The 560896-nt window shown below is 37.1% G+C and overlaps 1 long non-coding RNA gene, 1 other non-coding gene and 1 pseudogene across 15 annotated transcripts; 1 reads left to right on the forward strand and 2 right to left on the reverse strand.

The window, feature by feature from the left end:
* Positions 1 to 61598: 61598 nt before the first annotated feature.
* Positions 61599 to 476888, reverse strand: LOC147349339 (uncharacterized). Of its 14 annotated transcripts, none has more exons than XR_015150372.1 (5): positions 476607 to 476888; positions 387581 to 387745; positions 190710 to 190919; positions 189801 to 189875; positions 188113 to 188412 (listed from the first exon to the last, which is right to left on the reverse strand). It is a non-coding gene; the product is annotated as an uncharacterized LOC147349339 (long non-coding RNA). The 14 variants fall into 14 exon arrangements; XR_015150371.1 differs by lacking the exon at positions 190710 to 190919 and adding an exon at positions 200223 to 200304 and having other exon boundaries at positions 476607 to 476881; XR_015150380.1 differs by lacking the exons at positions 188113 to 188412; positions 189801 to 189875; positions 190710 to 190919 and adding exons at positions 61599 to 61897; positions 62739 to 62907 and having other exon boundaries at positions 476607 to 476882.
* LOC147349340 (peptidyl-prolyl cis-trans isomerase A pseudogene) lies at positions 340766 to 342012 on the reverse strand (annotated as a pseudogene).
* Positions 475138 to 475239, forward strand: LOC147349341 (U6 spliceosomal RNA). The gene has a single exon (XR_015150802.1). It is a non-coding gene; the product is annotated as a U6 spliceosomal RNA (small nuclear RNA).
* Positions 476889 to 560896: the final 84008 nt, after the last annotated feature.

The raw sequence follows: 560896 nt of genomic DNA on the forward strand, positions 1-560896 counted from the left end.
ATTATTAAAGCAGTAGTTATATGCATTCAGTGGATGTGACTCTCTCCTTTTAGGAGAAGTATATAATTTAATACACTTTCAAAATATATTTATATTGTTAATTACATTACCCTCATTAAGGAGAGTCACTGAAGTACAAAAAAATTGGAATTAACTTTTAACATATGTTTACAAATGAATTCCTCATATGGATCACAAATGTTATATAGACTCATATTTACCCTAAATTTATCAAGTATTTGCATTTTCTGATTATAGCTATATAGGATAGTTATAGATTTGCATTCTCAAGGATATTTTATTATAAATCATAATCATCCATTCTACCAAAAATAAATGAGAAATAGCAAATAACTACAAAGATAAAAGACTAGAGAGATATTAAAGGAAAAATAATAAAAATGTTCCTAGATTTGTATTAAAATTTTAATTCTGCTCTTACTGCTGATTTAAAACAATGGGAGTCAGTACACCTGCAGTGTGAGTTCAGGGTTACTATGTGTTAACTTGGATTATAAAAGAGGCCAGGATAGGAAAATCATAAACTGGCAACACAATGCTTCTGATTGGGTCATAGTTTTACCACACTGTTTACAAAATACAATTTTCATGGTTCATTGCAACACAATGCTAATTGAGCTCAGTCCTGATGGGTGGTTCAGAGACTAGACTAGTATAGTTCCGAGAATATTAGGACCAGTCGCTCCTCTTCTTCCACCAGCAGGCATAGCAAAGCCTAGCAGAAGGCAATTACTACATTCCTCCATCAGATTTCTCTTGGTGCATACATTACCTGGTGCAAAGACTAGTGGCTCCTACTGACTCACTTTGATAGTCTGTCTAAAAGTGGTTTATATTAAAGTGTTAGAAATGACTTCCATGTTGATCTGGTTTAAATATGCTCTTACATTTCAAGAGTTTATAATATAAAGAATTCTTCACAAATTGACAACCTTGTACCAAGTACATTCTTTAGGGTGGTACTAAAGAATGGGTAGAACTAAAGAATGTGCTAACCATCGGACAATTGCACTGATCTCCCATGTTAGTAAGGTAAAGCTTAAAATCTTGCATGCTAGGCTTTGGAATTATGCAAGCCAAGAACTTTCAGATGTCCAAGCTGGGTTTAGAAAAGGAAGAGGACCCAGAGATCAAATTGCCAACATTTGCAGGATTATTGAGAAAGCTAGGGAATTTCAGAAATATATGTACCTCTGTTTCATTGACTACACCAAAGCCTTTGACTGTGTGGATCATAACAAACTGTGGAAAGCTCTTAAAGAAACAGAAGTATCAGACCATCTTACCTGTCTCCTGAAAAACTTGTATGTGGGTCAAGAAGCAACAGAATCCTGTATGGAATGACTGATTGGTTCAAGATGGAGAAAGGAGTACGACACGGCTATCTGCTGTCACCCTGTTTTTTTAACCTATAAGCTGAGCACATCATGAGAATGCCGGGCTGGATGAGTTACAAGCTGGTATCAAGATAGGCGGGAGAAGCACCAACAATCTCAGATATGCAGATGATACCACTCTAATGGCAGAAAGCGAAGAGGAACTAAGGAGCCTCTTGATGAGGGTGAAGGAGGAGAGTGAAAGAACTAGCTTAAAACTAAATGTTTAGAAAAACTAAGATCATGGCATCCAGCCCCATTGCTTTATGGCAAATAGAAGGGGGAAAGGTAGAAATAGTGACAGATTTCCTCTTCCTGGGCTCTAAAACCATTGCAGATGGTGACTGAAGCCATGAAATCAAAAGAAAATTGCTTCTTGACAGGAAAGCTGTGACAAATCCACATAGTGTGTTGAAAAGCAGAGACATTACTCTGCCAACAAAGGTCCATATAGTCAAGGCTATGGGCTTCCCAATGTTCACATATGGTTGTAAGAGCTGGACTGTAAAGAAGGCAGAGCACCGAAGAATTGATGCCTTAGAACTATGGTGCTGGAGAAGATTCCTGAGAGTCTCCTGGACAAACTAGTCAATCTCAAAGGAAATCAATCCTGAATACTTGGAAGGACTGATGCTGAATCTGAAACTCCAGTATTTTGGTTATCTGATGCAAACAGCTGACTCATTGGAAAGTTCCTGATGCTGGGAATGATTGAGGGCAGAAGGAGAAGAGGGTATCAGAGGATAAAATGACTGGATGGCATCACTGATACAATGAACATGAACTTGCGAAAATTCTGGGAGATGATGAGGGACATGAAGCCTGGAAAGCTGCAATCCGTGGGGTTGCAAGAGTTGGACACAACTGGATGACTGAACAACAAAAACAGAGCACATTCAGTTCTGTAAAGATGCCTAATTTTTTGCTGTTGGAAAGCTCAAATGATTATAAAATCTTAATATATTCATCATTACAAAATTAAACATTGTTTCATGTTTGCCTTCTGAAGAAATACTGAGAATTTGCTTCTGTATTTGACAAGTCACACAATATTTCAGATTCTGTGAATGGGCTTCCCTTGTGGCTCAGCTGGTAAAGAATCCATCTGCAATGTGGGAGACTTGGGTTTGATCCCTGGGTTGGGAAGATCCCCTGACGAAGGGAACATCTACCTACTCCAATATTGTGACCTGGAGAATTTCATGGACTGTGTAGTCCATGGGGTCAGAAAGAGTAGGACACAAGTGAGCAACTTTCACACATGGTAGCTATAGTTTTGCTCCTCCACCTACTTCTTCATCTTGCATTTCTTTTAACATTTTCCTTGGAGATCATATCTTGATGCTAGGTAGTATAGACCAGGCTTTTTCAAGCTCAGCACTATTGACATTTCAGGCCAGAAATTACACATTGTTGGACAGTGTTCTGTGTATTATATAAAGTTTGGCAGCATCCATGGCCTCTAACCACTAGATTCCAGTACCCACCTCTCCCCTTTGATGACAACCAAACACTTCTCCAGATACTGCCAAATGTCCCTTGACAAGGTAATCACAGAGCATGCTTCCCCAAACCACACAAAAAGAATTCCTTGTCATCAGGAGAATTCATGGCAAACTCCATTTGGGTTGATAATGTCTGTGACTGACATCATCAGCTTTGTCCCCCAAATTATTGTTTTATATTTATTAAGAGAAGTATGATTGGTAGGAATATGTTGGAAAAAATTCCCAATTTCCTAAGCAGATAGGAGAAGAAGTTGTGGCAAATGAAAAGCAAATAGGAAGTACTAGGTGATGCTTCTAGGAAAGCCTTTTGAAAGGAAATTGTCCAGCATCATTTGTCCTGTTCCTGGTGTACTTCCTACCTAGGCTATAAGTACAGTGTTAAGTTTTAGAAGCCATGAAGACTAAGAAAGACTCTAAAATATTGGAGAAAGAAGATTTAGAAAATCTAGGCCCTTGATCATGTCCTTGGCTTACTCTTGCATCAGCCCAGAACTAGCTATACCAGATATCTTGTTGGCAGGATGAATAGTGGAAGGGAGTGTTTTTTTTTTTTTTTTTAATCCAGTACTTGGCTTAAGGAAAAAGTAAAACAGATGTCCATATTACAACTATCCCAAGCCTCTTCTCATGTTTAAGATGTTTTTATATATACTTATTTACAGTCAACTGGAGAAGGGAATGGCAAACCACTTCAGTATTCTTGCCTTAAGAACCCCATGAACAGTATGAAAAGGCAAAAAATAGGACACTGAAAGATGAACTCCCCGGGTCAGTAGGTGCCCAATATGCTACTGGAGATCAGTGGAGAAATAACTCCAGAAAGAATGAAAGGATGGAGCCAAAGCAAAAACAATACCCAGCTGTGCATGTGACTGGTGATAGGAACAAGGTCTGATGCTGTAAAGAGCAATATTGCATCGGAACCTGGAATGTTAGGTCCATGAATCAAGGCAAATTGGAAGTGGTCAAACAGGAGATGGCAAGAGTGAACATTGACATTCTAGGAATCAGTTAACTAAGATGGACTGGAATGGGTGAATTTAACTCAGATAACCATTATATCTACTACTCTGGGCAGGAATTCCTTAGAAGAAATGGAGTAGCCATCATAGTCAACAAGAGTCTGAAATGCAGTACTTGGATGCAATCTTAAAAACAACAGAATAATCTCTGTTCATTTCCAAGGCAAACCATTCTATATCACAGTAATCCAAGTCTATGCCCCAACCAGTAATGCTGAAGAAGCTGAAATTGAATGGTTCTATGAAGACCTACAAGACCCTCTAGAATTAACACCCCCAAAAGATGTCCTTTTCATTAAGGGGACTGGAATACAAAAGTAGGAAGTCAAGAAACACCTGAAGTAACAGGCAAATTTGGCCATGGAGTACAGAATGAAGAAGGGCAAAGGCTAATAGAGTTTTGCCAAGAGAACGCACTGGTCATAGCAAACACCCTCTTCCAAAAATACAAGAGAAGACTTTACACATGGACATCACCAGATGGTCAACAATGAAATCAGATTGATTTTATCCTTTGTAGCCAGAGATGGAGAAGCTCTATACAATCAGCAAAAACAAGACCTGGAGCCGACTGTGGCTCAGATCATGAACTCCTTATTGCCAAATTCAGACATAAGTTGAAGAAAGTGGGGAAAACCACTAGACCATTCAGGTATGACCTAAATCAAATCTCTTATGACTATACAGTGGGAGTGAGAAAAACATTTGAGGGACTAGATCTGATAGACATAGTGCCTGATGAACTATGGATGGAGGTTCATGACATTGTACAGGAGACAGGGAGCAAGACCATACCCAAGAAAAAGAAGTGCAAAAAAGCAAAATGGCTGTCTGAAGAGACCTTACAAATAGCTGTGCAAAGAAGAGAGGTGAAAGGCAAAGGAGAAAAGGAAAGATATACCCATTTGAAGGCAGAGTTCCAAAGAACAGCAAGGAGAGATAAGAAAGCCTTTCTCAGTGGCCAGTGGAAAGAAACAGAGAAAAACAATAGAATGGGAAAGACTGGAGATCTCTTCAAAAAAATTAGAGATACCAAGGGAACAATTCATGAAAAGATGGGATCAATACAGGATAGAAATGGTATGATTTAACAGAAGCAGAAGATATTAAGAAGAGGTGGCAAGAATACACAAAAGAACTGTACAAAAAAGATCTTCACAACCCAGATAATCATGAAGGTATGATCACTCACACTTACCTAGAGCCGGACATCCTGAAATGTGAAGTCAAGTGGGCCTTAGGAAGCATCACTACAAACAAAGCTAGTAGAGATGATGGAATTCCAGTTGCTGCTGCTACTGCTGCTGCTAAGTTGCTTCAGTGGTGTCGGACTCTGTGTGACCCCATAGACAGCAGCCCACCAGGCTTCCCGTCCCTGGGATTCTCCAGGCAAGAACACTGGAGTGGGTTGCCATTTCCTTCTCCAATGCATGAAAGTGAAAAGTCAAAGTGAAGTGGCTCAGTCGTGTCCGACTCTAGCAACCCCATGGACTGCAGCCTACCAGGCTCCTCTATCCATGGGATTTTCTAGGCAAAAGTACTGGAGTGGGGTGCCATTGCCTTCTCCAGAATTCCAGTTAGGCTATTTCAAATCCTAACAGATAATGCTGTGAAAGTGCTGCACTCGATATGTCAGCACATATGGAAAAGTCAGCAGTGGCCACAGGGCTGGAAAAGGTCAGTTTTCATTCCAATCCCAAAGAAAGGCAATGCTAAAGAATGCTCATACTACCGCACAATTGCACTCATCTCACACGCTAGTAAAGTAATGCTCAAAATTCTCCAAGCCAGGCTTCAGCAATACGTGAACCATGAACTTCCAGATGTTCAAGCTGGTTTCAAGAAAAGGCAGAGAAACCAGAGATTAAATTGTGAACATCTGCTGGATCAGTGAAAAAGCAAGAGAGTTCCAAAAAAACATCTATTTCTGCTTTATTGACTATGCCAAAGCCTTTGACTGTGTGGATCATAATAAACTGTGTAAAATTCTTCAAGAGATGGGAATACCAGACCACCTGACCTGCCTCTTGAGAAACATATATGCAGGTCAGGAAGCAACAGTTAGAACTGGACATGGAACAACAGACTGGTTCCAAATAGGAAAAGGAGTATGTCAAAGCCATATGTTGTCACACTGCTTATTTAACTTAAATGCAGAGTACATCATGAGAAATGCTGGGCTGGATAAAGCACAAGCTGGAATCAAGATTGCTGGAAGAAATATCAATTACCTTAAATATGCAGATGACACCACCCTTATGGCAGAGAGTGAAGAAGAACTAAGGAGCCTCATGATGAAAGTGAAAGTGGAGAGTGAAAAAGTTGGCTTAAAGCTCAACATTCAGAAAACTAAGATCATGGCATCTGGTCCCATCACTTCATGGGAAATAGATGGGGAAACAGTGGAAACAGTGGCTGACTTTATTTTGGGGGGCTCCAAAATCACTGTAGATGGTGATTGCAGTCATGAAATTAAAAGATCCTTACTCCTTGGAGGGAAAGTTATGACCAACCTAGATAGCATATTAAAAAGTAGAGATATTACTTTGCCAACAAAGGTCCATCTAGTCAAGGCTATGGTTTTTCCAGTAGTCATGTATGGATGTGAAATTTGGACTATAAAGAAAGCTGAGCACAGAAGAATTGATGCTTTTGAACTGTGGTGTTGGAGAAGACTCTTGAGAGTCCCTTGGACTGCAAGGAGATCCAACCAGTCCATCCTGAAGGAGATCAGTCCCTGGTGTTCATTGGAAGGACTGATGTTGAAGCTGAAACTCCAATAGTTTGTCCACCTGATGTGAACAGCTGGCTCATTGAAAAGACCCTGATGCTGGGAAAGATTGAGGGTAGGAGAAGAAGGGGATGACAGAGGATGAGATGGTTGAATGGCATCACCGTCCCAATGGACATGAGTTTGAGTGAACTCTAGAAGTTGGTAATGAACAGGGAGGCCTGGCGTGCTGCAGTTCATGGGGTTGCAAAGAGTCAGACACAACTGAGCTACTGAACTGAACTGAATTGTTTTTCAGTCATTCCACATTTATCCTGTGTCACTTATAAGGAAGGTATTCTACTCAGTCCAAAATAGAAGGATATAAACAAACAATATACTCCTTCAGGGAATTTCTTAGGATAAGGAAAACAGTTTTATGGGACTGCTTATTGTTATTGTTCAGTTGCTAAGTCATGTCCAACTCTTTTGCTACCCCATGGACAGCAGCCCTCCAGGCTCCTGTGTCCATGGGATTTCCCAGACAAGAATACTGGAGTGGGTTTCCATTTGCTTCTCCAGGGGATCTTCTCAACCCAGGAGTCAAACCCACGTCTCCTGCATTGGCAGAAGTATTCTTTACCATTAAGCCATGAGGAATTGCTACCATCTGCACCGAAGAATTGATGCTTTTGAACTTCAGTGTTGAAGAAGACTCTTGAGAGTCCCTTGGACTGCAAGGAGATCCAACCAGTCCATTCTAAAGATCAGCCCTGCGTGTTCTTTGGAAGGAATGATGCTGAGGCTGAAAATCCAATACTTTGACCACTTCATGCGAAAAGTTGACTCATTGGAAAAGACTCTGATGCTGGGAGGGATTGTGGGCAGGAGGAGAAGGGGACGACAGAGGATGAGATGGCTGGATGGCATCACCAACTCGATGGACATGAGTTTGAGTGAACTCCGGGAGTTGGTGATGGACAGGGAGGCCTGGCGTGCTGCGATTCATGGGATCGCAAAGAGTCGGACACGACTGAGCAACTGAACTGAACTGAACTGTTATAATCATGTGCAAATTACCAGGAGAAGAAAAGTATTAGACAGGATAGATGATGAACTTCAATAAGAAAGATGAAAAACAGTAATAATAAAACAATAATAAAATGTCAACTTTGAATCATTCAAAGTGTATGATAAAAACAGGAGTGGCTGTTACCGGAAAATTCATAATTTTAAATCTGTGACCTCACCATCATATATAAAAGGAAATAAAACAAAACCTAAGTTTAAATGTTCCCGTATTGACTGTTGGCTATACGTTTGATTGGTCTTTAACTGTACAGGCATATATGTCAAAGACTAGAGTATTTTTAAGTGCCATTAGGTTCAATTTGTTATTGTTGTTTCATGAGAATTTATATCTTCACCTCCAAAAAACTTTGCTAAAAAACCAACAAATGTTGAGAAACCAACAGATATGCTGTTTGGATAAAGCTTTCTACTAAAGAATCCCTGACACATGTGTGGGTGCTCTCCTGACTTCCCTGTGCATATCTTACTGATTGCATTCCACTCACTCCCATCAGCAGATTTGCTTCACGAACCCTAGACTGTGTCATTAGTTATGACTCATCAGTTGTGGCATAATCATATCAATTCGTGCCCAGTGTCTTCTGTCCTCATTTAAATACAAATTTTTCTTCTATTGCCAAGCTATCAAATATGTTTTATTCACTGAGTCTTGTAATAAAATGTGAAACAGCACAGTCTGCACTCAGCAGCAAGATAAAAAGAAAAAAAAGCAACATCCAAATTACTGAATGCAGTTTTCTGACATATTTCTTGTTTGAAAACCTAACAACTATGCCATCATATATGTATATATATGTATATGCACATATATACATATGTATCTAATTACAGTTAGTAACATGAGTAAAAATTTATGAAAAAAATCAGGAAATTGTCAATCATATGATTGTCAATCATATCATTTTTTCCCCCCCCAGATACTCTGGAATTGACACAGAATGTAATAGGTCCTGATGATTCTCTCGATTAGTAATGCTTGAATTTCCACCTATTAAAGGAAAAGAAACTCCACCCTTTTTAATCTGAAAGTCCAACATACTCTAGTAAGTGGAATTTCTTTATTTGTAATGCTGACAAAGGTCCATCTAGTCAAAGCTATGGTTTTTCCAGTAGTCATGTAAGGATGTGAGAGTTGAACTATAAAGAAAGCTAAACGCTGAAGAATTGATGCTTTTAGTCTTCTGTGGAAATTAATCTTCTATGGAAAAAGGTAATGCAAACCAGATTTTTTTACCTTCTTATAAGAATCTTCAGCAGCAATGAGCATCATTTAAATGTGCATATGTGTATGTATATATGTCTATACAATAAAATACTACAACCTAAAAAAAAAATTACTGATGATAGGAACAAGCCCAGATCCAAATATTAGGGTTGTCACACTTTAAATGCTTGTGATTCAATAAAGAAACTTAAGGAAACTCTAAGCATAAAATTTTAATCAAAACTAGGGAATAAATAGGCCAAACAGCACTTATATGCAGTAACATACGTTTAGAGTTAACTAGAATTAACTAGTAAATAGAATTCCAGAAGGAAACAAGAGATATAATGGGTAATAGTCACTTTTAAACAGATAAAGGCTTAGAAACTTTCTTAAGTGATGAAAAATTTTAAGTCACACATTCAGGAAATAATGCAATGAATCAAGACAAACACAGAGATACCAATATAGCTCCTAATTTAAAACTAAATAAAACTAATGAGAAAGATTCTATAATAAAAGTTTAAAAAAAAGATTCTATAATAAAAGTAGTTCTAGAAAAAGACACATTACTTACAAAGGAGTGACAATATGATAGAGATGATTTTTCAAAACTTTGTCACACACATGCAAAACTGTAGGTCCCATTTCAATAGAGAATTCTTCAAAATTTTAAGAAAGAAATAAAACCAAGCTTACATGTATTTCCAGAGATAAAAAGGAAATACTTCTTAGTGTGTTTTATGAATCCTGCATAACATTAATTTAGAAACTTGAGAAAGATGTTACAAGAAAAGGCAATTAAAGACCAATCCTTGTTATGAACATAGATGCCAAAATTCTAAATTCTAAATCCAGCAATATATGAACTATCAGAATTGTTGAATTTGCTAAAGAAATGAATATATTTCCATATCCAAAATTTGACATAATTTATCACCTTAGTTGGAGAAGGCAATGGCAACCCACTCCAGTACTCTTGCCTGGAAAATCCCATGGATGGAGGGGCCTGGTGGGCTGCAGTCCATGGGGTCGCTAGGAGTTGGACATGACTGAAGCAGGAAAATTATATGTAATTCTCCATAATTAAAAAACAACAAATTCTAAATGTTACTCATGGTAAAAACTATTAACAAAACTATGAATGAGAAAACAATCCCTAATTTATTGAAGAAATCCCCAATTTATTATTTAGGGAAAGAATTCCTAATTTATTAAATGCTATTATTGCAAATGGCCATAACAATCATCTTCTGTAAAATGACATATTGGTCATTTCCCTCTTAAAACTGGGGACAAGAAAATTATAGCCTCTATTATCAATTTTGTTCAACATTTTACCTGATTATATGGACAGCAAAAAGGCAAGGAGGAAAAAAATGTAAGAACTTTAAAAGAAGAAATGAAACTATATTTGAATAGAAGATCTTAAATAATCACAAATAAACGATATTAATATATATATATATACACATACAAAGTAGTTAGCTATAAAATAGAACCATCAATTGTATTTCCATTAACCAAAAAATAAAATTTGAAAAAATTACTGTACTAATATTAGTATAAGAATCAATTATCTAGAAACTAAAGGCAATGGCACCCCACTCCAGTACCCTTGCCTGGAAAATCCCATGGACGGAGGAGCCTGGTGGGTTGCAGTCCATGGGGTCACTAAGAGTTGGACACAACTGAGCAACTTCACTTTCACTTTTCACTTTTATGCATTGGAGAAGGAAATGGCAACCCACTCCAGTGTTCTTGCCTGGAGAATCCCAGGGACAGGGGAGCCTAGTGGGCTGCTGTCTATGGGGTTGCACAGAGTTGGACATGACTAAAGCGACTTAGCAGCAGCAATCTATTAGATAGAGTATAACACCTTAAAACAGAAACCTAGAAAGCATTATACAGAAATTTTTGTAAAGCAAGATATCAGTTACCTAGAACAGGATAGGTAGAAATTATCCTAGGAAGAAGTTGAGAGGGATTCTGGATTGTAGTAGCATTTAATTTCCTAATATATGTGATTATTATGTTTACTGTAAAATTCTAGTCTATTTTTCTTTTTATTTTGTGATACCTATTGAAATGCTTATTATGTTCTATTCACCAAGATATATAGTTATTATTTGTGAATATTTTTATATTCATGTGAAATATCAATAGAACATTTATTTTAAAAATAAAATAACAATAAATTTTATTAAACATTCTAGGATTTGTACATTCTATATCTTTTGACATGCCATCTATATTGATTTTCTTATTTGAATGCTTTCTTCAAAAATATTTTCCATATTTTTATGTATCAAGCCAGTTCAGGCTGAATGTGCCTGGGAATATTTTTTTAATATTCTCAGTGTTCTATAGCATTTTACTTGTATATAAACTTCTTCACCAGAGTTGTTTTCCCTCAATACTTGAATAATATCCCATTATCTTCTTGCAACCAGGTTGCAGGTATCAAAACTTGATAGAAAGCTACTTTTCAGTCCATTGTAGGTGATCGACTCTTGTTCTTTTGTTGTTAGAATTTTGTTTTGATTTAACTTAATTGAAATAACTATAGAAGTCACATCCTTTTAAGAACACACAGGATGCTTTACAAAATAAAATAACCATATGCTGGCTGTAAAGCAAGTCTAAATAGATTTCAAGGTATTTAAATCACTCAGATATGTCCACTGGCCAAAACACCTGGAAACAACCATCATATTTTATTTCTTTGTTTCAAATTCTACAGAGTATAGATGTCTAATTTCTGACAAACGTCATGTAGTGTTAAATCGGTTTAACTCCTTCTGGTCTCTTTGGTCATAGCCTTACAGTTTTTGGTTTTGTTTGCTTTTATTGCTCTTGTTTATTCTTTTGGTGAAAGCCCATTTGTTCCCCCGTCAGATTTTAAGGTTTACTTGTTTCTATTTCTAAAGTACTATTGACATTGATCACGCTAACATATTTAATGATTATATCCATCTCTCATCATTCCCTCAACCTTATGTTAATTTTTTTTCACAGTTGACACTGATGGTTAATTTCTTCCAATGCTTACATTTACTTACTATGCTTTAGAGAATAGTGAGGGGAAAAAAAAAAAAAACACACCAAAAGTAGACTAGAAGTTTGCAATTCAGAAATCAAATAATGAGGTCTTTGGAAAAGACAGTAGCTATAAACGTGGGCTTCCCTGGGGTTGCTAGTGGTAAAGAACACACCTGCCAATGCAGGAGACATAAGAGACATGGGTTCGATCCCTGGGTCTGAAAGATCCCCTGGAGGAGGGCACAGCACTCCAGTATTCTTGCCTGGAGAATCCCCAAAGACAGAGAAGCCTGGTGGGCTACAATCCATGGGGTCACACAAGTTGGACATGAGCAACTCTTGTGACTAAACAACACACTTTTCATTGACTTCTACCAATATCATCTAATTATTACTGGGAGGTATTCATATACTTTGACATAATCGTTCTCCAGTTTGTCGGTCATCTGCTTTGTGGCTCTAAGTTGGGGCTAATGGAGACCTCTTCCAAGAGGATTTATGCCACATGCAGTGCCTCCCAGGTTTGTCACAGCCAGAGCCTCTGTCCCTGCAGTGGCCACTGCTGATCCGTGCCTCCTCAGGAGACACTCAAACACTCAAAGGCAGGTCTGGCTCAGTCTGTGGGGTCTGGGGCACACAGGGTTTTGTTTGAGCCCTCTGAGAGTCTTTGGAGGATATGGGGTTTGATTCTAAAAGTGATTTTGCCACTCCTACTAATTTTGTTGGGGCTTCTCCTTTGCCCTTGGATGTGGGATATCTTCTTTGGTGGGATCCAACATTCTCCTGTCAATGGTCATTCAGCAGAGAGTTGCAATTTTGGAGTTCTCATAAGAGAAGATGAGTGCACTTTGACTCTGCCATCTTGACAATCCACTTATGCAGAACAATTATATCAAAGAAGTTATCCCACTGTTGCAAACATTCTAGGGCCCACAACAGATCCCCCAACCTAAGGATCTAGCAAAGGGACTGAGAACCCCAAAGGAATTTGACTTTGAAGTGAAGTGAAGTTGCTCAGTCATGTCTGACTATTTGCAACCCCATGGACTGTAGCCTACCAAGTTCCTCCGTCCATGAGATTCTCAGGCAAGAATACTGACTTTGAAGGCCACTGGAATTTGATTACAGAACTTACACAGGATTGGGGAAAGAGACTCTTGCAGGACATGAACAAAACTATATGTGCACCAGGACCCAGGAGAAAGAAGCAGTGACCCCACAAGAGAATGAGCCAGACTTGCCTGTGAATGTACAGGAGTCTCTGGTGGAGGCATGGGTCTACATGGCCTGCCGTGGGGTCAGGGGCACTGAATATAGCAGTCCTAGGAGGCATGAGGTGTGCTGGAAAAAGTCCTTTTGAAGGAGGTCACCATTACTGCCATTACCGCACTCCTCACCAGAGGATCTTCCCTGGTGGCTCAGATAATGAAGCGTCTGCCTACAGTGTGGGAGACCTGGGTTCAATCCCTGGGTCGGGAATATCTCCTGGAGAAGGAAACGGCAACCCACTCCAGTATTCTTGCCTGGAAAATCCCAAAGACGGAGGAACCTGGTTAGGCTACAGTCCATCAGATCAGATCAGATCAGTAGCTCAGTCGTGTCTGACTCTTTGCGACCCCATGAATCGCAGCACACCAGGCCTCCCTGTCCATCACCAACTCCTGGAGTTCACTCAGACTCATGTCTATCGAGTCAGTGATGCCATCCAGCCATCTTATCCTCTGTCGTCCCCTTCTCCTCTTGCCCCCAATCCCTCCCAGCATCAGAATCTTTTCCAATGAGTCAACTCTTTGCATGAGGTGGCCACAGTACTGGGGTTTCAGCTTTAGCATGATTCCTTCCAAAGAAATCCCAGGGCTGATCTCCTTTAGAATGAACTGGTTGGATCTCCTTGCAGTCCAAGGGACTCTCAAGAGTCTTATCCAACACCACAGTTCAAAAGCATCAATTCTTCGGTGCTCAGCCTTCTTCACAGTCCAGCTCTCACATCCATACATGACCACAGGAAAAACCATAGCCTTGACTAGATGAACCTTTGTTGGCAAAGTAATGTCTCTGCTTTTGAATATGTTATCTAGGTTGGTCATAACTTTCCTTCCAAGGAGTAAGCATCTTTTAATTTCATGGCTGCAGTCACCATCTGCAGTCATTTTGGAGCCCAGAAAAATAAAGTCTGACACTGTTTCCACTGTTTCCCCATCTATTTCCATGAAGTGGTCGGACTGGATGCCATGATCTTCGTTTTCTGAATGTTGAGCTTTAAGCCAACCTTTTCACTCTCCACTTTCACTTTCATCAAGAGGCTTTTTAGTTCCTCTTCACTTTCTGCCATCAGGGTGGTGTCATCTGCATATCTGAGGTTATTGATATTTCTCCCGGCAATCTTGATTCCAGCTTGTGTTTCTTCCAGTCCAGCGTTTCTCATGATGTACTCTGCATATAAGTTAAATAAACAGGGTGACAATATACAGCCTTGATGTACTCCTTTTCCTATTTGGAACCAGTCTGTTGTTCCATGTCCAGTTCTAACTGTTGCTTCCTGACCTGCATACAGATTTCTCAAGAGGCAGATCAGGTGGTCTGGTATTCCCATCTCTTTCAGAATTTTCCACAGTTTATTGTGATCCATGCAGTCAAAGGCTTTGGCATAGTCAATAAAGCAGAAATAGATGTTTTTCTGGAACTCTCTTGCTTTTTCCATGATCCAGCGGATGTTGGCAATTTGATCTCTGTTTCCTCTGCCTTTTCTAAAACCAGCTTGAACATCAGGAAGTTCACGGTTCACATATTGCAGAACCCTGGCTTGAAGAATTTTAAGCATTATTTTACTTGCATGTGAGATGATTGCAATTGTGCGGTAGTTGGAGCATTCTTTGTCATTGCCTTCTTTTGGGATTGGAATGAAAACCGACTTTTTCCAGTCCTGTGGCCAATGCTGCCTTTTCCAAATTTGCTGGCATATTGAGTGCAGCACTTTCGCAGCAGCATCTTTCAGGATTTGGAATAGTTCAACTGGAATTCTATCACCTCCACTAGCTTTGTTCGTAGTGATGCTTTCTAAGGCCCATTTGACTTCACATTCCAGGATGTCTGGCTCTAGGTGAGTGATCACACCATTGTGATTATCTGGGTCATGAAGATTTTTTTTTGTACAGTTCTTCTGTGTATTCTTGCCATCTCTTCTTAATATCTTCTGCCTCTGTTAGGTCCATACCATTTCTGTCCTTCATCGCGCCCATCTTTGCATGAAATGTTCCTTTCAAAATATGTATCTCTGATTTTCTTGAAGAGATCTCTAGTCTTTCCCATTGTGTTGTTTTCCTCTATTTCTTTGCATTGATCACTGAAGAAGGCTTTCTTATCTCTTCTTGCTATTCTTTGGAACTCAGCATTCAGATGTTTAAGGGCAGTGGTGAGGAGATACCCCTCGCCTAAGGTAAGGAGCATTGGCTGTGCTTTGTTGGAGCAGCCCTGAAGAGATATCCCATGCCCAAGGTAAGAGAAACCCAAGTAAGATGGTAGGTGTTGCAAGAGGGCATCAGAGGGCAGACACACTGAAACCATACTCACAGAAAACTAGTCAATCTAATCACACTAGGACCACAGCCTTGTCTAACTCAATGAAACTAAGCCATGCCCATGGGGCAACCCAAGATCGGTGGGTCATGGTGGAGAGATTTGACAGAATGTGGTCCACTGGAGAGGGAATGGCAAACCACTTCAGTATTCTTGCCTTGAGAACCCCATGAACAGTATGAAAAGGCAAAATGATAAGATACTGAAAGAGAAACTCTGCAGGTCAGTAGGTGCCCAATATGCTACTGGAGATCAGTGGAGATATAAATCCAGAAAGAATGAAGGGATGGAGCCAAAGCAAAAAGAATACCCAGCTGTGGATGTGACTGGTGATAGAAGCAAGGTCTGATGCTGTAAAGAGCAATATTGCATAGGAACCTGGAATGTCAGGTCCATGAATCAAGGCAAATTGGAAGTGCTCAAACAAGAGATGGCAAGAGTGAATGTTGACATTCTAGGAATCAGCGAACTGAAATGGACTGGCATGGGTGAATTTAACTCAGATGACCATTATATCTACTACTGCAGGCAGGAATTTCTCAGAAGAAATGGAGTGGCCATCATGGTCAACAAGAGTCAGAAATGCAGTACTTGGATGCAATCTCAAAAATGACAGAATGATCTCTGTTCGTTTCCAAGGCAAACCATTCAATACCAGAGTAATCCAAGTCTATGCCCCAACCAGTAACGCTGAAGAAGCTGAAGTTGAACAGGTCTGTGAAGACCTACAAGACCTTTTAGAACTAACACCCAAAAAAGATGTCCTTTTCATTATAGGGGACTGGAATGCAAAAGTAGGAAGTCAAGAAACACCTGGAGTAACAGGCAAATTTGGCCTTGGAATATGGAATGAAGAAGGGCAAAGACAGAGTTTTGCCAAGAAAATGCACTGGTCGTAAAAAACACCCTCTTCCAACAACACAAGAGAAGACTCTATACATGGACATCACCACATGGTCAACACCAAAATCAGATTGATTATATTCTTTATAGCCAAAGATGGAGAAGTTCTATATAGTCAGCAAAAACAAGACCAGGAACTGACTGTGGCTCAGACCATGAACTCCTTATTGCCAAATTCAGACTTAAATTGAAGAAAGTAGGGAAAACCACTAGACCATTCAGGTATGACCTAAATCAAATCCCTCATGATTATACAGTGGAAGTGAGAAATAGATTTAAGGGCCTAGATCTGATAGATAGAGTGCCTGATGAGCTATGGAATGAGGTTTGTGACATTGTACAGGAGACAGGGATCAAGACCATCCCCATGGAAAAGAAATGCAAAAAAGCAAAATGGCTGTCTGGGGAGGCTACAGTCCATGGGGTTGCAAAGAGTCGGACAGAACTGAGCAACTTCACTCACTCACTCACTCATTCACTGGCCATAGCATGGTCTCAGGCCAAACTACAGGAAGGGAACACAACCCCACCCATCAACAGAACATTGGATTAAAGATTTACTGAGCATGGCCCCACCTATTAGAGAAAGACCTAGATTCCCACACAGGCAGTCCCTCCCATCAGGAAGCTTCATAAGCCTCTTATCATTATCCATCAGGAGGCATGGATCCAGCCTTGTCTAACTCAATGAAACTATGAGCTATACCCTGTAGGGCCACCCAAGATGGGTGGGTCATGGTGGAGAGTTCTGACAAAACATGGTCCACTGGAAAAAGGAATGGCAAACCACTTCAGTATTCTTGCCTTGAGAATCCTGTGAACAGTATGAAAAGGCAAAAAAGATGGGACACTGAAAGATGAATTCCCCAGGTCCATAGGTGCCCAATATACTACTGGAGAAGAGTGAAGAAATAGCTCAGGAAAGAATGAAAAGGCTGAGCCAAAGCAAAAGCAACACTCAGTTGTGGATGTGACTGGTGATGGAAGTAAAGTCCGATGCTGTAAAGAGCAATATTGCATAGGAAGCTGGAATGGTATATCCACTAATCAAAGTAAACTGCAAGTGTCAAAAAGGAGATGGCAAGAATGAACATTGACATTTTAGGAATCAGTTCAGTCCAGTTCAAATCAGTAGCTCAGTCATATCCAACTCTTTGGGACCCCATGAATTGTAGCATGCCAGGCCTCCCTGTCCATCACCAACTCCCAGAGTTCACTCAAACTCACGTCCATCGAGTCAGTGATGCCATCCAGCCATCTCATCCTCTGTCATCCCCTTCTCCTCCTGCCCCCAATCCCTCCTAGCATCAGAGTCTTTTCCAATGAGTCAACTTTTCACATGAGGTGGCCAAAGTATTGGAGTTTCAGCTTTAGAATCAGTCCTTCCAATGAACACCCAGGACTGGTCTTCTTTAGGATGGACTGGTTGGACCTCCTTGCAGTCCAAGGGACTCTCAAGAGTCTTCTCTAACACCACAGTTCAAAAGCATCAGTTCTTCCATGCCCAGCTTTCTTCACAGTCCAACTTTCACATCCATACATGACCACTGGAAAAACCATAGCCTTGACTAGATGGACCTTTTTTGGCAAGGTAATATCTCTGCTTTTTAATATGCTATCTAGATTGGTCATAACTTTCCTTCCAAGGAGTAAGCGTCTTTTAATTTCATGGCTGCAATCACCATCTGCAGTGATTTTGGAGCCCATCAGTGAAGAACTAACATGGACTGGAATGGGTGAATTTAATTCAGATGACCTTACATTTACTAATGCGGGCAAGAATCCCTTCCCTTAGAGTAAACTGAGTAGCCCTCAGAGTCAACAAGAGAGTCCTAAATGCAGTACTGGGTACAATCTCAAAAGTGACAGAATGATCTCTGTTCATTTACAAGGCAAACCATTCAATATCACTGTAATCCAACTCTATGCCACAACCACTAATGCCGAAGAAGCTGAAGTTGAATGACTCTATGAATTCCAACAAGACTTTCTAGAGTTAACACCAAAAAAGATGTCCTTTTCATCATAGGGAACTTGAATGCAAAAGGAGGAAGTCAAGAGACACCTGGAGTAACAGAAAAGGTTGGCCTTGGATTACAAAATGAAGCAGGGCAAAAGCTAACAGAGTTTTGCCAAGAGAACGCACTGGTCATAGCAAACACCCTCTTCAAACAACACAAGAGAAGACTCTACACATGGATATCACCAGATGGTCAATACCGAAATCAGACTGATTATATTCTTTGCAGCTGAAGATGGAGAAGCTCTATACAGTCAGCAAAAACAAGACCGGGAGCTGAGTGTGGCTCAGATCATGAGCTCCTTATTGCCAAATTCAGACTTAAACTGAAGAAAGTAAGGAAAAACACTAGACCATTCAGGTATGACCTAAATCAAATCCCTCACAATTATACAGTGGAAGTGAGAAATAGATTTAAGCGATTAGATCTGATAGAGTGCCTGAAAAACTATGGACAGAGGTTCATAACATTGTATAGGAGGCTGTGATCAAAACAATCCCCAAGAAAAAGAAATGGAAAAGGGCAAAATTGTTGTCTGAGGAGACCTTACAAATAGCTGAGAAAAGAAAAGAAGCTAAAGGCAAAGGAGAAAAGGAAAGATATACCCATCTGAATGCAGAGTTCCAAAGAACAGCAAGGAGAGATAACAAAGGCTTCTTCAGTGATCAATGCAAATAAATGGAGGAAAAACAATAGAATGGGAAAGGCTAGAGAAAATGAGAGCTACCAAGGGGACATTTATGCAAAAATGGACACAATAAAACACAGAAAAGGCATGGGCTTAACAGAAGCAGAAGATATTAAGAAGAGGTGGCAACAATATATTGAAGAATATACAGAAAAGATCTTCATGACCCAGATAACCATGATGATGTGATCACTCACCTAGAGCCAGACATCTTGGAATGCAAAGTCATGTGGGCCTTAGGAAAAACCACTATGAACAAAGCTAGTGGAGGTGATGGAATTTCAGCTGATCTATTTCAAATCCTAAAAGATGATGCTGTGAAAGTGCTGCACTCAATATGCCAGCAAATTTGGAAAACTCAGCAGTGGCCACAGGACTGGAAAAAGTCAGTTTTTATTCTAATCCCAAAGAAAGGCAATGGCAAAGAACGTTGAAACTACCACACATTTGCACTCATTTCACATGCTAGAAAAGTAATGCTGAAAATTCTCCAAGCTAGGCTTCAAGAGTATGTGAACTGAGAACTTCCAGATGTTCATGTTGGATACAGAAAAGGCAAAGGAACCAGAGATCAAATTGCCAACATGTGCTGGATATTTGAAAAAGCAAGGGAATTCCAGAAAAACAACTACTTCTACTTCACAGACTATGCTAAAGCCTGTGACTCTGTGTGTCACAACAAACTGTGAAAAATTCTTAAAGAGATGGGACTACCAGACCACCTCACCTGCCTCCTGAAAATTCTGTATCCAGGTCAAGAAGCAACAATTAGAACTGGACATGAGACAATGCACTGGTTCCTAATTGGGAAAGGAGTTCATCAAAGCTGAATATTGTTACCCTGCTTATTTAACTTATGTGAGAAATGCCAGGCTGACTTATCATGAGAAATGCCAGGCTGGATGAAGTATAAGCTGGAATCAAGATAGCCTGAAGAAATATCAATAACTTCAGATATGCAGATGACACCACCCTAATGGCATAAACTGAAGAGAAATTAAGAGCCTCTTGATGAATGTGAAAGAGGAGAGTGAAAAACGTTGGCTTAAAACTCAACATTCCAAAAACAAAGATAAAGACATCTGGTCCCAGCACTTCATGGCAAATAGATGGGGAAACAATGGAAACAGTGACAAACTTTATTTTCTTAGGCTCTAAAATCACTGCAGATGGTGACTGCAGCCATGAAATTAAAAGATGCTTGCTCCTTGGAATAAAAGCTATTACCAACTGAGACAGCATATTAAAAAGCAGAGACATTACTTTGCCAACAAAGGTCTGTCTAGTCAAAGTTATGGTTTTCCCAGTAGTCATGTATGGATGTGAGAGTTGGACCATAAAGAAAGCTGAGTGCCAAAGAGTTGACACTTTTGAGCTGTGGTGTTAGAGAAGACTCTTGAGAGTCCCTTGGACTGCAAGGAGATCCTACCAGTCAAATCTAAAGGAAATCAGTCCTGAACATTTATAGGAAGGACTGATGTTGAAGCTGAAGCTCCAATACTTTGGCCATCTGACTTGAACTGACTCATTGAAAAGATCCTGATGTTAGGAAAGATTGAAGGTGGGAGGAGAAGGTGATGACAGAGGACATGATGGTTAGATGGCAACACTGATTTGATAGACATGAGTGAGCAAGTTCCAGGAGTTGGTGATTGACAGGAAGCCTGGCATGCTGCAGTCCATGAGGTGGCAAAGAGTTGGACATGACTGAGCAGGTGAACTGAACTGATTCTTATACTATTGACAACCTTATTATAGATTACCTCTATTGAAAGTTTATAAGAATATACTGAAGGATGTTTTTTCTTTTTATTACTGATTCACATTGCTGAAATTATATACTAAGGGGTTGATTTGTGTAGTTGTAAATAACAAATAAATAGATTAGTAATATCATTGGAAAGAAATTTAAGAGGAAATATGTGTATCTTAATCTTTACTGAAAGATTATACATGAAATTGATACATGAGTATCAACATATAAAAGATCTGATTAGGAGAAGATTGGAACAAAAATATATTTGAAAATAAAACATAAATTTGACCTATTTTATATCACTTTTGAGCTTATATCATTAAAATACAAATTTGAGCTAGTTTATATCACTTTGGCCACCAGATGCGAACAACTGATTCATTGGAAAAGACTCTGATACTGGGAATGATTGAAGGCAGGAGGAGAAGGGGATGACAGAATATGAGATGGTTGGATGGTATCACCGTCCCGATGGAGATGAGTTTGAGCAAGCTCTGGGAATTGGTGATGGACAGGGAGGCCTGGCATGCTGCAGTCCATGGGGTCACAAAGAGTCAGACATGACTGAACTGATATCATTTTTGGGGGAAGAAGGTTTATTTCCAATATTAAACTAAGTGAATTTTATTAATTGAATGAAGTATCACAATAAAAATGTCAAGAAAGAAATCAGTGGAAATATAGGTGATGAAAAAATTATATGATTTAAAGTTAAATAAAACTTGTATATTTATTCAATGTAAGTAGGACAGAATTATATGATTTCTAGAATAGTATACAGAAAGAGGGGCTTCCCAGGTGGTGCCAGTGATAAAGAACCCGCCTGCCAATGCAGGAGACATAAGAGATGTGGGTTCAATTCCTGGGTTGGGAAGCTCTCCTGGAGGAGGCCACTGCAACCCACTCCAGTACTGTTGCCTGGAAAATCCCAAGGACAGAGGAGACTGATGGGCTATAGTCCATTGGGTTGCAAAAAGTCAGACATGACTAAAGTGTCTTAGCACAGCCCAGCACAGCATACAAGAAAGAACAGATAAAATAGGCACAAATGACTAACTGTTACACTATAATGTCAAATAGAATGGATAGTGAAATGAAAGTCGCTCAGTTGTATCTGACTTTTTATGATCCCATGTACTATACAGTCCATGGAATTCTCCAGGCCAGAATACTGGAGTGGGTAGCCTTTCCCTTCTCCAGGGGATCTTCCCAACCCAGGGATTGAATCCAGGTCTCCTGCATTGTGGGATTCTTTACTACCCACAGTGGTAAAGAGCCACCAGGGAAGCCTAAGAATACTGGAGTGGATAGCCTATCCCTTCTTAAATGGATCTTCCCAACCCAGAAATCCAACCATGGTCTCCTGCAGTGCAGGCAGATATTACCAACTGAGCTATGACGGAAGCCCAGAATGGATAGAGTAGAAGTTCAAAGACAGGAAGAAATATTCTCATGAGACCTCTTTTCAGGTCATATATGGACTAAATATGTCAGAGAAACACTTGTCATATGGTTGCTTTAATATCCCAATCTCAATAAGAACAGTAAAAGAATATTTGCAGCAGTAATTATAATAAATCACTTAACATAAAAATTCAATTTATAGCTAATGATAGGTTTGAGTCCAAGGTGCTCACCAGGCTTAGCCAACTTGCACTTGGCAGGGGCTGACTCCAGGTTCCTATAAAATGACTGGACCATGTGAAGCTGGAAAGATATGCAACTAAAAAGAAAGGAAAAAAGGCAAAGCAAAGCACAATAACTAAAGTGATTTTAATCATTAAAGACAGGTTACAAAAGCAGAAGGGTTTCAACCAGCTGTTGTCCTATCTGTTGAGCTTCAAGACAAGCTCAAGAATTTCTGTTAACCATCAGCTTCTCTTAAGTCTGGGAGGTGGGGGTCATGGTTTCAATAGTTATACATGGTATGTAAGTTCTAGAGATCTGCTGTACATGATGTTGCCTATAATTTCAATACTGTACTGTGAACTCAAAATCATGTTAAAATACACATAAAATCAAACAAAATGATATAAAGGAAACTATTGAAGGTGATGGCTATGCTCATTACATTGATTGTGATGGTGCTATCTTGGGTACATGCATGCATCCAAAATTCATTAAATTGTATTCAATAAATATGTGCTTTTTATACCAATGATAACTCAAAACTGTTTTGTTAAAAGTGAAGGTAAAATAAAGACATTTTCAGACCACACACATACACACACACATAAAGACATTTGGGGGTGACTGACATGTATGAAAAAGACAAAAAGAAGTTGACTAATATAACTAAGCTCAGGAGTAATCTGACTTTAAGTAAAGGTGATTTCAGGGTCCAAATGAAAAAGATTAGAATTCAACTTATTTCCATTTGTTGTCTCTCTTTTCACTGGGTTGGACCTATTTTCACAGAAACCCTCCTCTCACGTACAAGACCATACAGTATCTCACTTTGAAATTTGTGCTGAGAAAAAGCTTTCCACCTATTACAATCAAAATAAAAATTCTGCAACAGGTTCTCTTTATCCCAAAGAGGGTTCTGACACTGGATTCTCCAACTCAGTGAGCACAGGCAAATGAGATAAACAGTAATTTGTGGCCCACTTATCAGTGATCTAGAATGCCTCGCTTTGGGGGAAGCCTGGCGTGCACATTTGAAGGATTCTGATTGTGAAGTGGAAGAATTTGAGTTATATAAATAAGTATTTCTTTGAGATCACGTGCTCTAGAAACTCCCTGAGCAATAACAGCTCATTACTTCTTGGATTAACTCTGACTGAATCAAGATAATTAATAAAACATACTACTGTCTATATTATTTTAAATGCTCTACTTCTGTACATTGTTGTCTGCAAGTACCATAATCTAACCTGGAGTAGGAAATAGCAACCCACTCCAGTATTCTTGCCTGGAGAATTCCATGGACAGAGGAGCCTGGCAGGCTGTCCTATATTTATTGTATAGGTTAAAGAATGCAATGGACAAAAATAAATAATTTTTCACTTCCCACTTATGAGAAACCTGACTCATCAGTTAGCCAATGTTTTATCATCCATAATGATACTGGAAATACCCCTTCTCTGTAACTCAGAATATGAGATTATATACCCAAAGTATCTTAAGCCCATCTGAACAAAGACACGGTATATATTCAAGTATTATTTTATTCCAGATAGCACTTAGAAATAAGTGTTTGTATTTTTGCATAAAATAAACCAATTTCTATTTACATGGATGGAAGGAATATATACTCTAGAAGAAAGGAAATAAACAGACATTCAAAAATTCCTTCTAGCAAATTTAATTCATCTTTTGCACAGGAGATTACAGTATTTTATTATATAGAGAGATGAAGATGCAATTTAAGTCAGATTGCTAATATTTGGGTAGTGTGCTTACAGCAGAAGTGCAGCTTAGAATTCTTTGTTTATTTTTGTTTTTTAAGTCAAAATACTGATTGAATTGTGTTTAATTATTTTTTTCCCAAAATACACAAAACTCAAGACAGATAATGTTTTCAAATGTGAGAAATAATCTGTTTCTCTTGTACTGATAATTAAAGGTTGTTGCAATCATTGAGAAAAATGACAGATAAAAAAAATAATTAGCTATCCTTTATAGCAATGAAAACTTTAATCTGCAACTCGAAAGCAACAGAATAGCAAAGGTCAAGATCGTACCAATGAGGTCTTATTTAGAATACAACATTCAAAGTCACTATATGCTTTGTTTTTGTATGAATTCTAACTCAGTCTTTAGAAACTATAAAGATGGTAAACACATCAAATAAGGCTTTTATTCTATCTTTGTCAAGTGATTTTAAGTATATTTAGCAAAATGTAAGATAGCACAGACTTCATAAGCAAAAATCATTTTCATATGTAAAAAATACCATGAAAATTATTCTTCTTTTGTATAAAATCACTACAAAAATGAGAAAGCTCATTTTAATATTCCCCACTGAATGATACCCCAGTCTCTGATTCCAATTACAAGTTGAATGAAATTCCGAGAATTATATGACTAAGATTCAACAGAAGGAATGGACTTTCTTTTTCCGACACGATCGACACTTAACTCTCAGTCAGTTATGTGGGTCAATCTAAGATTTTAACCTGATTATAATTTTATATGTGATTTCTTTGGTGATATATTTGGCTTTTTATCTCTGAACAGGTTAGCTAAATGAAAAGTTTTTAAAAACATACTGACAAATAATTTTAGTTTCTCAAATTTTCTTTTCAATTATCTATTTTCCTAGATGTCATAGATAATGTAACAACTTTTACAAAACTTTCCCCAAAGAGAGGATAAAATAATTTTTTTGCCACTTTATCTCCTTTTTATTTTGGGTTAATTATCTACCTAGGTACTGTATTGATATGAATACTATGAAAGAACAATAACTTCTATAAACCATAGATTGCTCCATGTATCTGCAATGAAACCATATTTCTTTTCCAGAAAAAACCTCACTGCTTAAAAGATCAGTAAAGAAACTTACATGGATTTGGCATGCAATAAAGCATGCTTTTCCTAAACAAGCGGTTGCCTAAACTCACTAACGTTCTTCATAGGAACATCAGCAAAAGTAAATCACAAACTGGGAGCTTTGAGCATAACAGAGCTTAGGGCCACGTTCTACTTAATCACTTATGAGTTTCGACGTCTTGTTAATGACACTGAGAAGTGCATTGGAGAAAGAAATGGCAACCCACTCCAGTGTTCTTGCCTGGAAAAACCCAGGGACAGGGGAGCCTGGTGGGCTGCCGTCTATGGGGTCACACAGAGCTGGACACAACTGAAGCGACAGTAGCAGCAGCAGCAGTGCATATTCAATTTCTAGCCATTTCATCAATAGATTTGACTCGTGGTTTTGACTTGTGATTTAAGGTTCCATTTCCTATACTTACCCCATGATATTCCATTGGCTCAATAGTAATCATTTCTAGGAGACAATGTAAATACCTTATAAAAGTGAATTAGACACATTCAAGTGCCTGCAGATTTAGGGTGTCACTTTTTTTTAACCCATAAAGAAGAGATCCATCAGTTTATTACTTAGAAATACAAAGCAATTCTGTTATTTCTATAATATTAATTATGTTACAAAAGAAGATATCATCCTGATGAAATGCACATAATGATTTAGGACAGGATAGCAAGTAGGTTTCAAAACTGCTGTATTTGCATTAACTTCTTCCATATTTTAAAACATCTCTCTCTTATTTCAACTATCCCTCATCTTATCTCACATTAATGTCTCATTCCTCATTTAAGCATTTACTTAATAATAAAAAAAAAGAGCAGAAAGGAATCAATTGACCAATTTTATTAGCATTATGGTCTCTAAAACCTTGTTCAATAAGTAAATCTCTTGTTAAATAAATAAAGTAGGTCTCACTTGATCCAGAAACCATGGATTGATACAGAACTTTGGGAAAATTTAAAAAGAATATTCAGTTCTTATAAAAGAAAGTACAAGCACACATTATAGAATCTCATATTTTAAACAAAGTTCCTTAAAATTCATGCTATTTACTAATTTTCTCTAGAACTTCATATAAAATAGCAGACAAAAATTGGCTATGTAGTAACTTGGGGGATAAACTTTATTTTTACCTTAATATTTTTACATTTTCTTCAATTCCATGTATGTCGTGGAATCTCAGTAGGGAAGTGACTTTTCAAAGTAAGCTCTGGGTTGGTAGCAACAAGGGAGACTACAGTAGCACCGATAATGAAAGTAAAAGTGTTACTCAGTCATACCCGACTCTTTGTGACCCATGGACAGTAGCCTACCAGGCTCCTCTGTCCATGGAATTCTCCAGGCAAGATACTGGAGTGGGTTGCCATTCTCTTCTCTAGGGGATCATCCTGTCCCAAGGATCAAACCCAGGTCTCCCACATTGCAGGCAGATTCTTCGTTGCTTGAGCCACCAGGGAAGCATAATGCTGTGCTCCTAAATGTGGAAGGTCAGTTGTATGGTACTGTGGGATGTTTGATTTACACATCAATGGACTATGTAAGAAAACACATGGTCATCAATATGAGTTTTTATTCTAACTTTGGGAATTAGATGTGAAATGATGTTCAGGTTTATTAAATAAACAAAAGGAAAGCTATCAACTAGACATTGGGCTTCTTTCATTTTTACTCATTCTGATAATATCTATCTTTTAGTTGGTGTATTAAGACTCAGTTCAGTTCAGTTTAGTTCAGTTGCTCAGTCGTGTCTGACTCTTTGCAATCTCATGGACTGCAGCACGCGAGGCCTCTCTGTCCATCACCAACTCCTGTAGTTTATTCAAACTCATGTCCATTGATCAGTGTGCCATTCAACCATCTCATCCTCTGTCGTCCTCTTCTCCTTCTGCCTTCATCTTTCCCAGCACCAGGGTATTTCCAATGAGTCAGTTCTTCACATCAGGTGGCCAAAATATTGGAGTTTCAGCTTCAGCACCAGTCCTTTCAATGAATGTTCAGGACTGATTTCCTTTAGGATGGACTTTAAAATGGACTGGAATGGGTTAATTTAACTTAGATGACCATTATATCTATTACTGTCTGCAAGAATCCCTTAGAAGAAATGGAATAGCCCTCAAATTCAACAAAAGGGTCCAAAATGCAGTACTTGGATGCAGTCTCAAAAATGACAGAATGATCTCTGTTTGTTTCCAAGGCAAGCCATTCAATATCACAGTAATCCAAGTCTATGCCCCAACCAGTAATGTTGGAGAAGCTGAAGTTGAACAGTTCTATGAAGACCTACAAGACCTTCTAGAATTAATACCCAACAAAGATGTCCTTTATGTTATAGGGGATTGGAATGCAAAAGTAGGAAGACAAGAAATACCTGCAGCAACAGGTAAATTTGGCCTTGGAGTACAGAATGAAGCAGGGCAAAGGCTAATAGAGTTTTGCCAAGAGAATGCACTGGTCATAGCAAACACCCTCTTCCAACAACACAAGAGAAGACTCTACACATGGACATCACCAGATGGTCAATACTGAAATCAGAGATTGATTATATTCTTTGTAGCCAAATGAAAGGTTGTTGCTGAACCAGGAAAGACGCCAGGATACTTGGCCTCCTGAGGAGAAGAATTCAATCTGGGGCCAGAGACAAGGCTTGATCACTCAGAGCTTTAGTGCTATAGAGTTTTATTAAAGTATAAAAGGGATAGAGAAAGCTTCTGATATAGACATCAGAAGGCAGCAGAAAGATAACTCCCTTGCTAGTGTTAACAAAGGAGTTATATATTTTTAAATTACTTATTACAGTGAATCAAAAGAATGTCTGGAGGTTGTAAAGACCTTACTAGACCTACTACAATAATTTACATTTTAAGATTACAAGATTAGCCAAAAGGTCTTCAGGAAGGAGAAACTGTCCTCAAGCAGGATACATTGTTGTTATATAATCCTAAAGAATATAGAGGGGGAAAAAAGTTTGTCCTTTCCCCCTCCTTGAGAATTCCAGACCCCTATCTCCACTTCTAGAGCCCCAGATCCCTTTCTCCTCCTTCGGGACCCTGGACTTCTTGTCAGTCTGCCTAGGAATTGACTCTCTCACAAAGATGGAGAAGTTCTATACAGTCAGCAAAACAAGACCAGGAGCTGACTGTGGCATAAGCAATGAAATCCTTATTGCCAAATTCATACTTAAATTGAAGAAAGTAGGGAAAATCACTAGACCATTAAGGTATGACCTAAATCAAATCCCCTATGATTATACAGTGGAAGTGAAAAATAGATTCAAGGGATTAGATCTGATAGACAGAGTGCCTGGAGAACTATGGATGGAGCTTCGTGACATTGTACAGGTGGCAGGAATCAAGACCATCCCCAAGAAAAAGAAATGCAAAAAGGCAAAATGGTTGTCTGAGGAGGCCTTACAAATAGCTGTGAAAAGAAGAGAAGCAAAAAGCAAAGGAGAAAAGGAAAGATATATCCATTTGAATGCAGAGTTCCAAAGATTAGCAAGGAGAGATAAGAAAGCCTTCCTTAGTGATCAATGCAAAGATAGAGGAAAACAACAGAATGGGAAACAGGAGAGATCTCTTCAAGAAAATTAGAGATACCAAGGGAACATTTCATGTAAAGATGGGCACAATCAAGGACAGAAATGGTATGGACCTAACAGAAGCTGAAGATGTTAAGAAGAGGTGGCAAGAATACACAGAAGAACTGTACAAAAATGATCTTCACGACCCAGATAATCATGATGGTGTGATCACTCACCTAGAGCCAGACATCCTGGAATGTGAAGTCAAGTGGACTTTAGGAAGCATCACTACGAACCAAGCTAGTGGAGGTGATGGAATTCCAGCTGAGCTATTTCAAATCCTAAAAGGTGATACTGTGAAAGTGCTGCACTCAATATGCCAGCAAATTTGGAAAACTCAGCAGTGGTCACAGGACTGGAAAAGGTCAGTTTTCATTCCAATCCCACAGAAAGGCAATGCCAAAGAATGTTCAATTATCACACAATTGCACTCATGCAATTCATGCTAGCAATGCACTCACATGGTAAGTAAAGTAATGCTCAAAGTTCTCCAAGCCAGGCTTGAATAGTACTTGGACCGTGAATTTCCACATGTTCAAGCTTGTTTTAGAAAAGGCAGAGGAAACAGAGATCAAATTGCCAACATCCATTGGATCATCAAAAAAACAAGAGAGTTCCAGAAAAACATCTATTTCTGCTTTATTGACTATGCCAAAGCCTTTGACTGTGTGGACCACAACAAACTCTGGAAGATTCTTAAAGAGATGGGAATACCAGACCACCTGACCTGAGAAATCTGAATTCAGGTCAGGAAGCAACAGTTAGAACTGGACATGGAACAACAGACTGGTTCCAAATAGGGAAAGGATCATGTCAAGGCTGTATATTGTCACCTTGCTTATTTAACTTATATGCAGAGTACATCATGAGGAATGCTGGACTGGATGAAGCACAAGCTGGAATCAAGATTACTGGGAGAAATATCAATAACCTCAGATATGCAGATGACCCCGCCCTTATGGCAGAAAGCAAAGAAGAACTGAAGAGCCTCTTGATGAAAGTGAAAGAGGAGAGTGAAAAAGTTGGTTTAAAACTCAACATTCAGAAAACTAAGATCATGGCATCTGGTCCCATCACTTCATGGCACTGGTGGGGAAACAGTGGAAACTGGCAGACTTCATTTCTGAGGGCTCCAAAATCAATGCAGATGATGACCACAGCCATGAAATTAAGAGACACTTGCTCCTTGGAAGAAAAGTTATGACCAACCTAGACAGCATATTAAAAAGCAGAGATATTACTTTTCCAACAAAGGTCCATCTAGTCAAATCTATGGTTTTTCCAGTAGTTATGTATGGATGTGAGAGTTGGAGTATAAAGAAAGCTGAGTGCCGAAGAACTGATGCTTTTGAACTGTGGTATAAGACTATGTACATTTAAAGTGATTATTGAGATAGCTGGAGTAATATATATCATTTGTAACTGATTTCCATGCATGTTATTTGTTCTTTGCCCCTACCTTCTTTTTCTGCCTTCTTGGTTTTGACATTTTATAAGGTTCCTAAGTATCTCCTCTCTTAGAATGATAATTACACTTAAAAAATGTTAAGTTGTGCCCTGGGGTTTGTAATGTACATTTTAAACTAATCTCAATCTACAGTTGAATAACACTTAAAAAAATCAAATAACACAAATATTACTTCATGTTTGGTATGAGTACCTTGTAACAGATATTTTTAATTCATCCCTCCCTTCCATTCATGGACATGGTTGCCATTCGTGCCACTTATTTACATGCTATAATCACCCAAAGCATTATTATTATTTTAAACAAAGTGTTATTTCTTAGATCAATTCAAAATAACAAAATAAAATATTTTACCTTTTTTTTTATTCCTTCTATGATAGTCTTCCTTTGTTTTATGCAGATCCAGTTTTTGAACCATATAATTTTCCTTCTCCATGAAGAACTTCTTCTAACACTTCTTGCAAGGCAGGTTTACTGGCCACAGAGGCTCAGTTTGTGTTTGTTTTAGAAGGTCTTTTTTCCTCCCTCACTATTGAAGGATAATTTCACTGAGTATAGAAATCTAGATTATGATTTTTGTATTATAAAAACTTTAAAAAATTTTCACCCCATTGTCTTCTTGCTTGTATGGCATCTGATGAGGAGGCCATTGGAATTTTTATCCTATTGATCTATAGGTAAGGGGTCTAGTTTAACTTTGGCTCCTTTCAAGATATCTCTTCATCTTTGCTTTTTTGTTGTTTGAGTATGATATGCCTAAGTGCAGAATTTTATATTTATCCTACTTGCTATTCTCTTAACTTCTTGGGTGGTATGTGTTGTCTGGTGTTTGGTATGTGTTGTTAATGCTGAAAATTTCTCAACCAGTATTATTTCAAATATTTCTTTTGCTCTGTCTTCTCTTTTTTCACCTTCTGATATTCCACTTGGCCAACTACTATTCTATGAAAAAATAAAATAGAATATGAAATTAAGTAAAATAAAAAGCATCCTTGAAATGGTTTGAATATGATTTAATCTGTTAAAGAAAATAATCAATCTGCAAAAACATTTACATGGCTTAAGGTTAGTGTGTAATTTAGAATATTTTCAATTAACTAAAGGGTTTTTTTTTTTTGGTTTGTTTATTGTTTATCAGTAAAAGTAAATCAAGTTTGAATATAGAGTGTTCCCTAAATATTTTTACAAATTAGCACTGCTTCACTACATTCCTTCCCTTAATTTTATTACCATATCTATGTGTATGAAAATTTTTAGGTCTATAATACTTAATCTAATTCCTGATATGATATATGTATTCAGTGAACATTTGTTCTCCCTTTGCATTTTGTAATCTGGATGCTGGTCTAAGGATACAGTTGCTGACTAGTTTCTCAGTCATATCAAGGAATGGAGAGTAAACTGTAGTACATTAGTATATCAAGACCAGCAAAGTGTATCACTTTACAAAACTGAGAGTAAAAGTCTTCTATTTAAAAATTACAAGGTTTTTTTAAGATTTGAAACCAACATCAGCAATGCAATGTCAGCTTCTGATTGGTTTATATAGTAGAATTTAAGAACAAAGAAAAGGCATACTGTACCAAAAAAAAAACTTGCACATGAAAGGTTACTGCAGCTTGATTCATAACTGAAGCAACTGAGATGTCCTTCAAAAGGCAAATGGAATACAAAGAACAAACTCTGGAATATCCATACAATGGAATAATATTCAGGTATTAAAAAGAAATAAAATACCCAGCCATGATAAGACATGAAGGATCCCTGAAAAAATATTGCTGAGTGAAAGAAGCCAGTCTGAAAACTCTGCATGTTTTCTGATTCCTACTATTAACATATGAGCTCCTGGAAAGAGAAAACTTACAGGTACATTAAAAAAAAATCAGTTTCTGGGGATTGGTGTGCAGGAGATTTTCAGGGCAATAAAACTATTGTGTATAATACTCTTATGGTGAATACGTGACATTATATTAATACATTTGGAAAAACCTATAGAGCTGTATAATACAAAGAGTGAATTCTAAACTATGGGCTTCAGTTAACAATAATGTATCAATATTGGTTCATCAATTGTAATAAAAGATCCAGATCAATGCAAAATGTTAATTATAGGGAAACTAGCTAGGGGGAAATGATAAGGGAGAAAGTGTATGGGAGCTCTGCACTTTCTGTTCAGTTTTTCTGTAAGATACAGCTGCTCTAATAAATTGTCTAGTAATTAATTTAAAAAAGCAAAAATACTGTAAGCCAAGCATATTGTCATGGTAACATGTAATTTAGTTTTTAAAGAAAATATATAAATTTCCTAAATTTTTTCATGCACGTTAATTCTTTTTCAGGATGTATTTTTAATAACCTCTAATTTAGCTTGGCTCTTTTCTACTGGGTAAAGCTGGCAATTAAATATGCTTTTATTATTCAGAAGATATAGTAACAAAGAATATAAATCTTTAAGACTATATTATCATATTTATATATTGTAATATTAAATGAACTTTTGTTTCCAAATGAAACATAACTGACAAGATAAAAGCAAAATTACCCAATGACGAGCATCAAAATGAGCAAAATGGATCAATTACAAACATTTTATCCTCTCAACAATAGACATACTTAGTCTAAAGAAATAAAAACAAAACTTTCTCAAGGCAACTTGAATTACTATGGTTTCAATTTGTGTAAAATATTAAATGTTAATAAATGATCTCAGCACATTTCTCTATATTAATTTTTTGGTGGGACACTGTAACAAAAGAATATAGAATTGTAGAGAACAGAAAAATAGTTTCTTGTGATTTATGATAACAGTGAGTTCTTTAGAAGTTACAAATTATTTTATTATTATATTTCAAACATAGAATATACTTTATTTGAATAGCAAGGGTTACTATCATATCATTTCACTTACAGATACTGACTCTAATAGTGTTATGGGTTGAACTGTATCCTTCATAAAGATACGTTAAAGTGTTAACACTCAGGACTACAGAATGTGACCTTATTTGGGATTATGATCATTACAGATATAATAAGGATGGGTTCATACAGGAATAGAGTCCTCTCTTAGTCGAGTATGACTGATTCATATATAAGAAGATGCAACTACAATGCCAGAGTTGATTGTTGCCAATAGAATCTGGGAAGAAGTGAGAAAGAATTCTCCCCGGTAAGTTTCAGGGGCAGCATGATGCTGTAAACAACTTGACCAACAGCCTCCATAACTGTGATTGTATACATTTCTGTTCTTTAAGAAAGTAAGTCTGTGGTACTTTGCATGACAGGCCTAGGAAACTAATACAAATAATTACCTACACAAAATACCACTGTACTCTTTTATTTTTTACATAATATTCCTCATCAATCAAAACCTGAGGTTATATTCTCTATTTCTAAATTATCTTTCTTATCTACTAGATTGTAAACTTCTTGATGGTAGGAACTTTGTTCTTTATTTTATTTACAAAACTTATAACACTGCCTGACACTTCAACATGTATTAGTAATGATAGGTTTGGTTATTATACAATAATAAGAAATGGCTACCCAAATATCAGTAATTTATGCAGGTTTATTTTAGTGTGTGCTTCCTACTCTATATAGGGGCTCTTCCCCCTCAATGTAGTTAGTCAGGGATACAGGCATCTGGAGAATCCATTTGACACCTGTCTCCATGGTCACAGAAACAGAAGAAAGGGAATATGGCAAAGTGTGACCTGATTTAAAGTTTTTATATTTTGTCTTAGTTGGGGTCTTTTCCAAAGTATTGGAGTTTCAGCTTCAGCATCAGTCCTTCCAGTGAATATCCAGGACTGATTTCCTTTAGGATGGACTGGTTGGATCTCTGCAGTCCAAGGGACTCTCAAGAGTCTTCTCCAACACCACAGTTCAAAACCATCAATTCTTCAGTGCTCAGCTTTCTTTATAGTCCAACTCTCACATCCATACATGATTACTGGAAAAACCATAGCCTTGACTAGACAGACCTCTGTTGGCAAAGTAATGTGTCCTCTTTTGAATATGCCGTCTAGGTTGGGTATAACTTTTCTCCCAAAGAGTAAGCGTCTTTTAATTTCATGGCTGCAGTCACCATCTGCAGTGATTTTGGAGCCCCCCAAAATAAAGTCTGCCACTGTTTTCACTGTTTCCCCATCTATTTGCCATGAAGTGATGGGACCAGATGCCATGATCTTAGTTTTCTGAATGTTGAGTTTTAAGCCAACTTTTTCACTCTCCTCTTTCATTTTCATCAAGAGGCTCTTTAGTTCTTCTTTGCTTTCTGCCATAAGGGTGGTGTCATCTGCATATCTGAGGTTATTGATATTTCTCCCGGAAATCTTGATTCCAGCTTGTGCTTCATCTAGCCCAGCATTCCTCATGATATACTCTGCATATAAGTTAAATAAGCAGTGTGACAATATACAGCTTAATGTACTCCTTTCCCTATTTGGAACCAGTCTGTTGTTCCATGTCCAGTTGTAACTGTTGCTTCCTGACCTGCATACAGATTTCTCAAGAAAAAACTTGCATACAGATTTTTCAATTAAAACTTAAGGTTTTAATGTGCAAATGTTCTTGCTTCTAACTTCACTGTGTGATTCATGCCATGTCTCATTTAGTTTTTGAGAAAAATCACAGAAAATCATACTAAACCCCAAATCTTCTGATGGAGATATTGTGAGAAGGGATCACTATGGAGAAAAGAGAACTAAGAGTCTGTGTAAAGATAATTAGTATTACTGAAGGAAAAAGGAAAGAATTAGTAAAGGAAAAAAAAACTTTCAAAAATTTAATAAAATATTCTTGAAACATTAGAACACCTGAACATTCAGATATCAGTTACTCAATATATAAGAAAAATGACAGGGTATAATGATTAAGAAGTATCCTGATGAAAGTACTATCCTACATTAATTAGCAAAAGAATTATATAGGGAGTTACTGTGTCCATGGAATTAAAGAAGGAAAATAAACAAAAAATAGATTACCTATCTAGTTTTGATAGAAAACAATATTTCTCATATTATATGACTAAAACATAAGAAATATATTCTCTAATACTCAGGAATTATGAAAAGATAGCAAGCATATATTTTACATATAATATGTATATGTATTATACATATAATTATACATATAATTTTACATATAATCCAGCCAATGACCTGTTGAATCAAAATTAAGAAATTACAATAAGGTAGTTGCATCATAAAAAAAACCTGATGGCACTTATTAAATTTTTTTTAACTTCTTATAATTGTGTATGAAGTAAAGTGAAGTGAAATGGTAGTTGCATAGTCGTGTCCAACGCTTTGTGACTCCATGGACCGTAGCCTGCCAGGGTCCTCTGTCCATGGGATTTTCCAGGTAAGAATACTGGAGTGGGCTGCCATTTCCTTCTCCAGTGTCCTCCCAGCCCAGGGATTGAATCTGGGTTTCCTGCATTGCAGGCAGATTCTTTACTATTTGAGCCACCAGGGAAGTCAATCATGTATCAGTCTCTTTATAATATGACCTTTGTGTTTTTTCCATTATATGTGATGAAGCTACAGTAGTCTGCAGAATTTTTCATAAGGATATGTTTTTGTTAAGTTGAACCATATGAAGCTGTCATTTTTGTAGGTCAAAAATGGTTGACATAAGCAATTTCATAAGATTCAATTTCACAGAAAGAATTTTTAGTTACAATGATGGTAAAATAATTCTAAGCATCGTTTTCTTTGATGATTTAGGTCAAAAGTTTTTAAAGTTTATGTTTGTAAGTCTATTCATATGCTATCATATTTCTCTTAAATCCATGAATTTTTATTAGATTTCCTAGTAAGCTCCTTTTTTCAGATTAAAAAATAAATCTTGTCAGAACAGACTAATTAGTTTAATCTTTATTTGATCAAAAGTTCACTTGTAAAAGTCCTTGTGATAATGACATCAGTGTACCTTCTCAATGTTTAACAATAAATTTATTTTTCCTTATATTATTACTTTAAAATTGAATCATTTTCATTATTCCAAGAAAAGACTTACTGTATGAAATAAATTATCTCCATAGCTAATAATTCAGTCACTTGAAAGTAAACATTTTCAATGTAAATGCTTTAAAATTTTGTTTTATTTACAAATCTTTATGAAGAGATAAAAGCCACAGCTCATTTAATCTCAACCTCCTGCTATAACAAGAGATCTTTTCTTAATAAGGCATCTGGGAATATGACAACCTGAGTATACCATCCTTACTCTCCAATCCCAACTACAATTTACTTGGATATAGTTAACCACAATCCTGCTAAAACTGGAAAATACTTGGAGTGACAATATCTCTGTTTAATTTTTAAAGGGCTCCCTCAGCAGTCTTGGTGGGGGGTGAGGGAAATCGGTAAAAAGCAGGGGCAGAGCCCAGGCAATAGACCTTAGCTAAGGAAGAGCTAAGCTGTCCAAGGTCTCAAAACTAAACTCTAAAGAGAACTTCAATAAGAATGAGTATGTTGATGCCCTTGACATTGAAAAAAACACCAGGAGAAAGTCACTTGTTTTTGTTTCACCAAATGTGAGATTCCACCCTTACTGATATTCAAAACACAGGCCTCAAATTCAAGGAGCCATAAAAAACCAAAAAGCTACCATTGAACTTATTTGCAAAGACAGAAGGTAGAAAACAATTAAGAAATGAAATAATGAGAGAGAAAAGGACTTCAACAATATCATACCTGTCACGGGAGAAAGAAAAAAGAGATTTAAGCTATTTAAAGGTGAGAAAACTTCTTACTGAAGTATTAATATTTAAAGAAAGCTTTACCCCAAATAATAAACTGATACAGAGAACTTAACGTGGGAAAAAATAAACAGCAAAGGAAAGAGTAGTAAGTGATCCTTGATATTTAGGTATTTAATGGCTAAAGATAGCCTCTTTAGGATCATGTAATACCAATACTAGAAAAAGTTTCCCAAATCAGAAGAGTCACAGAGAATTTATATTAGAAACTAATGATCTGAAAAGAAAAGAAAAAAAAAAAAGCTAGGAAATGAAGGTTGAGAGAGAGGAAGTTATGTACATGTATTCTGAAAGTATAATGGAAAAATGAGCGGAAAACTCATTGGGAGTTTTCCCATAGTCATTCTCATAGTCAATGGGAGGAGAGGAAGTAAAATTATTATAAAGATCATATCCTTCTCTTTAGAGGGAAGTAAAATGCCATGGTATAGGAAAATACACCTCAGTTATGAAAAACAGCTATATTTTTTAAAAACAAATATTGGCCATTCATATCTAATTAGGAGAATAGGTACAAAAAAGTAATTATTTAAAGATACAGGAAATTGGAGTAGACAGAATCTGTTAGGTAGTTAGAATAGAAAAAGGAGTCCAAAATGGCAGTGATTAAAAGACAAAGAAAGGGAAAAGCCTGGGAAAATGCAGCAAAAGAAAATCTGAAGACCAGAGTGAGAACCTCAGGTGAAACAGCCTTCCTGGGTAGCCCAATTTACATAGGGCAGGCTCAGGAGGAGGAGACAAAAACGTATAAAAAGAGGAGCCAAGATTGAGCCTCTCATTTGGGGTTGGCCTGCCCTCACACCTCAAGGGTATACTATCCTTTGCTTGCCAAATAAAATTGAGCTGTAACAGAGATGTAACACTGTTCCACCTTTCAAATCTTTGCTGTGGTGAGACAGAACAGAGGAAATTACACACTCCCCCAACACACCGATAAACCAAACAAAGTCCCTGCTCTCATGGAGTTTACATTCAGCAGGAGGAGAGAAAATGAATTTAGTTTTGGGAGGTGATATTTCTATATAGAAAAATGAAACAGCATGAATGATAGACAATGATGGATGATCAAGCAAAGTGTTTCTCATGGAAAAGATCAAATCTGGAAGCATATTTTGCTGATTTGGAAAATAGACTGTCCTGATATTAAAATAATAATAATAATGAGCAGGGGGTTCAGAAATAAGAGGTCAGAGAAATATTAAGGGCCAACACCTTATCCATAGTGAAGAATGAATTTAAGTGACATGGGAGCCACTGGAAGTTTATGCACAGAGAAATGAGATGCTTTATGAATGCTTTTAATGACTCACCTTTGTTGAAAATAAGAGTAGAAGAAAAGGGTAAAGACAGGGTGAATATCCCTATAGATTTTTTTTCTTAATTTGGTAAGTTTCCCATGTATAGAAAAAAAGGTGATGACAAACTCTATGCCTAACAATGACCTCTGCAAGAGAATATTTGCTCTCCAATATCAGCTGATCAAATTCTTTAGAAATACAGCCCCAGGCTTTTTGGTAGGATACATTCCATTTAGCGTAAAAATCGCATTTCCTCCTATACTTAGCAGCCATACATGGAAAGGTGACTATGCTCACAGCAGTAGGAAGGAAACATAAATTTTATACCTCTTCATGAAATTCATGTGTTGCCAGTGCTGGAACTCCTACTGTGGACCATGAAATGACCCTGGAAATTAAATACATGCACAGCAAAGCACAGATAAAAGTACCTTAAATAACTACAACAGGAAACTACACCAGCCCTGGACCACTTACAGCTGGCCTTTTATTTGAGAAAGAAATACACTTCACTATCTTCTTTTAATCATAGCTATTTGGGGTTTCTCTCTGAATATAACCATAAATGATACAATTTAGCAAACAAATTAAAGCATCTGCCTGAAATCTTAGCCAGTGAAAATTTCTCCCAGTACACATGAGCTAAGTACATGGAGCTACTATTACAAATATTTTGGTCAAACATATTGTGAACAATTGTAGCAGCAAAACTGCATTAATAACTACAAGTGCACATTTTGAAAAGGAGAATTTGCATTTGTTAATAATTTTTGAGTAAGTGAGATTTACTACCAAGGTTCCAATTAGGACCTCAGGAAAGGATTTATAGTCTCCCACCTACCAATCAATTTTGGCCACTAGCTAAATAGATTTTCTTCTCAGGGACACTAAAATAAAGGGAAATGAACTTTTTTTTTTTTTAATAATTACCATATAATTGATATCCAGTAATGTTTTAAGCATCAGGTTATTGATTCCAGTTTATTTTTAAGCATTCAGATAGTGTGAAACTTTGATTTCCATGGAAATATAAGAAAAAAGGAATTAGCACTAACTTATTTCATTTTGACTAACTGTCTAATTTTTATGACTTAGGTATAGGGTTTGTGAGTCAGTGCTTAATTTCATGCCTGTCACAAAACTTACTTATAGTTTTCAAAAAAAAAAGTGTTGTGAAAAATTACAAATAACAAAGTTTTCTCAGTGACAGTCAGTCTTGTGATATTCTTGAACAGGAATTTCATATTTTCTAATTATAAATAAAATGCATACTTATTAACATATATTTGGAAAACACAAGATATTATAAAATCTCTCCTCAAAAAAAAAAACCTTTGGACATATATACAAAATAGTTGTATCTTCTCAGATAAACAGTAATTTTTCATTTTGTCATTTTATGAATTTCCTTTACCCATTTGAAATAATTTACTACTAGAATAATTAGAAGATTGCTATTATTTATTTTTGAAACATTGTAAGAGATTTAGTTTTATACTTATTTATAAATGTACATTTTGAAATTAGAAAAATGTGTAATTGAAAGTGTTACTTGATCCTAGTAAAAATGTCCAGGATGCCTACAAAACACTGGAAAATTTGTTTATATAGCTACCATTCCTTAGGAGAGTCAAATTTGAACTAGAGCACAGCTCTTCTTTTGCTTAAAAAAATGTTAGAAAAGCCCATTGTTCCTACCCTGCCAAAAGAACAGCTCATTGACCTGTGAAACTTTAAAATATAAGACCATAGTAAGACTTTTCCTCATAAAGTTACTAACTTCAAGGAAAAAGAAAAAGAAAACCTACAAAGGTCTAGGAACAAAAAAAAAAAGGTTGCCCACAAAAAACAAACCAACAAATAACTGGAATTATTTTATAGTTTTCAATATACACTCAACAACACCAGAAGCCAATAGGTCAACTTTGACAAGTAAGTGTGTGGAAAAAGACACATGCAGATGATCCTTTACCCAATTAAGTTTATTTTTATATGCAAAAGAAATAGAAGATATGTTTAAATGATTTAATGATTCAACATTGTAATCATATACACCTACAGAAAAACTGATTTGAAGATACAATTTTTCCAAATGAAAGAAAAATTAACTTACAAAGAAGGAAGCCATTTCAAGAAAAGTATGATATTATCTGCAAAATATAGAATTTATCTAAAAGTATTTTAAAAAGATAGGTATTTGCCGGGGTCCAGCCCCGGCTGATCCAGGGTATTGGAAGGAGAGACAGCGTAGGCGAAGATCAGGAAACAATTGCTTAATTAAATGTTAATTAAGGATATAAAGAGTGATAGAATAAGGATAGCTCAGTGAGGAAATTCAGTGGAGAAAAGAGGCTGAAATAAGGATAGCTCAGTGAGGAAATTCAGTGGAGGAAAGAGGCTGAATAATTCAGCCAGAAGGTGAGAGAAAGAACGACATGGTGAGACCAAGTTTCGGTGAACAAGGCCCGCACTTTATTTTCCAAAGTAGTTTTTATACCTTAAGTTATGCATAGAGGATAATGGGGGAAGGGGTAGAGTCAAGCAGCAAGCCAGGCTTTCTTCCTGCAAACTTATCATATGCAAAAGCTTAGGTGATTTGCATCATCTTCTGGCCCGGAGGCCTGTTAACATTTTAAGACCCTTTCTTCAGAAAACTTATTTTTCTCTAAAGGTGATTGGTCAGGAGCCACCCTCCAAAAGCATTAGATAAAGTTGCATTCCTACAAAGCAAAGGTGTGGTGGGCTATAACAAGAAAAAGAATTAACTCAAGGGTCCCAGGTTACAAATATTAAAGCTACTACTTACACCAATTATATTAATCAATACACTGCCAGGGACACAGAAGGTAAGGGATATGGAAACTTAGCAGCAAACATTGGCCCAACAAGTGAAAATCCCTTCACCAATACAATTTCTAATCAATCTTTTAACTGCTCAAAGGAATCTGTATTTAGACAGTTTAGAACATCTCATGCCTCTCACAGTTGGGAGGCTCTGAGCAATCACATGTGGCCGGAAAAACCTATTCAGGCAGGCTAGAGGATTTCCAAAGGAGTTTGTAGGTTGAAACACTGTCACACCCAGGAATTATTAACTGGAGCTGTAAGCTAACTCTTTTTTCAGAGAGAGGTAGTGGGGGACAGCGCCCCGTAAAGTCAGAGGTGTAGGTGAAAGCACAAAGCAGAAAGTAGGCAGACTCTGGTTTTGGGGGTAGATTGCTCGAGAATTTCCAGGGAGACTCCTGAGGCTTGATCCCCAGCCTTTGCATATGCCAAGCCTCCTTCCTCATGACCTTTGCCAAGGGCGGAGCTCGCTCCCCGCAGGTATTCATTGATATATGCGATTGCCAATATTATGTTTTCCCATAATGTTAAATTCAGTTCAGTTCAATCACTCAGTCATGTCTGACTCTCTGCAATCCCACAGACTGCAGCATGCCAGGCCTCCCAGTTCATCACCAACTCCCAGAACCTATTCAAACTCATGTCCATGGCATCAGTGATGTGATCTAACCATCTCAGCCTCTGTCATCCCCTTCTCCACCTGCCTTCAATCTTTCCCAGGATCAGGGCCTTTTCCAATGAGTCAGTTCTTTGCATCAGGTGGCCAAAGTATTGGAGTTTCAGCTTCAACATCAGTCCTTCCAAAGAATATTCAGGACTGATTTCCTTTAGGATGGACTGGTTGAATCTTCTTGCAGTCCAAAGGACTCTTAAGAGTCTTCTCCAACACCATAGTTTAAGAGCATCAAGTCTTTGGCATTCAGATTTCTTTATAGTCCAACTCTCATATTCATACTTGACTACTGGAAAAACCATAGCTTTGACTAGACAGACTTTTATTGGTAAAGTAATGTCTCTGCTTTTTAATATGCTGTCTAGGTTGGTCATAACTTTTCTTCCAAGGAGCAAGCATCTTTTAATTTCATGGCTGCAGTCACCATCTGCAGTGATTTTGGAGCCCCCCAAAATAAAGTCACTGTTTCCATTGTTTCCCCATCTATTTGCCATGAAGTGATGGGACCAGATGCCATGATCTTAGTTTTTTGAATGTTGAGTTTTAAATCAACTTTTTCACTCTCCTCTTTCACTTTCATCAAGAGGTTCTTTACTTCTTCTTCGCTTTCTGCCATAAGGGTGGTGTCATCTGTGTATCTGAGGTTATTGATATTTCTCCCAGCAATCTTGGTTCCAGCTTGTGCTTCATCCAGCCTGGCATTTCATATGATGTACTCTGCATATAAATTAAATAAGCAGTGTGACAATATACAGCCTTGACATACTCCTTTCCCAATTTGAAGTCAGTCTGTTGTTCCATGTCCAGTTCTAACTGTTGCTTCCTGACCTGCATACAGATTTCTCAAGAGGCAGGTCAGGTGGCCTGGTATTCCCATTTCTTTAAGAACTTTCCACAGTTTGTTGTGATCCACACATCAAAGGCTTTGGAGTGGTAAATAAAGCAAAAGTAGATGTTTTTCTGGAACTCTCTTGTTTTTTTGATGATTCAGTGGATGTTGGCAATTTGATCTCTGGTTCCTCTGCCTTTTCTAAAACCAGCTTGAACATCTGGAAGTTCATGGTTCACATACTATTGAAGCCTGGCTTGGACAATTTTGAGCATTACTTTACTAGTGTGTGAGATGAGTGCAATTGTGCGGTAGTTTGAACATCCTTTGGCATTGCTTTTCTGTGGGATTAGACTGAAAACTCACCTTTTCCAGTCCTGTGTCCACTGCTGAGTTTTCCAAATTTGCTGGCATATGAGTGTAGCACTTTCATAGCATCATATTTAGGATTTGAAATAGCTCAACTGGAATTCCATCACCTCCACTAGCTTTGTTTGTAGTGATATTTCCTAAGGCCCACTTGTCTTGGGATTCCAGGATGTTTGGCTCTAGGTGAGTGATCACACCATCGTGGTTAACTGGGTCATGAAGATCTTTTTTGTATAGTTCTTCTGTGTATTGTTTCCACCTTTTCTTCATATCTTCTGCTTCTGTTAGGTCCATATCATTTTTGTCCTTTATTGAGCCCAGCTTTGCATGAAAATTTCCTTTGGTATCTCTAATTTTCTTGGAAAGATCTCTGGTCTTTCCCACTCTATTGTTTTCCTCTATTTCTTTGCACTGATCACTGAGGAAGGCTTTCTTATCTCTCTGGCTATTCTTTGGAACTCTGCATTCAAATGGGTATATCATTCCTTTTCTCCTTTGCCTTTAGCTTCTCTTCTATTCATAGCTATTTGTAAGGCCTCCTCAGACAACCATTTTGCCTTTTTGCAGTTCTTTTCTTGGGGATGATCTTGATCTCTGCCTCCTGTACAATGTCACAAACCTCCCTACATAGTTCTTCAGGCACTCTGACTATCAGATCTAATCCCCTGAATCTATTTGTCACTTTCACTGTATAATTGTAAGGGATTTGATTTAGGTCATACCTGAATGGTCTAGTGATTTTCCTAAAATGTTATATTAATAAACATAAAAATATACTGATTGATTCCCAAATAATTTAAATATATGGTAAAGTTAAAAACTCTTGCTTGGAATGTCTTATTGACTCATTCAAGTCCCACAGTCTCTGTGCTTCCAATTTTTTTGCTCCAGTTTAATGGATACATCCTCTGTGTAAATTTCAGGTATCCAAGAGAGAATGCTTTGATACATGTTGATATTGTATAACTATCATTAAAATAAGTTTTATTAACATGTCCATCACCTCACACAATCACCATACTTTTTCCTGTGGTGCTACCATTTAAGATCTCTCTTAGTAACTTTTGAGCATATAATACAGTATTGTTAACTATAATGTTCAGTGTCTAATCTTGTATATCCAACCCCAGCTGCTCCTCTCCCTAGTCTGGTAACAGGCAGCAGTTGGATTAAGATTTTGAAAATCTAGATTAGATAATGGAAGCCCTTAGACTAAAATCATCCAAGCAGTTCTAATTTCACAGAGAATAAAATTCAATTTTGTAACCAGAGATTATGAATCTCTGTGATCATGCATCCATTCATCTCACCAGCCTCAATTCTCTTTTGTTCAGTGAGCTCTAGTCACGTTTTGCGGACTGCATTTCCCCCCTCAAGGCTCTTAACTTAAACATCCGTTGGTTTAGTAGTATCTTCCCATAGACTGATTGTTTGACTGATTTCTTCTTATCCTTTAACTCAGCTAGTGTTTCACCTGCTCAGAAAGGCTTTACCTCATCACAAAATGTTAAATATGTTCTCAGCATTTAATTCTGTGGAAGTACCCTGCACACTTTAATCACAGCAGTGATGTTTGTAGTCTTTTAGTTTTTTTCCATAAAATTAAATTTAATGTTTTATTACTATTTAGGCTTTTAGATTAAATTGTAAACACACACATATATATATATGTCAGTCACATATATAGTTTTAGATATATCACTCCCTTCAATATAGAAAGTGATTTAGGTAGAAATAATATAAAAGATTTGTATGACAAATGCTGCTCAAGATGATGAATGCTATATTAAAAGTAAATTAATATTGCTATGGAAGCACTGAAGACTTTCATTTGAATAGTTTACTAATCTGGACATTTAGAGATTTTTGCAACAGTATCATTTCTACATTTATCTTCCCTGCCTCATCTCACTGAAAGCTTTTACTTTGAAATAACATTTGGGATTATAAACCTTTGAATAATATTATTAAACATTGCTTTCATCTTAAATGCAAGAATCTTACTGATCATCATACCTCTAATTGTATTTTGCATTCAAAAATCAAAGACATAAAATTGTAAGATACATTGAAGTTATGAAAAACAAAAGTCGTGTTGACTTTTGAATAACTAAAATGCACATTAATAAACATTTCTTTCAAGTGAAAAATCCTCAAAAATAATTTTGATAACAGCAAGCTATTTTTAGTGTCTAATAGTTTTGAAAAGGCAGAGGATTAGAACTGATTTTTAGTAATAAAAATATATTAGTGCATAAAGGTATAATAATAATGTTAATATTTATCATTGGTGAGATTATGATTATTTTTAATGTTTTTATTATGCTTTGTATGTTTTTCTTTTTTTTTAGAATTAGTATTAGTTATTTGCATAATAAAGTGTTAGTAATATAGTCATTCACTCAAAAATATTTATGAGCAACTATATGTTTTTTAACTTCTAGGTTCTTAGGTACATGATTGAATAATACAGAAAATATCTGTTGCCCTTGTGAGTTTATATTTTATAAAGAGGTGAGGGAGAATGAGGAATAAACACAGTAACTAAAGTATAGAACATATTAAAAAGTTAAAAGGGCTGTGGAAAAACAGGAAGAATCAAGAGAGACTGTGATGCAAAGTGACATTTGAGGAAAGTATGCTAAGAGATGGAGAGAAAACCACATGTACAACCAGGAAGAGATTGAGCGCATCTCAGGCAGAGTGAATAACCACTAGAGTGACCCTAATTGCCTGCCATGTTTGCGGAGGAACGGGAGGTCTCAGGGGAGAGTGGGATAAGAGGAGATAAGAGTTAGAGCTACTACAAATGAAATGATTGAATGACATTTTGTCTCTTCCCACTCTAATATATATCTAAGCTATAACTATCTATGTGATAGCTATAACAAACTAACAAACTAACCCTCTTAAAGAATATTCTTTGTCCTAGGTATTTCCTCAAGCCCTGTGCCTTAAGCTGGGGCTCTGATGGTGCAGGGAACCCCTATTGAATGAAAAGGCTTTACCATCAAAGAGATCTGCATTTAAGCCCTGGCTTCACCACTAAGGAAATAATGTTCTTACACAAGTATTTACTTTTTCTAAGCCTCCATCTCCTTATATGTAAGACCTAGAAAATCATACTACCTGCTTTATAGTTTTGTCCTAAGAATTAACGTAGATGGTATTTAGCACAAAGACATCATATAGTACTTATTTCATGGTGTGTACACATGTGTTCAGTCACTTTCAACTCTTTGCAACCCTATGAACTGTAGCCTGCCAGGCTCCTCTCTCCATGGGGTTTTCCAGGCAGAAATACTGGAGTGGAGTTACCATTTCCTCCTCCCATCGTTATTATTGCTATTATAATTTTTGCTACCCTGTCATCACAACTACTTTATTATTTTCTCCATATTAGCTCCCACTGTCCTCAGGCCATTTGCTAGAGATAAGCTGAAATAAATGCCAATTCTTCACTATGTTTATATCTCTTTTATTTTATCTAAATTCTAACTATCTTTGTGCTTTACAAAGTCCATGGTGTTCATTTATGTGAATTTTCTATATATTTTCCCTCACCTTGAAAATCTTCCAGCCCTTGATCTCTATACCATTAATTTGGCACTAGTCAATTGCTAGACTCTATTGTTGGTTTTATTTTATAGTTTATAGCCTGCTTCCCCAAATGTCTTTAAGCTCCTTAAAGACAGGAAAACTACTTCTAAATAGTTATTATAAAAATGTCTTATATATGGTAGGCACTCCATCAATTTTGTTGATTTAGTGTTTGAGGAAAAGATAATGCATCCCTTTTATTACAAAATGGAGTAGAGTTTGCAGTTATGGCTGGGGTCACTTTGTTAATAAAAGAACTACTGGCAGGATGTTTAAATTATAGTTATGCTTCTAATGTATACTGCAAAATGAAGTACTACAGTTGTGTGCCTTACTTCTTCATCTGGTCTAGAGAGAGAGGTGGTAGGTAGTAAAGCTGTTGGGGGTGATATAAAACTTTTAAAAACCTGCTGGAAAACCACAGAAAACAAAGTGGGAACCGGGACTAGAATGGCAGGAACATAGGTCTAGTTGCCAGAACTATTGTAAAGTAATAAAAGTCTTTCCACCAACCTCATTTAGATCACTATCATCTGCCCCAGCTGCCTAGGATGGTATAAGTTAACTATTGGCACACCACAAACCTAGCTGCTGCTGTGATTACACCATTTACCTCTGTTTGCTTCCCAATAGGTTTGCCAATGCATGTCAATCCATACGCTAAGTCTCAATTGAAATACTGATGGAAAGGTCATGCTTTCCCCATATACATTATCTGGACGTGAAGAGTGAAAACATAAATTCCAGTGCCAAGACTGCTTTAGTCTGGTCTTAGATCTGGAATGGAAAGTGGAGGAATACAAACTTTAAACAAATAAAGGTTGAAAGTTTGGTGACTCTAATATAGTATTAGAATATTCTCAGGAGTAATACTCCATTGTGTATATGTACCACAGCTTTCTTATCCATTCATCTGCTGATGGGCATCTAGGTTGCTTCCATGTCCTGGCTATTATAAACAGTGCTGCGATGAACATTGGGGTACATGTGTCTCTTTCCCTTCTGGTTTCCTCAGTGTGTATGCCCAGCAGTGGGATTGCTGGATCATAAGGCAGTTCTATTTCCAGTTTTTTAAGGAATCTCCACACTGTTCTCCATAGTGGCTGTACTAGTTTGCATTCCCACCAACAGTATAAGAGAGTTCCCTTTTCTCCACACCCTCTCCAGCATTTATTGCTTCTAGGCTTTTGGATCGCAGCCATTCTGACTGGCGTGAAATGGTACCTCATAGTGGTTTTGATTTGCATTTCTCTGATAATGAGTGATGTTGAGCATCTTTTCATGTGTTTGTTAGCCATCTATATGTCTTCTTTGGAGAAATGTCTGTTTAGTTCTTTGGCCCATTTTTTGATTGGGTCATTTATTTTTCTGGAGTTGAGCTGTAGGAGTTGCTTCTATATTTTTGAGATTAGTTGTTTGTCAGTTGCTTCATTTGCTATTATTTTCTCCCATTCTGAAGGCTGTCTTTTCACCTTGCTAATAGTTTCCTTTGTTGTGCAGAAGCTTTTAAGTTTAATTAGGTCCCATTTGTTTATTTTTGCTTTTATTTCCAATATTCTGGGAGGTGGGTCATAGAGGATCCTGCTGTGATGTATGTCGGAGAGTGTTTTGCCTATGTGCCATTAAAAAGAATACATTTGAATCAGTTCTAATGAGATGGATGAAACTGGAACTTATTATACAGACTGAAGTAAGCCAGAAAGAAAAACACCAATACAGTATACTAATGCATATATGTGGAATTTAGAAAGATGGTAACAATAATCCTGTGTACGAGACAGCAAAAGAGACACTGATGTATAGATCAGTCTTATGGACTCTGTGGGAGAGGGAGAGGGTGGGGAGATTTGGGAGAATGGCATTGAAACATGTATAATATCATGTATGAAACGAGTCGCCAGTCCAGGTTCGATGCACGATACTGGATGCTTGGGGCTGGTGTACTGGGATGACCCAGAAGGAGGGTATGGGGAGGAAGGAGGGAGGAGGGTTCAGGATGGGGAACACAGGTATACCTGTGGCGGATTCATTTCGATATTTGGCAAATCTAATACAATATTGTAAAGTTTAAAAATAAAATAAAATTAAAAAAAATAAATAAAAGAAGCAGTCCTGGGATCTCAAAAAAAAAAAAAAAACCTGTGGAAAGGATCACTCAACTTTAAAAAAAAAAAAGAATATTCTCAGGAGTTCTTAATTATAAAATGGTTTATTAAGAATATTCAGCATAAGAGATTTCATTTTAAAGTTTCTGATAAATATCTAAAATCATAACATATGGTCATTTATTTTAAAAACTGCACATTTTACAATATTATTTTGCAAAAGGATACTAGTTTAGAAACACAATGTGTCAATTAGTCTTACTTTTAAATCAAGGTCAAACCTTTCTAATGCATCATTATTATGGGACTGATTAAACATAAATGTAAACCCTAAATGTGGCCATATTTTGTAAACTAATGATACAATAAATTGTTTCAACAACTGACAAATAACTGTAGCAGAAAAACAGTGATGAAGACTTTGATTTATTTTCTCCCCAAAGAGAATTAGCAAGCAATGTACTGAATGGCTGATTGTGGATCAGTTAGGCAGGCCTCCTGAGAGCAAATGACATCTTAAACATCGACTGTGCCCTTCTGGGTGATTTAGTTATAAGCACATGGGCTCTGGTGTTTTCAGAACCTGAGATGAAATTCCTGCTTTACCACTTGTCACCTTTATAAACAATCAAGAAATGGGACCACTTCATGTCTCATTAAAAGAGATAATGAGAGCAGTAACTAATTGTGACTTTTGTGAGTGCACACGAGGTAATCTATTTAAACATAATACTTAAGGGTTTGATATCAACAATTATTGTGATGAATAAACATGTGAATCATGGCACCTAGAATTCAGTTTCATCCATTAATATTGATGTTTAGGTCTTAAGGATTCAAAACCTTTTGGAGTCTTGGAAATGAAGTTAAGATGAGACACCATAAACAACATGCACTTAAGATGGGGTCAATTATCTAAGCACAAAGCGAGAATTGTAAGATTCAGCAAAATTGGAAAGAGATTCACAGAAGTCTTAACTTTACATAAATTCCAAAATGTTTTTACTGTTCTTTATAAGTAGAAATGTAATAATAATAATAACAATAAACAATAAAGCCTTTAATTAATCTCTTTTTCTTCAGGAAAACAGGAACTTAGCTTAAGGAAACAGAATCTCAAATAGATTTTTGTTCATGACAAGAAAGAAATCATACTTCATCATTTTAATACCGCTGTTTTTACAAAGTGATAAATTTTCTTTCCTCCAAGCAAATGGGTTTTAAACCTGTACCAGAATTAGGTAGTTTTAGGTAGAAAATTAGGTAGAAAAATTTAACAACATACAAATCACTTTTAAATGATACATTTAATTATGGAGATGTGCTTGTAAAAATGCAAGGATGGTCTATTTAACTTTTAAAATAATTATTGGTTCAATGCATGTACATTTTATTACAGCATATGAAATTAACTGAAAAGTGGAAAGTCAGGCATGGTAAAAAAAAAAAAATACCCACAGAATCCATAAAAGAAATCATATGAGATGGAAATGAAAAAAAAATATGTCTCCTATTACTCTTGTGTAGAAAAATTAAAAAGAAGAAATAAAGAAAGACTGGAATCAGTGTGCTAAGTACTCTAAGTATGAATGGGAGTTAAATATGCTCCAGTGCAGGAATGGAGAAAAGTCTGAAATACAACTAAGACATTTGTAAAAAATAATTTTGTAGAAAGTGACAATGATGAAATTTGAAGTAAATAATGTTTGGGCTTCCCTGATAGCTCAGTTGGTAAAGAATCTGCCTACAATGTGGGAGACCTAGGTTTGATCTCTGGGTTGGGAAGATCCCCTGGAGAAGGGAAAGAGTACCCACTCCAGTATTCTGGCCTGGAGAATTCCATGGACTGTATAGTCCATGGGGTTGCAAAGAGTCGGACACAATTGAGTGACTTTCACCACCAATGTTTGGGCGAGTACAGCTATGTAAGAAATAACATGCCAGTGTTTTAACTTTTATTTGATTTCAGAATGAGTCACACATAAAATCTGAATGACACATGAAACAGAAAGTTTCCAAATTAAGAAATATTTTTAATGTGACACATGCCTTTTTTGATATAAAATTACATGTGTAGTTTTAACTCTCAAATACATGTTATAATTTGAATAAAATACAGATACTAAGTTAGCTGAGGTGGTCAGGGTGACCCTATGTGAACAAAAAACATAAAATAAAAATATTTTTGCCACTAGGAAGATTCAAGATTAAACAAACACAGAGGCGGTAGTGTACTTAGAATCAAACTCTTGGATCATTACATGTGAGAGGCTGGATTTGGTGGGAGTAAGGCAACAATAACTACAACAGTCTAAGAGTCACATTTCAAAGGTGAATTAGCAATTCGAACTCCCAGGACACAGAAGCAGAAGAACAATGCGTACAACAGTGAAAAGTAATTCTCCTAGCATAATCACAGGGCTCCGTACAGGCCTGCACTCACTAAGTTAAAAAGACCTTGGAAAACTTGAAGAAGGTTTAAGGACAAGCAATAAACATGATTAATAGCTTGGAAAATAGAATCTCAGAGGAAAGGTTAAGGGAACTAATATTATTTAAGTTGGAAAATAGGCTGGGGAAACAAGTTGGTTTTCAATTACATGAAGGATTATTACATAGAAGGTGCTGATCGTACTCTGATGCCACAGAGGGCAGAACAAGAATAAGTGAGCTTGAAATGTTGTATAAAGTGATTTAGGTTGGCTAAAAGAAAGAACTTCCATCAGGACTGCAAGCCATTAAAATGGAAAGTACTAAATTTCTTTCTGTATAGACCTTTCAAAATGCACTTGAAACTTATTTGTCTCGGAAAGTTTACATGAGGCCCAGCCCAGTGGGTGAGGAGTAAAAAGAAACACAGGAAGTCTTCACAAGGACTGTTTTTTCCAAGCTTCCTGCCACTCTAAATGGTGAATATTTGCATTATGGATTCATTATGGTACATATAGCTTAAGTGTGCACACACCCTTGTTTAATATAGCAAACTTAAGAACTGCAACTCTAAAACTTCTTGGTGTAGCTATTCAAGTAATTTTATCTTGCTTACGAATTTAAGTTCTCGAGATTACTGGCAACTAATTGCATTTTTGTTTCTGGGTTTCTCAGTCCCTTCCTTGCAATACATTTTTTGCTTGTTCTTTTAGAAATGAATCAAACCAATTAAATATTCTTTCATAAGGTAATACAAATAATGTATTTTCTTCCAAAAGATTTTATTTACTTAGAAAAATAGGCTATTCTCTGAACACCTGCACACTTAATTCTCTTAGAGTTAAATTATACAAGAATTCCATACCACTGATTTCTGAAGCTTGTGCTAACAAAGATAAATGAAAGCAGGAATTGCAATAAAATTTTGCAAACAATTCTGTTAGAGCTTGTCAAATACACACAAGATATGGGTTCTAACTCCTTTCATTTATGTGTCAACGTTATGAACATCACTAAATGAAAATATGGACTACTTACTGCATACAGTCTGTACTGTACAACAGGAAAAAAATGAAAACTCAAGCAGGAAGCTTTTAACTATTTCATTGGTGATGATGTTTATTTTTCTGCTTGTAAAATATTTCATTTTCTTTAAAATACATCATAACTAAATGAACATTTCTACCAAATACAAATAGGCAGTATAAACTTTATTTTCAAAAGACTTTTTTACTTTAAAGAACATCTGTTAACTTTAAGTTTGGGAAGTGCTTTGTGGTCACTAAATTTAATTCTTTACAATGTCAATAGGAATGAAGGCGAGTGATAGGTATCACTTTTTCTAAAATGAGAAATGGAGCCATAAAAAAGTGAATTACCATATTTATATAATAAGTTGTTGAAAAGATGGAATTGTAACTCTAAGTTCTTGACTCAAAGTTTTTGTGCTGTGATTCTACAAAGAGACTCAGAAAAGCTGTTGCTGTTCAGTCTTTTGAACAACAAAACAACTCTTGTTGTTGTTGTTCATCGTTAACTTGTGTCCAACTTATTGAGACCACATGGACGATAGCACGCAGGGTTCCCTGTCCTTCACTGTTTGCCGGAGTTTGTTCAAATTCATGCCCTTTGAGTTGGTGATGCTATCCAACCATCTCATCCTCTGCAGCACTCTTCTCCTTTTGCTTTTAATCTTTCCCAGCATCAGGATCTTTTCCAAAGAATTGGCTCTTTGCATCTGGTGGCCACAGTGTTGGAGCCTCAGCATTAGTCCCTCCAATGAATATTCAGGGATGACTTTCTTTAGGGTTGACTGGTTTGATCTCTGCTGTCAAAGGGACTTTAAAGAGTCTTCTCCACACCACAATTCAAAATCATCAATTTATGAATTCAAAAACTATGTGTGGCATATTACCATCATGAGATCATTACTTAAAAAGTATCAGACTTGGTTTTTATTTCAAAGTATCATATGATGTCTTCAAACTGTGGTGCTGGAGAAGACTTGGTTTTTATTCAAAGTATCATGATGCCTTTCGAAGTATCAGTTTGATGCCTTTGAACTGTGGTGCTGGAGAAGACTCTTGAGATTCCTTTGGACAGCAAGGAGATGGAATCAGTCAATCCTATAGGAAATAAACTCTGAACATTCACCAGAAGGACTGATACTGAACCTGAAGCTCCAATACTTTGGCCACCTGATGTGAAGAACTGACTCATTGGAAAAGACTTTGATGCTGGGAAAGATTGAAGGCAGGAGGAGAAGAGGATGAGAGAGGATGAGACGGTTGGATGGCATCACCGACTTATTGGGCATGAGTTTGAGCAAGCTCCGGGAGATGGTGAAGGACAGGGAAGGCTGGCATGCTAAAGTCCATGGGGTCGCAAAGAGTCAGACACAAGTGACCAAGTGAACAACAACATCATATGAGAAGATGCTCAAATTCCTTACTCAAAGGAACTTACTTTCATCACCAAGGGATAGGACTGAAATGAATCATCCTTCTTAATGTTCTGATTCTAGGTTCCTAAGAGTTCTTTGCCATTTGGACATAATATAAAAGACAGTCAATTGGACTTATTCAATTCAAATTTGTCAGCAACAAAATTATTTTAGCTATTTCTGAACAAAATCATTACAAGCACATACCCAAATCTTTTCAGAATTATAGGTAAAAAGCCAGCAAGTAAAGTACTTCCTGCTGCTGCTGCTGCTGCTAAGTCGCTTCAGTCGTGTCCGACTCTGTGCGACCCATAGATGGCAGCCCACCAGGCTTCCCCATCCCTGGGATTCTCCAGGCAAGAACACTGGAGTGGGTTGCCATTTCCTTCTCCAGTGCATTAAAGTGAAAAGTGAAAGTGAACTCGCTGAGTCGTGTCCGACTCTTCACGACCCCAGGGACTGCAGCCTACCAGGCTCCTCCGTCCATGGGATTTTCCAGGCAAGAGTACTGGAGTGGGGTGCCATCTCCTTCTCCACAGTACTTCCTACCATTAACCAAAATTCCCATTGTATGATAACAATCCTTACACAGGGCCTTAGAGTTCCAGATAAGAAACAAGTGGAAAAGACCAGAGGCCAACGAGAAATACTGTGGAATGTCCTATGTCATACTCTTCTGAGGAGAGGAAGTCCACACTTAAATGCATGAAATTTGAGGTTGTTGCTGTTTCTCAGTCACTCAGTCATGTTCGACTGTTTATGACCCTATGGGCTGCAGCACTCCAGGCTTCCCTGTCCTTCACCACTTCCCGGAGCTTGCTCAAACTCATGTCCGTTGAGTCAGTGATGCCATCTGACCATCTCATCCTCCATCATCCCCCTCTCCTCCTGCCTTCAATTTTTCCCAGCATCAGGGTCTTATCTAATGGGTCGGCTCTTCACATCAAATGGTCAAAGTATTGGAACTTCAGCTTCAGCATCAGTCCTTCTAGTTAATATTCAGGACTGATTTTTGTAGGAATTTGAAAATGCCAAAAAGCTGCCATGCTTTCTTTTTGTGTTTCTTTAGCTATAAAATGGTGGCATCTGCATACAGATTTCTAACCCTATTAGAAAAGAAGCTCATTCAATACTGATCAGGGAAGGCTTTGATTTTTATAAGAAGACATGCCAAACTTGTAGCAAATTGTTAGAAAAATAATCTAGGAAATGCCAATCCTCTCCTTTCAGAGCTACTCTAATTTCATTCTTTTTGATTTTAGTTTTTGACATTGAAGCTTTTCTTCTTTGTTACTTCACCAAACTTGGACATAATGTCATATTCTTGTTTTTTTCCCCCATTTCTCCTCACGTGGCTTAGGGAGCCAGTCCACATAGCAAAATGCATATTCTTACAGCACTCTCATCCTTTATCAAGTTCTGCTTTTGAAGAGTTTGCCAAGAACATGATCCTTTATACACTGATATTAACTCATTTCTATATTTTTTTCTTTATTTATTTTTTAATTATCATTATTATTATTTTTTATTTTACAATAAAGTGCCACATTTTACAGAACATGTTAAAATATATTAAAAGCCAAAATAGCTAGCATGCAAATAATACCAACATTTTCACATGAATATTTTACATTCCAGCAAGTGATGCTGATAGCCTTCAAACTTCTGTATTTGAATTTTTTATGAGTTCCCATTGCTTTGCTAAAATGCTTGTTTTAAGGCAAAAGTATTTGGGAGGAAGACCTTTAGCAGCTAGCATATAAAAAAAAGTTTAAATATTATCATTTTCTATCAGTGACATAATTTTCCCTAAGATATGCCTCTAATTTCTTTGTTTTCAGTTTATATGAGCAGAATTAGATTTAAGTCACAAAAGACAGAAATCATATGCTTTAATCTTTATGTCCCCTCTGCCTATAGTATCATCTAACAGTGTTTGAAGCCTTCCTTTACATATTATTTCATGCTGCTGCTGCTAAGTCGCTTCAGTCGTGTCTGACTCTGTGCGACCCCATAGATGGCAGCCCACCAGGCTGTCCCGTCCCCGGGACTCTCCAGGCAAGAACACTGGAGTGGGTTGCCATTTCCTTCTCCTATGCATGAAAGTGAAAAGTGAAAGTTAACTCACTCAGTCATGTCCGACTCTGTGCGACCCCATGGACTGCAGCCCACCAGGCTCCTCTGCCCATGGGATTTTCCAGGCAAGAGTACTGGAGTGGGTCGCCATTGCTTTCTTATTTCATGAAATGTTTATAAAAACACTATTATTTTCTTCATTATCAATATGAAGAAAATGCAATAGAGAAATACAAAATAATTTCATCACATTATAAATTTTATAAGCAGTGGAACAAAGAAGAAATACAGGGAGTCTGATATGAGAGAGCAGAATTACTTTATATGAACTACTATGCAATACTGAAGTAGTTCTATCCACATGTACCTTCCATAGAGTAAAAGTATATATATATATAAATGGGCTTCCCTGGTGGCTCAGATGGTGAAGAATCTGCCTACAATGCAGGAAACCTGGCTTTGGTCCCTGGATCAGGGAGATCCCCTGGAGAAGGGAATGTTTACTCATTCTTGCCTGGAGAATGCCAAGGACAGAGGAGCCTAGGGGGGCTACAGTCTATGGGATCGCAAAGAGCTGGACATGACTGAGTGACTAACATTATCACATACACATATATACACACAAAGGCACACATTCATGCAGATAGATTTGAATCTGGCAAATACATAGGTCAACTTGCTACCTAGTGAAAGATATGTTTACTTTTTGGAGAGTCCTAAAAACACAGTCCCACCTCAATAACCCACTGAGGGCTAAAACAAATATTTTAGCCCTCTTGAGATTGTGATTATACAGAACTACCTGTGGTTATATATGCAAAATAGAGTGAAATTCGTTTCACAATAATTTTTAAACAAGGAAAGACCTCTGGTTAGAACTGCCGCCATGTTCTGGGGAATAAGAAAAAATGTATAACATCTTGTTTTGGGGTAAAATTAATTAACAATGAGCAGCAAGAATTTTCCTAAGTTATGAACTATAATCCATAATTTTCTCTTAAGCTTCACTTTTCAAATGTTGGTCAGTGTTTTTATAAGAACAGTATCACCAGAGATGAAAAAATATATATACTGGTGGGACTCATTCCAGCCTTCTTCAAGGAGAGTCTCTCAGGCTGCAATCATGCAGCATGAAAAACTGTCAAGTATCTAGACTGACCTGGATTCATATCAAATCTGAAAATCATCTCCCTAAGATACAAATGAAGAGGGTTGACAAACAAGGGAGATAAAGCAAAGGAATCATTTTGTTAAGTTCTCCTACAAGTCAATAACAATTTTTAAGCTTGTCCTGTCTATGTTCTACTACATTTTTCCTCATCAGATTATTATATTACATCACCACAGAATTACAGTGAGGAAGATTAATAAGATGCATTTGAATATAGCATAATAAAATGGATTGAAATATTATTTATAGGGATAAAGAGTTAAGAAGAAAAAAATTATGATATTTAGGCAATGACAAATTTAGAAATGAGTAGGCTGTAAGAGGATTAAAATCCAAAGAGAAACATAATGAATGGCAATAAAGTTACAAAAATAAGGCACTGAGGAAAAAGTAAAAGCTGAGGTAGGCTGTTGAATGTTAATTCAAACTTTGAGATGTAAAGACATATATATGACTTAATGGTTCATTTTTCATAAGTTAGAAATTCAGTATATACTTTCTAAAGTAGAAGGAGCTTGATCAAATATTATTTAGTTGATGATGAAACAGAGACCAGTATCCTCAATTATTAAAAAATCAGAATTTTCTCAACAACACATATATTGTGACTGTGACAGAGGAAAAAAGAGAAAGCAACTATAAATTAACAAATAAATAATTTTTTTTAAGTTTGGTCAAAATTATGATACCAAAATTAGATAACTTGTGTGCATGGTATTTTTATTTGTAAATATTACACTTGCTAAAATAGTACAATCATGTTTAAGTGAATGATGGTTTTGAATAATTTGTGATAGTATTCATTTTATAAATATGTTTTATATCTACTTTATGTCAAGAAATATACTAGGACAAATATACAGGGTATAGAGAAATACCCATTCATGGATCACAGCCTTGTCATGGCGAAGAGGCTTGTATAACTCAATGAAGTTATGGAGCCATGTCATGCAGGGCAACTCTAGGCACACATGTCATAGGAAAGAGTTCTGACAAAATGTGGTCCACTGGAGAAGGAAGTGGGAACTGACTTCAGCATTCTTTCTTGGAGAAACCCAAGCACAGTATGAAAAGGAAAAAAAGATATGACACTGGAATATGAGCTCCCAAAGTCAGAAGGTGTCCAGTATGCTCCTGGGGAAGAGTAGAAGGCAACTACTAATAGCTCCAAAAAGAATTAAGTGACTGGGCCAAAGCAAAAATGAAGCTCAGTTGTGGATGTGTCTGATGGTAAAAATAAAGTCTGATGCTATAAAGAAAAATATTGCATATGAACTGGGAATGTTAGGTCCACGAATCAGGGTAAACTGGATGTGGTCAAACAGGAACTGGTAAGAGTGAACATCAACATCTCCGGAATCAGTGAACTAAAATGGATGAGAATAGGCAAATTTAATCCAAATGACCATTATATCTACTACTGTGGGCAAGAATCCCTTAGAAGAAATGAAGTAGACACCATAGTCAATGAATGAGTCTGAAATTCAGTGCTTGGGTATAATCTCAAAAATGACAGAATGATCTCAGTTTGTTTCTAAGGCAAACCATTTAACAACAAAATAATCCAAGTCTATGCCCCAACAACTGATGTCAAAGAAGCTGAAGTTCACTGGTTCTATGAAGACCTACAAGACCTTCTAGAACTAACACCAAAAAAGATGTTCTTTTCATCATCAGTTCAGTTCAGTTCATTTCAGTCACTCAGTCGTGTCCAGCTCTTTGCGACTCTGCAACCCCATGAATTGCAGCACGCCAGGCCTCCCTGTCTATCACCAACTCCTGGAGTTCACTCAAACTCATGTCCATCAAGTCAGTGATGCCATCCAGCCATCTCATCCTCTGTTGTCCCCTTCTCCTCCTGCCCCCAATCCCTCCCAGCCTCAGAGTCTTTTCCAATGAGTCAACTCTTCGCATGAGGTGGCCAAAGTACTGGAGTTTCAGCTTCAGCATCAGTCCTTCCAAAGAACACCCAGGGCTGATCTCCTTCAGAATGGACTGGTTGGATCTCCTCGCAGTCCAAGGGACTCTCAAGAGTCTTCTCCAACACCACAGTTCAAAAGCATCAATTCTTCAGCGCTCAGCCTTCTTCACAGTCCAACTCTCACATCCATACATGATCACAGGAAAAACCATAGCCTGGACTAGATGAATCTTTGTTGGTAAAGTAATGTCCCTGCTTTTCAATATGCTATCTAGGTTGGTCATAACTTTCCTTCCAAGGAGTAAGCGTTTTTTAATTTCATGGCTGCAATCACCATCTGCAGTGATTTTGGAGCCCCCAAAAATAAAGTCTGACACTGTTTCCACTGTTTCCCCATCTATTTCCCAGGAAGTGATGGGACCAGATGCCATGATCTTCGTTTTCTGAATGTTGAGCCTTAAGCCAATCTTTTCATTCTCCTCTTTCACTTTCATCAAGAGGCTTTTTAGTTCCTCTTTACTTTCTGCCATAAGGGTGGTGTCATCTGCATATCTGAGGTTATTGATATCATAGGGGACTGAAATGCCGATGTAGGAAGAACAAAGATACTTGGAATAACAGGCAAGTTTGGCCTTGGAGTGCAAAATGAAGCAGAGCAAAGGTGAGAATTTTTTCAAGAGAACATGTTGGTCATAACAAGTTCCCTTTTCCAACAATCCAAGAGATGACTCTACACATGTACATCACCAGATGGTAAATACTGAAATCAGATTGATTATGTTCTTTGCAGCCAGAGATCGAGAAGCTCTTCAGAGTCAGCAAAAACAAGACCAGGAGCTGACTGTGGCTCAGATTATCAGCTCCTTATTGCACAACTCAGGCTTAATTTGAAGAACACAGGGAAAACCACTAGGCCATTCAGGTATGACCTAAATCACATCCTTTATCATTACACAGTAGAGATGACAGACGGACTCTAGGGATGGGATCTTGTGGACACAGTGCCTGAAGAACTATGGATGGAGGTTTGCAACATTGTACAGGATGCGGTGATCAAAACTATCCCAAGGAAAAAGAAATGCAAGAAGGCAAAGTGGTTGCCTGAGTAGGCTTTACAAATAGTTGAGGGGAAAAGAGAAGCAAAAGGCAAGGGAGAAAGGAGAAGATACACCCAACTGAATGCAGAGTTCCAGAGAACAGCAAGTAGAGATAAGAAATCTTTCTTAAATGAACAATACAAAAAAAAAAAAAAAAAAAAACAGAGGAAAACAACAAAAGGAGAAGGACTAGAGATCTCTTCAAGACAATTAGAGATTGCAAGGGAACATTTCATGCAAGGATGAGCAAAATAAAGGACAGAAATTGTAAGGATCTAACAGAAGCAGAAGAGATTTGAAGAGGCAACAAGAATACACAGAAGAACTATAAAAAAAAGATCTTAATGACCTTGACAATGGTGTGGTCACTTACTTAGACCCATACATTCTGGAGTTTGAAGTCAAGTGCTTCTTAAGAAGCATTAACTACAAACAAAGCTAGTGGCTGCGATGGAATTCCAACTTGAGCTATTGCATATCCTAAAAGTGATGCTGTTAAAGTGTTGCATTCAATATGCCAGCAAATTTGGAAAATGGAGCAGTGGCCACAGGACTGGAAATGGTCAGTTTTCATTCCAGTTCCAAAGAATGCAATGCCAAAGAATGTTTCAACTACCATACAACTGCACTCATTTTACATGCTAGAAAATAGTCAAAATCTTTCAAGCTAGGTTTCAGCAGTATATGAACTAAGAACTCCCAGATTTATAACCTGGGTTTTGAAGAGTCAGAGGAAAGTGAAAGTGAAAGTGAAGTCCCTCAGTCGTGTCCGAGTCTTTGCAACCCCATGGACTGTAGCCTATCAGCCTCCTCCATCCATGGGATTTTCCAGGCAAGAGTGCTGGAGTGGATTTCCATTTCCTTCTCCAGAGGATCTTCCCGACCAGGAATCGAACCCATGTCTCCTGCATTGCAGGCAGATGCTTTACCGTCTGAGCCACCAGGGAAGTCAGAGTCAGAGGAAGCAGAGATCAAATTGCTAACATCTGTTGGATCACAGAGAAAGCAAGGGAATTCAGAAAAACACCTACTTCTGCCTCATTGACTAGGCTAAAATCTTTGACTGTGTGGATCACAAGTTGTGGAAACTTCTTAAGGTGATGGGAATACCAGACCACCTTACCTGCCTCCTGAGAAATCTACAGATGAGTCAAGAAGCAACAGTTAGAACAGTCTGACTGTTCTAACAACTGTGGAACAACTGATTGGTTCAAAATTTGGAAAGGAGTATGAGAAGGCTAATTACTGTCACCCTGGTTATTTAACTTCTATGCAGAATACATGGGCAAAATCCTGGGCTGGATGAATGTGAAGCTGGAATTAAGATTGCTGGGAGAAATATCAACAACCTCAACTATGCAGATGATACCACTCTAAAGGCACAAAGAGAAGAGGAACAAAAGAGACTCTTTGATGAATGTGAAAGAGGAGAGTGAAAAGCTGTAATTCAACATTCAAAAAACTAAGATCATGGTATCTGGCCCCATCACTTCATGGCAAATAGAAGGCGAAAATGTGGAAGTAATAACAGATTTTATTTTCTTGGGCTCCAAAATCACTACAGATGCTGACTGCAGCTATGAAATTAAAAGACACTTGCTTCTTGAGAGCTATGACAAACCTAGACAGCATATTAAAAAGCAGAGACATTACTTTACTGACAAAAGTGTGTATAGTCAATGCTGTTTTTTCCAGTAGTCACCTGTGAATGCGAGGTTTGCACCATAAAGAAGGCTGAGTGCTGAAGAACTGATGCTTCTGAATTGTGGTTCTGGAGAGGACTCTTGAGATTCGCTTGGACAGCAAGGAGATACTAAAGGAAATAAATGCAAAATATTCATTGGAAGGACTGTTGCTGAAGCTAACATTCCAATACTTTGGTTACCTGATGGGAAGAGCAGACCTATTAAAGACTCTAATGCTGGGAAAGACTGAAAGCAAAAGGAGAAGGGAACAGCAAAGGATGGGATGGTTTGACAGCATCACCAACTCAATGGACATGGATATGAGTAAACTCCAAGAGACAGTAAATGACAGAGGAGTCTGGCATGGGGTTGAAAGAGTCAGATATGACTTAGTCAGTAAACAACAACAATAGAGAAACAATTGGGATGTAATAATCTCTTCTCCTTACTATACAGTTAAAAAATAGAAGGCAAGTGAAAAGATAAATTATTAAACAGAAGTGTAGAAGAAATTAAAAATATTTGCTAAGTAGCTTAGTATTTGAAACTTTAACAAAAGAGCAAGAGTTTCATCAACCCACAAATGAGGAAAGCTACTAATATTAAGGAAATAACTGGGAGACTTCAGGGAGATGTGAAATACACTTCATTTTCAGAAAGAAAAGATTAAGTTGCATGTTTTGTTCAATTTCATGTTTATCATGAGAAAACTTAAGATCAGTGACCACATGAGACTTGTACACAACTTTAGTTGAAAAACCAGTGCAGAATTACTTAAAGACAGATTTTTTTTTTCATGTTAACTTCTCAAGTGCCTAAGAAACTCTAGATTGCCCAAATTACTAGTCAACGGATACCAATATCACAAGTATTGAGCATAGTTAATTGACTGAAAAAGCTAAGCTGATGCCAGTATTGTATTTAAGCGCAATAGACATAGAGACACATATATACATCTGTATACAATACCTTAATATTTGTAGAACAAATGTTTAGAGCAGTAAACATGTTGGTCTTCTTTTCTCGAACATGCTCCCACACTGTATTTGAGCTGAATGTGCGAGGATTACCTAACTTCTTTCGGACCTCCAATCCCTCTTCCACTCTTGGAGATAGTAACACCTGACTCATTAGATGCCTAGAAGATGAAATGAGGCCACCTATGTAAACTTCTCACATATTATCAAACACGCTGCATGTCTGATATGTGAAGGTAAGTACAATGTTTAAAGGGATACCCTCTAGTCTCTAGGTTTCCTTGTGAAAGGAATTCAGTCAGAAAATCTGAATTTTCTTCTTATCCCTCACCCTACTTGGTAAGAGTGAGTTAAGAAACTCAACTTTGACTCTGCATTTTCTAGGCTTTCTTTCTTTTGAATCGATCTGCTTATACTCCCCTGCAACCCCCAAAACATTCTGTCCTACATTCCTATGTGGGAAGAGTAATGGTGACCCCTATGTCTCATTTCTGAGCTGATTCTTCATCTTCAATGAAGAAAACAGGGGCATTATGTCTCCCTAAATCTAACATGTGATTGCTATTATTTTATTAAAATAAGCGACCGTTATGAATTACCTCTTACAAGTTAAAATTCAGAAATACTCTCTATAACACGTTTTAAGCAGCCTTTTTATACATTTTCATTTATAATTATACTTAATAATGATATCTTTAAAAAGTTTAACATGATTTCAGGACAATACAAAGTACACTGTAATACATGAGAAGAAAAAGGTAACATCAGAAATGTCATCCTAGAAACAGTATTATTTGAATAGTAAAACTTAGAGATTTATAACATTAGCAGCTATCACGGGGTGATAATGACAAGAGTATTGCTTATTTATATGACATTGTGTGACAGAGATGGTTAACTCAATTAGATCCTGGTGGTATTAAAGTCAAGGTCACATATTTAATTTCCATATGGGCCAGTATACTTCTAATTGGGAAAACTCTGTTCTCTACTCACAGACTGCACCCCTAACCCCAATCTGTTATTTCTCAATTATGTGCCATTAATTGATGCAATATCCTACTGATTGTGGGTCATCTGTGCCGTCTGCTTAAATGAAGGACAGCATGTCTATGAAGCAGCCGACAGAGAACAACTTGAGGCCAATAGTACCAGAAAATTCACTAATACCCTGTAGTTTTTCTTCAGGGGAAAAAATAGCTCCAAATATTCCAAGGGAGAATTAACTGCAAACATTATTCAAAAGAGGGTTGGAACCAACTCACAGTCAATTTTTGTAAAAATGAGTCAAATAGCAGCTCAATAACCCTAGTATGATTTTTAAAAATTTTCTGTACTTATATCCAGCACATATTTATCTGAAAGGAGATGTTGTCTCATGTAGCACATTTCCTAACAAAGGAGACTTTCTTTTTAGTTTGCTATGACTGTTTATTTACTAACTCTGTGCTCCCTTCTATTATTCTAAATCCTAATGGGAAATGTTAATATTTTCCAGTGCCAGCCATTAATAAGTGTAATGTAGCACCACGTATGTGATTAACAGGCACACTGTACATACACAGGGAACAGTTAGATATTTCTTCTTCCTTACTCACTAATGAGAGATCTAAGTTCTATACTCTGGCAGAGAACTGAGTCAACGTAATATCATAACACAAAGTCTATAAATCAAGACTTATAGTTTGAATAGATGTATGGAGACTAGATCTAAGCTCTAATTTCCATGTTTTCCTCCTCATTCAATAATTCTCCAAATAAGCTTCTTATCAAAACTTTCTTTAAGGAAGAGACTGATTTAAACTATTCTTAATTTATGCTAGAAATGTTTTATCTATGAGAATAGGATTTGAGGTACCATCTAAGAGATAAAAACATCTGTCTTCTATTAATAATTTCAAGTAGCAGTCACCAGATGGAACATAATTTTCTGTGTATGTGTTGGGAGACATCAGAACACTGTAGACAAGTATTTCTTGAAAACATCTATGCTAGCAGTAGATTTAACAGAATATAAAAACATGAAAGTCCCTATGCTCAAGGATTTGACTTTCTAATGGAAAAGAAAAGTACTAGTAACAATTAAAAAAAAAAAAAAAACTAACAGAGAGGCTATTACTGAGATGAGAATCAGTATCTGTAAGAATCACATTTTTAATTTTCAAATTTAATTTTAAACATTATGAAATTGCCCTGAGCAAGTCTCATATGGGAAAACAATATGATTTTGATTCCACCATAACTAACACATTTCAAAATTTTTAAGTTCAGATTCCCTACCTTATATCTTTCTTTCTGTGAGTACTTTTCCCCTTCTGTTTTCTTTCCCCACCCCCCCCCCTTCTGTTTTCAATCAAACAAAATTCTGCCTCAGTATCAGGTTTGGTTTCTACATCATCTACAGACCATTTTCCAACTACAAAATGGAGAAATCTCTCACTGTTTTGGTTTTCTCAAGACATCCAGACTCTATCTCTATTACTGGATTCATGAGAATCTATGCTTGCACTTTTTTGCTTTATTTCTCTGGCTGCCTAAGATAGCAATGCCCGAATTGCCTGTGAACCCCACACGTACTGCAACATTGCAGCCTCTGTCAACCGAGCTATTAAATGAATGTGTGGAACTGAACCCAATCCCCATCTTGTAATCAACTTGAACTCTTAGAAGAGTTATGGATAAACTGTTATGTTGAAAGAGTTACGTAGTTTTGGATATATCAATATTATAAGGAATTGGTTCATGTTGTTCTGAAAAGTCCCAAAACTTAAGAGTCAGCAAGCTGACTAGAAACCCAGGAGAGCTGACGATATAGTTTCAGTTCAAGTCTGAGGGCAGAAGACCAATTTTTCAGTTCAACCTCAGCCAGGCAGAGAGGGTAAATTCTCCCTTACTCTGCCTTTTTATTCTATTGAGGCCTTCAATGGTTTAGATGAAAACCACCCACATTGGGAAGGGCAATCTTCTTTGCTCAATCTACAGGCTCAAATACTAATCTCATTCAGAAACACTCAAAGACACTCCCAAAATACTACCTTATCAAATATCTGGGCATTCCATGGCCCAGTCAAGGTGACATAAAATTAAACATCACGGAATGTATTCTCTGAAACAGAGCACATTACTATGATGGCAACCTGACCAGTGAACAGTACGGCAGACTTATTATCTCCTTTATTTTAAAGATTATATTTCTACTAATACAACCTAAATCCAAATTATACTTTTTGGAAGCTGCAGTACAACTACATTATGCTTTCTCAGAGCCACACATTTCAGATAGTTGATCAGCAAATCACTTTACTCACAATCTTATTCTCATAGCTTTGAAAGTGAAAGTGAAGTTGCTCAGTCGTGTCCAACTCTTTGTGACCCCATGGACTGTAGCCTATCAGGCTCCTCAGTTCATGGAATTTTCCAGGCAAGAGTACTGGAGTGGGTTGCCATTTCCTTCTCCACAGGATCTTCCCGACCCAGGGATCGAACCCAGGTCTCCTGCATTGTGGGCAGACACTTAACCATCTGAGCCATCAGAGTTAAATCAGACCATTATTATAAGGTAAGAAGATAGTTTACGTTAAGTTTAATCAAGATAAAACTGTAATCAAAAATTGATTTTAGATATCATTCCATACAAGAATATAGGAAAACATGGCTTTTTTCTGCTGTAAAATAATCATTAATTTTTAGCTCAAATAGAACATATAGGAGGCTACAAGAAAGAAATAACATGAAAACCAAACACTGCCTATGTTTACATTGTGCAGGCTAAAAAAAAAATTCGGTGCCCATCAGGCCATAACCTCTGCTATAAAGTGTTTCAGTCCTTGCAGCTGAGTTTCCACCCCTCCAACAAACAGATAAACAAAACAGGTCTTATTTGTCTCATAGAACAAGTGGGCTATTTAACTATACAAGTGTCTTTGGGTAAAGCAACAAGGCATGAGGGAGAGGATTAACAGTATCATAAATAGAACAGAGCTAAGGTAAGTTCTCTTAACTGCTCTCTGCATATTTCTTCTGCAGGCCTCTTCACTATGATATCTGATCTTTGGATAACACCACTGTTTTTCCACTCCTGTGCCAAAGAATTAACTTAGAACTGTCTCTGGTTTCTCAGCCCTTAGAAAATCAAAGAGAAATCAGCATGGTAGATTATGTTCAAGTTCCTTTAATGACAAGAAGGCTAGACTGGTGAAAAGAAGCTACTTCAGCATACCAGTGAACATAAAATCAGATTTGACAATTCAGGAAATATTTATAACACTACAGTAAGAAATTGCTCATTCCTTTAGAATGAGGTAGTAATCTAATGAACCATGTCAATCCATGTTCTAGGCCTATACTCTACCATTCATCAGGTGACATGTGAACACTGTTTAGTGTCTTTATAATTAAAAACTTAAGCCACTTTGGAGTATCAGGCTGGAAATTATTTATTCTTAAGTATCTTATTCTTAAGTATCTGGTTATTTTTTATTATATGTCATAATTTACTCTTCCTTCTTTAAAACTGTAAAACTTCATGGGGTGACACATTTTCTCTGATTGTATTCACAGCTGCTGCTGCTGCTGCTAAGTTGCTTCAGTCATGTCCGACTCTGTGCGACCCCAGAGATGGCAGCCTACTAGGCTCTTCTGTCCCTGGGATTTTCCAGGCAAGAACACTGGAGTGGGTTGCCATTTCCTTCTCTGATGCATGACAGTGAAAAGTGAAAGTGAAGTCGCTCAGTCGTGTCCGACTCTTCGCGATCCCATGGACTGCAGCCCACCAGGCTCCTCCGTCCATGGGATTTTCCAGTCAAGAGTATTGGAGTGGGGTGCCATTGCCTTCTCCGGATTGTATTCACTAATGTAGTCCAAATGCTTAGAGCAATCAGTGGCATACAAGAGATGTTTTATAAACAGCTAGTGAATTATATGAAAGATTGAATGAATTATTTGCTGGTCATCATACTACAGTCATACTCACCTTCTTTCTGTTATTAATATGCCAGTTACTTCTGGTTTTAGGGACTTTGCACAAGTTCATCCTTTTCCTTGGAGTTCTTTGCATCCAGCTATCCCTTACTCATAGGTAGGTCTGTCTTGCATCTAATAGCACTTTCTCCATGGAGGCCTTACCTGAGCAGAGCCATCTGTTTCCGGACTACCTCTAAGACCATTCTCTACTTTATGCTCCTCATAGCATGTCAGTTTTAGTACAATGGAAAATATGTATTTAAAGACTGCTACTATATTTCTCACCATACTCCACCGCTCACAAGAGTGTTTAAGGAAGATTAGGTGTTTGAAATATACTTGCTGGTGGATTTAAAGACCTCTCTGGGCTTGACCCTACGCTCATACTGAATGTACACTAGTGAACAAATTACTTTCATGGAACTAATAGGAAGAAAATGAGCAAAAAGCCATTTTACCCCAGAATTACTATAAGAATTATGAAAGAAAAGAATATTATAATAAGACAGATGATAAAAAAGGAATCTATTTAGATTTTTTGATCAGCAAAGACCTCTCAGGTGGTGACACAAACAAAAACCTTGAGGATGAAGCAGCAGCCATATGGAAACCTGGGGAAAGATCTCTATAGGAGGAGCAAACCATATGTCTCAAGGCCCAACACAGAAAGAGCAAGGTGTGTTTGAGAAACAGTAAAAAGACAGGTGCCTAGGGTGAGGCCAGAGATGTATGCAAAGGCCAGGTCAGATAAAGAACTACAGCAAGGAGTTTAGATTTTACTGTAAGAGCAAAGGCCAGGTCAGATACAGAACTAAAGAGTTCAGGTTTGATTGTAAGACAGTGAAAACAACAAAAGATAGGCATCTGCTTTGCTTTAAGAACACTGCTGCGTCCACTGTGTAGACAAAAGATTTGAAGAGGAAAAGGGTAATAGTGAAGACAGAAACTGTTCCAGAGGTCTGTTAGCTGATCCAGAATGATGGAGTGGAGATGGTGAGGCTGGATTCCACAGATGTTTTAGAGGGAAAATTAACAAGACATAATAATTAGCTCTAGGAAATCATAGGTGATTATGGTGCCATATAATTGTCATCTGTATGGGACAATTTTGACAGGAAGATGAAAAAGTAATAATATTTATGCCTGGACAATAGAAGGTATGGTCACCCTCATATTTTTCAAGTTATTTGATAATATTATTTTTCATTAAAATGGCAACATTTGAGGAAGGAGAAAGTTTATGAGGACTTCAGCTAAAAATTATTGTCTGGGTAAACAAAATAGAAAGATCTAAAGTGCAAAAACACCAAGATGGGGACATGACAGGCTTTGGACTTCTCAAATACTTTGGATAAAACCAAAATTTGACCAGGGGTTGAAACAGAGGGGCTAATATTCATCATCTGCTATCATTAATTACTAATTTTGGGGGATATGGGTTTATTATATTTGCCTTACATATTTTATATCTGAAAATAACACATTAAAAAGCTAGTATAGTTTTCTAATTGCTGAAATTAACATTTTAAGTTCCAGTAGCTTAATCTCCCAATAGTTTTAAAATGAATCATGATTCGTTAATTATAAATACTTAGAGATACTTAAAAGAAAATTGGAGATGCAAAGAATTTATTTTGCTGAATTTCTCTTGGAAAAAAAAACAAAGGGACTAATGGTAAACCTTATTCATACACTAAAAACTTTTAGAATAGAAAATATTGATGAGTTTTTGATGTAACTCGAATTTAAATGCCCACAGAGACTCAGAAAATCCCTACATCTATTTACTCAGATTGGACCTGAGTCTATTTTCATTCAATTTCTTAGCATTATTAATAGTGAAATATAAAGCCATGATGACTGACCTAAGTGAGCCAACAGACTTAGAGGAACTCATACATCACATAACTTTGAATACAGATTACCAGGCAAGTGACTGTTATTTTGAGTTGTCAAGTTTGGTAGGGTTTTTATGAGTGGCTCAAGAAATGAATTACTGAGGTTCATCTTTACAGAGAATTTGTTCACTGCAGCCTTAATATGAAAGTCAGATTGAAAATTCACATCCATAGCAGGTATAGTAAACGGAGTTTTTTCCATAGATTAGAAAATGGAATTATTATTACAAACTGTTTCCATTAAAAAATTGCTTTGATGTTAGAGCCCTGATAAGACCAGACTTATTTATTTACTTAAGTTTTACCTTCCTAATTCTGGATCATTGTTTAAGTGCTTAACAGTGTGCACATGTGCTGTTCTGATGGATTAGCGTGGGGAAGATACGGTATAGCTAATGAAAAGATGGTACAAACACTTAAAAGATACATAAAGATTTATGAACTGATAAGAAAACCTGTACCTCAAAAAAGTTGTATTATGCTGATTATGCTTAAAGGATTATGGTTCCAAATGTTTCCTTTTTTCCTTTTCTGTTTGGAATCTTCTAGTATCTCTACACAACTAAAGAGATAACTGCATAAAATAATTTTCAGAATTACTTTGGTGCAGACTTCTTAATAATTTTTGCACTCTTCATCCATGAATAAAGTCTACAAAGGAGAGTGCATGAATCATTACTGTAGAGTCTGGAAATTTTGTGAACTCAATGCACCCACGTGAATGGTACCAAGATTAAGAAGCAACATTATCAGGAACCCCTTGCAGGCAGTCACATAACAAAGATTAACTGCTCTTTGACTTTTAATGTACTGAAGCCACATCTTCTATTTTCGAATTATATCAGTTCAGTTCAGTCGCTCAGTCGTATCCGACTCTTTGCGACCCCGTGAATCACAGCACGCCAGGCCTCCCTGTCCATCACCGACACCCGGAGTTCACTCAGACTCACGTCCATCGAGTCGGTGATGCCATCCAGCCATCTCATCCTCTGTCGTCCCCTTCTCCTCCTGCCCCCAGTCCCTCCCAGCATCAGAGTCTTTTCCAATGAGTCAACTCTTCGCATGAGGTGGCCAAAGTACTGCTGGGAATATAGGTAGTTTTAGTTTTTAGTTGTCATATGCAATGCTGCTGTAAACATTCTAATAAATTCATTTAGTGAACATATGTACACACTGTTGTTGTATATGTACTTAGATATGGAATTACTAGTGTATGCAAATAACTAAATAGTGCCAAGTCAGGTTTCAAAGTGATTTTATCAATTTATGTTCCAACAACCTCACCAACATTTGTCATTGGCTTCTGTTTCATTTTAGTGTAGTGGGAACATGCTACATTTACATTTTGAAATTTCTTGAAGATAAATGAATTTAAAAACCTTTACATATGCTTATTTGTCCTCTGAATATCTTTTTAAAAAGTCTTGTCCAAATTTTTTAAAAATTTTCTATTGGATTTCTGTATTTTTGTTATTGATTTTAGGGGTTATTTAGGGGTTATATATATATAGTAACAAATCATTTACAAATAAATATATTGCAAATACCTTATCTGACTCTGTGGGGCTGCCTATTCACTCTCTTACTAGAGGAATTTTATGTTAATGTAGTCTAATAAACTATTTTTATTTTGGTCATAATTGAAGCATTGTTCATATCATTTAAGAACATTTTGCATACTTCACGGGTTATAAAGATATTCTCTCAGGTTTTCTTCTAAGATATTTATTGCTTTACTTTTCACATTTAACTGTGCAATTCCTTTGGGACTGATTTTTATGTACAATGTAAGACAAGAATTCATTTTTTAAATATGGAAAATCAATTGACCTAGCACTTTTTATTGAACCATCATTATTTCCTCACTACCCTGAAGTGTCATCTTTGTCTAAAAGTGAGTGCATATATATAGTGATCTGATCCTGCACTTTCTATCCTTTATCATTGACATTTACTCTATTATGCATGAGAAGAGAAGTAGGAGTTATAGAATTTTTAATAGCCTTTATGTTACTTGCTGTAATAAAATGCACAAAGTTTGAAAAGTAAAATGCAGTATAAAGCTAGAAGTAAATTTTATTTCCAGGCCTGTTTTTATTTCCTAAGTTTACTTTTCTGGAGGTAAATGTAGATACCGGCTTTGTGTATTTCATAGCATTTATTTTCCACACAAATTCAAATATGTAAGTGCACACACCTCTATTTTTACACAACTAGCATAATAAACACATGGTTTCTCATCTCTGCTTTCCCCCACAGAGCAATAGAGCCTGATACTTCTTTCTTTCCCACGTCAGATGTGTGTCAGAGACAGAGGTCACCAAGTACTTCATCTACTCTCTCCCATTCTCCAGTCTGTTGCTATTATGCAGTTATCAAACTAGCTATGTCCATTAGGCATAGAATGGACAGAGTAGTATATTTTACTTCCTTGCCAAAGCTTAAAGAAGCTGGATAAAGATTCCATATAACCACCCGTTTGTTAAGTCAGTGACTAGGAAAGATATTTTTTCTAGATGGTACAATTCAGAGATGTTAAATACTGCAAATTTAAGGCATTGTTTAAAAAAATTAAAAAGGACCTAAATAAATGACAAGAGAGCCTTTGTTCTTGTATCTGAAGATATAATATCATTAAGATGTACCAGCAATAAGCTCCAAATCGATCTACAGAATCAACACAATTCCTTTCAAAATCTCAGCTGCCTTTTTGTATGAATGGACAAGTTCATCCTAAAATTCATATGAAATTGCAAGGAACACAGATTTTTCAATAAAGAAGAAGAAAGTTATAACATTAATACTCCATGATTCAAAACTTACCACAAGGCTATAGTTATCAAAGCAGTGTGGTGCTGGCATAAACAGATCTATAGATCAATGGAACAGAAACTAGAGCCCACAAATAAATACTTGCATTTATGGCCAAATGATTTTTGACAAGTATGTCAAATTTTGAGAAGTGTGGTCATCCAATGGAGAGTGAAAATCTCTTCAATGAATGGTGTGGGGACAACTGAATATCCACATGCAAATAAATAAAGTCGGATCCCTATTTCACTTAATCAAATTTGATCACAGACCTAAATGTAAGAGCTAAAAGTATAAAACTTTGGAAAAAAAATAGAAGTAAATTTTTCTGACCTGGTTAGGAAATGGTGCATTAGATATGAAACCATAAGCACAAGCCAAAAAAAATAAATAAATAAAGATAAATAAGACTCATCACAACTAAGTTTTGTGTTTCAAAGGATATCATTTTTTTTTTTTTAAGTGAAAAGACAATCTGACAATCCACTGAATGGGATAAAATAGTCCAAGTTACATAACTGATAAGACATTTGTATCCAGATTATAGTAACAATAATCACAACTCAATATAAACAGCAACCCAATTTAAAAATGAGAAGAGGATTTAAATAGACATTATTCCAAAGAAGATATATGACTATCCTCTAATCACTGTATATGTATATATGTGTGTGCTTAGTCACTCAGTCTTGTTCGACTCTTTGCAACCCCATGGATTTTAGCCTGCCAGGCTCTTCTGTCCATAGGATTTCCTAGGCAAGAATATAGTAGTGACTTGCCATTTCCTTGTTCAGGGGATCTTCCAGACCCAAGGATCAAAGCTTCGTCCCCTGGATCTCCTGTATTGTAGGCAGATTCTTTACTTGCTGAGCTATCAGGAAGACCCTCTTAAGCACATGAGATAATGCTTTACACCATTACTTAGTTGGGAAATGTATAATCAAAATTGCACTCAGATACCACTTTACATGTAGTAGGGTGGTTTAAACAAAAGACTATGTAGACTCAAGGAATGTAGGCGGTAGATGCCATATTGGTTATCCCTCTGCCTTATTCTAGCTCACTGGTATCTCCAGAAAAAAGTAAGGACTTTTAATAGGCCACTTATATCAATGGATGGATCAGCTAAACAGAAAAGTAATAAGGAAACATCAGCCTTAAATAACACATTAGGCCTGACACACTATATGTATATATGCAGAATATTCTATCTAATTGCAACATAATACATACTCTTCTCAGGTGCACATGGAACATTTTCTAGAATTCATCATATGTTAGACCACAGAAGAAGTCTTAATATAATGAAAATCATTATGAAATTATAAAAATCATATTAAGCTTTTTTTTCTGACCACTGTAGCATAAAACTACAATTACACAAAATAACTAGAAAATTCACAAACATGTGGAAATTAAACAACATGCTACTATACAAATAACAGGTTAAAGAAAAAAAATTTTTAAGTAACTGAAACAAATTATAATGAAAATACAACATACCAAAACTTGTGAAATGCAGAAGAAACAGTTTGAAGATGGATGTTCATAATGATAAATGCCAATCACTAGAAATAAGAGAAGTTTCAAACTACCTAGCTTTACACCTCAACAAATTAGAAAAATAAGAACAAATGAAGCCCAACACCAGGAGAAGGAAAAAAAAAATAGCAAAGATTAGAGCATAAATTTAAAATAGATACTAAAAAGACAATAGAGAAGATCAGCAAAACTAAGAATGCGTTCCTTGAAAAAATAAAGCGACAAGCATGTAAAGTCAACAAGGCAAAAAGAGAGCATTCACATAAAATCAGAAATGAAAGAGGAGATGGTACAAATGATACCACAGAAATATGAAAGATCATAAGAACTATTCTGTACAATTTTATGCCCATTAATGGAATAAAGTAGAAAAAAATGAATAAATTCCTAAAGAAGTACAAAGTAAGACTAAATCATGATGAAACAGAAAGTCTGATTAGACTGATTATTAGTAATGATATTGCATCAGTAATTTAAAAAAAAAGAAAACCCAGCAAACAAAAGTCTAGAACAAGACTGCTGCTTCACTGCTGAATTCTACCAAACATTTGAAAAAAGAGTATCAGTTCTTCTCAAATTTCCAAAAAATATTAGAGGGAATTCTTTCAAATTCAATTTTATAAGGCCTGTACTACCTTGATACCAAAAATGAATGTCGCAAGAAAAGAAAATTATAGGCCAATATTCCTGAGGAACACAGATGTAAAAATTCTCAATAAAATATTAGCAAACCAAATTCAAACACATTAAAAGGATCATATACAACAATCAAGTGGGATTTATGCCATGAATGCAAGGACAGCTCAAATCAGTCAATGTGATAATAAATAAAATAATAAAATAAAGGATATAAATCACATGATCATCTCAATAGATGCAGGACAGCATCTGGAGTACATGCATTTAAAATAATTCTCAGCAAAGTGGGTACAGAGGGAATGTACCTCAACATCATAAAGGGCATTTCTTTCAAGACCACAGCTAACATTACACTCAATGGTGGAAAGCTGAAAGTTTTTCCTCTAAAATCAGGAATAAAACAAAAGTGCCTACACTAATTACTTTTATTCATTATATACTTGAACTCCTGGCCACAGTAATCACACAAGGAAAAGAAATAAAAGTATCCGAGTTGAAAAGGAAAGAGAAGAACTGTGACTACCTGCAGCTGACAAGGTAACACAAGAGTACCCATGTAGTTGGCGCCTGGTGTGAAAAATGAGTGAAGTGGTCAATAGGTAAAAAACAAAACGCTGCCAGAAAGCAAACGGCAATTACCCATTTTCATAAGAATGTGGACAAATTAAACAGGCACACTTTGGAAAACAGTTTGGCAGTTTTGCAAAAAGTGAAACACAGCAATTCCACTCCTAGGTAGAGTCTCAAGAAAAATGAAACCTTATTTCCACATAAATACTTGTACATGAATGTTCACAGCTGCTTTACTCATGCCTAAAAATTGAGGACAGAAACACAAAATGTGGCATATCTATATAATGGAATATTATATTTTTTTATAAAATAAGAAGGTCTCATATCTTAATATTAAATACTATAAATGACCTCAAACTTTGTCCACTTGTAACTTCTGCCCTTTGGTATAGGAAAAGAGTGGTTATGGAAGTGACATATATTTAAGCAAGCACTTTGATGTATGGAGGAGTAAAATATTTTCTGAGGTTGTGCCATAACTCTGCAAAACAGTGGTCTTAACAATCGTTTATGAAATCAAATAAAAAGTAGCATTTTAAAATTTTATAAAATCATGCTCATAGGCACATAAGACATATACCAGATGTAAAGTAGTGCTATATTTCGAAGACTAGATTATGAGAAGCAACGAATATAGAAGTTTTGCAAGTCGTTTGAGTTGTATTAATGATGAGTTTTAAAGTGCCCTCTTTACAGTGCTTTTTCAATATAACATACAATATATTATAATGTCTGAAAATTAAGCAGAATGTTTATACGTGGTGCAAGACTCTTCCCTTTTCACAATACCATATATTGTCTATCATCATTTTATTTCAAGAGTTTTATAAATTAAATCAATAAATAAAAGCATTTTCAGCAGAAAAAAAAATTGATTTCTTTTGGGTAAATAGCAGCCTCTTTGGAAATAGCTAAGAATGAACCTAAAGAGACATAAAAATTATAACAGTATGCTAGTGTCTATGGTATATGAAAATATAGTTATCAACTGCATAAAATGTAGATCCAGATAAGTGGAAAATTTTTAATGATTACCACTTTTCCCCCTACACTTCTGTTTGTTCAAATAATGGAGACATGGTGCAAAATCAGACAAATGAACGTGGGCTTCTCAATCTAACAGATTTAAATAATTTCTTACCCCACCACTTACAGATTGTAATACCTTCAGAAATTTCCTCTCTCAGTTTATTATTAATATTAATAAAAGTGAAGACAATAACATATATGTCTCAAGGCTTCCCAGAAAGCTGAATAAGATTAAATGTGAAAGTGAAAACATCTAGGACATTATTAGCTATGTTTTCCCATTAAAGCACACAGAGGAAACAACATGTCTTAAAAGCAGTCTGTCCATTCTGCTATAAAGCTTGTTTTGGAAATGCAAATTTATTTCAACACCTGGGAACAATTTGAGCATAAAATACATTTTGAACTTACTTATACACAGTTCCTGGAGAAGGAAATGACAACCCACTCCATCCAGTATTCTGCCTGGAAAATTCTATGGACAAAGGAGCCTAGCAGGCTACACAGGGTTGCAAAGAATCAGACACAACTGAGCACACACACACCCATACATAATTCCATCTATGATGAATAGCAGATGAATGTTTAAAAGTGCACCCAGCTGAAACCAGTAACACAGGAATAATATCTCCCATCCCAAACACACCTTGTGTGTGAGAGTGTGTGTGTGTGTGTGTGTGTGTGTGTGTGTGTGTGTATGTGTGTGTGATGAGGAATACGCATCTACATTTTGCATTATGACTTCTTGTCTGATCTCAGAAAGTCTCCTTCTATCACTTATTGATGTCTATAACTCAAATGCTGCAACCCTTCCTGTGACCACTTTCAGAAGAAAACTTCATGTCTTTTTCAAGGCAAAGTGACATAGTCATTGTAGTATTGTGCATTTTCTTAGCAGTTTGACATGTGTAAAACTGTTCATGTTTTTATCATGGCCCATCTTCATGTGTATATGTGTGTCTGTGAGTCCATATGTGTCTTAGTCTATTCAGACTACTATAACAAAATACCACATATTGAGTAACTTACAGAAAACAGAAATTTGTCACAGTTCTGGAGGCTGGAATTCTAAAATCAGGGTGCCAGTGTGGTTGGCTTCTGGGAAGGCCCTCTTCCTGGTTTTAGACGGTTACTTCTCACTATGTCTTACGTGGTGGAAGGGAAGAGGGGTGATTTCAGGCCTCTTTTATAAGGGCACTATTCCCATACTTGAGGGATTTGCCTTCATAGTCTAATCACCTTCCAAATGCCCTACCTTCTAATTCCATCACTTTGTGGGTTAGGATTTCAACATGTATAAATTTTAGGGAGACACAAACATTAGTAATGTGTCACTAAAGAAGTTTTTGAATGTTGTGTCCTTAACTCTATTTTTTCCGTATGGTATATAGTCTTCATTGTACTATTTTGTATAGCACAGTAATTTTTAGAATGCATATGTCATACTGTAAGATAGCAATGGCCCATAGCTATTATATATACTATCAATATTCAATGCTTTTCCAATTTTTCCTATCTCTACAATGAATTTTTTTTTCACTTAGCAAATATATCATGGAGACATGAATACCTTAAGTTTAGAGTTAAAAAGATTGATTTATCTATGCATTTCTTGAATAATCTCCAATAGACACTTCTTAATTCTCATGGAATATGATACTCCATTATTTTAAATGTTGAACACAAATAAACAGCTTTAATAGACACATGTCCATGCTAGTTAAGCTTTCTGATTCTAAAACTTGTAGCAGATAACTCTTCATTTGAGATCATTTTCTTTAGTAGAACTTGATCATAAGTATCTCAGTAAATAAATGCATGTTGTAGTCATCTCAAAATAAGGTAGATTAATAACACTAAGGAGGACTTTTTGTTTGTTTCTAACGGAGTTCACTTTCCAAGTATTCAGTATGATTTATAATAACTTGCTTATAATGTTGAAGACGTTTCATCATTGATTTTTCCATTTTCTTATTTGTTGTTGTCAGTAGTATTAAAACTCAAAGTTGGATATGGATCATAAAACTTTCCAAGAAAAACCAGGCTGGTATATCTATCCCTACAACATAAATACAAGATCAAATGATGAATGCTTGTTGATTTGAACATCTTGAACAGGGAGTAGAACAATTGCTAGAGGAATGCTTGAGGCTAAGTCTGTGTATTAGGAAATGTTTACACCACAAAGATTTTTGCAGTAGTTTCAAAATTCCTTTTTTGTTGCACTCTGACAAGTACTAGAAATGTTTTCTCTTTTCAGCTGAAAATGTCTGCAGATCAGAGTTTTCTTCCTGTTTTCAAGCAAGTCTGATTCCTGATAGAAAACTTTCTATGAAGCGTGACTATTTTCCTATTACTGGCTTTTCTTCACAATGAGTTTTTATCTTATCATTCATCTTCTAAGTGAGGCAGACAAGTAAATCAGTAATAAGTATTATGATAAATTTTTCTATTGGGTAATACAGAAAAACATTGGAGAAGCATGTGGCACTGGTATGTGGAATAACATGAAACATTGATTGTCATCAAATGCAATTTGATTTTCTTTTGCCATCTCATTAAATTTTATTCAGTGGAGGTAATCGTACTCTGCCATTAGATCTCAACTCTGGCAAGCTCATAACTTTTCTGTCCACTGTTAAATAACATACAGTCCTATCATCCCATTAAGTAAGAAACAGTCTCAATTTTAAATTAAAAAAAAATTAGAATGCCAAGCCCTGTGTAATAATTAAAGCTTAAAACTTGACAAAACATTATATATTTTACTTTCTTTGCTTGGGCCTGCTTCAGACTGGAAGCCTGATGTAAGAAAGATGAATATAAGGGTTATATATTATATGTTGATATGTTCAGTCTCTAAGTCATGCCTGACTCTTTGCAACCTAATGGACTGTAGATCTCCAGGCTCCTCTGTCCATGGGATTTTCCCAAGGGGATCTTTCGAACCCAGGCTTTGAAACTGGGTCTCTTGCATTGCAGGTGGATTCTTTACCACTGAACCAGAAGTGAAGCCCAGTTCTTTATTTTTGTGGGAAATTTTTATACACCTTGTATAGGTCCCTTCTAGACTTGTCTTTTTCCAAATTTCCTTAGTCCAGGCATCTAAAACCCAAGTACTTTATCCTGAGGTCTTTTTAGCCATCAAGTAGCTCTACTAAAGGACTTCCCAAGTGGTAAAGAATCTGCCAGCCAAGCAGGAGACGTGGGTTGGGTCCCTGGGTTGAGAAAATCCCCTGGAGAGGAAACGGCAACCCACTCCTGTATTCTTGCCTGGAGAATTTCATGGATAGAGGAAACTGGTGGGCTGTACTCCATGGAGTCACAAAGATTTGGACACAACTGAGCAACTTAGTACAAGTAATATGTAGCTCCACTAAAAAAAGAATCGAGATAATTTCACATGGTTCTCTCTCCCACAGGGCACACATCTACTCCGTAGTTAATCATCACATACTCCTTGCCTTCCTCAACTCGACACCACAGAGCAGCAATCTGTTGGCTCCCTTATCAAAGCAGCTGGTCAGCCTTTCTCTGCCTTCTTGATTTTCTTGGGCAGCAGGCAGTATTCAGTCCAATATTCACCTTCAGTTTCAGTTCAGTTGCTCAGTCCTGTCCAACTATTTGTTATCCCATGGACTGCAACATTCCAGGCCTCCCTGTCCATCATCAACTCCTGGAGCTTACTTTAAATCCTGTCCATTGAGTCAGTGATGCCATCCAACCATTCATCCTCTGTCATCCCCTTCTCCTCCCACCTTCAATCTTTCCCAGCATCAGGGTCTTTTCTAGTGAGTCAGTTCTTCGCATCCGGTGGCCAAAGTATTGGAGTTTCAGCTTCAACATCAGTCCTTCCAATTAATATTCAGGACTGACATCCTTTAGGATAGACTGGTTGATTTCCTTGCTGTCCAAGGGACTCTCAAGAGTCTTCTCCAACACCACAGGTCAAAAGCATCAATTCTTTAGTGATCAGCTTTCTTTATAGTCCAACTCTCACATCCATACATGACTACTGGAAAAACCATAGCTTTGACTAGATGGACCTTGGTTGGCAAAGTAATGTCTGCTTTTTAATATGCTGTCTAGGTTGATCATAACTTTCCTTCCAAGGAGCAAGCATCTTTTGCCAAATTGCCAATATCCACCTAGGAATCTCAAATATTAGTTTGTTACCATCTTATGCTCTGTATACTACTTCTACAAGAAACACATTTCAAAGCTTCACAAGGCTGTTAAAGGCACAGAGATTTTTTTTAAAAAGTCTTATTTTGACCTATATAATATTAGCTTTTGAGCAGCTTTTCCTTGAATTAATATGCTTTCCTGCAATTCACTACCCCTTTTTCATATTCTTTAAAATCTAGCTCTAGATTTAAGATCCCCAGCAGGTTCTTGTCTTAAGTCAGTTAGCATTCCCCAGTGTCTGAACAAGGAATTCTATGTGATGAATACTGTGGAATACAAAGAAAGAGAAAGAGTCTATGCAATGAAACTTATAGATTAAAAAACTCAAAATGGTTTTGAAGCCATTTTGTTATTATTGTTGTTGTTTAATAGTCTAAAAGAAGAGACTGGAAAGATGCCTGTGCTGTGCTCAGTCGCTAAATCATGTCTAACCCTTTGTGATTCCTTGGACTGCAGCCCACCAGGCTCCTCTGTTTGTCAGGTTTTCCAGGCAAGAATACTGGAGTGAGTTGCCATTTCCTTCTCCAGAGGATCTTTCTGACCCAGGGACAGTACCCACATCTCTTGCATAGTAGGTGTTTTTTTTTTTTTTAATTTTATTTATTAATTGAAAGAAAATTGCTTTATAGAATTTTGTTTTTTTCTGTCAGACATCAACAAGAATCAGACATAGGTACACATATGTCCGCTCCCTTTGAACCTCTCTCCCATATCCCTCCCCATCCCACCACTCTAAATTGTTACAGAGCCCATGTTTGAGTTCCCTGAGTCATATAGCGAATATCAGCTATCTTTTTTACATATAGTATTGTAAGTTTCCATGTTACTCTCTCCATACATCTCATCCTCTCTCTCCTCCCCACCACCGTGTCCATAAGTCTGTTATCTATGTCTGTTTCTTCATTGCTGCCCTGGAAAAAAATTCATCAGTGCTATCTCTCTAGATTCCATATATATGTGTTGAAAGTGAAAGTGAAGTCACTCAGTCGTGTCTGACTCTTTGCGACCCCATGGACTGTAGCCCACCAGGCTCCTCCGTCCATGGGATTCTCCAGGCAAGAATACTGGAGTGGGTTGCCATTTCCTTCTTCAGGGGATCTTTCCAACCCAGGGATCAAACCCAGGTCTCCTGCATTGCAGGCAGGTGCTTTAACCTCTGAGCCACCAGGGTTAGTACACCATATTTATCTTTCTCTTTCTGACTTACTTCACTCTGTACAATAAAACTCAATACCAGAAAAACAAACAACCCCATCAAAAAGTGGGAAGAAGACCTAAATAGTAGGTGAACTTTTTACCACTTAGCCACCAGGAAAGCCCCAGAAAGATGTCTAAATACCTATTAAAATATTCTAATACACCCGAACATTGACAATAGACTTGAAACTCACATTACTACAATTTAACTGCATGCCTTGGTTAAGAAAATTAAGCAAAAGAAGTGGAAAAAACAATTGATATCCTCATTTATAAACAATAAAATGGACTTTTATCCCTGCATGAATTATCTGTTGTTAAGGGGTTTAGTTACTCTCTGTCACTGGTTGTAGGGCCACCTCAGTTCTTTCCACTCCACCTTTTTGTAGGACCACACATGAAAACTCCCTTTCATCAGAGTGAACAAACAAGAAAGCAAGATACGGGGAGATAGGGGAATAAGAGAGAAGTCAGTCTTTGTAACCTACTCTTGAAAGTGACATCCCATAATTTTTATCATATTCTATTAATTATAAGCAAATCATTAGGTCCAGTAAACACTCAATAGGAGATGACACAGAGCATGAAAAATGGGAAATGAGGTTATTTGAAGTCATTTTGGAAGCTGAAATCACAATTCTCTCCCTGTTTTAATATTCTTTGATCCAAAGACTGCTTGCTTTCTTAATAATGATACAGTATCTACTGAAAATTAACAATACCATAAATTCCAATTTATAGTCATGATAAAACTCCTACTGGCCAGCTGCTGCTCTATAATAAATGTTTAGCTAGGAAGAGTTGCAAATTTTCTAATTTTGTTGACCAGTCAGAACAAGCCAATGAGAAAAACTCACATTTTCCACATACTCTAATAATTAAACTCTTTTACCCAGGGTCACAGGCATGAGATATAAACATGAGGAAAAAAGAAAGGTAAAAGTAAAGCAAAAGTAAATGGGGGAAAGCAAAATAATGATAGTGATTTTTCTCCTTTACAACGATTCTGGGCTTCAGAAAAGACAAAAAATTGCAAGAGAAAAAGGAGACATGCTAGAATGATAGGGAGACAAGAACTCCAGAACATTTTAAAGCTGATTATAAATGGGAGACGAGACAAGCTGCATAGGAAGAACTATTAAGGCCAAGACTAAGCCATAGCTAGCCTTGAATATGTGTCTTAGTTTTATTGTTGAAATTTTAAGTCGCTCAACAAAATAATACATTTATTTACCATTCTGGAAACACAAGTATTTTGATGATTACACACACAAAAAAAAATCCACACTGTGTAAGAGTGAGAATTTTGCTGTTTTAAAATTAATCTTTAAAAGTCAGATGCTAAGCTTTGACTTGCATAAACTTTATGAAAAACAGCTGTCTATGAGAACATTCTTAATCTAGAAGATACATACTTTTTATATATTGATTAAATAAGTTATGATTATCTCAGTGAGTTAATTATCACAAGATAAATGAGCAAATTCAACTTCTCACCACAACTGTTATACAAGTTTAAGTAAATAAATATAATTCTCAAAATCAAACACCCTAACAAATGCTGCTTTTTACAAATATATGAATAGTTTCAAATATACCAGTTATTAATTTTTGAAAGTTAACTATATGACATCTATTCAAAGTCCCAGGAAAACATATCCTATTTTTAGTAAACAAATAGAAACCTATCTACATGATGAAGAGCCACAAAAAGTATACATTATTGTCCTTTTTTTGAATGTAGGCAAATATTTGCTGACCTTTAAGGCTTTTCTGTGCAAATCACAAGGACAAAGCTAGTGCTCTGCATTCTAACTAGGACTTTTGTCAACAACCTCTTTGTTCCCAATGATTTAACTAATTGTAAGGAACATGTAGCTAGTAATTTGATGTTTATTATGATTATTTTTGCAAACATAAGTGAAAACATATGTGAAAATTGAAGATGAGGTGGCAGCTCAAGATGGCCAAGCAGGAAGATCCTGAGCTCATCTCTTCCCATAGACACACGAAAACTATAACTACATGTAGAACAACTATTTATGAAAATGACCTGGAGACTATCAGAACAGATTTTCCATAACTAAGGAAAAATAAAAGGGCATATTCATTTGGGTAAGAGGAGCAGAGAGGGGGTCTAGTCAGAACCCACACTGAACTGCAGTGACAAATGAACAGGAGAGATATTACAGAGTATCCATGAACAGCTAAGGAGCCCCACATCAAGTCCCCCTGCACTGGACATAGAAGCCCCCAGAAAAATCTGAATTTGGCTTTGAAAACCACTGGGGCTAGGGAGGCCCGAAGTTCTGCGATTCATGGAGTTGCAAAGAGTCAGACATGACTGAGAAACTGAACTGAACTGAACTGGGGCTTACATCCAGAAGAACCAGAAGGCTTGGGAAACTGGGACTCCACTCTTGAAGGGTTCAAGCATAAAGTCCCTCCCTCACAGTCCCAGTGTACAGGCAGCAGCTTGAAAACTATGTGGGTCATACAAAAGGCAGAATCATTACTAAATTCAGGTTGTGTGCTAGAGGGCCAGGATCTGGTGGAACATTCTCTGGGAATAAAAGCATTAGCAGGCACTTTTTTTTTTTTTTTCCCCCTAATATAAGACTTCTTCCACCTAGGTGTCCTGGTATTGGCCAGTGCCTTTTTGGCCATTCCCTGTCAACCTTGCTAACATCTGGTGTTCCTCTGAGAAACACACCCACCCAATTTGCTCACCCCAGCTAGCTCCTCCAAAGAGGCTCCCACCTGACACCACCAGTGGGGTCTGTGCCAGGCACTAGCACACCTCCAAAGCAGCCACAGTTCCACAGAGAGAGCCCCCACCCCACCTGGAGATGGCACTGGATGGCACCAGTGACCCTCCAAATCAGCTCCCACTCGATAGGGCCAGTCCTGCACACCATGACACGTGCACCATCTGTGGCCAGATCTGTCAGCCAGTCAGTCTGGGGTCACACCCACAGCAATCATGGCCCAACCAAAACAGGAGAGTCAGATCAGATCAGATCAGTCGCTTAGTCGTGTCCAACTCTTTGCGACCCCATGAATCACATCACGCCAGGCCTCCCGGTCCCTCACCAACTCCCGGAGTTCACTGAGACTCACGTCCATCGAGTCAGTAATGCCATCCAGCCATCTCATCCTCTGTCATCCTCTTCTCCTCCTGCCCCCAATCCCTCCCAGCATCAGAGTCTTTTCCAATGAGTCAACTCTTTGCATCAGGTGGCCAAAGTACTGGAGTTTCAGCTTTAGCATCATTCCTTCCAAAGAAATCCCAGGGCGGATCTCCTTCAGAATGGACTGGTTGGATCTCCTTGCAGTCCAAGGGACTCTCAAGAGTCTTCTCCAACACCACAGTTCAAAAGCATCAATTCTTCGGTGCTCAGCCTTCTTCACAGTCCAACTCTCACATCCATACATGACCACAGGAAAAACCATAGCCTTGACTAGATGAACCTTTGTTGGCAAAGTAGTGTCTCTGCTTTTGAATATGCTATCTAGGTTGGTCATAACTTTCCTTCCAAGGAGTAAGCATCTTTTAATTTCATGGCTGCAGTCACCATCTGTAGTGATTTTGGAGCCCAGAAAAATAAAGTCTGACACTGTTCCCCTATCTATTTCCCATGAAGTGATGGGACCAGATGCCATGATCTTCATTTTCTTAATGTTGAGCTTTAAGCCAACTTTTTCAGTCTCCACTTTCACCTTCATCAAGAGGCTTTTGAGTTCCTCTTCACTTTCTGCCACAAGGGTGGTGTCATCTGCATATCTCAGGTTATTGATATTTCTCCCAGCAATCTTGATTCCAGCTTGTGTTTCTTCCAGTCCAGCGTTTCTCATGATGTACTCTGCATATAAGTTAAATAAACAGGGTGACAATATACAGCCTTGACGTTCTCCTTTTCCTATTTGGAACCAGTCTGTTGTTCCATGTCCAGTTCTAACTGTTGCTTCCTGACCTGCATACAAGTTTCTCAAGAGGCAGATCAAGTGGTCTGGTATTCCCATCTCTTGAAGAATTTTCCACAGTTGATTGTGATCCACACAGTCAAAGGCTTTGGCATAGTCAATAAAGCAGAAATAGATGTTTTTCTGGAACTCTCTTGCTTTTTTGATGATCCAGCGGATGTTGGCAATTTGATCTGTGGTTCCTCTGCCTTTTCTAAAACCAGCTTGAACATCAGGAAGTTCACAGTTCACATATTGCTGAAGCCTGGCTTGGAGAATTTTGAGCATTACTTTTTTCAAGGGATATCTGTGGAGCATCTGGCTATAGTGCCCAAAGTGGGATCGTGCCCATGGGCCCTACAAGATACATTCAACATAAGGTCCGTCTTTTAAGACCTGCAGATACAGATGATATACCTGAAACACAGAAACAAGTATAAGAAGATAGAAAAAAATGAGATAAACAGAAACATTCTAAATGAAAGAACAAAACAAAGCCTCATAAACAGAACTAAATGAAACCTTGCCAGATAAAGAGTTCAAGGAAATGGTCATAAAAATGTTAACTGAACTCAAGAGAAGAATGAATGAACTCACTGAGAACTTCAACAAAGTGATAGAAAACATAAAAATGAACCAAATAATACAGTAACTAAAGTGAAAAAATATACTATAGGGAATCAACAGCAGATTAGAGGATGGAGAAGCATGAATCAGAGATCTGGAAGATAGGGTAGTGGAAATCACTCAACTGGCACAGAAAAAGAAAAAAAAAATTAAAATGAGGATAGTTTAAAGGACCTCTGTAATAAGAGCAAGCATACTAACATTCACATTATAGGGGTCCCAGAAGAAGAAGAGAAAGAGAGAGAGAAAGGAACAGAAAACCTACTTGAAGAAATAATGGCCGAAATCTTCCCTAATCTGGTGAAGGAAGCAGATATCTAAGTCCATGAGACACAGAGAGGTCCAAACAAGATGAATCCAAAGATATCCACACTGCTGTTGTTTTTGTTCAGTTGCTAAGTTGTGTCTGACTCTGTGACCCCATGAACTGCAGCACTTCAGGCTTCCCTGTTCTTCACTGTCTCTTGGAGGTTGCTCAGACTCATGTCCATTGAGTCGGTGATGCAATCTAAACATCATCCACTACTGCCCACTTCTCCTTTTGCTCCAATCTTTCCTAGCATCAAGAGCTTTTCCAGTGAGTTTGTTCTTCGCATCAGGAGGCCAAAGCTTCAGCATTAGTCCTTCCAATGAATATTTTGGGTTGATTTCCTTTAATATTGACTGATTTGATCTCCTTGCTGTCCAAAAGATTCGCAAGAGTCTTCTCCAACACCACAATTCAAAAGCATCAATTATTCAGTGCTCAGCCTTACATGGTCCAACTCTCACATCCGTACATGATTTGACTGTACATAGCTTTGACTTTACGAACCTATGTCTCTGCTTTTTAATATGTTGTCTGGGTTTATCATAGCTTTCGTTTCAAGGAGCAAGTGACTTCTAATTCTATGGCTGCAGTCACCATCCACATTGATATTGGAGCCCAAGAAAATAAAGTCTGTCACTGTTTTACTTTTTCTCCTATTTGCCATACAGTGATGGGATTGTATTCCATGATCTTAGTTTTTTGAATATTGAGCTTTAAGCCAGCTGTTTCACACTCTTTGTTCACCCTCATCAAGAGATTCTTTCATTCTTCTTCCCTTTCTGCCATTAAGGTGGCGTTATCTGCATATCTGAGGTTGTTGATATTTCTCTTGGAAATCTTGATTTCAGCTTGTAATTGACCCAGCCTGGCATTTTGCATAATGAACTCTGCATAGAAGTTAAATAAGAAGGGTGACCATATATAACCTTGCCATACTCTTTCCCCACTTTTGAACCAGTCCATTGTCCCATGTCTGGTTCTACTGTTGCTTCTTGACCTGCATACAGGTTTCTAAAGAAATAGGTAAGGTGGTCTGGTATTCCCACCTCTTGAAGAATTTTCCACAGTTTGTTGTGATCAAAATAATCAAAGGCTTTCACATAGTCAATGAAGCAGTAGATGTTTTTCTAGAATCCCCTTGCCTTTTCTGAGATCAAACAAATGTTGGAAATTTGATCCCCAGTTACTTTGCCCTTTCTAAACCCAGATTGTACATCTGAAAGTTCTTGGTTCACATACTGCTGAAGCCTAGCTTGAAGGATTTTGAGCATAACTTTTCTATCATATGAAATTAGCACAATTGTATGGTAGTTTGAACATTCATTGGCATTGGCCTTCTTTAGGATTGGAATGAAAACTGACCTTTTCCAGTCCTGTGGCTACTGTTGAGTTTTCCAAATTTGCTCATATGATGAGTGCATGCTAAGACACATTATAAGTAAAATGTCAAAAGTTAAAAATAGAGACTCTTAAAAGTAGTAAAAGAAAAACAACTATTTACATACAAGGGAACCCTCAATACTATCAGCTGATTATTGAGCAGAAATGTTATAGGCCAGAAGATACTGGTATTATATATGTGTGTATATACATATACACATATATTTATATACAGATATGTTCAAAATACTGAAAAGAAAAGAAAATGATAACCAAGAATATTCTACTTAGGAAGGTTATGATTCATTATTGAGGGGAGAGAAAGAAGTTCCCAGCAGATAAGCTGAAAGAAAGGAATTACATAATGATAAAGGCATCAATCCAATAAGAGGACACACACTTCTAAATATCTATTCACCTAATATAGAAATACTTATATATATAAAGTATATATTAACAGATATCAAGGGAAATACTGACAGTAATACAAATATAGTAAGAAACTTTTACACCCCACTTAAATCAATGGACAGAATACCCAGACAGAAAATCAGGGAAAACTGGCCTTAAATTACATATTAGACAAGATTCTACTCCAAAACAGTAGAATACACATACTTTTCAAATACAAGTGGAACATTCTCCAGCACAGATCATATGATAGACACAAAACAAGTCTCAATAAATACAAGACTGAAATTATATCAAGCATCTTTCCTAACCACAATGGTGTAATACTAAAAGTCAACTATGAGAAGAACGGAAATATGCAGATGCTAAACAACATACTACTAAACAAACAATGGGTCAACAAAGAAATCAAAGAGGGAATCCAAAAATTGCAAGAAACAAATCAAAATGGAAACACAGCTATGCCAAACCTATGGGACAGAGTAAATACAGTTCTAAAGAGGATAGTTTTTGATGATATAAGCCTGCCTCAGAAAACAGTAAAGAACAAAAACCCCAACAAACCTAACCTTAAACTTAAAGGAACCAGAAAAAGAACATACAAACCCCAAACTTAGAAGAAGAAAAGAAGTAATAAAGATTAAAGCAGAAATAAAACAGACTTTAAAAAGCTATAGAAGAGATCATTGAAACTAAGAGCTGGTTCTTTGAAAAGATAAAACAAAATGGGTAAAACTTTAGTGAAACTCATCAAGAAAAAAAATAAGTAATGGGGCTCAAATAAATAAAATCAGAAAGGAAACAAGAGAAATTACAATCAATAGCACACAAAGGAACATAGAAGATTCCGACAATGGCATGTCACTAAACTGGAGAACCTGGAAGAAATGAAATAATAAACCTCCAAGATTGAATCAAGAAGAATCAGAAAATCTGAACAGACCAATCTTAGTTATGAAGTTGAATCAATAATCAAAAACCTCCCAACAAATAAAAGTCCATGACCATATGACCTCATAGGTAAATTCTACCATATGTTTAAAGAAGAGTAAGTATATAACCTCAAACTGCTCTAAAATACTGAAGAAGATGGACTTTCAAAATCATTCTATGAGGCCACCATCACCCTAATACCAATACCAGAAAAAGAGAATATAAAAAAATTACAAATCAATTACCCTAATAAACATAGATGCAAAAGTATTCAACAAATATTAGCAAACCAAATTCAACAATACTTTAAAAACATCATACAACATGATCAAGTGATATTTATTCCAGTGATGCGTTGGTTGAATATTCACAATCAATCAATGTGATATACCACATTAACAAAATAAAACATAAAAATCATATGATCATCACAATAGATGCAGCTTCTGACAAAATTCAACATTCACTTATGATAAAAACTCTCCTCAAACTAAGTATAGAGGGATGTACATCAACATAATAAAAATCATATATAACAAACCCACAGTGAACATATACTCAACAATGGAAAGCTGAAAAATTTTCACCTAGGATCAGGAATAAGATGAAGATGCCCAGTCTTGTTATTTTTATTTGATATAGTATTGGAAGTCCTAGATACAGCAATCAGACCAAAGAGTGAGAGAGAGAAACATAGAAATGCATCCAAATTGGGAATGAAGAAGTAAGACCCACAGTGGTAGATGACATGATGTCATATAAGGAATACCCTAAAGACTCCAAAAAAAAAAAAAAAAAACCTGTTAAAACTAATAAGCTAATACAGAATACTTTTTGCAGGATAAAAAAAAATCAATGTGTAAAAGCTTATAGTGCTCCAAAAATGAAAAACAAACTATCAGAAAGAGAAATAAAATAATTCCATTTACAAGTACTGAGGAATAAATTTAACCACGGAGATGAAAGATATGTACAATGAAATACATTAATTTTAAAAGCACCAATACAGTATACTAACGCATATATATGGAATTTAGAAAGATGGTGACAATAACCCTGTGTACGAGACAGCAAAAGAGACACTGATGTATAGATCAGTCTTATGGACTCTGTGGGAGAGGGAGAGGGTGGGGAGATTTGGGAGAATGGCATTGAAACATGTGTAATATCATGTATGAAACGAGTCGCCAGTCCAGGTTTGATGCACGATACTGGAGGCTTGGGGCTAGAGCACTGGGACGACCCAGAGGGAGGGTATGGGGAGGGAGGAGGGAGGAGGGTTCAGGATGGGGAACACAGGTATACCTGTGGCAGATTCATTTTGATATTTGGCAAAACTAATACAATAATGTAAAGTTAAAAAAAAAAAAAGTTGGAGAAAGCACAGATAAATGGAAATAAGTAGCAAGCTTGTGGATTGGAAGAATTCATATTGTTAAAATACTAGAACTACTTAAAGCAATCTATAGATTCAATGTGATCCCTCTCAAAATTCCAGTGGCATTTTTCACAGAACTATAACAAATAATCCTAAAATTTGTATGGAACCGCAAAAGATAAAATATAGTGAAAACGATGTTAAGTAAGTAGGACATGCAGGCATCATGCTTCTTGATATCAAAATATGCTTCCAAGATATAGTATGGTATTGGCATAAAGAGAGAGCTTAGACATAAACCCACATTTATATGGCCTATTAAATTACCACAAAGGAGGCGAGAATATACAGTGGGGAAAAATAGTCTGTTCAATAAATGGTGTTTAGAAAACTGATCAGGCTTCACAGCTATATGCAAAAAAATTAAAACTGAAACACTTTCTTACACCATATTCAAAAATAAATTCAAAGTGAATTAAAGACTGAAATCTAAGGCTTGATCCATAAAACCCCTACAATAAAACACAGGAAGTTCATTCTTTGACATCAGTGTTAGTAAAATTTTTGGATCTCTGACTTCAGGCAAGGGAAACAAAAGCAAAATTAAACAAATAGAAACATCAAACTAAAAATCTTTTTCACAGAGAAGGAAACTACCAACAAACTGAAAACTTACTAAATGGGAAGAGAGATTTGAAAATGATGTATCTGATAAGGCATTAATATCCAAAATAATAAAGACCTGACATAACTCAATATCAAAAAAGCAAACAAACTTGGACTAGTAATCTATTTCACATATGGTAATATACATGTTTTAGTGCTATTGTCTCAAATCATCCCACCCTTGCCTTCTCCCACAGAGTCCAAAATTCTGTTCTTTATATCTGTGTCTCTTAAGAATTCCATTACAGAGGAGCCTGGTGGTCTACAGTCCGTGGGGTCACAAAGAGTCAGACACAACTGAGCACATACACAGTGCTCAATGTTCTTTTTCAAATTGAGTTGTTTTTTCTGTTGTTGCCAAGTTTGATGCGTGAAACAGAGCACTCAAAGCCAGCGCACTGGAACAACCTAGAAGGATGGGTTGGGGTGTGAGGTGGGAGGGGGGTTAGGGATGGGGGACACATGTACACCCGTGGATGATTCATGTCAATGTATGGCAAAACCCACCAAAATATTGTAAAGTAATTATCCTCAAATTAAAATGAATAAATTAATTTAAAAGAAAAAAAGGGGAAAAAACCCCACAACAATCCAAATAAAAGGTGGGGACCTGAATAGACATTTTACCAAGGAAAATGTGAGATGGCCAACAGGCACGTGAAAGGATGTTCAACATCACTATTCACCAGGGAAATACAAATCAAAATTACAGTAAGATACCACTTCGTTCATACCTGTCAGAATGGCTATTATCAAAATGAGAAAATCAACAAGAAAAAAAGACAAGTGTTCTAAAGAATGTGGATAAAAATCAACTTTTGTGCACTATGTATGGGAATGTAATCAGTACAGTCACTATGAAAAACAACATGAAGTTTCCTGAAACATTTAAAAACAGAACTAACAATATGGTATATCAATCCCACTTCTGAGTATTTCTCTAAAACAAGAAAAACACTAATGTAAAACAATATATGCCTTTCATGTTCAAAGCAGCCTTATTTATAGTAGCCAAGATATGGAAGAAACTTAAGTGCCTGTTAAATGAATGGATAAATAAACTGATCAAAGGAATATTGGATATAATAGAATATTATTCAGCCATAAAAAGAATGAAATACCCCCATTTGTTACAAGATAGACTAGATGGTTTTATGCTAATGAAATTATTCAAAGAGAAAAAAAATACCTTATGATTGACCTTGTAAATGAAATTTAAATAGCAAAACAAAACAGAAAGAGACTCATAGATAAAGAGAACTGGTAGTCACCAGAGGAAAGGGTGATATGGAGTTGGGCAAAATAGGTGAAGCAGCTTTTGTTCAGTTGCCTAGTCATGTCTGACTCTTTGTGACCCTATGGACTGCAGAACACTAGGGTTCCCTGTCCTTCACCAACTCCTGGAGCTTGATCAAACTCATGTCCATTGGGTCAATTATGCCATCCAAACGTCTCATTCTCTGTCATCCCCTTCTCCTACTGCCTTCAATCTTGCCCAGCATAAGGGTCTTTTCCAAAGAGTTGGCTCTTCATCAGGTAGCCAAAGTACTGGAACCTCTGCTTCAGCATCAGTACTTCCAATGAATACCCAGGATTGATTTCCTTTAGGATTGACTGGTTTGATCTCCTTGTAGTCCAAGGGATTCTCAAGAGTCTTCTACAACACCATAGCTTGAAGGCATCAATTTTTCAGGGCTCAGGCTTCTTTGTGATCCAGCTCTCACAGTTCAGTTCAGTTCATTTCAGTGGCTCAGTTGTGTCTGATACTTTGTGACCCCATGGACTGCAGCATGCCAGGCCACCCTGTCCAAAACCAACTCCCAGAGTTTATTCAAACTCATGTCCACTGAGTCAGAGATGCCAAGCAACTATCTCATCTTCTGTCATCCCCTTCTCCTGCCGTCAATCTCTTCCAGCATCAGGGTCTTTTCAAATGAGTCACTTCTTTGCATCAGGTGGCCAAACTATTGGAGTTTCTTCAGCTTCAGCATCAGTCTTTCCAATGAATATCTGGGACTGATTTCCTCTAGGATGGACTGGTTGATCTACTTGCAGTCCAAGGGAGTCTCAAGAGTCTTCTTCAACACCACAGTTCAAAAGCATCAATTCTTAAGTGCTGAGCTTTCTTTATAGTCCAGCTCTCGCATCCATACATGACTACTGGAAAAACCATAGCTTTGACTAGATGGACCTTTGTTGGCAAAGTGATGTCTCTGATTTTTAATAAGCTGTCTAGTTTGGTCGTAATTTTTCTTTCAAGGAGCAAGCGTCTTTTAATTTCATGGCTTCAGTTACCATCTGCAGTGATTTTGGAGCCCCCCAAAATAAAGTCTCTCACTGTTTCCCTATTTGCCAAGAAGTGATTGGACCAGATACCATGATCTTAGTTTTCTGAATGTTCTGTTTTAAGCCAAATTTTTCACTTTCCTCCTTCACTTTCATCTTCATCAAGAGGCTCTTTAGTTCTTCTTCACTTTCTGCCATAAGGGTGGTGTCATCTGCATTTCTGAGGTTACTGATATTTCTCCGGGCAATCTTAATTCCAGCTTGTGCTTCATCCAGTCCAGCATTTCCCATGATGTATTCTGCATTTAGTTAAATAAACAGGGGGACAATATACAGCTTTGACATACTCCTTTCTTGATTTGGAACTGGTCTGTTATTCCATGTCCAGTTCTAACTGTTGCTACTTAACCTGCATATGGATTTCTCAGGAGGCAGGTCAGGTGGTCTGATATTCCCATCTCATTAGGAATTTTCCACAGTTTGTTTTGATCCACACAGTCAAAAGCTTTGTCATAGTTAATAAAGCAGAAGTAGATATTTTTCTGGAACTCTCTTGATTTTTCAGTGATCCAGCGGATGTTGGTAATTTGATCCCTGGTTCCTCTGCCTTTTCTAAATATATCTGGAACATCTGGAAATTCATGGTTCAGGTACTATTGAAGCCTGGAGTGCAGAATTTTGAGAATTACTTTGCTAGCATGTGAAATGAGTGCAATTGTGCAGTAGTTTGAGCATTCTTTGGCATTACCTTTCTTTGGGATTGGAATGAAAACTGACCTTTTCCAGTCCTGTGGCCACTGCTGAGTTTTCCAACTTTGCTGGCATATGGTGTGCAGCACTTTCACAGCATCATCTTTTAGGATTTGAAATAGCTCAACTGGAATTCCATCACCTCCACTAGCTTTGTTCATAGTGATGCTTCCTTAGGCCCACTTGACTTCGCATTCTAGAATTCCTGGCTCTAGGTGAGTGATCACACCATCATGATTATCTGGGTCATGAAGATCTTTTTTGTACAGTTCTTCAGTATATTCTTTTTTTTTTTTTAAACTTTATATAATTGTATTAGTTTTGCCAAATATCAAAATGAATCCACCACAGGTATACATGTGTTCCACATCCTGAACCCTCCTCTCTCCTCCCTCCCCATACCATCCCTCTGGGTCGTCCCAGTGCACTAGCCCCAAGCATCCCGTATCATGCATCGAACCTGGACTGGTCTTGCCACCTCTTCTTAATAGCTTTTGCTTCTGTTAGGTCCATACCATTTCTGTCCTTTATTTGCCCATCTTTGCATGAAAAGTTCCCTTGGTATCTCTAATTTTCTTGAAGAGATCTCTAGTCTTTCCCATTCTGTTGTTTTCCTCTATTTCTTTGCATTGATTACTAAGGAAGGCTTTCTTATCTCTTCTTGCTATTATTTGGAACTCTGCATTCAAATGGATACATATTTCCTTTTCTCCTTTGTCTTTCACTTCTTTTCTTTTCAAAGCTGTTTATAAGGCCTCCTCAGACAACTTTGCCTTTTTGTATTTCTTTTTCTTGAGGATGGTCTTGATCCCTGCCTCCTGTACAAATGTCACAAACCTCTGTCCCTAGTTCTTCAGGCAGTCTGTCTATCAGACCTTATCCCTTGAATCTGTTTCTCACTTCCACTGTATAGTCATAAGGGATTTGATTTAGGTCATATCTGAATGGTCTAGTGGTTTTCTCTACTTTCTTCTATTTAAGTCTGAATTTGACAAGAAGGAGTTCATGATCTGAGCCACAGTCAGCTCCCAGTCTTGGTTTTGCTGACTGTACAGAGCTTCTCCATCTCTGGCTACAAAGAATATAACCAATCTGATTTCGTATGGACCATCTGGTGATGTCCATGTGTATGTACACAAAGCCAAATTTGCCCATTACTCCAGGTGCTTCTTGACTTCCTACTTTTGCATTCCAGTCCCCTATAATGAAAAAGGACATCTTTTGGGGGTGTCAGTTCTAGAAGGTCTTGTAGGTCTTCATAGAACTGTTCGACTTCAGATTCTTAGGCATTAGTGGTTGGGGCATAGACTTGGATTACCTTGATACTGAATGGTTAGACTTGGAAACAAACTGAGATCATTCTGTCTTTTTTGAGATTGTATCCATGTACTGCATTTTGGACTCTTTTGTTGCCTCTGATGGCTACTCCATTTCTTCTAAGGAATTCTTGCCCACAGTAGTAGATATCATGGTCATCTGAGTTAAATTCACCCATTGCAGCTCATTTTAGTTTGCTGATTCCTAAAATGTGGATGTTCACTCTTGCCATCTCCTGTTTGACCACTTCCAATTTTCCTTGATTCATGGACCTACCATTCCAGGTTCCTATGCAATATTGCTCTACAGCATCAGACTTTACTTCCATCATCAGTCTTATCCACAACTGGGTGTTGTTTTTGCTTTGGTTCTGTCTCTTCATTCTTTCTGAAGTTACTTCTCCACTGATCTCTAGTAGCATATTGGGTACCTATCAACCTGGGGAGGTCATCCTTCACCGTCCTAATTTTTTGCCTTTTAATACTGTTCATGGGGTTCTCAAGGCAAGAATGCTGAATTGGTTTGCCGTTCCCTTCTCCAGTGGACCACGTTTTTTCAGTCATCAGAGGAAAGGGTGATAGGGAGTTGGGCAAAACAGGTGAAGGGCCTTTTGTTCATTCGCTTAGTTGTGTCTGACTCTCTGTGACCCCATGGACTGCATCATTCCAGGTTTCCCTGTCTTTCACCATCTCCCGGAGCTTTATCAAATTCATGTCCATTGAGTTGATGATGCCGTCCAACCATCTCATTCTCTGTCATCCCCTTCTCCTCCTGCCTTCAATTTTGCCCAACATCAGGGTCTTTTCCATTGAGTTGGCTCTTGACATCAGGAAGCCAAAGTACTGGAACGTCTGTTTCAGCATCAGTCCTTCCAATGAATCCTCAGGGTTGATTTCCTTTAGGATTGACTGGTTTGATCTCCTTCCAGTCCAAGGGACTCTCAAGAGTCTTTACCAGCACCATAGTTTGAAAGCATCAGTTCTTCAGGGCTCAGCCTTCTTTATGGTCCAACTCTCACATGACTACTGGAAAAACTACTGGGAAGAACCACAGCTTTGACCATATGTCTCAGGGGTTTAACATACAGCATAATGAATATAGTCAGTAATATTTCTTTATATGGTGATGGATTGTTAGTAAGTTATCATGGTGATCAATTCACAATGTGTATAAAAGCCAAATCCCAATGTTGCACAACTGAAATTAATACAATATTGTATGTCAACTATAGTTTTTAAAAGTTGAGAACATATGTAACATCATAATAATTTTTGCTACTAGGGTTTTATAACTAGTTTGAATACTAAACAAAGCCTGATACATTCCTGAGAATGTAAAAAAGGAAAACAAATAGACATGCCAGATTTACCTTGCAGTATGATATCTTTCTTTATTTAAATATTCCTTTATTAATTTTAAAATGTGTTCTGAATACCCTTCATGTGACATGCTAGCAACACACATGGTAGCAGTTCAGTTAAATCCCAAAAGTTGAAAAATTTTTGTCACCTGAAGAAAGATGGACTATGAAATTAGAGGAAAGCTTAGTCTGAGGTCCAAAGAATTTCTACACAGAGACCATGTGTTTGTTAAAGGGAAATTGTACTGTCTGTGAAGAAGAGGGAAGGGAGATTTGAAACCATGCCACAAGATGCCTAGATGGTGGCATTATATCCAGCAGAAAACTACAAGTAACTATAGTTATCATTTCCCATTTAATTGAGGCACCTCATTTACCCTGTCACTAATTGCATAAGTACAGCAAAAGATTAGAAATGCATTTTCATGTTTTTCCAGATCCAGAAACATCATAGTTCAGATGTTGTTAACATGGCTTAAATGTATTTGCTCATGTGCAAATTATAGCAAGGTCAGAATACCGCGTTAAGAAATAATTATATGCATGTTAGAATAATTTGAGCATTGTCTTTCTGATGAACATCTGATCTCAACAGGTCCCTCTGAGGAGAATATATTCCATTCTAGGTCACACCTGCCAAGGCTTCCACATCAAAACCAGTGCACCTGCCTCCGGTCCATCTCCCAGATACATTTTTAACACATCATCTGCCAGGGGGAAAAAGATCACATAACAGAAGCTCACTTCAAATGAAAGATTTTCTGCAGAGAGGATTGGGAATTATGCTGCCAGGCTGGCACACAATATGGAAGCATAAATCTGAAACCTATTCTCTTATGTCATCTTGTTTGAGACACTTCTATTACCATTTCAACCCTGAATTCTATTCCTAAATCTGTGCATTAAGTTAATATAAATAAATAAAATCCAAGTATTTTTTAAATTAAAACATTTTATCAACCAGATTTAAAATAGAATCTCAACCATATGGATCTATAGAATCACTGTGCAAAATTTTTCTTTTCACACAAAATATGGTTTTGGCTTCAGATGCACATATCTGTCATTAGCTTTGGCATTGTGTATTACTAGGCTGTTTCTCAACATTCTATAAAACAAATAAACAGGTGCTGCTAACACAGTGTCACTTGTTCAAACTAGCAAAAGGCCAACAAATTGAAAGGATAAAAGATTGAATCATAATATATTTTGAGGAAATAATAATTTAATATATTCAAATACATAATTAATCTAAACCCATTAAGATATGACAACCATTCACTTTCATATTTCATGCATTCAATCCATAATTGGCTCAGAGAATATATTTTACAACAGTTTTAATAAAGTCATACATATATGGCACTGATAACTGCACTGTATGCATTCTGCCCTTTCTTATTAACAGAGACCATTTCCCTCCTAGGAAGAAATGGAATGAAAAATATAGCTCCCATCTTCCCTTGCAGGTAGATTTGACTGCATAACTAGACTAGCTAATGAACCTCAACAGATGTTTGCTAAAGGATTCTGGACATGTTTTCTTTCCTAAGATCCTCCTCAACCCCTTCTCATGGATGCCCATATTGCTCCTTTTCCCTTATTTCTGCCTGGAACACAGACATGCTGGCTGAAGTAGAGGCAACTATAAAACAATGAAAAAGAAATTCAAGAGAGTCCCAGAGACTGTGATGTCCCCTGATAGCATAGAGAGTATTGCCTAGGAAAAGACTTCTTGCTGCATGAGAATAAGCCTACTGTTCCTTTTTATTCTTTTATTTTTTTCCCTTTAGTTCCTGAGGCACAAATACTAAGTGTGCAGTTTGATGGCTTTGTAGCATATGTATAAACTCATGTAACCACCATCCACATCAAGATATGTGCGACTCTTCAGAAGCCTCCATCCCTTCTCCAAAGGCAACTTCTAGTCTAATCTCTAAACCCAAATTTCTTTAAATCACTATTTAGTCAATTTACTGTTCAGTTCAGTTCAGTTGCTCAGTTGTGTCTGACTCTTTATGACCCCATGGACTGCAGCACGCCAGGCTCGCCTGTCCATCACCAACCCTGGAGGTTGCTCAAACTCAGGTCTACTGAGTCCATGATACCATCCAACCATCTCATCCTCTGTCACCCTTCTTCTGCTGCCCTTAATCTTTCCCAGCATCAGGGTCTTTTCCAATGGATCAGCTCTGATGAGAACATCAGGTGGCCAAAGTATTGGAGCTTCAACTCAGCATCAGTCCTTCCAATGAATATTCAGGGTTGATTTCCTTTAGGATTGACTGGTTTGATCTCCTTGTAGTCCAAGGGACTCTCAAGAGTCTTCTCTAGCACCACAGTTCAAAGGCATCAGTTCTTTGGTGCTCAGCCTTCTTTACTGTCCAACTCTCACATTTGTACATGACTACTGGAAAGACCACGGCTTTGACTATACAGACCTTTGTTGGCAAAGTGATGTGTCTGCTTTTTAATAAGCTGTTTAGTTTTGTCATAGTCAAACATAATTATATTTAATTTTTTTAATAAGTAAATTATCTGTTGATATAGCTTAGGATTGTATTTGGTCCCCCTCATAATATGTTTAAAAGTTGACCTCTGATAAAAACTTTTTAATCCTACATAAAGTTTCCACATTTTGGGATCATATATTTTATAATTTTCTTTACCCCTCAATCTCATTTCTAATAATTTCTGTGAATATGAGCAAATATTATTTTCCTATTAGATATGGACAGCATATTAAAAAGCAGAGACATTACTTTGCCAATAAAGCCTGGCTTGTCAAAGCCATGGTTTTTCCAGTAGTCATGTATGGATGTGAGAGTTGGACTTTAATGAAAGCTGAACACCAAAGAATTGATGCTTTTGAGCTGTAGTGTTGGAGAAACTCTTGAGAGTCCCTTTGATTGGAAGAAGTTCTTACCAGTCCATCCTAAAGGAAATCAGTCCTGAATATTCATTGGAAGGACCAGTGCTGAAGCTGAAACTCCAATACGTTGGTCACCTGATGCAAAGAACTGACTCACTGTAAAAGATCTGGATGCTTGGAAAGATTAAAGACAGTAGGAGAAGGGGACAACAGAGGATGAGATGGTTGGATGTCATCACCGACTTGATGGACATGAGTTTGAGTGAGTTCTGGGAGTTGGTGATGGACAGGAAAGCCTGGTGTGCTGCAGTCCATGGGGTCACAAAGAATAGGACAAGACTGAGCAACTGAACTGAATAGGTAAGAAGTTTTCTAAGCATGCTAATTTCACAGGACATAGTCAAGCACTGGCATTGTTAAATAAAATGGATATGTACAAATTAGGGATTTTGCTCTCCTCTTCTTGCCTTATTAACCCTTTTCCATCTAAAACAATGCCACAGTACTGCTCATCTCATCAGTTTGGGCAAGACAAACGACCCAGAAAAAAGTCGGACCAATGAAACTCAATCAATTTCCCAGATTCTATAGGTGTGAATTTGAAGTAGATAAAAAGTAAGAGCTTGCTGTGTCAATTTTTTCAAATCAGAGAGCAAAAAGAAGCTTTCAGGTGGACCTGGGTCAGATATTGAACCCTGCAGAGCCTTGATAGGTTACAGAGCAATAACCTACAAAAGCCATGAATACCAAACAAGTCAGGCCGACCAAACCGTGATGCCTGCGGCTCCCCCAGCTGATCTCTTCTAGCAGGTCCCTCTCTGGAGACAACAAAGGAAATGAGGAAAATGTAGAAGAGACGCACTGCTTAGAAACTGACGAACATTTCAGATTAGACTTACTCTAACCCCCTAAACTTTTTAAAGATCTTTTTATATGCTTCATTCTGTATCATAATGATATAATGAATTTGTTACAAACTTCATGATTGTGAAAACCAAGGACTGTCTGATGTCTTAAATTAAGGTCCTGAAAGGAAAATATTGTCAACCCTTTTCTTTTCTCTTTTAATAAATTATTTTGTGCTCTCTGCTTTACTTTCAACATTTGTCCACATAAGGTCTGCGTCAATGATTTGAACATTTTTGAGTTGACAGAGGTGACAACAAACACAAAAATAGATTCAAGTTACTGAAACTAGAGAGATGATTAATTAATACTACTTTCCACTTTACATGGGCTCTAACACAAATTTTAACACAAAAATAGCAAAAATATTCTTTTGATAAAGATTAAGTCATAAAATTAAAGCAGGAAAAATACTCTTGAGCCTGACATCTATAGAGGTATGCAATTTTGGTTGTTTTTTTCCTGAATATTACTGCAATAAGTATAAAGATATCTAAACAGATTGTTCTATAAAAACTCAATATATCTTATCTCAGACATATAGATATTTGTCCATGGATATAAGAAGCCAGAGGATAAATGTGTACCGTTTTATCCAAAAGTGTCAATTTTAATCCATGGAATATCTTTAAAATATCAGTATGCACTATGGAATGTAATAAAGTGTTAGTCTCTCAGTGGTATCTGATTCTTTGCAACCCCATGGAGTGTAGCCCACTAAGCTCTTCTGTCCATGGAATTCTCCAGGCAAGATTACTGGAGTGGGTTGTCATTTCCTTCACCAAGATTGTAACAAAAGAAATGCTATTATATTATGGATGAGAAAATACAAATTTATTTAAATGCTTCAAGATAAAATAGTTTCTCAAGTAAACTCAACTATGAAACAAGTTTCAGTGGTTCTTTGATAGAAAAATTTAGGACCCATAGAAGGAAATACATAATTTATTTTTTAACAAAAAATAGGTCAATATTAAAAAAAAATTAGAGTAAAATCAGCAATTATAGTGAAGATGAAATAAATTCCTTGTAAGTCATTCAAAAAATAAAGTAATTTTCTATCTTCATGTTTTGCCAAATTTGAAAGTTTCTTTAATGTCTTATGTTATCTCAATCAAAGAACATAAAATATTTTTGTCATTAGCTTCTTGTCAAACCTATATTTGCTTCCTTAGGTTATACTTACTAACTTATACACATACTCAGATTTTGTTATTTAAAATATAGTTAGCAATCCCAAGGATGGCTGAGCCTGACGGGCTGCCGTCTATGCGGTCACACAGAGTCGGACACGACTGAAGAGACTTAGCAGCAGCAGCAGCAGCAGCATGCCTCAAAATAACCACTAATATTTCATTTTTATCATCGAGAAAACATTTCAATAAAATCATATAGATGCACATCAGCTTATACTGAGTTATGTTCACATCTAAGTTAGTTAATTAGTTCAGTCACTCAGTCATGTCCCACTCTTTGCAACCCCATGAATTGCAGCACCCCAGGCCTCCCTGTACATCACCAACTCCCAGAGTTTACTCAAACTCATGTCCATCAAGATGGCGATGCCATCCAACCATCTCATCCTCTGTTGTCCCCTTCTCCTCCTGCCCTCAATCTTTCACAGCATCAGGGTCTTTTCAAATGAGTCAGTTATTTGCATCAGGTGGCCAAAGTATTGGAGTCTCAGCTTCAACACCAGTCCTTCGAATAAATATTCAGGACCCATTTTCTTAAGGATGCACTGGTTGAATCTCCTTGCAGTCCAAGGGACTCTCAAGAGTCTTCTCCAACACCACAGGTCAAAGGCATCAATTCTTCAGCACTCAGCTTTCTTTATAGTCCAACTCTCACATCCATACATGACCACTGGAAAAACCATAGCCTTGACTAGATGGACATTTGTTGGCAAAGTAATGTCTCTGCTTTTTAATATGCTGTCTAGGTTGGTCATAACTTTTCTTCCAAGGAGCAAGCGTCTTTTAATTTCATGGCTGCAGTCACCATCTGCAGTGATTTTGGAGCCCCAAAATATAAAGTCTGCCACTGTTTACAGTGTTTCCCATGTTTCCCTATTTGCCATGAAGTGATGGCACCGGATGCCATGATCTTAGTTTTTTTAATGCTGAGCTTTAAGCCAGATTTTTCACTCTCCTGTTTCACTTTCATCAAGAGGCCCTTTAGTTCTTCTTTTCTTTCTGCTTTAAGGGTGTGTCATCTGCATATCTGAAGTTATTGATATTTCTCCTGGCAATTTTGATTCCAGGTTGTGCTTCATCCAGCCCAGTTTCTCTTGATGTACTCTGCATATAAATTAAATAAGCAGGGTGACAATATACAGCTTTGATGTACTCGTTTTCCTATTTGAACCGTCTGTTGTTTCATGTTCAGTTCTCACTGTTACTTCCTGACCTGCATACAGGTTTCTCAAGAGGCAGGTCAGGTGGTCTGGTATTCCCACAATTTTGCACAGTTTGTGGTGATCCACACAAAGGCTTTGGCATAGTCAATAAAGCAGACATAGATGCTTTTTGGAACTCTCTTGCTTTTTTGATGATCCAAAAGATGTTGGCAATTTGATCTCTGGTTCTTCTGCCTTTTATAAATCCAGCTTGAACATCTGAAAGTTCACAGTTCACGTATTGTTGAAGCCTGTCTTGGAGAACTTTGAACATTAATTTACTAGTGTATGAGATGAGTGCAATTGTCCAGTAATTTGAGCATTCTTTGGCATTGCCTTACTTTGGGATTGGAATGAAAACTGACCTTTTCCAGTCCTGTGACTACTGCTGCCTTTTCTAAATTGCTGGCATATTGAGTGCAGCACTTTCACAGCATCACCTTTTAGGATTTGAAATAGCTCAACGGGAATTTCATCACCTCCACTAGTTTTGTTCATAGTGATGCTTCCTTAGGCCCACTTGACTTCACATTCCAGGAATCCTGGCTCTAGGTGAGTGGTCACACCATCGTGATTATCTGGGTCATGAAACTCTTTTTTGTACAATTTCTTTGTGTATTCTTGCCACCTCACTTAATATCTTCTGTTTCTGTTAGGTCCATACCATTTCTGTACTTATTGAGTCCATATTTGCATGAAATGTTCCCTTGGTATCTCTAATTTTCTTGAAGAGATCTCTAGTCCTTCCCATTCTATTGATTTTCTCTGTTTCTTTACACTGATCACTGAGGAAGGCTTTCTTATCTCTCATTGCTATTCTCTGGAACTCTGCATTCAAATGAGTATATCTTTCCTTTTCTCCTTTGCTTTTCACTTCTATTCTTTTCAGAGCTATTTGTAAGGCCTCTTCATACAACCATTTTGCTTTTTCATATTTCTTTTTCTTGGGGATGGTCTTGATTCCTGGCTCTTTTACAATGTCACAAACTCAATCCATAGTTCATTAGGCACTCTGTCTATCAGTTCTAGTCCCTTAAATCTATTTCTCACATCTACTGTATAATTGTAAGGTATTTGATTTAGGTCATACCTGTATGGTCTAGCGGTTTCCCCTACTTTCTTCAATTTAACTCTGAATTTGGCAATAAGGAGTTCACGATCTGAGCCACAGTCAGCTCACAGTTTTGTTTTTGCTCTCTGTATAGACCTTCTCCACCTTTGGCTGCAATGAATATCATCTGGTGATGTCCATGTATAGAGTCTTCTCTTGTGTTGTTGGAAGAGGGTGTTTGCTATGACCAGTGCATTCTCTTGTTAAAACTCTATTAGCCTTTGCCCTGCTTCATTCTCTACTCCAAGGCCAAATTTGCCTGTTACTCCAGGTGTTTCTTAACTTTCCACTTTTGCATTCCAGTCCCCTATAATGAAAAGGACATCTTTTGGGGGTGTTAGTTCTAGAAGGTCTTGTAGGTCTTCATAGAACCATTCAGCTTCAGATTCTTCGGCATTAGTGGTTGGGGCATAGACTTGAATTACCTTGATACTGAATGGTTAGACTTGGAAATGAACTGAGATCATTCTGTCATTTTTGAGATTGCATCCAAGTACTTCCTTTTGGACTCTTTGTTGACTCTGTTGGCTACTTCATTTCTTCTAAGGGATTCTTGCACACAGTAGTAGATATCATGGTCATCTGAGATAAATTCACCCATTCCAGCTCATTTTAGTTTGCTGATTCCTAAAATGTGGATGTTCACTCTTGCCATCTCCTGTTTGACCACTTCCAATTTTCTTGATTCATGGACCTAACATTCCAGGTTCCTATACAATATTGCTCTTTACAGCATTGGACCTTGCTTTCATCACCAGTAACATCCAGAACTGGGTGTTGTTTTTGCTTTGGCTCTGTCTCTGTATTCTTTCTGGAGTTTTTTCTCCACTGATCTCCAGTAGCATATTGGGCATCTACCGACCTGGGGAGTTCATCTTTCAGTGTCCTATCTTTTTGACTTTTCATATTGTTCATGGGTTTCTCAAGGCAAGAATGCTGAAGTGGTTTGCCATTCCCTTCTCCAGTGGACCATGTTTTTTCAGAACTCTCTACCATGACCCATCCGTCTTGGGTGGCCCTACAAAGTATGGCTCATAGTTTCATTGAGTTAGACAAGGCTGTGGTCCATGTGATTAGATTGGGTAGTTTTCTGTGACTATGGTTTTCAGACTGTCTGCCCTCTAATGGAGAAAGATAAGAGGCTTATGGAAGTTTCCTGATGGGAGACTAACTCAGGGGGAAACTGGGTCTTGTTCTGATGCAAGGGGCCATGCTCAGTAAATCTTTAATCTAATTTTCTGTTGATGGGTGGAGCTGTTTCTCCTTCCTGCTATTTACCTGGGGCCAAACTATGGTGGAGGTAATGAAGATAATGGTGACCTCTTTCAAAAGATCCCGTGCATGTACTGCTACACTCAGTGCCCTCAACCCTGCAGCAGGCCACCGCCAACCCACGCCTCCACTGGAGACTCCTGGACTCTCACAGGCAAGTCTGGGTCAGTCTCTTTTGGGGTCACTGCAAAGACTGAGACAGAACTGTGTTTGAGCATCTCCTGTGGAGGTATGGGTCAGCAGTGCGGTGCCACAGGCACAGGGGCTCTGGGTGCAGCAGACCTGGGTATGGCATAAGTCCTCTTGGAGGGGGTTGCCATTAACCCCACCATAGACCTGCCAGAACTTACACAGGGCTGGGAAATAGATTCTTGGAAGGCACAAACAGAACCTTGTGTATACTAGGACCCAGGAGAAAGGAGCAGTGACCCCACACCTAAGTTAACATATCATTTCTGAAATAAATTCAATACAACAGTATTGATGATAAAGTAAGATTCTATGTGAGAACATAGTTTTAAGTGATATATTCATTTACTCAACACATCAACTTGTAAATGCGTACTATTTCTTTTTTAACTTCTATAAAATTAAAATGCTTCTATGATAAGATATAAGAGAATGCTTCATTGAGGAAATGACAATAGATCTGAGAGGATGACTAGTATTGACTATCAAGCTTTAGGCCCTTGCATAAGAAAGTGGCAGAGCTCACCAAATATAAAGTGATTAGTAAAAACAAACAAAATATATTTTATCACCAACAATGCTAAAACAGAAGCATTTGTAAAACCCATACCCATTCCTGAATATGCTGTCACTTCAGTTGTGTCCGACTCTGTGCGACCCCATAGACGGCAGCCCATCAGGCTCCACCATCCCTGGGATTCTCCAGGCAAGAACACTGGAGTGGGTTGCCATTTCCTTCTCCAACCTGAACATATATATATATATATATATATATATATATAAATAAAAAATAACAACAAGAAGAAAAACAATAAATTACTTCCTAGTGAGCATGAACAAGAAGTAAAATATCTTGGCTAGATTCATTCATGCTATAGTTTGGATGTTCAAAGGCAATTTTAAATCTTTTTTTTTTTTAAATCTTTTTAAAAGCATTAATTTTTTAATTGAATGATAATTGCTTTACAGAAGTTTGTTGGTTTCTGCCAAACATCAACAAGAATGAACCATAAATATACACATGTCGCCTCCCTCTTGGACATCCCTTCGCATATCCCTCCCCATCTCACCCCTCTAGGTTGTTATAGAGTCCCTAATTTGAGTTCCCTGAGTCATACAGCAAATTTCCATTGGCTGTCTATTTTACATATGGTAATTAAGGACAGAGTGAGATGTGTGGAGAGAGTAACATGGAATACTACAATTTTAAATATTATTAGTTTTTTCCCAATAATTTGATCTTTCTCTTAAGCCTTCACCTTGTTGAGTTGCAGGAATGCTTAATTGAATAACCATTTAGCAAAAACTGTCTTCAAATCTTATTAAAATGTTGTTATAATCATTATACTATTTTATAATTATAATAAATTAATAATATCATAATTAATGATTACTTTATGATATTTTAAATAATTAAAGGAAACTTTTTTATCCTGTAAACCATTTTCAGATTAAAAATCAGTCTATTTCTTATGTTTCTATTTTTGAGAAAAGAAATCTTAAAATTAAAAGAATGGATAAATATACAGTCATATGTAGAAGTAAAAGTACCAAAACTAAGCAAGGCTTTCATTGTCTATTCTTCCTGTATTCTATGGGGCAGTATCTCTTGTATGCCCTCTGCTGGCACTCTTGCATTGAGGATGTAACTTGTGATCTCTTGGTCAGAGCCTGGGTAAGGGTACCTGGCTGACTCAGTGGTATCCTAACTCCTTGCAGTCATCTGAAATATCTGGCTCTGACTTATTAAGTCTCAGACTTATTAAGTGTCCCAGACAGGGTAATCTATGATATAGCCCTCAGGGCAAGGCAACTAAAACCCTGTCCTCAGGCCCTCCTTCAGCAAGCTCCCAGATGTGCTTTCTGTTTCTGATTCCATTCCATTCCTCAAGGAAACAAAGAGCGGCTGAGAAACATCCTGAAAGATGCAAACTTTTAGGAACTCCTTCTACCTGAACATTTGCTGTTAAATTTTCCAGGGTACCAATCTCTGCAACTCTACATTCAATCTTATTCTCAGTGATCTGATCAGTTTCAGTGGTCCTGCACCTTCTACAACCGGAGTTTTTGGTTTTCTATTTCCTGTATTGCATTGTTTTACTGTACACCACGCTTCAAGGCACTGTTGCCAAAGATAAAAAGATCTTGTCTACTTTTCAAGTATGGTCCTGCTCGCCTGACCACGGGAAAGATAGTGAAGTGAAGTCGCTCAGTCATGTCCGACTCTTTGCGACCCCATGGACGGTAGCCTACCAGGCTCCTCTGTCCATGGGATTTTCCAGGCAATAGTACTGGAGTGGATTGCCATTTACTTCTCCAGCAGATCTTCCCAACCCAGGGATCGAACCCGGGTCTCCCGCATTGTAGACAGATGCTTTACTGTCTGAGCCACCAGGGAAGTCCATGGGAATGATAAGTGAGCATTAAAAGAATTAGGAAAATCTTCTCTTAAGAAAATACCTAGGCTTTCGATGTTGTTATATTACTACCTAATCCTACTTTTGGAGAAGGCAATGGCAACCCACTCCAGTACTCTTGCCTGGAGAATCCCATAGACAGAGGAGCCTGGTAGGCTGCAGTCCATGGGGTCACTAAGAGTCAGCCACGACTGAGCGACTTCACTTTCACTTTTCACTTTCATGCATTGGAGAAGGAAATGGCAACCCACTCCAGTGTTCTTGCCTGGAGAATCCCAGGGACGGGGGAGCCTGGTGGGCTGCCATCTCTGGGGTTGCACGGAATCAGACATGACTGAAGCAACTTGGCAGCGGCAGCAGCAGCAATCTTACTTTTAAAGGTGAGGTTTTTTCCTCCTAAATTTCTAGGACAATTCCTAATTTTCCACTCACAAAACATATCCTCAACCCCAAGAAAGAAGTACTTAGACTAACTGAGGTAAATATTCTGTAGTCAGAAATGCCAATGGGAAAAACAAATTAATGATTATTTCAAAAGTCTTATCACTATTTCATATGCAGTTTTTTTAAATTAATTCTTATTGGAGTATAGTTGCTTTACAATGTGCTAGTTTCTGCTGTTCAGAGAAGTGAATTAGATATACGCATATATGCAATTTTTATCCACACAATTATACTCTGAAAAGTCTATCCAAGAGAAACCCATGCTAAAATGACAGGACAAGTGTGTGCCATTCTTAAAACTTCATGGCAACAATATTAAAGTTCTAGATAATTATTGATTGCACACCTTGTGTCAACATAAGACAATATCTCTCAAAGGGATATTGTTAAGTGAAAAAACTACAAGTCATATTAGAATAATTATAGAATGATGAAATCTTTTTAAAATAAAAATGTTTATTTGAAGAGACACATACGCATAATTATGTTTATTAAATGTGCAGACAAAATACCAAGTTAACACAAACCAAATTGTTAACCATAGTCTGTGGTTGTGTCTGCAAACTACCAGTTAGGAGACTGACATTAGATAATCACTTAGTTTTCCTCCGTATAGCTTGATTCTTTTCAGAATATATTCACATATCAGCTGTACAGGGTTTTCATAAATGAAAAAAAGAGTAAACTGAATTATTCAAATATACATTTAAATGATTAATAAGAAGGTTTTTGTGAAGATTCTGGAGGGAAAATTCCAGTCACTAAATGTGCTGGCATCAAACCTTTAGTAACATTTATATTTGAATCTCTGCTATCTGACAATTAAAACCTATTTGCTCAAAAAGAGAAATAGCACATAGCAAAGTGGTCTGTTGCTAGGATTCCAGATTGGATTAATGTTGAAAATGTTAAGGAAAATTGTACAAAAGCAGTTCTATTTACACAGCATGAAATACAGATTTTTCAAGCAGGGTCGGCTGACATAAAATGGAAGCTTCAAAAAAAAAAGAAAACATTTTTCACTTAAATGTAGTTGACAAGCAATTTGAGGGATTTTTTTTTTTTTTTTTTTTGGTTTTAAAGAAAATGTCTTTGAAAATTTAACCTTGATTTTAAGAAGCTCAAATGTCTGCATGTTGTGAATCATGAAACAAGTCCCCTAAAAAAGATATCTAAATCTATTTCAGGTGCTTTTTAATTTCTAAATTTTTTACCTTATATGTTAGAGGGGAAAATAACATTTTTAAAAAAAAATTTCCAAGACAATAATTTCAATGTTACTTTTAATATTTCCTTTATAGAGATTTTATCATTTATTGGTGAGTATGATTTTACTCAAAGTAGATAAACTGCTTTTAAAATGTGATGCTGAACAACTGTAAGACAGACTACAACTGGCATGCTGCTTTCTGCTCCTTTTTGGATTCATGAAATTATTTTAAATGTCTAGCAGGCACTTACTGATTTAGAAAATACCTTTTGATATTCATTTTGTGCATGCTATTTTATGTATCCTGATTGAGTTCTACTCTAATTAGTCAAGTGTAAATAATTTTAAAAATGATATTTGATTACATCTTTAGCTTTCTTCTTTTTGTATACTTTGTAGCTCTTCTTTGATACACATATGTACAAATGCATGTATCACATTTCTTTTAATTAACATCTATTGAAAGATGCCATGAAAAATACATAAAGGTAAATGTTCAAAGAGGAACTTGTTCATAAATTGAAGTTTATTGCAATTTCAGTGAAATGTAGCCTATATAAAATTCTTAAAAAATAGTCTTGTTTATTTAATACAGATTATCATTTGGTTTAGAATTCTCATCGCTTTCTTTCCCTGGTAATTATTATTAATACAATTATTGCAATTTGATTTTTAACAAGTACATTTTAAGTAGTATATTAGATTTAAAATTAGTATTATTTAAAATCCAAAATCACTACAGATGGTGATTGCAGCCATGAAATTAAAAGGTGCTTACTCCTTGGAAGGAAAGTTATGACCAATCTAGACAGCATATTAAAAAGCAGAGACATTACTTTGTCAACAAATGTCCGTCTACTTAAGGCTATGGTTTTTCCAGTAGTCATGTATGGATGTGAAAGTTGGACTATAAGGAAAACTGAGCACTGAAGAAATGATGCTTTTGAACTGTGGTGTTGGAGAAGACTCTTGAGAGTCCCTTGAACTGCAAGGAGATCCAACCAGTCCATCCTAAAGGAGATCAGTCCTGGGTGTTCACTGGAGGGACTGATGTTGAAGCCGAAACTCCAATACTTTGGCCACCTGTGCAAAGACCCTGATGCTGGGAAAGATTGAGGGCAGGAGGAGAAGGGGATGACAGAGCATGAGATGGTTGGATGGCATCACCGACTCAATGGACATAAGTTTGGGTAAACTCTGGGAGTTGTGATGGACAGGGAGGCCTGGCGTGCTGAGGTTCATGGGGTCGCAGAGTCAGACACGACTGAGCGACTGAACTGAACTGAAAATTATTAACATTCACTGTATATTCTTACTATATTATTCTTTTAAACCCGATTTTTTTTCTTTTTTATGTTAAAAATAACCTTCACAGAATAACTGAAGGTACCTCTTTATTGATACTTTCTATTTTCATCTTGGTTCTTTGCCTAAAATTTTCTCCTTTAGATCATTTAAATTCAGGTTACTCTCAAATACTCTGTTTACACAATAGTTTCCTGGACAAGTATCATAAAAAAATAAATATATAAATAAAAACAAAATAAAGAAATCTATAGGCAACATACTTAGTTATTATTATTATTATATTAGAATTGGTATAGATAGAAAAATATATTTTTGCATAAGAAGAACTATCAATGGATCAATGTAATTTGCATCTAGATTGGAAGTTTGAGATTGACATGTACCCATACTGTATTTAAAATAGATAACCAATAAGGACCTACTGTTAAAAAAATAAATATTATGTATGTATCAAATAGAAGAGACAAAAACAGTAATTTTGCTTAATTTATGAAGGAATAATGAGTGACTATAATGATTTAAATGTCTGTTACTTAAAAATATTATGCAACAAGTGAAAATATAGCATGTTCAATTTCACTAAATAGGTTTTTAGCCAGATTTCTAACTTTGCATTTCATGAAAGCTTTTCATCATTTCCCCAAATCTTATGCTTTCCTTCCATTATCAAGCAATACAATCAACCAGTCTTACTGAAGAAATTTTTTTAGTTCACTTGGTCACACAAAAAGCATTTGCTAATCTCTTTATAACTAGAAGTTATAAGGTGTAGTCACCCATAAACCTCTGTAAGTATTTACTGTTTAAAAGCTATGATCACAGTTCTGTGTCCAAATAAACAGTTGAAGGATACAGGAGGCACTTAATTTTTGTACCTTAGACAATGAAATTCATTAAACTAAAAGCAGCCATCTCTGAACATCCTTCACCTCAACATTCAAATTATGTCAATTACAAATCAAATTGAATAAACAAGACTCCACATTAAAAAGTGTAATTTGAATTGCTTAATATATAAGGCAATTCTTATGAGCATTACTGGACTTCAAAATATGAAAGCTATTAAAAAGACATGATAAAAAATTTTTGGAATGGGTCAAAATAAAATAGAAACAAAACAATCCATATTATATCAGGAAATTTAATGCTATTCTTACTCCTCATGATCTTAGAGAAGAGACCAGGGTTTATCTCAAATAAATCAACAAAAATGAATTCTAGGTATCAAATGAGCTAATTTTGTCTATTAAATTAAAATGCTTCAAATACTCTATAGTATTTTTATATTTTAGTTTCAGTTAGAAAATAAAGTTACATCAAATGGCAAAATAGCAAAGAAAACAGAAATGATAACTTTCTGCCAGTCCTGTGAACTGCTTTGTCAGATACCATTTTTCTTCACAATACCTACCAATTATCATTTTGAAAGTCTCTGCTCCCTTTTGAGTGAATAATTTCCCCTTCTCTAAGTAGCCCCCAAATTCCTAACAGCTTGTTGTGAAGAGTAGTGTATCACATCTTTGTTGGGATTCAGACAAAACAGACAAGGCCCTGAGTATCTTATTAAGAGACACAAATGAAACTCTTTAAATAACATTTTTATTACCTTCCCTACAGTTTCTATGAAAAAGTGAAGTATTATATTAAAATATGTTATTAAAAATATTTACATTCTCTATTTTATTGCTTTACAGATTTTGAAGTTTAAAAGTCAAATGACATCCACAGTTACCATTCTTGTTGCATTATAGCCAACCCATAACGCACTTTTACTGTTTAGGTTTAAATTGAAATGCCAGCACATTCACAAAAATTACAAACACGTAATTAAGCTGGTTCTATATTAATGAATTACATTCCTTGAGGCATGCAGGTTTATGCTTATCAAAGGTGATATTTATCACTGTTTACCTGACCACTGAAGATTATTAGACTCTTCTGAACTCAAAAGACCCCAAACAGTATATCAGTATATGTCCATTTATTTACTGTAAAACATATCACTAGATGATTTACAATTTCAGTATATGTATATGTGTGTATATACACACACACACACACACACACAGTTTGAATCATATATGACTGTTTAGCAAACCACTTTAAATCTTCATATGGCTAAAAACATCAAGAGGGATACCTGGACTTCCTTATATTTCCTTCCCTTCAGATATTTTTGCTCTCGTTTCTCTCTCTAATCCCCATCTACTGCCTCCATTATACATATACAGCTTCGTGCCATTTCAGAGGTCTTAGAGACTTTATTTTCTTTGATGATTTTTCTTTCTGTTCTTTGGATTGGATTATTTCCACTGATCTACATTACATTCACTGGTTTTTACTTTTGCCATCACAAAATTGCTGTTACACATATATAGTGAATCTTTCATTTCAACTGTTGTTCAAGTTAGAACTTTTCATTTGGCTCTATTTATTAATTTCCATTTCTCTGATATTTATTTGTTGAATCATTGTTTCCATAATATCTTTAAATTTTCTAAACACAACTTACTTATTTTCTTTGAATATATGTACAAGAGCTGCTTTAAAGTCTTTTTTTTTTTTTTTTCCTACTAAATCTAACATCTAGGTGTCCTAAAAGTCAGCTTTTATTGAGTGTTTTATCATCTATAGTGTGGGTAAAAATCTCCTTTGTCTTTCTTGCGTGTCTATTAGTTTTGGTTGAATATCAAATATTTTAGAAAGTAGTTTCTAGCAGCTTTGGAATGTGATTTTTGTTATCACTGAGGTTTCTGTTTGTTTATATGTTCTGCTAGTTTGGTTAGACTTATATTGTGGTATTTGTTTCCCCTACATTGTTTCCTCCAAGCTGATGTCTCTCATCAGATTTTATAATTTTAATTTATATTTTTTAGCCTGGTTCATGAAGGATCAGACCTTTGTTTGCATAGTTTAATGGTCAGCAAATATTTCAGCAGACCTGTGATCAGATACTTCAAACTCTGCTGACGAAGCCATACATTGATTGAAGAAAGCATTCAAACTTGCAGCCATTTCTCAAGTATTACTTGAGTTTCATATTTTGTTGTGCCCTCTTGGATCTCTGCAACATACAAACAGTTAATCAGTTAGCCAGGGATCTGTGATGACATTATCATCATCCTATGGATTTCTTACTTCCAGATTCTTCCTATTAAATTTCTGGATAATCTAACAAATATCCCAAAATGCACTGGAAAACTTCAGGTTTTCCCTGTTTTGACTAGTGACACTGGTTTCTGTCCTTCATTCTAAATTGAATCCTCCACCTCTGGCAACTACAGATGTTTGCCATTCAGCCAAGAATCTAATGAGCTAATGGGAGAAGGATGGGGAAGGTTGACAAAGACTGAACACGTTTTTTAGACAAAGCTGCAAGAATTTTTAAGAAGAAGAATTATTTCATATTTTTATATTCCATTTATCATACATTTCAAGTGCCCTTAAATTATTGTTTTAAAAAGCTGCATCCCAGAGTTACTAGTTTTCTGCAGAAACTGTGACTTCTTCATATAGCCTTTAGCAGAAGTTGAAGACCTCTAAACTACTCACCTTAGATTCTTCTTTCCTTCCTTCTAAGACTTGTCTTGTGGCCTAACATACTGTTTGTTATGAAGAATATTCCATGTGCACCTGAGAAGAATGTGTACTCTGCTATTTTATACTGTTACATAAAATTGGTCTACCAGTCAGTTCAGTTCAGTACAGTCACTCAGTTGTGTCTGACTCTTTGTGACCCCATGAATTATAGCACGCCAGGCCTCCCTGTCCATCACCAACTCCCGAAGTTTACCCAAACTTACATCCATCAAGTCGGTGATGCCATCCAGCCATCTCATCCTCTGTCGTCCCCTTCTCCTCCTGCCCGCAATCCCTCCCAGCATCAGAGTCTTTTCCAATGAGTCAACTCTTCGCATGAGGTGGCCAAAGTATTGGAGTTTCAGCCTTAGAATTAGTCCTTCCAATGAACACCTAGGACTGATCTCTTTTAGGATGGACTGCTTGGATCTCCTTGTGTCCAAGGGACTCCCAAGAGTCTTCTCCAACACACAGTTCAAAAGCATCAATGCTTCAGTGCTCAACTTTCTTCACAGTCCAACTCTCACATCCATACATGACCACAGGAAAAACCATAGCCTTGACTAGATGGACCTTTGTTGGCAAAGTAATGTCTCTGCTTTTGAATACGCCATCTAGGTTGGTCATAACTTTCCTTTCAAGGAGTAAGCGTCTTTTAATTTCATGGCTGCAATCACCATCTGCAATGATTTTGGAGCCCCCCAAAATAAACTATGACACTGTTTCCCCATCTATTTCCCATGAAGTATGGGACAAGATGCCATGATCTTAGTTTTCTGAATGTTGAGCTTTAAGCCATTTTTTCACTCTCCACTTTCACTTTCATCAAGAGGCTTTTTAGTTCCTCTTCACTTTCTGCCATAAGGGTGGTGTCATCTGCATCTCTGAGGTTATTGATATTTCTCCCAGCAATCTTGATTCCAGCTTGTGCTTCTTCCAGCCCAGAGTTTCTCATGATGCACTCTGCATATAAGTTAAATAAGAAGGGTGACAATATACAGCTTTGACATACTCCTTTCCCTATTTGGAACCAGTCTGTTGTTCCATGTCCAGTTCTAACTGTTGTTTCCTTACCTGCATATAGGTTTCTCAAGAGGCAGGTCAGGTGGTCTGGTATTCCCATCTCTTTCAGAATTTTCCAGTTTATTGTGATCCAGTCAAAGGCTTTGGCATAGTCAATAAAGCAGAAATAGATATTTTTCTGGAACTCTTTTGCTTTTTTGATGATCCAGAGGATGTTGGCAATTTGATCTCTGGTTCCTCGGCCTTTTCTAAAACCAGCTTGAACATCTGGAAGTTCATGGTTCAAGTAATCCTGAAGCCTGGCTTGGAGAATTTTGAGCATTGCTTTACTAATGTGTTAGATGAGTGCAATTGTGCAGTAGTTTGAGCATTCTTTTACATTGCCTTTCTTTGGGATTGGAATGAAAACTGACCTTTTCCAGTCCTGTGGCCACTGCTGAGTTTTCCAAATTTGCTGGCATATTGAGTGCAGCACTTTCGCAGCATCATCTTTCAGGATTTGAAATAGCTCAACTGGAATTCCATCACCTCCACTAGCTTTGTTCGTAGTGATGCTTTCTAAGGCCCACTTGACTTCACATTCCAGGTGAGTGATCACACCATTGTGATTATCTGGGTCGTGAAGATTTTATTTTGTAAAGTTCTTCTGTGTATTCTTGCCACCTCTTAATATCTTTTGCTCCTGTTAGCATAAGGAGGTTTGTGACACTGTACAGGAGACAGGGATCAGGACCATCCCCATGGAAAAAAAAATGAATAAAAGCAAAATGGCTGGCTCGCGAGGCCTTCCAAATAGCTGTAAAAAGAAGAGAAGTGAAAAGCAAAGGAGAAAAGGAAAGATGTAAGCATCTGAATGCAGAGTTCCAAAGAATAGTAGGAGAGATAAGAAAGCCTTCCTCAGCAATCAAAGCAAAGAAATAGAAGGAAACAACAGAATGGGAAGGACTAGCGATCTCTTCAAGAAAATTAGAGATACCAAGGGAACATTTCATGCAAAGATGGGCTTGATAAAGGACAATTGGTCTATAGTGTTTTTCAAATGCTCTATTTCCACTTTGATATTCTCTCTGGTTGTGCTATCCACTATGGAGAGTAGGACATTAGTTTCATACTATTATTGTAGAGCTTTTTTTCTTTTCCCTCCCTTCAATTATGTTAATGTTTAATTCACATTTTTGGAGTCCTGATGTTTCATGCATATATTATTATAGCCTTCCTGGTGAATTGACACTCATCATTATACAATGTTCATCTTTACTTTTTGTAAAAATCTTTTTTTATCTAAAATTTATTTTGTCTGATATTAAAATGACCATCCCTGTTCTCATTCTCTTTTTTTTAACTACTTACAGGGAATATATTTTCCATATTTTCACTTTCAATCTATGGTTTTCTTAGATCTAAAGTGTGCTTTGTGTGATAACTCTGGATCCTGAATCTTTATACATTTTTGCCAAACTATAGTTTTGATGGCAGGGTTAATACATTTAATTACTGATGAAGAAGCACTTACTTTTATCATTTTCTTTGTTTCCTGTATTATTTATAGCCTCTTGGTCTCTTTCCCCTCATTACTGCTGTCTTGTGTATTTAGTTGACTTTTTGTAGTGACATGTTTAGATTTCTTTCTTATTTCTTTGTGTTTCTGTGTGTGTACGCATATACATAAGTTTGTGGTTTCCACAGGGTTTAGATGACATCCTAAAGTTATAAAAATCTATCTTAAATTGATACCAACATAGCTTTTATTTCAGTTCAATCACTCAGTCATGTCCGACTTTTTGCCACCCCATGGACTGCAGCATGTCAGGCTTCCCTGTCCATCACCAACTCCTGGAGCTTGCTCAAACTCATGTCCATCCAGTCAGTGATGCCATCCAACCATCTAATCCTCTGTCATCCCCTTCTACTCCCACCCTCAATCTTTCCCAGCACCAGGGTCTTTTCCAATGAGTCAGTTCTTCGCATCAGGTGGCTAAAGTATTGGGATTTCAGGTTCAGCATCAATCCTTCCAATGAATATTCAGGACTGATTTCCTTTAGGATTGACTGGTTTGATCTCCTTGCAGTCCAAGGGACTCTTAAGAGTCATCTCCAAAACCACAGTTCACAAGCATCAATTATTCGGCACTCAGCTTTCTTTATAGTCCAACTCACACATCTGTACATGACTACTGGAAAAAAAACATAGCTTTGACTAGATGGACCTGTGTTGGTATAATAATGTCTCTGCTTCTTAAAATACTGTCTAGGTTGGTCATAACTTTTCTTCAAAGGAGCAAGGGTCTTTTAATTTCATGTCTGCAGTCACCATCGGCAGTGATTTTGGAGCCCCCCAAATTAAAGTCTCTCACTGTTTCCAAAGTTTCCTCACCTATTTGCCATGAAGTGATGGAACCAGATTCCATGATCTTAGTTTTATTTATTTATTTTAAAACATAGCTTTAATGGTATACAAACATCCACTTCTTTTTAGCTTCACTCCTTCACTTTCTGTTATTGATGTCACAAAACACTTATTTATATGTTATGCAATTATAATGTAGATTTTAAAAATATATACTTGACTTTCACATGCTGTAAAAAATAAAAAGTATAGTTTAAAGCCAAAATTATAATAACACTGATTTTGCATACATCAATGTACTTAATTTGCTTCAAATTTCTGCCTAGTGTCCTTTTATTTTGATTTAGATTCATATTAACATTTCTTGTATGGACGATCTAATGGTAATGGACTTCCTCAGCTTTTGTTTATCTAGGAATGTCAAATACCTCTCATTTTTGAAGGAGAATTTGCCAGAGATATAGTTCCTGACTGCCAGTATTTTTCTTCCAGCATTGAAAAAATGTCATCCCCCTAAATTTTGGACTGCAAGATTTCAGATGAGAATCCATTAATAATATCATTGGGAATCGGTTATATGTGATTAGTCACTTTTTCCCCCTGCTTTCAATATTCTTTTTGTTGTTGGCTTTTGGCAGTTTGATTACAATATTTATTGGTATGGGTTTTCAGATTTATTTTACTTGGGATTTGTTATGTTTCTTGGAAACTTATGTTCACAAATTTCATTAAATTTGGGAAGTTTCCAGTCATTATTTCTTCACATAATTTTTCTGTTTCTTTCTGTATCATTTTTCCTTCTGGTACTCCTATAATGTGTGTAGTAGTCTGATTGATAGTGTTGTTGTTGTTGTAAGATCCCTTAAACTCTATTAACTTTTTTCTTTTTTTTTGCTTTTTGAACTCAAAAATTTTAACTAATATGTTTTCAAGGTTTCTGACTTTTTCTTTTGCATGTGCAAGTCTGATGATGGACACCACCACTACGTTTTTCAATTATTATATTTTTCATCTCCAAATTTGTGTTTATTTTTATTATTTATCTTTGTTGATATTCTCATTTTGTTCACAATTTTTAAAAAAATTTCCTTTAATCCTTATGCATGTTTCCTGTTAGCTCTTTAAGTGTTTTAAGGGAGTTGTTCTTAAGTCATTGTCTAGTATGTCTAGTGTCTGTTTCCTCACTGACTATTTCTAAAGATTCATTTTGTTCAATTGAATGGGCCATGTTTCCTTGTTCCTTTCTTTGCCTTATAATCTTTTGTTGAAAATTAGACATTTAAGAAGTAACAAACTCTCCCAGCCTTTGCAGTCTGGTGTGAAGAACTTTATTAATTAATTGAATCTTAAGTTTCAAGATTAGCCTGATATAAAGGTGCAATTTCTTCTCAGGTGTAATATACATATCCATATATTCTATCTGGATATGTATGTGTGTGTGTGCGCACACAGTTTTTTCCAATTTCCCTCCGCTGATTTAAAAAGACAGAATTTCCCAAAGAGTTTCACCCAGCATTTTTTCAGGGTCCTAAATGATCTATTGTATTCCTCTGCTCATTATCTCTTGTCCCTAAGGAGCTGTTGAGTCTTCAGTCCTTCAACTTTTATGTTCTGTACTATCCACCATCCCTGTATTACTTCTAGTCTGAGATTTTAACAATGCCATTCCTACCTGACCTCCACATAAGGAAGGATACATACCAGTCCCTTAGAAAGCCCACAGACAGGTCAGAATATTACAAACCCTGCAAACATTTTCTGGTCTGAGGGAAAGAATTTCGATTCGAGCCACTTCTTCACACTTATGTAGCACCGAGGAAGCAACGAAGCAAGGCAAATAAAAATGCTCTGATATTTCCTACCATTTTTAATATTACTTTGTCTTCTTTGGGCATTTGCTTAGTTGCTGTAGACTTCTGACTGGTTTCCAGAGCTCCTATAAAGTTATTTTAGTCAGCCTGTGGTTTTCTATTTGACGTTACTGTTTGGAAATGATCCTGGAGCTTCCTATCAACTTAGTATCTCAAAGATAATCTAAGACACTGGAAAAAGATATAGTATCTTCTCATCTTCACTGGTTACTATAGGTCTGATTCTCTAGGCATTTAGTGTGTATTCTCCTCAGCCCTGCAAAAAAGCACTTTAGTAAAGCAAAACAATCTCTCAAGTATTACTTTGCATGGGGGAATTCAAACTGCCAGCATCTTTACTCTTTCCACTGAAACTTACTCAACAGGAGTGCTAGTGTAGTGTGATCTCTACATAAATATGACTGCAGTCTCTCTAGTTACTTGAAAATAAGTGCTCTTACACAAGCAGAGTGCTCACTGCTGTATGCTTAGGACTGAAATAGCATTTGCCTTCACTCCTGTGGAGATATTTGATAACTCACTTATATCTATCACATTCTCCACAGTCATGAAGATTTAACGCCAAAGATCACTCCACCTTAGGTTTCTTTTGTTCTTCGTCTTTGATTGCTTCTGGTTATAGATTAGGGAGATACAGATAGCAGCACTGGCTCACAACATAAAATGTCATATTTAGGTAATTATTCTGTTAGTATATTTTAAAATATCTCCTATTTTTAAAGATAAATTAAGCAGCACAATATTATGACCTTGTGGCAATCACTTATCTTTGTTACCATAACTAAAGTTTTTATTAGTATATAGTAGGTATTTTTTAGTTAGCAGGAAGTATACATAAAACTGCAACTCATATATCTCATACACATACATACACATACATATACAGACATGAATGTATTGCAAGGCTGTATAGTATAGTGGTTAAGAGAATGTATCCTGGCACTAGTCTTCCTAAGTTTCAACCTCAGTTCTATTATTTACTTCTTTGCAACCTGGGGCATATTTCTTAACCTGTCTGTAAATCATTTCTCTCAGGTGAAAAATGTGGGTAAAAGAAAAATAAAGCAAAATTTTTGTTATCTGAATTAAATTATTTGGCATCTACAAAATGCCAGACTACTTCCTATGTAACATAGCCTCATGTGTGTGCTCTATTGCTCAATCAGTCTGATTCCCTGCAAGCCCACGGACTGCAGCCTGCCAGATTACTCTGTCCATGGTATTTTCCAGGCAAGAATACTGGAGTGGGTTGCCAATTCCTACTCCAGGGAATCTTCCTGATCCAGGGATCCAACCTGCATTTCTTGCATCTCCTGCACTAGCAAGCAGATTCTTTACTACTGAACCACTGCACCACCTGGGAAGCCTATATAACCTTGGCAAATGTTATATAATATAATATGTAGATATAACACATCATTTAGCTTTGACAAATGTAAGTTGCATGAGCTAAATGACTAAGTTGAATTTATTTATGTACCAGGTATACCAGTTTTCTTTCGGTTCAGTTCAGTTCAGTCACTCAGTCATGTCCGACTCTTTGTGACCCCATGGACTGCAGCACGCCAGGCTTTCCTATCCATCACCAACTCCCAGAGTGTACTTAAACTCAATCCACTGAGTTGGTGATGCCATCCAACCATCTCATACTCTGTCATCCCCTTCTCCTCCCACCTTCAATCTTTCCCAGCATCAGGGTCTTTTCAGATGAGTCACTTCTTCACATCAGGTGGCCAATGTATTGGAGTTTCAACATCAGCATTAGTCCTTCCAATGAATATTCAGGAGTGATTTCCTTAGGATGGACTGGTTGGATCTCCTTGCAGTCCAAGGGACTCTCAAGAGTCTTCTCCAACACCACAGTTCAAAAGCACCAATTCTTCAGCACTACAAATTCCAGTTTTTCTGTATGAATTTTATTTTCTTTATATATAAATACTTGTATATTTTTATTAAATACAGGGCTCATTGAAATTCTGGCTTTAGCTACTATGAGAAACCATTTTAGGTTTTATATGCTATATAAATTTGATAACAAAAATAAGGGTGGTTATAATACTAACACATTTAAGAGTGAAACTGACAATATTACTAATGATGACATGATAACAAGCATATTCTAGAACTTTTTCAAGAAATCTAAGAGATAAATATTAGATTTAAGGACTTAGTAGCTCTAGAAATCACAGCGAAGTCACAGGATGTAATTTAAATTATCAGAAAGAACATAGTTAAACAGAGGTAAAAAGAATATTGTCAAAACAGAAACCATGTCACAATTAAACTCCAATCTAATTTGATTAAATCGGTCAGTTCTATTCCATTGTACAGAAAAGAATGAATAAACTCTCTTACAGAAGGTAAAATTAGCTGATTCTATACTTAAAAAAAGTTAATAGAGAAAAATATGAAAAGTGACAGTATTTGATTAATTTAAAAAAGAGAGATAAGGAAAAATTGATATAAATAGAATGATTTTGAAAAATTAGAAATTAAAATTAAATAATTCAGCAATAATATTAAATATGTAAAAACAAAAGATATAATCACAAAAATAATGTCAGTTATTAATATTTTTAAAGATATCCTATTTATAAGATGTATATCTTACAATAAGACATTGTAATTATAAATGACAGGAAAACATACCATACAAACTACCAAAAGAAAATGGAAAAAATCAGGTGAACTCATATTCAATGATGAATGACTGCAACAAGGTACAGATGCCCACTCTTGCCACTTCTAGCCTACCCAGTCCTGGAGATCCTAAGACAGAGTAATTAGACAAGGAAAAGAAATGAAAGCCATCTGGATGCAAAGGAAGTAGTAAAATTATCTCTGTTCATAGATGTCATGCTCTTTTATGTATACAAACCTAAATATTCTACAAGAAAAGCTGTTAGAACAAATAAACACATTCAGCACAGTTGCAGGATACAAAATCAACATATGAAAATCACTTATATTTTTTATTTACTAACAATGAATACTCAAAAGAGAAAATTAAGAAAATAATTCCATTTTAGATAGCATCACAAAGAACAAAATACTTAGAAATTAATCACAGAGACAAAAAAGACTGAAAACTACAGAACATTTCTGAAAGAAAAGAGATACAAAGTAGTGGAATGATAGTCCATATTCATGAATTGGAAAACTTAATATTGTTAAGATGTCAATACCACCCAAAATGATCTACAGATTTAATGTAATCGCTATAAAGATCGCAGTGATAACTCTTTTAGAAGTAAAATACAGGGTCCTAAAGTTCATATGAAAGCACAATCGCCTAAATAGCCAAAATAGTCTTGAAAAAGAAAATCAAAGTTTGAGGTCTCATATGTCCTGATTCCAAAACTTACTATAAAGTTGCGATAATTAGGGATGGTGACTGTAATTCAGTGTATCTTTAATCTCAGAAAAAGAATATTTATAGAAGCTTACCTGTTTTACATCTACAGTTGCCAAATACCTATTGAGATATTAAAGGATGTTTGCCCTGTACAAAATGATGATAATTTCAGTGTTCTTTTTATTTCTTTTGACTTATATTTGAATCTTTTCCCCTTATTTCCATTCCAGCAACTGTCAGTATGATGAATCCTAATTTCTGGTTTGCAATATTCTATTCTTGAAAACATTAGAAATAAGACAGCATAGATTGTTAGAAGCTTCAGTAAGAAGTATTCAGAGTCTGAGTCTTAACTTTCTCATAATTCAGAGCTCTAAATACACGAGTTGTAATTTATATGCTTCTAGAAATGTGTTAAATCTTTTACTTTACATTAAATATCAATGGTATATTTTACATTGAACCTTATTATTACTTAATATTACCTTATTCTTTTTTAAAATTTAAAACCCTCATAGCTACCAAGGAGAAAAACAAGCATTGTTTAGAAATATATAGGGATTTGCCTGGTGATCCAGTGGCTAGAACTCTATGCTCCCAATGCAGGGGGCTTAGGTTCAGTCCCTGGTCAGGGAACTGAATTCCACATGCCACAGCTAGGAGCTAGCATGCCACAACTAAAACATCCTGCATGTCACAGCTGAGGATCCCACATGCTAAAACTAAGACCTGGCACAGACAAGTAAATAAATAAAAGTATTTTTAAAAAGAAATACACAGTTTTCTTATCATTATATTTTCACTGTGAAGGATATGAAAGCACACAGTATGAGTGAAGATAGCCCAAACATTAGTGCATAAGGACCCTCTTCCCTCCAAAAAAATGCTCAGAGACTTAAAATAGTAAATATTTCTGGTTCATGCTACACAAGCAATGCAGAGAGTTCTGCTTTAATATGTTATCAACTCAAAAAGCTAAGCGAGTAAAGGCTTCATTTTAACATGTACTTCTGTACTTGACAAATGAAATAAGAAAAGTGGATAGACGGTATGGAATCTGGCTCTCAAGTATTTCACATGCCATTTTCCAGAGCAAGTCAAGCTTAAGTCCAAAGTGAGCAAGCTTAATTGCAAAGGAGTTGAGGAAATATGATCAGTCCTTTATAAAATATGAACAAGGAGAAAACTTGAAAAATACCCTAATGATCACTACACACAGTTGTAATAAATTTCTAGAAAATAATTTAACAGAGTCCATAAAACCTGGGAAGCCTAATAAACTTAAGGTGTATGGATTTTGTGAAAAACAAGATGTAAAGGGCTAAATCCAGTGCCTTTGTTCAGATGATCAAGGATTTGTGGAATTCTTTCATTAGGAAAGCATGAAGAAATTACATTATGTATCAGGAAAATAAAGAAATATTTCCAAGTAGGCAAAGGGCTAAAAGCACTATGTAACACATTACTCATATAATGTGACTATATTAGAAATATACTGGAAGATTTTAGTCAGGACTATAGTTCTTGTCCTGAAATCTCTGTGTCATATGATAAATAGTTATTATTTCTACGGATCTTAGTTGTTCCATTCCATCTTTGCAGCAGCAAGATCAGGACATATGCTGATTAAGGGAATTGCTGGAAATTCACTGGAACAAAGACCACCTTGTGACATTAATTTTAGAATGCTTTCCTTTTCACATTTGGAACATCGTGTTCTAGGTTAAATGATGAATCTGTGATCTTTGAAGAAACCAAGGTAGATAAAAAGTTATATTCTGTACTAAATTGAAAAGTTTTATTTCCTATTTTCAGACCTTTAAAGTACAGGGACAATTCATACTGCTCTTTATGCTGACAAATCTCTTCAAGAAATGATCCACTTTCTGCCATCAAAGTGGAATAGATGAATCTGACTCATTAAAAAAGGTTGTTATGAAAGAGGCTGTGATGATGCAGATTAATTTCCTACCATTCACTGCTTTAGAAACTTTAAAACATTTATTATTGCCACGTTTATGTGCTTGCGCAGTTCAGTAAAATGACAGCAACATTTTATCTCAAGCAGTTAGAGCAGAATGCATTTTTAAAATACATTTATTGGGCATTTTACTGAAATACAGGGCTGTAATAATGCATACAACATCATTATCATAAATAGTAGCTATAATAAACAATATTTAAAAGATTTTATGGGAAATAATAGCCAAAAAACAGCTTTCTCTCACTGTCTAGGATATATACTTTAAAACTATTAGAGAGTTCTCCTCCTATAGTTAATAGAATGTTTATATTTAGCTAACAAAAATGTTGATAAAGAACGGTCAGGATGATTTTTGTATGTCAGATGTTCATATATCTTTCGCTAGCTTAATTTCAGAAGCAGTCTGAAACATGCAGAATGAAATAAATTACTGAAGACATTATCTGAGTAAAATAAATCCTTTTTTTCCACACAAATTACCTAGATTTTTAAACTATAGATATATTCAGATTTAAAAAAAAATTTTCCAGAAATTCATGTTAAATTATCTTTCCTCATGTTGCTAGTGAGAAGAGCAATATTTGATTACATTAATTGATATTAAACTTGAAATATTTACTTCAAATGTACTATGAAACAATTTTTTTTTTTTTTTTTTTAAGAATACAAAGAATTTGGTTCTTTGGGGATAAGACTTTTTTAATTGAAAGGAATTGAATAAACAGCTGTATGTTAGCAAATATATTTAGTTCAAATTCTTCCTTTATAAGTATTTCTTATAAAATAGGTAAGACATTTTATAGGCAAGAGATATTAACCTCACTCATCGTAAAGGGCAATCAGACAAGCCACAAGGTTTTAGACCGGGAGAGGGGACACATACTTCACAGCTCCTGTGAGATTTACAGCACATAAAATAGACTTTTATGACCCTGGATGAAATTGTGCTCCAGTCTTGGACATATCCGTTTTTTATGGTCATTAAAAGTTATTGAGTTAACTGCTCATTATACAGTTCAATCTTCATTCTTCCTTTTGATCTACTTTTAGGAAAGCTAAAGTAGTAAAGTTAAAATAAGAGTTCTTTAAAAACTTTGAAAATGTGTAAAATTTGACCTCAACTATAAATGTTTGAGATTCAGAAAGGTTTTGTTCATTGAATTATTTTTCATCTACACACATTGCTCATTGCAAATACCTTTCTCAGTCCATAGCTTTCATGTTTACTCTTTTTAATGCTGTCTTTGGAGAAGTTTTTAATTTAAATGGAATCTAATATATTAATTCCTTTTTTTTTTTTTTTTTTGCTACTCAAGTGGAAATGTGGATTCTTAACCACTGGACCTCCAGGGAAGTCCCTAATTCCTTTTCTGTATGGCTAGTGATTTATGCATTCTTTAAAATAAAACTTTCTATACCATAATTCAGGAATGTATTCTTAGCACTTTTTAGAAGCACTAATGATATATTTTCTTTTATATTTATATAAATAATCTGTTTGGAGTGGATTTTCTATATAGGGTTATACTGGGGTATGGGCACTAGCTACATTAGGCTGTGAAAGTAACTAAAGGAAGAAATTAATACACTGGGGTGACTCTAATACCTGGGCAGCTTCAAAATCAAATCTAAACCTAAGCCGAAGTCAATGCACTCAAAACTGAGAAAAATGAAAGCTAAAAATCAATCAATCAATCACAGACCACCAACTAAGCTTTCCCAAATAAGGCAACTGCTTAAGCTGTAGCCAATCAAATAATATCCTTTCCTTGCTTCAAGTCTTTTCTATAAAAACCTCTCCCTTAGATCCTGTCAGGAAGTGCTCCTAACCACTGGATTTGAATCAATGTTTGCACAAATAAAATCCTGAAAATGTTAATATGTCTCAGTTTACCCCTTAACAAGGTAAGTTCAACATAGGATTCTACTGGTGAATAAACAAAAACAACTGAACACATTCACATTAAATTAGAACATATCTTGATAAAAACAGCCAAATATTGAGGCTATCTCTGTACTCAGATGTAGACGATCATATGTATATATAAAGAATTATGAAATAAGAACTGTAATATGTACTACGTACTTTCAAAAAGGCTCAAAAATATAGAGCCTAACCCAGCTTTGCACTTTGAGGAATTAGAAAAAGAAAAACATATTAAACCCCAAATTAGCAGAAGGAAAAAAATAGAATGTAGAAATATAGAAAAGATAAATGAAACTAAAAGTTTTTTTTTGAAATGGAAAACAATAGAGAAAAACCATTAGCTAGACTTATTAAAAAAAAATAGAGAATACTCAAATAGATACATTTACTTATATTATTAAATGGAAGAGGAGGTGTTCTAAATGATACTACAGAAATAAAACAGATTATACAATTATATGCCAGCAAATTGGACAATCTAGAAGAAATGGATAAATTCCTAGAAATATACAACCTACCAAGACAAAATTATGATGAGAGAGAGTCTAAATAGACTGATTCCTAGTAAGGAGATTAAAATGGTTATCAAAAACTTTCCAACACAGAGAAGTCCACAACCAGTTTCACTGGTGAATTCTACCAAACATTTAAAGAGGTAAGACCAATTCTTCTAAAATTCTATTTTTAAAAAAGGGAAGAGAATATTTCCAAACTTTTTTACAAGGCTAGCATTATCCTGATACCAAAGCTTGTCAAGAACATCACAAGAAAATTATGGATCAATTTTCCCTGGTAAAGATAGGTAAAACATCTTCAACAAAATATTAGTAAATTAAATTTAAAAATATATTAAGAGATCTATGATCAAGTGGGGTTTATTCTAGGTTCTGTTAGGTCCATACCGTTTCTGCCCTTTATTGTGCTTATCTTTGCATGAAATGTTTTCTTGGTATCTCTAATTTTCTTGAAGAGATCTCTATTCTTTCCCATTCTGTTGTTTTACTCTGTCTCTTTGCACTGATCACTGAGGAAGGCTTTCTTATCTCTCCTTGCTATTCTCTGGAACTCTTCATTCAAATGGGTATATCTTTCCTTTTCTCTTTGCCTTTAGCTTCTCTTCTTTTCTCAGCTATTTTTAAGTTCTCCTCAGACAACCATGTTGTTTTTTTGCATTTCTTTTTCTTGGGGATGGTCTTGATCACTGCCTCCTGTTGTACAACGTCACGAACCCTCATCCATAGTTCTTCAGTTACTCTGTCTATCAGGAGACCCAGCACACAAAGATTCAGTCCCTGGGTCCTGAAGATCCCCTGAAGGAAGAAATGGCAACTCACTCCTATGTTCTTGTCTGGGAAATTCCATGGACAGAGGAGCCTTGCCCACAATTGGCCCACAATACCCACAGGTTCCACAGCTGCAATTTCAACTGATCATGGATCAAAAATTTCATATTTTAAGTGTCCTGAAACATCCAGAAAGTAAAACATGAATTTTCTGCATGCCCAGCAACTATTCCCATAGCACTGACTTTGTGTTTACATAGTATTACATTGTAATAGGTGTTATACATAACCTAGAGATGATTTAAAGTATCCTGGAGGATGTTCATAAGTTACATGCAATTATTGTTCCATTTTATACAATCGAAACTTAAACTCAATATACTTTGGTATCCAAATGCAGTCCCAGAACCAATCCCCTAGGGATACTGATGGACAACTGTATATCCTACTAAAAGGAGGAAAACCAAAACTAAAACCATAAAATATAAGATGCTTTAATATTATCTGTAACCAGATTTTCCATCCAGATTCCCTGGACTTTAGTAAAGCTTGGTTTCACTTTTCCTTGGTAAAAGTGAATCTACTGGCAGACTAAGTACTACATTGTTTTCTTGGGAAAAGAACCAACCAAAAAAAACCAAAGATGCAGAAACTCACATAACTCAGCATTGAAAAATATTTTTTTTAAGATTATCAGATCAGATCAGATCAGTCGCTCAGTCATGTCCGACTCTTTGCGACCCCATGAATCGCAGCACGCCAGGCCTCCCTGTCCATCACCACCTCCCGGAGTTCACTCAGACTCACGTCCATCGAGTCAGTGATGCCATCTAGCCATCTCATCCTCTGTCGTCCCCTTCTCCTCCTGACCCCAATCCCTCCCAGCATCAGAGTCTTTTCCAATGAGTCAACTCTTCGCATGAGGTGGCCAAAGTACTGGAGTTTCAGCTTTAGCATCATTCCTTCCAAAGAAATCCCAGGGCTGATCTCCTTCAGAATGGACTGGTTGGATCTCCCTGCAGTCCAAGGGACTCTCAAGAGTCTTCTCCAACACCACAGTTCAAAAGCATCAATTCTTCGGCATTCAGCTTTCTTCACAGTCCAAATCTCACATCCATACATGACCACAGGAAAAACCATAGCCTTGACTAGACGAACTTTTGTTGGCAAAGTAATGTCTCTGCTTTTGAATATGCTATCTAGGTTGGTCATAACTTTCCTTCCAAGGAGTAAACGTCTTTTAATTTCATGGCTGCAGTCACCATCTATAGTGATTTTTGAGCCCAGAAAAATAAAGTCTGACACTCTTTCCACTGTTTCCCCATCTATTTCCATGAAGTGGTGGGACTGGATGCCATAATCTTCGTTCTCTGAATGTTGAGCTTTAAGCCAACTTTTTTACTCTCCACTTTCACTTTAATCAAGAGGCTTTTGGGTTCCTCTTTACTTTCTGCCATAAGGGTGGTGTCATCTGCATATCTGAGGTTATTGATATTTCTCCTGGCAATCTTGATTCCAGTTTGTGTTTCTTCCAGTCCAGCGTTTCTCATGATGTACTCTGCATATAAGTTAAATAAACAGAGTGACAATATACAGCCTTGATGAACTCCTTTTCCTACTTGGAACCAGTCTGTTGTTCCATGTCTAGTTCTAACTGTTGCTTCCTGACCTGCATACAAATTTCTCAAGAGGCAGATCAGGTGGTCTGGTATTCCCATCTCTTTCAGAATTTTCCACAGTTTATTGTGATCCACACAATCAAAGGCTTTGGCATAGTCAATAAAGCAGAAATAGATGTTTTTCTGGAACTCTCTTGCTTTTTCTATGATCCAGCAGATGTTGGCAATTTGAGATTATAGAAACTCATTATTATTTTTCAAACTAAATCTTTATGGCGCTGATCAAACTATCTTGAAAAACTTTGGAAGGTAGAAGAAGCATAGCTGACAAAAATTATAGAAAAAAGTGTAAAAAAAATTAAGTTTGTTTTCTAAAGCAATTTCAGATCAATGAAATAAAATTGAAATATTAAAGAGAAAAATCATAATGAAAACTCTAATTTCCAATGTGCTTTCGTTGATGGAAGCAAACACAACATATAACTGTGTGTGAGTGCATGCTTGCCTGCTCAGTCCTGTCTAACTCTTTGTGACACCATAGACTGTAGCCTGCAAGGCTTCTCTGTCCATAGCATTTCCGAGATAAAAATATATGAGTGAGAAAAAAAAAATATATGAGTGAGTTGCCATTTCTTCCTCCAGGGGATCTTCAGGACCCAGGGACTTCATCTTTGTGTGCTGAGTCTCCTGCATTGCATGTAGGTGGATTCTTTACCACTGAGCCCCCTGGAAAGCCATCATATATATATTTTAATTTATTCCATACCCAAATCATATAACTGTAGTATGTGTTAAAATATACAGCATACAAATCAGCTTGGTGTAGTAAAATAGAAATTTTAACAGCTGCTATCAAAAGTTAGTCTCTTCTGGCAATATTCTCAGGTAGTAGGAAATATAATTTAAAGTGACACTTGTTTATATATTAAATGCTTAAGATCTCAGCAACGTCAGTGTTCTGTTAATGTTTGCAACCCAAATACCTTTTTTTTAAAAGTATTTTGCAGAGCAGTTCACCCTTCTACAAAGATTGCTTTGTACTAAAATGTAGATGTTTTTTCACAGGTGGATTAGAGCAAAAATTCATTCCCAGCTATCCAAAAGTTTCACTCATATCAACCAGATTTTAAGAATATAAGCAAATGATATATTTCTAACTTTTTAAAGATGAAACTGTGAACATCACAGTCCATTGCACATTTCAGATTGCATAGTGTATATAAAAACATTTGTATAAAAGGAAAGCAGCATTTACATAAAATGAAATACAGGACAAAAAATTAATTGACATAGAGAAATGGAGAGTAGAGGAAAGCATATTTTTGTTCAAGTGTTTATCACTACTTTGATTAAATATTTCACCTACTCATCACAAAATTTCTATTAATATCATTATGGTTATTTGACTTTTATGGAATTATTTCTCAGAGCTGTTAAGTAATCTGATGCATTTCAAATAATAAGTAGATGACAAACCAGGATTCAAAAGCAGTTCTCATTGACTCTGATAGTGTCTGTTGTGGGTTCTATTTTTTGTTTTCAATGTACTGAGAAGAGGGTATGTGCAGATCTATTGGAGGATGAACCTCAGTGGGAAGCAAAGACAGAAGGAAATGACAGTATGGGGTTCACCTGCATGACTACAGAGGATGCATAACAAAAGATCATAAAGGGAATATAAAGAAAACTGCCTCTTATCAAACCAGCATCTGAGTAGAGTTTTAATTCTCAAATTCAGGCTATATTAGAAATAGTGATGGAGAATGTGGTTTTAAGAAAACATATGGTATTTATCTTTGTTTTGTAAAAAAAAAATGCAGAAAACATCTTATGAATGATGCTTTAAAGACAGGTAAAGTGAGGGTTTGTGTAGGCAGCCTGAGAGATACCTGATAACTTCCATGAAACATTAACTTCCATTTCCTATCACAAGCAGGAAAGTAGTTATAGATTATCATTCTGATGCCTCTAAGTTGTAAAGAAAGAAAGATTCGGAAATGAGGTACCACGATAAATATCCCCAGAATCTATGTCTCCAGCATAATGAAGAGAAAAAGCAGATACAAGATTTGAATAAACAGGTTGTCCTTGCTGCAGGATAAGACATCAAACTCCTTTTCAACCAAATATTTGTTTTCCACTAAGGTCTGGACTAGGCAACAGAGAGAGAAATGCCAGGAAGGGACTGGTGAAGTGGGGCAATGGAGACACCTGAGATGACTTGGGGATACAAGCCAGGCCTTGAATGGCTCCATGTTCAATTAGGGAAGTGATTCAAAAGCAATCCTATATCTTCAAGGAAACAAAACTTCCTCCCAGAAAGATGGAACATGCCCTTACATTGGGGTTTTAATGACATTTCAGAGGTAGGCACAAGAGTCCAGGCCCTTTAACCACAATCGAAGTGACTTAGCAGCAGCAGCACACCCATTGAGTTTATGCATCTATTCTGTATACAATCAGGCTAGAGAAAACATAGACACATTCCAAAAATCCTATCCTTAAACTGTAGCTCAATGTGAAAAAGTGGAGACAAATTCATCCACAATAGGTCAGAGTGAAAGAGCTGCCCATCTTAAGTATAGGAAGCTGAAAATCATGGCAAGTATGAAATTATTTTACAGTAAGAAGACAAGGCAATAAAAGAACATAAAACAGCATGCAAGCACCAGATTTGGGATTCATTCTATAAAACATAATCAAACAAAATGACTAACTGCCCTAAGAATAATTCTATAGCAAAATGCAATGGGAATATTAATACAATAAAATAAGAGTCCATCAAGGAGACAGAAAAGGAAAAAAAAAAAAAAAAACTAGATTAAAATGAAATGAAAAAGTCCAAAGCCAAAAATACACATGTGGCCAAAATAAACCATTAAAAATAATAAGAAAATTAAAAACAAGAAAGGATAAAAGAGATAAGGGTCCATCACACTGTCAAACAACTTTAAAGCAGTTTATAAAATCAAGCTTTGGTGAGGATGTGACAAAGAAACACTCTTGCTTGTGGCTTTATAAATTGGTGTGATTTTGCACAGAAATATGGTACTATGGAGCAAAAGTGAAACTGCATGTATGATTTAACTCAACCATTAATCCCAAAATTTAATTTAAAACATATTTGCAAAAGCATGCCAAATTATAAACAAGAAGGTTTTTGCATCATTACTTGTTTTGAATCAAATGTCCAATTTATAGGGCTTTCCAGGTGGCGCTGGTGGCAAAAAACGTGCCTGCCAATACAGAAGACCTAAGAGATGTGGGTTCCATCCCTGGGTCGGGAAGATCCCCTAGGGGAGGGCATGGCAACTGACTCCAGTGTTCTTGCCTGGAGAATCCCACAGTGGGCTACAGTCCCTAGGGTCACAAAGAGTCAGACACAACTGAAGCGACTTAGCAGAGTACACAGAACATGTTGGAAACAACTCAGATGAATATAATTGGTAGACTGGAAAATATTATGCAGCACCTTAAAAACTGAGATATATCACTATATCTTTTTAGGTTTGGGGTAATACCCAAATACCCAGTTAAGAGTCATCCTTCTGAAGAAATGCATGAATATGTCATAAACATGAACAGCTATATTACCTACAAAAGTGAATCAAACTATGCAGGATGGACAGATTAACCATTTTGTTCGCAGAAATAAACATCCACACCCAGATGAGAGAATCTACATGGCAGGGGAAAGAGTTGTCCTGATAAACTCACTAAATTAAGGAACATAATTAAAATGAACTGGGAACAGACTTCCCAAAAGAGACAGTGGCTGAGAAACACATTGGACTTTTTTCCTCAGCCTCACCAATCTGACAGTTCACTGCTTGAGAAAGAGAAGTGAGGGAGCAAAACTGAGAAAGTTATCTTCCTAACTGTGTTCTCTTGGGGGAGTGAGTGGAAGTCTCTTAGCTTGTCAGCCACAGTTAAAAGCATCGAGAGAGAAAATATTTCCTCAAATGGTGTGAATAAAGCCAGGTGTGTTAACTTATGAACCTCTTTATGCAAATTAAACACTTATTTCTCCTAAGAGTTGATATCACACCTCATAAGTGAAATCCAACTTGTAGGAAATGAAAAAGATGAGCATGGCTCCAAAAAATTAATTCTTTATGCATTAGGATCATTTTTATTCACTTATGGGTTGAATTTTCCTGTAAAAGCATTGTGAATGAGGTAGTTTATCTTGAGCCTTCTTCACCTTCAGTCTCCTCTTCTAATTTTTCCTTTTTGTTTCCAGATCTCATTTTTTTTTTCTCCTACCCACCATTCCACGTATATTCAGGCTATCAGTGTCCTTAAATTTCCTGGACCCTCATCCCATAATATAAAGCCAGGAGTTAATTGAAATAACTACATATCCTAGGAAAATGGTCTGGTCAGATTAAACACAAAGTTTATAGAAAGATTTGAATTTGAATTCTGTTTATTTTCCTTAGTTTTCTACATGTTCCTGAGCATGTCGCCTAAGGACTATTAGTCTCATTTTTTCAAGTGTAAAATGCAAGTATCTAAAATCACCCAAGTTAAATAAATTCCTGAAAGAGTGGAAATATAATTAAATTGTAACCATTAAGAGCAAGAGAACTTCCCCAAATTTTTCTAATGGCAGATGCCAGGACCTTGTAATAGTGTATTAAATGGCTTATTTTTAGGAGTTTTTTTTTTTTTTTTTTTAACTAGAATCCAGCTATCATCCTGGAATATAAGGAATTAATCTAAATATCCTCTGAACTCAAAATAAGTAGCTCATACAAATATAGCTTACATAGTGTATTTTACAATTGCATGAATTTAGACCTCGCCATCTAATAATCAGGAGACCACATAGTGACCTGGAGACATAGTTTACAATCTGAAGTTCTAAAGTATTTTAAATTATCCATACAAAAATCATTTTGTTCCCCACATCAGCCCCCCACCCCCGCTAAAAAAAAACAAGCATGGAGGATTGTGTCAAGCATCCCTTGTTTTATAAAGTTAAATGAGTTAATCATTTATGATCATTTTCAGAAAAATTCCCAAATAATATCAAAATTGTTAAACCAGTTCAGTTAGTTGGGGTGAAATGAGGGTGCTGTGCAGGAAGTTTAATTCAGTTATTAATACAAGCTAATTGGCCTAATACCAGTTAATATAGGATTTCCTTTATATAAGAGACACAGCCCAGAACTCCAAACTAAAGTTCATTGTACTGTGACAGAAAAAAAAAAAAAAGAACCTCAAAAAACACTAGCTAACATAGTTATTAAAAAATACATAGTTACAATTTATGACAGATTATGAGTGGAAGAATGTAAACAACAATAAAAGTCTCATTATTCTCTCTTTGATCTTTTCTTTCTTCTATTTTAATCAGCAACAATTCCAAAACTCTGGAGAGTTACCATTTAGAAAAACCGTGGCTCATTAACCTGGTAGAACATATTGTCATGTATGAAACTGTTTGTTGTGAAACCATCGCAGACATCAAGCAATCCTGTTTCTTATATCTGTTTACTTAACAGTTCTTTCATTCTCTTCCCCTATAATGTTCTGAAAAACCTGAATTTATGTAGATGATACCAGTTACTATAATCAAAGAAGCTCCTATGTCAGTAGGCCACCCTTCCATTCTAAACACACACACACCATTTGCATTTTTAGAAAGTAAATAATCATATATATAATCTGGTGTATATATATACATACACAACACACACACACACACACATATATCAGAGGCATAGCTGGAAATGCTACAGAATGACAGTTTATTCAGTTGTCACACAGCCTGTTTTCTGAGGGGAGGAATATCTATTGGTTTATTTCCACAGCCAAAAAAAGACAACGAAAGCCCCTCCTTCCAATGTTTGTCATTTCAGTCCCAACTGTGCTGTAGCCTTTAACTGTGTAAGACAGCAAGACAGCACATTTTGCAGATTAAACCAATAAACTCGCACACATAAAAGAAACAAATCTCATAATTGTGGATTTCAATTAAAGGAAAGGGGATCAAAGCAAACATTCTGCTTGAAATTACACAGCTGCTATCTATACAAAATGAGAGAAACGTCTAGAGCCTGCCATAATTTTGCAGAGGGAAAAAGCCACGCAGCAAAGCCTGCAGTAGAACAGATTGTCTATGCTCCTCACGTCCCAATCAGTAATACAGAAATATTGAGTAATAAATTCCCTGCCTCTCTCGATCTGAAAAGCTCCCACCATCTGTGAAAGACAATTTGTAACAGCCTCCATATTAAGATTCAGTAAACAGACAATCACTCCCATTGTGCCAAGCAGTGGCTACATTTGGAGAAAAGCATAAAGCAAAACAATTAGTAACACCCAAACCCCTCCATTACAAATTATTGAGCCACTACAACAACTAGTTTCAATTGCAGAGCCTCCCGGTTAACTGGAGAGGAATGCAAGAGATTGTGCAGATCTGGCTACCTCGGTGGCCCCGTACGTAGGCCTCATCCTAATGCAGTGAATTATTATTGATGGCTGAGGCAGTTCTGCTCTGTTGGTGAACCAATAATGTCAAGGCAGTACCTGCAAGATTAATTATAGGAGAGAACAGGCTGAGGTTTCCTGGGACTGAGACATTAATATAGACTGAGCATTAGTTTCAGGGGACTCAACAGACAGCTGAACAAACGCCTCAAACAATGTGATCCACACTAAATCCTGGCAGCTGTACCTTAGACCACTTGGAAGTTAACAACAATTGTTTTTAACTGTGAGACACAAAGCATTATATATAATTAAAAAAAAAAAAAAACCTGAAAGTAAAAAAGTGACACTCTGACCAGAGTTACAAATTCAACCTGAGCTATATCCATCGTGTAAATAGATGACATCATTTCACAAGAAAAGTTGGTACCAGTTTTTTTTGTTTTTTTTTTTTAAACCTTTGTCCTTGGAGTGCATCGGATGTATGCTTCTCATTCACTGTATTTTCCAGGGTTTGAAGTATAGTGACTCAACTTCTTTCTGGTTTGAAAGTGAAAGTCACTCAGTTGTGTCCGGCTCTTTGCAACCCCGTGGACTATAGAGTCAATGGAATTCTCCAGGCAGAATACTGGAGTGGGTTGCCTTTCATTTCTCCAGGTGATCTTCCCCAGGGACAGAACCAAGGTCTCCCACACTGAAGGCTGATTTTTTACCAGCTGAGCCACAGAGAAGCCCCCTCTTGGTTTGCCTCAGTGATTAATAAAATCACATGCAGTTTACTCTTAAACTGCCCAGTTGGGATGATATGGCCACTCTAGTTATAAAGCATATGGAGCCTGAAGTAGTTCCTCTTGGTTGCTAAAGCAATCTTTTATCTCAGTATTTTATTTGCTTATGATATATGGGTATTTGTGCACTTTCAGATATTGACAGTAAAATTCATAAAGAGAAGCTGAAGTGTGTCATTAAAGAGAATGAAGGAATGGTAAAATTTTTAACCTCAGTGAAATTCAACCCATGGCTTCCACTTAATTTTGTCAAATTAAAGTTATATAATATGTAATTATATCACATATATGTAGGCAAACACACAAAATACAAGCTCACATGATATTAGCAAACATTTATTTAGTCCTTACTCTATGCCAGAAAGTTGTCTAGATTTTGTATATATATATATTACTTTAATCTCTATTTAAAAACATTTTTATTGGAGCATAGCTGCTTTATAATATTGTGTTAGTTTCTGCTGTACAGCAACGTGAACCAGTTATAGGTCTGTGTGTGTGTGTGTGTATATATATATATATCCCCGTTTTTAGGATTCCCTTCCCATTTAACACACTACAGATCATTGAGTACACTTCCCTGTGCTATCCAATAGGTTCTCATTAGTTACCAATTTTATACATAGCAGTGTATATATGTCAATCCCAATCTCCCAATTCATCTCATCTCTCCTCCCCCCACCCTTGCTGTTTTCTACATCTATGTTTTAATCTCTTTAAAACATTTTAGTTCTATACATATTTTATTAAAAGTTACAGCTGAGACAACTTGCATAGACAAGCTGTTTCATAAAAAATGTTCAGTCAGTTCAGTTTAGTCGCTCAGTCACGTCTGACTCTTTGTGACTGCATGAATTGCAGCACACCAGGCCTCCCTGTCCATCACCATCTCCCAGAGTTCACTCAAACTCATGTCCATTCAGTCAGTGATGCCATCCAGCCATCTCATCCTCTGTCGTCCCCTTCTCCTCCTGCCCCCAATCCCTCCCAGCATCAGAGTCTTTTCCAATGAGTCAACTCTTCCCATGAGGTGGCCAAAGTACTGGAGTTTCACCTTCAGCATCATTCCTTCCAATGAACACCCAGGACTGATCTCCTTCAGAATGGACTGGTTGGATCTCCTTGCAGTCCAAGGGACTCTCAAGAGTCTTCTTCAACACCACAGTTCAAAAGCATCAATTCTTCGGCGCTCAGTTTTCTTCACAGTCCAACTCTCACATCCATATATGACCACTGGAAAAACCATAGCCTTGACTAGACGGAACTCTGTTGGCAAAGTAATGTCTCTGCTTTTGAATATGCTATCCAGGTTGGTCATAAATTTCCTTCCAAGGAGTAAGCATCTTTTAATTTCATGGCTGCAGTCACCATCTGTAGTGATTTTGGAGTCCAAAAAAATAAAGTCTGACACTCTTTCCACTGTTTTCCCATCTATTTCCCATGACGTGATATGACCAGATGCCATGATCTTCGTTTTCTGAATGTTGAGCTTTAAGCCAACTTTTTCACTCTCCACTTTCACTTTCATCAAGAGGCTTTTGAGTTCCTCTTTACTTTCTGCCATAAGGGTGGTGCTATCTGCATATCTGAGGCTATTGATATTTCTCCCGGCAATCTTGATTCCAGTTTGTGTTTCTTCCAGCCCAGCGTTTCTCATGATGTACTCTGCATAGAAACTAAACAAGCACGGTGACAGTATACAGCCTTGATGTACTCCTTTTCCTATTTGGAACCAGTCTGTTGTTCCATGTCCAGTTCTAACTGTTGCTTCCTGACCTGCATATAGGTTTCTCAAGAGGCAGGTCAGGTGGTCTGGTGTTCCCATCTCTTTCAGAATTTTCCACAGTAAAAAAGGTTAGATGGTGAATAAACAATAGTGCTCAGATTCAAATACAAAGCACCTCTGGCCTCAGTAACCAGTCTCTAACCAGAAGACATGTTGTCTTGTAATGCATGCATGTATGTGTGTGTGTGTGTGTGTGCTCACGCACATCTGGCATACACTAGAAAAAAACCATAGGCTTATAACCATATATTGCTGATTTTCTCATTGTAACTGGAAGGCTTTTTAAAATATTTTAACACAGAAAAATTATCCAAAACTAATTTATGTTGAGAATTAATACTACTCTCCACTTTTTCCTATTCTCTTCAAGCAGCATTTCTCCCTATTCTCTCTTCAGCAGGAAGTGATAAAGAATTTAAGATGGATTTCAGCTATTGTGTTAAAACTTCATGACTGTAGAGTGTGTGACAGAAGTGAGTTATCAGGCATCTTCACATGAGGAAAGACAAATGTCATTGTCAACCCTAAATAGACAGGGAGGAACACTGTGCTTGTGAAAGAACTTTAATTCCAAGTAACTGGAAGGATTGCATTCATATATATGTATAGATCACCTATCACTGGCACTCCTGTTGGGAGTGTTTCAGTATAAAATTTAGAATTTAAAAGTGCTTGCAATCTGAATGTACTATGTAAGGTTATAGAGTTTAAGATGATTTTAAATTATAAAAGAATACAATTTTAAATCATTAAATAAAATTTTATCCATTGGTATTCTTTGGCATAAGTAAAACACAAGAACAAAGACCATGCCCTCTGCTAACAAGAGGAAATAAGAAACAACCATTATTTTCCCTGGTGCCTTCAGTTCAGCTCAGTCATGTCTGACTATTTGCGACCCCTTGGACTGCAGCATGCCAGGCCTCCCTGTCCATCACCAACTGCCAGAGCCTACTCAAACTCATGTCTATCGCATCTGTGATGCCATCCAACCATCTCATCACCTGATGTCTCCTTCTCCTCCTGCCTTCAATCTTTCCCAGCATCAGGGTCTTTTCCAATGAGTCGGTTCTCCATATCAGGTGTATTACTCAGCCATTAAAAAGAATACATTTGAATCAGTTCTAATGAGGTGGATGAAACTGGAGCCTATTATACAGAGTGAAGTAAGCCAGAAGGAAAAACACCAATACAGTATACTAACGCATATATATGGAATTTAGAAAGATGGTAACGATAACCCTGTATACGAGACAGCAAAAGAGACACTGATGTATAGAACAGTCTTATGGACTCTGTGGGAGAGGGAGAGGGTGGGAAGATTTGGGAGAATGGCATTGAAACATGTAAAATATCATGTATGAAACGAGATGCCAGTCCAGGTTCAATGCACGATACTGGATGCTTGGGGCTGGTGCACTGGGACGACCCAGAGGGATGGTATGGGGAGGGAGGAGGGAGGAGGGTTCAGGATGGGGAACACATGTATACCTGTGGTGGATTCATTTTGATATTTGGCAAAACTAATACAATTATGTAAAGTTTAAAAATAAAATAAAATTAATTAATAAAAAAAAAAAACTATTGGAGTTTCAGCTTCAGCATCAGTCTTTCCAATGAATATTCAGGACTGATTTCCTTTAGGATGGACTGGTTGGATCTCCTTGCAGTCCAAGGGACTCTCAAAGTCTTCTCCAACACCACAGTTCAAAAGCATCAATTCTTCGGTGCTCAGCTTTCTTTATAGTTCAACTCTCACATCGATACATGACTACTGGTGCCTAAGTCAATTAAAAAGGCTAAGTTAAACTGACAGTTTAGGAAGAAGCTTTAGCTCTTCTATGACTGCCTACAGGGAATTCCTATGTCAGTAGACAAATTATCCTGTTTCCATTTGCTCTTCATCCCCAGTACACTCCTCAGTTATTGAGCACATATTGTTTCAGACACAGATCAACACTGGGTTTGATGCTTGGATACTGTGATGAGTGAGACAGACTAGATCCCCGCCCGTGTAATGTATATAGTCTTGTGAACAAGAGACACAATAATTATCTAAATAAATTGATAATTGAGAGAGTTGCTGATTCCTTTTCATTAGTTCATACCTTAATGCCTTTTTTCTTTTTACCTCAGTGTCATCTCTAGTTTCTCTTATATGCTTTTGAAATCAGTAAGGAGGTCACTGAAATTTTCAGATTTGATATCTAAAACCTGAGGCAATTTCCTCATTGTTGGTTCTCTTCCTTTTTTTCCCTGACATTCTCAAAGATGAAAAACATGTTTAATGCATATTTTTTAATAAATAGTAGCTATGAAGTCTTTAATACTGTTTCTCAGATTTCTTTATTTTATATAGTTAGCTTTCTGAAATGAACTACATCTTCTGCTATGTTTTTTAGGGTGTTTTTAGCATTGAATCTATGTCTTTATCTTTCTACCTAAAATTTATATAAAGTTTTTACATCAAGATTTTCTCTGCTTGAATCATATTATTATCATTAAAAAGTGAAAGTGAAAGTTAAGTCGCTCAGTCATGTCCGACTTTTTGCGACCCCGTGCCCACCAGGCTCCTCTGTCCACGGTATTCTCCAGGCAAGAATACTGGAGTGAGTGGCCATTTCCTTCTCCAGGGGATCTTTCCAACCCAAGAATCAAACCCAGGTCTCCCACATTGCATGCAGACACTTTAAACTCTGAGCCACGAAGGAAGCCCATATTAATGAATTATCATTAACTTATGCTTTTAAAGTTGGGATTCAGATACAATCTGTTGAACCAAGTTCACAACACACCATCATCATGGGACTATGCCACAAAACTCTCAATTTCTTTTGTTTGTTGGTTGGTTTTATTCACTTCATTTTGTTTTTCATCCCTTACATTTCCCTCCTCCACCTACTCCATAGAAAACTATTCTATAATATTGAATATGGGAACAAATTTTCAGTATATGTTATTTTAAAGCAGACATTTATATTCAGTGCTTATATTTTAAAAAATATAATGGAAATGTGTAATCAATTGCAAAATAATTATCTTTTTCTTCCACCCCACTTTACATTAAGTTTTAAAGATTCATGTATATCACCTTATCCATATATAATCTTTTACTTTAACTGCTGCCTACTGATCCATGGAGTGTAGTCAGCAGAGCTAACTATTAACACTTGCCTAATGATCTACAGATTGATTATATTCTTTGCAGCCAAAGATGGAGAAGCTCTATGCGGTCAGCAAAAACAAGGCAGGGAGATGACTGTGGCTCAGATCACGAACTCCTTACTGCCAAACTCGGACTTAAATTGAAGAAAGTAGGGAAAACCTCTAGACCAATCAGGTATGACCTAAATCAAATTGCTTGTGATTATACAGTGGAAGTGAGAAATAGATTTAAGGGACTAGATCTGAGAGATAAGTGCTTGATGAACTACGGACGGAGGTTTGTGACATTGTACAGGAGACAAGGATCAAGACCATCCCCATGGAAAAGAAATGCAAAAAGGCAAAATGGCTGCCTGGGGAGGCCTTACAATTAACTATGAAAAGAAGAGAAGTAAAAAGCAAAGGAGAAAAGGAAAGATAGAAACACCTGAATGCAGAGTTCCAAAGAATAGCAAGGAGAGATTAGAAAGCCTTCCTCAGCAATCAATGCAAAGAAATAGAGGAAACAACAGAATGGGAAAGACTTGAAGAGATTTCTTCAAGAAAATTAGAGATACCAAGGGAACATTTCAAGCAAAGATGGGCTCGACAAAGGACAGAAATGGTATGGAACTAACAGAAGCAGAAGATATTAAGAAGAGGTGGCAAGAATACACAGAAGAACTGCACAAAAAAGATCTTCATGACCCAGATAATCACGATGGTGTGATCACTCACCTAGAACCAGACATCCTGGAATGTGAAGTCAAGTGGGCCTTAGAAAGCATCACTACGAACAAAGCTCATGGAGGTGATGGAATTCCAGTTGAGCTATTTCAAATCCTGGAAGATGATGCTGTGAAAGTGCTGCACTCAATATGCCAACAAATTTGGAAAACTCAGAAGTGGCCACAGGACTGGAAAAGGTCAGTTTTCATTCCAATTCCAAAGAAAGGCAATGCCAAAGAATGATCAAACTACTGCACAATTGTACTCATCTCACACGCTAGTAAAGTAATGCTCAAAATTCCCCAAGCCAGGCTTCAGCACTACGTGAACGGTGAACTTAAAAAAGTTCAAGCTGGTTTTAGAAAAGGCAGAGGAACCAGAGATAAAATTGCCAACATCTGCTGGATCATCAAAAAAGGAGGAGAGTTCCAGAAAAACATCTATTTTTACTTCATTGACCATGCCAAAGCCTTTGACTGTGTGGATCACAATAAACTGTGGAAAATTCTGGAAGAGATGGGAATACCAGACCACCTGACCTGCCTCTTGAGAAACCTATATGCACATCGGGAAGCAACAGTTAGAACTGGACATGGAACAACAGACTGCTTCCAAATACAAAAAGGAGTACGTCAAGGCTGTATATTGTCACTCTGCTTATTTAATTTATATGCAGAGCACATGATGAGAAATGCTGGGCTGAATGAAGCACAAGCTGGAATCAAGATTGCTGGGAAAATATCAATAACCTCAGATATGCAGATAACACCACCTTTATGGCAGAAAGTGAAGAGGAACTAAAAAGCCTCTTGATGAAAGTGAAAGAGGACAGTGAAAATGTTGGCTTAAAACTCAACATTCAGAAAACTAAGAACATGACATCTGGTCCCATCACTTCATGGCAAATAGATGGGGAAAGAGTGTCAGACTTTATTTTTCTGGGCTCCAAAATCACTGCAGATGGTGTTGCAGCCATGAAATTAAAAGACACTTGCTCCTTGGAAGGTAAGTTATGACCAACCTAGATAGCATATTGAAAAGCAGAGACATTACTTTGCTAACAAAGGTCCATCTAGTCAAGGCTATGGTTTTTCCAGTAATCACGTATGGATGTGAGAGTTGGATTGTGAAGAAAGCTGAGTGCCTAAGAATTGATGCTTTTGAACTGTGGTGTTGGAGAAGACTCTTGAGAGTCCCTTGGACTGCAAGGATATCCAACCAGTCCATCCTAAAGGAGATCAGTCCTGGGTGTTCATTGGAAGGACTGATGCTAAAGCTGAAACTCCAGTACTTTGGCCAACTAATGAGAAGAGTTGACTCATTGGAAAAGACTCTGATGCTGGGAGGGATTGGGGGTAGGAGGAGAAGGGGATGACAGAGGATGAGATGGCTGGATGGCATTACTGACTTGATGGATGTGAGTTTGGGTGAACTCCAGGAGCTGGTGATGGACAGGGAGGCCTGGTGTGCTGCAATTCATGGGGTCACAAAGAGTTGGACACGACTGAGCGACTGAACTGAACTGAACTGAACTGAATGATCTACCACCTGCTACAACAAATCTCATGGTGAGAAACTAACATATTTACTCATACATACCTGTGTGATATTGTCTCTGTGTTGTTGTTGTTGTTCAGTGGCTAAGTTGTATTCAGCTCATTGAGACCCCCCTGACTGCAGCATGCCAGGCTCCCCTGTCCCTCATTACTTCCTGGAGTTTGCTCAAACTCATTGGAATCATACCAAGTGGAATTTCAGTGTCATGGTTTATGGAAGGAAAGAGTAAACAGGAGGCTGTGATATACTATTTCCATCTATCTGGTTGTGTAAGACAGAAAGATGTCCTACTCAAATCATCTTGTAAACATATTATCATCTGGTCTTTCACAAAACACACAGTGACATTTTCTGCCAGGCAAGCCCTTAAGTTAGGAATATTTAACAAGGCCCTATCAGTTATGTGTGTTTGTGTGTGTGTGTGTGTGTGTATTGTTGTTCTCTCACGAAGTTGTGTCCGGATCTTGGTGACCCCATGAACTGCAGCACACCAGACTTCCCTGTTCCTTCAGCATCTCCCCGAATCTGCTCAAATTCGTGTCTATTGAGTCAGTCATGACATCCAGCCATTTCATTCTCTGTGGCCCCCTTCTCTTGCCCTCAGTCTTCCCCAGCATCAGGGTCTTTCCAAAGAGTTTGCTCTTCACATCAGGTGGCCAAGGTACTGGAGCTTCAGGTTCAGCATCAGTCCTTCTGGTGAATATTCAGTGTTGATTCCTTTACAATTGACTGGTCTGATCTTGCTGTGTGTGTGTGTGTGTGTGTGTGTGTGTGTGTGTGTGTATGTGTGTTTATGTGTGTGTGTGTGTGTGTTGTTGTTCTGTCACTAAGTTGTGTCCGGATCTTGGTGATCCCATGAATTGCAGCACACCAGACTTCCCTGTTCCTCAGCATCTCCCCGAATCTGCTCAAATTCGTGTCCATTGAGTCAGTCATGACATCCAGCCATTTCATTCTCTGTGGCCCCCTTCTCTTGCCCTCAGTCTTCCCCAGCATCAGGGTCTTTCCAAAGAGTTTGCTCTTCACATCAGGTGGCCAAGGTATTGGAGCTTCAGGTTCAGCATCAGTCCTTCTGGTGAATATTCAGTGTTGATTCCTTTACAATTGACTGGTCTGATCTTGCTGTGTGTGTGTGTGTATGTGTGTGTATGTGTATGTATGTGTGTTTATGTGTGTGTGTGTGTGTGTGTGTTGTTGTTCTGTCACTAAGTTGTGTCCGGATCTTGGTGATCCCATGAATTGCAGCACACCAGACTTCCCTGTTCCTCAGCATCTCCCCGAATCTGCTCAAATTCGTGTCCATTGAGTCAGTCATGACATCCAGCCATTTCATTCTCTGTGGCCCCCTTCTCTTGCCTTCAGTCTTCCCCAGCATCTGGGTCTTTCCAAAGAGTTTGCTCTTCACATCAGGTGGCCAAGGTATTGGAGCTTCAGGTTCAGCATCAGTCCTTCCAATGAATATTCAGGGTTGATTCCTTTACAATTGACTGGTCTGATCTTGCTGTGTGTGTGTGTGTGTGTGTGTGTGTGTGTGTGTGTGTGTGTATACGTGTGTGTGTCTGTGTGTGTATAACACGCAGTTCTGGAGACAGGAAGTCCAGCATCAAGGCTCCGCAGGTCTGGTTTTCCTGAGACTCTGCTCGGCTTACAGAGCTCTGCCTTCTTGCAGCGTCCTCACATGGTCTTCTTTCTGCTGTCCACATTCCTGGTATCTCTTTATATGTCCAAATTTTGTCCTCTTATGAGAACACAAATAAGATTAGATTAAAATATATCCTCATGGTCCTAAATTTAACATAATTGGTTTAATTTAATTTGAACTTAGAGGTTTAAAGGCATTATCTATAAATACAGACACATTCTAAGACACTGAAGGTAAGAATTTCAATATATAAATTTGGGAGGAACACATGTGAGCCCATATACAAACCCTGTATGGCTCATCTCCATTGCTTACTTAAACCTGCCATAGCTCTTTAGAAAATGTCATGTAGGCTAGATACTTTGCAGGGTATAAAATGGAAATATTTCTTCACTTGTGGAGCGTTTTTCTGTGTAAGTGATGCCCACCTGCCCAGGAATAGCTGAGAATGTATATGTTAAAACTCTGTTAGACACACTGTAAAACAAAGAGGAAAGACATGAGAAGTGTTGTTGACAGTCTTGGATTTCTTCATCTCTCTTGGTTCACGATTATTCACGTCCCTGAAATTACTGGTAAAATTGACGCTGAAGGAGAACTCAGCCTCATGTGTGTCTTATTTATAAACTTTTTATATTATCTAACACATGCAACTATTAAAACTAATGTATTACTCTGTTTTGGTTATTACATCTGTATACTATCAATCAATGCTATCCCTGTTTTCATAAAGATTTTAGAATCAAAAGATGTTTTTAAATTTAAAACACTGGGAACTTCATAATCATATCCTTGTGGCAACTTTTAAAAATACCTCATTGATAGGTATTATTGTTTCTTTGAATTAAAAAAAAAAGATGTTGGGAGGAATTTCAGGAAGCAGAAATAACTTGTGGAGGAAACAGTAATGAGTAAAATGTTAGAAAATGTGGAAGAAGGCAAAATGGCATCCCTGAGAAAGAGAGGACCACAAGACTGGGATTAAGACTGGGTAGCAAACAATTAATCATCTAGATAACTATTTTCCTTGATTGAGAAACAAACCAAGACTTAAACATACCATAGGGAAATTCCTCCCTTATTTTTCTCCACTTCATTAGCACTAAATAGTTAAAAGGAAAAATCAAGAAATCATGCCTGGTTTATTACACCAAAAGTAAGGACATCCTTCTCAAATATTCCTGCACTATCAGAAGATTATCTAGACATACTGTTCAGTTCAGTTCAGTTGCTCAGTCGTGTCTGACTCTTTGCGACCCCATGAATCGCAGCACGCCAGGCCTCCCTGTCCATTACCAACTCCCGGAGTTCACTCAAACTCATGTCCATCGAGTCAGTGATGCCATCCAGCCATCTTATCCTCTGTCATCCCCTTCTCCTCCTGATCCCAATCCCTCCCAGCATCAGAGTCTTTTCCAATGAGTCAACTCTTCGCATGAGGTGGCCAAAGTACTGGAGTTTCAGCTTTAGCATCATTCCTTCCAAAGAAATCCCAGGGCTGATCTCCTTCAGAATGGACTGGTTGGATCTCCTTGCAGTCCAAGGGACTGGCAAGAATCTTCCCCAACACCACAATTCAAATGCATCAATTCTTTGGCACTTAGCTTTCTTCACAGTCCAACACTCACATGCATACATGACCACTGGTAAAACCACAGTCTTGACTAGACGGACCTTGGTTGGCAAAGTAATGTCTCTGCTTTTGAATATGCTATCTAGATTGGTCATAAATTTCCTTCCAAGGAGTAAGCATCTTTTAATTTCATGGCTGCAATCACCATCTGCAGTGATTTTGGAGCCCCAAAAAATAAAGTCTGACACTATTTCCACTGTTTCCCCATCTATTTGCCATGAAGTGATAGGACCAGATGCCATGATCTTTGTTTTCTGAATGTTGAGCTTTAAGCCAACTTTTTCACTCACATCTTTCACTTTCATCAAGAGGCTTTTGAGTTCCTCTTCACTTTCTGCCATAAGGGTGGTGCCATCTGCATATCTGAGGTTATTGATATTTCTCCCGGCAATCTTTATTCCAGCTTGTGCTTCTTCCAGCCCAGCATTTCTCATGATGTACTCTGCATATAAGTTAAATAAGCAGGGTGACAATATACAGCCTTGACGTACTCCTTTTCCTATTTGGAACCAGTCTGTTGTTCCATGTCCAGTTCTAACTGTTGCTTCCTGACCTGCATATAGGTTTCTCAAGAGATAGACTGTTAGCTCCAATTAAAAACAAGATGCTTAAATGACACCAGAGCAGCAGTTCAAAAGATTCAATAAACAAATAGATTTAATAGAAAAAAAACAGCCTGAGGTTATATACTCCAATTAACAGGACTACTGAACTACTAGTTCAAAAATTCAGTACACCGGCACTAGATTTTATTTTTAATCTGGAAAGAAGTTAACAACTTAAAATATAAGAATACATTATTACATTAAGAATACATTTGCTGCAAAAAAACTTGAATATCAGTAGCTTAAACCTAACAAAGGCTTACTTTATTGTCATAATCAAAAGATGTTTCTTTAGGTAGCAACCTGTATCCGAAGTAGGCAGAAGAAGGAAAACAGAAGAAATTTGTGAAACTCTTTTTTCTTTTAATTTAAATTTATTTATTTTAATTGGACGTTAATTACTTTGTAGTATTGTATTGGTTTTGCCATACATCAACGTGAATCTGCCACAGGTGTACATGTGTTCCCCATCCTGAACCCCCTTCCCAACTCCCTCCCTGTATCATCCCTCTGGGTCATCCCAGTGTACCAGCCCCAAGGATCCTGTATCATGCACTGAACCTGGACTGGCGATTCATTTTTTATGTGATGTTATACATGTTTCAATGCCATTCTCCCAAATCATCCCACCCTCTCCCTCTCCCACAGAGTCCAAAAAACTGTTCTATACATCTGTGTCTCTTTTGCTCTCTTGCATACAGGGTTATCATTACCATCTTTCTAAATTCCATATATATGCATTAGTATACTATATTGGTATTTTTCTTTCTGGCTTACTTCACTCTGTATAATAGGCTCCAGTTTAATCTACCTCATTAGAACTGATTCAAATTTATTCTTTTTGATGGCTGAGTAATACTCCATTGTGTATATGTACCACAGCTTTCTTATCCATTCATCTGCTGATGGACATCTAGGGTGCTTCCATGTCCTGGCTATTATAAACAGTGCTGCGATGAACACTGGGGTACACGTGTCTCTTTCAATTTTGGTTTTCTTGGTGTGTATGCCCAGCAGTGGGATTGCTGGATCATAAGGCAGTTCTATTTCCAGTTTTTTAAGGAATCTCCACACTGTTCTCCATAGTGGCTGTACTAGTTTGCATTCCCACCAACAGTGTAAGAGGGTTCCCTTTTCTCCACACCCTCTCCAGCAGTTATTGCTTGTAGACTTTTGGATCGCAGCTATTCTGACTGGCCTGAAATGGTACCTCATTGTGGTTTTGATTTGCATTTCTCTGATAATGGAGAAGGAAATTGCAACCCACTCCAGTGTTCTTGCCTGGAGAATCCCAGGGATGGCAGAGCTTGTTGGGCTGCTGTCTATGGGGTCGCGCAGAGTCAGATACGACTGAAGTGACTTAGCAGAGATAATGAGTGATGTTGAGCATCTTTTCATGTGTGTGTTAGCCATCCCTATGTCTTCTTTAGAGAAATATCTGTTTAGTTCTTTGGCCCATTTTTTGATTGGGTCATTTATTTTTCTGGAATTGAGCTGTAGGAGTTGCTTGTATATTTTGAGATTAGTTATTTGTCAGTTGCTTCATTTGCTATTATTTTCTCCCATTCTGAAGGCTGTCTTTTCACCTTGCTTATAGTTTCCTTTGTTGTGCAGAAGATTTTAAGTTTAATTAAGTCCCATTTGTTTATTTTTGCTTTTATTTCCAATATTCTGGGAGGTGGGTCATAGAGGATCCTGCTGTGATGTATGTCGGAGAGTGTGTTGCCTATGTTCTCCTCTAGCAGTTTTATACTTTCTGGTCTTAGGTTTAGATCTTTAATCCATTTTGAGTTTATTTTTGTGTATGGTGTTAGAAAGTGTTCTAGTTTCATTCTTTTACAAGTGGTTGACCAGTTTTCCCAGCACCACTTGTTAAAGAGATTGTCTTTAATCTATTGTATATCCTTGCCTCCTTTGTCAAAGATAAGGTGTCCATAGGTGCATGGATTTATCTCTGGGCTTTCTATTTTGTTCCATTGATCTATATTTCTGTCTTTGTGCCAGTACCATACTGTCTTGATGACTGTGGCTTTGTAGTAGAGCCTGAAGTCAGGCAGGTCGATTCCTCCAGTTCCATTCTTCTTTCTCAAGATTGCTTTGGCTATTTGAGGTTTTTTGTATTTCCATACAAATTGTGAAATTATTTGTTCTTGCTCTGTGAAAAATACCGTTGGTAGCTTGATAGGGATTGCATTGAATCCATAGATTGCTTTGGATAGTATACTCATTTTCACTATATTGATTCTTCCGATCCATGAACATGGTATATTTCTCCATCTATTTTTGTCCTCTTTGATTTTTTTCACCAATGTTTTACAGTTTTCTATATATAGGTCTTTAGTTTCTTTAGGTAGATATATTCCTAAGTATTTTATTCTTTTCGTTGCCTAAGTATTTTATTCTTTTCGTTGCAATGGTGAATGGAATTGTGTCCTTAATGTCTCTTTCTATTTTCTCATTATTATTGTATAGGAATGCAAGGGATTTCTATGTGTTGATTTTATATCATGCAACTTTACTATATTCATTGATATTAAGGAGGCACTAAAACTCTGAAGCTTCTTACAGAATTCCATTTACATATTTTTGGCTACAACACTATCACATGAGCAAACTTTGCTGCTGGAGAAAGTTAAAAAATATTTATTTTGATCTGTACATCTCGCTACTTCAACTGGAATCTTTTCAGTGAGAAAAAAAAGATAACAATAGATATTGAGTAGACAATTAAGAGTAATTGCTGAAGTAATGACTCCTAAGCTTATCTAGAGAGAAACTATTTGAAACAGCAGACCAAAGAACTGATATTACCCTTGAGTTCTCTATTTTAAATCAACATAACAATAACTGTTGTTTCTACAAAGTATCTGGCTGTTAAATTGCTACACGTAAATAAGAAGCTTGTTTTATTCAAAACAGAAAAAAGTAATTGCACAGTATTTTTTTTTTTTTCAAGAAACTTTAGCAAACAATGCTAGGAGAAAACTTTATCCATGATGTCTATTTTACAACACTGTGCACATATAACTATCAGAAAATGTGAAGGGAGTCTGAGATTTAAGCAAATCTCTGACTCATCCCTTGTAGTGATCACAGAATCATTATATATGTCAACTTCTTAAATAATTTTGACAATTATTGCTCCCACAAAGTAATTTCTCCTTTGATTGAAATTTTAACTTCCCTTGTTGCACTGATCTATTGTTCCTGGTGATATATTATCAAGGATTCTTATTGATTTAACTACACTGTAATATCAGGTATGTTTTATTCATTATGTACCCCTTTATTACTTATTCAATTTTCAGCAAAGTAGGTTCCTAACATATACCATATATATTTATAGAATGAATGAATCTGATGAATACTGTTGACCTCATTATTACTGTCAACCTCATTATTCCATAAACTTGTAATGTTTAGTGAATTTGTCTGAAACATAATTTCAACCCTAAACTCCATCTAGACCAACCTTTGTTCCCATGGTGTGTGTGTGTGTGTGTTATAGTGACATTGTATAAGCCAGGGATATTGTGCAAATGTAAAGGATATTATGAGATTTTGTTATTGCTTGTTTGGGTTTAAATATACTTACAATGGAATGAGTAAATATGCATTTTAGTATTTGCTAAGAAATAACACAGTTTCTCTATTCTAAAAGATATGTCTCCTTTTTGATTAGAGGGAAAATAAGCAAGCAATAATGCTAAAGTTTGGTACATGTGATAAATTTTATTTTCTGTATATATTTGATTTACTCCAACTTCAACTTTTGGGGTAGGCATTATAATTATAAGGTCCTTCTCTCAAAGATGTCTCAATTCCCATAACCTGTGACTATGTTACTTTACATAGTAAAGGGGACATTCCACATGATTAAATTAAACATCATGCCACTGAAAGAACAGCCTGAATTATCCAGTGGGCCCAGTGTAATCACAAGGGTCCTGATAAGAGAAGGCCAGAAGGCTGAGTCAGACAGAGAGATTTGAAAATGTTACACTGTTGGCTTTGAAAATGGGAAAGGGGCCATGAGCCAGGAATGGAAGGTGACTTCTAGAGGTTGGAAAAGGTAAAGACAAATTCTCCCCTGAAGTCTAGGAATAATACAGCTCCACCAACACCTGGATTTTAGCCTAGTAAGACTCTTGGATTTCTGACCTCCAGAAATGTAGGGTAATGAATCATGTTGTTTTCAACCACTAAGTTTTTGGTAAATTGTTACAGCAGAAATAGGACATGAACACAACTCACCACCACAACTAATCCAAATGATTGATCTCTTTTGGATGTCACTACAGAGGCTTTACAGGTGAAGTGTTTAGTGTCTCAAAATCCTGCCTCAGCCCACTTAGTATTAAAATACATAGGGTGACTTACAGTGTTTTTATAACCTAGAGTTAAAAGGGAACTCAAAACTGTGAGGTCCTCAAAACTGCAGCTTCAGTGGCTCCTATATCTATGGTAAACTTTTTTTTTTTTCCTGGTTTTGTGGCAATTATTGGACTATTATTCTTTCACCATATAATACAATGTTAACTGCAGAATGTTTTAGTAGAAACTCTTTATCAAATTGAGGGAATATCCTTCTATTCCTGTTTGTCCTGAGAATGTTTGATTAGATGGGTGTTGAAATTTTTCACGATTTTTCTGCATAGATTGGTATATCTCCAAGGGATATTTTTAGCCTATTAATAAGGTAGATGATATGAGATAATTTTTGAATGTTGAAACAGCCATGCCTCCCTAGAATAAACCCTGTGAGTCATGGTGTAAAATTGCCACCTGTTGCTGAATTTTATTTGTTAATATTTTGTTAAACATTTCTGTGTCTATATTCACAAGTGATATTACTATAGGGATTGAGTGGAACTTTCTTTGTGTGATATCAGGTATTAGGATAACAATCTTCCAAAAATAGCTTCAAAAAATCAGTTAAGAGGCGTTTCCTCATCATGAAAAGTCTGAAAGTATCTCTAGAACTTGTATTAGGTTTTTAAAAGTTAGGCAAAATTCTTTACAGAAACCATCTTGACATGCAGATTTATTTTTCAGGAAGTTTTAAATTTAAAATCTATTGCCTTTATAGTTATATGGCTATCAAATTATCTATTTTATTTTAGATGATTTGTAGTAGTTTCTTTTTCCAAATAACAAGTCCATTTATCTAAGTTGTCAAATGTATGTGTGAAGAAACCTTAGCGCCGAAGAATTGATGCTTTTGAACTGTACTGTTGGAGAAGACTCTTGCGAGTCCCTTAGACTGCAAGGAGATCCAACCAGTCCATTCTGAAGGAGATCAGCCCTGGGTGTTCTTTGGAAGGAATGATGCTAAAGCTGAAACTCCAGTACTTTGGCCACCTTATGCAAAGTGTTGACTCATTGGAAAAGACTCTGATGCTGGGAGGGATTGGGGTCAGGAGGAGAAGGGGACGACAGAGGATGAGATGGCTGGATGGCATCACTGACTCGGTGTTTGTGAGTTTGAGTGAACTCTGGGAGATGGTGATGGACAAGGAGGCCTGGCGTGCTGCGATTCATGGGGTCGCAGTGACACAAGAGTCGGACATGACTGAGCGACTGAACTGAACTGAACTGAAGCATTCATAGCACTTATTTTTTCAGCCTATTGCAGCATCTGTACTGATATTCTGTTTTTGATATTGACGATTTTTCTTTCTTTCAAGACTTGCAAAATATTCAGTTCAGTTCAGTTGCTCAATCATGTCCGACTCTTTGCGATCTCATGGACTGCAGAACCCAGGCCTCCCTGTCCATCATCAACTCCCAGAGTTTACTCAAACTCATTTCCATTGAGTCGGTGATGCCACCCAAGTCAACTCCTTCTCCCACCTTCAATCTTTCCCGGCATCAGGGTCTTTTCAAATGAGTCAGTTCTTCACATTAGGTAGCCAAAGTATTCGAGATTCAGCTTTAGCATCAGTCCTTCCAGTGAATATTCAGGACTGAATTCCTTTAGGATGGACTGGTTGGATCTCCTTGCAGTCCAAGGGACTCTCAAGAGTCTTCTCCAACACCACAATTCAAAAACATCAATTCTTCGGCACTCAGCTTTCTTCAGAGTCCAACTCTCACATCCATACATGACTACTGCAAAAACCATAGCTTTGACTAGACCGACCTTTGTTGGCAAAGTGATTTCTTTCCTTCTTATTATGCTGTCTAGGTTGGTCATAGATTTTCTTCCAAGGAGAAAGCATCTTTTAATTTCATGGCTGCAATTACTGTCTGCAGTGATTTTGGAGCTCCCCAAAATAAAGTCAGCCACTGTTTACACTGTTTCCCCATCTATTTACCATGAAGTGATGAGACCAGATGCCATGATCTTAGTTTTCTGAATGTTAAGTTTTAAGCCAACTTTTTCACTCTCTTCTTTCACTTTTATCAAGAGGCTCTTTGGTTCTTCTTCACTTTCTGCCCTAAGTGTGGTGTCATTTACCTATCTGAGGTTATTTATACTTCTCCCAGCAATCTTGATTCCAGTTTGTGCTTCATCCAGCCCAGAGTTCCTCATGACGTACTGCTTCACTGAACAAATTCTGATTAATATTTTGTCAGAAGCCAAGTTGCTCCTGCTCTGGTTGGATTTTGCTACTCTCTAGACCTGTTACCCTGGAGAAGGCAATGACACCCCACTCTGGTACTCTTGCCTGGAAAATCCCATGGACAGAGGAGCCTGGTAGGCTGCAGTCCATGGGATTGCAAAGAGTCGGTCACAACTGAGCGACTTCCCTTTCTCTTTTCAATTTCATGCACTGGAGAAGTAAATGGCAACCCACTCCAGTGTTCTTGCCTGGAGAATCCCAGTGACGGGGGAGCCTGGTGGGCTGCCATCTATGGGGTCGCACAGAGTCAGACACGACTGAAGCGACTTAGCAGCAGCAGCAGCACCAGACCTGTTATGCAACACTAAAGACTGGAATTTCTTAGCCATAATCTTGGGAAATCCATCTTCTATCTCCAAATATTTGATCCTTTCTTTCCTCAGTTGCCTATTTGAGTACTTTCTTGATATAATCATTTTATTGCAGCACATCAGTCAGAATCTTTTTGAAAAAGTTTCATAGGAGACTGGTTTGTTGTTGTTTGGTTTTGTCCTTTGCAAGTAGGAAACAATTTTACTCTTTTATGGTTAAATTATATAGTTACAAAATTTGATGTAGGAATCCTATCACTACATTTAATTCTAAATTTCAGTTTAAGCAATTCTTTGTATGTTTCTTATTTATTTTTATTTTTTTCCCAGAATCTCTTTAGTGTTTTCTCTTTGTCCCAAGAGTTTCAAAAGTGCACATTAATATGCTTTGGGACATAGTCACTTCTTTGAGGTAAAATTCTCAATTTAGAGTTAGATATTCAATAAAATTCTCCAATTTTAAGAGTATAATTATAAGATTTTGGAATTATATAAAATCATTTAACTACTCACAATAATCAGGACATTTTGATCACTCCATTGTTACCAATGTCTTGACTTTACTAGAATTTCATGTGAGTACACAGTCTTTTGTGTCTGGCTTATTTAACTTAGCATCATGCTTTTGAGATTTGTTCAAGTTGGTGTTATCAGTTGTTTTTTTTTTTTTTCCTTGCTCATACTGCACAGTATTTTATTATATTCATATATCAAGTTTCCTTATACATTCATAAGTTGATGTGCATTTGGATAGTTTTCTACATTTTGAATTTATATTCAATTTGAAAAGAGTTGCCACAATGGGCTTCCCAGGTGGCTCAGTGGTAAAGAATCCACATGCCAATGGAAGAGACGCAGGAGATGTGGATTCTAACCCTAGGTCAGGAAGATCCCCTGAAAGAGAAAATGGCAACCCACTCCAGTATTCTTGCCTGAAAAATTTCATGGACAGAATAGCTTGGTGGGCTACAATCTATAGCGTCACAAACAGTCAGACATGACTGAGTGATAGAGCATGCACAAACATTATATACACATCTTTGCATAGAGATGTATTTCCCATTCTTTTAAATACTTAGGAGAGGAAGACTGTTTAACTTTAGAAGAAGCTATCATTCTGCTTTCCAGTGTGTTAGTGTTGGTTATTTTTTTTTTCTTTTTTATTCCTACTATTGAACTGGAAATCAATGGCCTTTATATCAGAAAATTCATGCCTTTGTGGTTTTGGGGAAATTTGTTAAAGCCTATATTGGATAATTTCCTTTTTTAAATCTATTTTCTAAGGATTTTTGCATCTATATTCATCAGTAATATTGGCCTGTAGTTTTCTTTTTTTGTGGCATCTTTGTCAGGTTTTGGTATTAGGGTGATGGTGGCCTCATAGAATGAGTTTGGAAGTTTACTTTCCTCTGCAATTTTCTGGAAGAGTTTGAGTAGGGCAGATGTTAGCTCTTCTCTAAATTTTTGGTAGAATTCAGCTGTGAAGCCGTCTGGACCTGGGCTTTTGTGTGCTGCAAGATTTTTGATTACAGTTTCAATTTCCGTGCTTGTGATGGGTCTGTTAAGATTTTCTACTTCTTCTGGGTCCAGTTTTGGGAATCCAACAACACATTAAAAAGATCATACACCATGACCAAGTGGGCTTTATCCCAGGGATGCAAGGATTCTTCAATATCCAATAATCAATCAATGTAATACACCACATTAACAAATTGAAAAATAAAAACCATATTATTATCTCAATAGATGCAGAGAAAGCCTTTGACAAAATTCAACACTCATTTATGATAAAAACTATCCAGAAAGCATGAATAGAAGGAACATACCTCAACATAATAAAAGCTATATATGACAAACCCATAGCAAACTTTATCCTCAATGGTGAAAAATTGAAAGCATTTCCTCTAAAGTCAGGAACAAGACAAGGGTGCCCACTTTCACCATTACTATTCAACATAGTTTTTGAAGTATTGGCCACAGCAATCAGAGAGAAAAAGAAATAAAAGGAATCCAAATCAGAAAAGAAGAAGTAAAACTCTCACTGTTTGCAGATGACATGATCCTCTACATAGAAAACCCTAAAGACTCCACCAGAAAATTACTAGAACTAATCAATGATTATAGTAAAGTTGCAGGATATAAAGTCAACACACAGAAATCCCTTGCATTCCTATACACTAATAATGAGAAAATAGAAAGAGAAATTAAGGAAACAATTCCATTCGCCATTGCAATGGAAAGAATAAAATACTTAGGAATATATCTACCTAAAGAAACTAAAGACCTATACATAGAAAACTATAAAACATTGGTGAAAGAAATCAAAGAGGACACTAATAGATGGAGAAATATACCATGTTCATGGATTGGAAGAATCAATATAGTGAAAATGAGTATACTAACCAAAGCAATCTATGGATTCAATGTAATCCCTATCAAGCTACCAATGATATTCTTCACAGAGCTAGAACAAATAATTTCACAATTTGTATGGAAATAGAAAAAAACCTCGAATGGCCAAAGCAATCTTGAGAAAGAAGAATGGACCTGGAGGAATCAACCTGCCTGACTTCAGGCTCTACTACAAAGCCACAGTCATCAAGACAGTATGGTACTGGCACAAAGACAGAAATATAGATCAATGGAACAAAATAGAAAGCCCAGAGATAAATCCATGCACCTATGGACACCTTATCTTTGACAAAGGAGGCAAGGATATACAATAGATTAAAGACAATCTCTTTAACAAGTGGTGCTGGGAAAACTGGTCAACCACTTGTAAAAGAATGAAACTAGAACACTTTCTAACACCATACACAAAAATAAACTCAAAATGGATTAAAGATCTAAACCTAAGACCAGAAAGTATAAAACTGCTAGAGGAGAACATAGGCAACACACTCTCCGACATACATCACAGCAGGATCCTCTATGACCCACCTCCCAGAATATTGGAAATAAAAGCAAAAATAAACAAATGGGACCTAATTAAACTTAAAAGCTTCTGCACAACAAAGGAAACTATAAGCAAGGTGAAAAGACAGCCTTCATAATGGGAGAAAATAATAGCAAATGAAGCAACTGACAAACAACTAATCTCAAAATATACAAGCAACTCCTACAGCTCAACTCCAGAAAAATAAATGACCCAATCAAAAAATGGGCCAAAGAACTAAATAGACATTTCTCCAAAGAAGACATACAGATGGCTAACAAACACATGAAAAGATGCTCAACATCACTCATTATCAGAGAAATGCAAATCAAAACCACTATGAGGTACCATTTCACACCAGTCAGAATGGCTGTGATCCAAAAGTCTACAAGCAATAACTGCTGGAGAGGGTGTGGAGAAAAGGGAACCCTCTTACACTGTTGGTGGGAATGCAAATTAGTACAGCCACTATGGAGAACAGTGTGAAGATTCCTTAAAAAACTGGAAATAGAACTGCCTTATGATCCAGCAATCCCACTGCTGGGCATACACACAGAGGAAACCAGAATTGAAAGAGACACGTGTACCCCAATGTTCATTGCAGCACTGTTTATAATAGCCAGGACATGGAAGCACCCTAGATGTCCATCAGCAGATGAATGGATAAGAAAGCTGTGGTACATATACACAATAGAGTATTACTCAGCCATCAAAAAGAAAACATTTGAATCAGTTATAATGAGGTGGATTAAACTGGAGCCTATTATACAGATTGAAGTAAGCCAGAAAGAAAAAGAGCAATACAGTATACCAACACATATATATGGAATTTAGAAAGATGGTAACGATAACCCTGTATACGAGACAGCAAAAGAGACACTGATGTATAGAACAGTCTTTTGGACTCTGTGGGAGAGGGAGAAGGTGGGATGATTTGGGAGAATGGCATTGAAACATGTATAATATCATATATGAAACGAGTCATCAGTCCAGGTTCGATGCATGATACTGGATGCTTGGGGCTGGTGCACTGGGACGACCCACAGGGATGGTATGGGGAGGGAGGAGGGTTCAGGATGCGGAACACATGTATACCTGTGGCGGATTCATTTTGATAAATTGCAAAACCAATATAATATTGTAAAGTTAAAAAATAAAATGAAATAATAATAAAAATAAAAAGAGAAAAAAAAATCTATTTTCTACAAAGGTGCTTCCCTGATAGCTCAGTTGTTAAAGAATCTGCCTGCAATACAAGAGACCCCAGTTCGAGTCCTGGTTCAGGAAGATCCATTGGAGAAGGAATAGACTACCCATTCCAGTATTATTGGGCTTCTTTTGTAGCTCAGCTGGTAAAGAATCTGCCCACAATATGGAAGATCTGAGTTCGATCCCTGGGTTCGGAAGAGTCCCTGGAAAGGGAAAGCCTACCCACTCCAGTATTCTGGCCTGGAGAATTCCATGGACTGTATAGTTCATGGGGTAGCAAAGAGTCAGACACACTGAGTGACTTTCACTTCACTTTTGCTGAACTCCCATTAGTTATTTTGTATTTGCAATAAGATGAATATGTTAATACTGAGGTGTAGAGATTAAATTTGGATATAAAGCCATATATATATATATATATTCACATTTGTACTTGATAATCACATGCTTATTACATTTTATTGCATTTTCAAAATTCTAATGTTATTTTATAATGGTATTTTCTTTTCGATATATTTTAAAGGCATTTTCTTAAAGTAAAAATAAAATGACTATATTCCATGTCTTCAGAATGAATAAAATCAACTCAGTAGAAAAGTCATTTTCATAGAAAAAATATAAAACTTCATAAACAATTAAACAGATTAAAGCATCTTCTTTTACGTTGTGCTTAATGAGAGCGTGGGGAGTTAAATACAGAATTTCCATTAAAATGACTGAGAAATTGTGCATGTAGTTTCATACCTGCCTTGATGAACATTCTTCTCTTCCTACTGAATGTTTAAAAAGGGAGTAATTCCAAAGTTTAAAGAGTACCAGGCAATCTTGTCAACACAGACATTCATATTAAGTACAAAATTTTTATGAGTATTTTTGAATTTGAAGTTGACAATAGGTATACCTGTTTTACATTTCATTCCTGTAAATCTTCTAGCAATAGTGTAAAAATATTACAATGATTTTGTCCATTAAATTCAATAAAATTTAGTACACTGAACTTGTTTCACTTTCTTGGTGAAAGCAGTCATATTTTTCTAGCACAAAGTTGATTCCTGGCAAACAATATGTTAGATATTCATGACACAAAAAGTACTAAGAAAGAAAAATTGTATTTATTTTATTTCTTCTTTACTTTTCTAGGGGGAATGTAAAATTCCTGGCCCACCAGACTCACATACTAGCATTTAATGTGTGGCTAGATGATTTTCAACTTTTGTCCATACAAGGATTTTTTTTTTAAAATCTATTCATTTATTCAATTTATTGCAGGTTTTATAGATGATAAAACTGAGAAGTTTAATCAAAGGTAATGCAAACAAGGAAATAAATATTAGAGCAGAAATAAGAGAAATAAAGACAATAGAGATTACTAAGAGCTGTTTCTTTGAAAAGATCTTTAAAAATGACAAGCCTTTGGCTAGACTCACCAAGAAAAAAGAAAAATAACTCAAATAAATAAAATCAGAAATTAGAAAGAATATGTGAATACTGATACCACAGAAACACAAAGGATCATAAGAGACTGCTATTAATCATTATATGCCAACAAACAGGATACCATAGACAAAATAACCTCCTAGAAATATACAAGTCACCAAGACTGAACCATAATGAAGCAGAAAATATTAGCAGATTGATTATTGGTAAGGAGATTAAACCAGTAATCACAAACCTCCAAACAAACAAAAGTCCAGGAAAAGACAGCTTCACTGGTGAATTCTACCAAACATTTAAAGAAGAATCAAGAAAAAATCCTTCTCAAATTCTTCAAAAATAAAAGAGAGAACTCTTATAAAGTCATTTTATGAGACTAGTGTAACTTCATACCTAAACCAGACAAGGATACCATAAGAAAGAAAATGTATAGGCCAGTATCCCTTGTGAACATATATGTGAAAATCCTCAACAAAATATCACAAACCAAATTCAACAATAAAGTCAAAAGATCACATGCTATGATCAAATGAGGTTTATACCAAGGATTAAAGGATGGTTTAACATCTTCAAATCACTCAGCATGATACATTACCAAAATAAAGTATAACAATCATATGATCATCTCAATAGATGCAAAAAAGGCATTTGACAAAATTCAACATTCGTTTACAAAAAAAAACTCTCAACAAGGTGGGTATAGAGGGAATGTGTATGCATGTGTGCTCAGTCGTGTTCTACTTTTTTGCAACCTCGTGGGCTGTAGCCTACCAGCCTCCTCTGCCCATAGGATTTTCTAGGCAAGAATACTGGAATGGGTTGCCATCTCTTCCTCCAGGAGATCTTCCCAACTCACAGATGAACCAGAACTGCATATCCTGCATCTCTTGTTTTGGCAGGTGGGTTCTTACCACTGAGTCACCTCAACATAATGAAGGCCACATACAACAAGCCCTCAGCTAAGATCATGCTCAAAATGTGAACAGTGAAAACCCTTTCCTCTAGTTCAAGAACAAGATTGCCCCCCTTCACTACTTTTGTTCAACATAGTACTGGAAGTCTTAATCAGAGCAATTAGGCAAAAAAGATAATTAAAAGGCATCCAGTCGGAAAGGAAAAAGTAAAACTGTTACTATTTGCAGATGATATGATATTACTTACAGAGTACCCTAACTGCCACTGCTAAGTCACTCAGTCGTGTCCGACTCTGTGTGACCCCATAGACGGTAGCCCACCAGGCTCCCCCGTCCCTGGGATTCTCCAGGCAAGAACACTGGAGTGGGTTGCCGTTTCCTTCTCCAATGCATGAAAGTAAAAAGTGAAAGTGAAGTTGCTCAGTCGTGTAAGACCCTCAGTGACCCCATGGACTGAAGCCTACCAGGCTCCTCCATCCATAGGATTTCCCAGGCAAGAGTACTGCAGTGGGGTGCCATTGCCTTCTCCAGAGTACCCTAAAGAATCCATCAAAAAAAAAAAACTTTTTTAGAATTAACAAAAGAATTCAGTATGGTTGTAAGACACAAAATCAATACAAAAAAACTCTTTTGTCTTTGCATACTAATAATGATACAGCAGAAGAATAAAGACACTAATTCCACTCAAAATTGTATTAAAAGAATACAATACCTAGGAATAAATTTAATCAAGGAGGTGAAATATGTTCATACTTAAAACTGCAAGATATTAATGAAAGAATTTAAAGATGATACAAGTGAAAAGATATCCCATGTTCATGGATTAGAACAATTAATATTATTACAATCTCTTACTATCCAAAGCAATCTACAAGTTCAGTACAATCTCTATCAAAATTCCAATGGTACATTTCAAAGAAGTAGAATTAATAATATGCAAAATTTGTATAGAATCATAACAAAAAGCCCCAATGCTAAAGCAGTGTTGAATAAGAAGTACAAAGCTGGAGGCAATATGTTTCATTATGAATAGGTGATTTACAGAGAGAAAATCTAAAAGTAGAACAAAATATAAAGAGATTCTCAAATAAAGTGTGAGTTGGAGACATAATTTAAAAAAGCAACAATTAAATGTCACTGTATACCAGAGAGATTAAGAACTAAATGCCGACTCCAGCACTGTTTACAAGAGTGAAGATATGGAAACAACCTAAATGTCCATCGACACAGGGATAGAAGTAAGATGTGGTACATATATACAATGGAACACTACTCAGACATTAAAAAGAATGAACACTGCCATTTACAGCAATATGGATGGACTTACTGTTCTTAGTGAAGCATGTCAGACAGAGAAGCAGAAGTATATGACATCCCTTACATGTGGAATCTAAAAAGAAATGATACAAATGAACTTACTTACAAAACAGACGGACTCACAGACTTAGAGAACTAGCTTATGGTTGCTAGGGGAGAAGGGTAGCAGGAAGGGATAGTTCTGCTATTTGGGACAGGTATGTATACACTGCTGTATTGAAAATGGATTACAGGCAGGGACCTACTGTATAGCACATGGAACTCTATTCAATGTTATGTGGCAGCCTGGATGGAAGAGGAGTTTGGGGGAGAATGGATACATGTATATGTATGGTTGAATCCTTTTGCTGTTCACCTGAAACTGTCACAAAACTATTTGTTAATCAGCTATACCTCAAAAGAAAATAAAAAGTTTACAATAAAAAAAAAAGAATTAAATGCTGAATAATGTCAATATTCAAGGGGCTACGTGGGTATGGAACCCAGAGTCCTGCTGGTTTGATGGAAGACTGGTACACTTCCTTGAGAGAGGAAACTGACAGTTCTTAGTTAAATTAAATGTACATATGGCATGACCTAGCAGTTCTCCTGGACAGACACAGTCCATAAGGAAAGGATGCTCACTCACCTATCAGTGGAAAGGGAAGAAGTATTATCCTCATCCCTTTTTTGGTGAATTGGACATACAAGATATGGTAGATGTACACTGTTGTACAGTGTATAGATGCAACAGACTAGATATTCATAGTAAATAAGACAGCACTAAGAAAATAAAGCAAAACATAGAACAAAACTTATAATGTTATTAAACTAAAATACATCAAAAACAACATACACATTTTATAAGAACATAAACAGACCAAAGGATGAACTCTAGCTGTATCAGAATGGTTGTCCACAAAGGGAGAGAAATGGAGAGAGAGAGGTTCATTCATTCATTTAAATGAATAAATCATGTATAAAGGAAGAGAAGGAACTTAAGCAGATTATGATGACGTGTCATGAACTAGGGAGTAGAATTTACTCAACATTCTAGACAACTATATATGTGATATTCCTGACCCACAGTTGTTTACCTGTAGCTTGAATGCTGAGAACTGGCAGCCAACTTCTATCTAAATACTTAATAGACAGCATTGATTCCATGAAAGGCTTTCATTTATTTCAACCTGGGCTTTCAATTTTGAAAAAGGATTACATTTTGCTCTGATGTTTACAATTTCTCCTCAAGTAGCTGTTTTGGGCAGTAACATATAGATTATATTCAGTGATCTGCACAGGCTGGCAAGTAGACCTTAATATTTGGGGAAAGGAAATGAATTATTATAAATAAAGGTAAAAGGTATGTAAAAAGTTGCAGTTATATCCAATATTGATTTGCAATAAAGAGAAACTCTGTTTAAGAGCTATGGAGTTAGGTGTAACATTCTTCAAAGTGGTTTACTAGCATTTTATTTTATATAATAAAAAGAAGAGTGTGTTATCTAAAAAACCTAAAGATGAATAGGATATTAATCTTTATTTCTCAGAAACTGCACCAATCCTCTCCTACCTCCAACAAAGGTACATAAATGGCATTTAGAATGTGCATTTTGATGGCTTTTCAGACTGATTTAAAAGATAATGAAATTAATATGCAAATACAAGAAATATTAAAATATAAACATTTTAATTTTAAAATTTAATAATATTAACAAAGACATTCCAATACATTTTCTAGTACAATACAGCCCAATATAAAGTGAAATAAATATTTACTGCTCCGTGATACATTTATAGAGCATTTATGGTTTAAAGAAATGCAATTCTGTATTTCACTTTCAATTTTTCTCTTAGGAAATAATACTTTTTTCAAGAAGATCATACTAATACATATATTTGTACATGCTGAAAAGGACAAATAGTATGAACTCGATAAACTATTTCTGGAAGACCAAATGCAAACTGTACTTCCAGTGCAAAGTAGCCTTTATGCCCCTGAACACTCTCATCTGTTTACAGTATTCTAGAATCCCAAGCTAACTCCCTTTTTTAACTCACCCTACAGACAATCAGCTATGGTTTTTTCAGTAGTCATGTATGGACGTGAGAGCTGGACTATAAAGAAAGCTCAGCACTTAAGAATTGATGCTTTTGAACTGTGGTGTTGAAGAAGACTCTTGAGATTCCCTTGGACTGCAAGTAGATCAACCAGTCCATCCTAGAGGAAATCAGTCCCAGATATTCATTGGAAGGACTGATGCTAAAGCTGAAACTCCAATACTTTGGCCACCTGATGCGAAGAACTGACTCATTAGAAAAGACCCTGATGCTGGGAAAGATTGAAGGTGGGAGAAGAAGGGGATGACAGAGGATGAAAAGTTGGATGGCATCACTGACTCAACGGACATGAATTTGAGTAAACTCCGGGAGTTGGTGATGGACAGGGAGGCCTGGCGTGCTGCAGTCCATGGGGTTGCAATGAGTCGGACATGACTGAGCAACTGAACTGACAGACAATCAGAAAAAGAGAAAGATATAGAGAACAAACATACAACTCTCTGGGCTTTGAACACATGCATCTAAATATACTCTTTAATAAGGTCCTTCTGTCTTAAACATGGAGCCCTCTAAATGTTAAGCAAGCCAGGCTCCTCTGTCCATGGAATTCTCCAGTCGAGAATACTGGAGTGGGTTCGCCATTCCCTTCTTAGAGAATCTTCCCAATCCAGGGGTCAAACCCCTGGTCTCCTGCATTGTAGGCAGATTCTTTACCATCTGAGCTACCAGGGAAGTCCATTAAGCAAGCCAAATCCTTATCATTATTTAGGTTCCTTTCCATTTTTTTTTCATGAAATTACATCTTGTTTCTTCACTGTAAATATCTGTATCATTTATTATCTTTTTATTTTGAAATAGATATTCATTAGAATATCTAATGAATTAGAAAAACCAAAATCTATAGAGGGAAGTCCCATGTTCCTTTAAACCAGTTTTACCCCCAATCCTGCAAAACTATATTACAATATAAAACAGAAGTTTAGTATAATCTACAGAGCTTATTCAGGTTTCACCAGTCCTATGCTCACTCATCTGTTCATTTTACAGATTAGTATAAATTCTACAAACTTCATCACATGTGCAGATTTATGTAACAATCGCCACAATCAAAATACAGCACTGTTCCATCACCAAACATAAGGTTTCCTTATATCCTTACACCATTTCCCCACTACCCATTGCTGCTGCTGCTGCTAAGTCGCTTCAGTCGTGTCCGACTCTGTGCGACCCCATAGACGGCAGCCACCAGGCTCCCCCATCCCTGGGATTCTCCAGGCAAGAACACTGGAATGGGTTGCCATTTCCTCCTCCAATGCATGAAAGTGAAAAGTGAAAGTGAAGTCGCTCAGTCTTGTCCAACTCTTAGCGACCCCATGGACTGCAGCCTACCAGGCCCCTCCAACCATGGGATTTTCCAGGCAAGAGTACTGGAGTGGGGTGCCATCGACTACCCATTGCTAATACCTGGCAAACACTAATCTAATCATCATCTTCATAATTTTGTTATTTAATGAATATTTTATAGATAGAAACATACTGTTTGTAACCTTTTAATGGTGGCTTTTCCCACTTGGCTTAATTTCTCTGAGATCACTCCCAGTTTTTGTACATATCAGTACATCACTCCTTTTTATAACACTCTATGATATGGATTTATTATCATTTGTTTAACCATTCATGGATTGAGGAATAATTGTTTCCAGTTTGGAACTATTATAATAAAGTTGGTATGAATATTTATGTCTTAGCTTTTGTGTGAACATATATTTTTCTTTCTCTGGGGTAAATCTGCAAGAGTTTGATTGCTAGACCTTGTGATAAGTACATGTTTAGTGTTGTATATGAAAATTAGAGATACCAAAGGAACATTTCATGCAAAGATGGGCTCGATAAAGGACAGAAATGATATGCACCTAACAGAAGCAGAAGATATTAAGAAGAGGAGACAAGAACACACAGAAGTGTACAAAAAAGATCTTCATGACCCAGATAATCACGATGGTGTGATCACTGACCTAGAGCCAGACATCCTGGAATGTGAAGTCAAGTGGGCCTTAGAAAGCACCACTACAAACACAGCTAGTGGAGGTGATGGAATTCCAGTTGAGCTATTTCAAATCCTGAAAGATGATGCTGTGAAAGTGCTACACTCAATATGCCAGCAAATTTGGAAAACTCAGCAGTGGCCACAGGACAGGAAAAGGTCAGTTTTCATTCCAATCCCAAAGAAAGGCAATGCCAAAGAATGTTCAAACTACCACACAATTGCACTCATCTCACATGCTAGTAAAGTAATGCTCAAAATTCTCCAAGCCAGGCTTCAGCAATACATGAACCATGAATTTCCAGATGTTCAAGCTGGTTTTAGAAAAGGCAGAGGAACCAGAGGTCAAATTGTTAACATCTGTTGGATCATGGAAAAAGCAAGAGAGTTCCAGAAAAACATCTATTTCTGCTTTATTGACTATGCCAAAGCCTTTGACTCTGGATCACAATGAACTGTGGAAAATTCTGAAAGAGATGGGAATGCCAGACCACCTGACCTGCCTCTTGAGAAACATATGCAGGTCAGGAAGCAACAGTTAGAACTGGACATGGAACAACAGACTGGTTCCAAATAGGAAAAGGAGTACGTCAAGGCTGCATATTGTCATCCTGCTTATTTAACTTACATGCAGAGTACATCATGAGAAACGCTGTGTTGGAGGAAACACAAGCTGGAATCAAGATTGCCGGGAGAAATGTCAATAACCTCAGATATGCAGATGACACCACCCTTATGGCAGAAAGTGAAGAGGAACTAAAAAGCCTCTTGATGAAAGTGAAAGTGGAGAGTGAAAAAGTGGGCTTAAAGCTCAACATTCAGAAACTAAGATCATGGCATCTTGTCCCATCACTTTATGGCAAATGGCAGATGGGGAAACAGTGTCAGGCTTTCTTTTTTGGGGCTCCAAAATTACTGCAGATGGTGACTGCAGCCATGAAATTAAAAGACGCTTACTCCTTGGAAGGAAAGTTATAACCAGCCTAGATAGCATATTCAAAAGCAGAGACATTACTTTGCCAACAAAGGTCCATCTAGTCAAGGCTGTGGTTTTTCCAGTGGTCATGTATGGATGTGAGAGTTGGACTGTGAAGAAAGCTGAGTGCCGAAGAATTGATACTTTTGAACTTCGGTTTGGAGAAGACTCTTGAGAGTCCCTTGGACACAAGGAGATCCAACCAGTCCATCCTAAAGGAGATCAGTCCTGGGTGTTCACTGGAAGGACTGATGCTGAGGCTGAAACTCCAGTACTTTGGCCACCTCATGCAAAGAGTTGACTCACTGGAAAAGATCCTGATGCTGGGAGGGATTAGGGGCAGCAGGAGAAGGGGATGAAGAGGATGAGATGTCTGCATGGCATCACTGACTCAATGCGCATGAATTTGGGTGAACTCCGGGAGTTGGTGATGGACAGGGAGGCCTGGCCTGCTGCAGTTCATGGAGTCGCAAAGAGTCAGACATGACTGAGTGACTGTACTGAACTGAACTGAACTGAATAACTGACAAGCTGCTTCCTAGGAGTCTGTCCTGTTTTACAGTCTAACCAATCATGTATGAATCATCTAGTTTTTCAGTATCTTCACTAGCATTTGTGTTATTATTGCTTTATTTTAGCCATTCTCATATGTATGCAGTAATATCATTATTGGTTTAATTTGTGTTTCCCTAGTAGCTAATGAGGGAGAAGGCAATGGCACCCCACTGCAGTACTCTTGCCTGGAAAATCCCATGGACGGAGGAGCCTGGTAGGCTGCAGTTCATGGGGTTGCTAAGAGTTGGACATGACTGAACGACTTCACTTTCACTTTTCACTTTCATGCATTGGAGGAGGAAATGGCAACCCACTCCAGTGTTCTTGCCTGGAGAATCCCAGGGACGGCGGGGCCTGGTGGGCTGCCGTCTATGGGGTCACACCGAGTCGGACAGGACTGAAGTGACTTAGCATAGCATAGCATAGCATAGCATATATGCATTCTTGATATGAATGGATTCTTTGTTAGATATATGGTTTGTAAATATTACCTCCCACATATAATTATACTCATATATTATGTGATATACATAATCTTCTATCTTGAATTTTAATATTAAATATGCATTTTTGCTTCTATCTTGTAGGAATGCAAATTCTTAAAAGTAGAACCAAAGGTATTTAACCTTCACCTATCCCCCAACAAGCGTTTATTACACAAAGACATCTAATAACACATTACTGATACTGATAAAGTAGTGAACACAGAAATAAAAAATAAAATAGACATTCCCAAAACAAACTACCTCATGAGACTATTATAGTAAATTGATATAAAGTAAAATCATAATTTCCAGGTGACTAAATATTTTAATATCCAAGTTTTAGGTCTCCTATCTTCTATACAACCACACTTTCTTCAAGTTGAAGCTTTTTTCTCAACATATAGAAATGTGGTCTCTTTTACCATATAAACCTTTAGGATGATGCAATTCTTTAGTTTATCCTGGTGTGAATTTTCCTAACTTCTGTTCAGGACTTTTTTTTAAGCATAATTTGACAGATTAAGGTATGGCATCTCCATATGTCTATATAGCTACATTACAGTTTCTTCTTTGGTATCTAATATTTAGATGGTGATGTAAGTCTCTGTTTTACTGCCTTTATACTGTTAGCCTTTTATTGATTCACTTAGGGTGTAATTGCTTGCTCTCTGTAAGCATTCTAATCAGAACAGCAAGATCACTTCAGTATTCCCAATTCGAGTGAGGTCACAGAAATTAGAGATGCAAATAACTTGCTAAGTCACCCTTTTAATTTTTCCTCTGGGTAAGGTTATTCCCTATGGTATATTTTTTTCTTGTTTCTCCTTTTTTTTTTTTGTCAATCTGAGCATTAAAGAGATTCAATAAGTATGTTTTTTCCTAGTGCTTCCATTCCAAGACTAAGCTTGAAATCTCTCTGGAAGGAATGAAAATCATATATTCTTTGATAGCAGTATCAGTATCCAGTATCTGGATATCCAGATACTGGATATCAGTATACAGTATCTTCCATGCATGAACCGTGATGGTTCCTCTTGCCATTATTCAATAAGACTTTTCTCAGTTCTTGGTTGCAAGTTCAATGATGAGAGAACCTACTGCTTCTGTGAAGTCTGCCTTTCCTTGCTACTAACTGGTAATTTCATCAGAAACATGATTAACAGAACTGTTATAGCAGTTATAATGGTGATGAAGTCATGCCACTATGAAGAAAAGGAAAATGAAATAATTATGTCAATTATATTCATCATGAATTCCCCATCATGAGTCACTTTTCTTAAAACATACGCCTAATTTTCCTATGAAAGTAGAAATGTAGCAAGTCAAGATTGAAGTAATTTGACTTGAAATACCTCACTTGGGAATGGTATAACATTATTGTTTGCAAGATTCTGTCAAATATCTTATTATACTTAGAGTGATGAGGTGAAATGGAATGGGTTATTACCCACATTTTATACCTCATTATATTGAGGTTCTGATCTAGTTGATTTAGGTTACACAATTCAACATGTTCTCAAACTCAGTACTTTTTACAATACATGAAACTCACAATCACATACAGGCATTTACTGACTCGATAGACGTGAGTCTCAGTGAACTCCGGGAGTTGGTGATGGACAGGGACGCCTGGCGTGCTGCGATTCATGGGGTTGCAAAGAGTCGGACACGACTGAGCGACTGATCTGATTTTATGCAAAACTGGATTAAAATCCTATAGCACCTAGATTTCCTCCATCATATGTCCTATTGCTTCTATGTCTTCTTTGTGAGCACACTTCAATTTTCTCTTGTTTTATTATATTTTAAAACATCAATTATCTTTTTTGCTGCATATCTGAATCACCCATGCAGTTTTTATATATAATGATGCCCAGGTTATACCCTATAGTGATTGATTAATAAGAAATATCTGGAGGAGAGACTCAGGATTCAATATATTTTCCTTAAACTCTCCAGTTGATTCCAAAGTGCAGCCAAGTTTGAGAAATACTATCTTATATTTCTATCCCAGGCTTTCTTCTCTTACAACTGTGCACTGAACCAAGCATTTGATTGTACAACCACACACAGTAATTTTATTTTCCAGGTACATGGTGGTTCTTCATAAGTCCACATCTCCACCTAGAACTCTGTCTCGGGCTTCAGAAGCATTCACACTTGTATATCCATCTCCACAGAGGCTTTAACAGTCTCATGCTCTTATGACTGAGCTAGCCAGGCAGAGGCTTAAAACTCAAAAATCCCCAGGGTGAATTTATAGCTTTCCCTCAAAACATCCTTCTTTTTCTTATTTAGTACAGACTATTCTGTTGCAAAAGTAAGACTCAAGAATTCAGTGGCTGTGTCAAAACATGATATTGTCTCTCACTCTCAGTTCTGAGACTGAGAAGCTCTACTCTTCTCAAGCTCAGGCATCTTTCCTTGTTCTTGTCACTACAATCAGTCAACTGGAAGAAAGAATCAGGGGTCCAGGTGCATCTCTTTAAAGGGCAGGGCTCAGAATGTGACTTACTACTTCTACCTTTATTCCATCAGTCAGACATTATTCATATGGTCACACAAGTCTATAAGGGTAGATAGATTTGTGGTCTTTAGCTAGATAGCCATGTACCTGGCTAAAACCAAGAGGAAGGAACTTCTAACTCTGAAGAAGGTGAAGTAACAAATTACCCTCCTTCCTGAAACAATAACTGCATTTCATATATTCAAAAGTTAAGTAGAAATATGAAATATAAATATTTTCAAAAGGAATCACACTGAACTGCTAAAGATGAAAACTGCAATTTGTGAGATGAAAAATACATGGAATGGAATTAACAGCAGATCAGACATTGCAGAAAATAAAGGGTTAGTGCACTCTGAGACACAACAGGAAGAACTATACAAAATAAGACACAGAGAGCAAAAGGAATAAATAGTGAAGGGTTCAAGTGAGCCGTGGAACAATTTCAAGTGGTCTCATATACACACAGTTGGAATCTCCACAGGTTAGGAAATATCAGAGAAGAAAGAAGGACCAAAATTTTTTGAAGAAATAATGGTTACAATGTTTGCAAAACTTGAAAAATAGAAACCCATAATTTAAGAATCTCAATAAATCTCAAGTACAAGAGACATTAAAAATAAATACTCCAAGGCACAACATAATCAAATTTCTCAAACTTAGTGATAGAAAATCTTTAAAGCAGCCAGAGGAAAAGACATCTTTAAACTAATTACGTATTTAACATAATACATTTTATGTACAAAATCAAAGATAAGGATGATTTATTTCTCATAGAAAATATGTAAGTGAGATGACAATGGAGGAGGATCTTTAAAGTGCTGAAAGAAAATGCTTTCTCATCTACTAAGTAAATATATCTTTCCCAAAAATGTGAAGTCAAACTTTTCAGACATCACCAGCAGACCAGCATAACATAAAAGACATTTTCTTCAGATGGGAGGGAAAAAAGACAACCGGATAAAAACAAGGAATGAAGAGGGCCTAGAAATGAAAATTACACAGATGGACATATTTCATTTTTTCTTGTGATCTAAAACCTTATTTCAAAGATAAATGACTGTTTAATAATAATTTTCTGTGAATTTAACAGATATGTACAAGAGACGTGACAACAATAGCACAAATCCAGGAGGGGAAGATGGAAAAGTGCTGTAATACTTGAAGGCAGACTGTGATATGATGATGTACACTATAAGGCAACCGTAAAATGACCGAACAATGAGTTGCAGCTCACCAGTCAGCAAAGGAGGTAAAATGATTCGTGAAATGATTAAAGTAATCCACAAATCCATAAAAAGACAGAAAAAAATAACATAATAATGACTTTAAAAAAAGAATGTAACAATGACAGAAAACAATGACTTGGTTGTGTTAGGTAGAGTCCAGGATAATGGGCCTCTGTTCAACCAAAGGCCATAGGAAAACTAAAATGCAGAAGTTTATTATTCAAAGATCCCGTAGAAAACATGCAGCATGCCTCGAAGGGCCACACATGAGGTAAAGGCAGGATGCAGGCAGTCTGCAGCAGGACCTGGGGGGCATGACTTTATTAAGGTCCATGTGTAGAATGCTTTGGGGTTCCCAAGTTAAAGCCAGATTGGTCAATTCAAGCCAAAAAGCAGAGTTTTGCTCAGCTCATTATCTAAGGGACTCACAAGGGGAAGGCCCTGGGAAGCAGAAAAGACTGTTGAACACAAGGGCCATTGGAGTAGGCAGGTCAGGAACTTATATTTACTTGTGACTCAGTGGCATGAAGGGTTAATGTCAATCTAAGGTACCCATAGGCAGCTTGGGCAGATAAAATGGATGTGGAAGCAGCAATATTGAGAGTAGCAGAGCTAAATTCTTGGTAAGAATAAAGGAAATAAAAATAAGATTAGAATAGAAAACAGTACAAGACAGATGAGAATCTAACAATATCAGTGACCACGTAAAATACAGATAATCCAAGTACCACATATATTATGAACATTCTTATTAATAAAATATAATATCTTACAAATTTACCATAATTCTTCTTGCTTAAAACGTCTAAGAAATTTATAACTTTAAAGGTAATTTATAATATCCTCAGTATTTCCTAGGGAGATGGTGGCTCAAAGGTAAAGAATCTGCCTGCCAATGCAGAGACAGGAGACTTGGGTTCAATCTCTGGGCCTGGAAGAACCCTTGAAGGAGGAAATTGCAACCCACTCCAGTATTCTTGCCATGAAAATCCCATGGACAAAGGAACCTGGCAGGTTCACAAAGAGACAAAATGGAGCAACTGAGCATGCAATATACCCTGTAAGACTCTGTATGATCTGACAGTCTCATTTCAGGGGTACCTCATATGATAATCTTTTCTTCCAACAAACTGAAATCCTTTAGTTTTACTAAGATGCCATATTTTCCTTCTCCTTAGTTTAAGGTTCACCTTTCTTGAAAGAGTCTCCATTCTGAACTCTGCCATAGTTAAATCTTATAACTATGCAGGCAGCAGATAGCACTGGAGATTGTAGACTCTTCTTCAGGACCTTACCCACCAACCCTGGGCCATCTGCCCCTTCCACTCATTCCTCTATCAGTGTATCCTGTTCCTAAGAGCCTGGTAAGCAAGTGAGCTGGTTAAAAGTCTTTTTATTAATATTCACCAAGAAGGATACATTGATTCTGCCTTGACCTAGGATTTTAGCAATAGAAATGGTTAGGTGATTAGATTTGATATGCGGGTTGTTGTTCAGTCACTAAGCCCTGTCTGACTCTTTGCAACCCCATGGACTGAACCATACCAGGCTTTTCTGTCCTTCACTTTCTCCCAGAGTTCGCTCAAATTCATGTCCCTTGAATCAGTGATACCATCCAACCAGTTCATCCTCTGTCGCCCCCTTCTCCTCCTGCCCTCAATCTTTCCCAGCATCAGGATCATTTCCAATGAGTCAGCTCTTCACAACATGTGGCCAAAGTATTGGAGCTCCAGCTTCGGCATCAGTCCTTCCAATGACTATTCAGGGTTGATTTCCTTTAGGACTGACTGGTTTGATCCCCTTGCTGTCCAAGACTCTCAAGAGTCCTCTTCAGCATCACAATTTGAAAGCATCAGTTCTTTGGCATTCAACCTTCTTAATGGTCCAACTGTCATATCCATGCATGACTACTAGAATATGTGGGTAAGTAGACCCAAATAAAGTTGTTGATAGTTGGATATGGGGGCGAAGAAAGGAGCACAATTAAGGGTGACTTACCACATTTTATTTTAATTACCTGTTCACTTATCCTTACCGCACAGTATACCACAAATGCCACAAGAGTAAGAAGTATTGGTTTCCCCAGACATAGTATATATGTCTGTAAATTATAGTATATATCATAGTACTGTTATCTCCAGTGCAGAACAGGTATTCTTTAAACATTTTTTTTCAACTGAAAACTGAACCTCAGAGCAGTTCTACACATTTTAATTTACAATTTCTACTTATAGGTAAAGAAATTGATATTCAGATAAATTATGTAACTGTAACTAGAAGTTAGGGATATAGTTCCTAGAGTCATACAATCTGAATTTAAATTCTTAATTCTAACTTTATCAAGCTGTATGAACTTCGGCAAGAAAGTTCCAGAAAAACATCTAGTTCTGCTTTATTGACTATGCCAAAGCCTTTGACTGTGTGGGTCACAATAAACTGTGGAAAATTCTGAAAGAGATGGGAATGCCAGACCACCTGACCTGCCTCTTGAGAAACCTATATGCAGGTCAGGAAGCAACAGTTAGAACTGGACATAGAACAACAGACTGGTTCCAAATAGGAAAAGGAGTGAGTCAAGGCTATATATTGTCACCCTGCTTATTTAACTTATATGCAGAGTACATCATGAGAAACGCTGGGCTGGAAGAAGCACAAGCTGGAATCAAGATTGCCGGGAGAAATATCAATAACCTCAGAGATGCAGATGACACCACCCTTATGGCAGAAAGTGAAGAGGAACTCAAAAGCCTCTTGATGAAAGTGAAAGAGGAGAGTGAAAAGGTTGGCTTAAAGCTCAACATTCAGAAAACAAAGATCATGGCATCCGGTCCCACCACTTCATGGGAAATAGATGGGGAAACAGTGGAAACAGTGTCAGACTTCACTTTTTGGGGCTCCAAAATCACTGCAGATGGTGACTGCAGCCATGAAATTAAAAGACGCTTACTCCTTGGAAGGAAAGTTATGACCAACCTAGATGGCATATTCAAAAGCAGAGACATAACTTTGCCAACAAAGGTCCGTCTAGTCAAGGCTATGGTTTTTCCAGTGGTCATATATGGATGTGAGAGTTGGACTGTGAAGAAAGCTGAGCGCCGAAGAATTGGTGCTTTTGAACTGTGTGTGTTGGAGAAGACTCTTGAGAGTCCTTTGGACTGCAAGGAGATCCAACCAGTCCATCCTAAAGGAGATCAGTCCTGGGTGTTCTTTGGAAGGAATGATCCTGAAGCTGAAACTCCAGTACTTTGGCCACCTCATGCAAAGAGTTGACTCATTGGAAAAGTCTCTGATGCTGGGAGGGATTGGGGGCAGGGGGAGAAGGGGATGACACAGGATGAGATGGCTGGATGGCATCACCGACTCGATGGACGTGAGTTTGAATGAACTCCGCGAGTTGGTGACGGACAGGGAGGCCTGGTGTACTGTGATTCATGGGGTCTCAAAGAGTCAGACACGACTGAGCGACTGAACTGAACTGAACTGATGAACTTAGGCAAGTTACTTTAATTTTCTAAACTTGATTTCCTTTTATATAACATGATAATAATAAGTAGGTTGTTAAAAAATATTATGGGATTATGTGCAGACACCATCTATACAATGTCTCACCACCAAACCACTCAGTTACTATTAACTATTGTTTTTATTATCATTATCACTATGATTATTATTATCTAAGGCAATCTAATGAATTAGAAGCAGATCTCCCAGCTGAACCAGGCCTTTATGCTCTTTCGCTACAAATTAATATATTAGAAGATGATGCACACTCAAATGAGATTTCAAATTTCATCATTTTTTTCCGATGTTCTTTGGATTCTTCAGGTGCTTTAATTTGAACCTCACTGATGAGCTCAACAACTTAGAGTTTAATCACTTCTTTATGACATATGGCTTTTCACTCTCTAGATTTATAATGTAGATACTGAACCAAGTATGGGCCTATGGTTATTAGTTTGGGGAATGTTTCATTAATATTAATAAATGACAGTTGCATTCTCTTTTCTATGACCTTCAACTTGTTTTTAATCTATGTACTCTTAGCTCACTTTAAAATTAACTTGAATTAACATGTTAGAAACTTAACATACATTTTGAAAGATTGTAAGTACTATTTCATAATGTACATACTAAACTCTGAATTGCTCTTAAAAAGCGTTAGCCTGAGGACAGGATTTTAGGGAGAAAAAATCAGGAATATTAGTAAATATATATTATTTCACTTAGGTTTATTATCTTTTGGATAGCTACTGAAATTTGTTCAAACCAGTACAAATATTATTCAATGGAACTTTTGGAATCTACAGTATCATTTCTAGGACAAATGACTACTTCAGCACATTAAACAATATTCACCTGGCCTGAAAAGATCATACATGAAAAGGGGAATCCTTTAGCCCCTGCCTTGAAAAGAGGATTACATCTATGAAAAAATTGTGTCTTATCTAAATCAATAGCAGTAAAGGTGGTGCTTTACATACTTTACTGTAGGGAATATTTTATTTAAATGGCAAAACTAAACACTGTCAGCAAATATTCTAAATTTTGCTTTAAAGATATGTCAAAATTACACCTAACATGTTCCCTCAAATAAAGTTAATTTGACAAGACAAATAAACAATAGGTCCTAATTATAAATCTCAAATCAAGAAAAGAAAAACATTGTTTTCTGCAAAAGGCTGATCAGAGATGCCAGAGAGAATTCAGAAGTGACTAACTACTTGAAGAATCATGGAAAAATCAACGCAGTAAGTCATACACTGTCAAAGCAATTCATACAGAGTACTGCTAACATGTCTTGTTATTTTAACTGAAAGGGAAAACAATTTAGGGAGGAATTAATTAATTTCTTCAAGGCTAACAAAATCATAAATAGAATCTAACATCATCAGGAAAGGAGGAAAGAATGCTGGCAACAAAAACTGGAAATGTGTATTTCTCTTATACAGAGAATTCTCTGGAGCCTCTTAAAAAGGCTAAGGAAACACAATTGTTCTGGAAAGGTGAGCATTTGTTAAACAAATGATTATAAAGACATGTATACCTGTGGCGGATTCATTTTGATATTTGGCAAAACTAATACAATTATGTAAAGTTTAAAAAGAAAAGAAAAGAAAAAAAAAAAAAAAGACATAGTTTCAGATGCCAAGGAGAAGTAGAAGGAACACTGCTCAAAAATAACAGACCAGGTCATCAGGGGAAGGAATGAAGTTTCAGCAAGTTATATTTAATTCAGACCATATTAATTATCAGCACTGTATCAGCTTGACAACTTTGTTAGTTAAGGGTTGAGATATATTATGGGACATATAGACAGTTAATACTTGATATTATAAAATTATTATAAAATGAATGTTTAACCTCTCTGAAAATTAATGAATTAACTTTAGTAAAACTATTTGTGTATTAAAGGCAATGTACAAACCACAATGCTAGAATATCTCACAAATCTAGAATTAGAGGAAAGGACAACATAAACTTTCAGAGTTTGCAGCATTTCAAATAAGGAATAAACTAGCACCTAATGGAAGGCTTAAGTGTCTGCAATTACAAGAATTCTGCTGATAAGTTTTTTTCCAGAAAAATCTTTTATTTGCTTGTAAAAGATTCTTCTAAAATCTTATTTGCATAAATATATTATTTAGCAACATATAGAGTACCTTGGGGGCTTCCAAGGTGGCTGCTAGCGGTAAAGAACCCACCTGCCAATGCAGGAGATATAAGAGACTAGGGTTTGATCCTTGGGTTGGAAAGATCCCCTGGAGAGGGAAATGGCATCCCATTCCAGTATTCTTGCCTGGAGAAGCCCAGGGACAGAGGAACCTGGTGGGCTACAATCCATGAGGTTACAAACTGTCCAACATGACTGAAGAGACTTAGCACACATATACACACGCAAGCACATACCACAGAGCATAACAAATATCAGCCCATCATAGTCCAAGATATAGCAATGAAAAACAAAAGAATCAAAAACTTTTGTTCTATGCCAGGTATTGAGCTAAGTGCTTCACTTCACATGTATTATCTCTACTAAGTATCATTGCAAAAATATATGGTAAACTGTGTAAATTAAAAAAAAAAAATTGCTGCCTGCCATTGCAGTTCTACAAGGATCAAGCCATTAACTACTACAGTGTACCCGAGGGGAATTCAGGCTTGAGAAAGACAGAAAGCATGCTGGGCTTTGTACATTGGCCCCAGATAACTAAGATATATTTGTTGTTTCGTTGCTGCAGCTGTGTCTGACTCTTTCTGACCCTATGGATTGTAGCCCCCAGGCTCCTCTGTCCATGGGATTCTCCAGGCAAGAATATTGGAGTGGGTTGCCATTTCCTCCTCCAGGCAATCTTTCTGGAGTTGACCCAAACCTCGAATCTGAGTCTCCTGCTTGGTAGGTGGATTCTTTACCACTAAGTTACCAGGGAAGCCCAGTTAAGATACATGTGTGCACGTGTGCTAAGTTGCTTCAATCATGTCTGACTCCTTGCAACCCTACGGACTGCAGTATGCCAGGCTCTTCTGTCCATGCAATTCTCCAAGCAAGAATACTGGAGTGGGTTGCCAAGCCCTCCTCCAGGGCATGGAGGATACATGCCTAAGGACAAATAAGATAAATATCTAAGGACAAATTTCAGTGATCCCAGATTCTTGCATCTTCCCACACATAGAACAGCACTTAAAATTGTTAGACTGAGATGTCTGTTCATTATGATTAGCAGTAATATTTTACGCTTAACTATATTACCTAGCCAGAAAATAAAAAGCTTCATATGTATATAGACATCCTGGCTCCTCCCTTACCTCCTTGGAGCAGTTCCTAAGAGCAGTCTGAAAGGCTATCTACCTCCTGAGCTATAGTCCTCAGTAGGGTCCCCAAATAAAACAACTTTTATGTTGAGAGTTTTTCTTTTAATCAACACTTTACACTTGTATTTTGAAATATGCATACTATCTACAATATGTACCTATATATATTTCTTTTTAAATTAGAAATATTTGGTTAAAAGGATTTTCCCATTACATATTTGATCAAGTTATTATAGTTGTGTTTCCTTTAATATTAATTATAATAGGTAAGTCACAACATTAAACATTTTATTTTATAAGCCTGAAGCATTCCATTTGGAATATTACCTACACTGTCTCTTTGTAAGTAGCTAGAAAAGATGTATATATAGCAAAGTAGTTTTATAGTAATTGAAAATCCATTTTGTATGGTTTTTGGTATTCTCTACATATTACAGAGTAGGTGGTATTTACTTTTTATGACACTGTGATTTATAATGTTAGGGAAGAAGAAATTTTCTTCCACCCATCTAGGTTCTTTTGGCTGGTCTAAGAATTAAATTGACTTAAGATAGATAATAGGAGAAAATCAAACAAAAGTTTAATAGCATGTATATGGGGGAGAAATTCAAGAGAATTAACTTGCCAAAAGGGCTGAATCCCTCACCTTAAAGACTATCTACAGCTAAAGACACAATAGGATGCTGAGAGTAGTGGTTTGGAACTTTCAAAAAGAAGGAAGGGAATTCACATGGACATGGAAAAGCAAATGTTTTATAGAGAAACATTTGCTGGGCAATGCAGAGACAGTGGGACACAGAGAGGAATTTTAACAGACTTTGCTAGATTCCTTCTGGATCTAAACATCTAGTTCAAACTGTAGTTATATATGTTAATACTGTAGCTGTCTTCCTGCAAGAGTGAAAATGAAAATGTTAGTCGTTCAGTCATGTCTGGCTCTTTGCAACCCCGTGGACTGTAGCCTGCCAGGATTCTCTGTCCATGGAATTTTCCAGGCAAGAATGCTGGAGTGGGCATCTGTTCCCTTCTCCAGGGGATCTTCCCAACCCAGGGATCAAACCAGGTCTCCCACATTGCAGGCAGATTCTTGTGAGCCACAAGGGAAACACTGGTAGATGACCATGTTTGAATTGAGTTGAATTATAGGACACCCGGCTGGTGGCTATGGAGCACTGGTGGTATGGGGAAAATCACCCTCCCACACATTAGAAGTGGGTCCAGGTACCCAAAAGGCTTTTATAATCAGATATAAAAATTAATGAATATTAAAAATTAATCAACAATGTTGGATAATTATGCCCTAACATCAAACACACTAGTCTCAAAATATGTAAACTTGAATAAAATGGATCATTTTGAGGAAAGAAATCCTGGCAATACATTTAAATGACGGTCTTTTCCTAGTGCCATTAGCAGTGATAGTCACAAATATATGTTTGTGAAACTATTGGACACCTAGATTTTCATAGTTAACCTAATTTTTTCATGCACTCTTTTCCAGTAAATATTAAAAATAACATTTTTTTGTGACAAAACACTGGAAACTTCAAAGTTCACTTCTACCATAGGCAAGCTTTATTCACAGAGGTTATTCTTAGAATTAGGTCTTGAGATAAAATTAAGCTCTGCACCCTTATGGATTACTCTTCCTCCCTGGTTATTTGTTCAAGTTTAAGCAAAACAATTAGTTACATATTAATAAGTTCAAATGATTTACTACTCTAAGGAATTTTCAGCATCTGATACAGAAGAACTGGGTTTCCTGAATGGACTGACATAGCTTACCTCTTAAACCTCATGATTTTCAGTTTTCAAAACTTGTGCCTCCAAGTTGAATATCTGATTTGAGACAACCTCTTTTGTTACTGGGCTTCCCTGGTGGCTCAGATGTTAAAACGTCTGCCTGGAATGCGGGAGACCTGGGTTTGATCCCTGGGTCGGGAAGATCCCCTGGAGAAGGAAATGGCAACCCACTCCAGTACTCTTGCCTGGAGAATCCCATGGAGGGAAGAGCCTGGTAGGCTACAGTCCATGGGGTCGCAAGAGTCAGACACGACTGAGCGACTTTCCTTCCTTCTTCCTTTTGTTATTGCTGAAAGGAAAGTGATAGGCTTCTGAACAAACTTCAGAAGCATTATTAAATTCTCAATTACAACTGTCCCTCTATGTTCATACATCTGACTAATTAAATTACATCCTGTAGTCCCCTCTCATATCCTCTAACCCTTTCCATTTAAATCAATTTCTGTTATTCTCTTTACTCCAAGGATCCATTCTTGGTCCACTGTTCTCACCAGCTATCCTTAGACATATTCATCCTTGCAGTATTGGCTCTGGGTTCCCTATGTTTCTTGTACCTTCCACAGACTACTTTCATTATTTTTAAATGAATAATGTATTTATAAAAAGTGAAGTCGCTCAGTCATGTCCGATTCTTTGTGACCCCGTGGACTGTAGCCCACCAGGCTCCTCCGTCCATGGGATTCTCCAGGCAAGAGTACTGGAGTGGGTTGCCATTTTCTTCTCCAGGGGGTCTTCCTGACCCAGGGATTGAACCCAGGTCTCCAGCATTGCAGGCGGAGGCTTTAACCTCTGAGCCACCAGGGAAGCCCCAATGTATTTATAAAATACTAGCAAATAGCTTATGTACTAATGAAAAATTTAGTTTTCAAATAGCTTATACACTAATGAAAACTTTCTAAAAACTAAAAAAATTCATTGTGATAGTTTTTCTTATATATAGATATAGAGATATTGAGGAAGACAGACAGATGGATACTCTCATTAGAGATATGGATTGGGGAATACAATGCATAATTACTGATTTATTTGGGTGTTTAAAATGTGAAAATGTCTTTGATATGACTATAAGCAAGTAAATATCAGAAGACATTTATAGAGGTGATAAAGTGATTCCAGATTTAGATTTGAAGTGAGAACATTATATAATGATCAAAATAATAATAAATAATGAGAAAAGAAACACCAACATCTGCCAAAGTTTACAATATTTTCTAAAGAAATGATGATTAAAATGCTATATGTAGGCCACATCTAGATGGAATACTGGAAAGATATCTGTGTGCTAGAAACAAAAGTTTTACACTTAATAATTTAATATGTAACAAATAAAATGCAGACCTATAATCCACACATTAGAGGAAAATGAATCCCTATTAAATTAGTTAAAATGAAAAGAATGCATTTGTAGCTTAATAAACATTTTCAAATCAATGCAGATATGCCTTCTTATTTGAATTCTATTTTAATAGTCCCTCAGATGAATCCCAAATATTTTGTTGAAAGCACATTTCCTGAATATAAAACTGGCTACAATGAATCAGCTTCTGTATGCCCGTAAAGAGTGCTTAAGCGGTATGCTTTTGCTAAGAAGATGTATAGTCAAGGCAGTTGGATTTAGCTGTTTGTCCAAAAGGACCATGTTTCCCCAGAGCAGATCTTGGACCTTTATGCTTTCACTTGCCCTTCTCACTGTCATATAGCACCAAACAGCACCAGGAACTGCAGACTCCATTTTCTTTCCTTTGTCATCAAATCTCACGTAAGACTCTCTTCATCTAGCCAGTAATAAGTTTAAAAAAAAAATTTGATACTTACTTTATTTTGCTAAGTGCTCTTGCATTCACCATTATTTTTAATATTTTTTTCATCTGTATTATATTCATTTAAAAACCTAATATATGCATACATGTATCTTTACAAATCTGTTTCAATAAAAGGATAATTAATGTTTTAAACATCTTAAATGACACTCAATTTTCTAAAATAAATGAAAAAATTTAGCTCACTGATATTATTCATTCCTATCTCTCTGACAGATGCCTCAAAATTATATTCATATTGGTGTTACCCTTAGTTCTCTTACTTCCTTTGTGTGACTTTAAATAATATGCTTAAGCAGAGAATAATTTATACATCAACTTTTCAATAATAAATCCCTAATTTTAGAATGGGGTTTCCCAGGTGGCTCAGTGGTAAAGAATCCACCTGCCAATGCAGGAGATAACAGGTTGTATCCCTGGGTCAGGAGGATCTCCTGGAGAAGGAAATGACAACCCATTCCATTATTCTTGTCTGGGAAATCCCATGGACAGAGAAGCCCGACTGGCTATAGTCCATGGGGGTCGCAAAGAGCTGGATGTGAGTTAGTAACTACACAACAACAACAATCTTAGAACAGTCTTTTAGTATTCCAAACTTTTCCTACATGTTTTCCAATTCTCAGTCACACTCTTAAATTTTCCAGTATAGTCTCTATGCTTTTAAAGATTTCTCTTCCACAAATTAGATTTCTCTGGCTCCATATGAATTATTATTTTCCCTACTCTAGATTGTATCAGTCATAGTGAAACTTTTTTTCATTGTTTGTCAGAACTGGAAACACTGCCTCCTGAAAGTTATGACTTGCTTTTTCCTGGTATGTGTCTCATTTTGTTGGAGTAATTCTTTACATAATTTAGTAAAACTGTGTTAGAAGACAAATGTACCAAATCCTTGTATAGTAAATCTTTCTATATATTATAACAAATTAATAATGAAACTCTAGACAAACAATTTTTTTTATGATTTTGATGGAATGACTTTACTGTTGTCAGTCCACTATACAGTTGCTAAAATCAAAGGGATATGAACCTCTTTTATTGGTTTTTGTTTCCCAGTTTGAACTTTTAGATCCTCCTTATATTTTTGATACTCTGAAGTTTCATAATAAGGATTATAAGTGTGAAAGTATTTTTACTCATTTTTCTGGGCCCTTGGTGGAATCTTTATCTGAAGATTTATGTTTTCAGTTTTGGAAAAATCATTTTTAAGCTTTCTTTGATTTATTGTGGTCAAATTTTATCTTTTTTTTTTAGTAATTTTTATTCATCAGCTATTGAACCTGTCAGATTAGTCATATATCCTTGTTTTGTGTGTATGTGTGCACGTGCACATCTGTGTATTTTATCTTTGTATTTCTGAAATTATTTCCAGGGGATTCCTTTCATTTTCAGACCTCGTATTTAAAAATATTTTAATGATTATATTCATAACACCTAAGATTTTTAAAGTTACTTTTATCATTTTTGTATTCTGGATGTGATATCTTCATGAATTTATTTGTGTATATATTAGAGTATTTATAGATACAATATTTAAATTAACTTTATCACTGAAGATGATAGATGTCAGTAAGTCAGTCAAGATATTTTAAAATTAAAGTCAATCAAAAATTGCTAATGAAAATCACCATTTGATAGAATGTACTGGATTGACCTAACCCATCTCTACATCAGTTCAGTTCAGTCGCTCAGTTGTGTCTGACTCTTTGCGACCCTATGAATTGCAGCACGCCAGGCCTCCCTGACCATCACTAACTCCTGGAGTTCACTCAAACTTATGTCCATCAAGTCGGTGATACCATCCAGCCGTCCCATCCTCTGTCACCCCCTTCTCCTCCTGCCCCCAATCCCTCCCAGCATCAGAGTCTTTTCCAATGAGTCAACTCTTCGCATGAGGTGGCCAAAGTACTGGAGTTTCAGCTTTAGCATCAGTCCTTCCAATGAACACCCAGGACTGATCTCCTTTAGGATGGAATGGTTGGATCTCCTTGTAGTCCAAGGGACTCTCAAGAGTCTTCTTCAACACACACAGGTCAAAAGCATCAATTCTTCAGCACTCAGCTTTCTTCACAGTCCAACTCTCACACACATACATGATTACTGGAAAAACCATAGCCTTGACTAGATGGGCCATTGTTGGCAAAGTAATGTCTCTGCTTTTTAATATGCTTTCTAGGTTCTTCATAACTTTCCTTCCAAGGAGTAAGCGTCTTTTAATTTCATGGCTATAGTCACCATCTGCAGTGATTTTGGAGCCCCAAAAAATAAAGTCTGACACTGTTTCCACTGTTTCCCCATTTCCCATGAAGTGATGGGACCGGATGCCATGATCTTAGTTTTCTGAATGTTGAGCTTTAAGCCAACTTTTCCACCCTCTTCTTTCACTTTCATCTCTAGATATTACCTCTTTAATATTAATGCCTTTCAATAAAATTCTTCCTAATGATACCAGTGATGATAATGTAATGGAGAGTGGTAACAATCAGATAAACCCACTAGTCTTGGAGTCAGAAGTTTGGAGGAAGGAATGTGAAAAAAATCTGCTTTGATAGTTATAAAAAGTTGACAAAGTTCTTCTTAAAGGAAAACAAAAATTAGATAAATTAGCTAAAAAGTTCTTTTTTTTGAGTAAATTAGCATATGTTATATTATCACTGGGGATATATGTTGTGTACCTCTCTTTTTTCCAAATAGACTCTCCATTATCCTCAATTTCAGATGGTTATGAGCACCAAAGGTGTGTGTGTCAATTTCTCACTGATTATTCATAACTTGGAATTCTATTACATCCATGAATATGGGTGTCAAGACCACTAATTTCAAAGAAAGGCAAAAGGTATAAACACTATCACTATTTCAACATCTGTTGGTTCATGTCAAGTGGTGTATTCTTTTTTTATTCTAAAAACAAGCAAATTATCTGATAAATCTGCTCACAGAAATATGAGGAAATCCTTCCCAGAGTATTTTTTTTGGTTAAGTGTGGACAGTAATGATCACCACAAAAGTCTGAACTACACTGTTCAGGAATTTAAATTATATGTTACTTAATATGTTCATTAAGAAGCTAATGTGGAACATTTAGATTCAAAAGTAAAGATACTGAAATTTCAGAAATAAGTATGCAATGGGAAAAAGTTAGTATTGCCTTAGTGGGATTATTTGAATTTGTAAGCAGGCAACTTCATTGTTAAAAATAACTATCTTATAGGTCTAAAATCAGTGAAATTCTAAACTAGTAAGTAGAATTCTACCATTACTGCAGATTTTTCTATAGTTAAAAGTACAGTTTTTAAAAGGAATTTTGAAAACTGCTATGGTTGTTTGTATTCCCTGGGCATACTCTGAAGGGAGGGATAGAGACACTCGTAGTTAATGGGTGTGTAAAACTTGATTTCCTGCCCTCATCTGTGTTTTAAACTTTCTGGCTTTGTTTGTGTTTTTCTTGCTTAAATAGTAAAGTTTAATGTAAGAGTCCATTTAACCACTGACTAAAGAAAAAGGAAAAAGTATATGAGGAGGAGGAAAAGAAACAAAGACAGAGAGGGAGAAGCAGAAGACAACATAAGAGAGTAAGAGAAGAACTCTACTGTAACAATAGTGCGTGAAAACCATTGGGTAGGACTTTGAACAATTCTTTAAAAGGATCAATGTTTTTCCTGCAAATGTGTTATTTATCATTATATGTAGTCAAATCATGCACATTTGTATAGAAAGTCAAAGTCCTACCCTCTTTTAATATTGGGGTAGGTCCTAAAACCAAAGGATGACTGTATTTATAAACAGTTCAATTTTCTTCTTCTTGGGATACTGTAAGATATTCTAGAAAACACATCATTTTCTAGAAAACACGACACATCGTATTCTAATCTATGCTGTCGAAAGTTGTCATTACAGATACTGCTGGTAGTTAGGTATTTAGAACATGATATATCAATGTTTGGCCTTCCCTGGTGGCTGAGACAGTAAAGAATCTGCTTGCAGTGTGGGAGACTTGGATTCAGTCTCTGGTCAGGAAGATTCCTTGGAGAAGGGAAAGGCTATCCACTCTAGCATTCTTGCCTGGAGAATTCCATGGGCAGGGGAGCCTAGTCGGTCCAGAGGGTGGCAAAGAATCAAACATGATGGAAACAATTTAGAATGTATGCACATATTGATGTTCCCATATGCTGTCTTTTTTGAAAGTCCCATATTCTCTTGACTAATATTCTGTTGTCGTATCTATAGCAGAGAGAAAACAATTCAAGCACATTTTTAAGCCAATTATCTTACATATTGCTTTTGATGGCATTAATGAATAAAGAGACAAAAGAAAGAGGAGCGCTAACTTAGCATATGAAGAAGGCTTAGCCTCTGATCATGATGGTCTTTAAGCTGGAGAGCCTGGATCACCATTGGTTATTCTCAGTCTCTCTCTCCCCCCCCACCCCTCCCCCATCTCTCTCACACACATCCAGAAACACTTGCAATGCAACCTATCCTACCTCACAGGTTTTCCTATTTCTTAGTAATCAACAGGTACATTCTAAAACTTACTCTCCTTCATTTTCTTTTGTTCTGTATACAAGGTACACTGAGCTTGAATCTCACTTGATTGTTGTGCACTATCAGTTAGGATTGATTCCAGGGAAAACTGCTTAACTTCAAGGATGTATGCTCTTAAGAGAAGATATAACTCTCCTTTAGACATTCTTCAAGAGATTTCATAAAATGATTTTATTGAATCAAATGATAATGTATGTCAAAAGGATACATAATGGTTTTAATTATGTGTATCTCGGCAAAGATTTCTGGGCTTCCCAGGTGGCACAGTGGTAAAGAATCTGAGACGGCAGGAGACAGTTTCGATCCCTCAGTCAGGAAGATCCCCTGAGAAGGAAATGGCAATCCATTCCATTATTGTTGCCTGGAAAAGTCCAAGGACAGAGGAGCCTGGCAGGCTACAGTCCATGGGGTCACAAAGAGTCAGATAAAACTGAGCACGCTGCACCACTGCAACAGACAGATTTAGACAGATAAACACTCTGATAATTACTGGAAAAATCTTAGAGAAACATTTTCTTAAAAAACTTCTGTTTCAATCAAATGCAACTTTTAACTTTAAGGCTAAATAGTTACTTTTCTTTTCCATTTTCAATTTCTTGCCTTGACAATATATACTAATAATGTTTTTCTGTCTCACTAGGCCTCAGAGGAAATATTGATAATGATTCGCAGCCTTTACTGTTGATTCATGATAGGAGCATATATTGAGTAAGATCTTTTCCCCCAGCTCCTCTTTGCTCTAAACTTTAATATTGTAATTTAATAAAAATGGCTTTGCAGCTGGGAAAGCTATCCTGGTAAAGAGATATATGTATTTCAAAGCTGGTTCAGGTTCAAAGTTAAAACAAAATTTTTTTTTTCTTTTTCTTTTGCCTATTGCCATGTCCGTCTTTCCCTACCAAGGGAAATCACCTCTTCAAAGGAAAAAGACAGTAAATCTCTAAATCTCCATATTTACTCAAGTCCCGAGACTCTGCAGGGCAAAAGCTGCCAAGTCTATAGATTTACAATGTTTTATGATAATGATTTCCTCCAAGGGCTCACCCGAGATGAAAAGATAAATTAATTTATCCACTTCCAACCACTAGTGAAAGTTTAGTCTCCATTCCAAAAGCTGCCTTCAGAGCAGCTCCTGCACTATATAATTCATCACCCGTGATTAAAATTTAAGAGCCTCTGGATATGACCATCTTGCACTGGGCCTATCAAGTGGAAAGAATCGTTAAAAAAATGCATTTAGAGCTGAAGAGGGCATTATGACTTTTTTTCTGACCTTGTGATATTGCTTCTGCTATTAATGATAATAACCAGCTACTTGCCACCCACTCTGTGTTAGGCACTTTTTATATGTAGTTCTCATTGCATTCCTCCCTGCATCACTATGAAGGAGATTCTAAGAACCATGAGGATTAGACAGGTTAGAGAAATTTATAGAAATTACATTTTGTAACCAACAGAGCCAGATATGAGCCAAGATTAGTCTGATCCCATGCTCTTAAGCAATTTGACCTCCAATCTGCACTATTATAGCTGCTGAGTTTGGCTGGGTTTAGTTTTTCCATGTAAAAATATTCCTTGAAAACTTTAATGTATTCAAATTTTCAATTTCCTCTTTTTCTTAGAATAAACTGGTGACTTCTCTTCATGGAGTATGTAACACACCCTATCTTTATTCTTACCTTATTTTCTATTTATACCTTGCTTGTTTTTAATATCATAAGAAAATAATATGATTACCTGTCTTGGGACAGGTAGGGATGAACAGACCAATAAGTTTTGAATGACACATCACAATACATCCCCATCCCCCACTTTATCATATTAACCACACAGACCTGCCTTCTCCTGTGACACGTAGCTTACAGTCCCACTAAGTGCTGTCTTCTGTTGCCTTGATCATCACTGGAAAACTGCACCATAAGTGACAGAAATCATAAACTCTTTAAAATTTGGGACTTCAAGCTTTGAGTCAAATGCCCAGAAAACCATGTCATTTGCATATCTACACAATGCCTTAAGAGACACTTCAAATCAAAGAACAGTTGCAGAAACAGTGGTTATAAATAATTGTTATTACTGTAAGTCAAATAGACCTCAGAGGGTTTATGGAAAGCCATAACAAGATTCATACACATCTGTTCTAGTGGAAGAACCATTAAATAGTTATGGGGAAGTAAGGGAAGAGATAATATCTTGGGGCACTGGGTGTCATATTAGAAACCTAGATAATGTATAAATTCAAAGTCAGGATTAAATCATCTACTATTTGGTGATCTAGGAGAATCATCATGACTAGAACAATATGGGTCAACCGCCCAAATCTGTGTCCTGCTTGAGCTGGAATCTTGCCATTTGTAAGGTTATTAAAAATAAAATAGGATGAAAACATAATTATAAGCCATTTCATGTTTCCAGAAGTGATGACTAAACTTTACATTTGGGACAGAGCTTTTTGTTTAAAAAATTTACTAGTGGAATATTTACACAACCTGAAAGCTATAAAATCAAATTTAATGCTGATGTTAGATATTATATGAAAATTGCCAACTGTACAAGAGATTAAATTTTGTCTTAAATCTAACTACTCTTTTTAGTCAAGAGGTTTTTTTTTTTTTTTTTGGTTATTATTTAGTTTTAGAGTGGGAGTACTGAGGAGAAGGATGAGATGCAGCTAAACTATTTTACCATTACAATGGAACAAATATTAATACATTTGTTTGATTTTTTAGTATTGTTGCAAATACCTAAAATTTCCCCTGCAATGTTTCAGGAAGAAAGCAACACTTCTTTAGGGTTCAGCTAATCATCAGCAGCTTGCAGTGTGGAATGAGCATTTTCCAAACTTAGTTAACAAATCCAAGACCATTTTGTCTGAAGCTCTATGCACTGGGAATTTCACAAAGAAAATACTTATGGGCAATGGAGATCGATCACTATCTTCAAGACAGCAAGAACTGCAAGAAAACAGAGGAAGAGGCAGAGACTATAGTCATGAGAACACAGAGGAAACACATGGAAAATACCAAGATATGACTGTTGCTCATATCTGTCAATTACACAGCAGGTGGATTAGAGTTCTTATATAGGAAGACAAAAATTATATATGAACCCAACAAATTTAAAAATGAAAGACAAAATTTACCCTCTAGACGCAAAAGACAAGCATCTAAATGAGAAAATATAAGGGGCCTGACATCTTTGCATTTTCCATTCTGGTAAAAGAGAACTAGAGAAGTTTCTAGAGAAATCATTTTTTATTGTTACTGCTATTATGGGTTTTACTTGCTCCTAAGGGTAAATTATTTGTCTGAAAACTATTTCTGGGATTTCTAGATAAATTTAAACATATACACAAACACACATATATATACATACACATATGGAAACCCAGAGCCTTGGGGAAAAATTAAAAAAGAAATGATGACTCTATAGACTATGGTATCAATATCAGCATAGATAATAAATATTACAGTGAAAAAGTGTTAAACCTTGTTCCAGCAATGAAACTTAGAGAAGTTTTTAAAAACTGAGGGAACAGTGACAGACAATGGAGACCAGAGAGTGGGTATCTCTACAAACAGCCCAGGCTTATTTTTTTAGAGCTCTTGCATGCTGTGACTCTCATGACTGATCTTATTTCCAGTGTACCACTAGAGAGATACTCATACAGTCAGCCTTCACCATATGATTTCCTGGGTCTGTCTTTTATGTATGTTTTCTGAGAAACAGATAAGGCTGAGAAACTAATAAAAATTTCAATCAAATTTTGCTAATCAATTTAATTACTTAAGATGCTAGCCATTTTTTGGAGATGTTTGGGTTTTTGTTTTACTCTTATATTTCATAATTTATTACAATCTGCTATGCTTTTGATGAGCTTCCCACTGTAAAGAATCACTTGCAGTGCAGGAGATGTGGAATCATTTCCTGGGTCAGGAAGATTCCCTGTAGAAGGAAATGGTAACCCACTCCAGTATGCTTGCCTGGGAATTCCAGGGACAGGGGAGCCTGGTGGGGTACAAGTCCATTGGGTCACAAAAGTCAGACATGACTTAGTGACTATACAACAGTGATACGCTTTTGATGTGACAGTATTCAAGTTATGGTAATCAAGACAGTATGATACTGGCACAAAAACAGAAATTTAGATCAATCGAACAGGACAGAAAGCCCAGAAATAAACCCACACATATACGTCCAATATATACAGTCAATGAACCTGCAACAAAGGAGGCGAGCATATACAATGGAGAAAAGAGGTTCTTCAATAAGCGGTGCTGGGAAAACCAGACATCTATACCTAAAAGAATAAAATTAGGATATTCTCTAACACCACACACAAAAATAAACTCAAAATGTATTTAAGACCTAAGTGTAACACTGGAAACTATAAACCTCCTAGAGGAAAAATACACAGAACAATTTTTAACATAAATCACCCAATGTTTTTGGATCCACTACCTAGAGTAATAAAAATAAACAAATCAGACCTAATTAAACTTAAAAGCTTTTGCACAACAAAGAAAACCAAAAGCAAAACAAAAAGACTACCTATGGAATGGGAGAAAATATTTGCCAATGTTGTAACTGACAAGGGATTATATTCCGAAATATACAAACAGCTCATGCAGCTCAATATCAAAACAACAAAACAATAAAAACTAGGCAGAAGATCTAGAAGGCATTTATCCAAAGAAGACATACAGATGTCGAAAAGGAACAAGAGGAAAGAAAAGATGCTCAGCATGGCTAATTATGAGAGAAAGGTAAATCGAAACTGTGATGAAGTATCAACTCATATAGTCAAAATGGACAGTATCAAAATGTCTACAAATAACATATGCTAGAGAGGCTGGATAAAAAGGAATCCTCCTACACTGTTGGTGGGAATGTAAATGGGTATAGCTACTATGAAGAATTACTAGTAAAGTAATGCTCAAAATTCTCCAAGCCAGGCTTCAGTAATATGTGAACCGTGAACTTCCAGATGTTCAAGCTAGTTTTAGAAAAGGCAGAAGAACCAGAGATCAAAATGTCAACATCCACTGGATCATTGAAAAAGCAAGAGAGTTCCAGAAAAATATCTATTTCTGCTTTATTGACCACGCCAAAGCCTTTAACTGTGTGGATCACAATAAACTGTAGAAAATTCTAAGAGAGATGGGAATACCAGACCACTGAACCTGCCTCTTGAGAAACATATATGCAGGTCAGGAAGCAACAGTTAGAACTGGACATGGAACAACAGACTGGTTCCAAATAGGGAAAGGAGTATGTCAAGGCCGTATATTGTCACCCTGCTTATTTAACTTATATGCAGAGTACATCATGAGAAACACTGGACTGGAGGAAGCACAAGCTAGAATCAAGATTGCCAGGAGAAATATCAATGACCTCAGATATGCAGATGACATATGACCACCATATGACCACCATATGACATATGCAGATGACCACCCTTATGGCAGAAAGTGAAGAAGAACTAAAGAGCCTCTTGAAGAAAGTGAAAGAGGAGAGTGAAAAAGTTGGCTTAAAGCTCAACATTCAGAAAACTAAGATTATGGCATCTGGTCCCACCACTTCATGGGAAATAGATGGGGAAACAGTGGAAACAGTGGCTGACTATATTTTTCTGGGCTCCATAATCACTGCAGATGGTGACTGCAGACATGAAGTTAAAAGATGCTTACTCCTTGGAAAGAAAGTTATGACCAACCTAGACAACATATTAAAAAACAGGGACATTACTTTGCTAACAAAGGTCCATCTAGTCAAGGCTATGGTTTTTCCTGTGGTCATGTATGGATGTGAGAGTTGAACTATAAAGAAAGCTGAGTGCTGAAGAAGACTCTTGAGAGTCCCTTGGACTGCAAGGAGATCCAACTAGTCCACCCTAAAGGAGATCAGTCCTGGGTGTTCATTGGAAGGACTGATGTGGAAGCTGAAACTCCAATACTTTGGCCACCTGATGTGAAGAGCTGACTCATTTGAAAAGACCCTGATGCTGGGAAAGGTTAAGGGCAGGAGGAGTAGGGGACGACAGAGGATGAGATGGTTGGATGGTATTACTGACTCAACAGACATGAGTTTGGGTAGGCTCCGGGAGCTGGTGATGAACAGAGAGGCCTGGCGTGCTGCAGTTCATGGGGTTGCAGAGACTCAAACACAACTGAGCTACTGAACTTAACTGAACTGAACTATGAAGAATACTATGGAGTATGGAATTACTTACAAAACTACAAATAGAACTATCATATGATCCTACTATCATATCAATAACTATCAAAAACTATCATATCAATCCTACTCCTAGGCATATAGCCAAGGAGAAGCATAATTAAAAAAGATACATGTACCCCAGTGTTCATAGGAGCACTATTAACAATAGTGAAGACATGGAAGCAGCCTAAGTGTCCATTGACAGATGAATGGATAATAAAAATGTGATATACATAGGGAAATATTACTCAGTCTTAATAAACAATAATATAATGACATTTGCAGCAACATAGAGGTACCTAGAAATTATCATACTAAAGTGAAGTAAGCCAGACAGAGAAAGACAAATATCATATGATATTGCCTATATGCTGCTGCTGCTGCTAAGTTGCTTCAGTCCTGTCCGACTCTGTGCGACCCCATAGACAGCAGCCCACCAGGCTCCACCGTCCCTGGGATTCTCCAGGCAAGAATTGGAGTGAGTTGCCATTTCTTTCTCCAATGCATGAAAGTGAAAAGTGAAAGCTCAGTGTGTGGAATCTTAAAAAAATGAAACAAATGAACTTATTTACAACAGACTCAGAAACAGAGAAAACAAACTTATAGTTACCAAAGAGAAGGGGGGTTTAATTAGGAGTTTGAGATTAAAATATACATAAAATATACTATATATTATATATATAGTATGATATATAGTATTATATATATAATATATACTATATAGTATACACGCTTTAACCTCTGAGCCACCAGGGAAGCCTTAGAGTATAGATAAAATATACTATATTTATAAAATAGATAACCAACAAGGACTTACTGTATAGCACAGGGAACTATACCCAATATCTTGTAATAAGTTCTAATGGAAGAGAAGATAAACAAGAATACATATAAATACACACACATATATGTATATATGTATTATTGAATCACTTTAGGGTAAACCTGAAAACTAACACAACATTGTAAATTAATTATATTTTAATAGAAAACTTTAAAAAATAAAGGAAAGGAAGAAGAAAAAGGAGAAAGAGAGGAAACTAAATCAAGAAAAATTAAAATAAATTACAAAAATATTTGGTTAAAGGATATAGAGATATCACATAGTCAGAACAGAATTCTCATTTTTGTATTTTTGCTTTTGTAACCTACTATAAATGATAAGAAAAATTTTCCTGGTCCAGTTTTCAATCCAGAATAACACTTGCATTTAGCTACCATTTGCTCAATCTCTCTTTTTTTCTTGAATCTGATCCTCACTCTCTTCTGTGTTTTTTACTTTGACTCAAAGAAAACAGGCCAGCTCTTTTGCAGAATAATCTTTAATTTGGGTTTGCCCTAAGCATACAAGTGATTCAATTTAGGTTGTGAATTTTTGATGAGAACGTCGAAAAAGTGCTAGTGTCTATCTCAATGCATCACATTATGAAGCTAATATGATGTAAATTTTACCTGTTATCAGAGAAGTTAACTTTGATCATTTTGATTCTACACTGGCACATATTTGTAGGAAGAAAAAATACAAAAAAGCTGTTTCACTTAAGAAAATCCTTCATGAGGCTTTCCTGGTGGTCCAGTGGTTAAGAATCTGCTTGCAATGCAGGGGACACCTGCCTTTGAGCCCTGGTCCTAGAAGATCCCATGTGCTGTGTGGAGACTAAGCCCATGTACCACAACTACTGAACCTATGCTCTGGAGTCCGCAAGCTGGAACGATGGAGCCACCGGCTGCTGCTACTAAAGCCTGTGCACCCTAGAGCCCATGCTTCACAACACTCAGAAGCCCACATACCACAACTGGAGAGAAGCCCTCACTCTCTGCAACTAGAGAAAGCCCATACTCAGAAATGAAGACCCAGTCCAGCCAAAAATAAAAATAAATATTTTTTAAAAGAATGTCCTTGATGAAGCAGTAAAAATTAATTTTATTATATCTTGATCATATAAGTACATGTCTTTTTAACAATCTTTTTTTTTAATGGGAAGTATATATAAAGCCTATCAGCTACCTGCTGAAATATGAGAGTGGCTGTGAAGAAAAGTGCTTGTGTGCTTTTTTTTTTTTTCATACAAAAACATTTTCATCTGAAATGCCAACTGACAGATAAATGAGAGTTATTCATACATGGTTACCTATAAGATATTTTCTAACAAGTAAACAAAGTAGCAAAGTAAAGCCATCACTTCAAGAAAAACAATTGATAAGATTTACTACAAAAATAATATCCAACCTTTCAAATGAAAATTGGAATTTTGGAAAACTTGTATTTGAGGTTCAGATATTCCCAATACTTAAAAGCTTTTTGATTAAACTTTTAGTGATATTAACAAATACAAATTTCTGATATTTTATAATGAAATGAGCCACAATTTTGAACATCTTTGTAATTCAGAAAACCTACATAGTTGACCCTTGAACAAAGTGTAGGTCAGGGGCACTGGCCCTTCATCCAGTCAAAAATCTGCTTATAACTTATAACTGGCCCTCTGAATCCACGGTTCCTCTTTATAATTCTACATACAAAAGTTCAACCAACCACTGACTATATGGTACTGCAGTTATTTACTATTGAAAAAAAGCCCCATATAAGTTGAATTCTGCAACTCAAACCTGTGCTGTTCAAAAAGATTAACTTTATTTTCCAAATGACCAAAGCACAGAATGGCAAAAGCATACAGAAATAAAAGATTCAATTAAATATGCAAGATAAGCTAATGGAGTTTCACAGAGCAGCTATGAGAACTTCGCTGAGTTTTTAAAATCCTAAGTATTTTAGGAATATTAAGTAATGTTGGAATTAGTATTGTTCTGTACAAGCAGAGGAAACTTGGATTACACTTCATCTTTCATGGCCTATTACAGAGAATTCCAAGACAGTCTTATTTAAATTATGGAGGGGTGATATGGAGTGGAAATAGGAGGTTTAGATTCCACATTGCAATGTGGATTTACAGTTTACATTGCAGATGATTTTTAATAAATTACCCTTGTTAAAACTTGCTACAATACCAAAGAATATCCACCATTATTTGAAACAGCTATTAAAAAACCCTTCCTTTTCCAAACATATGTACATAGATTTATTTGTACATCTAAAACAAAACAAGATAGCATATTAAGCAATATGCAGAAACAGAATAGAGAATTTGGCTGAGGAGCACCTCACACAGGAAGGGCCAAGAGGCGCTACCTCCTTATATCTGAATACTAAAGAAAGAATAGGTTTATAGTCAATGATTTTGGAAGACAGAGTAGAGTGATAGATACAGGAAGACTTAAACATCAGTCTTTTTTTTTTTTTCCCCTATCAAACTCTTTTCTTCTTTAATTCTTACCAACTTTAAAGGCTGTTTCATACTTGCAGTTTTCTCATTATACAGAGAAAGCATTTTCAAAACAAAGTTCAATCTAAACTTCCTATCCTCTCCATAATTTAACTAAGACTGATATTGGAATTCTCTGTAACAGGCCATGAAAAATGAAGAGCAATCCAAGTTTTCTGTGCTTATACAGAATACTAATTCCAACATTACAATTACTTAGTATGTTGTTATAATTATCTATATACTCTTTTTTTTATATACTCTCTTTTTAACTCTGTTATATAAGTACATGACAATGAAAATTTACCAAAAAATCTTGAACATATACAAAATACATAAGAAAATTTTAATGTGGTTGGTGTACCCATTTGTGTGGTTTTTTTTTTTTTTTTTGAAACTAGAAAATCAACATCTATTTACCGTTTCTAAACTCTGAAATGGACAATTTATTAGAAACACAAATATGGGGAAGAATAATAAGCATAAACCTTCTCTTTCAAAAAAAAAGTTCATACAACCTCATAGAGCTAAAAGTGTCATTTTTTAAACCATTATCCTACAATTGTAACAGCCTCTGGAAGGGAAAATCTTATTATAATTTAAAAACACAATGTTTAGTTTATTTCTGTATTATGGTAAATGAATAAATATGGTAAGGACAAAAGAAACAAACATCCAAGAAATTAAAAAAAATAAAATATGTCAGAGATACTGTATAATGGGGCATTTTTTTCAAGATGTTATTGTACACACTTGTTCCTTTAAAGAGAGCAATACAAAGATAGGAGGGAGAAAATGAGATTAGACAACTGGTTAATAATCATAAGAACACCCTTTTTAACAATCCAACTGCTGTCTATCTTGGAATCCAAAGCAATATAATGGAATGTTTTGGTCCATAAAAGTCACTCAACATCCAGAGTTATAAATGTCAACAATTTGCATAAAAGCTCAACTTCAAAGATTTAGTACTATGTACAAATGAAGATAAAAATAAGCACAAACAGAAGCGTTGCATTTTAATATAGGTATCCATTATCTAATGTTTATATAATGGAAGCCAAATGACTTCATTATTATCTGTGCTATTACACTGAATACTAAATGAACTCATCATACAGGCATACTTGCTTTAAAAACTATTACAGGCCCATCAATGACAAGGGAAACATATATATGCAAACTTCTTTACATGACTAATTTGATTTTTGTGTTAACTGCTAATGTATTATTAATCAACAGTTCATTATACTTTTAGATAACCTTAGTTTATTTGTGCTTTTATTTGTACACAACTCATTTCTGTAATATCTTGCTCTATAAAATTTTATTCCTATTTAAACAATATTATCCTTAGGTAATGAGTATGTATATGCAAAAATCAGATGGAAGAATATGGGAATAGCTAAATTACTTTTATATCTAAATCTCAACAAATGCAATCATTTTGGCACAAAGATTTTTTTCCATTAACTCACTATTTTCAAAATAAAATGATTGTGCTCTAGTTTAGACTATATATTTATATCAAAACAGTTCCTTGAATATATTCAGCTTATCCTTTCAATTTTTATTGTTCTGAATTGCTTTCATGGATGGGAATTTAATTTGCTTGTTTTCATTTGTTAGGCCATACCCCAAATGAAATACTTAAAGTGGATTTAGGTGAGATATCTGAAAAATAATCAATAGTGAGTCAAACACTGTAAAGTTGCTTTAAAAATTCATAGAATGAAAACAGACATTTTTATAAGCCAGTGAATGAAAGATGTTGATGCTTATGAGAAACAGCATATTTGTTATGAGAAAATCTAGAATTCAAAACAAGCTGGTGGTAGTATGGAAAGACCAATGATTAGTAAAGAAAACCAAAAATGTTTTTTGATCCTTCAGTGAGGCAGAGATATTCACTAGAATTCCATACCATTTGTGTATAAGAACTGTTCGTTTAAAATCTCCGACTAATTTAGAATTGGGTATTGTTTTGATGTATTATAAGCCCTTAAGTCTCTAAATTATGACCAAGCTAGATAGCATATTGAAAAGCAGAAACATTACTTTGCCAACAAAGGTCCGTGTAGTCAAGGCTATGGTTTTTCCAGTGGTCATGTATGGATGTGAGAGTTGGACTGTGAAGAAAGCTGAGCACCGAAGAATTGATGCTTTTGAACTGTGGTGTTTGGAGAAGACTCTTGAGAGTCCCTTGGACTGCAAGGAGATCCAACCAGTCCATTCTAAAGGAGATCAGCCCTGAGTGTTCATTGGAAGGAATGATGTTAAAGCTGAAACTCCAGTACTTTGCCACCTCATGTGAAGAGTTGACTCATTGGAAAAGACTCTGATGCTGGGAGGGATTGTGGGCAGGAGGAGAACGGGACGACAGAGGATGAGATGGCTGGATGGGATCACTGACTTGATGGACATGAGTCTGAGTGAACTCTGGGAGATGGTGATGGACAGGAAGGTCTGGCGTGCTGTGATTCATGGGGTCGCAAAGAGTCGGACACGACTGAGCAACTGAACTGAACTGAAGTCTCTAAAAACATGATAGATTACTGGAACACATATGATTGGTCTTAAATATGGTAAACTTAGCAATGTAAATTCCTTCATAGCATCATCTCAGATCACTGTTTCCCAAATCTTACATGTCAATACACCACTGAGACATGAAACACTTATCAGCATACTACAGTGACAGAAGGTGGCACTCACAGACATTAGAAGCAAGCTTCGGAACTCTGGTCACCAATGGCAATGGCACATGGAACTCATTCTCAGCACTGGCTAGGAAATTCTGCATTAGAAATATATTTTATATTACATACAGTGATTCTTATTTTGCATTGAGACAAATGGAATATTAGTTAAGCATACTTCCATACGAAATTATAGGTAGAGTCCAATGAATACTTCTTATGAAAACATTTCAATAGATGCTGCTGCTGCTGCTGCTAAGTCGCTTTAGTCGTGTCCGACTCTGTATGACTCCATAGACGGCAGCCCACCAGGCTTCTCCGTCCATGGGATTCTCCAGGCAAAAACACTGGAGTGGGTTGCCATTTCCTTCTCCAATGCATGAAAGTGGAAAGTGAAAGTGAAGTCGCTCAGTTGTGTCTGACTCTTAGCGACCCCATGGACTGCAGCCTACCAGGCTCCTTCGTCCATGGGATTTTCCGGGCAACAGTACTGGAGTGGGGTGCCATTGCCTTCTCCCTCAATAGATACTAGCTATTATTTATTTAATGCTTGATAAAAGTAGGCACTACTCCAAGTTTTTTGTTTCTGTTAAATAATATAATGCTTATTGCAACCCTATGAGGCTGGAACTCTGATCTCCATTTGAGACATAAGGAAGCTATGGCTTAGAGCCATAGCTCTAGCATGGATATAGCAAGATTTCATGTATTTGTCCAAAAGGACATGCTAGAAAGGAACAAGAGGTTTAAACCCTGACAGCCTGATTCTAGAACTTCTATTCTTTACCACTGTCATTTTAAAAATTATCTTTCAATTCACTAATAAAAGTCAAAATTAATATCGAGTAATTTATAACCTTTTGAATTCTAAAGGAAATCTTGGGAAGAGATTTGCAGATCTGAAAATTTACAAAATGTATTTAAATACATGGATTTTAATTTTCCACTTGATTCAGGAGAATAAGACCATACTTAATTAACCAAAAGAGAAGAAATATTGATTCTTATTTTATTTTCATATAGCAAAATGGTTAATACTTAAATAAAATTAGTTTCTATGTTCCTAATTTATAGATAATAATTTTCCACTTATATGATGTTTATATTACTATCTTTCTACAGGTATTATAAACTATATTTGTTTCCCTAGAAAATATTACTTTTATAAGAAACATAGTAAGTACAATATTGGATAGTATTCTTTGTTGAATTTAATATTATATTCTATTGGAACCATATCTTATTACAAGCTCATCAGTCATTCATCAGCCTAAACATTTTCTTGCATAAAATATACTTTTATGTGAATGGTCCTGGCAAAACTGTGAATGTAACAGATGTTTCAAAAGTTCAGTTAAAATAATCCCAACATTTAAGCAGTATTTTCAGTAAAAAGTTATTGCAATTTTTACATATTTTGCAACTACAAAGAATTAGAATAAATAGAATGTTTGGCAGTGAATCTTGATCAATTTTTAGCAGCTTCTCTGCTCCCAAATATAACCAAAACAGGGCTATAGATATTTCAATTTGAACCAAGTTGATTTCCCTGTGGTTAAGCCCCAGTCACTGAAAACTTCTGCCTAACATTCAGCAATCAAGAAAAGGTGTTTTTTTCTTTCTTTTATGGGAAGATAGACTTTTATCTACTTCATTCATGGAATTCGATTTCATGTATGGATTATTCACTCAAAATAATAAATAACTGCCTTGTTGAGCTTAGAACAAACAAAACAAATCTAAAAGGTATAAACTTTTTATTCAAACACATTTACAGCTATACCCCACCAACTCACTGGCAACAGTGATGTCTACAGATTGTTTTGGAAGTCTTGGATGCCACCAGATGGTGCTCTTACAGAGCCAAATAGAGAAGTATTCACTACAAAATTAAAAATAAATAAACAAACAGTGACTCTTTGGACTAGAGAAGCCATTATCTTTCTCTCACATATTCAGAGAATTTCAAGATGTCCAATAATCTATGACTGAAATCACACTTCATGATCTGAAAACTTTGGTCTCATAAAAAATCAAAATAGCAATAACTGAACATCAAGTGTTTGTAAATTAGCAGGACTCTTGATATATATATATATGTCTCTAGAAAGCCTGTTCCATAATAAGAACTCAAATGTTAAATACTATCATTAAATATTATTTTTAAATATATTAATATGTCTATAGAAATTTATCATAATGTTAAATTTATCAGATGCTCATTAGAAACTATGGCACATATGAATATATATGCATATATCTAAATGCATATTATTATAAATGAAAATGTATAATACATAGACTTGAAGTGCACTTATAGCAAATTAGTTCAATTCAGTCACTCAGTCATGTCCGACCCTTTGTGACCCCATGAACCACAGCACATCAGGCCTCCCTGTCCATCACCAACTGCCTGAGTTTACCCAAACGCATGTCCATTGAGTCGGTGATGCCATCCAACCACCTCATCCTGTATCGTCCCTTTCTCCTCCTGCCTTCAATCTTTCCCAACACCATGGTATTTTCAAATGAGTCAGCTCTTCACATAAGGTAGCCAAAATACTGGACTTTGAGCTTTAACATCAGTCCTTCCAATGAACACCCAGGACCAATTTCCGTTAGGATAGACTGGTTGGATCTCCTTGCAAGTCCAAGGGACTCTCAAGAGTTTTTTCCAACACCACAGTTCAAAAGCAACAATTCTTCAGCGCTCATCCCTCTTTATAGTCCAACTCTCACATCCATATATGACTACTGGGAAAACCATAGCCTTGACTAGACGGACCTTTGTTGACAAAGTAATGTCTCTGCTTTTGAATATGCTGTCTAGGTTGGTCATAACTTTCTTTCCAAGGAGTAAGCATCTTTTAATTTCATGGCTGCAATCACCATATGCAGTGATTCTGGAGCCCAGAAAAATTAAGTCTGACACTGTTTCCACTGTTTCCCCATCTATTTCCCATGAAGTGATGGGACCAGATGCCACGATCTTCTTTTTCTGAATGTTGAGCTTTAAGCCAACTTTTTCACTCTCCTCTTTCACTCTCATCAAGAGGCTCTTTAGTTCCTCTTCACTTTCTGCCATAAGGGTGGTGTCATCTGCATATCTGAGGTTATTGATATTTCTCCCAGCAATCTTGATTCCAGCTGGTGCTTCTTCCAGCCCAGCATTTCTCATGATGTACTCTGCTTATAAGTTAAATAAGCAGAGTGACAATATACAGCCTTGACATACTACTTTTCCTATTTGAAACCAGTCTGTTGTTCCATGTCCAGTTCTAACTGTTGTTTCCTGACCTGCATACAGGTTTCTCAAGAGGCAGGTCAAGTGGTAGCTGTGTTCACCCAAAGCACTGATTGATAACAATAGGGATACTCAAAGTTTGTCCATTTGAAACAGCAGTACAAATTTGACGAAAACAGATTACCGAGGGAAAAAACTGAAATAATTATTTACTAATCTGAATCACAGAGAAACAGGACATGCCTAACATTTGTTAGGTATTCCTCTTTAGAGATTCAGGATGAGAGTGTCATCGTATTTTTCCTTCAAAACCAACCTGACCATTGGCACTTTTCACCAGGAAATCATTAAAATTTAGTTCATGCATTCTTTGCCTTCCTTAGTTTCGATGATTCCAATCTCTGGTAATTTAGAGTTTTGTACAATATCTCAGAACCATAAAACAGTAAAAATGGAGGCAAGCACTTATCATCTGCTGTGTTTAAATCCACATATCTGTTGATATGGGGCAAGTTATTATATGTCTTTAAGCCTTACATTTATCCTCTATAAGATATGATAACTAAATAGTACCTGTGTTATAGTGGTTTTTTTTTTGTTTTGGCTTGAGGATAAAATAAATGGGTATACACAGGTGTGTACACGTATGTTCCTTGAATAATGTGTTTAGCATATAATGTGCTTTTAAATGCTAGCTATTATCATCATCATTATGGTTGCTGTTGTGAATGGGCACATGACAAAATAATAAAAGACAGACAATTCAAGGAGTTCTTGTTTACAAATTATGTTACTTTAAAGATTTCTGCTATTAAGTGATTATGACATTATCATTTAAACAACAAAGATATAAATATCCCATCAATATAAGTAAATATCATTATAATGCTGAATAGTAGTTTTGTTTCAGTTTTTAATATTTTATGCATAGGGGTTGTAAGCTCTAGTAAAACAAGTAATATCTAAAAACACAGTATCATAGTTACTGTTTTTAGTGTCATTTTTAATGATCTTGGAAAAAAGCACAAAAATTTCAGTCTTTATGATTCAAGAAAACCAAAAGTCTGACGATCTATAATAGATTCTGCCTTTAAATGTAGGCAGAATGCCTATATTAGTTCATATTCTCCTTCAACACCTTTCACCATCTACCCTTTATTTTCATAGATAATTTGTTATTTTCAATTCAAAATATGTACTGAGTTAACCGTATCTCTTTTTATTCTTGATTTTAGGTAGATAACAGATATCAAAATGTTGTGCTTGAAATTCGCAGTCCACGGGTTTGCAGAGAGTCAGACATGACTTAGTGACCGAACAACAATGTGTGTGTGTGTGTGTGTGTGTGTATGCGTGTGTGCACGCTCATGTGCCTGTGCTTAGCTGCTCAGTTGTGTCCAATTCTTTGCAACCACATGGACTCCAGCCTGCAAGGGTCCTCTGTCCATGAAATTTTCCAGGCAAGAATACCGGAGTGAATTGCCATTTTCTACTCCAGGGAATCTTCCCCACCCAGGGATCAGAATGGAATCTCCTGCATTGGCAGGTGGATTCTTTACCACTAGCAATACCTGGGAAGCCTATCTATCTATCTATCTATCTATCTATCTATCTATATATACACACAGCTGTGTCCAGCTTTTTGCAACCCTACAGACTCCTAGCCTGCCCAGCTCCTCTGTACATGGGATTCTTCAGGCAAGAATACAGGAGTGGGTTGCCATGCCCTTCTCCATATATATGTGTTATACATATATATTTTTTTTAATTTCAATAATTTAACAAAATTTAAATTACTGAAATAAATTATTATGCATACTTTTTCACAGAATATTTTTTTTAAATATCCTGGATGTAAATATGACATCTCCTCAAGATCTTCATTTGTGTTTTTTAATAGCATCAGTATGAAAAAATTATGATTAGCAAATATTCCTTCATTTGCTGAAAGTAAAAACTCAAAGACAGCCTCCCTTTAAATTTCAGCCTCCATTTTAAAAGATACTTGCTGTCTGGGTCATAAAACTTGAGAAAAAACTCTGAAGATTTATCAGAGCCTATATTTTAAAAACTTCATCTCTTATCCAAAGTATTAGCAAAACGGTTAAGAGTTTGAATAAGTGACTAGAGTGTCTTTTTCCTCTGAATTATTCATTTATTCTTCGGTTTTTCCCCAGTGGAGGTGATAATAAGCAAATGGCAGGAAGCCAGGGATGTGTTAATGTGAAGGAAATGGGAGATGCTAATGCTCAAAAGGTAAAGAAGAGAGATAAATAAAAAGACAGTGAATTAAGTTTCTAAAAATTGGAATATTGGCAAATACAGGATGAAATACTATTTTATTATATTAGAATTAGGACATTATGGAAATTTAACTATTAAAAACAATTTAGCTATGAATTACATTATGTACTTGGCTAAATTACAAGCCTTTTAAAAACATTTCCTCCCTTATGCTTATATTGTTGTCCTTTATCTTCTGAAAAGACTGTCCCTGATTTCTGGCTTCATCCAGTTGTTCTCTTCCCCTATATTGCTCTCCTGTATTTCTCTTTCCCACCAACACATTCAGTGTGTAAACCACACTCCATTTTTTTTTCTCAAAAACTACTCAACAGTACCAACTATTCATCTTCCTTTCTTTTGAATAATTATGGCATAGTAAATAATACGGCATATTAACTATGCCATATGGATACCATGGATACAATTTTGGCATATGGATACTATACAATTAATTTCCTTTGCTATTACTTCAGGTCTATCAGTGTTTGCTTCCCAAACATTCACCACTTAAGACCAAAGACATGACTATATTGCTTCTATATGCAGGCCTCTCTGTCCTCCCCTGATCTGATTCAGTGAAGATTGTACAGTAGATATGTTCAAATGCATAACATAATGGATCTGAGTACCATACACAGGAATTTAAATTCCTCTCAATATGTCCAAAATATTTTTTTCCATTCAAGCTTTAAGAAATGCATGGATAGAGGGGAAACATGATATGAGATGTCTCCAAATAACCGGCAAAGAAGATAACTTGCTCATGTTATTTCACAGTTGGTTTTGACAACTGTTAAACGAGATACATCCTTAAAAATGTTCTAACAAGTAAACAAAATTTGAGTTTCACTCTTGAAATTTTGTGATGGATACTCAGAAAATTAGGGTGAAGACAGAGAACTAGAGTTGAACGTTTTATTATAAACAAACAAGATTTATTTACAGGAGTGAAAAACTACGGAGGTGAAATGAATGAGAAAAAGGGAAAAAATGGATCTTATAATCTTATCATTTGGAAAGAGATTTTGATAATGAGAGTAGTAGGTGAAGAAGAAAGGAAGGCTGGAAAAATTCACATTATGATTTACATATTCTTTAATGCTCTTTGGGAAAGATAAGTAAACAGAAAATTGAGAATTATTTCCATGATCATGGATGCCAACACTGTATTTCTTTTACTATTCTTTTGTATATTATAAAGTTTATCATAGACACTAGCCCCATAGGATCCTGGATATTACTTGAATTACATATAAAAATTAGTGTAATTTATAATGCAATTTATACATTTCAAGCTAACTGATAATTACATTACCTAACAAGCTCTTTCCTGGATAAATTGCACTACACTGTTAGGCAAATTACCTAGAAGCATGAGTATGGAATTTCAAAAAATGATAGTTGATATTAAAGGCTATATTAGGATTCAACTTCATTTCCTCTTTATATTAAGCAGAGAAATACAGTGAACTTCAGAATTCAATAGTTTTACTATAAACTATACTATAGCAACCCATTATTCTTGGATTGCCAAATATTTCCTATGCATATTTATTAGATAGCCTTACTGAAGAGAGAAAGTAGTAAAAATTCACTTTAATACTAAAAGAAATTGACACAATAGAGGTAAAATTAATAGTATTGTTTTTCCTAAGAAGGTGTGATACATTTAGATGACAGGACGTAGCCATCTATTTTAAAAATTATTTTCCTGTTCAGTTAAAAATATAAATAAAGGGCATCACAACCTCCACATTTCTGGTATGATCAGATATTAAACAATGTAATAACCAGCTTCTTTGGTAATGGTTCAGTTGCTAAGTCATGTCTGACTCTCTGTGACACCATGGACTATAGTTTATCAGGCTCACCTGACCTCTACTATTTTCCAGAGACAGCTCAAATTCATGTCCATTGAATTGGTGATGCTAGCTAACCATTTCATCCTCTGCTGCCTCCTTCTCCTTCTGGCTTCAGTCTTTCTGAGCAACAGGGTCTTTTCTATTGAACTGACTCTTCACATCAAGTGGCCAAATTATTAGAGTTTCAGCTTCAGCATCAGCCTTTCCAATGAATCTTCAGTGTTGATTTCCTTTAGGATTGACTGGGTTCATCTCCTTGCAGTTCAAGGGACTCTCAAGAAGCTTCTCCAACACCACATTTCAAAGGCATCAATTCTTTGGTGCTCAGCCTTCTTTTTGGTTCAACTCTCCAATTCACACAAAACTAATGGAAAAACCATAGCTTTGGCTATATGGACTGTCGGCAAGGTGATGTCTCTGCTTTTTAATGCTGTCAAGGTTTGTCATAGTTTTCCTTCTAAGGAGCAAGCATCTTTTAATTTCATGGCTGCAGTCACTATCAGCAGTGATTTTGGAGCCCAAGAAAATAAAGTCTGTGATTGCTTCCATGCTTCCCCTTCTATTTGCCATGAAGTGGTTGGTCTGGATGCCATGATTTTACTTTTTTGAATGATGAGTTTCCTGCCAGGTTTTTTATTCTCCTGTTTCACCCTCATCAAGAAACTTTAGTTCCTCTTCACTTTCTGCCATTCGACTGCTACCATCTGCATATCTGAGGTTGTTGAGATTTCTCCCAGCAATCTTGATTCCAGCTAGTGATTCATTCAGTTCATCAATTCACATAATGTACTCTGCATAGAAGTTAAATAAGCAGGGTGACAACATATAGCATTGTCATTTTCCTTTCCAAATTTAGAACCAGTCCATTGTTCCATGCCCAGTTCTAACTGTTGCTTCTTCACCTTCATACAGGTTTCCTTAGGAGACAGGTAAGGTTGTCTGGTATTTCCATCTCTTTAAGAATTTTCCAGTTTGTTTTGATCCACACAGTCAAAGGCTCTAGCATAGTCAATGAAGCAGAAATAGATGTTTTTCTAGAACTCCCTTGCTTTCTCCATCATTCAACAAATGATCCCTGCCTCCTCTGCCTCTTCGAAATCCAGCTTGTACATCTAGAAGTTCTCAGTTCACTTACTGCTGAAACCTAACTTGATGGTTTTTTAGTATAATCTTACTAGCACATGAAATAAGCACACTTATATGGTAGTTTGAATATTTTTAGGCATTGCCTTCTTGGGATTGGAATGGAAACTTTTCCAATCCTATGGCCACTGCTGAGTTTTCCAAATTTGCTGGCATATTAAGTGTAGCACTTTAACAAGATCATCTTTTAGGATTTGAAATAGCTCAGCTAGAATTCCATCACCTCTACTAGCTTTGTTCTCAGTATGCTTCCTAAGGCCCTCTTGACTTCACAGTCCAGGATGTCTGGCTCTAGTTGAGTAACCACATCATCATGATTATCTGGATCATTAAGACTTTTTTCATATAGTTCTTCTATGTATCTTGCTACCTCTTCTTAATCTTCTCTGCTTCTGTTAGGTCCTAGCCATTTCTGTCCTTTATGGTGCCCATCCTTGCATGAAATGTTACCTTGGATCTCCAATTTTCTTCAAGACACCTTTCCCAGTCTAATATTTCCCCCTACTTCTTTGCATTGTTCATTTAAGAAGGCTTTCTTATATCTCCTTGCTATTTTCTGGAACTCTGCATTCAGTTGGTTATATTTTTCCCTTTCTCCTTGTCTTTTGCTTCTCTGCTTTTCTCAGCTATTTGTAAAGCCTCCTCAGACACCCACTTTGTCTTCATGCATTTCTTTTTCTTTGGGATGTTTTTGGTCACTGCCTCCTGCATAGTGTTGTGAATCTCCATCCATAACTCTTCAAGCACTCTATCTGCCAGATCTAATCTCTTGAATCTATTTGTCACCTCCACTGTATAACCATAAGGGATTTGATTTAGGTCATACCTGAATGACCTAGTGGTTTTCTCTACTTTCTTCAATTTAAGCCTGAATTTTGCAACAAGGAGCTCATGATCTGAGCCATAGTCAGCTTTAGGTCTTGTTTGTGCTGACTTTATAGAGCTTCTCCATCTTTGGTTGCAAAGACTATAACCAATCTGATTTCAGTACCAGCCATCTGCTGATGTCCATGTGTAGTCATCTCTTAGACTGCTGGAAAAGGGTGTTTGCTATGACCAGCATGTTCTCCTGGACAAAACTATTTGCCTTTGCTCTACTTCATTTTATACTCCAAAGTCAAACCTGTCTGTTATTCTGGGTATCTCTTGAATTCCTACTTTTGCATTTCAATCCCCTATGATGAAAAGGACATCTATTTTTGGTGTTAGTTTTAGAAGGTCCAGTAGATCTTCAGAGAATCAGTAAAATTCAGCTTCTTTAGCAGCAGTGGTTGGGGCTTAGACTTGGATTTACTGTGATGTTGAATGGTTTGCCTTGGAAATGAACTGAGATCTTTCTGTTGTTTTTGAGACTGCACCAAATACTGCATTTCAGACTCTTTTGTTGACTATGAGGGCTACTCCATTTATTCTAAGGGATTCTTGCCCACAGTGGTAGATATAATGGTCATCTGAATTAAATTTGCTCTATTCCATCCGTTTCAGTTCACTGTTTCCTAAGATGTTGATGTTTAATCTTGTCAACTCCTGCTTGTTTACATCCAATTTACCTTGATTCATGCACCTAACTTTCAAGGTTCCTGTGTGATATTATTCTTCTTTATAGCATCAGACTTTACTTTCACCATTGTACACATCCACAACTCAGCGTCCTTTCTGCTTTGTCCCAGCCACTTCATTCTTTCTGGAGCTATTAGTAATTGCCCTCCACTCTTTCCTAGTAGGGTTTCCCTAGTGGCTCAGACAGTGAAGAATCTGCCTGCAATGCAGGAGATCCAGGTTTGATTCCTGGGTTGGGAAGATCCCTTGGAGAAGGGAATAGATACCCACTCTTGCCTGGAGAATTCCATGGACAGAGGAGCCTGGTGGTCCTGCTACAGTCCATGTGGTCACAAGGAGTCGACATGACTGAGTGACAAACACTTTCATTCACTTCCTTAGGAGCATATTGGTCACCTTCCAACCTGGGGGCTTCGTCTTGCAGTGTCATATTTTTTTTGCCTTTTCATAGCGTCTGTAGATTCTCTAGGCAAGAATACTGGACTGGGTTGCCATGATATCCTCCAGTGGATATTTTGTCAGCACTGTTTGCTACAGCCCATCTGTCTTGGGTAGCCTCACACAGCACAGTTCATAGCTTCATTGCATTACACAAGCCCCTTTGCACAACAAGACTCTGTTTCATGAAGGGGTCTTTGGGGATAAGTCAGTCTATTTATTAATATACTTAAAGACTCTAAATAAATAGATAAACACTTAGGTCTATTCAATCTCAAGCAAAGACTGACTCACTATCATATTAATTTTTAGCTATTTTCAAGGGAAAAAATGGTCAATTGCATTATTACCAGCAACCTTGTAAGTGGATCCGGATTAGAATTTGGCTTGTGAGTTATAATCTGTGTGTTCTGTCTATCTATCTATCTATCCATCCAAATTCACAGCAATGACTAAATGAAGTTTATCTGACTCTAACCATAAATTCTGGGAGGGCAATGGCACCTCACTCCAGTACTCTTGCCTGGAAAATCCCATGGACAGAGGGGCCTGGTGGACTGCAGTCCATGGGGTCCCTAGGAGTTGGGCACGACTGAGAGACTTCACTTTCACTTTTCACTTTCATGCATTGGAGAAGGAAATGGCAACCCACACCAGTGTTCTCGCCTGGAGAATCCCAGGGACAGGGGAGCCTGGTGGGCTGCCGTCTATGGGGTCGCACAGAGTTGGACACGACTGAAGCGATTTAGCAGCAACCATAAATTAAGCTTTCCCCTGATTTAGTCAAGCAAAAAATTATGTACAGGTTAATATAGTGATATTTTCATACTAACATAAATTACAAATAAACTGGTCAAGATAGGGACGCCTAAAGAAACTATTTCTAATTTTGATTTTTCATTTCATTAAAATAAGCATTTTAAAAATAATATTGATCAGGAACAACATTAATAAAGCTTCAAATTACTTATGAAAAGTAATATTTTGATCATCTTACTCAAAACATGTGTAGAACAATCAATGAGAAATATGAAAAAGAAGGAAATTAAATGCAAGTCTTTCATTCAGTGCAATCAATCTGAAGACAATCAAATCAACCCTTCAGAAGTTTGCTCTTGATGACTTTCTGTATTATTTTACAGTGACTTTACCTCCTCCTTCACATATAAGCAATTCAACTTTACAGAAAGGTGGGCACAGCCAGCCATCAGCTCAGAAATGGAAAATTGTAATAACTATATTTTCAGACGTAATTCACAGGTTAAACCTGGTGGGAATTGCTTTCCCCTGTGTGGACTTTTAAGGAAGATGCATTCCACAAAATATTTGTGCATTCATTTTTTTTTTCTGAAGATTATTGGATTTTCTGAGATGCAGATGATGATACAGGCAATGCTATAGCTCACTATCAAATTAACAGCTTTGGATTTCAACAGCAATCTGTTGACACAGATTGACTCCCATGTCATTTTTTTTTTTTTCTCTTTTGGTTGGGAAATACAATCTTTAATGGCTGAATGAATTTCTCTCCACACATTGACTAATAGTAAATCTTTTTAGATCTCATTCAGCTTTATCGTTCCCTCTGGCAGGTTAGTAGTTGGTCTAAATTTATTGAGGTCCAACAGAATGCAATTGAAACCTCGCTTTGAAATAAAGTTCCTGGCATGAAGAAAAAAAAAAAATCCATAAAAAGCCTCATCCTTGGGATAGCAACTTTTATAACACAGAATTGATCTCAATAGTTCTTAGATGTTGGCCTCAGATAATAGTTTACATTGCATTATTGGATATGAACTTTGAACTCTGAGTCTCTTCTCTGCCTTTTTATTTCTCTTTTACTAGGACATGCACACAAATTCTTGCTTACCACACAAAAGTGAATTCAATCTTAAGTTAAATATAAAAAACCTCTCTAGCATTTTTCTCTTCCCTATAAAACTCAGCAAAGCAATAATAGGAAACCAGTAATATCAGTAATCTGCTTTTAAGCAGACTGTTCATGTTCCATTTATTCTCACGTATATATTGGAATGTTTCTTTAAGATTAAGTATAAACGGAGGAGACCAAAATTAAGTAATAACTTTATAAAAACTCTCACTAGTCTCTTGAAATAATTATGCTCATTTTATGAGTTTTGTACAATAAGAACTTCTTAAAGGTGTAGGACTTCACTGTGGCCTAGCCCTTCTCTTGAATGAAATTAAAATCCAAACCATGAGCAATATGTAAACAACATAATTCTAAAATAACACCTGGATATAAGTCACAGCTCTGACTGTGTCAATTTCCTTTGCTAATGAAGTTTTCTAGTTTTACTTTGTTTATATTTTTTAATTTCCCAAAGGAAATCTCATCTATGACTTTGATATGTACTGCTCTATGTAAACTACTCTTGTGTTTGGAGCTGAACTGGTGGAGAAAGGATACAGAGTGTCTGCATTTCTGATTTCTTGACACATTCTTTATTCTTATTACCATATGTAACAAATTTCTTATTACAATAAGAGAATTTACTCTTCTTAGCATAAGGAGAAAAGATTTCTAAGGGAGGCAGACAGACTGTAACTGCGGGGAAAAAAAAAGACTCTGAGATTTCAGAATCAACTCTCATCATTATACCTCAGAGCTCTAACACAAAGAGAACTTGCCTCTGTCTTACAGACATTCTGAATCATGGTTCTTGACTTCTGTTTCATGAAATTCCAAAAGACTTTCAATTACAATTCAGAATACCTGAGCAGTTTGTTGGGAAAAACAATTACATATACCATATTTATTTTTGTTAACTTCTGCAATCATAAAAATAGGCAATTATTAGCATTAAGTAATGATTATAATTAGTGAACTTATTAAATTAAATATAGTTAATAAATAATTAGTATTAATAGCACCAGTGACTTAGACAACAAGTAAAATGTAGAGATATTTCATATCACTGTGATAGTTGTAAATTCATGAATACTATTAATATTTACCTTTATTATTAGTTCAAACTTTTGGTAAGTGAACTATTGTTTGATCATGTCATTTATTTCTTTATAAATTACAAATATATTACCATATTGCAAACTTTTAAAAATATTTTGATGATGTATTTCTGAGCTTTCTTTGCAATCATTTGCTTTCCTTTATACATGCATTTTGTATAGGTTTTTAGAGCAGCTTTAGGTTCAAAGCAAAATTCAACAGAAAGTATACAGAATGCCCATATACTCCTTGCTGTGATACACACACACAGTGTGATACACACACCTCTCCCACTTACCAACATTCTGCATTAGAGTGGTACTTTTGTTATCTATATTAAAAATCATTATTAATCAAAGACTATAGTTCATATTATGGATGTGAGAGTTGGACTGTGAAGAAGGCTGAGCACCAAAGAATTGATGCTTTTGAACTGTGGTGTTGGAGAAGACTCTTGAGAGTCCCTTGGACTGCAAGGAGATCCAACCAGTCCGTTCTGAAGGAGATCAGTCCTGGGATTTCTTTGGAAGGAATGATGCTAAAGCTGAAACTCCAGTACTTTGGCCACCTCATGCGAAGAGTTGACTCATTGGAAAAGACTCTGATGTTGGGAGGGATTGGGGGCAAGAGGAGAAGGGGACAACAGAGGATGAGATGGCTGGATGGCATCACTGACTCGATGGACATGAATCTGAGTGAACTCCGGATGTTGGTAATGGACAGGGAGGCCTGGCGTGCTGCGATTCATGGGGTCGAAAAGAGTCGGACACGACTGAGCAACTGATCTGACCTGATCTGATAGTTCATATTAGGGCTCACTTCTGGTATTGCATGTTCTATGGGTTTTGACAAATATAATGAAATGCATTCATAGTTGCAGTATCATACAGCATAGTTTCACTGCTCTAAAAAATCCTGTGTTCTACCAATTTGTTCCTCCCTTCCTTCCTAACCTCTGGCAGCCACTGATCTCTATAGTTTTGCCTTTTCCAGAATGTCATATAGTTGGAATCATACAGTATGTAATCTTTCTATATTAGCTTCTTTCACTTAGTAATAAGCATTTCACTTTTCTCCATGTCTTTTCATGCCTGAATAGCTCATTTCTTTTTAGCACTAAATAATGTTCCATCATCTGGATGTACCAAGTTTATTTGTAAACTCACTTATTGAAAGACTCTGGTCACTTCCAAGTTTTGATAATTATGATTAAGATGTTATAAACATGTATGTGTAGGATTTTGTTTGGACATAAGTTTTAAACTTTGAATAAGTATCATGCAGTGTGATCGTATGAAAAGAGTATGTTTAGCTCTAAGAAACTGCCACATTGTCTTCCAATGTGGCTGCTTCACTTTATAGTTCCATTAAGAGTAAGTAAAAGTTCTTATTGCTTCACATGCTTGTCAGATCTTAAGTGTATTCAATATTTTTGGCTCTTTGTCATTCTAAAGTTGCAAAATACTATATTATTGATGTTTTAATTTGTAGTTCCCTAATGACATGTGGGCTTCCCATGTGGTACTAGTGGTAAAGAACCTGCCTGCCAATAAGGAGGTGCTGGAGATGTGGGTTCGATCCCTGGGTCAGGAAGATCCCTTGGGGGAAGGCATGGCAACAGACTCCAGTATTCTATCCTGGAGAATCCCATGGACAGAGGAGCCTGGCACACTATGGCCCATAGGGTCCAAAGAAGTCACACACGACTGAGCAACTCAGCATAGCACATCATAATGACATTTGATGTTGAGTCTCTTCTCATATGCTTATTGATTATCTTTGTATCTTCTTTGCTGAGGTGTCTGTTCATGTATTTTGTCCACTTTTTAATCAAGTTGTTCATTTTATTGTTGAGGTATACATGTTCTTTATATAACATTCCTTAATCAGATATGTCTTTTGCAGATTTTTCTCCCAAATTTTTGCATGTCTTCTTATTCTTTTCACAGTGACTTTGTTACATAGCAGTTTTTAAACCTAATTGAGTTTAGCAATTATTTCTTTCATAGAACATGCCTCTGGGATTGATCGCTAGATGGTAATAAAATGTCACTGTCATATTCAAGATTTTCTAACTTTTGTCCTGTGTTATCTTTTAGGATTTTTACAGTTTTCTGCTTTGCATTTAGGCATATGATCATTTTAACTTAACATTTTTGTGTGTAAGATCTGTGTCTGCATTCACTTTTTTTTTTTTTTTTTGCATGGATGTTAGTCGTTCTAGCTTCATTTGTTGAAGATTATTCTCTGTTATATTTTGTTCTAGTGCCAAGGTCAGTTGACTGTATTTCTTGGGGTCTATTTCTTGGTTCTCTATTTTGTCCCATTCATTTGTCTGTTCTTTCCAATAGACAAGTAAAAAATGATACCACACTGTCCTGATTACTCTAATTTTACACTAAGTCTTTAAGTTGGGTAATTAGCATAAGTCACCTGACTTTGTTCTCCTTCAACTATGTTGGTTAATCTGGGTCTGTTACTGTTCCATATAAATTTTTAATCATGTTTCTGATATTCATAAAGTAATTTACAGGGATTTTTATTGGGATACAATGGAATTAAGAGATCAATTTGGGAAGGACTAAAATATTATGATATTGAGCTTTCCTGAAAATGAACACAGAATATCTTTCTATTTATTCTTGTTTGAATTATTTAATTACAGTTATCAGTTCAGTTCAGTAGCTCAGTAATGTCTGACGCTTTGGGACCCCATGAATTGCAGCATGCCAGGCCACCCTGTCCATCACAAACTCCCAGAGTCCACTCAAACCCATGTCCATAGAGTCGGTGAGGCCATCCAGCCATCTCATCCTCTGTCGTCCCCTTCTCCTCCTGCCCCCAATCCCTCCCAGCATCAGAGTCATTTCCAGTGAGTCAACTCTTCGCATGAAGTGGCCAAAGTATTGGAGTTTCAGCCTCAGCATCAGCCCTTCCAATGAACACCCAGGACTGATCTCCTTTAGGATGGACTAGTTGGATCTCCTTGCAGTCCAAGGGACGCCCAAGAGTCTTCTCCAACACCAGAGTTCAAAAGCATCAATTCTTCAGCACTAAGCTTTCTTTATAGTCCAACTCTCACATCCATACACGACCACTGGAAAAACCATAGCTTTGACTAGACGGACCTCTGTTGGCAAAGTAATGTCTCTGCTTTTGAATATGCTATCTAGGTTGGTCATAACTTTCCTTCCAAGGAGTAAGCATCTTTTAATTTCATGGCTGCAATCACCATCTGCAGTGATATTGGAGCCCCAAAAAATAAAGTCTGACACTGTTTCCACTGTTTCCCCATCTATTTCCCATGAACTGATGGGACCAGATGCCACGATCTTAGTTTTCTGAATGTTGAGCTTTAAGCCAACCTTTTCACTCTACTCTTTGACTTTCATCAAGAGGCTCTTTAGTTCCTCTTCACTTTCTGCCATAAGGGTGGTGTCATCTGCATATCTGAGGTTATTGATATTTCTCCCGGCAATCTTGATTCTAGCTTGTGCTTCTTCCAGCCCAGCATTTCTCATGATGTATTCTGCACATAAATTAAGTAAGCAGGGTGACAATATGCAGCCTTGATGTGCTCCTTTTCCTATTTGGAACCAGTCTGTTGTTCCATGTCCAGTTCTAACTGTTGCTTCCTGACCTGCATACAGGTTTCTCAAGAGGGAAGTCAGGTGGTCTGGTATTCCCATCTCTTTCAGAATTTTCCACAGTTTATTGTGATCCACACACTCAGAGGCTTTGGCTTAGTCAATAAAGCAGAAACTCTCCTGCTTTTTCCATGATCCAGAGGATGTTGGCAATTTGATCTCTGGTTCCTCTGCCTTTTCTAAAACCAGCTTGAACATCTGGAAGTTCATGGTTCATGTACTGCTGAAGCCTGGCTTGGAGAATTTTGAGCATTACTTTACTAGCATGTGAGATGAGTGCAATTGTGCGGTAGTTTGAGCATTCTTTGGCATTGCCTTTCTTTGGGACTGGAATGAAAACTGACCTTTGCCAGTCCTGTGGCCACTGCTGAGTTTTCCAAATTTGCTGGCATATTGAGTGCAACACTTTCACAGCATCATCTTTCAGGATTTGAAAGAGCTCAACTGGAATTCCATCAGCTCCATAGCTTTGTTCATAGTGATGCTTTCTAAGGCCCACTTGACTTCACATTCTAGGATGTCTGGCTTAGGGGAGTGATTATGATTATCTGGGTCATGAGATCTTTCTTGTACAGTTCTTCTGTACAAAATAAATAAAGCTTCTTTTAGATTATCTGTATAAAATCAGGAATCAGCAACAAAACTATCAGAACTAATAAGTGATAATAACAAGGTTTTATTACTAATAAGTGATAATAACAAGAAAATAAAATAAGTTTTCTTTTCTTTTCTTTATTCTTGCCACCTCTTCTTAATATCTTCTGCTTCTGTTAGGTCCATACCATAGTTTTCCTCATATAGATCTTTTACATATTTTGTTAGATTTATACCTTTTTGTTTCACTTGCTTCAATGTTTTCACCTGTTTCACGTTTTTCGATGCTACATAAATTGTAATGTGTTTTTAATTTTAAATTCTATTGTTTGTTACTGGTATACAGGAAAACAATTGACTTTGGTAAATTAACCTTATATCCTAAAACCTTGCTATTATCACTCATTAGTTCTGATAGTTTTGTTTTGTTGCTGATTCCTGATTTTATACAGATAATCTACAAGAAGTTTTATTTTTTCCTTTCCTCATATATGTACACATTGTTTTCTTATCTTATTGCATTATCTAGATCCTTCACTATGCCTATACATTTTGCATTTGAAAAACATTCTGAGAAGACATCTCTAGGCTTTATCAGATTCTCAGTGGTCCTCAGCAAACACAAAGACAGACACATTGTTAAGAAGTACCATTCTAAAGCAAATCCTGCTAGAGACTGAATCACTTGCCTTTGCCATGACCCCAGGCAGCAAGACGGAATATGCAACTTCTGTTTAAAATTAGGTGTTTTGGTTAGGGCAAGTGACTAAATCTATATCATGTAAGCACTACATTGTAAAGAAGAAAAAATGAGACTTGGAGGGCTCTTCTGTTTGTTTGTTTTCATTTTGTTTGAGGTGTGTGATTCGTAAACTGTGTTAAAGATACTATACTTCTGTGTCTCTTTTGCTGTCTCACATACAGGGTTGTCATTACCATCTTTCTAAATTCCATATATATGCATTAGTATACTGTATGGTGTTTTTCTTTCTGGCTTATTTCACTCTGTACAATAGGCTCCAGTTTCATCCACCTCATTAGAACTGATTCAAATGTATTCTTTTTAATGGCTGAGTAATACTCCATTGTGTATATGTACCACAGCTTTCTTATCTATTCATCTGCTGATGGACATCTAGGTTGCTTGGGGGGGGGATGATTTGGGAGAATGGCATTAAAACATGTATAATATCATATAAGAAATGAATTGCCAGTCCAGGTTCCATGCAGGATACAGGAAGCTTGGGGCTGGTGCACTGGGATGACCCAGAGGGATGATATGGGGAGGGAGGTGGGAGGGGAGTTCATGATGGGGAACATGTGTACACCCGAGGCGGATGCATGTTGATGTATGGCAAAACCAATGCAATATTGTAAAGCAAATAAAATAAAATAATAAAATAAAATAAATATAAAATTTAAAAAAGATACTATAGTAAAGTTAGAAAGCTATCTCTTAATATTTCATAGATTCTAGGGGGTCGCTAAGAGTCAGACACGACTGAGCGACTTTCCTTTCACTTTCCACTTTCATGCATTGGAGAAGGAAATGGCAACCCACTCCAGTGTTCTTGCCTGGAGAATCCCATGGACGGAGAAGCCTGGTAGGCTGCAGTCCACGGGGTCACAAAGAGTTGGACACAACTGAAGCGACTTAGCAGCAGCAGCAGCAGGGAAACTCAGTGATGCTAGAGATCTATCTGTCATTGTATGGACACTAACTTCAGATAGTTCACATTTTGAACATTAGATCACATTGCTTCCTTTTCAAGACATCATATGTTTAAAAAATTGGATCTCTGGAGTTAGTTGTAAGAAAAAGCAAGTACTAAGCACAAGATAACCCTAAACAGAAAACAAGAGTGGTATTAAGTAATCTAAGTCTAAGCTTTAAGAAGGGCTTCCCAGGTGGCTCAGTGGTAAAGACTCTGCCTGCCAATGCAGGATATGGAGGAGATGCAGGTTGGATCCTTGGATTGAAAAGATTACCTGGAGAAGGAAATAGTAACTCCCTTCAGTATCCTTGCCTGAAATATCCTATGGACAGAAGACTCTGGCAGGCTACAGTCCATGGGGTCACAAAGAGTCAGACACGACTGAGCAAGAGTAAGCTTTAAAAACCACGTAATACCAACAGATACACACACATCATCTTAGTAACTGTGGTCATTTAAATTAAAATTTTTTATTAAAATTTTAATTTTAAAATAAATTTTTCAATTTAAATTAAAAGATTAAAATATTATTAATCTTTAAATTTTATATGTATTATCTATCAAGCAGCACTAATTATTAGGATAAAAAATACTTAATATGTTGTCTATACCTGTTTTCCTTAATAAATAAAAATTTAAATATCATGATTATCTATATATTTATCTATCTTTCTATTATCTTTTTACCTATTTATTGTATATGAGCACTGTGAAAAAATTCTAAGACTCTAATGTTACTGCAAACTGAGAAATTTCATGTATCTCCACATTAGGTTTTATACTAGAAAAGCATAATTGGCACTATAGAAAAAATTACAAATTAGAAAAGTAATGTAACAATTTCATGCATATTTTCTTAAATGACATAACTTTTCTTAAGTGATTTCCATAGAATACTGGGGTACGCACAATGTAATTTTAAAACTGTGGGTTTTCTAATTACATGAAAAACCAAATTTTGCTAAGGCATTATATTGTAGAGAAAATATTTTGGAGACAGCAAGGACTGAAGAGTGCAAATTTAAGAAAAATAGCTAGTTGCCTATTGACATTATTGGTTTTAAAAATTAATAGAAGATAAACTAAGGAATTTTGGTAGGTGCATAAAGGAAGGACAGATGAGATATTTTAAATTAAGTGACAAAGACTAACTTGATGTAGGGAATGAAGGAAGAATGAATGGCCCAAAAGCATTAATAACTGGTCACTAATGATACTATAAGCTAGCTGTCAATACAACTGGGTATGGGAGAATTTCTGACTTGAAACTTTAAAATTATAAATTTAAAATTCCTGAGGACACACATATCTGCAGATGTCCCGTTGGGAGTTACTGGAAGTTAATAGTTGGTAAAATCCTGAATGTAAACAAGTAAGTAGAAGCAGATACTGGAAAAAAGGTGGTATTCCAACACTAAAGGATAAAAAAGTAGCAAAGACTTGAAATATATAGAGAAGGATGTGGAATAATTGTAAATAACATCACAAAAACCAAGAGGGAAGAAATTTAGAGATGGAATATGTCTTCCTTATTAATCTATTATATAGGTTTTTATTTTATTCCAGAAAATGGCCATATTATTCATTGGATCTCTTTATTTCTAACTTAATCTAATATAGTAGAAGGTCATATAAGTAGAATTGAACAAGCTTTTAAAAGAGTTTGAGTTCTAGCTCCACAATTCATCAGGTATGAGACATGGGCAAGGAACTTACATTTCTGAAGAAAGGTAAAATTAAAATAATAGCGTTTGCTTACTAAGGTTGTATTAGAAATGCTATATACAAGAAGTTATAAAAATGCTTGGTACATACCATTGTAAAGATTTGCCAGTATGTAAATTATTCTATTTTGCATTCAGTATGCAAGGAAATTCCAGTTAATACGTAATTTTATTCATGTAATTTTTAAAAATTAATATTACTTTTTTTTTAATTTTATTTTTAAACTTTACATAATTGTATTAGTTTTGCCAAATATCAGAATGAATCTGCCACAGGTATACACGTGTTCCCCATCCTCTTTTTGCTAAGATTTTGTTTTCTTTGAGTTCTTCATCCAGTGGTTCCAGTTAACACCTATAATCACCCAGCATCAGCTATTGTTTTCTTACTGTTGTAAACACTAAATCTCTGTAATTTACCTCCTAAGAATAATCTCTATAATTATGTGTTTAAATAATTTTATGAGTTTCTTTCAGTTTCTTAGAGATTTTCTTTTACTTGCTAACTTTTTCCCTCTTCCAAGCTCTTTCTTTTAAATTTTCTTCACTTTGAATTCAAATTACCAACAATGCACTGTATGCAGAATTATTATGCTAAGCACTCATTTTCTTAATATTGCATTTAATAGCCATTCCACATATTAAACCTCATATGTTAAAATTTAAAATGTCACTTCTTTCTGTAAGCTTGCTGGTTCTCCCAGTGGCAGATCTCCATTTCGCCAGGCACCTGAATTTCCAGTCTCAGTGACGCACGTACTTTTGCTCTTTGTTCCCTTGTACCTAATTTATCACCATGTCTTACTGTTTTCTCTGCCACATCTCTCAGTTCAGTTCAGTTGAGTTCAGTCGCTCAGTCGAGTCCAACTCTTTGCGAAGCCATTAATCGCAGCACGCCAGGCCACCCTGTCCATCACCAACTCCTGGAGTTCACTCAGACTCATGTTCATCGAGTCGGTGATGCCATCCAGCCATCTCATCCTCTGTCGTCCCCTTCTCCTCTTGCCCACAATCCCTCCCAGCATCAGAGTCTTTTCAAATGAGTCAACTCTTCACATGAGGTGGCCAAACTATTGGAGTTTCAGCTTTGGCATCAGTCCTTCCAAAGAACACCCAGGACTGATCTGCTTTAGAATGCACTGGTTGGATCTCCTTGCAGTCCAAGGGACTCTCAAGAGTCTTCTCCAACACCACAGTTCAAAAGCATCAATTCTTCGGTGCTCAGCCTTCTTCACAGTCCAAATCTCACATCCATACATGACCACAGGAAAAACCATAGCCTTGACTAGACGGACCTTTGTTGACAAAGTAATGTCTCTGCTTTTCAATATGTTATCTAGGTTGGTCATAACTTTTCTTTCAAGGAGTAAGCATCATTTAATTTCATGGCTGCAGTAACCATCTACAGTGATTTTGGAGGCCCCCAAAATAAAGTCTGACACTGCTTCCACTGTTTCCCCATCTATTTCCCATGAAGTGATGGGACCAGATGCCATGATCTTAGTTTTCTGAATGTTGAGCTTTAAGCCAACTTTTTCACTCTCCTCTTTTACTTTCATCAAGAGGCTTTTTAGTTCCTCTTCACTTTCTGCCATAAAAAAGGGTGGTGTCGCCTGCATATCTGAGGTTATTGATATTTCTCCCGGCAATCTTGATTCCAGCTTCTGCTTCTTCCAGCCCAGCATTTCTCATAATGTTCTCTGCATAGAAGTTAAATAAGCAGGGTGACAATATGCAGCCTTGACGTACTCCTTTTCCTATTTGGAACCAGTCTGTTGTTCCATGTCCAGTTCTAACTGTTGCTTCATGAGCTGCATATAGATTTCTCAAGAGGCAGGTCAGGTGGTCTGGTATTCCCATCTCTTTCAGAATTTTCCACAGTTCATTGTGATCCACAGTCAAAGGCTTTGGCATAGTCCATAAAGCAGAAATAGATGTTTTTCTGGAACTCTCTTGCTTTTTTCCATGATCCAGCGGATGTTGGCAATTTGATCTCTGGTTCCTCTGCCTTTTCTAAAACCAGCTTGAACACCTGGTAGTTCACATTTCACGTATTGCTGAAGCCTGGCTTGAAGAATTTTGAGCATGACCTTACTAGTGTGTGAGATGAGTACAATTATGTGGTAGTTTCAGCACTGTCTGGTACTGCCTTTCTTTGGGATTGGAATGAAAACTGACCTTTTCCAGTCCTGTGGCCACTGCTGAGTTTTCCAAATTTGCTGGCATATTGAGTGTAGCACTTTCACAGCATCATCTTCCAGAATTTGAAATAGCTCAGCTGGTATTTCATCACCTCCACTAGCCACATCTCTAAGTCAAGCCAATTAGCATGAAAAACCACCACCAGAAAGGAAGGTGCTAAATTATCTCAAATAGTACTATAAATTTAACTATACACTCTACTTATTTTATAAAGACAAAAAAGGCACCTTTTATAGAGTAATTGGACTTCCCTGGTGGCTCAGACGGTAAAGCATCTGTCTACAATGTGGGAGACCCGGGTTTGATCCCTGGGTTGGGAAGATCTGCTGGAGAAGGAAATGGCAATCCACTCCAGTACTATTGCCTGGAAAATCCCATGGACAGTGGAGCCTGGTAGGCTACAGTCCATGGGGTCGCAAAGAGTCGGACACGACTGAGCAACTTCACGTTCACGTTCATTACAGAGTAATAGAATGGTGCAACATTGTGCACCATTGAAGTAAAAAAGTGACAGTCTTGTGTGTGTGTGTTTATTAACAAATGTTTATTTGGTTTTTATTTTTGGCAAATATTTATTAACAGGATCATTTTCCTCAAACATAAAAGTGAAGATAAGAATACTCACATGAAGTAAAGATCTCACTGTTTGCAGATGACATGATACTGTACATAGAAACCCTGAAGATAGTATCAGAAACTTCCTAGGGCTAATCAGTGAATTTAGCAAAGTTGCAGGATACAAAAGCAATACACAGCAAACACTCGTATTTCTATATACTAACAATGAAAAATCAGAAAGGGCAATTAAGAAATCAGTCCCATTCACCATTGCAACAAAAAGAATTAAATATTTAGGAATAAACTTACCTAAGGGGACAAAAGAACTGCACACAGAAAATTATAAGACACTAATAAAATAAATCAAAGATGACATAAACAGATAGAGAGATATTCCATGTTCCTGGGTAGGAAGAATCAATATTGTGAAAATGACTATACTACCAAATGTAATCTACAGATTCAATGCAATCCATATCAAATTACCAATGGCATTTTTCACAGAACTAGAACAAAAAATTTCATAATTTATATGGAAACACAAAAGACCCCGAATAGCTACAGCACTCTTGAGAAAGGAGAATGGAGCTAGAGGAATCAACGTTCTTGACTTCAGATTATACTACAAAGCTACCTACAGTCATCAAGACAGTATGGTACTGGCACAAAACCAGAAATATAGACTGATGTAACAAGATAGAAAGCCGAGAAATAAACCCATGCACCAATGGGTACCTTATTTTTAACAGAGGAGGCAAGAATATACAATGGGGCAAAGACAGCCTCCTCACTAAATGGTGCCGGGAAAACTGGATGGCTACATGCAAAAGAATGAAATATAAGAACCCTTCCTAACACCATTCACAAAGATAAACGCAAAATGTATTAAAAAACCAAATGTAAGACGAGGAACTGTAAAACTCTTAGAGGAAAACATAGGCAGGACACTCGATGACATAAATCAAAGCAAGATCCTCTATGACACACCTCCTAGAGTAATAGAAATAAAAACAAAAGTAAACAAGTGGGACCTGATTAAACTTAAAAGCTTTTGCACAGCAAAGGAAACTATAAGCAAGGTGAAAAGACAGCCCTCAGAATGGGAGAGTTGTAAATGTAAATGAAACAACTGACAAAGGATTAATTTCCAAAATATACAAGTAGCTCATACAACTTAGTACCAGAAACACAAACAACCCAATCAAAAAGTGAGAAAAAAAATCTAAACAGGCATTTCTCCAAAGAAGACATACAGATGGCTAACAAACACATGAAAAGATGTTCAACATTGCTTCTTATTAGAGAAATGCAAATCAAAACTACAATTAGATATCACTTCACACTGGAGATCAGTGGAGAAATAACTCCAGAAAGAAGGAAGGGATGGGGCCAAAGCAAAAAGAATACCCAGCTGTGGATGTGACTGGTGATAGAAGCAAGGTCCGATGCTGTAAAGAGCAATATTGCATAGGAACCTGGAATGTCAGGTCCATGAATCAAGGCAAATTGGAAGTGGTCAAACAAGAGATGGCAAGAGTGAATGTCGACATTCTAGGAATCAGCGAACTGAAATGAGCTGGAATGGGTGAATTTAACTCAGATGAGCATTATATCTACTACTGCGGGCAGGAATCCCTCAGAAGAAATGAAGTGGCCATCATGGTCAACAAAAGAGTCCGAAATGCAGTACTTGGATTCAATCTCAAAAACTACAGAATGATCTCTGTTCATTTCCAAGGCAAACCATTCAATATCACAGTAATCCAAGTCTATGCCCCAACCAGTAATGCTGAAAAAGCTGGAGTTGAATGGTTCTATGAAGACCTACAAGACCTTTTAGAACTAACACCCAAAAAAGATGTCCTTTTCATTATAGGAGACCGGAATGTAAAAGTAGGAAGTCAAGAAACACCTGGAGTAACAGGCAAATTTGGCCTTGGAATACAGAATGAAGTAGGGCAAGGACTAATAGAGTTTTGCCAAGAAAATGCACTGGTCATAACAAACACCCTCTTCCAACAATATAAGAGAAGACTCTACACATGGACATCACCAGATGGTCAACACTGAAATCAGATTGATTATATTCTTTGAACCAAAGATGGAGAAGCTCTCTACAATCAGCAAAAACAAGAATAGGAGCTGATGTGGCTCAGATCATGAACTCCTTACTGCCAAATTCAGACTTAAATTGAAGAAAGTAGGGAAAACCACTAGACCATTCAGTTATGACCTAAATCAAATCCCTTATGATTATACAGTGGAAGTGAGAAATAGATTTTAGGGCCTATATCTGATAGATAGAGTGCCTGATGAACTATGGAATGAGGCTCGTGACACTGTATAGGAGACAGGGATCAAGAACATTCCCATAGAAAAGAAATGCAAAAAAGAAAAATGGCTGTCTGGGGAGGCCTTACAAATAGCTGTGAAAAGAAGAGAAGTGAAAAGCAAAAGAGAAAAGGAAAGATATAAACATCTGAATGCAGAGTTCCAAAGAATAGCAAGAAGAGATAAGAAAGCCTTCTTCAGAGATTAATGCAAAGAAATAGAGGAAAACAATAGAATGGGAAAAACTAGGGATCTCTTCAAGAAAATCAGAGATACCAAAGGAATATTTCATGCAAAGATGAGCTCGATAAAGGACAGAAATGGTATGGACCTAACAGAAGCAGAAGATATTAAGAAGAGATGGCAAGAATACACAGAAGAACTGTACAAAAAGATCTTTACGACCCAGATAATCACGATGGTGTGATCACTCACCTAGAGCAAGACCTCCTGGAATGTGAAGTCAAGTGGGCCTTAGAAAGCATCACTATGAACAAAGCTAGTGGAGGTGATGGAATTCCAGTTGAGCTATTCCAAGTCCTGAAAGATGATGCTGTGAAGGTGCTACACTCAATATGCCAGCAAATTTGGAAAACTCAGCAGTGGCTACAAGACTGGAAAAGGTCAGTTTTCATTCCAATCCCAAAGAAAGGCAATGCCAAAGAATGCTCAAACTACCGCACAATTGCACTCATCTCACACGCTAGTAAAGTAATGCTCAAAATTCTTCAAGCCAGGCTTCAGCAATATGTGAACCGTGAATTTCCTGCTGTTCAAGCTGGTTTTAGAAAAGGCAGAGGAACCAGAGATCAAATTGCCAACATCCACTGGATCATGGAAAAAGCAAGAGAATTCCAGAAAAACATCTATTTCTGCTTTATTGACTATGCCAAAGCCTTTGACTCTGTGGATCACAATCAACTGGAAAATTCTTCAAGAGATGGGAATACCAGACCACCTGACCTGCCTCTTGAGAAATTTGTATGCAGGTCAGGAAGCAACAGTTAGAACTGGACATGGAACAACAGACTGGTTCCAAATAGGAAAAGGAGTACGTCAAGGCTGTATATTGTCACCCTGTTTATTTAACTTATATGCAGAGTACATCATGAGAAACGCTGGACTGGAAGAAACACAAGCTGGAATCAAGATTGCCAGGAGAAATATCAATAACCTCAGATATGCAGATGACACCACCCTTATGGCAGAAAGTGAAGAGGAACTCAAAAGCCTCTTGATGAAAGTGAAAGAGGAGAGTGAAAAGGTTGGCTTAAAGCTCAACATTCAGAAAATGAAGATCATGGCATCCGGTCCCACCACTTCATGGGAAATAGATGGGGAAACAGTGGAAACGGTGTCAGACTTTATTTTTCTGGGCTCCAAAATCACTACAGATGGTGACTGCCACCATGAAATTAAAAGATGCTTACTCCTTAGAAGGAAAGTTATGACCAATCTAGATAGCATATTGAAAAGCAGAGACATTACTTTGCCAACAAAGGTCTGTTTAGTCAAGGCTATGGTTTTTCCTGTGATCATGTATGGATGTGAGAGTTGGACTGTGAAGAAGGCTGAGCGCTGAAGAATTGATGCTTTTGAACTGTGGTGTTTGGAGAAGACTCTTGAGAGTCCCTTGGACTGCAAGGAGATCCAACCAGTCCATTCTGAAGGAGATCAGCCTTGGGATTTCTTTGGAAGGAATGATGCTGAAGCTGAAACTCCAGTACTTTGGCCACCTCATGTGAAGAGTTGACTCATTGGAAAAGACTCTGATGCTGGGAGGGATTGGGGGCAGGAAGAGAAGTGGACGACAGAGGATGAGATGGCTGGATGGCATCACTGATTCAATGGACGTGAGTCTGAGTGAACACTGGGAGTTGGTGATGGACAGGGAGGCCTGGCGTGCTGCGATTCATGGGGTCACAGAGTTGGACACGACTGAGCAACTGATCTGATCTGATCTGATCTGATCATGTTGGTCAGAATCGCCATCATCAAAATGTCTACAAACAATGAATGCTGGAGAGGGCATGGAGAAAAGGGAATGCTCTTGCACTGTTGGTGGGAATGTAAATTGATACCGCCACTATGGAAGATGGTATGGAGATTCCTTTAAAAACTAGGAATAAAACCACCATCAGTTCAATTCAGTTCAGTTCAGTCGCTCACTCATGTCTGACTCTTTGCGACCCCACGAATCGCAGCAGCCCAGGCCTCCCTGTCCATCACCATCTCCTGGAGTTCACTCAAACTCACTTCCATTGAGTCGGTGATGCCATCCTGCCATCTCATCCTCTGTTGTCCCCTATCCTTCTGCCCCCAATCCCTCCCAGCATCAGAGTCTTTTCCAATGAGTCAACACTTCGCGTGAGTTGGCCAAAGTACTGAAGTTTCAGCTTTAGCATCATTCCTTCCAAAGAACACCCATGGCTGATCTCCTTTAGAATGGACTGGTCGGATCTCCTTGCAGTCCAAGGGACTCTCAAGAGTCTTCTCCAACACCACAGTTCAAAAGCATCAATTCTTCAGCACTCAGCTTTCTTCACAGTCCAACTCTCACATGCATACATGACCAGTGGAAAAACCATAGCCTTGACTAGATGGACCTTTGTTGGCAAAGTAATGTCTCTGCTTTTGAATATGCCGTCTAGGTTGGTCATAACTTTTCTTCCAAGGAGTAAGCATCATTTAATTTCATGGCTGCAGTCACCATCTGTAGTGATTCTGGAGGCCCAAAAAATAAAGTCTGACACTGTTTCTGCATCTATTTTCCATGAAGTGATGGGACCAGATGCCATGATCTTAGTTTCTGAATGTTGAGCTTTAAGCCAACCTTTTCACTCTCCACTTTTACTTTCATTAAGAGGCTTTTTAGTTCCTCTTTACTTTCTGCCATAAGGATGGTGTCATCTGCATCTGTGAGGTTATTGATATTTCTCTTGGCAATCTTGAATCCAGCTTGTGCTTCTTCCAGCCCAGCATTTCTCATGATGTACTCTGCACATAAGTTAAATAAGCAGAGTGACAATATACAGCCTTGAGGTACTCCTTTTCCTATTGCTGCTGCTGCAGCTAAGTCACTTCAGTCGTGTCTGACTCTGTTCGATCCGATAGACAGCAGCCCACCAGGCTCCCGTCCCTGGGATTCTCCAGGCAAGAACACTGGAGCAGGTTGCCATTTCCTTCTCCAATGCAGGAAAGTGAAAAGTGAAAGTGAAGTCATGCAGTCATGTCCAACTTTTAGCAACCCCATGGACTGCAGTTGACCAGGCTCCTCCATCCATGGGATTTTCCAGGCAAGAGTACTGAAGTGGGGTGCCATTGCCTTCTCCGCCTTTTCCTATTATAACCCAGCAATTCCACTCCTAGGCATATACCCTGAGGAAACCAAAACTGAAAGAGGCACATGTATCCCAATGTTCACTGCAGCACTATTTACAATAGCTAGAACATGGAAGCAACCTAGATGTCCATCAACAAATGACTGGATAAAGAAGTTGTGGTACATATTCAGAATGGAATATTACTCACCCATAAAAAGGAACTCATTTGAATCAGTTCTAATAAGGTGGATGAACATAGAACCTATTATACAGACTGACGTAAGTCAGAAAGAGAAAGATAAATATCGTATTCTAATGCATATATACAGAATCTAGAAAAATGGTACTGAAGAATGTATTTACAGGGCAAGAATGGAGAAACAGACAGAGAACAGACTTATGGACATAGGGAGAGGGGAGGAGAAGGTGAGATGTATGGAAAGAGTAACATGGAAACTTACATTACCATATGTAAAATAGATAGCCAATGGGAATTTGCTGTATGGCTTAGGAAACTCAAACAGGTGCTCTGTAACCACCTAGAGGGGTGGGATGGGGAGGGAGTTGGGAGGGAGGTTCAGGAGGAAGGGGATATATGTATACCTATTGCTGATTCATGTTGAGGTTTGACAGTAAACAACAAAATTTTGTAAAGCAATTATTCTTCAATAAAAATAAATAAATTTTAAAAAAGAATACACACATGGTTATTGTGAAAATGAAATATAAACAGGGGAAAAATAAAGAATGAATCATTCACAACAGACCTCATTTGTTTCCGAAGGAAAGGTACAATCTATTTTGAAGTTAAAATCCTAAAATCTTCTGCAGGCTTTTGTTGTTGTTGTTGTTGTTGCTAAACTCTATCTCAACCAAGCTGAGTGTATTCCAAATTTGGATTCCAGAGATATGGGACTGAGGTGAGAAACGACAGTGGGAAGCCTCCAAATCAGCCCTATGTACAGATCATCAAACTACCACTTCCGAGAGCTTGTGATTCCTTTCAGTAAATGTTGTGTGGCACGGGAATCACATGGCATATGGACGACTGAGACAGTGTCCAACACAGCAGCCATCTATATTATTTCAAACTATTTATGCAAGACATGTCTCCTTGATAATGGACCAGACTTATGCTTCTCCCTTTTCCCTGGAATGTCAAAATGGATAAGCCAATATTCTCTGAAATTATGAAACATTTTTTCTAGTCATATCCTTCACTTTAAAGAGAACACATGTATTTGAAAACAGTATTAATATTTTAGTTATTTAAAACTTTTCTCCCAATCCAAATTGATTATGGAAATTTACAATTAACAGACAAGAAATGGAAAAGATTTAGGCAATTTCCGACTTTCTGACAGCTCATTCTAAATTGACCCCAAATTGTTGTTTTTTTAACATATATTTATCACTTTTAAATGTGTTAATTGTGTTGCAAGCACTGCAGCTGGGATTAATTTAAGGCGTTTGAATTGCCTTCTCTGCAGCTGGTGAACACTGAAGCAAAACTGTGAAATAAGCTTTGCTAAAGAATTAGATAGTTTTCAGTGTTAATTATTCAATCCTTTCTTTCAGAATTCTTTCTAAGAAGTCTAATTCTAAATTATAAAATGAATTGTACTTTTCTCATACTATGATCAGGAATATGACATTTGGTTGCTGATGATGCTAATGTGTATCCTTCTCCTAGTTTAATGTCTAAAACTTGCAAGTATTTTGAAACAGTGCACTCCAGTAACAAAGTGACACAATAGAAAATCATCTATTATTTAAACATGACCCAAAAAAGAGGGATTAGAACATTTTCAATATTTATTTACTTGTTTATTTATTAAAGACTCTTTTTTATGTTCATCTCTTTCCATAAGAGACACTATTCTGGAAATAATTATTTTAAAGCCTCGATCTTCTTCCTTTTACTCTGTTCCTATATATGTCTATGGATATATAAAGAGCATCACATTCTTGCTCCCTGAGCATAGATAAATGTGATGAACTAGGTCAATTAATATTTCCTCTCTGTTTATATATATACATATACACAAATGAATATGTACATACATATATATATATATATAAGACACATATTTGTGTATACACTTTGAGTATAAATATAAATAAAGGAAAAATAGAAGGTAATTCTTACCTTAAAGGGCTCTTAAAGGATGGTCTTCTTTAAGTTAGAAATTGACCTCACAAGTAGTCTCTTCTGAAATTAAGTATTAATGACCCAGAGGAAAAATAGTCTATAAATACATCATTAGGTCTGGTCTAATCTCTTATTATCTCTTTTAGTGGTTAGCAGTCCCAAAGAAATGCAATGCCAAAGAATGCTCAAACTACCGCACAATTGCACTCATCTCGCACGCTAGTAAAGTAATGCTCAAAATTCTCCAAGCCAGGCTTCAGAAATACATGGACTGTGAACTTCCAGATGTTCAGTCTGGTTTTAGAAAAGTCAGGGGAACCAGAGATCGAATTGCCAACATCCACTGGATCATGGAAAAAGCAAGAGAGTTCCAGAAAAACATCTATTTCTGCTTTATTGACTATGCCAAAGCATTTGACTGTGTGGATCATAATAAACCGTGGAAAATTCTGAAAGAGATGGGAATACCAGACCACCTGACCTGCCTCTTGAGAAACCTACATGCAGGTCAGGAAGCAACAGTTAGAACTGGACATGGAACAACAGACTGGTTCCAAATAGGAATAGGAGTACGTCACTGCATATTGTCACTGTGCTTATTTAACTTCTATGCAGAGTACATCATGAGAAATGCTGGGCTGGAAGAACCACAAGCTGGAATCAAGATTGCTGGGAGAAATATCAATAACCTCAAATATGCATATAACACCACCCCTATGGCAGAAAGTGAAGAGGAATTGAAAGCCTCTTGATAAAAGTGAAAGAGGAGAGTGAAAAAGTTGGCTTAAAGCTCAACATTCAGAAAACTAAGATCATGGCATCTGGTCCCATCACTTCATGGGAAATAGATGGGGAAACAGTGGAAACAGTGTCAGACTTTATTTTGGGGGGCTCCAAAATCACTGCAGATGGTGATTGCAGCTATGAAATTAAAAGATGCTTAGTCCTTGGATGGAAAGTTATGACTAACCTAGATAGCATATTGAAAAGCAGAGACATTACTTTGCCAACAAAGGTCTGTCTACTCAAGGCTATGGTTTTTCCACTGGTCATGTATGGATGTGAGAGTTGGACTGTGAAGAAAGCTGAGCGCCGAAGAATTGATGCTTTTAAACTGTAGTGTTGGAGAAGACTCTTGAGAGTCCCTTGGACTGCAAAGAGATTCAACCAGTCCGTTCTAATGGAGATCAGCCCTGGGTGTTCATTGAAAGAACTGATGCTAAAGCTGAAACTCCAATTCTTTGGCCACCTCAGGCAAAGAGTTGACTCATTGGAAAAGACTGATACTGGGGGGGATTGGGGACAGGAGGAGAAGGGGACAAGAGAGGATGAGATGGCTGGATGGCATGACTGACTGTTGGTGATGGACAGGGAGGCCTCATATTCTGCGATTCATGGGGTTGCAAAGAGTCAGACACGACTGAGCGACTGAACTGAACTGAACTGAACTGAGTGTAGTTGCTCAGTTGTGTCCAACTCTTCACAACTCCATGTACTGTAGCCCTCCAAGCTCCTCTGTCCATGGGATTCTCCAGACAAGAATACTGGAGTGTATTGCCATTCCCTTCTCCAGAGGATCTTCCCAACCTAGGGATCGAAATTGGGTCTCCTGCATTACGCTGTATTAGCTGTGACCACAGGCAATAACTTAATTATTTGAAATTGAAGAAAAAATACCTAAATTACAAGATAGTTTAATGATACAGTATACAAAGCCTGCTTTGCCAATAGCTTTGCCACAGACTCTTAATACATGCCTACTATTTTATATGTATATTTTTAAAATTTTTGCTGAGAAAAATTTCAAACAACCAAGAAGAGACATTAGCATAATTAACCATTATCCATCTTCAAAATCTACCAACTACTTTATTGGTAGATATAAAAGTAAGCCAATTACTTTTAAACTATATAAATTCTTTCCATCTCTTATTTTTCGTTACAAATTTTTTGTTGAAGATAATAAGTCCTTCAGCAAGTGGTTCTCTATAATCTGTATTTTGCTGGTGGCATAAATAAGATGATATTTAATATGTTTCTCTGTCCCACAGATTTTCTATAAATTGAAAGCTATAAATGGAGATGTGATACAAATACATATTTTAAAATATCTGACTCCCTACAGCTATGTGGTTTATGTGTTCTTATTCTACCAATCCTGTTTCTCCCTTTGCTTCAGTGACTTATTTCTGAAGTCTTCTCAAAATTACAGATTCTAATGATACATAAATCAAGGGGAGATGTACAGTTTTCATCAGAAATATTTGAACATTTTTTCAATTTAAAGTTCAATTTAGGATTCATTATTTGGCTGGATTAGAATCTCAAAGGCTAGCTGATTAATTAGTGGTTTTTTTATGACCATTTGTAATAACTCAGCGATTCCACAAATAAGTATTAAGATTTTGTATATGGTGGCCATTGTTTAAATTGTTGGAGTTTTTAAAATGATGTATAATGAAAGTTCAAGGAGCTTACATTCTAGTGATACTCATGAGCTATCTTTAATTATCTGTCACTACTCACCAGGAGAAATATGTGGAATATAGACTAGCCTAAGTTAGAAGTGAAAACCAGGACTTCCCTGGTTGCTCAGTGGTAATTCAATGTAGGTTCAATCCCTGGGTTAGGAACAGCCCCTGGAGTAGGAAATGGCACCCACTCTAGTATTCTCACCTGGAAAATCCCATGGACAGAGAAGTTTGGCAGGCTACATGGGGTTGCAAAAAATAATTGGATACAACTTAGTCACTGAACAACAACTCACCAGGAAGAAAATTTGCTATATGGGCCTGCCTAAGTGAGAAGCAGTTAATAGGAAACCACACATGCAAATTCTAGATTCTAGCCTTAGGAATATTCAATTTGGAGTTTGTACGTAAATGTCTGACCTAGATATATTTGTTTCTTCTGATTAGTCAATTTGTCTATATTTAGGCAAGGGCTTCCCCTCATAGCTCAGTTGGTAAAGAATTTGCCTTCAGTGCAGGATACTTGGTTTGATTCCTGGGTCACGAAGATGCCCTGGAGAAGGGATAGGCTACCTACGCCAGTATTCTGGCCTGGATAATTCCATGGACTGTATAGTTCATGGGGTCCCAAAGAGTCGGACGCAACTGAGTCACTTTCATTTTCACTTCACAGGCAAGAAATAACTTCTAAGAACCAGCTCTTGGCTTTTTTGATAAACTCAATTGAATCTCTATGCTCAGTATTTTGGGGCTTTCCTGGTAGCTCAGAGGGCAAAGAATCTGCCTGCAGTGCAGAAGACACAGGTTTGATCCCTAAGTTGGAAAGATCCCCTGGAGAAGGGGATGGCTGCCCACTCCAGTATTCTTAGCTAGAGAATCCCATGGACAGAGAAGCCTGGTGGGCTACACAGTCCACGGTGTTGCAAAGAGTCAAATACAACTGAGTGACTAACATTTTCATTTTCACTCATTATTTTTCTGCTTTATCAGTCTGACTTTTTCCCATTTCTATTATAATAAAATCACATAACATAAAATTACAAATGTAAAGTTTTACTTATTTCATTTAAATTTTTCTAGCCTATTGAGGTATAATTGACAAATAACATTGTAGTATCCTTAAAGTGTATGATGTGAATGTTTGATGTATGTATACATTGTGAAAGGAGATCTGCCATCAAGTTAATACATTAGTTGGTAAAGAATCTACCTGCAAAATTGCAGGTGACCTGGCTTTGATCCTTGGGTGAGGAAGATCTCTTGAAGAAGGAAGTGGCAATCCACTTAGCAATCTTGCTTGGGAAATTCCATAGTCAAAGGAGCTTGGCAGGCTAAGTCCATGGGGTCACAAGAGTCAGACATGACTTAGTGACTAAACCACCACCATCTTATACAGTTTTCATTTATCTATGTTGAGAATGCTTTAAATCTATTCTCTTAGCAAATTTCTGCTATATAATACAGTATGATAAAAGAAATGTTCACATGTTGACTAAGGGGAACTCATTCTGTCTTAAATATTTTTTAATCTAAACTTTATGCTAGCTAGAGCCACAAGTCAGTTTTGTGGCCTATTAAATTTACACTGTACTTCTACTTTAACCACTAAAGAAGAGAATACATTTAAAAACAGGGTGGAGTACCTGGGATTCAGGCATCCGCTATGGAGCCAGGCGGCCACTGTGAAGGTGTTCTCAGACACATTCCTGCATCACTGAGAACTTAAATCTTCTGGACTGTATCACACTCAAGGATAGCACTAGCAGTTCTCAAACAGTATCTACTAGCTGATTTGCTGCAACCTTATGGCCTCAAAGTTTATTGTAACTGTATAACCATTTTGGACCTCACTCAATCCTTGCTGAACAATCACCCTTACTTCTAGCCAGCCCCAATCCTAATTCTTAACAATTAATATAATTATGTGGATATATATATATATATATATATATATATATACACACACACACACACATATATGCTGCTAAGTCACATCAGTCGTGTCTGACTCTGTGCAACCCCATAGAGAGGAGCCCACCAGGCTCCCATCCCTGGGATTCTCCAGGCAACAATACTGGTGTGGGTTGCCATTTTCTTCTCCAGTGCATGAAAGTGAAAAGTGAAAGTGAAGTCGCTCAGTCAAGTCTGACACTTCGTGACCCCATGGACTGTAGCCTACCAGGCTCCTCCATCCATGGGATTTCCCATATGCACACAATTTCTTTATCAATTCAGATACACACACACACACACACACACACACACACACACACACACACGTACACCAGTATTCTTACCTGGAGAATTCCATGGACAGAGGAAGCTGGTGGGCTATAGTCCATATGGTCGCAAATAGTTGGACATGACTGAACAACTAAACAGCAGCAGCTTTTTAATACTCTATCTAGATTTGTCATAGCTTTTCTTCCAATGAGAAAGTGTCTTTTAATTTCAGGCCTGCATCACCATCTGCAGTGATTTTGGAACCCAAGAAAATAAAATCTGTCACTTTTCCATTTTGTCCCTATCTATTTGCCATGAAATAGATGGGGAAACAGTGGAAACTGTGTCAGACTTTATTTTTCTGGGCTCCAAAATCACTACAGATGGTGACTGCAGCCATGAAATTAAAAGACGCTTACTCCTTGGAAGGAAAGTTATGACCAACCTAGACAGCATATTCAAAAGCAGAGACATTACTTTGCCAACAAAGGTTCGTCTAGTCAAGGCTATGGTTTTTCCTGTGGTCATGTATGGATGTGAGAGTTGGACTTCGAAGAAGGCTGAGTGCCGAAGAATTGATGCTTTTGAACTGTGGTGTTGGAGAAGACTCTTGAGAGTCCCTTGGACTGCAAGGAGATCCAACCAGTCCATTCTGAAGAAGATCAGCCCTGGGATTTCTTTGGAAGGAATGATGCTAAAGCTGAAACTCCAGTACTTTGGCCACCTCATGCGAAGAGTTGACTCATTGGAAAAGACTCTGATGCTGGGAGAGATTGGGGGCAGGAGGAGAAGGGGACGACAGAGGATGAGATGGCTGGATGGCATCACTGACTCGATGGACGTGAGTCTGAGTGAACTCCAGGAGTTGGTGATGGACAGGGAGGCCTGGCATGCTGTGATTCATGGGGTCACAAAGAATCGGACACGACTGAGTGACTGATCTGATCTGATCTGATTTGCCATGAAGTGATGGGGCCAGATGCCATGAATTTAGTTTTCTCAAAACTTGAGTTTCAAGTCAGTTTTTCACTCTTTTCTGTCACCTTCATCAAGAGGTTCTTTAGTTCTTCTATGCTTTCTGCCATTAGGCTAGTATCATCTGCATATCTGAGGTTTTTTATATTTCTCCCAGCAATCTTGATTCTGGTTTCTGATTCACCCGGTCCAGCATTTTGCATGATGTACTCTGTATATAAGTTAAATAATCAAGGTGACAATAAACAGCCTTGATGTACTCCTTTCCCAATTTGAAACCAGTCCCTTATTCTATGTCCAATTCTAACTGTTGCTTCTTGACCTGTGTACAGGTTTCTCAGGAGGCAGAAAGGATGGTCTGGTATTCCTATCTCTTCAAGAATTTTCTACAGTTTGCTGTGATCTACCCTGACAAACACAGATAAAGGAAGCACAGTTCAGACTCCTAGAGTACTATAGCTAAGATGATCATGCATTATTTGACAGAGAACAACCCTTGTACAAAGGGGAGCTCCTATGTTACTGTGCCCCAATAGAAACTACATGCATGGTCATAGGACATCAAGTAGATATATTAGTGGACCATCCTAGCATATATAACTTATTATCTGATGTGCCAAGTCATAAGGTCCAATATGCATAATGGCAATTTAGCACATGATTGAAGTGGTGCAGTCAGAAGAGAGCTCAAACAGATTTAGAGGATATGAATGAGTTACAAGAACAGATTGTCTTGATTTCTCTGCTACCTATGCCTATTATACCAAATTACTTCCCTCAGTCCATAACAATGGCCTTGAATAGGGAGGGGTGTTTCTACTTAACCAAATGAAATATAAGGAAAAATTCTAGGCCTGGTTCAACTAAGGTACTAAACTAGGATGTTCAACTACAATATAAATAAGAAAAAAATGAATAACGGTATTATGCATTCTAAGTCACTTCAGCCATGTCTGACTCTTTGCAACCCCGGGGACTGTAGCCCACCAGGCTCCTCTGCCCCATGGGATTCTCAGCCAAAAATACTGGAAGGGGTTGCCATTATAAATAACAATAAAAACACGAACTGAGGTGGAAATGAAAATAATTCACCTCAGTAAAGTTGAAAATGTGATTTGGCCACTTTATCTAAGATGAAAGCCAAAACAAAAGACTATACACAAATACTGTGCCCTAGTTAGCAAATTTGTTTTTCATTAAGGTATAGGCTAGCAATTCTGAAATTAATTTATGTGTATTCTAGGACAGATTTTTGCAATAAGGAGTTCATGATCTGAGCCATAGTAAGCTCCTTGTCTGGTTTTTGTTGACCATATAGGGCTTCTCCATCTTCGGCTGCAAAGAATATAATCAATTTGATTTCGGTACGGATCATCTGGTGATGTTCATGTGTAGAGTCATCTCTTGTGTTGCTGGAAGAGTGTGTTTGCTATGATCCATGTGTTCTCTTGGCAAAACTCTGTTAGCCTTTGCCCTGCTTCATTTTGTACTCCAAGGCCAAATTTGCTTGTTACTTCAGGTATCTCTTGACTTCCTACTTTGGCATTCCGGTCCCCTGTAATGAAAAGCACATCTTTTTTGGGATGTTAGTTCTAGCAGGTCTTGTATGTCTTTATACAACCATTCAACTTCAGCTTCTTCGGCATTAGCAACTGGGGCATAGACTTGGATTACTGTGGTATTGAATGCTTTGCCTTAGAAACAGAGATCATTCTCATTTTTTAGATTGCACCCAAGTACTGCATTTAGGACTCTTTTATGACTATAAGGGCTACTCCATTTCTTCTAAGGGATTCTTGCCCACAGTAATAGATATAATAGTCTTCTGTTTCCAATCCATTTTAGATCACTGTTTTCTATAATATCAATGTTCACTCTTGTCATCTCCTATTTGACCACTTCCAAATTACCTTAATTTATGGACCTAACATTCCAGGTTCCTATACAATACTGTTCTCTACAGCATCAGACTTTATTTCCATCATTAGTCACATCCACAACTGGGCACTGTTTTCGCTTTGGCTTTGGCTCCATCTCTTTATTCTTTCTGGAGTTATTTCTCTATTCTTCTCCAGTAGCACTGTGGGCACCTATCCATCATGGGAGTTCATCTTTCAGTGGCATACCTTTTTGCCTTTTCATACTGTTCATGGTTCTCAAGGCAAGAATACAAAGTGGTTTGCCATTCCCTTCTCTGGTGGACCGTGTTTTGTCAGATCTCTCCAATATGACCCATCCCTCTTGGGTGGCACCCATCATATGGCATGGCTCATAGTTCCATTGAGTTAGGCTGTGGTCCATGTGATCAGTTGGGTTAGTTTTCTGTGATTGTGATTTTAAAAAGCTAACTTATCCACCATACATTTACCATATCAGCGATTTGGCCTAATATAAACTTATTAACAGGTATACTGTTAACCAGGTATAAGATAAACTTATTATAAATAAATAACATATAAATATGAATATATATTTATATGTAAATATAATATACACAAAATATAATATTAACTGATTAACAGGTATACTTTCTGAAATTGAAAAAAGTAGGGAAAAATAATAGATGATTCAGGTATGACCTAAATCAAATCCTTTACAATTATATAGTGGAAATGGCAAATGGAAATGACAAATAGATTTGAGGGATTAGATTTGATAGAGTACCTGAAGAACTATGGACAGAGGTTCCTGACTTTGTACAGCAGGCAGGGATCAAGACTATCCCCAAACAAAAGGAAATGAAAAATGGCAAAATGCTTGTCTGAGGAGGCCTTACAAATAGCTGAGAAAAGAGAGAAGCCAAAGGCAAAGGAGGAAAGGAAATACATACCCATTTGAATGCAGAGTTCCAAAGAATAACAAGGAGAGATAAGAAAGCTTTCCTCAGTGATCAATGCAGATAGAGGGAAACAATAGAATGGGAAAGACTAGAGATCTCTTCAAGAAAATTAGAGATATCAAGGGAACATATAATGAAAAGATGGCCACAATAAAGGACAGAAACAGTATGAACCAAAGAGAAGCAGAATATCTTAAGAAGAGGTGGCAAGAATATACAGAAAAACCATACAAAAAAAGATCTTAATAACCCACATACTTATGATGGTGCAATCACTCACTTAGAGCCAGACATTCTGGAATGTGAAGCCAAGTGGACCTTAGGAAGCATCACTACAGAACAAAGCTATTGGAGTTGATGGAATTCCAGTTGAGCTATTTCAAATCCTAAAAGATAATGCTGTGAAAGTGCCGCACTCAATATGCCAGCAAGTTTTGAAAACGCAACAGTGGCCACAGGACTGGAAAAGGTCAGTTTTCATCCTAATCCCAAAGAAAGGCAACACCAAAGAATGTTCAAATTACTGCACAACTACACTCATCTCACACGCTAGCAAGTGAAAGTTGCTCAGTCATGCCTAACTCTTCCATGGAATTCTCCAGGCCAGAATACTAGAGTGGGTAGCCTTTCCCTTCTCCAGAGGATCTTCCCAACCTAAAGATTGAACCCAGGTCTCCTACACTGTGGGTAGATTCTTTACCAGGTGAGACAGCAAAGTAATGCTCAAATGTCTCTAAGCAAGGCTTCATGAGTACGTGACCCAAGAACATCCAGATGTTCAAGCTAGAGTTAGAAAAGTCAAAGGAACCAGAGATCAAATTGTCAACATCTGTTGGATCACTGAAAAAGCAAGAGAATTCCAGAAAAACATCTACCTCTTTTTATTAACTATGTCAAAGCCTTTGACTGTGTGGATCACAACAAACTGGAAAATTCTTCAAGAGATGGGAATACCAGAACACCTTACCTGCCTCCTGAGAAACCTGCACGCAGGTCAAGAAGCAACAGTTAGAACCAGACATGGAACAAGAGACTAGTTCCAAATTGGTAAAGGAGGACATCAAAGCTGTATATTTTCACCCTGTTTATTTAATCTGTATGCAGAGTACATCATGTGAAATGCCTGGCTGCATGAAGCACAAGCTGGAGTCAAGATTTCTGGGAGAAATATCAATAACCTCAGATATGCAGATGACACCACCTTTATGGTAGAAAGAGAAGAAGAACTAAAGAGCCTCTTGATGAAAGTGAAAGAGGAGAGTGAAAAAGCTGGTTTAAAACTCAACATTCAAAAAACAAAGACCATGGTAGCTGGTCCCATCACTTCATGGCAAGTAGATGGGGAAACATTGGAAACAGTGACAGACTTTATTTTCTTGAGCTCCAAAATCACTGTAGATGGTGACTGCAGCCATGAAATTAAAAGACACTTGCTCCTTTCAAGAAAAGCTATGACTAACCTAGACAGCATATTAAAAAGCAGAGACATTACTTTGCCGACAAAGGTCAGTCTAGTCAAAGCTATGGTTTTTCCATTATGTGAAAGTTGCACTACAAAGAAGGCTGAGCACTGAAGAATTCATGCTTTTGAACTGTGGTGGTAGGGAAGACTCTTGAGAGTCCCTTGGACTGCAAGGAGATCCAACCAGTCCATCCTAAAGGAAATCAGTCCTGAATATTTATTGAAAGGACTGATGCTGAAGCTGAAGCTCCAATACTTTGGCTACCTGATGAGAAGAATTGACTCATTGGAAAAGACCCTGATGCTGGTAAAGATTGAATACAAGAGGATAAGTGCGTGACCAATGATGAGATGGTTGGATGGCATCATCAACTCAATGGACATGAATCTGAGCAAGCTCTGGGAGTTGATGATTTCAGGGAGGCCTGGCATGCTGCAGTCCATGAGGCTGCAAAGAATCAGACACAACTGAGTGACTGATCTGAACTGATTCCAGGACTGAGCATGTAAGTAAATAAAATAAGCAAAAGGAGATGTGATTTTTTTTTTCACTGTCAAAGAAAAGCTACAAATAGAAAAATAAGACAATCTAGAATGAACCTTATAGTGTTGGTTTAGAATTGGAGATCAGTACGATTTAATGGTTTTATGCATAAATACACACAAGCATACAAACTTAAAAGTAGGTGCAGAAACCTCCTTCTCTCCATATGTATGTTGTGTTCGTATGTGTATGTGTGTGACAATAAATACATTAATTTTTGGAAGCTTTCAAACAGAATTTCAATTACTAGATACAGAAAACTTATGGAAATAGAAAACTGAAGCAAATCCTAGAGCCAATGTGCTAATGGAAGAAGGGGTTGGGTCCCAGGTCAAATGGGTTAAAAGCTTGCATAAGATGAACCCACTTTCCACTGTTTCTATTCTCTCAGCATAAGATAGTTCTTTTAAGTCTCAGACAACTTTGTAACAAAAGAGGGGGAAAGATTAAATGACACAGAGGATACAAATAATCTACTTGCTCTGAAGCTATTTAAATCGATAAATTTAGGAAAAGTAGGTTCATCCAGTACAGTTAAGTGTCCCAAAGGTCACTAGAGTAGGACTTCATGACAAAGAATAAGTGTTTCCCCTTTGCATCAATGTTTGTAACCTTACTGTCTCTGAATAGTTCATGAGGAGAAGCGATTGCTTTGTGGGCAGACTGTATCCCAATATATGCTAACTGAAAATATCTGGTATTCTTAGATGGTTGTTTTCAAGCTACCTAGGGTACATCAACAAATGAGTATATTTTTCCAGGCTGCATTGTTAGCACTAACATTGTTGACCCATGATTAGAAATAGGATTAAAAAAAAGCCACAGAATTACATAGCTAATTTTCAAATTTTTATTTTTCTATTTGTTTTCCATAGTCTACTCATTACATTTTATTCTGATATATTTTTTATGGTTGTTAAAGATGACTAGTTCTGGGGTCAAGTAGATGTGGGCTTGAATCTAAGATGTTCCACTTATTTTTGATGTCCTATTTCTGCTTTATTGACTATGCCAAAGCCTTTGACTGTGTTCAGTTCAGTTCAGTTCAGTCACTCAGTTGTGTTCGACTCTTTACGACCCCATGAACTGCAGCACGCCAGGCCTCCCTGTCCATCACCAACTACCGGAGTTCACTCAGACTCATGTCCATCGAGTCAGTGATGCCATCCAGCCATCTCATCCTCTGTCATCCCCTTCTCCTCCTGCCCCCAATCCTTCCCAGCATCAGAGTCTTTTCCAATGAGTCAACTCTCCGCATGAGGTGGCCAAAGTACTGGAGTTTCAGCTTTAGCAGCATTCCTTCCAAAGAAATCCCAGGGTTGATCTCCTTCAGAACGGACTGGTTGGATCTCCTTGCAGTCCAAGGGTCTCTCAAGAGTCTTATTCAACACCACAGTTCAAAAGCATCAGTTCTTCGGTGCTCAGCCTTCTTCACAGTCCAACTCTCACATCCATATGTGACAACTGGAAAAACCATAGCCTTGACTAGACGGACCTTTGTTGGCAAAGTAATGTCTCTGCTTTTGAATATGCTATCTAGGTTGGACATAACTTTCCTTGTGGATCACAATAAACTGTGGAAAATTCTGAAAGAGACAGGAATACCAGACCACCTGACCTGCCTCTGGAGAAACCTATATGCAGGTCAGGAAGCAACAGTTCGAACTGGACATGGAACAACAGACTGGTTCCAAAAGGAAAAGGAGTATGTCAAGGCTGTGTATTGTCACCCTGCTTATTTAGCTTCTATGCAGAGTACATCATGAGAAATGCTGGGCTGGAAGAAACACAAGCTGGAATCAAGATTGCCAGGAGAAATATCAATAACCTCAGATATGCAGAAGACACCACCCTTATGTCAGAAAGTGAAGAGGAACTAAAAAGCCTCTTGATGAAAGTGAATGAGGAGAGTGAAAAAGTTGGCTTAAAACTCAAGATTCAGAAAACTAAGAACATGGCATCTGGTCCCATGGGGAACAGTGGAAACAGTGTCAGACTTTATTTTTCTGGGCTCCAAAATCACTGCAGATGGTGATTGCAGCTGTGAAATTAAAAGACGCTTACTCCTTGGAAGAAAAGTTATGACCAACCTAGATAGCATATTAAAAAGCAGAGACATTACTTTGCCAACAAAGGTCCATCTAGTCAAGGCTATGGTTTTTCCACTGGTCATGTATGCATGTGAGAGTTGGACTGTGAAGAAAGCTGAGCCCCGAAGAATTGATGCTTTTGAACTGTGGTGTTGGAGAAGACTCTTGAGAGTCCCTTGGACTGCAAGGAGATCCAACCAGTCCATTCTGAAGGAGAACAGTCCTGAGTGTTCATTGGAAGGACTGATGCTAAAGCTGAAACTCCAATACTTTGGCCACCTCATGCGAAGAGTTGACTCATTGGAAAAGACTCTGGTGCTGGGAGGGATTGGGAGCAGGAGGAGAAGAGGACAACAGAGGATGAGATGGCTGGATGGCATCACCGACTTGATGGACTTGAGTTTGAGTGAACTCTGGAAGTTAGTGATGGACAGGGAGGCCTGGCGTGCTGCGATTCATGAGGTCGCAAAGAGTCGGACACAACTGAGCGACTGAACTGAACTGAACTGAAAGTTATTTGGAAAGAATTATTTCTCCTATTGTAATGATCAATGTGAAAAAGGGAGACCAATTTAGATTACTTCTATAATTGCTTTCAAATAAGAGCTAATATTTATTGAAATATATTGTATGAAAGATATTTTGCTAATAATTTTAAGAGAAAAATTGCCCATAAATCCTAAAAGTACTCTAAACTAAATACTACTTTTAACCCCATTTAGCATAAAATGCTGATTATTAGAAACTGATGTAACTTACACAATGCCACATGCCTTGAAATTATAATGGAGTGTAGTTATGATTTTTTATCTAGGCCAGCGATGTATGTCCATACTTATTAATTTATTCATGCATTTGTTTACACTTGGAAAGAATATTATGTGTTAGAGCTGCAATGGATACCTTCCACAGACACATAGGACTTAGATTTGTGAGAGTATTCACCCTAGTAATAAACAAGAAAAGTTGTAACAATGTAAACTTAACATTACTAATTTGTATAAAGGTGAACTTACAAAGAAAAAACTAAGTGAATACCTTCTTCCTCATTCTTCAAATTTCAAATGACCCAGTGGTTAAAGTCAAAGACTTTTTTGCTTTTCAGCTTTGATGAAAGCATTACATGATTCCTTAAAAAATCGAATCAAAGAGTAATTTGAGGAAATGACAAAATACACACACACACACGTATATTATAATATTTCTTTAATGCTTCAAGCTTTGCAAATTCAATTTTAGATATTAGGTGATTAAAAAGAAAGCTAACTGCTGTTAGTGTCACAAATGCAGAGAGGTCAAGATGACATTCTTTATAATTTTTGAAACAAATTTGAACACTGTGTATTCCCATGATCACCAAAAAGTTATTTCACTCATGCTTGTATATCTGAGATAATATATTCCTGTAATATGTCTTCTGTAATTCTGCTATTGACAAAATCATGGATTTTATGATATAGTAAAATGTGGATATTACTTGCTCAATAACTAAGTCAGCACATTGTTCTATTGAGGGATAATGAACCACAATGAAAATAAGAACACCCACAAAGAACACATAAAAAGAAACTTTTAAACACTTTACAGCAAGCTCAACAAACAAATGAGGGCAATACTAAAGAGAGAAAGTTACTGCTTGTCCGAATAAAGAATATTTTAAAGTAGATTTCTAACATTTATTTATGAGAAAGGATGAACGAATTTTTTTAAATATCTAGATGTGAGGTATGAAAATAAAAGGTAAATATATAACATATATAATATGTATTAAATGATAATATATATGATCAGCTACCCAGGCTGATGTCCACCTGTGCCACGTCACTTCAGTTGCTCAGTCGTGTCTGACTCTGCGATCCCATGGACTGCAGTATGGCAGACTTCCCAATCCATCACCAGCTCCCAAAGCTTACCCAAACTCATGTGCATTGAATCAGTGATGCCATCCAACCATCTCATCCTCTATCGTTCCCTTCTCCTCCTTCATTCAATCTTTCCCAGCATCAGGGTCTTTTCCAATGAGTCACTTCTTCGCATCAGGTGGTCAGGATATTGGAGTTTCAGCTTCAGCATCAGTACTTCCAATGAATATTCAGGACTGATTTCCTTTAGGATGGACTGGTTGGATCTCCTTGCAGTCCAAGGGACTCTCAGGAGTCTTCTCCAACACCACAGTTCAAAAGCATCAATTCTTTGGTGCTCAGCTTTCTTAATGGTCCAACACTCACATTCATACATAAATACTGGAAAAACCACATCTTTGACTAGACAGACCTTTGTTGGCAAAGTCATGTCTCTGCTTTTTAATATGCTGTATAGGTTGGTCATAGCTTTTCTTCCAAGGAGCAAGTCTTTTAATTTCATGGCTGCAGTCATCATTTGCAGTAATTTTGGAGCCCCCCAAAATAAAGTCAGCCACTGTTTCCACCTTTTCCCCATCTATTTGCCATGAAGTGATGGGAATGGATACCATGATCCTAGTTTTCTGAATCTTGAGCTTTAAGTCAACTTTTTCACTCTCCTCTTTCATTTTCATTAAGAGGCTCTTTAGTTCGTCTGCACATTCTGCCATAAGAGGTGGTGTCAACTGCGTATCTGAGGTTATTGATATTTCTCCCAGAAATCTTGATTCCAGCTTGTGCCTCATCTAGCCTGGCATTTTGCATGATGTACTCTGCATACAGATTAAATAAGAAGGGTGAGGATATACATCCTTGATGTATTTCGTTCCCAATTTGGAACTAGTCTGTTGTTCCATGTCCAGTTCTAACTGTTGCTTCTTGACTTGCATACAGGTTTCTCAGGAGGCAGGTAAGGTGTTCTGGTATTCCCATCTCTTGAAGAATTTTCCACAGTTTGTTGTGATCCACACAGTCAAAGGCTTTGATATAGTCAATAAAGCAGAAGTAGATACTTTTCTGGAACTCTCTTGATTTTTTGATGATTGAATGGATTTTGGCAATTTGATCTCTGGTTCCTTTGCCTTTTCAAAATCCAGCTCGAACACCTGGAAGTTCACGGTTCATTTACTGTCGAAGCCTGGTTTGGAGAATTTTAAGTATTAACTTTCCTAGCGTGTGAGATGAGTGCAACTGTGCAGTAGTTTGAACATTCTTTAGCATTGCTTTTCTTTGGGGACTGGAATGAAAACTGACTTTTTCCAGTCCTGTGGCCACTGCTGAGATTTTCAAATTTCCTGGCATACTGAACACAGCACTTTCACAGCATTACCTTTTAGCATTTGAAATAGCTCAACTGGAATGTCATCACCTCCACTAGCTTTGTTCAATAGTGATGCTTCCTAAGGCCCACTTGATGTCACACTCCAGGATTTCTCACTCCAGGTGGGTGATCACACCATCGTGGTTATCTGGGTCATAAAGATCTTTTTTGCATAGTTCTTCTGTGTATTCTTGCCACCTCTTCTTAATATCTCTGCTTTTGTTAGGTCCATACCATTTCTGTTTTTTATTATGCCAATCTTTGCATGAAATGTTCCCTTGGTATCTCTAATTTTCTTGAAGACATCTCTAGTCTTTCCCATTCTATTATTTTCCTCTATTTCTTTGCATTGATCACTGAGGAAGACTTTCTTATCTGTCCTTGCTATTCTTTGGAACTCTGCATTCAGATGCTTATATCTTTCCTTTTCGCCTTTGCCTTTAGCTTCTCTTCTTTTTTCAGCTATTTATATTAATATGATTATATATATTTTCAGCTATCATATATGATACATAATCATACATAATATGATGTATAATCATATATATTACTCTGTGTGTGTATATATATATACGAGTAAATGAAAATGAAACGTTTATAATTTTCCCCAATGAAAATTCAAAATTTCCTGAAATAATTTATATAAGCAAAAATAAAGGGGTGCTAATGCTGATTGACGTTTGTCCCTGCAACACAGGTTCTAAATGAACTTTGACCTCTTCTAAAATTCACCAACTGATGAAGCTTCATGGACTTTTAATAAATACCAAGGCTCAAGTGGCAGTATATCTGTGTATCCATCAAGTTTAAACATAGTATTCCTTATTATCTTAGCAAAGAAGCTCAATATACAATAGAGAAGAAATAGGGATGATCACTTCTACTATAGCTTTGCCTAAATTGCCATAGTCATACTACACATTGCCCTAAAATATCCTATGGTGGGCATAAACACTTGAGCACAGTGAGTAGTAAAACCAAAGTAATTTAAGTCTTCAAAGACTTCATAAATTGGCTTGATAAAATAGAACCCCATAAAAATCCAGTTAAGAAACTTAACACCTCCCAATTTAAGTTCAGTTCAGTTCAGTTCAGTTGTTCAGTCATGTTCGACTCTTTGCAATCCTATGAATTGCAGCACGCCAGGCCTCCCTGTCCATCACCAACTCCCGGACTCATGTCCATCAAGTCGGTGATGCCATCCAGCCATCTCATCCTCTGTCGTTCCCATCTCCTCCTGCCGCCAACCCCTCCCAGCATCAGAGTCTTTTCCAAAGAGTCACTCTTTGCATGAGGTGGCCAAAGTACTGGAGTTTCAGCTTTAGCATCAGTCCTTCCAATGAATACCCAGGACTGATCTCCTTTGGACTGGTTGGATCTCCTTGCAGTCCAAGGGACTCTCAAGAGTCTTCTCCAACACCACAGTTCAAAAGCATCAATTCTTCAGTGCTCAGCTTTCTTCACAGTCCAACTCTCACATGCATACATGACCACAGGAAAAACCATAGCCTTGACTAGACGGACCTTTGTTGGCAAAGTAATGTCTCTGCTTTTGAATATGCTATCTAGGTTGGTCAAAACTTTCTTTCCGAAGAGTAAGCGTCTTTTAATTTCATGGCTGCAGTCACCATCTACAGTGATTTTGAAGCCCCAACAAATAAAGTCTGACACTGTTTCCACTGTTTCCCCATCTACTTCCCATGAAGTGATGGGACCAGATGCCATGTTCTTAGTTTTCTGAATGTTGAGCTTTAAGCCAACTTTTTCACTCTCCTCTTTCATTTTTATCAAGAGGTTTTTTAGTTCCTCTTCACTTTCTGACATAAGGGTGGTATCATCTACATATCTGAGGTTATTGATATTTCTCCCAGAAATCTTGATTCCAGCTTGTGCTTCTTCCAGCCCAGGGTTTCTCATGATGTCCTCTGCATAGAACTTAAATAAGCAGGGTGATAATATACAGCCTTGACGTACTCCTTTTCCTATTTGGATCCAGCCTGTTGCTCCATGTCCAGTTCTAACTGTTGCTTCCTGATCTGCATATAGGTTTCTTAAGAGGCAGATCAGGTGGTCTGGTATTCCCATCTCTTTCAGAATTTTCCACAGTTTTATTGTGATCCACACAGTCAAAGGCTTTGGCATAGTCAATAAAGCAGAAATAGATGTTTTTCTGGAACTCTCTTGCTTTTTCCATGATCCAGCAGATGTTGGCAATTCGATCTCTGGTTCCTCTGCCTTTTCTAAAACCAGCTTGAACATCTGGAAGTTCACGGTTCACATATTGCTGAAGCCTAGCTCGGAGAATTTTGAGCATTACTTTAGTAGCGTGTGAGATGAGTGCAATTGTGAGGTAGTTTGAGCATTCTTTGTCATTGCCTTTCTTTGGGATTGGAATGAAAACTGACCTTTTCCAGTCCTGTGGTCACTGCTGAGTTTTCCAAATTTGCTGGCATATTGAGTGCAGCACTTTCACAGCATCATCTTTCAGGATTTGAAATAACTCAACTGGAATTCCATCACCTCCACTAGTTTTGTTCGTAGTGATGCTTTCTAAGGCCCACTTGACTTCACATTCCAGGATGTCTGGCTCTAGGTGAGTGATCACACCATCGTTATTATCTGGGTCATGAAGATCTTTTTGTACAGTTCTTCTGTGTAATTTAAGTTAAATAAGCTAAAATATGGCTGCAAGTACTGGAATCTATTATGTGAGATCTAACTAGTAAGTAGGTGATTATCCCCACTGCTTCTCCACTTGATACTCCATTTTTTTCTGTTCTTACACATGGGAAGAATACATGGCACCTGATGGTGAGTTACTAAATGATATGGTCTTATGCACTGAATCCATTCCCTTCTCCAGGGGTCTTCCTGAACCAGAGATTGAACACAGTTCTCCTGCATTGCAGGTAGATTTTTTACCATCTGTGCTACCAGAAAAGCCCCAAATCCTCTACATCTAATATCATATATTATTAAAAGTATCTACTCTATCCAAATGATCACTGCCAAATGTTTCGCTGTTACAGATTTGGCTAATATGTTCTTTCCAGTGCCTATTTCAAAAGCTTCCCAGTTGCAGGTTTATCTTCACCCCCAAAGGACAGCGTACATTTTTCCAGGCTACCTATAGGAAACTTCAACAGTTTTGTCATTACAACTGATCTGAAGACAAGAAATTATTTGTATCCACCTTTCTCTGAAAGTACAGGTTTTGCATTAAAATGATGACCTCTCCCTTCTCCAAGGAGACTTGCTTGACACACTCAATAAAGATATAAAAATCCAATATAGTGTTGTCCTTTTTGAGTTCTGGTGGCAACGTATTCCTCATTTATAAATTTTATTTAATTTCACAGATGCTGTGACTTTCAAATCAGTGTATCTTAAATGAGGGCCCCTCCAACCAAAGGCTGTTCAATGTGTAAAACTTAAAATCAAGAGACACTCCTATTACTGTCCTCAGAGACTTCACTCTAGAGATTTTGACAACCTCCTCTCAGGCATCCTGGAGACATTGGACACATCTATGTGGCTGTAAATCATCCAAGGGCTTCATATGCAAGATTTTTGCCTCTCTTATCCTATGCACCATTAAAAACAACAAAAAATCTGGCTGACTGCATCCTAGGCTTTCTTGGAAACAGGCTCTCATAGACCTTGAACCTGTGACTCTTTATAACCAGCTGTTCATGCCTTCGATCATGGAAACAAGCTCAGCATGGTTAATAAAGCCTCCTCAATATAGAATGGAGATAAAACCTAGGCCCTCTGGCATAGTCTACCTACAGGAGATGGCCTCCCTTTCCTCAGTCTTTTGACAGATACCATAGTGCTAGAGGAGACTACCTGCTCCAGAGCCTTTGTCCACCTAAGGGCCCCTTTGTGATAAGATGAGTAAACAAAGGGAATTTCACAGTTTGTACTGATGGCATCAGCACCATTATTTACGCTGGAGCTCAGTGGAATGGTGATGCTTTCTACCACTCAGCCAGGATGTCCCTAGTAAAGGATGAGACACAAAGCTCAACACAATTGCCCAAACTTCAGGCTGTCACCTTAGCTCTCGATGCTCTGATTAACAGATAGATGATCTTCACATTATTCTAAACGGTTGCTCCATTATCTAAGAGTATATTTTGCTTTAGGATAAAGAACTCACCAATCTCATGGGTCAGAGACAATTGTGAACTTAAATGTCTTCTTTTATTTTCTAAATTTATTTATTTTTAATTGGAGGATAACTCCAACTTACTGTAAATTGATTCATTTATCAACATGAATCAGCATAGGTATATATATTTCCCCTCCCTCCCACTTCCCACTCCATCCCACCCCTCTAGATTGTCACAGAGCACTGAGTTTGAGTTCCCTGCATCATACATATACAGCAAATTTCCACTGGCTATCTATTTTACATATGGTAATGTATATGTTTCAATGCTACTCTCTCGATTTGTCTTAACTTCTCTTTCCCCTATCATGTCCATAAGTCTGTTCTCTATGTCTGCGGCTCCACTGCTGCCCTGCAAACAGGTTCATCAGTACCATTTTCTAGATTCCATATATATGCATTAATATATGATATTTGTTTTTTATTTCTGACTTAATCCTGTATAATAGGCTCTAGGCTCAACCACATTAGAACTGACTCAAATGTGTTCCTTTTTATGGCCAAGTAATATTCCATTGTATATATGTAACCCTTCTTTATCCATTCATATGTCAGTGGAATTTAGGTTGCTTCCATGCTCTAGCTATTATAAAATATCTCCTTTTTAAACTGTCAAATGAACCCCTTAATGGATCTCTACCTTGCTCCAGGCTTTAATCTCTTTTAATTTAAGGCCCTTTGCGGACTCACACCTCATACCAACTTTAAAAATCTTTTCCACAGCCCTTTCCTACCTGTATTTAAAAGGAACATGCCTCCCCTACGTGCATGTGAAGGCTAATTATATATGAGATCCTTTAAAAATGTTTCCCCCAAAATTTCCCTCTTGCCCTTAACCTATAAGGGTTAGAGGCCACATCAAGTGCAAAAACTCCTGGGACTCTTAACCATAGCCTGTCACACAGCCTTGCAGCTGCCTATCTGATGTGGGGTCCTAAAGTTTCACTGTCCAAAAAACCTTCCTAATATTTTCATTATGAGAGGTGAATAATTAATATAGGTTCTCCCTCTAATTCCTTCCAGAAAATTAAAATGGTACTATACAGCCATTCCCATAGACTGGGTGGGCTAACAAAAAGAGAGACAGAACTCTACTCAGTAAATAAAAATCATATTCAAAGATAATAAAAATCAATACTGTATCCCGTAATGATGAAAACAGACAATGTCTCCTTGGTAATAATAGATGCAGAAGGAAAATCAAAAGTAAACAGCAAAAGCCTACCAAGTACAGCTGCACACCATTCTACTGTGGGCTTCCCTTATCACTCAGTTGGTACAGAAACTGCCTGCAATGCAGGAGACCAGGCTTTGATCCCTGGGTCAGGCAGATCCCCTGGAGAAGGAAAGGGCAACCCACTCTGGTATTCTTGCCTGAAGAATCCCATGGACAGAGGAGCCTAGCAGGCTACAGTCCATGGGGTTTCAAGAGTAGGACACGACTTAGTGGCTAAACCACCATTCTACTGTCTCTCTTCTTGTTACTATGAGTGTGAGAGGCTTTACTGGCTTCCAATCAAGAGGTCCTAACCCTTTGAGTAAGCTACTGTTTCAACCAAAAATGGCAACTGTTGAGACCCTTGTGCCACCAAGTTTGGCTAATATAAGCCCTATAATCCAAAGAACTCTCTGGCTTGCCATCACCAAATCAACCAACAAATGAGGCAAAAGGGCCCTTCAGTTCAGTTCAGTTGCTCAGTCATGTCCAACTCTTTGTGACCCCATGAATCACAGCACTCTAGGCCTCCCTCTCCATCACCAACTACCGGAGTTCACTCAGACTCACATCCATCGAGTCAGTGATGCCATCCAACCATCTCATCCTCTGTTGTCCCCTTCTCCTCCTGCCCCCAATCCCTCCCAGATTCAGAGTCTTTTCCAATGAGTCAACTCTTCGCATGAGGTGGCCAAAGTACTGGAGTTTCAGCTTTAGCAGCATTCCTTCCAAAGAAATCCCAGGGCTGATCTTCTTCAGAATGAACTGGTTGGATCTCCTTGAAGTCCAAGGGACTCTCAAGAGTCTTCTCCAACGCCACAGTTCAAAAGCATCAATTCTTCGGTGCTCAGCTTTCTTCATAGTCCAACTCTCACATCCATACATGACCACTGGAAAAACCATAGCCTTGACTAGATGGACCTTTGTTGGCAAAGTAATGTCTCTGCTTTTGAATATGCTATCTAGGTTGGTCATAGCTTTCCTCCCAAGGAGTAAGCGTCTTTTAATTTCATGGCTGCACTCACCATCTGCAATGATTTTGGAGCCCCAAAAAATAAAGTCTGACACTGTTTCCACTGTTTCCCCATCTATTTGCTGTGAAGTGATGGGACCAGATGCCATGATCTTCGTTTTCTGAATGTTGAAAAGGGCCCTTAGTATTTGGCTAAATTAGTGGGCCTGCCAACAACCTAATACAGGAGTTCTGACCTCAGCCTCATGGTACCAGAGCCATAAAAAAAAGACCCACCTCAATTTGAGTGGGTACTCACTTATAAAGGATTCCTCAGTCCCATATGCTAGAAGACACTGCTCAGCCCGTGACTTTGAGATCTGCCATTGGAAATGACTACCTTCTGTGTCAAAGACAACTTCACCCCAGACACTAAACCTTTCTCCCCAGTCACAGCCATAGGCTGACTCCCCAGAGATGGGGACAAATTGGACATGAGACAGTTACTGCTACTCTTCCTTTGATGTTAGGAAGACTTTTCTTGAGGTTGAGGTCTGCTTATCTAGTTGACCATGTTATACTTCTTGTTCTCACCAAAATTAACAACCCTATTCCTCTATGTTTTGTTGCGGTTCAGTCGCTCAGTCGTGTCCAACTCTCTGCAGCATGCCAGGCTTTCCTGTCCTTCACCATCTCCCAAAAGCTTGATCAAATTCATATCCATTGAATCAGTGATGCCATCCAACCACCTCATCCTGTCATCCCCTTCTCCTCCTGTCCTCAATCTTTCCCAACAATAGGGTCTTTTCTAATGAGTCAGTTCTTCACATCAGGTGGCCAAAGTATTAGTTTCAGCTTCAACATCAGTCCTTCCAGTGAACACCCAGGACTGATCTCCTTTAGGATTGACTGGTTGGATCTCCTTGCAGTCCAAGAGACTCTCAAGAGTCTTCTCCAACAGCACAATTCAAAAACATCAATTCTTCTGGAATCAGCTTTCTTCAGTGTCCAACTCTCACATCCACACATGACTTCAGGAAAAATCATAGCCCCTACCTACAGAGAAATCTTGTAGAGGTTACTACTATCAGTCGCATTCTATAAAACAATGGAGATATACTGCTTTCCCCAGGAGGCACCCACCCCCATAGTCACCCTAGGAAGAGAATCATTCCCCAGGGCTTCCTCCTACTCACCCCACCTTCAGCTTTTCACCCCAGTCTCCTGTCTGGGTCTCATCCACGGACATAATAATGAACCCCCCTTCAATTCTACACAAATACCACTAAGCTTTACATATACCTTACTAAACCATTAGTTTATCTCTTCCAACAACATGACTACAGGACCTACCAACTTGACTCAAGAAATATATCAAGATTTTGCTGTTAGCAAGGTGGACAGGAAGATAGGTAGGTAGGTGAATAGATAGACAGACAGATATAGGTATTATACTCTTAACACATTTTCCAACTCTGTATTATTAAAGATCCTGGAAATTTCAGATCTGTTTTCATGGCTAACATTATATAAATGAGAAATCACTTATGGGCCAGCCTATAACGATTCCTTAAAATTCTACCCATGTTTCTCTTTATTACTCTCATAATGAAATGTTTATTCTGTTTAGGCAACTAATGGCCTACTAAATAAAACTCTTTTACTATTCAGGCCACTCAACTATTCCAAATAATCAAGCCTAAAAGTGATGTAAATGCATCAAGGGGTCAACTATAATATAATTTTTTAAAACATGCTATTTTTCATCCTTGGATAAAGTTATTTGCCTTTCTTGAAAAGCTTATTAAGTCCATAGGCTCAGTCATCTCCCTCCCGGGGCTTTCATGCTCTGGGTCTCTATATACCTATCCTAACTGTCCCAGAGTCAGTTACAGACAACCAGGAATAGTCCTTAAGCCCCAGAGTACACTGAAATGATTCAAATTAGCCAATCTTAATTCTACTTACCCTGCCTTGTCCTTTTTCCCTGCAGAAACCACAATAAAGGTGCTTGCCCACATTTCTCCCTTCTCTCTCTGGCTCATCATGGCCTAGATGCTCTCCTTGACTGGTCCTGCACAGCTCCAGAAATTCCTGAGCCCAGCAGCCAGAAAACCTGAGACCCACCTCAACCCACCAGTGTGCCAGCACTAGCCCCAGGGTTCTGAAGCTAGCTGCCTCATGATACAGCCTACCAACCAGCAACTGGAAGCCTCTACTCAAGGTAGAACCTGACAACCTATTGGACTAAGAGTCAGTCACACCTACCAGACCACCCACATTAGCCAGCCAGCCACAACAGAAGGAGCCACACAGCTCACAGAAGGGGCACCCATAAAGTATACAGCTCTGTTAACCAAGGAGGGGTGTGGTGCTAAAAGATATAGGACATCTATATAAAGGCCATCGATACACAGAACATCTATATACAGGACATCTCCTACAAAGGCCATTACTCCCAGACCAGAAAACACAGAAAGATAGATAGAAATTTCAGATAGACAGAAATAAAAGCAGAAAATTAAGCAAAATGAGGCAACAGAGAAATATGTTTCGAACATGGATACATAAAACCCCAGGAGAAGAACTATGAACTGGAAATAGGCAATCTTCCCAATAAAGAGTTCAAAGTGATGATCTTAAAGATGATCAAAGAACTCAGGACAAGAATGGATGAACACAGTGGGAAGTTTAACAATCTTCTGGAATACTACTCAGTCATGAAAAATCATCAAAATTTGCCATTGTCAACAACATAAATGAACTTAGAAAGTATTACGCCAGGTGAAATAAGTCAGAAAGAGAAAGGAGAATACTGTATATTATCACTTATATGTGGATGCTAAAAAACAAAATAAACTAGTAAATATAACAAAAAAGAAATAGGCTCATGACTATGGAGAACAAACTAGTGGTTACTAGTGGGAAAGAAAAGAGGAAGAATGGCAAAATAGGGGCTGGAGATTAAGAGGTACAAACTACTATGCATAAAATAAATAAGCTACAAAAATATATTTTACAACACAGGGACCGTAGCCATTATTTCATAACTTTAAATGGAGAATAATCTGTCAAAATTTTGAATCACTATGTTGTACACCTATAATGAGTATAACACTGTAAATCAACTAGATTTCAATTAAAAATTAAAAAGAAAATGTGGCAGTGGGGATGATATTGCTTATAAAACAAAACACACTGTAAATCTAATTAAAATTATATATTGGTATAAAAACTGGGAAATCAATCACTGAAGAAATAGGCAATAATAAAGACCCACAAAAGTTCTGAAATGTAGCCTGCAATAAAATTGAAGATTTAAAGTAATTCAGAAAAGGAAACATTTTAAATAAATGGCATTGTGGCATCTGAACAGACATAATGAACAAAGTTTTAAATGGATATGTTCCCTCACCATCACACTGCAGGATTAATCCAGTTAGAACAGAATTCTAAAATTTAAATAGTGACATCTTTCAGGGTCTTAAATAAAGTATGAATAAATCCCTAGATTTCTTTAACAACTTCAGAATAGGTAAAACTTTCCTAATTATGACCTAGAATTTATAACCAGTAAAAGAAATAATCGATCAATTTGATTATATAATCTTAAGAGAAAGAAGAAAATACCTCTGTATATGGTAAATACATGAATGTACAACAATACATTCAGTATATAAATTCAAAACAAAAAGGCCCACCTGGGGAAAATAGGCATCATATTTTAGACAATGTCTACCATTCTTATTCTATGAAGATATTACAAAAAAAAAAAGTTAAAAAAAAAGAACAAAAACCATATGAAAAATAGCACAAACTATATAAACATATCACTGAGAAAATGCTAATATACTTTATGGGCATTTTCTAGTTCATTAATAATAAGAAAAACACAAATTTAAATATCACAATATCATTTTTTACCTATCCAAATGGCAAAGAATTCAGAAGCTTAATACCAAATTCTGTGGTTAAAACTGTAGTGAAATAGACACTTGTACACTACTGGTAAGAATAAAAAATGGTGAAATCCTTGTCAATAAGACTATGGGATTTTCTTGGAAACCTGCATATAGGTTTATCTTCTCACCACAACAATCTCACTAAGATTATTCCAAACATAACCTGTATAAAATTCAAAATGACATATGATAAACACTATTCACTGTAGTATCACTTGTAAACATGATTTCAGAAACAACCCAAAGGTCCATCATCAATGAATTGGTTAAACATAATCTCGTGAGCATCTCCTTTGCCCATTTTCTGTTTGTTCATCCCTGTTTTCCTTAGACTTTAATCATAAAGATGACTTCATTAGGCAAGATTTAACTTGACTCCTGATTTCTGCTTTTCTAAATAAATACAACACTTTACCTAACCTTTTGATTTCTTTCCTGAGTTAAAAGGAATAAGAATGAATTAAGTAGTTAAAGAATGACTCTACTCCTAGCTTTCCCTTAGTAAATCTGCAGGTAGACCCCACAGACCTAGGCAAACTATGTGAGCAAGAGAATTTCCAATTATAGGTGGATCAGAGCAGCAAGACAGCATCCAAAGAAGATCGAGAGAAGTCAGCAGGCCTGTACACAAAGGAAAAATGACAAAGAATTTGACCTCCTGCCTTAATGATTAACTGAAATTATTTCCTCTTTTTCCATTTAAAAATTAATGGCTTGAGCAGAATATTTGGATATGGTCTCTGGATATAAATCCACCTTGTCACTAGATCGCCGGCTTTTCTGAATAAATTACCTTTCTTCTCGACTGAAGCTTGCCCCTCTATTTATTGACTTTTGGGGGCAAAGCTGTGAAACCTACATTCACTTACAATCCAGAATATATGCAGTATAAAACTGAATGAGACAGGATTGCTAGATACAACTATGCAGTGATCTCCAGCATATATATTTTAGATAGGAAGAATAAGGGTGAAAAAACTGTTTATGAGATCTCAATAATCTGAGAGGCGAATTTGTGGATCTTTGAGCAATCTGACACCATATCTTTTAAGTAGCTACTTTTCAAATAGGTATCTTCTCTGTTTCTCAGGTGCTTCCAGCAGAATTGAGCTCCTATATCCTATAGCTATGATCATAATAATACACCATCATATTGGCTTTCTTCTTTCCTTGTCACAGTCTTTCTACTTCCTCTTTCCAACTTCCTCGGTTCATCTCATAAATAATCAGTCCAAACCCAAGTCTTTGCCTCTGGCTCTGCTGTTGAGAATACTCAAATAAACTGCAACACTAAGCAACTGCAAAATCTCAGAAGTCTTTGGACATTTCTCCATAGTGGCTAATTCATATTAGTTCTCCATAAACAGTCTGTCGGTGAGGAATGTTTCTAAATCATGTCATCCATGGTGGTCCTCCGTAGGACACATGGCCTTCCTAAGGTATAAAATGTTCATACTCATAGACCTGATTTTTGTGGCAAATCAAATCTTAATATTCTTACTTTACATTCATGTTGTATTACACCTGAAAGAGGATTATTATATGTTTTATAATTATAAAATCTCCAAACTACTAGCAGATATTATTTGCATTTTTAAAATATAAATAATCTTTAGCTGAAAATTTTAAATGACAGATGAAGAGATATATTTGGATGAAATTTAAACCAGTTATTTTCTAGAGTACTATTTGATTTTATTGTATTTTGTTTTCAAAGCAGTTTTAGGACTTCTTTTTTACACTCTATGATTTTACAGCAAACTTGAGACATCAGAAACAAGACAGTGTATACAAAATGTATATAATATGCAACTATGGACTGGGACATAATTTTTTTTTTAAATTAGCTACCCCAATTTATAGATGAAAAACCATGACTAGGATCTATGTCATGACCACTACCATGTACATAATTGATAGCTGAATGAATACTTGAATTATATTTCACAAATTGAAGTCCAAATCTCTGTCCATTACACAGGCCAGAGATAACTATGTAAGAATTTGTGTATTTCTTGTTTAATGCAAAAATGTTAGCAGAGTTACATAAGTACAGTCTTAATCTACTTTAGCATAAGATGACTGCATACGAAGAGCTGTTTTTCTAACAATTATTCTTCTCTTGAGTCATACATTTAGCTCTCATTTACTTCATTTCTTATTAATCAACTTATTTGCAGAAATACTTCTTTTATTAGAAAAGATCTTTGAAAATATTTATTCATATTTTCTGTGCCAGCAGGAATTAATTCTCTATTCCTTATTTTGAAAAATTATCCAATTTTTAGGCTGGACTATTGATAAATTTTGTTTCCCATAATGAGAAACACACAGAGTTCCAATATTTTGTACCATCAAATAGGGTTTTTATTTATTTATCATTTTCCTTATGTGTAATCTTCATGCTCAATATTTTAGTCATTAAATAAACAGCAAAATTATACTGTACAATGTCATGAAAATGAGGTTAGTCTATGTACAAGTCAAGTAAAAAGACCATCTCTCATCTCAAATGAATTTGTGAACTAATAAATAATGTAAGAGGGAAAAGACTGGCTGATGAAAATCAATTTCACTATCTAAAGTATATCAATAAGTTGAGAATACATAGAAACTGTAATAACGCAAGTCACTGCAGAAGTGGGAGGAAAAAGACTGTAGCAAGTTGCAAAGTAGAATTTTATTATATAAAATATTACCTACATCAAATTTGGTCAAAACATCAAGATCCAAGTAAAACTTCCTAAAACAAGACATGAATCTCTAGGAAGCATTGTTATAAATAAACCTATCAAGTAAGATTTGCTGCTGCTGCTGCTGCTAAGTTGCTTCAGTGGTGTCCGACTCTGTGTGACCCCATGGACTGCAGCCCACCAGGCTCCTCCGTCCATGGGATTTTCCAGGCAAGAACACTGGAGTGGGTTGCCATTTCCTTCTCCAAAGTAAGATTTGAGGAGTCTTTAAAGATTGAATACAAACCCTCTTTAATTTTGTGTTTGAGTAGTCTATCTAACTGTAATTTTATGACATATTCTTATTAGAGTGACTCTCAAATGAAAAAAAATTATGTTGTAATATTCTCAATGAAAAATGGATTCCATTATCTAATATTACCAAAATTGCTTAAGAGGAACAAAAGTATCCGTATTTTGTCACAAAGCAAAATTGAAGTTTTTAAACATCTAATTGGTATCTGTGACAACAACCTGCCTCAGAATTAAAAGTAATGCCTCCTTCTTTGCTTTTTTCTCTCCTCTTAGGTTATGTTTGGCTATTCAGGGTCTTTTGTGGTTCCATATAAATTTTAGGTTTGTTTTATCTATTTCTTAAAAAAATGCCTTTGAAAACAGAGTCTTTTCAATAAATGGTGCTGGAATAATTGGATATTGACAAGTAGAAGAATAAAACTGAACCTATATCTTATGCCACCTACAAAATTTAACCCAAATGGATTAAAGATTTAAATTTAAGACTTAAAACTACGAAACTCCTAGAGAAAACACAGGAACAGAGTTCCTTGATGTGGGTCTTGGTAATGAATTTTTAGATATGACACTTAAGAGTATAAACAACAAAATAAAAAATAAACAAGGAGTACATCAAACTTAAAAGCACTTACACAGCAAAAGAAACCATCAACAAAGTGAAAAGACAACCTAAAGACTGGAATATACTTGAAAATCACATTTCTGAGAAGGGGTTAATTTCAAAATATAAAAAGAAGTCATACAACTCAATAGCTATAAACCAAATAATTCAATTTAAAAATGGGCAAAGGGCCTGGATAGCCATTTCTCCAAAGAATGTACATGAAAGGTGAAAAGTTATCTAAAAAGATGCTCAACATCACTAGTCTTTAGGAAAATGCAATTTAGAATGACAATGAGCTGTCACCACACTCCTGTTAGACTGGCCATTATCAAAATGATAAGAGATAACAAATACTGGAGTAGATGCAGAGAAAAGGGAACCCTTGTGTCTTGTTGGAAGGACTGTAAATTGGTACAACCACTATGGAAAAGAATATGGAGGATTTTCAAAAAATTAAAAGTGAAACTCTTCTATTATTCAGCAATTCCACTTCTGGAAATAAACACAAATGAAATGAAAACACTAACGGGGAAAAATATCTTTACGCCACTGTTCATAACAACTTATTTATAGTAGTCAAGACATGAAAACAATCTAAGCGTCCATTGATGGATGAATGGATAAAAAAAGGTGTGAGATAATAAATATTCTACACACTGAGGTATTATTCAGCCATATAAAGATGATGCTACCATTTGCAATAACATGAATGAACCCTGAAGGTATCAAATGAAATAAATCAGACAGAGAAAGGTAAATACGTATGAGCTCACTTATATGTGGGGGAAAAAGAACACCCAAATTCATAGAAAAAGAAATCAGATTTTCAGTTACCAGAGATGGAGGATCAGTTCAGTTCAGTTCAATCCCTCAGTTGAGTCCGACTCTTTGCAACCCCATGGACTGCAGCACACCAGGCCTCCCTGTCCATCACCAACTCCTGGAGTTTGCTTAAACTCATGTCCATCGAGTTGGTGATGCCATCCAACCATCTCATCCTCTGTCAACCCCTTCTCCTGCTGCCTTTAATCTTTCCCAGTATCAGTGTTTTTTCCAATGAGTCAGTTCTTCACATCAGGTGGCCAAAGTATTGGAGCTTCAGCTTCAGTATCAGTCCTTTCAATGAGTATTCAGAGTTGAGTTCCTTTAGGATTGACTGGTTTGATCTCTTACTGTTCAAGGGACTCTCGAGTCTTCTCCAGCACCACCATTCAAAAGCATCAATTCTTCAGCACTTAGGCTTCTTAATGGTTCAACTCTCACATCTGTACACAACTACTAGAAAAACCATAGCTTTGACTAGACAGACCTTTGTTGGCAAAGTGATGTCTAATTAAGTAGTTTGTATATATTCTGCATTTGAATTATTTCTTAGGATGAGGCTTACCTTCTCATACTATTGATGGTATCCTTTTATAAACAAAACTTCTTAATTATAATGTTACCCAATTTATCGATTTTTCCTTTGTAGTTAAATATTTTGTCTTTTTTTGTTGACTTCCAGAGCTGTAAAGATATTATCTTCCTTTATTTTTTATATTAGGTCTACAATATATATTGAAATTGATTTCTGTTCATGGCATGAGGCAGAAGTAAAGATATATTTTTTCAAATAAATATCCAAATAATCCAGCTTTTTTCATTTATGAAAAAATATTTTATCACTATACTGCAGTGTCATATTTATAATTCTAATTATACATATGTGTGGACTCTATACACTTCCATTGGTGAATTTATGTATCCTTACACAAATATAATCATTGGACTTGTGTGATGGGTATTTGGAGGTAGGGCCTTTTAGAGTTAATTAGCTTTAGATGACATCATCTGGGTGGAGCCCCAGTGATGTGATATCCTTATGCTGAATTTCCTTGAGCACTGAGCAAAAATCTGCTTATGCCTTATCCTGTGGGAGAGGGGAATGAGGGAGAGTAGCAAGAAATGAAAATCTCAATGAGTCCTTTTGTTTGTCTGATATAATGTAAATCCTTAGGATGCTATTCACATTAATTTCTAATATGGTACCATGCTACTTTTTCATTAATATTTCTCACTCTATACCACTCAAGACTTAAAATTTTTGAGCAGCAGTATGCTATTTATTTTCCTACATTATGCACAAATTTTCATACGTCTATGCTTCTGCTGACACTATTACTATTGTCTCACATATTCTTTTAAAAACTTCTGAATCTAAAAAATTGTTTCCTTGCAACATCAAAGATATGATTCATGAAAAGAAACTGACAAGCTGGACTTCACTAAAATTAAAAATTTCTGCTCTGAAAGAGACACTGTCAAGAAGATGAAAATATAAGCCACAGACTGGAAGAAAATATTTTCAAAGGACATATCTGATAAAGGGCTGTCATCCAAAATATATAAAAACACTTTAAGTTTTCAATAAGAAAAAACAACCTGATTAAAAAATAGTCATATTATCTGAATAGTCTCTTCATCCAAGAAGATATATAAACAAAATAGATGTGTAAAAATATGCTATACATCATGTCATCAGGGAAACTGCCAAAACTTGGAAGCAACCAAGATGTCATTCAGAAGATGAATGGATAAATAAACTGTGGTACTCCCAGACAACGGAATATTATTCAGTGCTTAAAAAAAGAGAGCTATAAAACCATGAAAAAACATAGAGGAGACTTAAATGCATATTTAAACTGAAATAAGCCAATCTGAAAAGGTTACATTCTGTATTATTCCAATTATATGACATTCTGGTAAAGGCAAAGATATGGGGACAGTTAAAAAGATCAGGGGTTAGAATGAAGGTGGGCTTCCCTGGTGGCTCAGATGATAAAAAATCTCCTGGAACACAGGACACCCAGGTTCGATACCTGCGTTGGGAAGATCTTCTGGAAAAGGGAATGGCAACCCACTCCAGTATTCTTGCATGGAGAATCCCATGGACAGATGAGCAGGGTGGGTTACAGTCCATGGCATCACAAAGAGCTGGACACAACTGAGCAACTAACATGCACCCATATAGATGGAAGGCAGAGATGAATTGATAGAGCACATATTTTTAGAACAGTGAAAATATTATTTATGATAATATAATTTTGGATACTTATCACTGTACATTTATCAAAACCCAGAGAATGCATAATACTAAGAGTGGACCCTAATACAAACTATGATCTTTGGGTAATACTGATTTTTCAATGTAGTTTCATCACTTGTAACAAGTGCACCTACTCTGGTGGGAGATGTTGATTCTTGCATATGTGAAGACATGCAATAATTTTCTGGACATTCTTTTGTATTACTTCAAGTAATTACAAAGTCCAGTTTCAGAAAAAAGTAGAAATCGCTTTCTCAGAGGAACTATGGTTTTATTGTTGTGTAACTAATTTCCTTTAAAATTTAATAATTATGTATGAAAGTAATTTTATATTCAGTAGAATGTGAAGAAAGTTGAGGTTTGGATCCTTTTTTCTACATCCAGCTGTGAAGTTTTTTTTACCTATTATGCCTTCCTGTATGATTTTTTAAAATTGTGGCTGTGGTTTTGCTTTGGGAAATTAAACAAGTGCTTGAACTGTGAGCAGTGGTTTTATCACAGAATTTTTAGAAGTGCGCAGCATAACACAGGAGCAGAGAGAATGCTGAATCTTGCTCTCTCCAAAAAACACTTTCTAAGAAATTAATATAAGAGACAAAAATTTAAAACATGTAAATTCTACTGTAATGCCTTGGCCTATGGGTGACCAGGATAATTCAAATGGCTAGAGCAGAAATAATATCTGATTGAATATCAGTGGCATGTAACTATAATAGCTGTGACCTTATAGACACCTCAATTGTTTTAAACATAAACAGTGATACTAATTTTGCTGAAGTTTATGATCCATTCATATGACTTTGCTTAAGAACAAAAAGCCAATAAAAAGGTCTCCAAGGGACATCGCAGAATCCAATCTATGAAAGAAAAAATAAATAGCATCTTGGGCCATGTATGAAATTTCTATCCAGGTAGTGTATACTGCCAGTGACAACTATAGGTCATAAGAAATGTTAAGTTAAAAATTCAAACATATTACCTAAACCAAAAACAACATTATACTCTTATATTTCAACATAGATTTATATGCTGAATATGTAAGCTTGAATGGAGAGGTACTGTCTTAATATGTCTGTAGTCACTGATCATATTGGATTAAATATTATTGTGAGGTTAAAAAATCTGCAATAATTTTCTCAAGTACTAAACTGTCAATTGTATACATATATGAAAATTCTGAAAGAGATGGGAATACCAGACCACCTGATCTGCCTCTTGAGAAATTTGTATGCAGGTCAGGAAGCAACAGTTAGAACTGGACATGGAACAACAGACTGGTTCCAAATAGGAAAAGGAGTTCATCAAGGCTGTATACTGTCACCCTGTTTATTTAACTTATATGCAGAATACATCATGAGAAACGCTGGACTGGAAGAAACACAAGCTGGAATCAAGATTGCTGGGAGAAATATCAATAATCTCAGATATGCAGATGACACCACCCTTATGGCAGAAAGTGAAGAGAAACTCAAAAGCCTCTTGATGAAAGTGAAAGTGGAGAGTGAAAAAGTTGGCTTAAAGCTCAACATTCAGAATATGAAGATCATGGCATCCAGTCCCATCACTTCATGACAAATAGATGGGGAAACAGTGGAAACAGTGTCAGACTTTATTTTTCTGGGCTCCAAAATCACTACAGATGGTGACTGCAGCCATGAAATTAAAAGACACTTACTCCTTGGAAGGAAAGTTATGACCAACCTAGATAGCATATTCAAAAGCAGAGACATTACTTTGCCAACAAAGGTCCGTCTAGTCAAGGCTATGGTTTTTCCTGTGGTCATGTATGGATGTGAGAGTTGGACTGTGAAGAAGGCTGAGTGCTGAAGAATTGATGCTTTTGAACTGTGGTGTTGGAAAAGACTCTTGAGAGTCCCTTGGACTGCAAGGAGATCCAACCAGTCCATTCTGAAGGAGATCAGCCCTGGGATTTCTTTGGAAGGAATGATGCTAAAGCTGAAACTCCAATACTTTGGCCACGTCATGCGAAGAGTTGACTCATTGGAAAAGACTCTGATGCTGCGAGGGATTGAGGGCAGGAGGAGAAGGGGACGACAGAGGATGAGATGGCTGGATGGCATCACTGACTCGATGGACGTGAGTCTGGGTGAACTCCGGGAGTTGGTGATGGACAGGGAGGCCTGGCGTCCTGTGATTCATGGGGTCACAAAGAGTCAGACACGACTGAGTGACTGATCTGATCTGATCTGATGATATTATTCTTATCAAAACACTGAATTTCAGAGTTACTAGCTAAAAGCACTTTCATCCTTGATTGATTATGGCTTATATTTAGTGCTGATAAATTTAACAAAAATATTTACAATACAGAAAAAAGAAAATATATTTGTAACACAACCAAAACTAGGTAGATCTTTTTAATAACTATTTCATGATCTAAATTTTGCCAGACATTTAATAAATGTTCTGGGTAATTATAGTTAACTAATCATTTTGATGCTATTAAATTATTTGATTATAGAAAGCATCCCAGTTGTAAGAAAACTATATTTATATTATTAACAATATCAATAGACCATACAAGATTTAACAGACAAATTTTTAAAAATTCAAACACATCTCTTGTATAAACAGCTGAAAAAATTTGGAAACATATTCAAAGGAGACTCAGTTTGGTTCAACAATTTAAAGTATGCTTTACTGGAAATACTGTGGAGAAGTATTTACTATTTTATGACAAAAATTTTTTTACTTTATAAGTCAAACTTGCTCTAGAGTCTAGAACTTATGTATACTTTGAGTCAAAACTTGAATATACCTGTTTATGTGTATGTGTGTATGTGTATATATATATAATATATATATATATTATATATACAATATATATATATATACACCTTAGCATTGATATATATCTATATACCTTTATAACTCTATCTGCATCAGTATTTATATACAGAGCTCTCAAAACTCAATAGTTAAAAAAAATTAAAAATGAGCAAATAATTTGAAGAGACATTTCTCCAAATAAGACAAACAACTAAAAAAAAAAAAAAGACAAACAACTGCCAATAGGTGTATGAAAAAGTACTTAAAATCACTAATCATTGAAATGTAAGTCAAAACAAAAAATGGTTTTGCTAGGATGGTTATTATGAAAAAGACACAAGATAACAAGAGTATGTGGATAAATAAAAGCCCTTGTACGATGTTGGTAGAAATGAAAAATTGTATAGCCACTATAGAAATCTGTATGGACTTTACTCAAAAAATTCAAAATAGAATAATCACATGATCAATCGATTCTGTTTCTGGGTATGCATCTAAGAGAACTGGTATCTGGATCCTGAAGAGATATATGCATTCTCATGCCCACTGCAGTATTATTCAAAATAGCCAAGACACAGAAATAACCTAAATATCCACTGAGAAATGAATGGATAAAGACATACATACACACAGAGGATGATTTTTTAACCTTAAAAAAAGGAGTTATTTCCATATGCAACAGCGTTAATGAACTTGGAGTACATTATCCTAAGTGAAATAAGCCAGTCTTAAAGGAACAAATGGTACATGATCCCACTACATGAGGTATATTAAACAGTCAAACTCACAGACACATGGTGTGGAATGATGGTCGCTAAAGAGTGAAGAGAGGTGATTGCTTTTGAAAAGGTATAAAATTTCAGTTACACAAGATGAATATAGAGATCTGCTATACAACATCAGGCCTAAAGTTAACGACTTTGTGTTGAGGACTTAGGTAGAGCTCAAGTTCAATGGTCTTATCACAGTAATTTTAAAATACTCAAGTTATGGTTAAGTATTATTCTATTACTGTCAAACAAAATAGTATTATGTGGGAAAATAAGAAAAAAATGTTACTGAAGATAAAAACACATGGGTGATATACCTGTGACTTTTAATGTGTATAATCATCACTTTGAAGTACATAAGCAAAGTTGAAATAATCAAACACATAAATCATATTTGAAAAATTTAACACACTCCTCTCAGAAATCAGTAAAACAAATAAGAAAAAATTAAGTATATAGAGAAACTGAATAAATCACATATAAATAGGCTTAATCTAATAGACAAATAATGAATACTGTACTCCACTTACATGGGTTACTCATTTTTAAGTAAAAACCTGTGCAGTATTAGTAACAGTGATCACATATAAATTCATAAAGATATTAACAAATTTCAAAGAGCAGCTTGTGTAACATTATATTCTCTAAATGCAATAAAACCAATTAGAAAATACTGAAGTAGTAATCAAAACATAAGCCTTTCAGTTAAATTTGAAGACAGACTCTACTAAATAACTTATTTGCAAATGAGACAATCTTCTACTGTTTGTAAATAAGATTTACAAAAATTACGGATCTAAATATGTATAATAGTGATATATGGAACTGAAGTTTTTCAGGTAACAGTACTGAGTAGTATAAACAAAAGAAGGCAACTTTCAAATAATCATTCAAGACTCATGGGGGCTATGCTATTTTTTGCATGTGCTGAAGGTTTTTACTGATCAGCCCTGGATGTGGCACAAAAGCCTCTGCTCACACAGGGCCACCCTTGGAAGAAAAAAGACTATGAAAGCAGTTCCTGGCTGGCTGCCCACTCCAGTGTGAATTCTTTACCAATGGAAAAAATGGGGCCTGTTTTTCACTTGGTAAACTAGCCATCTCTTTTCAGAATACACTGGAAAACCCAGAACATAAACATTCCTGAGAGGCAACGCTATTTGTTTTCTGTGAAAAATAAGATCTTGCACTGACAACTCCATTAGAAAACAAAGATTTAACTGAATATATGAAACATTAAACTCAGTAATCTAAAAGAAGAGCAATGAGATAAACCTAAAGAATGTGGAGGAGAGGACTTAATATAACTAAAAGCAAAATTAATGACAGAAAACAAACAGTTAAAAATAGATGCTTGAGTTTCCAGTTCTAGGATAAAAAATATATCATTAATTTCCTCTGTTCCATGTTTCTAAATTCAACAAAATACCCTAGAAAAAATTCAGAAGGCAATCATAAAAAAGATTCTGCAAAGCAGACAGAAAGAAAGTAGACTGACTAGAGTCTACAAGACTAAAGGGACACCTGTGAGTTTCCTGGGCTTTACTTTTATATTCCATACTTGCTAAATAGGGTGTCAGGGAGCCCTCCAACCTTGAACAGAAAGACTGATCAAAAATAAATAAATAAATAAATAACAATGAACACAATGATGTTAATAACAACAAAAACAAAATATAAAATTTAAGAAAAGCCTGATCTCTCTGACCAAGGTTACCTGGAAAGAGGATGAATAGCACAAACCTGGCATTCAAACCCATATGTTATGATATTCTAGGCCAGCTTTTCTGTGGCATTATCACCAGTGAGGCCTTGACAGGCCAAACCAGCTCCTCCTGCACCTCCCCACAGCCGCACCTTGTCTACTCACTGACAGAACTCAGTGCATCTTGTGACGGCCACCAGAGCCTGCAGACTAGACCTAAACAGGGCACTTGCTTGCTTGATACTTAAGGAGTATCAAGCACCTCCTAATATAACATCCAACATGTCCACGATACAGTTGAAAATTGCTCATCAAACCAAGAATCAGGAAAAACAACTTGAATAAGAAGTGAAAATTGACACATCATCACTGAGATAAATCAGATTTGGGAATTCTCTATCAAATATTTTAGAGCAGTCATCAGAAACTTACTTCAAAATAGGTACTTTGACCTTTGTAAGACCAATAAATCTATAAAAGAGTATATTTTATTTATAGACACAAATATCCTTCACAAACACATTATGCTAAGTGAAATTAATCAGGCAGAGAAAGACAAATGCTATATAATCTCTGATATATATATATATATGTATATATATTATATATATATGGAATGTTTTACAAAATGGAGATAGAACAGACTGGTGGCTGCAAGAGGTGAGCGTGGATACAGAGAAATATTTGAAGTTCTTCTTTATTTTAAATAAATAAAAATTTTAAATGAGTATACAGCATCATCCAATATTTGTGTAATGATCAAATTATTTAATGAAAATAAGGTATTTATACATAACCTTCTATGTGTGTAAAGTCAAGAGTATGTAAAGAAAAACAACTGTACAGAAATATACCAAATCATGACCACACTGGATTGTAACTGAGAGGAACGGATAATGGATTTTATTTTACTCTTTATTAATTCTGCATTTTGAAATTTCAACTATATATATAAAGCTTGAGGAGGTTACTTAACAAAAGCAAGGTAAAAAGAGACAACCTACCTAGCTACCACAACCTACCTAGCTAACTGAGTTGAGCCAACAGCTCATGAAAAATAGGAAGATAGATATTTCTGGAACTCATTTCATGTAATAAGCTCTCTACTAAGTGGTAGATCTCATGGTGGGACTGTGGGATCAGTACTGTTCAATGATTAAGATCATATAAACTCAGCATTACTTGATTCAAAGTGCGATATGTTATTCATTCCCTTAGTTTTCAAATGTCTCATTTTAAATTGAATACTGATGATAATAAACTCATAGGGCTATGAAGGGGATTTATAAGTTAATACATCAAAAAATTTCAGACATTTGCCTGCCATGTTTTACATGCTCAGTAATACTATTAGCCTCTCCATTTTATAGATAAGGAAATTGAGGTTAGAGAAGTTATCTTTTGCCAAAATAATTTGCAAATAATGATCTTTAAAAATGAAAGACAGGTTATAAACTCAGAGAGGAGATGATTGGTAATATTCTATTACACAAATAACAGTGTATCAACACAGTCATTTGTAAAAAGGAAAAATTATATAAAATTGTATGTGTTTGAATGAGGATCTGTGTCTTAATTGGCATTTGATGCAAATTATGCAAGTAGGGTAATCATGATGAGATATATTTTAACTAAAGAACAAATATAAACTAAGGGAGCTTTATATATCAGAAATTATTTTACAGTAAGAATACTAAATACTGTAACTACTTAATAATTAAAAGCAGTATTGACTCCTTATAACAGTTGTGGAAGTATTTATAATAAACTTAGAATTATAAATATATCAAGAAATTGACAAGAGACATTTGTCAAATGGAGCAAAGGTTTCTGATACAAGAAGACAGCCCACATGGTTGCCCTTTTCCATTAGCCATTGCTCTAGCTCTAGGATTAATAAATACTTCCTACTATTTTATTTATGGATAATATCTGCCACTTCAATAGGCTTGATTTTAATATAATACTATAATAAACATTTAATTTATTAAATATAACTGCACCTTTTAAAATAACTTTTTAAAATTTCCTGTGTTAATCATCCATTGTCATAAAACATAATAAATATATGTTTTACAAATAAATGATGTAATTAAATATTTTGGTGTTCATACTAGGTTTTCTGGTTGATTTTAAAGTATTCTTACCCTGAGAGAGATGTTATATTTCTCTAGGAGAATGTGCTTGTCTCAATCTTGATTTCAATTTCAACTTTCTACAAAATATTTTTTCTTGGCATAAAAAATAGTTTATTTTGGTAATTCTCCTGTAAATTAACTTAAACAATGCAGAAAAAGAACAGGAGAGTGTATTAAGAAAAGTTCTGGCATGACATGTATATGTATGTGTGTGTGTTTAGCCAGCTTTTGTATGAAATGGTAACTACAAAGAGAGCCTTTATATATAGATGGAAAAAAAGTTGAGTGCATTGTATTGTGTAAGGAGCAACCATGTTGTGCCTATCAGAAGGCATCTTAATAAACCTTAACTGTTTTTGCTTTCTTAAATAATAATCTTATTTATCATAACATAGACTTTCCTTTTAGAAGGAAATGGCAACCCACTCCAGTATTCTGGCCTGGAAAATTCCATGGACAGAGGAACCTGGCAGGCTACAGTCCATGGGGTCGCAAAGAGTCGGACACGACTGAGCGACTTCACTTTCACTTTTCACTTTCATGCATTGGAGAAGGAAATGGCAACCCATTCCAGTGTTCTTGCCTGGAGAATCCCAGGGACAGGGGAGCCTGGTGGGCTGCCATCCATGGGGCCACATAAAGTCGGACACGACTGAAGCAATTTAGTAGCACCAGCAGCAGCAGCAGACGTTCCTTATTTTCATATCCCTTCTTATCCATCTCAGATTCCTTTGACCATTAATACCATGCTTCCAATCTGTTACCTTTTGTTATCATATAGCATATACCTGATAAAAACCCAATAGTATAGCAACATAAGTATATTAATCTATTGATTATATACCAATATGAATGAACTATTGGAAAAGCTATACAATTACAATCAAACTGGTGCCATTCTAAATCTGTGATAATAAATGTAGGACTCTCTTTTCATTTTATGGATTGTTTACCCATAGTGCTTACAATGACAATATCTGGTAAATAAAAGGTATATGAAATTATTTGCCAAATCAATGATGAAACTGACACATGAACAAATCCATCCCTTATCTACATCCTCTTAACAAAATCAATAAAAGGAGAAAAATTTCAAAGTCCATTCTCTTACTCTTTCAAGCAGCTTGGTCTATATTCAATTTAATTAATCCCACATGCCAATGACAGACAGATCTCTCCAGCACATACCTCTGAGTTGCAATCCTATAAATCTAATACATTATATTTTCACTTGCTTATATCAAAAATACTGCTACTATTTTAAAGTTCGAACTATAGTCCTCTCCTTACAACCTCTCAGTTTTTTCCAGTCTAGTTCCTTTCTAGAATTTCTTAATTCAGTGAATGTAGGAAAAGGAGTACTTCAAGGCTGTATATTGTCACCCTGCTTATTTAACTTATATGTAGAGTACATCATGAGAAACACTGGACTGGAAGAAGCACAAGCTGGAATTAAGACTGCCAGGAGAAATATCAATAACCTCAGATATGCAGATGACACCACCTTTATGGCAGAAAGTAAAGAGGAACTCAAAAGCCTCTTGATGAAAGTGAAAGAGGAGACTGAAAATATTGGCTTAAAGCTCAACATTCAGAAAATGAAGATCATGGCATCTGGTCCCACCACTTCATGGGAAATAGATGGGGAAACAGTGGAAACAGTGTCAGACTTTATTTTTGGGGGCTCCAAAATCACTGCAGATGGTGACTGCAGCCATGAAATTAAAAGACGCATACTCCTTGGAAGGAAAGTTATGACCAACCTAGATAGCATATTCAAAAGCAGAGACATTACTTTGCCAACAAAGGTCCGTCTAGTCAAGGCTGTGGTTTTTCCAGTGGTCATGTATGGATGTGGGAGTTGGACTGTGAAGAAAGCTGAGCACCGAAGAATTGATGCTTTTGAACTGTGGTGTTGGAGAGAAGACTCTTGAGAGCCCCTTGGAAAAGGAGATCCAACCAGTCCATTCTGAAGATCAGGCTTGGGATTTCTTTGGAAGGAATGATGCTAAAGCTGAACCTCCAGTACTTTGGCAACCTCATGTGAAGATTTGACTCATTGGAAAAGACTCTGAAGCTGGGAGGGATTGGGGGAAGGAAGAGAAGGGAATGACAGAGGATGAGATGGCTGGATGGCATCACTGACTCGATGGATGTGAGTCTGAGTGAACTCTGGGAGTTGGTGATGGACAGGGAGGCCTGGCGTGCAGCAATTCATGGGGTTGCAAAGAGTCGGACACCATTGAGCAACTGAACTGATGCTTATTCAACCCAAGAAACAGAGTCACTCTTGAAATCTTCCTATCTCTCCTCTTTCACTTTTATTTCTATCACTAATTCCTGCCTGTTTTAACCACCTAAAGTTTCCTAAATTCAAATTCTTCATTCCATCTCTATAAGCCTTCACACTGGTCTAAGCTACCTTTTATTAAAAAAATGTATTTAAGGTTAATTTACAGGCTGTGGGGTCACCAATTCAACAAGATAAAATTCTCCATCATTCTAAAAAGATCTTTCATGGACCTTAGTGTTCAATTTCCCCACCCCACCCCCTAGGCAACAACCAATCTAATTTCTATCACTACGGGGTTTCTCTTTGTTTATTCGTTTTTTGTTTGTTTTTAGAATTTCACATGACTGGAATGATAGAGCTTCTACTTTTTTGTTTGAAAAAAAAATTTTTTTTTTTTTACAGCAGAATGTTTTTGAAATTCTTCCATGTAACATGTATCAGTGGTATGTCCTTATATTGACAGTTATCATCCTTTATGGGCTTCCCTGGTGGCTCAGACGGTAAAGCATCTGCCTGCAATGCGGGAGACCCGGGTTCGATCCCTGGGTGGGGAAGATCCCCTGGAAAAGGAAATGGCAACCCACTCCAGTACTATTGCCTGGAAAATTCCAGGGACAGAGGAGCCTTGTAGGCTACAGTCCATGGGGTTGGAAAGAGTCGGACACGGCTGAGTGACTTCACTTCTTCTTCATCATCCTTTATATAAATATATGAAAGTTTCTTAATCCAATCAAGATTTTAAATAATCCAAAAGCCTAACAAACTTATCTGTTATAAATAAAGATGCTATGACTATTTGTGTATAGATTGCTTTATAGACATGATTTAATTTCTTTTTGGTAAATGTCCAGGTGTAGAATTGCTATTTTATATGTTAAGTGTGAAAGTGTTAGTTGCTCAGTCATGTCTGATTCTGTGACCTCAATGACCTGTAGCCGGCCAGGATCCTCCATCCAAGGGATTCTCCAGGCAGGAAAACTGGAGAGGGTGGCCATTACTTTCTCTAGGGGATCTTCTCAACTCAGGGATCAAACCCAGGTCTCCTGCATTGTAGGCAGACTCTTTACCATTTGAACCACCAGGGAGGCCATTTTATATGTTAAGCTTATGTTTAATTTCATAAGAAACTAGCAACCTGATTTCAGTTTTGGCTCATGAAGAAATGCCTACCAAGAGAGTGATTGTCCTGCTCTAAACAACTAAAAAACAAGAGGAGAAGAAAAAATGAAACAACGGTTACAGACACCGGACAATAGGCAGTGCAGGACTGTGATTCCTGAGAGAAAAGAATACAAATGAGATGAGCCCAAAAGTTATGCCATTTCCTGCTACTGGAATGGTCTCCAGGTCTCAGCATTGGAAATGAACTCCAATCCTCTGACTTTTACTGAGTTCAGGAGGCAAAGTTCAGAATTTAGGGAAACTGAGGTGACCAAAATTTGTAGCATAGAGCAGCACTTGGGTGGGCAGGGGTTACTAAGAGATGAAGAAGAGTCTCTTCGAGACTTTAGTTGTATTCAATTTGTACATAGGTGGATTAAAACTCCACAAGGCTAATATTAGAACTAAAGAAAAATGTCAAACAATTCCCAGAGCCTATAGCAACCACCTTGGAAAGACCTTTTATTTAGGATAATGAGTAGTGCCCTCAAAGAGTCTTGACTAAGACTGAAGCCTTCTCTGTAACAACTCTAGAAATGCTAGAAAACAAACTCTACATGGACCAATCTATTTGGTGAAAATTTAACTGAGTGCCAGGACAAAAATCTTTTGCTTTTCAAAATAGTACAGTTGATTAATAATGAATGAAGGAAGAATACTGAAACAATTCTGTATTTTTCTCTTCCATTAGAAATAAGATACAATACATAAATTAAGCCAATGAGGAATTATACAAATCAAAGGGAATCCCTAGAAGTCAGAATGAGTACTACCCTTGTGATATCACAGGACATTAAAAACACACACACATACATGTGAGATTATAATTATTTAGCAAAGAAGACATTAAGAACCTCAAATGGAGGAGTTATACACCACTCTCCTACATCAAATGATCTCGTGTGTGTGTGTGTGCATGCACATGGGCGTGTGCTCAATTGCATCCGACTCTTTGGGACCCATGGGCAGTAGCCTGCCAGATTCCTCTGTGCATGGAATTTTCAAGGCAAGAATACTGGAGTGGGTTGCATTTCCTACTCCAGACAATCTTCCTAACTCAGAAATCAAACCCTTGTCTCTTATGTCTCTTGAATTGGCAGGCAGATTCTTTACCACTGAGCCACCTGGAAAGCTCCAAAGAAGCTCTTACTTCCTGCCCAATTAACTGACATTGAGGAAAATGAGTTATTTGAAGAATTTCAGCAGCTCTGATCATAAATTGTTATACTGACTGAAATCTATCAGTGCTAATCATATTTTCAAGGATAATTTATCCACAATGCATAGCTTGTAAAAATTCTACTGATGGACTTATTGTGACTTGACAAGATGGGTCAAGCACTTCCCAAATATGTGTAACAAAGGAAGTATAAAGTCAAACCAACTCAAGAATCTTAAATATAAATTATAAAAAGATACAGTAATTGATAGCATAACAGTAAGAAAATTTTGTGAAATTTAGATTTTTTTCCCTTAAAGTTTGCCTCTTGATTTATTTTTATGAAGATAATGTACTAAAATTCACATTAGAAATGTGGAGAACTTGAATTTGCAAAGAGAATTAAAAGAAAAAGTTTTGAAGATGGATGAATTCAAAGACTTACAACTTTTTTCTCCACAGGCATTAAAATTATTCTATTTCTAATTAAATATTTCACTTATGCAACAAAGTATATAATATGAAAATGACAATGTATATATTGTGTTCACATTTAATTTAAATCAAAATTTAATTTGATTTGAAAATTACATTTCCTCCAGTTCAGATTATAGACTTCTTATTTTCTAAACTTAATACGCCAGTCAGATAACTTGTTCTAAAGGACAAGTACTTGTTTTCTTCTACTTTTTTAGTTTAAAACTTTTAATTCACTTTCTGTATAGTACTCAACAACTCTGAAGTAGCAGAAAATTTAAAGTTAGTTCTCCTTAGAGAGAACATTAAGCACAGCTTTCTGACTTCACAGATAGCAAGTTCCTAACTAAACCAATATTTTAATTCACCATTAAGAGAGTGCACTGCTCTACAGGAAGGTATGCTGAATCAGTTCTCTAGACTATAATATTTATCTGTTTCTGCTGTGCATTTGTAACCCATTCTTGGCAGCAATTCCAAGATAAAAGTTCTAAATAAGTCCTTGAACAAGTCATTTGATGAAGTTTATGGAAAAATCTTCCCCAACTACCAAATTAGAACCAGGTTACACAGGTAGAGCTCCACTGGTCAAAAGCTAAATGTGGATGATAAATGTATGCATGTGTCCCTGTGCAAATGTGTTTCTCTGGGTGTACATAGCTCGATGGAAAAGACAAGGAAAGAGGATCTCCAGGAAACATAAGATTCAGTATTATTCAGTGTCTATTGTATGTTAGGCACTGTGAAATGCTCCATATTTATTATATAATTTGATTTTTCTACAACACTTAGGAATTATTATTATTATTAATTTACAGATAAGAGAACTGAGTTGAAGTTAATTAAACAATGCCTAATCTCAGCAACACAATGGAGTAAGAGAATTGAATGCCGGTAACCTAACTGTGGAGTCCATTTCCTTAGCTCTTTTTTTTACTGCATTTCAAAACTAAAGATGAACATTTTTAATTAATAGTATCTCAACACTATTTTCTCTCACTTCTCCTACTTAGTGGAAAGAAAAATAAAAACACCTCTGTACACAATTTTGAATAATACTGAAACTTAAAAATACTACTATTTATGAGACTAACTAATATTTTATTATTCAGTTCAGTTCAGTCACTCAGTCATGTCTGACTCTATGCGACCCCATGAATTGCAGCACGCCAGGCCTCCCTGTCCATCACCAACTCCCGGAGTTCACCCAAACTCATGTCCATTGAGTCGGTGATGCCATCCAGCCATCTCATCCTCTGTCATCCCCTTCTCCTGCCCTAAATCCATCCCAGCATCAGAGTCTTTTCCAATGAGTCAACTCTTCGCATGACATGGCCAAAGTATTAGAGTTTCAGCTTTAGCCATCAGTCCTTCCAATGAACACCCAGAACTGATCTCCATTAGGACTGGTTGGATCTCCTTGCAGTCCAAGGGATTCTCAAGAGTCTTCTCCAACACCACAGTTCAAAAGCATCAATTCTTTGGCCCTCAGCTTTGTTCAGTCCAACTCTCACATCTATACATGATCACTGGAAAAACCATAGCCTTGACTAGACAGACCTTTGTTGGCAAAGTAATGTCTCTGCTTTTGAATATGCTATCTAGGTTGGTCATAACTTTCCTTCCAAGGAGTAAGCGTCTTTTAATTTTATTATTAATATTATGGAAATAATAAATATTCATATAACAAATGTAGAGGCAGAAAAGTTCTAAATCTGTGTCTTTATTTATATCATCAATACCTATATCTGTATCATGTCAAGGGATATGTGGCTAGAATACAACTCAAGACTATGTAATAGCTCATTTTAATAAAATAACAAGAATGATATTTACAACACTAAAAGTACATCTGCACTAAGCCCAGAGAAGTTCTGTATCCAAATTAGTAGCTTTACTCCAAAGAAAACATTCCTCATTTGTGCAAATTGAAACAACTTGGGGAGTCAGGAAAGTCAATAGATATTTAACTCAGGGTTTTACATTTGTTGGGGAAACGAAAGAACAGAAACACAAAGACTTTTGAGACATGTTTCCTTGTATACCAATTTCTACAAGATTTTGGATTTTAAATACACAGCTTCATTTATTAAGAAAAGGAAGCCAAAATATCAGCTATACCCCCAAACAATGGAATGCAGAAGTCTAAGCAATGCTTCATAATGAAATCACAAAAATCCTGTCATCTGCAATTGTTTTTCAGTCGCTGAGTCATGTCCAACTCTTTGCAGTCCCATGGACTGCAGCACACCAGCCCTCCCTGTTCTTCACCATCTCCCGGAGCTTGTTCAAATTCATGTTCATTGAGTCAGTGATGCCATCCAACCATCTCATCCTCTGTTGTCCCTTTCTCCTCCTGCCTTCAATCTTTCCCAGCATCACAGTCTTTACTAATGAGTCAGCTCTTCGCATCAGGTGACCAAAGTATTGGAGCTTCAGTTTCAGCATCACTTGTTCCAATAAATATTCAGGATTTATTTCCTTTAGGATTGACTGGTTTGATGCCCCTGCTGTCCAAGGGACTCGCAAAAGTCTTGTCCAACACCACAGTTCAAAAGCATCAATGCTTCGATGCTCAGCCTTCTTTATGTTCCAACTCTCACATCCATACATGACTACTGAAAAACCGTAGCTTGCTATACAGACCTATTTCTGCAAAGTGATGTCTCTGCTTTTTAATATGCTGTCTAGGTTAGTTACAGCTTTTCTTCCAGGAACAAGTGTCTTTTAATTTCATGGCGGCAGTTACCATCTGCAGTGATTTGGGAGCCCAAGAAAATAAAGTCTGTCACTGTTTCCATTGTTTCCCCATCTATTTGCCATGAAGAGATGGGATTCAATGCCATGATCTTAGTTTCTTGATTGTTGGGTTTTAAGCCAGCTTTTTCACTCTCCTCTTTCACTTTAATCAAGAGGCTCTTTAGTTCCTCTTTGCTTTCTGCCATAAAGGTGGTGTCATCTGCATAACTGAGGTTATTCATATTTCTCCCTGCAATCTTAATTCCAGTTTATGCTTCATCCAGCCTGACATTTCACATGAAGGATTCTGCATATAAATTAAAAGAGCAAGATTACAATATATATCCTTGATGTACTCCTTTCCCAATCTGCAACCAGTCCATTGTTCCATGTCCAGTTCTAACTATTGCTTCTTGACCTGTATATAGAGTTCTCAGGAGACATGTCAGGTGGTCTGATATTCCATCTCTTTAAGAATTTTTCACGTTTTGTTGTGATCCACACAGTCAAAGGCTTTAGCATACTCAATGAGGAAGAAGTAGATATTCTTCTGGAATTCTCTTACTTTTTCTATGATCCAGTGGATGTGGGCAACTTATCTCTGGTTCCTCTGCCTTTTCTAAATCCAGCTTGAACATCTAGAAGTCTTGGTTCACATACTGTTGAAGCCTGGCTTAGAGAATTTTGAGCATTACTTTACTAGTGTGAGAGATGAATGCAATTGTGCGGTAGTTTGAACATTCTTTGGCATTGCCTTTCTTTGGGATTGGAACAAAAACTGACCTCCAGTCCTGTGGCCCCTGCTGAGTTTTCCAAATTTGCTGGCATATTGAGTGCAGCACTTTCACAGCATCATATTTTAGGATTTGAAATAGTTCAACTGGAATTCCATCACCTCCTCTAGCTTTGTTCGTAGTGATGCTTCCTAAGGTCCACTTGACTTCACATTCCAGGATGTCTGGCTCTAGGAGAGTGATCACACCATTGTGATAATCTGAGTCATGAAGACCTTTTTTTGTACAATTCTTCTGTGTATTCTTGCCACCTCTTCTTAATATCTTCTGCTTCTGTTAGGTCCATATCATTTCTGTCCTTTAATGAACCCATCTTTGCATGAAATGTTCCCTTGGTATATAATCATGATGGTGTGATCACTCACCTAGAGCCAGACACCCTGGAATGTGAAGTCAAATGGGCCTGAGGAAGCATCACTACAAACAAAGCTAGTGGAGGTGATGGAATTTCAGTTGAGCTATTTCAAATCCTAAAAGATGATGCTGTGAAAGTGTTGCACTCAATATGCCAGCAAATTTGGAAAACTCAGCAGTGGCCACAGGACTGGAAAAAATCAGTTTTCATTCCAATCCCAAAGATAGGCAATGCCAAAGAATGCTCAAACTACTGCACGATTGCACCTATGATGAAAAGGATATCTTTTTCGGATGTTAGTTCTTGAAGGTCTTATAGGTCACAACAGAACCATTCAACTTCAGCTTCTTCAGCATTAGTGGTTGGGGCATCGACTTGGATACTGTGATATTGAATTGTCTGACTTGGAAACGAACAGTGATCATTCTGTCATTTTTGAGATTGCATCCAAGTACTGCATAGCTAATTTCATGGATGTTTTACATTTATTACACTTCCTCAGTGTTTGAATTTTTCTTTAGGACACCAAGAAATAGAATTGGGACCATGACCTTAGGGTCACTATTACAAAACCAATACACTTTCCGTCCTTTTGCTGAACAATTCTGAGATAAAACAGATTTACTCTTCCCTAGGCTAAGCAAGGCTGGTAAAGATTCCACCTACAATGCAGGAGACCCCAGTTTGATTCCTGCATCTAGAAGATCCCCTGGAGAAGGGATAGGCTACCCACTCCAGTATTCATGGGCTTCCCTGGTGGCTCAGATGTTGAAGAATCTGCCTGAAATGCAGGAGACCTGGGTTCAATCCCTGGGTTGGGAAGATCCTCTGAAGGAGGTATGGTAACCCAATCCAGTATTCATGCCTGGAGAATTCCCATGGACAGACAAGCCTGGTGGGCTACAGTCCATGGTGTTGCAAAAAGTTGGACATGACCGTCCGACTAAGCACCCACTCACGTGCTAAGCAAGGCTGTGAACCAAAGTAAATATCTTGCTTATTAGGACAATACTTTGCTGATTAAGGGTCTCTTCAAGACCATCACTATATCTGGCCTACCAAGACAAAGAAAACTTGTAATAAACCCTGTCCATTCTACCTGTTCACCATCCTAAAATCACTGAATCCATGTCCTAAAACACTATAGACATCCCCTCACTACTCTTCCTATTTTGAGACAATGTTAAAATGTTCTCAAGGTTGGTTCTCCCTTCCTGGAGTTAGTCTAATAAATTCAGCTTTGCCACATCCACAAGTTTTTTTTCCTGGTGATCTTTAAGAGAACTGACTATCAGCAATAAAGCTTTCTATCTACTAATTACACAGGTTGCTCTCTTTTCTACACATTTCAATTTGTTAGTGTCCCTGGTAAAGAACACAGTGAGGAAAAAATACACACAATATTGCAGGTACAGCACAAATTCAAAAGAATCAAATGAATCACAGAACAGAACCAACAACCTTCCTAGTCTCAAATTATGTTTTCAAAGTAAATTTTCTAATACTGAAATATATTCTCTAAATTTATAATTTTGAAATAGAAGTAAAAATTGACTACTAAATTTATTTCTAGTATAATTTTATTTATTAACACCTATAATCATAGGAATAAGGTAATTTTCTATTGATATAAAAGTTCCTTTACACATAGTAGATAGCTAATAAATGTCTCTATAATCAAACAACAAAATGAAAATACAATAGTAGCAAGTAAAATACAAAGATGTATTTTATAAGAAGAACTGAATTCACTAGCCCTAAGGAATGCTGTCAATAAATTACATGTTGGTCTTTCATTTTATTCCATTTTCTATGAAAAGAAACTATCTTAACCATTATATGTTGTTCATATGCTTTGACTTAAGTGAATATTCTGTCTTATGGATTCTAAGAGCTTCTGCTCATCTAGAAGATATGCCCATGTTTTAAACATTTTTATTGTATTAAGATTCATCACTGCTGACCCCTGTGCATCAGTTTGTAGCATACTGAAAGAACAAATGATACTTGGTAATATTTTCTTCCATTATTATACTAAAGAATTATATGCTTGAAATACTATCCAGTAAATCATTTTTACTGTGATGTTTTGAAGATTATCTCTATATGTTCAATATGCAGTAAACTATGAGTCATGATTCAATTCCTAGGCTTAATTTTAAAAATGTGTACATTTACTGGGTGTCTCCTTTGTTCCAGGAATGGTACTAGATTCTAGGATATAAAGAAAACATATAATAAAAAAAAATAGGTTAATTCACTTGATTCAAAAAAATAGGTTCATTCACTTAATTCAAAATTCAAAAGGAGAGGACTTCCCTGGTAATCCAGTGGATAAGACTCCCCTTTTCCACTGCAGTGGGTATTGGTTAGATCCTTGGTTAGGGAACTAAGATCCCACATGCCACATCACGCTACCAAAAAAAAAAAAAAAAATCAAAATGCATACTATATAAAATGACCCTCTTAAAACATTGCCCTCTACAGGAAGAGACAGTGTTTGCAATTTCTCGGTATAAACAGAAACAATAGTTGCATATGCAAATAAAATACACATTACACAGCCTCTTTTTAAAGTTAAATGTACTGAGGTATAACTTACAAATAATATACTCATCTAGTTAAGTATAAACTTCAAATGAACATGACAAATGTACACAGTATGGCCATACTACCAAAAATCAAGATATAGAATACTTCCATCATCACCAAAAGTTCATTTTGTACCACTTTACAATCAGCACCTGTACCCTCTTGTCAAAGCAAGAAATCACTGATTTTTTTCTGCCATATAAACTTTTCCATTTCTAGAATTTGATGTGTAAGGAATCATACAGTTCATATACTGTTTATGCCTGATTATTTTCTCCTTTCATAATATTTCTGACTTTTATCCATATAGTTTTTATGCATTGGTATTAATAGTTTATTGCTTTTTACTGCTAACTATATCATATTGATATAGTACATTTTATTTATCTGTTCACCTATTGATACAAATTAACATTCTTTCTAGTTTTTGGTTCATATGAGTAAAGCTGCTATGAGCATTTATATATAAGTTTTACCTGTCCACATGCTTTTATTTTCCTTGAATACATTTTAAGTAATAGAATTTCTAAATCACAGAATAAGTATATAATATTTTCTATAAGAAACTACCAAGCATTTTCCAAAGTAGCCATATTATTTAAGTTCACAAAGGCAATAAATGAAGCTAAAAGTTATATATTTTCTTCATCACTTGATATTGTTAATATTTGTAAAGCTGTTTTAGTGGTTATTTATCAGTATCTCATTGTAGTATGAATTTATATTTCCTTAACTAACAATTGTTCACAATCTTTTCAAATTCTAGCTGGCCATTTGTTTGTTTTGTTTCATCTTTGAAACAGAAGTGCCTGTGTCCAAATTTTTTTCCCCTTTTCAGGGTTTCTTATTGAGTCATTGGGGTTCTTTGAAAGTGAAAGAGAAAGTCGCTCAGTTGTGTCCAATTCTTTGCTACCCTGCGGACTGTAGTTTACGGAATTCTCCAGGCCAGAATAGTGCAGTGGGTAGCCTTTCCCTTCTCCAGGGGATCTTTCCAAACCAGGGACTGAATCCAGGTCTCCCGCATTACAGGCAGATTCTTTACCAGCTGAGCCACAAGGGAAGCCCAAGAATACTAGAGTGGCCTATCCCTTCTCCAGGGGATCCTCCCAAACCAGGAATCAAATGGGTTCGAGGAATAGAACCAGGGTCTCTTGCATTGTAGGCAAATTTTTTACCAACTGAGCTATCAGGGAAACCCTTTATTCTGGATATAATTCCTGTGTCATCTGATTAGTCACCTCAGCTGTTACAACAAAACACTACAGACCGCATGGTTTAAACTACAGGATTTTATTTTCTCACAGTTAGAGAGGCTGGGAAGTCCAAGATCAAGTTGTTGGCTGACTGGATTCCTAGTGACTTCTTGGCTTGCAGATGACTGCCTTCTTGTTTTGTCTTCATATAGCAGAGAGAGAAAGAGTGAATTCCTGGTATCTCTTCTTGTAAAATACTAATCCTATACTGGATCAAGGCCTAAACTCTATGATCTCATTTAACTATAACTACTTCCTTATTGCTCAGTTGGTAAAGAATCCGTCTGCAATGCAAGAGACCCCTGTTTGATTCCTGGGTCAGGAAGATCCCCTGGAGGAGGGATAGGCTACCCACTCCAGTGTTCTTGAGCTTCCCTTGTGGCTCAGCTGGTAAAGAATCCAGCTGCAGTGCAGAAGACCTGGATTTGATCCCTGGGTTGGGAAGATCCCCTGGAGAAGGGACAGGCTACCCACTGCATGCCACAAGACCCAGGACAGCAAAATAAATAAAAATATTAAACAATAAAAATACCTTTTAGTTGAACTTTGTATTATATTAGCTATTATGCTTTTTTCTAGAGGATGCAAAAATAATATATTCTTGTTCTTATAAAACAGAAGCTATGTATTAAGTAAACTATTCAATTAGGGAGACATTCATTTATATTTTTAAAACCTGTACCCACTGATTAAGTGGTTCTTTGAATTTTCTGGAACTAGATATTTTCCCATAAAGGAATAGGTTCAAACTCTCTATTACTTCAAACTAATTAGAAATAAATTGGTAAACTTAGTAAAATGTTCTTGGAATTATCAGAATAGAAATGTTGAAAACACTCAAGAAAATATAGTTTGGAAACACCAACTGCTAACCAATAATATGCCCAATTCTAAGCTATATTTGTTTATTTATGTTATCATTAATCATAGATCCAAACACTATACCTCAAAAAGTGAATCTTTGTTGGTATTTTGTGTGTGTATCTGAGAAGATACCGTAATGATTGATTTCATTTCTACTGTGAACATGCTTTATTTTACTCCATGTCTGGCATTAAGTTAGTTTTTCTCAGATTCTTCAAAAATAAGTTGGAGGTGGGGTCAATAATACTTTCTCATTCCCACTTTATAGTAGATTGCAAATACAAAAAAATAGTTGCTTTTTTTATTCAGTCGCTAAGTCATGTCCAATTCTTTGAGACCCTATGGACTTCAGTGCATCAGATTTCCTTGTCCTTCACTATCTCCCAGAGTTTGTTCACACTCATGTACATTGCATTGCCGATGCTATCCAACCATCTTATCTTCTGTCTCACCCTTCTCCTCCTGTTCTCAATCTTTCCCAGCATCAGGGTCTTTTCCAATGAGTCAGCTCTTTGCATCAGGTGGCCAAAACATTGGAGCTTCAGTCTAAGCATTAGTCCCTCCAATAAATATTCAGGGTTGATTTCCTTTAGAATTGACTGGTTTGATCTCCTTGTAGTCCAGGGGATTCTCAAGAGCCTTTGGGGATAAATATCCAAGGAAAGTCTAAAAGAATAACTCTCAAGCTCTTTTCATATATAATTAAAATGTATATGCAGGTGTACTTAAATATAAGCTATGTGAAGAAGAGGAAGAGTAATGAAGCCTCTCTCATTTACGTACTCTACTTAGACAAGTAAGGGATCATATAGTTTATATATATAAACATCCTAGTTATAAAGAGAGGCTAAATTACAAGCCTTATGAAGGGTCTATCATCGTGAGAACACACTTCTTTTGATTCACTTAGTTATGGAGAGGAGATGATCAAAGTTAGAAGGAAGAAGTTGTAAAAATTGTCTTTTCTTCCTGATTCATTCAAAAGTTTAAGAATTTGCTATAGATTACACATGTGTTTGTGGAGAAGGCAATGGCACCCCACTCCGGTACTCCTGCCTGGAAAATCCCACGGATGGAGGAGCCTGGTAGGCTTCAGTCCCTGGGGTCGCGAAGAGTCGGACATGACTGAGCGACTTCTCTTTCACTTTTCACTTTCATGCATTGGAGAAGGAAATGGCAACCCGCTCCAGTGTTCTTGCCTGGAGAATCCCAGGGACGGGGGAGCCTGGCGGGCTGCCGTCTATGGGGTCACATAGAGTTGGACACAACTGAAGTGATGCAGCAACGGCAGCAACACATGTGTTTGAAGGCTGACTCTAGCATTGTTCAACAGTATGATCTTACTACACATCTGTCCTTAAAAGTTATGAAACTCATTACATAATGAGCAACAAAGTAACCATCTGGAAGTTTGAGACAAATGCACATGATAATGATTTTTACTTTAACTTCTACACTTTACTTTTTTCCTAATTTACTTTTCATGTAATTTCTATTTCACTTTAACATTATAAGACCACGGTGAGCAGATAGTAGTTGTAATTGTTTTATTATTGAAAAAATCACTAGGATTTAGTGATCATCAGAAAATATATATTTTTTAAATTAATTTATTTATTTTAATTCAAGGCTAATTACTTTACAATACATGTATCAGCCATGGGTATACCTGTGCTCCCCATTCTGAACCCCTCTCCCACCTCCCTCCCCATCCCATCCCTCAGGGTCATCCCAGTGCACCAGCCCTGAGCACCCTGTCTCATGCATCAAACCTGGACTGGCAATTCATTTCACATATGATATTTTACATGTTTCAATGCCATTCTCCCATATCATCCCACCCTCATCGAGCCTGGACTGGCGATCTATTTCACATATGGTAATATACATGTTTCAATGCTATTCTCTCAAATCAATATATTTTGAACATCTGATATATGTAAGATACTGTAAGGATGGGATAGAGGATAATATATATTCAAAACAGAATGCTTGTTCCAAAGGTGCATATGATATTCTAAGATACAAGATATTCTATGAATATCAAAATATAATAAATAAGTATACGAGTGACATGAGCAAGGTATAGAAAAATCTCTCTAGAGTTCAGCAAATTAAAATCATTTTAGCTATAATTATATGTGAATATTTTATAGACAATCTAGAATTTGAGCTAAGATTTGATGATAAAATTTGTGCTGGAATAGGAATAACTAAGAAAAGATATGACATCTCATTATAATCCTGCAGTAGTTACTATTTGTTTAGCACTTACTCTATGCCAAGTCTTGCGCTAAGTATTTTTACTGTACTAATTAGTATATTAATAATCACATCAGCTCTATGAGATGGACAGTATATTCCCTTTATTTAGATGTGGGAACTATGTTAGGTCTTTTATAATATACCTAAGCCACAGAGCTGATAAGCCACAAATTCAGGATTTAAGTTCACCTTGACTACAGAGCCTCCAGACTATAGTCAACAGAATCAGGCTCCCTCTTAGTGAATCAAGTTTGAACAATTAGGAAAGCATATGATACATCATCACTTAAAAGATATTAAAGTTTTTAAAACATTTAGATTGGTGTTTCTTGAGTAACCCAAAACAGAATTTACTTTCATACCATGATAGTTTATAGCAAACATTACCAAACAAGTGAATTCCATCTTCAGAAAGGTAGAAAAAACAATTGCTATATAGAAAGGAAATCAATTAAAAAGAACAATGAATAAGTTTTTCAGTATCATATATATAAAAGGAAAGCAGAAAATAATGAATAAGAGGCATTAATTTGTTCCTAGAGATTGATATCTATCAATTATCCGATCTTAATTCCAGCTCAATATTTCTCAGTTAGCATATGGTGGGTCCAACAGGAAGGAAAGAGATTATATTCTGAAGATGATGCAAGTATTGGCTAGCAAGCACAGGTAAGAGCCTGGGGAGTATCTATGTGTAAGACAGAATTCTGTTTCATCAAAGAGGGCAGAGAGTAAGACTGAATATTTATAATGTTATTAATGTGGAGGTACCTTCTAAAGATATGGGGCTTCACTGAGGTGACTCAGTGGTAAAGAATCCCCCTACCAATGCAGGAGACACAGGAGATGCAGGTTCAATCTCTGGGTTGGAAAGATACACTGGAGGAGGATATAGCAACGCACTCCAGTATCCTTGCCTGAAAAATCCCATGGACAGAATAGCCTGGCAGGCTACAGTCCATGGGGTTACTAAAATCAGAAATGACTGAGCACAGACTAATAATTCTAAAGATATGAGATGTAATACCTAACAAGGACCCCAACCGATAGGGCAAGCTTGCTGCTAGGATGAATCTAGAAGCTGAAGTAAGAATTGCCTATACGAAGTAAAACTGAAATACTTAATTTTTCCTCTAAGAAGATAGAAAAAAAAACATAGGGTTCAGGCAGGTGGGCATATGGAAAGGACATAGATGGTAAGGCCAGAAGACCCAGGGTTATGTTCCACAGGAGAGTCCAGGGGACACATCATCCACCTGAAGCAGTCAGTACTGTGCTGCCGAGAGGGACACTTGCATCAGTAAGAAATTCAGAGGTCACTCTCCTCTGCGGTCCAGCAGTAACTCAGCCACAAAAGAGCTGGTCTCAATGGGGGAATGGGGACCATGGGACACAGAAATGATAAAGACTAAGTGGTGGTGCTTCAACCTAAGACTCCAGGAGACTGCAATTAGTATAAGGACAGGAGGGCACAGATGGAAGGGTGGGCAATAGGAGTGAACCCTGAGGGAGATACAAGCATGGTAATACTGGGGGAAAATAGATAGCCAATGAGGGTGCTCCCTAATCTCCACAATAAAAAGGCACAAATGGAATTACAGGAAGCTGAGTTTGACTGCATGGATAAAATACAATGACACATTGCTCAGCTCTAGGATCTGAGTCGATATGAAATCTGGAACAAACTGAAAAAAGAAGTGGACCCTGCAATACCATGGAAAGTGTATGCTTCGACAATTCCCCTGTCCATTCCCAGGGTTACTCAGTAACTGTGTAGTGGGTATATGTGTGCTAAGTCGCTTCAGTTATGTTTGACTCTTTGTGACCCTATGGACTGTAGCCTGCCAGGGTCCTCTCTCCATGGGATTCTCCAGGCAATTTAATCCAGGGATTAAACCTGTATCTCTTATGTCTCTTTAGACTTCCCTGGTGGCTCAGATGGTAAAGCGTCTGCCTACAGTGCGGGAGACTGGGGTTCAATCCCTGGGTCAGGAAGATCCCCTGGAGAAGGAAATGGCAACCCACCCCAGTATTCTTGCCTGGAAAATCCCATGGACGGAAGAGCCTGGTAGGCTACAGTCCATGGGGTCGCAAAGAGTCAGACACGACTGAGTGACTTTGTTCTTCTTTTCTTTCTTATGTCTCTTGCATTGGTAGGCGGGTTCTTTACTACTAGCGCCACCTGTGAGGACTACTGGGCACAGCAACTGAGTTGATACTGACACCTAGACACCTGAGTATCATTATGGCTCCCAGTGGGAATGAAGCACATGTGGGGGCATAAAGATCTAGTGGTAATACAAGGAACAGGTCCTAAGCACCACTTGGCTAAGGTCTGGTTTAAAATGCATCCATGGGGTCAACAAGCTTTCCCAGTGGACATTTTTCCAGTCTGTGAGGGAAATTCTGAAGGACATACATAGTTGTTGGAGTAACCCCCAAACTGAGTAAAGGCCTGGGACGTCAGAGTTAGTATAGTAAGGGAAAGCCAGTAGAGTTCTCTGAAACAGCCCTATTTTCCTACCAATAATACAATAAATTGGCTCTACAACTCCATTTATTTAGGTGAGAAAAATAGCATGTTCTGCACTGAATGCTAGACAAATAACTGGAATCCCACAACTCAAATGGCATTCTCTATCAAGCTACAGATTCAGGGAATTTCTCACTGGTAGCACTTGTATAATTTAAAAAAAAAAAAGCAACTTGTGAACTTGGTTCTTTGTTCCTATTCTGCCATTGGTCCAATAAAACTCAGATTTATAATACACTACATGAGCAAATTAATCATCAAATATGGCAACAGTAATTTATTGCTCCCCTCAGGGTCAGAGACAACACAGATAAATGAAATATATAATAATGTTTAAATATCACTTTAATAATTCCATTAACATTGCTGGTAGTACTAATAATACTATCACTGTGAATGTCATCATTGATATGATGACACACACATATATATATGAACACACTCAGTGTGTTCTAGGTAGTCAATAAATGTCAACATGTGAATTCTCCCAGCAGTACTCATACACAGGTACTATTATTTGTCCCCAGTTTAAAGAAACAGCCTCAGAGAAATCAAGATTCCTGTCTAAAGATACACAACTATCAATGGAAGACCAATTTTAAACTCATGCCAAGATTTTTAGATGTTTTTTTTTTTTCCTCTTCTATTTCAGGGCTAAGACATTGGTTCTGTCAATGCTTGATCCATTTAATATGTGTTTTAGGTACTGTCTGTGGGAAGAAGAGCTTCTAAGGTAACAACTTCCATGACCAAATAAATATGCAAAACACTGTGTACTATTACTCTTTGCTTAGGGAATTCAAAATGTATCTTACCAGAGTAAAGGCTTAGTAAAGTTTTGCAGTAAACAAACGAAAAAATTAAAACTAACTCTCTAAACAAGCAGGATTATTTAATATTGTTAAATATAGTGTTTTCTAGAGTTAGTAGAATATTCTATCAGTTAGGACACTTTGGCTTAAAAGTAACAGCAATTTCAAGTCAAAGTCATTTAACCAATATGGCCACTTATCATCTTGCATAATAAGAAATCATAAGTAAATTAGCTTCTGAATTGGGTAATTCAATGGATTGACTCAATTAGGAAACATTCAGAATCTTTCTTCTTTTCACTTTGCCAGCAGCAACTTTTAAATTATTTTTCAATTTTATACCATAAAATCTTGTATTGAAATATGCTTGGAAATACTTTCTCCTGACATGCGAATTGACCTATGCAATTTTGTAAAGTGGTATTAAGGGGAATTTCCCATTTTAAAAAAAAATAGATTTCACTTAGATGCATCTTAATTTTCAAACTTTTAATTTGATGTCTAATCTCTCCTAATTCAAGTAAATATAAAGTTAATTTTCTTTAAGAATTTTAAAATACACTGTGTCAGCTGTACATGAAATGAATAAGGTTTCTAAATGACCAGGGGCAAGCATTACTTAATCATTTAGTAATAGGATTTATCTCCTATCCTGATTAAAAATTTACAACTACTTTTGCATTTCTTAGAAAACAGCAGAATCATGAGATTAGAATTTCATAATTAATATCTATATTTTGAGGATTTTATCATAACTGACAGTTTTTAGTTCTCTTTATTTTCTCCCAGAAGTTGAAGAATGATGGAATTCTGGCCATATCATTTACAATTACATTAATGGTTCCCAATAACACTAACTTAAATTGCCATTTATTTTTCTACAAGTAGTTCAGTTGTTCTATGATGCCATAGGAATCTAGGCTTTTTTCTTTCTAAGTCACCAACTTCGAATATAGGGCATTCTAAAATCGTCTTTTCTTTCATAATAATGGCAAGATGGCCACTGTAGCTCCAGCCATCATGAAGGCTCAATGTGGACATAAGGGGAAGACATGAGACAGAGATAGTGCAAATCACATTGGTCTCTTAATTGGGAAGGAAACATTTTCCAGAGAGATTCATAGCAAACCTGTACCTCATTCATTGTCCAGAGTCAGACCACGCATATCTGCAAGTGATGCTGGAGGAGTGAGGAATCGAATTGTGATATTTGTATTAGATCAATTACAATTGAATGCCTAGATGTGTGCACATCTGTACCACAAAAATAACCGAGGTTCTATTAATAAAGGAGTTTGTTGGTTTTTTTTAATCTTTTCTTGGCAATATTGTCTTTAATACCTGCCTACACTTGGGTGCTACAATGTTCACAGGAAAAACATACCAATGCTGCTGCTGCTGCTGCATCGCTTCAGTCATGTCCGACTCTGCACGACCCCATAGACGGCAGCCCACCAGGCTTCCCGTCCCTGGGATTCTCCAGGCAAGAACACTGGAGTGGGTTGCCATTTCCTTCTCCAATGCATGAAAGTGAAAAGTGAAAGGGAAGTCGCTCAGTCGTGTCCAACTCTAGCGACCCCATGGACTACAGCCTACCAGGCTCCTCCATCCATGGGATTTTCTAGGCAAAAGTACTAGAGTAGGGTGCCATTGCCTTCTCCTAAAACATACAATAGATTCCTGCAATTTAATCTGTTTCTTCCCTTTACGAGTGATGTGACCTTGAACAAATTATTAAAAATACAGTACTCCAGAAACTGAAAAAATTAAAAGAAAGCTTTCAAGATTCCCACCACTAAATACTCTCACCTATTCTCATTCAAAATGTGGTCCACTGGAGAAGGGAATGGCAAACCATTTCAGTATTCTTGCCTTGAGAACCCCATGAACAGTATGAAAAGGCAAAATGACAGGATACTGAAAGAGGAATTCCCCAGGTCGGTAGGAACCCAATATGCTACTGGAGTTCAGTGGAGAAATAACTCCAGAAAGAATGAAGGGATGGAACCAAAGCAAAAACAATACCCGGTTGTGGATGTGACCAGTGACAGAAGTCCAATGCTGTGAAGAGCAATATTGCATAGGAACCTGGAATGTCAGGTCCATGAATCAAGGCAAATTGGAAGTGGTCAAACAGAAGAGGGCAAGAGTGAATGTCGACATTCTAGGAATCAGCGAACTGAAATGGACTGGAATGGGTGAATTTAACTCAGATGACCATTATATCTACTACTGTGGGCAGGAATCCCTTAGAAGAAATGGAGGAGCCATCATGGACAACAAAAGAGTCTTAAATGCAGTACTTGGATGCAATCTCAAAAACGACAGAATGATTTCTGTTCATTTCCAAGGCAAACCATTCAATATCACAGTAATCCAAGCCTATGCCCCAACCAGTAAAACTGAAGAAGCTGAAGTTGAACAGTTCTATGAAGACCTACAAGACCTTTTAGAACTAACACCCCAAAAAGATGTCCTTTTCATTATAGGGGACTGGAATGCAAAAGTAGGAAGTCAAGAAACACCTGGAGTAACAGGCAAATTTGGCCTTGGAATATGGAATGAAGCAGGGCAAACACTAATAGAGTTTTGCCAAGAAAACGCACTGGTCATAGCAAAGACCCTCTTCCAACAACACAAGAGAAGACTCTACACATGGACATCACCAGATGGTCAACACCGAAATCAGATTGATTATATTCTTTGCAGCCAAAGATGGAGAAGCTCTGTAAAGTCAGCAAAAACAAGACTGGGATCTGACTGTGGCTCAGATCATGAGCTCCTTATTGCCAAATTCCAACTTAAATTGAAGAAAGTAGGGAAAACCACTAGCCCATTCAAGTATGACCTAAATCAAATCCTTTAGGATTATACAGTAGAAGTGTGAAATAGATATAAGGAACTAGATCTGATAGATAGAATGCCTGATGAACAGGAGACAGGGATCAAGACCATCCCCATGGAAAAGAAATGCAAAAAAGCAAAATGGCTGTCTGAGGAGGCCTTACAAATAGCTGTGAAAAGGAGAGAAGTGAAAAGCAAAGGAGAAAAGGAAAGATATAAGCATCTGAATGCAGAGTTTCAAAGAATAGCAAGGAGAGAGAAGAAAGCCTTCCTCAGCTATCAGTGTAAAGAAATAGAGAAAAACAATAGAATGGGAAAGACTAGAGATCTCTTCAAGAAAATGAGAGATACCAAGGGAACATTTCATGCAAAGATGGGCTTGATAAAGGAAAGAAACGGTATGGACCTAACAGAAGCAGAAGGTATTAAGAAGAGGTGGCAGGAATACAAGAAAAACTGTACAAAAAAGATCTTCACGACCCAGATAATCACGATGGTGTGATCACTCACCCAGAGCCAGACATCCTGGAATGTGAAGTCAAGTGAGCCTTAGAAAGTATCACTACGAACAAAGCTAGTGGAGGTGATGGAATTCCAGTTGAGTTATTTCAAATCCTGAAAGATGGTGCTGTGAAAGTGCTGCGCTCAATATGCCAGCAAAGTTGGAAAACTCAGCAGTGGCCACAGGACTGGAAAAGGTCAGTTTTCATTCCAATCCCAAAAATAGGCAATGCCAAAGAATGCTCAACTACCACACAATTGCACTCATCTCACACACTAGTAAAGTAATGCTCAAAATTCTCCAAGCCAGGCTTTCGCAATACGTGAACCATGAACTCCCAGCTGTTCAAGCTGGTTTTAGAAAAAGCAGAGGAACCAGAGATCAAATCATCAACAACCGCTGCATCATCGAAAAAGCAAGAGAGTTCCAGAAAAACATTTATTTCTGCTTTATTGACTATGCCAAAGCCTTTGACTGTGTGGATCACAATAAACTGTGGAAAATTCTGAAAGAGATGGGAATACCAGACCACCTGACTTGCCTCTGGAGAAGCCTGTATGCAGGTCAGGAAGCACCAGTTAGAATTTGACATGAAACAACAGACTGGTTCCAAATAGGAAAAGGAGTATGTCAAGGCTGTATACTGTTACCCTGCTTATTCAGCTTCTATGCAGAGTACATCATGAGAAACGCTGGACTGGAAGAAGCACAAACTGGAATCAAGATTGCTGGGAGAAATATCAATAATCTCAGAGATGCAGATGACACCACCCTTATGGCAGAAAGTGAAGAGGAAATAAGAGCCTCTTGATGAAAGTGAAAGAGGAGAGTGAAAAGTTGGTTTAAAGCTCAACATTCAGAAAACGAAGATCATGGCATCTGGTCCCATTACTTCATGGGAAATAGATGGGGAAACAGTGGAAACAGTGTCAGACTTTATTTTGGGGGGCTCCAAAATGACTGCAGATGGTGACTGCAGCCATGAAATTAAGACACTTACTCCTTGGAAGGAAAGTTATGACCAACCTAGATAGCATATTCAAAAGCAGAGATATTTTCTTTGCCAACAAAGGTCCGTCTAGGCAAGGCTATGGTTTTTCCAGTGCTCATGTATGGATTTGAGAGTTGGACTGTGAAGAAAGCTGAGCACTGAAGAATTGATGCTTTTGAACTGTGGTGTTGGAAAAGACTGTTGAGAGTCCCTTGGACTGCAAGGAGATCCAACCAGTCCATCCTAAAGGAGTCCAGTCCTGGGTGTTCATTGGAAAGACTGATGCTGAGGCTGAAATTCCAATTCTTTGGCCACCTCATGTGAAGAGTTGACTCATTGAAAAGACTCTGATGCTGGGAGGGTTTGGGGGCAGGAGGAGAAGGGGACGACAGAGGATGAGATGGCTGGATGGCATCACTGACTCGATGCACATGAGTTTGGGTGAACTCCGGGAGTTGGTGATGGACAGGGAGGCCTGGTGTGCTGCAATTCATGGGGTCGCAAACAGTCGGACACAACTGAGTGACTGAAGTGAACTGAACTGAACTGGAAGAGAAACTATGACAAACCTAAACAGTGTACTAAAATGCAGAGATATCACTTGGCCAACAATGGTCTGAATAGTCAAAGTGACTATAGGTTTTCCAGTAGTCATGTACAGATGTGAGAGCTGGACCATAAAGAAGGTTGAGCACTGAAGATCTTATGCTTTCCAACTGTGATGCTGGAGAAGACTCTTGAGAGTCCCTTGGACTGCAAGAAGATCAAATCAGTCAATCCTAAAGAAAACAAACCTTGAGTATTCATTGGAAGGACTGATGCTAAAGCTGAAACTCCAATGTTTTGACACCTGATGAGAAGAGCTAACACACTGGAAAAGACTCTGATGTTGAGAAAGACTGAAGACAGGAGAAGGGGATGACAGAGGTGGAGATCGTTGGATGGCATCACTGAATCTCTGGACCTGACTTCAAGCATGCTCTGTGAGATGGTGAAGAACAGGCAAGTCTGGTGTGCTCCTGTTCATGGGATTGCAAAGAGCTGAACATGACTTAGCGATTGAACAACAACAACAACAAAAAGAGGCAGAGGTATATATGACTTGAGTAAACCTCTAAGGAATAATCAGTTTAAGTTAAACATTAATATATTTCAGAATTGAAAATGCAGTGAACACTTAAATAAGAATTAAATATACTAGGAAGAAAATACATTTTAAAAAGTAACAGAAACTTCTCTACCTGAGAAGCAAACAGTTTCACGGCCTTTTAAAAGCAACTCATACCAGTAAGCATTGGATGTCACTTTTAATAACAATAATTTAAAAAAAACTATTTCTTTTTGCAGTATTTAAAAGAGTTGTTGAGATAATCACGGATTCACATCAGTGTAGTTAGAGACTAATTCATTTCTAACCTTACAATGAGATGTAATTTGCCATCACAGCCATCCTTTCTCATATGCTAATTCACACAGAATTTGCTAGAAGGGAAGAACTGTTATAGCATAAATGAAGATCTTTAAAAAAGAGATGTGATCCTATGATGTTTCTGCTTCTGGCTTAATCAGAGATAAGATTTACTTCCAGTTTTCTGATCTCTTGTTAGCTATGAACAAGCTACGAGGTACATACTCACCTAGCAAAAAATAAGAAAAGAAAAATAGATGAGCAGAGAACCAGAATCTTTAATCAGCAATCCTCCTCATGAATATTGATCACATGGACTTCTTGACTGTCTAGATACATACTTCCTTTTCCTTGTTTTACCACCCTCAGAGTATATATCCTAGCAATACCAACTGGCAGGGGGGGAAATGAAATAAAGGAGTCTGAACTCAAACATTCTTCTCCAAAGCTTCTGCTGGTAAACGTACTGCTTCAAGGAAAAAAATCTTCTTGATAATGCAGGAGACACAAGTCCAATCCTTGGGTTGGGAAGATCCCCTGGAGGAGCAAATGGCTACCTACTTCAGTATTCTTGCCTGGGAAATCCCATGGACAGAGAAGCCTGGTGGGCTACAGTTCATGGGTCACAAAGAGTCAGTCACAACTGAGTACACACACGCATGCAAGGAACCACACATTCTTCACTGGAGAAGGTATAAATAGTATCCCTCTAAAATGTAAACATATTTTGGCTATTATTTTCAGAAATAAAGTGGAGTGCAACCAGAGAGAACTAGAGTAGTTAAAATGATACATTTTCTTTCCCAAATCAATTGGGAAATAAATATATGGTGGCTAGTAAAACAGAATTCGAGCATTATTTCTAGAGAATCAGATAAGAAAATATGAGAGAAACCAGGTTCCAAAGTTGTTGCTGTTGTTGTTGTCATTTTTGACTCTGTGTGACCCCATGGCCCCCCTGTCCCTCACCATCTCCCAAAGCTCACCCAAATTCATGTCAATTGCATCAGTGATGCCATCCATCCATCTCATCCTCTGGTGCCCTCTTCTCCTCCTGCCCTCAATCTTTCCTAATATAAGGGATTTTTCCAATGTGTCAGCTGTTTGCATAAGATGACCAAAATACTGGAGCTTCAGCTTCAGCATCAGTCTTTCCAAGGAGTATTCAGAGTTTGTTTCCCTTAAGATTGACTGGTTTGATCTCCTTGCTGTCCAACGGACTCCCAGAAGTCTTCTCCAGCACCACAGTTCGAAGCCATCAAGTCTTGGTTCCAAAGTAGGGTTTCTTATTCTCTGATACCCTGAACAGAAAATAAGTTAAAGTGCAGAGCAAGACCAAACTGATTATCCATTCATTTCCAAGTTTCAAAGCTAGCATAAAAATAGTGTGACTATTTCATAAGACTAGACTGTGAATGAGATGTCCACCTAATTTAAGGATGTTCCTAACTATGGTGAAAGGGAGAGAGAGAGAGAGAAAGAAAATAAATGTCTTCCAGTAGAGTATAACCTCCACAGAGGATCTCTGTTTTGCCCACTGCTGTATTTCAAGTTCCTTAAACACAGAGGATGCTTGGTGAATAGTTACAGAGTGAACTTCATAAAATTATCACCGCCATATGTAAATACACCTCAAGTTTGTAAGGACAGGGTCTGTTAAGATTTGTTAGTTAAATAAGAAAAGACTGTTCCTCAACTGAACATCAAAGAACATTCTGCAAGTTTCCATTTTAATAATGAGCAGCAACCCTCTGCTGCTGCTGCTGCTAAGTTGCTTCAGTCATGTCCAACTCTGTGCAACCCCATAGACGGCAGCCCACCAGGCTCCCCCATCCCTGGGATTCTCCAGGCAAGAACACTGGAGTGGGTTGCCATTTCCTTCTCCGATGCATGAAAGTGAAGTCGCTCAGTCGTGTCCGACTCCCAGTGACCCCGTGGACTGCAGCCTACTAGGCCCCTCCATCCATGAGATTTTCCAGGCAAGAGTACTGGCGTGGGTTGCCATTGCCTTCTCCAGCAGCAACCCTCACTGAGGGTTAATTCTCTTTCTAGTTAACTCCAACTTACAGAGTGTGTCCTCTGGCAGCAGAAATCCACAATTCTGAGCTAGCCCAGAATAAGGATTGCTACACCTGGAAACAATTAAGCTCCAAGGCCATTTGACAAGCACAGGTGTTCTGGCAAGCAGAATACTCCCATTCTCTGTAACCAGCTGAAGCTCCTGATTAATTGACTTGATTTTAACCTCAAGTAATGTCCACTGAGTTGCTGAAGAGAAATGAGATGACAATGAACCTTAGTCACAGGGGAGAAGTAAGAGCTTTTACATGTTTGTGTGAAAAATAAACCTAATTCATCTCAACAGGACAGGTAAAAAGACATTAGTATTAATAATTATTTAGATTTTATGGATATGCTTCTCTCCAATTCTCAGTATATGTAAATGAAAATAATGGCTCTTATAGTGGAGTGGTGAAAATTTCATTTATTGGAGGGAAATATAATAATTTCAAAAATCTCCTCTTGAGGAAACTATATTTCACTATACCCTGGATTCAAGTTTCTGCTTTTCTCTTGTAAACTATGGAAAGGAATTGAGGATAATATTTCTAGATACAGGAGATTAATGCAAATCTGTGATATTAGTTCATCATTATTTCCCTTTCTAGACAACATTATGTTTAGATTACATATGCACATGCTAAAAAGAGTGACATTCCAAAATTGTGGCTGCTGGTAGATGCAAAGTCTACTAACGTAACCCATGATGGCTGACTATTTGAATGATACAACATTTGAATTTTTCATTTGTGTTTAATTTTTTTTTTCTTGTAACAGGTCTGGATATGATAGCTTTCCAGAGCTATTGAAACTACTAAGAACCAGTTCCTGCAAATTAATTGGCAAGCTTTTGTTCACATGCAACATACTTCTAAAATGTATCTATGGACCACTTGCTATTTTTCTCCTTTTCTTTTTCCTCCAATGGTCAACTACTTTTGTAACATTATAATAATATTCAAGTCTTATTTTTGAATAATCTAGATGCTACCAACTAACAAGGAGACAAGGTTATGCCATAAAAATGTTTCAGAGCACAAAAACAAAATTATTCAAAGGTTGTCTGTTACTTGAAATAAAAAATGTAATTTCTATGGAAAAAAAAAAAAAACAACTCTGTCTCTATCAGCGCAGAGATGTATTCTAATGACCAATATATTTCCTGTGACTTCATCTCTGAAATCATAAAGTATATACACGTTGCTTTCTGTCTATATCATGTAAGTAGGGTAGTGACAGTAAGGAAATGTTCTAAATATAAATAAATCAATATGAAAGATACAAGGTATTAATTTTAAAAGTTCCCTATTCTTTATAGTGGCTCTGTGTGTCTTTGGTTGAGCTGCCTTGGTTTATTCATAACTCTGATGCCAAAATATTTCTTTCTCTACTTCCCATCATCCTTGTCACTTGACTTTCTAAACTACTATCTATTTTCCAGAGAATTCCAGAAAAACATCTACTTTTGCTTCATTGACTCCACTAAAGCCTTTGACTGTGTGGATCACAACAAACTGGAAAATTCTGAAAGATACAGGAATATCAGACCACCTTACCTGCCTCCTGAGAAACCTTTTCACAGGTCAAGAAGCAACAGTTAGAACCAGACATGGAACAATGTACTGGTTCCTAACTTGGAAAGGAGTATGTCAAGGCTGTATATTGTCACCCTGCTTATTTAACTTACATGGAGAGTACATCATGAGAAATGATGGACTGGATGAAGCACAAGCTGGAATCAAGATTGTCAGGAGAAATATCAATAACTTCAGATATGCTGATGACACCATCATTATGGCAGGAAACAAAGAACTAAAGAGCATCTTGAAAGTGAAAGAGGAGAGTGAAAAAGTTGGCTTAAAACTCAACATTCAAAAAACTATGATTATAGCATCAGATCCCATCACTTCATGGCAAATAGATGGGGAAACAATGGAAACAGTGACAGACTTAATTTTCGGGGGCTCCAAAATCACTGCAGATGGTGACTGTAGCCATGAAATTAAAAGGCACTTGCTCTTTGAAAGACAAGCTATGGCAAATCTAGACAACCTATTAAAAAGCAGAGACATTCTTTTGCCAACAAAGGTCCACCTAGTCAAAGCTATGGTTTCTCCAGTAGTCATGTATGTATGTGAGAACTGGGTCATAAAAAAGGCTGAGTGCTAAAGAACTGATGCTTTTGAACTGTGGTGTTGGATAAGACTCTTGAGAGTCCCTTGGACTGCAAGGGAGATCAAGCCAATCAATCCTAAAAGAAATCAATCCTGAATATTCATTGGAAGGACTGATGCTGAAGCTGAAGCTCCAATACTTTGGTCACCTGATGCATAGAGCCAATTCATTGGAAAAGACCCTGATGCTGGAGGAGATTGAAGGCGGAAGAAGAGGGTAATAGAGGACGAGATGGTGAATGGCACCACCAACTCAATGGACATGACTTTGAGCATGCTCCAGGAGATGCTTAAGCACAGGGAAGCCTGGTGTGTTGCAGTCCATGGGGTTGCAAAGAGTCAGACACAACTGAGCAACTGAACAACAAATCTATTTTCTACATTTTTTACCATTCCTTTTATTTTTTCCCTCTCTTTTTTCTTGAATCTAAGCTTATTTCTTGTATAAGTAACTGCATGAATTATATGCCAAAGCATATGAATTATATGCTCATCCTCATAGTGCCATTTACTAGTTATAAGACAATCAACAAGCAATTTAATATTTTTGAGTTACAACCGCTATCCAAGGAATGAAAATAGCAGCTATATTATTTTTATTATTAATTACAGCTGTCATCTAGTAATAGGAATCAGAAAACATACATTTTTATATAATGATGGCTTAATACTGTTAGGGATATCATTAAGGTCTTCAGACTTATTTTGAAGGTATGAAAACAGAAAGATATTATTTAAGTAACTTTGAATAAATCACATAATTTAAAAAAAAAATGGTAGATGTGCAATTTGAAGCCTGATCTACATTGGCTGTGCACTTCTAATGCAACTTCTAAGTTGCCAGAAATATAAACACGAATACATTTTGCAAACTAAAAGCAACATGCAAGTGTAAGAGAACAAATCAACTTCTTCCCATATTCTTTTTGGTGACTCAGAATGAAAACAACAGACAATGTACTTTAATAAATAAATGTAATATAAGCATATCTATTTCCAATGCTTCCAATGTTCTACTGACTTCCTAAGGAGGAAAACTATACCATGAAATACAAGTATAACTTTATTCCTTCCCCACCTAGAGCTAGGGATCAACTAGGGGTCATAACTCTCTAGTGCTGATAAGAGAAGGGGTTGATGATAAACAGAAGTGCAGTGAAGAGAGGGTAAGGAAAACAAAGTGAATGAAGAGACTCAGTCACTTTCCTTTCTATCCTTTGGTGAGATATGGTTCCTCAAGTGTGATTGTTGCTTAGAAAATAATTATGAGGAGTTGGTCAAGTCACTGAAACCTGCTAGCATCTTCTTAGTATAGTGAACATATCAAAAAATAGTACTACAAAAACTAAAATTTATTTGGGGTTCCAGGTGTATAGTTCCCCACATAAAATTAATTTTTGTTTGTAGTATTTACAATAGTTAAGCATTTTATGAAGGAGTTTCATATTATACATTGAGATTTCTTGTTTGGTGCTTTCTTTGTGTGTGTATGTGTTAGTCGCTCAGTCGTGTCCAACTCTTTGTGAATCCATGGACTGTAGCCCGTCTGGCTCCTCTGACATTGGAATTCTCCAGGCAAGAAACACTGGAGTGGGTTGCCATTTCCCTCTCCAGGAGATCTTCCTGACCCAGGGATCAAATTCGGTCTCTTACAGTAAGGGCAGATTCTTTACCAGCTGAGCCAACCAGGGAAGCCTGCTTTCTTCATAATCTTCCTTATATATTTACTGAGTTTAAAGCCACAGAAAAGATCTGGAGATGGAAAATGATCAAATACTATCCTAGTTCCCAGACATTTAAAATATAGACTTTAAAAATTTTTAGCAACATTTACAGAAAAATTATAGACAGTAAATGGAGCTCCCATACATGCCACACTGAATTTCCTCTCTTAATAGCATCTTACATTGAGTATGAACTATGTGTTACAATTAATGAACCAATATTGATACATTTAATAAAGTCCATAGTTTATTCAGATTTTCTAATGTATATGCTCATCTTTTGTCTGGTCCAGGATCCCATCCAGGATATGACATTACATTTAGTTGTCATGTCTACTTAAATTCTTCATGACTCTCAGTGTTTCACAGACTTTCCTTGCTTCTAATAACCTTGACAGTTCTGAGGGGTACTGATCAGGTATTTTGTAGAATATCCCACAGTTGGGATTTATCTGGTGCTTTCCTCATGATTATCCTGAGGTTATGTGTTTTCGAGAGGAAAATCATAGATATAAAATGTCACTTTCATCACATCATACCAAGGATACATACCATCAGGATGACTGTGCACCATTGTTACTGACTTTTATCACATGGATGAAGTAGCATTGTCAGATTTCTGACTATAAGGTTACTCTTTTATCCCCCTTCTTTCTATACTATATTCTTTGAGAGGAAGTCTCTATATGCAGCTTACATCAAAGGACTGAAAAATAAATATCTTGCCTCAATGGCAGAGGATCTACATAAACGATTTGGAATTCTTCTGCCACAAGTTTTGTCTATTCTCCCCACTCATTTATCAAATTATTTATTATATCAGTATGGACTCATTGGTTCCTGGACGTTTTGTGACAAAGATTTTATTTGATTTCACTTAAAAATATAGGCTTATTACCACTAGGGAAATTATTCTTAATTATTCTTAATTTTCTTTCATCCTTTTTTCTTTAACAAAATTGAGGTCACCAATTTTTTTTTTTCTCCAAGAGGTCAATAATAAATAGTTTTGGCTTTGCAGGCCACACGGTCTTGATTACAACTATGTGAGAGCAGCCAGAGGCAAAGTGTTAAAGAACAAATTAATTGTGGCTGTGTCCAATAAAACTTTATTTATAATAACAGGTAGGACAGAACTGGTTCAGAAGCCATAGACTACTGACACACACCTTAGGATAATGACTTATTGTCTGTAAGAACTTTACTCCCAGATACTTTTCCTAAGTTCTAAAGACCTCTTTCCAAAAAGTAACTTCTAGTCTTGTGAGACTTAACTGTCTTCCTGGTAAACAGGCATTTTTTAAAATATGTAATTTATAGCTTTAATGGAATAGAAATGGCATACAATTAAAAGAATATTCATTTTGAATTCAGGCATTTTGAGAATAAAGAATATAGACTTTTTGCCTTCACAGACTTTGATTTAAAGACAGAGGTAAACACTCTGAATGAGTGTTCAGAGGATGGGATGGTTGGATGGCATCACCAACTCTATGGACTTACGGAGTTGGAGTAAAGCTCCAGGATTTGGTGATGGACAGGGAAGCCTGGGGTGCTGCAGTCCATGGGGTTGTAAGGAGTTGGGCATGACTGAGCAACTGAACTGACTGAACTGAAATATTCTGGGGATGGGAAGAGGGGTAAATGGAAAACACCATGTCTCTGGAAACTGAGTAAATTGGTCAGTACTCAATGGACTAAGTGATACTTGAACATTAGCTGCAGGGTGCCTACCACATTGTGACACTCACATTTATTCAAAATAAAATCAAAACAAAAATGAAAAAGATTTAGAATGCAAACAATTTAAGGAAAACTTTTCCTCTTTTTCATACAAAAACTGCATAATGCTCCACTTAACATAAACATTATATTAATGATAAAGCGCCTACAATACAAGTTGATTAGCTACAATAGCTCCTGTCTATTCAAATGCATTAGTTCTGAAGGGACATTGCTGCACCTAATTTGATTTCCCCCTGAGCAGTACATGATGTGTTATTTGATGCCCTTCAAAGGACACGATTAGCCGAGCTATAAAGTGTCTGATTTTATTAGCTTTGCTGGGTTTTATCAGTTTGTAAATGTGTTATTTTCTCCATTTATTGTGCCTATGGGATCCAGAGATAGAGTAAGCATCAAGTTAATATGTTTTGGGGAGGCAGCAATGGCCATACTTTAACACTTACGCTGTGTTGTGATGACATTGAAGGTGGAGTCGTGGAAACTGTAATGTCAGGGCCATTTATCAAGGCAATTCTTCAATGCTATAAACCTCAGCTCTGACATTGAATTCAACAGTAGGCTTTTGTTTTAAATAGAACTGAGTGTTCCTGGGCTGCTGGGCTGCACAGCTAACAATCCTCCTTAACTGAATAAGAAATAGTCAATAATAAGAAAATAGGTCGGGCAGGTGGTCAGAGGAGAAAAGGAAGCAAAGGTGTTGGCCTAAGATACTGCGATTAAGATTTTTTTGATGAGAGAAAAACTAAATTCACTTTTAGGTATTTAAATAAAAAAGGAAGTGCTCCATAAGGATATAAAAACACCACCAACCCTTCGCTTTTAATTGGGATAGAAAACACAGTACACTCATTTAACTAGATTGCTTGGCAGGAAACCATTTCGATGCCATGTATTCAAAGGGTGCCAAACCAAAGGACATAATCAGCATTGAAGTTGCTCAGAGTAGTTAACAGGTGTTTGTGCCTTCCAGTTCCTGTATTCTTTTCAGGTTGCCTCCCATTTACTTTTCTCAGTGCTTATTCAAACCATTTGCCAGTGCATCAAAGCTGGTTACTGTCCTCGCTGTTCAAGCAATTAATTCATTAAGATAATGCCTATTCACACAATGTTTTTATTTTTTGCAATCCTATAATCAGTGTTTTCTTTTAGTCTGAAATCTAAAAGAAAATCAAAGGTTTCCCTCCTCCCCTTTCCCTATCAGGGAAAATGGTTCCCTTCAATTGATTATTTCTACCCATTTACTTACAGAGATATGAATACGGCTGGTAAGTGATGTGTTTTAAGTGATATGGACTAACAGATGTCAACTTAAAAAAATAGTCAAAACCTAAAAGTTGAATTATGTTTTATTCAGTAGGAATTTTGAGGACTTCAAGCCCAAGAGACAGCATCTCAAGTAACTCTGAGAAAATTGCTCCAGGAGATGAGGGGAGGAGCCAAGTTACCCAGAAGTTATTTTACAACAAAGGGCAGGTAGCTTGAACATCAAAGGATTATTATTAAAGAAAACCAGGTACCCCAAGTTAAGGAATTTAGTGCTTTTATAATCTGGGCTCACTGGAATCATTCCTTTAATATGCATCTCAGCTATCCTGGGCCAGTATTCTGTGTTTGTTGGTTTGTTTGTTTTTCACATCCTGAGCTCCCTTGGGGCTCAGGAGGAAGTGGAATGCAGCCTGATGGCTGTTCAGTTCAGTTCAGTCACTCAGTCACATCTGACTCTTTGTGACCCCATGGACCAGCACACCAGGCCTCCCTGTCCATCACCGACTCCCAGAGTTTACTCAAACTCATGTCCATTGAGTCGGTGATGCCATCCAACCATTTCATTCTCTGTTGTCCCCTTCTCCACCCACCTTCAATCTTTCCCAGCATCAGGGTCTTTTCAAATGAGTCGGCTCTTCACATCAGGTGGCCAAAGTATTGGAGTTTCAGCTTCAACATCAGTCCTTCCAATGAACACCCAGGACTGATCTCTTTTAGGATGGACTGGTTGGATCTCCTTGCCAGCTTACACTGGAGGGCTGCAGTCACTGAGTCACTAATGATCCTGACATCCTTGTTTATCAATATGACAGGAAATACTTCATTTTTCACAGAGATAAAAATTGTTATTAAGCATTATTTTATAAAATTTAGGAACTTGAAAGCAACCTGGGCTGTACGCTATATGTGTTAGAAGAGAAAAGATATAAAATGTATTATATGCTAGTGTCCTCGTAAGTACATTTTCTGTATTGTGTGTAATACAGATTATTGTGTAATATTATTGTGTAATATTATCTCCTTAACTCCATACTACAACTTTATGAAACTGAAACCATTCTTATCCCAAATTCACTGATTCATGAAAACTAAGATTGAGAGGTTAAGTGATTTGCCCCCAAAATCCCATTAGTAAATAGTGGAATAGGAATAAGGCCACTGTGAGATAAGGTCTAAGACAAAGCAAATGAACTTTTTGAATGTTGTATCCAAGATACTCTGTGAATTTTTCAGTTGAAATTTCTAAATCAGAAATTATACATTCCTCATAGGTTTTCTTCCCCTGTACACACATCTCACCTTCAATTCAGTTCAGTCACTCTGTCGTGTCCGACTACTCTTTGAGACCCCATGAATTGCAGCACACCAGGCCTCCCTGTCCATCACCAACTCCCAGAGTTCACTCAGACTCACGTCCATCGAGTCAGTGATGCCATCCAGCCATCTCATCCTCTGTCGTCCCCTTGTCCTCCTGCCCCCAATCCCTCCCAGCATCAGAGTCTTTTCCAATGAGTCAACTCTTCACATGAGGTTGCCAAAGTACTGGAGTTTCAGCTTTAGCATCAGTCCTTCCAATGAACACCCAGGACTGATCTCCTTTAGAATGGACTGGTTGGATCTGCTTGCAGTCCAAGGAACTCTCAAGAGTCTTCTCCAACACCACAGTTCAAAAGCATCAATTCTTCGGCGCTCAGCTTTCTTCACAGTCCAACTCTCACATCCATACACGATCACTGGAAAAACCATAGCCTTGACTAGACGGACCTTTGTTGGCAAAGTAATGTCCCTGCTTTTGAATATGCTATCTTATATATAATCTCTACCTTGTGGTGTCCCAAGGACTAAACAACAGGGGAAAAAAAAAACAAAAAACAAAGAGGGCCTTGGAATCCAGGAACGGAAAAAAAAAACGGAACCTTATCGTCCTTCCCTCCCCGCATGTTGTAACTATTAATGAATTTCAGGTCCTCCTGAGCCATATAATCTGTCTCCCCTCCTACCCCATAGGGAGAAGATATTTGCCTTACGCTTTTTCCACCCAGTATAAGTGCCCCATCAAATCAGCAAATGACCTACAAGACCCCTATCTCATTCCTTGAACCCTGGGTATAAAAATGGACTAAGGACCCTGGTTCAACGTTGGCTCTCCCTTGGACTGGCCCAGTATTTTCACAGTGTCTCCCACTCTAATAAACTTTATTTCCCTCTCATTCTGTCTCATGTCTGGAAATTCTTTTCCAACCCTCACACCAGCAAGATGCAAATTTTGACTTCTACTAGACAATAGGTGAAGAAGGCTGAGCGCCGAAGAATTGATGCTTTTGAACTGTGGTGTTGGAGAAGACTCTTGAGAGTCCCTTGGACTGCAAGGAGATCCAACCAGTCCATTCTAAAGGAGATCAGTCTTGGGATTTCTTTGGAAGGAATGATGCTGAAGCTGAAACTCCAGTACTTTGGCCACCTCATGCGAAGAGCTGACTCATTGGAAAAGACTCTGATGCTGGAGGGATTGGGGGCAGGAGCAAAAGGGGACGACAGAGGATGAGGTGGCTAGATGGCATCACTGAATCGATGGACGTGAGTTTGGGTGAACTCCGGGAGTTGGTGATAGACAGGAAGGCCTGGCGTGCTGCGATTCATGGGGTCGCAAAGAGTCAGACACGACTGAGCGACTGAACTGAACTGAACTGAGACGATAGGTAGGTAAATCAGTACTCAATGTGTGTGTGTGTGTGTGTGTGCACGTGCACATGCTCAGTCATGTCCAACTCTTTGCAACTCTATGGACTTTAGCCCACCAGGCTACTCTGCCAATAGAATCTTTCAGGCATGAATACTGGAGTGAGTTGCCATTTCCCACTCCAAGGCATCTTCCCGACCCAGGGATCAAACCTGCATTTCTTGACTCTTGCAGCACCTGGGAAGCCACAGTACCCAGTATCACACATAGTTCAATTGAAGGAGAGGGCTGTGTGCTTATGCTAGTCCAGTATATCTTCATTCCACTAAAATGAAAGCAATTAAGCTAGAGATAATTGTTTTTCTGTTCCCTGAAGCCAGGATATAATGTCTTCCTCAGTAGATTTTCATAAACATTAATCATTATATGACTTATTATTTTTAATTTTATATAACATTTGGCTATGCAATAAAGTATATATATTTGAAATTTTCAAAACCGCATGAAGTTTGGATAAATTATTTGAATGTGAAAGAATACATCATTATCCACTCTTTATCCACCTTTGTCTTGGGCATGGCCTGATTTATTGTATCTTTCAAGCTCATATCCAAATATGAGCAGATTGACATTAAGTTGCAAAAAATTATTCTCTGCTATAAAATATTTTATTGTATTCTGAAGCAAAGTTATTCAGCACACATGCATGATGTATGCATGAGCACACATACATACAGACTCAATTATAATGGTTCAGTTCACTTCTTTAAAATGTTGCTTTTCATATATAACCAAAGGTAAGATGAAAATAGGAGTTACCAAGTTACATGTGGTACCACAGAGAAATGTGGGCATTTAAAACAATGCATGTGTTTTAGAAAAAAATCTACATCTCTTCCTTTTTTTCTAACTGATGCTATATTCTTAAATCCTCAAAACATTCAAATGGTCTGGGAAAGTAGCACCCAAGGCATATACAAGATGAAATATTTTTTGGTAGACTCTTCTGTTTCTACAGACAGGTTAGCCATCTATAAGACTCTAATTCTTATTTTCCTGGACTTGCATTTAATATATATTACTGAAGTCTAATAATAGTATAAATCCTAGCATTCCTATTCTAATGTGCTGTTCTATTAAAAGGGAAGAGTAACGTATGAGTACTGACTTTTCAAAGGAGGTTACTTCACTGCTGACATAATCACAGAAAACCAAACTGTGGGTCTCTAAGATATTTTGCTTTAACAATGGAACTCGGTTCACTAATCACGAAAGTCTGGAGAAGGCAATGGCACTCCACTCCAGTACTCTTGCCTGGAAAATCCCATGGACAGAGGAGCCTGGTAGGCTGCAGTCCATGGGGTCGCTAAGAGTCGGACACGACTGAGCAACTTCACTTTCACTTTTCACTTTCATGCATTGGAGAAGGAAATGGCAACCCACTCCAGTATTCTTGCCTGGAGAATCTCAGGGACGGGGGAGCCTGGTGGGCTGTCGTCTATGGGGTTGCATAGAGTCGGATACAACTGAAGTGACTTAGCATAGCATAGCATAGCAATGACGAAAGTCACAAAACTCTCTCATTATTTACTTTTCTTTCTTTTTTTTCTTTTTTACTATTTTCTCTTTTAAAAATCAATCAACTACAATTGTATGTTCATTGTTTTCCTGTAATCATTAAGTATATATTCCCTATATTAGGGATCCTTTTAGATGTCTCACTTCTCTATTGGCTAACAAATGTGTATTTATATGTACATGATAATTTTGGACACATGTATATATAATACATATGCATGCAGTTATGCATGCAGTATATGTGTGAAATATGTAGACTGTATATATGTAAAATATGAAATTTATTATATTCTTTTATTATAAACACCATTATATATTTTATAGTTTTTATTCATAAAGCAATGATAGGGGAAAATATGCAGTGAAATAAGAAATTACAAGTGAAATAAGAAACTTCAAAGTTTTAACATATAAAAATAGTTCAAATTCCTTTAACAGGAAATAACATAAAACTTTGACTTTGCAAATAATCTTAAAGGAATTAAGTTTAAGCAGTGAGCTGATTCTCATTGCAAACAATAACTACTATTATTTTGAAATAATTTTAGACTTACAAAAAATAAAAACAAAATTAACCCTAGATTTTCTGTTACACTTAACTTTCAGGTTTGCCAAATTTTAACCTTTCCCCCATTTGTTATGATTCTATTTTCTTCCTGAAATGCTTTAAAATAGGTTTTCAGCAAACCCCATTTTATTTGCAAATACTTCAAAATGTGTCTCCTAAGATTAGTGGCATTCACTTACAGAATGATGATGTGTTACATAATGGTATTATGTAACTCAATAATATCATTACAAAAACAAGAAAATTAACATTACAGCAATACAAAGCATTTAAATATTAACAATTATTAACTAATATCCTATAGGGCAAAAGAAAAAAGAAACAATGACCTGGCCTGAATTCAATTAAGCTTGCTACCAAGTCCAAGGTTGCTCTTCTTGCCACACGATAAGCCAATGAATTCAAAAGACAAGGTATTGAGGCAAGGAACAGAATTTAATTGAGGAGCCAGAAGACTGAGAAAATGGCAGGCTAGTGCCTCAAAATAACCACCTGATCAGTGTCTGGTGCCAGGTTCCTTTATAGACCAGAAAGAAACAATGAGGAAGAAGCAGTCAAAAGCCTGACTAGAGAGGGAGAAGCAGTGGGGAAGTAAAGTGAAAGGGTCTTCAGTCTTGCAAAACATCTCCAAGGGAATGGCCAGCCTTTGAAAGGAGCATGTGAAACTCTTCTATTCATAGGTGGGTTGGAACAAATTATCTCTGTATGAACTGGTCAACCTGGAGTAACAGGCAAATTTGACCTTGGAGTACAGAATGAAACAGGGCAAAGGCTAATAGAGTTTTGTCAAGAGAATGCACTGGTCATAGCAAACACTCTGTTCCAACAACACAAAAGAAGACTCTACACATGGACAAAATCAGATGATCAATACCAAAATCAGATTGATTATATTCTTTGCAGCCAAAGATGGAGATGCTTTATATAGTCAGCAAAAACAAGACCGGGAGCTGACTGTGGCTCAGATCATGGACTCCTTACTGCCAAATTCAGACTTAAATTGAAGAAAGTAAGGAAAACCACTAGATCATTCAGGTTTGACCTAAATCAAATCCCTTACAATTATACAGTGGAAGTCACAAATATATTCAAGGGATCTGATAGACAGAGTCCTGAAGAACTATGGACAGAAGTTTGTGACATTGTTCAGGAGGCAAGGATCATGACCATCTTCAAAAACAAAAAAAAAAAAGGCAAAATGGTTGTCTGAAGAGGCCTTACAAATAGCTGTGAAAAAAGTGAAAGGCAAAGGAGAAAAGGAAAGATATACCCATTTGAATGCAGAGTTCCAAAGAATAGCAAGGAGAGATAAGAAAGGCTTCCTCGGTGACCAATGCAAAGAAATGGAGGAAAAAGGGAATACTTCATGCAAAGATGGTCACAAAAAAGGGCAGAAATGGTATGGACCAAACGGAAGCAGAAGATACTAGGAAGAGTTGGCAAGAATACACTTAAATATACAAAAGAGATCTTCATGACCAAATAACCACGATGGTGTGATCACTCACCTAGAGCCAGACATCCTGGAATGCGAAGTCAAGTGGTCCTTAGAAAGCATCACTACAAACAAAGCTAGTGGAGGTGATGGAATTCCAGTTGAGCTATTTCAAATCCTAAATGATGATGCTGTGAAAGTGCTACACTTATTATCCCAGCAAATTTGGAAAACTCAGCAGTGGCCACAGGACTGGAAAAGGTCAGTTTTCATTGAATCCCAAAGAGAGGCACTGCCAAAGAATGTTCAAACTACTGCACAATTGAACTCATCTTACATGTTAGCAAAGTAATGCTCAAAATTCTCCAAGCCAGGCTTCAATAGTACATGAACTGTGAACTTCCAGACGTGCAAGCTGGACTTAGAAAAGGCAGAGGAACCAGAGATGAAATTGCCAACATCCACTGGATCATCCAAAAAGCGAGAGAGTTCCAGAAAAACATCTACTCCTTCTTTATTGACTATGCCAAAGCCTTTGATCTTGTGGATTACAACAAACTGTGGAAAGTTCTTGAAGAGATGGGAATACCAGATCATGTGACCTACCTCTTAAGAAAGCTGTATGCAGGTCAGGAAGCAACAGTTAGAACTGGACATGGAACAACAGACTGGTTCCAAAGGAAAAGGAGTCTGTCAAATCTGTATATTGTCACCCTGCTTATTTAACTTATATGCAGAGTACATCATATGAAATGATGGACTGCATGAAACACAAGCTGGAATGAACATTGCCAGGATAAATAGTAATAACCTCAGTAATGCAGATGACACCACTCTTATGGCAGACAGGTAAGAACTAAAGAGCCTCTTGATGAAAGTGAAAGAGGAGAGTGAAAAAGTTGGCTTAAAACTCAACATTCAGAAAACTAATATCATGACATCTGGTCCCATCACTTCATGGCAAATAGATGGGAAAACAATGGAAACAATGACAGACTTTATTTTTTGGGGGGAGATTTCCAAAATCACTGCAGATGGTGACTGCAGCCATGAAATTAAAAGATGCTTGCTCCTTGGAAGAAAAGTTATGACCAATCTAGACAGCGTATTAAAAAGCAGAGACATTACTTTGCCAACAAAGGTCAGTCTAGTCAAAACTTTTGTTTTTCCAGTAGTCATGCATGGATGTGAAAGTTGGCCTATAAAGAAAGCTGAGCACTGAAGAATTGATGCTTTTGAACTGTGGTGTTGAAGAAGACTGTCGAGAGTCCTTTGGACAGCAGGGAGATCCAACCAGTCCACCCTAAAGGAAATAAGTCCTGAGCATTCATTGGAAGGGCTGATGCTGAAGCTGAGATTCCAATACTTTGGCCACCTGATGGGAAGAACTGACTCATTAGAAAAGACCCTGATGCTGGGAATGATTGAAGGCGGGAGGATAAGTGGATGACAGAAGATGAGATGGTTGGATCGCATCACTGACTCAGTGGACATGAGACTGAGTAAGCTCCAGGAGTTGGTGATGGGCAGGGAAGCCTGGGGTCGCAAAGAGTTGGACATGACTGAGGGACTAAACTGAACTGATCTAAGCTGAACAATGGCACTTTAGTTTACAGTCAAGCAGAGGGGCAGGGTCCTCCAGGCAAGCCATTGAGTTTGATTTTAATAATAAAGCAACAAAAAGCAAACCAAAGAAACAGTTTCCAACACAGAGTCAGAATTGGCTTTCTCCTTGCAACATAATCACATTTGATACATAGTTTTCAGATCTCTTTATTCTTCTTTAAGATGGAACAGTCCTCAAGTATCCTCCATGACCTAGACATTTTAAAGAATATAGGGCCACTTTGTACAATGTCCCTCATTTTAGCTTTCTCTGATGGTTCACCTTGATTTGATACAGGTTATGGATTTCTGGCAGATAGAGGACAGAAGTGATGCTGTAGCCCCCGAGGTGCACCATATGAAGAGGCATATGACCTTGATTTGTCCCATTGCAGGTGATGTACACACTGCTCGCTTCATTGAGGTGCTGTCAGCTTCTCTATTTTCTCTTTGAATTAACAAATACCTTATGGGGATATATGTTGAAAATAAGTAAATATCTTGTTTAGGATATTTTTGCTCCTTAAATGTAACATCCATTGATGAATCTTGCCTGAAGCACTGAAGCAAGTACTGTTATGGCAATTTCTGAAGAGTGATTTTTCTGATTCCATCATGCTTTCTACATTTATTATCTGAAAGTATACTTTAAGGAAGAGTTTTCCATTTATACTTATTTACTCATTAATGTATATTAAGACTAGTCATGGAACCTTATTTTATTCTATAATTTCAATTCTTTAATAACATGTATTCTCTTGTCAAAATTGTCTCCGATTTGGCCAGTGGGATTCCTTTCAAGTTGATCCTTGTGTCCTCTGTGTTAGGCCTCCATCATTTTTCAAGGACTTCCTTACTTTATACCACAAGAATATCTTTGAGGCATAGTGTGTACTCTTTCAGTTTCAGAATTTCCTGTATACATCATGCCCTCTCTTATTTCTAAGATTTTAAAGTCTCATGGATCTCTTCCTGCTTGCCTCTCTTACTCCCTATTTTTCCTTACAACACCTACTCCACACCCACTTGAATTCCACATGCATACAAGTCTTAGCTCAAAACTGCCTTTTTTGGAAACACTCAAGCACTAACATTCCTTTATACTACGCCAAGCACTAAATAAATCATGCTGGCTGGGATAACCTCTATCTATACTCTGTCACTGCATTTGACAAATTGGCTTTTTAAAATTAAATTAGTTTTTTCCCTATTACTTTGTACTGAACTGTTAACTCATTGAGGACAAGGACTGTCTGCCTTGCTCACCAGTATAATACCGTCAAAAAAGAAAACCAACCCCATCAAAATATGGGTAAAAGACCTAAAGAGACACTTCTTCAAAAAAGACATACAGATGGCCAAGAGGCACATGAAAAGATGTTCAACATCACTAATTATTAGAGAACTGCAAATGAAAACTATGATGAAGTATCCTCACACCAGTCAGAGGGCTATCATCAAAAAAATCCACAAATAGTAAATACTGGAAAGAGTGTGGAGAGAAGGGAACCCTCCTACACTGTGGGAATGTAAATTGGTACAGCTATTATAGAGAATAATATGGAGGTTCCTTAAGAAACTAAAAATATAACTACCATGTGATCTTGCAGTCCCACTCTCCTGAACATACACCTGGAGAAACAGACGGTCAGAAAGGATATATGCATCCCAGTGTCCATTGCAGTGCAGTTTATAATAGCCAAGACATGGAAGCAACCTAAACGTCCATCAACAGAAGAATAGATAATGAAGATGTGACACATATATACAATGGAATATTATATAGCCATAAAAATAATGACATAATGTCATTTGCATCATCATGGACAGACTTAGAGACTGTCATACTGAGTTAATACATCAAAAGAAATATTATATGATAAAACTCATATGTGGCATATTAAAAAATGATACATATGAACTTATTTACAAACCAGAAACAGACTCACAGACAGAGGATGAACTTACAGTTATGGGGTGGGGGAGGGGTATTTAGGGAATTTGGGATTGACATTTACACACTGCTACATTTAAAACGGTTAACCAAAAAGGACCTACTGCATAGTACAGAGAACTCTGCTTGATATTCTGTAGCAGTCTAATTGGGAAAAGAATCTGAAAAAGAATAGATACATATACCTGTACAACTGAATCACTTAGTTGTACACCTGAAACTAACACAACATTGTTAATTAACCATCCTCCAATATAAAATGAAAACTTAAAAAACAACAAAGTTCATGTCTAGGAGTTATAGACATAAAATGGATGGGCTGTGAAACTTGATTTAGGAGAATCCCAGGGACAGAGGAGCCTGGTGGGCTGCCGTCTATGGGGTCGCATAGAGTCGGACACAACTGAAGCGACGCAGCAGCAGCAGCTAGTAAACCAGTTACTTGATCTATTAGTAACTTGTCAGTGTAAACCATAATTATAAAATAATGTATTTAAGTGTATTTAGATGTGCTTACTCAAGGTGTTTGAATATTAAGTGTAGCTTCTCCAATCATCTTACTAAGCAGAGGTCTAGAATGGTGGCTAATGTATAATTGCCTGTGCTCAAATCTCAGGATTATAATCCCACACAAGGATTTTTTGTTGTTTTTGCTCCTTAGTCCTTTCGACTGCAGGAAGGGTATATAATAGTGATCATCCCATAGGGTGGGACTAAATGAGTTAATGTATAACAACTACCTAGAACAAAGTCTATCTCAGTGCAAGCTTCACATAGAATTGTTTTTATTATTATGACTACTGCTACTACTGACTATTTATTACCTTCAATATTTGTATAGCCCTATAGGTCAGTTCGGAAAAGGAAGTGGCAACCCACTCCAGCATTCTTGCTTGGAAAATCCCATGGATGGAGAAGCCTGGAGAGCTTCTGCAGAGAGTTGGACACGACTGAAGTGACTGAGCACACACACATGCACAGCTCAGTTGGTAAAGAATCCGCCTGCAATGCAGAAGACCCTGGTTCAATTCCTTGGTCAGGAACATCCTCTGGAAAAGGATCTTCTCCAGATACTTCAGTGATACTTCTCCAGAGGATCTCCAGGAAGATCTCTGGAGAAGGATCTTCTCCAGATACTTCAATGATACTGAAGTATCACTCCAGTATTCCTGGGCTTCCTTTGTGGCTCAGCTGGTAAAAAATCCACCTACAATGAGGGAAACCTGGGTTTGATCCCTAGGTTGGGAAGATCCCCTGGAGAAGGGAAAAGCTACCCACTCCAGTATTCTGGCCTGGAGAACTCCAAGGACTATACAGTCCAAAGAATCCAAAGGGTCACAAAGAGTTGGACAGGACAGAGCAACTTCCACTTTCCTTTCAAGCCTATGTAAAACTTATTAACACAAACTACATTTTAGGAAGTTAACATAAAGTGGTACATTCTATAAAGCTACTGTCCAACTCTGAACCCTGTGGCTGTTCAGCTCTGTTAGACTGGCATTATACTATGTTGTCTCTGCCTCCTCTGTACTTCAACTGCTTCCATATTTGTAGGCATCTACTGCTGGAACTAAACCCAAAGTTCTCCAATAGCAGGAATCTCATTTTAATCAGTTTTGGGTCCTGACTACATGCCACACACCTTGTGAAGTGCCTGCCACCAGGCTAGCATGTGTTGAAACCTCAGCGAACAACAGAATCACTCTCAGTTCACTTCAGTTCAGTCGCTCAGTCGTGTCCGACTCTTTGCGACCCCATGAATTGCAGCACACCCGCCTCTCTGTCCTTCACCAACTCCCGGAGTTCACCCAGACTCACATCCATCGAGTCAGTGATACCATCCAGCCATCTCATCCTCTGGTGTCCCCTTCTCCTCCTGCCCCCAATCCCTCCCAGCATCAGAGTCTTTTCCAATGAGTCAACTCTTTGCATCAGGTGGCCAAAGTACTGGAGTTTCAGCTTTAGCATCATTCCTTCCAAAGAAATCCCAGGGCTGATCTCCTTCAGAATGGACTGGTTGGATCTCCTTGCAGTCCAAGGGACTCTCAAGAGTCTTCTCCAACACCACAGTTCAAAAGCATCAATTCTTAAGCACTCAGCTTTCTTCATAGTCCAACTCTCACATCCATACATGACCACTGGAAAAACCATAGCCTCAACTAGACAGACCTTTTTTGGCAAAGTAATGTCTCTGCTTTTCAACGCAGCCGAGAGGAGCTAATCCAGGTCCGAGGCCAGGGGCGGTGGCCGGGAGGAGCAATCCCATGACCAAGAAGAGGTGGCTACACAGGCGCAGGAGGGCCTAGAGGAGCTATTCCATGTTCAAGGTCAGGAGGGGCAGCGGTGAGGAGATATCCCTCGTCCAAGGTAAGGAGCAGTGGCTGCACTTTGCTGGAGCAGCCGTGAAGAGATACCCTACGTCCAAGGTAAGAGAAACCCAAGTAAGATGGTAGGTGTTGCAAGAGGGCATCAGAGGGCAGACACACTGAAACCATAATCACAGAAAACTAGTCAATCTAATCACACTAGGACCACAGCCTTGTCTTACTCAATGAAACTAAGCCATGCCCGTGGGGCCACCCAAGACAGGCGGGCATGGTGGAGAGGGCTGACAGAATGCAGTCCCCTGGAGAAGGAAATGGCAAACCATTTCAGTATTCTTGCCTTGAGAACCCCATGAACAGAATCACTCTATGTACATTACATATTAATCAATTTTTTCTTTTTACACATCTACCCTAGTGAACTACATAACAATATGGCTGATATAAAGTGTTAATTATATGCCTAACTTAAAAATTTCAGAAAACTGGAGCTAATTTAAAAATGAAATCAGTCATAACTACAACATATCTTTTTCTATTTATTAACTAGAAGGTAGAATTGCAAATATTTGATTATTTTTTCTTGCAAAGACACAAGCTCTTTGTTGCTCCAATATAACATTCTTTTTTTTCCTCGCAATGTGTTGTGTAATGAAGGAAAGTGATTTATATTTTCTTTTCCTTAATCAAACCACACAGAGTTAATGAGAGATCTTAATACCATTCCTCTCTGTTTACCTACACCTGTCCCAGTGTAACCATAATATTATAGAAATAAGGAAAAGAATGTGAACCACTTAATTCCATGAAAAATTCAGTAATGAAGACCTGTTATTATTTTTTTCCCATTCTGCTTCAACTACTTTTTGATCAGTTTGAACTCTGGTTAGGCTCTATCAACCAGTTTGACTAGTGAGGTAAGAATGCCCACCTCTGAAAAGAAAACAAGATGGACTGACTTTATCAGTTTGTAGGGTGGCCAGTCTCTCATAGACACTGAAGGATTCTATAAAGAGCTCTTTGTCAATTTTTTTTTTTTTTTAACGCACAAAAGCTTGAAATGTGCCTGTAGTGATTTATTTATGTATTAGTTAAGCCTGTTTGGTAGTAATGACTCAGTTTACTTCAAAATTTGGATGAGAAAGTTTATATAATAAAGAAACTTGGAGAAATTTGGACAACGGAAAATAGAAGAACTACTTCTGCTCAGAAATATTCCTTGTTTGGTACAATCCTTTTCTCTTAAGTTTTCCTGATTTTTAAAATAAAATGTTCCTGGAGCTTATATCTTCTCATATCTTATCAAAAGTGAGTTTATTAGAAAGAGAAAGCACCAACTGATTGAGTAGGAAAGATGCTGAATATGGTAATTGGAAAATGAAGGTAAATCCATGTCAAACATGTTTTTTAGATTTAATATACTGTACAATATTTCTGTAGCAGTGAGAGACCATTTTATGATGTTCTTGAAACATGACCTCTTCCTTAAAATGACTGCCAAAAAAAGAGTTCAGAAAGGTCTACAAAGAAATATGTACATAACATCCCCCAGTGGTATGTGATACTTTTAACAACACTGCATTATATTGAGGACTGTATCAAAATTAGGCCTTCAAAGCCTTGAATTACTTGGTTCATTTCCATCCATATCTCCAAACACTGACTGTTTAAACTCCCAGAGATCAGACTCCTTTCCCTGTTCCCCATATCCCTCTTTATATTCCTCAATATTTGGCAGACAGTACTTCTTAAATGAATACTTAAGTTGATTAGCTATTTATGTAAGCAAGTTTGTTTTGCTTTATAATTTCCATGCATACTTACTTTCTAAAAGGAAGCTTCCTAAAGATTTATGAAAACATAAAATCTATTTTGGGGCTTCCCAAGTGGGGTTAGTGGTAAAGAATCTGCCTGCCAACACAGGAGACACAAAAGATGCGAGTTTGACCCCTGGGACAGGGGAAGATTCCCCAGAGTAGGAAATGGAAACCCACTCCAGTATTCTTGCCTGAAAAGTTGCACGGACAAAGGAAGGTGGCAGGCTACAGTCCATGGGGCTACGGAGAGTCAGATACCACTGAGTGACGGAGCATGCACAAAGTCTACTTCGGGTAAGAATTCTCAAAGTTATTTCTTCAGTCAATTTAGGGTTATAGAGTCAGGAAAACATATGTCTTCTTCTTTTTTTTATCACTAGCCATTTTTATTATCCTAAAGAAGGTATTCACTTAGTGGCGGCGGTGGTGGTGTAGTTGCTAAGTGTGTCCAATTCTTGAGACCCCATGGACTGTAGCTTGCCAGGTTCCTCTGTCCATGGGATTCTCCAAGCAAGAATACTGGAGCAGGTTGCCGTTTCCTTCTCCAAGGGAGAGGGTGATTTTTTTTTTTAATTAATTTGGTTTCAATACAATTATTTTAAAAATCTATACGCATATACATATCCAGAATAATTTTTAAATGTTCATCTATTTCCAAACATTTAAATGTTAACCAGATACCCCTATTCTGCATGGTTGCTTTTTGAAATCTTAAAAAATTAAATGAAATAATAGGAAATACTGAAAATATAATTATTTTCCCATGCACTTTCCATATTAAAATGTATATTAAAATAGTTACAAAGTTTATAAGGATTTCATTGTTTAAAATCTAAAGCATAAATCACGTTCTTTTTTTAAAGAAATGCTTATTCTTGTGTACATTATTTTTTACATAGTTACTTTGAATTTGGAAGAACTGCCTATGCAATTGCTCAGAAATTCAACGTCTTAAAGTAAAAACATGTAATGTTGCAACCATGGTGGCTAGCCTTTAATTTTTCTATTTTCTGCCTCTGTGGGTTTTAAGTTTTGGCCTAAAAGTTTCTTCAATGCATCAGCATACCTATTATTTCAATATATTTTTTTTTTATGTTCTCTAACAGAAGCAGTCACTTATGCAGAAGTAATAAATTATAAGTATTCTTCCTGGCTGTTTACAAGGAATTATTGGGAACGCACCTGGGAAAATGTGTTCTTTGAGTTAAAAATAGAGACTTTCACTATAACTACTGCTATGGAAATAGGTGTTTATTTCTAATTGAGTATAACATATTATTGCTTGAAAATAAGTATATGATATCAGCTAAACATTGTGTGCCTGAATGTTTACAGATGTCTGTATGCTAAACACGATGCATAGTATTATATAAGCCAGAATAACAGTGACTGCGTAAGAAGGCAGATTTGGAGATGGAGGCTGCGTAAGTTGGAAGAAAGATGAAGAAAGCAATATAAGGAAAAAGATTATTTAAAAAAACACAAAACTCATACAAATGCATGTTTATGACATTTAAAAATAAAAAAAGAGAAATGGGTAAAAAAGTAATACATAAAATAAAGCTTAAAATTAATTAAGAAACATTAAGTGCTCACAAAGAATTTTAACATTATATTGCATAAAGAACACCATATGTGGGAAATAATAACATAAGACGTGATGTTTTACATGTACTCAAACACATGAAGAAAATGGTGAGAGTTAAGACTATAAAAAATTATTACATCTATGCATTATATTTTAAATTAACAGAAAATAATCATTATGCCAAATGTGTATATTAGGAAAACTGAACGTGCAACTGGCAAAGTCAAAATTCTCAAAGAAGTAAATTATGAATTCAGATGAAAAATTATGGTAAACAAATAGAACTTAGTGATATTTATCAGAAAATCCTAAGATAATTAAAATGTTAATTGTAATAAATAGTTGAAAATATCAGTATTATGAAAGAAAGTAATGCATTGCTAGTCTTTACAAAGTTATTATCCTTGAAGCTCTGAAAAAAAAAACTGCTAAATTTTAAAATCTATTTATTTATTTATTGGCTGCACCATGAGGCATGAAGAATCATATTTCCTTGACCAGGGACTGAACCCATGCCCCCTGCAGGAAGCAGAGTCTTAACCACTGGACAGCCAGGGAAGTCCCTATAATTTGCTGCTTTTAAACACAATGCCACGATACTTTGCTACTGAGGTTGACAGAAGTTTTAATATATTTTTCATTTATCCATAACTTTAACCAATGTTTACCAACCACATTTTATGTTCCAGAAAAATAAAACACTCTGTATCAGTACAACTAGAATGGATGAATGATGCCCATTAAGATCTTTATAATCTGAGTATTGGCATATTACAGATTATTTATAATATTTTAAGTGCTATTATATGGATTGCCATAGATATGAATGCCAAAGTAAAATGATTATTTTTAAATGGCAGAGAAAACAAAAATTACAGAATTCTTTCCACTACAATTATATACATTATGTAAGTGCAATGAAATTTCTAGTAGAAAAAAACAAAATCTTAAACAAGGAGTGTAGAAATACTGTAATTTTGATGTAATAATGCATCAAAATCATGTTTTCAAGTGTTTATTTTGAGTAAAATTTCATTTTCAGGTACACATGTCAGGTACACATTTCATTTCAAGGTATCTGCCTAGACTCTTAATTAATACTAGCATAAAAAGAAGTTGGGGGCGGGGGGGACACAAACAGAATCTCTAAGCCAAAAACCCTCTAGTATCTAAACAGGAAACACATCACAAAATCTATTCACTAGACCTTGCTATATATATTGGCCATAGAAAAATCAAGAGTGTGAAATACTAGCATGTCTCAAGAGATTTGCATGTCAGTTAGACCACCACATTAACAGTGAATATGAACGATTCTAAATAGAAGGCAACATTGAGCAGACAGCCAAAAAATTGTAGATAAAACCCTACCATTTGAACAAGAGATCAAACAAACAAAGTCTTGATTAATACCAGCAAAAGCATAATTGGGAATTACAGAAGGCAGGCAAACCAGGGGAGGCCTCAGCACAACATCAAAAATATATTTACATACATATTCAAATATTTACTGAGCAAGTTCTCTATGAACAATACTTTGTGTGTTTCTTAAAGGAATCTAACATCTTCAGTGGAACTGGGGACAGAGATACAAATTAATCTAACTTTTCTGAAAGAGATGGGAATACCAGACCACCTGATCTGCCTCTTGAGAAATTTGTATGCAGGTCAGGAAGCAACAGTTAGAATTGGACATGGAACAACAGACTGGTTCCAAATGGGAAAAGGAGTACGTCAAGGCTGTATATTGTCACCCTGTTTATTTAACTTATATGCAGAGTACATCATGAAAAACGCTGGATTGGAAGAAACACAAGCTGGAATCAAGATTGCCGGGAGAAATATCAATAACCTCAGATATGCAGATGACACCACCCTTATGGCAGAAAGTGAAGAGGAACTCAAAAGCCTCTTGATGAAAGTGAAAGAGGAGAGTGAAAAAGTTGGCTTAAAGCTCAACATTCAGAAAACGAAGATTATGGCATCCGGTCCCACCACTTCATGGGAAATAGATGGGGAAACAGTGGAAACAGTGTCAGACTTTATTTTTGGGGGCTCCAAAATCACTGCAGATGGGGACTGCAGCCATGAAATTAAAAGACGCTTACTCCTTGGAAGGAAAGTTATGACCAACCTGATAGCATATTCAAAAGCAGAGACATAACTTTGCCAACAAAGGTCCGTCTAGTCAAGGCTATGGTTTTTCCTGTGGTCATGCATGGATGTGAGAGTTGGACTGTGAAGAAGGCTGAGTGCCAAAGAATTGATGCTTTTGAACTGTGGTGTTGGAGAAGACTCTTGAGAGTCCCTTGGACTGCAAGGAGATCCAACCAGTCCATTCTGAAGGAGATCAGCCCTGGGATTTCTTTGGAAGGAATGATGCTGAAGCTGAAACTCCAGTACTTTGGCCGCCTCATGCGAAGAGTTGACTCATTGGAAAAGACTCTGATGCTGGGAGGGATTGGGGGCAGGAGGAGAAGGGGACGACAGAGGATGAGACGGCTGGGTGGCATCACTGACTTGATGGACATGAGTCTGAATGAACTCCGGGAGCTGGTGATGGACAGCGAGGCCTGGCGTGCTGCGGTTCATGGGGTCGCAAAGAGTCGGACACGACTGAGCGACTGATCTGATCTGATCTGAAGGTTGATTTTCTATTCTTCTTTCAGTAGTGGAGTTACTTATACTATGCACTCAAAGAATTTGTAGATATTTTTACTATGTAATTCGCCCATACTTTTCTCTGCACCTAAATTTGTAATACCTTTACTATGCAATTTACCATGTGACTTTTTCTTCTACATTGTAATATTCTAAAGGGTATATTGTATCACATATGTTTAGCTATAATAAACTGTTATGGAATGCATAAAACAATGACCTAGTAGTTCAGTATCTAATAATAGTAAATTTTACGAAAACCATATGCCCTTATTTGGGCAGGGAGGGAGCCAGCATTTTTGGATAAGCACTAGAATACACCAACAAGCTTATTGGCATGATGCATGGATATTGTTCATGACAAACAGATGGGTAAATAGTGAAAGATTTTACTTTTGAGGGCTCCAAAATCACTGCAGACAGTGACATCAGCCATGAAATGAAAAGACACTTGCTCCTTGGAAGAAAAGCTATAGCAAACCTAGGCAGTGCATTAAAAAGCAGAGACATCACTTTGCTGACAAAGGTTTGTAAAGTCAAAGCTATGGTTTTTCCAGTAGTCATGTATGGATGTATGGATGTGAGAGTTGGACCATAAAGAAGGCTGAGAGCTGAAGAATTGATGCTTTTGAACTGTGGCACTGGAGAAGACTCCTCAGAGTCCCTTGGACAGAAAGAAGATTAAACCAGTCAATCCTAAAAGAAATCTACCCTGAATATTTATTGGAAGGACTGATGCTGAAGTTTCAATATTTTGACCACCTGAAGCGAAAAGCTACTCACTGGAAAAGATCCTGATGCTGGGAAAGACTGAGGGCAGGAGGAGAAGAGGGCAACAGAGGATAAGATAGTTGAATGGCATCACTGACTCAATGGACCTGAGTTTGAGCAAACTCTAGGAGATAATGAAGTATAGGGAAGCTGGCATGATGCAGTCTATGGGGTTGCAAAGAGTTAAAAAAGACTTAGTAACCTAACAACAACTGAACAACCAATTAGAAAGAAACCCAAACACCTTATAACCACTAAGAAGACTTCTCAAAATATGTCTCTGATCCCTTTAATTTCATCTCCTGCTAAGATTTCTTCCCTCATTTTGTTCTGAACAAAGAGGTTCTTCTGGACAGAGAGGTTTTTCCTACTCCTTATCGAGATAGTGAAAGTGAAGTCGCTAAGTCGTGTCCGACTCTTTGCAACCCCATGGACTGTAGCCTACCAGGCTCCTCCCTTCATGGGATTCTCCAGGCAACAGTACTGGAGTGGGTTGCCATTTCCTTCTCCAGGGGATCTTCCTGACCCAGGGATCTAACCCAGGTCTCCCACATTGCAGGCAGACGCTTTAATCTCTGAGCCACCAGGTCATCTTTATTTCACCCGCATCACTAAGTGTTCCATTTGCCTGGAAGGCTCAGCCCAGATACTCAGATGACCAGACCTATCTCATTAATCAGTTCTCAGTTCAAATTTTCCCACTCCAGTGTTCTTGCCTGGAGAATCCCACAGACTGGGGAGCCTGGTGGGCTGCCATCTATGGAGTCACACAGAGTCAGAAACAACTGAAGCGACTTAGCAGCAGCAGCAGCAGCAGTTCAAATGTCATCTCCTCAAAGAAACCTGACCTAAACTCTATTAAAGCAAACTCTCCTTTCTCCCTCTTTCTATCCAGTCACCCTCTCTGACATCTTTCATGTACTCATCACCCTCTAAAACACTCTTATTTATGATCTGCCTATATACTTATTAACTCTGTCTTCTGAGAAGACAGGGAGCTTGTTTTGGTTGGTGTTGTTTCCAGATGTATCTGCAATATGCTTAACAGTACCTAGCATATAACAGATGGCAAAAAACAAATTGCTGAATAAGTGAATAACATAGTGAATAGTCATATCTGCTTCTTTATATCCATGTATCCTCACAAGGTACACTATTCATTTGAACTTTGTAAATTAGTATTCATTCCATTTGCAAGCTTCTAATTGCAATGCATACCCAGGAAATCAATGAGCTGATAGCTTGGACATAAAAATTAATGCCTTACCACAACCAAACTATAGATCCTAAGGTCCCAGAGTAATATAAATTAAAACAGACTGTTTTTACCTGACGGAGTGTTAAAAAAGTTGAATGACCAATGATTTAAAAAATATGATGGGAATGAGAATATATCCAGATGTAATACTCACTCGGATAAGTTTTTTAAAGACTCCCATGATACCTGCCAGTTTCAAAAATAGGAAACAGGAGGAAAAATTGCAGGATAAACAAGGTATATTACTAATACTTCATCCTTTGTGAGATACCTTACCATCATCTCTTTGTGGATTTTATGACTTTAAATTTCCAACAATATTATGGAAGAATATGGGGTTTCAGTTGACACTTGTGGTCTCGCCCTATGTCCAGTGGTATATATGTATATACTTGAATATATACGATATATATCCTATCCTCACCCTCTGTTGCATATATGTGTGCCTTCACACACAGGAAAAGGGAAATATAAGGATATAAGCACCACACGGCTCTTTTTTACAGATCAGGGACTGTTGCCTGAAGAGCTTGATGCAAAGCAGATCCTAACCCTGGTGCAACTGTGTATTGACTCATTGTACTTCCTCAATTTACTGAAGATATTTTTTACCAAGTATATGAGAAACTGTACCGGAATATTTGTATGCACTGATTCAACTAATGTCTGTAAAAGCACTGTAAAAGAAAGAGTACAATCACTATTCAACAAAGGAGTAAACAGTGCTGGGAAAGATTACATATCTTGCTCACTGTCATAGCTATTATGTGGAGGAGCTAGGATCTCTCTATTTCCAAGATGATGCTCTATCCAGAGTAGGAGGTGTTTATGTGAATAATGTTCAGTACTAAATCACGAGTAATTTGCACCTAAAACAAAAGTTTACTAGTTTATTATTTCTCTTACTTTCTTATCATGGGACAAACATCTTTTTTTTTTTTTTTTTTGCTGTTAGATATTTCTATATGACCAATTTGCTGTTGTTCAGTTGGTCAATTGTGTCTTTGACCATCTCCCAGAGTTTGCTCAAACACATTCCCATGGAGTTAGTGATGCTATTCCAACCAGCTTATCCTGTGTTGCCCCCTTCTCCTCCTGCCTTCAGTCTTTCCCAGTGTCAGGGTGTTTTCCAATGAAATGTTGCAAATATCATTTTAGAAGTAAACAATTTAGTTTCCAATTCTTAGCAATCATGTTCCCATATTGCATGCCATTCTGACAAAAGATGTCACATATTCTCAATAGTGCACCCACAGAATAGCAAAGCCTCCACCAAAGTAGGTATAAAATAGCATATACTAGTTTATATTCAACAATATCACTATACAGTTTGAGTAACATTTTTTTCTAGCTGATCTTTTTTTTTTTTTTTTTTAATATGTCCTTACTTTTTGACCCTACAAGAAATTCCAGGCTTGCCTAGAATTTTCTCTGCTCTAGATATCAATCACTAGAATCAACCATTTTTCCAAAGGAACTTGTTCCTTTCATTTAAGAATGGTGTTTAGAAATTAAGATGTAGGGAATAAGTGTGCCTTTATTACTATGGTGTCATTGTTTCAAGTCTCTCCTAATGAACAGAGCTATTAAACATGTGAATGTTTAATAACTAGTGCTATATTTTGTATATCTCCATTTTTCTATACTTTTCATAGTATGTAATTAAAAATTATTGTTTCTTACAGATGGTGGCTCAGACAGCAAAGAATCTGCTTGCAGTGCAGGAGACCTGGGTTTGATCCCTGGTTCAGGAAGCTCCCTGGGGAGGGTAATGGCTACCCATTCCAGTATACTTGCCTGGAGAATTCCATAGACGGAGAAGCCTGTTGGGCTACAGTCCATGACATCACAAATAGTTGGACATGATTGAGTGACTAAATCACGTATTTCTTACAGGTAGCTCAAATTCAGAAAACTTTGACTGAGATATGTAAATCCACTCCATTGTCAATCTGATCATTAAAAATCATGTCCATAATTATTATCTATTCATTTATATTTATTTTTGCAAAAATACAAAAAAAAAAACATGTTTTCCAACAGAGAGGATAAAAATAAGTAAGGTATGAGTTCTGCCCTCGAAGTTTATACAATTTAATGAGAGATAAGCAGATTTTGATAGAGCCATCAAAGCCAAATCTTTTGGAGTAAAGAATTATATAGGTGAGTAAATAATACTTGACCATGTATCATTACATGATAGCAATTATACAGACCAAGAATATTACTTAACAAACAGCTGGAAATGGAGTCTAGAATAATACCATTCAATGGCACCCCACTCCAGTACTCTTGCCTGGAAAATCCCATGGATGGAGGAGCCTGGTAGGCTGCAGTCCATGGGGTCGCTAAGAGTCGGACAGGACTGAGCGACTTCACTTTCACTTTTCACTTTCACGCACTGGAAAAGGAAATGGCAACCCACTCCAGTGTTCTTGCCTGGAGAATGCCAAGGATGGGGGAGCCTGGTGGGCTGCCGTCCATGGGGTCGCACAGAGTCAGACATGGCTGAAGCGACTTAGCAGCAGCAGCAGCATTGAGTACCTAGTATATGCTGTGCACTTTGCTAAGTTCTTTATGCATATTATTTCGTTTAATGTTCATAACCAACTTATTAGTTAGTGTCTGAGCCCATTAGAACTGCCAGAACTAAATATCACTGACTGTGCATTTTATAAACAACAGAAATTTATTGCTCACAGTTCTGGAGTCTTAAAAGTCCCAGGATCAAGTCAGCAGCATGTCTGCCTCTAGTGAGAGTCCCCTTCCTGGCTTCCTGCCTTCTCACTGTGCCCTCACATGGTAGAAGCAACAAGAGATCCCACTGGAGCCTGTTTTTAAGGCACAGAATCCACCCATGAAGGTTCTACCATCATGACTTACGCACTTCTCACCTAAAGGCCCCACCTCCTAATACCATCATCTTTGGGAATTGTGATTTCAACACATGAATTTTGAGGAAGACACAAAAATTCAAATATAGCAGCTAGACACCACTGTCATCTCCTTCTTATAAATAGGAAAGCTAAGATGCAGAGAAATTAAGTAAAACACCAAAAGTCAAACAGCTATTAAGAGGCAGATAAGAGATTTGAACAAGGGAAGTCTAACAGGGTTTCAGCTCAACAATGGTAGTTCAGGGAATAGACTGGGCACTGACTGAGACATAGTTAAAAAACATAGCACAGATGAGATAATTGGTGATTGGGATATATCCATGGTAATTCCATAACAAATAGACTTCAGATACTGACAATTCAGTATCAACTTTTAAAGCTCATTCTACAAGGAACTGATGCCTCTCTTGGGAAAGAAGGAAGAAAACCATAAAAGCTTATTTTTCTTTTCTTTGGTTATTGTATAAGTTTATCAGGAAATGACAAGGACCTTTTAAGTCTGGGCCAATCATAAGGTAAGTGGATTCCTCTAATTCTCTATAGTTGTCATTTTATATGCTATTAATTGAGATCTAGGTTGAGATCCTTATTAAATATGTCAGGAATTGTTAACAATACATGGCAGTCACAAACAAGTATCACACACTGAAGTGCTGCATATAATCTGAAACACTTTTGCCACGGCTGCTACTTTGATTTTAAGGAAGAAGAGTATTTGGATGATATTACACATAATGGTTCTTAAGTGATTAATTCATCCCACAGAGTAGTTAGACTTAACTTTAATGCTTTGTAAAATGTGAGCTATACCATGAAGCAGTTGCACCTTAAAATATGAGGTTTAGTGGATTTACTGAAACTATGGTATATTACAATTTTAACAGTATTAAATACAAAATCCTTATTAAATATCATTTGTTTTGCTCAGTTAATTACAAAGTGAATTTTTGTATCAGCGTATATTTGAAAATAATGTTATTCTAAGTGTTCTTAGTTTAAAGAGGAAATAATTATAAAATCATATTGCTATTTTTTAAATGCACATGAAACCCTGTTTAAAGGTACATGTAAACATGGGCATATTTATGGTGATTAAATAAATCCCTGTCCATATACTTACATATTATATAAGAGCTCACTCATTATTTCTTAGCAAATATTTGTATCTTTCATATGAGAAGGGAAATTCATATGGGTTATCTCCATATGGAAAATAAAACAGGATGAGAATACGAAAACAACGGCTAGGCAAAAAGTAAACAAGAAAAATAAAAAAAATCAAAAGATAGTAATTCACAACTCATTATGATTAATAGTACTACCATATCCTCAACTGTAGTCTTTCGTAAAATATCAAATGGATTTAGATGTACTTGATAATTATTTATCTTTCCTATACTTTTATAACTGAAACTAAAAATTTTCTTGAACTAATTGTCTCCTATTATAAGTTAGTCTTTAGATTGTAAATCTAAAGCATATATTTAATGTCATTTACTTTGCATTGTCATAACGCAATACAACCCCTTTTTTTCTTAAATGAAAAAGTTTAATTTATGAACACTGAATCATAATTTTGAATCTAGTTAAAATGCTGCTTATCCTAAAATTTATTCTTCTATTGCTTTAATATTTATATTTAATGGTTTATCAGCAATTCTTAAATTAGACAGTGGCAATACAAACAGTAGATAAAATACAGTTTGAATAGGTTATGGTTTTTATAATGAAAAGAAAATAAGTAATGTTTACTATATACTATTTTTCATTATTGGGATTGCAAAGGAGATTCAAAGAAAGCAGGGCATCCTATTTAAATCCCAGTTAGAATAAGCAGCAGGTACTTAAGTTTAAACAGAAAGCAAATCAGAAACCTAATACAAGTGAACTGGGTTAGTAAAATGGTAAAAACTACAAGTATCAAGATCCTATACCAATGCAGCTGCTCAAAATATGTAAAACAATTTGTAATTATTTTGTTCCAATCTGAGACAAATTTATAAAAGAGGAAGAACACTATAAGTTTCTCTTTGGCATCTGCCTTTGCAGAGAAAACATCAATGAGCAAAAAAAAAAAAAAAAAAGTCAGTGTATATAATTTCATCAATTACATATATATACACATATATATATATATGTGTATATATATGTAATTGATGTGTATATATATCAGAATTTCATGCTAAGATGTTAAAACTGACTTGAGCAAAGTATCAAAACATAGCTCCATACATGATTTTGTGAAATACTGATAATCAATCCGATTTCCCAGCAGGCATTCCTTAATTTGGCAGTCCTCTACCTACACTGTAAAAACATACAGTCTTTTACAGGATCTAGGCCTTTTAAAGCATCTTGTGTTTTCCACTGGCATCCATTAAATACTAACAGGTCCCAGACTCTTCACAGATCCTGAAACCTCTCATCCATCTAAGAGAATCTTGACATTATTGGCATAATTGCCACTCTCCCCATGCCTTCCCTCCCATGGAAAGAAGCTGAAAGAGGACATGATTCAAGTAGCGTGATAAACATCTGAGAAGTTTGTCCATTATCAAACATAATTTTGCAGTTTTACTTATAGCAGTTTGGATCCATTCAAAAAGCAAATAAACCCCTGCTGAGCAATTACCGACGGCCTACAAGAGTACCAGGCACTGTTTTATGGTGCTGGGAGCACACAGAATAAAATTCCTTGAAAATTTACAGTCAATATAAATATTGGTTTTGTTAAAAAAAAAAAATGCAACTCAACTGATTCAATTTTCACCAAGCTGAAACTTGAAAAATAAAGCAGTTTGGTACCTTGAATCTACAAAGCAGAATATTCTTTGATGTTAAGGCAGCTCAGCACTGTGTATTGAAAGCAGTGTATTGTATGAAACTACAGTTCATTCTTCATGTTTGGTATTCTTTAGTTTCCTGCCTAATATATGGAACCATGAAGGCCTCATTAATACTGGATTCTTCAATTTAAATGTTTAAAAATGAAATAGACTTTGGCCTTGTATAACTTCCCTTAGAGATAACATATTTAAGTTACAGACCTCACTCATGATATCATCCAAAGCTGCCAAAGAGACCTAGATTATTAATGTTCTAGCAAATGTAGAGGTTTAGAAGATAGAAATATAGCCACCAACATTAGGTCGGCAATGTGCAAATAAATATTGGGGAAACAATGTCTACCCTCTAACTCTTGTTTATTAGTAAAAGGAAAAGCAATCTTCCTTTTACAGAAGCAGGGAGAATATTGTTTTTGTATATTCTTATTACACATCTCTTCCACCTGTTATATTTCACTAGCTCTTCTCAGTGTGGCTATTCTAATGTTTTACCTGGCGTGACTTTTTCCTATTTACCCCAGGACCAAAATTCCAGCCCTAATCCAATCATTGGTCTTGTCAAAGTATGCCTTTTCATTGCAACCAATCACTCATTCAAATTTAACAATAAATATTAAAAAACAACACATGGTGGGCACTATCTTAGGTGCCAGGGACACAGCTAAGAACAAGGGTCCTGTTTATGAGGAGTTTACATTCTACTGGGTGCTGTGGGTGTTTAAAGCTGAAACTCCAGTACTTTGGCCACCCACACAGCATGGCTTAGTTTCATTGAGTTAGACAAGGCTGTGGTCCATGTGATTCTCTTTGGAACATGCTAAATTTGAGATAAGTAACATACACGACCTACTATATAGCTGGATATATGCATCTGTAATTCCAGAAAGAAATTAGAGCCAAAGACATAGATTTGTGAAGCTCTCTGTTACTTTTGCTCTCTCTTTACTCTTTCTTAGTCCCCACCCCACCCCAATCTGGAGATGCATCACTATGCCAATTTCTACTTTTAGCTTTGAAGCAGATCAATCTTTTCAACAATCATATTCTCTTCTTCGCCAATACTGTCTTAATCACAATAGTTTTGTAATTAGTTTTGGTATGTGACAGTGTAGGTCCTCCAGTTTTTGCCCTTTTCAAATCCACCTTTGCTGTTTTGCTCCTTTGGAATTCCATACCAATATTATAATTAGCTTGTCAGTCTCTACAAATTCACTGTACAGGTTTTGCACAGGGTTTGTTATTAATTCCTAGATACTGATATATTTTATATCATCTTAAATGATACAGTTTATCAATGAATACATTAAAAGAAATTATTTTTTTTTAAACTAAAACTTTAGCTGGTAAATACATTACTAGAAAATGTTTAAATAAAGCTTATTAAAAATAAGCAAAAAAAAAAAACCAACAACAACAACAAAGACCCTAAAGCATGTAGCAAAGGTACTCAGTGACATTATTTTAACACGTTTTCCCTCTTCTTTCATTGAGCAGAACACACTTTGGGCTTAATTTGTGTGGTGTCAGGAGCTGCATATTCTTTTACTTCAACTGAGAACTTGTAAAAATGCAGCCTCATTACAGATAATTTGCAAAAGCCAAGAAAGTTGATAACAATTCTTATAATATCATCAATCATAGACAGTAACATTTAACTGTATTTCTAAGGTTTTTTTTTTTTTTTTCTACTTATCTCTTATTTTCCTTCTGATGAATTCTTATGTATTTCTATCATTACTAAAGTAAAATATTTTCAAATTAATGTGTGAACATTCTAATTTTCCTATTATACTTGGGAATAAATACTTGAAAAAAATCAGTCTAGGAACTATACAACTGGCTTACTAGGAAATGAAATAAAAATACAAATGCCTCTCAACTTTATAGACTTCCTTGCATTATCTGATTTCAACTCACAGTTGCAATGTGTATGTATGACTCTATCCAAAACATCCTAAAACCCTCTTATTTCTCAATATCCTTTTCATTATCCATGACTATGTGAAGGTATCCATTTTCATGAGAAGTAGGTATAGCATATTACCTAGAGAATAGACAAAATAAACATTAAACTTTTTGAAAGTCAGCAAGCATTAAATCAGAAACCAATCAAAACTCAGAACCTAGAAGTATGTAAAATTAGTTGGTTAATTGGAAAGACTGTTCTGCAGGGAAAAGAGAAGTTTGGCAGTGCCATTTCAAACTTTTACCTTCATCCAACCACCATGCCGCTAGCTGGTTGCCTTGATGCCTGTCATTTGGTTTTGATCTTGACCCAGTTAGTGTACAGAGTAGATCAAATTCAGGCCACATTCCATTTGGAATTTGTTGGATCAGTTTATTCAATGTGGAGATTCAATGGTAAAGACTTGGCAATAACATTGACATAATATGAGAAGCTTTACATCTTTGACTGGATTTCAGCCATCCCAGCAACACCCTCCACCACTGTTCTGTAAATTTTGGATGCAGCTATCTCATAGAAGGCTATCTGAGATTATGAAGAGACAACTGTTTGGCTCATTATAAAGTCAGATGTGTTCTTTGGCATTTGAGTGGACAGCAGAGACTTTGACATTAACACATGGCTCATTAGGAATGAATTTGAGCTTGGCCTTTTGCTGCACTTAAAACGAAATACCTAATATAGAGAAGCAACTCCTTGAAAACGCCGATACAATCTCTTAAACATACATAGCTGTAATTTAAAACAAAGGCACCATTCCTCTAGGCATTTGCCATTAAGAGCACAGTGCGTGTCTTAAAACTGTGAGGCAAACAACGAACAGACGGGATCATGTTCCTTTTATCTTTCTTGTTCCTAGTGACAAATACACAGACTTTTCCTGTTCTTCCTAACTGTTTGTCATGTTCTAGAACAGGCTGTCTTGTAGTTTCATGACAGGGTCATGTTTACAGCATTACATAGTAGTTAGTGGTCAGTTACCACTTTTATGATAAATTTGATTTTGCAACTCAGCTGATTCAATTTGCACCCAGCTGAAACTTGAAACATAAAGCAGTTTACTACCTTGAATCTACAAAGCAGAATACTCTTTGATGTTAAGGCAGCTTAGCACCATGCATTGAAACCAGTATGTACACTATTAGCTCAAAGTGTTGTTTTTAACTTACAGTGTTTATCAGCTTTGCATTTCGACTAACCTTCATCATTCTCCTTGCTTCAAGTACTTTCAACAATAAAGTGCAAAGTGTTTCATTCTAAAATAATTTAAATATTATTTTCATTTAATTTTCAAAAAGTCTATATTAGAATCTGTTTTGCTTCTCTGAGCATGTAAAATTGTAAAGAAATAAATGCTACTTTCATAATTTATGTATAACAAAATATACACCCAGTCAATTGAGAGAAGTGTGTCTGCCAGTCCTGTCAGTTATGATGAAAATTACAAATCCCTTATACTTTGAGATATGTTTGCAGAAGCAAATACAACGCTCAGGAAAAGAGCACATCTATCAAACATCTCATGGACAACATGACATGACTAAAAGCTTCAGAACTTGAGTAATGCTGAAAAGCACAAAATGGGTTCACATATTTTTAAACCTTCAAGATTTTAAATGATAAAAAGCCAGTACAAAGAGTCCATAAAAAAAAACAAACAAAAGAACTGATCAAGCAAACTTCTCTAAGCAAACAAGTTTAGTTTGAGACTGAACCAGCATCCACAACATGCTCTTCTGCTACCTACTTATGGTAGTTCCTGAACTAAGGCATATTTCATGCTGCCAATGGTGGAATATCCTGCTAGATAACAATATGGCAAAATTTCCTAAAGGGTCTCTGTCTTGTGTTTAACTGAAATATATCCTAACCAGAATGAATCTATATTCTGTTCTGTTTACTTATGTCTTCATGGTTCTCATAAGAAGCACTTAAACAGATGTTTTTAATTGATTTTAAATCATTTTATCTTTGTGTAAGCTATCTAAAAGAAAAACATGCATGGGTGAACCCAAATAAATAAGATCTGAGAAAAGACAATAACTACATAATTAATAGCATTGACTAGGAATCAGAATAAGTAATTCCTAGCTATAACCAACAATAAACTATTTAAGTTATGCCTCATTTTTTAAATCTGTAAAATAGAAAGAATGACACTTGCCTTTACAAATTCCAAACCTGTGAAGAACAGAATAGAAAACCTATAACACTTTACAAAAATAACAGACCTATAGGACTTGGGGAAATGACATGCAATAAGAAGCCTCAACTTTGAAAATAAAATCTTGAGAGGTTTTATGTTGTTGCTATTTAGCCACTCAATTGTGTGTGACTCGTTGAGACTCCAAAGCCAGGCTCCCCTGTCCTTCACTATCTCCTGGAGTTTAGTCAGATTCATGTCCGTTAAGTCAGTGACGCGATCTAACCATCTCATCCTCTGCTGCCCTCTTCTCCTTTTGTCCTCAATCTTTCCCAGCATCAGGGTCTTTTCTAATGAGCTGGCTCTTTGTATCAGGTGGCTAAAGTACTGGAGCTTCAGCTTCAGCATCAGTCCTACAATGAATATCCAAGGCTGATTTCCTTTAGGATTGACTGGTTTGATCTCCTTCCCATCCAAAGGACTCTCAAGAGACTTCGCCAGCACCACAATTCATAAGTATCGATTCTTCAGCACTTACTCTCACTCCCAACACTCACGTCCTTACATGACTACAGGAAAAACCATAGCTTTGACTATAGTAACTTTGTCAGCAGTGATATCTATGCTTCTTAATATGTGGTCTAGATTTGTCATAATTTTCCTTCCAAGGAGCAAGCATCTTCTAATTTCATGGCTGCAATCACTATCAGCAGTGATTTTGGAGCCCAAGAAAAGAAAATCTGTCACTACTCCCAATGTTTCCCCTTCTATTTGCATGAAATGATGGGACCAAATGCCATGATCTTAGTTTTTTGAATGCTATTTTTTTTTTAATTTTTAAACTTTACATAATTGTATTTAAGCCTGCTTTTTCACTCTCCTCTTTCACTCTCATCAAGAGGCTCCGTAGTTCCTCTTTACTTTCTGCCATTAGAGTGGTATCATCTGCATATCTGATGTTGTTGATATTTTTCTTGATTCCAGCTTGTGAGTCATCCAGCCCAGCATTTTTCATATTATTCTGAATATAAGTTAAATAAGCAGTGTGACATTATTTCCAAACTGTCTAAATTTCCAATAAAAAGTGCACCTTTTACAAATATGAATTTAGATTTCAGGAGTAAGGAATGATATGTTGATTAAGTCAGTAAAATTTCTCCATGTTTATTAAAGGATCATCATCACTCAGTAACTCCGTGAAGTCTATGCCATATTTCTTTTCTGAGCTGAAGATCAAAGTGCTCCTGACCACAGATAAGTGCTCGGGTACAAAAGAATTTGGAATTACCTGAAGAACTATTCATTCTGTGTGATTTCTGGGTCCTTCTGACCAACTTAAATCACATTTTATTGAATGAATAAATCTTTTTACAAAGGAAGCATTCTTATTTAAGCCTGTTTTGTATAGACAATGTGTCTAAGTTGCTTGTTCTGCATAAAGTGTACAGAGAGAATCAACAGTTTGGAAATGTGCCTGGCCCAGGTATTTTAAATCACTTCACTTGGGTTTGGAGAACATAGCATAATGCAGTCAACAGCAAATATGAGAATGGGAGAGAAAGAGAAAGTAGAATTGAAGATGGGTCTTATAACTGTGACCAGTAAACCAAGTAAAAGATTATGTACTATCATAGATAAATTTAAGGATATTTGTACTAAAAATATAATATTCTGCTGTGTACTTAGTCGCTTAGTCGTGTCTTGACTCTTTGTAATTCCATGACTATAGCCCATCAGGCTCTTCTTCCACATGGATTCTCCAGGCCAGAGCATTGCAGTGTGTTGCCATGCCCTTCTCCAGGGGATCTTCCCAACCCAGGGATCAAACCCAGGTCTCCTGAAATGCAGGCAGCTTCTTTACAGTGTGACCCACCAGGGAAGCCCAATAATACTGGAGTAGGTAGCCTATCCCTTCTCCAGGGGATCTTCCTGACCCAGGAATGGAACCAAGTCTCCTGCACTGCAGGTGGATTCTTTACCAGCTGAACTACCAGAGAAGCCCAATATGCTGCTGCTACCTGGCAAATACTCATTCAGTCCTCAGCATGTAAGTGGAAGGAACACAAAGTAAAATGTCTTATTTGTAATAATTCCAGAGTTAAAGGAAATATGAATTTGAGGAATGATGCTTAGAAACTGCTATTCTGAACCTTCCCTCGAGGTCTAGTAGCTAAGACTCCATGCTTCCAATGTAAAAGGAACCAGGGTTCAGTCCCTAGTCGGGGAACTAAGATTCTGCATGCTGGATGGTGTGTCCAAAAACATAAAGAAAATAAAGTAAAATTAGGAACACCTAAAAATATTTTAAAAACTGCTATTCTGTCAAGTACAGCAGATAATAGCATTCAATTCAAAATGTCTTTTGTTAATGATTTTAGAGACCCTGCCACACACATGCACACATACTTTTGTCCATCAAAAATTTTCCAATTAACATCCACTTAAAAATTAAACTGTATTTTAATTTTTATGTGAATGTTATTTTATACTCTGTATTTTATGTATAAACAAGGCAAATGTTACCTGTACAGCAGTAAGAAAAATGAGGTCCTCAACTAAAACACTTCCTGAAAAAGACTGTTCAAATTTTGTATAATATTACTGGTGAACTCACTACTGTATCTACCTACTTTAAAACAGCTCCACATTCACCTCACTCCTTACTGAGCCCTCTTCCTGATCTTCAGCTCCAAAAATGCACATAATCATCTTCTAATAAGCTTTAGAAAAAAGAATCTTGTTTATCCCAGAGTTCCCCAAGGTATGCATGTAAGGTAAGCAACTCCACAAATGATCTGGGATTATGTGTACATGTGAATCTTGGGAACAGTAAGGTTTTTCAACATCATTATTACTAGTGTTTATTGTCCCAAAATTTACACTATACACATCCTCTTACTTATCACCAGTTCCATACATCAATAATCCAAAGTCTGAATTACGAGAACAAGGAAGGAGAATTGAAAAATAATACTTCAGAATTATGCCACATGAATGACCACTTTTAGAAGTGAAAGGGTGGAGACGATTCTCAGCACACAGGACATTTTTGGTTTTAAGCTCTATGGCCTGATTTCTACTTGATTACCATAATTTCCATTTGTGAAGATGTTAGAGGTATACAGCAGAAGAACTTGTGCTCAGTTTTATACTTTCACATACATTTACCACATTATTTTTTTTTACTTGTTTTTGACAGTACTTCCTATATTTTGGAATTAATTTTGAGGAGAATCTATATCACTATCATTTCTCTAATAAGGGACACTTTAAATAGACATTGGTTACTGGTAAAACTGTAAGCACTGACCTCTGCACATTCTGAAGGAAAAGGCTTTCATCCATTGCCAGAAAAGGCCTCTCAGGGATATTCCTACTTGTATTTGGCTGGATTTCTGAGCCTGAGAATCTTCATGTACCACAGAGAAGGTTACTCCTTCTGGTATAATCAACCTATCAAACAGTCATTTATCCTGAACAATACTGTGCTGCTGCCTACATTTAGTCTCATAGTGAGAATAAAGTCATTTCTCATGAAATCTCTTAATAGATACCTCTACAACTCATTATTCTTTATTGTAAATAAGGTGCTAGGCAGTAATAAAACATGATAAAATGGAAAATGCAGTAACGTTTTTGTTAAATCTCAAGTTGGTGGTTTACCTTAAAGCATATTTTTCAGAAAATATTTCTTACATTTAAACAGATAGGACTCAAAACCATCTTATTCAATAATGCTAGTTTCATGGGTATGTGAAATAACTGACAAAGAAAGGAGTAAGACAGGAAACGGGGCATTTAAGCATCAAGTATGCTGACTGCAATGACAATACACTACCATAAGAGAGCTGAAGAGAAAGAATCATGTCCTGACAAAATAAGTTCCATTTAGTTAGGGATCAAACCTGATATCTGGAGCTCCCAGGTGTCTCAGTGGTAAAAGAATTCGCCCACCAATGCAGGAAACACGGGAAACATGGGTTCGATCCCTGGGTTGGGAAAAGACCCTGGAGAAGGAAACTGCAGCCCACTCCAGTATTCTCACCCAGGAAATCCCATGGACAGAGGAACCTGGTGGCCTACAGTCCATGGGGTCACAAGGAGTTAGACACGACTGAGCACGCACACAGCTAAATCTGATATTTGAACACAGCACTTGAAAAACCTATCCACAAGAGGAAAATCAAGTGTAAATAAAGACTGCTTTATCATTTGAATATGGAGAAGGTGATGGCACCCAACTCCAGTACTCTTGCCTGGAGAATCCCATGGATGGAGGAGCCTGGTGGGCTGCAGTCCATGGGGTCACTAAGAGTCAGACACGACTGAGCGACTTCACTTTCACTTTTCACTTTCCTGCATTGGAGAAGGAAATGGCAACCCACTCCAGTGTTCTTGCCTGGAGAATCCCAGGGACAGGGGAGCCTGGTGGACTGCCATCTATGGGGTCTCACAGAGTTGGACACGACTGAAGCGACTCAGCAGCAGCAGCAGCAGCATTTGAATATAAATACAGATTTGGATCAATTTCAATGTCTTTATTTCAGAATTTTGTTTGTGCTATGCAAAGGGTCAAGCATCTCCTTCCTCGTATAGCCAAATGATGGAGCTCATTCACAAAGTTATGTATATTTAATAGTCTAAGGTATTTGAAAGATACTTTTATTCTTTGATCAGATTTGGATAAAACTGACGAATGGGTGAGATTATTTCAATTGTTTAGACTTTATTTTATAATCATAAACTCTTCCATCTAGCTAGACTTGGAGGGGGATAAAGAAAATATAGAACCAGGAAAGTCATTGAGAGCACAAAATTTATAGGATAATGAGAGTAGACAGATGGGTGCTCTTCTGAGCTACGAAAGAAATGGTCTGGTGATTGAGATTAAAACCTAAGTCAAATTTATTAGAGTTGTTCACAGTGGGACATAGTCATTCTGCTGGTTTTGCCATTCCAGGACCCAAAGTGCCCATGGCTTCTAAATCATTTATACATTCTTTTACCTTCTCAAAGATCACATCTGCTATACAATCGATTAAGTCTTGACAATGTCAATAAAAAAGTAGGAACTGTTTGTGTTGGGCTTAGAATTTGGCATGGACAAGATACCAGGAGTGTGCTTCAAGATGAATCTGTGATCATCAAACGTTTCCCCTATATGGACTTGCAGCCAGTGTCATTATGGAATAGGAAGTACTCAGCCTAGCATATAAAGCCCAGAATACTTCTGTGAAAGCAGGAATCTTTATAACCTTCACTCCCAGTGCTAAAAGCACAAAAAATTTCTCCTGTCTTTGGAACTCTGTATTCAAAAAGCTCAAAGGAGACACTGTCCAGGGGCTCAATGTTGATGACGAGTGGAAAAAATACGGTGAAGCTGACTAAGGCTACTGGTAAAAAAATTCCCTGCCAATGCAAGAGATAAAAGAGATGCTGAGTTTGATCCTTGAGCAGATCCCCTAGAGTAGGAAATGGTAAATTGTTCCAGTATTGTTGTCTGGAAAATTCCATGGACAAAGAAGCCTGTCAGGCCACAGACCACTGGGTCACAAAGAGTCGGACACGACTGAGCACACACGCAAAATGACTAAGGCTAGTAGGTCTCCCAGTGGCAGCAAGAGCATCAACAAAACCCAGAACAGGTAAATTTTAATTGAACTCTCTGTTCATTTTTTTCCTTTTCATGTGTTCTATCACATCTCCCAGAACAGGACCCTTCATGTATCCTTGGGCCTTAATATTCTCTTCTCCTCGAACCATTTATTAAAAGAAGAGTTTATAAACATTTTGATCAGATTTCAATATTTCAATATTTTTATCATCAAGGTATTTCCTCATTTATTTATACTGAACACTTTGGAAGAAACTGACATGCTCTGCTGCGTTCTCTCTACTTCTAAGGTGCACATCCTAGTTTCCACTGAAGGTATGTGCAGCTACATGACTTATTACTATTGAGAAATGGTGATGGAAGTGTGGTGTGTCACCTTCAGGCCATAGACCATAAAGCCACTTGGTATACTCTGTGCTACTTTTTCTCTGCCAGGTTAGGGTAGAAAGGTTTATGTTGACCATGGAGAACATACACTGAGAAAGGTAAAGACTCTATTAGTCTGCTTCCTTTAATGACCATGTAGAAAAGAACCCTTTCTGTTGAACAGTTCTACAGAAAACCGTAAAGTTATGTACTGTTTGGTTCATGAGCTGCATTCTGCACTAATATGTTGCAGTAAGTGGATTATGTCACTTTGGGTGCGTGTGTGCTATTGCTTCCGTCGTGGCCAACTCATTGCGACTCCATGGACTGTAGCCCACCAGGCTCCTCTGTCCATGGGATTTCCCAGGCAAGAATACTGAAGTGGGTTTTCATGCCCTCCTCCAGGAGATCTTCCCCACCCAGGGATTGAACCTGCGCCTCTCATGTCTCCAGCATTGGCAGGTGGGTTCTTTACCACTGAGCCACCTGGGAAGCCCTACATCACTTTACATATGTTTATAAAGATGACTTACATATGGTGGAGTATCACACATGTATCCTCACAGGTAACAGATAGAGGAAATTTTGCTTAGCTATTCATCCTAAATATCTTCCAATACTTGTGTGAAAAAAGTAATTTCATTGTTGTAAAGGTTGTATGATATTTCATTTTGCCATATTTTATTTAACTAGTTTCCCATTGACAGGATGTATCATATTTCATTCTGCTATACATTTAAATGTAGTCAGTGCTTACTGAAGGTTCTTTCATAAAATAGTTTTATCATCCCTGATTTATTTTCATATATATTACATCAGTTAGCTGAATATCAGCAATTTCATTTTTTTCAGGAATGCTTGGATGTTATCATCTCCAAGCACTGTATGTGTTTGAGATTCTTCTATCTTCTTTACATTTGAATGAGAACTTGGTGAGGACAAAACAAAAATAATTATTGGTTTATGGGATTATGATTATTTTCTCAAGATTTGTAAGACATTGCTACTGCATCATCTTATGCTGAATATTTTGTGCAGAGTACTTAGACAAATTATACAATGTTTTCCTATATTTTTTGTAATGTGTCTTCATCTGAATACCCAAAGAACTTTATCTTGGTGATAACTGAAACCAGAGACCCCTCCACCAAAATGTCCATACATTATTTTATTCTATTACTTCAATACTAAGTACAGATATAGTAAATATTTACAGCACTCTATTAGTTCCTCTTGCATTCATGTGCCATTTGACCTGGAGGTTCAAATTTTTATCTAATATCTCCATTCTGAAGGAGATCAGCCCTGGGATTTCTTTGGAGGGAATGATGCAGAAGCCGAAACTCCAGTACGTTGGCCAACTCATGCGAAGAGTTGATTCATTGGAAAAGACTCTGATGCTGGGAGGGATTGGGGGCAGGAGGAGAAGGGGACGACAGAGGATAAGATGGCTGGATGGCATCACTGACTCGATGGACGTGAGTCTGAGTGAACTCCGGGAGTTGGTGATGGACAGGGAGGCCTGGCGTGCTGTGATTCATGGGGTCGCAAAGAGTCGGACACAACTGAGTGACTGAACTGAACTGAACTGATACTTTTCTTTCATAGTGTCAATAATTTTAAGAAGCATCAATTGGGTCTAAATTGTATCAGAAGCTGTATCATCTTTGCCTAACTTTATACCTCATCATTTCTTGGGTTTCATTCATTCATTATCTACTGCAAATTACACAATTTTTCAAACTTGACTTTCCTTTCCCTAACTCAGTTTTAAGATGTATCCTTTATAATCCTTACTGCTTTTAATTTGTTTCACTTATTTTATGTCTTTATTTAAACTTTAGGAATCTTTCATAAAAGTGAAAATATTTATTATTTCCTAATATATTCTTTGCCAACAAAGGTCCGTCTAGTCAAGGCTATGGTTTTTCCAGTGGTCATGTAGGGATGTGAGAGTTGGACTGTGAAGAAAGCTGAGTGCCAAAGAATTGATGCTTTTCAAATGTGGTGTTGGAGAAGACTCTTGAGAGTCCCTTGGAGTGCAAGGAGATCCAACCAGTCCTTTAGATCAGGGCTGATCTAAAGGAGATCTGCTGCGATTCATGGAGTCGCAAAGAGTCGGACATGACTGAGCGACTGAACTGAACTGAATATATTCTTTCTTCTTGGTTATCAAATATTTTTCATTGCCTTTATTTTCTTAGGAGTCATATTCTCTATTTTATAATAGGGAGTAATATTTACCTATTATATAAAAATTCCATGAATCTTACTTTTACCATTTTGCTACCTTTTATTCATTATATTTATCTTATCTATTAACCCCTCCATGGATACATTTCATGCTTTGCTATCTTAATTTTCTTTATTTTCAATAATATTTAGATAGCAAGGTTTACCAAGAGCAACAATTTGTCTAAGGATAATGTGATAAAGGAAACTGGAAAATAAACTGGAGGCAATAAAAAGTAAGGAACATACTTCCAAAATATGGAACTGGAGGACAGATGTAACTAAAGAATGTTCGAAACAGACAAATCATCTTTGTTTTCTGCAGCATGGATCCCTAACTCATAGTAATGGTCTGAAGTTAATGTGGGATTAGAAAAATATATGGTGTAGTACTCTATTTCACAAGATCCAAGGCCCACATACCATTCTTCATGTAAGATTCCTGCAATATTTATTCCATTAATTCTGCTGATATGACTCATTCAGGAAGAATATCTTTATTTTTCAATTAGGTATCTTAGAAGACAAGAAGAGTAAAATGCAATTGTTGTAAAGAACATAGATAAACAATATGTTTTATGAAATAACAGAGGGAAAAACATTTCAAGAATTTAGGACATGCAAAATTTTTCCAAGTTGAAAGTGAAATCATGAAGAGCATTGAATAAGAGAGACCATAAATGCTGAATCATTAAAGAGCTTTTAATAGCTCAGAAACATTTTTGAACATCACAAGACATAAAAGTGGGCAGGGTATGTGATGCATGGGAATAAATTAGGAGAACAATTATGTAGGGCCTCTTGACTAAGCTAAAAGAACTTAAATGTTATCTTTTATGGCATGGATAATTGTATAAGTTAAACCTGGTTGGTATACACACCTCTAAGTTTTTGTTGTTGTTGTTTGTTTGTTTTTAAGGAGAAATCTTGCAATACAGTACATGGTAAGCCAGTTTGAATAGACATTATTGGTAGAGAGACCTGATAATTCTCTTGGAATAGTCCAAGTTAATTCTAATTAGTGATCATTTAAATAATGGCAGTTATAGTACACAGGACTCTATATTCAAGAGCAAGTTCATAAAATAGATTTGATGAAATGACTATAAAAATATCAGTAAAGTTGTACTATGATAAGGAAAAAGAAGACAAAAAGTGATAATGGAACTTGTTGACAAGAGAAATCACTTTTATAGTATCTCGGGAGGATAAGTCATAAATTCAATAAAATAGTTTGAGTTAAAACAATTCTAAATAGGAATTCTATATGGAAATACTTGTGTGAACTTTCATTATTAATCATTCTGAAATTCAGTATACTTTAGCAAAAGAGATATTAATTTGAGAGTGCCCAACTTTGAAATGATAAATAAAATTTATTAGAGTTAATGATGTCATCAATCATTTTTCAAGTAAGAGTTTACATAAAATAAAAAAGTAATCAAATTGAAAATGACTAGGAAGCCTGTCATTTAATGTGCAGGTAGAGAAGGATGACAAGCAAAGGCAAGGACTATGAGAAATGTAGTAGGAGAATTAGCTACTACGAGAATAAATAAATTGTAGAAGCCAAGGGAGAACATATTATAAAATTCAGAGTATAGATAACACTATCAAAAACTGTAGAGATAAAATATGGTGAACATTTTCTATAAACAAGTGTAAATTTATGAAAGCCAACACTCAGAAGTTGATACGGAATATAATTTAAAAGATACTGAGTAAAACAGTTTGTGCAATGGCCAGACACTAATGTCTTAAGAAGTGTATATCACTGAGTAGTTTGAGAAAGCTGAGAAAATAAGCACAAAAATTACTTCAAGATAATGCTGTGGTACAGGAAAGATGCATTTTGTTAGGAAATGGATTTCTATAGGCTTTTTCTTGTTTGGTTATTTTCCTTATGAAGAATGCTTATACCAAAGCACTGGAACAAAGAGAAAACAGAGAACAAGGGTGAAAGGGACAAAGAAAGGAGAGCAACAACGGGAAAGGAGGGAATGGAAAGAGAGAGGGAGGGAGTATCAGAATGGGAATGAGAATGAATGAATAAGAATGAATGAATAATGGAATATTGGACACAAATTAGGGGCATAAGTTTCCTGACAAACATTTGTAGGAGACAGAAATTAAGGAAATGTGAGTTTTGGAAAATGAGAAATAGTACAGTCTATGACAATGAAAAGTAGAATAGGTATGATTAGGAACTAAAGGAGATAGAAGTTGTTTTTTCTTTTCCTGACATTATTTTTTAATCTCTAAAATAATCAGCTCAACTCCAGAAAAATAAATGACCCAATCAAAAAATGGACCAAAGAACTAAATAGACATTTCTCCAAAGAAGACATACAGATGGCTAACAAACACATGAAAAGATGCTCATCACTCATTATCAGAGAAATGCAAATCAAAACCACTATGAGGTACCATTTCACACCAGTCAGAATGGCTGGGATCCAAAAGTCTACAAATAATAAATGCTGGAGAGGGTGTGGAGAAAAGGGAACCCTCTTACACTGTTGGTGGGAATGCAAACTAGTACAGCCACTATGGAGAACAGTGTGGAGATTCCTGAAAAAACTGGAAATAGAACTGCCTTATGATCCAGCAATCCCACTGCTGGGCATACACACTGAGGAAACCAGAATTGAAAGAGACACGTGTACCCCAATGTTCATCGCAGCACTGTTTATAATAGCCAGGACATGGAAGCAACCTAGATGCCCATCAGCAGATGAATGGATAAGAAAGCTGTGGTACATATACACAACGGAGTATTACTCAGCAATTAAAAAGAATACATTTGAATCAGTTCTAATGAGGTGGATGAAACTGGAGCCTATTATACAGAGTGAAGTAAGCCAGAAGGAAAAACACCAATACAGTATACTAACGCATATATATGGAATTTAGAAAGATGGTAACAATAACCCTGTGAACGAGACAGCAAAAGAGACAGTGATGTATAGAACAGTCTTATGGACTCTGTGGGAGAGGGAGAGGGTGGGAAGATGTGGGAGAATGGCATTGAAACATGTAAAATATCATGTATGAAACGAGATGCCAGTCCAGGTTCGATGCACGATACTGGACGCTTGGGGCTAGTGCACTGGGACGACCCAGAGGGATGGTATGGGGAGGGAGGAGGGAGGAGGGTTCAGGATGGGGAACACATGTATACCTGTGGTGGATTATTTTATTTCTTTTAAATAAATTAAAAAAAAAATACTAAAGGTGAAAACAGATGACTTGTTTTAGTCCATGCTTGGATTGTCAGAGTTTTAGGATAAACGTGAAGTTGAGACTGCTGGTAGTCCTGGGGGAGAAGTGGTATTGTTGCTATTAAGTCTGGAACCCAGGTTTAGAAGGCTTTGACTTGGAGAGTTCTTACTTCACTTGAAAATCATTTTATATAAATTCTTGCATAAATCTCTTTTTCAATACTGAAACATCTTAGTCTGTGTCTGTCCTCCCTGCATTCACACAGGCAGTCGTACCCATCTTTCCATACATACCTAAATGTTTTATCTCTGTCTTCTCTTGAATTGTCTCCCTTCTCCACACCTAGCTCCCAAATAACCACCTCCATTTTGCTCTAATACATGTGCTGGCAGGTAACTGCACAGTATTCACTTTCTAGATCTCACAAGCTGAAAGAAGAGGAAACTGCTTTCCATGCCTCCACCTCAATATCTCCCCCAAATCAGTTTTAATGCTTGATGTCTAGATATGGCTTGATTCTATGAGTCTTCCAGTAGATTCAATCCATAAAGTGTTCCACAAGTGAAAACTTCTGATCTATTGAAGCTTTTAGCAGTCAACAAAATTTGAAACTACTAATACACATTATAATTTGTTGAACCGTTTAAATTATTGTTAAATTATGTTCATTATTATTATGCTTGAGTATTTTTCAAAATATTAATTGCATACTTACACTTTTAAATAAAATTTTTACCATTATTGCTTTGGGGCTCTTAGAATTTCAGAAGAAACTTTTACATATGCATTCAAATATATTTACTAAGTAAAAGCAAGTCTTAAACATCTGCTTCTACAAAATTTGCTGAGGTCCAGCTATATAACAAAAATGCTGCCACTGAACCACAAGGTAAAAACCATTCCAGAAGAGACAAGCTCAAGTAGTCTATGAAATGTGTGGAATATTTCTAAGATAAATAATTAATAGATAAATAAGAATTAAGATAAATTAAATAAATAAGAAATAAATATTTCTAAGATAAATAATTAATATTTCTAAGATAAGTAATAAATATGAAGTATAATCATTTATAATCTCTTCATCAGATTGAAGTCCAGGAATCAGAAACTAACTATATAAATAATTTTTATAGTTGTATAAATTAAATTAACAACAGAAAGCATAATTTACAAATACTCATTAAGATTTTTGAAAATATAGAATGAAAGGGTCTGTTTAAAGCTTCTAAATGCACAGTACCACACTGTCTCCAAATTTTTTTTAAGTGCCTTCTCCTTTTGTTCTATATCATTCACTCTTTAATCGGTGTTTAGGTTTCAATTACTCTGCTTTCTTCATAGAGTTACTGGCACCCTTTATAATAACTACATTATTGCATTCATATTATTTAAGCCCACTCACAATGCCAGAACTAGTAATTCGGTAGCACTTATACTTGTATTGCAACATGAATTCCATTTGGATGTGTATGTTCCAAAGTCATTTTTTAGGGCTTAATCAATTGAATCATATACCTTTCAGAAATGAATCTGGATACTACAGCCAAATTTCTACCAAAATATTAAGATGTGCCTTATCTGTTTTATTAATGTATTATAAGAATTAATTAGTAATAAGTTTTCGATTCCCTTGTCTTGGCTTTATATAATTTAGAAGTGATTTCACAGCTTCCACATAATTAATTCTGCTACTATTCTTTGATCTTTAATCAACATTTCACATTCGTCTGTTTATTTCTAATGGTACCCTGCAGCTTTTAAATTTACTTTGTTCCCACTTTATTTTCAAGGCCTAAAAGCAAAGCTTAATTTTCTAGATGTAACAACAGGAACAAAACACCTGTGCCTCATTTTCAATAGTGAAAATAAAATGAGAATTAAATAAATAAAAATAATTGAAACAAAAATAAAAAACAAAAAAAAATACTTTCTGTCAAATCCTTAGAATCTCATGTGCTGTTCTTACAGTTTTTCTAATCTTTAACATATATTTGCTATAAATTTGTCAATTTAAAAATCATATATATTTAAGACCTTAACATAATAAATATATTGATATATCTTGAGAAAAAAAGTTGTGACGTCTAAAACATATATGATGGTTTCAGGCATGTTTTATCTCAGAAGACCCATAAAGCTCACAAAACGTACCTATATCCCAAGCACTGGTGCTATTTTATGAGGTGCTGTGTATTGAGTATATACAATATATACTGATTGTCAGAATAAAAAATATCACAATAAACATTTGATTTTCTGCTGTAAGTTATAATTGATTCTATTTAACACAATCAAACATTCTCTAAAGGAGCACACAAAAAAGTTATACATGAATTAAATTAAAAAAAAGAGGTGATATGATTCTATATGTAGAAAATGGCATCTGTTAAGAGTTATAAATATGAGATATATTTCAATTTTAGATATGAGAAGATTCTACTTGCAAAATATTTTACTAAATGGTAATAAAAATAAGCTATTTTTCATAAACAACTCAATTTTAACATAAGGTGATTTATTCACTAACCTTCAAGATAATAAAATACAGTGTAAAAATACTCTAAATATATTGGTAACATCTGACTGGAGATAATGCTCTTTGCAACCCCAGGGAGTGTAGCCCGCCAGGCTCCTCTGTCCATGGAATTTTCCAGGCAAGAGTCCTAGTCGGTTGCCATTTTCCTACTCCAAGGGATCTTCCCAATCCAAGGATGGAATTTGTGTCCCTTGCATTTCCTGCATTGGCAGGTAGATTCTTTACCATTAAGCCTACTGGGAAACCCAATTTAATATTTACTTTTATACAAGTTTGTATTTTGGAATTTTCTCTTACACTTTTTAAATGTATTTAATATTTACTTTTTCATAGTAAATGTGAATGCTTACTATGATCAATGTTTTTTAAATTAATCAGTTTGATAGATTTGCATAAATGTTTAGTGGATGTCTAAAATGTTCTTTTCCCAAATTATTAAAATAAGAGAAACAAATATCAGAATAACTACAAAAATGTCAATGACAATTGCTTTAGGAAATATACACATTGGTAGTTAAAAGTTATTTGCCTGAACAAGATTTAGGAGATGGAATTGAGTAAATTAAAGAAAGGACGATATAATGGCTTGGTAATTGCCATGTAAATACCCCATCATTACACTGTGAATATGTGATTGCTTCTCTTCTTTAAAGAAGACTCCAGTTTACATGGTATTTACTTAGGAACTATTAAATGTAATTACAGGGTGCATGTCAGGAGAATGGAAACAAAGTGGAATTTGGCTTTGCATATCTATATCCTCTAAAAATTAATAGCTATTCTGCAAAAGTCACTCTGTTTGGATATGAGTACATTGCTTGTCCCTGTCATTGTCTGAGAGTGTAATTGCTCAGTTGTGTCTGACTCTTTGTGACATTTTGGACTGTAGCCCACCAGGCTCCTCAGTCCATGGGACAAAAATACTGGAGTGGGTTGCCATGCCCTCCTCCAGGGGATCTTCCCAACTCAGGGATGGAACTTGCGTTTCCTTTGTCTCCTGCATTGCAGGTGGATTATTTACCAGCTGAGTCATCAGGGAAGCACGTCCCTGCCCTTAACCAATTGATAAAGTTACACAGTGATGCCAGAAGAAGTTTTTAACATGATATAACTTTCTCAATATGTTGCACATCTTATTTTAAAGGTATAAAAATATTGCAGCTGAGGAACAAAATGGGTGCTCAAGAAATTTGTCAATGATGCCACATGATGATCTTTGTTCCACAGTTTTCATTACAATGCTCTTTAGAACACAGGTGATAATATATAGACAAGTAAGACTCTGTAGCAGACATTCTGTTTATGAAACATGTTTCCACTGCCTTTTGGGGAAACCAAAATATATTTCCTAGTCTTCCTTACACTTAGATGTGGCTATATGACCTAGGTGTGGCCAAAGGTCACACAGCTCTGGCCTGTCTGACCAAGTCCAACACTGTGTAAATACTGAAAATATCCACATTGTACTTTGTGTGAGTAAGAAATAAACATTTGTGTTAAACCACTGAAATTCAGAGGTATTTGTTATTTATGCATTCACCATAAACAATTATTTACCCTAAATTACACCCCCCAAAAAATTTGACTGTAATTGATGTGCTGCCACTTAAAAACTGAACTGTGTGGCATTTGTTTAGTTACCAAGGAATGGGCAATCAGAAAATAGAAACCTAGAGATTTATGTTGAGTTGTACCAAAATTTGCATCTGCCATAACTTGGAAGACAAGTCTTATACATAATGAGACAACTGTTCTAGAGAAAGTGATTGGGAAGATGAAGAATAAAAAGGTGCGTTGACTTTAAGCTGCCTTTACCAAAATGTTTTTAGAAAGATATAGTACAAAGTTTAAAAAGAATTGGAGGATGTCCAGAAATCAAAAGTCATTAAGGATTGGCAAGTCAACTATTTTAGACTCTCCTTTCAGTTCAGTCGCTCATTTGTGTCCGACTCTTTGTGACCCCATGAATTGCAGCATGCCAGGCCTCCCTGTCCATCGCCATCTCCCGGAGTTCACTCAAACTCATATCCATCGAGTCGGTGATGCCATCCAGCCATCTCATCCTCTGTCCTCCCCTTTTCCTCCTGCCCCCAATCCCTCCCAACATCAGAGTCTTTTACAATGAGTCAACTCTTCGCATGAGGTGGCCAAAATATTGGAGTTTCAGCTTTAGCATCATTCTTTCCAAAGAACACCCAGGGCTGATCTCCTTTAGAATGGACTGGTTGGATCTCCTTGCAGTCCAAGGGACTTTCAAGAGTCTTCTCCAACACCACAGTTCAAAAGCATCAATTCTTCGGCACTCAGCTTTCTTCACAGTCCAATTCTCTCAAACATACATGACTACTGGAAAAACCATAGCCTTGACTAAACGGACCTTTGTTGGCAAAGTAATGTCTCTGCTTTTGAACATGCTATCTAGGTTGGTCATAACTTTTCTTCCAAGGAGTAAGCGTCTTTTAATTTCATGGCTGCAGTCACCATCTGCAGTGATTTTGGAGCCCAAAAATTTAAAGTCTGACACTGTTTCCACTGTTTCCCCATGAAGTGATGGGACCAGATGCCATGGTCTTCGTTTCTGAATGTTTTCACTCTCCTCTTTCACTTTCATCAAGAAGCTTTTTAGTTCCTCTTCACTTTCTGCCATAAGGGTGGTGTCATCTGTGAAGCGTGAACTTCCAGATGTTCTAGCTGGTTTTAAAAAAGGCAGAGGAACCAGAGATCAAATGGCCAACATCCACTGGATCATCAAAAAAGCAAGAGAGTTCCAGAAAATCATCTGCTTTATTGACTGTGCCAAAGCCTTTGACTTTATGGATCACAATAAACTGGAAAATTCTGAGAGAGATGGGAATACCAGACCACCTGACCTGCCTCTTGAGAAACCTGTATGCAGGTCAGGAAGCAAGAGTTAGAACTGGACATGGAACAACAGACTGGTTCCAAATAGGAAAAGGAGTATGTCAAGGCTGTATATTATCATCCTGCTTATTTAACTTCTCTGCAGAGTACATCATGAGAAATGCTGGGCTGGAAGAAGCACAATCTGGAATCAAGATTGCTGGAAGAAATATCAATAACCTCAGATTTGCAGACTCTCCTTTAGAAAGTGCCAAGTATGGGGAGAAAAAACCACCAACAGTTCAGTGAAAATGAAATAGGTAAAAGAACTAAACAGCTGACAGAGAGAGAAAAATAGAGAGTAAGATAACTCAAAACTAAGTGCAGTTTGGAGGTTCCTTAAAAAATTAAAAACAGAATTGCCTTATGACCCAGCAACCCCATGGTTGAGAATATATCTGGAGAAAACTCTAATTTGAAAAGATACATGCATCCCAATGTTCATGGCAGCACTACTTACAACAGCCAAGACATACTAACAACCTAAATGTCCACTGATGAATGAATGGATAAAGACGCGGTATATATACCTACACATACACAGACAATGGAATATTACTCAGCCATGAGAAGGCACAAAATAATGTCATTTGTGGCAACATGGATGACATAGAGATCATCATATTAATAAGTGAAGTAAGTCAGACAGATAAAAACCAAATATCATACATCACTTATATGTGGAATTTAAAACAATGGTACAAATTAACTTATTTACAAAACAGAAGCAGAACCACAGACATAGAAAACAAACTTATGGTTATTATCAAAGGGGATAACCAGAGCCCAGGGGAGAAATAAATTAGGAGTTTGGGATTAATAAATACATACTACTATATTATAAAAAAGGGTAAATAACAAGGGCCTACTGTATAGCACAGGGAACTATACTCAATATCTTGTCACAACTTATAATGTTGAAGAATCTGAACAAGACTATAAAACTAAAGTGTATTTAAAACCTTTGGGAAAGAACTGGGTGATCTTATTGACCCATGGAACTGATTGGATTCATATAGATCAGAAGGTTAGCAAGTTTTTTTCACGAATTATATAACCCAAAGAAACTAAAAGTAAAATCTAAAAATACTAGTGGCTTTTCAAGCCTTAAAAAAAAAAAAAAAAACTTCACCAGTAAGCACACTGCAAGCACATGTAGACCCCAATCAGGACATACTTTATTCACATAAGATATGATCACAGAGAATAACAAGAAAGGCTCTACATGCATGGTGAAGCCAAGGCCCTAGGAGAACTATGGATAGAAAGAATAAGGATGTTTGTCCCCAAAATCAAAATCAGCCTAATGAAGGAATCTTCCTAATCAACTCCCACCATGCAAGAGTCTTCATAAAACATGCCTAGCAGGATATCAAACACTGAAAGGTATCTGCAATCCTGTGTCCTCCAGTTTCCATATTTTCTTTTGTCATTCTGGACCTTCTACCTCACTGTGTATTTGATGTATTAGGGACAGATAACTTGTCTTTTCCAGTTCATTGATGTCTGGACCAGAAAAATATAGCTGGACTTGATGGAAAGGATAGAGTATCATCAGAAAAGCTTTAAGATGGATGGAACAGAAAGAAAAAATGTTGGCTTTTCTCCAAGGGTTAGTGCATCCAATATGTGGGAGACAAGTACACATGTTTGTTGATGAAAAAGTCAGACAAGCTATGCAGAGATTGCTTTCCCTGCTACCTTTGTCTGAGACTTAGTTCCTCCAAACCCGACTTGGGGATGCAGATTTACAAATGAGTTTGTATACCTGTGCACAGGAATGGAGGAGGTAGGATTCTGTAAAAGAAGTCGTCAAACTGTTATGAATTCACTACAAAAGTCCCAGTCATCCCACGGGGAACGCTGAACTGAGAGGGCCCTTAACAGTTGCCCTGCCTGTGGCAAGTTGGCCAGGTCTTTATAGACCACACTGACCACTCATAGAAGGGGTAGCCTCTGAGGATCAGACAAGAACTACTGTGTCGGATCTCTTCACTTGAGGGCAACTTCTAAAGAAAGAATTAGTTGAAAGCTATCCCCTACCAGCAATTCAAGCAACTGGAGAAATAAGCACCTCAGTCCTGATGGGGGATCTGAAGGACAACGACTATTCTCCAAGGCACCGAAAGCAAAAATATATTTGCTGCTCTGACACACTTGCAGTCAGGTATGGTGACACAATGAATGGATACATCCAATTCCCAAGCCTGGTTAATAAAATTCCCCTGCATGATCCTCAACATTCTAACCACCCCACATTCCCTGCCCCCCGCCACAAACACACACATCCTGCATGTTACAGATGATACAGCAAAGGACAAGGCTCCATAGTGAATCTAGAAGGTCAAACAAACTTTGGATCCTAAATGACTGGGATGAATATTGTCACTTGACAAGAAATATCTAAGTCTGAATTTTTCTATAAGGAAAAAAAAAAATGAACCTGTTTTGTGTTAAGGAACAGAGATTTAGGAGTTACTCCTTTTTTATTTTATTTTTTAACTTTACAGTATTGTATTGGTTCCTCCTTATAGACAGACATATTATTTATGATGGGCTTCCCTGGCAGCACAGGCAGTAAAGAATCCACCCACAGTGCAGGAGACCCAGGTTCAATTCCTGGGTCAGAAAAGATCCCCTGGAGAAGGGAATGGCAACCCACTCCAGTATTCTTGCCTGGAGAATCCCATGTCAGAGGAGCCTGGCAGGCTATAGTCCATGAAAGAAAGTGAAAAATGAAAGTGAAGTTGCTCAGTCGTGTACAACTCTTTGTGACCCCATAGACTGTAGCCTACCAGGCCTCTCCGTCCATGGGATTTTCCAGGCAAGAGCACTGGAATGGGTTGCCATTTCCTTCTCCAGGGGATCTCCCGACCCAGGGATCGAACCTGGGTCTCCTGCGTTGTGGGCAGACACTTTACCCTCTGAACCACCAGAGATAGCCCATGAGATTGCAAAAAAGTTGGACGTCATCTTTGGAATAAAGATCCATATTATGACAATAAATCATATATATGTGACAATATATAATTTTATCCAAAGTTCAAAATAACAGTAGTGGTGATATAATAACAAGAAAAAAATTACAAAAAGAAAGAGACTCTGCATATTAGTAATTCAAATTGAGCTCCCACAGTTTGTTTGTTTGTTCATTGGTTAATTAAAGAATTGGATGGGATCATCCAGGTTCTTTCCAGCATTAAAATCAGTGATTTTATGACATTCTCTCTAGGATAGAATGGTGGCAAACAATCATTTTTTTTTAAACTTCATAATTCTATAAAGCTGCGTGGGTCACCCAGTGTGAAATCTGATATTTAGAATTCACGCCAAAACCCATGTAATTCATTTACCGTAAGCCCTATGCTTTATCACTGGCCAAGATTCTGACTTAGATGCTACATGTTCATGATTAATGTGCTTCTTTGGGGATGTTCAATGCCTTTTATGCCAGAAACTAACTTTGCTATTGACTGAATGAATTATCACACTTTTCTCTTAGGACTGGGTGCTTCACACTCAGGTTATCCTAATATGTAGACGATTTATACCCTAGTAGAAGGAATCTGCTCTTGCCTGGAGAATCCCAGGGACGGGGAAGCCTGGTGGGCTTCCGTCTATGGGGTCACAGAGAGTCGGACACGACTGAAGTGACTTAGCAGCAGCAGCAGCAGCAGCAGAAGGAATCTGCAGAAAAAAATGTTCCCTCTTTCCTTCTAGAAACTGGTGTTTCTTGTGCTACTAGAAAATATTTCTATGATTAAGTTCATCATAATAATAAAGGTGCTTTCTCCTCAAAAGGTGTCTTTCCTGGCTATTCATAGTTGTTTGGCCAGTCACAGTGTCAGATTATGAGAGAATCCACTGGTATAATGTGTATTCTAGGTGTAAGTACTGCTTAACAGCAAATGCACAAGGCTTCCAAAACTGTGTGCAGACAATAGTCAGGAGGGAGAGCTTCACGTAAAATTAATAGCCACCTTGTGCTTTAAAAAAAAAAAAAAAAAATCAATGTATTATTGAAACGGTACTCCTTCAAGGTTGCACACAGCTGGTTTAATGCTGATTATGCTTTAAGACAGAGAGAATAATTAAATAGGATAGAAAATGGTATAAGGTTATTCATGACAGAAAAGATGCCAAGAACACTACAACAAAGGCCAGTGCCTGATAAAAGAAACTAAGATAAATTTAATGAAAAACTACTAGTTTACAAGTTTTTTTCCCCCTCATCTAGAGTTAGCTTGGTAAAAATACTGTACACACTTGAAGAGTTCTACACTTTAAAAACCACTCTAATACACATTCTTGTTCTCATTTCTAGGTTTATATGCAGTGAATAGGGCACATAAAACCCAATCAAGCTTTTTCATATATATGTTAATCAAAATAAAACAATGTTTTTAAAGCAAAGGACTCTTAGGGGCTAAATTAAAACATAAATGAAATAAAAATTTAAGAAATACAATCCTATCACAATTATTTTAATGAGTATTCATGAAATAAACCTATATCATTAGGTAATTTTAGGGAACTTCGGTTTCATTGCTAATGTTTTTAAAAAATTTATCAGCACTTGATTTTTTCTGTCATGCCCTTTTGTTAATGATGCATTGATACTAATCTTTTAAATATTGATGCTTCTTTAAGCATAATAATTAAAATTACTCAAATATTCCAATATCATTTTAAAAAAGCAATATTAAACCCATTCATGTTGTAATTCTTGTTCTCATATTGTAGAGAGTTAACATTATGATATTTTTCACTTGAAATGACTTGTCTCATTTAAATTAGGTTATTTTAAATGTTATTCCCTTGCTGAATCCATTTCAAAAATGTACTAGCTTTGTTATTATTGGTTAATATCCGAGATCTTTAAACTATTTAGTACACAGATGCATATGACTTAAAGGATTTCAGAATCTTTTAAGAAACAATTTAAATGTATCCATTACACATATACACACACACATTCACAGAGGCTGAGGTTTGGGGTAATTCTACTCGTCTCTGATGAAATCACTACAATTTACAAATTAAAGCCCTAACTATAATGGCTCTGATAAGTATATAGAAAACATCTAGTTCTTTAGTCGGATGGTTGCACAAAAACATTTCATAGAGGAATCACAACTATTTGCTACATTCTCTTCTATGAATTTTAAACTCTCTAAGCAATGATGTATCTCCCTGAGCATCTTCATTCTCATTACATCAGATAAGGCAAGAGCAGGATTAAAATGTCTCTTTAAAGAGGAAACAAAAGTTTGGGCTGGGAATTACTATTTTAAAGAAAGAATTATTTCTGCAGATTTTGCATTGGTTCAGTGGCAAAATTGCTTCTACACTGTTTAGCTCAGCATCCCGCTGGTTGTTCAGTCTGTCACAATATATAAAATATCATTGCTCTGATACCACTGCAAGCTTTCCAAGTGATTGCATTCCAGACATAATTAAGAATAAACTAATGCCTTCAGACATGCTACTTTCTCCATTTCAAATGATCATTTTACAGAAGAATGCATTATATTTTTCCATCAGAGTTTGATTTACTACTCATAGCTGAAGGATAAATTTGATCTCTTTTATCTATTGGATATTTTAGAATAAATGCCTCCTTTCATTTAAAAATTTAGTAATTTAAAGTTATATTACCTCTTCTTATCAATTCATGTTCTCCCATAATTTTCAACTCTTTTTGAAAAAAGCATCTTACAACTTTTTCATATTACTTAAACTGATTTCCAAAGATAAGGTAATAAGAACTCAAAAGGAAAACCTCATTTTAGTTGCCCTTTAATAATGTGCTTCTAAGAGATATACTGGAGTTATATAATTCTTAGCTGACTTAACAAAATGGAAAATTTCCCAGATATTATCTTGGTATTTCAGGCATCAGTGAAACAGGGATATGAATGTTTTGATTTTTAAGTCAAACAAAAAGGTGCTTTTTGAAAAGTACTCAGATGTGACCTCAGAAAAGCCTAGTTTAGAGATTTTGGGACTTCATTCTGATAGCCAAGAGCACAGATATCATATTTCATCCTTCTCACCAATTCTTGAGATACCACATTTCATAGTAAATACTTCGCAGAAATTGTCAGTCACTCTTCCCATTGGGCTCCTTACTGTAAAAAACACTTCATTCTCAAATTAACAATTTTGAATAGATAACTTCTAATGGTGTTAAATGCAGAGACATTACTTTGTCAACAAAGGTCCGTCTAGTCAAGGCTATGGTTTTTCCTGTGGTCATGCATGGATGTGAGAGTTGGACTGTGAAGAAGGCTGAGCGCCGAAGAATTGATGCTTTTGAACTGTGGTGTTGGAGAAGACTCTTGAGAGTCCCTTGGACTGCAAGGAGATCCAACCAGTCCATTCTGAAGGAGATCAGCCCTGGGATTTCTTTGGAAGGAATGATGCTAAAGCTGAAACTCCAGTACTTTGGCCACCTCATGTGAAGAGTTGACTCATTGGAAAAGACTCTGATGCTGGGAGGGATTGGGGGCAGGAGGAAAAGGGGATGACAGAGGATGAGATGGCTGGATGGCATCACTGACTCGATGGACGTGAGTCTGAGTGAACTCCGGGAGTTGGTGATGGACAGGGAGGCCTGGCGTGCTGCGATTCATGGGGTCGCAAAGAGTCGGACACGACTGAGCGACTGAACTGAACTGAACTGAATGGTGTTAAAAATGCCTCTAATTCAATTCAACCAGAATATTCATTACCACCACATTTCTATTCTCAAACTTGATTATTTTGGTTAATAGGACTTTTACAAGATCCCACTCAACTATTTGCCTTGTTTGAACCCCCTCTGTACATCTGATAAATGATTCCCCTGACTATGCTGTATAAGAGGCTATATGTAAATGTCTTTTCCCAGCTTCACAATGTGAGATCTAAGGAATTCCTTTTGCAATACTCCAGTCAATGGACCTCACACATTCTATTGCTTTATCTTGATCATGGGTAGGTTTCTTGAAAAATCAAGCAGAAACAAGTTACCTCTGAAGCATTAAACTATCTACTGTAGCAAGTACAACTGAAATTATTTTCTTTTAAACCAGTTGATTTCACATGTTTTGCCTTCTAAATACATCAGATCAGATCAGATCAGTCGCTCAGTCGTGTCCGACTCTTTGTGACCCCATGAATCGCAGCACGCCAGGCCTCCCTGTCCATCACCAACTCCCAGAGTTCACTCAGACTCACGTCCATCGAGTCAGTGATGCCATCCAGCCATCTCATCCTCTGTCGCCCCCTTCTCCTCTTGCCCCCAATCCCTCCCAGCATCAGAGTCTTTTCCAATGAGTCAACTCTTCACATGAGGTGGCCAAAGTACTGGAGTTTCAGCTTTAGCATTATTCCTTCCAAAGAAATCCCAGGGCTGATCTCCTTCAGAATGGACTGGTTGGATCTCCTTGCAGTCCAAGGGACTCTCAAGAGTCTTCTCCAACTGCTGCTGCTGCTGCTAAGTCGCTTCAGTCGTGTCCGACTCTGTGCGACCCCATAGACAGCAGCCCACCAGGCTTCCCTGTCCCTGGGATTCTCCAGGCAAGAACACCACCACAGTTCAAAAGCATCAATTCTTCAGTGCTCAGGCTTCTTCACAGTCCAACTTTCACATCCATACATGACCACAGGAAAAACCATAGCCTTGACTAGACGGATCTTTGTTGGCAAAGTAATGTCTCTGCTTTTGAATATGCTATCTAGGTTGGTCATAACTTTCCTTCCACAAGCATTTAAAAATATTTTTGTATGTGTTTAAGACAAATTTATAGCTACCCTCATATAGAATACCTGTATCTATCACATTTTAGCTGAAATGAACAGCCCAGTCAAAAGACAGTACTTCAATGGAATGACTTTTTAAACTAATTTTCATTAAGGCATCAAATATTTTATTCAAAGTTCACTTCTAATAAATAAAATTGTTCTAGCAATACAAAGATAAATTTGGTATGTCTAATACTGAATATATAAAGAAATTATTTAATTTTGAAAATTATGTAATTGAAGTACTTGGCTTACTCACATGTTATATCCAATCCCTAAGAAATCAATATTCCATCAACAGAAAAAAAAAGTGCATTTATTTGAGCAGCTGTTGCATCAATTGCCAGATTCACCCTGATTCATCTTTGTTTCAGTTTCTCTCCCCCTCAGCAGCAGTTCCACAGATAAACATACACTGACCTTTGGTAAGTTATAATCAAACCACTTCTGCTTTATATTCGTTAGAACCTATAGGCTTTTATAGGATAGCTTTGAGTAAAAAAAAAAAAAAAAAAAACATTAAATTGTTTCATTTCTCAGAGTGAGGTATGACTGGAACCACTTGGGTTCATGAAAAATCATGCTGAATCCAGTGAGAGATGGCTGCTTTTAAAGGCACAGGATATGATTCCCCTGTCACTTCATGCAGCTAGATTGCCTCCAGACTACCCGATATGAAGAGCTGACTCATTGGAAAAGACCCTGATGCTGGGAAAGACTGAAGGCAGGAGGAGAAGGGGAGACAGAGGATGAGATGGCTGGATGGCATCACTGACCTGAGTGTGAGCAAGCTCCAGGAGAGAGCGAAGGACAGGGAAACCTGGCATGCAGCAGTCCACTGGGTGGCAAACAGCTGGACATGACTGAGTGACTGAGCAACAACAAAACCTGGCCAACTTGTTTTTAAATTCCTGATTATGCCATGTTTGTTCTGATCTGAAGGCCTTCATGAATCCTATTCCCTCCATCTGAAATTATCCAATCCCACCTCTCCAACTCCACTCCCTAGAGGACATGTACTCAATGTAGCATGTCTAGCTGACCTCATTCTCCTTTTCACCCCACCTATTCTTGGTCACATGCTTTCCCAAACACATGAAACTGCTCCTTCACTCCACTTTCACAACTATGATAAACTTACTTTTACTGTTTTCTTTTTCACTCTGTCAGCCTTACCATATGTTTTAATTGCCAATAACACTGCACCCGTGTCTATTTTATAATCACTTCATTACCAATAAATGGATGTTTGATAAATGTTTAGCAAAAATCTATTCAAATAATACAGATACATTTACAGAAGTATTTGGAATATAGACTTTTTTTTTCCAACAAGAATAATTCTAAGTAAGTATTAGTGGAGTAAGTATTACTATTGTAATTAACAAAATACTTAGTAGGTGCCTTACTAGTTAGGATACATTCTGCTGCAAGAAAAAAAATGATTAAGAATTCAAATTTTTAACAGTAAGGAAACTTATGACGATCAGGCATAGGAAGAACCTAGACTTCTTTTACTCAGTGCTCAAACATACGCTGAGGGCTCCGGGTTGTATTCATTTTAGAATCATAGGTGTTTTCTCACACTAGACCACTCTGACAAATCTATATGCCACTTCCAGAAATAAAAAAGAAAAATCAGAGAAACAAGTTTAATTTGTCTATTTCTCTTTGAAGCAGAATCTTTTTTTTGTCAGCTGGAGTGATATTATACACCTTCAGTTTAACCATTCACTAACAAGAAGAAAGGGATCACCACGATTAGCTTAGAGAAGCCAGGACCTACTCGGACAGCAAAAAACTGTGCCAATCACCCCTGAGGCACAAACTATCAGGAAAGAGATAAAACAAATTCGTTTTCTCTTAGGAATGAGGAAATCATTTGGGGGGATTAAAATTAGGTAGGTAGCAAACAGTGTCAGAATTAGTGACTAAAACTGTAAGGTACTGAGGAAAATAAGAATTTTTTTTTTAAGTGATACAATTTCTTCTGGCATTTTATATTTTTGCTAAAGAAAACATTAAAAAGCACATTGTGGTGTGTCTTTTTTTTTAATTTCCCCAGAACATTACACAATTTTCACCTCATAATTTGTGTAAGCTCTTTTCTTCCCTTTTAAAATATAAGATATTATAGGCTTGAGGTTTGGATAGGGTTGTGCAAGAAGCAGGGGGAGGAACAACAGCAAATATGAACAAAAGTGATTGTCCTACTGTAAAATTACAAAAGTGAAAAGAGGCAATGTGTTCCATCTATCTTATAGGACAAAGTTAGGGCAATGAAGTATCTTTTATCTTGGGAAAAATATAGATAGACAGAGATAATGTCTGTATTATCTGCATTTTCTTCTAATATCAAATAAAAGCATTAAAAAGTGACATGGAATGAGGAAATATTTCTTGAGGTGACTTTAATTATAAATTTTTTATGATTCCATAAAAAGGGTTCTAATTTTTTCTTTATTTTCCTTTGTCTTTAAATGAGCTAATATCCTACTAATGAATTCAGTTGAAATTGGATATAAGGTCAATTAACATGTGTTCCTTGCAGTCAAGAATATCGTGAAAAGTATCCTACTGCTGCTGCTGCTAAGTCTCTTCAGTCATGTCCAATTCTGTGCGACCCCATAGACGGCAGCCCACCACACTACCCTGTCCCTGGGATTCTCCAGGCAAGAACACTGGAGTGGGTTGCCATTTCCTTCTCCAGTGCATGAAAGTGAAAAGTGAAAATGAAGTAGCTCAGTCATGTCCAACCCTTAGCGACCCCATGGACTGAAGCCTACCAGGTTCCTCCACCCATGGGATCTTCCAGGCAAGAGTACTGGAGTGGGGTGCCATTGCCTTCTCTGAAAAATATCCTAGCATGATACTAAAACCTCAATATATATAAGCAGGAAAGTTAATCACCATCATTACCACTTATACCTCATTCTGATAACTGCTGAGTCTTATAGCAGTAAATTACATAGACACTATAAAACAGCAAAACATAATTATATTCAGCAGAGAACTCAAAATACCATATACAGTAACAGCCTTAGATTTAGTGATTATTTATAAAAAAATAAAGAAAAAAAAACACTAAGTAACACTGGTTTTATCATAGCAAAAGAGATTTCAAAAAGCTCTCTAGTTTCAAACTGGATATAAGCAGCCTCTTCTATCCTAGTATCACAATGTTTTACAATTGCTCTGACCAAAGTTAATCATTGATTATTCAAGGAAAACATACCACTATGGGCACTTTTCAGGCCCCTTTGCTTCAACTTTATTGCTCTCTTCCTAATTTTGATTATTTCATCCCTCATTAACATAACCCCTAAAGGATAACAGAAGGAATGAAGCTGAACACAGTACAAATAAATCGGTCAAAGCGACGCTGGTAGAGGAAAGGACTGAAGACTTTAGTTGAATATCAACTACTGATTATAGTGCAGTATTCAGAATACATTACTGAAAGAGTTAAAATGTCAAAAATATTACTTAAGTCAAGCACAAAGTATTTGAGTCGTATATTCCCTTGAAAATTTCAGAGCACTTAACAGCATGATAAAGTAACACTGCATTAAAAGAAATCAGGAGTTTGATTATAGGAGTATCCTATAAAAAAATGATGTTTTGATACTCAAGTAAACTCCCTATCTGGTCATTCCTACATTTTGGGACACAAAGAAAAAAATATGTTCACTTTTAGCATCTTTATTGAGATACAATTGAGGTAAAATGCGTTATATCTGTTTACGTTTTCACACGTGTATTATCACCACCAACATGGTAGTGAAGACATCTATCACCCTAAGTTTCCAATGAATTTTAGAGTCAGATTTTTGTTTTTAATTGCTCAACAAACTGCATTAGAATTTTGATAGGGGTTGAATCGAATCTGTAGATCACTTTGGGAGAGTATGCCACCTTAACAATATTTAAGTCTTCTGATCCATGAATACAAGATCTTTCTGTTTATTTAGATCTTTAATTTCTTTTAGAAATTACAGTCTCAGTGTATAAGTTTTATACCTCCTAGGTTAAATTTATTCTTAAGGGTTTAATTCTTTGTGATGCTATTGTGAAAGGAAATGATTTTAAAATTTATTTTCAGAAATTTATTGTTCATCGCTAATCCACATAAATACAACTGATTTATGTATGTCGACCTTGTACCCGGTAACCTTGTTGGATTTACTTAATAATTCTAGTAGTTTTTCATGGATTTCTTAGTATTTTTTTATATATAAGATCATGTTATCTGAAAATAAAGGTAGTTTTACATCTTTCTTTCTAATTGGAATGCCTTTCTTTCTTTTTCTAACCTGACTGGTTGGTTTAGATGGAAACTCCAGTGCAATGCTGTATATCAGAGGTAAAAATATTCATCCTTGTCTTCCTCTTAATCTTATGAGGAAAGCCTTCAGGTTTTCACCATTGAGTAACAGTGGATTTTTCATAAACATTCAGTCATGTTGAGAAATCCTCTTTATTCCTAGTTTTTTGTTTTTCTACTTGAAAATATATATATATATATATATATATATATCATGAAATTGTTAGGTTGAAATGACTTTTCTGCATCAGTGGACATGGCCATGCCTGTTTTTCATTCCTTCATTCTACATTGATTATTTTTCATACTATGAACTACCCGTTCATTCATATATAAGTTCTACTCGGTCATAGTATATATAGTCCTTTTAATATGTTGCTGAATTTCATTTGCTAGGCAATGGCACCCCACTCCAGTACTTTTGCCTAGAAAATCCCATGGACGGAGGAGCCTGGTAGGCTGCAGTCCATGGGGTCCCTAGAGTCAGACACGACTGAGTGACTTCACTTTCACTTTTCACTTTCATGCATTGGAGAAGGAAATGGCAACCCACTCCAGTGTTCTTGCCTAGAGAATCCCAGGGACCGGAAGGAAGCCTGGTTGGCTGCCGCCTATGGGGTCGCACAGAGTCGGACACAACTGAAGTGACGCAGCAGCAGCAGCAGCAGCAGCAGCAGCAGCAGTGTTTAATTGAGGACTTTTACATTTATATTCATAAAGATACTGAAAAGATAAAGAGATCTGCTTTCTTGTAATGCCTTCAATAATGCTTCTTGTAATCGCTTCATTATCACGTTAATGAGTTAGGAAGTGTTCTCTCATATTTTTTTGTTAGATTTTGAGCAGAATTGGTAATTCTTCTTTAAATGTTTGGTGGAATTAACCAGTGAGGCCATCTCACTCTGGACTTTTCTTGGTTGGGAGGTTTTTTATTTATTCAGACTCTTCTGTTATATCTATTCAGTTTCTAATTTTTGAGTCAGTTTCAATATTTGTTTTGGTTCAGGAACAAGCCTGTCTCATGTTGGCTAATTTATTGGTATATAGCTTTTCACAGTACTATCTAAAAATCCTTTTCTTTAAGTAAGGTGATTAGTAATGTCCCCAATTTTACTTCTGACTTTAGTATTTTGAGTTATATCTCTTTAATTCTTGGTCAGTCTAGGTAAGAACAATCAATATTTTGATCTTTTTAAAGAACTAATTTGGTTGTACTGATATTTCTGTAGTTTTTATATACTCTTGTTTCATTGATCTCCATCTTTTATTCTGCTTGCTAGTTCCTTTGGTTGCAAAATTTAGGCCACAGATTTGGTACCTTCCTTTATTAATATAGACATTTATACCTATAAATTTTTCTCTAAGCAATGCTTTCACTGCATCCCATAAATTTTGGTATGTTTGTTTTCACTCATATCTAATTTCCTTTGTGATTTCTTCTTTAATGCTTTGGTTGGTTGAGCGATTTTTACATTTTAAAATTATTTCCACAAATTTGTAAATGTTCCAGGTTTCCTTCTGTTACCAATTTCTAGCTGTTTCCAATGTGGTTGGCAAAGGAACTTTGCATGTTTAGTCTTTTATTATTTATTGATGCTTGTTTTTTGACTTAATATGAGATCTATCCTAGGTAATGTTTCATGTGTACTTGAGAAGAATATGTAAATTTCTGTTGTTTGACAGAATGTTCCATATAGGTATAAAAGAGTCTCCTTAGTGTATAGTGTATTTCAAGTTCTTTATATTCTAGTTGCTATTCTATTTCTTTTCTTCATTATTGAAAGTGGGATCCCAAAGTCCCAACTATTATTATAAAAAAAAATCTATTTATCCTTTCAATTCCATCAATTTTTATTTCATATATTTGGAGACTGCATTGTTAGATGTAGAAAAGGTACATGAATACACTGAAGAACTCTACAAAAAAGGTCTTAATGACCCAGATAACCATGATGGCGTGGTCACTCACCTACAGCTACACATCCTGGGGTATCAAGTCAAGTAGGCCTTAGGAAGCATTACTACAAATAAAGCCTAGTGAAGGTGATGGAATTCAGCTGAGCTATTTCATATTCTAAAAGATGATAATGTTAAAATACTACACTCAATATGCCAGAAAATTTGGAAAACTCAGCAGTGGCCACAGGACTGAAAAAAGGTCAGTTTTCATTCCAATTCCAAAGAAGGGCAATGCCAAAGAATGTTCAGACTACTGTACAATTGTGCTCATTACACATGCTAGCAAGGGTATGCTCAAAATCCTTCAAGCTAGGCTTCAGTAGTACATGAATGGAGAACTTCCAGATGTTCAGTCTGGATTTAGACAAGTCAGAGGAACCAGAGATCAAATTGCCAACATTTGTTGGGTCATGCAGAAAGCAAGGGAATTACAAAAAAAAATCTACTTGTGTTTCACTGGACTACACTAAAGCCTTTGACTGTGTGGATCACAACAAATTGTGGAGAAAATTCTTAAAGAGATGTGAATACCAGACCACCTTACCTGTCTCCTGAGAAACCTGTATGTGGGTCAAAAAGCAACACTTAGAACCAGACATGGAACAACAGACTAATTCCAAATTGGGAAAAGAGTACAACAAGGTTGTATACCGTCACCCTGCTTGTTTAATTTATATGCAGATTACATAATGCTAATGCAAGGCTGAATGAATCCCAAATGGAATCAAGATTGCTAGGAGGAATATTAACAACCTCAGACATGCAGATGATACCACTCACATGGCAGAAATTGAAAAGGAACTAAAGAGCCTCTTGATGACGGTGAAAGAGGAGAGTGAAAAGCTGACTTAAAACTCAACATTCAAAAAAATGAAGATCACAGCACCTAGTCCCATCACTTCGTAGCAAATAGATGGGGAAAAAGTGCAAACAATGGCAGATTTTATTCTCTTGGGCTTCAAAATCACTGTGAATGGTGACTAGAGCCATGAAATTAAAGAGGCTTGATCCTTGGAAAGAAAGCTATGACAAAACTAGACAGCATGTTAAAAAGCAGAGACTAGTTTGCCAACAAAGGTCTGTCTAGTCAAAGCTATGGTTTTTCCAGTAGTCATGTATGGATGTGAGAGTTGGACTGTGAAGAAGGCTGAGCGCCAAAGAACTGATGCTTTCAAATTGTGGTGCTGGAGAAGACTCTTGAAATTCCTTTGTACTGCAAAGAGATCAAAACAGTCAATCCTAAAGGAAATCAACCCTAAATATTTATTGGAAGGACTGATGCTGATGATGAAGCTCCAATACTTCAGCCATCTAATACACAGAGCCAACTCATTGGAAAAGACCCTGATGCTGAAAAAGATTGAAGGCAAAAAAGAGAAGTGGGTGTTAGAGCTGCTGCTGCTGCTGCTCCTAAATCGCTTCAGTCATGTCCAACTCTGTGCGACCCCGTAGATGGCAGCCCACCAGGCTCCCCCTTCCCTGGGATTCTCCAGGCAAGAACACTGGAGTGGGTTGCCATTTCCTTCTCCAGTGCATGTAAGTGAAAAGTGAAAGTGAAGTTGCTCAGGCATGTCTGACTCTTAGCGACCCCATGGACTGTAGCCTACCAGGTTCCTCCATCCATGGGATTTTCCAGGCAAGAGTACTGGAGTGGGGTGCCATTGCCTTCTCCAGGGTGTTAGAGGATAGGATGATTAGATAGCACCACCAACTCAACGGACATGAATTTGAGCAAACTCTGGGAGATAGTGAAGGACAGGGGAGCCTTGCCTACTACAATCCATGGGGTTGCAAAGAGTTGGACGTGACTTAACAACTAAACGGAGAAGGCAATGGCACCTCACTCCAGTACTGTTGCCCAGAAAATCCCATGGATGGAGGAGCCTGGTAGGCTGCAGTCCATGGGATCCCTGGGAGTCGGACATGACTGAGCGACTTCACTTTCACTTTCCACTTTCATGCATTGGAGAAGGAAATGGCAACTCACACCAGCGTTCTTGCCTGGAGAATCCCATGGATGGAGAAGCCTGGTAGGCTGCAGTCCATGGGGTCACAGAGAGTTGGACACGACTGAATCGACTTAGTGGTGGTAATAGTAGTAACAACTAAACAACAGCTGAAGAATTGATGCTTTTGAACTGTGGTGTTGGAGAAGACTCTTGAGAGTCCCTTGGACTGCAAGGAGATCCAACCAGTCCATTCTGAAGGAGATCAGCCCTGGGATTTCTTTGGAAGGAATGATGCTACAGCTGAAACTCCAGTACTTTGGCCATCTCATGCGAAGAGTTGACTCCTTGGAAAAGACTCTGATGCTGGGAGGGACTGAGGGCAGGAGGAGAAAGGGACGACAGAGGATGAGATGGCTGGATGGCATCACCGACTCGATGGACGTGAGTCTGGGTGAACTCTGGGAGTTGGTGATGGACAGGGAAGCCTGGCGTGCTGCGATTCATGGGGTTTCGAAGAGTCGGACACGACTGAGTGACTGAGCGAGTGACTGAACAACACAATTTCATAACTGTATGTTCAAAATGGATTCATTCTATCACTTTGTCACATAAAAGTTTTGCTTTTAATACACAAATGCATTTTATCTGCATATAGTATTATTCTCCATATTTTATTTCCAAAGTATTCATGTTTCATTTTTAAGTAGATGTCTTGTAGATAGCGATAGTTCAATTATGTTTGTTTGTTTGTTTTGTCAGCTTCTTTTAAGGGGAGAATGTATTTATCTTTAATATAACTATTATTAAGGAAATACTTCTCTCATTTGTTTTCTATTATTTATGTCTTTTACTGTTGTTGCTAATCAATTTTTCTATTAAAGTTTGTTTAATATCTCTTTTTGCATACATATCTTGATTCCTTTCTTCTTTTACTGTGTAGTCTTATTTTATTAGTGGGTACTCTGGGGATTGTAATTATCCTAAATTCTAATTATCTTGTTAAAATTAACAATTTTGTTTCAATAGTATACAAAAAGTTGCTCATATGTAGCTTCTTACCACCCCCCTCCACATTATATGGCTATTGTCACAAATTATACTTTTTATATAGATTGTGAGCCCTCTGAGGTAACTTTATAGTTAATATTTTATGCATGTCTTTTAAATCATATGTTTATAAAGAAGAATCTTGAGGGTAGCCTTGCCAGTTATAGAATTATTATTTACCAGTTTTCCTGTCTCAGGACTTTAAAGATTTCATTCACTATTTCTTCAGGACAAATGTGGAAGTGCAAGGTGTCTCAGGTCTTTTCTAAGGATGTGTCAGATTTATGCATGGCCTTCTAAATTTCACACAACATGCAGGAGCTTTTCAAAACTGACATTTCTCCATTAATCTCCTTTCCAAGATTCTTCCTTGTCAAACTTTTTGTTCTGCTTGTTGTTTGCCGCAAATGTTACCAGGCCCTATGTGTTAATGGTTAATTTCACTTGTCTTTAAATTCTTTCAACAAATGCTGCCCTGGAAGTGATCTCAGTTCTGGGGAAGGTCCAAGGCAGATGAAATAAAGGCAAACCCAAATTCATCCTCTATGTGCGTCTCCATTCCTGCTACGCAAGTAGGTTCATCAGTACCATTTTTCTACATTCCATATATGTGTTAGTATATAATATTTGTTTTTCTCTTTCTGAGTTACTTCACTCTGTATAACAGGCTACAGGTTCATCCATCTCGCTACAAATGACTCAAATTTGTTCCTAGAGCAAGAAAAAGAGAGAGTGCAAAGAGGATATATATACATATATATATACATATATACACACACATATACATATACATACACATACATACACACACACGCATATATATATATGTATATAACACACATACACACACATACATACATATAAGACCAATTCACATTGTATGGCAATATAATGTTATAAAGTAATTATCTTCCAATTATAATTAAAAGATAAATTCAAAAAATATTAAGTAAATAAAGGCAAACTCTTCAGGAAACCAACAAACATGTAATGAGATACAACCACAATTTTTGGAAAATAAGATCTGTTATTCCTTCTGTAACAGCAACCAGTACCAGGGATGCAGGCTGCTGTCTTCAAGGTTTCCCCAAGCTGAGGAGTGAGAGAGGATATTCAGTTCAGTTCAGGTGCTCAGTCATGTCCAACTCTTTGCGACCCCATGGACTACAGTATGCCAGGCTTTCCTGTCCATCACCAACTCCTGGAGCTTGCTCAAACTCATGTCCATCGAGTCTGTGATGCTATCCAACCACTGCATCCACTATTGTCCCCTTCTCTTCCTGCCTTCAATCTTTCCCAGCATTAGGGTCTTCTCTAGTAAGTCAGTTGTTCCCATTAGGTGGCCAAAGTATTGGAGCTTCAGCTTCAGCATCAATCCTTTCAGTGAATATTCAGGACTAGTTTCCTTTAGGATTGACTGGTCTGATCTCCTTGAAGTCCAACTGACTCTCAAGAGTCTTCTCTAACACCACAGTTCAAAAGCATCAATTCTTCAGTGTTCAGCTTTCTTTATGGTCCAACTCTCATATCCATACATGACTACTGGAAAAACCATAGCTTTGACTAGACAGACCTTTGTCAGCAAAGGAATGTCTCTGCTCTTTAATATACTGTCTAGGCTTGTCATAGCTTTTCTTCCAAGTAGCAAGTGTTTTTTAATTTCATGGCTGCGGTCACCATCTGCAGTGATTTTGAAGCCCAAGAAAATAAACTCTATCAGTGTTTCCATTGTTTCCCCATCTACTTGCCATGAACTGATGGGACTGGATGCCATGATCTTTTTTTGAATGTTGAGTTTTAAGCCAGCTTTTTCAATCTCCTCTTTCACTTTCATCAAGAGGGTCTTTAATTCCTCTTCACTTTCTACCATAAGAGTGGTGTCATCTGCATATCTCCGGTTATTGATATTTTTCCCAACAATCTTGATTCCACCTTGTTGATTCATCCAGCTCAGTATTTCACATGATGTACTCTGCATAGAAGTTAAATAAGCAGGGTGACAATACACAGCCTTGACATACTCCTTTTCCAATTAGGAACCAGTCCGTTGTACCATGTCCAGTTCTGTTGTTTCTTGACCTACATACATATTTCTCAAGAGGCAGGTGGTCTGGTATTCCCATCTCTTTAAGAATGTTCCACAGTTTGTCATGATCCACACAGTCAATAGCTTTACTGCTGCTGCTAAGTCGCTTCAGTCGTGTCCAACTCTGTGCGACCCCATAGATGGCGGCAGCCTGCTAGGCTGCCCCGTCCCTGGGATTCTCCAGGCAAGAACACTGGAGTGGGTTGCCATTTCCTTCTCCAATGCATGAAAGTGAAAAGTCAAAGTGAAGTCGCCCAGTCCTGTCCGACTCTTAGCACCCCATGGACTGCTACCAGGCTCCTCCATCCATGGGAGTTTCAAGGTAAGAGTACTGGAGTGGGGTGCCATTGCCTTCTCCAGTCAATAGCTTTAGCATAATCATAAACCAGAAGTAGATGTTCTTCTGGAACTCTCTTGCTTTTTCGATGATCCAAACGATGTTGGCAATTTGATCTCTGGTTCCTCTGCCTTTTCTAAAACCAGCTTATACATATGGAAATTCTTAGTTCAAGTACTGTTGAAGCTAACTTGGAGAATTTTATCATTACCTTGCTAGCATGTGAAATGAGTGCAATTGTGAAGTAGTTTGAGCATTCTTTGGCCTCACCTTTCTTTGGGATTGGAATGAAAACTGACCTTTTCCAGTCCTGTGGCCATGGCTAATAATAGAGTATGTTAAAATTACAGAGTTCTCATCAAAATTCATGTTTCATTTTTTTCTTTGTTAAGCATTCTCTTGCTTGTGTTAAGTTTTTGATTAAATGTTAGAATTGAAATAGTTTATCCTGACAGTTTTGCAAACTTATTCATTCTTATTGGAGGCAAGGAGTTTGAGATTTCCCAAGGTTATCATTTTTACTGATCTAATTCTAATCATGCCATTTTTAAAACAGTTGATATTTTATTTCTTCTATTTGAGCCCTTATGTTTTATTTTTCTTGCACAATTGCAATGCTTACAATTTCTAGTAATATTACAGTGTAGCATAAACGAGGTGATAGAAGTTATCTTTATCATGTGAACTAACAGGGAAAATTTAAGTGGATCACTTTTTAAATATTTATTTAAGAATAATTTGAATACTATAAAAATTACATTCAAGTGACTTTTTATAAAGTTGCAGAGCTGTGCACCCAAAACCATATTCCAACTTTAGAACATTTCCCTTGACCTCTACCCACTTGCAATTACTCTCCATTCCCATCCACAGCCACAAGGAATCACTAATCCATGTCACATATCTATAGATTGCCTTTTCTAGAGACTGCATATTAAGAAAGCATAGCATATGTCATTATTTTGTATCTAATATCTTTCAGTTGTCATATTGTTTTAAGTTCATCTACCATGTGGAATGTATCAGCACTATTTTCTTTTATATTGTTGAAAAACTTTCCAGCATATGAATATATCCCAGTTTATGTATCCATTCACCAATCAATATACATTTGGATTGTTTTCAGTTTCTGATTATTATAAATAATGCTGCTATAAAAATTAATATAATAATTTATGTTAATATATGCTTTAATTTCTCTTGATAGATACCTAGATATAGAATTACTGGCTTGTATGATCTGCCTCTTGAGAAATTTGTATGCAGGTCAGGAAGCAACAGTTAGAACTGGACATGGAACAACAGACTGGTTCCAAATAGGAAAAGGAGTTCTTCAAGGCTGTATATTGTCACCCTGTTTATTTAACTTATATGCAGAGTACATCATGAGAAATGCTGGGCTGGAAGAAACACAAGCTGGAATCAAGATTGCCAGGAGAAATATCAATAACCTCAGATATGCAGATGACACCACCCTTATGGCAGAAAGTGAAGAGGAACTCAAAAGCCTCTTGACAAAAGTGAAAGAGGAGAGTGAAAAAGTTGGCTTAAAGCTCAACATTCAGAAAACTAAGATCATGGCATCCGGTCCCACCACTTCATAAGAAATAGATGGGGAAACAGTGGAAACAGTGTCAGACTTTATTTTGGGGGGCTCCAAAATCACTGCAGATGGTGACTGCAGCTATGAAATTAAAAGACGCTTACTCCTTGGAAGGAAAGTTATGACCAACCTAGGTAGCATATTCAAAAGCAGAGACATTACTTTGCCAACAAAGGTTCATCTAGTCAAGGCTATGGTTTTTCCTGTGGTCATGTATGGATGTGAGGTTGGACTGTGAAGAAGGCTGAGTGCCGAAGAATTGATGCCTTTGAACTGTGGTGTTGGAGATGACTCTTGAAAGTCCCTTGGACTGCAAGGAGATCCAACCAGTCCATTCTGAAGGAGATCAGTCCTAGGTGTTCTTTGGAAGGAATGATGCTAAAGCTGAAACTCCAGTACTTTGGCCACCTCATGTGAAGAGTTGACTCATTGGAAAAGACTCTGATGCTGGGAGGGATTGGGGGCAGGAGGAGAAGGGGATGACAGAGGATGAGATGGCTGGATGGCATCACCGACTCAATGGACGTGAGTCTGAGTGAACTCCGGGAGTTGGTGATGGACAGGGAGGCCTGGCGTGCTGCGATTCATGGGGTCACAAAGAGTCAGACACAACTGAGCGACTGATCTTATCTGATGATAAATTTGTGTTTACTTTTCCACAAAACTACCAAATTATGCTCGAAGTGGCTGGTACATCTGACATTCCCCTAAGGATGAGAATTCCAGTTTCTTCATAATCTGGTCAATATTTATGAAGTGGTGTCTTATTGTCATTTTAGTTTGCATTTCCCTAATAAATAATGATGTTGATCACTTTTATGTCCTTGATTACCATTTGAATACCTTTTCTGCTGAAATATCTAATAAAAATCTTTGAATTTTTAAATCTTTACATTTTAATTGGGTTGTTATATTAATTGCAAAGTTATTTAAATTTCTGAGATACACATACTTTAAGAGACATGATTTGTAATTATTTTCTCAAAGTCTCTTAGTTGTCTTTCCGTTGGCTCACTGGTATCTCTCAAAGTGCGAAAGTTTTTAATTCTCATGTAGTCCAATTTAATTTTTTTTAATTTATGGATTATAGTTTTGCTATTGGGATTAAGAAACATTTGCTGACTTCAAGTTCACAAAAATTATTGCTGCATTTTCTTCCAAGAATTTTATAGCTTTAGCTTCTACATTTAGTTCTATCATCCATCTTAGTTAATCTTTGTATATGCTGAATTCATTATTCTACATGTGGTTATCTGAATGTCTCCGCATAATTTCTTAAAAAGACAATCCTTTCTCCACTGAATAGCCATAACATTTCTATAGAATTGCCTTGGCATCACTGGTAAGCACCTTTAACCACCTTTAAAGTAATCAAGCACATATTTTTGTTGTGGTAATTGACATTGTTATTAGAATTACTCTTATTATTATTACACCCAGCTTTTGTTAGAATGTAGAATCCTACATTATGTTAGCACAGGGACCTTATCCAGACTCATTGTCACCAGTTGTTTCTATTTAAAAAGCACAAAGCCATCTGAACAGCTGAATCACCTACACAATCTTTTCCAGAGTTAGAATAATCCTCAATTCATAAATATTTTATAATCAAAAGATACTCATCTGACACAAACACTATCCCCTAAGAATTTAAATGTTATACATTCAAATTATAAATAATGGTGAAATAAATGCCCAAATTAAGTATATGTCAATATACACAGACACACGGACCTTACTGCTATATACTGGATACACAACAGGATATACTGCTGTGTATCCTGATATTATTTCACTCAAAAATAAAGTATGAATGTATTTACATGTCACTGGTATTCATAGACATTTTTTTATAGCTTCACAGTGTTCTATAATGTGCAGCTTGTAATATAATCTTATTAATTTTCTATTATAGAGTATTTCTCTGGCATCAGTGCCTACATGCCAGTCTTTTAAAATAGATTATGCTCTGATATCTCTTCAGTCTTCAAGTCCATATCCAGGTTATAATTTCATAAAGTCTAGAAATCTGAACAGGATGCCTTTACCTTGCTGTTGTTTTATAATTGCTTTACCTATCTTGAAATTCAATTATCATATTTTGTGTTCAGGCCAAGTTGAACAAACTACTACCTAAATTATAACTCAGAAATAATGGAGTGTGCATCAGTTAGTTCATACCTATCTTATACATTTTTTAAGTGATCTTTTTTTGTGGGGGGACTGAAAAGTAACATGTTAGACTATTAGAAGTAACTTGTGTTAGTATTACTACTGCTGTGTTGTATTCAACACAAGTTTTCAGAGTAAATTCTTACCTCCTCTATGTCTCAAGCTTAGACACTTAGGCACCAGTCAAAATGAATTGGTTATTACCTAGTCTCCTGATTTCCTGAGTTACATATCATAGGTCATGTGTAGATATACATACAATAAACATTTGAATCTTAGTTTGCTGAATAATTGTGCAGGATGGATTCAACCTCAACAGATAGCTACAGCTCGAAATGTTCTTTAAAACTTACTCTTTAAAAGAAGTTTATATATATATATATATATATATTTATTTATATTTATAGACGTGTATATGTTTATCATATGCACATACACAGAATAACAATGAAAACCAGTCATATTTTTCATTTCTTCAAGACTGCTCATTGGATTTTAGAAAAATATGGCAGAGCAGCTATTACAAGACATCTAAAAAACACTTAAAAGACATTAGTTTTAAGGAACATTATGAAAGTGTCCTCTTGGGAAGATAAGCAGCAGCTTATAACATTAAAGCCCTAAGAACTGGGCAGAGCTGGTATTTCTCTATGTTAACGACTATACAAAGTAACAATTATACAGTTATAGCACCCAGATCACTGCATCAAAATTTTTCATTTTTATGTCAGTGTTTTCACTCTTTTTCTGTTCATTTTGGGTTGCCTTAGAAGAGAACAGTTATTCTTTGTCAGGTTGAGGGCATTCAAGTGAACCAAAAGGTCAATCTAATTAAAAAAGGGAAAGAACTTCAAACCACAAGGGGAAAAAAGATCCAGCTAAATGCCAAGGAATTTATATTACTGAATGCATGAGGTAAACAGTCAAACAATGAGATGAATGCACAAAGGTGTCAAAGAGAAAATAAAAGAGTCTGTGACCTTTAAATTATTATTATTTTTTGTAAATTAAATGATATTTACTCCTTGAAAGAGAAACACTGCACATCAGAAACATTTAAAAATACAATTAATTTTTACCATGTCTTAGTTTTGAAAAGCTTTATTTTCCTCCAATGATTCACAACAATATTTATAAACTATTGAATACAGAAATTATTCCCAAGGATACACTTAATAATTTTAATTTTTATTCTTTGCAAAAACTATCCATCATTTGCAACTGCCCTCCCCAAAGTGCTATTCAAAACACATTGTTAAAGTTGAGTTAAACCTTTACAAGAACCGATTTTAACTCTGTGGTATTAATGGCTTACAAATCAAAATAGAGAAAATAATAGTATCTGGATTTTTTCACTGTATTCCCTCCTCTCTCCCCAAGCCATCCATGTGATTTTAACCAACATGGAGCCATACACTAGTGAGTATATAGTACTCATAGAATTTAAAAGTTTAATAAAGGGTGAGGGTGCATTAACTGTTAGACTGACTACATTGCAATCTGTCACCCAGTGATTTTTAATGCATTTTAAACATATAGCTAGATGCTTTATAGTAGAAGTCTTTTGCCAACTGCTAAGGACTTTTGTGTCACCAAGAACTTTCGTGTCATGGTGGATGGGAATTGAGACATTCCATTAATAATTTCATCTCTTGTTAAATTTACTGGCCCAAGCATATGATACCTTGGATCAATCTTGTTTGTTTTTTGGGTCTATACTTTAGAAAATTACATGGGGAAAAAAAAAAAAAGCATAATGCCTCTGCAAATTGATGGGTTTTGGTATTACCTGGCTTGTCAATAACCTAAAATGTTTACATTTTCCTTAGCCAAATCATTTTTATTTTTAGAGAAAACCTAGGCTCCATTGCCCAGGTGGTAGTCGGGCTCTGGAATAGATTTGAGGCAAAACATTTCTCCTACAGCTTTCCTCCTTTACCTCAGCAGTTAATTCTGACTGTAATTATCCTAATTTCCTAGGCTAATATCACAGTCCTCCACTCTGATAGCACTCAAGCCCTCAGCACGCACACTTGGTTAGACCCTGGCAAACTAGGTAGATCTTGCCTGGTTTCTTTGCCTTTGGTGGTTCCAGCACCACACACACCTGCATCTGTTCCTGCTTTTTACAAAATACCACTCAAAATCCTGGGCACTGTCCACTGAGTTGTTCCTTATTTGACAGGACCACGGATTTGCCTCTAGTCTGACTCACACCCTGGATAAATCCTAAAGTTGTTTACGATGGCTTGAATTACAGTGGAGCCCACTGTATCTTTAGTTATTTGTCCCTTGGAGCTACTGATCAGGCCAGGAAGGACCAGAGGCCAGGAAGGACCAGCCTCTATAATGAGATTAATTAGCCCCAAACTAGCCATATATTTAAGGAGTGGGTTTTGGCTGAGTCCTATCTATCATGTCATGTACTTGCTGGATTAGCAAGTAATGTCAAAGTGTTAGTATATCTTCCGTTGATGATTTCAGTTTTAAGGCCTACCCAACTGTCATTTTCACTAAAAACAGAAGATCAATCATAATGTGGTTAACTGTGTGTCTGCACATAGACCTTGTCAGTTACCCTCTGTACCACCTACGTTATATGAAAACATTTCTGAAGGAGCATTTACTATAAATAATGAATAGGATGATTCACTATTCATCATTCCAACAGGCAAAATCAAAATCAGAATTCAAAAAATAATTTAAATAGTGATATAAAGAAAGCTGAGTGCAGAAGAATTGATGCTTTTGAACTCTGGTGTTGGAGAAGACTCTTCAGAGTCCCTTGGACTGCAGGAGATCCAACCAATTCGTCTTAAAGGAGATCAGTCCTGGGTGTTCACTGGAAGGACTGATGTTGAAGTTGAAACTCCATTACTTTAGCCACCTGATGTGAAGAGCAGATTCATTTGAAAAGACCCTGATGATGGGAAAGATTGAGGGTAGGAGGAGAAGGGGACTACAGAGGATGAGATGGTTGGATGGCATCACCGACTCAACGGACATGAGTTTGGGTGGACTCTGGGAGTTGGTGATGGACAGGGAGGCCTGGGGTGCTGCGGTTCATGAAGTCGCAAAGAGTCAGACTCGACTGAGCGACTGAACTGAACTGATACTGTCCATGTTCCTTTCTTACTTTATAACTAAAATCCCTTTATCTTTGATAACATAAAGTTGAGGACATGTATAATTTTCAAAGATAGAACCATGTCTGTAAAACTGTATTATATATAAACTAATATAAACATGGGAAAACATGATAAATGGTTATAATCTCAATAAAGTTCTCAGACACAGAATATTTTCTTTTAATGGAAATCCACTGATATTCACTTGTCAAGTCCTCTGGAGAGCTTCTAGAGACTGTTCTTTGCTATGAAAGTGCTGAGATATTTAGATTTCCTTTCTGAACAGGATAAAATCAGTGGAGGCCTCCAAAAAAAAAAAAGCAAAATAAATACGAAGGCAGACATCAGTGGATCTGATTTGTGGTAAAGTAGAAGGATTTTTTTTTTTTTTTTTTTTACACTGGAGTACTTGTGCTTAAGTAGTGATTTTCTATAAATCTTTACTGATGGTCTAAGGATTCACTATGACTTGTGAATTGTATAACTGTCCTAGAGAATTAAAAGGCTTGATGACTTGGAACATAATGTTACTCTATCTCCACTCACTGTGGCTTGTCTTATGATCCTTCCTTGAAGAAATTCTTACTGGCTATAACAGTATTCACTGACTACAATTCACAATACAAATACAGTTATGAATCCATGATGTTATTAATGAGATAAAAATATAGTTTAAATTTTCAAGAGATCCTAATTTTTGGAAGGATTCTGAAAACGAAGCAGGAATAGAAAGACACAAAATATCAACTTCTCTTGGATATCTCCTCTCATTTTTTATCTCTAATACCACACACACATTAGGCAGCCAATATTTATTTTTTGCATGAATTGATTATTAATGTTTTGAACTGACCCTTCGACTTAATGCTCACAAGCTCCAGACTTCACTATTCTTGGAAATTCGACTCATGTTGCTAGTAAACAGAAGCTAGAATGTATAGCAATGATAATTTGTACTTTAAAATCTACCTTCTGAAGGGCACTAACGTTCAGTTTAGACAAGGCACTGGAAGAACAGAATTATAAAGTCAGTCTTTTGATGAGTAAGAGCCAGAGTAGAAGGAATTGATATTTTAGCACACCAGACTTGTGTACATCATTTTTTTGTTTTTTCCATATCCCTCATGGCATGTGGGATCTTAGTTCTCTAAGGATGGAACTCGAGCCCCCTGTGCAGTCTTAACCACTGAACCATCAAGGAGATCCCTGGAATGTGTTTCGTATATTAGATACAATTGATTCTTGGGGCACAGAAGAAAGGCACTCCTAATGATGCTTTTCCCCTAAACTTCTACACCATTGTGCTTCCTTCCCCCTGAATCAACCCCCACAACCATAATGTACATATTCTTTCTTTACATGTGTCAACACTTTAAGATTGGATCTAACTCTTTCCTTATCTGGTCATGGCACAATTTAGCCTCCTAAAGAAGGTTGCCTCTCCCTATGATTGTCATTTGTTGCATGATTATAATTTAATTCTTACATCAAGTATACTGATGGTCTCCCTAACACCTTATTACCACCCTACATCTATAATCTTGTATATAAATATATGCATTGTGAGCATCTGATATCATGATTTCTTTTCCCAGGTGGTTAGTTCTAAGCTGAACACAGGAAAAAGCAGGAAAAATTTCCCCTTTTCCTCACTTCTGTTCCAAAAGCAAGATGAGGATATTCAATCCTAAAACATTTATTGTTGAGAAAAACATTCCTTTGTATCCATAGGAAGCTACCATGTAACATTGAATATTTTTAAAAGTTATACTTATTACATACAAGTTATTTCTTCCTGACCTTTGCTAAATACACACACACAGCACCCCTCAAGAGATCCAATTTTTTTCTCACTTAAGATCTGATTTTTCTTTACTATATAGCTACATTTCTATGTTTACTACATATTTTGTCACACAGTGGGTATAAGTGTTTTACAGTTATAGGAGACACTGACATTTTACAAATGGAGAAATTGAGGCAAAGGAGAACTGAAGAACTTTCTAGGGTTGACAATTTGCCAATAGTTCAACAGTAACATATTTATTTGTGTTACTCCAAGGTTACAGCTAATTAAAATAGAGTTATAAACTGGATCTGCATATGTCAAAAGAAGTTAACTTTGAGCCATATTTTTGAGGTACTGTATACATTATTTTTTACCACATACAAAAATTAACTCAAAACAGATCATAGACTTAAATATAAAATCTAAAACTATAAAACTTCTAGATGAAAATAAAATAATTGAGTTCTAGTAGTATATTCTCTAATTTATAGAATGGCATATTTAACTTTTCTTTTTCAACCTTTATCTAATTTCAGCCTACAGAAATATTGTGGAAATGCTTTAATAGATAATAAAGAATTATCATTCATTATACTCCTACACCCGCTATTTCTCTGGAATTTTAACTAATCTACAATCCTTATTTGTTTTTCTTGCCATAAGCTCTACAAATAACAGCCAATCTTTGACTTTACTTATTGACATTCACATGTTTGCACTGACGTTAAAGCCTTTTTGAGGGATACCAGTCTAGGTGTACAGAAACTGCAAAACTGAACTCAAACTCTCTGGGATCTCTGGATAAAAGGACTGTAGAACCACACATCTCTTCTCTAAAATGTGCGCCAGTTTCTAAACCCCTTTCTGAGTTTTTCACAAGTGATGAGGCACAAGGCTGATCATTACAAAATCAAGAAGAGGAAAATGATATTTTATTTTCCAAGGGCCTATAAACCAGAATTCTAAATGTACTAGTTTTATCCCTATTGCAGCAAATGTAAAACACATTGAAACCAGCATACATTGTTTCATTTATGTTAGCATGGCATGGAATTATTACTATTGTAATATTAATACCCTTTCACAGTATACACTGAATGATACTCTAACTTTTGGAAAAGTGAAAGTGTTAGTCACTCAGTAATGTCCTATTCTTTGAAACCCCATGGACTGTAGCCTGCCAGGTCCCTCTGTCCATGGATTCCTCCAGGCAAGAATACTGGAGTGAGTAGCCATTCCCTTCTCTAGGGGATCTTCCCAACTCAGGGATTGAACCTGGGTCTCCTGCATTGCAGGCAGACTATTCTTTACCATCTGAACCTTGGCTGACTATGAGAAGCTTTTGGAACTTTCCTAAAAATGGTATAAAGGATATATGATTTTAAATTCTATGCTGCTGCTACTGCTAAGTCACTTCAGTCATGTCCGACCCTGTGCGACCCCACAGAAGGCAGCCCACCAGGCTCCCCCGTCCCTGGGATTCTCCAGGCAAGAACACTGGAGTGGGTTGCCATTTCCTTCTCCAATGCATGAAAGTGAAAAGTGAAAGTGAAGTCGCTCAGTCGTGTCCAACTTTTCGCGACCCCATGGACTGCAGCCTACCAGGCTCCTCCGTCCATGGGAGTTTCCAGGCAAGAGTACTGGAGTAGGGTGCCATATACAGTACACTTATTTTACTTATACTAGCATTTTAAGATCAGAGTAATCCAATGTTTACAGAAATTTTTAAAGTAGAAAAAAATGTTCAAAGAAATAGGAAAAAATATGTAAAATGTTTCAATTCAAACTTGTATTATTTTTCTAAGTATGTTTTCTTTAGGAAAGCAGCAAATAATAAAAAGATGAAGAGTGGCGAGAGCATTCATACTTTTAATAATTTACTTTGATTTAAAGAATTAATGCTGGCATTGTGGTAACAAAATGTCACATCGTATTATATACACATACCTTGCTTTGTCAAAGATAGACAATAAGACTATTGTCTAAGAATATTGACTATCTTTTTTTAAAAGATAGTAAGACTGAGCTATAAAACTAACTTGGTATAATGAAAAAACAAAGGAAGAGAATAACATCAATTAATAAAACTTTCACAATATTGCACTACATTTGTGACTTAAAAATCTCAAAGGTTTACGCTATGACACCCAAATTTCTGGGCCAGACATTGCAGATAGAGGATGATGAAGAGTAATCTAAGCTTCTGTAAAATAATCCACAATTTCTATTCATCTATAGCAAACTTAAAGTAATATGATATAGGGGCAAAACTCAGCTTAAAGCTCTTAAAATTAATAATACAACTGACTGAAAACAAAGGCTTAAAAGGAAAAGCCTTCATAATTTAATCAGAATGACAGCAAATGTGGCAAATAGTTGTACACATAAAAAAGTGAATTTTCAATTGTTCTTTAGTACATGAGACATTCAAGAGATTTTTATAACTGATGATTAACATAATTGGCAAGTTCCAATTTCTCTGTTTGCAAACAAGCAGCTTGCATTTTCAATTAGAGATGCTGGTAGAGAAATAACAGTTTTGACTGTGAAAATCTGCTAATGAAAGCTGCTACTTCATGCTCAATGCATAGAAACCGCATAACTACTGCAGTGAACTGATAATTCTTATACCACAGAACTTCACAAAGATATCAAAGGATGTAATTCATAGCTTAGTACTTCTCAAACAACTAGTGCTGAATGAGAAAGTGACTGATCAAGATGAAAGAAATGTCAGGAGTGAATATGTACAAAGAATGCAAAACTAGGTGCTTTTAATTTATGATAAAAATTTCAACTACATAAGATTTCTCCTCCTAGATAAATATAATGAATAACCAAACCAACAGTAATATATTAAAAAGCAGCCCTATACCAGATCAAAAATAGACATAAACTATTAAATGATAAATGGAAATGTTAACACAAAATGTTGGTTAGGGTGAAAGTATATATCTATAAAAGTATTAAAAAATTATCTACAGAAATTAGCTGCCATAACACTGGTTCTAGTATTAACACTTGTACTTAGTATGTTGTTGGTGTTTAGTTGCTAAGTTGTATGCAACTCTTTGCAACCCCATGAACCATAGCTCACCAGGCTTCTCTGTCCATGGGATTTCCCAGGCAAGAATACTGGAGTGGATTGCCATTTCCTTCTCCAGGGGATCTTCCTGACCCCGGGATTGAACCTGCATCTCCTTATCTTCTGAACCATCAGGGAAGTATAGTTAGGGATATATAACTATTAATACACAACAATACACAACTATCTCCTACAGGATATTAACTTTATTTTTCTGTATATGATATCAATAGCAGTTAATATCTTAGTTATAACATCATCAAAATGAAAATAGTTAATAACATAGATTGAATAATTTATCATAAAATAACAAGATATAAAAAATTACTATCATCCCTAATCAAAATCTGGGTAAACTGAGACACAGAGACATTTAGCAAGTTGATCAAGGTCCTAGAACTAATAAATAATAGACCCAAAATATAAATTTGGTAGTTTGGAGCTACGAATGATTTAGCACAAAACCCCATTATTTGAAATAGCAGGCGCAGCAAGGCAAAGAATATGCAAATGGTTCCTTTTGTTTCCCTCTTAGTCAGGGACTTTTTCAGCCAACCATAAACTTGTGTGGCAAAGTAAAAGAAAAAAAAAAAAAGAAAGAAAGAATGAGGACAGATTTGCTTAAAACTCACATATGATTGAGTACAGATTTCGGCTCTCAAATATGGTTAATAAAGAAATATTTTGCTTCAGACCAACATTATCAGCTAGAAAACGTAAAAAGGAGTACATCAAGGCTGTATATTGTCACCCTGCTTATTTAACTTATATGTAGAGTACATCATGAGAAACACTGGACTGGAGGAAACACAAGCTGGAATCAAGATTGCCGGGAGAAATATCAATAACCTCAGATATGCAGATGACACCACCCTTATGGCAGAAAGTGAAGAGGAACTCAAAAGCCTCTTGATGAAAGTGAAAGTGGAGAGTGAAAAAGTTGGCTTGAAGCTCAACATTCAGAAAACGAAGATCATGGCATCCGGTCCCACCACTTCATGGGAAATAGATGGGGAAACAGTGGAAACAGTGTCAGACTTTATTTTTGGGGGCTCCAAAATCACTGCAGATGGGGACTGCAGCCATGAAATTAAAAGATGCTTACTCCTTGGAAGGAAAGTTATGACCAACCTAGGTAGCATATTCAAAAGCAGAGACATCACTTTGCCAACAAAGGTTCGTCTAATCAAGGCTATGGCTTTTCCTGTGGTCATGTATGGATATGAGAGTTGGACTTTGAAGAAGGCTGAGCGCTGAAGAATTGATGCTTTTGAACTGTGGTGTTGGAGAAGACTCTTCAAAGTCCCTTGGACTGCAAGGAGATCCAACCAGTCCATTCTGAAGGAGATCAGCCCTGGGATTTCTTTGGAAGGAATGATGCTAAAGTTGAAACTCCAGTACTTTGGCCACCTGATGCAAAGAGTTGACTCATTAGAAAAGACTCTGATGCTGGGAGGGATTGGGGGCAGGAGGAGAAGTGGACGACAGAGGATGAGATGGCTGGGTGGCATCACTGACTCGATGGACGTGAGTCTGGGTGAACTCCGGGAGTTGGTGATGAACAGGGAGGCCTGGCATGCTGCGATTCATGGGGTCACAAAGAGTCGGACAGGACTGAGCGACTGAACTGAACTGAATGAAACAAAAAGAAATATCTGAGAGGAAATCAGGAATGAGAGATCAAAATCAAAGAGAGAAAGCAACCACAAACAGGTTAATTGATACTCTGCTCACCATCCTGCCCCTTTGCATAATATAATTCTTTGTACAAAGCAATAGGCTAAAATCCACATTCAGCATGTATGCAGAAACCAGATGAACCAACAATCTTGCAAAAACAGACTTATAGTTGACCTTTAAGAGTAATAACCAAATCTAGTGAACAATGGAATGACAGCTTTATAATGCTGAAATGAAATCATTGCAAGTATAGACTTCTGTAGCCAGTAAAAATATTCTTCAAAAGTGACAACTAAACAAAAATACTTGCAGATGATTAAAAACCAAGAAGATTCACTACCAGAAACCTGATATTACACAAATACTAAATCAACATCTTCACACAAAAGAGCAATGGTCCCAAAGTACAGAAATGCAGCAAGTGAATACAGCGAAGAAAAGAATACTATAAATAACAAATATAATAATGTTTAAAATATATGCATAATTTAATCCATATATGTTTAAATTATATGCATGTTGTTGTTGTTTAGTCACTAAGTTGTGTCTGACTCTGCAACCCCATGGACTGTAGCCTACCAGGCTCCTTTGTGCATGGGATTTCCCAGGCAAGAATACTGGAGTGGGTTGCCATTTCCTTCTCCAGGTTATCTGAACCTACGTTTCCTGCATTGGCAGGAGGATTCTTTACCAGTGAACCACCAAGGAAGTCCTAAAATGTTCCAAGGCCATCTGATAAATGGTATCATTACATTATTATAAGTTAAGGATGCATATTATCATATATGGGTTCACTACCACTGTATGCACTAATACCATTAGCAAGATCTTTGTGTGAACAGAGTATCCTATCTCAGACTTATCTTCAAAGGATGATAGATGACAGAAGCCTAAGGATACCAATGGGGTGGCATCAGTAGTGTCTCTTCAGTGGGAATTTTTACAAAACGTAAGCTAAATGTTTAGGTAAAACTTGTAGAGTGAGTTAGAAAATACCAATACCTGTAGGTCACAGATCAAGTTGGCAAAGTAATGACACAGATCTCACCTCCCTGCCTGAACACATCAAAAATACATCTATATGTTGAACAATTCTCACAAACCTGCAGAAGGACCCCTGCACAACCAAGGCTATAACACATCTTGGTAAGGGATGAAAGACATCAGGGACAGTCCCCTGAGGGGGAACTCAGAGGAAAAGGGAGATTACAGGGATGATCACCTCCCTGGGAAGTGAGCAATTCAATCCAAAGACTGCACATTGCAATCACTGAGTTCTACTTAGGGGAGACACAGGATTCCTCTTGACTGGTTGGAGGATCACTGGGACTAATAGAAGGAGAAGTCTAGATTCTACTCGTGAGGAGTATACACACAGACTTGCCCCCAAGGCAAGGTGGACAGAGATCTCCTCTAGTGGTTGCAGGGTTTCCTATAACTGCCTCCCGATCTGTGCCCCAGTCCAAGCCGACCAATGCTTTAAACCTACTCACTCTGTGTCACAGTGCAGCTCTGGATATGGGGCAGTCAAGACTGGAAAAAAACACCTCACTGTGAGACAAAGAGGAGATCCAGTTCCAAGGCAGATCTGGTGGGCGAGTAAGCAGCCATCATCGGCCCTTATGTAAGCAGCCGTCAGCCAATAGGGTAGGAGGTCCCTGTAGAAAGAAAATCATGTGTGACTTTCTTAAGAGAAGCCATTTTGGGCCTATGTTATTTTGTGATCTAAGCCTGGCAAGAGAGCTTGCCTTTGAATAGGTCTTGATAATGCATGATTTTAAGGGAACAAAAAAAAAAGAGAGAGAGAGAGAAAGAAATTACCATTGTCAGGAAAGAGAAATCACAATAGCAAAGATAAAAATATCATTTGTAAAACTCCCAGATCTCTTTCAGTGGTAAAGATTAGCCTGACGTACTCAATCACCAGATCAATGAGAACCTAAGGGATGTTGTTGACCTTTTTCTGACCCTTGTGACTTCAGTCTGCTAAAGCTTAGACTGTCAACCACCCAAGCAACTTCATGAATACAGTCTTAGATTAAAATTTCCTGGATTGTGCTGTTTGGAGAGAAACTGCCTTGGGAAAGATCCTCAGTGTTCTCCTTATTCACTGCAAGTAATAAATTCTTTCTTCTCCCAGTCTTTGGCTTGGTTGTGTCTCTTGGCTTGATAATCAACAAAAAACAAATGCAGTTTTCAAGTAACAACTTCTCAGAAGCAGCCAAGATTTCTGATACTGGCCACTCCACCACAACTCACAGAGTGGGCACCACCACCTGTACTGCAGAGGTCTCACACCAGGATGGGGGCAGCAGAGGCTGGAGGTAGTTCTGTGAAGAACAAAAGGGACTTACAATAGAGGTTGCATCTGTGCAGAGGTGTGGATGCCTGCACATTCAGTTCATTAGAACTGTCTGCAGGGGACACAAGACAAGAGCCCATACAAACCTCACTTACATCAGCAATCCCCCTCTTTCTAGCAAAGATCCTTGTGTGGGGACAAAAAGAAAACATACACTTAAAGGAACAGAGCCAGCTTGGGTCTGATCCTCAGGGTTTCTGCTCGAGCAACTTGGGGTCAGACCCCACTTTCCAAAGGGCAGTGATGGCCACTGACCAGTCCAGCCTCACACCAAACATCAGCTCTAAGACCTCCATCTCCAGTTCTATCCCTTAACAAGGTGAGAGCTGCCAGCACGCTCTCAGGAAAGACGTAAATTGCACCCATGTCAAATCTAGTTTTTCCTCCAAAGGCTTTAGGAACACGAAGTATATATAAGGAAACTCCCACATAAGGTCACCCTTTTGAGATCACAAGAGGTCAATGTTTCACCCAAATTCATAAAAGCAGAGAAAGTAAAGCAAAAATGAAAAGGCAGAGGAATGACTTTCAATCGAAAGCAAGATAAAATCTCTAAAAATTAATGAAACAGAAATAAACAGGTTTCCAGATAAAGAATTCAAAGTATTGGTTAAAAGAAAATAACTGAATTGGGGGAAAAAACTGATGCACACAATGAACACATTAATAAGCAAATAGAAAAAATATTTAAAAAGAACCAATCAGAAATTAATAATTCAACAGTGGAAATAAAAAACACAATACAAGGAATGAAGAGCACATTAAGTGAAATAGAACGCAGTAAGTGACTGAAAGATAAAATAATGGAAATGTCCCATCAGAACATTTTTTCTTTTCAAAAATAAAAGCAAGTTAAAAAAAAGAGAACAGTCTAAGACATCTATCAGATAAGAGTAAGCTTGAATAAATTCACGTATAGTAGTCCTAGAACAAGAAGAGAGAGAGAGAAGGGAATTGAAAACATGAGGAAACTCTGGCTGAACTTCCAAAACCTGAAGGAAGAAATGGATATCCTGATACACAAGCACAGAGTACAAAACAAGATGAACCCAAAGAAACTCACACCAAGACATATAGTTAAAATGACAAAGGTTAAAGATAGAGAATTTTACAGGCAGCAAGAGAGAAACAAAAAGTCATATAGAAGGGGACCCCTATAAGGCTGGGCTAGCCTGGTGGCTCAGTGGTAAAGAATTCACCTGCAGTGTAGGTGACTCAGGAGACATGGGTTCAATCTCTGGGTCAGGAAGATCCCCTGAAGGAGAGCATGGCAACCCACTACAATATTCTTGCCAGAAAAATCCCATGGACAGATGAACCCAGTGGGCTACAGTCCACAGGGCCAAAGAGTAAGACCCAATTGAAGCAATTGAGCATACATGCACATTATAAGGTCACCAACTGATTTCTCTGCAGAAACTTTACAGATCAGAAGGGAGTGGAAGTATCTACTTAAAGTCCTGGAAGGAAAAAATATGCAACCTAGGACACTCAGCAGAATTGTCAATTAGAGTAAGAAGAGACATAAATAGTTCATCAGACAAGCAAAAACTAGAAGAACTCAGCAACAATACACCTACTCTAAAAGAAATATTGAAGGTACTTTGCTAAATGGAAAAGAATCAAGAATGTATAGGAAAGGGAAAATTCCAATAGGAAAGGCTATATTAGAGATTGAAGGTCATTTAAATAAGCCAGCATAAAGACTTAAAGAAAACTGTAAAAGCAACTACTAACTAAAATAAACAGTAAAAGGATAACCATGAAGATGTAAAATATTACATCAAAAACAGAATCTGGGGGAAGAAAATTAAAAAATATATAATATTTTAGAATGCATTTGAACTTGCTGCTGCTGCTAAGTCGCTTCAGTCATGTCCGACTCTGTTCGACCCCATAGACGGCAGCCCACCAGGCTGCTCCCCTGTCCCTGGGATTCTCCAGGCAAGAACACTGGAGTGGGTTGCCATTTCCTTCTCCAATGCATGAAAATGAAAAGTGAGAGTGAAGTCGCTCAGTCATGTCTGACTCTTAGCGACCCCATGGACTGCAGTCTACCAGGCTCCTCTGTCCATGGGATTTTCCAGGCAAGAGTACTGGAGTGGGGTGCCATTGCCTCCTCCGATTTGAACTTAAATGACCAGTTTAAAACAAGTAGATATATTATAGGTGAACATACTGAACCCCAAAGTATCTACTAATCAAAGATCTTTAATAGATTCACAAAAACGAAAAAGGAAAAAAGGCTCACAAGCATACTTTTACAGAATCAAACCACAGAAGAAACAAAAAAGAAGAAATGAACAGGAAAGACATACATAAAAACTAGAAAACAAGTAATAAAGTGGTAATAAGTAAATAATTATCAATTATTAAATGTCAATGGACAAGATGTTCTGACCAAAGAGCATGGAAGGGTGGGAGTTTGGATTAAAAAAAAAAAAAAAAAACTTCTATATGCTTCTTATAAGAGACTCCCTTCAGTGCTAAAGACACACAAAGACTGAAAGTAAAAGGAGGGAAGAAGACAATCCATGCAAAGGTAAACATGAAAGTAGGGTTAACAGTCATAAAAGACAAAATAGGTTCAGGATGGGGAACACGTGTACACCCGTGGCAGATTCATGTTGATGTATGGCAAAACCAATACAATATTGTAAAGTAATTAGCCTCTAATCAAAATAAATAAATTTAAAATAAAAAAATAAAGACAAAGAAGGGCATTATACAATGAGAGAGAGCCCAATATATGGGGAGGATATTATATTGTTAATATATATGCATAGTATGTTGGGTGTACCCAATATGCTATGCTAAGTCACTTCAGTCGTGTCCGACTCTGTGCGACCCCATAGATGGCAGCCCACCAGGCTCCCCCGTCCCTGGGATTCTCCAGGCAAGAATACTGGAGTGGGTTGCCATTTCCTTCTCCAATGCATGAAAGTGAAAAGTTAAAGTGAAGTTGCTCAGTCGTGTCCGACTCTTAGTGACCCCATCGATTGCAGCCTAACAGGCTCCTCCGTCCATGGGATTTTCCAAGCAAGAGTACTGGAGTGGGGTGCCATTGCCTTCTCCGGTACCCAATATAGGAGCATCTAAATATATAAAGTGAATATTAACAAACAGAAAGGGAGAAGTTGACAATAGTAGTAGGGGGTTTTAACAGCCCACTTACAGCAATGGACAGATCATCCAGACAGAAAATCAATTAAGGTAAAAGCAGTTTTAAATGATACAACAGACCAGTTGGACATTCTTATTTTCTAAATAGGAAAAGGGGTACATCAAGGCTGTATATTGCCACCCTGCTTATTTAACTTATATGCAGTGTACATAACATCTGGGCTAGATGAAGCACAAGCTGGAATCAAGATTGCTGGGAGAAATATCAATAACCTCAGGTATGCAGATGACACCACCCTTAATGGCAGAAAGTAAAGAAGTACTAAAAAGCCTCTTGATGAAAGTGAAAGAGGAGAGTGAAAAAGTTAGCTTAAAAATCAACATTTAGAAAACTACGATAGTGGCATCTGGTCTCATCACTTCATGGCAAATAGATGGGGAAACAGTGGAAACATTGGCTGACTTTATTTTTCTGGGCTCCAAAATCACTGCAGACGGTGACTGCAGCCATGAAATTAAAAGATGCTTGCTCCTTGGAAGAAATGCTATGACCAATATAGACAGCATACTGAGGAAGAGAGACTTTACTTTGCTAAAAAAGGTATGTCTAGTCAAGGCTATGGTTTTTCCAGTGGTCATGTATGGATGTGAGAGCTCGACTGTAAAGAAAGCTGAGCACAGAAGAATTGATGCTTTTGAATTGGGGAGTTGGAGAAGACTCTTGAGCAAGGAGATCCAACCAGTCCATCCTAAAGGAAATCAGTCCTGAATATTCATTGGAAGGACTGATGCTGAAGCTGAAACTCCAATTCTTTAGCCACCTGATATGAAGAGATGACTCATTTGAAAAGACCCTGATGCTGAGAAAGATTGAAGGTGGGAGGAGAAGGGAACAGCAGAGGATGAGATGGTCGGATGGCATCACGGACTCAATGGACATGAGTTTGAGTAAACTCTGGGAGTTGGTGATGGACAGTTAGGCCCAGCGTGCTGCAGTCCATGGGGTCGCAAAGAGTCAGATGCAACTGAGTGGCTTGACTGAACTGAAATTATGTCCTAGAGGAATTAGGAAAAGAAGAACAAACATATCCTAACGTCAGCAGATGAAAGGAACAAAAATCAGAGGGGAAATAGAGATAAAACAATAGGAAAGATCAATGAAACTAAGTGCTAGATTTTTTAAAACATAAATAAAATTGATAAACCTTTAGTTAGGCTTACCAATAAAAAAAAGGATTCAAATAAAATAAGGAATAAAAGAGAAGAAATAGCAACTGATACTACAGAGATATAAGAAATCATAAGTGAATACTATGAAGTTACATCCTAACAAATCAGACAATCTAGAAGCAATGAACAAATTTCTAGAACATACAAGCTGACAATACTGAATCAAGAAGAAACAGACAATTTGAACAGAATGACTAATAGCAGTGAAATTAAATTTGTAATAAATTAAACAAAAATAACTTCCCAACAAACACAAGTCCAGGATCAGATGCCTTCACAGAGGAATTCTACAGAAGATATAAAATAAGTACTAATAACTATCCTTTTCAAAATACTCCAAAAACCAGGAGAGGATAGAACATACTCAAATTAATTGTATTAGGCCATCAATACCCTGACATGAAAACCAAAGCATTACAAATAAATAAAACTGCAGGCCAATATCTTTAATGAATATAGATGTAAACATCCTAAATAAAATATTAGCAAACTGACTCAATCCATAATATAGAAAAAGGATCATACACAATCATCAAGTGGGATTTATTCCAGGGACACAATTACTCAACACTCACAAATCAGTGTGATACACCACATGAACAAAATGAAGGATAAAAATCACAAGATCATCTGAACAGATGCAGGAAAACCACTGACAAAATTCAATACCTGTTCATGATAAAAACAAAAACCAAGCCTCTTAACGTGTGCATGGATGGGACATATCACAATACGGTAAGGACTATTTACAATAAACTCATAGTTAACATCATACTCAATGGTGAAAAGCTAAAAGCATGTACTCTAAATTCAGGAAAAAGACAAGGATGCCCACTTCTGCCACTTCTATTTAATACAGTACTGGAAATAATACGCACCTCAGTCAGACAAGAAAATGAAATAAAAGGCCTCCAAATTGGAAGGGAAGAAGTAAACCTGTCCTATTTCCAGATGACATGATACTTCATATAAAAATCCTTGAAGTCTACCCCAAAACTCTTTATAACTAACAAATGAATTCAACAAAGTTGCAGGATACAAGATTAATATACAGAAATCTGTTGCAGTTCTATACACTAATACTAAATTACCAAAAAGACAAAGTTTAAAAAAAAAAAAACTCATTTAAAATCATATCTAAAAATACCTAGCAATAAACTTGAGACAAAACACCTATGCTGTAAAATCTATAAAATATTCACAAAGGAAACTGAAGATGATACAAAAATGGAAAGATATCTTGTGTTCTCAATATTACTGTTAAAATGACTGTACTACTCACACACCTACAGATTTAATGCAATCCCTATCAAAATACCAATGACATCATACACAGTGGCTGACTCTTTGTGATCCCATGGACTGCAGCACACCAGAATTCCCTGTCCTTCACCATTTCCTGAAATTCACTCAAAGCAAAGTGATGTCTCTGTTTTTTAATAGGCTGTCTAGGTTTGTCATAGCTTTCATTCCAAGGAGCAAGCGTCTTTTAATTTTGTGGCTGTAGTCACTGTCTGCAGAAATTTTAGAGCCCCCCAAAATAAAATCTGTTACTGTTTCCATTTTTTCCCCCATCTATTTGCCATGATGTGATGGGACCTTAGTGATGGGATGCCATATCTTAGCTTTTTTAATGTTGGGTTTTAAGCCAGCTTTTTCATTCTCCTCTTTCATCCTTATCAAGAGACTCTTCAGTTCCTCTTTGCTTTCTGCCATATTAAGGGTGGTGTCATCTGCATATCTGAGGTTGTTGATATTTCTCCCAGCAATCTTGATTCTAGCTTGGGATTCATCCAGCCTGGCATTTCACATGATGTACTCTGCACAAAAGTTTAACAAGCAAAGTGACAATATACAGCCTTGACATAGTCCTTTCCCAGTATTGAACCAGCCCATTGTTCTATGTCCAGTTCTAACCATTGCTTCTTGATCTGTATACAGGTTTCTTAGGAGGCCGGGAATGTGGTCTGGTATTCCCATTTATTTGAGAATTTTCCACATTTTTTTGTGATCCACACAATCAAAGGCTTTAGTGTAGTCAATGAAGCAGAAACAGATGTTTTTTTCCTGAAATCCCCTTGCTTTCTCTATGATCCAACATGTGTTAGCAACTTGATCTCTGGTCCCTCTTTTGTTTTAAATCCAGCTTGTACATCTGGAAGCTCTTAGTGCATGTACTGCTGAAGCCTAGCTTGAAGGATTTTGAGCATTACCTTGCTAGCATGTGAAATTAGCACAACTGTGTGGTAGTTTCAACTCTCTTTGCATTGGTTTCTTTGGGATTGGAATGAAAATTGACCTTTTCTAGTCCTGTGGTCATTGCTGAGATTTCCAAATTTTCTGACATATTGAATGCAGCATTTTGACAGCATCATCTTTTAGGATTTGAAATGCTCAGCTGGAATTCTATCACCTCCACCAGCTTCATAGCAATGCTTCCTGAGACCCATTTGACTTCACACTCCAGGATGTCTGGCTCTAGGTGAGTGACCAAACCATTGTGGTTATCCAGGTTATTAAGATATTTTTTCGTACAGTTCTTCTGTGTATTCTTGCTGCTTCTCCTTAATCTTCTGCTTCTTTTAGGTCTTTGCTGTTTCTATCCTTTATTATGCCCATCTTTGAATGAAATATTCTCCTGATATCTCCAACTTTCTTGAAGATATCTCTAGTCTTTTCCATCCTATTATTTTCCTCTATTTATTTGCATTGTTCACTGCAGAATTTCTGATTTCCTCCTGAATTCTCTGAACTGTGAACTATTTAAAAGAGCCAAAAGAAAGAAGCAACCTACATAAACAGAAATGGATATAGAAGAAGTGGTATATATGCACAATGAAATACTACTCAGCCATAAAAAGATGAAATTCTGCCATTTGCAGCTACATGGATTTACCTAGTGATTATTATTTAGTGAAATCAGTCTCAGAAAGTCAGATACTGAATAATATTGCTTATAGGTGGAATGTAAATAATAATACAAACAAAGGCATATAGCAAAATAGAAACATAAAGATATAGAAAATAATCAGTGGTAACCAGTGGTAAGAAGAAAGTGGAAGGTATATGTTAGACAGACAGGATTAAGAGATAGAACCTACTAGAAATAAAGTTGATAACCAACAAGGGTACACTGTATAGCACAGGGAATGATAGCAATTATTTTGTAATAACATTTAATAGAATATAAACTATAAATCTCAAAAAATCTCAAAAATGACAGAATGATCTCTGTTTTCCAAGGCAAACCATTCAATGTCACAGCAATCCAAGTCTATGCCCTGACCAGTAATGCTGAAGAAGCTGAATTTGAATGGTCCTATGAAGACCTACAAGACCTTCTAGAACTAACACCCAGAAAATATGTCCTTTTCATTATAGGGGACTGGAATGCAAAAGTAGGAAGTCAAGAAATACCTGGAGTAACAGGAAAATTAGGCCGTGGGGTACAGAATGAAGCAGGTCAAAGGCTAACAGAGTTTTGCCAAGAGAACGCACTGGTCATAGCAAACACCCTCTTCGACAACATAAGAGAAGTTCTACACATGGACATCACCAGATGGTCAACACCAAAGTCAGACTGATTATATTCTTTGCAGCCAAAGATGGAGAAGCTCTATACAGTCAGCAAAAACAAGACTGGGAGCTGACTGTGGCTCAGATCATGAACTCCTTATTGCCAAATTCAGACTTAAATTGAAGAAAGGAGGGAAAACCACTAGACCATTCAGGTATGACCTAAATCAAATCCCTTATGATTATACAGTGGAAATGACAAATAGATTCAAAGGATTAGATCTGATAGAGTGCCTGAAGAACTATGGACGTATGTTCGTAACAATGTACAGGAGGCAGTGATCAAGACCATTTCCAAGAAAAAGAAATGCAAAAAGGCAAAATGGTTGTCTGAAGAAGCCTTACAATAGTTGTGAAAAGAAGAGAAGTGAAAGGCAAAGGAGAAAAGGAAAGACATACCCATTTGAATGCAGAGTTCCAAAGAACAGCAAGGAGAGACAAGGAAGTCTTCCTCAGTGATCAGTGCAAAGAAATGGAGGAAAACAATAGAACGGAAAGACTAGAGATCTCATCAAGAAAATTAAAGATACCAAGGGAAACTTTCATCCAAAGATGGGCACAATAAAGGACAGAAATGGTATGGACATAAGAGAAGCAGAAATTAAGAAGAGGTGGCAAGAATACACAGAAGAACAATAAAATAGATCTTCACAACCCAGATAATCATGAAGGTGTGATCACTCACCTAGAGTCAGACATCCTGGAATATGAAGTCAAGTGGGCCTTAGGAAGCATCACTACAAACAAAGCTAGTGGAGGTGACAGAATTCCAGTTGAGCTATTTCAAATTCTTGAAGAAAATGCTTTGAAAGTGCTGCACTCAATATGTCTGCAAATATGGAAAACTCAGCAGTGGCCACAGGACTGGAAAAGGCTGGTGTTCATTCCAATCCCAAAGAAAGGCAATGCCAACAAATCATTAAACTACTGTATAATTGCACTCCTCTCACATGTTAACAAGGTAATGCTCAAAATTCAAGATGGGCTTCAACAGTACATGAACCATGAACTTCCAGATGTTCAAGGTGGATTTAGAAAAGGCAGAGGAACAATAGATCAAACTGCCAACATTTGCTGGATCATCAAAAAAGCAAGAGAGTTCCAGAAAAACATCTACTTCTGCTGCATGATTATGCTAAAGCCGACTGTGTGGATCACAGCACATTGTGGAGAATTCTTCAAGAGATGGGAATACCAAACCACTTGACCTGCCTCCTGAGAAATCTGTATGCAGGTCAAGAAGCAACAGTTGGAACTGGACATGGTACAACTGACTGGTTCCAAATCAGGAAAGGCGTACGTCAAGGCTGTATATTGTCACCCTGTTTATTTAACTTATATGCAGAGTACATGATGAGAAACTCTGGGTTGGGTGAAGTACAAGCTGGAATCCAGATTCCCTGGGGAAATATCAATAACCTCAGATATGCAGATGATAGCACCCTTATGGCAGAAAGCAAAGAAGAACTAAGGAGCCTCTTCATGAATGTCAAAGAGAAGAGTGAAAAGATTGACTTGAAACTCAACATTCTGAAAACTAAGATCATGGCATCCAGTCTCATCACTTCATGGCAAATAGATGGGGAAACAGTGGAAACATGACAGACTTTATTTTTCTGGGCTGCAAAATCACTGCAGATGGTGACTGCAGCCATGAAATTAAAAGACACTTGTTTCTTGAAAGAAAAGGTATGACCAACACAGAGAGCTTATTAAAAAGCAGAGATATTACTTTGCCAACAAAGGTCTGTCCAATCAAAGCTATGGTTTTTCCAGCGGTCATGTATGGATGTGAGAGTTGGACTATAAAGAAAGCTGAGCACTGAAGAATTGATGCTTTTGAACTGTGGTGTTAGAGAAGACTCTTGAGAGTCCCTTGGACTGCAAGGAGATCCAAACAATCCATCCTAAAGGAAATCAGTCCTGAATATTTATTGGAGGGACTGATGATGAAGCAGAAACTCCAATACTTTGGCCACATGGCGTGAAGAACTGACTCATTAGAAAAGACCCTGATGCTGGGAAAGATTGAAGGTGGGAGGAGAAGGGGATGACAGAGGATGAGATGGTTGGATAGCATCACTAAATCAATGGACATGAGTTTGAGCAAACTCTGGAAGTTGGTGATGGACAAGGAGGCCTAGCATGCTGCAGTCCATGTGGTCACAAACATTTGGACACGACTGAGTGACTGAACTGAACTGAACTGAAACTATAAACATACTGAATCACTATGTGAAGTGAAGTGAAAGTCACTCAGTTGTGTCCTCCTCTTGCGACCCCATGAACTATATATACAGTCCATGGAATTCTCTAGGCCAGAATACTGGAGTGGATAGCCTTTCCCTTTTCCATAGCATCTTTCCAACCTAGTTATCGAACCCAGGTCTCCCACATTGCAGGCAGATTCTTTACCAGCTGTGCCACAAGGGAAGCCCAAGAATACTGGAGTGAGTCACCTATCTCTTCTCCAGCAGATCTTCCCAACCCAGGAATTGAATGGAGGTCTGTGGCATTGCAGGCAGATTCTTTACCAACTGTGCTATCAGGGAAGCCTATTGAATCACCATGCTATAGTTCTATAACTAGTATTGTAAATCAACTATACTTGAAAGAAAACAAAGAAACATCAATTTATATAGTGCTTACTAAAAATCACACTTTTAGTGTAAGAAACGATAAATTAAAATGTAAGGATAAAATATACATTGTAAGTACAGTAAACTAAAGAAGGTAATTTTTAAAAGGCAATTTTATTTGATAAATAGGTTAAAATTAGAAATTAAGAGGAATTTATGACCATTAGAAAATAGGAATTTATAAATAATATATATTCAAATTATAAGAATTTAAAACTGTAAAATATGAAAATATCCAAATCTGAATTACAGTAAGAAATTTTTAAATTATTTTCACAATAACTGTTAGTACATGCAAACAAAAATATAAAAATATAAAGAAAAACTGAACAATGCAATTATCAAGCTTGACCTATTCAATATACCTAAATCTGCATAATCAAGAAAAAACAATGCTCATTGTTTCAAAATGTGCATGAAAAATTGACTATATAGAAGCCACAAATTAGATCTCTAAAAGCTTCAGTATAAACTGAAACACCAAGAAGAAGAAAATTAGATAATCTCCAAAAGAAAGGATGTTAGCAATATATATTAAAATAATCCTTGGATGAAAAAAACTTTTCATTGGTAGTTATAAGACATTATGTAAAGAATAATAAAAAAGTATATATTAAAACTTATTGATTATATCAAAGTTATTATAGTAATACTGTACAGCCTTAAAAGCACACAATAGCAAAAAATGAAAAGATGAAATAAATGATACTTCAGGAAATTAGACTAGGATGACATATTAAAGCCAAAATATAGAAAGAAGTTAACACAAAGTTGGAGTTAGTAAAGGAAAAAATTTACTGTAAACAACATCAAACCAAAATTTTGTTTGATGAAAATATTAATACAACAAATAAACTCTTTAGAAGTCTGATTTTTTTAAAGGGTGAGAGGAAGAGGAGGCACAAATTTCTAATATCAGGAATAAAGAAGAAACATGATATAGCCTATACAAAGCTGATGCTCAGTCGTATCTAACTTTTTGTGATGGCATGGACTGCAGCACACCAGGCTTCCCTGTCCATCACGATCTCCGAAAGTTTGCTGGAACTCATATCCATTGAGTCTGTGATGCCATCCAACTACCTCATTCTCTGTCATCCCCTTCTCCTCCCACCTTCAATCTTTTCCAGTATCAGGGTCTTTTCTATTGAGTTGGCTCTTCGCATCAGTGGCCAAACTATTAAAGCTTCAGCTTCAGTCCTTCGAATGAATATTCAGGAGTGATTTCCTTTAGGACTGACTGGTTTGATCTCCCTGGAGTCCAAGGGACTCTCAAGAGTCTTCTCCAACACCACAGTTCAAAGGGATCGATTTTTCAGCACTCAGCCTTCTTTATGGTCCAGCTCTCATATCCATACATGATACTGGAAAAATTATAGCACTAACTAGACATTTGTTGGCAAAGTAATAACTCTATTTTTATGCTGTTTAGGTTTGTCTTAGCTTTTCTTCCAAGGAGGAAGAGTCTTTTAATATCATGGCTGCAGTCACCATTTGCAGTAATCTTGGAGCCCAAGAAAATTGTTTGTCATTGTTTCCCCATCTATTTGTTATGAAGTGATGGGACTGGATGCCATGACCTTTGTTTTTGAATTTTTAAAAATTAATTAATTGTTTTAATTGGAGGCTAATTACTTTACAATACTGTGGTGGTTTTGCCATACACAGACATGAATCAGCCAGAGGTGTACAAGTTACCCCACCCCGATCCTGAACCCCTTCCCACCTCCCTCCCCACCCCATCACTCTGGGTTATTCCAGAGCACCGGCTTTGATTGCCCTGCTTCTTGCATGGAACTTACACTGGTCACCTATTTTACATATGGTAATATACATGTTTCAATGCTATTCTCTCAAATCATCCCAACCTCGCCTTCTCCCACAGAGTCCAAAAGTCTGTTCTTTACATCCGTGTCTCTTTTCTTGTCTTGCATATAGGGTTGTCATTACTGTCTTTCTAAATTCCATATATATGCGTTAATATACTGTATTGATGTTTCTGACTTACTTCACTCTGTATAACAGGCTCCAGTTTCATCCACCTCATGAGGACTGACTCAAATGTGTTCTTTCTTATAGCTGACTAATATTCCATTGTGTATAAGCCAGCCTTTTCACTCTTCTCTTTCATCTTCATCAAGAGGCTCTTTATTTCCTCTTTGCTTTCTGCCATAAGAGTAGTGTCATCTGCATATCTGAGGTTATCTGGCAATCTTGACTCAGCTTGGGCTTCATCCATCCTAGCGTTTCACATGATGTACTCTACATATAAGTTAAATAAGCAGAGTGACAATATACAGCCTTGATATACTCCTTTCCTAATTTGGAACTAATCTGATGTTGCATGCGCAGTTCTAACTGTTGCTTCTTGACCTGCATACAGGTTTTTCAGGAGGCAGGGAAGGTGGTCTGGTATTCCCATCTCTTTAAGAATTTTCCACAATTTTTTTGTGATCCACACAGTCAAAGGCTTTAGCATTGTCAATGAAGCTGAAGTACGTGTTTATCTGGAATTCTCTTGCTTTTTCTGTGATCCAACAGATGTTGGTAATTTGATTTATGGTTCTTCTGCCTTTTCTAAATCCAGCCTGAACATCTGGAACTTCTTGGTTTACATACTGTTGAAGCCGAGCTTGGACAATTGTGAGTATTATTTTGCTCAAATTGTGTTTAGAATCAAACTTCATACCCATCAGAGATGCTCAGAGGGCACAAACAAAACCCTTGTGTGCACCAGGACATTAAAGTTAATATGATACTAACATTTTCATAAAATTAGAAAATGTACTAGGAAAATCTAAAATTGCTTAAAGATGCAATCTGAATAATTCTGTATTTAGTATAAAATTTTCTAAAGGTAATCAGTCCTGAATATTCATTGGATGGACTGATGCTGAAGCTGAAACTCTAATACTTTGGTCACCTGATGCTAAGAACTGACTCAATGGAAAAGACTCTGGTGCTGGGAAAGGTTGAAGGCAGGAGGAGAAGGGGACGACAGAGGATGAGATGGTTGGATGGCATCACCAACTTGATGGACCTGAGTTTAAGCAAGCTCCAGGAGTGGGTAATGATCAGGGAAGCCTGATGCACTGCAGTCCATGGGATTGCAAAGAGTTAGACACAACTGAGCGACTGAACTGAATTTAGTGTAAAATTATATTTGTAAATAATTTAAAATATTCCTACAGAGTCTATCTTAGCCACAAATGTCTCTACCAAAGTCTTTTTAACCACAGATGTTTTTTCCAATTATTTTATGAAAGTATTAAAGAGATAAGAAAAATCACATACGTTATACTATAATATCAAAAAATGTGGAATATTTGCTAGTTATGAAGTGAGGATAACAATGACAAACAAAATTCACAAGTTCATTACAATAAAGAAAAACCACAGTTTAATCACTATGGTGAATATGCAAGGAAATTATAAAACAAAGTATAAACAAATTAATTCCAGGTGCATATGAAGAGGATAATATAGTATGACTTGGTACATATTCTCCCCACGGACAAGATTAATTTAACATTCAATAAATCAAACAATTTGGCACATTAATTTTATATAGGATTAAAAAAACATAATTTTAATAGATATAGAAAAGGCATATTATAAAAGTCAACACATTTAATATTATAAAAACTTTTAGTCAACTATAATTAAAAAGGTGCTTTAACTGAAAAGAATAACTATAGAAATACATATATCAAGTTTTATATTTAGTTGGTGAAATTTGGAAAGATTTTCCATAAATGATATGAAAACGTCCAGAATCTCCATGAACACTGTCTTGGGAAATACTAAAAAAAGAATTATAATATAGGAAAAAGAAAAAAAAAAGTAGAAATTGGGGGAAAAGATGCTACCATCTTTCATAGGTAGCAATTTTGTACATGTAGAAAACCTTAAGTAGATTATAATTAATAAATAAATGCAAAAAGACTTCTGGACAAAAGATGAATAACATCCATTTGTTTATGCATACAGACATACTTATACACACTAACATGAGCAACTCACTATTTTCAGCCTCAAATCTGCTCTGCATAAAACAAGATATTTAACTGTTTAGGGCCTCCATATCAAGGCTGGGAATTCCAGGTCACCGTGAGAGCGTCACCCACAGGGGCAAAGCAGGAAAAAGTGTGGTTTAGTCGAACATCTGTCTCAATGACAGCCTCTAGCATGAAAGGAGTGTAAATTTCCACAGCTGCCACTGGCCAAAGAGCTGTGAACTGTGTGCCAAGGAGAAAAAGCACAGCACGTGTAGGGCTCTTGCCATACATGAGGGAAACCCAGCCCTGGCCCCAGAGACGAGACCGGGCAGACCGAGCCCTCCAGCATCCTGCCAAGGCCTCTCCTGGTGGAGACAGCACTGCATTTTTCCAGAGAAAGAAGTCTGTCCCTCACCTGTGGGAACCTGAGCACCCATGCCTGTCTGGAAATTTTCTTTTCTTCATCTTTGTATCCTGAATCTTTATCAATACATGATTTGAGAAAAAGGACTATGTCTTAGTCATCATTTTATATACAAAACACAGTATTTGAAAAGAAAAATGTTCAATAAATACTAAATGAATAACAACAACAAAAAAAAACAAGATATTTAACTATTCTCTGATCCTCTGGTCCTCTTGTATACACATCACTTAAATATCTGAAGAAAACTCTCCTTAGAAATGCAGAAACCCATATACTCTTGCTTCATAGAACTTCAGAGGTCTCTTTTACCTTTCTACAGTTGGTTTCTAAATTTCTTAAAAGCTCCAAACATCTGTGATTTCACGATTATGATATAGTCAGATCTATACACTCTCATGTATATATGTATATATGTGAACATTCACCATTCATTTCGGGCCTCCTATAACACCCTAATACATCATGGTCACCCTATATTCCTAGAACATGGAAGTAGCGTTTCACTCCTTTCAGACTTACTGAAATATTATATTGTTTACAAAAGTATCTAATTAAATGAGTGCTAATAATTTCTTCCAATAATTTACAATATCTCATGAGGATAAATCTATCTACTCGTGTTATTATGCATGATAATTGCATATTATACTGTATTATGTGTACGTATACATTTTAAAAATTTCTACCTATTTCCCTTTTAAGATTCTATTTGTTGTTCTGTGTCATCTAATGTATATTTACTACATATCTTACTGAAACTTGGCTTTTTAAAAGCAATAGTGTTACACATAAATCAAGGATTTAAAATAAATACGACATTTCCTTACACAGAGGGAAAATATGTTTAAGAAGGTAAAATGGATTCATTAACCAGGATACAGGTTTTTAGTAAAGCATGACTGAGTTGTTTAATAGAGTAAAGCCATATTTGTAGTACCATAGAAGCTCCTGGTGTTAAGAAGGATTAATGTACTTAAACATACTCTCCGTTAAACTCCTGCTTTTAGGATATTTCTTCTTTCTCTTTTTTTATTACTTGGAGTAAAGGTACCCTACACATCTACCATGGGCTTTGAAAGAAATGTAGAATTATTTTCTCATTTTGCAAATGAAGTCAGAAACCATCTCCAATTGATTAATAACAGTAAAATGCATGGGGACTCAGAGAGATGCAAACACGAACTGCATCTGAGAAGGTGTGGCCCCTCTACCGCCCTTGTGACATGGGATCGTTTTGAAAGGTGATAGAATCTTTTGTCACTGACAGACATCAGGTACCATCAGTAAACTCACCTTGAGTTTAAGAAGGTTTTATCCTTTACATGGATGGTTAGATAAAGTAAACTTTTAACTCACTATTTCAAAGTCCATCTACCTCTGAGGATGTAAGTTTCCACATCTGCAAAGTGAGGGCACTGCACCAGAAAGGCTCTAATATTTCTGCAAATTATAATTTTCTATGAGTCTAAGTATTTGTTAAGAAAAAAAGTACTTTTCTCAACTTTAAATTCATGTTTATGTTAAGATACCCAATTATTTCTTTACTTTCAAGTGAATTTTAGCATAAAGCAAAATGACACGTTGTCATCAAACAAAATGCAGTGCTTCACTTTAAAGTTATATCAAAACAGCCATTGTATATAAAATTAATCATTTTATGTAGGATCAGAAATCATTTTATTTCCATTCTGCTACACAATGTAGAAGTCAAATGTAACATATATGATACTGCCCAGACAATATTCCTAATATTCATAAAGCCAACTGTTTTCTGCTCCAGTGGTGCAATGAATTAATTTAAATTGAGTGTATCTTAACATAAATTTTGAAATGCCTTTGCTATGTTCCTTCTATTAAAATTTGCACATATTAAAAATTCATTAGAAACCAAGTGAGTTCCTGAAAATCCTCTTAAACCTGTTATTTTATATAGTTTATATCCATTCACCTTGATTTATACAAATTATTGATATGTGGATTAATGAGTCATCACATCCTATATAAGATCATATTTCCCCTTATTGTATTATTCCTTTATGATTAAAACATTTTATTCTGAAAGAGGAAAATATTACTGGCAATGTGGGTTTTGATGTATACATCTTATTAAGACCAGAGGATGTCAAGGCATTTTATTGTGCTGCCAAGAGAATAAAAGACATAAAAAGGTCAAATATGAGCAAACTAATAAAAGAAATTATCTTTGTGTCCCTTTAAGAATTAACTTATTTTTACTTTCATTCCTTTTAACAGTCTTCAATTTTTACCTTAATCAGATGTTTTTGTACTAAGATTCAGTTTTAGCTCTTATGATAGACTATTACTTCAATTTATAATAAAATAGCCGAATATCTATTTTCTATCTCAGTTCAGTTCAGTTGCTGAGTCATGTCCGACTCTTTGTAACCTCATGGACTGCAGCACATCAGGCTTCCCTGTCCATCACCAACTCCTAGAGCTTACTCAAACTTATGTCCATCGAGTTGGTGATGCCATCCAACCATCTCATCCTCTGTCATCCCCCTCTCTTCCCTCCTTCAATCTTTCCCAGCATCAGGGTCTTTTCTAAGGAATCAGTTCTTCACATCAGGTGGCCAAAGTATTGGAGTTTCAGCTTCAGCATCAGTCCTTCCAATGAATATTCAGGACTGATTTCCTTTAGGATGGATTGGCTTGATCTCCTTACAGTCCAAGGGACTCTCAAAGAGTCTTCTCAACAGCACAGCTCAAAGCATCAATTCTTCCATGCTCAGCTTTCTTTATGGTCCAACTATCACATCCATACATGAATACTGGAAAACCATAGATTTGACTAGACAGACCTTTGTTGGAAAGTTTTTAATATGCTGTCTAGGTAGGTCATAGCTTTTCTTCAAGGAGCAAGCGTCTTTTAATTTCATGACTGCAGTCACCATCTGCAGTGATTGTGAAGCCTCCCAAAATAAAGCCCCTCAGGGTTGCCATTGTTTCCCCATCTATTTGCCATGAAGTGATGGGACTGGATGCCATGATCCTTGTTTTTTCAATGTTGAGTTTTAAGCCAGCTTTTTAACTTCCCTCTTTCACCAAGAGGCTCTTTAGTTCTTTTTCACTTCCTGCCATAAGGGTGGTGTTATCTGCATATCCAAGGTTATTGATATTTCTCCCAGAAATACTGATTCCAGCTTGTGCTTTATCTAGCCTGGCATTTCATATGATGTACTCTGCATGTAAGTTAAATAAACAGTGTGACAATATACAGCCTTGTCACATTCCTTTCCCAATTTGGAACCAGTTCATTGTTTCATGTTGGGTTCTAACTGTTGCTTCTTAATCTGCATACAGATTTCTCAGGAGGCAGGGAAGCTGGTCTGGTATTCCCATCTCTTTAAGAATGTTCCACAGTTTGTTGTGATCCACATAGTAAAAGGCTTTGGTGTAGTCAATAAAGCAGAGGTAGATGTTTTTCTGGAATTTTCTTGCTTTTTCCATGATCCAGCGGATGTTGGCAATTTGGTCTCTGGTTCCTCTGCCTTTTCTAAATACATCTTGAACATGTGGAAGTTCTCAGTTCACTTACTGTAGAGGCCTAGCTTGGAGACTTTTGAGCATTACTTTGCTGGCGTGTGAGATGACTGCAATTGTTCAGTAGTCTGAACATTCTTTGGCATTACCTTTCTTTGGGATTAGAATGAAAAATGGCCTTTTTTTCATTTTCTATTTAGTTAGCTATTAATCCAAATGAACTTGTATCCCTTATTGTTTAATTATAATCCTAAAAACATCATATATTGTTCTGTTTAATCTTTAGACACTCTGTCCATGTTTTTCCTTTTTAAAGACACAAACATTCTAGACTAAAACTGATGGGTAAATCTTCACTATTTTCTGAGAAACCTTATTTTATGGAATATATTAAAAATCAGACAATCTGACTCATAGGTTTTAAATTTTGGTTTATTACTAGATTTTTACCTAAAATTATAGAATTTAGAAATTTAAGATTTGTATTTGACTCACTTTTTATTAATATTTGATAACCTAATTAAGATAACATTTATATTTATGTTTTTCATCATTTATCTCATTGTTTTGCACAATGTAAATGTAGTAATGTTTTAAAATTCATCCTCTTTTTAAAATTTCCCACAGGTAAGTCAAATTCCACATGTTCAAATATGAGTTTTTAATCCTTCTTGTACTTGAATGATTCATGTTGCCATTAAAGTCATTAGCTTTCACTAGAAACTTGAAATCATCTTTCAATCCCATTTCCCTTTAATCCCCATGGCTATTCAACTTATAGTCCTAGAAACTTCAAATCTTAATTATCTCTTTAGTCTACATTTTCTTCAACCTTTATTGCTAACATGCTAGTCCACGTGCCATTATTTCTTCAGTGTTTATTTTCAAATAAACTCCACCAAAGTCCCAGCAGTATTCTAAAAACTGAAAATTCACTTTTTACACAAGTACTAGAATGATCTTTGCACACATATTATTCCCAGGTTTAAAAACTTTTACGTCTGACAGTGCCCCTGACATAAGGATCAAAATACAACCCTGGACAATCACATCCAAGCTCACCTCATTCATCTCCTGGAATGGTACTCTTCACTTCTCTCTCTGCCCTCCAGCCACATAGGCATTGCTTATTTGTTTCCAATAGAAGATGTGTTTTTTGTTGTTGCTGTTGTTGTTTCTGAGTCTTTGTACTTATTTTTTCCACTGTCTCACATGCTATCTATCAAGCTGACTCCTTATTAATAAACTATAGTTACCAAGGTTTATTGCTAATCACAGGAAGCTCCCTAGGTACCTATATCAAGAAGAGATTAAGCATCAGCAAAAGTAAATTGAAAGAATAGGAGTTTCAAAATGTGGCCACAGAGGAAAACTTTCTCTGAACAAAACAAAATCAACCCATTAGGAAAACTACTGCCTTTGAGGCCAGTCCCGGAAAGAAGAACTTAAGAGTAGTACTATATCCTTGCCTGGAGAGTCCCATGGACAGAGGAGCCTGACAGGCTATGTCCACGGGGTCGCAAAGAGTGAGACACATCTGAGCAACTTTTTACTTTTACTTTACTTTAAACTAATTAGGTCTTCCCAGGTGGCACAGTGGTAAAGAATACACTGCCAATGCAGGAGATGCAAGAGACATGGGTTTGATCCCTGGGTCAGGAAGATCCTCTGAAGTAGGAAATGGCAACTCACTCCAGTATTCTTTGCTGGAGAATTCCATGGACAGATAAGCCTGGCAGGCTACAGTCCATGAAGCCACAAAAAGTCAGACCTGGCTAAGCAACTAAGCACATTGTTAAACTAATTAAGGTGTCAAGAATCCTCAATCCAGCCAATGCAATTATTGTCTCTACTGTGAATGACTCTTGGCTCTCAATAAGCTTACCAAACCTTCTATGACTCCATTTAAAGGGTGGAACTAATTCACATTTAAACCCAAAAAAGTCCATGGATTATCACCTGCTCTCTGTTTTTCTACTTAGTAAAGAACCACATCTGGGACCTCTGTGGTGCCTGATTCTAAGCCCTCAATGCAGGGGACCCAGGTTCCATCCCTTGTCAGGGAACTAGATCCCACATGCTACAACTAAGAGTTGGCATATGACAACAAAGACTGAAGATCCAACGTGCCGCAACTAAGACCTGGAGCAGCCAAATAATCAGTTCAGTTCAATGGTTCAGTTGTGTCCCACTCTTTGCGACCCATGGACTGCAGCACACCAGGCTTCCCTGTCCGTTACCCACTGCCAGAGTTTACTCAAACTCATGTCCACTGAGTCAGTGATGCCAGCCAGCCATCTCATCCTCTGTCATCCCCTTCTGCCTTCAATCTTGCCCAGCATCAGGGTCTTTTCCAGCGAGTCAGTTCTTCACACCAGGTGGCCAAAGTATTGAAGTTTCAGCTTCAGCATCAGTCCTTCCAATGAATTTTCAGGACTGATTTCCTTTAGGATGGACTGGTTGGATCTCCTTGCAGTCCAAGGGACTCTCAACAGTCTTCTCCAACACCACAGTTCAAAAGCATCAATTCTTCAGCCCCCAGCTTTCTTTATAGTCCAACTCTCACATGCATACATGACTACCGGAAAAACCATAGCTTTGACTAGATGGACCTGTGTTGGCAAAATAATGTCTCTGCCTTTTTAATACACTGTCTAGGTTGGTCATAACTTTTCTTTCAATAAATAAACAAATAAATAAATATTAAAAACAACACTGTATAAGAAGTGTGGAATGTGGACAACCCAACCCACAGTATTCATCAAGTTATCTTCCAGAGATCAACACAAATATCACTTACTTGATAGGTCAGATCTTTGACATGATATGAGGCTAATCTAAAGTCACAATTGTAGTTTAATGAGTACTTGAGTAATTACTTGCTAAACATCTGGCTTTCTCACTAGAATAGATAGAATGCAAGTTCCACAAAGGCAGGGACCAGGTTTGCTTTGTTCATTGCTGCATGAACAAATGAACAACACCAAATGAACAACTCTGTGTATGGCAAACACTCCACAGATAATTTATTGAATCAACTGCCATGAGTTCATAAATGATGAGTATTATCTTTATCATGGAAATAAAGATTTTTCTCAAGTATTATATCAGGATTAGATGAAGAATTTTGATAAAACCAGCTTTGTATAATCAGGACAGTTATTGGTACATTGCAGCAATTTTTTATAGAAAAGCCAACTGAACCCAGTATTCCTATTTTAACCTGACTAGTTTAGTAATGCAAGTGATCCAGAAGCAGAAATAAGAGGGAAAAAAGAAAAGAAAAAAACTAAATAACACTGTTGGTTTCTGCAAATATCTTTAAAAACTGTCTCAATTTGGAAATGAACATTCTGGGTTCTAAGTTTAAATAAAATAGCACAATAAAATAAATAACAGAAGCATAAAAAAATCTCTATGAATTTGACCTACATAGAATGCGTAAACCAACATGCAGACATATACCAAAAAAAAGTTTTGATGTATGGAAAATGTCATACACTAATTTCAAAAGTTGATAATTTAATTTTAAAAGTTCACCCATTTATTTTTTATTTTCTTCAGTTACTTTTACAAGACAAATCATACAAAGCAAATATAAAATATACAAAAAGAAAACCCTCACAAAGAACAAAAAAAAATTAAATAGAAGAAATGAGGGAGTATTGCATAATTTTCTAACCCATCCTTGCCAATGTCTTACCAAGTAATTGGTAAGACCGACTATGACCTTCCCGATGTCTTACCAAATAATTCATTACATTGTATATTAGAACTAATTTTAGTATAGGTTTCAGTATGGCCACTATGTAATATGTAAGTTTCACATATTTTTTTCAGTGTTAAAAGGTAGATACCCATTTTTATTGGGAGAGGCACTGACAAAATTTTACTTAAATTTATAGTAAAACCTCATTTATTATCACATTTAGCACTCGCACAGATCTTCAAATTAGATACCAAAATCTGTATGTTCAGGGAACACAGATAAATGTTATTCAACAAGGAAACTTCTGGCAATCATGCAAAGTCAGGCTGGAAAGTTCCTCTACACTCTGTCAGGTAACCGTCTATGAATTTTTGCTGTAAGGATCTCATAAAACGTAACTGACAAGAAATCACTACTGTAAAAATTCAAAGCATGTAGTTTAAAATTGTATATTTGGTGAGCTATACTGCAGACTTTGGGAATAATGTTGACAAACAGTATCAGGGACAAAGCACAAGTTAAATTTTAGAACCCAGAGGTCTGAGTACTATAGTTACTCCAGGTGGATTTGAACTTCATCTTGGAGTCTAATTCCCTCTTCTCTCTAAAAATACTTATCAGAGATTTTGTCTCACGTAAATAACTCTGCTAAAAAGAAGAAATTAACAAAACATTGTAAATGAACTGAATTTCAATAAATTGTTTACATGTTTAAATTAATTAATGAATAGTACTTCATGAGGAAAGGAGAAATTATGGAAGTTGCAGATGTTAAACTTAGATTTACCAGTGGTACCTTAAGTCATTAATTTTAAACAGCTCTGATGGTCATATCTCATAATAAAATGATGGTAATGTTGTACACCTTCGGGGATTGCTTGGCAGATTAAAGTTATTTAGATGACTAATGAATGGTAACCGTTATTATTTCAATCAGTGAAACAAATCACTGAAACATAAATTTTGGCATTAAAAAGAATAAAACACTATGATCAGTTAGTCTAGTTCCTGTTGTATGGTAAAATGCAATTCTAGCCCAGATATCTGCAAAGCATCACCAGATGTATTTCACCAAGATCATTTTTCTTTAAAAAGACTTCAAAAGTAATACCAGGAATGTAAAACCTATTATGGATAGGCCTTGAAATACCATCTTAACCAAGTGATTAAGGCTAAAATCAACAGTAAACATTCATGTAGGCATTATAGGAAAGTCACTAGTCCCTGTGGTATCCTTCCCCAAAACCCCAAGTCTAATTATGAGACACAGCAGACAAACCCACGCCAAGAGACATTCTGCCATATCAGTATGTTTTAAAGTTACAAGGTAAAATAAATACATAAATAATAAAACAAGGGAAGATTGACAAACAAGGACAGATTGAAGAAGACTAAGAAAGTTGATCAAGTGAATCATGGTACCCTACATTGAATTCTGGGTCAGAAAAAGAGTATTACTGAAAACATTTGTGAAATACAAGTTTGTAGTTAGCTAACAGCATTGCATCAGTGTTAATGGCAGTTTTGAGAAGTACCAGATATAAAAGCTGTTGACATTAGGGATGACTGTATGGAGAGCATATGGGACCTCTTTGTACTATTTCAGCAACCTTTCAGTAAATCTGAGGGCTTTCCCAGTGGCTCAGATGGTAAAGAATTCACTTGCAATGCAGGAGATCCAGGTTCCATGCCCAGGTTGGGAAGATCCTCTGGAGAAGGGCATGGCAATTCCCATTCCAGTACTCTTGCCTGAAGCATTCCATGGACAGAGGAGCCTAGGGACTACAGCCCATGGGGTCGCAAGAGTCAGACTTTTTTTTTTTTCACTTTCAGTAAATCTAAAATTATTTCAAAATGGAAAGTAAAAAATCAAAAACATAAAACAAGTTCCTCTTTACCACTAATTGTGACCTGAAGTTCAGCTTGTCTTTTGTTTTGTCTTACTTCGTATTGTTTCCATTTTTCTAGAACATAATTGCATTTGACAAACCTTTCTTTAGATTCTTTATAAGATTTCTGACTTTTAAAAATTGACTGGCAAAGTTCAAGAAAACTTATTCCCTGATCATTTCTTTATGCTGCCAATGTCATTCACATCCAAGATCTTTGACCTACAATTTTTCTAACTAAATTTCTACAGTGTTGACTGCCATTCAAAGAAACATAAATACCATCCTCTGAGAATTGTATATGCTATATGGACAGAGAAACACCATCTCTCAAATGTTCAGTTTGTTTTAAATTCATCATAAAATAAGTATGGGGGAAAAGTCTGATATTCAGGCTGAAATAATATATTTATTTAATCAATACAGTTCCCACTTCTGGCTTCATGCCTTACTGTTCACTGTACATAGAGGAGTAGGACATAATACAGCAGAACTGAAAAAGCAGCCATCCTATTCTCAAGTAAATTACAGAATAAGATCACACATGAGTACCAACTTCAATATGTCATGAGTAGAGTTATCCTGGTAGACACAAATATCCAATAACTGTATCAAATTATGCTTTTACATTAGTCCCTTAGCTACTAATACTAGTTGTATTAGTAGGAGGGCACTGAAGAGAACTAGACCAGTTTTCACTTTCCTATAAATCAGTTTCCCCTGAGGTTCACTCTTATCTCTGATCTATACACCAAGCACTAAATGAGCCCCTGACTTAGACAACTCCCCCCCCAAATGTTCACTAATAGCTTCCATTTACACAAAACTGTTACCAAGAAGTGAAACGACCTTAGCAACTAATCCAGAATGATGATTTCTATCTTAATGCTACTTTCATGCCTCTTTATTCATAAATCATAGTTATCTAAGAGTGAGGGATAAGCCCTATTTCTGGGTCAGAGGCAATGGTAGGTGAAGGATAAAAGGATGAAATCCAGAACCAGAACAAGCAAGACAGATACAGTGGTGAGATGGCAGCAAATGGCAAATCAGTAGGGTGGTAACAGATTAGGGAGTTTGAAAAAGCAGACATCAAGAAGGAGATACGGCTCAAAAACCATCCAACATTTAGGTATCAAGAAGTATGTCTAAAACGGAGATCAATTTGTTTAGTCAGACAAGGTTTTGGACAAGAGAATCAGATATAGCACACAAGAGATTAGAGGACCTTCAGTTCAAGAAAAATCTGACCTGACAACTGTATAGAATTTTTACCATTTCCTGCTGGAATAAGATGTACTGAGTATGGCTAATCAGGTAAAGCAAAGTCCAGTCTACTTGCTGAACCAAAGTGATTCTCTTTTCCAAACCCATATTCTGAAATATATGAAGCTAAATTCATGACATTCTATCCACAAAATGTAGTGCTTTTATCTTTATCTTTGACAAAGCCACCAGAAACACCTGCTCATTTATTCAATTGACAATTCTTTTAATTTTTCATACCCTTCTATAGTAAACAGATAAATACATCTACTCACAAATGTCTTTGACATTCATCCCCTTTATGTTATTAATTTGATTGTACTGCTCATCATTTCTCATAAGAAAATTTCAACAACCTCTTAAATGTTTTCCTTACTGAATTTCCTTTCCATACTTAATTAGTTTGCACAGAGCCTGGCATGATCACGTCACCCACAGCCCAGGAATCATTGACTGCTTCCAGGATGAGCTTACCCTTTAGAATGAAAAGTGTAGGTCATTCCTGAACAGGCTGTAACATATACTTTACAGAAAATTTGTCTTCTCAAGCAGACTTAATTGACCTGCATGAGACTCTGTCCACTGTATTTGATCACAATCTTCCCAACACTCTAAACATGTCCCGATATCTACACATTTCCCTCATTACTGCTCTAAGTAATTATCTTTGCTCCCACCTCTGCTTGTGAAAAATCTCACCATCCTTTAGAGTTCAGCTTATGTTACACTATGCCTTTTTTTTTTTTTTGCATCTAATTATTTTAATTTTTAATTAATTTATTTTAATTGCAGGTTAATTACTTTACAATATTCTATTGGTTTTGCCATACATCAGCATGAATCCGCCACGGGTATACACATGCTTCCCATCCTGAACCCCTCTCCCACCTCCCTCCCTGTACCATCTCTCTGGGTCATACCAGTGCACCAGCCCCAAGCATCCTGTATCCTGCATAGAACCTGGACTGGCGATTCGTTTCTTATATGATATTATACATGCTTCAATGCCATTCTCCCAAATCATCCCACCTTCTCCCTCTCCCACAGAGTCCAAAAGACTGTTCTATACATCTGTGTCTCTTTTGCTGTCTCGCATACAGGATTATCGTTACCATCTTTCTAAATTCCATAGATATGTGGTAGTATACTGTATTGGTGTCTTTCTTTCTGGCTTACTTCACTCTGTATAATAGGCACCAGTTTCATCCACCTCATTAGAACTGATTCAAATGTATTCTTTTTAATGGTTGAGTAATACTCCATCATGTATATGTACCAAGGCTTTCTTATCCATTCATTTGCTGATGGACATCTAGGTTGCTTCCATGTCCTGGCTAATATAAACAGTGCTGTGATGAACATCGGGGTACACCTGTCTCTTTCAATTCTGGTTTCCTCAGTGTGTATGCCCAGCAGCGGGATTGCTGCATCAAAAGACAGTTCTATTTCCAGTTTTTTTAAAGAATCTCCACACTGTTCTCCATAGTGGCTCCATAGTTTGCATTCCCACCAACAGTGTAAGAGGGTTCCCTTTTCTCCACATCCTCTCCAGCATTTATTGCTTGTAGACTTTTGGATCACAGCCATTCTGACTGGCGTGAAATGGTACCTCATAGTGGATTTGATTTGCATTTCTCTGATAATGAGTGATGTTGAGCATCTTTTCATGTGTTTGTTAGCCATCTGTATGTCTTCTTTGGTGAAATGTCTATTTAGTTCTTTGGCCCATTTTTTGATTGGGTCATTTATTTTTCTGGAATTGAGCTGTAGGAGTTGCTTGTATATTTTTGACATTAGTTGTTCGTCAGTTGCTTCATTTGCTATTATTTTCTCCCATTCTGAAGGCTGTCTTTTCACCTTGCTTATAGTTTCCTTTGTTGTGCAGAAGCTTTTAAGTTTAATTACGTCTCATTGTTTACTTTTGCTTTTATTTCCAATATTCTGGGAGGTGGGTCATAGAGGATCCTGCTGTGATTTATGTCGGAGAGTGTGTTGCTTATGTTCTCCTCTAGCAGTTTTATAGTTTTTGGTCTTACATTTAGATCTTTAATCCATTTTGAGTTTATTTTGGTGTATGGTGTTAGAAAGTGTTCTAGTTTCATTCTTTTACAAGTGGTTGACCAGTTTTCCCACCACCACTTGTTAAAGAGATTGTCTTTTCTCCATTGTATATTCTTGTCTCCTTTGTCAAAGACAAGGTGTCCACAGGTGCAGGGATTTATCTCTGGGCTTTCTATTTTGTTCCATTGAGCTATATTTCTGTCTTTGTGCCAGTACCATACTGTCTTGATGACTGTGGCTTTGTAGTAGAGCCTGAAGTCAGGCAGGTTGATTCCTCCAGTTCCATTCTTCTTTCTCAAGATAGCTTTGGCTATTCGAGGTTTTTTGTATTTCCATACAAATTGTGAAATTATTTGTTCTCGCTCTGTGAAAAAAATACCATTGATAGCTTGATAGGGATTGCATTGAATCTATAGATTGCTTTGGGTAGTATACCCATTTTCACTATATTGATTCTTCGGACCCATGAACATGGTATATTTCTCCATCTATTAGTATCCACTTTGATTTCTTTCACCAGTGTTTTATAGTTTTCTATATATAGGTCTTTTGTTTCTTTAGGTAGATGTATTCCTAAGTATTTTATTATTTTCGTTGCAATGGTGAATGGAATTGTTTCCTTAATTTCTCTATTTTCTCATTATTAGTGTATAGGAATGCAAGGGATTTCTGTGTGTTGATTTTATATCCTGCAACTCTGATATACTCATTGATTAGCTCTAGTAATTTTCTGGTGGAGTCTTTAGAGTTTTCTATGTAGAGGATCATGTCATCTGCAAACAGTGAGAGTTTTACTTCTTCTTTTCCAATTTGGATTCCTTGTATTTCTTTTTCTGCTCTGATTTCTGTGGCCAAAACTTCCAAAACTCTGTCGAATAGTAGTGGTGAGAGTGGGCACCCTTGTCTTGTTCCTGACTTTAGGAGAAATGTTTTCAATTTTTCACCATTGAGGATAATGTTTGCTGTGGGTTTGTCATATATAGCTTTTATTATGTTGAAGTATGTTCCTTCTATTCCTGCTTTCTGGAGAGTTTTTATCATAAATGGATGGTGAATTTTGTCAAAGCCTTTCTTTCATCTGTTGAGATAATCATATGGCTTTTATTTTTCAATTTGTTAATGTGGTGTATTACACTGATTGATTTGAGGATATTGAAGAATCCTTGCATTCCTGGGATAAACCCCACTTGGTCATGGTGTATTATCTTTTTAATGTGTTGTTGGATTCTGATTGCTAGAATTTTGTTAAGGATTTTGCATCTATGTTCATCAGTGATATTGGCCTGTAGTTTTCTTTTTTTGTGGCATCTTTATCAGGTTTTGGTATTAGGGTGATGGTGGCCTCATAGAATGAGTTTAGAAGTTTACCTTCCTCTGCAATTTTCTGGAAGAGTTTGAGTAGGATAGGTATTAGCTCTTCTCTAAATTTTTGGTAGAATTCAGCTGTGAAGTCGTCTGGACCTGGGCTTTTGTTTGCTGGAAGACTTCTGATTACAGTTTCAATTTCCATGCTTGTGATGGGTCTGTTAAGATTTTCTATTTCTTCCTGGTTCAGTTTTGGAAAGTTGTACTTTTCTAAGAATTTGTGCATTTCTTCCACGTTGTCCATTTTATTGGCATATAATTGCTGATAGTAGTCTCTTATGATCCTTTGTATTTCTGTGTTGTCTGTTGTGATCTCTCCATTTTCATTTCTAATTTTATTGATTTGATTTTTCTCCCTTTGTTTCTTGATGAGTCTGGCTAATAGTTTGTCAATTTTATTTATCCTTTCAAAGAACCAGCTTTTGGCTTTATTGATTTTTGCTATGGTCTGTTTCTTTTGCATTTATTTCTGCCCTAATTTTTAAGATTTCTTTCCTTCTACTAACCCTGGGTTTCTTCATTTCTTCCTTTTCTAGTTGCTTTAGGTGTAGAGTTAGGTTATTTATTTGACCTTTCTCTTGTTTCTTGAGGTATGCCTGTATTGCTATGAACTTTCCCCTTAGCACTGCTTTTACAGTGTCCCACAGGTTTTGTGTTGTTGTGTTTTCATTTTCATTCGTTTCTATGCAAATTTTGATTTCTTTTTTGATTTCTTCTGTGATTTGTTGGTTATTCAGCAGCATGTTGTTCAGCCTCTATATGTTGGAATATTTAATAGTTTTTCTCCTGTAATTGAGATCTAATCTTACTGCACTGTGGTCAGAAAAGATGCTTGGAATGATTTCAATTTTTTTTAATTTACCAAGGCTAGATTTATGGTCCAGGATGTGATTTATCCTGGAGAACTTGTGTGCACTTGAGAAAAACGTGAAATTCATTGTTTTGGGGTGAAATGTCTTATAGATATCAATTAGGTCTAACTGGTCTATTGTATCATTTAAATTTTGTGTTTCCTTGTTAATTTTCTGTTAGTTGATCTATCCATAGGTGTGAGTGGGGTATTAAAGTCTCCCACTATTATTGTGTTATTGTTCATTTCCCCTTTCATACTTGTTAGCATTTGTCTTACATATAGTGGTGCTCCTATGTTGGGTGCATATATATGTATAATTGTTATCTCTTCTTCTTGGATTAATCCTTTGATCATTATGTAGTGTCCTTCTTTGTCTCTTTTCACAGCCTTTAAAGTCTATTTTATCTGATATTAGTATTGCTACTCCTGCTTTCTTTTGGTCTCTATTTGCGTGGAATATCTTTTTCCAGCCCTTCACTTTCAGTTCCAGCCCTTCACTTTCAGTCTGTATGTGTCCCCTGTTTTGAGGTGGGTCTCTTGTAGACAACATATATATGGGCCTTGTTTTTGTATCCATTCAGCCAGTCTTTGTCTTTTGGTTGGGGCATTCAACCCATTTATGTTTAAGGTAATTGTTGTTAAGTATGATCCCGTTGCCATTTACTTTATTGTTTTGGGTTTGAGTTTATACACCATTTTTGTGTTTCCAGTCTAGAGAAGATCCTTTAGCATTTGTTGGAGAGCTGGTTTGGTGGTGCTGAATTCTCTCAGCTTTTGCTTGTCTGTAAAGCTTTTGATTTCTCCTTCATACGTGAATAAGATCCTTGCTGTGTACAGTAATCTGGGCTGTAGGTTATTTTCTTTCATCACTTTAAGTATGTCTTGCCATTTCCTCCTGGCCTGAAGAGTTTCTATTGAAAGATCAGCTGTTATCCTTATGGGAATCCCCTTGTGTGTTATTTTTTTTTTTTTTTCCCCTTGCTGCTTTTAATATTTGTTCTTTGTGTTTGATCTTTGTTCATTTGATTAATATGTGCCTTGGGGGTGTTTCACCTTGGGTTTATCCTGTTTTGGACTCTCTGGGTTTCTTGGACTTGGGTGATTATTTCCTTCCCCATTTTAGGGAAGTTTTCAACTATTATCTCCTCAAGTATTTTCTCATGGTCTTTCTTTTTGTCTTCTGCTTCTGGGATTCCTATGATTCGAATGTTGGGGTGTTTAATATTGTCCTGGAGGTCTCTGAGATTGTCCTCATTTCTTTTAATTCGTTTTTCTTTTTTCTTCTCTGATTCATTAATTTCTACCATTCTATCTTCTACTTCACTAATCCTATCTTCTGCCTCCTTTATTCTACTATTTGTTGCCTCCAGAGTGTTTTTGATGTCATTTATTGCATTATTCATTATATATTGACTCTTTTTTATTTCTTCTAGGTCCTTGTTAAGCCTTTCTTGCATCTTCTCAATCCTTGTCTCCAGGCTATTTATCTGTGATTCCATTTTGATTTCAAGATTTTGGATTATTTTCACTATCATTATTTGGAATTCTTTACCAGGTAGATTCCCTATCTCTTCCTCTTTTGTTTGGTTTGGTGGACATTTATCCTGTTCCTTTAACTGCTGGGTATTCCTCTGTCTCTTCATCTTGTTTATATTGCTGAGTTTTGGGTGGTCTTTCTGTATTTTGGCAGTTTGCAGAGTTTTCTTTGTCGTGGTGTTTCCTCACTGTGGGTGAGGTTGTATGGGAGGCTTGTCAAGGTTTCTTGGTTAGGGAAGCCTGTGTCGGTGTTCTGGTGGGTGGAGCTGGATTTTTTCTCTCTGGAACGCAATGAAGTGTCCAGTAATGAGTTTAAAGATGTCAATGAGTTTGGAGTAATTTTGGGCAGCCTGTATATTGAAGTTCAGGGCTGTGTTCCTGTGTTGCTGGAGAATTTGCGTGGTATGTCTTGCTCTGGAACTTGTTGGCCCTCGGTTGGTGCTTGGTTTCAGTGTAGGTACGAAGGCGTTTGATGAGCTCCTGTCGATTAATGTTCCCTGGAGTCAGGAGTTCTCTGGAGTTCTCGGATTTGGATTTTAGCCTCCTGCTTCTGGTTTTCAGTCTTATTTTTACAGTAGTCTCAAGACTTCTCCTTCTATACAGCACCACTGATAAAACATCTAGGTTAAAGATGAAAAGTTTCTCCACAATGAGGGCCACCCAGAGAGGTTCACAGAGTTACATGGAGAAGAGAAGAGGGAGGATGGAGTTAGAGGTGACCTGAATAAGATGAGTTGGAATCAAAAGAGGAGAGAGAAAGCTAGCAAATTATCACTTCCTTATGTGCGCTCCACAGTCTGGACCACTCAGAGATATTCATGGAGTTATACAGAGAAGAGAAGAAGGAGGAAGGAGACAGAGGTGGCCAGGAGTATAAAAGGGGGAATCAAAAGGAGTGAGACAGATCCAGCCAGTAATCAGTTCCCTAAGTGTTCTCCACCGTCTGGAACACACAGAGATTCACAGAGTTGGGTAGAGAAGAGAAGGGGGAGGGAGGAGACAGAGGCAACCTGGTGGAGAAAAAAGGAGAGTCCAAAGGGGGAGATAACAGTCAAGCCAGTAATCTCACTCCCAAGTAAAAATGGGTACTGATGATTGGGTTCTTAAAGGTACAAAATTGATAACAAATACCAAAAAGTGAAGATTAAAAATCTAGAGTAGAGGTTGGATTTTCAAAAATACAATATTAAGGAAAAGAAGAAAAAAAAGTCACAAAAATTATTTAAAAAGTATGTATATGAAGTTTGCTTTAAAAAATAGGGTCTTTTTTTTTTTTTTTTTGCAAAGTAATAGTAGTTTATAATGGAAAAGGAAATGGCAACCCACTCCAGTGTTCTTGCCTGGAGAATCCCAGGGACAAGGGAGCCTGGTGGGCTGCCATCTATGGGGTCACACAGAGTTGGACACAACTGAAGTGACTTAGCAGTAGTTTATAAAAATGAAAATTAAAGGAGTAATAGAGGACTTAATTTTTTTTAATTAAAAAAAAGAATGATCATAAAAATAGTAAAAATATATCTAGGAATTTCTCTGGTGTTGTTGTGGGCAGTGTGGGGTCAGTTCATTTTTGGATAGTTCCTTGTTCCGATTTATATTTCTCAAGATCTATAGGCCCCTTCCTATGTAGTCGGTACTAACTACAGGGTTTTAACCTATTGCACCTGTCACTTCCAAGGCGGTTCCCTCTGTTTTAGCTTCTTCTGTTTGCTGGTCTCTTCAGTGTCTGATTTCTGCCCTGACACAAGGTGGGGCAGTGGTGGACACTTTTTTTAGGTTCACTTGTTCAGTTGCACTGTGGAGAGGGAGGGACGCTGCAAACAAATAACATTGGCGTGTGCTCGCAGTGCTTCAACCACACTGGGCCTGCCCCTGCTCACGGCACGTGTACCCTCCCTGCCCAGACTACTCAGGCTCTAGGTTGTTCAGCCAGGAACCGTTCGAGGCCTGCCCTGAGCTGCATGCACCTCCCAGGCCTAAGCCGCTCAGGTTCAGGCACTCGGGATAGTCCTCAGAGGCACAGACTCGGTTGGGCCTGAGTTTTGTGCCCTTCCCAGGTCCGAACAGCTCAGGTGATGAGGTGTTTGGTGAGCACAGTCACAGCAACTTATCACCTCCCCCATCCTTGCTGCTCGGTCTTCTGGGTGTACAACCGGCGCACCTCAGGCAGATGTTGACTGTCCAGAACCCCAAGAAGTCTTAGTTAACAAATAAGCCTGCTTGCAGTTTGGTAGATAATGTCTCTCTGGGGCTGCGATTGCCCCCGTCCAGCTCTGGCTGCCTGTCACAGGAAGGGGATGGTCTGCATCCATCTAGTTCTGTTCAGTCCTTTGTTCTGTGCTTAGGCCTGGTGGTTTCTTAGATTAGGGCTTTTTACGTGGTAGCTATCCCACAGTCCGGTTTGCTAGCCCAAGTTAGTTCCCTCAGATTTCCCTTGGGGCATTCAGGCCCTGGCCCTTAATCTAATCAATGCAGCCCATGCTTCCCCACGCAGCCACTGCTTGCTAGTGGCCGGTACAGGCATCTGCGCTGCTTCTCTGCTGGGGCAGTTATCGTTGGGATCGTAATCTGTGGGTTTTGATTACTTATTTATTTTTCCACCCTGACTGCCGGGAGAAATATCAATAACCTCAGATATGCAGATGACACCACCCTTATGGCAGAAAGTGAAGAGGAACTCAAAAGCCTCTTGGTGATAGTAGAGAGTGAAAAAATTGGCTTAAAACTCAACATTCAGAAAACAAAGATCATGGCATCGGGTCCCATCACTTCATGGGAAATAGATGGGGAAACAGTGGAAACAGTGTCAGACTTTAACTTTTTGGGCTCCAAAATCACTGCAGATGGTGACTGCAGCCATGAAATTAAAAGACGCTTACTCCTTGGAAGGAAAGTTATGACCAACCTAGATAGCATATTCAAAAGCAGAGACATTACTTTGCCAACAAAGGTCCATCTAGTCAAGGCTATGGTTTTTCCAGTAGTCATGTATAGAAGTGAGAGATGGACTGTGAAGAAGGCTGAGCACCGAAGAATTGATGCTTTTGAACTGTGGTGTTGGAGAAGACTGTTGAGAGTCCCTTGGACTGCAAGGAGATCCAACCAGTCCTTTCTGAAGGAGATCAGCCCTGGGATTTCTTTGGAAGGAATGATGCTAAAGCTGAAGCTCCAATACTTTGGCCACCTCATGCGAAAAGCTGACTCATTGGAAAAGACTCTGATGCTGGGAGGGATTGGGGGCAGGAAGAGAAAGGGACGACAGAGGATGAGATGGCTGGATGGCATCACTGACTCAATGGACGTGAGTCTGAGTGAACTCCAGGAGTTGGTGATGGACAGGGAGGCCTGGAGTCCTGTGATTCATGGGGTCACAAAGAGTCGGACACTACTGAGCGACTGAACTGAACTGAACTGATATTGCCCTCTGTGCTTGCAAGGCTCACCACAGACTTGGCAGTGAGAGTGTTTCCTATTGTTTGGAAACTTCTCTCTTTTTAAGACTCCCTTCCCTGGATGGAGCTCTGTCCCTATCTCTTTTGTCTCTTTTTTTGTCTTTTATATTTTTCCTACCTCCTTTCAAAGACAATGGGCTGCTTTTCTGGGTGCCTGATGTCCTCTGCTGGTATTCAGAAGTTGTTTTCTGGAATTTACTCAGCGTTTAAATGTTCCTTTGATGAATTTGTGGGAGAGAAAGTGGTCTCCCCACCCTATTCCTCTGCCATCTTAGGACCGTGCCCCCACTACGCCTTTCGATCACTAAATGCTGCTGCTGCTGCTGCTAAGTCACTTCAGTTGTGGCCGACTCTGCATGACCTCATGGTCAGCAGCCCACCAGGCTCCCCCATCCCTGGGATTTTCCAGGCAAGAGTACTGGAGTCGGGTGCCATTGCCTTCTCCGCGATCACTTAATAGCTCCTATTAAATGTTTTATCAGCCTCCATGTTACTATACATGATATTTACAATCTTACTTCACACTGATCATATTGGCTTTCTTCATCAATCGATTATCAACCATCAAGGTGAAGAGGTATCTCTGGTTAAGCTCTGTATAACTCAATACCCATCTGAATTGAATGACTATTTAAGAATAAGGTTGACCAGTTTGGAAGGACATTAGAATTTGGATAGAGAACCAAGAGAAAAGCATAATAAGGAATGCATATAAGGCAAGATTTTATAAAAAGAACAACCCTGAGACTAGACTAGCCCATAAAACACACCTAACATTAGCAGAGAAAACAAACTGCTAACAGATAAAACAATAAATTTTGAATATCTGACACTGAAAAAAAAAATGTGCTTCTTCCTGTTGCTCAAAATGATGCTCCTCATTAGACTAGCCAAAGATTCTCCATATGTGACTCATAGTAAAAGTTATAAACTGTCGTTAACCATTATATACAGAAAACTACCTAAAGGTGCTGCTCTTAACAATAAACTACTTGGATGAATCATCTGCTTCTGTATATATTTTCATAGGTATGAGCCAAAGTAACCAGGATAGGAAAAACATAAACATTCCACGTGTTCAGAACTTTCAACTGTAACATTACTTTCATCTAATGGGTACTAAATAGGAGATCCAAATTCACTCATCTCCATCATCACAGGCAGTCACATTGGAATAATGTCAAACAAACTGACTTTCATCCCCATGTGTGTGACATGTACCATTTCTTCCATCTGACTCATGTTGTGTTTGTTGGGCTATACTGCCAATGCAAGAAGGAAACTTCTTGCTTCATTTCACTCTAACATAGATAGACAATTCAACATTTTTGACCGATAATTTTTCAAGAAAGAAAACAGGAACATAACTAGCAGCCCACTCAAGGGGATAATTAAAAAAAAAATCGCCTGGAAACCTGTATTTTGGGGAGAGAGAAGCTATATGGGACATTTAAATTATATTGCCAGTACTACCATCTACAGCCTTCCAACACCTGAACATCTACCTAGCTCCGCTCCTGCATACTCTCTCTAATTAAAACCAAATGAACCTGTCCCTTTAGTTCAGTTATTGTGGTAGAGACAGTACAGTCAACCACACAGTCCATGTGCTTCACTACATTACACAGACTCCCTGAAATTATGTGAGGACTTGTGAATAGTTCTAACAAATGGCCTATGAAGAATACACATCCATTCTCACAAACAGCAGAGCTCTATCCCTGTGATTCCTTCCATCATCTCAGGGACTATAAAAGGCAACAAGAAGTGATGAGGATCATTTTGTCATTATATAAAAACTTGGAAAGGTATTGGGAATCACAGTGGATTTTGCACCTGTGAGAAACGAACCGCTGCATTCAGCTGCTTAGAGGTTGAGGCTGTTACTGCAGAACAGCCTAGCCTACTCTGATGTAGTTAGGTTTTGAGCTTTCAGGACATAGGGAAGAATCAACAAATGCTGTTCATATGTGTACGGTGCTTGCAGATAATAGTGAACACTTTGGAAAATCTACTCTGAAAACAGACCATATGAAGAATCTTTATAAAAGTCCTTTCCCAAATTACATTGTGTGCACATTTGTATTACATATGCCGCTGCTGCTGCTGCTAAGTCGCATCAGTTGTGTCTGACTCTGTGCGACCCCGTACACTGAAGCCCACCAGACTCCTCTGTCCCTGGGATTCTCCAGGCAAGAACACTGGAATGGGTTGCCATTTCCTTCTCCAATGCATGAAAGTGAAGTCACTCAGTCATGCAGTGGCTCTCAATTCTGGTAATTAAATATGAAATATAAATTTAATATAAATTAAATATTAAACATGCATGATTTTATTATATGATAATAACAATAATGTAATTAAGTAAACATCAACAATTCCTCTTTATTTCTAATATACCATCTAATTTTTAGAAAAAAATCGTCTGAATCAAGAAAGCAATCAAAGCAGTAAAAAGAACATTAGATTTGGAGGGAAAAAAAAGAAAGCAACTATGTTCTAATATGACTCCTTCACTTTTTTTTACCTGTGTGATCTCAGGCAAATTTTTTATCTCTTTGATGTCAGTTTCTTCTAGAAACTTGTGACAATACCTTTCTTATAGTATTGCTCCAGGATTTCATGAAATTGTGTAAAGCAACAATCACACTATCTTAAAGCTGCTCAACAAAACTAGATAATTTTATATAAAATTGAGGATGCCAAATTGGTATCATGACTCAAGAATACACTTCACACTAGTTTGCTGAAACTTACAAAATCAGAGGCCTGTTTTTATGGTTAAGGATATACCCCCTGCTTGAGTTTCACATCTACTTTAGAATGGTAACACATTATCCTTATCAAGAGTGTATTCCCTTCCAACAGTGCCTCCCTGTTCTCTGCAGGATTCTACCTTGAAAACAGACCTTGAGAGAAAAAGCATTAAGCAAAGTATGTGGTTACCAGCCTCCCAGAAACAGAGATTGAAATGGTACTGCAGGAGAGAAATAACCTAGAAAAAGGCAAACTTTTATATTTATCTTTTAAAATTACATTTATAGAAATTTGGCCTCCAATGAAAGTGTTCTTGAGGCAATTTGAACATTTTTGGTATTATTCATTCTCCTTATGTCCTTGAGTCTTCTTTGGGCAAGTCTCCATTTCATCTGAGACCCTTGTGTAGTGCCAAGTACCAAAACTAAATTGGATTTGAAAAATACTGTGCCTTGAGAGAACTTTTGCTATAATTGTTGGGAGAGGGTCAATATAAAATTAGTTACAAAAATATGATGAGAATAGAGGAAATATGAACCAACACTGTAACAGAGGTAAGAGCATTGTACTATCAACACTTTAATAGAGGTATCAGCATTGTACTATGGGAAGAAAGAAAAACTGATAATGACATTCATCACTTAAAGGAATAAATTCCCAAGAAATAAATTTCCATTTTTTATGACTCTACAACATAAGAAAACAAAGTATTTACAGGGAGAAGAGTGGGTAGGAGAGAAGGATGGAAGAGAAATATTGTTTTGGCTCCTCCACATTCTGAACGTCATTAACATTAACACAGGTAACTGACTCCACAAGATCATGCAAAGATCTAAGCCAGTGGCTCCATTCATAGTAGATGTTCAAACTTTTCAAAGAATGATTCAATGAGTAAATGAGTGTCCTGAGTCACCTAGCATTGACTTTGTCAGTCTCCCTAAGCCTGGCCAATAATTATTTGCCCCCAATTCTCAGACAGTTTTGTGAATTTATGGATTATTGAATTGAATCTGACAGACTCTGGAAAACTGACTCTAGAAACAAGTTTGTAAAATAATGTTCTCAAAATAGGAACATTGTAAAGATAGGAAAAATTTTGAGAAATATAGTACAAATAACAGGGTAAGTGTAAGTCCCAAAAAGGCAGTTAAAATTTACAAACACACACACACATTCCATCCAAATTAAGTAAAAAACTACAAACATTTAAGAAAAGTTATTTAGGTATTTGACAGTGTATAAAAAAGTTTTTCTAGTCTGTTTCCATGTCCTAAAAAAGTCACTACACTCTTTGCAGGACATAGTATAAAATCAGCGCTACGCTGAATATTCTTACGAAGTGCCAAGTGGCTCCAAGAGTGCTAGAGAAGCTAGAAAAGACATGTGCTGAAGGAAATGGAGATGTTACTCATTTTGTTTGTCTGGTATACACTTTGCACTACAAGTGCACAGAAACAGCATTAGACATGAAGGCGTATTTAGGTTGATACATTTATATTCATTTAATTTTTTTTCATAGGAAACTTTTCTCCAAGAAACTTCAACTGCTGCTTTTTGAGGAAGTCGAGTGATTAAAAGAGCCTAATGAGGAAAAGAATCAATGGCCCAGAAGAACGGAAATTAGAATTAAGAATTAATTGATTTTGAAAAATCAGATTCAAAGGGAATATTAAATGCAGTTCCTCTAGAACCATTAAGCTTATAGTAATAAAATGAGTGGGTATTGCTTCTAAAGTGGGATATTTTGATTAGATAAGTTTCAAATTTCAAGGAGTTGGTTTTGAAGAAAGTTTCTCTGAAAGACATCAATAATGTCTTCCTTCATTAGTGAAAATAACATGAAGCCAATGAAGGGAAGCTCCTTCACTAGAAGAAAAGCAAACTCATGATTTGATATAATCACTATTTTCATATAAAAGTATGCATATTGTCATGTATTATAGGTACAGACACATTCTAATTATAAATATAAAATGATTAATTTAGCCTCTCAACCTCTCTTCCCATCTTGTCTTTGCTTTGACATGTAAATCAGATTTTCATATTTTGCCTTTGCATTAAGAATCAGTCAGTTATAATCTAGTATATTACTGTTAAAAGACTGAAACAAAGAGTAGAGCTGTTCTGCAAATACTTTCAAATTATTTCCTACTGGAAAGTATAATCTTGCTCTTGTGCTCTAAAATCAGAGACTATTCTGCAATTACTGTTGGGAAATTAGCCATCCTATTATAACCATCTTTACTGTTTATGAAATATCTTAGATGAACAGATATGTTTATGTAATTTGGCTTGAAAATTTACAGAAAATATAAAACTCCACACAAGTATCAAAAATTTATATTTAAAAAAATTTAAAAATGTATAATGAGAAATTTACCATAAAAAAAAGTAACAGGTGTGGCATAGAAGGACTCTAAGGAAGTTTTATTCAGTTTTATAGATTAATGATTTAAAAGCCAAGAGTACATAATAGGATAAAACTATAGGCATTAGCAAATGCTAAGAAGCTTGATCATTATACATTCCAAAGTGAAAGAACAACTTACCTGGATAAAACTGAATCCTATGGTGAACTCATGCTTAACAGGAAGGAAGGATGTGGAGAAAGGATAGGGATTTGGGGAAATGGATAACCAACAAGGACCTAGAGTATGGTACAGGGAACTCTGCTCAGTGGCAGCTGGGATGGGAGGGAAGTTTGGGGGAGAATGGTTACATGTAAGACTGACTCACTTTGATCTCTACCTGAAACTATCACAACACTGTTAATTGGTTATACTCCAATATAAAATTAAAAGTAAATAAATAAATAAATAAACGTGTATCCTATGGAGTCACTCCTCCCGCCTCTATCCCTTCCATTTGCCTCTCTTTCCTTACCCTCTCTCCTTATTCCTCTTGTGTGCACAATAGACTATCTGAGTGCCTTGTTGATTAAATCTAACCAAAATCATGACTGGTATACAATAAAGGCAATACAACAATAGTTCATGAAAATTAAATCACTATACACTTAAAATATACAGCTAATATGTTTTCAAATTATATATGGTTATATTAAATCTTGAGGGCATCCAGAGTGTAACTCAACATTATTATCTCTATGAAAATCCCTGTCTGAACTTTCCACAACTACATTATTTACATTAACACCACCTACTATAGCACATGATATCAAGAAAATAATAGTAATAGGAAGGACCTTCCTTCTCATCTCAAACTTATCATCCCAACAAGAAAAACTATAGTTAACACATCTGTAAATGGTATGTTTAGAATATCAATTTTACATGGTATATTTACAAGTCATATGCAATATGCTACCAATGGATATCAAGTTTTTAAAAATAGCCCTTTGCTAAGTTATGAAATCTTTTCCACAAGTTTAAGTAGAAATTTATGATACTGCTTTGCCTCAGAGCAATCATTATGATTATCAGTTATCAATACAGTAGGTCAGTTTTCACTAAATCTAGGTCCTATATAAATAAAGGGCTCCCCAGGTAGCTCAGCTGGTAAAGAATTTTCCTGCAATGCAAGAGACCCCGGTTCAATTCCTGGGTTGGGAAGATCCCCTGGAGAAGGGATAGGCTACCCACTCCAGTATTCTTGGGCTCCCCTGTTGACTCAGACAGTAAAGAGTCTGCCTGCAATGCAGGAGACCTGGCACTATTGTGGCAATATTGAATTAGTAACAGAGAATAATGGATATTTCCAGCCAATTTTGAGTACGAGAAAGATGATATCAAAATACTGGATAAACAAAGCAATTCAGTATACTTTCGATTGGAATTTCTGAAATTGTATATACTTGTGTGCATATTATTTGCTTGAGGCTGGAATTAATTCTTCTGTTGCCTGAATTCAAAAAAGGGTTTTCGGGCTATTTCTACCAGTCCCATCATGAGTAACCCTATCTAAAATCTCCCCTGTCACGGGCTGAGACTTCACTGCTCCCACAATACCCATGCTCAATCATACTATTGCTTTGCTCTGGCTATTTGCCATACATAAATTAACTTAAGCCTCCTCTGGTTATATAACCTCCTCTTTTGGTTATATAGGCAAAAAAAAGCAAAAAGTTATATTTTGTGATTATTAAGAACATTAGCTCTTCATTTAGACTCCCTGTCTTTCAAATCTTACTCAGTAACTGAGTGACTTTGGACAAGACAATTAGCCTTCCTAAGCTTCAATTTCCAGTTTTGTAAATTAAGAACTCATATTTCAGCTTTATTCCTTTGAGTCTTTCAGTGTGATAATATATGTTGTTGTTGTTTTTTAGTCACTCAGTCATGTCTGACTCTTTGTGATTCCATGGACTGTAGCCTGCTGGGCTCCTCTGTCCATAGGATTTCTCAGGCAAGAATACTGGACGGGGTTGCCATTTCCTTCTTCAGGGTGTCTTCCCATCTCAGGGATTGAACTCGCATCTCCTGCATTGGCAGGTGGATTCTTTACTGTTGAGCCACCAGGGGAAGCCCATGAAAATATAGAGAGAGTTCTTAATGTTAGCTATTATTATTATCTTACTCTTCAGACTCACAATGATCTACTCTCTTCTCTTAATCTCTATGTTGGTTTTTCCTGTGTCACTTGACATACAGATATTTACTTGTGTCATGACTGGATTATAGATTTACTGAGAGCATTGACTGTACTTTGTATTTCATACACATTACTCTTAGTGACAGTTGCTCCACTGCAAAAATAGAAAATATACAGCATCTCAGCACTTTCTTGTAGTATCATTGTGGCTATAGTGGAAGAGAATGGCTTCAATAATTGGCAACAATAGCAATAGCTACAGTTATGTGAGTAAAATATAAAAAATGTATGCCAGGCAATATAGAGTATTATAAAAATTTTTCTTTTTGTAGTCACACAGCTAGTATATTGAAAATACAGTAGGAATATACATTTCTGTCATTCACAGACCAAAACACTGTCTACAAAGATATTAGAAAATCAAAATATATAAGATAATTTCCTTTTTAGAATTATATAGAATTATTTATCTTTAACTCCAATTATGGTAATTTTAGAGCATATTAGCCATGCCTTATAACTAAGCCATATCAGTTAAAGTTACTAATCTGTGTTTTTATTTACATAAAGAGAATCAAAGACTAAGTTTTGTTTTTGTTTTTGTTTTTTTAATTTTGTAAAGCAATTGTCAGAGCAGGAGTCTCATTTTCTTTGAAAGCAATTAGGATAGATAAAAGAAACAGGTTAAAATTATGTGGTTCAATTCTCAATATATTGGCTGAAATGAGGGCTCTGTTTATAGAAGAATATGAAAGGTTTTTTTTATACCTTAGTTACACCATTTAATGTCTATTATTAAAGGAATAAAGAATAGATGTACTTTTAAGAACACTAACAAATGCATATAGGTTACTTTGCATCTCTGAAAGACAGCTATATCGAGATTGAGTTTAAAAAGCAAGCAGTCATTGGAAAAAAGAGATGCATGGCATAGATTTGTAGAGTAATTTTATATTTGTCACCAGAGGACAATTGGCTTTGTAACCAACATGATTAATCATAGAACGACAAGGTGGGGATGAGGTGGAGATTCCATGAAGTCCAATATTTTGTTCTCCAAATAGAATCCAGACTAATTTATCTGAAGCAGACAGAAGTATTTCAGAGTAACCAAAAGATTATAATATGAGCAGCTACACTGAGTACTGCACGATAAGACTGTTAGAGAGTGAATTGGTAACTGATGCCATGACATGAAAAATTGGTTAGTATAAGAACCCCTTCTGGGGGAGTAAGTCTTCATTCTACACAAAATGCCCATCGCTGGTGTGATTTAACACATCACTTGCTCAATACAAAGCAACCATTTTTATACTGAAAATCAAAAGCAAAATAAAAATATTGACTTCAATGAGCAAAATAAAAGTTTCAAAGAATCCATGTTTCTACCCAACAGTCAAACTATTTTCTGCTCAGAGCCTATTCAGGAACTTCCTCTTTCTTACCAAAGTAAATAAAGCAAGACTCTACTCCTTAATCACTGTGCACAAACATAGAACCCAGCATGCTCAGTTCAAAGGCAATTAGTAAAAAGCAAAAATCAAAAAAATTGCACGTGTACCCCAATGTTCATCGCAGCACTGTTTATAATAGCCAGGACATGGAAGCACCCTAGATGTCCATCAGCAGATTAATGGATAAGAAAGCTGTGGTACATATACACAATGGAGTATTACTCAGCCATTAAAAAGAATATGCTTGAATCAGTTCTAATGAGGTGGATGAAACTGGAGCCTATTATACAGAGTGAAGTAAGCCAGAAAGAAAAGCATCAATACAGTATACTAGTGCATACATATGGAATTTAGAAAGATGATAACAATAACCCTGTATGCGAGACAGCAAGAGAGACATTGATGTATAGAACAGTCTTTTGGACTCTGTGGGAGAGGGAGAGGGTGGGATGATTTGGCAGAATGGCATTGAAACATGTATAATATCATATATGAACTGAGTCACCAGTCCAGGTTCGATGCATGATACTGGATGCTTGGGGCTGGTGCACTGGGATGACCCAGAGGGATGGTACGGGGAGGGAGGAGGGAGGAGGGTTCAGGATGGGGAACACGTGTATACCTGTGGCGGATTCATGTTGATATATGGCAAAACCAATACAATATTGTAAAGTTAAAAAATAAATAAACAAATAAAAAAGCCAAGCTCAAAGAAACCAAAAAAAAAAAAAAGTGCAAACTCTAGCCAAAGAAAATTGCATATTTAAACTCATTTACTTAATTCCTTGCAAAAAGATAGAATACTAACTTATATACTGAGTATGAAGTGACAAGCATTTTGCAGAGATTAAAATTCCTTAGAAATCTTAGATATAAAAACCAAGTTATTTAATACATTTTGAATAATCATGGATCAAATAACTGAGAACATACTACTTTCAGTATATACCTGTGGCGGATTCATCTTGATATATGGCAAAACCAATACAATATTGTAAAGTTAAAAAATAAAATAAAATATTTTAAAAAATAAATAAATAAAAAGTAATACCCACTTCCAAATTTGAATTTGTCACCCAACCATATTTACTAAGAGCAGTCTATATTCCAGGTTTTCTATCAAGTCCTGGTGATTCAACAGTGAACCAGAGAGGTATGAAGAATGTATACACTGCTCAGGACTCTCAGAAGTTAATGAGCAGAACACAGAAGACCCAAACTGAAGAAATATCATTTCCTTGCTCTTCTTATAATAGTGTTTTAAATGATTTATGTAAAATGACAGAAAACTAAAAATTCATATCAGAATCTATCATTTTTAGTTTATAAACATAATTATGGTATGTCAAATATATAGAAACATATGTATTATTATTATAGCTTGAGCTTAAAAGTTTGAGTTTAAAAGGTTGAATTTGAAGGGCTTCCCTGATGGTTCAGTGATGAATCTGCCTGCCAGTGAAGGAGACACAGGAATGATCCCTAATCCAGGAAGCCACATGTTGCAGATTTAACTAAGCCCGTGAGGCACAACTACTGAGCCTGTGCTCTACAGCCTGGAAGCATCACTGCTGAGTCCATGTGCCACAGGCACGAAAGCTCACACGCCCTAGAGCCCGTGCTCCCCAACAACAGAAGCTGCCACAGTGAAAAGCCCACATGCTGCAGCTAGAGAGTAACTCCTGCTTGCCACAGCTAGAGAAAAGCCTATGGAGCAGTGAAGGCCAAGCACAGCCAAAAATAAATAAATTAAAAGAAAAAAACTGAGTTTGAATTTTTAAAATGTAATTTACAACATTTCTTTGTTTTACAGACATTTCTTTATAATTGTCAGGTGTGTCGTGTGAAAGCCTCTACCACAGTAAATATTATCATCTCCAGAAATGTTACTTTTTAAAAGTTTTCTGCTAACTAATTTGTGTTTTTATTTCTGTCTTCAAAAGTACACACTTGTGCTTTGAGTCATCAGATCACATTTAGCTCTCAAAATTTCTGAAATTAATGACTATTAATTATAATAAAATACATAATTCGACTCTTTGTGACCCCATGGACCATAGCCCATAAGGTTCCTCTGTCCATGGACTTCTCCAGGCAAGATACTGGAAGAGGATAGCCATTCCCTTCTTCGGGGCAAAATTTTTCAACCCATTGATATAACCCGGGTCTCTTGCATTGCAGGTGGATTCATTAAAGTCTGAGCCACTAGGGAAGTCCAATATTGACAGAAAATGTCCCAATTTTATGACAGAGTCTTATTTTATCTACATGTATTTCCTGATAAATAGGGTTAGGGATCAAGAAAGAGAGCATCATAAGGCGGTGCTTGTACTTGAGCAAAAAGTGCTAGCACATAGGTTGGACTGGCCATTTACTAGAAATCCCATCAGTGATATAGCTTCACAGTGAGATTTCTAAGATCTTGACAAAAAGAGTTAAAGATGTGTAAAACACAGTAATATGGACATCTAATTAATCAGTTTGCACCTCTTAAACTGCTCTTTCTAAATCTTTAGTTTTCAAAACTGCTATATCAGACTACTGGACAGAGGATCCTGGCCGGCTACAGTCCATGGGGTCACAAAGAGTCAGATATCATTGAACAACTGAGCACACACACACACATATCTGACTATGATAGAGTAAAGATACATTTGTATGGAAGAAATAGCATATTTCACTCTACAGATTAGAGGCACATTAGATAGTTTTGAATATAAATATTCATATTGATAAATATTTGAATATATAGCACTTTCAGGAAGAGGAAAAGCCTATCCTCCCAAATGGAGTTATTTCAATAAGATTCAGAGACAGTCTTCTAACAATGATCTCTAAGTGACATGACATTCACTAGGATAAGACATAAACGAGTAAATTGAAGAGGTAGTTTGACACAATTGTAGAAAGTATTTGTAGAAATTCAAACATTTTCCTTATAAAGTTAAAGATGATACTGAATTGTGATTGGAAGGCAAAGGAAGTCCCAGTATCACTCCATATGAAAACAAATCTAAAGTTTGAGGGAGCTTCCTTGCTGATCCAGTGGTGAAGTCTCTGTGCTTCAATGTAGAGGGCACAGGTGCCACCCGGGTCAGGGAACTAGGATCCCAAAATAAAAGAAAAGGAAACAAGCTTAAAAAAAAAACACTTAAGTTTGATTTGTGTTTCTCCTTATATCTATTTTGGTCCTTTATTTTACTCATAAAACAAAATTACATACTATTGTAGTTAGTTGCTCATGTAACTAGGTTATTTAAGATTGCTAGTTAATGTGTATGTTTCTAATATACACAGAGACAGGATAATGAACTTTTTTCTAATGTGATCTCAGATTTTAACTCTCAATTTGGAACAATTTGTAAGAACATCTACTTCCACTGAAGGTCAAACTTTAAACTCCATGACTACCAAGGGAAATCTACTGACGAATTGACAGCTTAAACCCTTGATTTTCATTCAGCTACCTCATTTCTATTGATTGTTCTCTTCATTTCTGCCTTCCACTTTCACTCTCATGTTAATATGTAACCACTTTTTGCCTGCTTCCAAGAAAAGTAATGCTTGCCAAAAGAGTTTAGAAAATTTAATTCTGAAAATAGTGTTCCTAATGTAACACTATTCTTAATGCTGACTCTCTTTTATTAGACAGATTGACATCTACCTATTCAACTCACTGGCCTAGACAGAACTGTACATTATAGTGAGAAATATCAGCAAATTGGGGGCCAAATTTTGGCCTAATCTTTAAGTTGTCAAACAGAAGAATTACAATGCTTACCCTGAAAATATTCTCATATGGGTTATCTTTGTTTCAACTTTTCAATCTACAGAATGCAATTATTTTCTACTAAGTTAATGCATATATTGATTCCAAGGAGAATATAACACCAGATTCTTGAAATATTATAACCACATTTGGATTTTTGACACGAGTTAATTAACAACCTCTCATACATGATATTAGGTGTCAAATACCTCCCATATGCTTTCTGCTAACAACCTGAATTGGCTATCCAAATAAACAGATTTAATGAGCTATATATAGTTATTATAAAACTAAGTAAAATTTAATTTTAAACATCTCCAACTAATAAAATGGATCAGTATGAATTTGCTTAAATACTGAATTATGTATTTCCTTTGGAAATGAAATTTTATGAATACAGCTAAGTAGTAAAACTAAGCTAAATATTATTTATGAAACATTTATAGATCATTTTTCAGATAATAAGAATAGCTAGTGACTTTTTAATAAGCCTTAGTATAGAAATTTATTTGGGGGGGTTAACATCAATATTTTAAATATTCTTCCTTAAAAACCTATGGGTTTATTCAACTTTAAAAAATTAATAAAAAAGTCAATGATGTGTTTCTACTCACTCATGTCCAAATTTTCACCAAAAATAAATAAATAAAGTCTTAAGGAGATTTTACTTTACTCTTAGATATTCTGTGGAAAATAGAATGTTTTTGTATCCGTGAGTGAAAAGACAAAAAATCAAAGAATAATGTTTGTTTGTGATATACAAATATTTAAATGATTAAGAAAGTCTTCACAATGACTTCATGTACCAAATTAGATTGAATGTCTAGAAGTATAACTGAGTATCCTGTGAGACCTTTCAAGTTAGAATTGTTTTCTTTCTGAATGTTTTGCTGTAATTGTGATGAATGGCCAACTAGAGCAAAGGCTCAAAAATAGAACTTAAATTTAATTAGCCAATGAAAAGTCTAAGTGCTGCCATCATATTTCATGACTACAGTCAATTCCTAATTTATAGCACAGATAGGGAAGGAGACTTTTACTCATAGATAAATTAATCTGCACTATTTTAAGAGACAATCAACGTGTCCTGTGAATAGTGATTTTTTTCATAAAACAAATATACCAATAGCAAGATACAAGTTGCTGACACACTTACAACACAAACCTGTGATGATGTTTTTAATTCATGAGCCTTGAATCCATCTATTCCATTCCAGCTGGAAAACATCCAGCTTTAGTTTCACATCATATACAGGACAAAGTCTAAGAGCTTTAAAGTGGCAACACAGCTCTACATGACCTCGGCCCAGCATCCTCTCTTACCACTCTAAAATATCCCTGCAACATCAAAACCCGTGCCGTTCTCATATATTAGGTGCCTCTTCCTTCAATGCCACACTTCTCATAGTCTTCCTCTACTGAGGCTTTCTTTAAATTCTCGCTCAATTAATTCTTAGTCATACAGTAAGATTTAGCTTAACCTCACATCGAATAAACCCCCCTGATACCTCTTAACTAGAGTATTCTAGCAACTGTAGACTGGAAAAAAAAAAAAAAAAAAGCACCATGTGAGAGCTGTGAATTGTTTTATTTGGGGCAAAATAAGGATGTATCTCAGAGCTGAATGCTGTCTCCCAGGCCACAGTCCTCATTTTGTCCCAAATAAAACTTAACTCACAACTCATATACTACATTTTTTTTCCTGTCAACACTGGTTTTATCTTCTTGTCAATCACAGAACCTAGGCATACTTCTAACATGGCATTATAATTTTTCTCTATTCACAACATACTATGAATTAACTGAATGTATAAATAATCCGTCTTCCACAGTACCTTTACTCTGGCTATATATAAATACACACACACACATATGTATATACATTGGTGGATAATACATATATATGCTACATATATATGTGTAGTATAAATATTATTGTTTATTCAATAAGTCATATGCAACCCTTTGTAACCCCACTGTAGCCTGCCAGGCTCCTCTGTCCATGGGATTTCCCAGGCAAGAATGTGTATGCATATTAATATATATTGATCAGCTGTATTAATCAGGAATATTCAGGAAAACAGAAATCACTCTATGCCATACATATAGAACAAAACTCAGAAAATTAGGAAACTTAAGAACGACCAGAAAATGAAGATCAGGAAGCCTGATCCACTTGGTTTTGATAAAACTGGGGAGTTTTAGTAGTCACAAGAAAATCACTAGTTAGGTCAGAGCTACCTGCAGAACTAAAGTAGGTAAATTTTAGGAAGTTCTCATCAGATGCATGCCCATCAGTGCTCAGGAACATGCCTGCCACTGATAGTGGTTACGCTTACATGATTTTGCTTCTTTTCTCCTTTCAAATCTCAAATAAATATCTTGCAGAATCTAACCTAGATTCTTACTAGCAAGGATTCTGAAAGCATAATTTCCAATTTTTCATTTTTTGTGTGTGATAATATAGACAGCACAGAAGAAGGACTTTGCTGCCGAGCTGCCATAGGACAATCAGGCACAGTCCATCTCCTTGGTTATAAGCATCCTTATATCTCCTATCCATATTTACATTCCAATAACTAAGTTTTGGGCTTTCCTAGTGGCTCTTGAAGAGGGACTAAAAAGCCTCTTGATGAAGGTGAAAGAGGAGAATGAAAAAGTTGGCTTAAAACTCAACATTCAGAAAATGAAGATCATGGCATCTGGCCCCATCACTTCATGGGAAATAGATGGGGAAACAGTGGAAACAGTGTGAGACTTTATTTTTGGGGGCTCCAAAATCACTGCAGATGGTGACTGCAGCCATGAAATTAAAAGACGCTTACTCCTTGGAAGAAAAGTTATGACCAACCTAGATAGCATATTCAAAAGCAGAGACATTACTTTGACAACAAAGGTCCGTCTAGTCAAGGCTATGGTTTTTCTAGTGGTCATGTATGGATATGAGAGTTGGACTGTGAAGAAGGCTGAGCACCGAAGAATTGATGCTTTTGAACTGTGGTGTTGGAGAAGACTCTTGAGAGTCCCTTGGACTGCAAGGAGATCCAACCAGTCCATTCTGAAGGAGATCAGCCCTGGGATTTCTTTGGAAGGAATGATGGTAACGCTGAAACTCCAGTACTTTGGGCACCTCATGCAAAGAGTTGACTCATTGGAAAAGACTCTGATGCTGGGAGGGATTGGGGGCAGGAGGAGAAGGGGATGACAGAGGATGAGATGGCTGGATGACATCACTGACTCAATGGACGTGAGTCTGAGTGAACTCCGGGAGTTGGTGATGGACAGGGAGGCCTGGCGTGCTGCGATTCATGGGGTTGCAAAGAGTCAGACACGACTGAGAGACTGAACTGAACTGAATTGAACTGAGTGGCTCTGATGGTAAAGAATTGGCCTGCAATGCGGGAGACCTTGGTTCAATCCGTTGGTTGGGAAGATTCCCTGGAGAAGGGAATGGCAATCCACTCTAGTATTCTTACCTGGAGAACTCCATGGACAGATGACCCAGGCGAGTTACAGTCCGTGAGGTCGCAGAATCAGACACAACTGAGTGACTAACACACACACACATGCACAAAAATTACCTTCCAAATAACAATTACAATATCAGCATTTCTCAATATTATGATGTAATCACCCTTCAACAAAATATCCTTAAGCAAATGAAGACATGCTTCCCCTTGCCTGACTACTCCAAGTAGAATAGTGCATTAACCTAAGGTTCAATAGCAACTGAGCTATGATCATGCTCCTATCAAGAGGACAAAAGAATGTAATGAATAAAAAACTGAAGAGGATCTGCAAGATCACCCATCTCCAAAGAAGTAGTGACCTTTAGTACAGGAGAGTAGTTAGCATGAGCCAAATTTAAGAGTATAGTTCAGGAACAAAAATACTTTCACCTCACTCTCTCCCCTCCTTCCAATCTCTTCCAGGATTCTTCTATTACATTAGTTCAGTTCAGTCACTCAGTCGTGTGTGACTCTTGGCAACCCCATGGACTACAGTACACCAGGCTTCCCTTTCCATCACCAACTCCGAGTTTATTCAAACTCATGTCCATTGAGTTGGTGACACCATCCAACCATTTCATCCTCTGTCATCCCCTTCTCTTCCTGTCTTCATCTGTCGCGGCATCAGGGTCTTTTCAAATGAGTCAGTTCTTCGTATCAAGTGGCCAAAGTATTGGAGCTTCAGCATCAGTCCTTCCAATGAATATTCTGGATTGACTTCCTTTAGGATGGAGTAGTTGGATCTCCATGATATCCAAGGGACTCTCAAAGAGTCTTCTCCAACAACATAGTTCAAAAGCATCAATTCTTCAGCACTCAGCTTTCCTTATATAGTCCAACTTTCACATCCATACACGACTACTGGAAAAACCAGAGCTTTATATAGATGGACCTTTGTTGGCAAAGTAATGTCTGTGATTTTTAACATGCTGTCCAGGTTGGTCATAACTTTTCTTCCAAGGAGCAAACATCTTTTAATTTCATACTGCAGTAACCATCTGCAGTGATTTTGGAAACCAAAATAAATACATAAAGTCTGTCACTGTATCCACTATTACCCCATCTATTTGCCATGCAGTGATGGGACCAGATGCCATAATCTTAGTTTTCTGAATGTTGTATTTTAACCCAACTTTTTTACTCTCCTCTTTCACTTTCATCAAGAGTCTCTTTAGTTCTTCTTCGCTTTCTTCCATAAGGGTTGTATCAACTACATATGTGAGGTTATTTATATTTTTCCTGGCAATCTTGATTCCAGATTGTGCTTCATCCAGCCCAACCTTTATCATGATGTACTATACATATAAGTTAAATAAGCAGGGTGACAATAAATAGCCTTGACAGATTCCTTTACTGATTTGGAACTAGTCTGATGTTCCATGTCCAGTTCTAACTATTGCGTCTTTACCTGAATACATATTTCTCAGGAGGCAGGTCAGGTGGTCTGGTATTCCCATCTTTCAGAATTTTCCACAGTTTGCTGTGATCTACACAGTCAAGGGCTTTGGCATAGTCAATAAAACAGAAGTAGATGTTTTTCTGGAATTCTCTTGCTTTTTTGATGATCCAACAGATGTCAGCAATTTGATTTCTGGCTCCTCTGCCTTTTCTAAATCCAGCTTCAACATCTGGAAGTTCACGGATCATGTACTGTTGAAGTCTGGCTTGGAGAATTTTGAGCACTACTTTACTAGTGTGTGAGATGAGTGCAACTGTGCGGTAGTTTGAGCATTCTTTGGCACTGACTTTCTTTGGGATTGGAATGAAAACTGACCTTTTCTAGTCCTGTGGTCACTGCTGAGTTTTCCAAATTTGCTGATATATTGAGTGCAGCACTTTCACAGCATCATCTTTCAGGATATGAAATAGCTCAACTGGAATTCCATCAATCACCTCCACTAGCTTTGTTCTTAGAGATGCTTCCTAAGGCACACTTGACTTCACATTTCAGGATGTCTGGCTCTAGGTGAGTGATCACACCATCATAATTAACTGGGTCATGAATATCTTTTTTGTACAGTGTTTTCTGTGTATTCTTGTCACCTCTTCTTAATATCTTCTGCTTCTCTTACGTCCAAACCATTTTTGTCCTTTATTGTGCCCATCTTTGCATGTAAAGATCCCTTGGTATCTCTAATTTTCTTGAAGAGATCTGTGGCCTTTTCCATTGTATTATTTTCCTCTATTTCTTTGCATTGATCTCTGAGGAAGGCTTTTTTATCTCTCCTTGCTATTCTTTGGAACTCTGCATTCAATGGGTATATCTTTCCTTTTCTGCTCTGCCTTTCACTTCTCTTCTTTTGATAGCTGTTTGTAAGGCCTCCTCAGACAACCATTTTGCCTTTTTGCATTTCTTTTCCTTGGAAATGGTCTTGATCGTTGCTGCCCATACAGTGTCATGAACCTCTGTCCATAGTTCTCCGGCGCAATATCTATCAGATCTAATCCCTTGAATCTATTTCTCATTTCCATTGTATAATCGTAAGGGGTTTGATTTAGGTCTTACCTGAATGGTCTAGTGGTTTTCCCCACTTTCTTTATATCTGATTTGGCAATAAGGAGTTCATGATCTGAGCCACAGTCAGCTCCCAGTCTTATTTTTGCTGACTGTATGGAGCTTCTCCATCTTTGGCTACAAATATAACTACTTTTATTTCAGTATGGACCATCTGGTGATGCCCACGTGTAGAGTCTGCTCTTGTGTTGTTGGAAGAGGATTTTTGCTATGACCAGTGAATTCTCTTGGCAGAACTCTATTAGCCTTTGCCCTGCTTCATTCTGTACTCCAAGGCCAAATTTGCCTGTTACTCCAGGTGTTTCTTGACTTCCTACTTTTGCATTCCAGTCCCCTGTAATGAAAAGGACATCTTTTTTGGGTATTAGTTCTAGAAGGTCTTGTAGGTCTTCATAGAACCATTCAATTTCAGCTTAAGCATTATTGGTCAGGGCATAGACTTGGATTACTGTGATACTGAATGGTTTGCCTTGGAAATGAACAGAGATCATTCTGTCATTTTTGAGATTGCATCCAAGTACTGCATTTCGGACTCTTTTGTTGACTATGATGGCTACTCCATTTCTTCTAAGGGATTCTTGCCCACAGTAGTAGATATAATGGTCATCTGAGTTAAATTCACCCATGCCAGTCTATCTTAGTTCACTGATTCCTAGAATGTCAATGTTCATCCTTGCCATCTCCTGTTTGACCACTTCCAATTTGCCTTGATTCATGGACCTAACAGTCCAGGTTCCTATGCAATATTGCTCTTTATAGCATGGGACTTTGCTTCTGTCACCAGTCACATCCACAACTGGGCATTGTTTTTGCTTTAGCTCTGTCTCTTCATTCTTTCTGGAGTTGTTTCTCCACTGATCTCCAGTAGCATACTGGGCACCTGTTGACATGGGGAGTTCATCTCTCAGTGTCCTATCTTTTTGCCTTTCATACTGTTCATAGGGTTCTCAAGGCAAGAATATTGAAGTGATTTGCCATTCCCTTCTCACGTTTTGTCAGAACTCTCCACCACGACCCATCCATCTTGTGTGGCCCTACATGGCATGGCTCATAGTTTCATTGAGTCTAACAAGGCTGTGGTCCACGTGTTCAAATTGGTTAGTTTTCTGTGACTTTCAGACTGTCTGCCCTCTGATGGAATAGGATTAGGTGCTTATGGAAGCTTCCTGATGGCACTGACTGTGGGGGGAAACTGGGTCTTGTTCTGATGGGCAGGGCCATGCTCAGTAAATCTTTAATCCAATCTTCTGTTGGTGGGCTGTGTTCCCTCCTTGTTATTTGACCTGAGGCTAAACTATGGTGGAGATAATGAAGATAATGACTGACCTCCTTCAAAGGGTCCCATGCATACACTGGTACACTCAGTGCCCCCAACCCTGCAGAGGGCACCACCCACCGATGCCTCTACCAGAGACTCTTGGACACTCATAGGCAAGTCTGGGTCAGTCTCTTGTGGGGTCAGTGCTCCTTTCTCCTTGGTCCTGGTGTGCACAAGGTTCTGTTTGTGCCCTCCCAGAGTCTGTTTCCCCAGTCCTAAGTAAGTTTTGGTGGCTCTGTGGTGGGGTTAATGGTGACCTCCTCCAAGAGGGCTTATGCCATACCCAAGTCTGCTGCACCCAGAGCCCCTGCTCCCTCCTCAGGAGACACCCAAGCACAGTTCTGTCTCAGTTCCTGTGGCGTCTCTGGGTCCTGGTGCACATAGGTAAATTTAAGCCCTCTGAGCATCTCTGGCAGGTATGGGGTTTGATTCTAAATGTGATTTTGCCCCTCCTGCCATCTTGCTGGGGCTTCTCTGCCCTTGGAAGTAGGGTATCTCCTCACAGTTGCTCCAGTGCAGGCTTAAACCAAACTGAAATCAGAGACTGTTGATGTGGTTTATACCATTCAGCATCTCAGAACAGAGTGAAGAATGGGGATATTAAAGAGACCAGGGAAGGGGAGTAAATGAAGATAAACTTTGGTGGTGGTAGTTTAGTTACCATACATGTCCAACTCTTGCAACTGTCTGACTACAGTCCATGGATTGTAGAGCAGCAGGCTCCTCTATACATGGGATTTCCCAGGCAAGAATACTGGAGTGGGTTGCCATTTCCTTCTCCAGGAGACCTTCCCAGCTCAGAGACTGAACCCACATCTCCTGCATTGCAGGCGGATTCTCTACTGAATCTTTACTGAGCCACCAGGGAAGCCCTGATGACACACTTTAAAATAAACTAACCTAAGGATAATCACTGACAGGAGTACTAGAATACAGTGTACCTCTGTATTAGTTCAGTATATAAGGAATCAGTTGGTAGTCTCAGCATTGAGTCTGGTGAAAACATTGTTCATATTAGTGAATATATTATTCTGTGTAAACTAAAAATTTTAGACTGATAGTATTTAACCCTGTAAATTTGGAAAGTAACATTGGTGATTGTTGTTGTTTAGTTGCTCAGTATGTCTGACTCTTCGTGACCCCACCAACTGTAACATGCCAGGCTTTCCTGTCCTTCACCCTCTCCCAGAGATTGCTCAAACTCATATCCATTGAATCAGCAATGCCATCCAACCACCTCATGCTCTGTCTTCCCCTTCTCCTCCTGCACTCAATCTTTCCCAGCTTCAGAGTCTTTTCCAATGAGTCAGCACTTCACATCAGGTGTCCAAAGTATTGGAGCTTCAGCATCAATCCATCCAGTGAATATTCAAGGCTGATTTCCTTTAGGATTGACTGGTTTGATCTCTCTGCTTTACAAGGGACTCTTAAGAGTCTTCTCCAGCACCAGTTTGAAAGCATCAATTCTTTGGCACTCAGCCTTCTTTATGGTCCAGCTCTCACATCCAAACATGACTACTGGAAATCCATAGCTTTGACTATATGGATCATGGTCGGCAAAGTGATGTCTCTCCATTTTAATACGGTATCTAGGTTTGTCTTAGCTTTTCTTCAAAGGAGCAAGTGTCTTTTAATTTCAAGGCTACAGTCACCTACAAGAGTGATCTTAGAGCCCAGAAAAATAAAGTCTGTCATTGTTTCCTTTAACCTCATTTCTATGCCATGAAGTGATGGGACCAAATGCCATGATCTTCTTTTTTTGAATGCTGAGTTTTAAGCCAGCTTTTTCACTTTCATCTTTCAACTTCATCAAAAGGCTCTTTAGTTGCACTTCACTTTCTGCCATTAGCGTGGTTATCACCTGAATATCTGAGGTTACTGAATTTTTTCCCAGGAAGCTCTATTCTAGCTTGAGCTTCCTCAGTCCAGCATTTCACATGATGTACTCTGCATATAAGTTAAATAAGCAGGGTGAAAATATACAGCCTTGACATACTCCTTTCTCAATTTTGAACCTGTCTGTTGTTGCATATCTGGTTCTAACTGTTGCTTCTTGACCTGAATACAGGTTTCTCAGGAGGCTGGTAAGGTGGTCCAGTAGTCCTGTCTCCTTAAGAATTTTCCACAGTTTGTTGTTATCCAAACAGTCAAAGGCTTTAGTGTGGTCAATGAAAGAGAAGCAGATGTTTTTCTGGAATCTCCTTCCTTCTTCTACGATCCAGCAGATGTTGGCAGTTTGATCTCTGGTTCCTCTGCCTTTTCTAAATCCAACTTGAACATTTGGAAGTTCTCCGTTCACATACTGTTGAAACCAAGTTTGAAGGATTTTGAGCATTACTCTGCTAATATGTGAAATGACTTCAATTTTGCAGCGGTTTGAACATTCTCTGGCATTGCCTTTCTTTGGGATTGGAATGAAAACTGACCTTTTCCAGTCCTGTGGCCACTGCTGAGTTTTCCAAATTTGCTGATGTATTGAATGCAGCACTTTTATAGTGCTGTCTTTTAGGATTTGAAATAGCTCAGCTGAATTCTCTCACTTCCACTAGCTTTGTCAGTAGTAGTGCTTCCTAAGGCCCACTTGACTTCACATTCCAGGATGTGTGACTCTAGGTGAGTGATCACACCATCACAGTTGTCCAGGTCATTAAAACCTTTTTTTTTTTTTTTTTTTAAATAGGTCTTCTGTGTATTCCTGCCACCTCATCTTAATACCTTCTGCTTCTGTTAGCAAAAACAAGACTTGGAGCTGACTATGTCTCAGATTATGAACTTCTTACTGGCAAATTCATACTTAAATGGAAGAAAGTAGGGGAAACTACTAGGCCATTCAGGTATTACCTAAATCAAATCCCTTATGATTACGGTGGAAGTGACAAATAGATTCAAGGGATTAGATCTGCTGGAGTGCCAGATCTATGGATGGAGGTTCATAATATTGTATAGAAGGTGGTGATCAAAGCCATCCTGAAGAAAAAGAATTGCAAAAAGGCAAAATGGTTGTCTGAGGAGGCCTTACAAATAGCTAAGAAGAGAAGAGAAGTGAAAGGTAAAGGAGAAAAGGAAAGGTATACCCATCTGAATGCAGAGTTTCAAAGAATAGCAAGGAGAGATAAGAAAGCCTCCGTGATCAGTTCAAAGAAATATTGTAAAGTTTAAAAATAAAATAAAATTTTAAAAAAATGCCAGCAAAAAAAAATAAAATAAAGAAATAAAGGAAAACAATAGAATGGGAAAGACTAGAGATCTCTTCAAGAAAATTAGAGATACCAAGGGAACATTTCATGCAAAGATGGGCACAATAAAGAACACATTGGTGATTAATAGAATCAACAGAGAGCCAATCCCACATTCACGCTTAGTTCCTGAACTCACACTTTACACTTAGAGGAGAAAGAAAACTATTTACTGGCTGCTGGCTCAAAACATACACTGAATTTTGTACAACATTCCTCCACCATCAGTAAGCATATTAATAGAGCCTTTAGTAGGCCAATCCACCTTTCTGTAAGGTCAACCATTTCTGCTTGATAGGATATGTGCATAGTGGTAAAATCTCTGAAACTTAGAGAGTGAACCAATTACCGAAATATTTTTCCTTATGATTACCTCTTTGGTTGGGAGTATATTGTATAGGATTCACTTATCTTCTGCCTACACCTTAGGCTTAGTTTAACAGAAAACAAAGAACATATTTCTTACAAATGTGTATAATAACTCTGGAGATTTACTGGGCCCCAGGCTCTTCATAAGAAATATAAGAATATGGTATAATGTCTAGTTTGTATTGCAGGTTTATAAATCATCCATCAATGTATGTGTGTGCTGCCAAGATAAAAATTCAGTGATTTTAGACAGGCTCTCTATTCAGATTTTTACCATGAGAGGAATTGGTCTCATGACTGAGCTTACCATTTCTCAGGTCTGTCCACAGTGTACTGGCTTCTGTGCAGAATGCTACAGAATATCTCAGTGAGAGAAAACTTGTCACTGCACAGTGGTTTATGGGTGAGCAGCTGAAGGACTTATCAGCCCCTACAGCTTGCTGAGATGGAAAAGTTCCTTTTAGATCATAAATATACCTTAATGTAAGGTTTTCTCCCCATATAGCTGAGTAAAATGGATAGAATATAACTAGATACACTATGCCACCCTAGTTTACAGCAGTCAAGATGGGAAATGGATTGGATTAAGCTTAATTTATACAATTGATATTTTTTCTATAAAATGAAAAGGGAACTTGAAGATGAAACAAATAACTGTGGACAGTTAAATTTTGGCACTGGTTCATATCCTGAAATATCATCCCACTGTTCTTACTAAAGGGAATTTAAAAAAAAAAATAGAGAAACCAGTCTCAGTTTCTCTTTAATATTCTTTGGAGCTAGGAGGCCTATTGGCAAAATGATAAGATGTAAAGATACTGAAAGATTAAGCAACTGATTTTTATACAAAATTAATAAATTAATATACAACCTTCACTATATAAACTTAGATTATATCCAGATGAAGGTCAACTATCTGAAATATTTTTTTTAAAAATTAAGTGGAAAAAAAATAGTATAACTGATACCAAAAGAATTAATTACATTCAAACAGTCCATTTTAATTACAATAGTAGTTATTAAATAGAATCAAACTGGTTTGATTATTAACACACATGCCTTTGTAAAATTTACTGTAGCTATAACAACTTATTTTTTTAACTAAGTAGAAAAAAACACACAGGCCTCAAGCTCTAGTTATTATTCTTGTTAGCTATATTAATTCCATTCTAAAAGAAGAAAAGATTAAGACAAACTTCTGGATAAGAGGCAATGTCAACACACATGATTCAGTTACAACAAATAAATAGTTGCAAACTGTCATGCTCACCATACACTCAATACAATTTCACTGGAAAAAAAGAGTGCTTCATAAAGGGATTAAGTTATCATTAAATAGTCATTACTATACTAAAATTAAAACTTGCAAAATTTGGAGAAGCTAACCAGGAGAAAACTGGATTCAAGAGAAGGAGGTCAGCTTCTGGCAGAAGACAAGCAGCTAAAGACATGCCTTTCCTTCTACTTCTTTCTGATTACTCTAATAAAATACAGCACAGGTATAAAGTGCAAGCGCAAAAGGGTAAAGGCAAAACATAAAATAAAAAGTGTCAATAAAAGTAGTCTGTTTTTTATCCTTTGCCTTTTACAAAGACTGAAAACAGGTGTATGAGAAATTACTGATTTTTCAGAGCAAATAACTTCCAAGAACTTTTGAGAATACTTCAATTCCTACACAGGCATAAACTGATAGAAAGTAAACAAATTTATTTGTAGAACCCCAGAGGCCAGGAAGTGCAGGAAAGTGGTAGTTTGAGGTTAAAATTCAGATTTTGATTAGGATGTGGAAAAGAAGTTCCATCTACAATTATATACTCTCTCTCTCTCTTTCATCATGCAGAAAATCTGACTTTGTGGTATTGGAGAAGACTCTTGAGAGTCCCTTGGACTGCAAGGAGATCCACCCAGTCCATTCTGAAAGAGATCAACCCTGGGATTTCTTTCTTTTCTTTTTCTTTTTTTTTTTAAGCAGCAGGGTTTTTAATCTATAAGAAAATTCTAGAAATTTGGCTGGAATACTTTGTATGTGCTGGTCTAATAAATGAAGATGATAATTTTATATATATATATATATATATATAAAGCAGGTTTACAGAAATACAAAGGATCATAAGACACTACTATCAACAATTATATGCCAATAAAATGGACAACGTGGAAGAAATGGACAAATTCTTAGAAAAGTACAACTTTCCAAAACTGGACCAGGAAGAAATAGAAAATCTTAACAGACCCATCACAAGCACGGAAATTGAAACTGTAATCAAAAATCTTCCAGCAAACAAAAACCCAGGTCCAGACGGCTTCATAGCTGAATTCTACCAAAAATTTAGAGAAGAGCTAACACCTATCCTGCTCAAACTCTTCCAGAAAATTGCAGAGGAAGGTAAACTTCTAAACTCATTCTATGAGGCCACCATCACCCTAATACCAAAACCTGACAAAGATCCCACAAAAAAAAGAAAACTACAGGCCAATATCACTGATGAACATAGATGCAAAAATCCTTAAGAAAATTCTAGCAATCAGAATCCAACAACACATTAAAAAGATCATACACCATGATCAAGTGGGGTTTATCCCAGGGATGCAAGCATTCTTCAATATCTGCAAATCAATCAATGTGATACACCACATTAACAAATTGAAAAATAAAAACCATATGATTATCTCAATAGATGCAGAGAAAGCCTTTGACAAAATTCAACATCAATTTATGATAAGAACTCTCAGAAAGCAGGAATAGAAGGAACATACCTCAACATAATAAAAGCTATATATGACAAACCCACAGCAAACATTATCCTCAATGGTGAAAAATTGAAAGCATTTCCTCTAAAGTCAGGAACAAGACAAGGGTGCCCACTTTCACCATTACTATTCAACGTAGTTTTGGAAGTTTTGGCCACAGAAATCAGAGCAGAAAAAGAAATACAAAGAATCCAAATTGGAAAAGAAGAAGTAAAACTCTCACTATTTGCAGATGACATTATCCTCTACATAGAAAACCCTAAAGACTCCACCAGAAAATTACTAGAATTAATTAATGACTATAGTAAAGTTGCAGGATATAAAATCAACACACAGAAATCCCTTGCATTCCTATACACTAATAATGAGAAAACAGAAAGAGAAATTAAGGAAACAATTCCATTCACCATTGCAATGAAAATAAAAAAATACTTAGGAATATATCTACCTAAAGAAACTAAAGACCTATGTATAGAAAACTATAAAACACTGGTGAAAGAAATCAAAGAGGACATTAATAGATGGAGAAATATACCATGTTCATGGATTGGAAGAATCAATATAGTGAAAATGAGTATACTACCCAAAGCAATTTATAGATTCAATGCAATCCCTATCAAGCTACCAATGGTATTCTTCACAGAGCTAGAACAAAGAATTTCACAATTTGTATGGAAATACAAAAAACCTGGGATTTCTTTGGAGGGAATGATGCTGAAGCTGAAACTCGAGTACTTTGGCTACCTCATGCGAAGAGTTGACTCATTGGAAAAGACTCTGATGCTGGGAGGGATTGGGGGCAGGAAGAGAAGGGGACGACAGAGGATGAGCTGCCTGGATGGCATCACTGACTCGATGCACATGAGTCTGAGTGAACTCCGGGAGTTGGTGATGGACAGGGAGGCCTGGCATGCTGATTCATGGGGTCGCAGAGTCGGACACGACTGAGACTGAACTGACTGACTGAACTGATACTGTAGATCATAAGTCAGAGAACTGCAACCTCCTGGTCATATCTATCCTGCCACTGATTTTGTAAATAACTAGTGAAACACAGCTATGTCTGTTCCTTTACATTTTTTCTACAACTGCTTGTGTATGGAGGTGAATACAGTTGACCATTAAACAATGCAGGGGTTGGGGTGCTGACATTCTGTGCCATCAAAAATTCACATAAAACATACAGCTGGCCCACTGTAATCATAGTTCCTCCATATCCACAGTCCCACATCAATCAAACTATGGATTATGTAGTATTGTGTTATTTCTATTGAAAAAAAAAGAAAAAGAAAAATGCCTGTACAGTGGATGGCTGCAGTTCATACATGTGTTGTTCAAGGGTCAACTGCAGTTGTAAAAGAGACCATGTGTTCCACAAGGTCAAAAATACATACCATCTGACTCTTTAAGGAAAAAGTATGTCAACTTTCAGTCTAAATAAATGAACTAGAGGGACCCAGACTCAGATCTACCTAAAAGAGGGATGAAAGCAACAAAGGGACACTGAATATAAGGACATAAAGTGCAATTCTGGGCTTCCCTGGTGGCTCAGATGGTCAAGAATTCGCCTGCTATGTGGGAGACCTGGATTCGATTCCTGGGTTGAGAAGATCCCCTGGAGGAGGACATGGCAACCCACTCCAGTATTCTTGCCTGGAGAATTCCCAAGGACAGAGGAGCCTGGAGGGCTGCAGTACATGGGGTTGCAAAGAGTTGGATACAACTGAGCAACTAAGCACAGCACAGCACAAAGTGCAATTCTACACACTATACAGTGAGTTTCCAAATTCCTCTCCCTCTTCCCTGCTGAAAACACCAATCCAAGCTAATATTCCTAGGCAGGGATGTGTGTACATGTGTGCCTGTGTTATGTATATTTTTGTTGTTCAGTAGCTAAGTCATGTCCAACTCTTTGTGACTCTGTGGACTATAGCCCACCAGACTCCCTCTCATCCATGGGATTTCTCAGGCAAGAACACTGGAATGGGTTGCCATTTCCTCTTCCAGGGGATCTTCCCGACCCAGGGATCGAACCACTTCTCTTGCATTGGCAGGTGGATTCTTAACCACTGATACAAACATATATATATATATATATATATATATATATATATATATATATGTAATTTTCTGTTTGTGACAAAATTAGTACTCCACATTTTATTTTTTAATAAAACAAATTATTCCTTAATCAGTTTTGAACTGCGTAATTTGTGCTTAGTCACTCAGCCATGTCTGGCTCTTTGCAACCCCATAGACTGTAGCCTGCCAGGCTCCTCTGTCCATGGGGAGTCTCCAGGCAAGGTACTGGAGTGGGTTGCCATGCCCTCCTCCAGGGGATCTTCCCAACCCAGGGATCGAACTCAGGTCTCCCACATTGCAGGCAGATTTTTTACTATCTGAGCCACCAGGGAATCACACAAATCAATCCTTCCTCAGGGGAACAGTCTCCTTGCTGATGCTCTCTTTGATCACACTGCAGATCCCAAGGGAGTCCCCAGTGTACATGTCTCTCTCTCAGCTGTAGAAATGAAAAGCCACATGGTTCTAAGGACATTGGGATGTGATCCATGTTCTGCATGTTCTTAAAACCCACCTGGCTGTCAAGCAGGGTGGTACCACGGTATTTACTGAGCCTCCAGATTTGAAGGAAACTCTCTGCTAAGACCCTGTTGGAGAAGATCATTGAGATCATCAAGAGGATGTGACTGTCAGATGACCTTCTAGCTGGTCTTAGGAAAACATAGGCAACTTGCCTCCTCCCCTGTCTTTGGAATGTATAGCCTGCACACTGTTCCTGCACTAGGAGCTGCTTCAAGGACACACCTTTGAGAGAGTACTGTGTTCCTGGAATCATCTGGACTATGTATGTGACTCAACCCAATTAAGGTCTCTGTATAAAACTCTTAGAGAATATGGCGAGTGGGTGCAGAGATCAATTCATCTTGCAGTACCCGATCCCTTGCTTATTAAAACTGCACCATATCCATCTGAAAATAAGTTCTTAATATGCATCAGAAGCACTGATGCTGAAGCTTCAATACTTTGGTCACCTGATGCAAAGATGTGGGTCATTGGAAAAAGACCCCGAGGCTGGGAAAAATTGAGGGCAGAAGAAGGGAGCGACATAGGAGGAGATGGTTGGATGGCTTCATTGGCTCAATGGACACTGGTTTGAGCAAACTCAGGGAGAAAATGAAGGACAAGGAAGCCTAAGGTGCTGCAGTCCATAGGGTTGCAAAGAATCAGACATGACTTAGCTACTGACAACAACAAAATCAACCTTGAATGGTCTGCCTCTTTATTTGGTCTCTTCTTGTATCCAGGCCATTGTTGAATTTCCCCCAGGGAACTCTTGAGGTTGTGAACCAGCAACTGGTAAACCAAGCAAGAGACTGAAGAAATAGGTCTTGTGAAAGACATCCAAGAGGTGAAATCCTAGGTCGGCTTTGACCTCCACATGGGGAGAGGTTGCCTGAATATTAGATGCTCATGAATCACCACATGAATTCAGGGATGCCCCCCAAATGCCAATTGGTTTAATATATTTGTTTGAAGAACTACACACAGCACACTATAGCAAAGAAGGGAAACCAATGGCTCCCACGGTGGGCTGGCAGTTCACTGGACAGCCAATGCCCAATGAGAGGCTAAAAGCTCAAGTTAGAAAGTTGGAAGAGCTGAAGTAAGAGAAGGACTTAAAGTTTTCCACTACTCTGCCAGCTTCAAGGCTGGCAGACAAAGTGGGAGAGAAGGATAATAAATGTGTCATTTTACAAAACTAGGATGGTACAGACTCCCTTAGATTAAGGTCTGAGCACCTGGTACAAAGCCTGATTGGGATGTTAAGAGGTGGAGTCTCTGGGAAAGTCAGGAGAACAAGGAGAAAGATGCTGTGGTGATTGACAGTGAAACAAATGGAGCAACCCCTGCCATCTGATCCCTAAAACAAAGGAAAGAAAAGACCAGCAGCAACAACCCCAGCCAGCAGGGCAGCCTCAGATTCAGGAAGCATTCATGGTGAGAAAAGGTACATCTGCTGAGCTACTGATATTGCTGCCGAGTTCCAACAAAGGCATGAGTACCAGGCATGGCTAGTGCTGCTGTGGGATACAGGAAGCCATGACATTTCTCAGGCAGGAGACAGAGGAGGAGCAATATCACCACACACTCTGCCCTCCAGCACCTGTGTGGCACTTAGGGGGTTCAAGGGACTCTCTCCCTTATTGATTGGATTATTCTAACCTGCAATGCAACCCAGTCCAGTGATCGGGGATGTGTGGCCCTCAAAATCTATTGATGAGGTACAACAAACTCTAAGGGAGTTGGGACTAAGACAGACTACCTATATCCCTGTCTCTGAAAGCCTTTCTGGGCCACATTCACTACAGGGATGAAAGGTAAAATACTCCAGCTCATCCCAGCACTTTGTACGGGATGCTGATATCCCCATACTGAGCCCAGTTGTGGGACAAGAAATTTATGATGTTGGGCAATTCATTGGTGATCCGGGGAAAATGGATGAATCCTGGGAATGGGTACAGGTGGCCATGGGAAAGACCCAAGACAGAGACAGCTTGAGAAGCCAAAAGTCTATGCAAATTCACTGTAAAGGGTCCAGTAAAAATACTGAGGAAGTCAAATGTGATTTGACCTCATTCCTACTGGAACCCAATCTAAAAAGATAAACCAACAATTCAATGCTGTGTTGGTCAGCCTATGGAAAGCCTTACAACCTGAACAACAGTTCAGAACCGCCTGCCTCTGCCACTCCTACCATACTGAGTGCCCCACCTTGTCCTAGCAGAGTCTTCAGCAATGCAGCCTTGTTTGGCTAGCTGCCTTCCATGCCCCGGGTATCTGATACAGGCCAAGATTTCCTTCAAGTGAGAGCTGCTGAGGAGACAAGAGGCCTCAGACAGAGCTCACTATTAAATTATTAAATGTTTATAATCTATCCCACTTAAGAATATACTAAAACAAGAATAAAATAGAAAAGTATAAACACCAGTTAATTTTATGTAATGTAGGATGTGGGTAAGAAATTCTAGAGCTTCTCTGGAAGATGAAAAATAGAGGTGAGTGGACAGAAAAATCAAAACAAGGGTTAAAAAAATGTTAACAGTAGCAGAAGATACAGTATAATGGCCCTGAAGAATACCAAGGATGATTGGGTTCCAGGAATATAATGACAGCAGAGGTAGAGATGAGAAGTGATGGGAAGTGGAGGCACTGAGTTCATGTCATTGCAACTTTTCCTTCACTCATGACCCACTTTTTCTAGTCCAGTTACAGAAAATAGCACACAGATCTAAAATAAGTCATGTCTAAAGAGTTTGAACAAACAGTCTTAGAAAAAATAGAGTGATGAGATATCTGTCACAGTGATGTGTCTCCATGCTTGTTTGATGTTATGGGTTTCGGTAAACCTAAATAGCTAAATTCCTGCCAGTACATTCTTAGCTGAAGTCTGTCGGCCTGAAAATCCCATCCACTATGAGAAAGTGGATATTCAAAGCATAACCAAATATGTGAAAGAAGCTTTCAATACAAATAAGAAAGCTAACCCCTGGTCTCAGATGAAAGAATGTTATTTCAAATATTGGAGGGAAAAAAGAAAAAACCTATATCTAACTGATACCCTTAGAAAAATTCTCAAGTTTTAATTCATTAAAAAAAAAAAACCCAGAGTGACATTCTATGAAATATCAGGAAAAAAAAAGATGGAATGCAAAATAGCCCCTGAAAATTAGGAACACTGAGAAAATGATAGAAGAACTGAGAAAGTCTTGTATAACTTAGAGCAAAACAAACTGAAGATGTGGGAGACATAAAGGTATACTCTATATTGTCAAATAGACAATAATAGAATTCCTAAAGAGAGAAAATATAGATTGTAAAAAAAAAAAATAATAATAATAATAACAGAAAATTTTACAGTAATAAAAAGTGACAGGAGCCTTAAAATTGGCAGGGCCCTGTGAACATAGAAAAGGATTAAGTATATACACACATGAACACACATAGCTACAAATGACTTCAAATAAACATCTCACCATTATTTTTCCCATATGCCAAGGATGAAGAATAGGTTACAGAAAGCAAAGAAAAAACAACCACCACCAAAACAAATACCAAAATCTAAAACAAAAACTGAACAAAAGTTAGAATGGAGTTTGCATCAGAAAAAATTACATAGTGGAAGATAACAGAAAATGGAAAATTACTCCAAAGCTTTCAGTTCAGTTCAGTCGCTCAGTCGTGTCCGACTCTCTGCGAATCCTTGAATCACAGCACGCCCGGCCTCCCTGTCCATCACCAACTCCTGGAGTTCACTCAGACTCACATCCATCAAGTCAGTGATGCCATCCAGCCATCTCATCCTCTGTCGTCCCCTTCTCCTCCTGCCCCCAATCCCTCCCAGCATCAGAGTCTTTTCCAATGAGTCAACTCTTCGCATGAGGTGGCCAAAGTACTGGAGTTTCAGTTTTAATATCATTCCTTCCAAAGAAATCCTAGGGCTGAGCTCCTTCAGAATGGACTGGTTGGATCTCCTTGCAGTCCAAGGGACTCTCAAGGGTCTTCTCCAACACCACAGTTCAAAAGCATCAATTCTTAAGTGCTCAGCCTTCTTCACAGTCCAACTCTCACATCCATACATGACCATAGGAAAAACCATAGCCTTGACTAGACGGACCTTTGTTGGCAAAGTAATGTCTCTGCTTTTGAATATGCTATCTAGGTTGGTCATTACTTTCCTTCCAAGTTGGAAGCAATTTTCTCTATGAGTTATATGTCCATTAAATTAAAATTTTAAAGTATGAATACAGAATTAAACATAAGAAATTTTATCTCTTATCCATCTCCATCTAGGAAGTTACATGCAGATGTACAGAAGCAAACTAAAAGAGTAAATCAAAAAGAGGAAGAAGACAGAATACCCAGGGAAAAGCAAATAGGCAGGAGATATTGAAGGGACATGCACAATGACATTAATAATTATGCACCAAGAGTCCAGGGTAAACATTACAACTGAAAGCAGGAGAAAATAGTGTCCTGATGGTAAAGACAAAGTGTTAGAAGATCATTAGGGCAGTAAAGGCTAAAATACAATTTAAAACAAAGCATTAGAAACTATGAAAAAAATCATTACAAAAAAATAAAATAAAATAATTAGTTATAAATTACTTTGCTTTGTGATGAACCACATATACAATATCATACCATAAATGAAGTAAATTTGGTATTAAAAACCTTTCAAAATCATCTTTCCTGATGGTGATCGATAGATTCTTTCTATATGTTTGCTCTCAAGGTAAATTTCATGACTAGTAATTGTTGCACAATAAATGCTTATTCTTGCCTTTTAAAGATTTTCCTTTGGGGGAATGTCCTCTCACATTCATGTCCTATGAGCACACTGAAATTCTATTTCTTCAAACCACCATGGGTCCAATACAGACAAATGGCTTCATTCACAGGCATATGTGTTATACTGGAGGAGTTACTTTCTGAAATCTCTCTTGATTTGCATGAGTTTTCTTCCTCCTTTTTATCTCAATTGCACCTTGATTTACGTCTCTACTGATGTTTATCATCTGCCACATACAGATTTTCAAGTATTTGTTTCATCCTCCCTACGGAACTGAATATTTTCTAGGAACAGATATTCTCACTTACTTCTACATTCAGCACCTTGGCCACAACAGGTATTTCCTTGATATGTCTTGAATTAAGACAACATATTAAACCTCCTTAAGCCTTGCTTAGATACAAATCTTGGACAGAAGTTGTTAAGACAAAGTTCTAGGGAGTGCCTTTTCACAAAGCTCAGAAATTGTTTTCATATACACTTGATAAAAACGAAATTTTAAAATGCTAGGTTGCAGCTTTTATTATTTCACCCCCAATTTAAGCCCTTCCAGGGCCCCCACTATGTAATATATCCATTAACAAAAGAGCCTAATATTCAAGACTTTTCTCTGTTAGATTGTAGCTTTCAGGGCCTTCATTTTAATAATTATATAATGTACATTTGCACTCAATAACTACTGAAAGTAGGATTTAATAAATTAATGAAGTATTTAAGAATAGGAAATCTAAGCCTACCACTTCTTAGTTCAAGCAGTCATGAATATGCCACAGAGAAAACACCTGGAAGTTAAAAGTTTTTATTTCACTAAGAAAAATCCATAAAAGAGAAATAAAATTCCTGCCACCCTCACTCAGTAGGATACCACAAAGATTAATGAGGTAATGCAATAAAAAGTGCTTTGAGCTATTCATACGAATGGTGCTTTACAAATGTACTTCATTGTAATTATTCTCTGCAACTACCTTTAATGCCATATCTAAAGGATTTTGAATTAGAAAGGACAGTAACTTTCCATTATACAAAAGTTTTTTCAAAGTCATCTATTCCAATCTTGACCCCTAGGTAATTTTTTTCCTAAATTAAAATAGTCACCTTATACAATTTGTATTGTAGATTAGTTTAATAAATTAGGCCAGATGATATATATAAAGTTCCTGGTTCTGGGAAAGATCCTAGTAAATACATGTTTTTGTTATTGTCTATAATCAAAATAGTTAGAGTAGAAATTAATTTAAAAGTTCTATCCGTGAAAATTTCAGGTGCATCTGGAACAAGAGGGACGCCATTTAAAGTTGGAACATTGGCATCTGGTAGACTCTCAGAATAAACTGGGCTTCCCTGGTGGCTCAGATGGTAAAAGTGTCTGCCTGCAATGTGGGAGACCCGGGTTTGATCCCTGGGTCAGGAAGATGCCCTGGAGAAGGAAATGGCAACCCACTCCAGTACTCTTGCCTGGAAAATTACATGGATGGAGGAGCCTGGTGGGCTACAATCCATGGCATCACAAAGAGTCAGACACAACTGAGCGGCTTCATTTTCACTTTCAGAATAAATTATTTGAGATTAAATTCTTGGATGATAATTGGTTGCTTGTTTGTATACTTTTGTGCAACCTGTTGCCAAATCATATTACATTTTAAAATTGACCTTCAACAGAATAGAGAACCTAGAAATAAACCCACACACCTATAGTCAATTGATCTTCAACAAAAGAGACAAGAACACACAATGGGGAAAAGACAGTCTTTTCAGCAAGTGGTGTTGATAAAGTTGGACAGCCTCATTTAAATCAGTGAAGTTAGAACAAACCTTCAACATCATACACAAAAATAAACACAAACTGGCTTAAAGGCTTAAATAAAGACAGGGCACCACAAAACTCCTACAAGAGAATAGAAGGGAAACATTTGCTGACATAAATTGTACCATTGTTTTCCTAGATCAGTCTACCAAGGCAACAGAAATAAAAGCAAAAATAAACAAATAGGACCTAATCAAACATAAACTTTTGCAAAACAAAGGAAATCATAAACAAAACAAAAGACAACCAGTGATTGGATGACCAAGCAGGGCTTAATTTCCAAAATATGCAGATGGATCACACAAGTCAATAACAGAAAAACAAACAATCCAGCTAAAAATAGGCAGAAGACCTAAACAGACTTTTCTCCACAAAGACATACAGATAGTCAACAGGCACATGAAAAGATGGTCAACATGGCTAATTATTAGAGAAGTGCAGACCAAATTTACAATGAGGTACCATCTCACACCAGTAAGAATGACCAACATTAAAATGTCTACAACTGACAAATGCTGAAGAGGGTGTGGGCAAAAGGGAACTCTCCTACACTGTTGGTAGGAATTTAAATTGGTACAGCCACTATGGAGAACGGTATGGAAGTTCCTCAAAAATCTAAAAATAGAGTTGCCATATGATCCAGAAATCCCACTCCTGGACGGATACCTGAACAAAATTATAATTTAAAAAGATACACGCACCTCTATGTTCATATCAGCACTATTTACAATAGCCAGCACATGGAAACAACCTACATTCCATTAACAAATGAATGGAAAAAGAAACTGTGAGATAGATATATATATATATATATATATACACACACACACACATATATATATATGACAAAGGATGAGATGGTTGGATGATACCACTGCCTCAAAGGACATGAGTCTGAGCAAACTCCATGATAGTGAAGGACAGGGAAGCCAAAATGTGTGTGTTAAGCTGCTTCAGTCATGATTGACTCTTTGCAATACTATGGACTGTAGCTCACCAAGCTCCTCTGTCCATGGGATTCTCCAGGCATGAATCCATGGGTTGCCATGGAACTGCTGTGGGTTGCCATGTGGAGATCCTCCTCCAGGGGATCTTTTTGACCCAGGGATTGAACTCTCATCTTTTACATCTCCTTCATTGGCAGGTGGGATCTGTACCACTAGAGCCACATGGGAAGCCCCATAGGAGAATATATGTATACTTAAATAAAGTGTATACACTGTATATCAACTATACTTCCAAAAATAAAAATAAAAAAAAAACTGAATTTTGCAAAACTGTTCACAACGACAGCCTAAGTCTAACAGGCCAAGTTGTCAAAGAAGCAATTCACTAAGTGATCATTATTAAAACATGTTATTTTTTGGAATACAGGAGACATAATCTAGAGACAGACTGCTTTCAATGTAGTAGTAAATGTATCTATTAATATCCAATATTAAATAACATCCTATGTTGAACAAAAATCATGATGATAAACCTATGTGCAGTTATGTAAGCCTATAAGCATCATACTTCCTGATTTCAAAATATATTACAAGTTACAGTATTTAAACAAGTTCAGTTCAGTTCAGTCGCTCAGTCGTGTCCGACTCTTCGCGACCCCTTGAATCGCAGCACACAAGGCCTCCCTGTCCATCACCAACTCCCAGAGTTCACTCAGACTCACGTCCATCGAGTCAGTGACGCCATCCAGCTATCTCATCCTCTGTCGTCCCCTTCTGCTCCTGCCCCCAATCCCTCCCAGCATCAGAGTCTTTTCCAATGAGTCAACTCTTCGCATGAGGTGGCCAAAGTACTGGAGTTTCAGCTTCAGCATCATTCCCTCCAAAGAAATCCCAGGGCTGATCTCTTTCAGAATGGACTGGTTGGATCTCCTTGCAGTTCAAGGGACTCTCAAGAGCCTTCTCCAACACCACAGGTCAAAAGCATCAATTCTTCGGTGCTCAGCCTTCTTCACAGTCCAACTCTCACATCCATACATGACCACAGGAAAAACCATAGCCTTGACTAGACGAACCTTTGTTCGCAAAGTAATGTCTCTGCTTTTCAATATGCTATCTAGGTTGGTCATAACTTTCCTTCCAAGGAGTAAGCGTCTTTTAATTTCATGGCTGTAGTCACCATCTGCAGTGATTTTGGAGCCCCCAAAAATAAAGTCTCACACTGTTTCTACTGTTTCCCCATCTATTTCCCATGAAGTGATGGGACCCGATGCCATGATCTTTGTTTTCTGAATGTTGAGCTTTAAGCCAACTTTTTCACTCTCCTCTTTCAGTTTCATCAAGAGGCTTTTTAGTTCCTCTTCACTTTCTGCCATAAGGGTGGTGTCATCTGCATATCTGAGGGTACTGATATTTCTCCCGGCAATCTTGATTCCAGCTTGTGTTTCTTCCAGTCCAGTGTTTCTCATGATGTACTCTGCATAGAAGTTAAATAAGCACAGTGACAATATGCAGCCTTGATGTACTCCTTTTCCTATTTGGAACCAGTCTGTTGTTCCATGTCCAGTTCTAACTGTTGCTTCCTGACCTGCATACAGATTTCTCAAGAGGCAGGTCAGGTGGTCTGGTATTCCCATCTCTTTCAGAATTCTCCACAGTTTCTTGTGATCCACACAAAGGTTTTGGCATAGTCAATAAAGCAGAAATAGATGTTTTTCTGGAACTCTCTTGCTTTTTCCATGATCCAGAGGATGTTGGCAATTTGATCTCTGGTTCCTCTGCCTTTTTTAAAACCAGCTTGAACATCATAAAAACATACATATTAATGAATTAATTATAGAGCCCAGAAATAAACCCATGTATGTAAAATCAACAGATTTTCAGCAAGAGTGTCAAGAGTATACAATGGGAAAAGGATAGTCTCTTCAACAATGGTATTGGGAAAAATGGATATTCACATGCAAAAGAATGAAACTAAACCCCTATTTTAGACCACTCAGAAGAATTAACATAAAATGGATTCAAGACTGAAATGTAAGACTTGAAACTATATAACTCCCAGAAGAAAACAGAGGGAGAACCTCTTTGACACTGGTCTTAGCAAGGATTTTATGTACATGATAGCAAATGCAAATCAAAACCATAGTGAGACATTACCCCACACATGTTACAATAGCTATTATCAAAAAGTCAAGAGTTAACTATTGCTGCTGAGGATGCAGGGAAAAGGAAACTCTTGTTCACAGTTGGTGTGAATATAAATTGGTACAGCCATTATTGGAAAAAATAGTATGGAGATTCTTTAAAAAATGAAATAAAGAACTACCATATGAACTCGCAGTTCCACTTCTGGGTATACATTCAAGGAAACAAAACCATTATCTCAAAGAGGTATCTGTACTCCCTTGTTATTGCAGCATTATTCACAATAGCCAAGACATGGAAACAACCAAAGTGTCATACAAATAAATGGATAAAGAAAATGTGGTATATATACAGGAGAATATTATTCAACCACAAGAGGAAGGAAGTCTTGCCACTTGCCATAACATGAATGACCCTGAGGACACTATGTTAAGTGAAATAATTCAGAGAAAGACAAATATTTTATGATCTAATTTTTATGTGAAATTAAAAAAAAATCTTAAACTTATAGAAACAGAGAACAGATTGGTAAATGCCAGGGGTGTGTGTGTGTGTATGTGTGTGTGTGTGGATGGGGGTGGGTGGTAATAAATGGGTATAGGTGTCAAAGGGTATAAACTTCTAGCTATGGGATAAATAAGATGTAGACATCATGTGCAGTATGAAGAGTTAATAATACTGTACTACACATCTGAAAGGCTTCCCAGATAGCTCAGTTGGTAAAGAATCTGCCCGCAATGCAGGAAACCCCAGTTCGATTCCTGGGTCAGGAAGATCCCCTGGAGGGGAATAGTCTACCCACTCCAGTATTCTTGGACTTCCCTTGTGGCTCAGCTGGTAAAGAATCCACCTGCACATATGAAAGGTACTAAATCTTCAAAAAATCCTCATTGCAGGAAAAAAAAAATATTGTAACTATGTGAGGTGATGGATGCATAAACTAACTTTATCATGGTAAACACTTCACAACATCACACACATATCAAATTATAATATTGTATACTTTAAACTTGCACATATTATATGTCGATTATACCTAAATAAATCTGAATAAAAAAGTTAAAAAATAGAAAACATAAAGATAAAACTAAGGAAATGTGATAGGTTGACATCTAAAATGGTCCCCAATGCTTTCTATCTCTCAGTACTCATGTCTTATATACTCTGGGTTTTGGTGGAACACATGATTTGTTTTCCACCAACAGAATGCGACATAGAGATGGATTTCATTTCTGTGATTGTATTATAAAAGACTGTGACTTCTTTACTGCTGGCAGGTTTCACTCTTGCTTTCTTGGTTTATATGGTTGATGGAGGAAACTGCCAGGCAGTTAAGGCCAACATGGCAATGAACTACAGGGGCTCTGACCAACAGTCAATGAGAAACTGTGGTCCTCAGTCCAACAACACTTAGGAACCAAACGCTATCAACAACTACTTTCTGAGCTTGAAATTAGATCCTTTTCTAGTTGAGCTATCAGATAAAACCATAGACTTTGGCCTTGGTTTCAACTTGGTGATAGGCTAAACAGAGAACTTTGGCAAGCCACACCTGGATGCCTGAGCCATAGAAACCATGATACAACAGATAAGTTGTTTGTAAGTCATTAATTTTTGGTGTGATTTGTTAAGCAGCAACAGAGATCTGTTGTGTATTTTACATTTGGAAGCTTGTATGGAATTGATTTTTTCCTTTTTTTTTTTTATGAGTATGTGACAAGTAAGTATTTGAAGAAGTTTTGCAAAAATTTAATGGAATCAAGCCAGTACCCATGAGTTGTAATACTATTAAGATCTTTTTTCTAAAATGAAAAAAGGTATGTAATTTGCAATATTAAAAGTTTACAACCTGCCTATATAGCTGTAGGACAAGGGTTTTCAAAGTTTTGTAAGATTCAGATAACAATGTTTGCTTAACTTATAAAAGAACATAGAGTTGAAACTTATTTTCTTATGAAAATAACCTTAGAAGGTCAGTAAAAATGTAGAGGAAAAAGTCTAAGACATGCCTTGATTTCCTGAGTACACTCAAAGTTGCTATGAGTAACTTCAAACAATAACATCTCTCTGAGGCAGATTTTTTCCAGTAGAGAAACTCTGTTTGGACTGGCTCTTTGATGACCATCTGTATTAAACTCCTTGTGTTACCCTTGTGTATTTATCCACTGTGTTTTTCTGCCTTTCTGTATGTTTTGCAGTTTTCCTGATAGTCAGACAAGATGTCCTGGGTAAAAGGAACGGCTATAAATAGATCTTCGGAGAAGGCAAAGGCACCCCACTCCAGTACTCTTGCCTGGAAAATCCCAAGGATGGAGGAGCCTGGTAGGTTGCAGTCCATGGGGTCACTAAGAGTCAGACAGGACTAAGCGACTTCGCTTTCACTTTTCACTTTCATGCACTGGAGAAGGAAATGGCAACCACTCCAGTGTTCTTGCCTGGAGAATCCCAGGGACAGCGGGGCCTGGTGGGCTGCTGTCTATGGGGTCGCACAGAGTCAGACATGACTGAAGCGACTTAGCAGCAGCAGCAGCAGCATAAATAGATCTTTAGTACTATGGTGGTGATGTGTGGTAGGAGAGGAAGGGTTCTATAGTCCTATGATTGGGTCTCCGTCTTTTAGTGAGCCTATGCTTCTGGACTTTGAACTTCACAATTGTTTAATTATTTTTCTACCCCTTAGGTGGAAGAGGATGACTAGAATGGGCTAGAGTTGGATATTTTCCTTCCCCAGGTAAGGCAGTCTCTGATAATATCCTAGCCATTCAGGCTTTGGTTTCTCCTGAGGACAGGCCTTGTTGAGAAGAGACAAGTGCCCTGGCTTTTTACTGTCTGCCCTCCCCACCCCCTGCCCTCCCTATACCCACCTGACCCCAACCCCTACCTCATTCCACACCAACCTCCAACTCCCCAACCCGCCCCCCAAGCAAGCCATAAAAAAGAAAAAAAAAAGGTTCCTTGTTGTCTCCTCCAGTACAATTTGAGGCAATTTTTCTCTGATATTTATTGTGCAAATTTCATTGAGCTAGACATAAACCACACAAGACTGCAGGGGAACATCTATCAGTGGGTGCCCATGGATTATTTAAACTCTCAGATTTCTCCACACCTAACTTCTAGCAATTCATCGATTACAGTTATGGCTTTCTCATGCAGGTACTGGTTGCTGGTGCTGATTCCCACAGCAATTTCTGCTCATGAGTCTCTGCTCTGGTAAGGTGAGACTTGGTGTATTTGCCAGTCTATCTATCCATTCTTAGGGCAGTAGCTTGCCCTGTGTCCTCCCCTCTCTTAAGGATCCACAAACAGTTATTAATTTTCCAGTCTGTTTAGCTTTTTACTTGTTGTTAGGACAGAGTGGAGACTTTCAAGCTAATTTGCAGAAAATGAAAACTAAAGTCCTCAATACCTGCTCTACATTTAGATATGTATTTACCCTCAAGGCTACTCCTCCACTTTTTTTGAAAGTTCTGGAATTTCACTGACTTATTTTCCCCCCATTGCTCTCATGATTAAATTAGATATTTTCAACATTAATATGGTGACAATCCTAAATTCTATTCACACAAATACCCCTCCAAGCTATAATAAAATCCACCACTATCCTACTATTTAAGCAACATTTATCAAGACCTCAATCTAGACCTTCTGTCGGAGGGTAGCTGAAGTTTCTACAGTAGACCACTTAGCATCAGTGCAAAGGTCTAGAATGTAGCCTACCTCGGAAACTTTAGCAACTATCCATTAAAAATCTGAGCTGCCTCAGTCCTTTCTTCTCTTTAACTTGTTTCTGTTTTAATCTTCAATCCCTTTCCATTTCATTTTAACCCATAAATTACCACTAAGCCATACATTTTTTCCAGTTCAATGTGATACATTTTATTATTCTTCCAAGTATCCACTCCCTTCCCTGAATAGTTTTATATTTCTTAATCTTCCAGGCCTCCCTATAGGATGCATGTATTAACATATCCCATGATCAGGCTTGACTATGTGAAATGGCTTGCTTTGGCCAATGAGATGTCAGTGGCCACAACAAGTGCAATATTAGAAAAGATTATTTTAAGAAGACAAAGAAGAAGACACTTTCTAACACCATACACAAAAATAAACTCAAAATGGATTAAAGATCTGAACGTAAGACCAGAAACTATAAAACTGCTAGAGGAGAACATAGGCAAAACACTCACTCTCCGACATACAAATGGGATCTAATTAAAATTAAAAGCTTCTGCACAAAAAAAGAAATTATAAGCAAGGTGAAAAGACAGCCTTTGGAATGGGAGAGAATAATAGCAAATGAAGCAACTGACAAACAACTTATCTCAAAAATATAAAAGCAACTCCTACAGCTCAATTCCAGAAAAATAAATGACCCAATCAAAAAATGGGCCAAAGAACTAAATAGACATTTCTCCAAAGAAGACATACAGATGGCTAACAAACACATGAAAAGATGCTCAACATCACTCATTATCAGAGAAATGCAAATCAAAACCACTATGAGGTACCATTTCATGCCAGTCAGAATGGCTGCGATCCAAAAGTCTACAAGCAATAAATGCTGGAGAGGGTGTGGAGAAAAGGGAACCCTCTTACACTGTTGGTGGGAATGCAAAGTAGTACAGCCACTATGGAGAACAGTGTGGAGATTGGAAATAGAACTGCCTTATGACCCAGCAATCCCACTGCTGGGCATACACACTGAGGAAACCAGAATTGAAAGAGATACCTGTACCCCAATGTTCATCGCAGCACTGTTTATAATAGCCAGGACATGGAAGCAACCTATATGTCCATCAGCAGATGAATGGATAAGAAAGCTGTGGTACATATACACAATGGAGTATTACTCAGCCATTAAAAAGAATATATTTGAATCAGTTCTAATGAGGTGGATGAAACTGGAGCCGATAATACAGAGTGAAGTAAGCCAGAAAGAAAAATACCAATACAGTATACTAATACATATATATGGAATTTAGAAAGATAGTAACGATAACCCTGTATGCGAGACAGCAAAAGAGACACAGATGTATAGAACAGTCTTTTGGACTCTGTGAGGGGGGGATGCTTTTGGAGAATGGCATTGAAACATGTATAATATCATATAAGAAATGAATCGCCAGTCCAGGTTCGATGCAGGACACAGGATGCTTGGGGCTGGTGCACTGGGATGACCCAGAGGGATGGTACGGGGAGGGAGGTGGGAGGCCAGTTCAGGATGGCGAGCACGTGTACACCTGTGGCAGATTCATGTTGATGTATGGAAAAACCAATACAATATTGTAAAGTAATCAGTCTCTAATTAAAATAAAAAAAAAAAAAATCCAGGCTTTCTCCACGTATAAAAAAAAAAAAGAAGACAAAGAGTAGAACGGAGCCAAACCTAGGCTGACCTGAAGATCTGTCATCAAAACTTAAAAGCTTTTTGCCATTATCCACTAAGATTTTAGGGTTGTTGGTTGCCACAGGGAGAGCTGACTCATGTACCCAAATTAAGCCCCACTGGCCAAGTATCTGTCACCAGCATTCTCTTCTCCTCCTTGACTTTCTGCATCATGTGCAAAAAGTCCTCAAAAAGATCTCCATCTTTAAATATGGTTCCCTGTTGCTGCTAAGTCGCTTCAGTCATGTCCAACTCTGTGTGACCCCAGAGACAGCAGCCTACCAGGCTCCCCCGTCCTTGGAATTCTCCAGGCAAGAACACTGGAGTGGGTTGCCATTTCCTTCCCCAATGCATGAAAGTGAAAAGTGAAAGTGAAGTTGCTTAGGTGTGTCCGACTCTTAGCGACCCCATGGACTGCAGCCTACTAGGCTCCTCTGTCCATGAGATTTTCCAGGCAAGAGTACTGGAGTGGGGTGCCATTGCTTTCTCTGATGGTTTTCCCTGACACCAATTCACGTTCTAAGAGCTTCTGATAAAAATTATAGAAATATGTACTTGGTTGCCATTATAAATTCTAAGTTTCCAAACTCAGACCTCTCAAATAATTTATTAATCTTTTTAGTTATCCATGGTGAGCAACTTTTATTATTGTAATTGCTATTCCAGACCTCCTTCCCTCAAGTCTCCTACTCATACAGCACACCCTTCTTTTTCAGATTCCTTTGCATCCATCCTCATATACACATTAATCTTGATTTAGGCACTTATTTACATCTGTAGCCATTCTTTCCTTCTTTCTCCCCATCTCTGTAACCTATACCACTTTTCCACTTCAAGAGAAATACTACTACTCATGTTTTACCTCATTACTACCTTATTTGACATCTTCTTGGATTTTGATACAATTTTACCTTCTTTCTAAGTTATAAATGTTCCATCTATTATTTGTCCATCCTACAAAGCAAAAGAGCTCCCAGTCCCAACTATGGGCCCTTCCTTTATCTAATTTCTCTCCACTATCATGCCCAATCTTTTGAGTATGGACTATAATTGTTCCTCCCTTCTCAATTACATTTCAGCCCCTTAAACCCAACTTTTATCTCCACCCTTACATTTAAGCTACTTTGACAAACTTATTACCTCAAATTTCTTAAAACTTTATGTTTAATTCACTGTCACTGTACTTTTCTATTCTGCATTTTTTGACACTTTGCAAATGGTTTTCTTTAGGTTTCATTTATTTCAATGCAGCTTTCTACCTTTGGTTTCTGTGATACCACCTTTTCCCTTCTCTGCTTTATCTTTGATGAAGGAATACATTTTTAAATATATTTTTGCCATTGTTTGTATTGTCAATAAATGTATCTCATGATTATTATTTTCCAAAACTGTGTATAGTGCATTAATTAGGGAAAATTAAATAAAATTAAATGGCCCTAAGCCATTAGAAGTTTTCCCTAAAAATGAAAATGCTTGCAGTCAGTCTTGAAGGATAACAAAGCACTAACTAGGTGCACAAAGAAAGAAGGGAACTTCATGAAGAGAGAAAAACATAGATAAAAATATATCCAGTAATGTTGAATTTATTTGTCAGGACTGACTCACCATAGATGAAACATGTAGGATTGAAAGTGAAAGTGAATTTTCTCAGTTGTGTCCGACTTTTTGTGACCCCATGGACTATAGCCTCTCAGACTCCTCCGTCCATGGGATTTTCCAGGCAAGAGTACTGGAGTGGGTTTCCATTTCCTTCCAAAACTGTGTATAGTGCATTAATTAGGGAAAATTAAATAAAATTAAATGGCCTGAAGCCATTAGAAGCTTTCCCTAAGAAATAAAAGAATTTGATAGTAGTAAGGCTGTAGAACCTCTGTTACAATATTGTGGAAAGACCTCCCCCTGCAGAACTAAAACAAGAAGGAAAATCATCAAATCACAAAAATAATATTTGTACATTATGTATTATGCAGTATTATATATGTATGTGTGTATATGTATGTATGTGTGTGTACATATATATATATATATATGTTGCTCAGTCATGTCCAACTCTTTGCGACCCCATGGACTATGCTGTCCATGGAGTTCTCTAGGCCAGAATACTGAAGTGGGTAGCCTTTCCCCTCTCCAGGGGATCTTCCCAACCCAGGAATCTAAACCAGATCTCCAGCATTGCAGCAGATTCTTTACCAGCTGAGCCACAAGGGAAGCCCAAGAAAACTGGAATGGGTAGCCTATCCTTTCTCCAGCAGATCTGCCTGACCCAAATATCGAACTGGGGTCTCCCGCATTGCAGGTGGATTCTTTACCACATATATCAGCAGCTTCTTGAGAGAATATATATATATATATATAAAATTCTTAATCGGGCCTTCCCAGGTGGCACTAGTGGTAAAGAACCTGCCTGCCAATGCAAGAGGCATAAGAGACTCGGGTTAGATCCCTGGGTCAGGAAGATCCCCTGGAGGAGGAAATGGCAACCCTCTACAGAGCTTGGCGGGCTACAGTCCATGGGGTTGCAAAGAGTTGGACACAACTGAAGTGATTTAACATGCAATAGTTCCTGTATCACTAAAGTATATAGTAAAAAAGCTTCAAAGGAAAAATCTATCATAATGAAAAGTTTTACAAAAATGCCTCACTAAAAATGTTCTAAGAACCTTCTAATATGTTATTTTCCTAAGTGAGCCAAAAACTGAAACAACATAATTTGAATCCTATATTATATGAAACTGATATTGGGAATACACTACTTTTCCTAGGCTAAATAATACGGAAAATAATCACAAATAACTTAGCTATCTGCTCCATGAAGTACATACTCCTGTAAAACTATGACGCAACCAAAAAACCTTACTTATAAAAAAATGACTTTTCAAGTCTTGCTTAAAGACACTTGCTCTCCAATCCAAAGCTATTAGCTCGCAAACTCTATCAATACCAACCAGTTTCCTAACTTAGAAGTCACCATGTAATCATCTATCCTTGGCTTTAAGAATCCTATAAATATCCTTTCCTGAATTCTCTCTTCTGAGACACCACTAAAACTGTTAAAATGGTACTCTATCTTACTGTGCTAAGTGTAACAAACTTAGATTTGCTTCAATATATTTTTCTGGAGGTCTTTTGGGGAGCTCATCATACAGTTAATTTATTGATACACTGCTAAATAACAGTGAATTTAACAGTACTATGATTTATTTATATTTAACTGGTGCTGGGAAATATTCACGAGCTATATTAAAATTTCAGCTGAAGCTCACTGGCTCTGGAATCATCCATTTTTAGGACACTGGAAGCTAAATCACCAGAAGGATACAGCTTTGAGAAAGATCTAACTTTTCTGTTAGTGAACACTATGAGAGATATTCTGTGTTTTTTTTGTATACATTACTATAATCTTAGGGTCTCATATTTTGACTGGCACATAGCAGGACCTAAATTTTTAAAAAATGTACCACTGAAGTCATCAGCATTCTAATATGTGAATTAGCAAAATTCCTTTGGTGGTATTCCCATACATTTGAGGTTAGCAGAAAACTTATTTCAGGATAATAATTAATCACATGCTATTTGGTGATGGAACAACGAGTGGTTACCAGGTTCTTATATTCTTGGGAGAAGATGTGATCTTAACCAACTGGATGGTATATGGGTAACAGATTTCACCGTCTCACATTTTATCTATATAAATACTTGCAGTATTGAAAAATGGAACAAGAATTTGTCCTGAGGGTTAACCTTCCTTGCTTAAAAATGTCTTTGATGGAGAAAAGGGCTATCGTCATAGTCTACATGGAAAGAGGAAAATGAGGGAGTACTAAATTACTTTGCCTCAGAAATACATAGAATCTTTTTGTTTCTTTAATGCTTTCTCCATAATGAAAAGGGAAAAGAAAAAAAACAATGTCCTTATGTCTGTGTCATGAGGACAGACATTATCTGAGCAGCATGACAAATGAATAATTACTAGCAAAAAAAAGTTGGGGGGGAAAACCCTACTTTTAGAACAAAAGCTATTATTTAGTCAGAAATAGACAATGTGAGGGATGTCGTTACTGTTCCCTAAACTGTTCAGTAAATTATGCAGCACACACAAATACCTCGTGAGACTGTATGTGTAATTTTATGAGTGGACAGTTCATATCCAAGTGTGTGTGTAATGGGAAACAAGGATATAATACTCAGCTGATCCATGAAATTAACGTGTTGAAGAAAAAGCTTTAAACAGAGAAGATGTATGCTGATGTATAAGCCACAAAAGTAACTATCCTAATTTTGAGGCACAGGTGAGTGGGTGTAGATTGTCATTGATTTATTTTGTACAACATAAAATGTGGATGAGCCAATATCATGGATAATTTAAGGCAGAGTGACAATAGCTAAGAGCTAAACTCATTTAAATAAGAACAAAATTCTAAAACAAAGACCACCACAAAAGTAACTCCACATATGGAACATACTAAAAATAAGTGTTTCCATACATTTATCTGTAGGTGACATTAATATTTTTACACATCCTATAAAATCTCAGTCAAAACTGAAGAAGAGTACATAGAGTATATTATTAGTTATCATTTAGATGGTTTCATATTATACAATGTAGTCTCTGCTAATCTGATTTCATATTTAACATTAATAATATTTTTCCATAGATATAGACTGTCTTTTGAGATGCAGATTTGATGAAAGAATGTAAAATAATGAATTACACATTGAAATCACCACATCAATTAAAGTATGATCTTTATACATTTTACTAATTTCAAACTCTACCATTAAATATGAAATTCAAATCATCACAATAATCTAATTTGTTATGAGCTTAGGCTCTTCAGCTATATAATTTATTGACATCAACCTGCTTGTAATGCCATATATTTAAATTCTACTTTCATATTCTATAGGATGTCTATCATATAGTCTCCTTCCAAAACTGAAGCCAAAATGGAAAAGTTAAAAGTATAATATGCTGATTTCCTTTTAAACATGAAAGAGAATGAAGGAGAGAGAGAGAAGAAAGAGAATAAAAAAGGTAAGGAGGGAGAAAAGGTCCGAATACTGGAGACTGAAGAAATGAGAGGCTTAGACTCATTTTGAATATATCATCCCATTAGTTTCCATTATAAATTATTAAAATAACACCTCCCAGGTTCTCTTCAAAATGGCTTGGAATTTGCATGCCATCCATCTGTAAGCCTCTGAGTGGATTATTTACAAATCTGAAATGGCCAATAATAATTCATTTTCCATTTTAAAGCCAGCAAGTTTCTCTATAATTTGTAGAGAGAAGGAAAAAAAAAAAAAAACACTTTTTGAACCATGTCATCTTGAATTCAAAATAAAATAAATAATCCTGGATTTATTCACTGCAAGATTTTTGTTTTATCTATTTGTTTTAGCACTTTTCTAATAGCCTTCGAGATCCAACCAGTCCATCCTAAAGGAGATCAGTCCTGGGTGTTCACTAGAAGGACTGATGCTGAAGCTGAAACTTCAAATACTTTGGCCACCTGATGAGAAGAGCTGACTCATTTGAAAAGAACCTGATGCTGGGAAAGATTGAGGGCAGGAGGAGAAGGGGACGACAGAGGATGAGATGGTTGGATGGCATCTCCGACTCAATGGACATGAGTTTGGGTAAACTCTGGGAGTTGGTGATGGACAGGGAGGCCTGGCGTGATGCGATTCATGGGGTCGCAAACAGTTGGACACAACTGAGCAACTGAACTGAACTGAATAGCCTTCCTCAAGAAAAATAAAACAATTCTCTGTACCAGAGAGTTCATAGCCTGATTCTTTGAATAACAGGTATTCATTGAATAAAAGGACTGATCACTGAACAGTCCCATCTGATGCTCTTAAAACCAAGATGCCTTGATAAGATATTTCTGTAATACAATAATTCCCTGAATTCAATAACTTGAAAGCAAGACAGGGATGACTGGTTATTGAGCACACAAGAACCTCTCAGGTTCTCTTCAAAATATCTTGGAATTTCCATGCCACCGATTTGTATGGATGCTTTATGTTGATAGATGTTTTAAAATTAAATTCCAAAAGGAAGCACTTAACCAAAACCAAAAATCTTACTGGCCATAATAGTGGAGAAACATAACTACCCAAATTATGAAAATGGAAGAGAAAGTGCTATCTGTATATTCTTATTTGTCTTCTTACTTTTGTCTGCTAAAAGGATGAGGAAGACAGTGGATTTAGAAATAAGAATTAAGCTTTGTTTTTATTAATGCAATTTATTTCCACAGGATAATACTGAAGCAAATAGTTCAAAGCATTAAAAATGGATTTGATTTAGTTAATGGAAAGAGAACCTGTAGTTATTTTAGCTGGGGATAAAACAATTTAAGGCTTTATGTTTGCATGCTTCAGTAATAAAATTGAAATGCTAAGCTGGGGAGAATGTTGCCTTTTACTCTGGTTTGTGATAAGTCAATATATTCTAACAACTAGCATAGCCTTACAGCTTTGGAAATTATATTAAATGATCTATGATAGACTCCTATTCAGGAATCCAAGGGTTTCTATCTCAATGAAAATCTTATGACTACTCCTTAAATGACCACAGTGAAACAGAATGAAAAGAATTATGATCACTTTAAACCTGGGTGGCATTCATCAAATGGTAACACAAGGGTGAAAGGTCCTATATCCCATTTCCAGTTCTTTAACCTATCTACTGAAGTAATGTATTTTTCTCTTTAAAATGTCCCAAAAGATATAAGACGTCACTGTGCTTATAGGGTTTCGAAATTTTATTTTAAAGAATCAAAAGAAATTTGCTCTGTGAGCAGGTTTTTAAATTTGGCTTGAGGCCTCTGATTCAGGGAACAAGCAATCTTCCAACTCTCTCTTCTCCTGGAGAGATGTCCCCTTTCAACCTGTGCCTTTTGGTCCAGTACAAATCAATGAACTCAAGACCCAATATACCATGTCTTAAAAACCCATTTAGAAAACAACTGCTCCATTCAAAGTTCAGCTCCTTCTTTTATCAGAAATTGCTGGAAATGTAATTTTGCAGCAAGCATTTCATTTCTTGTCTTGAAATAGATTGAGATAAATGTGAAGTCAATGATTAGATAAACGTAATGTCTTGGTTTGATGCCATGATGCAATATTAGATGTTGTGGTCAGTACTGATGGATGTTTTGTATAGTTACTCAGCTGTATAATGGGAAAAACTCCCATGACTATATTTAAAATACCATGTGGTTCCCTTTCAATTAATATTACCAAAAGTACTTTGGCACAAATACAAAAAGCATGAGGGATTAGTGCTGAGCATGCAAATGTAGTTATCTTTGCTCTGGATAGAGTTCTTCTTTATACAATAAACTATATCTATGTACAGTTTATTTACTGGGCTGCGCTGCATGCAGTACATAAAATTATTCCTTCTTCAAAAATCTCTTTCATGAGGTTATAAAAAGAAATCTCAATAATCTCCTATACTTCAGTTAAGGATTAAAGGTTGATGAGGTTAACACACATACACCAGCACAAACACAGGTACTATGGCCATAGAAACAGTGTTTATGAAAGCCTCTTCTATGTTAATAGCAAAGAAACATATTTCTCCCCTCCATTCCCTGATACCGAGGTGCATACCATGCAAAATAAAAGAGAAGGAAAAGGAAGAGATGACTTTCTTTGAGAAGGAACACAAACCAGAATATCCACAGTGCCTATCAAAATGTTTTTTGGAAATGTAGAGGCTAAATTTTCTGGCACACTGGTACCAAGATTGCCTAACATAGGAATGAATCAAGGGATAAAATATTAAATACCTTTATTCAACTTTTGCTTTTTATAATGGCTGTTCGTTGGTAACTGCATTTCATTGTTACATAAAAACTAATGATTATCAGGGATGATACCCAGTCATTATCATTTGCTGCAGTGATCAAAATAGTAAATTTCCACAATTTACCTTTTTAAAAATTAAAATGTGTAATATTTTCTAAACATCTAACACTTAAATAATGGTCAATACATCAACATTTTACTTTCTAGCACCCTTAGGTCAAACACAAGGTACTTAGTAATTTAGAAAGATTTGTTGTCTCTCCTACTGAAGTAATATGTGATCACTATTTGCAACACATAGAATAATTTTTCTGATTATTTTCGTTATTAGTATTTATATTAATCAAAATCCTAAATGTGTACTTACTTCAGCAGCACATATACTAAAACTGGAATGATACAGATATTAGCATGCCCCACAAAAAGATGACATGCAAATTCATGAAGCATTCCATACACACACACACACACACACACACTTGCTAAAACTATATAACACCTTGCTTCATATCATGAAAAAGAATCTTGATATACATAGGGAGGCACATGCCTATGCCCAAGACTTACAAATAGATATGTTTTGAAATTTTTGTAATTTTCTAATTTTTTAAGTCAGTCTTTGTAAATAACTTAAAAAAATTTCATCAGAAATATTTTAGATTTTTTTTTTTTTCTGTAATGCTTGAATTCTACAATCACACAATCTGATGTTTTGGTGTCTTTTCCTTTTTCCCTGTAAAAACTTCTCTCTGTATTTCTGATATTACAAAATTGCATGATAATGGTATATTTTGGTTGGGACCATTTTAATTCATGGGGCTGGTACTTAGTGAATGACTTTTCAATATGGAGCCATTTCTTCTTCCTGTTCTAGGGACTTCATGAATTATTTCTTTGTCAATTTTCCCCCACCTCATTTTCTGTGATATTCTAAAACTTCCATTAGACAATAGTTAAGCATATGGATCTTTTCTCTATTATTTTCCATTGCTTTGCATTTTTCCCCTTTTTAGGTTTCCTCTCTCTTCCAAACTTTCTACAATTTTTTTTTCAAATAACCTTTAAATCTATTGTTTTGTACACAATAAGCAAACACCTTTTCTTCTTGAGGTTATGAGTTAGAGATTTTTTTTTTTTTTTCCCTCTGCATTCCCTCAGGTTCTGAATTTTTTGGTTTACTTATTTTTGTTCTTCGTTTTTGTTGTTGGAAGCTTTACTAATGGTGGCAATCAAACAAGTTTCAGTTGCTAAAAAGCTCTCTCAGGACTCGCATTAAAACGCTTCAGAACCTGCAAGTTACTGCCAGGAAGGAATACAAAATAGCAGCGGCACAGAGGTCAGGAAACGCATCTCAAAGAAAGGCTGCCTCACAGCACAGGTCAGAAGATAGGTACTCCTTCCAACCTTGCTCCACCTGCAGGACTGCCCTGAACGCACTTTCTCAAACCCCAAACCACCCAGTAGGCAGAGAGCAACTAAAAACCCGGGGCCCTAGTCTAGGCATGTTCCTGTTAACCAGCCCCAGTGGCAGAACCCTTCGAGAAGTCTTACTTACACCAGGTGTAAACCATCCGCACCGCTATCCATAAACGACGCCTCACAAGCCTCGATAAAGCACCAGAAACTCGCCATGGCCCCTCAGTCGAAAAGCAACGCTATTAAATCACTACCATTCAGCCTTGACTAGGAGTCAACACTGTCTTGGTCCGTCTGTTTTCACCAAAACATTCCAGGCGTGCTGGAACTAACTTTCACAGCAGAGGCTTTCCATAAATAAAAATATGCCACCGAAATATCGACAAATTCTGAATACACATGCATCACTTACCTCTAAATCCTGGTGAACAGACAGTTTGGAGAATACCAAGTGGAAACTTGGAGAATTGTTATCTGAGGCAATTCAGATTCTCCAGAGAAGACTATGATCTGAAAGCAGTTAAAAATGGCTCCGGCTGGACTCTAACCAGACATCAGAAGCCAGGGAGGGTAGCCTGGCCCATACCGCCCTCCCTCCTCACAGCTCTGGGCTCCTCCGTGGAATCTCAGCCGCGCATGCTCTGAGCAACTACGCTCCTCACCCCACGTTTGCAACGGAATTACTATATTGGCAATTGCTGGGGAATATTTTCAATTGTTGCTCCTGATACCGACTGAGTGGGTTCTCAATTCACACCTGGAGCAGCCCCAAATGTTACAAATCAACAAACAAAACATTCCTTGGAGGCAGAGGTTTTCTTGGAGACTGTTACGCTGACAAACATTATTGAAGCAGGACTAAAGATGTAGAAGCTTTCCAATATGAAGGCCATGACCTTAGGGGCCATTGCTGCAATGCTGTTTACAATCCTCTATTCAAGGTGCTTCTTTTTATACTATGTTTACAGAATCCTCGGGGTGCCGAAGGAAAGGGAGCCCTGTACAGCTTTGATCTGGTGGCATTAGCAACTCTGAGATTTTCCAGGTGAAATTCACAACTGATCCATATATGTGAAAGGCAAGGAGATGTAAGAGAAAAAGGGGTTGGGGGGGGCGACACTCCAGATTGGTAGACAGTTTTAATAAACGAGGGAACTTACATATGAGGCTTGTTTTGGGTGGCCACAAGAGGAGTAGGTCACTACACGTGCCCAACAGAATCTTAAGAGATTATATGGAGGCCTTAAGAGTGTTGTCTCCTCTGTGGTCCAGAAGGTCTCAGTAACACAGTACTCTCTCAAGGCTGTCTCCTGAAGTAGTTTCTAGTGCAGAGCATACATCTTAAGGACACAGGAGGGGGTAAGGAGCCTCCGATTATTGCCCGGCTCCTACTACAGGATCAACCGGCTGTTGGCCATATCTTTTTGATGATCTTCTCCATCATGCCACCCTTGGTGACAAGCTCTTACAAGCTTACCTGCCCCACCTTCCATACGGTGCCCTGAGCAGTCAGAAGGTTTTACTTCCATGGAGGTGGCTCACTTGGCTATTTGGTTGTCCGGCAGGCACATGCAAGAGAAAAAACAAGATTAAGATAATAATTCCCAAAATAAGTAATAATTTTTTCCACCCTGGATCTGAACCACTGATTTATTAAGTCCTCTAGGCTGGGAGTCAGGACACTCACCACATTCACTTGTGTTCTGCAGACAATCAAACTGTCAGCGCAAAAGTCTAATGGCCACAGCTCCTGAGTGATGACCAGCAGAACCTCAGGGTTCAGTCCACCGGCTGCTTCACTTCATTCCTCTTTCCACCCAGATGGTGTCAGTGTTGGGCTGAATAGTGACTGCAGTTCATATGCATGGGTTGCCCTGATTAGACTCATTTGTGGAATGTCCCACTCTGTGGGAATGTCCCCTCTTTCCTCTCTACAGACCACAGAGGCTGCCATAGGAATATAGGTGGGGGTGCCGGAAGAGCCTAGTAGAATCTGTAGTTATAGAGACAGTAGGCTGGCAGACAGGGTACCCCTCTGATGAAAATAGGCACACTGCTTAGTCAAAGTGAGAAGTTGAACCTTGGTAGAAGTGGGCTAAGGGGACCCATTCTCCATCTACCCTTTGTTAAGAAAGGATGTTCTTACCATGATATGCTTGCTGTTCCTTCATGAGAGGCTCTACCTGGAGGGGTGCTGTGTTAGTGGAGAGGAACAGTTGCTCCACAGGAATATACCAGGTTTCTGCCCCCTTCCAGAGCTGGGGCCAAAATTCAAAGGGTTCTCTCTCCTTCTGTTGTCTCTGCCACAGCCCCCAACCCACACCTTCCAGAGTCATGGACACATTTAACTCAAATGGTCGCCCTACTTGGGAGATGCCCAGAGCTTTCATCTGCTTCACTGGTATTTTTGCTTTCTCAGAGGCGGCTGTTGCTCTGATTCCCTATGCATCCTTGAAGGAACTATTCTGCATTTATCAAGTGAATGTAAAACTGATATGGTCATGTTATTTTATTCATTTATATATTTCACTGGTTTCAAAAGTTAGCTTAAGCAACAAAATGCATGCAGTGAAAGAAAAGAAAAGAAGAAAAGCAAAATAAGGAGAAATAGAGACAGTGGATCTATACAGAAGCCATTATTAATGTGGCTAATGTCTGCACATGCTGTAATATCAAAATTCTGAAACTTGTGAGAATTTACTGTTGTTACATGATGAGATTTGTGTTCTTACAGCCATGTCTAACCACTCTTCAGTGTAATCACTTGGAAAAGTTCAATTAATATTTGAGGGAGATTTTCCCAAATTTTCTTGAAACCAAAAGACTTTCATTAAACACACGAGTGTCAAAGTTCCTAGCTCTGTTGTTGCTACACTAGATTTTATAAGATAACATCAACATATTGTATATTTCTCATACACATGTATACATGTGTATTGTATACAATATTGTATATTGTATATTTCTCCCACTGTCCTAGTAGTACTAAGATTATCATATATTTAAAAGTAGTATGTGGGAAGTGTGGACATAAATTTTCATTAGCAGGTAATGAAAACTCTGCTTGTATGGTGTTCTAGTCTATATGTATTAATATAAAAATTATCCCTGTATTTGGGAGAGTTTATATAAGGGCTCAGCATAGATACAGCCTATGTCCATTGTTATAAATGTGATTTAATTATGTAACTGAAATAGGATGTCAGCAGCCTATGAACATTTTAAAAGAAGGTAATATTTTTTTCTCTCAATAAGGTTTCTATAAATTTTAGATTAAAATGGCACTAGAATGGTCTACCTGAAATGCTTCCTTTTGTCAAATAAAGGATGATTTTCTTCTTTCTACTCCTGATCCATTGGGCTTTATGTTTTTCAGCATTCCCTCTGAGATCTTGCCTAGTTAATTATATCCCCTCTTTCTGATAGCTGCAATCTCCTCTGGCTTCCCTAGCTAAAAAAAGAAAAGAAAGAAATTAAAAGGCTAGATTCTCCTATGAAAATGAAAACAAAACAAGCACACAAAACACCCCTTTGATTCTTAATCTACTATCATATTTATTTACTCCTTTCTCATGTAACTGTCTAAATGCTCACTGACTCCTCAACAAATTAAATTCTGAGTTCTTCCTCTCTTGCTTTATTCTAAACATGTTTTTGCTAAAGAAACTAAGGGTTTATTAATTGTCCAGAACTAATCTCACCTTTTTAATTTACTGTAATATTTCTCACTCTAACAGTGGTCCCTAGTGAATATTTCATATTTTTCCAACTCTTTCCTAGACATCTATCAGAATACTCATTTTTGGCTACTTCATACCATTTTAACTATTTTCCCCCCTCTCCCTCCAGAGCATACCCCCCTCAATTATGGCCTTCTCTTGGGAATCTGCTTATAGCCCTCAGGTTTTTCTCTTCCTATATATTCCCCAAGGTGACTTGCTTCCATTCCCATAATTCAGTACATCATCTCCCAAATGTAAGCTATCTCCACTCATTCTGTTGAACTAAAAACTGTCATACTAAAACTGACAGCTTTTAGTATCCTAGAAATGACATCTCTCCATGTGACACACCAATACATTAAACACATGCCTAAGTCAACTGTTTCATCTTTCTCTAAAGGCCCATTTTTCTGTCACTGTATGCATCTGTGATAAGTTGCTTCAGTCGTGTCTGACTCTTTAAGGCCCTGTGGACCGTGGCTTGGTAGACTCCTCTGTCCATGGGATTCTCCCAGCAAGAACCCTCCTCTAGGAAATCTTCCTGACCCAGGGATCCAGCCCACATCTCTTATGTCTCCTGCATTTGCAGGTGGGTTCTTTGCCACTAGCGCCACCTGGGAAGTCTTTTTCTGTCATTAGTGCATTGTTAAAAATTATGATTTATTTAATTGTAAATTATTTCCTGTTTTCTTTTTCTAATTCTTCCCCCCAAGCCATACCCACACTCTCTTTCTCTATTACTAGGACCTGAAATATCTATCTTCAAAATATCTCAGAGTAAACAACTCATGTATTAAATTCAAAATTCTATCCTATTGCCCAGTATAGTTTATAGCTCATATTAGACTCACTCGCAATAACTTGAGTAAATGAATGAAATATTACGTTTTTTCCCGAAACTCATTGTCACTGCTTATATTCAGGCCTTCAGAGCCACTTCTCTACACATCACCATAAACATTCTCACTGTTCTCTTCGCTCCTACGCACCATAGTCAATGCTCTGTATACTCTATCAAGATTGCTCTTCATATATATATATATATATATATATATATATACACACACACATTCATATTTATGCATGTTCTCCAGTAGGTGAAGGGTTCTCCCTAATTCCCAAATTCTAAGAGCTTATGATACGGTACATTAAACATTTTCTTCACTATGTTTTAACCAATTATCAAGACTTTCATATGATATTTTTAAAGATTTTTTTGATATTGACCATTTTTTTAAATCTTTACTGAATTTGTTACAATATTACTTATGTTTACTTTTGGTTATTTGGCTGTGAGATATGTAGGATCTTAGCTCCCCAGACAGGAACCAAACCTGCATGCTCTGGCAAGTCTTAACCACTAGACTGCCAGGGAAGTCCCATGTCTTACATATGCTTTTAAAATGCATGATATAAACCATGTTGCTATTGGCTTAGACAAAGAAATCAGGGAAATATCTATTAGCATAGTCCTTGGTTTCTAAAAGTTTCAAAAAGGTAGAAAAAGTAGACTTTATGAAAGAAAGAAGTACTGGGGAAAAAGTAACATTTTTATGTTTTCCCAATTTTAAATATATATCATGTTGAAGTTTTAATTAGCAAATTATGTTTTTATAATTGATTGCATAATTTTTTTCTAAGCAAGTGTTACTGAACTTAAAGTACTATTGTTCCTCAAAGCCCTAAAGGTGTCTATACTGTAGAGTTCAGCAATGTAGGATTCTATGAATGGCAAATGTATATTATCATTGTTTCATGAGTCAGTATTCAGAATAAGGGCTTCCCTTGTAGCTCAGCTGGTAAAGAATCTGGCTGCAATGCAAGACACCTGGATTTGATCCCTGGGTTGGGAAGATCCCCTGGAGAAGGGAACAGCTACCCATTCCAGTATTCTGGTCTGGAGAATTCCACGGACAGAGGAGCCTGGCAGGCTACAGTCCATGGGGTTGCAAAGAGTCAGACATGACTGACAGACTTTCACACACAGACACATTCAGAATAAAGTAAAATTTATCATAGTATGTTAAGGCTTGGAGGCTCTAGATATGTATGTATGAACAAAGAATCTTAGTCAAAGTGATATTTCCTCATGTCAATGCCAATATGTGGAGTCAGTGATTTTTTTTTTTTTTTGGTTATCCAAAGCTGTCTTATTATGATGCCAAGAAAGTCCCCTGTTTCAGGCCCACACCTAATATTCTGAGATCTGCGGCCAGAGTACAAATCAAGATGCATACTCCAAATATTTAATGTGTAAATCCAGGTATACTTATGACTTAGCTGGCATTCCTACCAAGGGCTCAGAGCCCATTCAGCATGAATTCCATTCCAATCCAAAGGATCTGTTTGTCCCCAGGGCTAGAGATTTCATGGAGCAGGGCTGGGTAGGGCATTGTATAAAGTGACACTGAGCCCAGGACTGCTGGACAGTGACTGTACTAGCCCCAGTCCAGATGTTAGTGAAGTCGGCCAAGCTTCCCAACCAGCCAGGTTGAACTAGATCCCCTCCACCTGCTCCACTTCCCCAATTCAGAATTTCCAGGGCAGTTTTAAGGGCTTCTCTAAACTACCTCAACCAAAAAGAAGTAGCACAAACCTAGAAAACACTTTAGGCATCTTTGGACAGTGAACTTTTAACAAAATCACCACCTTTTCATGTGTTTCCCAGGGCATAAGCTTGAATACTTTCCTTTCCCTTCACTTGCAAGTGAACACTTAGAAATGCACAATCCCTTATCCTCTTGCCTGTGGACAGCAGTTTGGTTCAAATGACTTTTTAACACAATTGGAATTTGTTAGCAAACATTAAAATTTTTTTAATTGGGCATAATAGGAAAAAATGACGTATTTCAGTGTAAGTGATTTGCAGAGGATCTGTAAAGAGCTACTGATGCTTGTAGCTAAGAATGGACCCGCCTTGATTTCTAAAATTTGCAATCTTGATATACATTTATTATAACAGTATTCAGAATAAAGTCTTAAAAGATCTCAGGCTTTTGGCATGCCTAGCAGGGGAGGGTTCACATTGATTTTACACTGTGTATAATCTGCTGAGAAGATGGATAAGGTACATCAAGATTTTCTAACCTTCTTAAGTATATGATTATATGCCAAAGAGATTTGTATTTACAGATTTCCCTATGTTTTCCAAGCTAGTAAAGAATTCACGTAAGAATAACTATAATTATAAAACACTCATAAATCAAAGCAATGTCTGTCACATTTTAAAATTGTTTGTGGTACTGTAAATATGTTAGAAAAAAATCTCTCTAGCAGTTCAGTCAGTTTTCATTCCAATCCCAAAGAAAGCCAATGCCAAATAATGCTCAAACTACCACATAACTGCACTTACCTCACACACTAGCAAAGTAATGCTCAAGATTCTCCAAGCCAGGATTCAATAGTACGTGAACCATGAATTTCCAGATGTTCAAGCTGGATTTAGAAAAGGCAGAGAAACCAAAGATCAAATTGCCAACATCCATGGGATCATCAAAAAAGCAAGAGAGTTCCAGAAAAACATCTACTTCTGCTTTATTGACTATGCCAAAGCAGTTGATTGTGTGGATCACAACAAACTGTGCAAAATTCTTCAAGAGAAGGAAATGCTAGACCATTTGACCTGCCTCCTGAGAAATCTGTCTGTAGGTCAAGAAGCAACAATTAGAACTGAACATGAAACAACAGACTGGTTCCAAATCAGGAAAGGAGTATGTTAAGGCTATATATTGTCACCTTGCTTATTTAACTTATATGCAGAGTACATAATGAGAAACGCTGGGCTGGAAGAAGCACAAGCTGGAATCAAGATTGCCGGGAGAAATATCAATAACCTCAGATATGCAGATGACACCACCCTTATGGCAGAAAGCAAATAAGAACTAAAGAGCCTCTTGATGAAAGTGAAAGAGGAGAGTGACAAAGTTGGCTTAAAACTCAACATTCAGAAAACAAAGATCATGGCATCCCGTCCCATCACTTCATGGCTAATAGATGGGGAAACAATGAAAACAGTGACAGAGTTAATTTTTTGGGCTCCAAAATCACTGCAGATAGTGACTGCAGCCATGAAATTAAAAGATGCTTGCTGCTTGGAAGAAAAGTTATGACCAACCTACACAGCATATTAAAAAGAAGAGACATTACTTTGCCAACAAAAGTCCATCTATTCAAAGCTCTGGTTTCCAGTAGTCATATATGTATGTGAGAGTTGGATTATAGAGAAAGCTGAGCGCTGAAGAATTCACACTTTTGAACTGTGGTGTTGGATAAGACTCTTGAGAGTCCCTTGGACTGCAAGGAGATCCAACCAGTCCATCCTAAAGGAAATCAGTTCTGAATATTCATTGGAAGGACTGATGCTAAAGCTGAAACTCCAATACTTTGGCCACCTGATGCAAAGAACTGACTCATTGGAAAAGACCCTGATGCTGGGAAAGATTTAAGTCCAGAGGAGAAGGGGATGACAGAGGATGAGATGGTTGGATGGCATCCCCAACTCAATGGACATGAGCTTGAGTAAACTCCGGGAGTTGGTGATGGACAGGGAGGCCTGGCATGCTGTGATCCACAGGGTCACAAAGAGTTGCACATGACTGAGCGACTAAACTAGAGTGAACACTGAAGTTCAGTATACAAAATGCAGTGCACACATGAACACTTTGACATTAGGTTTCCATTGTTAATGCCTGTAATTTCCATAAAATTTATTATATTTGGACTAATTATTTTAAAGGTAAAAATAAAGACACATTGTTCCTTCAAACTGTAGAAGTTGGACTTCGAATAACCATTTTTAGCCTTGGTTCCAGTTATGATAAATACCATTAAGTTATCTGTCCTTGAAATTTAGACTCAATTTCATTCACTGTTTAAACCTAATTTTACAAATCAAACTCAAGTAAGGAAACAAATGGAAATGCATCTAATTTCAGCAGCATCTTCTGTCAGTATGTGATAAACAACATCATTTGCAGGACATGCATTATACCATTTACATACAGAGGAAGAAAAATGCTGATTAAGCTGCCATTTGGTCCAGGCCTTCCAATACATAGTGTTAGGCAATTTAATCTTTGTAGTTTTAAAACCACACACATCTCTAATCATAACATGCCAGAAGCAATAAAGCTGCCAGAATGAGTGGGGCTGTTTGCTTCTGACACATTATAACATCTTTGAGCCAGCAGTGTTCCAAAAACCTGTGTTAGTATCATCTTTGGATTGACAGCTCAGCACCCAAGGGTCTCCTCCTTTCCCCAAGGTTTGTTTTTAAAACCCACAAAGGGCTCCCTTAAAATAAGGGTAAAATTTTATTTCCCTTTCAGTGACTCATTCACTTGTTTAAAAGAAAAAAAAAATCATCTGTTTTACAGTCAAATAACCTCTATGTTTGGAGCAGGGTTAAACAGTAACAAGAAAACTGCTAAACGTTTTGAAGTTTTGTTATCAGATTTGGTGAAAGAGTTGTGCATGCATCAAAATTGTTCATGTTTGTTTTTTAACATATTAGACATGGTGATATGCCTAGAGGAATACCATGGGTTTACAGCATAAAGATAAAAATACAAAGAAGAAACCTCACTACTTTATGATTTCAAATGATAAAATAAATGCCTGAGTTGACACTGATCTTTTCACTAATTATGAAAGAAATATCCCCTATGTATTTATGACAGTAGGAAAAAAATTTTAAAAACCTTTAGACTATTAGATCCAAATCATCTGTTATTTGAAAAACTGTTTTTAAGTACTCTCTAGTATTCTGAAGTAATTTTTATCTTATCATGTGTTTACTTATAAATCATTCATCTGTTCCTTAAAGCAATTTCCAACACATAGTCCTGACATTCAATTTTACTTATCCAATGTTGTTAAAAAAGTAAAATATACATTTTTAAAATGGCTTGCAATTTAGACTGGCTTTAAATTAGTCCAAAATACTCAGTTTGGGCTTTTTTTTCTTTTCATTTTAGAAACTCTTGGTTGGCAGCTATATTCTTTCTTTATTATGCCCCATTTACTTTAATTACCTTGAAAAAAATCTAAGATGGGAAAGGAGAATACTCATGCCTTAAATTATCCCTTATTAAAATTCAGAAAGAAGACAATGTGGACAATCAGTTCTCATAAATAAAGATTGTAAAATAGGGAATTGACAAAATTAGGCTCTATCTGAATATGAATAATATATTTTATATCAGTAAAATCTGGAATTAGCTAAGAAATTTTATTTTTGTTAGTTATAGTATTTTAGACTTTCCATGCTGAGTTGTGGTAAATGTTGGGGTTGGGGGGTGGTGCGGGCCGGGGGGTGGAGCGCATGTCTGCACGCGTGCACGGACTGAGCAGGGAGAGAAAGACTGCATGCTAATCTGTATTGCCTTTAAATTCATTACTAGTGTGATATTCTGACCATAACTTATTGTCTTGATCTGAAACAAAGAAGGGCTCAAATATAAGCTTAGACTACTCCTAGACATTCTGTTTTCTCTTATTAAAATCTACCTCTATTATATTATGGTATGTGCATTTATCACACACTGCCTTGTAGACTGTGTGTGCGCATCTGTATATGTGTATTTAATTTATCTGTATATTTAATGTTTTGCTTACTCATGCATCTTTCAGGTACAATACACGTTTAAATGTCACTTCCTCTTTAAAGTCTACCCACATGACTCCCAAAGTGGGTCAAATCTATTAATTATATACGCTCACAATGCTACACTTGTCTTTTAACACCTTTTTTAAAACTATGCTTGAATAAGTATTTGTGAGTTGACATATACAGTTTTCTACTCTTGACTCCATGAGGGAGTGACCTTCTCTGCTATTCCATGCCTGTCTCACCAGGACCTAGTGCAATGCTCGGTCACAGAATGGGAGTAGCTCCATGATGAATCAATAGAAGTATGAATAAGCACACAAATGAGTAATATTGTAAGATTCTCGAGAATCACAGAATCATAGTTTCGTATCTGGGTGCATATTCCTTGCAATTACTAATAGAATAGAGTTCCAAAATCTGTGCTAGGTAGTGAGTAAGGTATCTGCCCCAGTAGACCTATGGTATAAGAAGAGAGAGAGGTTAATCAAATAACTACATAAATGAATATTAAACATCATGGCGATTACTGTGTGATAGTAAAGAAAAGATACATGATATGTGGTAGATGGCACAATGAAAGGTGTATTAGGCTGATTTCCCTAAGTCAGGAGGAGATTACATCAGGCTTTCTTGACTGAGCTGAGGTCAGGAGGAGGCTTTGGGTAAGATTGATTTAATATAATCAGATTTCAGTTAACAAAACTAGAACCTAGGAATGTTTATAAACTGTCCATATATGCAGCTAATCTGTGGAAGGGCCAAGGCTAGATCTCAGGGAGAAGTATAAGCAACATTTATTGAGGCATTATCAAGTATTGGGAACAGTTTTGAAAAAAAATTTTTTTTCATACCTTATTTAAAGTGTCTTTCCCCTCTTCTCTCTCTCTCTCTGGAAGGAGTTTCAGTCTTTTTTATTCTACTCCTTGGCTTCCCATACAGGGATGGAGAATTAATCATCTGAATGATTAATACCTAATGATTGATTAGTCTATAGTCACTACTAATTATGATCACCATTCTCTGAAAAGCAAATTCATACTAATTCATGGATGATATCTTTTATACTTTCTCTGGGTATCTAGCTATCTCATTAAATTAAACTGTGGCCAGTTCTGGAGTTGGAACTGCTTCATTCCATCCATCCCTACTATATCCAGCACGGGTGCTTGCTTAGTGGGTGCTCAACTGCCTTCAGAGCCACACCAACACTCTTCACCTCTACCTGATTGTCACTGTTACTCTTTTTTGTGGGATATGACCAGAAAAAGATCAATAATATCCAAATAGTCAGATTCTCTTTTGATGTAGACAGAAAAGAAACCCCCATTTTGGCCCATATGCTTATCCATGTGATTCAGCCAGGTAGAGCCATAGCTTAGCATTGGAATTTGCTTGATTTCAACCCTCCTAAATTGGTATTTAATTTCCCATATGACTCCTGCTATTGTGTGTATTCTTCTTGGGGACTACTTAGGAAGTGGTAGATATAAGATTCAGTCACCTCTGATTACTTAGTTATAAAATCTTCTAATCCAGGGTGTCAGCAAATTCCTGCCCATAAGCCACTTTCCATTGGCTCCCTGTTTTGTGAAGAAAGGCTTTTTGGAACATAGCCACACCTATTCATTTGTGTATCATTTCTGGCTGCTTTTATGCTACAATGGCAGTGTTGAGTAGTTGTCAGAGACTGTATGGCCTGCAAAACTGAAAATATTTACTAACTGATCCTTTATAGAAAAAGATTTAAGACCTTAATCTAAGCTAACCTTTACTTCTAATAATGAGTACTGTCTACTGAATATTTCCTATTATTAAAGAAACAAAAAACCTTGACTGAATCATCTGATAGAAATACTGAAGATTTATGGCAACCTAATTTTGTCAAGAAGAAATTGTGTGCTTCCAAATAAAAATAAACATTCTTACCAATAATTGATATATCTTGGAGAGACTACAGGGTTTAGATATATTAAAACTTGAATTTCCCTCTGCAAGAAGTGGGGGGTAAAAAGATGTGTGGTATACAAAGGAACACTTAGATACCTTGTATTCCCCTATTTTTGTACATCAGCCCTTTTGTGATTTATTTCTTTGTTTGAATTTCTCCTTAGTATGTATTTCAACTATATTTCTTCTGTACTACCAAAGTAGACTCTGAAACTCACCTTACCCTAGGGAGTTTCTGCCTGAGGAGCCTTGATAAACAGCATCTTTCTGGACTGATGATAAGCAAAGTGCTGTATAGCAGGGATATAGGAGGATCAAGGTTGACCCTTGGCTAGTTGGCTTTGCCAACAGCAGTCGTCTAGTTACGAGCTGGCAGACTAACATAACTATGACATGTCAAAACAAAACAAAACAAAAATACATCAGAAATATACTTTTAAAATTCTTTATGAATCAAAGATTTTTCATGCTGACACTTTCAAATTAATGGAACTATCATGCAGTATGATATATTTATGAAATGCTCCAGGATATTCCTATAGAGAAGCTGCTTCAATTTTTTGCAAAAGCAATCTGAATTAAAACAAGTATAGCCTCTCTCTCTCTCTTTTTTTTTTTTTGGTGTGAACAAAAGAAGAAAAATGTTATAATTGGATGCTTCTGTTAAGCACGTAACAATACTAAAGAATTTCCCTGTTATTATGATTATTTGCCAATAGAAATTTCTCATGCAAGTCATTAACCTCCAATGGTCTCATGTATTTCTCCTCTCAACATTGATCAAATAATATACAACATTTAAATTACCTACAGTTGATCTAAACAGATTATACTTCTATCTTCTGGTATATCAAGTATCCTCAGAACATTCATGCAAGTAATATAAGACTGCATACAACTGTATTATTTTATAGGTAGAGAAACCAAGAAGGTTCAAATAAATCAAGAAGGTTCAAATAAGGTTCAATAAGGTTCAAATATACTTTTAGCTCATTTGATTATTAAGGATATAAGATTACAATAAAAATGCAACATAGACTATCAGCACTTCAAGTACTCTTCTGGGAGAATATTAAATTTATGGAAATTCTATGCCATTTCTTTGGATTTTATTTTTACTTCTAACTAGTAGTTATATATAGTTTAAAGACTCAAATAATACTATATGACTTATAACAAAAATCAACAATTAATCCCTACTTCAATTTACCTGAAGAGGTGACCACTTTCATCTTTTAAAATTTATTATATATATATAATATATTCTATATAAATTTATTATATATATGTATATGTATATACATGTATGTAAATAATGGGGCTTCCCTGGTAGCTCAGCTGGTAAAAAATCTACCTGCAATGCAGGAGATCCCAGTTTGATTCCTGGGTCAGGAAGATCCCCTGGAGAAGGAATAAGCTACCCACACCAGTATTCTTGGGCTTCCTTGGTGGCTCAGCTGGTAAAGAATCCACCTGCAAAGTGGGAGACCTGGGTTCGATCCTTAGGTTGGGAAGATACCTTGGAAAAAGGAATAACTACCACTCCAGTATTCTGGTCAGAAAATTCCATGGACTGTATAGTCCATGGCATGGCAAAGAGTTGGACACGAATGAGCAACTTTCACTTTCTTTTCATGTAAATAACATTATTATTTAAAAATATTTGATTTCTAGGCATTCTCTGTTGGCATCCCTTCATGGAGAATGAGTATCTAGATGTCATTTGCACACTACCACCTTTCCCTCATAACCCCTCCCCCTACACCAATACACACTTCCTAAACCCTCCTCCCTCTGATATAGTTATATTGTCATTGTCATTTAGTTTACATAAATGTTCCCTATATGTGATTTGTAAATATGTAAATGTATTGATATTTGAGTACTGGCTCACTACAGGTGTATGATATGCCTGCAACTTAATATTCTTCTCTCTCTTAATCTCTCTCTCCCTCTCCCTCCTGTAATTTCATTCTTTATTTGTTTCTGCATATAATAATTATTATAAGTAATTCAAGTCTATGCCCCTACCACCAATGCCAAAGAAGCTGAAGTTGATCGGTTCTATGAAGACCTAGAAGACTTCCTAGAACTAACACCAGAAAAAGTATTTAACACTGGGGATTGGAATGCAAAAGTAGGAAGTCAAGAGATACCCAGAATAACAGAAAAGTTTGGCCTTGGAGAACAAAATGAAGTGGGACAAAGGTTAACTGAATTCTGCCAAGAGAATGCACTGGTCATATTAAATACCCTTTTTCAACAACACAAGAGACGATTTTACACATGGACATCACCAAATGGCCAATATCGAAATCAAATTGATTACATTCTTTGTAGCCAAAGATGGAAAAGCTGTATACAGCCAGCAAAACAAGACCCAGAGCTGACTGTGGTGCATATCATCAGCTTCTAATAACAAAACTCAAGCTTAAACTAAAGACAGTGGGGAAAACCACTAAACCAATCAGGTACAACTTAAATCAAATCCCCTATGAATATGCATTGGAAGTAATGAATAGATTCAAGGGATTAGATCTAGTTAACAGTATGCCTGAAGAACTATAGACAGAGGTCTATAATATTGTATATCTGTAATATTGCATAAAAGGCAGCAAACAAAACCATCACAAAGAAAAAGAAAGTGATTATCTGAGGAGGACTTATAAATAGCTGAAGAAAGAAAAGATGCAAAAAGCAAGAGCGAAAGGGAAAGGTAAATCTAATGAAATACAGTGTTCCAAAGAAAAGCATGGAGAGAGAAGAAGGCCTTCTTCAATGAACAGTGCATAAAACTAGAAGAAAACAACAGAACAGGGAAGACTAGAGATCTCTTCAGGAAAATTAGAGATATCAAGGGAACATTTTGCCCAAAGATGAGCATAATAAAGGACAGAAACACTAGACATCTAGTAGATGCTTAAGAGATAGTTGGAAGCAACCATATCCAGATTTCACTGGTCCCAGCTGAAGAATGGCAAGAAAAAAAAAAAAAAGAGATCAAGAAGAAATGGAAAGAATACATGGAAGAACAGCACATACACAAAAAAAGATCTTAATGAACTGGATTAATACAATGGTGTGGTCAGTCACGCAGAGCCTGACATTCTGGAGTGTGAAGTCAAGTGGGCCTTAGGAAGCACTGCTGTTAGTAAAGCTAGTGGATGTGATGGAATTCCAGTAGAACTATTCAAAACCCCAAAGGATCATGCCATCAAGGTGTTTCATTCAATTTGTCAGCAAATCTGGAAGGCCCAGCAGTGGCCACAGGACTGGAAAAGGTCGATCTTCATCCCAATTGCCAAGAAGAGTAGTACTACAGAATGTGCTAACCATTGGACAATTGCACCCATCTTCCATGCTAGTAAGGTCATGCTTAAAATCTTGCATGCTAGGCTTCAGCATTATGTGAACCAAGAACTTCCAGATTTCTAAGCTGGGTTTAGAAAAGGAAGAGAAACCAGGGATCAAATAGCCAACATTTGCTGGATTATAGAGACAGCAAGGGAATTCCAGAAAAACATCTACCTCTGTTTAATCGACTATGCTAATGCTTTTGACTATGTGGATCATAAAAACCTGTGGAAAACTTACAGAAATGGGAATATCAGACCATCTTACCTGTCTCCTGAGAAACCTGTATGCAGGTCAAGAAGCAACAGTTAGAACTCTGTATAGGACAACTGATTGGTTCAAGATTGAGAAAGGAGTACGACAGGGCTGTCTGCTGTCACCCTGTTTAACCTATAGGCTGAGCACATCATGAGAAATGCTAGGCTGTATGAGTTACTACCTGGAATTAATATAGGCAGGAGAAACATCAACAACCTCAGATATGCATATGATATCACTCTAATGGCAGAAGGTGAAGAGGAACTAAAGAGCCTCTTGATGAAAGTGAAAGAGGAGAGTAAAAAAGTTGGCTTAAAACTCACCGTTCAGAAAACTAAGATAATGGCATCTGGACCCATCAATTTATGGCAAATAGATGAGGAAACAATGAAAACAGTGACAGACTTTATTTTGGGGGCTCCAAAATCACTGCAGATGGTGACTGCAGCCATGAAATTAAAAGATGTTTGCTGCTTGGAAGAAAAGTTATGACCAACCTAGGCAGCATACTAAAGAGCAGAGACATTACTTTGTCAACAAAGGTCCATCTCGCCAAGGTTATGGTTTTTCCAGCAGTCATGTATGGATGTGAGAGTTCGACTATAAAGAAAGCTGAGCGCCAAAGAATTGATACTTTTGAACTTTGTTGTTGGAAAAGACTCTTGAGAGTCCCTTGGACTGCAAGGAGATCCAACCAGTCCATCTTCAAAGAAATTAGTCCTGAATGTTCATTGGAAGGACTGATGTTGAAGCTGAAACTCCAATACTTTGGCCACCTGATGGGTAGAACTGACACATTTGAAAAGACACTGATGCTTGGAAAGGTTGAAGGCAGGAGGAGAAGGGGATGACACAGGATGAGATGGTTGGATGACATCACCAACTCAATGGACATGAGTTTGAGTAAGCTCTGAGAATTGGTGATGGAGAGGGAGGCCTGGCGTGCTGCAGACCATGGGGTCACAAAGAGTCAGATATGACTGAGCGACTGAATTGAACTGAACTGAAGAAGGAGAGTAAAAGAGACAGCTTAAAAGTAAATATTAAAAAACTAAGGTCATGGTATTCTGCCCCATTACTTCATATCAAATAGAAGGGGAATAGGTGGAAGTAGTGACAGATTTCCTCTTTTGGAGTTCTAAAATCACTGCTGATGGTGACTAGATTACAGCCATGAAATCGGAAGGCAATTGCTTCTTGACAGGAAAGCTACAACAAACCTAGACAGTGTGGGGGAAAGCAGAGACATAAGTCTGCCAACAAAGGTCCGTATAGTCAAGGCTATTGTTTTCCCAGTGGTCACGTAGGGTTGTAAGAGCTGGACCATAAAGAAGGCAGAGGGCCAAAGAATCGATGTTCTTGAACTGTGTTGCTGGAGAAGACTCCTGAGAGTCCTTTGGACAGCAAGGCGATCAAACTAGTCAATCTTAAGGGAAAGCAATCCTGAAAACTCATTTGAAGGACTGATGCTGAAGCTCAAACTCAAGTATTTTGGTCATCTGATGCAAACAGCCAACTCATTGGAAAAGTCCCTGAAGCTGGGAAAGATTGAGAGCAGAAGAAGAAGGCGTCAGAGGATGAGATGGCTGGATGGCATCATCAATGCCATGGACATGAACTTGGGCAAACTTCGAAAGATGGTTAGGGACAGAAAGGCCTGGCATGCTGCAGTCCATGTGTTCACAGAGACTCAGATACAACTGGGTGACTGACCAACAACATAATGATTATTGAAGATTGTGGTGACTTTGATAATTTCTTTAAAAAGGACAACAATGAAGTTGGCTATGTCTGTTGACTCTTCGTCTCATGAAACATTTCTCTGTACCATACAGTTCTGCTTGATAGCATTATACCCAAGGTAGAACTTCTTTCAAAACTGGAGTCAATCTTCTGAAACACTGCTGCTGTTTCATCAACTAAGTTTATCAAAACTGATAAATTATAACTAGGGACATCTGAGAAATATTAAATGTGTTCCAAATCAAGGCTAATGTAGGCAAAGCAGTTGATTAGAAGTCAGGAAATTTGAACCATATTGATATGCCAGGAAACAGGAAGAGGCTTTGGCCAATTTAGAAGAGCTAAATCCTTTATCTCAAAAAAAAAAAAAAAAAAACAGAAAACTGCGGTCACTAAGCGTTCTTCTATTCTCAAAAGGAGACTCTGCATAATGGAATGTAAGTTTTCACTTCCACAAAATTGGGTGTTATATTGTGTTCACAAGTGTAGTAATATCACAGATGTCTACAAGACTGTTGAAATGCACAGAACTGTATTATGGATTGACTTTCTGAAAATTTCAGAGAACAGGCTGGCAAATTGGCAACATGAAATACAACATGAGTTAAATATATACTTAAATGGAGATAAGCAGGGAAAAGATAAGATAAAATGAATGAAACATTTTCCTGAAATCTTAACACATTCTTTACCATCCCACATCAAGGAACAGAATGAAGAAAAACAAGGATGTCTAAGAGGAACGGGTCATTATAACTCTTCCCAATCAGATCTCCACGAATTCAGTACTGCCTCTGTTAACCTTGGATTAAGAGCCAAACACATTACAGAAGCCAGATTCAACTCTTTACCCCTTTGACAATTACAATATCAATGATACAATTACAATGTCAATGATATATTTGCTTTGGAATTGTAAGCTCTGGATTTTTCACTTATTTGGAAAGATTAGAGAAAGGGGCTTAGGAAAGAACCCTCTCTGAGACCAGAATATCATTTAGATTGGAATGGGGGAGGGGTGGAGAATAAGATGGAGAATATTCTGTTCTCTCTGAAAAAAAAAATAAGGAACAGAAAAAAAAACAAAAAATAGAGTACCTTCTTGAAATGCCTTGTTCTGAGGTAATCTGAGCAATTGTTGTTTTTAACTTCCCCTCAGTTAAATATGCTTCTCTCATGCTGCCTGCACAGAGCAATGATTTGTTTTGCTGTCTCTGTTGGCAAAGCAAAAGGTGTAAATATGTTTTTCAAATCCTCCAGGGGACTGTTGAGGTCTTCCCTACCCCCACTTGAAGATTAATTTAAACTACAGCCTCTCCCTCTTTGGTGAGTTTCCATGCATGAGGCAGAAAGCAGTCCTCCCAGTCTGGAATTCTCAGTGTAGCAACTCTAGCAAGCCCTTAGGGGGGAAAAAAAGTAATCTTAAAATTCGATGTTTTGCTGCCACTAATGGTACTGAGATTTGAAGCTGTATGTGATAATGCACATATATTGTCTAGATAGTGAACCAAATTTTCACAACTAGAGCCCTAGTGCTGGAACATGCACAGATAGACGTGCCTACCAATTTTCAAAAATAGAGATCACAAATGTGAAAGAAGGGAAATCATATGTACTATGATAGGGAGTTTTGAGCATTACTTTACTAGCATGTGAGATGAGTGCAATTGTGCAGTAGTTTGAGCATTCTTTAGCATTGCCTTTCTTTGGGATTGGAATGAAAACTGACCTTTTCCAGTCCTGTGGCCACTGCTGAGTTTTCCAAATTTGCTGGCATATTGAGTGCAGCACTTTCACAGCATCATCTTTCAGGGAAGGATTGGGGGCAGGAGGAGAAGGGGACGACAGAGGATGAGATGGCTGGATGGCATCACCGACTCGATGGATGTGAGTCTAAGTGAACTTCGGGAGTTGGTGATGGACAGGGAGGCCTGGTGTGCTGTCATTCATGGGGTCACAAAGAGTCGGACACGACTGAGCGACTGAACTGAACTGAACTGAACTGATGATAGGGAAGGCATCCTATCCTATTCTGTATCCTTGTGTATTTCATGCATGGCTTTGAATAGCCATTAGATAAAGCTAGTTAAATAGCCATGATTACCCTGAAGAAGGAATAGGCTACCCACTACAGTATTCTTGGGCTTCCTGGTGGCTCAGATGGTAAAGAACCTGCTTGTGATATGGGAGACCTGGGTTTGATCCGTGTGTTAGGAAGATCCTCTGATGGAGAACATGGCAACCCACTCTAGTATTCTTGCCTGGAGAATCTCCATGGACAGAGAGAAGCCTGGCAGGCTACAGTCCAAGGGGTCGCAAAGAGTTGGACTGGCCAGGGTAACTAAACACAGCACAGCACCACTGCTTCTAGTTTTGTCAGCTACAAAGAGAATTTAAAACTTCAGTCTACCAGAAAAGGTCACCTGGAAACAATGATGTAAAGATACATTCTCCCTTTCATAAGCGGATAATTCCTAAACATTGCATTTCCTCCATTACAAAATAGGCATAACCTTTTCTTTAAAACAGGCTGGAAAAATCCTTCAGTGACTGAAGAAATGTTACAAATATATGGTTGATACCAAGCCAAAAATATTTTCATACACAGGACTTGATCAGAATTAAGGTCTGTTTTATAATAAATCATAAATCAAGGACATGCTTTAACCAGAAATGAATGGCATTCACAAAAGGAACTTCACAGCCAATGGAAAGCAGAGGAGGAAGTGGTAAGAAAGTGAATGCATAAGATGACAGTGGGTTGGTGAGGCAGTCAAGCCTTAAAAGCAATTTTCCCTGCAGCACTGGAATGTATTAGACCTGACATAGAAATTCTACATCAGGGGCTTGGTAGGATCATACTTAGGTTTCAAGAAGATTACTCTGAGGATGTCCCTGCTGGTCCAGTGTTTAAGACTCCAATTTTCCAATGCAGGGGGTATAGGTTCCATCCCCGGTCAGAGAATTAAGATTCCATGTGCCATGCAGTGTGGCTTAAAAAAAAATTATTCTAGTAATTAAGCTACGGAAGGGGACTGGAAAGAAAAGATCAGTTAAAGTATGATTTCAAAAGCCTTACGAGAAATGATACCAATAGGAAGCAAAAGATGGAAATAAATAAAAGGGTAAGGCTTAGAGAAGTAACTTACTCCATGTGGAAAGCAAGTAAGGAATTATAAACAATACAAAGTTTGTATGCTTAAGTGACACAGAAGATGACAATGGAAATAAAGGTGGTAAAGACAATGGACAAAACAAACATGAAGATAAAATTATGAATTTGGTTTTATAAATATGTTTTTAGAGATATTAATGGAATGTGGAGCTGGTAATTATAGGCAAGGATTGAGAATCCATAGCAAAATCTGCATTAAAAAGGGCTGAAACACATTTCTACATGTGGCTAGCTCTAAGATCCTTTCTTCACTCGTCTCATTATTAGTTGGGATTATTTCTCTTTTCCATTAAACTGCATTACTCATGACATTGAATCAGTCTATGCTACTATAACAGCAGAGACTAAGAGTGTGATATTCTTAGAGTAATTGTAGATACTAAGTGACAATATATGTCAGTGCATAATAAAATGACTACTACCCAGCAGTAGACAACAGAAGTTAGTTTCTGTCCTGGGGAAATAAGAGATAGAGAAGTCTTTCAAATATGACTTTAGGAATTATTTACTTGAGTGTGATAATGAAAATAACTTAGTTGAATGATATTCCATGGAGGAAAGTGAAGAGACACAATAGAGGCAAGACATAGACTTGGGAGAAGTTATTTTTCAGCAGATGGAGAACAAATGTGGAAGTAAATAACAGATTAAAGATTTTGGAGGAGAATCAGCAAAACTCAACATGATGAACACAAACAAAAAAGAATGAAGGGGTAGCAGCAGTCGTTTCTTCAGTGTTACACTGAAGTGTATATATATTCATATATACATATATTCATATATATATATATACATATATTCATATATATATATATATATAAAGAACCACTAAGTTTTACTATTAGGAACTTATACCTATGAGCATTATGAAAGAAAATTCAATTGAAAGGCCAAGAAATATCAGAATTTCAGAGTTTTGTCTGTGGATACCAAAAAATAAATTGTATGCTCTATTAGTCTGCTAGGGCTGTTATAATAACATACCATAGTTGGGGTGGCTAAAAACAACAGATTTCTTATAGTTCTGGAGGCTGTAAGTCCAAGCTCAAAATGTTGACTGGTTTATTTTCTCCCGACTTTTCTCTCCTTAATTTTAAGAAGCCTGCCTTCTTTCTGCGACATCTTTATGTCCTTTGTGTGCACTTTTACCACGACTTCTGCGTACTTTCTGTTCTCATAAGGACACTAGTTTTCCTGGATAGGGCACCACTCTTATGATATCTTGTTGTCATTTAGTCCCTCAATCAGGTCCAACTCATTGAGACCTCATGGATGTAGCCCGCCACACTCCTCTGTCCATGGAATTTTCCAGGAAGGAATATTGGAGCGGGTTGCCACTTCCTACTCTGGGGATCTTCCCAATCCTGGAATCAAACCCAGGGCTCCTGCAGGCAAATTCTTTACCATGCCTGACAATGCAGGAGCCACAGGAGACACAGTTTCAATCCCTAGGTCAGGAAGATCCCCTGGAGGAGGGCATGGCAACTCACTCCAGTATTCTTGCCTGGAGAATCCCATGGTAGAGGAGCCTGATGGGCTATAGTTCATGAAGTCGCAAAGAGTAGGACAGGGTTGAAGCAACTTAGCATGTACGCACACATACTATTACAGAGAAAGACAGTTCATGGGGTCACAAAGAGTAGGACACGACTAAAGCGACTTAGCACACTCTCATGGATACTATTACAGAGAAACTGTGGTGAACATTCTGGTACATGTCTCCAGGTGCAATTCCCTAGAATGATTTATTTTAGGATGGAATTCCTGGTTCACGAGAATGTACATCTTCAACTTTAATTAGATATATTGTTGAATTGTTTTCTGAAGGGGCCAACAATTCACATATCCATTGGTTATGTACAAGAATTGCTTGTGAGCCAAAGTTTTAACACAGAGTTGTCAGACTTAAGTTTTTCAATCTGTATGCTACATGGTATCTAATTCTGATATAATTTGCATGTAAGAATATATTCTTATTCTTTCTTATGCTCTGTCTTCCTAGAGTCTCACCCTTATGGACTACCTTGCTGGGATTCCATACTATTTGACTTCTGATAGAGGTTGTCTAATGAAAGGCACAGGGAGAATATGAAAGAGGTGGAAGGAAGGGAAATACGAATATTTCTTCCTCCTTTCCTCTACTTTGGCACAGGGATTCTGCCAGTTACTGAGTCCCACTCCAGCTACAGATCTGATCAGGTGGCCTTTTCTTACTGAATTACTGCAAATCTATTTCCTCCCCTTTTCTATGGGTAGCATGTATGATAATGGCTTCCAACAGTTGTTAATCTCTAGGTGCCTCAACCTTTCTTGTTAATTTTTTTAAACTTGCCTAATACTTAGTAAAAACCTCTGGATTGAAAATACCTTCAGTTTAACCAACTATTGGATTGACCTTCCCAATATGACCATGAACAATACAAAGATATACTATGAAAACTCTTCTGACCCTCATTCACCTAATTCCCATCACTTACTGTTAATATAATATGTTTGTTGATGCTTTTGGAACTAACATAGAGATATTTTTATACCTATTGAAGAAATTAACCTATCTGTTCTCATTTTTTATCACAATTGGTGATAAATATTATCACTATTTACATATACAATACTGATATAAAATACACAATACACAATATTGATATACAAGTGTCACTTCTTTAACTTGGCTTCTTATCTTTAGTTATTATAACATACTAAACTTGTGATCTTATCAGTACATAGATGCAAAGCAGTCCATTTTATTAATATTTTCCCCTTTATTTTTCAGTCTTCTAATAGTGCATATTTAGATTATTTATATCATGTTATTGGGCTTTCCTGGTGATAAAGAATTTGCCTGCAATGCGAGAGACACAGATTCCATCCCTAGGTTGGGAAGATCCCCTGCAGAACGGAGTGGATACCCACTCCAGTATTCTTGCCTGGAGAATTCCATAGGCAGGGGAGCCTGGCAGGCTATAGTCCATGGGGTCACAAAGAGTTGGACATGACTGAGCGACTAACACTATCATGTGATTACTAGCAATCTTTAAATAAATAACTAAATATATAAATTAATGTTCATGTAGATTTTCTGATCAAAGTTACATGAATCTGTTGTAAAAATTCTGTTAAATTCCATTCTTTAAGGATTGCAGCCATTTGTAGTTCCATTTGCAATGTATGTTAGAGTCTAGTAAACTACAGTATAAATAGTAAAATGTATCATCAGACATTTGCAATATCATTAATCTGATACCTGAGATATGCTTTTTACTAGTTGTTTTATTGGCATTGACCTTGAATTCGTGTTTGAAAGGCATTTTCATGTTTAAGAGATATTTACATTTCTGTTACTGAGAACTACATGTTCATATCCTATACTCATATTATGCTGAATTTTAATCTATTTTTAATTTGTAGACATACTTTATTAATACATGGGAAGAATTTATACACCATGAGGTTATGAAATATTCTTCCATGATTCCTCCTTGTACTTTCTTCATTTCATATTTTATGTGGAAATCTTTGGTCCAGTTGGAATATTTTTCTGAAGCGTGGATGCAACTGTTCTTCAATGAACAACGCTACGTACGTTTTCAAAGTTTCTTATTTCCTTATTTCTTCAAGTACGATCTTTTACCATATATTCTGTTTTCAAATTTTCATTATCTGTAGCTTTTAGAATTTCTCATTTTTCTGCTTCTTATTTCTAGTAATTCTTAGTTGTGGTGGCTTATTTGTGCTTTTTGGAAATTTTGTATTGTGAGCTCAAGTTTGGCAGGGATTTACATGTGGGAATCTATGTGCTCTGAATTGAGGTTGAATTCCTTCAGAGAATATTTGTATTTCTTTCTGCTAGGCACCACTAGGCAATAGCAGTTTTAAATTCATGCTTCAACTTAGGGTTTCTTGGACCATAAGGTTAAGTGAAGTCACTCAGTCATGTCCAACTCTTTGCGACCCCATGGACTGTAGCCTACCAGGCTCCTACATCCATGGGATTTTCCAGGCAAGAGTTCTGGAGTGGGTTGCCATTTCCTTCTCCAGGAGATCTTCCCTACTCAGGGATCGAACTCAGGTGTCCCGTATTGTAGGCAGATGCTTTACTGTCTGAGCCACCAAGGAAGTCCTTCTTGAACCATATAGGTAATATAAATAGCTAATTTCAATCTCCAGTGAAAGGATAAAGACCTTCATATGGAAACCATAGAAAAGGTTTTATTTTCCCAAGATTCTAGGCTAATGAGATCTGTAAATAGCCTCAAGGCACCTGTAGTTCCAACATCCTCATAACAGACTTGAGTTCTACTTTATCACTCTCATCACCTGTAGACTTCACTTACTTTCTTGAGAGCAGGTTATATATTACTCAGCATTTTTAGAAATCTACTGTTGGAGGAATACTTTTTTTTTTTAGGAGATCTAGTCAACTATCTTGCTGGCAGTGATGCTATAAGATGATTTGGGGTATAGATGAAAGATAGGGGAAAAATTTAGAACAAGAACTGCATTTACGACATATTTATTTTAGGACAAAAACATTTTACTGTGATTCTAGGCAGAATATAAGGTGTAAAACTTAAGGAAAATTGAAGTATTCCAGTAAGTGATATCAGTTAAAGGGTATTCCAGACAAAAAGATCAGAAGTGTTCAAAATGGATAGGACCTCCTAGACTAAAATAAAAGTATATATTTTGGCTGGAGCACAAAATAAAAAGTAATATACATAAGATTAGAAAAATACAGTATGTCTAGATGGTTGGAAATTTGGAATAAAACTCTCAAGATTTTGGAATTTTGTCTGAATCTGAATGAGAATTTTAACTGAATGCTGGCCTTTGAAAGAGCTGGGTTCAGTAATATTGTTTGGAGTCTCATATATAGACTCTATATTCCTTTTATTCTAATCTACAGATATTTGACATGTTCAGTTCTTTCTCTAGGACCAGGGTGACCTGAGACAGGGAGTCCTATTGTGATAAAATAATCTGAAGTTGTTTTTCTCCATCTAGATATGCCTGCATGCTTGTACTGCTTATGCATGCTCTTGATATTATGAGATGATTTAAAAATGAGTTTACATTGAGAATTCCTCAGCAAACATTTAATAACTTGTATAACTATTTCTTACTATTTCTTACAATCCCTTATGAGGTAAATGTGTATCTAAGAGAAGCAGAGAAAATCTAGGATTGCTGCTCTTTGAATAAAGGCAAAGAGAGATGTGGATTTGTTAGACAATTGAGGGGAAAAAAAATAAAGTTAAAAAGAGTGCCAAATGTTTCATGGACTGATTCAGTTTGGATTGAGGTAACCTATGACCAACTGTTAATACTTTTCATTAAATCATCTTGTGCAGAGAGTTTGGATTGCTGCTGTGGATGTTTTCTGAACATTATCAGAGGCAAGGGCTTGGGTCCAAATCTGTCTTTTAGTACAAACTTTCCTCCACTCTGGGTTCAATTCAGTTCAGTCACTCAGTCAGCTCTGACTCTTTGTGATCCTGTGGACTGCAGCACACAAGGCTTCCTTGTCCATCAACACTCCTGGAGTTTACTCAAACTCATGTCCATAGAATGGGTGATACCATCCAACCATCTCATCCTCTGTTGTCCCCTCCTCCTGCCTTCAATCTTTCCCAGCATCAGGGTCTTTTCCAATGAGTCAGTTCTTTGTATCAGGTGGCCAAAGTATTGGAGTTTCAGCTTCAACATCAGTCCTTCCAATGAATATTCAGGATTGATTTCCTTTAGGATGGACTGGTTGGATCTCCTTGCAGTCCAAGGGTCTCTCAAGAGTCTTCTTCAACACCACAGTTCAAAAGCATCAATTCTTTGGTGCTCAGCTTTCTTTATGGGCCAACTCTCAATTCCATCCATGAATACTGGAAAAACCATAGCTTTGACTAGCCGGACCTTTGTTGGCAAAGTAGTGTCTTGGCTTTTTAATATGCAGCGTAGGTTGGTCATAGTGCTTCTTCCAAGGGGCAAGCATCTTTCAGTTTCAGAACTGCAGTCATCATCTGCATTGATTTTGGAGCCCAAAATTTGGATACTTGGTGAGTATCCAAGTATACTCTAGAACCTCTCAAGGCAGTCCTTATCATTTAAGATCTGTAGGTTACTGTGCAGAATAAAAGGGTCATTTTATGTATTTATGTGTTTGTATTCTAGTTTGCACTTTAGTACAAAGATCTTTGCCTTAATTATTTAGATGCCAATGATATTTATTTTGTCACAGATGAGTAAGAAATCTAGAACTCTCTGAATTAAACTCAACCAAAAGTAACTTGATGAAAGTCAAAGAAGAGAGTGGAAAAGTTGGCTTAAAGCTCAACATTCAGAAAACTAAGATCATGGCATCCAGTCCCATCATTTCATGCAAATAGATGGGGAAACAGTGGAAACAGTGGCTGACTTTATTTTTGGGGGGGGCTCCAAAATCACTGCAGATGGTGATTGCAGCCATGAACTTAAAAGACCTGCTTACTCCTTGGAAGGAAAGTTATGACCAGCCTAGATAGCATATTCAAAAGCAGAGACATTACTTTGCCAACAAAGGTTCGTCTAGTCAAGGCTATGGTTTTTCCAGTGGCCATGTATGGATGTGAGAGTTGGACTATAAAGAAAGCTGAGTGCTGAAGAATTGATGCTTTTGAACTGTGGTGTTGGAGAAGATTCTTGAGAGTTCCTTGGACTGCAAGGAAATCCAACCAGTCCATCCTAAAGGAGATCAGTCCTGGGTGTTCATTGGAAGGACTGATGGTGAAGCTGAAACTCCAATACTTTGCCGCCTGATGTGAAGAGTTGACTCATTCCCAGCATCAGAAAAGACTCTGATGCTGGGAAAGATTGAGGGCATGAGGAGAAGGGGACAACAGAAAATGAAATGGTTGGATGGCATCATTGACTCAATGGACATGGGTTTGGGTGGACTCCAGGAGTTGGTGATGGTCAGGGAGGCCTAGTGTGCTGCGGTTCATGGGCTCGCAAAGAGTCAGACACGACTGAGCAACTGAACTGAACTGAACTGAAAAGTAACTATATTACAGATACCTGAGTTTCAGAATTTCTCACATGTAATCCAGTTCTCATAAGTGAGAAATTGTCTTATTAACAGCCCTAAATTCTTTTCCTGCTTAGGTTGCTGGCTTTCATTAGTATAGAGTCTTGCCTTTGTGTAGTTTCTCTGAGGTAATTGGGTGTTGGGACTGGAAGCCAAACCCCTGCAATGGTTTTACAAACTTGGCAACATAAGGTGTCTGCTTAGATATCAAAATATGCCTATTCTTTTATCCCCATACTGTACTTGAATACATTTTCCACTTACTGCCAACACGCTTTTGCTCTGTGCTAAATTTCTGAGTCAAATCTTGACTGTTTTCAGATTGGAATTTTTTTTAGTCATGCCTCTGCACTGGTCTCAATTCTCAATCCAATTTTTGGACCTTCTACATTGCCCTAGTAAGTTATAATGAAATGCAATTTGCCTATCCACTTTTCAAAATATGGTTAGAATAGTTTTTAATGTTAAGGTTAGAGGAGAGTTTGACAATAGGAATATTACATAATTATTCTGCTGTTTAACAATTATTACAAACTTAGAGGCTAAAAACAACATACATTTATTATCTCACCATTTTGATGAATCAGCACTCAAGGCATGGTTAAACTGGGCACCTCTGTTTAACATCTCATAGCTTGCAATCTAGTTGTTTGCCAGGCTGCAGTTGTTGAATTTTAATTTCTTATGGTTGTGGAACTGAAGTTGCTGCTTGACTGATGGCTGTTAGCAGCTTTCAGCAACTAGAGGCCCTGGCAGTTCTTTGTGAGTTAGTACACTCATAATATTGCAAATTACTTCTTCAAAATCAATAGCAGAAACTCTTATTCCAGTCTGCTAAGACAGAATAGCATCCAGTATTGACAACAAGAGAAGGACTTTCCCATTACTGTTGCCATATTCTGTTGGCTAGAAGCAAGTCACAAGTTCAATTCACACTCAAGGTCAATTCACACTCACATTAGTACTAGAAACCAGTAGGATGCCTATGGAATCTTGATCTCTGCATGACTAACTTTGAGCAGACATAGGCTTATGGAGTCTGACCTGTCTGACCAAAATAAGCTTTTGATCTTAGAGGGGAAGAATACAGTTATTTTTTAAAAGAAAATCCAAATTCTTATTTACCCTTCAAGCAATATGATGCTGTGAAAATGTATTTATATCACTATATTAAGCATAAATGAATTATTGAAATTATTATGTATTGTTTAAATGAAAAATAAGGATGCCTGTTAAGACTCAGATATTCAGTAGTTAGAAATGCACCTAAAGGGATGGTCCTACTATAATGACTACCAAAGTATCAGTTTTGCAATATCATAAATATAGAATACAAATTCGGATAAAACTTCCCTAAGGAAAAGTAATATTTTATAGGAAAAATGTTCAGCTTTTTAGCTTCATTAATTAAAACTATTATTAAAGCCATCATCAAGAAGACTATTCACACTGGAGTGAGCTCATTTATTGATGCTTTCATTCAGCAAATATATATTTTGTTACATCTAATATTGGGAATGAAAAGGGGACTAGAAGAGACAGTTTCAACCTTCATACATTTTTCAGTGTAGTGGGAAAGGCAGAAAATCAAACAAGGAATTATATTCAAGTATGGTAACTTATATGGTATCTTATAGAAAACCATAAGTTTACCGTACTTAAGATACCATATAAGTTACCATAATGAAAAATCTATGAAGGCATGTCTCTTCTGGTCTGCTTTTCATATGTAACAAAATATGAGCTGGAGTTCAAATTGTCAACATCCATTGGATCAAAGAAAAAGCAAGAGAATTCCAGAAAAACATCTACTCCTGATTATTGCTTACACCAAAGCCTTTGACTGTGTTGATCACAACAAACTGTGGAAAATTCTTAAAGAGACGGGCATACTAAACCACCTTACCTGCCTCCTGAGAAATCCGTATGCAGGTCAGGAAGCAACAGTTAGAACTGGACATGGAACAACAGCCTGGTTCCCAACTGGGAAAGGAGTATGTCAAGGCTGTATATTGTCACCCTGCTTATTTAACTTCTATGCAGAGTACATCATGCAAAATGCTGGGCAGGATAAAGCACAAGCTGGAATCAATATTGCCGGGAAAAATATCAATAACCTCAGTTATGCAGACAATACCACTCTTATGGCAGAAAGTAAAGATGAACTAAAGAACCTCTTGATGAAAGTGAAAGAGACAGTGAAAAAGTTGGCTTAAAGCTCAACATTCAGAAAACTAACATCCTGGCATCTGGTCCCATCACTTCATGGCAAATAGTTGGGAAAACAGTAATCAGTGACAGACTTTATTTTCCTGGGCTCCAAAATCACTGCAGATGGTGATTGCAGCCAGGAAATTAAAAAACACTTACTCCTTGGAAGGAAAGTTATGACCAACCTAGATAGCATATTAAAAAGCAGAGACATTACTTTGCCAACAAAGGTCCGTCTAGTCAAGGCTATGGTTTTTCCAGTGGTCATGTATAGATGTGAGAGTTGGACTGTGAAGAAAGCTGAGCGCCAAAGAATTGATGCTTTTGAACTGTGGTGTTGGAGAAGACTCTTGAGAGTCCCTTGGACTGCAAGGAGATCCAACCAGTCCATCCTAAAGGAGATCAGTCCAGGGTGTTCACTGGAAGGATGGATGCTGAGGCTGAAACTCCAATACTTTGGCCACCTCATGTGAAGAGTTGACTCATTGGAAAAGACCCTGATGCTGGGAGGGATTGGGGGCAGGAGGAGAAGGGGACAACAGAGGATGAGATAGCTGCATGGCATCATGGACTTGATGGACATGAGTTTGGGTAACTCTGGGATTTGGCGATGGACAGGGAGGCCTGGCGTGCTGCGATTCATGGGGTGGCATAGTCGGACACAACTGAGCGACTGAACTGATCTGAATTGAATCATAGCTGTGGTTTAGTGGTAAAGAATCTGCCTGAAATGTAGGAGCCACAGGGGATGCAGGTTTGATCCCTGGGGTGGGAATATCCCTTGGAGCAGGGCATGGCAACCCACTCCAGTATTCTTGCCTGGAGAATCCCATGGGCACAGGAGCCAGGTGGGCTATAGCCCATAGGGTTGCAAGGAGTTGTACAGGAGTGAAGCAACTTAACAATCATGTACACAAGTATAATAGCTATGGATTTAACAATTAGAGGAACAAATTGCCTCAAAATGGCTACATTATTTAACTTACCATCAACAATGTATGAGGGTTATCATTTCTCCACAGCTTTGCCATCTTTGTTATTTTATATCTTTAAAAGGTTTTAAACCTTCTTGGGGTGGTTATCTCATTGTGAGCTATCTCACGACACGGTATCTCATTGTGATTTTGGTTTGCATTTCTCTGATGACTAATTATATTGGACATCATTCTTGTGCTTTTAATTATTTCTATATTTTCTTTAAGAATTATCATTTCAAGTGTTTTCCTACTTTAAAAATTGGGTTATTTGTCTTTTTATTATTGAAATAATATTATATTCTCAAGTCTAGTCTCAAGTATTTTTACTTTCTTGACTTTACTTTGAAGAATAAAACCCTTTGATTTTGATGAGGTCCAGCTTATACCCTTTTTGTCACTTATTCTTTTGTTATTGTATATAAGAAATCATTGCATGATCCAAGGTCACAATAATATTCCTCTCTGTTCCAGTCTAAGAATTATATAGGTTTAGGTCTTACGTATCAGAGAAGGCAATGGCACCCCACTCCAGTACTCTTGCCTGGAAAATCCCATGGACGGAGGAGCCTGGTAGGCTGCAGTCCATGAAGTTGCTAAGAGTCGGACACGACTGAGCGACTTCACTTTCACTTTTCACTTCATTGGAGAAGGAAATGGCAACCCACTCCAGTGTTCTTACCTGGAGAATCCCAGGGATAGGGGAGCCTGATGGGATGCCATCTATGGGGTTGCACAGAGTTGGACAAGACTGAAGTGACTTAGCAGCAGCAACAGCTCTTACGTATAGGTTTTATATCCATTCTGAATTTATGTTTTTATATGAGGTGAGATGTGAGATCTAGCTTCATTCTTGGGCAAGAAGACATTCCATTGTTCCAGCACTATTTGTTGAAAAGACTATTTTCCCCATTAAATGGTTTTAGAATCCTTTTTGAACATCATTTGCTATATTGTATGGGTTTATTTCTGGAGTCTCAATTAAATTCCATTGCTATATATGTCTATTCTTATACCAGTACCACAGAGTTTTGATAGTTGACACTTTGTAAAATGTTTTGCAATCAGGAAGTGTAAGTCCTTCAACTTTCTTTTTGAGATGGTATTGGTTATTAGGATCAATATATAAATTTCTGCAAAAAGCTGAAACTGGGATTTTTTAAAATAAGAATTGTGGTAAATCTGTAGATCAAATCTGAGTTGTATTGCTCTCCCAACAATATTAAGTCTCCCAATCTATAAACATAAGATATTTACTACATTTATTTACGGCTTCTTTATTTTGTTTCAATGATGATTTTTAGTCTGAAGTGTACAAGTCTTACATTTCTTTGTTAAATATATCCCTGAGTTTTAAATTATTTGGATCCTATTATAAATAGAATTAATTTATTAATATAATTTCCAAGTTGTTTATTGCTAATATATAGAAATACATGGATTTTCTATATTGGTCTTATACCCTAGAACCTTACTGAACTCCTCTGAACTCCTCTATTAGTTCTAAAAGTTGTTTTGTGGATTACTCTGAATTTTACATATACAAATCATGTCACTCATGTTGCATAAGTGAGACAGGCTAGAACCCTGGGCCCATCACTGCAGTGCTTGCACCTGGACAAATATCTCCTTGAGCAACAAAATACAAAGAAACTGTTAAGAGACTAAAGATAACTGCAGACATGCACAGTTGGGGCATATTATGAAGAAAAGGATACAAAAAGACTAAAATTAAATTGCCATTTCTGAGGCCTAGGGAGCAAAAATAGGGCATTATGCAAGATCCCTGCACACAGCACTACCAAGGATGTGGGCAGACCACCTAAATCACCCCTCCACCCCAACCCACCGATCTCCCCCACCCTCATTCCATTTAAGGGAACAGTTGCCTCCCTCGGGAGTGAGCAAGGACACCTATCACTTGTTTTCACTCCCTCATGATGCACCATGAGCCCCAGTAAAGCTTTGCCTGAATTCATCTGGCCTCGTATCAATTTCTATTGATTAAGGAGTCCAAGGACCCTGGTCGGTAACATAAATAGAGATACTTTTACTTCTTGTGAATTTCCATACCCGTTTATTTCTTCTTCTTGACAAATTGCTCTGGCTAGAAATCCAATACAATATTAAATAAAAGTAGCAAGAGTGAAAAGCTTTTACTTTTCCTGATCTTAGAGGGAAAATGTATTTGCTCATTCATATTACTCAGTATTTGTGAGTTTTCAATAGATGTCCTTATAAAGTTGAGGAAGTTCCCCTCTATTTCTAGTCTGTCAAGTGTTCTTATCATGAGAGGATGTTGAATTTTGTCAGATGCTTTCTCTACATCAGTTGAGATGGCCATGTTGTCTTGTCCTTTATCCTAATAGTATGGGCTACCTTGGTGGACTTTCATATACTAAACCAGTGCGTCTTACCAAGGGATATATATATACCACTTGGTAATGATGTATAACCCTTCTCATATGTTGTTAAACTCAGTGTGCTAGTATTTTGACAAGGATTTCTGCCTCTGTATTCCTAAGAGAAAACTTTAATGCAATTTAATTTTTTTGTGATGTGTCTGGTTTTGGTACCAAGATAATACTGGCCTCATGGAATGAATTATTTGAGGTTAAAGAATGAATTGAAGAGAAAAAGACAGTGACAAGTGGATCAATGGAAGATTTGTTGCAATAACTCAGGTGTATATGATTAATATATAACTTAGACTAACGATAATAAAAGTGGAAATGAAGAAAGACGTCAACATTCAGTATCAGGAACAAAAACATAATTTTTTCTTGGTAATCAAGGGAGAGCTGTGCATGTGAGACATAGTGTCCGTTAGCAAAGCAAATTTCTGATCTTACATAGACTGTGAGAAACAAAAACAGAACAAAATAAAATGTTCAGAACTTGGCAGACTTTCAGGAGAGAGGGGGATGGGGACTGTGGCAGTGGTAACTGTCTGCTACTAACTGGCTAGTTTCTGGATGCATGGTTACTAATATGAAGTTATAATTGATCAACTTGCATGGGTTTAGGTCTTCCCAAGTGTCTCAGTGGTAAAGAATAGCATGCCAATGCAGGAGACGCAAGAGACACAAGCTCAGTCCCTGGGTCAGGAAGATTCCCTGGAGTAGGAGATGGCAACCCACTCCAGTATACTTGCCTGGAAAATCCCATGGACAGAGGAACCTGGCGGGCTATAGTCCATAGGGTTGCAAAGAGTCAGACACGACTGAGCACACATGCACGGCATGGGTTTAAACTTGGCATGAGATTAAAACTGATTCTCATGATTACTTAATATTATAGACAAAGGAGAACAGGAATATTTTATTCTCAGAGAGAAATGAACAGATTAAAAGCGAATTGAGAGTATATCTGATTTGATGGGACAGTGAAGCAGAGGATTACATTAAAGATGCCTTTCAGATTTCTGGTCTGAACAATTAAATGTAAGCTCTGCCAGGTCAAGAATCTCTCTCTTTTGTTGTCTGATGAATACAAGCTCTGGGAAAGAACCTGATGTGTAATAGGCATTTTATAAATATTTTTGAATTAAAAAAAATTCTATTACCATATAGTGCTTTAATGGAATTACATAATCTGGACATGTTCAATCTCAGATATCTACAAAACATCCAAAAGAAAAGAGCTTAAAGTCAACAGGAAATAAAAGCTTTGAATTAGTATATATGTTTGATCTGCTTAGATTCTGTAGCCTCCAGCATATAGATGGCTATTTAAAAAATAAGATCAGATGAAATACTTAATGGATATTATAGGATGAAAAAAATAAAAAAACACCTCTAGAACAGACATCTGTCAAAACAAACAGTTAAGGAACCAGGGCCGTTACAGAACCTGCAAAGGAGACTGATAATAAAAGACCTAAAATGATGAAAGCAATGTGGAAGCTAGGGGAAGTTTCTTTTTCTTATTCTCTTTGCTTTTTTCCCTTCTGAAGGAGAAAGAAATTAACCTTGCTAAATGATCTCTAGGGAGTGAGCAAGAAAAAAAAAAAAAAAAAGGATTGCCAGGTATTCATCAGATCAAACAACTGTTGAGTCATTGGTGTCCTTGACAAAAGCTGTGTCAGTAGAGTGGTGAGTGGTGTGCATGGAAAGGGTCTCAGGTGAGGAGAGGAACTGATGGTTTACATATGAAGAAGGAGAGCAGGCAAAGTGGCATCTGGAGGTAGGCTTTGGATATAGAAAAGGAGGTAATGTTTATTTTTTAAGTTGAGGGAAATTAGAGCATGTTAAATGCAGAATGGAAGAGAAAAACAAACGGAGAGAGTTTTAAGACACAGGAAAGAGAAAACTTGATAAAAAGGCTAACATACAGTTAGTGGGAATTTATAATTCTATAATTTACTCTCTTGAAACCCTTACAGCTCTAAATCTCTCTGGTGATTTGAATTGTCTATATAAATTACTATATTTGAGAATTAGACATCATTTTAGAAGTAATATAAAGATTTAATGTAACACATGAACAGTCTTTATTCTTTTTGTGGGGAGATATATATATATATATATATATGTATATATATATAAACTTTAAATTTATCAAAAGGTTACAACTTTTTGATGTTTCAGTTCAGTTCAGTTCAGTTGCTCATTGTCTCCGACTCTTTGTGACACCATGAACTGCAGCACGCCAGGCCTCTTGTCCATCACCAACTTCCAGAGTTCACTCAAAGTCATGTCCATTGAGTCAGTGATGCCATCCAACCATCTCATCCTCTGTCATCCCCTTCTCCTGCCCTCAATCCCTCCCAGCATCAGAGTCTTTTCCAATGAGTCCACTCTTTGCATCAGGTGGCCAAAGTACTGGAGTTTCAGCTTTAGCATCAGTCCTTCCAAAGAATACCCAGGACTGATCTCCTTTAGAATGGACTGGTTGGATCTCCTTGCAGTCCAAGGGACTCTCAAGAGTCTTCTCCAACACCACAGTTCAAAAGCATCAATTCTTTGGCGCTCAGCTTTCTTCACAGTCCAACTCTCACATCCATACATAACCACTGCAAAAACCATAGCCTTGACTAGACAGACCTTTGTTGGCAAAGTAATGTCTCTGCTTTTTAATATGCTATCTGCTGCTGCTGCTGCTAAGTCGTGTCAGTCATGTCCGACTCTGTGCGACCCATAGACGGCAGCCCAGCAGGCTCCTCTGTCCCTGAGATTTCCAGGCAAGAACACTGGAGTGGGTTGCCATTTCCTTCTCCAATGCATGAAAGGGAAAAGTGAAAGTGAAGTCACTCAGCCGTGTCTGACTCTTAGCGACCCCATGGACTGTAGTCCACCAGGCTCCTCAGTCCATGGGATTTCCCAGGCAAGAGTACTAGAGTGGAGTGCCATTGCCTTCTCCAAATATGCTATCTAGGCTGGTCATAACTTTCCTTCCAAGGAGTAAGCGTCTTTTAATTTCATGGCTGCAATCACCATCTGCAATGATTTTGGAGCCCAGCCCTTTCCCTATGCTGCTGCTACTGCTGCTAAGTCACTTTAGTTGTGTCTGACTCTGTGTGACCCCGTGGACGGCAGCCTACCAGGCTCCCCAGTCCCTGAGATTCTCCAGGCAAGAACACTGGAGTGGGTTGCCATTTTCTTCTCCAATGCAGGAAAGTGAAAAGTGAAAGTGAAGTCGCTCAGTAGTGTCTGACTCTCAGCGACCCCATGGACTGCAGCCTACCATGCTCCTCCATCCATGGGATTTTCCAGGCAAGAGTACTGGAGTGGGGTGCCATTGCCTTCTCCACCTTCCCATATATATATATATATATATGTCAATTGTTAATATTTTACTTTCTCTCTTTATCTCTTTCAGTCCTATTCTCTCCTCTCAGCATCTATCTCTCTCATATTCTTTAGCAAACCATTTCAGTATTAGTTGCAAATATTGTGACAGTTCATCTCTAATTAATTCAGCATGAAATATTAATCATCTAAGAATAAGGACATTCTCCTACATAACCATAATAAAATTGTCATAGAAAGGACATTTAACATTGATACAATATTATCATCTAATAAATAGCCTATATTAAATTCTACCCACTATCAATTATCCCAGTAATATATTTTTTTTAAGATTCAGAATGCAAATAAGGCTTGCACATTTCATGGATGTTTCATATATTCCTTAGTTTCCTTTAAACTATAAACTTCCTACAGACTATTTTCTTTTTTAAATACAATAGAGTGTTGACATTTTAGTGACTCTATTCTAGATTGCTTTTACTGTACAGCATATCCCTTAATTTGGGTTTTCTTACTGTTTCTTCATGTGTTTCCTGATTAGATTCAGGTTAAGAAATTTAGGTGGAGGTATTAACTGCATGATGAGTTCATCATATTGAAAAGCACATGATGTCAATTTGTATTATAGGTGATTTTTAGTCATGTGATTAAAATGGTTTTCACCAGATATATCTGTTGAAAAAAGGTACATTTTCCCTTGTAATTAGCAAATAATTTATAAAATGAGGCGTTGAGCCTGCATAAATATCCTGTTTTTCAAAGATATTTTACCTGGTGTTTTTATCACTTATTGATGACTTTTTCCTGAATCTGTTATTGCTATGGTGGTTATGAAATGGTGAAATGCTATCTCTATAAATTCTTCTATATTCAACAGTTTATCTTGCCTTATTATTTTTGTAAATAAGATATTCATCACTCTAAATTTATTTTAAAAAAATAACTATCTAATGAATTGATTGTAATTCAGTGTCATACTCTATTTCTATTATTATTTATTTTCATACTTAGTATGTCCTAAATTTGGCCAGTGAGAACCCTTTTAACATCTTTTTTTTGGTCAGTTAATTCCTATCAGTGTTTGAATATTTTTCTCCATAATTATAAAATTACATGCATATATGTAGAATTATGTATATATGTATATGTACCTATATGTATTATCCATATATATTAAAGTATCTTTTATTCTGATCTCTAATTCAAATAAAGAACAAGAACTTTTTCTTTTTCCTTTAATTTCTTATCATATCACCTTTTTTCCACAGTGAGGAACTTAATTCGCAATAATAATAATAAATTATTTCCTCAATTCTATTATACAAATGGGCTTCCCAGGTGGCTCAGACAGTAAAGCGTCTGCCTGCAATGCGGGCGACCTGGGTTCGTTCCCTGGCTGGGGAAGATCCCCTAAAGAAAGAAATGGCAACCCACTCCATAGTCTTGCCTGGAAAATGCCATGGACAGAGGAGCCTTGTAGGCTACAGTCCATGGGGTCGCAAAGAGTTGGACATGACTGAGTGACTTCACTTCACTTCACTATACGAATAAAATAGTTTCAAACTTACTGCACTAATTCCAGTAATAACAAGACACAAGTAATAGTAAAGATTTCTTTTCATCCCTAAAATATGTTCTATCTATTCATAGGAATAGTAACTGAATGTTTCACTCATTTAAAAAAAAAATAAGTCTATTGATAGATGCTTCTATTAAGATAAACCCTATGATAGCATACTGGATCACACATGTAACTATAATGATATATTAATGAAGAGAGAGCCAATTGAAATAGAAACCAACATTATAGTGCTCCCTTTCCTACTTTTATTTTGTGAATAGCACACTGGAAAATGACTTACTTGAAAAAATTGCTTTGAGGTTAAACTCTGATGGCAATTTGGGGTACAAAAGGGAAAAAAGAAAGAATTCCCCTCCCAAGTTTATGAAAATGTTTCCCCAGTATTAGGTCGTGCATGGAGGGAAAAAGGATCATTGGTGCTCATTAAAAATAATAATGTTCATTTATGAATGGTTTTCAGAGATGTGTATTTTTGGGGAAAGAGCCACCTGCATTCTCAAAGGTATGGATAAAAAGGGATGAGCTCATTTAACAGGCTTCGTTTCACATTCTACGTCTTTATTGTTGCAAAATGACACCTTTGCAGTTTAGAGGGACCGCCAGGCACTGTTATAACTAAAATTGAATAAAATTCCGAGCTGTGTCAAAGACATTGTTTGAATTCACTTAAAAGTGTTTTATGTCACTGCTCGCCAACTCCCCTTCTCTAGTCATGATCTGCCTGTGGCAAACTGTTTCTCTCTGGGACTGAAAAGATTACTCCCACTGATACTCCTCTGACAGTGTGAATATTGACTTGCACTTATAAAGGTCAGGCAGTTCCACTAGTTAATAGGAGTGAGAAGAGCAGTTCCAACAAGTCTCTTTGAAAGGAATTTAACCTTCAAATTGCAAAGCATGCTGCTCTGTGGAACCAGTGTTGGCAACTAACAAAATATACTACATCTCTGCTTTCCAAAAACACCAACAGGAGCCCGAAAGTTAACGTTACAAAAGCATGCGATGTAGCAGACAAACCTCCATGGGAACACCATCCAGGATATGCCTTGTTATTTTTATTTTTCAAAGAGAGTTGAATGCTGTGGGGTAATTCTCTGGGCCTTTAACTTTCCTCAATGTATAATAGCCTTTTTGACTTTTAAGAACCATGTGCTGTAAAATGATAAGACACCACATACATTTTTCTCAGCATCATTCTGACACAAGATCAAGAAAAAGGTGTAATCCCAGTGGAGAATGATGCCTCCTTACCTATCCTTTGAGAAGTCCTTTGCCTTCTGTTATTGTCTCATGACTTGAGAGTTCAGGAAAAGCTGACATCATTTAAGGTCTCTGGGAACGTGGCCTACTCATTAATAGCAGTGTCTGGAGGTACAGTGCAAGAAGGATGTGAGTGAGGAAGCAGGACGGAACTTAAGAATAAGACTTCACTTTTCATCCTGATGGAAAGTAAAACCAATATTTTTAATTTTTAATAAAATACATTCATATTGTGACACCAGCAGCAGAAAGAATGTGCTGCATATAAATGAAGATGACTCCCTAGTTTGCCTTGAGCTGTGGAAGACAGGAGACATAAAGATGAAGAGGGCCTTTTACAAGTAATCAGTAGGAAGAAGAATAAGTGCTGGGTGTCTTAGAAAGCAAAGCTTTCATGATTCCAGAGCATATTTGAGAAATGGCATGATGGCTTGCCCTGCTTTAAGTTTGGCATCAGCGAGATTTTCGATTGTGCTAAAATCATCCTTAATGTCCTTTCTGCCTCATCAGTGGGGGGCCATTCAAGTAACAAAGTGCCAATCAGGGGCTCCTGTTCCTCTTTAGCTTGGAGATATTATTGTAGAGATCTTTATAAGAGCGTGATCTCTCCGCTTGAGATGCCCTTTATTATAACTAGAGTTAAAGGTCTGCTGACTTAGCCATTATAAAGCCCTAATGTTCTCCACTACAAAATTTTACTCTAAAATAAAGCTTAGCATACTAAGTTGGAGCCCAGGGAAGCTCTGATCTTTCCAAATTTGAAGGGAATAGAGTAGTCATTTGAGGTAAAATGAGAGTAACAAAAATATAAATATCAAACTACGTGAGTTGTGTGTCACTACTGTCTTCAAAAATAGCATTGTTAATTAAAATGAAGTTGGAAAATAATTACCTCATAATGTGCCATAATCATTTTTGTAAGTTTAGAATATAAAAAATGTAATTAGGAAAAAGAAAAATGAGTTATAGACAGGATACATTTCTTGATCCAGAAAACTGTTAAAATCAAGTATTTTCTGAAAACGTGGGACCCATATTGCTATTATAGAATACCTGCAATCCTTTAATCAATGAGTCAGATACTCCTCATGCTTAAGCCTCTGCCTGTAAGTTTCTTAGCCATATATATATGTATATACATATACATATATATGTATATATATACACATATATATGCACATATATATGCATAAACAGCAGCCTAGAGGCAGCCTGTTAGAAGTAAATAGATCTCTACATTTTTATTTTAAAACTATTATTAAAAACATAAACTTCTAATGTCTTTTTAAAAATTAAGTAATTTATTTTAATTGGAGGATAATAACTTCACAATATTGTGGTGGTTTTGTCATACATCAACATGAATTTTAAGAGAATACCTAAAATGTACTTTTCTAGTGATGCAGAAACTTTTCAGAATTAAAAAAAATCAAAACATGTTAATTATAAGTTCCCAGCACATCAATGTTTCTGCAGATAATGATTATAAACTTAAGACAAGATTAAAACCAAACTACCTTAAGTCTCTGGAGAGTAAACAGTGGCAGGCAGACTCTGGAGAGGCACTGGTACTGGAAAGAGGAGATTTTCACAGATTGCATTTGCAAAGAATTTATATGGAAATAAACAAAGTAATAAAGAGTGAAAGGATGCCTCTTTTTAGATAGTGTGGTCAGGAAAGACCATTCTGAGGATTCATATTGGAGCTAAGAAGGAATATATAAGACAGCCAACTAATAAAATTTCTGGCAAGAAATACTGGAGTCAAAATAAAGAATTATTGCTGAGGTACTGGGGCAATGCTTGGCATGTTCCAGAAGCAAAATGGAGACCCACGGAGCTGAATGCTAGAGATTAAGCGGCAAACTGGTGAGAAATGAAGTTGGAGAGGAAGACAGGAGCCATATCATACATCAAAATGAAAATTACCCAGGGCTTACGTTACACCAGGGATTACATATAGAAACACAAATAAGAAATGATTCTTGCTCTAAGGTATCTCCCAATCTAGTGGTAAAATGAAGTTTCTGTATTTGCTGTCAAAGCAACTTGTTGTGGATGGATCCTAGTCAGGTTTCTATTCAGTCACCTCCTAGCTCAGAATTAGACAGAGGAAGTCCTCAAAAAGTGTTTCTTGAATGGATGGATGACACATGCAGAATGTCCAACTTGATGCTGAAATACATCACAAGTGATATTTTCTCGGTATTATCACCCCACATACAGACTCTGAAATTGAGTCTAATTTGATGGCTAAAAACTAAAATGTTATAAATCTGTATATATCTACCCAGTTGGCTTCTGATCAACTTATAATTTTGGGCAGGTTGCATTAACTTCTATTTTCTCATCTATAAAATATTTATAGCTGTACTTATCATATATATATATATACACACACACACACACTTAAATAGACATATATGACATTTTTCAAACTTCTTTAGCAAAATTAAATAGTTCCAGAAGCAATAATCAGGAGTAGAAGAGATCTAAGGCATCATAACTTGGTGGTCACAGAGGAAGATTAAGAGGAAAGGAATCTTTTGGTTGTTACAAGTAGTGTCATCTGGAATTGTAATTTCTTCTCGTTGTTGTTTTTTCTACTTAGAGTGTTGTATCATTATCCCTCTCTTTCATTGACTTTACATAAAAATGCTCAAGTTTCTTGCATCTCACAAAAGTACTCTTCCTTTAATCCTGCATTTCAACTACTTACCACTCTATTCCCTAGTCAAGCCTCCAGAAATAATAAGATAATAGTTGTCAGGTCCACTTTTCCACCTTCCGTTCATTCTCCAATCACTAAGACATATGGCTTTGTTGTCTAAAACTCCCCAGAAAATGCCACTTAAAAATGAGATTTGTCTAAAGGCTTTCCTCTAAAGTAGCTAAAGTCTGCTGCTGCTGCTGCTAAGTCACTTCAGTCGTGTCTGACTCTGTGTGACCCCATAGACGGCAGCCCACCAGGCTCCCCCGTCCCTGGGATTCTCCAGGCAAGAACACTGGAGTGGGTTGCCATTTCCTTCTCCAATGCACGAGAGTGAAAAGTGAAAGTGAAGTCGTTCAGTCGTGTCCGACCCTCATCGATTCCATGGACTGCAGCCTTCCAGGCTCCTCTGTCCATGGGATTTTCCAGGCAAGAGTACTGGAGTGGGGTGCCATTGCCTTCTCCGAGCTAAAGTCTAGGTCCTGATATTAAACATGCTATAACACAATTATGACAAAGGCATTCATATTTAGGCCTCAATGCTTTTAATATGATATTCATTGTGTTGTGTGACTCCTAACTGGGGAGCTCAGCCTCTGAGGGTCTAGTTGGTAGCCTAGCCATAGTCTATGAACATATTAATGTAATTAATTTTGGTGTAATGGCCAAGTCATTATAGAGTATAAAAGAAACTGTTTCAGGCCCTTAGCAGCAAGTAGACTTATTTACTAGCTATTTCCAGGTGGAGCTAGAGGTAAAGAACCTGCCTGTCGTTGAAGGAGACATAAGAGACATGGTTTGATCCCTGGGTCAGAAAGATCCCCTGGAGGAGGGCATGGCAACCCTCTGCAGTATTCTTTCCTGGAGAGTCCCATGAACAGAGGTGTCTGGTGGGCTATGGTCCACGGGGTCACAAAGAATCAGACACAACTGAAGTGAATTAGCATGCATGCAAGCATGAGATCCAAGTACAACAGAGAAATGTGTGTAGCTTGAAGAGGCACATGAGTTACAGAGAAAGTCAAGTTGTGATAAGAACAAAAATAGATTTTATAGGCTGAACAGTTCCATATATTGATACACTGCCATTTTGAATCTGCTGTGAAATGACTAAACTGAAGAGGAATGAAAGTCATAGGATTAAATAGTTTGAGAGAATTTAAGGTTGAGGTAATAGCTGTATATATAAATGTTGAAGATACAGCATTTCTTGTCTATACAACATTTTTGACACTAAACATGCTATTTCTCTAAGATATTTGCTGTCTGAAATGTAATTTTTTAAGTAAGCACATCTTTTTTGTTATTGTTCTCAGTGAAACTATAAGTACCTAAGGACAGGTGATGATCACCATACCTTTTGTATCTACCACGGTGCTTAGCCCACAACACCCACTGGATTCTGGAAAAATCAAGGTGAACTATGCATCAATCAACTAAGAAAGAAGCATTTCAACCCAGTGAGGTTTAATGTATTAAGGTTCTCAACCTGACGATCTATAATTTAGAATTTATTTATATCTGATATTCTTTTCCCTTTTTGATCTTATAACTTTGAAGCAGGAATTTAACAATCCCAAATAACTCTAGATGAATAACCGTATTTGAAATAAATTTGATTTGAGTAAAGTATTGGTTAAGCCTTATTTTTTTTTTTCCTTAAAGAAATAGGTATTTAGACTGTCAGAGAAGACTAATAATTTTCTTTCAAATTTGTATTAATATCTCGCAGAAGAACAAGAGAAGTAATCTTTGTTTACAGAACTTCTTTTGTGTTGGTGGGATGATTCATATCAAAATGCAGTTTCTTTCAGATGTGTCGTTATAATGGAGGACTTCATAGTTCTTTTTGTTAAATTACAACACTATAATGTGTGGTGATGTTTTAAGTTTTCTTAATGACAATATAACTTTGTGAAACATTATTTCTATTAAGAGAATAAATCCATGCATTAGTGAAGTTCATGACACATTTTGAAAATATAGATGTTATGACTCATGTATATTCTAGCTTAACCTCCAGTTTACGGTTGCATAATTAAATTCCAAGAATAGTTTATTCATCTTCTGTAAAATGCTAATCCCACAACAAAGTTATAAAGGTAGCATTTAGTAGGAGTGGTAGCTCATTTAGTTAATCAAATGACTTGATTTTTAAAGGGCTTTTGGACTAATTTATAAATAAGGAAGCAGACTCCAGTGCCCAAATACTAACTTTACCTGGTGTTAGCACATTATTTAAGAACTAACCTAGAATTTTCTGCTACCATCTGTAATTGCTAACCATTACTAGACTAGCCTTCATATAAAAACAATCAAAAAAGTGGGGAAAAATATAAGTCAATTGTTTTTAGGCATTGGATTGAAAGTAGCAGAGTACTGTGGTCCCTAAAAAGAGAGGAAATCAGAGGCGAACACCACAACAGCACCAGCTTGATCTCTGGAAGAAGAGGAAGGTATAGTGTTGGAACCACAGAAATCCTTGGGAGGAGGTTTCCTGGGAATCCAACAATGAGGACAAGGCTATGAAAACACAGGGTGAGACCATAAGGAGGTGACCAGGAAGCAGATGCTACAGAGTTGAGAACAGAACAGAAATATTAGCAGTCAAGCAGTGCTGGTAGATATTGGAATGCTGACCCAGATAGAATAGAGAGATTTTAGTGACTTTGTTGTCAGATATGATCATAGGCTTATTTATTTTTTAACTTTGTATTTTTACATAATTACAGATTCATTTGCAGTTGCCAAAAATAATACAAAGAGATTCTAGAAACTTGACCAGTTTCCCTATTGGTTATAACTACTGTATACTATGACAACTAATGAACTGGATAAAATCTACATATCTTACTCAGATTTCACTAGTTTACAAGCACTTTTGTGTGTATGGATGCTCTCCTCCTTCTCCTCCTCCTCCTCCTCCTAAGTCACTTCAGTTGTGTCCGACTCTGTGCAACCCCATAGATGGCAGCCCACCAGGCTCCCCCGTCCCTGGGATTCTCCAGGCAAGAACACTGGAGTGGGTTGCCATTTCCTTCTCCAATGCATAAAAGTGCAAAGTGAAAGTAAAGTCGCTCAGTCGTGTCTGACTCTTAGCGACCCCATGGACTGCAGCCTACCAGGCTCCTCCATCCGTGGGATTTTCCAGGCAAGAGTACTGGAGTGGGGTGCCATCGCCTTCTCTGGTATGGGTGCTTTAGTTCTATGCAATTTTATAATATGTACCAATTAGTTTAACCATTTGTCTATTGAAGATCAACTTCTACTGGACATGCAGACCAGGGACAGGGGTACCACATAGCCCCGGTTCCAACTGCCTTATTTAATTCAGAACAGGATTGGACCCCACTGACACTAAAGTGGGTAAACTGGGGCACAGTCAGTTTACTCAGTAGATGGTAAAAGATTATCTCTCTGCTCAGCCCTGCAAACAGTACATAGGGGCACAGCCTGTTTAGAGTGGGGATGGAAAATTAACTCCCTGCTTGCCCACCAAAACTGTGTGGGGTGCAGAGGGGAAGTACTACTCTGTTGGGTGTTAACCCTGGAGGACTAGAATTACAAAGAATGGGGACTCCTCTGGTGGTCCAGTGGCTAAGACTCCGTGTTCCCAATGCAGGGGGCCTGGGTTTGATCCTTGGTCAGGGAACTAGATCCTACATACTGCAAATAAGAGCTTGAGTGCTGCAAATAAGAATCCTGCATGCTGCAAAGAAGACTGAAGATCCCGTGTGCCACAGCTAAAACCACGACAGCCAAAAGAATAAAATTTAAAAATAAAATAGTAAATTAAAAAAAAAAAAAAGGAGAAAATCTTTACAAACTAAAGATAGGTAAGTATTGCATAAAAGAGTCAGGAGACAGCTCCCAATGACAGTGATAACCATTGTACAGTTAAATATATTTAATTTAAATTAAAAATTATTGCTCTTTTAGCAGATTTGTGTTTGCCAAGTGGAAGGGTACGGAGAGAGGGCTGGATTCGGAGTTTGGGATTAGTAGATGCAAACAATTATACATGGGCTTCCCTGGTGGCTCAGATGATAAAGAATCTGGCTGCAATAAAGGAGACCCAGGTTTGGCCCTTGGGTTGGGAAGATCCCCTAGAAAACGAAATGGCAACCCACTCCAGTATTCTTGCCTGGAAAATCCCATGGACAGAGCAACCTGGTGGGCTATAGTCCATGGAGTTGCAAAGAGTTGAACATGACTGAGTGACTAACACCTCTGGCAAACAATTATACGTATGAAGAATAAACAAAATTCTGAGCTTCTCTGGTGGCTCAGGCTGTAAAGAATCTGCCTGCAATGCATGAGACCTGGGTTCGATCCCTGGGTCAGAAAGATCCCTCGAGAAGGGAATGGCAGCCCACTCTAGTATTCTGGCCTGGAGAATTCCATGGACAGATGAGTCTGGCGGGCTACAGTTCATGGGGTTGCAAAGAGTAGGACATGACTAAGTGAATAACACTTTTCATTTTTCAAACAAGGTCCTACAGTATAGCATAGAGAACTATTTTCAATAGCCTATGATAAACCATAAGGAAAGGAATATGTTAACTGAATCACTTTGCTGTATAGCAGAAACTAACACAGTATTGTAATCAACTATACTTCAATAAAATAAAATTTTTAAAAGCTATTGTTCTTTCAATGGTGTATTATTTGCTCAGTTGTGCCTGACACTTTGCCACCCCATGGACTGTAACCTGTCAGGCTCCTTCCCAAACCAGGGATTGAACCCAGGTCTCGAACCCAGGTCTCCCTCACTGCAGGCAGATTCTTTATCACCTGAGCCACCAGGGAAGTCCTCTGCCTTTTAAAGATTCTGTTATGAAATTAAAAATACAAATAAAAGATTGAAAGAGAAAATATATACACATATGTATATGTGTATATACATAAACACACACACACACAGAATTGTACCCATAATCCATAAGAAACATTTAAAAACTCAACAATAACCCCAGTGTTCATTGCAGTGTTATTTACAATAGCCAGGACATGGAAGTAACCTAAATATCCATCTACAGAGGAATAGTTAAAGATGTGGTATAGATATACAGTATTAATAGATGATGATTAGCCAAAAAAGGAACAAAATTGTGCCATTTGCAGAGATGATGAACCTAGAGACTATCATACAGAGTAAAGTAAGTCAGAAAGAGAAAAACATTTACTGTATATTAATGCATATATGTGGAATCTAGAAAAAATAGTACAGATGAACCTATTTGCAAAGCAAAAATAGGGACACAGACACAGAGAATAAATGTATGAGCACCAAGTGGAGAAAGTAGTGGGAATATATTGGGAGATTGGAATTAACATAAAACACACTGCTATGTATAAAATAGATAACTAATGATAACCTACTGCATAGCACAGGAGAAAGAAAAAAGAAGGTCCAAACTGTTTGTAGGGTATTTATTAACTTTAAAAATGTGTCCCAATATACAGTAGGTGCAAACAAACACTATTTGGTTCCACTTATGGAAGGTACTTTGTAGAGTCAAATTCAGAGAATCAGAAAGTACATTGGTGGATGCCAGGGGTGGGGGTGGGAGAAATGGGGAGCTAGTGTTTACAGGGGACAGAGTTTAAGTTTAGGAAAGTGAAACCTTTGAGAGATGGATGATGGTGAGGGTTGCACAACAGTGTACTGTACTTAGTGCCACTTAACTGTATTGTTAAATGTTTAAAACATTACACTATATGGCTTTTACCAAAGTCAATTTTTAAAAACTCAATAGTAAGTCAAAATAAATAAATAAAACAATGGGCAGTCCTTGAACACATATTTCATCAACAATACTAAGCGCAACTGGGGCTTCCCTGGTGGTTCAGTGGTAAAACTGCCTCTTGCCAGTTCAGGAGACACAAGTTCGATCCCTGGGTCAGGAAGATCCCCTGGAGAAGGAAATGGCAACCCACTACAGTATTCTTGCCTGGAGAATTCAATGGACAGAGGAACCTGGTGGGCTACAGTCCAGGGGGTTGCAAAGAGCCAGACACTTTTACAAGTAAACAACAGAGCACGTGGTATAACTGGAATGTTCATCAGTACTGGAAGATATTTTAGTAGGTTTAATCCTAGGCAATTTAGACAAGAGTAATGAAACATAAGTTCAAAAAAGAGAAGTCTTACACTAGAACCAACCCTAATTTCCATAAACAGGAGAACGGACAACAAATTGTGGTGTATTCCTACAATGGTGTGTTATTCAGCAATAAGAAATAAACTACTAATAAATGCAGTAATAAGGATGAATGAATCTAAAAAGCAGTATACTCTGCGAAAGGAGCCAGGGACAGAAGAGTCCAAATGATATTTTTTCTATTCGTATGGAGTTCTGGAATAGCCAGAGTTAATCCATAGTGATGTAGCAGATAAGCAACTACCTGAGGTAGAATGGGAGGTGGGTAGGAACATTTTCTGAAGTGACGGAAATGATTCATATCTTTATTGCTGCATTATTTGCCAAAATTTATCAAACTGTAGATTTATAATTTGTGCCTTTTATTTTATGGACATTCAGGTAAATTAAACAAACAAACAAACCTATGGTATGGGGAGGGAGGAGGGAGGAGGGTTCAGGATGGGGAACACATGTATACCTGTGGCAGATTCATTTTGATATATGGCAAAACCAATACAATATTGTAAAGTTAAATAAAATTAAATTAAAAAACAAACAAACAAACAAACCTAGTTTAACACTACTGCCTCTAGAAAACATGATGTCTGTCCTGGGTTTTGTAACTTGAAAAACTTCAGAGTTAGAGGGATTCTTGCATGTTATTGCAAAGTAAGCTTTTGTTGTACAAAGAAGGACAAATAAACCTTTAAAATATTAAAATTTCCTCTCTATTCAGAATTTTTTAGAGTGGGACCAAAGTTCAGATTCCTTATTTAGTGTCATCTCAATGATACAATGTGGTCCTCCAACAAAGGAGTGCTGTGAAGGATATGGAATATTTTGGGAATTCCCTAGATTTCCCCTGGTAGAGCTCCATGCTTCCCCTGCAGGGGGCACAGGTTCAGGTTTGATCCCTGGTCAGCAAACTAAGATCCCACAAGCCATGCAGCATAGCCAAGAAAAAAGGATATAGAATGTTTTAGTATCAATGTTTTACTACAGAAAGTATTCATGCACTAAAATTAAAATGGCTTATTGTGGTTCTGTCTATCTCCCTAGTTTAAGAAAGAATGAGCTATAGATTTTTACCTTATTTTTCGAAAATTGCCAGTTTTGTGAATGCTAATTAGATTCTTCTGACAAAGAAATTGAATTCTACCTCCAACATGTGCAGCATTAGCTCCTGATCTGGCCACTCTCTAGCTCATCCTCTTATGCCAAAGTCGATCCAGAAAGAAAACACCCACTGTCGCATTCTCATAAATCTCAAAAATCATATTTTTCTTATTATGCATGAGAAACACACAGACCTCAAAGGTATATAAAATAAGGCAAAAATAACTGAGTGGATTGAGAAGATTGCTTTTAATGGCTTCCTATAATTCAGCCTGATACTGAAGAATTTATTTTTGTGTTTTTTAAGGTAAAATGTCATTGAAAACAAAATCTTCTTCATTTCTAGGCCATTAGAAATAACGATCACCTTCTCTCTAAGGATGACTCTTTGCCTTTTAAATATAACAGTGATGTTATCTCCTATTTTTGATGTAATATTCAATTTTTCAACCCACCAACAATGCTGTTAGTTAATCTCTCTAATTTATAATATCTAACTTTACAAATAAAAATAATTTCTGGGACTATCTCTCTTAATCAGTAATATTTTTTCTTGACCTGGTACCTCATTTATACAAAAATCTCTACAGTAAATAAAAAGAAAATTTAATTAATACTCATTATTTTTACATTTTGACTAATAATACTAAATCTAGCTTAGCTTAAATACTTCATACCCTAATACATTTTTTTGTTTGTTAGTCGCCCAGTTGTGTCTGACAATTTGCAACCCCATGGGCTGTGACTGCCAGGCTCCTCTGTACATGGAATTCTCCTGACAAGAATACTGGAGTGGGTTGCCATTCCCTTCTGCAGGGGATCTTCCTGACCCAGGGATCAAACCCAGTTCTCCTGTATTGGCAGGCCGATTTTTTACCACTGAGCCACCAGGGAAGCCCTCTAATGCTCTATATTCAATCATGAATGTGTTTGACTCTTATTAACACAACTGTCCTTGTTCACCATTCTAACTTTTGGAAATTCTCTCCTCCTCTTTGGATATCATGTTTGCCTAGCTTACTTCCAATTATCTGGGAATACGATTTTGTTTTCTTTTATTGGCTCCACGTTAAACATTATTTATTATTACCCTTTAGTATTCTGTGAGTGTTTATTCTTGGCCTTCTTATACTTCTGTGTACACACTTCCTGGGATAATCTTATAAGATTGCTTCTACCAAAACATGGCTAGTGACTCTCAGATATTTATCTCTTCTTTTGTTCTCTCTCGAGCTGCGGATCCAATGACTGGATTGGGACATCTCCAACTCATTAAAACACTAGCAACCAAAACTTAAAACATCACACACAGTACTCAGTACTGTCATTCTCACTCCAGTCTGTTTCTCCTGTACTCATGGCCTTATTCATGTCCATGATGATGTCATCTTTGATGTCTCTATGCTCTTCACAGGTGTTACAACATTAGCAAAGGAGTCTTATACATTCAATCTCTAAAACATCTCTTATTTCTGTTTACCTCACTTTGCCCCCATGGCAACTGACTTTATGCAGACTCTTACCATTTCTTTTCTGAATCATAGCAACTTTCCTTTCAAACTTCCTGTAGTCAATATTTCCCCTTTCAAGTTTTTCCCCTGCCTGCTGCTGGAATAATCTGTTTAAATGCCAACCTAAATCTGTACCACTAGCTATAAATTTGAAATCCATTGTTTTTTGTATGAGATCCTTCATTATCTACCTTTAAACTACTTCTTCAATTTCACTGTCACTTACTTATACCTGACATGTCAAACAATTACTTGTTTTGAATATCTTGAATAAACTAGTGTTTTTCTATGTTTGTGTCTTTGTACATATTACTGCCTCGTGTTTATATTTCTTCTCTTTATTATTCCACCTGGAGTAATAATACCTATCTACTCCTCAGTGCTTGATTAAAATATTTTTTCTTCTAAAACTGTCCCTATGACCTCCAAGACTTTAATATATGCTATCTATCAATCTTATAGGGGACTGGAATGCAAAAGTAGGAAGTCAAGAAACACGTGGAGTGACAGGCAAATGTGGCCTTGGAATAGGGAATGAAGCAGGGCAAAGAATAATAGAGTTTTGCCAAGAGAATGCACTGGTCATAGCAAACACCCTCTTCCAACAACACAAGAGAAGACTCTACACATGGACATCACCAGATGGTCAACACCAAAATCAGATTGATTATATTCTTTGCAGCCAAAGATGGAGAAGCACTATACAGTCAACAAAAATAAGACCAGGAGCTGACTGTGGCTCAAATCATGAACTCCTTATTACCAAATTCAGACTTAAATTGAAAAAAGGAGGGAAAACCACTAGCCCATTCAAGTATGACCTAAATCAAATCCCTTATGATTATACAGTGGAAGTGAGAAATAGATTTAAGGGCCTAGATCTGATAGATAGAGTGCCTGATGAACTATAGAATGAGGTTCGTGACATCATACAGGAGACAGGGATCAAGATCATCTCCATGGAAAAGAAATGCAAGAAAGCAAAATGACTGTCTGGGGAGGCCTTACAAATAGCTGTGAAAAGAAGAGAAGCAAAAAGCAAAGGCGAAAAGGAAAGATATAAGCATCTGAATGCAGAGTTCCAAAGAATAGCAAGAAGAGATAAGAAAGCCTTCCTCAGTGATCAATGCAAAGAAATAGAGGAAAAGAACAGAATGGGAAAGACTAGAGATCTTCAAGAAAATTAGAGATACCAAGGGGATATTTCATGCAAAGATCAGCTCAATAAAGGACAGAAATGATATGGACCTAACAGAAGCAGAAGATATTAAGAAGAGGTAGCAAGAATACACAGAAGAACTATACAAAAAAGATCTTCACGACTCAGATAATCACAATGGTGTGATCACTGACCTAGAGCCAGACATCCTGGAATGTGAAGTCAAGTGGGCCTTAGAAAGCATCACTACGAACAAAGCTAGTGGAGGTGATGGAATTCCAGTTGAGCTATTTCAAACCCTAAAAGATGATGCTGTGAAAGTGCTGCACTCAATATGCCAGCACATTTGGGAAACTCAGCAGTGGCCACAGGACTGGAAAAGGTCAGTTATCATTCCAATCCCAAAGAAAGGCAATGCCAAAGAATGCTCAAACTACTGCACAATTGCACTCATCTCACATGATAGTAAAGTAGTGATCAAAATTCTCCAAGCCAGGCTTCAGCAATATGTGAACCGTGAACTTCCTGATGTTCAAGCTGGTTTTAGAAAAGGCAGAGGAACCAGAGATCAAATTGCCAACATCCGCTGGATCATGGAAAAATCAAGAGAGTTCCAGAAAAACATCTATTTCTGCGTTATTGACTATGCCAAAGCCTTTGACTGTGTGGATCACAATAAACTGTGGAAAATTCTGAAAGAGATGGGAATACCAGACCACCTGACCTGCCTCTTGAGAAATCTGTATGCAGGTCAGGAAGCAACAGTTAGAACTGGACACGGAACAACAGACTGGTTCCAAATAGGAAAAGGAGTCCGTCAAGGCTGTATATTATCACCCTGCTTATTTAACTTCTATGCAGAGTACATCATGAGAAATGCTGGGCTGGAGGAAGCACAAGCTGGAATCAAGATTGCCGGGAGAAATATCAATAACCTCAGATATGTAGATGACACCACCCTTATGGCAGGAAGTGAAGAGGAACTAAAAAGCCTCTTGATGAAAGTGAAAGTGGAGAGTGAAAAAGCTGGCTTAAAGCTCAACATTCAGAAAACGAAGATCATGGCATCCGGTCCCATCACTTCATGGGAAATAGATGGGGAAACAGTGGAAACAGTGTCAGACTTTATTTTTATGGGCTCCAAAATCATTGCAGATGGTGACTGCAGCCATGAAATTAGAAGATGCTTACTCCTTGGAAGGAAAGTTATGACCAACCTAGATATTATATTCAAAAGCAGAGACATGACTTTGCCAACAAAGGTCCGTTTAGTCAAGGCTATGGTTTTTCCTGTGGTCATGTATGGATGTGAGAATTGGACTGTGAAGAAGGCTGAGCGCCAAAGAATTGATGCTTTTGAAGTGTGGTGTTGGAGAAGACTCTTGAAAGTCCCTTGGACTGCAAGGAGATCCAACCAGTCCATTCTGAAGGAGATCAGCCCTGGGATTTCTTTGGAAGGAATGATGCTGAAACTGAAACTCCAGTACTTTGGCCACCTCATTCGAAGAGTTGACTCATTGGAAAAGACTCTGATGCTGGGAGGGATTGGTGGCAGGAGTAGAAGGGGACGACAGAGGATGAGATGGCTGGATGGCATCACTGAGTCGATGGACGTGAGTCTGAGTGAACTCCGGGAGTTGGTGATGGACAGGGAGTCCTGGCGTGCTGCGATTCATGGGGTCGCGAAGAGTCCGACAGGACTGAGCGACTGAACTGAAGTGATCAATCTATCTATCCTCTATGTATTCATTCATCTATATATCTACACCTTGTTTACACACAAAAAAAGAGAATTAAATCCTTGTTTTCCCTTCTACTTACAAAAAAACAACTTCCTAGAAAAAATCCCCTCCACAAATAAAATTGAATGAGAAATTTCCATACAATTGTTTAACTGGTCTTCTCAGAATTAGAAGCTAAAGTTTTCTTTCCTTCAAAATACAGATGTAATAGCTAATTTCTATTATAAATTATATCTATGGTAGATATTTAGATGTGACAGTCTTTGATAACTCATTTTACTTTTCTGGACCTTATTTTTTCTCTTCTTAAAATGAAGTGTTTAAACTAGATTTCTAAGTTTGCTTCCAAATAAGAATTCCCCATACATAAAATTAAAACTTAAATCCTCATGTTTTACTCAGAAGAAACCATTTGCATTAATTCCGGAACTGAAGTTACGGTCATTTTTATGTGCACAGATTTGATAGTCAAATGTATACATCTCATACATTCTCAGTATATTTTAATATTTCACTGTAATAAGGCTTTAAAGCTGAGTTTACAACTAAAGAGAAAATAAGAATATGGAAATAGCAGCACATTATATTTCCATCTGTGATGAGATGAATTAAAATCAGTCCTCTCTATGCACAGTTGCTCTGGTTTATAAAGCATGTCTCTGCCTTTAGAAAGATGCCAGCTAAAGGTTAAGTTAGATATTCTATTCTGTGCCGCTACTGCAGTTTAGCCTCTTCAGACCTTTATTAACTTCTTACATTACTAGCTCACTGAATGCATTGCTTGTTTTCCTGGACTGTGGGGGAAAAAAAACAAAATTAGGAGACAAAATAGTGTACTGTCAAGACAAGCAAGCTGGAATTCCAAAGGTTTGAATCCTTCTTTTGTCACTGTCATAGGTGTCCTTTTGAGTGAGTTCCCATCAGTCTGTGCCTCTGTTTCCGCGGGTGGGCAATGAGGTGCATACAGAATCATGTCCTTTGTTTTCTCTAAAGGATGTTGCAACAATAAAAAAGATAACAGGTATGGAAACAAAGTGACCTTTTAAAGAAAAAAAATGCATTTCATCATTTGGTAAAATATTATTTCATATTGGGGTGTACACACACACTTATTGCTTTTTATCATCTTTATTTTTTCATACTTATCCAGCTGTAAACTAAAAGACAGGAATATAGGAACTAGTATCCTTGCTCGTCCTCTGCTTTCAAGGAGACAAACTGTTCTTTCCAATTGCTGTAATATATTTTTGGTGAGGAAGGAGGGAGATGGAACCCAGACAGATAGAGGCTTACCAGTATTATTTTTCTAATTGTTAGAAAAAGGTAACAGATTACGAGTTCTTTTTTATTGTGACTCACACTCCAGAGAATAAAAGAGAGTGAGGAATAATTGTGTTCTGACTCTGTCAGTTGGAAAAAACACCATGCACAGAGCAGAAAACAAAACCCAGGACAAAAAGGTGAGGTAAGTGGTGAATGATCCTTTGGGAATTCTCATAATTACTAAAGAGTCAAACTCCACTATCCCGTGGCAACTATTGAAACTGACCTCACTGCAACAGAGAGAAAAGACTAAAAAGACCCTCCAGGATGAAAGTGGAAAAGATGTAGAGCAATTTCACATAAGCAAATAAATTTCAGAACAAATTTACTACTTTGTGGCATGCATTTAATCATAGACTTGAGGTAGGCCTTGATAAACATCCTTTGCCGTAACCAGACATTGTGTTAGTACAATTGTACTCAGGAAGATAAAAAAATATTACTCATCTACCTCTTGAAGCACTTCATAGTTTTGCTGGATAACAGTAGAGACATCTAAATACATGAATGCTATTCACTGACAGTGGTGGTAAACACTGAATGGCATAAAATAGAAACCAAAGTCCATGAGACAACAGAAAACCAGGAGAAGCCCTTTTCTTCTTTATCCTTGTTTGAAAATATTTTGTTTACCCTCGTAACCATATCTACTTTCCCAGTATTTCTTGTACAAAGATTCAGGCAACATTCTTGTTTTAATTCTTGCATTAAAGTCACAGGCTTAAGGTACCATCTTTCTACATGTATTTTTTCCCCCTGATTTTCATGGAAGAGATGAACCTTAGTAGATGTCTTCTGGAAACTGACCCATTAGGAAAACATGTTAAATTATGGAGGCTCCTAAGCTTCTAAATTGGAATAAAGAGTCATATATGAGCATGCTTAGTTGCTCCATCATATCTGACCCTTTGTGACCCCATGGACTGCAGCCAGCCAGGCTCTTCTGTCCAAGGGGATTCTCCAGGAAAGAATATGGGAATGGGTTGCCATGCTCTCCTCAAAGAGTCGTACACACTTTATCTAATAGAGGATACTTTCTCTTTCAGTATCAGATAAGTAAACCATGAACATGTGATAATACTAATTATTATTAGAACAGAACAATATAGTTTATAGTATTATTATCACATAAAATGTTTTCCAGGGTGAAACCCTAAAACGATGTACTCAAATTTCCTATTTTCATCAAATATCTATCTCTTATAAAATAATATACAAATAAATAGCAAAAAAAAAAAAAAAAAACTCTCAAAATATCCCTGCTTTAGAAAATATTCCCTAAAAAGAGCTGAATAATAAGGAATGGCCTGAACAAATTGTGTATTTATCCTAAAAATAAGTGAAATTTGATGTGGATAAAAATATAGCACAAGTTTCTTTAATGTTTTACCTTCCATACTTTTAAAAAATAAATATGTTCCAGTTATATCTAGAAAACACAAAATGGAAATTATTAGCATAGAAATTTTGCTTCAGATCATTTTACCATTACCCCAAAATTATATGGTAAATCTAATTCATTAAAAAAAAATTTAATTTGCATCATCTTGTGAAAGTCAGGCAGAACAATGATTTTGAGATTCTACCATTATGCTCTGCAACTTCAAGACAGCTGGTGAAATTTGATACATAAGAGAATTGATAATCTTACTGTCCATACTACTTAGTAAACAAACAAGAACATAATTTGGGATTTGGCATTGTGGAATTCACAAGATGAAGCTAAGACCTAATCTCTATACCTGGGAAAAAATGTGAAAATTCCGTGGAAGAATAATATACTTAAGAGACTACCAGTGGGCATTTTCCTGTTGATGCTTCTTGACTACACTGTACCACTTAATACATGACTTGGAGTGCAAAGTAATTTCATTCTGGCTCCATCTTTTGGATAATTTTGTGATCAATAAGATAACGGTTATAAACATAATGAAAATGGTAGGAAATTCAAAATTTTACAGCAACCCTAGAAATGTTCTAAATGTTTTATGCCTCAGAGAAGAAACCTGCCAACCTATCTATTCTTCAGACAAATTGCTAAGATATATTTCTGGGAAGCATATATGTGACCTATGCCTATGGCCCCAAAGTAAAGAACACTGAAAATATTTACAAATTTTTGGAAAGCTATCACCATTAGAACTATCCTCACCCAGACCTATCCATCTTCAAAGCTATCCTGATCACAGATATGAGTCATACAACATTTTATATACTTAAGGACATATGCTGTTCTATGATTTAATTCTGAAGTTGTTACATGTGTGTGTGTGTGTGTGTGTATAAGAGTTAGTCTGCTTCTAATCTCTGATGTGCTATTTCATTTCTCATTATGATAATGTTTTTGCACTATCCCTTGGTTCATCTCTTTGAAAAGTTCCGTTTCCAGTTACCATATTATCATTAGACATAATCCTTCCAATTTTTTCAACAAAGTTAACATTATTTTAAGTGAAAGTGCTAGTCTCTTAGTCGTGTCTGACTCTTTGTGACCTCATTGACTACAGTTAGCCAGGCTCCTCTGTCCATGGAATTCTCCAGGCAAGAATACTGGAGTGGGTAGCCATTCCCTTCTCCAGGGGATCTTCCTGATTCAGGGGTCGAACCCATGTCTCCTGCATTACAGGTAGATTCTTTATCATCTGAGCCACCAGGGAAGCCCCAAGAAAACTGGATTAGGTAGTCATTCTCTTCTCCAGAGATCTTTCCAACCCAGGGATCAAGTATACCTGTGGTGGATTCATTTTGATATTTGGCAAAACTAATACAATTATGTAAAGTTTAAAAATAAAATAAAATTAAAAAAAAAAAAAACTGGATCTCTAGCATTACAGGCATTCTTTACTGTCTGAATCACCAGGGAAGCCCCTTTATTTATTATATTTTAATTTAATAGATAAAGTAAATACCTAGGTTCAGACTGAATAAGGAAAATACAATCACCAGGACATTTTCTTTCTATGCTGAAGCAAGAATTGTATTTACTGAGGATTTAGTGCCCTGGGACACAGAGGGATTAACTGTACTAATTTGAGGCCTATTCATGAATTATTACACATGTAAAAGGCCCCATAGAGGCAGGGTGTGGAAGAAGGGTGTGAGATATCAAATGTACAAGCTGCAAACTTCATTTCCAAGAATGTGGTGATGGTGAAGTAGATAGATGGGCCCCTGGGCTGGACAGCTGGTGTTTGTCAAGTGGAGAAAAATTCAAGCTTTGTTCTCACTCAGACACTCCAAAAGCAAAGCTTACGGCAAAAGCTGAGCTCTGCTAAAGCAGAGATATGTGCCTACTCCTGAGGTCAAGGAACGACTCCCCTGTCTGCGCATGTGTAAGAAAGATTCTTGGGGGCCAAAAAGGGAGGAGATCTTACCCTATAATAAAGGTGGACATGCACCCATTGGCTTGTACATTGGGATCCGTTGTAGCAAAAAGTTGCATACATATCTGAGGGAGGGTCCAAGGACCAGTGAGGTGTGAAGAAAGAAACAAGATAATTGGCCAAATATAAATAAAGACCTGGAAAGACTATCCTACATAAGTGATTTAAAGCACCTTTCTACAGCACTCCTCCTCACTCAGGTCACCTGCACTCCTCTCTGGGTGTGTATTTCTGCCTTTGTTGTCATTCAGTAGCTAAGTCATACTCTGACTTAAACAAACTACGTTTCTGTATGCTTTTCCATACATTGTGCAATGTTCCTAATAATAAACTTTGTAGCTATTTTTACAATTTTTTGGCTCCTTGAAATAGTCTTGCTTTCAAGTTGGGGGAAGAGCCATAGTCAATTTGCTTCTAGCCTCTAGCCTGGTGGTCTAGTGGCTAGGATTCCTAGTTTTCATCCAGCCTGCTGCTGCTACTGCTGCTGCTAAGTCTCTTCAGTCGTGTCCGACTCTGTGTGACCCCAGAGACAGCAGCCCACCAGGCTCCACCGTCCCTGGGACTCTCCAGGCAAGAACGCTGGAGTGGGTTGCCATTTCCTTCTCCAATGCATGAAAGTGAAAAGTGTAAGTGAAGTCTACCCAGGCTCAATTCCAGGGCAGGGAACTAAGATCTCTCTCAGGTCTGCTCACTGCTGTCTCTCCCAGGTCAATGGTGATACATAGTTTCACTCTTTCTCCTGTATAATTTTACAGTTCAAAAATTTTCATGAAGAATAATCATCATAGCACTAGGCCACAAATTCTGCTGCTTTCTTCCATAGCACAAAGTGGAATTTCTGTCAATATTCTAGTGAATTCCTTTTCGTAAAAATCTGGATAGATCTTTCAAAATGAAGGCAACCTGACAACATCCTCTTCCTCAAAAACAAATATACATCTATACACATACATACACACATACACATGTGTATACACACACACACACATATATATCTAAATACTAAAACTGCGGGTCTTGTTGAAATGGATCTTAACTCTGTTATTCAATTATTTAACCTATTCATAATCGAAGAAGTTCTAAGTGTGCCTTGTCTAGGTAACCTTGATGAAGTCCTGAAGTTCTCTGACTCTGTACTTCTTTATCTTTTAAATAGGACTGCAAAAGTCTTACCAATTATCACTCTTTTTAAAAATGAAGTGCTAAGGTGGCTGGCACTCTATAAGCCTGTAATAGGACACCATTTTAAACTCATCATTAACGTGTGTCCTTAGGGTATGCAGCTTAGGAATTAGCAGTCCTTAATTGGGCTTTATTAGATTTAAAAGAATCCAGTGCTCTCTCCATAGTGAGAACAGCTCAAGTGCAAACCATGGAGTCAGAAGAGTCAAAGAGAATGTCAGGAGAAGGACAAAGTAACATTTTCAGGACTCTAGAAATAGAAGTGATTATTTTTTTTGTTTTGAGATCATCAACAGGCTTTAATAATCCCACTACACAGAATCACATAATCAGCAATTACTTGGGTGACCTAAAAGAACTTTTTGAACTTATAAAATAATTTTTTTTAAAGTTCATACACACACACAAAACCAAAAACCAACAACAAATAAATGTCAGACTATTTTTTTAAGTGACTGGGCAAATGTGTACAGTATTTCTGCAGCTTAAATCATAAAGTTATAAATGTTACAGACAAATTTGGTATTTGTTTAGATATTCCTTAAGTATATAAGAACATAAGAAAAATAACATTTGGATATAAAATTTGTGGAATATACTGAAATCTGAATGTATGGCAGATGGATTCTTAATGACTGGGCCACCAGGGAAGTCCCAATTTTATTTTTAAACTTAAAGCCAAATAACTTTTAACATATATTATTAATAAAATTTTCATTGAGAAATCTTTAAATTAGTTTAAATATTATTTCTCGCCACATTTTTTCTATTCTGTATTCCATCCACTATGCCTTCAACTTTCCTCTCCTTTTCTCTTCCATAAAATATTTAATAACTGGCAAAAACACACCAAGCAATACAGTAGATGGCAAAAAGAATTGTTTTACTTTATCTCTTGCTGGGTAACAAATTAGCTCAAACTTAACGGCATAGAAAAGCAAATATTGTATCAGTGTTTCTGAGAATCAGAAATACAAGAGCAATTTATTGGGTTGTTCTGGTTTGGAGTTTCTCATGATGTCAGAGTCAAGATATTAGCTGGAGCTTCAGTCACTTTAAGGTTTACCTGGACTACATGATGCCCTCCCAAGTTGGCTCAATTATACAGCCATTGGCTAAAGACTTTAGTTTCTCACAGGTTATTGGTAAAATATCTCAGTACCTCAAATGTGGACTTTATATAGTTGCTGGAATGTCTTTACAACATGCCAGATAGTTGATCCAGTGCATGCAAGAATTTTAAGGATCAAAATAATATTGGCAAAATTACCGCCAATTTAGACCATCCCTTTCAGTCCAAGATGACATTGTTTTCACCAAAATAATTCTTTTAAAACAGGATCTTCTGTTACTATTTTTTAAGTGTTTATTTAGTTTTAAAAATTTATTTATTTTAAAATGTTTAAAAATATTTTTTAAAGTATTTATTTATTTATCTTAGTTACAGCATGCAGTATCTTTTTAGTTGCAGCATTCAAACTCATAGTTGTGGATCTCCTGTTAATCTTGATGTGCCAAAGCTCACACTGACAAGTCTCTTTTGACATATGCTCTTTTCTATTTTAGATTTTTGTTGCTGGGTAACTTCCTTAAGCTCCTTAAAGTTTCTACTATTTGATTTAGAGGATCTGTGAGGCAAACCTTTAAAATCTTTAGAGGAGCTTTTTTATGACTGAATGGTATTCTGAGGCTTCTCCTCAAAGTTTTATGAGATCTTAACAAAGATTTTACAGTCCCAATCTTGACTTTATCTGTACAGCAGGTTTTCTTGTCAGTGTTTGCTATCTGGAGTGGTTGAGAATTTTCAAAACAATCAAATCTTGCTTCTCTGTGTTTAACAATACTTACTTTAGTTCATCTCTCTCTTCTCACAGTTTGCCATAAGCATCAAAAAGAAATTAGATGACATTTTCCAACATTTCTCCTGGAAATTTCTAAAGCTAGATATCCAGGTTCATTAGGTGCATTTTTTACTTTCTATATTTTTGCAGGAATCATTGTTGCTTACCTATTCATTTCTACATCAATGAACCCTTTCTTCCAGGTTCCAGTAATATATTGATAGCTTTATTTTTAGCCCTCACACATAGCTTTCTGAATTATCATCATTCTTCTACATAGTTTTTCCAAGCTTTTAAAACCTTCAACATTTTCCTTTTCAAAATCCTACTAGTTTTATCCACTGGCCAGTTCCAAAGAGATTCTATATCTCTGTCATGGCAGTATGAAGAACTACTTCCAGCTACTAAATTTTGTGTTGATTATGACCTAGTCTTGGAAGTTATCCTCTGTGATTTCCACTATATTCTCTTTGTTAGAAAGAGTCATAAAGTACAGCCCACTCTGAAGGAAAGGGGATCTAAACACAATCTTTGGAAGGAGGAGTGCTAAAGTATTTGATTTGTGGCTATATAATAAAATACTACAGGGAGGAAAAAAACATGAATAAGACACACCGTTTTAAAGCTTTTATAACTAGTAAAAGTAACAAATACATAAAAGAAGCATGATAGAACATAAAATATACTTGAATAGATTTATGGGAAATATTTTTTAAGATACAGAGGAAGGAATAATATATGTAGCTTGAATGAGTTTGTAAACTTTAAAGATGAATAGCAATTCACAATTCAGAGAAATGGGAAATGGTATTTTATGCAAAGAGAACAGCATGAGAGTTCAGAGATGAACTCTGGGAAGTTTGAACATGGGAATGTTGAACATGGAAACATGGGAAGTTTGGGGAATGGTACTAGTGGTCCGTCAGAGATAGCTCAGAGAATGAAAGTGGTAAGGAGTTGCAGGATATGGTGTTAGCTGGTGTCCAATTGTTAAAAGAATTATACACTATGATAAGGAGATTGAACACAAAATCCAAAGAAGATTGATTTTACAAGCATGACATTTCTTTGAGGCTTCTTCTCTTAATGTGAAAATCATATGGCATTTCACGCTATTCTATAATAAATCAGTATTTTTTTATTTAAAGAGTTTATCCAACTTTTAAGTAAAATTACCATTCCCGGAATAGGTGCAATTGTTTATGATCTGGCTTCACATACTGTTCACATATTACAGGGAAATCTTAGAGCAAGCCACAGTAAAGCTGCTACCCATGGCACAGACAGCCAGCAAGGCTAAAACATAAGGAGGTATTTTTAAAGAGGGTATCATAGTAAGATCTACATTTGAGAAAGTTAACTCTGGGGATAATAATGACTACAATCTGCATCTGGGGAAATTGGGAAGGGCAAGTTGAAAGTTATTGTAAAAGCTGATTGATGCTTAAACAATAAGAGTAACCTGAGAAAAGCAACAGCTTCAAGGGAGTAACAAAATAAGGGACTGCTTGCTGAAATTAACTGAATTATTTATATTTCATAAAATGTTTGTTTCCAAACAACTGGCTGAGATAACCATGTGCATAGAATGTGTTTCTCTTGGGGAGCCACTCATTCATTTCTTGGTCCATCTTGTAACAATACACAGTCAGAGCACATCCTACTCCAGAGATTCTGCTTCATTTTTCACTAATGACTAGCTATTTCCATAGCAAGTTTGAAAGAAGTCTAATTAAATGAACTTATCTTTATTTATTTATTTTGCCAGGAAAAATAAAGGGTGTAATTTGTCATTTTAAAGTTGGTGTGTTAAAGAGGCCAAAAATTAGTTCAGAGATGAGATGCTGTGCTTATATACTCCTAATCCATCAAAATCTTAATTCACGAGTTAATTTTCACAGAAAAGGAATTAATTTCTGTGGCTAACGCTCTACTTTCAAATGAAAAGGTAAGTTTTTTTTCCAAATAAAATTAAATTATAGATTATATTTAAAAAACTAGCTCTTTGTATACCCCTATAACTTCTACTTTAGCAGGTCACTTCTGGCCCTGGAAGAACTCAAGTAGAAAAAAAATCTGCTTCTCAATCCATCCCACACACCCAATTTCTGATGTGATGGAGAAAAAACAAACAACGCCCCCCCCCCAAAAAAAACAGAATGACTGCTACCTAAATCCTGTTTTTTAAGAGGGTGATATAAATCATGTATACTTATTTACAGAAGACGCAGATGTTTAAATGCCTTACTTACCTTCCATTAACAGTCAATTAGCCTGAGGAGAAAACTTTTAGCGGAAGGTGTGGGAGGAATTGTTAGAATGCTTACTGGAGGCAGATCAAAAAGTAATAACGATATCTATGCCAGGATGCCTCCTACTCCCCAAATCCCCATGAAATTTCAGCAGTCCCTGAGTTAAGCAAATGTAATTCTGTATGCTTAAAACAGAGAGAAGTAAAAGGAAAAAAAATAGAACCCTTAGAACTAGTTATTCAAAAAGAATTCACTTGGGGAGGAAGAAGTAACTTTAAACATTTCAGAATGGAAAATGAAGCTAAAACAGAAAAAGGTCTTTATGTTAGTGGTTTCATGAAACTGTAATTCAGTTCATTTCAGTCGCTCAGTAGTGTCTGATTCTTTGCAACTCCATGGACTGCAGCATGCCAGGCCTCCCTGTCCATCACCAACTCCCAGAGCTTGCTCAAACTCACGTCCATCAAGTCAAGGATGCCATCCAACCATCTCATCCTCTGTCATCTCCTTCTCCTCCTACTTTCAATCTTTCCCAGCAAAAGGGTCTTTTCAAATGAGTCAGCTCTCCTCATCAGGTGGCCAAAATATTGGAGTTTCAGCTTCAACATCAGTCCTTCCAATGAACACCCAGGACTGGTCTCTTTTAAGATGGACTGGTTGGATCTCCTTGCAGTCCAAGGGACTCTAAAGAGTTTTCGCCAACACAATTCAAAAGCCTCAATTCTTTGGCATCTAGCTTTCTTTATAGCCCAACTCTCACATCCGTACATAACCACTGGAAGAAACATAGCCTTGACGAGACAGACCTTTGTTGGCAAAGTAATGTCTCTGCTTTTTAATATGCTGTCTAGGTTGGTCATAACTTTCCTTCCAAGGAGTAAGCGTCTTTTAATTTCATGGCTGCAATCACCATCTGAGTGATTTGGAGCTCCCCAAAATAAAGTCAGCTATTGTTTCCCCATCTATTTGCCATGAAGTGATGGGACCGGATGCCTGATCTTCGTTTTCTTAATGTTGAGCTTTAAGCCAACTTTTTCACTCTCCTCTTTCACTTACATCAAGAGGCTCTTTAGTTCTTTTTCACTTTCTGCCATAAGGGTGGTGTCATCTGCATATCTGAGGTTATTGATATTTCTCCCAGCAATCTTGATTCCAGCCTGAGCTTCATCCAGCCCAACATTTTTCATGATGTACTCTGCATAGAAGTTAAATAAGCAGGGTGACAATATACAGCCTTGACGTACTCCTTTTCCTATTTGGAACCAGTCTGTTGTTCCATGTCCAGTTCTAACTGTTGCTTCCTGATCTGCATACAGGTTTCTCAAGAGGCAGGTCCGGTGGTCTGGAATTCCCATCTCTTTCAGAATTTTCCACAGTTTATTGTGATCCACACAAAGGCTTTGGCATAATCAATAAAGCAGAAATAGATGTTTTTCTGGAACTCTCTTGCTTTTTCCATGATCCAGCGGATGTTGGCAATTTGAGCTCTGGTTCCTCTGACTTTCCTAAAACGAGCTCGAACATCGGGAAATTCAAGGTCACATATTTCTGAGCCCTGGCTTGGAGAATTTTGAGTATTACTTTACTAGTGTGTGAGATGAGTACAATTGTGCAGTAGTTTGAGCATTCTTTAGCATTTCCTTTTTTGGGGATTGGAATGAAAACTGACCTTTCCCAGTCCTGTGGCCACTGCTGAGTTTTCCAAGTTTGCTGACATACTGAGTGCAGCACTTTCACAGCATCATCTTTTAGGATTTGAAATAGCTCAACTGGGATTCCATTATCTCCACTAGCTTTGTTCGTAGTGATGCTTCCTAAGGCCCACTTGACTTCACATTCCAGGATGTCTGGCTCTAGGTGAGTGATCACACCATCGTGATTATTTTGGTCATGAAGATCTTTTTTGTACAGTTCTTCTGTGTATTCTTGCCACCTCTTCTTAATATCTTATCTTCTCCTTCTGTTAGGTCCATATGATTTCTGTCCTTTACTGAGCCCATCTCTGCATGAAATATTCCCTTGGGTCTCTAATTTTCTTGAAGAGATCTCTAGTCTTTCCCATTCTATTCTTTTCCTCTATTTCTTTCCATAGATTGCTGAGGAAGGCTTTCTTTTCTCTCCTTGCTATTCTTTGGAACTCTGCATTCAAATGGGTATATCTTTCCTTTTCTCTTTTGCTTTTCACTTCTCTTCTTTTCATAGCTATTTGTAAGGCCTCCTCAGACAGCCATTTTGCTTTATTGCATTTCTTTTTCTTTGGGATGGTCTTGATCCCTGTCTCCTGTACAATGTCACAAACTTCTGTCCATAGTTCATCAGGTGCTCTATCAGATTTAGTCCCTTAAATCTATTTCTCACTTCCACTGTATAATCATAAGGGATTTAATTTAGTTCATATATGGTGGCCAAAATATTGGAGTTTTAGCTTCAGCATCAATCCTTCCAATGAATATTCAGGACTGATTTCCTTTAGGATTAAATGCTTGGGTCTTCTTGCAGACCAAGGGACTCTCAAGAATCTTCTCCAAAACCAGAGTTCAACTGAAGCATCAATTCTTCAGTGCTCTGCTTTCTTTATTATTTTTTTTCTCCTTTTTTTAATTTAATTTAATTTTTTTAATTTTACAATATTGTATTGGTTTTGCCATATATCAAAATGAATCTGCCACAGATATACATGTGTTCCCCATCCTGAATAGGCCAACTCTCACATCTATATGTGACTACTGGAAAAGCCATAACTTTGACTAGATGGACTTTTTTTGGCAAAGTAATGTCTTTGCTTTTTAATACGCTGTCTAGGTTGTTCATAGCTTTTCTTCCAAGGATCAGGCATCTTTTAATTTCATGGCTACAATCACCATCTGCAGTGATTTTGGAGCCCCAAAAAATAAATGTCACTGTTTCCATTGTTTCCCCATCTATATACCATCAAGTGATGGGACTCGATGCCATGACCTTAGTTTTCTGAATGTTGAGTTTTAGCCAAATTTTTCACTCTCCTCTTTCACTTTCTTCAACAGACTCTTTGGGTCTTCTTTGAATTCTGCATAAGGGTGGTGTCATCTGCATATCTGAGGTTATTGATATTTCTCCCAGCAATCTTGATTTCAGCCTATGCTTCATTCAGCCCAGCATTTTTCATGATGTACCCTGCATATAAGTTAAATAAGCAGGGTGGCAAACAATATACAGCCTTCACATACTCCTTTCATGATTTGGAACCAGTCTGTTGTTGCATGTCCAGTTCTAACTGTTGCTTCTTGATATGCATACAGATTTCTCAGAAGGCAGGTCAGATGGTCTGGTATTCCCATCTCTTTAAGAATTTTCATTATCTTCATTAAATCCATAGTTTGCTCTCAGGTCAATCAACAGGGAGGGAATACAACTCTACCCATCAACAGAAAATTGGATTAAAGATTTGCTGAGCATGGCCCTGCCCAACAGAATAAGACCCAGTTTTCCCCAAAATCAGTCTCTCCCATCAGGAACTTCCATAAGCCTCTATCCTAATCCAACAGAGGACAGATAGAATGAAAGCCGCAATCACAGAAAACTAATCAAACCTATCACATGGACCACAGCCTTTTCCAACTCAATGAAATTATGAGCCATGCTATGTAGGGCCACCCAAAATGGACAGGTCATGGTGGAGAGTTCTGACAAAACGTGTTCCACTGGAGAAGGGAATGGCAAACCACTTCAATATTCTTGCCTTGAGAACCCCATGAACAGTATGAAAAGGCAAAGAGACACTGAAAGATGAACTCCCCAGGTCAGTAGGTGCCCAAAATGCTACTGGAGACGAGTGGAGACATCACTCCAGGAAGAATGAAAAGATGGCAGCAAAAGCAAAAGCAACACCCAGTTGTGGATGTGACTAATGATGGAAGTAAAATCCAATGCTCTAAGAGGAATATTGCATAGGAACCTGGAATGTTAGGTCCATGAATCAAGGTAAACTGGAAATGGTCAAACAGGAGTGGGCAAGAGTGAAAATCAACATTTTAGGAATCAATGAACTAACATGGACTGGAATGGGTGAATTTAACTCAGATGACCATTATATCTATTACTGCCCTTAGAAGAAACAGAGTAGCCCTCATAGTCATCAAAATAATCTGAAATGCAGTTGAGTTCAGTTCAGTCACTCAGTCGTGTCCGACTCTTTGCGACCCCATGAATCGCTGCATGCCAGGCCTCCCTGTCCATCACCAACTCGCAGAGTTCACCCAGACTCAAGTCCATCAAGTCAGTGATGCCATCCAGCCATCTCATCCTCTGTCATCCCCTTTTCCTCCTGCCCCCAATCCCTCCCAACATCAGAGTCTTTTCAAATGAGTCAACTCGTCGCATGAGGTGGCCAAAGTACTGGAGTTTGAGCTTTAGCATCAGTCCTTCCAAAGAAATCCCAGGGCTGATCTCCTTCAGAATGGACTGGTTGGATCTCCTTGCAGTCCAAGGGACTCTCAAGAGTCTTCTCCAGCACCACAGTTCAAAAGCATCAATTCTTCAGCACTCAGCCTTCTTCACAATCCAACTCTCACATCCATACATGACCACTGGAAAAACCATAGCCTTGACTAGATGGACCTTTGTTGGCAAAGTAATGTTTCTGCTTTTGATATGCTATCTAGGTTGGTCATAACTTTTCTTCCAAGAAGCAAGTGTCTTTTATTTATTTATTTATTTTTTGCATGCCCTCAGTTTTTGTATGTCTTTGTGTATGTGCATGCATGTTCAGTCACTCAGTCATGTCCAGCTCTTTGCAACTCCATGGACTCTAGCCCACCAGGCTCCTCCGTCTGTGAGATTCTCCAGGCAAGAGCACTGGAGTGGGCCGCCACGTCTTCCTCCAAGGGATCTTTCCAACCCAGGGATCCAACTCTAATCTCCTGCAGCTCCTTCACTGGCAGATGGATTCCCCACCACTGAACCACCAGTGAAGCCCATTTAATCACATGTATTGATTCACAGCTGAAGCTCTAATACTTTGGCCACCTGATGTGAAGAGACAACTCATTGGAAAAAACCCTGATGCTGGGAAAGATTGAAAGCAAAAGGAGAAGAGAGCAGAGAGGATGAGATGGTTAGATAGCATCACCAACTCAATAGACATCACTTTGAGCGAAATCCAGGAGATAGTGAAGGACAGGGAAGCCTGGTGTGCTACAGTCCATGAGGTCACAAGGAATTGACATGACTTTGTGACTGAACAGCAACAACATTGATGCATATAACCACCACCACAATCAAAACACAGGATTTCTTTCTCACAAAAGAACTTCCTCATCCTGCCCCTTTGTAGTCACATCTTCCTGCTCATTTCCTAACTTCCAACAACCACTGATGTGTCCTCCATTTCTATAATTTTGTCATTTATGTAATGTCATACAAATGAAATCTTACAGTACGCAACTTTTGAAATTGGCTTTTTCCATTTGCTTAAGGACTTTCCTCCTTGCTCAGTTGGTAAAGAACACACCTTCCAATGCAGGAGACACAAGAGATGTGGGTTCAGTCCTGGGTCTGGAGAAGGAAATGATAACCCACTCCAGTACTCTTGCCTAGAAGATCCTATGGACAGAGGAGCCTGATGGGCTACAGTCCATGGGGTCTATAAGAGTCAGACACTTGGTGATGGACAGGGAGGCCTGGCGTGCTGCGATTCATGGGGTTGCAAAGAGTCGGACACGACTGAGCAACCGAACTGAACTGAACTGAGCTGAGCTGAGCAACTAAACCACCACTTTGCTTAATGCCCTAAGATCCATCCAAATTATTGTTAAGAATCAATAGTTTGTTTATTTAATTGCTGAGTAGTATTCCATTGGTGGTTCAGTGGTATAGAATCTGCCTGCAATGCAGGATACCTGGGTTTGATCTCTGGGTCAGGAAGATCCCCCAGAGAAGAGAATGGCAACCCACTTCAGTATTCCTGCCTGGAGAATCCTATGGACAGAGGAGCCTGGTGGGCTACAGTCCACGGGGTCCCAAAGAGTCAGACAGGACTTAGGACTAATTTTCACTTTCATTCAATTGTATGGATATGCCACGGGGCTGCAATCACCATCTGCAGTGATTTTGGAGTCCAAAAAAAATAAAGTCTGACACTGTTTCCACTCTTTCCCCACCTATTTCCTATGAAGTGATGGGAAAGTGATGGACCAGATGCCATGATCTTCATTTTCTGAATGTTCAGCTTTAAGCCAACTTTTTCACTCTCCACTTTCACTTTCATCAAGAGGTTTTTTAGTTCCTCTTCACTTTCTGCCATAAGGGTGGTGTCATCTGCATATCTGAGGTTATTGAGATTTCTCCTGGCAATCTTGATTCCAGCTTGTGCTTCTTCCAGCCCAGCATTTCGCATGATGTACTCTGCATAGAAGTTAAATAAGCAGGGTGACAATATACAGCCTTGACGTACTCCGAAATGCAGTACTTGTATATAATTTCAAAAATGACACAATGATCTCTGTTTGTTTCCAAGGCAAACCATTCAATATCACAGTAATCTAGGTTTATGCCCTGACCAGTAATGCTGAATAAGCTGAAATTGAACAGTTTTATGAAGTCCTACAAGACATTCTAGAACTGACACTCAAAAGAGATGTCCTTTTCATTATAGGGGACTAGAATGCAAAAGTAGGAAGTCAAGAGATACCTGGAGTAATGGGCAAATTTGGCCTTGGAGTACAGAATGAAGCAGGGCAAAGGCTAATAGAGTTTTGCCAAGAGAATGCACTGGGTATAGCAAACACTGTTTTCCAACAACATAAGAGAGACTCTACACATGGACGTCACCAGATGGTCAACACCAAAATCAGATTGATTATATTCTTTGCACCCAAAGGTGGAGAGGCTCTATACAGTCAGCAAAAACAAGACCATTAGCTGACTATGACTCAGATCATGACCTCCTTATTGCCAAAATCAGACTTATGTTGAAGAAAGTAGGAAAACCACCAGACCATTCAGGTACGACCTAAATCAAACCCCTTCAGATTATACAGTCAAAGTAACAAACAGATTCAAGGGATTAGAACTGATAGACAGAGTGCCTGAAGAACTATGGATGGAGGTTCCTGACGTTGTATAGGAGACAGGGATCAAGACCATCCCCAAGAAAAAGAAATGCAAAAAGGCAAAATGGTTATCTGAGGAGGCCTTCAGATAGCTGAGGAAAGGAGAGAAGCTACAGGCAAAGGAGAAAAGGAAAGATACATCCATTTGAATGCAGAATTCCAAAGAATAGCAAGGACATATAAGAAAGTTTTAAGTGAACAATGCAAAGAATTGTTAGAGGAAAACAATAAAATGGGAAAGACTATATATCTCTTTGAGAAAATTAGAGATACCAAGGGAACATCTCTGCAAAGATGGGCACAATAAAGGACAGACATGTTATGGACAAAAAAGAAGCAGGAGATATTAAGAATAGGTGGCAAGAATACCAAGAAGAACTATACAAAAATGATCTTCATGACCCAGATAACCACAATAGTGTGATCATTCACCTACAGCCAGACATCTGGAAATGTGAAGCCAAGTGGGCCTTAGGAAGCATCACTACAAAAAAAGCTAGTGGAGGTGATGGAATTCCAGTTGAGCTATTTCGAATCCTAAAAGAAGATGCTGTTAAAGTGCTGCACTCAGTATGCCAGCAAATTTGGAAAATTCAACAGTGGCCACAGACTGGAAAAGGTCAGTTCTCATTCCAATCCCAGAGAAAGGCAATGTCAAAGACTGTTCAAATTAGTGCACAATTGCACTCATCTCACACGCTAGCAAAATAATGCTCAAAATTCTCCAAGCCAGGCCTCAGCAATACGTGAACCATGAACTTCCAGATGTTCAAGCTGGATTTAGAAAAGGCAGAGGAACCAGAGATCAAATTGCCAACATCTGTTGGATTATCAAAAAAGCAAGAGAGTTCCAGAAAAACATCTACTTCTGCTTCATTGACTACACTAAAGCCTTTGACTGTGTGGAAAATTTTTAAGTTATTAAACTGTAATTAGAGGTAGAAAAATAGTTCTGTCCTTTAAAAACCTTTCAGGAAGGTAGAATATGACCATTAATAACGAAGATGTGCCAACAGGTACATTGGATGCTTTCCCCTAGAATTCCATCTCAACACAGTTTATAATTTGTAGTGAGCACAGGAAATGTGGTTCAGGAAAGAAAAGAGGAATTCACATTTTACTAAGGTTATCATGAGCTTCCCTGTTGCTCAGATGGTAAATTATCCACCTGCAATGTGGGAGACCTGAGTTGGATCCCTGGAAGATCCCCTAAAGAAGGGAATGGCTACTCACTCCAGTATTTTTGCCTGGAGAATTCCATGACAGATGAGCCTGATGGGCTACAGTCCATGGGGGAGCAAATTGTCAGACATGACTGAGTGACTTTCACTCACTAAGGTTATAAATTCAACTTTCCACATAACATGGGGTTTCCCAAATGGTAGATCAGTATATCTCTTTAGTTACAGAATTTGTATACCTGATAATAAGTTTCACAACCTGACATTGTCCTCCTACCCCTACACCAGAACATTACTTGCTAGAAGTTTGGAGAGTATAGTAGGCAAAGAGCTCTAGCCCTGGAGAGGTTAGAAAGCCAGAAGCATCTTCTTCAAGCTATGAGCATGCTAAGTTGCTTCGTGTCCAACTCTTTGTGACCCCACAGACTGTAGCCCACCCAGGCTCCTCTGTCCATCAGATTCTCCAGGCAAGAATAGTAGAGTAAGTTGCTATGTACTGCACAAGGGGATCTTTCTGACCTGGGGATCGAACCTGCATCCTTTACATATCCTGCCCTGGCAGATTGGTTCTTTACCACTAGTGCCACCTGGGAAGCCCTCTTCAAGCTATGTAGGATCTTAAATGAACTGCTGACAACTCTGAAAGATTTATTTTGAAAAATTATAGATGCACAGAAAGTTGCAGTGGAATGTAAAAGAGGGTCCAATTTACCACATATCCAACACTCTCTGTGTTGATATCTTATGTAATAATAGCACAATACCAAAATCAGGCAACTATTACTGGTTCAACTCAGAGTTTATTCATATTTCACCAGCTATACATGTACTCATTTGGATGTGTATGTGTAAATTCCCATGCAATTTTATGATATATTTTCATGTAACTGCCACCACAATCAAGAAATAGAATTCTACATCACATAGGGCTCCCATGTGTTAATCTTTACAGCTACAGTCACTCCCACCTTTTAATAAACTCTGACTACCACTAATCTTTTCTCTATCTCTATTGTTCCATTATTTCAAGAATCATATACTGGTTAGATTTTTAAGAAACCTATAATACGGTCTTCCCTGGTGACCCAGTGTTTAAGAATCTACCTTCCAATGGAGGGGACAGGGGTTCAATCTCCAATCTGGGAACTAAGATCCCACAAGCTGGGGGGCAACTAAGCCCTAGTGCCACAATGCAAGGTCCCACATGCTGCAACAAAGATCCGATGCAGTCAAATTAATTAATCAAAAAACTGTTACATGTAACATTATATATGTATTTTATATATATTCACTATATATCGGAGTTTGATATTTGGTTATAGTTTTTCACTCTGGATAATTTCTTTAAGCTTTATCCAAGTTGTTACATGTATCAGTGTATTTTCCCTTTTAACTGCTGAGTAGTATTCCATGGTATTGGTATGTTACAGATTGTTTAACACACTGAAGGATATTTAGGTAATTTCCAGTTTGGGCCTATTACAAATGAAGTGCTATGAGCACAGGTATACATGTATCTTTGTGACTATAAGTTCTCATTTCTCTGGAATAAATGCCCAAGAATACAATTGCTAGGTCCTATGTAGTGTCCATTTTTAGATTTAAAAGGAACTGCCCAATCAGAATAACTGTGCCATTTTACATCCATACCAGCAATTATGAATGATCTAGTCTCTGCAAATCCTTACATGTATTTGATTTATACATATATATATATATATATTTAATTTTAGTCACTGGATAGATGTGTAGTATTATCTCATTGTGATTCAATTGCATTTTCCTAGAATGGCAGTCCATGGGGTCGCTAAGAGTCAGACACGACTGAGCTACTTCACTTTCACTTTTCACTTTTATGCATTGGAGAAGGAAGTGGCAACCCACTCCAGTGTTCTTGCCTGGAGAATCCCAGGGATGGTGGAGCCTGGTGGGCTGCCATCTATGGGGTCACACAGAGTTGGACACAACTGAAGTGACTTAGCATCAGCAGCAAAATGGCTAATGATTTTGAACAACATTTTCACATACTTACTAGATGTCTATACATCTTCTTCAGTGAAATATTTTCTAACTGGATTATTTTTTAAACATTGACTTTTGAAGGTTCTTCAGGTAGTCTAGGTAAAACCCTCTGTTGAATATGTAATCTGCAAAATTTTTTCCCAGTCTGTAAATTTTATTTTCATTTTCTTAAGGGGAAAATATTTCTATATTTGATGAGGCTTAATTTATTAAGTTCTCTTTATGAATGTGTTTTTGGTATCAAATTTGAGAAATCTTCACTTAGTTCTAGGTTGTAAAGATTTTCTTTTTTTCCTCTAATATCTCATACTTCTATATTTAAATATGTTATCCATTTTGTGCTGCTTTATTAAGATGAGAGACATAGGTAGAGGGTTTTTGTTTTTTTTTTAATATCTTTGGATGTAAAATTGCTCCAAAACAATTTTTCCTCCATTGAATTGCTTGTGTAACTTTGTCAGAAATCAATTGAGTATACTTGTGTGGATCTATTTCTGGTTACTCTATCTGGTTCCATTGGTCTATGTGACATTCTCTGTAACAGTATTACAATATCTATTTTACTCTGCTGTACAGCTACTTTAACTATTCAGTGAGTCTAAACAGTAGAAGAGTAATTTCTTTCAATTTATATTTCTTTTCCAAAATTGCTTTCAGTACTCTCAGGCCTTTCCAATATACATTTTAGAATAAGTTTATCTAAGTGTGCAAAAACCTTGCTGGGAATTTGATAGGACCTGCATTAAATTTATGTATCCTAGGTCAAATCCTCCAATTCTTGAGCATGATATGTATTTCCATTTACTCCGGTCTTCTTTTATTTCTTTCATCAACATTTTATACACTGTAGCCTATAGCTCTTGTATATGTTTGTTAGATATATGTCTAATCATTTTGTATTCTTTGGAGCATTTATAAGTGGTACTGCATTCTAATGCAAGTTTAATGTGTCCCTTATTAATATATAAAAATGCAATTATTTTATGTGTGTGTGTGTATTTTGTATTCAGCCATCTTGATGAACCTACTTATACAAGCTATTTTTGTTGTTGTTAAGATGACTTTTTCTATCTAGGCAACCATGTCATCTGCAAATAGGCATAGTTGTGCTTTTCCTTAACAAACTGACATTATTTCCTTTCCCCCCCTAAGTGTATAGGCTAGAACTCTTAATCCCATGTAGAATAAGAGCAATAAGAATGGACTTTACAATCTTCACAGTCTTACGCGGAAAGCAACCAGTCTGTCACCACTACCTATGATGCCAGCTGTAGATTTTATTTATAGATGCATTTATAAAGTAGAGTAAGTTTCCCTCTTCCTAGTTTCCTGATTTTATTTTTTATCATTAATGGTATTGGTTTTTCTCAAATATGTTTTCTGTATCAATTGATATGATCATACAATTTTCTTATCCTATTAATATGATAGATTACATTTATAGGGTATGATATAAATAATTTCACTTCGTTGCTGTGTATAATTTTTTTCTCTAATTTACTGGATTCAATTTTCCAATATTTTGTTGGTGATTTTTATATCTAGATTTATGAGAGATTTTGATCTGTAATTTTTATTTATTTTTCTATTTTTTTTTTTTTGTAGTCTCTTATCTGGTTCTGGAATTAGGGTAATGTTTGTCTCAGAAATTGAGTTTAGAAGTGTTTAGTTAACTTTATATAGACTTACCAACCCATCATCTTTTAAATGAAAGTAAGATTCATGATCTTTCTCTATCTGTAAAATAAACTTTAAAGTTAATTAGAATAAAAATAAAAATAGTGTTTTTAATTTTTTAATAAAAAATTAAAATAGCATTAAAAGTGTTAAATGAGGACCTTGACTAGAGAAAATGCTCAATGAATGGAAACTAGAGCTGTTTATATTGATCTAATACCCAAAATAGAGAGGGAAAGCTGAAACTCAACAGTGCCCCTCCTTTCTGTACTCTGCTTTGGAGCTTCCTCCAAACTTCATGCTATATTTGCTTACAGGTTTTACTCATGATAATGTCAGAGAGGAAGAAAATTCTTCTGTCTTTCTAGGTTCTTTTAGCTGTTCTAAGAATTAAATTGACATGAGACAGATTAACAGTAGTAAATCAAATCTAATTTCATAAATACAAGAGCACCACATACATGAGAGTTTGCAAAACAGAAGGTAAAATAAGGTATATATACTGTCCTGAGCTAAGGAATGGGATGGAGGCCTACGGCTTCCAAGAATAGGAGGTTATTCACAGATGTTTGGTAATTAAGTGTTTGCCCTGCCATATATAGATTGGGCCACTTAGATAAAATTTATCTCTGGTAACAATATTTTAGGGGGGGAAATCCACAATTTAAATTGTTCTAAGTAGTTAATGAAGGGGCAGTAGTTTTCTTAAGCCATGGTCTCCATTGCCTTTAGCTCAAAATAATCCATATGCCAAAATGGCACGTTAGGGGAGGCCTGTTCTGAAACACTACAATTAACCATCATACTGCATCACACTCTCCACCGCTCCCTGTTAATACCACAATTAGGGGTTCAAAAAAATTAAAGAGTAGAATATTTCTGGCCAAAAGATACATAAATCTAATGTAGAACGCCAAGATAAACTAGTCAATACTGAGAGGATTCACATGAGAATGAGGAGGTGGTAGATGGGCCTGCTGGGGTAAAGCAGTTGAAGATTGCTAACTTTGGACTGAAACTCCAAAGTTATCAATAGCAGGATGATTGAGAGAGGAGGCCAGACCACGTATTTCTCATTCTCGAAGTCAGGAGACCTCCCTGATTACACATGCACAGAAAGGCTCCTTGGAGGTCAAGAGGGGAGTGATGCTAAGTGATGTTCTACCCATAGGCCCCTTCGGTGAAATCCATCTTGGCTAAGAGATGCGTGTGCACACATGGAGGATCCTGAGATATTATAAATGTGGACTCTGAACCAGGCAAATGAGAATGACTGGCCAAAGGAAAGCAGGAAGAAATATCCCATAAAATAATTCAAAATACCACAAGGGTATGACTCAGCAACTCTCTCTGAGTCCGCCTGTGTGTCTATCCATAAGTACTGTACTCTGTTTTTCCTCCTAATGCATACTTTACTTGTTTGACTACTTTCTGTCTTTGTGGGAATTCTTGTTCTGCAAAGTTGAAGGGCCAGGGCCCGATCATTGACCACTGGTCTGGAGGTCAGGATTTGGTGGTGTTACCACTGTGACCTGACCTCAATCTCTGTCCAGGAACCAAAAACCTTGCTTCATGCTGCTGCAGGCTGAGGCTATCCATGATTGAGAACTACTCAAACATTAGGAAGACAGTGTAAACCAAGAATAAATAGTATTGCTCAGCACCCAGCTCTGTCATTGGCCATTGTAGTTACTGACCCACAGTGTACTTTGAGAGGAATTTGGGAAGAGAAACAGGATGAGGAGAACTGTGTTTTGGGAGAATAGGCCCCTTAGATGTGTATCTCAAGAAATACTTTAATAAACCCAGATTCTTGCATCTTTCCATACAAATAAAAGCACTAAAATCTTTAAGTTGAGTTAATCTCTTCTTTGTGAATAGCCGTCATCTTTTACCAAGATGTATGTTTGATTGTATATATTCTATTGCCAAAAAATCATATATAAACTAGGCTTCTCCCTTTAGAACTACTGAGAGTGTGTCTCAGGCTATAGTCCTCAGTAAGGTCCCTGAATACAACTTAAATCCACAACTTTTGTGTTGCTCATTTTTCTTTAGGTCAACAGCATCAAGAGAAGAATAAAGAAACTAAGATAAGAGACCCTTGTTAATTAAAAGTGTGATCTAGGTCCAGAAACATCCCCATAACCTGAATAAATTAGAAATGAAAATCTCAGCCTCCCCGGTCCAGATTTATTTCATCAGAATCTGCATTTTAATAGAATCCCCAGATGGTTCCTATGCATGTCAATATTTGAGAAAAAGACACTTGCTTAGACTACAGAAGACAGAAATGAATATATATATATGGATATGGATATTAATTTCAACTTCAACTTTCTTTATTCTCTTCTGTTTGAGTTATGGCCGCAGTGGTTCTACTGGCTTAGCTTTAAAAAATGGGAGAGTATGAAGCTAAGCTGATGAACTTACTGCTGAGTTATTTAGAGCTTTTCTTTTTTCTTATCATTTGTAAAGTTTATGATAGCCAAATAGTATTTATGCCTTGAAATTTAAGTACACTGATAAATCCTCAATTTCAAACTCTAAAGGCTTATTAAACTTGGCAAATACTTGCTTCTCTTATCTCCAAAGAAATGAAAAAGAAGAAAGTTATTTTTTGCTTGGGGTAATGCACACCATTGAATGGCACTGGCAGTTAGAAATTTCAGAAATATGCTCCATCTAGGTTCTCTATTCTTTCCACGAATGAAGCATAAAAAGCGAACCTAAAGGCAGTTGTAGGGGAGGAAAAATATTTTCCTTCTACTTTTTAGGTTCTTGCTGAGACCACCCTGTATTAAAAGATAGATTAACAGGAAAAAAAAGTCAGAAGTATGATAGCATGTATACTTGCTGCATAATTGGGAGAGACTCTGGAAAACTGATTGGCTCCCTAAAATAACCCAATCCACCTTCTTAAATATCATCTCCAGTTAAAAGACACAAGAAAATGTTGGGGGGTGGAGGAGCCAGCTGTCCTTGTTGGTCCTTTACTTGCAACACACAACTGAGCGACTAAATAACAACAGAGACTGAGCCACCCTTCTCTGCCTGCTGGGGACTTCCTAGGTGGCTCAGTGGTAAAGAATCTGCCTGCCAGTTCAGGAGATATTTGATCCCTGGGTCAGAAAGATATGCTGGAAGAGGAAATGGCAACCCAGTCCAATATTCTTGCCTGGAAAATTTCATGGATAGAGGAGCCTGGTGGGCTACAGTGCATGGGGTTGCAAAGAGTCATTCACTATTGAGGGAATGAGCACATGCACACACACACACACTTTCTGGCATATTAATAGTAAGACTCCCTTACAAATGGAGATTTCCTTTATAAACGTAAATGTATCTTGCTGCTGCTGCTGCTGCTAAGTTGCTTCAGTCATGTCCGACTCTGTGCGACCCCATAGACGGCAGCCCACCAGGCTCCCCTGTCCCTGGGATTCTCCAGGCAAGAACACTGGAGTGGGTTGCCATTTCCTTCCCCAGTGCATGAAAGTGAAAAGTGAAAGTGAAGTCCCTCAGTCATGTCTGACTCTTCGCAACCCCATGGACTGCAGCCTACCAGGCTCCTCCGCCCATGGGATTTTCCAGGCAAGAGTACTGGAGTGGGGTGCCATTGCCTTCTCCAAAATGTATCTTACAAAAGGGTAGTTTCTACTTGGTTTTCAGAGCTTCTCCCCTGTCTGCTGTTTTTTGAAAAATAACCAAAGCAAAATATCCTATGACAGAGACATATTTTAGGGTGGCAAGTTCTGTTACCCTTCACAGTTTTGGGGGCTGGAAAAAACAAAGAGAAGTATAATTGTAAGATATTAATTAGCACATGAAATCAAACCATGTAAAATATTAATTAAAACACAGTTGACATGTTTTGTAAAGGAGTTACAGTTAAAATGTATGAATTTAAAAATAATACAAACTGCTGTACAATGACCTGTATTCTCCCTTTGGGTTTTCCATTTTAAATATAAATTTGTCTAATGAAAGTGGAATTGCTCAGATTTTCTGTGCTGTCTTTTTCATTGTTGTTCTTTTTCACCTTAATCTTCTAGAGGTCACCCTGGGAAATAATAATTAGAATAGCTAGGTTTTTCTAACCTTTTAAGCCAGAACCTGTGTGGAATCTATTGGCTAAACTTTTAGCAGAATAAACAGTGAACATACTTCATGTCTCTCCCGTGGTGTTCGTTTATGGGAAAAGGTTTAGAGTTAGTGTCGATTCTTTAACTAACAGTAACCTTGAAATAGAACTATACCTCTGCAAACTCAACTATTTTGTTTTCCAAGTTCCTTTTTTGTTCAGTAAGTCTAAAAGTGTCTGGTTCTGACTCTACTCTCTTTTTGCAAATGACCCTGAAAATATTTGTGTGTCAGTATCACTTAGCATTTCCAACTACAGCCTCAGTGACATGCTGGGCATTGATGGGTTTTTAATACTAATGATGTCAACTCTTCTCTCCTGCAGGGAATCAAAATCATACATCTAACTCCCTTCTTAACGGCAGATTTCTCTCTTAACTAAAACAAGCAACATATTTGTGTCCCGATGGACTCCTATTTAGAACTACGGTATTTTTGTGAGAAAATATGAGAGCTGAAAACCCTGCAACTTGAGCTTAACCTAACTTTTGTGTCTTTCTTTAAATGCACACCTTGCAGTAAAACAAAATGTTACAATTATACCTCATTGCTGTATAAAATATGCTATTTAATACTCTTACCCAGTGCTTGCTTTATTTCTCAAAACTTCATTTGTGTTTTTGTAATTGAAACTCAAGTTACTTAAATTGACTATATCCCCAATTCTCTGCTAGCCATGAACTGAGTAATTTTAAAGAAATAAAAGCATCCATGCTATATATTTCAGTACATTGTGCTAAGATCAATACAACAATAAGGTCTTGCGAGGGATAATAGAAAACATCTTCTGAGAGACTCAAACAGCATCCTTCACACCAGAACAACATCCACTCGGGATAAGAATCTGCCAGAAAGAAGTGGGGCCCAAAACTTACCAAGCATCCTATTCTGCTGATGAGCAGTTTGAATGGATAGAAAGAATTTGTTTATATTGAATACTTAGACATTAGGCCATTGGTTCTATCTCTTAGAACTAAACAGAAAAGTATAATCTCCCTTCTGAATTCTACATTCTGAAATATTTAAAAATTTTTATAGGTTTCTTCCTTCTTTAGGATTAAGGTCTCATTTATTATTTGACAGATACTCAGTGTACAAAGTTCCTGGCACATAGTAGGCAGTTACAGATACCTGTTGGATGAATGTCAGGTTCTTCAAATCATGTAGAGTGGAAATAAAACTCCCTTCCTATGTTTACTATGCTTCTATTTTGTAAATTTGAATTTGAGTCATCTGACAAACCTTAGATTTCTCCTTGCTCAACTTTACTTTAGTCATTCCATATTTATTTCAATAGAGAGATTCATTATTGCAGAACAATAGGACTTTCTGAGCTGTGTCATTATGAAATTCCATAAACATGCCTTTATGATTCATCAGAATCACGATAAAGACTTTGAGAGTGCCAGCTACAGAACAAGACAACAGCAATCTGTCCATTGCCCTCACTAGTGTTTGGCAAAGAGGTCAGAATGCTCATGATTCTATTTACTCATCAACCTAAAAATTTGCTACAATATGCATTATATGAGAGTATGTTAAATTTTTTCAACTCAGAAATATAATTCCAGTAAATAAGTAACATTAGTTCAGCAAGACTGGTTGTTACTGAATTAGTGCTGGTTCTTAATACCCCTAAAATTCCTTTATGATTACTCTAATACCTTTGTTTAAGAGTTCATTTTCTAACACTTTTTTCCTAGAGATGATTATTTTGTTTAATTTATAAATCTTGGAATTCATATTTTTTGCAAACTGCAAACTTCAGTTTTGATTCTATTCCCAATCTCCATGATTTCTTTAATATTTCCAACAACCAAGTATATGATGTAAGAGAAAGAGAGGTACAGATATAAACATATATTTTTATACTATTTTATTAATCTATACAAGCCTGGTGTTTATGATGAAATTAAATTATATATGTAGTCTCTTCATGTACCCCTAACTATCTCGTTTGTTTTCCTCATTAAAGTGAGATGTTATCATTCTCAATTTGAAGAACATCTTTGATGCAACAAAATAAAACCGAGTTCTGTTTAATTTTGTTTTCTATAAACATCGCCTCAATTGTTGGTCTCTCTTTTTTATGACCAAAACAAAATTTAAAAACCTTCTGTTTCTGGTTTCTCATTTATAGTCTAATCTCATTGTCAATATCCTTTGAGATTTAAGTCAGTATTTTTTATTTGCTTTTGTGTTTCTTGATCCTTTAAAAATCCAAACTGATGGAATAGCAATCTATATGATTCTGGAAAAATTTTCAGCTGCCTGTTTTCCTTTTATTATTTCTTAGATATTTTAACATTACTTTGTTACTTTGCAAATAGCTCTTATCTTCAATCTATCTCTTTTTATTATTTCAGTCCATGCTGTGATGCTTTTTATTCTGTGAAGTTCTTAACATATTTCCTGAAGTTCACATATCTAATTACACATCCTAATAGGGCCCAGTGTTAGTTGCTGTCGTGTCTAACTCTTTGCAACCCCAGGCACTGTAGCCCATCAGGCTCCTCTCTCCATGGGATTCTCCGGGCAAGAATACTGGACTGGATTGCCATTCCCTTCTCCAAAGGATCTTCCTGACCCAGGGATGGAACCCAGGTCGCCTGCAATGCAGGCAGATTCTTTACCATCTGAGCTACAGCAAAAATCCTTTACATCCTACTACGTATTTCTATTTTTTAATCATGATCAGTTGTGCCAATAATTTAGTTCCATGCTCTAACTCCTGTTTAGTAATCATTCATTAGTCAAACAGAACAGATCTTGAAATTCTTGACTTTCAGCCTTGCAAATAAAAAAAGATCAATTCTTCTGCTTTAATTGAATACAACTTCCAGTCAAAATGTAAAGTTTTATTTCACATATGTATTTTCCGTAATTGCTAAAACTGAGCTAAACTGTGCTTTCTATCATTCTAATAATCTTTACTAAGTTTATTCATGAATTTATCTTGATTAGGTGGTCATGTTGCACTAGTAAATTAACCATAACATGTAAATTGCTTATAAGCAACAACACAGAAAGTATATTTCCTGCTCATGATACATGCTGAAGTAGTCTGGTAGTGAGGAGAGTTTCCTTTTCCAGGTTTCAATCTCCAGGTTGATAGGATTTCTACTACCTGGAATTTCACAATTCACTGATTCACTGTGTGCCAGCTAGAAAATCATGTGTATATTTTCAGTGCTCTGTCTCAGAAACATTACACATCATTTCTGTCTGTAATTTATTGCTCAGAACTAGGTATATCATTAGTCTTGCCTAATTGCAAGAATTGGGGTATAAATTGGATATCTAGTGAGTACTACTGTCCCAACTGGGTTTGTAGATTACTTTGCATCTATGTACATCCAACTTCTTTGACTAGAAGTGTTTCTTCAAAGCAAGAGCCATATTCTGAGCTCTATTCCACTGAATTTCTGGCATAATACATACACTTACTTTTACAAAAATATCAGGTCTTCACTTCATTTGCATAGTTTTGATAAACAATTACTGACATTCTGCATATCATATCTTTATATCTCTATATGACCTGCATCCTCACTGCCATGATATTTTATCTGACATATCTCCTTCTTTTATGAAACCTAGTTTGTTTTGAAAACTCTTTCCTCTGATATTTCAGCTAAAATTATTTTGATCAGACAGAAATGCTTTTCTAACTACATTATTCTGCGTACTGTAAGATCTAATGTCTTCAACAATGAGAATTTTAAAAAACCTATTTTTAACTTCATATCCACAGCCATCTGTTCACTGCTCATAATACATGTTCTTTCAAATTTTAACCTTCAGTTGTAAGTGGCAAATATTCTACATATGTTCCCAAATGCTTCTATTTACTATTATATTTACTAATTTGCTCATCAATATCACTAGAAAGACAGTCAAGATTTCTTTGTTCATTTATTCATTCATTCTTCATGTGTTAGCTAATTTAGCAAATGCATATTGAGAATTAACTCTGTGCCAGACATTGTAATGGTGTTAGTATAATCTTCCCAATATAGTTAAAAAAAAAAAAGCTGAAGGTAAGTATAAAGTAAGGATAGCTGATTGAAATTCTACCAAATGAACAATAATGTGAATTTTAAATAATTAACCCACAAAAGTGAAAACAAAGAGAAAAAAGACAGTAGCATCACAATTGTGGAGGCTGGAAAACATTAAAATGAGTGAGAATATGCATAACAAAGTTGAGAAACCTGAACAAAAAGGATCAATTCAGAGCCAATTTAATATTTTCCACAGAATCTTGAAAGTCACTAGGCAATCTTGGATGCAGGGTGAAGGACAAGGATAGAGTAAGGAAAACTATTAATAGCTGAAAACCTGTTCAAGAATCACTCGAGAATCCAAATTCCTTTCTTTGCTTTGCTTAGCAAGGTGATTTCTTCTCCATTTTGCAAAACGAATGTATGTTTATTATGGGGATAAAAAAGTTAAAAAGACTAGCAACAGAGCCTCATAATAGGCAAGTTAGGCACCATACTTTAGACTGAAGAAAATGTGAGCATTCCCATAAGGGGTGCTCATTTATATTTGGTACCCTTCCTTCACTGGGTGACCAAAAC

This window comes from Bos grunniens, chromosome 21 (assembly GCF_055505025.1).
Source record: "Bos grunniens cultivar Pamir isolate PY7600 chromosome 21, Bosgru_T2T1.0, whole genome shotgun sequence".
Classification (NCBI taxonomy): Eukaryota; Metazoa; Chordata; class Mammalia; order Artiodactyla; family Bovidae; genus Bos; species Bos grunniens.